This window comes from Mauremys reevesii, linkage group 21 (assembly GCF_016161935.1).
Source record: "Mauremys reevesii isolate NIE-2019 linkage group 21, ASM1616193v1, whole genome shotgun sequence".
Lineage (NCBI taxonomy): Eukaryota > Metazoa > Chordata > Testudines > Geoemydidae > Mauremys > Mauremys reevesii.
The window spans coordinates 12,133,234-12,706,610 of record NC_052643.1 but is presented as its reverse complement, the minus strand read 5'-3'; the positions used below and the strand labels follow the sequence as shown (position 1 = coordinate 12,706,610).

Genomic DNA, 573,377 nt, shown 5'->3' with positions numbered 1-573,377 from the left:
TAGCATGGCCTACTTTGTGCGTGTTCTTTAGCAGCAGTTGGGAAGGGAGGGGAAGGAGGGATGGGAATGGGGTGGGGGAGGGAAAGAGAAAGAGACTCCCTTTTCCAAACCGACATTTTTATGAGAAGAGCAAATCACAGTGTCTGAGAAGAAGCCTTTCAGGACAAAGATGGAAATAGGATTGGGCAACGTAGCAACTAGAGCCACTTTTCATCACCATCTCATAACTGCCGTCTTGCACCCGTCCTGAGATACTTTGCAAAACCCACTAGGGATCCATCCAGGATACGGCGCTGGGAGCCAGAACCTCATTTTAGCTTAATGCCAGTGAGACTGCGCTAGGCGATCTGGAGCCACAAAGTCAGATTTGGATCCAAGGAACATTTTTTTTGGCTCCAGAAGTCCAGAGCAAGGAATGTAAATTGGCTTTGCAGAAGTATGTCAATTTTGGTGCCAAAGTTTCATTCGATATCATCTCTGTCTGGCACCTCAACAGCAGGTGCTTCCGGTGGTGATCAGAAGCACGTAGGCATAACACAAACACACATCTGCTGGGGCGATATGAACTAAACACACAGCTTGCATGTGGTTCATACCAACACCTCTCAGCTAGCGTGGATACAGTCCTCAAATACCGCTCCTCTGCTGCCAGGGCTGGAAACGTCTGTTGTAGCTAAAGCAGGTATGTTCCCTGCCCCAGACTCAGCCACTCACATCTGAATAAATCAATATTTATGAATGATTATGATTTATTAAGGGCCGATTCTGCAACTCCTCCACGCATTAAGTAGTACCCAGGCCCATACCCCGACTGGGGTGACGGGCATTAGTAGTAGTAGTAGTAGTATTCTTGTGAGTAATCACATTGACTCCGGTGGGATTATGCAAATGAGTAAACGCTACTCAGGGTGAGTAGGGGTTGCAGAATCAAGCACTAAACATTTAACAGCAGCACTAGTCTTATTTGTGGGGTGTAGTGCCTTTCTCCATGGGGTGAGGAAGGTGTAACAGAGATAGGGAGTAGAGCTCCTTGGGAATTTTCCACCTAAATGTTTTTTTTAATCCGAAAATGCCATTTCCTCAACACCGAAGCTGTTTGTGGGAATGGGTCGGTTTTGATGAACTTTCTGATTTTGAAAAAGTTTTGAAAGGAACAAAAACAAGTCTTGAAATTGTCAAAACATCCCATTTTGACATTTTCTAACCCGACACTTTCATTTTCGGGTTCAAAATGACTCTCTGTTTTGAAAGCTTAGCTAATTTAGACTAAAAAGTAGGTTAACTTTTTTTAAAAGGTCAGAATTAAAGCAAAATGTTTTGATTGACAGAATTCAATGTTGGAGAGACAAGGTGGGTGAGGTAATAGCTTTTCTGTTGGTGAAAGAGACACAACATGGCTACAACTCCACAGAATCCAATGTTGGTTATTTTGTTATCGGGCCGTGAACATTTTTGAGATTTCGGCTTTTTGTCCCTATTCTGGAAGGGGAAAAAATGTGAAACCTCAAAAACTTTTGCAGGATGGGAAAAATGTCTCCTGCCCACCTCTGGTAAGGCTGTGGGGATCTGCCCTTACATGGCACCTTGCATGGAGCTTGCAGAGATTAAAGAAGACAATAATTCCCACGTTAATGTGATCAGGGTCCACTTGAGACAAGCAGTGGGAAAACCTCAGACGGTTCAGTGGTTCCCTTTGGATAAATTCATTGAGTTTAAGGCAGGAAGGGACCATGTGATCATTTAGTCTGACCATAGGCGCCGACTTCCTCTCTACCTGAGGAGGTGCTCAACCTACTTTCCACCCCAGGCCCCACCCCCACTCAGGGAACTCTATTGGGGTGTTTTTCTGAACTGATGCCTTAGAATGGTTTAGATTACTCAGTAATTATCAGAGAGGGGCCAGAATCGAAATCTTGAACCCCAACCACTCCTCAGACCGTGGAGAGAAGTTTGTGTCTGATTCCTGACCCAAACGCTCTGGCTCAAGCCTACCTCTACTCATTAATAGTTGAGAGATTAAATTAAAATTCTTTTTACTCTAGAGCAAGGATCTTGCCTCACTGCCAGGCTCCCACTTCACGCTCTTCTCCCACAGATGAAGAGGGGTTGAAAAAAACATCCCTGCATGAACATCTGGTTCAACCAGGACTGGCCCCAGGCACCAACTCAGCAAACTGGTGCTTGGGGTGGCCCATGGAAGGGGGCGGCACCGGGTCTTCGGCGGCAATTCGGCAGCGGGTCCCTCAGTCCCTCTCGGAGAGAAGGAAGAATGAAGCAGCGCGGTAGAGCAGCCGCCAAAGTGCTGCCGATCGTGGCTTTTTTTTTTTGTTCTCTCTCTCTCTTCACCGCTTGGGGCAGCTAAAAAGCTGGAGCTGGCCCTGGGTTCAACAGTGGCCTTATGCTGAGGTAACAGCCGGATCACCAGCCTGATTCAACTCAGTGTGAGCTGATGCAACCCGCGCGCCAATTAATTCAAGGTGACAGTATTTGACACCCTTTTATAAGGAGGATTTTTCTGTGCAGACAAGAGATGCCCTTTCAAATTCCTTTGCAAATGAAGTAGGAAGCAGGAAGTTTGAAAAGAAGGAGAAAAACACATCTCAGGTTGTGTAAATCAATGGTATTTAGCTGCAAACTCTGGTAATACAATAACCTTTGAACACAGCTGGATTAAATAATTAGACCACAAGCAGCGGCTCAGGGGCTGTTTGCTTTTCACACCACATCTCCCCAGTGCCCACACCCCTGTTTTTATTGCTGGCTAGCTCTCCTGTCTCTGTTTTTGACACTCTCCTTTTAGAATGTGAGCCTTGATTAGGAAGGATCCATTTCCAGGCCATTAGAGTGAATGGCTCTGCATTGCACCCTAGCTTGAGGGGGTGTAAGTTTTGTCTCAAAGTTTCTCCACAAGGGTTGTGTTTCTTTCCTCATTCGGAGTCCACCACTGGGTGAAGGCCTCTGCAGAGCCAACTCCATTCTCCCATCCAAAAATCCAGTGCAGCATGAAGGCCTCGTTAACAGGCCTCTAGCCCGTGTCCCTGTCTGTAGCCTGCTCCAGGATAATTGCTCCTGTAACTGTGATATCCATACATCTATCCCCCACTCCAAAGTGAGCCTTTCTTAGTGCTGAGCCTGTCCAAATGCCCATCTGCCAGGCAAAGGCTCCCACCAAAAAACGATACAAAGTTTCTGCAGCTAAGGGCGGTGAAGGCAGGGGATAGATTGCTGCACTGGAAGTTGGGAGATTTGCGGTCTGTATCTGGCTCTGCCATTCATCTCCTGGGCAAGTCACCTCCCCTCTTTGTCCTTCTGTTTCCCCTCCCACCCTTCGTCTGTCTTGTCTATTTGAACCGCAAGCACTTAAAGGGCAGGGACTTTCTCTCATTATGGGTTTGTAAAATGCCCAGCACTAGGGGCGCCAACTGGGATTTGGGCCTTTAGGTCCTGCTGTAGAATAACTGAAAATAAATAAATCCATCTCTAGGCACCTAAATAAGTGGCCTGGTTTGCAAAGGGCGCTGAGCACCCAGCAGCTTCCAGTGAAGACAAACTGGGAGTCGTGGATGCGTTCCTATCGGAAGCCGATTGGTGCCAAACACTCAGCACCTTTCAATATCTGGCTACTTTTATTTAAGATTTCGTGCTACCAATTGGGGTTTGATGAATTGGCTCTAGGAAAGCGTAGCGTCACGGCGTTCATGGCACGGGTAGGTGGGGAACAAGAGGTGAGGAGACAGCGCCTGGCGGTGCCCTGCTATTTCCGTGTGCATGTGGGCAAGCTTCCCCCTGACCTGGAGGCACCAGATAGCCATGCTTAGCACACAGGGAGTGGGAGGCTGCTCCTAGCAAAGGTGGAAAAAAGGCATCAAGGAAGGAGTTAGACGGCTGTGGAAGGGCGAATGGAAATAGAAAGGCCTGTATCTAATGAATGGCTTATACAATATGGGGAAATATTTATTTCCTCCAGCCCACAGGATCTTCCATCTTGTCCCCAAACTCTTCCTTCAAGCGCTGGGTTCTCCTTCAGACACGATCCCCCAGCTTCTCCTCCCTTGCGCAGCCAGACAAATTGGGCCTTGTTAAGCATCCTCCCCCTGTTGCCTAGACGCCAGGGCAGACAGTGTTGTGACGGGTAAAGAGCGTGCTGACAAGACGTCTATCTGATGCTGAGTGACAGCCCTGGCCCTCTGCCAGCCAGGTGCCGGGCGGAGCAGGGTGAGAGCTGAAGGAGGCTGCTGCTGCAGGCGGTCGGGGAAGGCAGCTCTGAAAGGGGAAGCTGCGAGGGGTGATTGTTTTGTAAATGAAATTCCTAATACTAACAAAGTCACAGCTGCTCGGTAGCCAAGGGAGCAGGGGCGGGCAAACAGCTTGATTTGCAACCTATACCTGCATGCAGCACAATATCCTGACTCCTTTCATACTCTAGGGTCAGAGAGAAGATCCGTCTTTCCCCCCCCACTACACCCTCTCATTCTTTGCCAGAGCCGGGGGGTGGTAGAGAGAATGGAGGGTGCATCACGGAGACCCTCGTGACATGGTGCTACAACATGCGCTGGGATGTGTGCAATGTGGCATGGCATCTCAGCCACATGGTGTTGTGATGCAAACACCCCAGTGCAGGCTTTGGGGGGTCTTTGGGATTCTCTGTGACTTTGCTGCATGACGTGCTTCTTCAGCTCTGCAAGGTGGAGAATAGGGTGACCAGACTGCAAGTGTGAAATATTGGGACACTTTCTTTTTCAGGGGAGGGTATAGTTGCATATATGAGTCCAAGCCCCTAATAGGGATGGTCCTGATAATATCTGGTCATCCTAGTTGAGAATCTCTGTGTTACAGGATAATTTAACCCCAGGCTTGCTCTAGATTGACTGAATATTGTATAATAATAATTAATCCTTTGGTTCCATGTGATTTATCAGTGCCTGACTATCTGCTTTCCCATGATGAGTGACAGGCTGACAGCCATAGGCAGTTACCAGTCCTGGGCATTGAAGGGGATTTGTTTTGTCAATTTTTCATTATGTCTTATCCAGCCCTTCTAGAATTTGTATTACATTTCTAAGCAAGATGCTGGGCTGCCCACCCTTGGAGACCCAGGCCTCCCTGCTTATCTGCTGAGCAGCGTCTGAGCAGCAGGAATGCAGGCTTCACCTGCAGCCCTCTCCAGCATGCCTCACCCCTCACCTGGGGTGAGGAACATCTAGGGATCGGCCTGGAGGACAGTCACTGACCCATTCAGTCTTTGGCCTCCCGGTTGAAACAGACAATTGTATTCATTAGTGCCAATGGTGGTAATTTGGGGATAGGGACTAGCACTCTCTGGAGACTGGGAACTGACACCACCAGCCGTACACATGTCAGCCATCAGGAAGGTAACTGCTCTCAGTCACTAATGGCCTGCATTGAGCTCTATGTACTAAGAGGACGCAGCTATGCCACCTCAAGCTATGACTTTGTTTGTCCTCCTAAGCTAAGCAAAGTGAGGCCTGGTTGGTAGTTTGATGAAACACTTCCAAGGGGAAAACCCCAGGTGGCTGCAGAAGGTGTTTTTGGGTTGGTGATTTAGCCTGTGGTGCTCTTCCCTTCTAAATCCGTGCTCCCCCAATGACCCAGTGTGGTATTAGGGGCTGCTGGAGGTCTCTCGGGTGTGATGGAAAGCTGATCTCAGAGCCCTGAGATGTGATTAGGTACTAGGGTGCTAGAGGTAGCTGACAGAACTGGAGCCCTGCAGCAGAGCTGGGATTTTGTATATGGGGAAGGTAGAAAATGGCTGGCACTTTGCATCCAGGAATTTCCCAAATGAAGCACCTCAGAGGTTGTGTGATATCCTTGGCCAATGGCATTTGTCAGTCTGTTTTGTTTTTGTTCTCCTGGGCGGTTTGTTGGAGAAATCTAATATTCTGTGACCAGCTCTTCCCCCACCCCAACCCTGCTCTTTGATCTGGAGATCAAAGTGCAAAAAGAGCTCAGGCTGATGACAGTGGAGAAACCAACACACGCCTCAGAGGGAAAAGAAAACACCTCGTTATTACGAATGAATAATAATCACCATGGCTCCTCGCCTGACCTACCTCCAGCTCCAGCTCTGTTTGTTCCTCAGATTTCCTGGACTTGTCAGACCAATCAATCAGCACATGGACCTACTGTGGCAAAAGACTGGCTGGGTCCTTCTGGTACTTACTAGGCATTTGCAAGGTTAAGGGATGTACATTATGCGGCGTGTCCTCAAGTGCCATTGAAAATGAGGGAAATACCTTGGGAATGAGACTCGTGAACATGCCAAATGTTTTCGAGTCATGGGTGGGTGGGTGTCTCTGCACAGACAGGTTTTTTTAACAGTTTGTTGTTATTGTTGGTAACTTGGAAGCAAGTAACTTGCTCTGAGCAATTTTTCTATGCAGACAAAATACAACCAGTGCAGCTGGGAACATTTCAGAAACAGGGTCGTGATGTTATTAGACAACCGTATTGTGATTTCCAGCGAGTCATCTGTAGACGCGCACATGCTTGGACATTTAAACTCCGGGGGCTCAGTTTATCATATGCAAACTCCATTGATCGGCTGCCATTCTGTTTTCCATTCCGGGGGATGGCAGAGGAGAGGGCTTCAAATGAGGGTTGTCTGAACAGCCAACCCTTCCTTCTCTCCTCTTACAATCTGCCCGGGGTGGGCTGGATCAGTTTCCATTGTTGTGTTTTGTCCCGTGGAGCCCAGGCTTCAGAAACGAGGAGTGAAGCGGTCTGGGCTGCTCAGATGGGAGGCTGTTTTAAATGACAGAAGAAAAAAAGAGAGAGAGAGAGACTTGCAAAGAAGGTAGAGAGACTGATAACACCTCACCCCGCCTCAGCATCTCTGTGCTCCGCTCAAACTGGGGAGGCTAACAGGCCTGTCATGGTCACTGAGCTGGTGCTGGTTCCAGTCTGCTGCATGTAATTCAGCCAGAGCCCCCATCACAGTCAGTGCTGCAGCAGGGTCGGAGGGGGTCAAGCCGGTCACATGGGAGAGGGCTGTAGCTCATATGGCACGCAGCACCCATCCTGGCATGTGACCAAATCCCCCAGGATCAGCGACTCAGCTTTGAGGAAATAAAACAAGCGTCTCATAAGCAGGGCTCTGAACAATGAGACCTGGCAGAAGTATCAATGAATTGATGGCTAGTGTTATTTATGGCAGCACACAATGGTGACGAGAGGTAACAAGCGGTGGGAAAGGCTTCTCTCTAAACCTCCCAAGGGGCTGTCTGGCCAGTCTCTTTTGAAGGGGCAATTCCCCCTTGTAGCTTTCCCATTGGCTGGGTGTTCCTGGCTTGGATACTGGAGGAGTCAGAAACTGCCCCAGTGCCTGAACACTTGGGAGTCAGTGACCTCCCTTCACCTCATGGAGCTGAGTTCCAATCCCAATCTGCCAGGTCACGTTGCCTGCTCTCTGCCTCAGTTTCCCCACTGTAAAATGAGGATAGTGTGCTTTATCTTCCTCCTGGGGGTTCTTGGCTGGATTCATCAGTTAAGGTTTGCAAGGAACAAGCCTGTCCTTTAACAGTCCCCAGCCCCAAGGGGTAAAGCTGGGATGAAGTTAAGGAAAGGATGATCAGGCAGACCAGCCCGATGGCCAGCTCTGAGCTGTGGAACGGTCTCACAAGGGAGATGGTAGAATCCCTATTTAATGGGTGATTTAACACTGGATTGGACAAATGGCAACTGGGTAAATCCGCTGCAGAGCACCAGGGGCCTTCGGCCAAAGAGAGGTGGACTGGATGGGTCACTTCCATCTCAAAGGTCTCTGATTCTGGGCCTGAGGCGGCTGCCGCTGCTGTCTAGGAGTGACTCTCATTCATGTCAATAGGATTTCTAGGAGTGGAAGTACTGTGAGAGATGCTGCAGCAGCCCAAACAGTGGCTGGAGAGGTCCGAAATCTCACAGGAGAAGACGTCTCTCCCAGCCTGGTTTCTGCTCACTCGGGAGGTTTGGAAGAATCTGAATTTTTAGGGGTGCTTTTCTGTAGCAAACCCTACCTCCGCACCCCCTATGGTTCACCCATCGCAACTTGTGAAATGACTTTTAGTTCTACTGACCCAAGAGCAGCACGTGGGTACTCTGGTTTGCCCATGCAATCCAGGGGCTCGCAGGCTGGGTATGAAGAGAGGCGGAGACCTGGGTTCTCTTTTTAGCTCAGCTAGTGACCTACTGTGTAACCGTGGGGACTTGAGTTGACTCCATGTCTCTCTGCCTTAGATTTATCCTTTGGCCTTTCAGGGCAAGGACGATCTCTTACTACTGTATGTGTTTGCAGAGCACTAGCACAATGAGGCTATGTTCTTGTTTGGGGCCCGCTACTGTGACACAATTATGTACCAAGGAACTGCCCGTTGGATTTATTCCTGTCCTCTGTGAGTTGGGGGTGAGGGCTCAGGGCTGTTCTGAAAGGGCACAAATACAGGACAGGCCCTTATCCACCAGTCCAGCTTTGACGCTTTCATCACAAAGAGCGGGGATGTGTGTGTCCATTCAGTTCTCTCCATTGTCTGCTGAAATGCCTTGTTCTCTAGTGAGAGTCCATAGCATGAGAGTCAGGTGGGCTCGGCCAGGCTGTCGTGAAGCAGCACTGAGGATTTTTTTGTGTGTATTTTATTATCCTTTAATAACGACAGTGCCCTTCCCAAATCTGATTAATGGCACCGCACCAGGACATATCATGAATTAAAAAAAAAAATCCCCACTCTGAGAGTTTGTTCCCCTTCTTAAAGTCCTATAAATCCCTCTCTCTGCTTGTAAATAGCTTTAATACACCCGAGGCGCCAAATCACTTGACCTAGGTTAGCCTGCGAGCTAGGATGCTTTCTGCTCGGCTGAGTAGGCCGGAGCCAGGATTTTCCCTCCCATTCTCTGGCTGTCAATCCAGGTAATAGTCAAAGGCCTTATCTGAAACACATTAGACTTTCAGCTCATTGTCTGGGCTCCGGGCCCTTGCTGCTGAAGGCACTCGTGCGTGTAATGTGTATGAAGAGGCGAGACAGTAGCTTTTAACACCCCCTGCCTCTTCTCTTTTCTTGGCTCGAGTTCAGCAAATCTCTGCAGCCTGCCAGAGAGAAACATACCCCTTTTGGTTCCAGGATGTGTGCAATGTTAACCAATTAGCCGCAAGAGGCTGCACCAGGGGCTACCACCGGACAACAGCCACCAGGTTTCTGGGGTGTGTTTTACCTTCCCGAGGAAAACCATGCATGGCTTCAGGGCAGGGAAGGGAAGGCAGAGGGAATGGGCAGCCAAACAGGTGCACCAGGCACTGTACAACCTGGTGCCAGGAAGAATCTTGGTCTGTAGATTTTAAAATATGCTCCGGGATCCATGCTTTGGAGGGTGGATCATAGTCACATGATCCTGATGATTGTTGTTACTTATTTGTAAGTAGCACCTAGGAGCCCCAATCATGGAGCAGGACCCCGTTGTGCTAGGTGCTGTACAAATACAGAACAAAGAGACCGTTTCTGCCCTAATGCGCTTACAACATAAGTGTAAGACAAGAGACAACAGATGGATACAGACAGATGAGGGGCTACAAGGAAACAATGCAACAATATTGGTCAGCACGTGGTTCTGGTCTCAGCACCCCAGCCGCCGCGCTGTTGTCAAAAAATTTTGGAGGCATAAAGTTTAAGGCCAGAAGGCATCATTAGCTCATCTAATCTGACATCTTGTATATCACAGGCCCTGTTACCCCACACTGAGCCCAATAACTTGTGTTTGACCAAAGCATATCTTCCAAAGGCAACCAGTCTTGATCTGCCCCTTCCTTTGGTAGTGGGTCCAATGATGAATCACTGTCGCTGTTGATTGGTTAATGTGGGCAGCGAATCAGGTTCGCACTTTTCATCAGAAGTTCTCAAAGTGCAATAGTTCCATCTCATTGCTGGTTGGAGTGCTTCCTCCTTAGCTACAGTTAGTAAAATAGGGTTCAACAGAGCTGAGTGAAGCAAAGGAATAGCCTGTTACCCATCGGTCCCCTTCTTTTTGAAATGTCAAATTTCAAAAATTCAGAATTTGAAGCATTTTTAACCCACTCTTCAGTGGGTCAAAAATGGGAGTGGGGTAGGAAACTTGTGAAATTTCACTTTAAACAATTCTGAATTTCTCTTCAATTTTCAAATGTTGGAATTTTGAAAAGTGGAAAATTTGCACCAACTCTGTTTTTAGTTACTTTAGAGGTGAATGGCACTGTGGAAATGTAAGTTATCAGGATTATTATATGCCATTCAGCAGTGTTGCACAGAGTTAAGTTTAATTTAGTAGTGCTGCTGACATTTTTTTTTCACTTTTAACAATTTTTTGACAAAATGGCTTTCCAACCAAATCAAATGTTTTTGCAGAAAATGCTTTTTATCAAAATTTTCTGGATGTTTGACAAAAACACAAATTCCCTCCATTCTGTAAAAATCTAGAGGGGTTGTTTTGCAGCAACGGAAAGATTTTTTTTTAACAAAAATTGAAAGATTTTATCATTAATGTTCATGAACATCCAAACAATTAAATTTTACCATCAAAAATATTCAGGGGAAGCAACGTTTGAAATCCCATATGTGAATATGCATGACAACCAACATTAAATTTGCATGCATAAATATTCACAAACTTGCACGTTCATTCAATCTAGGAACAGAAGTCATATCATGTGACTGATTTAACCAATCACAATTAGGATACATCTGGAATATTGACTATCAGTCTATATAGTAAAATATATTAATCAAATAAATACAAATAATGTCCAAGTTTGAGGAAATCATGATCTGGTCTTTTATAAGGAAATTCACCTCTATGCATTGTGCAAACATACTTCCTTTGCTATGCTTAATATTCAATTAAGCCCTCAAATTAGAGTATAAATGGGATTTAAATGATGCATAAACATTGTGTTAGTCCGCTGCAAATGGATGATTTTCATCCTCATTGAAAATGTTTTCCATTGCAAACGATTTACTCAATTGTAATTAGAAAGACTCTCTGGCCACCCTAGGGGATAAATTTTATACATACACCTCACACACAGAACTCAGGAGACCTAACTTCTACTGCCAGCTCTGCTGCTGGCCTGCTGGATGACTTTGCACAAGTCACTTCATCTACCTGTGCTTTAGTTTCCCCAGTTGTGAAATGGGGATAATGATACTAATTTCCATTGTAAAGTACTTCAAGATCTACTGATAAAAAGTACTATATAAGCGCTAGTGATTATTAATTATTTTATTTTATTATATTATTTTATTATCCCCAAAATCTTACAAAAAGAAATAACCTTGGAAAACCCTGTTCCCCTCGCCCCTACTCACTCCAAATTCTTCCAAATTTAAATGTTATTTTCAAAAGGAGAAATGTACCTTCAGATCTTAAAAGACCACAATGGGGAAGTGTGTACGCTCTGGAATATAACATTTGATGGGTTGCAATTTAATCCGCTCTAGCTAAATCTCACATGCCTGGCTGAATAAGAGCTGTCCAGTGCTACAGTCTACTCTACATAGTGGTATTCTGAAAAGTATTTTCTACTGCTTTTTTTTAATCAACAGATGTTTATTTATTGGCAAGTTCAACATTTCTTAGCAGGCTGAATGGGTCAGGGGATTGGTAATAGGGTTACAACGCAATCTGATTGTAGGTCATAACACTCGTCTGTTGGAATCCATGGTGATGGGTGAAACTTGTTGGGAGCCTACAGTAAGTTGGGGGTTCCCAGTGAATTGGTATCTTCGTCACAATGAAAAATCCCATCATAATTAGCCCCCGTGTTGTTTTCCATGGCGAGTACAAGAAGTGAATAGTCCAGACAGACTGAACTGCTCATCACCTCCAGGGCAGAGTTAAGGCTCCTCTGCAGAGCAGGGTGGAAGAAGCTTGCCCTGCCACCACTACCCCTGCTATGTTTTTTCCATGGATAAACAGAGGCCTTGAGTCTCCAGGGGGTTGCTCTTACACCTTTCCCAAGCAATAACTTTGCTAAAAAATTGTAAAAAATAAAATATAAGCCCTTTGCACAACTAACTGCACACTGGGTTTGGGAATATACAGGAGAGGGAGAGAGACAAAAGGCAGGTTTCCTGGAGTCTAGCTATCATTTCTCTGTACCACGTCTGCATCAGACCCTTGAAACACACCAACATCACCGTACTGAAAAATCTGCCATAGACTCTCTCTAATTCTGCATTAACACTCTGTAGCCAGTGCTTTGTGTGTATGTAGGGGATGTCTCCTTAGCCCGCGCAAGACAGGGGCTAAGAGATGATAGAAAATCACTTGAATCTTGTTGCCAATGGTTGGAGGTATCCTAGCTCCATCTACTGGCCAGCAGGCCCCCGGTGCCAAATTTCAGTAGAGTAAACATTACATTTAAAGAATATAATTTATTTTTTAACCACTTACCCTCCTGCTACAAATGGCACCCAGCAAATGGTCCCCAGACCTGAAGAAGAGCTGTGTGGAGCTGGGAAGCTCGTCTCTCTCACCAACAGAAGTTGGTCCAATAACAGCTATTAATTACCTCACCCACCTTGTCTCTCTAATATCCTGGGATCAACGTGATTATACCAATGCTGCACCCAGCAAAGTGATCTATTAGTAATACCTTCTGGTCACTATGCACATGCATAGTAGAAATGTGATAGGGATTAACTAAAATGCCATATATGGCACTGCAGCTTGCAGTGTAAACTCTTGGGGCCTGATACTGCTGAAACTTAAAATGCTTTTACACCATTCTCATTCTATGGGCTTCATCGGAACTGATCCTGATGTACTCCTGGGTGAGAGACACATGATTTAGGCACTTAGTCTGGGATTTTCAAGGCTGCCTACGGGATTTGGATACACAATTTGTGTGTGTGTGTGAGAGAGAGAGAGAGAGAGGGAAGGGAAGGCATGAGAAAGATGTGACACTCAATACACTGCACAGGCCTGGGCTCTGCAAACCATGTTGTCCGGCAGCACATGATGTTAAGAGAAGCCATTATCAAGGCTATCCAGGTAGCAGTGTAAACAAACATAGTGGTAGGTGGGGCCTGAAAGATTATAAATGTTTTGCATATCAGTTTGAGAGCTTATCCCCATTCCTGCACTCTAGGGCTGGTAGTGGGAGAAGTGCTGTGTGGAAACCAGTCTGCGGAGAGCCCTGTGATTGACCAAACACATACATGAATGCAAGCGTTAGAGGTGGTGCTCTCCTCCTCACAAGGGAAACGGAACATACACATGACACGCCCGCTCACTCTCGGGTATACCCGTCACACCCTCGCTGATACAGACAACAGCAGAACTGCCCTGCCTCCTCTCAGACCAGAGGCGAAGCACAAGAAGAGAGCAGTTCTGATGAATCCTCCTTATCACTGGCCAAGGCGAGAGAAGTGGGTCTCTGAATAGACTACTCACACAGGGCCAGATTGTGGTGCATTTACTCTCATTATGTAGCATCTTATTCCATGAGTAGTATTCCATTGACATCAGTGGAGTAAGATAGTACTTAATGTGAGTAAAGATACCCAGAGTCTGGCTCATAGATTGTTTAAATGTTGTGGAGTCCTCATGGTGATGGGCAAAGAATAAAAATCTAGACAGATAAACAGACTGATGTAGTGGTAAAAAAGGAAGAGGGTAACCTAACCTATTATAAGCTCCATATTCCACAAATGGGACGTGAGTAAATTCAGTTCACCCAAGTTAACCCTTGGCTACACTGCTGGATCAGTGGCTGGATGGACAGATGTGGATTTTCAGATTTGCTGCAAACTGACTGACTTTGCTCTTAGCAGGAGGTAATCTGCCCAAGCTAGGATGCCAACATGTGTTGAAAAGTCATGGAGTTTGTTAGTTTGGCTTTCTTATCTCTTACTAGAACCCTACCGTGATGGCCCAACACACTGCATGCACTGCGCAGTTAGATGTAGTGTTTTGGACGCTGAATGTAGCACATGGAAATATTCTCTCTTGTTTTTTTAGATAAAGGCTAGACTCATTAACTGCTGCTGGTGCTGTCCCGGCCCAGGCTAAACCATTCATTCAAAACCAAATGCGATCTATCAATCTGACATGTGCTGTTTACCTCCTTGTGCCGCTGGCAGACCAGGTGCCAGCTCATGCCAAAGCTCCTAGGGCTCAAGTGAACACTGACAAATGCATAGCTGGACCCAATCGAGCTCCCATGCGTTGGTACAGTTAAAATAGGTATTCAAATGCTGAGAGTGTGTGTCGTGTTTCGACTTTATGAAATGCTTGTACATTTCTGCAGGCATTAATCTCATGTATATCTGTATCCCGTGTTATAAGGTAATAGTGTTTGGTCTGTAACTGTAAATCACCAGCCAGAAGAGAAGCATTAACAAGTGTTAATAACAGGAGGTGTTATCTCCTGCCCCACAAGGAAGGCCCATCAACACCAGAAGAACTATTGTGGAACATCAGAGGACAAAATACTGTGTTGGTTGCTCTCTTTGTCCCCTTCACTCCCCCCCATGAAGAGGAGATGTGCAAGTGAATTCCTCCCAACAGCTGAATTTGCAACTTGAAGCAGAAGAGGGGAAGACATACAAAGCCCTAACAAGGAAGAACTGTATCTTTTATGCTGTTGGGACTCCAAGGGGCAAGGATTACTAAGCATAAGCAAAAGAGACCCAGTGCTTGGCCTGGGTTAACCCTAAAGGATATTTAGAGCATGCTTATTATAGAAGCTTTTATTACCTTTTGAAACTTAAGACTGTAACTCATTTGTGTGGGTATATTTACCTGCTTTTATCTTGTAAATAATTCACTTACTTCCTTTCCCTTGTCAATAAATTTTTAGGTAGCTTATTAGAGGATTGGCTACAAGCGTTGTCTTTGGTTTGAGATTTGAGGTGCAATTGACCTGGGGTAAGTGACCGGTCCTTTGGGTCTGGGAGTAATCTGAATATTGTGATTTTTGGTGTAAGGGACCATCTGTCACAGGGGTCAGCAACCTATGGCACACGTACCAATTTTTAATGGCACGCTGCAGCCACTGCTGGCCCTGCTCAGCCCGCTGAACTCAGGCAGTGGGCTGACGGCGGGCACCCCGGCAGGCAGCACCGTGCCATTAAAAATCCTGCCCGGCCCGCTCTTCTCTGCCCCCTGCCTACCGCTCTCTCTGGCGGGGGCAGGGGGCAGAAGCAAACTTGGTCCTGCCGGATGCTGCTGTAGGGCAGGCGCCGCTGGCAGCCAAGCTTCCCCCTCCCCCGCCTCTTCCCCCAGCCTGCTGTGTGCCCTGCCTCCTCTCCCTCCCTGCTGCCGATGGCCCTTGCGAGGGAGGGAAGAAAGAAGAGGAGCCCCAGCGCCCTCGCTGCCCAGACCGGGGAGGAGGCGGAGAAGAGGCAGGAGCGGGACCTTGGGGAAGGGGGGTGGAATCAGGGCATATCCCTCCAGCCTCCTGCCATGAGCCGCTCAGGGCAGGGGTCTGGGAGCATCCCCTAATCCCAGCCCACCCCCCAGCCCTCTGCCCTGACCCCTGCACCCCCCTCACACCCCAGCCCCCTGCACACACTCCACCCCATGCCCTGACTCCTGCCCCCCCCTGACTCCTGCCCCCAGCCCTCTGCCCTGACTCCTGTGCTCCCCACACAAACCCAGCCCCTCCACCCCATGCCCTGACTCGTGCCCCCCTCACATCCCCACCTCCCACCCTGAGCACCAAACAGGAGCTCCTGCACCCGCCCCCACATTCCCACCTGCACCCCTCGCACCAAATGGGAGCTGCCCAGGTAAGTGATCCACACCCAAACCTCCTGCCCCAACCCTGAGCTCCCTCCCCCATTCTTGCTCCTGGCCAGACCCTGCATCCCAACCCCCAGCCTGCTCCTTCACCCGTACCCCTGTGCTCAGTGCACCCCCACCCTCAGCTCAGTGCAGAGAGAAAGGAAGAGAACGGGCCAGAACCAGGGAGAAGGTAGATACCCACTGTATGTGGGCAGGGCCGGGACCCCAGGCTGGCAGCAGGCTAAGCGGGGCCAGCAGCCAGGACTCTGGCTGGCAGGAGCCAGCGGATGGAACCCCAGAACCTGGCCCCGCTCAGCCCACTGCTGGTCTGGGGTTCTAGCTGCCAGCCCCTTGCTAGCTGGGGTCCCGGCCGCAGGCCCCGCTCAGCCCGCTGCCAGCCTAGGTGAACGGCACCCCAGGCCGACAGCGGGCTGAGCAGGCTGGCAGCATAAGATCAGCATTTTAAATGAAGCTTCTTAAACATTTTGCAAACCTTGATTACTTTACATACAACAGTAGTTTAGTTATATAATATATAGACTTATAGAGAAAGACCTTCTAAAAAACGTTAAAATGTATTACCGGCACGTGAAACCTTACGTTAAAGTGAATAAATGAAGACTCGGCACAGCACTTCTGAAAGGTTGCCGACCCCTGATCTATCACAAAAGCAAGCTTACCAGGGAGGTGAGATAGATCAGAGTACTGGAGGGGACTTGTGATGAAGACACTGCCATGGGCTGGGGAGAACTGGATTTGGTTCTCAGCTCTGGCACAGACCTCATATGGGGCATTGGACGAATCACTTAATCTCTGAGTTCCCATCTGTAAAATACAGCTCAAACCTAGCCGGTCTTCAGGCATAATAATAACAATAGCAGCTATCATCAGGGAGGGACTGGCTTCTACTGTATATCTGTACAGCACCTAACACAATGGGCCCCCAAACTTGGTTGCCAACTGACGAGAGAACCAGTGGGTCAAACCCCAGGAGTGGGAAGCCATGATTCAGTGCTGAGTAAAAACGGGGGTTGGAGGAAGGGAATTAAATGGATTGAAAGGAAAGAACATCAAAATGTCAATGCAGTGGGATCGGGGCCAGCTAAGCAAGTGTGGTTTGGGCAGCAAATTCCTAATTTGCAACAGCGTGCTGAGGAATTTGGGAGGAATCCGGAGGCTTGTCACTCGAATCCCATTTCAGCCTTTTGGAAAATGCCTTAAAAGAGCTGTCAAAATTGTTTATGCAATTTTTTTTCAACATGCTTTTTTTTTTTTTAAAAACCTTCAAAGTATTCCTCCTCCCCCACTCTTCACCCAGCTTTGCTTTTTATTGTTATTTTTATTATTTATAACCTTTCATTCATAAAAGGTGCTTTGGAAAGGGATCCTGGGCTTAATCTGCAGCAAGGGAGTTTTAGGTAAGATACTAGGAAAAACTTTCTAACTCTAAGGGTAGTTAAGCTCTGGAACAGGCTTGCAAGGGAGGCTGTGGCCCCATCAGTGGAGGTTTTTAAGACCAGGTTGGCCAAACACCTGTCAGGGATGGTCTAGGTGTATTTGTTCCTGCCACAATGCTGGAGAGCTGGACTTGATGCCCTCCTGAGGTCCCTGCCAACCTGGTTCTATGCTACTATAAGCCGGGTTTTTGACCGAGGGTTACAAAATAATGACTCTTCATGGGCCAGATCCACAGCTGGTGCAAATCGACCTAGCTCTGCTGAAGTCAGTGGGGCTACGCCAGTTTGAACTGAGGATCTGGCTTTTTATAGGGAGGAGTCACCTCTCTGATATGACAGTCTGGAGATTTCCATCTTATCTGTATGAGATCCACCATTGAGCTGATGATGTGTCTATGAGAGAGACTCCGGAGGAGCCCAGCCTGTTTCCCTACCTTATCCACTCCTGCTCCACACAACTGGAACTTTATGCAGCCTTGGCAGCAGAGGTAAAAGTAAGTAACAGCTGGCTCCATGCCATTAAAGGGTGAAAAAAACAGAGGGGTTTGGCTGTTGTTAATAATTTATGATGTTATTTATTATATTTGCCACACAGAAAGATACTGCGTACTTCCAACCTGAAAGATGTATTAATTTAGCAAAAGGGAAATAAAACAAGAAGGAACATAAGAACATACATAAGAACATAAGAATGGCCGTACCGGGTCAGACCAAAGGTCCGTCTAGCCCAGTATCTGTCTACCGACAGTGGCCAATGCCAGGTGCCCCAGAGGGAGTGAACCTAACAGGCAATGATCAAGTGATCTCTCTCCTGCCATCCATCTCCATCCTCAAATATAAAGTCCCTGTGACAGAGCATAGCGTGGGTGTGCGTGCGTGCGCTTTTTAACAGGCAGCAGCAGTTCTGCATCACTGCTTAATCTGCCCACATCTTTTCTAACTCTAAGGATAGTTAAGCTCCGGAATAGGCTTCCAGAGGAGGTGGTGAAATCTCCATCATTACAGGTTTTTCAGAGCAAGTTGAACAAACACCGGTCAGGGATGTTTAGGTTTATTTGATCCTGCCTCGGTGCAGGGGGTTGGACTAGATGGCCTCTCAAGGGCTCTTTCAGCCCTCCAGTTCTGTGATTCAGTGTAATTTCTGCTTATTCCCCATTTGAGTCCCAATCACTGGAGCTCTGTGATAGACACGTTCTCACTTTCTGTCAGTTTCCTTACCGGAAGAGGCATAGCACATCGGAGAGGAACTTTCCCAGAATTTTGGAGAAGCTCATGAACGTTTGTTTTAGCACAAATGTTCCACTTCAATCCTGGCACAGGTCTACAAATTTTACCTACCTTTTATTTGCCATCTGCACTGATAGCATGTGTGCTTCTGGTGGCCATTTACACAGCACAGGAGCTGTACAATTATGACTGTGTATTGCAGTAGCGCTTAGGAGTCAGTTATGAACCAGGATCCCATTGTGCTCAATGCTGTACATAAACAGAACAAAAAGATGGGTCTCTGCCTCAAAGAGCTTCCAATCAAGGTGCTGTATCGACAGGTAGGGCCTGATTTTCAGAGGTGCTGAACACCCCCAAGGAGAGCTGGTTGGAAAATGCTAATTCTTTTATGTGGGAAATTTTGGGGAAAAAAATCTTTTTGTTTTATTTTCACTGACATTTCCCATACAAATATTTTGTTTTTATTTATTTATTTGAAATATTGATTTGAAAATTTATTTGAAAAACTGAAAACTTTTCATGGAAGAGCCAAAACTGAAAACTGGGGCTTGCTTTGGTTTGTATTGTATTGTTTTGGGGCTTTGTTAGTTTTCAAAAACTGGTTTTGGCATTAAAAAACAAAACAAAAAAACCTCAGTAAAACTTTTCTGTTTCTAACTGGATATGTTTACTGGGAAAAAATGATTCACTGGAAAAAAAAACCCAGAAAATGATCATTTTGGACCCCTCCAAAAAGCCTTTTTGTCTAAATTATAGAATCATAGGGCTGGAGGAACCTTGAGAAGTCTCAAAGCTCCCTGCGCTGAGGCAGGAAGAAGTATGTTGGCTGCTAACTCATGCTAATACCAGGAGCCGCACAGTCTGCCCAGACGATCACAGCTGGAAGTGTCTCTCTGACATCCCCGCTGGGAACAGGGGAGAATCTACTCCAATGGGAGCTGCAGGTGCTCAGCAGATTTGAAAATCAACCCCTTCTCATGATCTCTGCTTGGAAGATTTTCCAATTCAGGGCTGAAATTCTGCTTGCCTTCTGGGATCAGCCATGATGAAATTGATACTATCTATGTCAGTACAGCCAGCAGGGTTTGGGCCTATCTTCTGCGTAGATGCCATCTTAAAGCTGGTCAAAACCTAGGCAAATGATTGTGTGAAAAATGCCAAATCTGTTTTCTGTTTAGCAGATTTTGAAAGGCAGCAGGCCATTTTCTCCACAATAAATAACGTGAGAAAAATGTCAACCATTTCTTCTCAATACCATATTGATTATGAATCATGTATAGTGTGGTAGCACCGAGGCACTCCGGTCATGGATAAGGGCCCCACTGTGCCAGGTGCTGCACAAACCGTGATTTAAAGACAGTCCCTGCCTCAAAGAGCTTACAATTGAAGTACAGGACAAGAGACAAGAAGTGGATGCCTCAGACAGATGGGGGAGTGCAGGGACGCCAATGACTCAGCACACCCGCTCTCTAACGATGGTCATTTTTTTTGTAGGCATCATGGCAACGGAGATGTACACCGCAAAGGTAAGTAAAACCATTGCGGGAAGGGAGACAGAGGTCTATAGGCCAGCGCCACATCCGTGTGGTAACGTTAAGAGGTGGTTGTCTGAATGGACGTAAAGGGTTGTGAGTGTGTCCTAATGGAGCGACCATTAGCGGTGGCAGCGAGCAGCTCTGGGTGTGAAAGAGTTAAAGAGGAGTCTCCATTCTGCAGCTACCCTTCCTCCTCAGAAAGAAACTAGAACAGAACAGCATTTGTGACCTGTGGCAGCCAACTGGCCCACGCAGCAGCCGTATGTACGTCCAAGCCCAATGGCATCCAGCCATCTCGCCTTGCTGCTCTTTAACAGGAACATATCCTGGAGCTGGGCCAATGCACATTCATCCTGATTGGGAATTGACGCCCGGCTGGCACTGGCAAGACGTCCTGGCCATCTCAGGTAGGTAGCTGACTCCCTCACCCAATGAAGGAAGAAGCTGGGCTGGATTTCAGAGCTTGTGCCCTGGGGGGAGGGAGCAGCTCAGATGGCAATAACGGAGTTAGAAATACTAGTTAGTGTCTGAAATGAACCCATAACCCTTGGCCTTAAAGGGACTGGAAAATGCAGGGAGCTTGAACCATTTTTGCAGCCTTTCGGCCAGCCGAGTACTCATGGCTGTTCAGCAGCAGATGCTATATGATCACGGCACTAGTGCCCGGGAGTCTTTTCCCCTTCCCCCTCCAGATTGTAACCATCCTAATCACGGGTTATTAACCACTTAGCTGTAATGCCGCTGGAATGTCCCTGTCTCCAGAACGAGTCCCCTGACAGGCTACAAGATCTGAATCTTAAATCATTAATTTATTCAAGAACATTTGATATCCAGCGAGCCGAGCCGCAGCGAGAGAGGCTGTAGGGGTTTGCGGTATTTTTCGGCTCACCCGGACAGGCCTATGCTACAAGGGCATTTGGAGGCACAAGTTATTTATGGGCGGGAGACGCTAACAGGCGCGATTAATACTTGACCACAAGCAGGGTACTGTGTGTACGTTATTTAATGTGAGGGTTTCAAAGGAAGGTTTTGGGGGAGGGGAAATGGGATGTGATGGGAGAAAGGGGGCTCTGACATGCTTTGGCGATTTGTTACCAAGAAACGTTTTTCTTTCCCAATGTCTCTTTCTTTGAGCTCTTTGTTATGCAAATGAGCGCGCAAGGATTTCAGCCTGGAGCCTGGTGGCGGCGGGACTTCAAAAGCGGGCCCGGGAGCCAAGGGCCAAGAGCTAGGCGCTGACCCTTGTGTTTGTAGGAACCTGGGGAGGCCTGCCAGCCCTGAGTCACGCAGGGCCCAGACTCACAGGGGGCTGAGAGAAGGGCAATGAAAATGATCAAAAGGGGCTGGAGGGAGGAAATGAAAAGAACATGTCTAGCTAGCGGCGATGGCAGAGGGAGAGAGACGTCAAAGCAGGCACAACGGAGGCAGAGGAGTTGTCGAGGGTGGCAGCAAGGGGGTATAACGAGGACAACTGAGGCAGCATGTCCAGGAGAATTGCCTCGTGGGGTGGGGGTGGGGAGCGATGATATTGTGGAATGGTCTCCCCAGGGAAGCAGAGGAAGCTCCATTTCTCAAGGCACTTAAAGCTGTAGACGAGAGATTACACTGCCTGGAACTAGCTTGGCTGGGCTGGAGAATGGGTCACAGGCCCAACACATCTATTCTGTCCCTGATGTCTCGGACTCTCCATTTGTACATGTGCAAAAAATTATGAGTTTAGCCATAATCTCCTGGATTATACCCTCCCATGGGTGAAGTCCTCAGGAGAGGATCGTGAGCTGGACTCTCTGCAAGGCATTTCTCACCGAGGCCCTGAACCAAGCCTGCTGAAGCCAATGCAAGTTTTTCCATTGGCTTTGGATCAGACCCTGAGGCTTCCTGAAATTTTCTCTGGTGCCACTACAGCTTACCTCCCTCGACCCTGGGAGAAGTAGGAAATCCAACTCTAAAACCTTGTGGACCCCCTGAGCCCTGTGCTAATCTCAAGGGATCTAGCGGGGAGGGGAAGGGGGCAGAGAGCCAATGCATGCACACAAATCCCGCATTGAATTGAACTGTGGACACTCCCAGCAGCCTAGAGGCAGAGGTAAGAAGTCCCGAGTGGTTTTGTTTCTATGGTGGGTAGGATAATTAAGCAGGTTTAGGAGCCAGATCCTGGCTATTTTGCATGTGACCATCTTAAACCCTCTCTCTCCGACGAGCCACATTTGCAGGTTGTTTTGCATGTGGTATCCAATAATTCAGAGGTTCCGATTTCTGGTCAATAAGGAAGGGCTTTAATCCAGGCGCCAACAGATGTGGTGCTGCATTTCTGCATGCTGGGGAGGGGAAAAGCTGTTACACCAAATAAGGAATCCAAATTCTCTGATCACATAAAATAAAACAGCCCTTCGTGGGGTGCTCTGTTAAAAGGATTTCTTACCCGCAAACATGACAGGGTATTTATAGCAGGAAATTGGTTAAACATTCCTGCTCTGGTGTGATGGCTATTGGGAAGGCGTAGTGCTATTACCTACATGTAACTGCAGCTGGCCAGGGCTTGAGTTAATCACAGCGCTGTATGTGTGAGCTTCGTCTCAGAAGTTTCTTTGTTTTGCTTTTTCACAGCTACTTTGGCCGCTGGTGGGTGAGCTGGCTGGAGCGAAAGAGCATCAGCAGAACCATTGCTTTGCTTTGAGGCAGATTGTGGGACAAATGTAGTTTCCCCCTTTTTATTCTCTCCTGGCCCCACAACCAGATGATCCCAAATCCTACTGCAAAGGGCAACTGAGCCATCTGCCAATGTCCCAGGCCTGAGCGTTGAGGTCTGGCATTCGAAGAGAGCCCGTTGCAGCAATACACCCATAGGCCGAGCTGTCGCGGAGTGGGCTAAGTGTGGCTTGGAAAATGGACAGTTGATCTGAGCCAGCCCTAGGACCTTTAAGGGGATCAAGGGAGAAAACAGGAAAATCAGAGTTTCACAATGTCTGGATTGGAAGAAATGAGAGCCTGGGGCAGCAGGTCCAAGCCCCTGACTGGAAATCCAGAGCAGGACTAATTTATGGCTTGCTAGGTGAGATTTACGAGAGCGCAGTAGTCAAACGACATCAGCTGACAGGTTCTCAGCACATTTAGCCCCAGTACTTAGCCCATAAGGAAGCCAGGGACCTGCTATTAACAAGACTCATGCCTGGAGGCTTGGGTTCAAACCCAGCTCTGGCTAAAAGCAAAATGAGCCTGTTGATCTCAGCTGCTGGGCACAATCTGGTGCCACCAGCAATCTCTGCCTGGGCCTGAAATAGTAGAGGGTGTTGGATGTCCTCAGAGAGGTGCAGGTATGGGGCTGCCAGGGCATCTGGCATGTTGGCAGTTCTGAGCATAGGAACCTTGCATAGCACCTGCCAGCAGGATGCCTGGCTCAAGTCAGTGCTACTCAACCCACAAATAGCCACCACTTATTTAGCTATGACATACGGGAATTTACTCTTAGCCCTTTCAGGGAACAGCCCACCTAATGTGCAGAGCTTTAAAAAGGCAACGTAGCACGTGGCTAATGCTGGGGAGGCAGGAAAACGCCCAACCGATTCCTTGATATTCTTGTTATTTATGTAGCACAACAGGAGTGTATGGAGTGTGGATGTGATGGCTTTAGTGCAAGCTTGGACTCTGGAAGAGCCCGCATGGTGATGGCTGTGTTTGGGTTTGTCTACACACATGAAAGTTAATCTGGAATAAAGTAGAATGTGAATTTAAAGTGGGTTAACTCTTCCTGATTAACTCCATGTGTGGACACCCTTATTCTGAATTAAGACTGCCTTATTCTGAATGTTTGTCACAGCCAAAGTGGATTACATTTATTTGGGATAAGGTAGTTTTATTCTGGAATAAGGGCATCTTTGGGGGTAATGTGGTCCAGTGGCTAGGGCCTTGGTCTGAGACTCTAAAGACCCAGGTTCTAGTCCTGTCTTGCTATGCAAACTTGGGCAAGTCACTTTCACTCTTTATATTGTCTGTTTAGACTGTAATCTCCTTGGGGCAGGGACACTGTCCTACTCTTTGTACAGCACCTAGGGAAGCAGACCTCAGTTGGGCACTACTGCAATGCTACTCCTAATAATCTCTCTTCTGAGGAGACACAGAGGATTTACCATCTGCAGGATTCTGCGCAGCAGCTTTAAAAACTGCCTAAGCCAAAACGAAGCAGAGGAAGTGGTCTCCCCCCACACCAAATGCTTCCTTCAAAGGAGACTGCGTGGTAGGCCATAGAATAGCATATCTGGGTTGGAAGGGACCTCGGGAGGTCATCTAGTCCAACCCCCTGCTCAAGCAGGACCAATCCCCAACTAAATCAGGAACAAAACAGCTCCCATTGGAGAGATGGGGAACAGCTCCACATCACTTCCATTTACTGGACGCTCATCACTGTGCTAATTGACCCTAGTTTCCTATGCACCTGTTTCCTTTCATGGCCTTCTGTTTGTCTCCAGTGCTGGCGCTGACAGCCATTCTGTGCCTGGTGTGTCTCAAAGGTAGAGGTGCCAAATTAGGGAAGCTGTCGTCAAGATTTTTTCCCCCCTCTCTCCCCTTTTTAATTTTCCTGAACAGCAGGATCTGGTTTGGAAGCTGGGCCATCCTGGCACCTGCCAAAGAGACTTGCTACTGGCACTGGGGTAGCAGAAGTCAGTGGGCTTGTGCCAAGCGTTTTTGAGTGTCTCTTCACATTGGTTCTGAATCTGGACTTCTCCTCTCTTTTACTTCTTTGCGATATGTATGCATGCCAGAAATGGATCAAAACCAGGACCTTGGCTCCACGCACCTTTGGACTGCAGGGGGTGTTCAGATTTGATAGCCCATATCAGAGCTTGTCCCTAAAGTTTTGCTTCTAAGTTGGAGCCAAACCTACCAATGCCGGTCTCTATTTGGATGGTGCTGTATGAAGATTGCAGATCAAGGTGCCTGAAATCTCTTGCAACCAGCACATAGCATTTCATTGCTGCTGAATGCCAATCTGTGACACAACTTCATACCTTAACCTGAGCTTCCTCCTAACTCAAACTCTGCCTTGCTGGACCAGGTTTGGTAGCAGGAGACTTGAGTTCTAATCCCAACTCTGCCGCTGAGTTATTTTGGGCAAGTCACTTTGTCTGTCTTGTCTATTTATAGTGTAAGTTTTTGGGGGTGGGGGCTGTCTCACTATGGGTATATAGAGTGCTAGCACAATCGGGCCCCTATCATGCCGCAGCCTCTTGGCACAACTGCAATACATGTATAAAAAATAACAGTACATCTCTGTACATAAATGGACCAGGCCCAGAGTCTGGCAGAGAAGGGGTTAAACCCTCTCCTTCACCCTGCAAAAAGGAGCATGGTTGCTAGCCATGAGGGCAGCGGGGACTGGACCAGCTGTGGGAAATTTGTTAATTTGCCTCCTCCCTCCCACCCCCAGTGCCCAGTACAAGATAAGAGGAGGTGAGGTGGCATTAGCAGCTGGTTTTGATGGGGGGATTAGTGTGGCTAGAAGGAAGGCTGAAGCTGAGTGTAGGAGGCTGGTTGGGTGGGTTTCTTCTTCTGGAATCTGGCTGAAAGGAGTCACATGTTAGGCCTTTGTTTTGGCTGAGACAGGCTGTGGGTTGTCCCTTCGCTTTGGGCTTAGGCTAAAAGAAGTCCCAGTGTGCTTATGGTTGGTCCTTAATAAACCCTTTGGGCCAGGTTCTCTGCTGCTTTTTACATTCTGCCACCGTTTCCACTTGAGCAAAGTGCATGCAATAGGAGTATGTATTAGCTGGATTGTGGTAGCACATAGGGACCCCCCCCAGTCATAGCCCAGGACCCTGCAGTGCTAGGAGCTGTACAAACAGAACAAAAGACACCACTGCTCTCACAGGGGAGTATCCTGAGCACTCACTTTATGCAGGTGTGAATGACACTGCAAAGCTTGTTAGATTTACCCTTCCATTCCCCAGTGAGTCCACTGGCAAAATGTCTCCACTCTCTGCAGGTGTGGGGGACCCTTTCCTGCTGCAGTCAGCCTGGAGAAGCCCTTCTGACTGCAGGAGGCACCCAGCCCCTCTTTAGGAGGAATCCCCATTACCCATGGGGAAGAAAGAGGAGTAGTAAACACACAGTGAATTGTACCTTGATAAAATTGGAAGTGACCCTCGTAAAAAAGGCATGTGTGGGGGAACCCATCTGGGGGAGTGAATGCTCTTTGGACTCATCAGCAATATATGGAATACTCCTGTGTGTCTTGGCAGCATGGGCTAAACAGGGGATCTGAAGCCAGGCACCAATCCTGACTGCTGTTTGATTTGGGGGTAAGACACTTGATCTCCCCGTGCCTCGGTTTACTCATCTGCAAAATGGGGGAAATGATGATGATGTCCCACTTCAGAGTGAGGAGATGGTGAGGGCTAATTAGGGAATGTTTGTAATGCACTTTGAAGATGAAAGCCCAGGCTTTTACACATGGGGGGTGTTTAATCCGCAGTTAGTTCGGAGTGAAAATGCCTAAGGGCCCACGGCACAATTCATTAGAGCGCAGTAACTCTGCATTTAACGTGAACTCTGGACTCCTCTACGACAGAAGCTTCTAAGTATTATTATGCCCCCAGCCTATTTTTTTCCATAGTCCCTTCTTTCTTTGAAAGCCCACTGCTGCCCCGTGCTGTAAGACAGATGGAAACCCTAGAGCAGAGCTCCCGCTCAGACAGCAAATCTTCCAGAGGATTAGGGTTTTACTTCAAATAGAGGAATGTAAATGTGTCTGGCTCCATCGTGGCTGGAAATTTCTTGCCGGAGCCAAGGTTGGTCCATACTTGGCGGTGACAAGCCGTTTGTTTGCCCACCCCAGTTGGACTACGGCTCTCGGGCTGGAAAATGTTAAAATGGGCTGTGCACGCTTGCAGCATCATAAAGCAGAATCAGAGACACTGAGGAGGGAGAACTTCACAAAGAGACCTGGATTTAGGTGATTAGTCTCCGGCGCTCGATGGGGTGACGTGAGCCTCGGAGTCTAGGGCAGATTGGTTCTTTCGAAGTTACACTGCAAAGCCAGGAGTTTTAGCTCACAAATTCTCCCTTTCAGCCATCAGTGGCAGCTGGCATTTATTTTTGTCAGGCTGCCAAAGGCTTACAAATAAAGGGTATCACCTGCCCACAGGTGAAACAGTAAGTGGAAGCGGCAAAAAGATCCTCACGCATGTTGTACGAGCGAGCAGAAGCCACTGAGCCATTGTGCATCTGCACCTAAGGTCTGTGCCAGCCTAATGCTGGCGGGCTGGGTATCCAGATCCCAGGGAGGTGTGGTTAGTTCAGGATCTGGCTACGTGGCCTAGCAGACCCATTGTGAAGATCTACTAGCCCAGCTATGAAATTTCCCAGCCCTCCCTTTATTGCAGTGCTTCCCGATAATGGGAAAAACCCACAAAGATTTTCTTCCCTGTCAAATAAATGGCTCACCCCGGGGAAGTCGGTAGGGTGACCAGACAGCAAGTGTGAAAAATCGGGACAGGGGGTGGGGGGTAATAGGACCCTATATAAGAAAGACACAAAATTTGGGACTGTCCCTATAAAACCGGGACATCTGGTCACCCTAGAAGTTGGTGAGTAGAATTTTTGCAAGCCTGGGCTAGCGCTCTGCGGCCAAGCCATCCTCAGCACATGGCAGCTGAAAAGCCAGAGCGGAGGCACAGGGGCCCACGCGTAGAGGCTGCCGGGAAGCTCAGAACTTTGCTGCAGGTTTGTCTCAGTGCGAAAAATGTCGCGGACAACGTTTGTCTGGGACTTTTTTCTGTGTCAGTGGCTCCCCCCTGAAGCAGTAACTCCGGCAGCTACAGTGCCCTGCTCCAGGTGCTGCAACCTGGTGAGCAGAGTTGCTTGTGCCGGATGCTCTGCGCGCTTTGTCTGGGGCCATGCAGAGGCTCGTGCTGGCTGAGCATTTGCCCATATTTCCAGGATTTGGTGCTAATTCTCTCTTTTCTTTTAAAAACCCTTGTCGAGATGCTCTAGCTGTGCTACCATGCAAAGGGGAGAGGAGACCTCTCAGGGCAGTGGGAGTCAAAGCCACATTCAGGCTAGGTGATAAACTGCATTTTGATCTCTGACATCCCCTGCTGGATAATGCCGGAGGAACAGAATTGCTGATGGAAATCCTTGTGTTAAACAGAGCCATGCAAAATGTTTGCTAAAACCTCCTCCAAAACCAGCTCCAAATTCAGCCCAGGTTCAAAGAAACGTTCACAAACCCAAGCAAATCTGGGAGGGTTTATGGTTTTGCTTCAGAATCCCTGTGAAATTTGCTCTTTCACATAGTTTTGGTCTCCAAAACACCCTGATGCATTTAGGACTCAGCCTGCAAGCTCTCTGGGGGCGGGGGCTGCCTGTTTGTTCTGTGTTCGTACAGCATGGGGACCTGGTCCAGGACTGGTGCTCCCCCAGGCACCACGGCAACAGAATAAATACGTGACATTCACTGAGTTTCGCTCTGAGGCGTTTGAACCTGCAACCCGCAGCAAAACTCAGAGGAGGGGATGTGAGCTTGGTGGAGACTGACGCCAGAGGCGATAGTCACACAAATCCTTGCAAAGCAAAGCCTTTAAGTCCTTCCCGATTCTAGTAATAAACACATGGCTCCTCCCTGGGTCTGCCCCACTGAGCAGTGGGGTGCTCAAGCCACGTTCCTGCTAGAGGTAAAGAAGGGGGAAGCCGGGAGCTGAGAATTCTCTCCTCTTACCTGGAGGCCTTGGGTATAATTTAGCCACATTTAAACTGGAGATTGTCCCCAAATCAAAACCGCAAACCAAACCGAGCTTTGGGGATACAACTCACACAGGGAATGATGCAGCCTGACCCTCTTTGCACATGATACAATGTGCAGCGGGAGATGCACAAGGAGGCCACGGTTTTGGTTTTGCTTGGTTTAGGGTTTATAAAGCCCGAACCAGGTGGCGGAGATCAGGATTCCATTTTATTCCAACCCTTAAAGTTCTGAGAGCTGGGGGGACTCCGCAGATCCCATCTCTGGTGCATATTATTAATCATTAGAGTCCCTAGCGGACACCAGAGCCCCTTAGGGCTAGGCACTGTACCACTGTCTAATAAAGAGAGTCCTTTCCCCCAAGGAACTGCTGCTAACATCACCCTCCAGGGCAGAGATATCAAACACGCACTCACTTTCTTTTTCTGATGCCAGCTATGAGCAGAAATGGGTTTTGACAACGCTCCCCTCTTACAGTTAATGTCAGCATCAAAGGCACGGCAGTTGTAAAACACATGGGAATCTGGCTCAGAGCGGGAGCGAGAAAAATAGGGCACCAGACAAAGGAAAGAGTGTGAAATTTATGTTAGAAGAAAGTAATCAGAGAGGAAAATTCAGACAGATGCTGAATGTAGAAGGACTCTCATGTTTTAATGACTAAAAAAACCAGCTACATTTATCCAGAGTTCAGCTGCACTGAAAGCCAAAGGGACTTGTGCTCCTAAAGCACGTTAAAATGTTTTTGAAAATCCCACCAAAAAAAGGGTCTTTCTGGGATGCCTCCTTAGCTGTGACAGGGCCCCTTGCCCTGCCCCAGTTACCAACACAGGGTGGCCCCCGGCCCCAGCCTCTTAGCCCGGAAAGCGGGCCCCACCCTTGCAGGCCGTCTTCCTTTGTTTACAGGTGGGGAAAAGCAAAAGTTCCACCTCAGAAGAGCACGAGCCCTTCCCGGGTTCCGCACAAAGGGAAAAGTGGCACCACTGATTTCAGGGGTCGCTTTACTGGAGTGCTTCCAGCCAGGCAGCTGAATCAGTCTCTCCTTAATGGGCTTGCCCCGGGGTTCGCTGGGCTCTTTGCAGAGCTGGCGAGTCTCTGGCCTGGAGGGTTCCTCTTGCTGCCTCACCAGCCACTCCCTCCTCAGGGCTTCTCCCTGGCTGACCACAGCGTTCTCCTTTTACAGCCCGTCTCCCTACCGTGCATGACTGGCAGGGCTGCCTTGGGCACAGTCCTGTCAGTGTTATGCGCCCTGTCACACCCACCCTAAATTAATCAGTTGAAATGACCTTACTGAGGGTGACCAGATGAGATGAAAAAAAAGCCGAGTGCTGCTGGCGGAGCAAAAATAAAAAACAAAAACAGTGCTGCCAACGGAGCGAAATATTGGGACAAATTGCGTCCCGAGCAAATATCGGTTAGGGTGAGGGACAACCACCCAAATATCAGGACGGTCCCGATTTTATTGGGATGCATGGTCACCCTAAGCTTACTGCTCGTAACAGGCACTGGATTTAAGGTGCCGGAGAATGAAGCCTTCTAGGTAAGGTGCCAGCTCTCTGCACACCTACCAATGGGGGCCTCTCAGGGGCACGACGGGGTGACTCTTTGCTGAGCCTGCCGATGGAGCTTCCAAATGGCACGAGGCTTGTTTCCAGGTGCTTGATTATCTCTTAGGACCCGGACTGAGGCCGCTCACTCGTTCCACTGGAGCGCCCATCCTGTGAGAGCTATTTCCAGCCACTGCCCTGTAGAGGATTCAAGCTGGCAAACCATACGCCATTGTCATGCCCCATGAGTCATGTGTGCTTTCTCTGTAGCATTTTGTGCCCTAGCCACTGTTAGGGGTACACCTCTGTTTGAAGAGGACAAGCGCATAAGGGGAGGCGCAGGCAATGAGCTGCTTGCCTCCCTCATTAACGTTAGGCATTGGTTCCAGGAACGGGGCTTCCGCTCCAGCAGTGACTCTGTCTTTCCAGAAGTGGGTGGGCACTTGACAAGGGACATCAGGCTGTGGGTGTGTAGCAAAAATACACAGCCTAGCTATGGGTATGAGTATTGCCCAGGCATTGGAGATACCTGAGTATGCCTGATACAGGGCTAATGCCACCTGCACCCCAAGTCTTAAATCAGGCCCAGTTTTCCTCCTTGCTATAGCAGCCCCATCTCTGCCCCACCTTTTTGACCTGCTCCCAATGGGGAATTACCTTTCCAGCTGGGAAAAGCAAACAGTGTTTGATCTGGCTTGCTTTCGGCAACACAAATGTTCAGAGACCACCCAATTCATTGTCATGTGTGACCTTAGCTGCATGTTCTTCTTCTGTTGAGAGAATTTATCCAAATAGCTGTAAATACATTCGGGGAGAAGAGAGAGAGAGGGGAATGATGTCTCCCTCTGGTGGCTGCCCCAAGTAACTATGACATCCTACTACTTTGTCATAGCTAGAGGAGTTCTCTCTTTGTTCAATTTGTACCCAGTGTTGAAGGTCATGAGTTCAATCCCCACACCACCGATAACCATGGTGCTGGGGGGTAGGCCATCGTGGTTTGTTACATAATCATGCCCAGTAACCAACAACAAATGGGGCAGATTGCTAGTCATCGGGAAATTTATTCAGGAGCAAGACAAGAAAGCTTCTTTCAACGCAGTCTCACATTTTCCAAGCGCTTCACGGTGCAGGTCTTGCTCATTCCTTGCGTTCTCAAGCACAAGTCTCCCCCTAATTTAATCGCAAACATCAAAATATCTTTCACTCCTGACCTTTACTGTCCTTTCCAAAGAAATATTTTCAGCCGGGGGTTTTGAAAAGGCTCAGCGCTCCAGCCCTCAACTGCAGTTTGTATTTACATAAGTGGAACGCTAATATTTACTTAAGATTATATTGTATTTTTCATGACTGAAGGGAAGATTATGCCGCATGTTTTTTATATTTAAAAGATGGGAGGGGGGGAGTGATCCCATCAGTTCCCCGAAAGGAGCGTGAGACTGGTCTGCTTTGCATTAAGGATGAAAATTGGAGTAGAACAGCGATCAGTAGGGCTAGAAGGAAAGTCATGTGAATGAGGTGGAAACACGCACACTAACACGATTTCTCAAGAAAGGGGGTGGGGAGCTGAGGAGGGGAAATGTCTGGTTAACCAAGAGCTGTTAATTTGGTACAACGTATCAGAGAGGGGACCGTGTTAATCTGTATCCACAAAAACAATGAGGCATCCGGTGGCACCTTAAAGACTAACAGATTTATTTGGGCATAAGCTTTTGTGGGTAAAAAACCCCACTTCTTCAGATGCATGGACAGATAATTAGTCTTTAAGGTGCCATCGGGCTCCTCATTGTTTTAATTTGGTACAGAGGCCCGGTTTAGATTAGCATTTGTGGCTACTCTTGCATAGGGAGAGATTTCTGGTAAATCCTTCCCTGAGTCCTCCTCTCCATCATCATCATCATCATTCATGCCCGTCACCCCAACCGGGGTATGGGCCGCCAACCACAGATCTCCATAGTCTTCTATCCTGGGCCATTCGCTCTAGCTGGTTCCAGGTATAGCGCTACTTGTTAATTTCCTGCTGAGCCAGGTGAATCCTCCTCTCATGTTCAGATGCTTATTTCTACAGATGTTCCCCCTCAGGTGTTTTAGGAACACTTGTGGATTTCTCCAGGGAGACGAAATGTCTGAGTCAAACACTGCTGAAATCAGTGGGAGTCATTCTTGCTATTAACTTGGAAAAGACCCTGTTGGAAGGAGGGGGGGGGGGATGGTAAATTTTTCCTTCTTGTCATGCCCAGTTTCCAAATTTGGGTGCCTAACTTAGGCATATTTGGGGTGCTAAGAGCTATCTAAAGGTACGTGTACATTTACAGCAATACATGGAGTACAGACCCAGCATGCTCACCTATCCTGGGGATAAATAGCTGTGTAGATGGAGGGGCACAGCTTAGGTGAGTACAATGCCCTATGCCTGAACCCCCAGGCTCTCTGCAGGCCAAGCAGTGCCTCCCATATCTACAGGGCTAATTTTAGCAGTGTAATGTGCTGCTGCCTTCCCCCTTGCCAGAGCCTTTCACTGTGGCATGTAGCACCTGTATTAGTTGCCACTGTAAGTGTAGATATAGCATTAGCTGCTTATCTGGCCCCCATCACCATGGCATCTGAGTGCCTCACAACTTGTCCTCACAACACTTTTGCAAAGTAGGGCAGTGCTGGTGTCTCCAGTAACAGAGGGGGGAACTGAGGCCCAGACAGGCTAAGTGACTTTCCCAAGGTCACACAGGGACTCTGTGGCAGAGCAGAGACTTGAACCAAGATGTCACAAGTCATAGACTAGTGCCCTAACACTGAGCCATAACACTGCCCTAACACTCAGCACCCTAGTGCCCTTGGTGTAACCTGCTGTTCAATGTATATTGTGTGTGTCCCTCTATCTGATCCACAGAGGCTATGAGTCTGTTAGAGCTCCTTGCTAGGGGTCTGAGGACCCACTCCAATGCCAGATGAAGTCAATGGGAGTCTTCCCATTCATTTCAAGGACTGTAGCACCAAACCCTCAGTGTTTCATTTCAAGCGGTAGAAGGTCAGGCTCTTAGCTCTGCAGATCCTCAGTTCAATCACTGATGATGATCGCGAGGATGGTTGTTACACAGACACAACATCTGAGATCACGATGCATAGCATTGCCTTCCCTTGTGATTGCTGCTTTCCAGTACAGAACTCAGCGAGTCTGATTTTTAATTGTCTCACTCTTTTGCACCCACGATTAACTGCCGGGGCCAACACTGGCCTGAAAGCACAGAATGTCTTCACCGCTCACCCATCAGCTAGCTGGAGATTTCAAAGCTAGCCCTGATGCCTGCAAATTTAACTGCAGGCCCAGAACTGCTGGCACAAATATCTGTGGCTGCAAAAACAACAAGAAGAGACTCTGGGTTGGTATCCCTTGAAAGCTGAGGCCTTAATGTCATTCCATGTGGAGTGGGGTTTTTGTTTTTTGTTTTGCCTGCATAAATACATTACCAGCAGGTATTAGCGTTGCTTGACAGCGGTTCAGAAGAAAGCAGGAGATGTTAGAGAACAGGCGCGCTTGTTCCTTAGAAGACCACCCACGGGCTCTATTTATGCACTAAAGAAACAAAAATGAAGTTGTCTCCCTTTTTAAAAAATACCTGACTAACAGAACTGTGTGGTCTGGTGGTGCCTCTCCAGCCGTGTGTAACTTATTGGAGAAACAAGCACAGCCCTCGTTCAGTTTTATCGCTCTGCTCAGGTTTCCGTCGGATCTGAGCCGTCCCGTGAAATGCCCATTGTAAGCCCTCGAAGGAAGGCCTCCTGGCTGGCGACAGTGCCAGGCAAGGTTCAAATGGAGCTGAGACTGGGCGGGGTATGACACAGACACTTCGTTCCCTCCATTTCCGCAGAATTTAAGATTTCGTTTAAAAAAAATATTAAATTTCTAGCCCTTGTGTTTATTATTATGTATTGTTTGTATTATCATGGCGCATGGGAGACCTAGTCATGGACCACGACTCCATTACGCCAGGCGCTGTATAAACCCAGAACAAAAAGATGGTGCCTGCCCTCAGGAGCGAAGGAAACTGTTCTGCCTGTGACCCAGGGCAGCACTGTTTTAAGTCAGGTTTACACTAAAAAGTTCAGCTGACCCAGCCACATTGCTCAGGGGTGTGAAAAATCCACCCCTGAGTGATGTCATTAAGATGACCTAAACCAGGGGTAGGCAACCTATGGCACGGCACGCGAGCTGATTTTCAGTGGCACTCACACTGCCCGAGTCCTGGCCACCGGTCCGGGGGGCTCTGCATTTTAATTTAATTTTAAATGGAGCTTCTTAAACATTAAAAAAAACTTATTTACTTTACATACAACAATAGTTTAGTTATATATTATGGACTTATAGAAAGAGACCTTCTAAAAACATTAAAATGTATGACTGGCACGTGAAACCTGAAATGAGAGTGAATAAATGAAGACTCGGCACAGCACTTCTGAAAGGTTGCTGACCCCTGACCTAAGCCCTGATGTAGACAGTGCAGTGGCAATGGAAGAATTGCATCAGGGAGGTGGGTTCATTACAGGGTCGGGAGAACCCCTCCTGTTGGGGTAGTGAGTGGCCACACACCAGCACAGCAGCTGGGCTGCTGCAGGGGTTTAAGTTACTCTGTCTCCTGCTAAGCCTGCCTGAAATGACACTTCCAGGCAGGGCCGGCCCTACACCAACTGGTGCCCCAGGTGAGGAGCGTTTTCAGCGCCCCGCCCCCACTCCATTGGTTAAACTTTTGAATACCTTAAGGCACCTCCCAAGTCCGGCACCCCAGGAGGTCACCTGACTCGCCTGCTCCTAAATCTGACCCTGCTTCCAGGAGAGGTGTGAAGTGTCCCTGTTCCCCTCAGTGGGGCATTGGCTCTGAAGCATAACCATGACGGTTTAACTATTATGATTAACTATTTTGCTATTGATCATTTTTAACATCCAGTTACTGTGGCTACGTGGCCAGAGCTTGAGTAAATTGCTCACACATTTCAGGTCAGATGCTCAAGGCAAACCAGCCTTACTAAAGGATTGACACCTTCCCAGTCCTTAGCCATTCCCGCAGTCTGGGTTCATGTCTTCTCTTTGGTGTTGGTTCCAGCTCACATAGGTCCACTACTGGGGAATTTGCTTTGAGTTTTGGGCTTTGCTTTCATTATTGTTGATCTTGCAGGAACAACTGGAGGCTGCAACCTGGATCAGGGCCTCGTGCATGTCCTACCCATAACGAGAGACAGTCACTTCCCTGAACTTCGTACAGCAGAAACAAAGGATGGGGAGGGGAGACACACTGGCAAAGTGACTCGCTCCAGATGACACAGCAGGTCAGTGGGAAATCTGGGAAGAGAACCCATGTCTGCTGAGTTCCAGCCTGCTTCCGTGAACCACCCCCCCCCTCAACCCCAGCCAGGCCCCAAGAAATGCACTTAGAAGACACAGTCTATAGATCTGTGTCTGACCTTCCTTGCCCAGCCCCTTGGTATGTTCCTGTCTTACTAGTGGTAAGTCCCACAGGTTTGGGCCCCAGCCAGCGAAGCAGTTGAGGTCTGATGCTGGCAGCCATATGAACATTTCTTGAAACGGCCCATGGTTTGTTGTTGCACGTGTTTATTTTTTGTATGGCTGCTTCAGGCAGGCATGGAGCATCCCTGTACCTAGGGTGGGGAAATCACCCAAGGGAGGAGGGGACCAAGCCAAATCTCAGCATCCAAAGTTGATGAATCTGTCTTCCCAGGCTGCATGTCCTTAGAGCAGAGAGAATATTAAAGTACCTTCCCCTGCTTGGGGCTCAGGGGCAGAACCTGGACTTCCCCAAATCTGTGCGCCCTGGAGTGCCCCCGAGGGACATTTATCAATGTGTCATCCTGGCCTTGTCCACACTTCGCACAGGTGGTTTTAATTATGGCTGCTGAGCTAACAAGCACCTGGGTAAACTGAATTTGGCTTTAGAGGCACAAGTTAATGAACCTGGGCCTGTGAGGTTCCAGCCAACTCACTGCTCGTGAAATGAGCGCCAAGAGCCAGCATTGGCACAGCTACAAAGCAAACTGCTCCCTCTGAGATCCAGGTCTATCTGCTTTTATCACTTTGCAGATGCTTGGGTCTAACTCCCTGGCAGATGGCGGCTCCCACATCCAGGATGGAGGGTCTCTTCTCCCAGGCCAGTTGGGTCTGAAGGAGCTGAGCTTTGGAGCTAGAGATGGGAGAACTGCAAGATGTTTGGGGCTTAGGGAAGCACCCCAGAAACATGGCTGCTTCTCTGAACTAGCACCTGGTGAGTTTGTAAAACTGGGCCGCAATTATCTCAAGAAGAGGCTTTCCTGCAAGATTCCCAGTATTTCTCCTTTCTGCTCCAACTGGAAATACCAGGCAGGGACCATTTTTTTTGTTCTGTGTTTGTATGGCACCAGTTTGTGACTGGGGCTTCTTGGCACTACAGATAATACATAATACCACAAGCAGCAACTTTCCATCTCCAGCATGCTGGAGTGCATAGGTCTCCAGAACAATAAGAGAAAGTGTGGCTGAAAGTGTCAGAGTCTTCAAAAGGGCATTGTTTCTAAAAATGAGTAAAGATATTAGGGGAGTTGGGGTAGGAAGAGACTTTGGGGGATTAACAGCCTTTTCAGACTCATTTTCGCCATCCCCACTGGAGACAGCCATGCAGAGAGGGCCTACATTTTAAGAAGCTTCTGCCTGATGCTTCTTTCACAGCCAAATCAATCGAGAGAGGAGCTCTTTTGAATTCACTGGCTTCCATCCGTGTAAAAAGGGCATAAGCAAGAGGGAAAACATGCCCTGAGTGGGCAAAAGTGTGTCTGCCCTTTTGTGCATGGCTGAGATGTGTGCTCCAAATGGCCACTCTGCACATGTGTGTGCAAATTAGGGATGCACATGCTCAAAAACACCAGTGTGTGCAAATCTCCGACTCACCTGGCCTATGTCTCTTCCCAGTAGAGTGTGTGCTATGATCTTTCTACTGTATCTCATCCTTCCCTCTGCCCTTATATCAGAGTTATATGGGAAACCCAACAGCAGCATCAGATCTCTCCTTTGCCCCATGACACTGAATGAATCCTGCAACATATTAGAAACATTTCAAACGCTCTGTGAATTTCACAATTTGATACCTGAGGGATTTACCAGCTTTACCAGTTTAACGCGTCTCTGCTGCAATTTAATTTTATGCTGTTTTCGTTGACAGAGGGTTTAATACTAAAAGAAAATGAAAAAAAAGTTTTAAAGCTTAGAACATTTTCCATGGAGATAACCACTCAGACTCCACTGGGATTTGGCCAGGAGTTGATTTCTGAACTGCTATGATCATTTTTCTATTAAAACACACCCTTAGCTGCTATGTGGCAAAATATAGCAGGATGACCTTGTGGATAGAGCACTGGACTGGAACTCAGAAGACCTGGATTCCTGGCTTTGCCATTGCGCTACACAGTCACAACACCCCTCTGTGCCTCAGTGTCCCCATCTTTAAAATGGAGCTAATAATACTGACATGCCTTTTTTAAATGCTTTGAGATCTATGGATGAACAGTGCTATGTAAGAGCTAGGTATTATGATTGTAAACTAATAGTTGAAAGCCTGTGCTGCTGCAGGGCGTGGCGGTTGGAGCAAATAATCATCCACCATCTGCGGAGTCTCCCGCATACAACCAATGAAACCGTTGCATGCAAATTAGCTGTAGAGTAAGGGTGTTGAGTGGTTGAGTTACCTCTGATATCACAATGGTCTAGGACTCTTGGCACGGCATCAGTGCGTCCCTTACTGTAGTTGTACATTGCACCAGTGTAATTCATAAAGTCCAAATGGCTGACAACTTTAAAATTGGCTAGCAACAGCCTGTGAATCCCAGTGATCATTGAACCTGGTGATAGTCTAAACAAAAGGAGCTCATAACCATGGTCAGAGCTGTTTCCATCGCTTCACACAGACTCAGCAGACATTCTAGGCTTCAGAATGACACACACAGAGCGTGATAATCCTGCAGTCTTATACAGATACAGTCACCCACCCACTCATTCACAGCTTGGTCTCAGGAGGGATGGGATGAGCACAAGCCCCCTGGTTAATAACGAGTGGATTGGTTTAATATAAATGAGAAGACAGAAGGAAGGTCACGGCCAGCATGAAATGTTTGCAGCTCACTCGAGTCTTCTGCAGATCTCCAGTCCACAGGGGCTTACCTTACACTGACAGTTTTTATCTTCGTTTTGCATCAGTTCCGCTCCCTCGGGAGAAACAATCTCACAGTGAAACTCAGCCAGAAATACTAAGTTGTGGCCAAAGCTGGGGTGCAATCATGAGGCTTCTCAGATCCAGATGATTCCTGGCATGCTGGGACCTGCAGTCTCAATAGACTGCACCTGCCATGTTGGAAACGAGACTGTCCGTCTAGCTCGGTACCTAGATGGCCCCCATCACCTTGACGTCTGGGCCTCACTCAGCTGGGATCTACTCATACAACACCCTGATGTGGCCGGGGAGTACCATTATTCCCGTTTTACAGATGGGCAATTGGGGCACACAGCGATCAAGTGATAGACCCAAGGTCACGCAGCCAATCTGTGGCAAAGTCAAGAACTGACTCTAGAGTTTGTGTCCCACTCCAGTGCCGTAACCACAAGAGGAGCTTTCCTCCCCAGGAGTGCTCTGTGAGAGCTCTGTGAGCCACATTTGACCTGTGGGCTTCACCCGCTAACCCAGAGGTACTATTTTCATTGGCGGTGGGACATTGTTATACATTTCAATAACTAAATATTGCACCTATGCCGAGGAGAAACAATGATTTCAGGCGGGGAGGCAGTGCTCACCTTTCTGTTGTTTGTTTCTTCCGCTGACTCCTGCCAATACACACAAAGCTCCGTGCCACTAAGTGTTGGAGCAAGATGGGGTGCCAGCATATCACAGATAGATCTTCTGCTTAATCTTTCTCCTGGCAGGATGTGAGCAGCGTATCAGCCCAATAAATTGCTTTATGGCCTTGTTTGCTGCAGGCAATGTGGCCAAGGTATTGGTAAGCTTTTTTCCCCCCTCTCTTTAGTTCAGATGGTGGCATGGTTCCCTTATTTATTTATTTTTAATGTCGTTCTTTAAAGGGACACTGTTGAGTTACATTGGACCCCCTCTGATTTAGTTTTTCTAAGCATGAACTCATAAATGTGGCAGAACGTTAAAAAATATTGAACACAAAGGAGTTTTAAATCACAAAAATAAACAAACACTCCCCTAGTGTTTCTGCAATTCAAGTATGACAGCATTTTGGTAGTTCCGAGGAGCCTATACATTTCCTGTCTATTCTACAGAGGTTTTTATATTGCCTCATCATGGTAGAATCTGATCACCTTCCAAGATTGCATTAAGCGGCATTACTAACATCTGTCACTTGCGGTTCATTCTTTCTCTGATCTCCAGGGGGAGAATTCTGTGCAATGGTTTGTTTTGTTTAGATAGGATTTCGTTTGGGGCAATTTTTTTATACGTACACGCTGCTAATGTGTTTATATCGGAGAAGGCAGGTCAGAGAAGTGCACCTTGCATTTGAAGTGGAAGATGGTGAGGTTTGTGATGGTCATTGGTTCTTATGGGAGTTTGTTCCACAGTCTTGGACCTGCAAAGCTCTGTCTCCTGCAGAGACAGCTTTGCGCTTGTTCCACACTGCCCACCACAATGAGGCCCTGATCTCAGTCCGACATCTATGTGCTACCATAGGGGCTGGACGTAGTGGTGCTGGGGGAGTTGCTGCAGCCCCTGGCTTGATGTGGACTCCATTATATAAAGGGTTTATAGTTTGGCCAATAGTTCTCAGCATCCCTACTATACAAATTGTTCCAGCACCCCTGGGTGCTACTATAATGCAAATGAAACAAATAATGAATAACAATGAAAGTGAAATTAACCATACACAGAAGAGGAACTGGCCTGTCTATTTCATTGCCTACCTTATGAGAGAGAAAAAAAAACAAACATAAAAAGCAAACTGACATCAGGAAAAAGAAAATGTAAGTGAAACTTTTCAGCTTTAATAAGGTAAGGTATTAAGAGCACAGCTGAGCTGAAACTGGACAGTATTTCTGTGAGAAAAATTGAAAAGAAACAAAAATTGAAAAGAAACAAAAAAAAAATATTCTGGGTTTTCAGCAAAAAGCAAAAACCTGCACACTTTTCACTTTTGTCGTTCGTTGAAACAATGGAAAATTTAGAAAATAACCCCCTGGAAAGGCTTGTTTAGAAAAAGAGCCATTTTTCATCAAAATAAATTTAAAACAAAAATTTCTTCCACCAATTCTATGTGTGAGTAACATAATGAGGAAAGTTGCATATGGAAAAATATGTGATTTGTATCTTGACGGTTTCTCTTTAAGGAGAGGTGCCAAACTGTCAATGGCCAATCATAATATTTTGCAAATATTTAGCAACTTTTATCTAAAGATCTAAAAACACTTAAAAATATAATAGAGAGGATGATTGTTTTTCCTATCCCCTTCCCTTGTCTATTTAGATGTAAGCTCTCCAGCCCAGGGGCTGCCGCTTACTATGTGTTTATACAGTGAGAAACATAATGGGACAGTGATCATCTTGACCAGGGCCTCTAGCAGGGGCGGCTCCAGGCCCCAGCACGCCAAGCGCATGCTTGGGGCGGCATGCCGTGGGGGGTGCTCTGCCGGTTGCCAGGATGGCGGCAGGCGGCTCCGGTGGACCTCCCGCAGGCGTGCCTGCGGAGGGTCCGCTGGTCCCGTGGCTTTGGTGGAGCAGCTGCAGGCACGCCTGCGGGAGGTCCACTGGAGCACGGGACCGGCGACCGGCAGAGCGCCCCCCGCGGCATGCCGCCGTGCTTGGGGCGGCGAAATTACTAAAGCCGCCCCTGGCCTCTAGGCTCTTGATATTGGAATATAAATGAATAATGATGAATTAGGCAGTGTATTTTAGTCTGGAGCAGGTTGGCTGGCCCTCGGCCTGGCCTGTGACCTAGTAGCTAGCCCCCGGCTGATGGTGATATGGTAAGTGTAATGATCATTAGTGACCCCAGCTGCAGGGAATCTGAAAGGGCTGCTTAAATAGAACTGGGACTGCAGTGTGGAGCCAGAGGCTGTAGAGAAGTTAGGGCTGTCCTGCAGACAGGTGAACCCACAGGGAGCAAGGTCAGTAAAAGCACTTCAGTGAAACCCAAGAAGGGCAGAAGACTCATTAGTTCAGCAGAGAAGGGAGAAGCCAGAGGCTGGAGCACCCAAGGGAGGCTGTGTTAAGCCCAAGGAGAGGCAGGAAGTGGCCTAAGGAAACAGCTGCACGTCGGAAGAAGCAGACATGCTACAAACGTATGTCGGTACAGCGACATTGCTCGGGGGAAAATCCACACCCCTGAGCGACGTACTTATACCGACCAAACTCCCAGTGTAGACGGTGCTATGTAGGGGAGGCTTCTCCCATCGACATAGCTACTGCCTCTGGAGGAGGTAGATTAACAGTGCAGGTGAGAGAAGCTCTCCCGCAGCGTGGGTAGTGTCTTCGCTACGTGCTATAGCTGCACTGGTGGAGCTGCAGCGCTGTAAGTGTAGACAAGCCCTTAGCTGCTTCATTCAGGGTCTCTGGGCTGAAGTAGAGGGTGGGTCTGGGTTCCCCTACCAGCCCTGAGAGAGGGGCATGGAAGCTCCATCCAGGAGCACTAGGTTTGGCTCTTGTAAGGCAGGGCCAGTAAAAACACTTCAGTGGAGCCTGAGAAGGGTGCAAGGATTATTATTGGGCTGTTTCGCTTGGCTTTTCAGTTGGAGCCTGTTGTTACCCTGGAAGGGGACTGAACTTCGTGCGACTTGGCCGGAGGACTGAAGACCTGGCGAGAAGCAGCCACCCAGCAGGAGGTGCCGGGGGTGAGGGCCCCTTGCAGCATCGCACCCTGGCACAAGGGGATGCTGTGAGTGGAGAGTGCACCACATTGCACAAGCCCATTTTGCTGACCTCCGTGTCGTAGTTAATTGAAGTGATATGACTCTCCCGAGGTGATGGAGCGAGCAAGTGCTTTAGCTTAAGACTCCTCCTGTGCCTAGCGATGACCATTTCTCCCATTGCTGTCTGTCCAGAGCAAGACATTTGATGCCACCATAAGTGTCAGAGTTGGGACTAGAAGTCGTGTGTCTTGATCCCGAGTGTCTTGCTCTACCCATTAGATCCCATTTCCTGTCTTGGTTCCCAAAGACTGTAATGTCTTATGGCCAGTGAATCCAGTTCCAGCGCTGGAAAGTTCATCTGGAATGTCAGACGCTGCTGAGGTGACAGGAGGCAGAGGTATGAGGAGAGTCAAGTCTCTGGAGAGTGCCTGCGGCCCGCCGCAAATCCATGTGAAGCCGGATTAAGCGTGCGGAGAGATAGTGTCATGTTTGGCCTGGGCCCAAGACTCTCGATTCCTAGAGTGCTGGAGTCAAGCTGCCAGAAATGTGATCACCTGGAATGTGCTTTAAAATAAATATTCCCTCTCAGGTATTTCTTTCATCTGAGGGTTACTGGCAAGGTTGACATGCCTAAGATCCAACCCCTAGTTTAGTTTGGGATCTGTTTCCTAACAGAGAACAATTTATCCATCCATCTCTCCCAAATCAGGCCTGCAGATTGGCTGCTGAAATCTGAACATCTCAGCTGCGTGACCCAGCAAGGAGAGCGGTAGGGCTGAGCTGGTCTCCGTGGGTGCATGGGACATGAGCCCCATTTTGCTTTCCCTTCTGTCTGGTGCTAGCAAGAGGCTGTAACGTACAAGAGCCCAGAGTTCTGATGCACTCGGATTCGGACCGAAATCAACCAGCAGCAACTGGAGGGATTAAACTGGAGACTTTATTCGGGCAAATGTAAAAGCCATACTGCCTGCCATCTTGTCTTTCTCTGCCCTCCTCTAGCACCCTCTGGTGTTCTCCATTGTATACTGCAATGTAGGTTTTCACCCCTGCTCAGTTCGGTTGGCCTTAGGTGTGATTTGCCAGCAGTGCTATCTCAGGCATAAACTTAGTTTTTTTCCCCCATTGATGGAAATCCCATTGTAACAGCCAACTTGGCAAACATGGGTGCTACTTATATAATTTAACAAATTATAGCACAGAATATTAGCTCTGCATAAAGCAGAGTGAATGATTTATAACATGCAAACACTGCCCATTTACTCCATGATGCACAGCACACCCTACTCTCTGGGCTTCTTCTGTTTGTTTGACCTCAGTGCAGCTGGGCAGAAGTTTCATGTGAATAACCAGTTGTTAACTAGGTAACCAGTAGCACTGGGGATGAAATGAAATGAACATTCAATGTTAATGCCATTGGTTGGGATTTCTTTAAGGGAAAGGAGGAGTTGAGGGTACAATGCTTTTAGATCTCTGCAGAGACAGCCAGTCACCATCTCTACGATGCATCTGGAAGGAAGCCACTTGGCTTTGTCCTCTGGCTTGTGGAGAATGCTTTGCAGCTCTCATCTTTCAGGAAATATTTCATTGCTGGAAAGGGAGAATTATCAGAGTCCCTCGCTAAATAAATATGGGTACAAAATCCACAAATATCCCACACGTCTGAACAGCGGGTGGTGAGTTCTCTGTGCCAGGCTCCCCCTGTCCAAGCAGCTATGTTCAAAGTTGGAACCAGAAGAGGAATAGAAAGATTGGGATGAAATGAAATTTGTGTGAGGTGGAGGGGAAGGCAGTGGCCAGATGAACTGAACTACTCAATGTGTTTCTCGTGTAATTGCCAAAAGCTTCTACTGGGTTTGACAGATGATGCGGCTTGTTTTTCAAATGATCTCAAAGATTTTGTTTTCTTTGTTCTTGTGAAACTGAAGGGTTGATAGCGGTGACAGCAACCAGGCAGAATGTAGGTGAGCATCTCTGCTCATGCACATTTAGTCCTGACCTGCAACCCCCTGCTAGTCCACCTCTGGGTCCCCCCAGAGCTCTGTCCCAAGGTGTCTCCTGAGCAGCAGCTATTGTCAAATTGCTAAGGGGTGAGCTGGTGCGTTGGGATGTTATTAGTTACCCAATCCCAGGTGTGAATTCAAACTGGCTGGCATTACATTCATTTTAAATAAATCACGGGGCTCCAGCTCTGGTCATATAAAATTGATTGTTATTATTGTTTTGATCATAGTCATGGACCAGGACCTCATGGGGCTGGGTACTGCACAAACACAGACCAACAAGACCCGACGAGCTCACAATCTAAGTGAACAGCATATGTACAGCCCCTAGGACACTGGGGCCGTGGTCTGTGACTTGGGCTGCTAGATGCGACCACAGCACAAGTAATAATAATTAATATGATGACGCCTGGCTTAACAGAATACAAAACTAACAGATCATATCCCTACGGCGCTCCCTTCAGCTTCCCCATCCTAAAATCCAGGTTAATCCGCTGTAAGCCACTTTCTGGAGTGGTGGCATGAGGAGCGCTGATATCCCACACCACCAGCTTTTAGGCTGCTAAGTGGGCAGTCTCTCTTAGCTAGAGCCCGGCCCCTTCTGAAAGTGCAGAATAAAGCTCTCTGTAATCCCTGCTGTGAACTCTGTGGTATTCATGAAGCACGGCCGTGCTTACGAGAACTGAGATTCCAGAAATATGTTGGTTTATAGAACAAAGCGGGTGGGTATGCTGGGAGGGAGGGAGGTCTTTTGGTTTGGTTTATATTCAAAGATCCAAAATATCACAAAAATGTCTTATGTTGCTGTAGCAACCTTCGTCACCAGGAAACATACAACCCTGGGCCTCTCTTGATAACACAGGGTGAAAGGATGCAGCAGCCTTTCAGCCTTTCACCAAATATATGATGGCCTGGCATTAGGGGCCTACTCCCATGCTTACAGGTGAGCATGTGCTTAACTATTTGGCTGGCTCAGGGCCAGCCCACTGAGTATGTTGCAGGATGGGGAATCCCCCCAGGGAAGAGATGAGGGGTTGTTTCCTTGATGAGCTGTGAATGAGAAACACCATCAATAATGCAAAGGAAGGGACACTGGGGACACCATATATGCTGGAGTATGAGGCTCCAGAATGACTGCATGCCATGTCGTGTTGGTCCCAGGATAAGAGAGAGACAAGGTGGATGAGGCAGGCCCGCCGGCGTGGGGCCAAAGAGGCCAATTGCCCAGGGGCCCAGGAAATTTAAAAGAGCCTGGGAGCCCTGGGCCCTTTTAAATCACCTGGGAGGGCCACAGGGCTCCTAGGCACACACGAGCGCTCCGGGCCGTGTGCTTTGGAGGTCCCCATGGGCTGGCGCGATTGGCCAGTGCGGTCGGTCCCGGAAGTGACAGACTCATCAATTCCGCCCTGGGGCCCGCGCCCGGGGCCCCGAATTGCTGTCGGCAGGCCTGGGGTGAGGGAATTGCTCTTACTGGACCAGCTTCTGTTGGCGAGAGAGAGAAGCTTTCGACCTTCCACAGAGCTCTTCTTCAGGGCTGGGTAAATGCAAAAGCTTCTCTCTCTCCCCGGCAGAAGTTAGTCCAATAAAAGCTATTCCCCCATCCACCTTGTCTTGCTATTAAGAATTCTTGTTGTTTTGCACTTGTATTACAATAGCACCCAGAGGCTCCAATCAAGATCCCTTTGTAGTGGTTGCTGTAAAAGGCGTTGTGAACAGGGCTGCCGAGAGCGGGTTCAGGCCCCGGTGAAAATTTTTTTTCAGGCCTCCCAGCAAGGGCGGACCGGCTAAACAGGGCCGACGAAGCCGAGGAAGCCAGGCCCTGGGCCCCCTTCCACCGCCGGGCCCTGGTAATTTGTACCGGCTTCCCCACCATCTCGTCGGCCCTGGTTGCGAATAGCAGCAAAGGGGTGAATTTTCACAAATACATTTTGTCTGTATTTGCCCCACTCTCCATGTGAGTGGTGGGTCAAGGTGCAGGCCAGTTCTTATTTCATCCAAGCAGGTTTGTCCGTCCCTAGTGTGAAGTTTGCTGTGTTTCTTCTGAACAGGGAAGCTGGAACCCATAGGCTGATATTTGCTTGCTGATGATTCTGCCCAAGCATCTTGGTTATACTCTAGCTTATGTTGGCTAAAGGGGGACTTTTCAGCTGGCAGAGTCTGCAGCAAAATTTAGCCTGGGCTATTTTAAAAAAAAAAAAATCCAAAACAGCCCGAGGTTGTGATGGACAAGTCTGGGATATCATCCTGGCTCCTGTGATCCTGAAAGCTAGAATAGTGCAGTCCTGGCATTCGGCCTTTTTCCATAGAATAGTGGGTTTGTTATTGTCCTGGAGGGAAAGGGTGGTGCAGAGCAGGGGATGTGGTCTAATGGTTAGAGAAAGGGGTTCAGAGGCAGGACTGCAGGGCTGTATTCCAGCTCTGCTGCTAACCTGGGGCTAGATCCAATTCTCCTTGACGTCAGAGGGAGCTGAACCAGACATAACTGGGAGATTTTCGGGCCTTCCGCTACCTGTGAAATGGCGGTAAAAATGTGTTTACCTCACAGGGATTTTGTAAGCGTTAGCCCATGTATGTGAAGTGCTTTGAGCTCCTTGCATGTATTCCATATAAGTGCAAAGATTTCTTAATAATAAACAAACTCTTCTTGCTTATCACAAAAAGGAAAACAAGCAATAAAACTGGTGCCGAGCTCACCGTTTCAGTATGCAAAAACCCGGAGCATCTAGAGGGGAAGCAAGCATGCATCTGCCAGGGATATCTGGATCTAATTTATAAAGGGCTAGGAGGGGATAATCACAAGGAAATGGGAGATGTCTCCTTAGAAGCTCTTTATAAATTGGATCCCACTATTAGCAACAGTGTCTGAAGATGCCCTGAGCTTTGTGGACTGAGACGATGGAGCAGGACCAACTTTTGCGTAAAGTTTGTGGTTTTCAAACAACTTTCTTTTTTAATAGACTTTTTGTGGAAAGCAAGCAGCCGATATTGGTTTCAGCTTGTTCCCTCGTCTTTATAAGCGCGTAGGTTAAAGACAGGCTCACACTAAGCCTCCAGATCTCAACACACACAAATTTGGAGTGTGCAAAATACAAACTCCGCTCAGTCTCTCAGGAGGCTGTAACAGGCGGTGAACTTCAGGAAAAAGGTCCAAGTTTGGGATCAGCTGTGGGTAGGAGACAACATTTTTATTTGACGCGTCTCAGAACTTCTCCAGACGGGAAAAATTGTTTGGAAAACAAAATATTAGGAGATTAGCTTTTCCTGTAGTATTTCTGAATGTCAGCTTCTAGTCCTGCCTGAAACCTGGCAACACACGCAGAGCATGAAACAGAACAATATTGGGAGTGGAGAGAGTAAATGATCTTTCCTCAGCCTCCAAAAAGGTTTCATTCAAAATGTCTGAATCTATGAAATTCTGGGAAAAGGCTCAATGGGAGAGATTTTTGTTTTTCAGTTCTGCCATTGTGCAAATTCTGTCAAGGCATTTGGTTTTCATCATTTTGAAAACCTTTAGTGCAAACATTTATCACCTTGAAATAAGAAAAAACACAACCTCAAAAATAAATAAAATCCATTTTGTCGTTCTCCTTTTTAAAAAGAAATTAAAGAGTGGGGGAGAGATCTACAATGAATCCCCCAACATGGCTTCTGTAGATAGCTCCTTAGGGCAGGGGCGATGTGTATGTAAGGGGCTTAGAGCAGCTGGGCACTGGGTATTGCTGTAACACAAATAAATCATAATAAGAGATGGTTGGTGAAGTGGATTTGGTGATAGAAAGATGAGGACTCACCGCAACTGGGCTGAGGGAGCTAGTAAGGTCCGTTAACTTCTTGAAAAGTGGGTAGGCCAAATCCCGTATCCCATTTGCAGACGATGTTGCTAATATTTGCCATTCAGCTGCAATCTAAAGACCATTCTGTGACTGGAAAGGATTCAGGCATATAGCAGACGGCGCCAGGCTGGAGGAAGGAAAGGCACTTCAGGATCTGCCTCTTGGCAGTTTAGCTCATAATAAAGGGACAAAGAGACAGGGTAGCGTGTGCTTTATTATGGCTGCTTATTTTATTTTGGAAAGTGAATCTGGAGCTGGGGAACAGACTGGGACTGGCAGTTGTGGATAAAGGAAAAAGTACAGAAAACACAAGTGGCAAGCGTGTGCTTGCACACACGAATACTCGGTGATACTGTGACTTGCCAGCACAGGAGCAGAGTAGACTGGCTGCAGCGCCACACTGGCTGGTAGGTTCTGGCGGCAGAGACATTGCTTAGCACCAACGGTAATGGTGTGACGCAGACGATAGGAAGGAAAGCGCCCCTTCGTCTTAGCAATAGAGCTAGCCAGGTGGAGGCATTGAGGTCTAGCTAGGAGCTCACTGGTCTGGGAAGATGGCAGTCCGGGGTTGTGTTCCCAGCTCTGCTACTGGCTTGTTTTGCAATCTTGAGCAAGACGCTTCATCGCTCTGTGCCTCAGTTGCCCCATCTATAAAATAGGAATAACGATACTTACCCACGTGTGGGACGCACTTTGAATCTTTGCATGAAAAAGTGCTACCGGTGGCTGATTTTCACTAACTAAGGGGAGAAGGCGGCTGATAGACTGAGAAAGGATAATGACCCCCTACCAACCCTTTTGTACAATTTCTGGCTTGAAAGCCCAAACCCAAACTAGAATTAGGGCTAACGCAGCCAGGGTCAGAGTCAAATCAGGTCAGAGCCAGGCCCACAAGGCAGCACATGGCTATTCAGAGGCGTGTGCACTGAAGTCTGCCTGTGCCTCTCCCCATGAGCCTGTAGGCTGCCTGTGTGGTTCTGTGGTGGTGTGAGTTATGACTTCAGAAGGGGTGGGAGGGAGAAAATAAGTAGCTGAAGATGAATAGTGGGTTTTTTCGACAGCTCATTAAGCCTGTAATAAGTGCGTGGCTGTGTTGCTTTTGGGAGCAGGTTCTGTGGTCGCGGAGGAAAAGATGGCTAATACGTTTATTTGTACATCGCATTTCGGAAAATTGCTTAAGTTGTATTTCTGACTGTTTCCATCACGGCCTCGGCTCTGTCTGCGCGCAGCCTGCCAAAGCTGGCCATAGAAGAGCCGTGCTGCAGCAGGAAAGGGCTTCTGTGCCTTCACAGGAGTCTAGAACAATCCCCTCCCCTCCTTAGACCCTGCTTCCCTCCACCCCTCGGATAACAGAGACCTCGGCACCCGACTAGGTGATTGAGTCTGTTTCTAATGTTCTGGGCAGGAAAGGTGCTCAGCATCGGGGAGTGTAGTCTGGCTGTGGGATAGGCATGGCTGAAGCTCCTTGCCCCTCTCTCCCCACCCTTTGAGGGGGTTCAAATAGATTTCCTCAGATCTGGATTAGCTTCTCATTTGGCCACGGGCATTGCTTTGTCTTGGTACCTTTCCCAAGTCTGTTTCATTTGCAAAAAGTGAAGCTGGATGCAGGTTAAGTTGAACAATTGGCGCTTTATTGAACTCTAGGGACTGCTCTGTCCACGGGCCTCAGTTGCTTCCAGCCTAACTCCCCACCTTCCCTATTCCCCGGCTGTCCCCTCCGACTCTAGTTCCACTGATCCTGATACATTGATCACAGAGAGTGGCTGCACAACGCTGAGTGAGCTACCCACGCCAGCAATCTGTGCACAACAGAGCAGTCCCTGCTCCTCTCCTCCAATGCAGGGATGAGCGGGCAAGAAGTGAGTGGAGCCAAGGCTCAGTTTACCCAGTGGGCTGGACAGTAGAGCTGAACTGGTACATAGGGGGCAGTAATTTGTACCAGGTTTAGGCATGGCATAGTTTACTTCCTGCCTGGAGCAGGGGAGGAATCAAGGACTGAACTGCAACTTTTTTTGTTGCAATTTGGTCTCTGCTTTTAGGCCAACACAACTATGCACCGTCCTTTACCTAGGACTTGTCATAACTGCACAATCCAATCCAAAAATGGGCCAGAGTTGCAAAATTTGGCTTAAGAGCCAGAATTTGACACCTCTTTTCTCCACCAATCCTGGAGGCTTGGCAACTCTACCAACAGCCCAATGATCATGGGATAGAATTTTAAGCCATTGAGTAATTAGTGGAATTCTGGCACATAAGATTCATCCAAAGTTGTTTTCATTACTCTGAACTCCATGATATTTTCCTCTGCACCAATCTACATACAAGGGATATTTTCTTAGTATGTTTAAGACAAGAACACAACAATTTATTGGGGATGAGAGGGTTGGGCTTTTTTTAGAGATGAACGAATATCTCAAACAATTTTCACAACTATTTACGCTAATAGAAACATAAATTCACTTCACCTGTTTTTTTTTTATACCTTTGCGGGCATTTGTTTTCCATGGATATATACAAGGGAATGAATCTACCACCTAGGATGTTTGCAGAAGTAGTCATTTTTAAGGCTAGTTGAAATTTTTCAAATTAAAAAACAATGGTGATCAAATTTTGAATTTTAAAATGTCACCCTGGCCCAATTACAGAACTGCTAATTTTAATTTTATTTTTTTAATTTCAAATTTGGAAGAAAAAAAAGGAAATAATTTTGCATTTTTTTCCCGGTCTCGTGTGTGTGTGTGAAACTCTAATACATTTGAAATAAATATTAGAAATTATTCACGGGAAAATAGATGCTGAGTTTATAAAGTGAGAATTTGCACCAAAAAACAGATGTTATGAGTTATGTTCATCCAACAAAAACAGAAGACTGTAAAGGAAGTAAAAACATGTGTCCAAACAAAACTAACCAGCACAGCTCAAATTCTGAATATCGACAAAGAGAGGGAAAGGAGGAGAAGACCTCAGAAGGCCTATGGTTGGTGGTAAAGCATATTTAAACCAATGCTGGGTTTCCAAAAAGGAGCCTAACTTTTCCAGTATGCAAATTGGGGATAAAACATTCTAGCTGGACAGATCCCATCCCGGATGGCAAAGTGTAGCTAATGGTGTCTGCCACTAACTCAGTTGTTACACTCCTAGCTTTAGGTTGAAAGTCAATGGTATAAACAGGTGCAACTCAATTCTTTTCAATAGAGATACTTCAGTTTACAGCTTATCTTTGGTCCACCCTCCCCCCGGGCAGCATCAGCTTCCACATCAGGACTTTCTCCACCCAGCTGCCTGGGGGTATTGGACTCGAGTGCTGGACTGGATTAATTACACTCGAGAACTAGAGAAATGATTGCAATTGCAATCCGCCAGGTGCTGTGTTAACGCAAAGGTGCCTTCCACCTGCTCCTAGCATGGTTCCAGGTGGCAATTAAATGAGAGAACCTCCTTATCCTAGCCAGCATTCCTGTTCCCAGCATGACATGTTCTCACATCTCTCTGGGCTGTGTGCAAGCTATTGCTGAGTCCCTAACAGCTGCCTGCTGTTCCTTACAGAGTCCTGGCCCTGCCAATGCTTAAATCATGACCTGCCACAGGAACTCCACACCCAGGGCTAGTCAGATCTTCATCGACTCGATGAGAGCTCCTGAAGGGTTTGGAAGTGGAAACCTCCAGGCTCCTTTGGATTCCTCCAAACAGCACGTGAGGACTGGCTACTGCCGCTGGGGGTCAGGGGATGCAGAAAGTGGGGGGGATGACATTGCAGCTACTGTAGCTGTAATTTATCCCTCTCACTTTCTGAAGATGCTCCCTCCCCTGCAATGCCCCCCCACCCTTTGTTAGTTGCTATTTCTCTCCCTGCCCCCAGCCACCCACACGCCTGGCAGTCTAGACTGCCAATCTGCAAGGTTCCTCCTCTTTCTGTCTGCTCAGGATGAGTAATGTTTACATTCATTTATTTAATCCCTGCTACTTCAAGATGTCCTCAGGCCAGCAGGAATGCAGGGCTGAGACATTAACAGGAGGCCTGGAGAGCAGTAAAAACAGAGCACAAAATGTAGCCTTTCCCCCTTGGTACTGGTGGGGTTTGGGATTCTATAGAACCGAGTATCCTAAGTGCACTGGGGGGAGGGGAGGAATCCCTTCATCTAACTGCCCCTGCCAACCGGTCAGATGTTCCTTTCCTAACTACCCTTTAAATCTAAGGACTCCTCTTTTCCTTCCTTGTACGTTCTCTTCACTGGCCTTGGCCCTAAAGACCCATCCCATCCCTTTCTCCTCAGGACTCTACCTCTGGCTTCTTGGGCAGTCATGCTGCAACCACTGCCCTCGCTAACTCAGGGTTAGGGCCATTTTATCTACCTGCACAGTATTCCCTATAGCCCCCCAAGTCCTCCCTGTGGTGCCACAACTGCTACTCACAGGCCATCCCTTTCAGTTACCACCCTCCCTAGCAGGCTTTCCTTGGGAACCTGCCACCCTTCCCCTCATGCACCCCTGCCCCAGAGCAAACCCTTCCTTAGAGGGCGCCTCCTCGTTCTCAGCCACCCGCGTGGTGTGATTGGCTTCTCTGCTGGGGAAGATGCCCCCGTTCTTATGCAGTGGGGTTCCTCCAATGAGCCCCCCTCGCCTCTGCCTTCCTTATGAACTCCCCAGCCAAACAGCCTAGGGGTGAGCCCCATCCCGTTCTCCCATGTGGACATTTGCCCTTCTGGGGTTCTCCTTCCCTCCATCCCCAATAGCCAATAACCCTCTGTGTCTCAGTACACTGCTCCTGAAAACTGCGTCCACCAGCTCTGGAGGTCCTCAAAACCTCTGTCTTGATGCTGCCTCAACACGTAGCAGGTCGCTGACCTATCTGCTGCTTTACCAGTTTCTGTTAATTCTGCTGCCAGAAACATGGTGTCCTGACATCCCACTTCTAGTACCACATGTGCAGGATCCTTCCTAGGTTTTGTGACTCAGTTTCCTTTGTACTCAGTGTAAACTAGCCCAAACAGGCTTTTCCTTTAGTCTCTAGTGTGTTCTTCTGTACTCTGACTCTTCTCTCCTCAAAAGCAGTCATACACACCCTCCGCCAGCCCCCACAAGCTGGGGGTTACCAATCTCTTCTTCAGGGTTTTCTATCAACTGTCTACGTCTGCTGAGAGCGTATTCCTTCGGCGTGTCTTTCCAATTCCCTTCTCCCTCCCTGAGCACTATTTTTTCCATCACAGGTGTCTTCTGAGTCTAGAGACCCTTCCTTCCTGCCTGCCTGGTGGATCCCCTTTACTGTGCTCCAGTCCTGATTTGCCAATAAACCACACCCTGGAATAGCCAGTTGCTCCAAGGTGGAATACAGACTAGGGTTGTCGTGGGCACACTAAGCCCATTGAAAGGCCATTTGCCCCATAATGGGGTGGAGGGTATCTGAATGGCTGGCTGGGTGGATTCATAAGAGGATGGATAAATGGATGGACAGGATTAGAGCTGCTGATCCCATCCCATGTCCAGACCACCAGGTCATGCCTATAAGCTACTGCAAAACAGGATTCATCCTGGAATAAACTGGGATCCCTGTCTAGAGCTGCTGTAGCAGCTGCTGTTGTCTTCCCCTGTCTTCCAAATTTTATTTTTAAACAGAGACTGCATCTTTTATTGAAAACCAACAGCAGCAGACCATGAGTGGCTTTCTTTGATGGAAATTTCCATCTCCTCTAGCCCTCAGTAGCATGAGGCACAGAGACGGAGCATGAACACAATGAGCTATGCCCAGGTATGGCGTCGCCATGACGGCGCCACCGGTGGGCCTGTGGCTTGCCAAGCCCTTTGGCGCTCTGTCAAAGGCCCCACACCGAGAGCGTGTTTGGGTTCCGTGTCAGTGGTTTGTTTATTCGTTTCTCCAAGGGGTGTCTGGGTAAACTCCATGGGTCTGTCCGTGTGAACACTCACACAGAGGGAACTTGCCACGAGCCGCGGTGGGGATGCTGCCTTGTGACAGGACACCCCAGCGTGGCGAGCATAGCTGGAGGTAACGTTCAGGAGCTCGGGGACAAGCCAGCGGTGCTATGGTCATGCGATACAGCGCTGTGATAAAGTAGGCTCATGGTCCCAGGGGATTGGATTGAGTTGTGGAGACAAACAGCACAGCTCTGGGTTGCCGCTCCTTGGGAGACTCAGAGGCCAGTCTTTCAGCACAACACAGCTTTGAGTCTTCCCTGTCCATTGCCTTCATTACCTCCCCTGGCTCCATCCTTCACGACTTGTGTGGTGTACCCTACCCAAGCAGATGTATGCCTGCCTTCCTGTTATTAGATTATTCTTGGCAGTTCCCACGCTTCTCATAATTAGCTTTCTAAGAGGGCTAAGCAAGAGCAACACGTACTCTGCCATTTTGTCTGTGAAGCTGGCGGGGGAAGGTACAAAGAAAAAGGGAGCTGTGGTCTGTGGAAAGCATGGTAGAGGAGCCTTCTCTCATTTCAGAATGCATCTGAAGGCCCTTCACTCAAACAGGACAGAGCGTCAGATGGTCTACCTCTGTGTAACCCAGTCAGGTCAATGGGGTTATGCCACTTCATGGCAACCGAGGAGCCCACTCAACATAATTTTGCAAAAGATGCAAACTGGGTTTAAGCTAAAGCAGGAGCTGCTGCCACGGTGACCCAGCTGGAGGCTGATATGGGCTGAAGCCGCAATGGAGAAGATGCACTGGTTACCTCAGCTATGCAGTTCTGTGGGGCTTGATTAAGCAGCTGCAGCTGCAAGGTGGAGCCATTCTGCATTGCTGAACTAAGGCAGATTTAAAAGTATATTAGCTAGCAATATTTGATAGGTCCCCCTGGCTCCAGGAGGGTTTATGTGGACTGAGGTTTGAAAAAGAAAATGATCAAACTCAAATGCGTTATTTGCCGTGTTGTGTAACCATGCTGGTCCCAGTATATTAGAGAGACAAGGTGGGGGAGGTAATAACTTTTATTGGACCAACTTCTATTGGTGAAAGAGAGAAGCTTTCGACCTGAAGGAGCGCTCTGTGTCGCTCAATAGCTTGTTTCTTTCCCCCGCAGGAGCTGGTCCCATAGGAGGTATTACCTCACCCAGCTTGTCTCTCTGATGAGTTATATCAGGCTCCATGAGGAGAAATTGTATAAATATAAACTCACAAAAAGGCAGGACATTCGTGATCAAAAAAAGCCGAGCCTCAGCTCTGATGGGGAAATTCGCCCCTGTGCAGAAGGCCAGCACCACCTAAGGACCACTTACATCCCACTTTAGGGCCCATAAGGATCTAAGTGACACATAGGTCCTGTCCTGGGCATTTGCACAGGGATGAATTTCATCCTTAATTCACATCATAATTATCCCCGTTTTTTCCACAGCAGCCCCACTGCTGCTGACTCAACACATGGCCTTGGGTAAGTCACAGCACTGCTCCGTGCCTCAGTTTCCCCATGTTAAAATGAGGGGCTGTACTCCTTAACCTACCTTATGGATGTGTTAAGGATGGAGAGAGCCCCTGATAGCCTGGTGTTTCATCAGTTTGTTTTACAATGCATTTTTTTTAATACACACAGAGGACCTGTGTGGAAAGTCCAATAGAAATTAATAAATAACAGGACCTTTCGGAATGTTCTCAGCAGCAAATTACAATATCCCTTCTGCTGGGTTAGGTTTGTTGGCTGGCATTGAAGGGGAAGAAACCAAGTCTCCACCCACTTCATTCCTCCTCACCCACTTGCTTTGCAGTCCTGTATGCCCAGCTCCACGATGTGGGTAACCCGTGCGGCGGCATAAGGGAGACTCTTACTTCCCTGCATGGACAGAGTGCCCGATTACACGCTAGCCATATGGACGTTATTTATAGAGCCGTAAGTGCACAGAGCTCTTGTATCGTGGGTGATCCGTAGTAAGAATACAGCAGACTGCCGAAGAACACACCAACAAATTTACAACCTAAAGCCAGAAGCGCAGGCAGTGGAGTCTGAAGCCAGAGAGTGCACGTCCATAGCACTTTTCATCTGCAAAGCAAGAATTGACTACAGTGAATTGCAATGGCCCACATTGTGCAGGAGGTCAGATTAGATGGTCACAATGGTTCCGTTCAGGCCTTAAAATCTACGAATTCTGCAAACATTAACCAATTAAGTCCCATGAGGCTGGTCAGAATCATTATCCCTATTTTACAGATGAGAAAACTGAGGCAGAGAACAGTCAAATGACATATCCAGAGCCACAGCAAGAGTCAGTGGCAGATCTGGGATAGGAATCTCCTGGTTCTTAGTCCTCTGGAGTTCCTCCATCTTGTATCTGAGGAGATGCATGAGCTAACTTCTTGGCTGAACCAGCCAATGTACAAAATCAGCATTTTACTGTCAGGATTTCTGATATTTCATGGCAGAATGAAGTTAATTGACTCGGTCGACTTGCAATTTCACACATAACGGCTCACACGTTACTTAACAAACAAGTGTAGTTTGATAGCTCCAGTTCTCTCCACATGACATCATGTCCGTTCTCACTTGAACACAGTATTTTTGTTTTATGCTGGCCTGACGCCTGGGTAAAAACTCTACTTGTTTTACATAGTGTTCAGGGGTGTGTGTGCGGGTACAGGGGGCTGGGAATGACTAGAGCTCAGTTTTGAAAGCGACGTATTTCCAAGAACACTCAGAGCGAAGGCATTTAACCCTAAATCTCGACCTACCTTTGCATAGTGCCTTTAAAATTGTTCATATTGAGTTAAAATCAGACTAGCAAAAGACATAAGCACTATTTAAGTCTTTGAATGCAATTTAAGTGGGACTGCAGCATGGTCAATGCTCACCTTTTTATCGTGAGGCTGAGACTCTGGGGTGTTCTTAAAGCTCCAGCTTCGGGATTCCTGTGATGATGTGAGCATCTCAGCTTTCCTTTAAAAGAAATAAATAGTTTTTGTGGCTGCAGAGAAAAGCCTGAAATTGTGAACCCCAAAATTGGAGGAACTCAATTCTAGAAGGCCAATACAAAGAACCCTGCATATGATTATGTTTAATAATCTCATGGTTTTTAAAGGCCATTTTATGATTTTGGGAAGCCGGAGTCAGGATTTTTGAATGGATGGGGAGTGCTGGCCTCCTGCAGGGGAGTTGCAGCGGGAGGAAAATTTCATTGATCAAAAATTTCATTGATTAACAGAGAGGAGAGGTCAGTTTCCTAGCTGGCCGAAGAACGTGTATTTTAGTTTTTGCAAAATAAAACCTAACCCAGCTCAGTTTCTCCCACAATCAAACTCCCTGCTCCCACGAATGGAACTTTGGTCTGCAAAGCCACCATCTCCTCTGCATTCAGCTCCCATCTGAAGACCCACTTCTACAGAGAATGAAAGACAGCCTACTGCAGTATTCAGCCTGCCCATCTAAATTATCCCCTTTCTAGCTGTTGATCCAATAGCTAAAATTCCATAGTTCTGGTGGAAGTAAGGTGACGAGACAGCAAGTATGAAACATCGGGACAGAGTGTGGGGGGTAATAGGTACCCATATAAGAAAAAGCTCTGAAAATCAGGACCGTCCCTATAAAATCAGGACATCTGGTCATCCTAGGTGGGAGCTGTTGCCACCTCACTATGGATGTGTCTGAAGGACACATTCAACATAGCAGTGAAACAGACAACACAACAGTGCTGCTAACATGGGATGCAGTGATATTAACTGGCTGAGGATTTATCTTTCAGTTGCTTTGCTAACTGACTGGTGTCTCTTCCCTTAATGCTGCTTTTGCTTCTGTTCTGTTCTCTCTGGGCCCTCCATCAAACATATCAGAGGGATGGGACCTACTGCCCCATCCCATGGCGAGAGGTGGAATGCCTCTGTCTGTATGTACAGCGTGCACAGATGGGCTCGGCATGGAAAGTGCCCCATGGCCATGAGAATGGTCCTTTAATGGTTACATTTGAAGAAAATATTACAGCCCTCAGCTAAGACACATTTAGTGAAATGAGTCACTACCAATATCCCTTCAGAGTGGGGTCTGTTTGCTTTGAATGCAACGCCCCCGTGGAGTGATAACATCAATTTCACAACAGCAAATGTGTCACATCGCAACCTGGGGCTATCCTACCGGCTGCAAGCACCTAACACATTTTGACAAGAGAAGACTGGGCTCTTTATTGTGTTTGCTCAGAAAAGACGACTGTCTAGCGAGGTCTGGCATGCTCATTTGATCATTAGCAGTCATCTGTTAAGCCAGACTTCTTGGAGGGGATGGGGATGGGGGAGGGAGATGTGCTTGAGTGAAACAGTGCTAGTTTGCTCTCAGGGTGTCAGACAGTGGAGGGAAACGCAAGCAGAATAAAGCCATCCTTGCACATGCTCATTAAGGAAGAAAATGTCACGTTCTACAGACCCGCTTCTGCTGGTTGCTGGGCTGGCCATAATGAATAGCATTGGGCAGGTTCTCCAGGGGTGTAAATTGATTTCAATGGAGCTGCACCTGTTTACACCAGTTGAGGATCTAGCCTCATATTTGGGAAAAAGAAAGAAAGAAGGAAACATTAGAAGGGAAATAGGGAAATGGTTATGACTGTTTCACCCACAGCCCTTCTGTGCTACCAGGCACATGTCATTGACATCAATAGAATGGGAAGCTGTTCCTGGTACATTCAGCCACACAGCAGGTGCATTCTGATTCAGGTGTGTTCTATCAGGACAAATCTTGTGTTTTCATCAACAGGACGTACCTGACACATGCAGCTCTGTTGTGTTCTATCAGTTCGTACCCGGTGCATTCCGTAGCCGTTCAGGTGTGTTCTCCCCGAATACACTACCTGGTATGTTCAGCTGGGGAGTTAGCCTGGATGTTCTACAATATTTGTCATTACACAGAGCAGCACATTGTCTCCAGATGCACCCGGAGCATGCAGCAGCAGCTGAGCTGTGTTCTACTGGTACATTCAGAAGCAGAGCAGAAATGTTCTTCCTGAATGTATTTTATTTCTCCACCACTCTTGAAAGTAGAACCAGTTTAGGAGACTTTTGGGTTCAACTTAGGCACTTGGGGAGGATCCCAGGGGGTTTAACCCATACGAAGAGGTTGATTCATTGTGTGAACATGCAGGACTCGCTGTGCGGTTACGCTACCTCTTTGTACCTCCAGTGTGTCAGCCTTTAAGATGGGTAAAGCACAGCAATGGGCAAATCAGTAAAATTAGGGCCAACTTGGACTTTTTGGAGTTTTGTTTAATTCTGCAATTCTGTTTTCATTTCTATGCACCTCTTCACTTCTGGTTCTGCCTGGCAATTCTGGGCCCAGCTGGGAACAAGCCAGTCAGAAATCTGGAGAGAGAGCCTAGTCCCATGAAATTCCCAACCCTCGCTTACAGGCCAAAGCGGGATGGTTATACATTTTGGTTCACACCCTGATGTCTGGGTGCTTAGCTGAATTGAGCTGCTGAATCAGTCAGGCTTCCCCCTTTGCTATTCAAAAGCAGGGACCTCAATGAAAGACAGATCCTGAGCTGATTTTTCTTGGGGAAACATACTTTCCTTCCAACTACCTGGGTAAGAGAGGAGTTCAGGCTGCATGCAAAGCCCATTGAAATCCCACTGGCTTTAATGGGGGTTGATCCAGACCTCACAGCAACACAAATACAATTCTCCCCTGCTCTTCTCTGCTAAAAGTGCCCTTCCTGACTTGTGAATGACTTGGGAAACCCTTAGGGATTGTCCTGTTTGCCTTACAGAGAAGTTGAGTGAGTAAGATTCCAGGCAAGCTAACCTTCCTTTCACCCATCTGGGGAAATAACAATTTTTAAGACGCTTTCTAAGTGGCGGAAAACTACAGACCCATTCAGACAGCACCAGGTCGGGGGTGTTCACAACTATCGAGAAGCTGTTTAGTTAAGATAACAAAGGCAGTAAGTGATCCTACTCCTGGTTTCCCTTCCAGAGGTATATTTCAGGTGTGTTCACTGCTATGCCCACTCCTGCAGCCATAGTAAATATTAAACCTTTCAGGACAGGATTATTCTCTCCCCTCTGCACTCAGAAAGGCCAGGGGAAAGTTTCATCAACTTTTCTAGCAGGAATGAGACACTAAGGAAAATCACCAGTGTCCACTGCCACTAAGGCTGGTCCCCATATGGTCACTGACTTCTGGTTCTGCTGACCATGCTTGCTACATAAGGACCTTTATGGGAAGCATATTTCTTTCTTTGTAGCACCTCAGAAGATTGGTGGAAGTGGCAAACAGCTTCTAAGGGTCCACCTACATAGGAAACTGTGTAAGCGTTTTTCAGCATGGGTGGAAGCTGGATTAGAGACCGGACCTGGGAATTTTACCCTGCACTGAAGAGGGTCAGATGGCACATGGATAACATTAATGGTAGACAGGCCTCCAGCACTGGTAGCTCCAATGAAACTGCAGAAGTTTTCCTACCACAGTCAAGGCCTTATGGCTTAGTTGATGAGGCCATTTTCCCCACAACAACGTAGCACTCAACCTATGGTGCACATCACAGTGTGTGTGTGTGTGTGTGTGTGTATTACATATTCCAAGTGTCTGGGTCTCAGACCCACCATTAGAGGATTACTCTACCTATACCTGTATCAACACAGTGTCTGAGCACCTAGGATATGATCTAGGAACCTGTGATAAACGGCACCTGTGAAATGTAGCATGGGAATGAGAGAAGAATATCAAAGGTCCCCAGCACCTAACTACAGTGCAATGGCTTTAATACTAAATGTACCTCTGCCTTCCCCTGACATCCCAGCTCCATGCCACCGACAGAACCAGGGAGCTCCTCTACTGGAGCGTGGGTAGAATGTGCAAGGGGGAGTCCCTTCTCTGGGTGTGGAGAAGATGGAGGAAAAGCATTCTCCCTGGGAGTCAGTTCATGTCAGGGATCATGTCATCTCCCATTGGACCCTGGGCACATACAAGCCAAGGTCCCTGCTAACAGCAAAAGCCTGCTAGGATTTGCAGAGCTGTTGCTCAACTCACTGTCTGTTGCTGCTCATATTTCAGGAACTAACTGGCAATTGAAGCAGCACGGATGAAACAAGAAAGGAATAACCACTGATCTCCCTATTCATTGCAATTGCTCAGACCCTGTCCCCTTTCCACATGGACCAGAATCTACTGGAGTTGCTCTAGGATTTTATCCCATGATCAGACCCAGGGGATCACCACCACCACAAACACCCTGGGATGTCTTCCCTTGCTTGGCTACCCAATACAATATCATAGGGAACCTGTGGGATGCAGCTGATTCCTAGAACAACCTGCCTCTGATCATCCTTGAAGTCGCACCTGGTTTCTGTTTTCTCTTCAAGTGCGTGGGCCAGATTTCCTCCCCACCAGTGGGACGACGACATTATGGATGAGAGAATGCCAAGCTGGAAGCTTGTCTGAGTGCGAAGCATTCCAGTGGGCGAAGAAACATGATGGTATTTATCGCTGGGAAAGGATGGGAAGCAAATTGTAGACGAATGCTTTACATGTCAAAAGATGATGAAGAGCCTAGTGCCGTCTACTGGGGTTTGGAGAGGAATAAACAGGAAAGCCAACGTCAAAGAGGGAAAGAATCTGCCTTTGAAATGGACTCTCTCCAAAGGCATCTGCTGACATTCTCACTGTGAGGATGATTTATTACATGCTTAGCACTGCCGGTAAGCCCAGCCTGCTGCCGAACACACAGGAAAAACCTACCCTGCCCCAAAGAACGTACAGTATAAAACATAATCACCCAGCTGCGAAGATGCAATGGGAACCCAGAGCTGGGGATAACTTCAGGGCTGAGTCTTCTGCTCTTAGGATTTGTCAGCCCCATTAGAAAGTTTGCACTAGCTGAACTTCAGTTGGTTTTTAAACCAATTTAAGAGAAACTGAAATAAGTCACTATTAAATAGAAATCAGAGCTGTAGTAAGATGAGGCCCTGAAACAAACTTTTGTGTCAGAGGCCCAGTCTGAGGCCTGAAGCCTGAACCAAAGTACTTCCAGGCATTGCTAAGCAAAAGCTAGGCTGTGAGCCAGAGGCAGGCCTCACTCACAGACGTTGGCAAGAAGAGGGTTGTTAGAAGCAGGTGCGTTCACATATAAGTGCTAATAAGAGGAACTTGTGCCAAGATGGCTCCTGGACAGCCTGATACATGGACACTCCACAAGGAACTGGCAGGTGCATCTTAAAGACAGGACAGCATGATGGATAGATCTGTTTGTCTGAAACAACATGATCAAAGGGGAGACAGCACCCTAATGAGCCAAGGGGCTGTACCTCAATACATCAGTAGGGATGAGTAATCTGTCCTGTTTCTGTATAAAAGTAGGTCCTGGAGTGCGCGTCTTTGTCTGGCCTAGGGGGCAGTGGAGTGTCCCACCACTGACTGAGCTGTGTCCATTGCCAGGGGGCACATATTCGTAGTCTGTCCTGTAGAGTTTATAAGAAACTATTACTGTGCTTCGTTTGACAATAAACCTGGCTCGGGTTCCTTCGTACCTTACTAGAATCTGTGGTCTTTGGGGGTTCTCTCAGGGTTTGCTGTGTCAGCGATCTGCAGAGCCGGGGCAGCACACAGAGGGAACACGCACACAGCCGACTGTATCATCATCGAACAAGAGCAGAGCACCACACCGGCAGCTACTGACAACAAGGGCTTTCACATAGGGGTTTGCACTACTAGAACTAAATGGGCCAAAAATTGGGTAAACTGGTACTACTCTCTCATGTCCATAAGGCCTTAGTCATGCCTTACTCCAAAAGTTAGACACACAGGGGCTACTCACTGATCTATGCAGCATGACTAAGGGTGACAGAACTGGGTTCTTCTTGGTTTTTTCCCCCCCTTTCTTGTTCATTGCCATATGCTCCCTTCTTGAGGGCATTCTGAAAGATATGGGGATTTGAATGAGGGGAAGAGGTGTCTTAGTGAACCGGGACTGGGAGTTTGTTCTGCGCAGAAGGAACAGTGTGGAATTTTTACTTTGTTCACTGAATTATGTATTCAACGAATAGTCGTTGATCAGCTGATCAGTAGTAGAGTTGGCTGAAATTTACCGAAAAATGTATTTGATCAGCATTCCATCAGCTCTGCCTTCCATCCAGCCCTGCATATACACAGTGAGGGTCTATGCCTGCATCCATCAAAGACAACAGGAGTTGCCACCGACTTCAATGGAAGCGGGAGCAGGCCTGTATCCAGTGGACTTCATTGCGAATGTCTCTAGTACATCCTTCTTGATTGCTAGCAGACCTTGCTGTGCCTGCCACACATTGTCAAGGTAGGCATCATGTCAGCAATAAAAAATAACAACAGAAAAATGTGCCTATTTTCTCTTACAGAAGGAAGCAGTAGAAGCAGAAGGCACAGATAAAAAATCAAATCACATGGACGTGATATCATGTATCCCTAACTGGATACATGTAGGTCACCAACAAAACTGCAAACATGCAACATAGGGACGAGAACTCAGGATCAGGTCTCGGCCAGCTCAGTTAAAGGAACATGCCTACGACAGAAGATTGACACGGGATACATGATGTTTTGGCAATATTATTAAAGTTCACCTCCACTTTGTGAACCAACCACAAGGGGGCGACAGATTCTCACACGTGGACAAGTCTGATTCCACCCAGTGGTGCCCAGAGACACCAGCAACATACATTAGACAATCTCCCATAAAGGACTATGTGGTGATGATACAAAGGCACTTAAGAAATACAGCCAACGTCCGCAGAAAACTGGAGTGGTAGATGCACAAGAGCCGTGCGTCGCACAAAGTGAAACAAGCTGACTTTCATTCCAGAAAATGCTTTCATTCACTGGAGAATTTAATTAGCCATGGAAGGAGCTCTAATTACCCTTCTAAAAAAAAGCCCAGAATACACGTGAGTGAGACCCACATTCTTTTTCTGTTGTTTCTAAAGTAAACAGTGGAGGCTGAGGCAATTTTTGGATCATCTGAGCTACAAAGAGATGTATGTAGTAGATCTAAATGTTTGCTTTTTTTGAAAACGGGGTATTTCCCATGAGCACAGTGCCTGGCCTTGCCAGCAAGTAGCCACACTCCGAAACCTCACACCGCTACAAAAAAAAAAGAATAGGCTGTGGTATGGTTGCAACTGATTTATCCACTAGCAATTTCCCCAGCATTGCTCCTAGAGGAATGCTGGTCGTCTGTTTGTCTTTCTTCCTTTGTTTGTTAATAGACAGATATTCCATGTGCTGGTTAACTGGCCAAATGCACGATGTACCTCTTATGGAATGGAGGTGTGAGGGAATAGGAAAGTGGACAGGCCACCTCACACAACACAGCATACCTTATTCCCTCAATAGACTGAGATTATTTTGAACGATGGGAAAATCACAGGGAGGCCCTGGGAGTTAGGACTTCTGGGGTCTGTTCCTGGCTCTTTCATTGGCTTGCTGGATGCCCTGGATAGTGTCGACAACAACGAGCACCCTCAGACATTTCTGACATGGTACAAATCAATACTGAACTGTACATTCTTGGGGCTGGCAAATGATTGTAATACCATGAGAGATGCTGAGCTCTGGTGCTCACTGGAGAGCCTATGACCTTCTTGTATGAGTCATGGTGGTAAATTAACTCTGGTGGCCTGGCTAACTCCTAATTTGGGCTGTTTTACACTCCACCTATCTAAATTCTTTCTGCAATCCCAACTAGATTCCTCTCTGTCTGTCCAGTTGGCTGCATGTCAGTAGTGGGTGATGGAATCCCATTGGATATACTGTTACAGCAGGTGTGCCCAGATGGAGTTATCACATATAGTCTTCCAAGTTTTTGTTCTAGTATAAGATCAGTGTTCAGTCCTCAAAGAAATGCAGTATTGTTAGTTTCTGATGCTGGATTTAATTTTATTTTATTTTATTTATCGAGGGACCTTTCTGCAAACAGCAGAAGAGCTTGTACTCTGCCTTGATCTCTCTAACAACAGTCAATTCTTGGTGCAGTTGCTCCCTGGCAACCCAGCGCTAGTGTTTGAGCTGAGATTTCTAAAAGAGAGGATTGCGTGCTTGCTCTTTGTGACCACCTCTGTTCAAGGACAGGTGTGTATATCTGTATATAGAATAAGTAAACAAGTTGCACCAAGAAAACACACAGGATCTGTGTAGTTGATTCATCCTCCAAAGGATGAAACTGACCTGCAAGGTCCTGAAATCTGCTACTGCTCCACAGAAGGGCAACAATACACCAAGTGCTGCGATGTAACAGGCCATCAAACTCAAAGGAACTGTGTCGGTTTACATCACTGAGGATTCGGCCCATTATTCTTAATCTTCCCAGACTTTAGGAAAACCTGAGCTAAATGTGAACAAAGGGCTAAATCCACAAGGCTGTTGAGTGTGGAATGCAAAGCAATGATCGGTTTCAGTGGAGTGGTTTCTTGCCCTATTTTGTGCTATTGACATATTCAGCCAGCCAAGCTTACTGTGTTTTGCCCGTTGTAGATATCGGTTCGTAGCAAGATGTTCTTTTCCTGACACTTAGGATAAGAAGTCACAGTTTTCAGGGACACTGAAGCGTCAGACTAAAGAATTCTGGGGGCAATTGCAGCTAGTCTGAATGATTGCCTTTCAATACAGAATTTAACTCAGGTGATTCTTAAGTATTTATAATTCTTCCTGCCCTTATCACTGGAAGAAGATAGGTATGTCTGCTTGGACTGGCACTGGGGTTTGAACCCAAAACCTACACTGGGAAAAGCACAAGCCTTTACCACTGGAGCTAAATAAATGATTCTATTGGCTGGCAGCTGTAATAGACTCTTAGGGTCAGAACCACAACTGGTGTAAATTGTTGTAACTCCATGGAAGCTGGGGGAATTATGCTGATTTTACCACAGCTGAGGATCTGACCCAGAATGTCTTATGTGCACCAGCCACTGGAGAGGGACAGGATCCATGAGTTACACTCTGCTCCAAGACTGCAGGATTTGTGAATGTCAAAGAGCAACCGAGGGAGAAACCTAAGGGGTGAAATTAATATTTTTCTCTTCCGTTTTGTCCAGTGCCCAGATGCAAAGGAAATGCATCTTGGACAGAAGCTACAGACACTCTCGCTTCACCACAGAGTCTCAGGGGTTCTTCAGATCAGGCCTGGGGCCTGGTAACGGAACCTGGAACCTTTCTCTTCAATGCTGCATATTTGAATCCATCTAGCTCAGCTAAGGGGTGGCCCAACATTGTAGCTGCTTACGGCAGGCAAGTGTGTTAGTGGATAAGAGCACAATGGTAGACTGGTCCTCTTCGTGGCTCTGCTGCCTGACTTTGGACATGCCATTTCCTCTGCTTCCCATCCCACCTTTTGTCTGTCTATTTAAATTATAAACTCGTCAGGGCAGGGAGGGTTTCTCACAATGCGGCTGTATAGCACCAAGCACAGTGGGACCCCGATCTTGGTTGGGAGTGGGACCCTGTGTGCTACTGTAATACAATACGAACAACGTTTGGGGCCTATCTGAACTGAGTCGGTGATCTCTAGTGAACAGCACAGCTGGTAGCTGAGAGGCCAAGGACTGGATGGAGACTGAACTGTGTTGTCCAACTCCAAAGCGGACAGGACTGAGGTACATTAGCAGGGGCAGCTAACACCTTCCACATTCTTGGCTGCACACATGCTATGGAGAAACAGAGAGCTTTGGCTACCACCATTGTCAGTCTGGTACCTTTCAAGAGCATCCAAAAAACAAATCCAACCCTTCCTGTTTATTTGATCCTCACATTGAGCAGATGCCTCATTTTTGGGGCAGCTCTGTTTTCAGCTTGGCCTGGCATGTTATAGATCTCTGGCCCTTGTGTTTTAAGGGGCTCTGAAGATTAGCTCAGTGATTGGAGGTCTTGTTAGGTGGGGACGTGCGCTCGTGACTGAAAAGAAGCAAAGCCAGCTCATTATCTTGCTTCCAATCCCCCTTTAAAACTCAACTACAAAATACTGCACCGTGGTTTCGGGAGGTGGTGTGCTGAAACCATGGTCTGGCAGGCTATCTGGATCCAGCTATTGTCTCTTGTCTTACACTGTGGGGTAGAGGCTCTTTGTGACCTGTGTCTGTACAGCACCTAACACAATGGGTCCTGTTCCACGACTGGGGCTCCGAAGTGCTACTGCGCTACAAATCATAAATAATAACAAGAGACTATAAAGGAAACCTATTTCAATAAGTGCATTGAAATCTAGTTCTTTACAATCCACCCTTCCACTGATCTTTTGCCTAATATTAGGTCTTTAACCCCTGCTCCAAAGCACGTTGAAGTCATTTCTGTTCATTTCAGTGGGTGACAGAGAATTGTTGCTGCCCAGCTACAGCAATCCGTGCTAATGATGGAGATCAGAGATTTACGCATTAGCTACAGCATTAACAGCCCTCAGATCAGAGCCCAGAAGGTTCATGCTTTATAATGGATTGCATGAGATCTGGCCACCCACCCTCGCTATGCTTTATTTACCCAAGTGCAACAACCCTGATTGCTTCCGTAGGGAATGTGGAGGAATATGTTTATTGGCTTTCTACTGCAGTTAGTTAACCTCTTCCTAGTTATTATCCATTGCAGTGCAACTCCACCAGAGAGAGCAAACGAAATGAAGAAAGAGCTGTCAACCTGCAGGGCATTGGGGGCAGCTTCTGAGCTGAGACTAGGAGGGCATTTTGCACAGCTCTTTTGCCTAACAATAACAAGACCTAGCTCTTCTGCACTGTGAACGTACGGAACCTCTCCCAGGCTCGGCTCGGCCCCAGCACTTGTCCACAGGACGTCAGACTGGATGATTCTGATGGTCCCTCTTGACTTAGAGTCAAGGAGTCTATGAGTCTGCCATTCAGCTTCAGAAGAGGTGATTAGATATGTGACGACAGCTGGGTCCTAGAGCTGTCTAGACTGGAAGAGTGTCTCCTTTCCCCTGGAATCTGAACTGCAACATCAGATCGTATCCTCTTGCTACAGCAAAGCTCATGTTCCCCAGATGAGTGGGGGAACAGCTGTGCAAAGTGCAGAGTAATAGTAATTTTAATTGCTTTAACATCTTGTATTTACAGGGTACCTTTCAGCCCGAAACATCCCAAAGCACTTTGCAAATTATGGTCTGAATCCTATATTCCTTACACAGGCAAAACGCCCATTAGAGGGCAGAGTAAAAACTTCAGAATGTATACATCCCGCTGATGTGCAGCCACCTCTGGGGTGGAGCACTGCAGACCGATGAGGCACAACACGCTGAATCATGCTGAGAGGAGGGCCAGGAACAACAGAACAAACCTCTGCTTTTGTGAAAAGTGCCAGGGGCTCAAGAGCTGATAGGACGTCCCTCCGTTTCTGGGTCTTCTCTGAAACACACACACACGGCCAGCACAAGGAGGAGACACCAATTACACACACTCACACACACACACACACACACACGGCCAGCACAAGGAGGAGACACCAATTACACACACACACACACACACACACACACACACACACACACACACACACACACACACACACGGCCAGCACAAGGAGGAGACACCAATTAAGCACTGCGAAGAGGGCTGACGTGGTACTTAATTGGTGTCTAGGCCTCATGCTGGCTCCTCTGCATGGGGTGAATTTCTCTTACAGAGAGCAAAATAACTGGGAGTAAAGTGAACGAGGTTCTTATTGCTGCTGCTAATAGCCTCCAGTATTTGCACAGGAAGAGAGCTGGTATAGTGACCCATGGGCAGGAAGAGCTAATCATCCACCGTTCCATTGTGACATCTCACTGCTCAGAATCAGGGGCGGCTCTAGCTTTTTTGCCACCCCAAGCATGGCAGGCAGGCTGCCTTCGGCGGCGCACCTACAGGAGGTCCCCAGTCCCGCGGATTCGGCAGCTTGCCTGCAGGAGGTTCGCCGGTTCCGCGGCTTTGGCGTACCCGCCGCCGAATTGCCACCGAATCCGCGGGACCGGGGACCTCCCGCAGGCGCGCCGCCGAAGGTAGGGTGACCAGACAGCAAATGTGAAAAATCGGGACGGGGTAGGGGGTAATAGGAGCCTATATAAGAAAAAGACCCCAAAATGGGGACTGTCTCTATAAAATCGGGACATCTGGTCACCTTAGCCGAAGGCAGCCTGACTGCTGCCCTCCCAGCAACCGGCAGGGCGTCCTCCATGGCTTGCCGCCCCAGGCATGCACTTGCTGCGCTGGTGCCTGGAGCCATCGCTGCTCAGAATCCACCCAAACTTTACTGCCAATACCCTCTGCATCCAGAGCTCATCTGGCACTAGTGCTGTCCTGGGCAGCTGGCTCTGCTCAGAGCCTTCCCATTTTAGAGCATGAGCCCATTTACTTGGGTTAGAATCATTCCCAAGATCCATCCAAGTTGTTTCTGAGCTACACTTGCCTTCAGCCAGGAGTGTGTCACCCTCTGGTGCATGAGCGCTGAATAGCAGAGCCCCAGCGAGAAGTGTGTTTGGAGGCTCAGGATGATAGGGTGCCTTTGGGGGCAGGGTTATGATGAAAATATCTGACAACACGCCAGTAACTACAGGAGTGTGAAGAGGAATGAGATCCAGACCCAGCGAGAACCGTCGAATCAGATTATGTTAGAGATGGGAAAGTCTAGTACATCCTCTGCCATGACCATCACCCTGAGACCTGGACCGATGTCCAATCTCGCCCATTCACCTGCACCTGCTGACTATTTAAGGGTATGTCTACACTGTCTACACGGGTCGGCGCGTCGGTGAGTTGAGTCTTCTTGAGTTTGAGTTACTATCTCACGCTCTACGCGATAGTAGTTCGAACTCCCGCCGCGCCCGTCGCTCCGAACTCCACCACTGCAACGGCGGCGCGTGGAGAGGAGGAGCCAGCCACCGGACTCGATCCGCGCGGCTCTGGGGTAGGTAAGTAAAACTAGGGTACTTCGAGTTCAGCTACAGTTCGACCCCCGCCCTTAGTGTAGACCAGGCCTTAGTTCTGGAGCTAATCAAAGAAAAAACCTGGATCGAAAATGGTCTTTTTTGGGAACAAAAAATGTCTGTTTCTAAATTTTTATGTTTTGGGGGTTTTTTTTTGGAAGAATGGGAAAGTTTTGATTTTTGATAGAAAAACCAGAAAGTGTTTGTGAATGTGTTCTGCAGACCCCCCTCCCCCAACTCCAAATTGTATGTTTCTTTTGAAAAATTTCATGGAAAAGATTCACCATTTTCTGTCCAGCTCTAACTGGTTCCAGCAGGCCGGGGGTTCTGATCACTGTCCTAGCTGCCAAATTTCTGCCGAACACCTGCATGTGATGGGGGGGCTACCCAAGCCTGGGTTGCTTAGGGCCCCCCAGCAATGTCACGCCTGCCCAGGTCCTGGGCGGTGGCCCTGGCATTCCTGGTGTGGGCTCTGCCGTAGGTGAGTTGATTTGGACCATGGTACGTGATCCCAAAATGTCAGTCTCCATTTTCCAAATGTCACTGCACAGCCAGCTGTTGGAGAAGGGACTTGTCACTGCACAGCTGTGCGTCATGCGCCACTGTACTACGGAACCTCGCTGTGCACGTATGTATCACTGCATTGTTGGGTTTTGTTGCCTGTCACAGCACGACATTTTTTGTCAAGCCCTGGGGCCTGCAATTTCCTCATCGGAGAGGATTTTTCTTGCAACAGATATGCGAAAAGCCCCCCGCCAAAGAGGCACTCTGAGTTAAAATAAATGTGTTAGTCTCTAAGGTGCCACAAGTACTCTTGTTCTTTTTGCGGATACAGACTTACACAGCTGCTACTCTGAAACTTAAAATAAACAGTCCCTTTCAAAACCAGAGAGAGCCCGACCCAGAACTTCAAATCTAAAGTCTCTTTGTTTTTCAGAGCAGCTTCTGACATAGAGCCTGGGAACTATGATTTTTGGTTCTGGAGAGAATCCAAAGCCAGAAGGGGGTGCTATTTTCTGGTTCACATAGGGCCAAAATCTCAGGCAAAGTTTTCAGTCGTAAAATGATGGAAATCTCATGAAAGCAGCTCATCTCACTCCATTGGCACCATTCAAGATGGCAGAAATCTTGCCCGCTGAGATAATTTTGTGAAACGTTTGCCATTGTGGGACTGACACCGTCCCATCTAGAAGCCTGTACAATTTCAGTGCTGACCAACTGGAACCCAAAACAAGATTTGGACACAAACCCAAACCAAACTCAAATTCAATCTGGATCACAATCAAGAGCAACATATTCCTTTGGGTTAGCTCAGGCCGACATATTAACCCAACTGCAGTTCTCAGCAACACTGCCATAAATCTGAAACAACTCCACTGGCTTTCGCACGGTAACTCCCGGTTCACACTGATGGAACTGAAATGAGAATTTGACCCTTCAGCTTCTCCTTAGAGATGAAATATTGTCCCCCTATGCTGGAAAAAAAATCCCTCTGGTGTGTAATGGGGGATGGCTTTGCAAACATAATTTATGTACTGCGGTCAGACTTAAGCCCCCATTTTTTTTTATTCCTTTGCTTTTAGTTATGAGCTGGAACTGACTTGAGCAGCCTCCCATGGAGTAACATGTGTTACCAATTAAAAACGCTCTAGCGCCCTCTTTTGTACAAAGTGTGCACCACTCATCACTCAGGGGAACCCTCCCGATAGGACTTTTTTTCCGATGAAAACACAGGGCACCTCCAGTTTTTCACCGTCCCACCCTCTCTGGTAATTTGGTCATGTGATCAGAGCCCAGAAAGGAAGCACCCTATTTTCTTGATTTCATTTTGTCTCCTTTATTTTGACAGCCTAAAAGATCTGGTTTCTGCTCACTGCGGATGGGCCAATGAAAGAAGCTGTGTGCATGTGTTGCAGCTTCACCACCAGACGGGTAAAGAGCGTGTCCTTCCTCCCATCAGTTGTCTTTATCCTGATGGCGCCTCCTTCATCATCGATGGAACGTACTAAATTGCAGCCTCGTGGGGCGGATCTGAGGCATGAAAAATCCTCCTTGGGATTGGGCGCAACCTGCCTCAGCTGGCCCGAGCAGCCTTTGTTTGGAGTCTTTGGGTGGAACACGACTGAGTGCTGGTGCGAATCGCAGAGACAGGGCCAAAGTCCACCTGCTGCCCGCTCCCAAACTCTGCTGAAAAGCCCAGTCAGCCGTGAGAACAGGCAGGGGACTAATGCACTCATCTTTTATTGCCTGGAGACATGGGGCAAATCCAGCTTAAAAACACCCAGGAGTCCAGGCTGGGCTGCCTCTCTGTTTATCAAGAGAGGCCCAATGCTGCACCACAAGCGGGGTGTTGCAGGTCTGGGTTGAGAAGCCCAAGCAGAAGGCTCGGGTTTAGGACTGGGCTAATAGAGGGCGGGCTTGCAGATCAGGACCCAGAACTCTGAACAGGTGCAGGTGGGAGCAAGCTCTGGAATAGCAGGAGCGTTATCAGCAAAGTAGCGCCTGGCTGCCCCAGCTGAGAGCATAGTGGTAGATAGTCTCTGTCCAAAACAGCTTACCGTATAATGTAAACGGACGAGGCCAAAGAGAAGCAATTTGGACAGGGTCACAGAGCCAGGAATAGAATCCGAGTGTCCTGACCCGCAGTCCGGTGCACTCTCCACTAGACCACGCTGCCTCCTTGCGGGCCCTTGGCAGAGCTGTACCAGTAAGGGGCCCGAGACTAGCATACAGAAGAAAGTGGAGAGTGTATCAGGATTCACCTGCACTGAACAGCACAAAGGTTTCGTAGATGCGGAGCTCTGCCCCAGAGCTGGGTGGAGAGCCCAGGGTTGGCCTGGCAGGGAGGTGTCCGTACTAGCAGAGCTGCGGAGAGACCCAAGGAGAAGGTGCTAGCCAAGGGTTGTCAGAGGCTTGAGTTCTGCTGAGCATTCTCGGGTGCTGTGCAGAGGGGAGCCTTGGCCGCAGGTAACTGGAAAACTAGCAGTGCCACCAGATTCTGTAGACAGTTAAAGATGCTTTCAAAGTCAGCGCAGCACCCTTCCTGGGCCGGGGTGGAAACTCTTAGCATCCCACATGAGCCCACACCAGAGGGCAAAGCAGCCCTTTGACAATCTCGCCCAAGCAGCCCTTTGACAAGCAGGCTGTGTGTTTGCAGAGCTTAGGGGTTATCCCAGTGCTCCCCCTGCGGCCTCACTTCATCCCATGCCTCCCAAAAGGCTCCCGGGGACAATGCAGCCCTCGGCTCCCCTTCCTGCATCCCCTCTCTCCTCCCCACCAGCTCACGGAGGTTTGCTTTGGAATGGCCAGGTGGGTCTAATCCCATCCCCCTTTGATTAAAGCCCTTGCAAAAATATTAAGAGAATCCGTTTATTTTTTGGTGGGATCTTATCAACCTAATCCCGTGCGGCAGAGTTATTCCTTTCCTTTGCTGGGAGCCTGTGTGTGTGCATGGAGCATGCTGCTGAGAGCCTGGGACCTGAAACCACATATGGAAGTAGGAAATGAATGTATAAATCAGAGTATTACCATGGCGCCCGCTAGCACTGCCATACCAGAGAGACGCTGCCTCTCATTGTCTCTCCCGTAAACCCTCTGCTTTTAGGGGTTTAGGATACAGCTGTAGGAATCCATTCCCTTTTCCTGTCCCTCCCCCTCATTGCTGGGATCGGGTTGGCCATGGTGGAGTTCCAGGATGTAAAAGGAAGGAAACTTAGTGGTTTGGAGATTGCAGGGCCCTGGGTTTTTATTTTAAAGCTCCTGTGACTGCGGAGAAAAACAAAATTCTATGGGCTTCGTTTATTGCACTGGCAATAAATGCACAAGTCAGCTTGCGAAGTGGATCAATTGCATCTGCCGCTCGGCGGAGGAAAAACGAAATGAAATGTTGATATATTCCCATGGCCCTGGAGCCCGCTTTGTTAACAGATTATTTCTCCATCAAGGATTTCCCATCCCTAGGATTTTTCCTTAGTGGGTCAGTTCTGTGCAGTGCGTGTGATAACAAAAACTCCCTGGGTTGTGGTTGTCATTCCCAAATGAAGCCCATTCCAAGGCGATTGTGGCCAAATGCAATATAGCCCCACATGTAGGCTGTGGAGATCATCATGGGAAACAGGAGCATAAAGAGAACTAGTATTTATTCAATCAAAAGCCCTAGGGTCCCAATAGACTATGGAGCCTTCTGCCTCTAGGTCACCAGTTCAAATCCTGCCTAGGTTGGGCCTGTGACCTAATGTTGCTCGCATTTGATGGCCATTGGGCAGCCAACATGGAAAGGAACTAGCTGTCGCAGTCAGCTGACAGATGTCCACATCAAAACAAAGCACCGTCGTGCCTGGAACATCACTCCCTGAGCATTAGCAGCTTGAGCAGAGAGACCCACTATGGAATGGGCATTGAAGGAAGGACTGCCTGCCTTCTCGCCTTCACAGGGGTCCCACCCATGGGCGGCGGGACTGGGAGGGCCTTTTGGCAGAGCAGAGCATGTGGGAAGCTGGCACCCCTGCTGCCCAAGCGATTCCTGTTCTTTGGCACAGAGACCTCTGCCAGCTTGGCACCTTGCACAGCATTATGTTGACTCATAATTCTTGGATCCTAGGGGTAGGGAAGAGAGGAGGGAAATGGGAATTATCTCCTCCTCCCACACCAGGATAGGGGGGACTATGGGAACCTGCTCACACCTTTGTGAGTGGAACTGTCCAGGATCTGAGTGGAGACGTAAGAAGCCTCCTGTGTCCCTTAATCAGGCAAAGCACCTTTGAGAGCAAAGATGACAGGTGAACTTCTCAGTGCTCTCTGGCCGCTGCCAACCCATCCCACTGGGCCTAGCACGCAGGGGCGTCTCTTGTATACCATGGACCCGACTCTGCCAAGTGCTGAGCACCACCTATGAGGCACTGAATGCCCTCAACTTCCACTGTGGTCAATGGGAGTTGGGAACGCTCAGCCTTGCAGAATTAGACCCTGTATGAACTGAGCCGTCTAGGCAGAAGAGGGCAGGTGAAGGATGCGATTCCAGCCTCCGCAATGCATGCCCTGGCCTTTTGAGGGCTGGACTCAGACTCTGAGCATTGCTTTAACCTAGTATTTGTTGGTTTAATTTTCTAATAACGTATTCCACAGAGCAATGCAGCCAGCCTGGAGCCATAACCCAGAACAGCCGCTGGCATGAAAAACGCGACTGTATCTCTGACACTGGAGCCTTTTATAGCCAAGTTACGATGGTTTCAGCACCGGTGCTCTCACAAGCGAGTATTAAATATCTCAAGTAGCGCACCCCGTTCACAGCTCTTGACAACCCTCCAACATTCCCCAAGGACAAGAAAATGGTCTGTCGGAGGCACCTTGAGCTGAAGGCTCAGGGAGGCCAATGGTCAAAGTGACACTAAGCTTTTTTAACATGTCGGTCTCTGGGTGAGAGTTGGAGCCGTCGGTGGTAATGTAATGCTTGAATCTCATTACGTAGCCAGGGTGACATGAACTGGATGGTCTCAGCTCATTCCTAGTGAGCATGGTGGCCACATCAACAGACCCAGTTGAGCAACGAGCATGAATTGGTCCCCTGCTGGCAGACAGCTGGAGCCAGTGACTGAATGGGCCATGAAGACTGAACTAGACTATGCTTCCCAGGCGGTATTTGTCCTATATTTATCTTAGATGTCTGTTTGTTCCTCCTGCTTATTCCCCAGCTTCCAATGCAGGCCTTTACCGTAGGCTATCCAAATCCCCAGGTCAATTCTACATGCCGGCAGCTCCCACTGACTTCAGTGACTGATGCACGCTCATGTTGGAAAACAGAGCTTCGAACCGTACGCCATATTCTGCATTTCACATCTACTAAAACCCCACTGACGAGAGCTGCTAAAATAAGAGGGTTAAAAATGGAAACTTTCACTGGAAAATTTCAGTCTCTCTCAACATTTTGTTCAGAGGGCGGGGAAAAAGAAAAACTCCCAGCCTCCAAATTTTCCCGTTTCCAAAAACTGAAAAATTTCATGGAAAAACAGACAAAAAGCAAAGCAAAAAAAAAAAAAAAAAAAAGGAGGGGGAGTGTCTGAAAAATTTCACACTCTCACGTTCATGGGCCCTGTAAATTCACTAGCAAATTTTTGTTTAAAAAAAGGGGAAAAAACCCCCTAAAGTTGCCCTTTTACTCTACTCCATCACTATTTATTTAGTGTCTCTAGGAGTTAAGGCCCTGGTCTTGCAACACTTGAGCATGTGCTTAATTTTAAGCACGAGTAACCCCAGTGAAGTTGAAGGCACATGCTTTAGAATTGGCAGGATCAAGACCTATATCGAAGTGGATTCTGAGTGAGAGCCTCACCTTGATTTCTCTTTCTTTTCCTTTTTCCTTCTTTCTTTCCCTCCTTCATGTTCTTTCAGCAGAAGCAGAGTGAGCAACAAATCTGAAAAAGATGCCGGCTTTCCAGAATCACGAATGATAGTTTTTTTAAAAAGCGCAAATCATAACTGCTCTTCAAATAAACACGGACGTTTCTGATTTAATTGTTTATGACTCACTGTTACAGCCCATTTAGCTGACAAAAGCCAAGCGAAATCAGCATTTGATAGCTGCAAAGAAATGAAAAGCCATAGGCCCCACATGAAAGGGAAGGCAGCGGAATAAACAAACTCTGATTACATGGAAGGAGTTGTGTGTTTGCTTAGAAAGAGATCAGTGAATCACAGCCGGTTGTTTGCCATGCGGGAGGAGGGGAAGGGAAAGAGCACATCCTGAATAATTCTCCCAGTGGGAACATTTACACCAGGGGTAATCAATTATTTTTAATCAAGATCCACATTTCTTGGTCAAGGTACACTCAAGGTCCAGAGAAAATAATATAAAAATAATAACAATAATGATGATAATAAGTAAATAAAAAGATGTTGCAGCCCATTCGAAAGTGTCTGGCGGTCTGGATTTGGTAGGCTGGCCAGACAGCAAGTGTGAAAAATTGGGATGGGGGTGGGGGGTAATAGGTGCCTATATAAGACAAAGCCCCAAATAACGGGACTGTCCCTATAAAATCAGGACATCTGGTCACCCTAGGATTTGGCCTGTGGTCCGTTTACCCCTGATTTACACACATCACACGCACGAGTCTCCTGCTCAGGGCTCTAAGGGCTCAGGGCTCAGTGGTTAGTGCACTAACCTGGGACTCAGGTGATCTTGGAGTCTGGCTGTGCCTCAGTTCCCCTCCAGAAAATGGGCATAATGGCACTGCCCTACCTCACACAGGTATTGGGAGGATACATACATTAAAGACTGTGAGGGGATCAGATGCTGTGGGAATAGGAACCATGTAAGTAATTAAGATCAGTAAGTGTCTCCAAAGAGTCACTCATCACCACAGCGTGCCAGAGGATGGGGCCTTGCAATGGCATTGGGTGGCTTTGATATAGCATAACTCTTCAGATAATTTTAAAAATATTATCAACACCGTTCTGTTCACTGTGGTCACCAACATCTTTTATCCTGGTGCTCTCACCCTGAGGCTAACCAGCTTCCATCCAGAAAGAAAGGCTAGTCTAGACTGGACCCAAATCCTGCCTCTGTCACAGCCGCCCTGGATTACACCATTACTGCGGACTGTATGTGATTGTTCTGGCTGCAAAATGAGGGTGGGAAAGCAGAACCATCTACATCGTACAGCAAACTGAGGCACAGAATGACTAAGCGACTTGGCCCAAGGTCACGCAGTGAGTCAGTGGCAGAGCCGGGGATAGACGTGAGGTCTGGTGATGCCCTGTCCCAGGACTTAGTCGCTGGACCAAGCTGCTTGTAGAAATGGTCTTACGAGCTCACCATCCTTGAGCATTTCATAGAGAGGAAGGATGCTCCATTGCTTCAGGCTCTAGCCTCAGGTGCAGCAGACATAGGGGCAGCTCCAGGCTCTGCCAAAGGCTTCTTGAATGGCCTTGGACAAGTCACTCCGCCTCTGTGTTCCCTAGCGGTAAAAGGAGGGTATCTCTTTGGGGGCACATGACCACCCACAATGAAATGGTGCCCATGTTCCCATGGTTTTCATAGAAGAATTTGCCCAGCACTACTAGTTCTAATGCCTCCAGAAAAGGACCACAAGATCTTCTGCCCAGCAGACTCTGAGCCCATCATTTTAATTTGGCTTTGAACAATCCCAAAGGAACCATGTAAACCTGCAGCCATGTCACCTGTGGATACACCTTCCTCATTGCCGGCCACAGCTCCTCCCATGCTGGGACTCTGTTAATTATCTAGCTGGTTGTACTGGACGGATTTCCAGCACCCAGAGGAACCCCCTGGGTCTATGCAAACTCAAGGTTGACTGGAGGAAGGGAAAATCAGTGGGCGGAAAGGAATATAAAGCCAGGGTCTTTGATCTTTTACATCATCTGCAAGACATTCGAAAGCTAAATGCAACATAATAAACAAGCTGTCAGGGGTAGGGAGTGAAGGACTCCACATGCATTGGGTGGGGTGCTCTCCACACAGGGCAGAACGGATCGGGAGGTGACACAAGTGATGGAACGCCTCCCAGATGTTCCGCCACCCCTGATTATGCCATCTCTCATTTGTCATCGGCTTTGCTCGCTTCTGATCTTTCAGCACGAATGATGTGCGGAGGCAGCCTCCTGCTTCATGCCGCTCCGCCGCTTTGATTTGGGAAAAGGCAGGTGGACAAGTGCCCACCACGCTTCCTTCGTGCTCAATCAGTTCTGTGTGTGTCTGCATGTCTTCTGCAGACGGCTTGGGAGCCCTTCGGGGGCTCTGGATTCATTTATAGAACAATGGCCAACATAAGGCAAATCAAAATGGAGCGCAAGGATCTAAACCAATGAGGCCTGAAGCCAGCACAGCTGCTTGGATGAATCTCAAAAAAGTTAGAGGATTAGTTTGCTTCCAATAAAGCATCCAGAAATCTAGAGGCTTGTGTAATACAGTAGATGAGTGTCTGGGATCATGTCACCCTCTAGTGGCTGTCCTTAGTGACTATAACAGATTACTACTTTCTTTCACCTGTGGGAGGTGCTCGTTAAGCCCAGATGGCAAAGGTTTGCGTTTCTGTTGCTGAAATTCCCAAGTTTGAGTTCTGTTGCTAACCGTGGTGTCTGTACATATGTGGCACAATTTTATTTTGCTTACTTAGATTATCTGGACTTCTTGGGACTGAAAATGTAAGCCTGATATCTCAGAGGAATAGGTTTGCATATGGTATTTTGGATTTTCTGCTCTTCACTGAAAGGCCACAGTAAATATACCATACAAATATTTTATATGGAGATCTAGATCTAGATAGAGAGAATGTGTATATATATGCAGTAAATTTTATATATATATATATGACCTTTACTACAGATATACAGAAATTGTCTGTCAGAAGCCAGGGGCCATAGGATCAACTGCACAGTTAGTCTACATATTTTCTGCGATGGCCACAATAGGCTAGTGAGACTCCTCTGTGACCTTTGGCATATGCAAATACCCTGGTTGCCTGCATTCATAAAAACTGCATTTGCCAGTAAATTGCACACATTTACGCACGCAACGAAATAGCCAATTACCTCATTCCCACCACCCAAAAACCCTCTGGAATTCACAGTGCGGGCTCCTGCCATCAGCCTGTTCATTCTGTTTGGGTGTTGTATCCTTGCCCCCACCCCCACTCCAAACCTCTTGATTGTCTGGCCATGTGCATGTTTGGAAGACACCTACAGTAACTCATTGTGGCCACTACCTCATTATAAACGGCAAGGGCTACTATTCGCACAGCACTGTCCACTTGGAATATATGCCTTGGGCCAGCTCCTGAGCTGGTTGAAACCAACTTCACTGCCGTCAATGGCCCTTTGCACTAGCTGAAGATCTGGCCTTAAAGTGATGTATATGGCCTAAGCAATACTCTGATTCTTTTGCTCCTGCGCCAGGCTCTGTTCCTACCAGCAAACAGAGCTCCCAGTTGCAGGAGAACTCAGCAATGCCCCTCTGCCATGTACATTGGCCAAACCGAACAGTCTCTATGCAAAAGAATAAGTGGACACAAATCTGACATCAGGAATCATAACATTCAAAAACCAGTAGGCGAACACTTCAACCTCTCGGGTCACTCAGTAACAGACTTAAAGGTGGCAATTTTGCAACAGAAAAGCTTCAAAAACAGACTCCAATGAGAAACGGCTGAACTTGAATTAATATGCAAACTAGATACCATTAAATTTAACTTTGTCTTAAATAGAGACTGGGAGTGGCTGGATCATTACACAAATTGAATCTATTTCCCCATGTTAAGTATCCTCACACCTTTTTGTCAACTGGTCTGAAATGGGCCATCTTGATTATCACTACAAAAGTTTTTTTTTTCTCCTCCTGATAATAGCTCATCTTAATTAATTAGCCTCTTAGAGTTGGTAGGGCAACTTCCACCTTTTCATGTTCTCTGTATGCATATATATTTTCTTACTGTATGTTCCATTCTGTGCACCCAATGAAGTGGGCTGTAGCCCATGAAAGCTTATGCTCAAATAAATTTGTTAGTCTCTAAGGTGCCACAAGTCCTCCTGTTCTTTTTTCAGGCTCTAGTGCATTGTTATGTGGATAAAGTCCCTTTTCTTACAGAAGAGACATGTTGGGAATAAAACAGAGATCATTTCACCCCTTGCCTGGGTTCCGGATTCCCCCTGAGACTGGCGTCTCTGTGTCTTCTCCAGTGACCTCAGCATTCGGGATGGGAGCCTGCCTGGTAGCTGGTTCCACCCTGTTGCAATATTTATTTACTTCTTGCTCTTGTGCTCGCTCTCTGGGACCCTTCAGCTTCCTGACCACTGCACTCAATTTGTCTCAGGTTTTAGAATTTATTTCGGTGCCTCCAGTCCTAGCGTCTGGGACTAGCTGAAAATAGTAACCCAGGCTGATCTTATCTGCGGCTATTATAGACTTCAATTATATCCTCCCTGGACTATCTGTTACTTCTAAGAAATTAGATCTTGGTTGTTGTTTTCTTACCCCTTTGCTTGTCCTCATAAACCTTCCAGGCTCGGGATCTGCCTTTGGTGCAGTGTTTCAGGAGCCAGATTGGGGTTTTATAACAATAATGTAATAACGCTTTGCACTTCCATAGCCCCTTCCATGGAAGGCTTCCAACTGCCTTTTGTGAATTAAGCCTCACCACAGCCTTGCACGAAGCATCCTCATCCTCATTCTACTGATGGGGAAACTGAGGCATGGAGGGACTATAGCCTAATATTGAGAGGGGCTTTCGGTGGCTTCACTTGGAATTGTGGGTGCTCAGCACCTCTGAACATTAGGCCATGGGTGACTTGCTCGAGGCCACGTGGTGAGTCGGTGTCAGAGCCAGGAGTGGACCCCCAGGAGTCCTGATTCCCAGTCCCCTGCCATAACCTCTGGGCAGTGCCCTCCCCTGTTAAAGGCCAGGCAGGTAGCCATGCAGCAAATGGCTGCCAGGATAGTACACTGATGTTTTCCAGATACAGTGTTTGGGAGCAGCCTTTGAATGGGGAGGAGATCCCAGAATTAACCAAATATCCTGGAATCGTACTAAAAAACCTGGCAACAATGGGCTGTTAAGACTGAAGCCAGAGCAGGATGTTCCCCAGGTTCATGCTGAATTCCAGGGGCCCTCCCGTTTCCCCAACCCCAGCCCACACGTGCCCTGGCAGCTTCTCCACTGCATTTCCCTCTCACAACTGCAGCATGGGGGATCCTCCTCTTTACCTCATCCCCCTTAGAGTCCACCTCAATGGCTCCCCACTAACATGCTAGAAAAGCTGGCGAGAGACCTGTCGTTCCTTTCCTCAGAGCTTTGCTGCTGGGGTTCCCGTCAAATCAGATCGGTGGCTTATTAGATTAAGGAACTTCTTGCTCCTAGAGCAAAGGCAGGTCAGAGGGAGATGCAGGAAGACTCTTTAGGTACCATAACTGTCCCTGCAGAAGGGAATATGGCAGGAATGGCGCAAAGAGCTGGATAGAAAGGTTATTGCCCAACTAACTCATTGTAATCAGCATCACACTGCAGCCAACATATCCCACTGCCAGCCAGGGGCTTGTCCCTGCAACTCTCTCCAGTCAAATGCAGAGGGATCATATTCATATTAAGAACACAGAATAGCCTACGTGGAGTGGTTATTACCCGTGTGCTACTAGGCCTAGATACAGACAGCCGAGCGAGTTGTTCCCCTGGACTCGCTGTCGGGTAAGGGCTCCTTGCTATTGAAGATAAAGAAATTGATCTACACTTAGGATGAAATCCTGATCCCCTTGAAGTCAATGGCAAAACTCCTGTCGCCGTCAGTGGAGCTAGGATTTCTCCCTGGAAGTTTATCATGGGGTGATTTTTTTAGCTGCTTTCCCGAAGCAAAGGATGATCTTTGTCTTGGGGGTCACAGGATGAAAGGAGGGCCAGATAGATTAGACTGACCAAAACCAAAACGACAGTTCTCAACGCCCCCAAACTTCGGGGAGTTTGAAATCTAGATCTGATATCTATGGCGGCAGTCCAATATTTTCAACTTAGGGAAGGGGCTGTCTTTTAATAAGTGTTTGTAAAGGACCTAGCGCAATGAGGTCCCAACCCCGACCGAAACCCTTAAACACTACACCAAAGAACCACATCAATGAATAATAAACTAATAATAATAATTCCTGTGCTTAAAATGGTTGGGTTATTCTTTTACTTCCATCTAGCGCCCCTCTGTTGTTTAAGTATGGTCCTTTCAGTTCTTGAAATGGTTTCTTGGCTTGTGCTAGAATCAATCACTATTGATTTTTATGCTGGAATGAATAAGCTGCTTGAAAAATAAATAGATCCTGCAGAATAGTTCAGCTTCCTCAGCTCTTGTGTGGCAAACAGAAGCCGGGAAACGCACTGAGCTGCCACACGGTGGGGGCCTGTGGCTTCATTAACCCTCCTGTGGTGACATCTTGGGTGCAATATGCTGCTCCATATTAGGAGGCGGCGTTTAGGTGGTGGCTTCCAGAAATCAGGGCTGGAGTGATAAGCTAATAGGAACCAGATGGGATAATTGCGGCCTTTTGAATTTGCATAAAAACTCTAAATATTTTCTAAGTTTCTCCATATTTCTCCCCAAAATCAACAGCAAAGAATGAGAAAGAGGGTGAGCGAGCGAGCGAGAGAACAAAAAGAAAAGCTGGATGAAAATGATAATATTTTAGCTGTTGCACATTTGCTTGTGCAGAGTCTATGATCCATCTGTAAATGTACTCGGCTGCCAGAGATCATCAAGTCATATAACAGGGCTGGACCTAAACCAGGGCCAGATAATTGCATAGCCACTGGACAACATTTGCATACTTATTTTCATGAATAGCGGTGACCCCCATCCTGCAATCTGAACTGCCTGGGCAGAAACCCACAGAGACTTTAACTGGACTCTCTGCAAACACATTAGTCCCAGCATGCTGGTCAGATGGCAGGCCCAGGGCCCACTGACATAGTGGCATGAAGACAGACAGCACAGTTAGAGATAATGAGGAAGACACTGTCCCTCCCTGGAGCTCTTACAGTGACACTGTGCAACCTGCTGTGATATGACAAGTGTAACCAACCCTCATTCTTCCAGGCTGTAAACGAATCCCTGCAGTGTTCAGGAAGGGGTTTCTCCCCCATGTATCGTATTGCACAATTGGCCGGGTGCACCTGATCTGAGACCCATAGAGCAGGGCTGGCTCCAGGCACCAGTGCAGCAAGCAGGTGCTTGGGACGGCCAACGGAGAGGGACAGCACGTCCGGCTCTTCAGTGGCAATTCGGCCGCGGGTCCCTCTGTCCCTCTTGGAGGGAGGGACCTGCCTCCAAATTGCCTCCGAAGAATTAAGCTGATGGCGGCTTTTTTTTTTTTCTTTTCGCCGCTTGGTGCGGCAAAAACGCTGGAGCCGGCCCTGCAGCAGAGTCAAGGGGAACGAGGCTCCTTGCAATCCAGGACTTTTTCTTGTTTTCCTCTGAAACATCAGGTAGACAGCAGACCTGATTAAAAGCACCAATCGTCTGATCTAGTACAGGGTTCCCAGGCTTGGTAACTGACTCGTGGAAACCCGATTTCACAAGAAAAATGCTTTGTGTTGGGCAAGAGTGAAGGATGCTCCTGTCAGCCCTGGGAATGTGCAGTGTCCAAAGGGAATTCCACCCAAAGCTGAGCGTTTTTACCAGCTGACCTGTGGGTGTCTCAAGACTTGGAGGAAAAGCACCAAAGAAACCCCTACCAGCCATTTACATGTGATCAGGTTCTCTGAGGGTGGGGATTGAGCACATTGTGCCATGGCACTGTATGCTTTATTACCAGGGCATTAACACTGGCCTCTTTTGTCACACTTTAAACAATCTCACATCTCTTCTAACTCTCCGAGTGAGGGTGTAAGTACTTGTGCAGAGAAGGCCTGATTCGGTGAGCTTTTCTCAGAGGGAGTGGTATTTACTCATGTGAGTGGTGTCACTGATCACGAAGGCACAGTACATGGGAAGGGATTCCTCAAAATTAGTGAGGATCACACAGAATCAGGCTCAGCATAAATAGAAGTGTCGCCCTAACAATGGTAACGTCACCCCCCTCCCCTCACCCTGCTTTAAAAAAAAAATCCTTCATTCAACCCCTCCCTCCCTTCCTGAATGTCAGCATTGCAATGCCAAATGCATTTTTTCTTTCAGGTGACTGATCTGAGTGCACAGTGATTATTTACTCTCTCTCAGAGAGGAGTCCTTTGATTGATTCCTGGAGTAGCTCAGCACATCGATATTCATTTTAAAAAATCCATCAGACACGTTCCTGCTTGCTAATTAACTAAACAAAGCAGGCAAAAAAGATCCACACACACACACCTAGTCAGGAAATTTCTTTTCTTTGAAAATTTTGCAGGTTTTGTTGAAAAAAAGACAGCCCAAAGCCCACTTGTTTTCAGGTGCTGAAACACTTTTTTATTTTCATTTTTATTTATTTATTTTTTTACAAAAACCCAGAAAATTTTGACTGGAATGGAAAATATGTTTTGCAAAAATGTCCAGTTCCTTTAAAACATTATTTCCTGTCAAAAATACTTTGATGGAAATTTTTCCACCAAAGCTCACTATTCTCCTGTAACATTTTAGCCCCAGTATGTCACTGGATTTCATAATTACTTCAATAGTGCAAAGCCCAGGCAGTTGGGCATCAGATGGGGACCAGTCACACAGAGATCTCATTTCCAGCTTTGCCATGTGGCCTGCATGAAATATTCTTCACGCTGGACTTTGAGACATTAAGAGCATATTTTATGTTCTCTCCGTATATTTGGAAGCTCCATTGGTTTAAGCAAGGGATTATCTGGGTGGGGATGGAGCATGACTGAGATGAGAGCAAGCTCCCATTATCCACCCTCAATTCCATGGGAGTTAATAATACTGGCTCAATCCCCATTCATTCCTGCAGGCTCCCCCTTCTGTGCTGGCAACCCTTCCCCCCCACCCAGTCTATCTTAAAAGGCAACATTTATTAAGAAACATAACTACAATTCTAGCCACAAACATGATTCCACCCAGCTTGGGTTTCAGCTTTGTTTCCTTTGCTAACCAGAGACCAAGCCCTGTGTGGAACTCTATAAACACACAGTGACATCTAGTGGCTGAATGATATACTGCAGGTAAATATATCATACAGCCAATTGAAAAATCCAATTTGATTTCCATGAAAAATTTCAAATGACTCTATTTCATTCTTAAAGCGTTGCAGAAAATTTCAGTTTTTCTAATGGCAAAGAAAAGAAATAAAAATTTAATTTCATTTTGAAGTGAAATTTTCATTTTGGTTTTCAAAAACCAACTGAAAATGTCAATTTGAAACTAAAGAGAAAGTTTCATTTTTGTTTCAAATGTTTTTTCATCTACAAGTTTTAAAAATGTCATTGACATCAAAATGTTTCACCAAATGTTCATGCTACTGCAACAAAAAGGCATTTTTCAAAGAAAAAAAAATCAGTCTAAACCTTTCAGCTAGTCTCACACAGGCCAGAGAAAGCAGGTCGAGACAGTGTCACGGGGTAGCTGGCCCATTAAGGGAACTGGGTTTAACCGCCATCTGTAATTGATCAGCTGCTTCCTAGCAGAGGCAGTGCAGCCAGGGATCATGTGATAGCTTGAAGATCACCTGGTCCTCATAAAAACCAGCAGAGACAGGCAAGCAAACTTAGTTTACAAGTGATTTCTAGGTGAACGGCCTGCAGAGGGTTATCCTGCAGGAAGCAGGTTATGGAAGAGATGGTAGCTTTCTGGGACTTCCAAGCAGGTGCCCTGAGGAATATGATCCTGTAGGGTGCAGATAGGTTCCTGCAGACCCAAGGGAAAGAAGGAACTTGACTGAGGTGTTTAGCTTGTGTTATTTTGAAGAAATAACAGGGAAGACCTAAAGAAAAGGTGACTGGAATCCTGTAGCTGGAGAGTGTTCTTTGGTGCAGGGGTCAGCGAGTTAGCCCCCTTGGCTTGCTTGAGGATACCTAGAACCACTCTCCTAGAGGAGATGGAGGGTCCCTGGTAGCAACACAGAATGACCAGCCCTTTCTGTAAACACTCCAGTCTTCTGCAGGCGACCTGAGACATGTGGGATTTTCCTGTAGAACTTGGGACAGATGGTTGGGTTCAAAGGCCCAGGCTTATTCTACAAGGAGGCAACTCCAGTCTCCTCCTAGCAGAAGCACTTCCGGGCAAACAGGCAGGATCTGGCCCTTGCTTTGCCAAAGCCAATGAGATTTCACTAATGCCATGTTTTTTGTTTTCTCTTAGTTGCACACTAATTCCATGATCATTTGATTAATCAAAACACTTTGATATACACAAGATGTTCCAATTCCCTTTGCTATAAAGGGTCTCTGCTGTATGTTTCATTAAGCCAATAATAATTTTGAAAAGAAACAAAATAAAACTTCTATGTCTCAAGGCAGCTGCAGGCAAAGGAATTAAAATTTAATCTTGTGCTGAATTATTAAATCAAACAGAGTGCTTACCTTGGGACCGTAGTCAATGGGAATTCATAGGCAGCCAAAAGATGACTGGGAGGACATTTCCCAGCATGCTTTTGGCAGACCACATCCTTTGTGGTTTCTGGCTTTGTGCACACTTTGTACTCAAGAGGGCATCAGGGCAAGAAAACTTCAGCCAGAGAACCTGCAATTAGACCCCCGTGGCTGGCGTATGCTAGCTGGGCTGAGGGGCTGTTTAATTGTGATGTAGACATTCCCTCCCACCACACAGGGTCCTAGAGCCTTGGCTCCAGCCTGAGTCCGGCTGTCCGCACTGCAATTATCCTGAGCCCTGCAGGCCCAAGTCAGCTGGCACAGGCCAGCGGCGGGTTTTTAACTGCACTATAGACATACTCTTAAGAATCACCAGGGCTTGGACATAGGAGTTGGCAATTTGGAGAGCTCCTCAGACCTTTTACTATTTTGCAAACTTGGAAAGCAAGTTCCCAATTTGTACAACCATTTCCTCCACCTCCCATAAGTGAAGGCTGGGTTTGGTTTCAAGGCAGATTTAATTAACAACATTTGTCTACCAAGGGAATTCTATGCTATGCAGACAATGAAGAACCATGGAAGACTATGCTTGCTCTTCACTCAAGGAGAGAGAGCGAGAGCACGCACCCAGAGCGGTGACAGGTGCTCAGATAACAGGATGATAGGGCTCGTATAAGCAGTACAACAGATAGATTGCAAACCAACATTTTTAAATTTGACTAGTGATTTGTACCTAAATTGAGACACCTTAAAGGGACCTGATACTCAGAGGACAAGTGCTCAACACTTTCTGAAAATGAAACCTCCTATCAGGTGTCTGAGTTGGAGCCCCTAAAATCACCAGCCACTTTTGAAAACTTATTGCCTTAAGTATAGGCTAATGGCTTAACAGAATCTATTAGCAAATACAAACAAGACCTGCGGATGTGTTTACAAATCAAACATGAACATCGGTGTTCTGTGATTTGTTTAGAAGTCCAATTAAAAGACCTTTCTATTCACATGTCCTCCTACAATCTTGTGAAAGCAAAACACATTATAGCTGAGGTTTTGCATGAGAATTGGAAAGTGAAATTCGCTATAAACAAAAATGAAACTGAACAGACTAGTCGCAAATGGCGAAATGCAAAAATTAAACAAATAGCAAAAATGCTGGGGGTTAAAAGTTCTTGCCATTAACAGTAAGAGAGGTAAAGAACTTATTTTAAACTGGGATTTGTTATATTGATAGTGTCTTAAAAATCAGTCTCTCTTTCAGATAATGTCAGTCTTGCTTTTAATTTTGTTGAGAGGACAGTTTAGACTGGGACCCCAGAGACTGGGTTCATCTGCTGGCTCTGCCACAGGCACCTCTCTGTGCTTTAGGTTCCCATCCATAAAATGGGCACAATAATATTTCCTTTGTCCATCTTGTCTGTTTAGATTGTAAGCTTTTTGGGGCAGACACTAGCTCTTACTATGTGTACAGACAGTGCTTAGCACAAAGGGGCTCATTCTCAGGTTGGGGCTTTTACGTGTTACTCTAATACAAATAACGACATAATTGTCTTTAGCTCACAAGCAGCCCACTGACATATGCTCCAGTTGTTCATGGCCAGACCAGCCTGTTATGAATGAAAGCTTTGTTGTTGCCATTGTTACTTTATTAGCTGTCTTCTTCCCTCTTCTCACCCCTTTTTACTTTGATATATCAAACTGCATTCATGTATGCCAGAAGGATAGCAGGAAACTGTTCGGCGTTTAGGCTCAATGCTTTATGGCTGTGACTGCTTATTTGTATTTGATTGCATGGGCTTGGAATAATTTCTGAAGTGATCTAAACTCAGTCATCCAAGTCCATAGACACCAGAGCCAATCCAGCAATGAAGACACGCCGTGTCCCAAAGAGACAATAAATTAAAGATGTAACATAGTCAGGGCCTACATAAAGCGTAACTCATGCATAATTCACAGTGCCTCCCAGCGAACTATGCAAAAGCCATACACAATCCAAGCCATTTGCTCTCAGTTTCCTCAGGAACCACTGAGATTAAAACGATGAAGATGTGAGAGTGTGACGGCAAAAGCTCATTCCCCCCACCCTTACGCTAACCCTGGCAACCATAAGGTTGCATGGAGCCCTTGAGGAGGGAGCGGGAAAGCTGAGGCCTCTAATCTGTAGCCAGATGCTGAGCAGGGGTGAAAGGCAGCGCATCTTTTTTCACTCCCACGCCGGATCTGGATAATGCTGGGTTGCAGAAATGTTGGTAGTTTGAAGCTCTTCTCCTGAGTGTTCTGGAGTCTGTTGCATTTGCAGCTCTGTGCAATGGCAAAGCAGGGCTCTAGGGCATAAGCCTGGCTATTGTTTATTGCCAGGGACTTTGCCTCTCCAGTGACTGGAAAAGCAATCTTGGGTTTACAACTCACCCCGATGTGGAACCCCTCTCCTCCCCCGAGTACCGGAGCACCAGTCAGCAGAGAAGAGCCACACGAGTTTCCTCTTCTTGACAAGGAAGCCTTCTCGCTAGCTCTCAACTAATCTAGGCATTGCTGCCCCTGCCCCTCCCTATGGCGTTTAGCTGTCAGCTAAGGAGCTTACAGTGATTTACTTCCCTTTATACCCTAGGTATCATTAGCCCCTTAGTGATGGATAAGCCAAGGCACCAAAATCAGGTGTGGATCCCCATTTTGGGGGAAGTGATATAGATGTGAACATATGTCTCATGGTGAGCTAGGGCAAGGAATGAGGATTCAGCTCTGTTTTGTATGCCATTAGCTGGAGCTTGGATGCCATGGTGGTAGGGGCTTTAGAAATGCTATTGGCAGTGGGTTAGATTGATATAGAATCTCAGGGTTGGAAGGGACCTCAGGAGGTATCTAGTCCAACCCCCTGCTCAAAGCAGGACCAATCTCCAGACAGATTTTTGCCCCAGATCCTTAAATGGCCCCCTCTAGGATTGAACTCACAACCCTGGGTTTAGCAGGCCAATGCTCAAACCACTGAGCTATCCCTCCCCCTGTGTTGCTAGAAAAGGGCCCTCTCACTGCATGGGCTAAAGAAGAGAGGGGAGCTGTGGCAGAGCATTGCTGTAATCCAGACCAGGAAGAGGAGGGGAAACTCTCCAAGACAGTGATTTTAGCAGAGGAGAGGAAGCAGGACTCACCTTACAGCCCTTTTTGAGGGAGCCAGATATCCAGGTCATTCTGTGACCAACACACCCACCTGGAATTCTACTCCATTGACTTGGGCTGGATTTGAGCATTGAAGGCCTCACAAAAATCTCATGCCAAGCTCCTGAGCCCCTTGTGGCCAGATTTTTAAAGCTATCTAGGCACCCTGTAGGATTTTCAAAAGCCCCTAGGCACCTAACTCCCATTAGGCCCCTAAGTGCTTTTGGAAATCCCACCAGGCACTTATCTACATCCTTAGGAGTCTAAATACCTTTAAAAATCTGTCCCTCACTCTTGGCTGCCTGCCTCGCAAATGAGACACAGAAACAATTGCTCGGGAACTCTCCCCCAGGAGCCGGTAACCTGCTCAGTGTTCATTTTTGTTCCCATGAATAAAAGTTTTGAGATTGATTTCATCTTTTCAATTTAATTTTGGTGCTTTGCTTTTTATTAGTATTTGCTTTCATTCCAGGCAATAAGCCATCTGTAAATGATGTCGACAGCTAAACATTTCCTAGTGGAATTTTAAACCTCGGTCACAGTCAACATTGGCTGCGGGAAAATTATTAGCGAGGCTCTCTGTCGGAAGAAGAGGTGCAGGCAGTGTAAATAAGTTAATTAATGAATCCTGCTCATTCCATTTGCCCTTAGAAATGAAAACTAACCCAGAAAACCCTATTTGTTTGTATATGGCCCCTCTGAAGAGCATTAATACCTCATGCCACTGAGGTCATATGGCAACTGTGAGACCATGAAGCAAATCAGGGCAAAATTACTAGAAGAGAGTATAATTGGTTGTATTATTGTAATACCTAGAGGACCCAATGGTGCTATATGCATGGACAGTAAGACACACTCCCAGTCCTGAAGAGTTTACAATCTAGCAAGGCAAGACAGACATGTGGGTGAATGGAAGTACTGTCATCTCCATTGCACGGAAAGGGCTCAGAGATACAGAAAGATTAAATGACTTACCTGAGATCACAAAAGGAATCTGTGGCAGAGACATAAATTCCGCTCAATAAACTCGCATCACTTCCAGGGTGAAGCTGAATAATGGAAGTAAAGGCTGATGCCTGCATTGAGAAGGGAAACATGTTATGTTTGGTTTTTTAATGTAAGAGGAATTCCTTCTCTTCATTTGAGGCAAGATTTTATTGTGTGAACAACAAAAAGTTCTGAGGATTGAATTGGATGAACCTCCAAAATTTGAGTATCAGTCGGGACTATGTAAACCTCTTGGGCCTGCATAGTGAAATGCAACTTTTGCAAAACCAGCCTGTCTTCAAGACACTTCTACTTCTATTCCTGGTCAGAACAAGCAAACCCCTGATCCACCCCCCATTTAAGTCAAAGGGACCATTTCCATTGTCTTTAACAGGAATTAGAAAGGGTCCTAAAACAATGACTACAGGCTTCCCGATGAAAAATAACACGGAGAAAATTCACTGGGCTTTTGCAGACTTCAAAAACAGATTCAGTTCAGGTTTGCTTCCAATTTTAGCCATGCATCTGAAGAAGTGGGTTTTTTTACCCACAAAAGCTTATGCCCAAATAAATCTGTTAGTCGTTAAGGTGCCACCGGACTCCTCCTTGTTTTTGTGGATAGACTAACACGGCTACCCCCTGATAATTTTAGGTGAGTTTGGTTCAATTATTCTGCTGCAGTTCGGAGCCCTATCTATAATTTTCAGTGTGCATTAGAGTTCTGAACATGTAGCATTTTAGGTTTAAAAATCATTTTTCCAAGCCTTGTAATAGGCAAATGCTTATGATCCTTGGACAAACTATTACTAACATTCTGCTTTTTTATGTCTTTGAACTTGCAACGTGGCAAGCTACATGAAAGTAACCAATTGAAATGAATAACGGGAGAGTTTTCCAGCACATAATTGCTGCCCTGGATAAAAATAATAATGGATTTCTTGATTTATTTTTCTTCATTCCCCACTCTGCATAACATAATCTAGGGGTATTAATGAGAATGGGTGAGCAATCAGGTTAAATGTGTTATTAAAGTTTAAATACTCCACTGGATTTTATAACCAACAAATGAGAGATACTTTGACTTCATGCTAGTGGAAGAATAGACTGCATTCATAATCTGATAATTGCAAAGTGCTTTACAAATCTAAATTAAGCTCAACACCATTCCTCGGTGGTAAGTTTTATGATACCCATTTTACGACGAGAGAAACATAAACACAGAAAGATAAGGCCTAATTTTTATAGAGTGTCTACTAATTTTGAGTGCCCAAATTGACACTTTGGGCCTGATTTGCAGAGATTGAGCATCTGCAGCTCCTATTGACTTAAATTGGGGTCAGCAGCACCGCGGAATGCCAGAGCCAGGGTGCCTCAAATTGGGCACTCAAAAAATGAGTCCCCCAAAACTGAAAATTTAAACCTAAATGATTTTCTCAAAGCCACAGAGCAAGGCACATGCATAATCAAGAATAGGAGCCAGGAGTCATCTACACCTGTGTTCTAACCTTCCTCTCGGGCAGGATAGCTTTATTCTACCAAACATCCTCTAACCCACAACGTTCCTTTGTGACTAGTTGACTATGTAGCATTGCTACTTGATATTAAACAGGTTAATTTATATACAGATATAGAGTTGCTCCCTAGGAACCAGGGATTAATATTTTAATAGAGATTCTTATCAGAGGAGATTACTTCCATGCTGTCTGACCATCTCCATTCCAGGACTGGTTTGTACAGTGTAAATAAACAAATTGAATTAAGAATATACCCAGACTCCCTGTCACTAATTTCGCCTCTAACTGAAAGCCAACCAGCAATGCCCCAACATCTGCTACTGCTTTCATTCACCAAAGAATAATCTTCCTTCTTCTTATGAAATGTATTGTGAATGCAAGGTCTTTTTAATCACAGTACAGCCCTACAATCAATTGCTCCAAAGACATGAAGAGAAATCATTACCTAAGTGCACATCACCTGCTTTATGGCTCTAAAGCTGGTATATATATATTGCCACCTGCCACACTGTGGGTTCACTGTATGCCATAAAGAGAGAGTGCACCACAGGCTACATCTTCCCATAAGCACTTTCCTGTGCAATGCAACAGCAAGCTGCATAAAAGCATACATCCCCTCCCCTCCACATTTTATTTTATGGTTCAGGCTGCTTTACACAACGTTAGCAGCGATTTTCCATCACTTATAGCTGTTGTCTGTCGAGCAGAACTTTTCATGGACGTTGACTTTCTTCCTGGCTTTGCAGCATTCCCCGGGGGTTATGCACAAATCGCAGTACAGAACAACTCTTGCTTGTCTGTGATTTGTTGTGGACAGAGAACAGGGCATGGCTGTAGAGCTAGGGTGCCAACCATTTAGCCCTTGGGCCAGACCCGATATATTGGTATGACCACGTGGTCAGTACTATAGTAGCCACAGAACAAAGCTATAGTTTCCAAAAGGGCTAGAAGGAATTAGGCACACAATTCCCACTGAAAGTCTATAGGAACCAGGTGTCCAGTTCCCATAGACGAGTATTTCTCAATGGACGGTCCATGGACAGTACCGATCCCTGAGATCTCTCTGACACAGTTTAGAAAGACAGCAAGCCGGTCCCTGGAATTAAAAAGATTGCGAAACACTGCGATAGATGCTTTTGAAAAGCCCAGCCCTAATTAATTTTCACATACTCGCATTAACAATTCATCCAACACTTTTAAGGACAAATGCAAACAAACACCTCTTTGCCTAGTCACAAATACAGAGCTCAACTCAGGCTGCAGACAAGTCCCCCCCTAAAGCAACTGCCCATAAATGCAGCGAAAGCAGGTTTAGTGATGGCCTTTTACTAGATGCCCTCAGCTCCAAACGCAGCTATTAGGCAAAACACACAGATTTATGTTATGTTATCAGTAGAAAATTAAATAGCTTGTTGTAGGCATCCACAGAATACTATAGTACAAATATTCAAATAACTCCATTACAACTCCAGCATTCCCATCCAACAGTTAACCAGCAAAGCCGTGCAATACAAACCAAAAGGTCTCCCCATCTCCCACCACAATCAACCTACAAAGTTGTCCTCTGTCTCTAAAAGCTGGAGAAAAGAGATGGGTTTTGTAGCATGTGCTGAAGAGCAATACATTCAAGCTATTTTAGTTCATGAAAACACAACAGACAGAGCGTTGGTTTATATGAAGCCCTGATCCAGCAACTGGCTCTCCATGGATGAACCCTGGTTCTCAGAGTCTCAGTAGAACCAATGGGGCTCCACTTTGGTGCAAGAGACCCAGTTTGACGGGATCGGATTGCAGGATTGGGGTCATAGTTATGACCACGTAATGCAGGGCCACCTTAAATTGGTGCAGGCTTTTCCGGTTCCTTTTACACGCCTAGCACACATACTGTGGGCTTCTGCATGGTCATGATGACATTCAAGAGATCTGAAGTAGAAACTTCTTACAAGTGGGCAGCCTATTCTACTGGAAATGGGCATTTCACAGAGGAATTAGCATACACGTTTGCCATTAATTATTCACTGGCACTATCACTTTCAACCATTCTCTACAATGAGCTGTCACATTTGAGAGATTAAAGAGAAACCAAGACCATTAAGCACATGGCTTGACTGTGTTATCAGGATCCCAAAACTGCAATCCCACTTCATAGTTCACTTTGGTGCCAGATATTTTCCTTGACGTAATGCAGCGTTGAATGTTTAATGGATTTCTTTCCCCTGAACATTTTTTCTAGTTGGAGAAGGATAAATACAAGTGTGAATATGAGGTAAAAACTGGCAAGCATGCCAGACCAAATAAATAAATAAAAATTGCATTTCAACTGTGACAAGTTAGTTATAGCCTGATTTTCAGAGTTCCTTATCATCTGGAATTCCCTTTAAAGGCAATTGCAGACCTCCCATTGACTTTATAGGTAGAGGATCAGACCCCAAAGGTATTATATTAATATATTACACATTACAGGATAAATGCAGAGGGCCAGATGCTAATCTCAGCCCCATGTGGTGTGCAGAGATGCACATCTATAACTGCACTTTAATGAAGTTCACCACTGAAACACAATTGGTATAGGTCAGGATGTACAACAACAGTGTTAATAGGCCTTAGGGCATTACTAATACCCCTCTTTTCCTTGTATATTTATCTTAAAATAATCTAATTAACATCTTGACAGACCTGACATTTCTGAAATCAGAATTCAGAGCATACAAAAAAATTGTTAGCCAGCCCTGAGAATTTAACTGACTGGTAAGTTAATTGATGTAGTTGAACTACAAGGATATGAGAATAAACATGTAGATTTGCTAAATTAAAATAAATAAATGGAGCTGACAATAGTGTAATTGTGACTTACTGTCATTTTGTTTAAAATATGCTGGGGAGAGCGTGTACTTTAATGTTTTACACCTCCACAGTAATATCAATGGGCCAAATTGTCTCTTAGACCTGAGTCCAGCACAAGATTTAAGCTGATGCTTAAAGTTAAGCACCTGAGGAGTCTCATTGACTGACAAGGATGATTTCATTAAATTTGAGCATGTGGTTGTGCTCTCTGTTGGCTTGGGCTTTATACAGGTGATTCCTGAATAGTGGGTTTGAACCTCTGGAATTTGAACTTAAATTCCACCCAGTTGTAGTCATGGGGAAGGTTTCCTCACTGCAGAACAAGGGAGTTTGACTCCTGAAATCTGCAGATCCCCCAACAGACCCATCTCTGTGCTGCTTCTAAGCCAATGGCAGCATGGACCAGGGTTTCCCTGTGGCCGCTATTTCCCAATCCCCCCTGGTGGGATAGTTTCACATCACAAAGGAGGATCTTGGTTCCCCTACAGGGGTTCAGGACTCGGGTGACAATGCTGAAGCAGCTACCCTACCCACCAAACTATTCAGGAGCCCCTCTCCCCACATCCACCTCTGCCCTCCACTCACAAAAGTAGTTGGGGGCAAGTGAAGACTATATGGTCAGTAAACTTGTGTGGCTATTTACTGAGGGGTCAATCAACAGCTGTAATTCTATCATTCACAATTATATGACAATAGGGAAAACCAGCTGTGATCCATGTATTTCTGAAGCTAGTTCGGCAAAAATATCAGTACAGCCATATGTAGTACAAAGTGTGGGTCAACCTTTCCCCTTTCCAGGATGAGTGTCAATACTTCTCCACATCACAAGTGGAGCAAGTTTTGTGGTCCCAATGAATATGGTCCACATCCAACTTTACATTGGCAGTTCTATTTGAAATGGCAAGATAGCAATATATTCATAAATGATTTGGATACTGGAATGGAGACACACTTATAGAGAGTACACTTACAAAGTCTGTGGATGATACAAAGCTGAGAGGGGTTGCAAGAACTTTGGAGGACAAAATTAGAATTCAAAACAATCTTGACAACCTGGAGAAGTGGTCTGAAATAGACAGGTTTAAATTCAATAAGGACAAATGCAAAGCATTTAGGAAGGAATAATCAATTGCACAAATAGAAAATGGTAAATGGCTGCCCGGGAAGGAGTACTGAAGAAAAGGATCTGCGGGCTATAGTGGATCACAAACTAAATATGAGTCAACAATATGATACTGTTGCAAAAAAAGCAAACATTCTGGGATGTATTAGCAGGAGTGTTGTAAGCAAGACACAAGAAGTAATTCTGCTCTACTCTGCACTGATAAGACCTCAGCTGGAGTACTGTATCCAGTTCTGGGCACCACACTTCAGGAATGATGTGGACAACCTGAAGAAAGTCCAGAGGAGAGCAACAAAAATGATTAAAGGTCTAGAAAACATGACCTATGAGTGAAGATGGAAAAAAGTGGATTTGTTTAGTCTGGATAAGAGAAGACTGAGTGGGGACATAATTTTTATGCTGAAGACTGCTATTGTTATAAAGGAGGGTGATAAATTGTTCTTCTTAACCACTGAGGTCAGGACAAGAAGTAATGAGCTTAAATTGCAGCAAGGGAGATTTAGGTTAGACATTAGGAAAAACTTGCTAACTGTCAGGGTAATTAAGCACTGGAACAAGTTACCTAGGAAGGTTGTGGAATCTCCCATATTGGATGTTCTTAAGAACAGGTTAGACAAACACACACCTGTCAGCAATGGTCTAGATAACAGTTAATCCTGCCTCAACACAGGGGACTGGACTAGATGACCTACTGAGGTCCCTTCCAACCCCACATGTCTATGGTTCTATATCTGCTCAAGGCTCCAAATAAACATGACAAATGAACAAGCTAACCATGCTCAAAACAAGTTATGGTAGGTGTCTTATAGCAAAGTCTGCTTCCGCTTCCCCTGGTGTTTTAAGGAAAAAAACCAACAAAATACAACAACTTGAGTGTTGAAAGTCTGCCCTGCTTTCCACTGCATTGAATGTAGCTCGCATGCTACATACAAGCACGTGTGACAATAGTGTTACTGGTATTTAAACTGTCTCAGTTTAAACCATCCCAGAAAACTGGGCAGGTAGCAACTTTAAATTCTTAAATAACTTCACAACACATTATTCAAAGAATCTTCCTTCCCAAGCTACAGAGCTACTTCATCCTCAGGTCTGGAGAAGCCTCTGTTGACCTAGTGCCCTTATTCCTTGGGAGAGGGAGCCAGATGGCCAGTGAAACCTCTATTCCAGTCTAAATTTGCTTTTGCAGATATTTATTAAACAAAAAGTAAAATCCTACGTTAATAGAATATTAAATCTGCAAATATAGACCCTGATCTAGCAAAGCACTTAAGCACCTGAGTAATCTCAATGAAGTCAAAGGGATTACTTATGTGTCTAAATTTAAACATGCTTAAATGCTTTTCTGGCAAAAAAGCCTTAAGCAAACAAGTTACATAATGAAAGTTAAAGTCTGTATAGCAAGGTTGATTGGCTCACATTGTGTCATCACACAATTTTGTCATTTTTTTAAAAATTTACATGTTCATTTTTCTTGAGATCTAGCCACATAGGATATTGTCATTTTGGAGTTCAGTTGATTTCTTAACTTACATAACAAGGGGCTGAAACTAGATACTGAAATAAGGCATGAGTGAAAGCGGTGTGTTATAAGGAACGTCACACTGCAATCTTAACTCTAGCGTTGGCTGTCATTAAAGTGGGAACACAGGTTTGTCAGATCCCAAACACAGAAGTAATTATAAATGATTAATGTATGCATTTCAGAAGCACTGTCTTTATTTATCAAATCACTACGGCCCCATGATTATACATCAGCAAACGCAGTAATATACTTAATACAGATGTCACACTGAGCTGAGCATGAGTCATCTCTTCTAATTAGGTCAGTGCTATTCATAGTTAGGTCAGAGCTGTTCTTTTTATACCACACTAGAAATCAACCAATATGGCTAGTAATGCCTTACAAATGCTGTATACCAGGGATAACTGCATTGTTTTTATATGAAAATTAAAATATTAAAAAGGAGACATTAAGTATTGGTCCTCCAGGTAGAATTTATGAATGCTCTTTCCTGTCAAGGAAAAACTAATGGGTATTCACAGAGCTGCCAATGAAAACTGGTAACCTTTCACAACCAAAACATAAAATTTGTATATAGTTGGGAGTAAGAACCGGTTATAACTCAAACTCATCTTGGACCTGTAACTAATTCACTTGCAAAATATTAGAATAACCCTACGTGTTTAACAAAGACAAGACTTTGTCAGTGCTAGTTTTCTGATCTGTTTCTTTTAATGCTGACTTAGCAGTAAGAGAGAAGATGGGTAAGAATATAGTCACTTTTCAATAAGAGCAGAACTCAGCAAACAGGAAAGATGTTTTGAACATGTGCTTGACCAAATTATTCCACTGACATCTGAAAATCACCTGCAGATATTAAAGTGAAGTGTGTTATGTTTTGCCAGAATTTTTAAAACCACTGTCTTTAGGATTCATATATCAGGTTAGACATGGAATGTTTATTTAACGGGTTTGGAGAAGTTCTCAGTTAGGGTAGGACCCCAAGCCCATTTAAATCAATGGGAGTCGTTCTACTGACTTCATTGTACTGGGAATCAAGCCCTTTCATAGCTGCTAACAATTTAAAAATTGTTTTAAACACTGTTTTTAGTATTTTCTGTGTATTATGTACATTATTTATTGTATAAATGTATCCATATCATTGGACCTGATCTTGCAGTGCTAAATCAGAAAAAGACAACCTAGGAAGAATGTTGATGTAAGCACTGAGATATGTTTTGGACTTGTTTAATAAATGGAGCCTGGATGCTGATTTGGGATTCTGGGCATGATGGTAACATTACATAATTTATGGAAATGTTGCACATGAAAGGACTGCATGATTGAGCCCACTGCCTGTACCTCTACTACACAATGGTATAGAAAAAAATTAAATATAACAACAGGTCCTAGTGAAGTTGACTTTTGTTTCCCATACTATACAAGAAGTGACCACTACAGCAACAGTCATTTTAATAAAAGTTCTAGTACGTAGACATTTTTTGGCCAATAAAGGCATAAAACTAAGGAGATGGATAGCTATAACATGCAGTATACAAGATGCTTATCATGAGTACTTTTAGTTTCTTACCATTCTTCTCTATATAAAGGCTGAAAGAAGAGACAACTGAGACCTCGAACTGGCAATGCTTTGTAGCTGAAAACAGGCAACTTCAGTCAATTGTTTAGACTATACTGGGCACAAAACCTCAACTATTTTATTGTTTCTAAAGGCACACTTTATAACCGGCAACTTTCAGCTTCAAGGTCTAGTAAATAAATTAATGCACTCCCACAGCTGACTAGATACTGGATAAAAACGGAGGGTGGTCTGTATTAGAAGATAAGAATTAATTAGCAAAGTAGCATATCAGGAATGAAATAGTTTTAAGATATTTCACAGAGGTATACGAAGCAACATCTGCAGAAATGCTCTGGCTAGCATGTCCCTAAATGACCATTTCTATACATGTTCTATTGACAGCTTATATCAAGTATCCAGCAACATTAAATTCTACTTCAACTATGATTCTGGAGTTGATTGGAAATTTGTGGAAGTGCAAAGCATAACCACCTTCCAATACCCTTAATGTTCTTCTTAATTCAAGTTACAAAAATAATAACCTTAATGCCAGGAAAAATCCAATGCAGTTGTGGCATGAAATAGTTCCTCCAGTAGTTCAAAGGCCAAAATAAATTGATGTAAGCATATAAAAGGAAATATCTGCCACAATTAGCACATTTTAAAGCCAAACTTCTGCATTCTTTATACAGACAAGATTAGACAGCAGGGAAATCAAATGCTTAAAAGCACAGGTATTTGTTTTCCTGGTAGCTGTTTCTTACAGGTCCAAGAAGACTATTTAGAAGTCAGTTACCTATTTACCTAAAATAGTTGCAGGCCTTACCGGGCAATATTTTTTTAAAATAGCAAAATATTTTTAATTGAGTTATTACATTTTTAATGTAAGGCGACTCAGCTAGTTCACTTTTACACATTTAAACAAGATCACTAATCATTCTGCATGCCATTTTAAAAATCACTCAAAGGAAAGCAAAAATTCTCTGTTTTTGTATTTAAATTTACATCAGCGTGACCACTTCAAGAGGAATTCAATTGGTGCACCAAAATCTTTTGGTCTTGCACTTGAAACACTATCATGGTAATAGGATTTTATGAAGGACCTAATTTAAAGCATGCAACTTCTAATATGGATGATAGACAAGTCTATACGTACAATTTGAAAACTATTAAAGAAATCATCTAGTGAATAACAAAAAAAAAAAGGTTAAAATGCTTTTAATGTTCTGTCAAACAGCATAGTTTTACTATAGCCCTGCAAAGAACACAAGTGTAATATTAATATAATACTTCAAACAAACAGTGACTTGCAGCCCACATCAACTGATATTTAGAAAATTGTTTAGGTCAATTAAGGTGAGCCATCTTCCTCTTGTCTTCCAGGGAAGAGTCCTGTGGACATTTTCTGTAACACCATAAGAGTAACAAGTATAAATGGCAGACTTTTTTTTTTAAATGAGGAACTCCCTTAGAAGTCAACTGAAATGCTATTTAATAAAAGTTTGATTCCATATAATTAATTTAACACAGACATAAAAAAAATTACAAATTAATATATTTTGGGCCTGATCTTGCTTCTATTGAAATCACTGGCAAAACTCCCACTAACTTTAATACAAGGATCTTTAAGGATAGGCCAAAATACTTTTTACTTGTTAGGATCAGAGGTTAGGCACTGTGGGTGAAATCCTGGCCCCAGTGAAGATAATGGACTTTCCCATTAGCTTCAATGGGGCTAGGATCTCACTTTGTTTTTCAAACAGCAGTACAGTATGTCTAATCACAAATCGTGAAATCCTTATATTGCATTACATTTTTCTGATGTCACCATCCCTTGTAAAAGAAATACAGAACTCAGTCAGAAGGTCAGAAAAACAATTTTCAGCTAGATTTGTCCTTTAAGAGAGAGAGAGAGAGAGAGTGAGTGAGAGTGTTTCCAGATCTGGGATGTTAAATGCTATTTTTAAAACATAGGTTCATAATTAAATGCAAACAAAATGTTTTAGTGCAACAATTAAGTTTGAAACATCAAGCACTTGAAAGTCAAGCAATATAAAATATTGCCTGGGTAAAGTTACTTGATACTTAACCTTAACATTGCATTAGCAATAGGTTTTTCACCTGTGACTTCCTAATTAAAGAAATACAGCTCTTGAGTTATTTGGCTTGTGAAGCGGATAATGATCCTGGATTTATAATGACTTCTGGGTCACTAATTCTCTTTGCTTATTAACTCAGCAGACTCTCTGCCCCAGTGACTAACAGAACCAACCATAAAACACTTTTTAAACTCACTGAACTGCAATTTACGTGGCTTGCAGATCTTGAAAACTTTGCCAATTCTACTGAATATCCAACATGCAAAATAGCAGCCATTAAAAATTCAACTTTGGAATTTTTAAAGCGTCAATCAGATCTACAAAAAGTCAGACAGGTTTGAAATTTTTTTATCTTGAGGCACTTTAGAGTTTTTCCAAGCATAAATATTCTGATCAGAACATATGGGAAAATGTTTTTTCTATATTCCAGAACATAAAAAAAAAGGATCAACTTACGTAAGTCATACCTTCCAGAACAATTAATTTTTGAGCTGAGGCAAAACATAGGTAATTCCAGACCAGAAGGACTTTGTTACTCAAATAGAACAAGATTTCTAGTAGAACTATATTCACCAAAATAATTTATGGACTTAATTCTGCAAGGTGCTGAGCAATCGGGTCTTGATTTTAATTCAAGTATGTGAATAGTCCCAGTGAAATCAAGAAGACTACTCATATGTTTAAGTAAGCGCTTTGCAGGACGAAGCTCTATATTCTTGGAACTCAGAGGCACAGCAAGAACTCAGTATTCTACAAAAAAAATATGAACGTGTGTGTGTGTGTTCGCATTTGTATGTTTTCTATGGGCCACATGTCACATGGGATTTGACAATTATTTTTCCATTCTTCTGAAGCTCAAATCCTCATCCTCAGATGAAAGCTCTGAAAGGAGAACCTTTCAAAAAGCAAAACAAAACAAAGCAACAACAAAGAAGCAACAATGCCCGTGACTTACATAAACATTGATATTTAGACAAATGGGTGATTAGTACATTCTTACCAAGTTAAGAGAGTCATGCAGCAGATTTTTGGATCTACAACTCAGACCCTGACTATTTAAATTAGGAACTGTACATCAATAAATTAAAGCATTTCACAAATAATACTTGTGAAACTTAACACACTTTCTTAAATAATTATAAAATATGATACTTAGCTATCTTAAGCTTTTAACAATACATAGTACATTTATAATATTTATAAATAAATAATCACAATTACAAACACTGAATTATATGTGTACAATACTAATTTAGCCCAAAGACCAAAGAGACATACAGACTTAAAAAGTATTACTGAAACCAATTTAATTTCTTGCAACCGGGTGAAGTCTTAAACTTTTTGTTCTGCAGGAATATATTCCACTGAAGGGCACATCTTCAGTAAGTGTCACTACGTCAAAGTACAAAAGACTAGACGCATCAGATTAAATAAGTTACTTTTTCAATGTCTTCATTAATTAATTTTGTTTTTAGAAGGAAAGTCACAGACTGTATTGTTGAATTACTTAATGTAAATAAGGAGTTATTTTCCTTTCCAACAGGGCTTTGGAGCGGAGTCTGGAGCTGGAGCGTGGAGCAGCTCTGGAGCAGTGGAGCTGCAGGTTTTTGCCTGGCGCTGGAGCGGAGCCAGAGCATAGCTCCATAGCCCTGCTTTCCAAAAGAGTTTTTTTTCCACTTAATCCTCTCAAGAAATTGTTTAAAACTAGATAGAAGAAATGGATTTTAATTGAGAAAATAAATTCACTTGATTCCTTTGGAATAAATTACTAAATCAGGTCTGAAAAGCAAAAATGTTACGATGTCAGTACCAACTCTTATTATTTAAAGTTGAAGTCTCCCTCCACAGGTAAGAGAAAGAGGTGTACCGTCCAGTGAAAGAAATAATAATAGTATGAAAGTGCACTATGCAACAAACCATAAGAAAGCCTGAAGGCATCAACTTTAAAGCTGTGTCTTTACTAGAAAAGAGATCTGTTGCTGACAAGGGTTTTCAGAACCAGTGTGGACAAAGGTGTAATTGTGTGCACAGATGGAACCATTTTCAACACCATTACGGGATGTCAGGATTATTCAGAGACACACAACTAAAAGTCTGCGCGGAAAACGTGCTAGAATTATTTGAGAGTGTAATGCATTCTGTCACTGTGCTAAAAGTGGCCCATTTATACTCTCAATTAAACACCAAACATGCCCGACAACCCTTGTCAGCAATGGATTCGTTTGTAGTGTAGAAAAAATAAATTCCAGTCATTTACATACCATATTAGCAACTAAAATAACCTATTCCTCAGATTATTTTTTTTTTAAACACAGAATTATTACTTTACTTTAAAAATCTAGTCCAGATAACTTGATAAAGATTTGTACTTCCAATTTGAGACGTTCCAGGTAACTCTTACTCACATAGGTAATCCTTACTGATGTAAATAGTCCTATTGTTTGCATAATTAGATCATATACTTCTCAGTGTGATCATTTTTTGTAAAAATTAGGAAATTAAGATTTCTTTGTACACAATGCACTTGGAGAATACAAGCACAGCTTCTAATCCCAATAACTGAGTGCTAGGTTTGTAGCATAAATGTTTACTTCCAAATCAAGATAGTTGAGAACCTATCCTAATACTGCAATATGGCATAACAACATACGCTTTTCCAAATACAGACCTATTTAGTAGCTGCCAGATAATCCAGGTTACGTAATACATCATAAACCATTTAAAAAAAAATGATTGAAGATTTAAATTCAGGGATATTACCCATGACCTATTCTAATTAAATCAGAACACTTTCCAAAGACTGGACACACCCTCCCCTCCCTCAGCGAGAGTATAAAGTAACTAGTGCAAATATCTGGAAAATGCTTCCCTTCATTTAGATGCCAGGCCAGTGGTTCTAACCAGCCACCTGCTTCCACTGGCACTAGCAACTGATTTGCTCTCTCTTTATTACAGTCTTCAAAACTTGCCAAATATGGTTGGCCAAAATGGCACTTTTTCCCTGCAAAAATTAAACAGCAGACATTATTTTCACAATCTCAGGGATGGAGTGAAGGCATGACATGTTCTTAAACAAACAAACTTTGGAATCTGGGACACATCTTCCAACCTGCACTTCATCCAAGTTATTTAAAAAAAAAAGTTTGCTTTTCCCTCCCTTTGCACTAAGTTCCATCACGTAACCTTTCCCTCACTTTTCCCCTTTATTCCTGTATTTTGTGTCTCCGTAGACAAACCACAGCACTTCAGTAGCTTTTATGCATTATGGTGCTATGTTGGTCCTGCACACAGGTCTTGATACATGAATCGTGCAAAAAAAGTCTCAGAATAATTTTTAAGCCTTACATACGGGGGTGTCCCAATATGACACTGATCCAGCCCAGAGAGTTCCCCTTTGATACTTTGCCCTTCCTTTTTCCAAAACTTTCAGGGGATGCCATCTTTCCTTTGGCAACACTGTGAAGGAGGCACTCCCCAGTCATACATGTAGGATAGCCTGAGCTTAACCTCCTCCTTGCAGAGCTTCCCTTCCTTGGCCAAAGTCTGATGCTTCTCTAACATGTCCTCAATGCTCTGCTTGTGAGTGACAATATACTTATTGTTGCAGCCCCGTGACTTGTATTCAGTGTCAAAACGTGGGTCATGCACCCTCTTCACATCAACAGGAGCCAACCAAGCACCCAGAGACACATCTTCACTCTGCCACATGTTGAAATAGTCTTGGCTGAGTCGCAGGTAATGCACCAGGTCTGCAGAAAGCACATAGCCACCACCTAGGGCGTAAGGCAAATAGTAGTCACATAGGAGCCAGGTGCTCTCTTTCCATTTGCCACCTGACTTCACTCGACCACGGCCAGAAAAGAAACCCCAGTAGAGACGACGTGGCTCCTTGGCCCTCAGCTCTTCCACAAGTACGTCCAGGCGTACAAAGGTGTCATCATCAGCCTTGAGGACAAAACGGAAATCCAAGTGCAGATCAAGCCAGACATACATTGCCAGGACCTTGGCAGTCAGGTTCTCGTAGGAATCACGAAGCTCAGGCAGCAACAGCAGGTCCCGGTGACGGCTCTGCTCCAACTCTAAGCTGTGAAGCTCCTCCTCAGCCAGGCTGCCTGTGCCTATCACGAAACGACACCAGATGTCATCCTGAGGGGGCCGGCCAGCCATCGAGAGCCAGGTGCTGCGGATGATACTGCGGCGCTCTGTATACTTGGGGCCGCTGGCAATGAGGACAGCCAGGAAAGCCGTCTCCTCAGGGGGTAGCAGGGCTGCCGGTAGGGGAGGCCCAGCTCCCACTCCACCGCGGGGTGGCTGCGGTGCCTGGTTGTGGGGCAGACCCCGACCTGGCAAGGGCCTGAGGCTCTCTGAGGTGCACTTGGCCAGGTAGAGCAGGACCACAGCGAAGAGCGCCAGGCCACCCAGGCCCAGCGCTGTCTTGTGGCGGCACAGGAGCCGCAGCAGCTTCATCGTGGCAGGGAGCGACACTGATGCCTCCTCGGGGGCCGAGGCGAGAACCAGGCCCAAGGATGCTATGGGCACACCCTTCTTAGATCAGCACCAGGCCAGGCCCAGCCCTCACACCTCCCTCCTCCTGGGCGGGCAGGACGAGGGCAGCGCAAACCTCGGCCCCCACAACGGATCCTGCCCCTCAACCACAGACGCCACCCTCAGCACCTTGCACGGCCCTGAGGATTAGGCGAAAATCGCAGCAGCCCCACTCCCTTCCTGCAGAATGTCCTGGATGGAGGCTGGTACGGGGAGCGGGCTGGGAAACTCTTCCTCTCCAAGCACAGCGAGGGCGCCACAAGTCCCCTCAGCAGTGGCTTCATGCCTGATCCCGCCACCTCTTTCTCTTCATTCACAGAGCCGGGTCGGTAGAGCAGCTCTGTCACGGCTGAGTCAGCGTTAGCAGCACCTGCTGCTGGGCCAGCTGCCCCTGTGCCAAGGGGAGAGACTCGAACAGGGGGAGGTGCTGAGACTCCTAGGGTGACCAGATGCAAGAATAAAATATTGAAACACATGCAGGGGGGAGGGGGAAATGGGAAGCGGGTGGACCCCCCCCCACCCCGAACTGCTCTTCTCACCTCCCCCCCGCCCGGACCATCAAGCCCCTCCCTCTCCCCTCCTTCCCCCCAGGCTGGACGGTCAAGCCCCACCCCACCATGCTGGAACCTCAAGCCCCCTTCTCTCCCCTCTGGGCTGGAACCCAGAGCCTCCTTCTCCCCGAGCTGGAACCCGAGACCCTCCCCAGACTGGAACCCCAGGCCTCTTCCTTCCTTCCTCCCTCCCCACCCAGGCCGGAGCCCCAGCCCCTCTTTCTCCCCACCCTCGCCTCCTTTCTCCACCCCCAAGCTGAGCTCCCCTTTCTCCCCACCCCCGGGCTGGAACCCTGAGTCCCACTCCCCAGGCTGGAACCTCGAGCCTCTTCCTTCCTTCCTCCCGCCCCCCGGACTGGACCCCCGAGCCCTTCGCTCTTCCCCGCTCCCCCCCGGCACCCCGATCCGCTCCCCCGGCTCCCCAGCACCACGGGTCGGGGGCGCACCGCCCCGGCTCCAGCCCCGGCTCCGGCCCCCGCTGCAAGGAGAGGGCTCAGGGCTGGGGTAAGGAGGGTTGGGCGCGGGTGGGGGCTCCGGGCCGGGCGGTCCTTACCTCGGGCAGCTCCCCCGCAGCGGAGCTACCTCCCTCCGGGTGCCAGGCGGCGCGAAGGCCAGGTGGCTTTGCGCGCTGCCGCTGCTTCCGCCCGCAGGCCCCGCCCCCCGCCGCGCCCATTGGCCACAGGTCCCGACCAATGGGAGCTGCGGAGCCGGCGCGGGTGGCGGGGGCCGAGCCGGGAGATGTCGCCGCTTCCGTGGGGCTGCGGGGAGCCAGCTCGGGCGCCTGCTAGCCCCGCGCCAACCGGGCGCCTGGCAACCCTACCCAGCGGAACAAAGGGTTAAATATCGGGTCACCCTGAGCCTGCTTCTGGGCCCTTCCCATAAGAGGCCAGTGTGAAAACCCAAAGACTCTGGTGCCCGGGGCTCTCTTGTGGGAAGGAGGTGGAGGGTGTGCAGCGAGGGGCTGACATGGGGCCTTTGGACAAATTAATCTGAATGCCAACATCCAGATCCTCAAAGGCGTTGAGTGTCAGAGGGGGAGTCGTGTTAGTCTGGATCTGTAAAAGCAGCAAAGAGTCTTGTGGCACCTTATAGACTAACGGACGTTTTGGAGCATGAGCTTTCGTGGGTGAAGTGGGTATTCACCCCGAAAGCTCATGCTCCAAAACGTCTGTTAGTCTATAAGGTGCCACAAGACTCTTTGCTGCTTTTAAAGGCATTGAGGTGCCTAACTCCCAGAGAAATCAATGGAAATTAGGCACCTTAGTACCCCTGTGAACTAATTTAGAAACCATCAGCTTGGGCTTCCCAGTCAGGGGTTGAATCCGACTGCTTTATGATGGAATGGCATTTTTTTTTGGAGACTTCCGTGTTGTACTTTGGAAACTCAACTTTTTTTTTTAAATTAATCCTCTTGCCTGTATGCTGGCAAAGATAACCTGCACATTGTGAACTAAGCATGACACAGTGATGTCTGCCTGAGTCAGCAGACAACCTTATGCAATAACTCAGAGCTGAGGGGACCAAGGCCTGGAGAATGGCATTAAGGTACCGATTTGATAGAAAAGTTACCACCCTCTTGCAAAACAAAAAATTGATTATATTATATTATATTTGTGTGATCTATTGAGATTCCCCTTCCAGTTTTACTTTTTTAAATTATTATCATTAGAAGTAAACAATTATTTATATTATGATAGCCCCAGAGTCCCCACTTGGGATTGAGGTCTGATTGCACAGCACATAAATAAGAGACAATCAGGGCTTACATCTGAAAGAAACAGAGCTGACAAGAGGTAGAGGGGTAGGGTTATGGCATAGAAGTAAATGAGGATGAAATGGGAGAGTTTTGTAAGTTACACTTTGCTGTTTTATTTGTTGTTACTTTGGAGTAGAGGAATGCTGAGAAGCAGTAGGAATGGGGAAGTTAGGAAGAGTAAGGGAGCTGGTAAATTCCATTTCTTAATATTTCTATTTTATATTATCTCAGCTTGATCAGTGTCATCTGACAGCAGCATAGAGGGTCCTCTGGCCCCAATCAAAGATGGTTGCCAACGGTATCCAGATAACATTTGCTTCTCTGCCCCAATCAAAGATGGCCGCCCATTGCCACTGAAAGAATAGCTACTAGGGCTCTCTGCCCCAAACAAAAATGGCGGCCCACTACGGGCGAGCCTTCTCTCCCCTGATCCAAGATGGTCGCTCACTCTGAGGTCCTTTTTGTATAGGTGACCTTGGCGGTGCCTGCTTTGAACTCGCTCTTTCTTGGCACCGCTCAGGTGTCCGTTCCTCTCAGGAGAGAGACGTCTCCGTGTGTGTAGCCTCCGGATCCCGCCCCTGTGCTGTGGCTCCTTCCCTCCACTCAGGCGGGGAGGGAAGCCCCGGGGTCCTCGCGCTAGTGTTGAGTGGCGCTTCCGGTTTCCGGTCCCCCCTTAGCAATCGCTGCCTGAGGGGGTTTCGGAGGAGGGTCGGCAGGGGCGCGGAACCGAGGGGCCCGGCCGGGCTGGGCATGAGGAGCCTGGCCGCATCCCGCACAGGTACCGGCGTTGGCGTGGGCCGCCTGCCGCGGAGCCCCCCCCCTCCCCCCGGCTTGCGGCGGGTTGGGAGGGGAGCTCTGAGGGGCTGGGGGGAGGAAGGGAGCCGAGTCTCTCTGGACCTACCTGGGTTGGGGGGGGAGGAGCCTACACAGCGGGGCGGGGCGGGGCGCTGCGTGGAACCTGAGGCCGCTGGTGGGAGGGGAGGGTGGATGGAGACTTGGGGTCTGGAGATGGCCGTGAGGGTTAGGGGGCAGGGCGGCAACACTGGGGCCTGGGGGTGTCAGCGGGTTCCTTGCCCCCCCTGGTCGCTCGATGATCCTCGTCCGTCCCTTTCAGCTCCCTTTCCCCCGCTCTCCCTTCTATCGCTAGTTGTGTGTTAGTGCACGTGGCTCGTATTCCTGGGGGAATTCCGTGCCGCAAACAAACAAAACCCCGCTTTCCCTGCACAATATTTTAAAATCTGCCTATTTTATTTGTCAGAATGACACTATATAGTCATGCCAGTTTCAATTGTTTTGGTAACTTATTTCAAAATACCTGTAACAAAACAGATGACAAAATTCCCCTAGGAGCAGGGAGTTAAAGAAACCCCTACGCCAACCCAGTTCCTGTTTCTGTGCCCCCTCTCCCCCAGAGCCCAGCTTGGGGGAGGGAACTCACACCATCCTCCCCAGTGCTTCATTTGTAATGAAAGAGGGGCTAAAACAATTTTTTTTTACTTTCATAACTGATGCAGTAAGCCCAGAGGTGCCAGGGCTATGAACTGCTGAGCCTAGAGATGCCTTGGAACAAATTAAACACAGCCTAACATAAGAACTAGGGGCCTCCAAATGAGATTAATGGGCAGCAGGTTTAAAGCAAATAAAAGGAAGTTCTTCTTCACACAGCACACAGTCAACCTGTGGAACTCCTTGCCTGAGGAGGTTGTGAAGGCTAGGACTGTAACAAGGTTTAAAAGAGAACTAGGTAAATTCATGGAGGTTAAGTTCATTAATGGCTATTAGCCAGGATGGGTAAGGAATGGTGTCCCTAGCCTCTGTTTGTCAGAGGGTGGAAATGGCTGGCAGGGGGAAAAGGAAATTCTGCACAGAGCATTGATTTTTGCACAAATTCTGCACTGCACAGTGGTGCAGAATTCCCCCAGGAGTAAGTGGCTGTATACAGTATGTACAGTTTGTTCATGCTGACAGCTTTTCCTCAAGTTGCTGTATAGTTGAGCCATTGGGTGGGATGAGGCAAATGAAGGTTCAGTAACAGAGTTTGGTAGAAAGTGGGGTTAGCCTGCAAAAAGGGAAACTCGAAATGGGTGTGTTCAATTCAGCCTTGTAAAAATGGTCATGAAAATGTATCAGCCCTAACAGAATCTGCTTACATTTACCATGATGGGACTCTGGTAGCTGGATTTTTTTTTTAATTAACTAAAAAAATCGAGTGCCCTCTAAGCAGCTTTCCCTTAATTAAAAACAAAATTATTAAAACATTCACTCTCTCCCCCCACCCCATGTTTAGAAAGATCTTTTGGCTGGGCCTGAGAGTAATAAGAACAATGTTATTGGGCTGTTGTTCCCCTCCTTCTTAATTCACTTTCAATTTCAGCTTCCTTGCAGTGATTACTTGTAAACACTCTTGCAGTGGCTGGATAATGACATCCACTATAAACAAATAGCGAAACTCACTAGACACAAAGTTATGTGAAATGCACAAACCAAACAAACTAGAGAAAATATTTTCCTTTTTCAATCTCTTTCAGCTACAGTAATTTTAGGGATTATTGATAACAGTAGTAGGTACAAAATTTTCAGATGGAGAAGTGATGCTTGAAATTGATATTTATTGTCCCAGTATAATGGTGGTGGTGGGGATTTTCTCACATGTCAAAATAATAGTTCTGTCCAGGAAGGTGTGCAAACAGAAACTTACAAGGTTGATTTTAATTGTGTAGTTCTTCGGCATGGGAGGAAAAATGTCCTCTTCTGATCTTAGATGTGATCGTATTAATTTCTGAAACATTATGGTTGATAGTCCTCAAAACAATGAGCAAATGTCTTTAGCTTGTCTGTTGTAATTATAAACGTGTGATACTGTTATGACTCTACCAGGATTCTGTCTGAAACTTACTTCTGTAATTGGCTAAATCTCCTTTTACCAGGATGTTTTAGTAAATGCACTTTTGATAATAACTTTATCTCTTGAGATTTAAAATATTGTTTTACTCTGAAAAATGACTTAAAAAACAAAAAAAAGAAGCATTGTGATGTTCCCTGTTTATTTCTCACTGATACAACATCGGATTTGCTCAGTTCTAAGTAAAGATTCTTTCCTACTTGCCTGCCCCAGAAACATTTCTTGGGAACTTGGTCATGCGCTGCCCGCAAAGAGTCTTGAAACAGTCTTTTTGTTGGCATACATTCTAGGTTAGAATCAGCTCTCTTTCAGAGTTGAACTTCATTTGGAGTGCTGTCTGCAATACAGTTAGTAAAAGGAGTAAAAACTTAATTCAGGTCCTGATTTTGCAAATACTTGTCCAGTGAAGCACTTTTGATTGTGAGAAGCTGGGAGTGGATGACAGGGAATGGATCACTTACTTGATGATTGCTTGTTCTGTTCATTCCCTCTGAAGTACCAGGCATCTGCCAGTGTTGGAAGACCGGACACTGGACCATCGGTCTGACCCAATGGTCAGACCCTTCTTATGTACGTATATGTGTGTTTGGAAAATTGGGGCCTTAGGTCCTAGTTCTTCAGTGAGTTTTATGGCCACGCAGTGCCTCATTGACCACAAGTGGTACTCTGTACAGGCACAAGCATCTGCCTGCATCAGGGGTGGGCCATGAATGCTCACAAAATTGGGGATGGGGTGCGGGAGGGGGTGAGGTCTCCGGTTGGGGGTGCAGGCTCTGGAGTGGGGCCAGAAATGAGGAGTTCAGGGTGCGGGAGGGGGCTCCGGCTGGGGATGCAGGCTTTGGGCTGGGGCTGAGGATGAGGAGTTTGGGGTCGAGGAAGGTACTTCAGGCTGGGACTGAGGGGTTCGGAGGGCAGGAGGGGAATCAGGGCTGGGTTGGGGTGTGGGGAGCTATAGGAGTGGCCCCGACTCTGCTTCTGAGCTGGAGTGCCAGAGTGGGGCAAGCCCCAGCAGGAGCTCAAGGGCTGGATTAAAATGGCTGGCGGGCCAGATCCAGCCCGTAGGCTGCAGTTTGCCCACCCCTGGCCTACATGGTGCCCAGTGCAGGATGGGGGGCTTAGCAGCAAGCTGATGTGACTCTGACTCTATAAAACCGAGGTTCTTAACCTTTACTGCAGCCTGCGCCCCTTTGGTTCTCCAGATATGTTCTCGCATCCCTTATCAAAAATCAAAATATGTTCTCACACCTCTTGAACCTAGATATATTTTATTTGTATATTACAGTAATTGTTAAATGTATAATGTTAATAAATACATATGTTCCATGAAACAAAGTAGTTGTACTTACATGCCTGTGCTTAATTTGTGTTTTCAATGATCTACCTTCTAAAAAAATCTGGCATGTCTTGCACCCCCAGAAAGGGCATCTTTCACCCCCAGGAAGGCCATTTTGCACCTCAGGTTAAGAACCACTGCCATAAAGGGAGGAGATCTGTTAAATAAGACGCTTTTCATACCAAAACCCCATGTTTCTCTGTTGGTTGTGGAATGTAGCTTCATATCTCTTAAACTTGCTTGATGCATGCTAGAATTATGCCGGTAATGTAACATTTTGCCTCAGCCTTTGTCATCTGATCTATGCATGTGCTCTTTTGAAACAGATGTACATTGAACTTCACGACATTCCCTGCTCCCTTTTTTTCTTTTGGTAGCTGGAACTACTTTTGCATCTGCACTAAACTGTTTTGCTAAACCTGTTTCTTACTCTAGTTACTTATACAACATTCATTTATTCTAATTGCAAAACAGGTTTCTATCATTTAAAATAAGCTGGGTTTTTACTTTTAGATTTGGAGCTTAAAATAAAATTGTAGCTTTACAATTTTAGGTTCCTTATTTCTGCTTTTTTTTCCCCCTCTACCTCCAGGTCATCTAATCTCTTTTACCATAATTTAATTTGTTAATATTTTGGACAAGAACAACAACAATGATGTCAAAACAAGCCTTCCTCTGCAGTTTGGGCTCTCTCTATTTGTCCCTCCTGTTTGTGTTTCTGCTGATGGATGTCTATGCCAGGCCTGCAAACAATTCTGCCTTAAAAGAGAAAGCAGTTGACAGCAAAGATGAGAATGAGATCCTGCCCCCAGACCACCTGAATGGGGTCAAAATGGAGATGGATGGACATCTTAACAAGGAGTTTCATCAAGAGGTTTTTCTAGGAAAAGAGATGGAAGAATTTGATGAAGATTCTGAACCAAGAAGGAACAGAAGGAAGCTTATGGCCATATTTTCAAAGTAAGTTATGTTATAGTGTATCAAGAAAAATATGCAGCCAGTCCCGCTGCATTTATATTTCTTTCTCTACTTCCTTGATGTTCAATTCATTAAACTTCTTTGAAAAACAAGATTGAAAGGTTTTTTGAAGGGTGATTACAATGAGAGGAATGAGCAACCTTGCCTAAAGCATTACATTTGTGTTAGTGAAGTATTCAACTAACTTAGACTCTGACCCTTTAAACTAATCAGTGGGGTTTAATGAGTGCGGTTCGCCCCACCTCCAGTGTCCAGGCACTTTAATCAGCTTTCAGGATTGGGGCCTTAGATTGTTGGTAAAATCCACCACAGAAAATGAAATTCCCACGTGAAAAAACTTACTGTTAAGTAACTTCATGGATTACTAAAATTGAAAGATTTAGGAGTTCCCCCCCGCCCCCCTCCCAGCTTGTTTACTTTTTGGATTTGAGTGCTTTGGGTATAGTCAGGCTCATTTTCTAGTCTCATGCATTAGTGCAGTAGAATTTTTCCAAAGGATAGGGCACTCACTGTGCATTGGAAAACATGGGTTCTGTTCCAGACTCTGCCACTGGACCGGCACTGTGACCTTGGGCAAGTCACTTCATTTCTCTGTTACTCAGTTTTAATCGATGTGTAAGTATATGTTTAGGACTGCTGTTGGGCCTGCGCTTATTTCCCTTCTAGTATGATCCACAGAAATACTAGCAGGGGAAAAGAAAATATTGTGGAAAGAATCAGGATTAAAGAAAAAGGACAAACTCAGCAAAAAGCTCACTTTCTCATAGCACATATAGTCACTTTTTGTTCAAAACCCCCTTGAAGTTGATACTATGTCTGACTCTTTTTTTTTCTTGTATTTTACATGTTTAAATGCTTAAATAACTCCTGTCACCTTAGTATTTTGGTCCATCCCAAGTATTTATAAACTGAAATTTCTTTCCCTTTCTTCATGTGTTCCTGAAGAGCTTGCAAAATTCTGTTACTGCTGCAGTTAAACATATGTAGGCAACTCCCCAGAGCTTAGAAAGTGAAGTATAATGAAAGATAAGGTATATTTAAATTATGACATCATGTTAAACATCATTACTTGAAGTTCCTCAGAATAGATGGGCTTTTATTCTAATGTAACAAAAAAAAATTAAATCCTATTTTAAGCATAAAAATATGCCCACTTTTTGTATTTGTTTATAAAGCACCTTTCATTTTATTAGGAGAGGCTTAAATCAACAACTAGATAAATTTCCTGTGTTAGCAGACCTGTAAATCAGTGCACTAAAGTGCACATGTGTAAGTTTTAGGGCTAGAACATATGAAGAATAAAAGCAGTGAATTGTCACTACCACTAGATGGCAGAGTTGCTTCTCGTTTGTGTTTTGCAACCCTGGGGTTACTTGTTATAACAGTGTAGACTGAGTTGGTACTTCTAATATTTTTAGGTAATTCTGGTGGCAGTAAAAAAAGATCTTCAATATGTTAAGTTTTTTCATTTTGTTTAATTGTGCTGGAATTGGCAGGGAGGCTTTGCAATCCATTTTTATTGGAACAGTTTATAACTGAGTATCTGGCAAGGATGGAGGTGACTATGCATTTGCAATTTTGAAGACTGCTAATTTCCCCAGATATTTCTCTGCAGCAATTCTGTTCTTTAACTTGGAAAACAGGGTATTGCTTCTTCAGCAGGGTGTTGCTTCTTCTGTCAGTGTAGCTCCATTCAGGGTGGTTTTTTTTTTTTTTTTTTAAGGTACTCATTTAGCACTCCGTTCTCCCTGCCAAACAAAGCAATCTACTTCAATGAAATGTCTGATTTGTAATTCCTGGGAGCAGGATAGTTCTGTGGTGGGTTGTAATGACACCTCCCCTGTTAGAGTCCTGCGCAGATACAAAATTTGTATCTGCAAAAATGGTCTGTGGATATCTGCATCAATGGATATAAAGCAAATATCCATGGATTTACAGGACTCTGTCATTACAAGGAATACATTTTGTAATACTTAATACACCTTTAAAGTGCTGTATCACTAACTAAACTTTACAGCACTCCTGTGAGATGGTCACTTATTATTCTACTTTTAAACCTGGGAAGAACTGAGGCGCAGATATTAAGAGGATTGCTCAAAGCTAAAGAGAGTTTTGTGTCAGACTAGGGAGTTCCTGGCATCTAACTGTTCGCTTGGATCATGGCTCTTTTTTATGGTAGACTGGAACCTTGCAAAACTTTTTGGCTCTTTAGCCACTGCAACAAACCCAGCTCTAAAATCATAACTTACTAATGAAAAACACTGGTGTATCTGTGCTGTATTGTCAACAGCGGATGTCTGAAAGGGTTAACACAAAGCTTATTTTTCAAATGCTAACCAATGTGTATAGCAGTGGTTCCCAAACTTGTTCTGCCACTTGTTCAAGGAAAGCCCCTGGCAGCCTGTGCTGGTTTGTTTACCTACCGCGTCCGCAGGTTTGGCCAATCGCGGCTCCCACTGGCCGCGGTTCACTGCTCCAGGCCAATGGGAGCTGCTAGAAGTGGCAGCCAGTACGTCCCTTGGTCCTCGCCACTTCCAGCAGCTCCCATTGGACTGGAGCAACGAACTGCGGCCAGTGGGAGCCGCGATCAGCCAAACCTGCAGACGCGGCAGGTAAACAAACCGGCCTGGCCCGCCAAGGGCTTCCCCTGCACAAATGGCAGAAAAAGTTTGGGAATCATTGGTGTATAGTTATCCTGGCTTACCCTTCTACACTGAAAACTAAAATAATTTATTGCTAATCTGCTGTTCAGCCAGTCACTCCACTGACCGTTTATTTACAAATTAAGGATTTATTCTTAAGACTGTATCAAATAAACATCTGGCAATAATGAAACTGAAAGCTGATTAGCACATTCAGATCTTGATTAGGGACTTTTGTAAATCACAAATTGCAGTCTCCCTTTGCTTTTATCTATTTGTTGTGATGGAGGCTGCCTTGGCAGGTCAAAAGCAGTTTAGCTGCCTCTGTCCTGACCGTAGAAATGATTATCGACCTAATTCAAGTGCTTTTCCACATTGTGTTCCCTCATGAGATCAGATTAGAAGGTTCGCCGAATTCTTTGGGGAATTAGAAGAAGCTTGTTTTCCAGATGATTGAGTTAGGAGATAAAAATGATCTTCCTTCGACCACTGGTAAGGAGTCTGGGAAAAGGAAAAATGCCTCTTTTAAAGACTTTTAAAAAAAATTACTTTTATTTTTTTAATGAGCCAGCAGCTAAGGTTCCGGGATCTGTTTATATGCCACTTAGAATGGTACCCTCAAAGTGCAGCTCAGCCTTCTGGCTAGAGGGGTGAAAACATTATCTAAGGTGTTATCTAATGGGGTGATTAAGGAACAAGGTGAGACACTATTCCTTTCTGGAAAAGGCAACTCAAAGGTAGAGTTTTTATCCTATCTACATTCTTCTAGATAAATTAGTAACTATTGGATCTTTTAGGTGCTTATCAAAAACAGACATGTTTTCAAACCTAAACACTGAGACAGAGATTTGAAACTCTGAGACAAGTGCATAAAAGCAGTAGCTGCTGTATGAGGGAGTAATCTTATATAGGTCCCGTCTTACATGGAGATTGAGGAAACTGCAATGAGACAGTTTCCAACCCGTCCTCCCATCTCTTGTACAGTTGGGGGATGCTGTCTTTTTAAATGGATAACTTGACCCAGTAGCTAGATATTTAACTGATACTGCCTTTGAACCAACAACTGGGCTGAAATGACTAGAGTTCAGGGGACTAGAATTTTTTTTCTTTAACTTTGAGCCTGGAATTTTTTATATTTAGCAAAGTACAACTAAAGCCCCTTTAATGGACTGGTGTTTAGAGTAAACTGTGCCCAAAGTAGATCTGTCAGCTGTGTTCTGCAGCTAACTCTTCTTAAATATATTAAAATAAACATTGGTTATATTTTCATGTTCTATCTGATTTTTCCCGTACCAGAAGATTTGGTTAGCCTTGTTTGTTATTCTGTGGTATCACTCTTATCAGCCAAAGTGTTCTTTGATCAAGTTAATTAGGGATGCAGCCTTTCTTTCATAGAAAATAGTAGCTGACATTTTTGTGGTCAGTAATTACCGTATATACTCGTTCAATAGCCCGTTCGTTTATACCCAAAATGGATAGGTAAAAATAGCAAAAACTGTATGACCTTTTCATAAGCCGACCCAATATTTCAGGGGTTGGAAAACTTTGGCTCCCGGGCCGTCAGGGTAAGCCGCTGGCGGGTCGGGTTCCCAGCCAGTGGGAATTGCGGGAAGGTGAACTGTGGCCACAGGGAGCTGAGGGGCTCCATGCCTGCAGATGCTCAAGGTAAACAAAACTACAATGTATTAGATCAGGGATCGGCAACCTTTGGCACGTGGCCCACCAGGGTAAGCATCCTGGCGGGCCAGGCCGGTTTGTTTACCCGTCGCGCCTGCAGGTTTGGCCGATCACAGCGCCCACTGGCCGCGGTTCGCCATTCCAGGGCAATGAGGCCGGCGGGAAGCGGCGCAGACCGAGGGATGTGCTGGCTGCCACTTCCTGCCACCCCCATTCTCCTGGAGCGGAGAACTATGGCCAGTGGGAGCCGTGATCGGCCAAACCTGCAGGTGCGGCAGGTAAACAAACCGGTGGGCTGCATGCCAAAGGTTGCCGATCCCTGTCTTAGATATTCAATTCAATAATTCCATAGAGTTTAAAATCGTCAAATTTTGGTGTAGACCCGTTTATAAGCCGACCCCCACTCTTTGATGTGAAACCTTTTTACCAAAAATATTTGGCTTATGAACGAGTATATACGGTGATGTGTTTTTGATCAAATGCAGTTTGTCTTGTGGGGTAAGCCCAATGATGTAATGTGCTGAATATTTATAATTGGAACTTAATGTAACTTTCAGATCTGAAAAATACCAATTTTATAACATAATTAGATTTTGCACATCAATCATCTATAAGAAACTAGACCTAGGAACTAAGAATACATGCCCATGCAATGTCTCACTGTTGTAGCTGTTCCAACAGTCATGCATTATGTACAATTTAAAAATGATGGGGATGAGCTAGGCAGAATATGGTGATAAGTTCTGTGTTCAATGCAGCACAGCCTTTTTTGTCCATTGCATTTTAACTAGTCCTCTGCTCATATTAGCCTGTACAGTTTTCTAAGGCTGTGTTCCTTGCTATACAGTTTATGACTATAATTCAAAGAAACCTAAACTTTTTTCTTTTCAGAGATTATAGAAAGCCTGGAATAGATAAGATTGTGTAATTGAAGAGAGTAAGTTACTTGTCATAAGTCTTGGCTTCTGTTTGTAAGGCTACTCTTACTTAGTGGAGACAAGATGTTCCTCTAGCACAAAGTCATTCTAAATGTAGTGACTAAATATGTATTAAAAACAGACTGTTCCAGTACTTTTGGTGGAGTCACTAGGGGGTGGGGGGCAGTGTTTTCTGGGTTTTTTGGGGTGTATGAGGACATAAAAAAAGTGTGAATCTGGTACTAAGGTATTAAAGACTCTTCATTCTCTGTCCAATTACTGAGAGAGAAAGCAGGGAGAGGCAGTAACTTCAGTTTCTCCCTGTGATAAGAGCAAATTTATTTTTAATTATGTTTAAAAAGGAAGTTAAAGAACATTCAGGTTCCACAGGGGAATTAACTGAGAGGGTATGATCTTCACGATTCAGACATGCCAATGGGCTAATTGATTTAAACAGTAACTTGCCTGTTGTAAAGACTTGAGGTATTTTCATAAAGTCTGAAACCTGGATGTTTAATGAAGTATTTTTGCAAAAAAAAAACCAAACCAAAAACAAAAAACTTTTTTTTTAATTCTTGTTATAGGAAAAGCATGCTAAATTGAATTTGTGGGTCAACGCAGAAAAACTCCATATTTATCTGTCTCTAAAACCAAAAACAACAACAACAAAAAAGTCCCCTGAATTGTTTCCTGCTGGAAGTACACTGAGATAAGGGCTAATTTTGACAAGACATCTGTCATTGAAGTCTTGGCCAAAAATGATCACTTTATGCAGAAATTCCTGATGTATATCATAAGAACATAACGTAAGATCATCATAACATATAAACATATCTGCTTTTCTTTTTATCTTTATGTAAGAAGGTGAGTATTTGGACACTTGGTGGGCCAAGAAGTGTGTTAAGATATTCAGTATTCAATGTGTGGCCATACCATGAATTACCATAGACTAGACTGGATGCCAGAATTCAAACCAAAAAGAACAGGAGTACTTGTGGCACCTTAGAGAGACTAACAAATTTATTTGGGCATAAGCTTTCATGGGCTAAAACCCACTTCATCGGATGCATGCCCAAATAAATTTGTTAGTTTCTAAGGTGCCACAAGTACTCCTCGTTCTTTTTGCTGATACAGACTAACACGGCTACCACTCTAAAAGAATTCAAACCACAAATCTCAGTTGTAAAGGTGGGCTTTCTTGGTTAATTAAATCTGTTTTGTAGTTTGAATTTAGTAATTCCATTTCAGTAATATAGTACATGTGGTTTCCTGTCAGGATGTGTGTGTGGTAATGGACCTACCACTGTGCACGTCTGGAAAGTGAGTATTAACCTTTTAATTGTTCATATTTTGCTAATATCTCTTGCCCCTTATAAGCACACACATTTGGGAACTGAATGCCAGTCCTTGACTAATAATTCATGGGGTCCCTAGCCAGAAAACTTACATCCTGTCTGCTTCCAGTATGTGTAGGGGTAAGGTTGTTTCCCTCTTTCTCCTGTGGAACGCCTGAGCTCAGTCCTTCTTGAGGCAGAGCACATGGGGTTCTTAACAAGCACTGAAAGGGAAGAGGCTGAACTTTAGTGATGCTTGCAGGCTCTCATAGCACTTGAGGTCCATTATTCTTATCGCTCAGAATAGAAGTAGGGGAGTGGTTATGTTGGGGATTGCCAAAACCAATGGAGTATTTTAATGTAGTAGTTAAAAAGGGCATAATTTGGGGATAATGTTGAAGTACATCTGGTATACCTAAGCACAATTTTCATTTATAATGCCATCACCTATCCTTTTGTGGGGGAAGGCAGATGAGACTATAGCCATGCAGTGGTAGATTTGGACAATTATACTGAAAGTGGAATGAAGCTCAGGGGACATGTTAGCTTGCTTGTCGTTATAAAGTTAGATTTTTAGATTTGACGGGTTGTTTAGCTAAAAACGTTACCTACCTTGATAGTTGTGTCCTATTTGTCATGATCTGTGCATTTTTAAAGTGTGCTGCATCTAGAGATTTTAAAAAGTAGTCTAGCAAACTCTTGTATATCACTTCAACTGTAAATAATTACATTGTTCTCATTATTAAATATTACCTTTTGAGTCTGGTTTTCATTATCTGTATGCAACGGGAATAGTCTTGTTCCTAAACAAATTGTATATTTAGAGCTAATGGAAATTGCTAGCCTGACAATCTTAATATATACAGCATGAGCAGGAGCAGTACAGTCTTCCCCAAATGGCTATGCCAGGAAACCTGATGTGGGGAATGGACTCTAGCTCCGAGAAGGGAGTTCAGTCTCCTTTCAGTCATTGACTTGTCTGCTGAGGTTGCCACAAAGGTCCAGTTGTGGTGGTTTGTGATGTGGACTCCTGCTGGGTGGAAAATAGGCTGAGATCACTAAGCTCATTTCATGTAGGCATTGGATAACTGTCAGTTGGGTGGCTGGTTTTTGTTACTTTGGTCAATACTGTGCTTGATTCACTATAAATAAACTGGATTTCTGTAAGTAAGCCTTCTCCTATGGAACACCTGTAATAAGGCCACATTTGTTCCTTTTAACAGAAATACCGTGTTATATCTTTAAAGGCCTGATATAAACATTAATACTAATATTTCTTAACTATTTTTGCTGTGCATAGATAATGAAATATGATACATGTGCACTCCCTGAATATCCCTGTTATACCTAAACTTATTGCCACCAGTTAAGAGTACTAACCTTAACTGGATTTACTTCCTTATTAAGTGTAATGGTATTTTTTAACAGTTTTTGTGAATTACACTGGATGTCACTAAAATGCATTCAGACCATGGCACAGTTGTCACATATTGCAGCAGCTACCATCTATTTTTGGAAATCTGTAATTTTCTTGTGGAAAAAGCACACAGTTTAGTGAACTATAATGTAATATTTATCTTGTATTTTATGTTGTTGAGAACTCAGAAAGGATTATTGTCAGAGGAAGGCTGTTTCAGTCTGACTTCTTATTCTGGAAACAATTCCTTGGAGAGATTTCTACAGAATTTATGAAATGCCACATTAATTTTTGCTGTAATATTAATGGTATTTCTTGAACAAGAGGAACCAATGTACTTATCAGAGCTGATGCATGGCAAAGTGTTGAAAGATTGTCATCCTGCATCAGGCATTTTTCACCCAGAGACAACTGAGGAATGTCTATGCTGAGCTGTATTTCTTGTTCACTTTACATGGAAGCTTAAATTCTCTAAGATCATGTAGGCTACAGTTCTGTGGAATATACAGTATTTCTGAACTAACATCTGAGTTTTTTCCCCTTTAGCTGAACACTTTGCTGTCTTCTCAGAGCTCTTAGCAAAACTTTCCCTATTACTATATATTCATGAATTGTAGCCTGTACTAGCTTCATTTGTCAGCTTTGTTTGTACAGCTTTAGCCCCATGTTACCCAGTAGCTAACCTTTCATTACTATTACTGGGAAGCTTTTTCAATAGTCCATTTTAAATAAGATATCGCTACACACTATTATTTTGATGGCCCATTCTGCCTCTTAGAGTGTAAGCTCAGAGTAAAGGCCGTGTCTTGTTCTGTACAGTTGTAAGTGCACTGTGTGCCTAAAAAATATACTTTATAGATGTCAAAAGGATTATGGCCAGCCTTACCACTGGGTGTACCAATGCATTGAATCAATACATTTGGATGATTCTTGGGAACACAGTGGTGAATAAAAGCAATACCATATAGAGAACTGAGGAATGAGTCCATATAGAGAACTGAGGAAGAGTCAATGGACTATTAGATAGAGGCAAATGCAAGAAGACTGCCTTTTTACAATCACTCAGTGAACAATCTTATTTGGGAGCCATTATTAAATTGCTGTAGTGGATAGAGGTCATGTGTGATGGCTGTAGGCTTCTCATCTGATCTGGTCTAATGCAATTGAGAGGTGTCAAAGTTAAGGATAACACTTTCTGTTGCCATTTTGTTACTTATTCAGTACCAAAATATCACAAATATCATTACTCAGATAGCTTAACTATAATGTATGTACAAGTGTGATGAACATATTTTACTATTGTCTGTTGTAAATTACTGCTTTCCACAGTGAGTCTGATATTCCATGTGTGCATGTACTTACATTGTGAGAAAACAATACAGTATTTAAAAACTTTAATGTTGCACTTTTTAATACAGATGAACATTTTAAAAGATCAGATGTTTGGGTTGTTCTAACTGTAACATTTGAGTTGACATTTAAAGGTGGAGGAACGTATTAAATAGCCTAAGTTTCAATGGTAAAAATTCGGAAGTCTTAAGATAGTGATGCAAACGGATAAAAAGGTGAAGTGAAGCCTGTGCCTGTATGCGCTTCTTAAAATTTTAACATGGGTGGTTTTGGTATACTTTAAATAGGTTCTTAAATGTCAACAAAATGTCTTTTTTTCTGTTTTTGATGCTCACTTACATTTGGATTATTGATGTTGTGTTCAGAAAAAGAACTCTAAAATGACATTTGGGTGATCATACTTATTCTCATTTCATGATGTATTAAATTTGCTCAACTGAAATATGATTTATTTTAACTGTCAATGGTGAAGTCTCATCTGTTCTTTAAAAGTTGAGCAAACTTCTTGCTCATTTATCCATCATTGCCAACAGACTTTACAATTAGCACATATCTTGCAGTTTGGTCAATGAGACAGAATGTAATATAGGTTATGGTTCTGCACCTGAGCAGTACTGAACATAGAAATATCTTGTCTTTGTCCTAAAAAAGGAAAGCAGATCCAACTGGCGAGACTCACAGGGAGCAGATGTCCCTTACCTCAGCTTTAACTTTTGTAAGATCACTGTTCAGTCAACCATCCTATAAACATGTAGAAACAATGGTCTTCACAGATCAAGGGATAAAAATAATCAGTAGAAGATGTTTTAGATATCTTTTAAAGTTACAACAATAGCATTAAAGGAATTGAGAAACCTTTCTGGAGGCCCATGCACCAAGGTTTTCACTTTATTTTCTTTCTCGTAATGACTATAGTTTTTTCTAATAAATGGTTAAGCATAAGGGGCATCTCGTCTTCCCAGTAAATGAGGGAGAGTTTATGTATTTAATAATAAAAAAGGGGCGAGGGAAGAGTGCTAGATCCTGAAAGCCAGCAGGAGACAAGCTTGGAAGTACACTGAATTGAGATATTGAGGTGAACAGAGAGGAAGAAAGGGTCTAGAAGGAAGCAAGAATTAAAAGATGCTGAGACATCTGCACTAGTGAGAGTCTACAATAGCAAGCAAGTTGAAAAATCAAACGATAATTAAACCTTAAGTTTAGGAAAAGTAGAGTTAACATAGCATGGACCATGCAGTGTACTTCTGTGATTTCTTTATTAAAAAAACAAACTTTGCTGTTTTTAAAAGTTGGGTAGATGTTACCAACTTACAGGATAATGAAAGATAATTAAGCACCTTACTTCACTGGGCAGTCCCACTAACATTGTTGTTCATTTGAGAAGAGCAAAAAGGCTGACTGCTGCAACTGAAGGAAAACAGCATGGCGTACTTAAAACATAATGGCCATCCTGAACAGTGAAAGAAACAATCTTAAAATGAAAATAACTGATCCTATTAAAGGAGTTTCTCATTCTGCGCACTCATCTATTCAGACTTCACATTTAGCCATTTTTAACTTCCCAGGTAACTTTGTAGCTGTCTCTGTTTACTCTTCAGTCAATGGCTCAGTTTTAAATAATACTTTACTCAAGTAGTGAGCAATATGATTTTTTTCTGTAATTAAACTGAACCATCTCACTTCTGTTTTAACTGTCTTCTGTTCTTGTTAGTGGGCAGTGAAGTGACACATCTAGTGTTTTGAGGTATTTTTGGGCTCTTAACTGTTCTCATATCTTCCTCTGCAGGGTAGATATTAATAGGGACAAAAAAATAAGCGCTAAAGAGATGCAGCGTTGGATCATGGAGAAGACAGAAGAGCATTTCCAGGAAGCTGTGGAAGAGAACAAAATGCATTTCCGAGCTGTGGACCCTGATGGCGATGGTAGGAGAACAACATTTATCTTGTGAAATAGTCATTCTAGGGCATTTAAAAACATTATAGCTAGAGGTCAAACTGACTATGGGCTGCACATTTAGTTGCTCTGAAGCACTCATCATAGGCCAAACCCTAGACCTAGTCCCTCTGAAGTTCATGAGACCAGTTTCATCCTTACATTTGTATCATTCATTGGGGAGGACAGAAGAGGATTTTTTTCCTCTGAAGACTTGACTACACTAGGAGAAACTTTCTGAATATTTTCTCTGATTGCTATCTCTCGTTCAGCTTTACCTACATTAGTAATATTGGGAGCTCTCGTTTGCTCCCACAGTCACTTTTAATGTCATATATATCATGTAACCCTGCTCAGGGCAGGTCTAATAGACTGTATTTAAAAATGCATATCAGTATTGGGGCTTCCAACATTACTAATGCTGGCTGAAATGTGCTGGTGTTGGCAACGGTCGGAAATTTAAAAAAAAAATTCCCCACGGTTGTCAGGGCCTTAGAGTTGGTGTTATATTTACTTTGATTTCTTTCAAGAGAGCAGATTCAGTGATAACACTGTAAGGCAAAAGCAGTATAGTTAACCAGACAAATGTCGCTATTAGATCTTTGATCACTCTCTGGGAAGCTGCTTAGTTTTGAGATAGAAAATTTTTTAAAGGAACAAGAAACTTAAAATGGTTGTCATTGAGTCAGATTGAATCCTTAGGCAGCCCTACCCATTAAAAATAACGTAGGGACCAAATTCTGCCCTTGATAATGCATCTGACCTCTTATTGACATCCAAAGACATAATTTTGACCCTTAGAATGGACAACCATAGGAACATTTCAGACGTTACCTTTGTGGAAAGGAACCGTAGTCCACTTTGAGGAGGATTGGTTGGGAGGTATTTTTGCCACATCACTGCTCCCAATGAAATTTACAAGTGTTGGGTGGTTGTGAGTAAATGTGAATGGATGTGGTTCTTACAGATTGCAGATGTGTAAAGTGTTTTAACAGATGATTTCAAAAGAAACAAGACCAGAAGTTCGGATTTTAAAATGTTAGACTATTTGTGATGTCTGAGATATGTCTCTGTCTTACAGGCCATGTGTCTTGGGATGAGTATAAAATAAAGTTTTTGGCAAGCAAGGGATTTAATGAAAAAGAGATTGCAGAGAAGATCAAAAACAACGAAGAGCTAAAAATTGATGAAGAAAGTAAGTATTTTCAGTTACTGATACTGGCATATTTTGCCTAAGAAAAGCATTGTACTGCTCCAGTCCTTTGGCCAGCAGTAAATTGGCTGAACTGGCAGCTTAGAAATCAAGATTCAGTACAGGACTATTGTTCCAGCTATATGACTGCATCTACTTTGGCTTTGAAAGGAGACAGAGGTGAAATGCCACAGTAGCTGCCGCCAAGAATGAAGAGAGGAAAGGAACTGAACATTAAACACCATCTTGCATGATCAGGTCTTTGAGAGCCCTCTAATCCTATAAAGGTTGGACCCTAAATTTTTAGGATCACTGCATTTCAGTTTTGCAATTATCACCTTTTTAGCTGTGATTTAAAAACTGGGAAATTCACTTCTCAGTAGAATGGCAAGATGGGGGGAAAAAAAGAAAAGGCAGAATAAATTAGTTATTGTGCCCAATACGTTCTACAGCAAGTGCAGATTAGCCCAGCTCATTGTTTACTTTGAGAAGTAGGAATGGTCATGTGAAAAAAGAAATACAGCAGAGCCCCATTTGTCCAATCTAATTGGGACCAGGACCAGATTGGATAATCTGGAGAATGGGAACATGCAATGCTGCAGCGCCATCTGGCAGCCACAGGAGAGAGAGTCTGCTTCTGGACTTCTGTGAGAGCTGGATAATGGAGGATCGGATAAACGGGGTTCTACTGTAAATTCTTTTTCTCTATCCTGGCCTGGGTTGGTACAATAGCTTTTCATTTCTGAAGACTTAAGGTCAAATTCTTTGTCCAAAGTGAAGGTCAGTTAGGCAGTCTCAACTTTGTCCTCATTCATCCAGTGTATCCTGTGATGCTGGCAAACCAGGGGCCAGCTCTTTCCAAGTCTGTAGGTGTCAGCTGAGTACTGACAAATTCAGAGCTGGAAACCAGACCAGATCACCTAGATGTTGCCACCCTCCACCCCTTGACTCAACATATTCATCAGCAATTTCTGCAGCCTCCAAAACTGTGGAAGGTTGTGACGGATGTCTGCCTTCACCTCGTCTGTAACTACCCATAACAACTGCTCCTGTACCATCAGATGAGTTTTTCATAGTCAACCCTATTATCCATTTTTCATAAAATTACACATTGTATACACACATTCAGCATGAGTTATACTGTCAAACATTTTAAGATTCCTATACTTCAAATCGATGGGACTCAGATATAATCTTAAACCTTTTCAATATATTTTCTTTAAATTTCTTATACATCTTAGCATCACCCTCCTCTGTATTGTTAAAAATTTGTCTTGCCTCCCCAGTTATTCTAGTCAAGAGGATTGGTATCCACTTATCCTCTGGAATCTTGTGGATATCATACAGTTCCTCAGAGATGGACAGGCACTCCTCTGTACAGTCAGTCTCTTGATAAATTGGGCAGGCTGCTCCTTGTGCGGGGGTATACTCACTAGCTGGGGATGCTGTTTTTGCTGCTCCAGTACTTTGAGCTGTGATGTGTGAGCGTCCTTCTGTTTCTGGTGTGCTCTCTCCTCAGCTTCTAGTTCCATGCATCTTTAGTGAGCTTCCTCCTCCACCTCTTAGGTTTCTTTCTTCTCCTTGATCTGCAATTCCACCATCAGTCTCTAGTGTTCACATTCTTCCTGGGTTGCCTGGAGCTTCAGCCGTAGCAATCAGTGGCTGTGGCATCTGGGGCAGAAGGTATTCGTGCCCCACTTCTATTCCTTTCCCTGCTGCCTAGTCAAAACGTATGCACAAAGCTCTTAGTTCCTGATCTGAAACTATCTTTACAGAACTTTTCAAGAGGGGTAGGGGCAAATCCCAAGGGAAGGGAAATCCCCTTGTCCCCCAGGTTAAGAGGGGGGTGGAGGAGTCTAGAAATAAATCTAATCCCAACTTTATTACAAAAAATCCTCAAGGGAGCCCAGATTTTAAAGCTCTTACCCAGAGGTGAAAGTAAGCCGGTCCGGTCTGTTATGGCATACCAGCAAGAGCTGGTACGCCGTGCCGAACCGGACCGGACTGGCTTCCCCAGGCTGGTGATTTAAAGGGCTTGGGGCTCCCAGAAGCGGTCGGAGCTCTGGGCCCTTTAAATTGCCACCAGAGTCCCGGGATAGTGGAGGCGGCTTGGGTGGTGATTTAAAGGGCCCTTTAAATCACTGCTGGAGCCCCTGGCTGCCGCTGCTACCCCAGGGGCTCCGGCACTGGGGCTCAGGTGGTGATTTAGAGGGCCCAGGGCTCTGGCTGCTGCAGGGAGCCCCAGGCCCTTTAAATCACCACCCAAGCCCCGCTGCAGGAGCCCTGAGGTAGTGGCAGTGGGGCTCTGGCAGTGATTTAAAGGGACAGGGGCTCCCAGCTGCCACTACCGCCCTTTAAATCTCTGCCAGAGCCCTGAGTGCCAAGATAGCGGTGGCATCCGGGAGCCCCCAGGGCTCCGTTGGCGATTTAAAGGGCCCAGGGCTCTGGCCACAGCTAGAGCCCTGGGCCCTTTAAATTGCCCCCAAGCCCCGGGGCTTCCAGCCACCTCTGCAGCTGGTAGCTCCAGGGGTGATTTAAAGGGCCTGGGGCTCCCAGCTACTGGGACAGTAGCTTAAAGGGGCAGGACCTTTAAATCCCTGGGCCCTTTAAATCTTGATTTAAAGGGCCCAGGGATTTAAAGGTCCTGCCCCTTCCAGTTGAGGCCACACCCCTTCTGGTTGAAGCCCCACCCTCTGCTCAGGATCCGGTGTACCAGTAAGTCCTTTAAATTACTTTCACCCGCCCTTACGCTAAGGCAAGGCACGTAGTCTGCCACACTGCTTGGCTCCCAGTGTGATGAAGTTAGGCTGGACAGTTACAAAGAGAATGGTGGATGGCAGGTATACTAGCCCTAGAATGATAAAAGCACTTTTCCCTATAAGCTGAAAAGGGGTTATCTCTGGTCAGCTAGGGACACCTGAGTCCAGTTAAGGGCTGCCTGAGACCTTTAAAAAACCCTGCACTTGTTAGAGGAGGAGAGGCAAGCTGCTGAAGGGCTAGTGGGCGTAGGGAGAGAGACTTCTCCAGGGTCAGAGGTTGCTCTCCGCCCTACAGGGAAAGCTACTCTAACTGCCTGTTTACGGGAATGATCGGCACCTTGGAGTCAATAACAAGGCCACCCACTCCCAGAGAGGGGGTAATAAAAGATATATTACCCTTTGTTTTGTGTTATGAATTTCTTTCTTTTGTTTGGCGGAGGAGTACTTGGGTCTGCCCCGAGACCTACCTGGAAAATATTGAGAAATAAACCCCAAGTGGTGAAATAAACACCGTCCAGCGTGGGGCTGATTTACTCCAGGACTCCTCCTCCTCCTTCCCCCGCACCCCCCATCAGAGAGGGAAGCACTGAGCCTGGCAAAGTGGAGGAGGTGCCTTGCCACTCCGGCCATATAAAACTAAGTTACTCAAAACTTAAAGATCCCCCACACAATATACACTCCCAACCTTTGGTGTTACTGCCACGACCATTGTCCCAAGGACAGCAGTCGAGGAGGAGGAAGAGCCAGTGAACTATTTTAGAATTGAGTCTTGGGAAGGTAGTGGAAAATGTACTAAGGATGCTAAGGTGAATGTCATAGATTGTAAGGGCTGGAGGGACACAGCATCCCCAAGTCACTTTGGTTAAGGAGAGTTTGGTGAGAGGAAGACAAAACTCCTTCTAAGAGTTTAAATGTAATGCTTTGACTGAGTTCTCTGTGACGGTGCCTCTGGCTAAGATCCACCTTGAGCAGGGGAATTTTAAAGTTGATGTCATGGTAGCATCAGGAATCTGTTTCCTACTAATATTTTAATAGGTAGTAACATTTTAGCCATTTCTAAGCAGGTTAATGTTATAACCTGCAGCCAGAAAGAGTGTTCCTCTGTCCACAGACAAAGCAGGGGAGGACTGGGAAGGGGCTGGGAGAATTCCCTCAGTTCTTTTGTCTGTTGAGAGTAATAACTTGTCTTCAGAGGAGAAATTTTAAAATGCCATTGCTTTGCCCAGAATCTGCTCTGAACTTAAGCGAGGCTGAAAATGAGTTTATGAAGGCTGAAGAAGCCGACCCTTCTCTGGACCAAGAGCGGGTTGCGGCTCAGAATAATACCCCAGCAGGGGAAGGAAAAGGTAGATTTTTGTAGAAGGAGATGTGCTGGTGAGGTTTGCAAGCAGGTAGTTGTGCCTGAGAATTACGGAGGAGAGTTGCTGCAGCTAGCTTATGATTGTCCATATACAGGACACTTAAGAGTGGAAAGAACCTGTGACAGGCTTAAATGGAATTTGTGTTGCCCTCACGTGTTTGAGACAATAAAAAATTACTGTAAGAGTTGTGACTATGGTCAGAAGCGTAAGAGATTAAAGGGACCCTGAAAGACTACTATACAGCCATTGCCCATAATCAAACAGGTGTTTGCCAGAGTGTCTGTAGATATTGTAGTATCGCTCTCTAAACCTTCCAGGACTGGAAAGAAATATATACTTGGTGTGGTGGATTCTGCCACCAGGTACCCTGAAGCCCAGTATTTATCTAATATCAAAGCTGAGATGGTAGCCACTACCCTTTTCACCATTTTTAGCAAGTGGGTTTTACCAGGGAAACGTCATAGAATCCAAGAAGTGTAGGACTGAAAGGGACTTCACTAGGTTATCTAGTCCAGTCCTCTGCACTGAAGGCAAGACTAAGTAATAACTAGACCACTTCTGACAGGTGTTTGTCTAACGTGTTCTTAAAAACTTCCAATGATGGAGACTCCACAACCTCCCTAGACAATTTGTTCCAGTGCTTAACTGCCCTGACAGGAAGTTTTTTCCTAATGTCCAACCTGCAATTTAAATACATTGCTTCTTGTCCTATCCTCAGAGGTTAAGGAGAACAATATTTCATTTTCCTCTTTGTAACAACCTTTTATGTACTTGAAAACTGTTATGTCCCCCCTCAGTCTTTTCTTCTCTGAAATACATGAACCCACTTTTTTCAGTCTTTCCTCATAGGTCATGTTTTTTAGACCTTTTAATCATTTTTGTTGCTCTCCTCTGGACTTTCTTCAATATGTCCACATCTTTCCTGAAGTGTGGCACCCAGAACTGGACACAATACTGCAGTTGAGCCTTAGCGCAGAATAGAGTGGAAGAATTACTTCTTGTGTCTTGCTTTCAACAATCCCAGAACGATGGTCTTTTTTTTTTTCTTTCAATAGTATTACACTGTTGACTTATATTTAGCTTGTTATCTGCTATAATCCTTCCGCAGTACTCCTTCCTAGGCAGTCACTTCCCATTTTGTATGTGTGCAATTGATTGATCCTTCCTAAGTGGAGTACTTTACATTTGACCTTATTGAATTTCATCTTGTCAGACCATGGTGCCAACTTCATGTCTGTTGTCTTTAAAAAGTTATGGGAGTTGTTTGAAGTGAATCATTCAAAGACTGCCCCCTATCATCCAGAAACTAATGGTCTGGTAGAGAGATTTAATGGAACTTTGAAAGCTGTACTGAAAATGTATGGCACCAGGTGAGAGAAGGAGTGGGATGTGTTACTCCCTTATTTACATACAAAAGTGTTCCTGTAGAATCTTCTGGCCTTGCCTCCTTTGATCTCCTGTATGGGAGACAGGTTAGGGGACCCCTAGATTTAATTCGAGGCTCTTGGGAGCGTAGTACTGAGGAGCTAAGACAACCTGTAGGGGAGTATGTCACTCGTTTTAAAGAGAATTTAAAAGTTGTGATGGATTTGTTGCAACAGAACCTGGAAAGAAGTCAGGAATCGCAGAAGGCTTGGTATGATAGGCATGCTGAAGAAAGATCATGTGATATTGGTGATTTGGTGTTAGTGCTGATTCTAGTGAGGAAAAACAAAATGCACGATTGTTGGGAAGGATTGTCAAGAAGCCTCACTGCAGGGAAGCTGTACAAACTGTACGTGTCAATAGATTGAAAGCTTACCACAAAACGGAGATGGGAGTGAATATGATTTGTTGTGCTTATAAGGGAACGTTTACTGACCCTTTCATTGATCTGGTCAGGGAGAGTAAGGAAGAGACTCCTCTGGAGAGCACTGAGATGTGGGAGGGTCTGAAAAGCCCCAAAGCAAGAAATGTTAGCCCCTTTAAAGCATCACAGACAGGCATTTTCCAACTAGCCAAGTTTAATTGACAGGTTGGCACTCAGTCATGAAACACACCAGACAGTGTGACATGCCCCTCCTCCCCTCCCAACAACAACAAAAAAAAAAAGTACCAGCACAGTATTTGCATAGTGGGTGGTCTTTTCTTAGGAGATACTTAAGACTTGAATAAAAGAAGCTCTGTTAAAGCTGTTACGATAATGGTGGGTTGGAACTAACACTGTCCCTGTTACTCGCCAGCAGTTTTGGGTCTCTTACTCTAATGAGGACTAAATCCAGAAAATATTCTCCATCTCGGTGCTGAATGCCTCCATTGCTCTTCTGTTCTTGTGGACAGTTATATAACATAGCAAGCTGATTAGTTAGTAAAACAGTGTACAATTTCAGTCCTATTGCAATATTTTTGTTGAATATTTTATGTTTGTTAAAATGACGAGGAGGGATTTGCAATGTGCAGAACTTTCTCATTTATATATAAACACAAAATACATGCAAGAAACTATCAGAAATATGTACTGTCTGCCTAGCACTCAACGAATACTACAAATATAGCACCAAAATCAGATCAGTTCACAGCCTTCTTATTTCCATATTGTGCAAAGAGATTCTTCAAGTTAGTGAGATTGAACATTGCTCTGTGCCACTCTTCAGTTTTGTGTTGAACTACACCTATTGTTCTAAACATGGTTACTATTTAAGGAGTAATTTCTTTTCCTGTCTCAAAAGTATTAAATTTACTGTTAGTCTTTCCTTGCAGGAATTAGTCATTTGAAAGCGGGTTATGTTTCCACTCATCAAAAAGCAACTAAAATGCAAATAGGCCTTTGAATTTTATGCAATACAGGTGTTTTCCCTGCCATATCTAATGGCATTGTGGTTAACTACAGTTTACAGGAATGCTGATCAGATAAAAATGTTTTAAGATTTGCTGAATAAGGAAATTGTATGTACAGTTAAATACCTGGGCAACAGACAACTGAGCTTTGTTTGGGAAAATTAAACTAATTGTCTACCACTTCCTGAGGATGAGGACAGGCAGAATTACTCTTCATTTAATCTCGATACAATATCTCACCTTGATTAGATAGCCTAGATAAAATATTCATCATGTTGCTCTCAAGGTCCAGGCTATGTGTAAGGATGGCACTCTTACTCTCAGTAATTGTGCAAATGTAACTTATGGCTGACCTGCAACATCCCTGCTGTTCTGAGACTGGGACATCCAAAGTGTAAGGGCACTGGGTGGGAGTTTGGTGCAGCAGACTAGGTTGAAACTATAGTCACAAGTGAAGTGAAATTAAACTCCACAGAGGAAAAGGGCAATTTTGAGGGAGCCTGACTCATGATTTTTGAATATTTAGGGCTGACAATGCGAAGACCGTGTAAGCAAACCTTGCAACTAATCTATGCTCAGTGATGCTTATGAGCAGCCTCGTGCACATCAGAATCTATTTTAGGAGCCTGATCCAAAGTTCATTGAAGTCAGTGGGGAGTCTTCCCATTAACTTCAATAGTCATTGGATCAGGCCTGTACTGAGAGAGAGAATGTTGCCCAGGAAACTTGGATTGTCTAGTTCTCCTTTTCAAAATATGCATTGGGTATTTAAACTCCTTTCTGGCTGTCTCCTGTTATTACTTAGACTAGCATGTACTAAAGATGGAAGGAGAACTTATTGTAAGAAATGGGCAGAGGGAACCTCAGTTAAAAAATAAACAGTATAAACTGTAGTTTGTTTGTTTCCAAACTTGCCCCATAGTTGGAGCACACACTAAGACCACTTGAAGGATTCCTCCCGCCCTCTATAACAAACCCTTTTCTAAATTCTGGGGAAAGATCATTAATTATGAAATGGCTATAGAACTATAGAGGCAACTGATGCTTTCTTGCTTATTTATAATTTAATAGCACCCGAAAGTATGTTAGACACCTCCCAAAACAGATAAAACATGATCCCTGTCACAAGGAATTTACACATTAATTTTGTACTTGCATCACAAGATTATGTAGAATGTTGAGTCTTGCTAAATGTTTGTTGGCATAGCTGATGGGTGGTAAGTGTGTGTGAAAGGCTGGACTTCCAGTGTTTCTGTCATTAAAAAATGCCCAAAATAGGAGGGAAACTTTATGTATTTAAACCCTTCAAGTTCAGTTTCAGTCCCAGATTGCCTAGATGTGTGTTGTAAATTATATTGCAGATTAAAAAAAAAACCTCTAATGTGTACTTTCAGTGGAAACTTATTGTTCGAATAGTAACTTTTTCAGTCAGTCAAATTCAGGAAAACATCCGCATTTAAAAAAAAATGCTTGTCAGACATATGACGTGCAAAAAAAATGAAAGGAACAGAAGCATAAGGTGGCCCTTTTTTTTTTTTTTGTTCCAATGTAACTCTGTGCATGTGTGGTTAAATTTGCATCCGCTCCTTGCAGCAAAAATGTTCCGCTTATTAGATTCTAACCATAACTGAAGAATTTGCAAGGTTTGCCTCTTGAATACAACCATTTTTTTTAAATAAAACATTCTGAAATACTCCAATTCTAATATAGAACACTTGGGTTACTGAGAGGAGTTCCAAACTCACTCATTGAAATGTAAATTTAGTTTTTACTGTGCAGCTGGAGTGATACCTATGGTTAAGGTTGCCACAGCATTTCCATTCTAAGCTGTTACTTTGTCTCTTTTATAAATTTCCAAAACTATCATCTATTGGGCTGAAATCTCAAAGGTTTAGTCTTTGACCAAGGTCTTTGGAGGGTTCTTGTTTTTGTTTTTGAAGTCTTGAGTCAAAAATGATTCAGACATGGGGAATGGAACAGTCCCTTTTTTTTTTTTTTAATGGAACTTTAAGTATGGCTCTAGCTGTTCGAAATTGATAGAATATAGAAACTTGCAAGGAACAGATCTCCATTGAGAGTGCTTTTGACTCTCTTCATAAACTCATAGACTTTAAGGTCAGAAGGGACCATCATGATCATCTAGCTGACCTGCACATCGCAGGCCCCAGAATCTTTCCTACCCACTCTTGTAATAGGCCCATAGTCTCTGGCTGAGTTACTGAAGTCCTCAAATCTTGATGTAAAGATTGCACGAAGTACCATTAGAGTATCAATAACAATAACTTAACTCAGTAGATACTTTGAAAAATCTATAAGAGCAAATCAAGTACAGAGAAGTCTTTTTTGGATTGGGGACATTCAATGAACACTTAAGCGGTGTAGTGGTTTGTGATTTAGTAGGTGACAGTCTTTTGTCTTTTCTGAACCAGTTACCAGCATAGTAGTAGGGGTTATTGTGTTGCTAAAGATTATCTTTTAGATAAGGCATAAAATCAAAATATTGAATCTGACAACTTGTTGCCATTAAAGATACCATGGCACTTTTTCCCAAACAAAGACCCGATTGTTTTGACCCTCTCAATATTCTCCATGTCCTGTACTAAATTGTTTTGTAATATTAGTGTTTGCTAAAAGTTCTTTTTATCCCAAAGGTAGCTATAGTTCAGTGGCATATGAAATGATTTCTTTGTATAGTTTAGGATGTTTTGGAGTGAAACATTCCATCATTGTAAGAGATTATTTCTTATTTAGTACCCTGAAGTATTGAACCAGGTCAGTCTATCTTACATAAATTAATTCATGAAAAATTGTGTTGTATTTTAAGAGCTGTAAATAAAATCTATATTATCCAAATACAGAATATTATACTATTATTAAGTTTACAGGGCTGATTACAATTTTTTTTTTTTTAGCACAGGAAGTTTTAGATAATCTGAAAGACCGTTGGTACCAAGCTGACAATCCACCTGCTGACCTGTTACTGAATGAGGAAGAGTTCTTGTCTTTTCTTCATCCGGAGCATAGTAGGGGGATGCTGAAGTTTATGGTCAAAGAAATCATCCGTGATCTAGGTATGTCAGTTACTTGGGGCCTGTGTACCCTACAAAACTTACTGTTAGGGGACATGTTACATAATGGTAGCATCCTGGAACAAACTGAAACATGGTTTGATCTTGTATATGTGGATGGGACCAAACTGCTATCATCAGGGTACAGCTCTGAAGGCAAATACACTACTGGTGTAAGTGGAGGCAAGGCAATGGAGTTGCTCCTGCTTATATCAGTGGTGAACTCTGCCTGTAACACAATACTAATTCTAAGGACGTTCTAGGTTTTGGTCCACTGTATATGGGCAAGACCCGACCATACTACAGTACGTTTGGATACTGCTGTGTTACTACAAGGTCACTCAGTCTGGTAGATTATAGCATAGATGGACTCGATGTGTGTTATCATTTTGTGATTCAGTGGCATGAAGGACTCTCACAGATTGACTCTGGCCCTATAAGAGGGAAGACGCTTGTGCACCCATGATTGGTCAGATGATTCCAGTTGGTCTTAAAAGAGGGCACTGGGCCCTAAAGCGGTAGACATCAGCAGGTGAGACCAGGAGACTGGAGGAGTTCCCCCAAAGGCAACTGTGGTGGCTCCTGGGGGAAGGCTGAAAGCAAGAGAGCAGCAGAGGGAGTTGTCTGCTGACTTTTAAACCTAAGAATCAAAGCTGAGGACCAGAGAGAGTTGAAGCAGAGGTGCAACAGACAGTCTTATCCACTGATGACTCCATGTTAGAGAGCTGGAGCCAGGGGAACAGTGGAAGGTCCTACCTCTTGGCCTGTCTTAGACAAAACGGTTAACAGAACAGGGGGCATAACAGATGCTCCTGTGAGGATTAACTCCCATTAGAGAAGCTGGGGTTGGGGGATGCTTTGCTAGGAAGAGCGAGGTCGCACTCCAACTGAAGGGCTGGGGTAGCGGTCCTCGTTCAAGAACAGGAGAGGACTGACAAAGAGCCTGGTTGTAGTGGAAGACACTAAACATAGTATGTGCTGTGTCTGAACTAGAAGATAAGAGACTGAGGACTGTATGCACTGGGTGTGAGAAACGGACTATGTCTGGGACTTTCGTTATGGATTATTTGAACTATGTTTTAGTAATAAATCAGCCCCAAAGAGGATATTAGTGAGTCAAGAAAGTTCATGTGGAGTTACTGAAGAGTCTGAAGCAGGAAAACTGAGGTGCTCTGGGCTCGGTTGCCCTATGACGAGGACACTGTGGAAACTAATTGCTTTGTCCTTTCCAGGTACCACTGGTAGATTGTCCAGAATCATATCTTTTACGCGTGTTAAAGTAGGAAATAGTCAATATTTCTAAGAATTTAATACCTCATCAAGTGCTCATTGCCACAAAATCATCGCTGCTTTTTTTAACTTAATAGTTCAGCAAAATAACTTCTCTGCTTGTTGGAATGTAAAAACTATAAGTGCAAGAGTTTGTTGGTTCTGGACTATATCTTGAAAGCATGATGGATGTTCCTGTTTATCTAGGATGGGCATGCCCAGATTTGATGGTTGTCAATGCTTCTTTACAGTTATATCAAAACAAATGAGCTTTAAGCCTTATCAGTTATACCTAAGGCTCTGTGTGTGTCACAGAGGTCATGGATTCCGTGACTTTCGGTGAACTCTGTGACTTCTTCAGCAGCCCGTGCAGCTGGTCCCTGGGAGCTGCCTGAGCAGCTCGGGAAGCCCCTAGGCCAGTCACACTGGCTGCTGCTCAGGCAGTCTCGGGCACCCCCACTCCCCAGCAGCAGGAGTTTGGGTGTGAGGGGGCTCAGGACTGGGGATTGTGGTGCAGGGCAGTGCTTACCTTGGGGGTGCTCCCCGGAAGGGTGACAGGAACTCCCTTCCCTCAGCTCCTAGCTCCACATGCTGCCTCCGTCCACAGGCACCACCCTTGCAGCTCCCATTGGCTGCAGTTCCTAGCCAATGGGATCAGCACAACCAGGGCTTGGGGTGGAGCAGAGGCAGCACGTGGAGCTAGGAGCTGGAGGTTGCAGCTTCTCAGGAGCTGGGTAGAGAACCTGCCCCAGCCGTGCCCACCCCCTGAGCACCCATGGCACCCCCCCAGGCCACACACCACATGGCTGCCGCACCCCCCCCGCCCCCCCAGGTTTTAGTCACGGGTATTTTTAGTAAAAGTCATGGACAGGTCACAGGCCATGAATTTTTGTTTACAGCCAGTGACCTGTCCATGACTTTTACTAAAAATACCTGTGACTAAAACATAGCCTTAATTATACCATTCACAGGCAAACATCAAATCATAAAATAAAATTATGATACCTCTCATTGGACTACTAATAGAGTCTGGTTCAAATATTTAACTTTCCTCTGTCATCATTTTAATTAGAATGATTGATGTATTTTTATAATAGTGCTAGAACAATTCATTATTTTAAAAACAAATACATAATAATCGGTAGTAAATCTTAAAAAATATTACTGCAGCTCCGTCTGTAGGTTTCTTCTAATGCACAAAGCACACTTCAACAATTACAATATCAAGAAAAGATCATTTCATACATTGATAAGGAAACACCAGCCACATATATTAAGAATCCCTACAGCATTTAATTAATGTTGTTAAAACGTCACAAGGCCAGGGTTCTGGAGACGGCCAAGGTTCTCATTTTTCCAAATTGCATGTGTTCAAGAAGAAATTCAACTTGTATGTCTTTCAGTAAGGGACTTACTGCAATAATTTTCAAATAAGTACAAGTAAAGCCTTAAGATATGTATGGGAATTTATAGTATAAACCTTTATAGACTATGGAAAAGTGTACATTATGAAGACTATTTTAAAAACAGGTTAAAACACTGTAGCCAATATAATCTGTACAGAAGAGTTTTCCCGCTAATTACACGGATATATATGGTTTGTGTTTATCTCATGAAGGTTAAAAACATGCTGTCATCATTCATAAACCAGAAACTGATTTGAAAGGACATGCATGGTTTATGAAAGTGGTGGCGGCATGGAGGGAACCAATTGTGTTCTACATATAGCCAGACTAACTGACCAACTGATGCACAAAGCCCTCTACTGTGCATGCAATAGTGAGCTGTTAATCTGACAGTACATTGCATGTCTCTCTCTTTTTGTAACTTTCTCTTTGGTTGGAAAAATGAAATAACTTGCAAGTCAAGATTTCTCAGTTGGATCATTTTTAAAGCATGTTAGTTTTTTGGCCTAATATCCTTGAGTACCTTTAAAAAAAACCTGGTTCCTGTTGATCATTTTATCTGCAGGTGAGGTGTAGTGTAAGCAGTATATGGTTCATTTTTCTCTGCTGCTCTGCTTCAGATCAGAGATGGCATGGAGCACCCCACGGCATAAGCAGTTTGAGCAGTATGAACTTATTGCACCTAGGGAGTTGGGTTTGTGCTTATAACCAGATGGTGAACACTGAAAGACCAGGTTTATCTCACTTAGCCAGCCATTTTCTTAACTGATCGTTTTCTACTTTAGCTGGAAACATAACTTAGGAACAAATTGAATCAGTTTTATAATTTCCTCACTTACACTTGTGCTGAAACCACAGGGCCTGTACCACCAAGAGCTTTGAACTCTAGGAATTGTTCATGTCTTACTTCTCAATGGGCACTTGTAAGTAAATAGACTCCTCACTCCAGTTGTGTTTTGGCTTGCATTACAGATCAAGATGGAGATAAGAAACTCACCCTTTCAGAGTTCATTTCCTTGCCTGTTGGTACAGTAGAGAACCAACAAGCTCAGGATATTGATGACGATTGGGTGAAAGATAGAAAGAAGGAATTTGAGGAAGTGATTGATGCCAACCACGATGGCATTGTCACCATGGAAGAGCTGGAGGTGGGTGACTCTGAAATCATTATTTTATTTATGTACATCATTGTTGAAAATATGACAGCACTTTCCAAACCCAGAGGAAGCCCAAACCTGGCCTCAGATGAAGGGTGATGGAGAAGATGGTGTTCTTATGCTTACATTTTGGACCATAATATAGCCAGGTACAAATATAGAAGGATGCTAGAGTAACTTTAGGTTACATACCAGTCGTTTTTGGAGGGGAAGGGGGGGGGGGAGTGTTTTTGTTTTTGTTTATTTTGGCTTTTGCATATTGCCTTGCATAGGGATTTTTAAATGGGTAGTGCACAAAACCATAGGAGTAGAAGCACAGTGTACTGGGAGAATGAATCACACTTCCGATCTGAAAGTGAGTAACTGGCAACCTATGTATTCAAATTAATAAAAAAAAAAAAAGTGAGAACCATGATTTGTGAACATACTCTCTTTTCTTCCAAAAATCATTTATCTGTAAGAGTTGTCAAGTAGGTGTGCCATCGGCTGCACAACATGCACTTGTTTTTTGTTAAGAGATTTTGATTCTGAAAAGATTGGATTGTTAAAAACATGAAAACTAGAGATGAATCAGATTAGGCAGACTATGATCTGTCTTATGTGAAGGAGTCCTAGAGTTAATGAGTCTTTTCTCACTGGTTCTCCTGTCTAAGGGAGGACACTTGTGTGTGGGTAGGGGGAGGAGTAAGATTAGTGAGTAATAAGAGACCAAAATTCCAGAAAGTAGATGCTTTTTTTAGATGGCTTATTAAAGGAGTAATCAGTAACATGTGCAAAAAGTTCTGAGTTACAAAATCTAAATTTGGAATAGTAGGGAGGAAAGTGGGTGGACTGAGAAATTGTGTTGAGTTAGTGTGTTGTGAGGTAAGTAAGTGAGTGTTTATATAAGGATAATGGAATGAAATCTCCTATGGAGTGGAACATGGTTTCTCTTTAACAGTGCAGAGCAACACTACCTAAGTGTTCAGTTCATCATAGTGCCTGAGTTAGAATGTGTCCTGGATGGTGGGATTAATACTTCTAGTTCTTCTTCAAGTAATGTCTGAGTGCGCCACTTCAGAATGCGTGTGTCCCCATGTACTCTTGATCATTGATTTGTCAGCAGTGTCAGCCTGTCTGCACCTGCACCCTAGACACCCTCATGCTCCGGGACAAGAGTATAAAGGGAGGGGGCAGACCTGCCACCACTCCAGTTCCTTCTCAGCCTTTACTGCTCAAGATCCTAAACAAATTGAAACAGGAAAAATTAGTAGCCATCCTTATAGCACCATTGTGATTGAGACAGGTGTGGTTTCCAGAGCTGGTTTGCATTTCTCTGCAACCACCTCTCTCTCTCTTCCCATGACAGCGAATCTCCTCACCCAGAAGTCAGGAGCCATCACTCACCCCAGCCTCTCGTCACTTCACCTCAAGGCGTGGCTACTAATTTACTCTATGGTATAGAACAGGTGTGTTCCCCAGAGCTACAAACAGTGCGGCTTAAAAGTAGAAAACCCACAACAAGGAAAACTTGCCTCCAGAAATTAAAACGCTTCCAGACTTGGTGCAGTCACCAATCTGTGCCTCTCCTCAAGTCTTGTCTGAGACATATTCTCTATTACCTGCTGAATTTAAAAACTGCAGGCTTATTGCTGAGCTTTGTTAAGGTTCATTTAGCTGCCATCACACCTTGTCATTTTCATCATCAAAGTGTTTTCAGTCTTCTCCCACCTGACCGCTACAAGGTTTATCAAAGGCCTGTTCGACCTCTTCCCTCCTGTCAAGAAGTCAGCTTGACCATGGGTCTTCAACTTGAAGGTTTCCTCAGCACACTGAGGAAACCTTCACTGAACCTTTAAGGAACTGTTCCCTCCTTCATTTGTCCCTCATGCCTCATAGTCATCAACTTGGCCACGAGGGAAGGGAGCTTGGAGCCTACCTAAAGTGTTGGGTTTTTTTCCCCTAATTCCACCTTAATCAGGCGTTTCACTTACGAGTGTTTTATTCCAAGCCTTACTCTTTGACAGAAAAAACAAATCTCCATATACTGAACATAAAAAGGGCCTTTTATCTAGATCAGAGTAGGGCCTTTAAGGCTTTGCCCAGGCTTTACATCTTGTTTGCAGAACCAATGAAAGGACATCTGACTTCCACTCAAAGACTGCCCAGATGGGTTGCAGGGTACATCTTAACCTATTCTGAAGCCTTGGCGGTTTGTCCCCCTTTGAGGGTGATTGAGCCCTGGTGGAATAAGCAATCTACTTCTGTAGCCGTACTGAAAAACGTACCTATTTCAGACATCTGCGGGGCAGCCACCTGCTCTTTAGTGCATACATTTTCCCAGAACTATGCGCTCGTTCCTGCTTCCAGAGCTGACACAGCTTTCGATGACGCTGTTCTACAGTCCATACTGAATCCATCTCTTCAGCACCCTCTTGCATACTGCTTGGGAATCTCCTGACGTGGAGCATCCATAGGGATACTACTTGAAGGAGGAGAGGTTGCTTACCTTGTACAGTAACTGGAGTTCTTCAAGATGTGTCCCCCAGTGGGAACTCCATTACCCATCCTCTTTTCCCCTCTGCCTTGGAGTCTTTCACTAGACTTTTGTGATTGAGAAGAAACTGGGCAGAGCATTAAGAAGCAGGGCACAAACCCCACATTAGTTGAGAGTTCTAAACTTAGCTTTCGCTAACCAATTATCAAGTGTAAACTCCTCAGGCACTGTAACAGAGTTAATATGGAGTCACACGTAGTCCGTTTGGGTACTTCAATCTATCTCACCACCCTGGAAAGCTTGCCTTTCTGAGAGATGGTCCCTTACACCAAAAATCACAATAATATTCAGATTACTCCCAGTCCGAAAGGACCAGTCATTTTACCCCAGGTAGGTTTCACACCAAAGACAATACTTGTAACCAGTCTGATGATCAACTATCTGAAGATTTATTATATAGGAAAAGGAAATAAGAGTTATTTACAAGGTTAACAGGTAACTATATATACCCATAGATGAATTCCAGTCTGATGTTTCAAAAAGTAATACAAGCTTCTATGAAAAGCAAGCTGTATGTGCCCTTTAAGGCTAACCCAGGCTAAGCACATGGGTATATTTTGCTTATGCTTGGTAATTCTTGCCCTCAGAGTCGGAGCAGAAAAAAGATACAGTTCCTCCTTGTTAGGGTTTTTTATTCCTTCCCACCCTTCTGTTTCGAGTTGCAAACTTAGCTGAGGGAAGGAAATCGCTTACTTACTTGTCTCTTCTTCATTGGGGAACCCCGGGGGTAGGGTGGGAAGAGCAATCAAAGTCTTTTGTCTTCTGAGGTTGCACAGTAGTTTGTCTGGTGTTGATGGGCCTTCTCTTTTGGGCAGGAGCTAACCCCTTCTGTTGGAAGCTAGCATTTCACACTAAGTCATGTTTCTTTCCTGTCTGATGTACGCAGGTACAGAGCTTTACAGTACAAACACTGAAATATTACCTTATAACAGGGGTGGGCCTGGCAGCCATTTTAATCCAGCCCTTGAGCTCCCGCCGGGGAGCGGGGTCTGGGACTTGCCCCTCTCCAGCGCTCCAGCTGGGGAGCAGAGTTGGTGGCTGCTCCACACAGCTCCTGGAAGCAGCTGCATGGCCCCACTCCAGCTCCTACGCGTAGGGGAAGCCAGGGGGCTCCACTCTGCATGCTGCCCCCGCCCCAAGTGTTGCCCCCGCAGCTCCCATTGGCTGAGAATTGCAGCCAATGGGAGCTGCGGGGGCAGCACTTGGGGCGGGGCAGTATGCAGAGCCACCTTGTCATGCCTCCTGCATAGGAGCCGGAGAAGGGACATGCTGCTGCTTCCGGGAGCCGCACGAGGTAAGCGTCGCCCGGAGCCTGCACTCCTGAGCCTCTCCCCATGCCCCTGCCCCAGCCCTGATCCCCCTCCAGTCCTCTGAACTACTCAATCCTAGCCTGGAGCACCCTCTTGCACCCCAAATTCCTTATCCCCAGCTCCACCCCAGAGCCTGCACCCCTCTCCCAGCCCTGATCCCCCTCCCACCCTCCAAACCCCTTGGTCCCAGCCTGGAGCACCCTCCTACACCCCAGAGCCTGCACCCCCACCCCAGACCCCCCACACACACACACCCTGCACCCCACTCTGGAACCCTGTCCCGCACCCTGAACTCCTAATTTCTGGTTCCACCCCAGAGCCCACACCCCGAACCGGAGCCCTCACCCCCTCCCGCACCCCAACCCCAATTTTATGAGCATTCATGGCCCACCGTACAATTTCTATTCCCAGATGTGGCCCTCGGGGCAAAAATTTTGCCCACTCCTGCCTCATAACATGGGATGCAGATGTTATATGTGAGATTAATGCATGCAGCAACTTGCAAGCATTCAATAAAATCTAAACACTAAAGATATTTTTATAACTTGGATACCTATTTTAACAGTACTAATACACAGGTGAGCCAGACCGATTCCAGCTATGTATTTTGTCAGTATCCAAGTGAGCATGGGGACCTTGGTGCAAGTTGGAATCTGGTTTGCTAGTGTCACAGTGTTGCATGTCAGATGTTTGACAGCGGGTTTGGAGGAGACTATCTAGATCAAAAGTTTCCTTCAGAAATCCTTGTTATCTGATAGTTACAAATATATTTCAAATTTTAAATATTATGATTTGTTCGCTTCACCTATCCCAGGTCCTAAGTGCATGTAAAGCAATGCCTCCTCCTAAAAGTGCCCAACAATGCCCACACCCATAAATCATGCAAGAAGAGAGACCTCTTACAACTTTAATCTGTATTTTTTTCATTTACTCAAAGCCTGGTGTCGTGGAAACTTCTGTAATTTGTTTCCGTTTTAATGTTCAATAGAGCCAAAAGTTTAGTAGTGTCGATTTTTGTGTGAAACTAAGTCATCACAGAAAATGGGGCATTCTTAGCAATCTTATCAAAACAGGTGATCACATTTGGTTGATGTTTTTGTTTCTGGGTTAGTCATTGTGAGAGAGTTTAATTTGGATCTTTCTGGTTTCCATTTTACAGGCAGACAGTAAGTCATAGAAACCATTGGCACCTTGAAATTACTCTGGTAGAACTTGTTGTTCCTTTATCTGACTTGAAGAGCTTTACATATATCATGAATGGAATCCTTTTTTTCTCTCCAGAGTGGAATATTTTGAGTTCAGAATGGGGGAGAGTCCTTGCAAATGCCTTGTATTTTTACTTTCCACATGGGTGGTGTCTGACTGGTAAATTCTATTCAATAATAGCTTAAACTGAAAAAAATGGGTTTTGTCTTTTGAAAGAAAAACCTTCCTTTATCATGAAAATCTACATTAAGAAATGAAGAGGCCACTGATGCCCTTTGTCTGAGGTTTGGTTATTTTGTCAGAGCACAGATTCCTTTAAACCGATATCACCAGAATACATAGTGTGTCTGTCTGTCTGTCTCATGCACATGTTCATTGAGGTAACTTTAAAATGGATCCAGGGCTTCCATCAGAGGCTTCTTGTAACCTGAGCAAATGTGATGAGGATCAAAGATATTGTTATGAACACTGCAGGTTCAACCGGCTTTCTGAAAATCAAGCTGTGTTCTTAATGTCTCCTACAGTTCATGAACAACAAGGTAGCAGGTATCTGCATCGCTTGGCAATTTTGTGAATAAAGCATGATGCGGAGTGGATTTCAGATAACTTCTCTCATCAGTCATATGAGCTTCACTTGTAAAAGAGGTCTTGTAATAAATGTCTATGCAGAAAAGTATTAATCCAAAAGATTGAGGGCTAGACTATCAAAGGGACCCTAGCTCGGCCTCTCTATTTGCAGGTGTCATTTTCCTCAGAACAGAAATTGAGAGGAAACAAAAATAAAAATGATCTCCAAAGTTGTCTAGTGGGGCCTAAGCAACCACTACTTTTATTTTGTGTGGTATCTTCTTGCCTGATTCTAGGTCTAATCTGGCGTCTGGAAATTTTTAGACCTCTCTTACCTTCTGTCACTGACTAAGACTGCTGGAGGCCAATTTCCACATCAAACAAATTGTTGAAATACCAGTTGCAGTCAGCCACCAGCTAACATCAGAGAAGTTTTGGACTTTTGGTAGAACCAAGGAGGGGATGGTGTTTGGAAGGACCTTTTGAGAGGAAAGTTATTGACCTGGCAGACTGACCTATTTTAGTGCTTTCTATTGTTTATATTCATTTTGGGTCAAGTAATGGAGGCCTCAGTATTTTCTCAAACAGTCAAGGGCTGAGGATTCCAAATTTTGGCTTGGAGGCATGTGCTATACTGCACCCAATGGCAGAAATTGATGACCTTTCTTATCTATTGTAGGAATACATGGATCCAATGAATGAGTACAATGCCCTAAATGAAGCCAAGCAGATGATAGCTGTGGCAGATGAGAATCAGAACCATCACTTGGAGCTGGAGGAGATCCTGAAATACAGCGAATACTTCACGGGCAGCAAGCTTATGGACTATGCACGGAATGTTCACGAGGAGTTCTGACCAGGCTCATCTCTGCAGGGCTCTGAAGCACCTTCTTGCTTTCCAAAAACAAAAAGAAAGTTACCTTGCTGCTATATGTGTTGTGTGTGTGAATGATGTGTTGTCGCAGACTTAAAAAAAACCCGTCCATATAGAAGAACTGCAGTTCTCCTTTAACCTTCAGTATAAAGAAGGAAAGGGCTGTAAGTAATAAGGCAGGATCTGGACTAACCAGTTCATACTACCTTGTGCAGTTATTGTAGCTGAAAGTTCAGCTTAGGCCTTGTGAAGTATCTTTAAATATCTAACTTCTGTTGCCTGCAAAGCTGCTGATCTATGAAAATCATCATTAACATTGGAGGATATTAGTTGTTTTTTTAATGGAGATTTTGTCAGATTTTTTTTTTCTGACAGCATTCTAGGAGAATCCAGCAAGGGATTAATTGGCGTATAAACTGCGTTGGTTTTGCTCAGCACAGGAACCTTTATATGTAGGGGTGTGGATATGTACTTTTCAGCTCATGAACGTCAGCTGTAAATTTGCATCAGAGGTGCACACTGTCTCAGTGCAGGTGGGCTGATTAGGTTGTGTTTTCAGCTGCCTTTAATATATATTCCCCTCACTTCACCTCTAATTGTACTAGAATGGCCACTAGCAGGGTGAAGAAAAGAAAAATGTGAACACTCTTAAAATATTCACTATAAGTGAAAGGCTCCATCAGGCAAACAATGACTGCTGAGGAGCTTATTTATATTCACCATTGCTTTTGGCTGGACAGGCATGGTTTTCATTCCATTCCATTATACAAATGAGAAGCCTGCTGCATCTGAGTCTATTAAAGTTTTTGAACAGAGTAAGTATTTTTTTTTTTAGCACTCTGCTGACAGGAACAATATGGCTGGAAAGAACAGACAGCCATGAGAGAGGAAATGGCAACCACATTGCTTTAAAGGCTATCCAACCCGATCAGTACTTTTTTGGTTCATCTTCCTTCTCTTCCTGCATTTTTCAAAATACCTTTTAGTCTGGGTATTGGGTGTCCAGTTTTGGAGACTATTAAATAACTGCTTTTCCAGCACTGCTTTTGCAATTTGAAAAATTACTTTCCTTTTTAAACAGGAGTGTTTGAAATTTTACAAGTGAAATCCTTTTTTTTGATTTAAAGCAGAATGGAAACTGATCTACCGTGTCACAGAAATCCCGCCCTTGTGCTGTTCTGCAGCAGTGGGAATGAGAAGCTCGTTTTAATCACTTTCATTTCAAAAGAGCTCACATTTCTAAACACAGAGAGAGGAATGTCTTAACCTGTGAATGTTCAGGGAGCTGCAGTGAGCAAAAATGGATCCAGTTTTTAGAATCATGGGCTGCGTTGCAACTAATTAGAATTCATTCTGAATCAATCTGGTTAAATTTGTTAAAACTAGTTAAATTTGTAGAGCTGTTTGGTTAGGTCTCACAAGCTAATCCCTACAAGTAGGATTGGTTTCAACCTCCATTGGTTTAATTTATGTCCCACTCTTCTCTAGCTGTACTGTGGTCTAGCAGAGGCAGTTCAGAGCTTCTTAAGGTTCCTTGAGCTTTTTGGTTTAATCTGTTTTGGCGGGAATCTCTATGGAGAATCTTGCAACACAAGGATCATATCCACTAACGTTGGAAAATAAAAAATGCTTCACTTTATTCTAGCCTTACCCTTGCTGTAAAAAACCCATTTTGGGGGGGGATTGCTTGAAATTCCAATTAAGGTGTGTGATATCTAATCAAGTTTATTCTCTTAATATAATGTAAATACAGGGATTGCTGTTTGTTTTTGATTTAAAATGTCCCTTTTTTTTGTTAAATGGCTTGTATCAAAGTCTTTTTATATAAATTTATCTTTTTTTCATTAAATATATTTCTCTGTGCTTTGGCAGTGCTCCAGCATTGAGATTCTTCATTAAGACAGACTATTTAAGACCTCAGATTAAAGAAATTGAATCATGAAAATGAATATAAATCAAATAGGAGGGGGGAAAGAGTGGGGAAATTGTGATAGTCTACTCATGTTCTACTTGTAACCAAAAGTAGCTGGATGTTCCTTCTATAATGAGTCTACAGAGACTGATTTAGACCCCAACTACTCTGACTTGCAACCAACTTCTGGTTTTGTTTAAACATGGTTGGATTGTAGTGTAGACAGGGCCTGAAACAATACCTCTGATGTGATTTTTATCTCACACATGATGTTACCCTGGCATCACTGTAATCTTTCATTGTGGCTTAAACTGGGCTGTGTGGAGAGACTCAGATGATTCCTGTCTACATTTTAGAAAGAAGGAAACTAAGTTCAGATACTGTTCTGTTTAATCATCTTAAGGTTCTTTAGTGTTCTACTTCCAATCTTGCCTTTCCCAATTTCTGCAACTGTCAGATTCTTAATCACAGGACAGTTTTCATCTGCAAGTAATCTACTATTGAACCAGTTCTTCCATTTAGCACTACTTACAGTAGTTGATTGTTTAACTTTGTCCATGGTCACTTACCACTGTTCATAACATAAAAGCAGTCTGCCTACTGCTATAAAGTGCTTGGTAGCCAAGCTATTACCGGCACATGGCAGGTGGGAGGGTTTGTATTTTAGGGAAAGATGGGTGGAATTAAATTAAACCTATTTGGTCTTTAGTAGACCAATGTTGAGTTATTAATTGTGTGATATAACTTGGGATATGTGCATATAATTACAACTTCCAGCACTGCAATGTAAAGTGTGTACATAAACAGTATTTACCAACTGAATGATATTTTACCAGCATTCGATTGTAGTGAAGTAGAATCTGAATATATAGTCATCAGTGTTTACATTGTTTTTGCTTTAAATGTATTAGCACATTTCCAACCTTATGTTTTTGTAAATTTCATCCACATCAAAGTCTTTTGTATTGATTCCCTTCCAGATGAATAACCAGATCCTGCTACTTGCTATGAAAGGGGGAGGAAGACAGTTTAAGTTGATCAAAAGTTGCAAAGGGAAGAAATAAGTCACTACGATATAAAATTATTTACCTGTTTTTTTACAGTGATGTTACCTAGCAAGACTTATGCCGCTGTATTTCCTATGTGCAGACCAGTGTGGGTTGTGTTCTTTTTTCATTGCAGATAGAGCAAAAGATAATTTGGAGTGAAAAAAACATCAGCTCTGGGGTTTTTTGGGTTTCTTTTGTTTTTTTTAAAGGAACAGCTTTACTAAAGCTGTAACTTTCCAATGATTTGGAGAGGACTGTGGAATGGAAAAAAAAATTGGTATGTCTTTTAAAAATTCAGAGACATTGGGGGAGAGGGGAACAGCATAAATAAAATACAGCAATAGAATTGCTCTGCAATCCTCTCAACTGTATCAGATTATAAAGGATGTCATTCTTTTCCGGTCCAAATTTACTTCCCTCCAATACAGACCTTGTGGTGGTTTCTTGCAAGTGAACTGTAAATTGACATCAGAAATGCTGAGTCTTAGAAGTCTGGTTCTAAAAAAACTTGACAAATTTAAATAAAAATCAAATAAAATCCATTTTTGACTATTGTCTTTTAATTTGGGCCTTTGTTTGAACAGTTTTTTTTAAAAGCTATTTTCACTACGGTAGCTAAGCAGATTCGGGGAATCCCAAAACCTGTGTGTCTAACTCCTATTGATAAAACTTGAATGATGAATGTATGTGAAACCTCGCTGCTTCTGTCATGAGTCTCATTCTCCATTTCTGTGCTGTACTAATTTCTTCATGAAGGAGAACAAGATGATGCCCTCCCCCCACCCCCACTTCTCACTACTGCTGACTTCCCCCTCCCACATCCCAGGCACTCCTTTCAGGTCCTCCTTCTTGGGCACGAAGGGAACAGAACTGGTGTGATTTTGCTGTACAGGAGGACACCAAACAATATGAAGAGACATCCATGTGGGTTCCTCATCCCCTGTGCCCTAAGGGAAACAGTTCTGCAGGGTGCTTCATTTCCCATAGAGCACAGGAAGGCTTTGAGAGAAGGGTTAGAATGGCTGGTTGGTGTATAGGCCAAACTCCCCTGACTAGAGCAATGCAGCTACTGTGGCTCCAATGCAGTAGCCCCACTGTTGTACTAAGGGCAAAGGGGCAGATTCCATGTGCACCTAGCCCCCATGGAATTGGCGTGTACACAGTCCATATTTCACTTGCACCATTCCCTGAGCTATATATGATGCACCACACTCTTAATTTTAATACTTAGGCGTTAATTTTGTCATAATAATGGTGGACACTGTCTCTTATTTCTCCCTCCATTAAAGCCCTGCCCATTTACGTGAGCTGGAGTGATACTTGCATAGCAAGAGGCTAATATGTGACATTTAACCACTATCCCTGAAAACTGCTAGCCAGAATTCTTGCAAAACTATTCAGTATGTTCCCCTTCTAGCTTTCGAAATGAGTGACAGCGCTTCAGTTCGGATAACGGGAGGCTAAGGCTGGTGTTTCTCATGAAGGACGTGGTTCGTTCCTAATAAAACCTTAAGCTAAGAAATGGCATGTGGCCCTTTTTTTTAGGTCCTAAAATAAAACTTTCATAGAATTGATTCAGAAAGCTTTATTTTCCCTTCTTCCTTGAAGGAGCCCGAAAGCTGAAAAGAGGAGGAGCTGAAAAGAGGTGGTACATGGTGGGAATTTCCCCATTGCAGGCATATGAATTGCCTTCCTGTTCTTCAGCAGTCTAGGTTCAACCGCTCCTAGAGTTTACTTTTTTTTTTTGCAGGGGAAGTGGAGAGTCAGCATGGCTGGACGAGTATTAGCCAAATTTGTGTTCTCTTCTTTTACTGCTGTTTTGTTCTCCCTGTTGCTCTCTGCTATACAGTGTTCAGGGCTGATTTGTGGACACTTTGAATATCCCTTACATAATCGATGCTGCAAGGAGTGTGCTCCTGGTAAGTCCTCGTCATCGACTCAATATTGACAATCCTTGTTAGATGTAAAGTCCAGCAGTTATGAGGTAGGGGGTGAGGGAAATAATCTTGTGAACCCAAAATGTTACTGACATGTCAGAAACAAAGTCTGAACTGTAAAATACTGTTTTTTATAAAATATCTAGACTTCTGTCTACTTTGGAATAAACTTTCTGTAACTTAGGGTTTCTCAAGGTTACCCGCTTATGTATCACTCTACGGAATGAAATCTTCAAAGACTTGTCTACACTGGCTTATTTTTCCTAAAATTTCCCACTGGTGCAGGTCCGTGATGGGAGCACTAGCAAGGACTGACTGCCGACATCTTAACTAACATATTGTCTAGCCTGACAGATTAACAGTAAATGGCATGCTGGTTAAAATGCTGGTGGACACAGGAGCCTTGCTGGTGCTAGTACTTACATTGTAGCTGCAATGGTGGGTCATCTTAAGAAAATAGGTCTAGTATAGTTAAGGGTAAGACTGTACAAGATGTCTTTAAAGCTGCTTCCATTACTGTAGCTAAAGCTTATATATTTTTGTTTTTTTTTAAAAAGTGTCGCTTGACCATATGCTCTCCTATTGAAGAGAACAGGGCATGCCAAACATCACTGGAAAAATCAAGATTTATGGATGGCCGGCATCTCTGGGTTTTTAAATTGCTCTGCAGGCATGATCCACGTGACATGTGGACGTCTCCCTGTGAAGAGAGCTAGTTCTCTTTGCTTCACGTAATTCATGAGCATGATTTGGCAAGACCATAGGCGGCAGCAAAGGGAGTACTTGTTTCCTCCCACTTTCTCCTTTTCGGTAGAAACTGAATGAATTTTGCTCTGTCTGTTTTTTCTTTCTCACAGCTGCTGTTAGAGCGGAATGACAGTTCTGCAATCAGAGCTGAGGAAGTGGAAAAGTGCAAAAAATACACAGGCACTATTAGTTGGATATGTTTATAGAAATTACTTGACAACCCAGAGTTAACCACAACTGGCATGTGACACCACACTGTACAATGGGCAGTCTGTTAATAGAAAGTGGCGTGTAGAGTTCAGAGCTGACAGGAAGGGAAGGTACATTCTCACCTCTGCAGGATGATTAGATTGTGTGCTTGCACCTTTTTGCAAGAGGTTTCTGTTTTAAAAAAAATCCTGTGCAGAGTTGTCTCTGCATCTTCAAATTAGAGCTCTTTTTTTTATTCACAGTTCCATCCACCCATCCACGTAAAATTTGTACTGCATTAGCTACTGCAGCAAAAACTGAAATCAGTGTTTTCCAAAGGTACTGGTTGTAATAGATCCCCATTCTTGAGACTTGGCTTGCCACACAAGCCCTCAGGGTATTCCCAAAGCTACTGAATTATGAGGGTTTTTGAGTTCCTCATTATGGGACACATCCCGTCCCTGGTAAGTGGGTACAGACAATCCCTCATGGGTCACATGCTGTTACTTTTCTCTTTAATGTGGTGAGGGAGTTTCCATAGACTGTCACTTAGTTAGAAGCTACTGAGTCAGTTCTAGACTGGGAAAACCTATCTCCCTCCTGTCCCCGCGGATGAATATATTACTATGTCTTGCAATTAATTACTGAGGTAAAGCAGTGGATATATATATAGTCTTTGGTAATGGCCATATGAAAATGCAGCAGTCAAGATAGTTGATTTAGACAGTATCTTCTGTAGTACATTGTGGGTTTTGTGGGTCGGTATGATTTTGTTCAAATGAATTCTCTCCCAGCTACTCGGAAAATGCCCCGAATTTTGCCAGCCAGTTCTTGGAACATTCTGCATTCAGGAGAGTAGTCTGTTTCCTGAGAGTGTAGGATGCGCAATAGACAGTGAGTTAATGGGTTTTAGTGCTGTGAGAATAATGAGTTATCCTTTCTCAGAACTGTTTGCTGTTAGCACCCAGTGACACTTAGAGAAAATGAATGAGTGGGGTGGAAAAAAGTACAGTGTGATCCTCATTTTCCAAGAGCAAGGGTGAGAATAAAAAATTAATTACAGCTGGATTTTAAAAGTACTGAGCATAAAAATAATTGCTCCTTATTTTCAAGTAGCCTATACCAGCGTTCTCAAACTGGGGGTCATGACCCCTCAGGCGGTTGCAAGGTGGTTACATGGGAGTCGCAAGCTGTCAGCTCTATGTGGCTGACAGTCCTGAGCCCCCATTAAATTAAATCTACCCCATTTTTAATTTATAAGGGGGTGTCGCACTCAGAGACGTACTGTGTGAAAGGGGTCACCAATACAAAATGTTTGAAAACCCCTGGGCTGTATCTTAGGCCATTAGCGAGATATAGGAAATGTGCCTTGATACCTAGAGCATAAGATGGGGACTCAGAACCTCTTGATGCTATTCCTGGCTCTGCCACTGACTTGCTTTTAGACCTTGGGCAAGTCATTTAATCCCTGCACCTAATTATCTGTCTACGAAACAGAAACTAGATTGAATTGTTACCTACTTCAAAAGTGCTGTGAAACGTAATTAATGTTTGAAAAGCATTCTGAACTCAGCTGAAAGTACAAAGTACAGTATTGTTGCATTATCTGTTGCAGCAAGATAAGTGTGCCTCATTTCTTGCGAAAAAACTACCCATTATATGCAAGTTCTCTGAGGAGAGTTTTAGGGCTTGAGATCAGGGCACAACTGACGAACATTTAACAGGGGGAACTTTCTGCCCATTCAGGCATTCCTTTAGTATAATGCTGTGTGTATCTAAAACAAGTACTCCTCGAAGGGGGAATTCAAATTCTGAGAGGCATGTGGGATATGTTACCTAGCTGCTTGTAACAGCTGTGAGTAAAGCTGACAGCAGCAATCTCTAGAATAGAAGGAGAGACGTGTGCTGTAGTGTTTTATATGTCACTTTACAAACGTGATTTGATTATTTCCTGACATACCTGTGAGTGGGCTAAATAACAGTAATAAATAATAATTTATTATATAATAATAAACAGTGGGATAGTGCAGATGAGGAACCAGAACATTTAAGCCCAGTGCCACAGAAGAAATGAGCATCAGAGCCAGAATTAGAACTCGGGACCAATGCTTGAATCGCTGTACCACTCCACTCCTCTGATCTCGGTTATTATGGGAAATGATGCCATCTTACGTCACTTCTGAATTAGTGGTTTGAATTCAGACTCCTCTGACAGCTGTTTTGGCGAAAGTGAAATGATTTTGGTGGCGTTAATCAAGTTCTTAGTGGACAGACGCCATGCTAATTAAGCATGTTAGAAATGAATAGGTGTTCCTAGTAGACACTGCTGTCATAGTTGGCACCTGTGTCTAAGGAGAGAGGCTGAATCAATTTCCAGCTCCTGGAGGTGGTCCACATTTGGATGATGCCAAGAAGAACTTCAGTGCTATTAAACCGCAAATCTGCAAGGCAGAGCTAATACTGATTTGGGTATAAAACAAAACTGATACATTTGTGTGACGAGTTAATTTCCCACATCCTCCCCCCTCCCCCAGTTCTGTGTATCCGTCACTGTATTTTCAGTTTGGGCCATGGGGAAGTGCTCTGAAGAGAAGTATGTCCAGGTCCTCAAAGGTATATAGACTCATATGGTCTATTGATTTCAATGGAAATCAGGTGCCTAAATAGGGTGACCAGATGTCCCGATAAAATCGGGACCATCCCGATATTTGGGTGGTTGTCTCGCGTCCCGATATTTCGCTCCGCCGGCAGCACTGTTTTTTTATTTGTTTTTGGCTCCACCGGCGGACCCCCTCCCACCATGTGTCCCAGTATTTTCTTCTTCTCATCTGGTCACCCTATGCCTAAATAACTTTGAGGATCTGGGCTATAGTGGCTGATTCTACAAGCTCAGAAGTCAAGGGGAATATGCAGGATTGGGTTTAGAAACATTTCCTTTTGCACAATGTTGCTCAACTGAAGGTGCTTATCCATTTGCTACAAAATTGTAAAATAAGTTTCAGTAACCTCCCTGTTTCAAATAGGAGCCCTATATTGACTCAAGATCCCCCTCTCCCCCATGTGTCAATGTAAATACTCCTTGCGTTGTGAATTCCTGCCTGGAGAATCTTTACTTTCATCCACCTTCTGCAAGGATCTATTCCTGGCTCTGCCATGGCCTCACTGTGCCACCTTGTCACTTGCGCTCTCTGGGTCTATTTTGCTGTTAATAAAAACGGGACAACTATATCTGCTACTGTGATGAGTGCCAATATAAGAGCTTGGATGGATGCATAGATACCTCAGAGGGGAGGCTGTCAGGCTTAATTAATTGATGTTTAATATGCTTTGAGATCCCCCTGGAGAAAGATGCTATAGACATGCACATTATTAACTATTTAATTGCTGTGTGTCATAATAGGTCTATACAACCTACCTGCTATACCATCCAGTGCATCTGTTTGCGCCTTAGTCCCTGTTAGGGCAGTTCAAATGACTTTATCTTGGTGGAGGTACTGTGGGAAAGCCACAGTATTGTACAGATATCAGCCCCTTGTATCACAGCTGCAGTGGCAAACTGACCCTTGTCAGTGACCTCAGCTGTGTACCCTGACATTCCAATAATTCAAAAGGTTCCATTGTAGAAAAGTGCTGTTTGGGATGCGTTGGTGAAGGGGATGGATGATACTGTCCACGTTTTCAGAATGCTGGGAGGTGTCTAGAAGGGGGTCGTGGCTATTAATGCACGGACAGTGACACAAAGGGATTCCTCTCCCATACGTGCTCTTTGTTCTAGGTGAGGGAATGAGAAACCGCTGCTCGCCATCATCCGAAACTGAATGCATCCCCTGCCAAGATGGATACTATAACTCAAAGCATAACTACTATCCGTGCACAATCTGCACCGTCTGTGACACAGGTAAGTCAGCTACGCAGTGGCCACTTCTTTACAAGAGGTCCCCAGAATATCCCCCTAAAGCCCTAGGTGCTCTTCCCAGGCCCTCTTCTCTTTCCTACTCCCCAAAGGCCTGGCAGATGACGTTTTTGCGTGCACAAAAGTTGCCCATTTTTTCAAGCCATTATAAGAGCTGGTGGAATTTTTTTTAATTTTGACAAGATTTTGACTGGGAAAAAATGGTGGTTTAATTTTTCATTTTTTCCCCCATGTTTCAAGTCAAAGAAGAACTGGATAAGACTCTAACTTGAACCCACTCCTTCTGCTCTTTAATGACCTGGTTCAGTGGCACAAGGGGATCCATTGCATGCAAACAGGGGTTCAAGAGACTAGACTTGACCTCCATGTCTCTCGTTTGCCAGTGCAGAACAATGAGCGCTAGGCCAGTTTCATTTGTGCTTTTAATTAATTTCCTTTCTTCCCTTCCACTTCCCCAACTCTGTTGCTCCTAGATAGGGGAAGCATGGAGGTGAAGAAGTGTGATAAAATCTCAGATACAGTTTGCGTGTGCATGAAGGGTTACACCCCATACGACAGCGGATCGTCAGAGGAATCTCCATCAGGAAGAGGTGAGTAATTAATTAGCTTTTTTAAAAATTATAACAGTTTTCCTCCCAGTGAAACGCACCTGCTGGCTGTTTTGTAAATTATCTCGGTCTCCAAGACAACCATTGCTAACAGGGTGATGTGCAAAATGCTGCCAGAGGACCTCTCCTCTTTAACCTCCATAAACACTCTGCAGGAAATGCAAGGTACCTCGCCAGGAAACAGAATAAAAAGGGTGTTGTGCTTGTTCAATATGCTACCTTCCCTTTGTACAGACCCAAATGTTGACTGTAATTTCAGTGGTGCTGTTGTATGTACTCTGGTTTTGCGTGACACTCTGGAATGGAAGCTGGTTTATACATTGTAATGCTCGTGTATCATTCTTGCTCCAGGTTTATCCAAAGGCTGTTCAAAGCTACTCTAAATCTGTATCAAGCAACCATAGTTTTAAAATATTGTCTCTCTTTCAGAATGCTTCCCTTGTCCTGATGGGCATTTTTCCGATGGAAACAACGACAGATGCCGGCCCTGGACCAAGTACGTATCCCTCACCCAAACAAACTGGGCTTAAACTTTTGTTTCTTGCACAGTAGTTAAGGGTTGCTCACAGCAGTCCCTTCTATCTCCTTCCGTAAAGTCAGTATATGGAATTCCCGAAGATAAGCCAGCAATAAATGCAGTAAGACTTGTATTCATGATGACTCTTAGGATGCCTGCAAGAGGGCTATGTACCAGCTCAAGGGATGCATTGGCATCCTGCATTTTCCCTTTTCCACCATGATGGCTTCAGTAGAAAGCTGGCCAAGTGGAAAGGGCTCCACCACCTCACACAGGGAAGCTATTGGTGATTGTAGCAAACCACATGAAACCTGAAGGGAGGGCCACAGCTTGCAAGAGGGAAGAGTTTTGAGGAGGCTCCAGGAAATTGGTCTGTATGCACGTGACTAGAGAACACTAGCTGATGTCGCAACATCCCTGTAAACAGTTTTCTTCGTAAAGAGCCAGTTTAGTTTTACAAGCATGGAGTCTTTTCATGTTGTTAACCTAGCATGCATTGCCTGAACGGATGATGTTTTCTTCCCTGGGAGCAATTCTACACCTCTCTTCTTTTTGTCTCATCCCATGGTGTTCTCTCTAGTTGAGCAGAAGTTGGGAATACAGCTGCAACCCATGCTCCACTTTGGAGTGGCTACTGAGTGTTGCTATGGAGGGTTCATCTGAATTTCCAATGTTCAAGCAAGCAGGAAAAGATTTTATTTTATTTTTTAATTAAACAAAAAAATCCAGGTGGTCTTTATACAACATAAAGAAGCTACACGCCAAAAAAAATTTGCATATGCTCCATCTTTTTTCCTGTGCAGGTCACCTTTATATTCGGCACGGAAGTTATTTAAATAATACAATTTATTTATTTACACTGGCAGCTGCACCGCGTATGGCAAAAAGACTCTCAGAGCTGGGACAAGAATAGAAGATGCCATCTGCGATGACCAGGACAAACAGGCCACCACACTCCAAACATCCACCTTATACCTTTCTATCATCAGCCGCAGAAGCAATGGATCTACTACAGCACTCACCCCCTTCACGTCCAGAGACACCCTTTCCACCACTCCCGTTAAAAAGGAGACTAACTGGGGTAAGGGAAGGCTGAGTCTTGTCTTCTAGTAGGTGCCTCCTTTTGCCTGCTCCCTTCAGTCTATCCAAATGCCTCTGACAAATTCGTCTTCCTCCTACTGTATCCACCCCCTTTGTAACCAGTAACTTCAGATTTCACATCCCCTTCCTTAGCTGTTTCAAGCTCCCTGCACAGCTCTGTTGCTGCCAACCTCTCATCACTTGTTGCCTGCCAGCCTCCTCTTCTCCTCTGCATGCCTCCATGGCCCCTCTGTTACCTCTTTCCACAAGCACCTCTGTCCCTTCCCCAAGCTTTGGGATGCCTTCTCCTAATCCTATATGCCATGCAGCCTCCCTCTCCTCCTCAGACCTATTTCCCTACAGTCGCGCAATGAGCATTCCTCTCATCCTGTATGTACACAAAAATAATTATATCTTTAAAAAAAAATAACTCAAGGCATTAACAAGGTGATTGAACCACCCAGGCATCCCATAACCTCTCGGGTGTATTCCCTCCTCAAACAGGAAGAATGACTCATTTCCACTTCCCCAGTTTATTTGGTTCCTGCTCTTCCTTAGCCTCACATACATGCTAGATTTGAATTTGGCAGTTCATGAGAAACAATTTAATCTCTTGCCATCGTAGCCACCTACCCACTTGCAGTCATGGTTAGCTTTTAAAAACTGTGGGAACGTGGACACCCTGACTCCTGTGACATAAATGTAGCCTTAATTGTAAGGCGACATGTTCACTTCATGGTTCTGAAGTTGCCACCGTTATGTCATTATCCATATTGGAATCATCATCACTTTCTCATGCATTGTCTCCCAGCTTTCATGCTCATCATCCTCTTCTTTGATTTAACAAGTTTTTGTGTGGTGCTCATCATCATGGCATCGGAGTGCCTAGGTCTTATGTAACACGGGATGGTGGTCATGCAGGGGCCCAGCGGTGCGTGTTCTCTCTCTCTCTCGTGTGTAATGGTCGCCCTTTATTTTTCTCCTAGGGTCTTTATCGCTCATTTTGATTTGCTTAACATTGCTCATGGTATCTGGAATGTCCATCCTCCTCTTGATTATCCAGACGACCAAAAAGGAGAAGCCAAAGAGGCCTCCTGTGAATGGACAACTTGGTGAGTTTCTGTTAAAAGCTCGCTGTTCTACGCAATTAATTTGGAGCGAATGGGTGGATAACCTGTGTCTCTCAGGCTATGGCTACACTGCAGTGCAGGCCCAGGGTTCAAACTCAGGGTCAAGCCTAATCCCCCTTCCTACTAAACACACATTGTGCTAACCCAGGGCTCGGCTCCAAGGGTCTAGGACCCTATGGGGTAGAAGGTCCGAGCCTGAGTCAAGCCGGGACCCAGGCTTCCACCGCTATTGCTTTGCAGTGTAGACGCAGCCCCACTGGAATCGTGCTTTTGGAGTCTGCCAAAAATTTTCCACAATCCCCCTGGCCAACTTTGTTTGTCCTCTGGACAGTCAAGTTTTTTCACACTGCATGACACCCTAATTTAAATGATCTGTGGTGGGCCTTGAACAAAGATTTGCATACATCCCTGGCCCTTTGCCAATGGGAAAGTGCCTCAAAAAACATTAAAAACTCTGCTCATGGTCTGTGTTTAAGGCTGATCCAGATTTTTCATTTATATTGGTCCCTGTGTAAGTTATAGTGCATGGGTCTGACCGATGCAGACTGTTGCTGGAGGTGCGGGTCTGTCAGAGCTGAGACCAGTTTTGGGGGATATATCTGATCACCCTGGAAACTCTCCCTCACAGAAAGCTTGGCTCTCTATAGCAGTGCCTGTAGCTGCATGGCTTGCTTAGATGGAAGAGAAAATTGTCTCCAGGGGTAGAAGCTTGACTTAACGATCTGGATGACCTGGTAGCTAAAGAGCAGGCAGTATTTCAGAGAGGAGGGGCCTCAGACAACCTCTAGCACGCGACTCGCCAGGATAAGCACCCTGGCGGGCCGGGCCAGTTTGTTTACCTGCCGCGTCGGAAGGTTCGGCGGACTGTGGCTCCCACTGGCCGCGGTTCGCCATCTTAGGCCGATGGGGGTGGTGGGAAGCCGTGGCCAGCACATCCCTCAGCCCGTGCCACTTTCTGCCGCCCCCATTGGCCTGAGATGGTGAACCGCAGCCTGTGGGAGCCAACACGGCAGGTAAACAAACTGGCCCAGCCCGCCAGGGTGCTTACCCTGGCGAGCCGCGTGCCAGAGGTTGCTGACCCCTGGTTTAACTTTTTAGAAGGCTTTAATTAACCCCTAGTGGGTGGGAACTGAGATATTCTCCTTTCCCCTCTCTGCTCCCTTCCTTCTTTTCCCAGTCCTTTATCTTTTCTTCTTCCTTCCTCCCTTTTCTCTTTACTTCATTACACTCTTTTCTATGTGGCTTTATAGCTACCAAAATATTTGACTCTCACACACACACACACACTCTCACACACACACTCACGCTGAGATCAGTTTACCGAGGAGGAGGATTGAATTTATACAGCATGCTGAAAAAAATAATAATGCATCATCTACCCATTGAGTGAATCTGTGACACAGGAGCAGCCTGGCTGAAATATTCTGTTTCTCCCTATGTCGTCAGAACTTGCACTTCCCCCTCTATTTGCAATTTTGTGCTTTCCTTCCTTTTTTTCTTTCTCTTTTCTGTTTTTCCCCTTACTTGGGGAGAGGGGAATCAATAGTATACAAATAATAAAAAAATTGCTATTCCGCAGGGTCTTTCATTCACCTTTTCCAAATGAATGAATAGTTTGACTGACAAGGGGGCGGGCACTCCATTCAAAGCCAATTAGACACATGGTTCTGGGTCAGCCCACTGCTGCCTGCTCTTCTCGTTACACAGCACCAATAAGATATGTTCCCATTGTTCTCTAAACCCATCCCACGTCTACTACATACCCCGTATCGGCTAGACCAGCAAGCAGTAATCTAGAAGTCGCTCCCTGCCTCAGTTGTTCTGTGCGCCCATGTGTGCATGGAACCAGAAGAGCCATTTGCTTCTCTTTCCCCTCCTGCTCTATACAAAGTTTCTGTGCTCTGTGTTTTTCAGATGGAAGGAGCTTTCGAATTCCTATCCAAGAAGAGCAAATCGACTCCAATTCCAGCCTCATCAAAAACTGATTCCCTGTTTTACTACAGTGCACTGTCATCTGAGCCAAACAGTAGGAACCTAGCAATGCAACCGGGGCGGCAAGCTGCGGGGGACGGCCTGCCAGTCGCTGTGAGGGCAGCAGGCAGGTGGCTTTCGGCGGCGCGCCTGCGGAAGATTCGCCGGTCCCGTGGCTTTGCTGGCAATTCGGCGGCAGGGACGCCGATGACGCGGCACCGGCGGACCTCCCGCAGGCATGCCGCCGAATCCACGTGAGCAGCGGACCTCCCGCAGGTGTGCTGCCGAAAGCCGCCTGCCTGCCGTGCTTGGGGCAGCAAAAAACATAGAGCCACCCCTGAATGCAACAGCTACTCCCCATGTAAAGGAATATTCCGTATGTGTTGGTGTTCGTTCCAGGGCCTCTGTCTCCAGACCCCCACATGGCTCCTCTTTCCGAGTCTCATTCCAGTCTGGTTTCCCTTTTGGCTCTCCCTCCACCCTGAGAGAGTGACCCCCTTTAAACCTTGCTAGGATCCTTTGTTGTCTTGTGTTTTGTGGGCCTTGGCCTTTCCTGGTCAAAACAGTTTTGTAGGTTTGTCTGGAGACATGGAAACAGAATCGTGGAAGGTAACTCCAGAACTGCCTCTTAAGTTTTTAAGTGTGTGTTGAGAGGTGGTAATCTGGAGCCATTCTGCTTCTTTATGCACGTCAGACTGTTAAGCTAAACCAGCGTATTCATACCATCCCAATAACCCTTATTAGAGGGTAGTGCAAATCTGTGTGTCTATGTATTAGGGCATAGTCTTTATATTCACAACCTCGAGAGAAAGCAAATTCAGATACGCGGGGAGAAGATTAAAAGACGGCCACTCAGAGAACAAGCATGCAGCATGTCCCAATTTCAGACGTTAGCACTCAGCATTTGCACTGCTACTTCACCTGCAAACCCTGCATGCCCCACACACACCCACTCTTGTGCTTCCTGTTTACATTCATGTGCATCACAATGAACATCCTGTTAAGATGGGTGTTTGCAGAGGGGAAAAAGAAGGTGAAGGGTGGGAACAGGCTGCATGAAAAGCAAATGCAGAAAAAAGGGAGGGGAGCGGAGGAAAAGAGCACTTCCAATGAAAGCATAAATAGTAGTTATTGGGCCAGATCCTAACCCACTGACTTCAGTAGAACCATGTGTGTGCCACTGGGGATCTGGCCTACTGTCTTTGTCTCCGTTGTGTGTCTGGCCCCCATGTGTACGAGCGTAGCTTTTGAGGATTCTTCTGGCCCTGACATCACAATTAAACTGAATCACCACGTGGAATGAAAATCCAATCAAACTCCAGCTAACTATGCAAAGCCCCAAATAGTTGGAGGTTCATAAACCGTCGGGCTCCCCGTCACTGGTTCTTGCCTCTTTCCGCTGTTGTTTTTGGACCCCTTTCTGTGCCCACAGGATTATCATTGTTGGCTAACTAACCTCAGCAAACCCCACTCTGAATGCTGCTGTTGTCTCGTTAGCTCGGCAGAACACGACAATGTAAACAATTGAAAAAACACGAGGCCCCCTAGATATAATATTTCTTCTTCTTGAAATGATGCATCGGCTGGGAGCAGCCAATAGACTGAGATTCCAGTGCGACACCCAGGGCTTTCTGCAGCTAGCATTATAGTAGAGCTCTGCAGAATCCCACCGGTAATGGATAGACGGTCCAGACCCAGGCTGCCATTCTGTATTTGAACACTTCGGGGGAGTTCACACTCAAGAACTGAACAAGCACTGGGCCTGCTCCTGCTCCCAGTTGAAGTAAATAGGAGTTTGGCAATTCAATTCAGTTGGAGCAGGAACATGCTCTATGAACAATGCTACACTGGTTGCCAAGTGTGTCTGTAGTGGAGGCGCTGCACGTCTTCTCGTTGGCTCAGATATTTTCAAGGGGGTGAATGGGTTTTTAAATTAATGGGAAGTGTCCTATTAAATACAAGCTGTGAAACGGGTCTTGGGCAAATCACTGAATCCCTCTGTTCCTCAGTCTGCCTGTCTGTAAAACAGGAGTGATGATATTTACCTCCTTCCTGGCCGGGTGGGTGAGGTTTAATGGGAAGTTCTCTTTCAGAGCTCTTTCCAAACTGAGGAGTGGCAAGTTTTGTTATTGGCATCCAACAGCCACAAAAGCAGAGGATAAGCCTTTGCACTGTACACATGAATAAGTTAATTATCCCCTACATATTTTGGTTTGTCTAATATAAATGGGTCTCGTTTATTACCTACCCTATGGTCCCAGTTCTGCAAACATATACAAACTAGCCTCCAGAGAGACTATTTCTGGGCTTAAAGCTAAGCATTTGCATCAGTGTTTGCAGGATCAGGACCTTACTGTGTGTGTACCTACTTATGTGCACATATTGTAATATATTTTACATGTATACTCCCAATGATGTAAAGTGTGATTATTATTATATGTATATTTAACATGCCTGTAAGGGTATGTCCACACTGCAATTAGACCCTTGCAGCTGACCTGTGCCAGCTGACACAGGCTAAGTGGCTGCTTAATTGTGGTGTTAGATGTTCCGGCTGCAGCCCGGGCTCTGAGACCTTCCCACTGCACAGGTTCCTAGAGCCCAGGTTCCAGCCAGACTTAAACAGCCCCTTAGCCCAAGCCCGAGTCAGCTGGCACAGGCCAGCCGTGGGTTTTTAATTGCAGTGCAGATGTATCTGGAGTGAGTTTGGCATATCCGTAATATGTTACACAATTCTGCAATATAGTTTCCTGTAAATAGCTTTGGATGTAATTTTGTGTGCCGTAATGTATAAAATAGATGAAGGGAAAAAATCCAAGTGCCACAGCAGAGCTGAGAAGTCCTTTTTTTCATTTTAAATGCCTCTTCAATATGTAGTTAAATATTTATTTTGTATACAAAATAGCCACCACATGTGCCAAAATATGAACACAAGAGCTGCCTGAAAATGTTCTTTAAAAATACACCTCTACCCTGATATAACGCTGTCCTCAGGAGCCAAAAAATCTTACCGCGTTATAGGTGAAATTGCGTTATATCGAACTTGCTTTGATGCACTGGAGTGCACAGCCCCGCCTCCCCAGGACGCTGCTTTACCGTGTTATATCCGAATTTGTGTTATATTGGGTTGCGTTATATCGGGGTGGAGGTGTACATCTTGTTATATGTTATACATATAGTGTAATTAATGATTTCCTAAAGTGAAATACAGACCTATTGTAGACAAACTTTTGTATTATAGTCTAAGGATCATAAATGGAGGAATTATTTTTAAAATAAAACATTTTGGCTAAAATGTTGGGGGTGTGTGTCTGTATAATTGGAGAGACAAAACAAGGGAAGTAGAGTGTTTCAACATGCCTGGTGTAGCCTTGTGCAAGGCATTACGATGAAGGTGAAGGCCAAGGGCAGGATTTTCAAAGAATCCTTGGTCCAGGCCATCAAAGGTATTTAGGCACCTAACTCCAGTGGGAGTGAGGCATGTAATTACCTCTGAGGACCTGGGCCCCAGAGAGTTAGGAGCATTGACTTTGGGATTTGTGCTCTGAAGTCACATAGGAGAACATTTTTCAAAAGTTCCTACGTGACTGGGGAGCCTAAGTCTCATTGAAAGTCATGCACTTTAGTTTACTGGGGATAATAGGGTGCCATACCTCTCTGGGCTGATCGCCTCTTGTTAACCCACATTCTGCATTTTAATCATTACGTCCTCTAGAGACTACAGCCCTGCAATGCTAGTAAATGTATACGACTGCCCAGGACGAACCACCTTGCCAGCAGTGAATAAGGAACGGATTTAACAATTTTTTTAAAAAAATAAGCGCAATGTCTTCATGCTCTGACATAAGTCAAGGATTCTGTAGTTGATTTTTTTTTTGAGCTTTCCTGTTTCTTTTAGGGAATTTAGAAGGGACAGTTAAATTACATGAGAAAAAGGATTCCAGCACCTTAGGGTATAACAGCAGTGACATTTATTTCCATCCCTCTTCCTGGGCAGTCATAAAATTGTGAAAGAGAAAAGGAGTCAAATACCCTCTTTGGAGACAGATTCACATGCAAGCCAGAGCCTCGGCTGATGTACATTATACTAGTTCCATTGAAGGCAATGTGTTTATTATAAGACCTTGCACTTCTGAGCACCCTTTCTCTGTAGATCACAATGAGAACCTTGCGTAGCCTTTCAGTTCTGTTCTAGGGAGCCAGGTTTACATCCAGCTGTTCCTGCAAGAGAAATGTTCTCCTGGTCGTCAAACAGAGTTGTGTATATGTATGTTGCAGGCAAGGGGAGGGGTTTGTGCACCTTTCCAAGACTGGTGCATCTCATCCTTCGCTGTCCTGGTCCAGCTTGCCGGTGGATCAGGGTTGGAATAACAAAGGGTGCTGGAATGAGGTGCATCAGCAGCAGTGTGTGAACAGGCCTAGCAAGCCAGGACTGAGGGACATTGGCAAAACAGTGGGGAATTGGCTCAGCAATGACTGACTTGGATTGTACCTGGTTCTACCAAAAGCAACCATATCAGAATGATAATCTAACCCAGTGATTCTCAACCTTTCCAGCTGACTCTACCCCTTGCCAGGAGTCTGATTTGTCCTGTGTACCTGCAAGTTTCACCTCATTTAAAAACTACTTGCTTACAAAATCAGACATAAAAATACAAGTGTGTCAGCCACACGGTTCCTGAAAAATTGCCCCCTTTCTCATTTTTACCATTGTTGACCTGAATTTGATGGGTGAATTTTTATGGTTCGCCACTGATCGCATCCGACCAGAAGATTTACAGGTTCTTATCCAATTCGGACTCCAGAGTTTAAGATCTCAGAGTTCTATATTGGGAGAAGATTCTTGGGGTGCTTGGCAAGAACGCATACACTGAGGACAATACCAAATTGATAAAATCTTTATTGCCATTAACATAAAAACAAGGAATGCAATGAAACTTATAACTGCAAAACAGTAAAAGAATTCCAAAACTCCTGCTGGTAACATTTCTATTATAAGTACCTTAACCTAACATACTCACACCCTTCCTTGGGAGCCCGGTAATAGGAGGTGAAGGACCAGCCTCACTCCTGGTATGCCTGATTACACGATGGTGCTGGCTTCCCCGATGGTTAGGAATGTTGAGTAGTTATACTGCATAAACTGAGCTGATAGCGTGATAGAAGATTGTCTCTAGAGTAAAGTACTCCAAGAAACCGAAGCTTCAGGAGTTACAAGAGTATAGAGCTTAGAACCAGAATTTAGAGGAGCGAGTGCCTATCCCTAAAACTATCCTAAAAGACTGACTGACTAACGAACTCTTACAGGGTATTTTATAGGATCCTGATCTATGTAATTCAGGTCCAACCTACTATACCCAAATCTTATTTCAGTACCCTAAGACATTTATGGGTACCCTTCTCCTATAGGTTAGTGGATTATGACACTTACTTTCTAAATATAGTAATAAGAATTATCTCACTCCAAAACTGCCAACCTAGGCTCTCTTGATGACCTCGAGTTGTGGTGTACCCTGCGGTTACCAGCCGGATAAACCTGTGATGTGATGGGGATAGTTCCTCCCTTTGGTTCCGCAAAGTTCAGGGACCATTCTTAACGGTGCCAAAGGTTGCCAGCTTTTATGCTGACATATTTATAACTGATTATACATTTTGCTATATAGCAGATCTTACTGGATCTTACAAGTCGGTAGGCTTCTTGCATTTCAGCAAAACTTCTTATTAGGAACTACATATCTCAACACATCCTAAATTCCAAGGAATTAATACTGATAAAATATAAGAATAAAACGGATGAATATCCGAAAAAGAAGCATTCATTAATACGGCTGACTGAATTAGTAGGATATAATAGCTAGCAAAATAATCCTATGGGCTACACCATATAATTACAAAATAAATTGACTGGAATATAAATGAACTTGCATTTCAGTGTATAGTCTATAGAGCAGTATAAAGAAGTCATTGTCTGTATAAAATTGTAGTTGTACTGACTTTGCTTTTTTATGTTGCCTGTTGTAAAACCAGGCAACTACTTAGCTGAATTGATTTACCCCCTGGAAGACTTCTGCATACCCCCAGCCCCAGGGTACGTGTACCCCTGGTTGAGAACCACTGATCTAACCAACTGAATTAAAGCACAGTCAGCAGAAGGAGCACAAAGCAGACTGGAGACAGAATCTCACAGCTTTGTCTCTGGTTTCCCTAGTCAACTGGGAGGATTCCCACCGAATTCCCATGTACTTAATCAAATAACCCACTCAGGTCCTGATCTGATCCAAAATCCATTGAAATCAAGGGAAAGATTCCCATTAATTTCAAGGGGCTTTGGATCAGCGTCAAATGGTGTAAAATAGAACTGAATCTAGACCTTACGGGCTTCATTTTCTGGGGTGGGCCGAGCACTGATTTCACTGAGAACGACAAAGCTGGAAATCAGGCCCTTACATTCTATATTGATTTGATTTGGAAGGTTGGCACTGGTAAAGCTCAGCTCTTTTTTTTTTTCTTTTTTTTTTTTTAAGGTTTAACCTTAAAGAGATGGCCCAGATGAACTTTAACCCCTTCCTCTTCACCGGGTAGAAAATTGCAGAGCCTGCATGTGGTAAAACCCCAACTCTACCCAAAACGCTGATAGGCAATGACGCGGCAGGGAGCACAGAATCTGAAAATAACCAAGTGCTCCGTGCTTTTGTACCCACACTGCTCTTACCGAGCCTGCCCACATGACAGCGAGAAACTTTCCCTTCTGTGAGGTGGGTACCTGCATGACAGAGCCAGTTCCTGTTTTTAAACCTTTTTAGATTTCCCCATTTTTGAGACGGCTTCTGGCAAGAGAGAGGCTTTCTAGCTCATGCAGCTTTGTCTCAGCCAGTGATGCTAGGTCTATACTGGAAACAATTGCTGGTACAATAATGGCAGGGGTCTGATTCTTTATACCGGCAAAAGCCCTAGAGCAGACTCTGGCAAAGTCCTTTTGCCACTTCAGCTTGTTTTATGGGGAAAACTGGTACAAGTTGTACCAGCAAAAGAACTCTCTGCTGGTACGAGCTGTAGCTCCACTAGGGAGGTTGTTGGTATAGTTGTACTGTACTAGCTAGTCCTCTCCAGACATTGTAGCCATGGGCCCATCTTTACTGTCTTGTAGAGAGGTTGATTTGTAACGAATAGGTTTGTGGGCCATTTTCACAATAAATGACAAAAAAAAAAAAAGGTGAAAAGCAAAAAATCTCCAAGCGTTTGGATTTTCAAAACTGACAGTCAAAATTGTTTTGGATTTTTGATTTATTCACCCTTTTTCTTTTTTACCTCTTCTCCCACCTCACCCCCTTTTCTCATTGAGTCGGGGGGAGAAGAGGGGGGAAACTCATGAAAAATTGGAATCTTTTCCTCTTTATTTTATTTTATTTTTGCATAAAACATGCTTACCGTTTTTCAACTAGCTTGGCCTGTTGGTTTCTTGCATTTCAGGGCTGAGTTGGAAGGGCTTCAGACACAAAGCTCCCTGCCCCAGAGAGTTTATAATCTAAGTAATGAGATTTATACCTCTGGAAGCCAGGCCTTTGGTTCACAAGTAAACCAAAAAGTCAAGTCAGGCCCCTTCCAGCAAAGTATTTAAGTCCGCTTAACTTTCCGCTCCTGCACTCCCACTGAAACCTCGCAATTGTCCCTCATTTCAAAGGCTGTCACCAGCACTGCTCAAAAAAATTCTCATTTTTTTTTAATGAAAAACAGGGTCAAATTTTTCCCCAAAAAATGTTCTTGTTTTTCAACCAGCTCTAGACACTGCTAATAATTCCCGAAGTTACCTATGTTCCATGCAAATCTGGCATCCCCTCACTTTAATTGTTGGCCATTGCTTACATCAGAAAGGCAGACTCATGTAACTAAGGTTCTCAAAGAACTTCTTACATTAAAGGAGAGCAATCTACAGCACTCTGTTCCCTGCCTGAAGTTTTTTCGTTTTTTCTTTTGGGCCTCATTTCGTCACACCTGGTAGGTTGAGTGGTCTCAACAGGACAACTCATACGCTGATAATTAAGCCCATGCTTAATATTTTGCTGTGTTCAGACCTTGAAAAAGATCTGCTCAGGCTTACAAGCTGTCTCTTTAAAATATCTGAATGACCAGCGTCAGCAAGGCGCACCTGGGGTAGCTGTCCCTTAGAGCTAATTTCAGACTGCATATTCGACTGTAATATTCAACATTCATGCTGCTTTTGTTAGTTACTCTTTTGAAAATTTGGCCATAATGTTGTTCTCTTTTCTCACTGGCTCCTCTGGCTTTGCTCCATGGATCTGGGATGACAAGAACCTGATGTTATGGCTGCTCCCAGGTCCTTTCATCTGCTGCATTCTCTCTCCCATCAAATGGCCAAGACAGACTTGACAGTTGTTCACTTCCGAGGTATGTGGTGAGCCAAACAGGAAAGGTTGCAGGTTGTTTCTCCCCTCCCTCTTTTTTTTTTTTTTAAATCCTTTAAAGGAGTTTTTCCAGTGTAAAGGGTGAGCTGTGTGGTGATTCACACCTGGGTGGATGGAACATGCAAACGAACAGAAAGAGGCTCCAGGTTTATGGTCTAAGGCAGACCTCTGAGGATGACAGCATGCTGGAGGTTCGTTAGCACTCCCAACAGGAGAGGAACCCTGTCTTTGCAAAGCCTCTAGCTTTAATTGTTTTAAAGGGAGGAAGGTCTTAAACTGCCAAGAAATCCATAGTGCAGACAAAGCAAGTGTTCTGCATACTTCCCATGCACGGCTCTGCCAAACTTCCTTATTCAAGACCTGTGATATCACTGCTGGACTCCAGGGCCCTTACATGGTTCTGGCTGTGCACTCAATTCTGATCTGCAGCTACCCCACTTATATTCCTTGTTTGGGACACCCTGCACCGTTCTGCCAGTGCAAACTTCAGTCCTGCCTGGCATATTTTCCCCAATGTACCATAAAACAGTAATTCCCCTTCTGGGCAAACGGAGGGCAGCCTCTGACCCGGTTATAAGTCTGACTCACTTAGCCAGGCCATCCTGCAGTTTAGCAAATGCACCCAATGAAGTGGAAGGGAACTAAGAAATGTTCAGCCCGGCCAACCCAAAAACATTTAAAAATGATGAGATTGGCTTAAAAGTAATGAGATTTTTTTAAAATAACAATTTTTAAAAAATTGCCTTCTGGTTTCTTAGCTTTTCGGTTTACATTCAAGTCCCTTTTTCAAGATTTTCTCCAAAACCAAGAGGGCTAAAAAGTGGAGATCTGAACATAATCGCAACACTGCAATATTTACATTTAAAAACCCTTTTAGCTCACTCAACTATCAGTGGAAATCTCGGTATTTTTTAAACATTCTGTGCAAGTTTTATGATTAGCACACAAGCAGGGAGAAAGGGTTATTAGCTCACATTCTTATGTATTATAGCATTGGCTCATTGGGTGTCTTTAAATGTTCAGGTTTATGTTATAGATAGTTCCCAATAGCACCAGTAGAGGGACCCCTCTATCCTTCTGTTAAACTTCAGTAAGTTAAGCGTTCTCCCTTCAAGTCGGTAAGTGGCAGGACATAGCAGCAGTGTGGAGTTTGGACAATAACTTTGAAGACCAGGCTTATTCCTGGAGTGGCTGTAAGCCAAATAGGGAGGACAGAATCCTAGGGGGGATGTAGGGAAGCTCTGGAAACTAGTGGCAAGAGGGAGGACGGTTCAATGGTTTGGGTGCTAGCCTGGGGCTTGCAACACCTGGGTTCGGTTCCTGGCTCTGCTACAGACTTTCCACGTGCCCTTAGGCAAGTCACTTAGTCTCTCGTTGCCTTAGTTCCTCATCCATAAAATGGATATAATAGTACAGGGGGGTTGCAAAGATAAATGTGTTGAGATTGTGAGGTGCTATGGTGATGGGGGCTCATATAAGTACTGAAGATAAAGAGTGGGTGGGTAAATCATACGGGTAAAATTAGTAGCTTTCAAGGCCAGACGTGAGACTTCCTGCTTGACACAGGCTCAAGATTTTCACCCAGTTATCCCTGTGTTGAGCCCAATAACGTGCCTGGCTAACGCAGCTTCCAGAAAGGCATCTAGTCTTGATCTGATGACTTCAAAATATGAAGATTCCACCACTTCCCTTGGTAGTTTGTTCCATTGGTTCTCCACCCTCACTGCAAAAAATGTGTCTCTCATTTCTAATTTGTAGGGCTTTAACCTCCGTCATTGGCAAGTCTTATGCCTTTTTCTGCTCAATTAAAGCCCTTTAGTACCCGGTATTTCTCTCCCTGAAGGTATTTGCACACTGTAATTAAGTCACCTCTCCATCTTTTTGACAAGCTAAGTGTATTGAGCTGAGTTCCGTCTCTTAGGGTAAGTCATTTTTTCCCAGCCTTTGAATAATTTGTGTGGCTCTTTTCTGTACCGTCTCCAATTTTTCAGCATCATTTTTAATGTGGGGAGGTCACAACTGGATGCGATATTCCACCGTTGGTTTCACCGGTGCTAAATTGGTACGACCCAGAGGCCTTTCTCTTTTATTGGTTTGTTGTTTGTTTCTTGTATCAGTTTAGCACAGCAGAAATCAACAGACATCAGGACATACAACTTACTCTCCCAGACTGGTCAATGGCCCTTCCAATTTAATATCCTGCTCCTCTTGATAGATACATCTGCTGGAGAGAGACCTTAATAGCAGCCAACCCTGTTCTTGTTGGCTGGTCCAGTTAACTTGGATTTCCTAGCTGCTTCTTGCCCTGTGAAAGAAAGTAGGGTTGAAATCCTGGCTTCATTGAAATTAAAGGGATTTTGGCCATTCACATTAATAGAACCAGGATTTTACTCAAGCTGTCTAATGCAACAGCTCTTTACTACCGGAGACCAGGATTTGAATAAAATTGCTGTACACAATTCATCTGCTCCTGCAGCGTTGTCTATGTGGGAGAGGCCTAGGCTGGAATCGCATGTGTTGCAGGTCGGAACAGAGGTGCAGCGGAAGGAGGCCCAGGACTGGAAGAACAGGTCAGGATTGACGTGATCGGTAGAGTTGTGTCAAAGCCTACAACTGGACTAGCAGTTCAGGACTGGGTCACGAATGAGGCACAATGGCAGAGCTGCGTGCAGGTGTGGAAAGATCCCCGGGACTGGAATGGCAGGGGGTGTTGTGCATCGGGGATCAGGAACCCGGGCAGAACTGTATGGGACTCTTTAGATTACACTCCCAGGGGGTTCTGTGCATCGGCACTAAGATGCACTTGCAGAGCTGTGTGGCAAAGCCAGCTGCCTGGTGACTGAATCTAGCCAGGTTTATTAGTCCTTCAGCATTTCTGAGCATCACTTGTGACTTAACACGCCCCTTACCTACTTCTAGGAAATGTACCAGGGTTGCTTCTTTGATCGTACGCTGTCAGCAATCAGAACACATCTCCACCTCAGCAAATTTGAACAGATGCTTCTCTCTTGTGTTATCATGAGTCATCATCATCATCACAATTTTTACCATGATGGTCACAATTTTACCACCTGGTGTTCATTTCTAGCCTAGTGTTCTTCTGTGTAACCACACTAGGTGTCAGCTGTGCCATTTGCAGGAACTAATCATGCTGCGCTTATTTCCAATACGCACAAAAAATATTTCAACACCTCAGCAAATTTGTAGTTCTGGTGACCCCAGGTGAGAAGTTTTCTGTGAAGGTCTGCGTCTGGTGATGTGCATGCAAATGAATAAGAGATTGGTGCAGAGAGAACAGCTTTCCTAAGACTATCCACCCAATCTGTTTATTTAATCTAACTATTTTATCTTGGATTCTGTACCACATCCACCCCAATGCTAGGAGCACCTCACAGGTCCCAGCACCGCTCGGAGGGAGGATGGAGAAGATGCCCTAATAACGTGTGTTCTTCTCTAGTCTATTTCCAACCACACAGCCCAATGCATTGCTTCAACCTTAGGTCAACCCCACTTCTTGAGCCTGTAGATATGCGGCTTTAAGAAGCATGAGCAAGGATGGCTGGGAAAGATACCACTCTCAGATACCTGAGAACTGAGTGGGGTGGGGCAGACATCAGAAGGATAATCTGCCCTGTGAGTGGGTACGTGTGGCGCTTCCACCCCCCCCAGTTCTGCATGAAAAGAAGTGGAAGAAACCACGTCATCCCTGGAGTTACTGACATGCAGTAGCCAGAGGGCTACCCATCTCTAGCAAGACAGGGCAAAACAACATCAAACGAGTAGAAACGGAGCCATGCGCATGGTATAGCAACTGAACCAGTGCATTAGGCCAGTGCATTAGAAGCCCTGGTTGAGATTTTCAGAGCTGATTAGGGGATTTGGGTGCCCTGACACCCATTCATTTTAATAGGAGTTGGGCATTCAAAGCCCATAGGCATCTTTTAAGAACTCTGCTCCTCTTGCTTTCTTTGGCTTGGTCTGGGAATTGTTGGGTTTTACTCTTTAGGCAAAGGAGACGTCTCTGGGAACTGCAAGTGGTCAAGGGCCTCTGAAAATCAGGCCCCGGTGCCTGATGTTAGTCACCTGGCTTTGAAACTGGTCCGACATGACTTACTGAAAGGAGACCGGCAGAGCCAGTATTCGGTCCCAGGTATTCCCCTCTTCCTTGTTGTTGCTTTATAATTTCGTGATGAAGGAAGGCTAGATTTTATTTTTAAGATCCTTAGTGTGCAATGGCTAATTCCCCATCAAATGAGGGCCTATTTAACCCCTTGACTGCTGCCGAATATACCCAGCCTATGACTCCTGACAGTCCGGCCTAGGTACTGTCTGATAATGGCACTTTGGGGGTTAATGGGATTTGAGGGTGTTTGGCAGCACAATGTGGGGTCAGAAGCAGCCTCGCTGGCATGTGGTAACACTGTCAGCTGTCCCAGGCTGGCAGGAGTGAGGCAAGAGGCCAGAGCAGGATGCTGAAGGGTGAAATGTCATTAGTTCTGAGATCAATAAGAACACTTTGAAAAAAGCCCCGTCGATCTCACACCCAGATACCGGCACTGAAAGGTCACTGCTGACTGTTGTGATTTAGGTCCAGATGTGCTGCTGCTGATCATTGGTCTTTTCTTGTACGTGTTCCACTACCGAAGGGTATCGGCGCCTGAGGGCGTCGCCTGAAGCAAAACCTGCCACCACGATGAAGAGACTAAATCAGAAGGAAACAAGTTGACAAAAATGGTGCGTGGCAGGGAAATAGTTAATGGCAGGGTCCAATCGCTCCCGTTCAGCAACCCCTGTGACCCTCTAGCTGCTGCTCTCCATCTCAGACCTGTCCCACAGGTATTGTCACTGCCAGGTGTCCCCTCTGCAGACCTGCCCTGAAGCACCACCTGAGCATCCCGACTTCCCCTGTGCTCCGCTCTCCAGCTCGGCCATTCCTCTGGGCTTTACAGGAGCTTTCTCCCCTCAATGCTTCCTCCCACACCCGCCCAGTCTCTGTTTCCTGGCTCAGACCTAGACTGCAACTCCCACTGCTCTCTCCTCTTCTTCCTCTCCTCTACACACCCACACCCCTTCTCTGCCTTCCCCATCTCATTCTCCTCAGGCACCAGCAGCGCTCAGCTCAGCTCACCTGTCATTCCCGCCCATCGGTGCTCTGCTCCCAGGTCCATCATTCCAAGAGTTCTCCCCGCTGGGCGTGTTGTCTCTGCTTTCCTGGCACAATGGCAGATGGTTTGTGAGTGCCCCTGGGGGCTGCGCTTTCTCCCAGGGGGCTGCCGGCTTCGAGAAGTGCTAATTAGGAGCAAGGAATTTGCAGGGGCTGCAAGGTCTGGACGAGCTGAAGTTCCCCAGTGTTAAGTGTTTATGTGTGTGTGTGAGAGAGATCGGGCCGATGGGTTTGGTCTGCATTTGGTGTAAATACAGGATTGCCAGCCTCAAGCGTGCAAAAATCATGAGATTGGTGCAAAAATCATGAGATTGGTGCAAAAATCATGAGGGTTTTTTTTTTAAATGACACATTTTGGATTCTTTTTACTTAACATCTGCCTGGAGGGCTAGAACACTCACCTCTTTGACTGAAAGCTGCAATTCTCATGTAAGGCACATGGCTCCTGGAGCCGAGAACATTGGCCTGCTAAGCCCAGGGTTGTGAGTTCAATCCTTGAGGGGGCCATTTAGGGATCTGGGGCAAAAATCTGTCTGGGGATTGGTCCTGCTTTGAGCAGGGGGTTGGATTAGATATCTCCTGAGGGCCCTTCCAACCCTGATCTTCTATGATTAAAAAATATGCCAAGTATCATGAGACTTGGGATAAAATGGCGAGTTAGCAACCCTGCATATCGTGTGTTTGCAACATACCGGTGAATCCGTTTCCATTGGGAAAGAGCAGGACCATATTTTTCTTTAGGAAGCTGCCAATGTGCAACACCGCAAAATCCTCTCCGTGTTCGCAACATTAGGGCCCAGGCTTGCAAACTCTTTGTGTATGTGGGGCGTGTTCCAAAGCCTCTTGGAGTCCGTGGAAAAGACTCCTGTTGATTTCAATGGGCTTTGGCTCAGACCCATGATTCCTACTGACCTCGGTAGGTGTTGTGTATGATGAGAACCTGCGTGGCAGGCGCTAAGGTGGTACTGCATTATGGGTGCTAGGTTGCTAGGGTGCCTGCCTGCCTTATGGGTGATACCATGAATTGATAATACAGCAGGTAAACTTCCATTTTGAATGTAAAAGGCCATAAAGCCCCAGTGATTAACACAACCTTGGATTAGGTCTGCCACACCCAGTGCATCACGCGTAGCTGCTCGCCATCTTTCTCACCTCTCTCATTTGAGACTGTTTCTCCTCAGACCCATCGGGTCCCTACGTGGAGCTGTGGATGACATTAAGACTCTAGGGTGGGCTGCAGTGAGAGATTAGATTCATGGCCCAGCATCCAAAGACTGAACTTGACTTGTTAGGTGGGAGAAGTAGTCCTGAGGCTTGTTTCTGTAGTGACATGGGACTGGTACGTCGATGGCTGAGAACCGCTGGGCTGTGGTTTCTTTGGACTTTAAAATCTATGCATCTATAGCGGACTGAACTGTAATCCCGGAGGCGAGCACCCCTTGAACCTCGGCGCTTGGGGCCAAATCCAGTCATTAGCCAGCATGTGCTGCAGCAGTTATTGCTGTGCCCAGCCCGGCTGTCTCTCATCTCCTGTAGCATTCGATACTATCCTGTTTTTGCAAGTCTACTGCTGTTCTGCAGGGTCAGGTCACAGCCTGCACTGGTACTTCTAAGGCTAGCAGGAAAACACAGCCCCAACTCTCCTGGGTCTGTTCCACGTCCTGCATGCTCAGCTTGTGGGATGCGGAATCCTCAGTGCACCGAGGAGAAGAATGAGACAGGGTGCTGCTCACCCCTCAGGGAAGAAGAGTGGTTATAAGAAACAGGCAAACTAGACATGGTTCAAGGGTCCATCTTTGGTCTGAGTTCTGAGTGAAAGTCCTGATCTGTTCTAATTTAACTGGCAACCTTTAACCCCTCCCTAGTTCCTGTCTGTTTGGTTCTCCTGGAGACCTGGGGAAACTGAGGCATAGAGCGGTGCAGTGCCTTACCTCAGTGTCAGAACTTGGACTAGAGCCCATGTCTCCTGACTCCTAGTTCTGTGGTTTAGCCACGAGAGCCTCTGGCCTAGCTTGCTGCCCCTCCAGCAGATTGCAAAGCAGCTCTGGAGGGAGTCCCGTCTAACCCAGGACAGTGGCCTTGTTGTGTGGCTTCCAGGGTCTGCTGCTCAGAGGTGTCGAGCACTTGCAATCCAGTGGACTTCCCCTTGACTCAGCACCTCTTGGGGTCAGAACGGCCATCAGGGCTCCTCTAGGGACTATTAAGCGGCGTGTCCGCGTGGGTAGAGAGGCTCTGGGAATGCAGAGCAAAGCCGCAGCGGCATGGCCGGGAGGCCGGCAGCACGCCACTCATCCTGGCTCTCAGAAAAGGTTCTCTCCTCTCTGTGGCTTTTCCCCACGCACCCCCCTCACCCACACGTGACTCCCCAGCGTGAAGCCCATGGCTGCCGTCAGCCCGCAGCACTGCCGGTGATGTGGCTTGTTGCTAGGGCGCCTGCCTGCCTTTGAACTCACATCCAGCCCACAGGCTGCCTCTTGAAGTCTGCTGCTGTCAGTTTCACTTCCCAGGGGCGCCGCGCTGCTGGGACGGATGAGGGCGTCTGGTTTGCAGGAAAACCTTTTACTTTCCGTGACAGAGCTTTGCCTTCGCCCCCTGACCAGTGGCTGGAGACGCCTTCTGAGCAACGGGCAAAGAGGAAGCCCAGAGATGCAGGTCGAGACCCAGCTCATGGCTGCAAGGGAAGGGGAAGGCAGGGCCTCTGCCTGGGGTCAGCCCCTGCTCACTTCCCCACTGAACAGCCACTGAGCTGAGTCAAAAAGGCAATGGTGCGGCTGCTCCCAGTGCTGACGTGGCATCGACTGGGGGTGTGTGTGTGTGTTCGGGAGCACCCTGCCCAGCGCGGCGGCAGTGGTGCGCGTTGTTAGTGCAGGTGTGTGTGTCTCTGTGACGGAGACGGAGTTAAATGATGGGTTATCGCAGCCCTGCAGCTCTCGGAGGGCGTGGAGAGGGGGGAGTGCTGACGTGAGGCACGGGAGTCAAAATGCCTTCTTCGGGAGCAGCACCGACTGAGCCCTGCTCTGATCCCCTCTAGGCTCCTGACCAGGACTTTGGAACAACCCAAGAGGAGACTCCCCCTCCTCAGCCCTCTCCAGATGATCCGTCCCGGGTTTTAGAGTGAGCGCCAAGTACATTGGGCGTGGCGTTCGGACCGGTGCAGTGCCCAGAGGATCAGGAAAGCGGCGATGTTTGCACAGCACCTCGCTGGGGTGTCCCTGGGCCTTCGCTGAAGGGATCATGCGGGGCGGCAGACTTGCACAGACCCGCTGCCCCGGTTGCGGTATCCTAGAGATGCCCCGGAGAGAGCAACCCGAGGTTTCAGCCGCACGCCCAATGCACCGTGCCCACCGTGGGAGGTGGAGTGCCCGGCTCGGCTCTAGCTGTACTTACACTCATGTAGCGCAAGCATTGTGGCTGACTCTGTTTGGTGGACTAGGGGACAAAGGAAATCCCCACCCTCTCCCCTACACCCAGGGAGGCTGAGCAAGCCAGCTACACTCTAGCCTCCCATCTAGACTCATAGATTCATCGATTATAAGGCCAGAAGGGACCACTAGATTGTCTGACAGGCCATTGGACTTCCCTGAATATTATTTAGATTGTAGGCTCCCTAGGGCAGGGACTGTTTCTATTCTGTGTTTGTGCAGCGCCGAGCACAATGGGATTCTGTGGCTGCTGGGTGCTCTGGTGCTAACAGGAATAATAAATGATGTTGTCGACTTAGGGCAACGGCCCAGCTGACTCCCTCTCTGCAGTGACAGCAGCGAGGCAAAAGATTACCTCTATCAGTGAGTCTCAGAACACATTGCCGTACACCTGGGGCGTTTGCCCTGCCGTTTGTCTGCTCTCTGGTGAAGAGACGTCAGTCTCGAGGGCTGTCAGCCTGGCACCTTTCACTAACACCAAACTCCCCCCCCCCCCCGTGGGCCCTGACGTTGGTGTCGTCACCGACACCCCTGCAAAGCAGTGGGTGTGAAATGCTACTGCCTCACAGTTCTCCTCTCACTTGTCTGGGGAAAGCATTTTACAGCCACCTTATCCACTGTTTGCACTTATAACGTGACCACACAAAGTGCAAGACAGAGGACACTAAAGCCCAAGAGAGAAGCTACAGTGGGAAGAGAAAGGCAGAGGGAGAGAAAGGAAGCAGATGTTTATGCTTCCCGATAACATTTGGAATCGAAAGTGTGTGGGCCAGTGGTGAGTGTGCTGTCACTTCTCTGCATGACTTCCCTGGGCTGGTGCTGCAGAGCTGTGGTTCTTCAAGAGACAGCTCAGATTAATGCTCGTAGCAGAGGACGGATGGGCCAGTGGTTGAGGCCAGACACAGGTTCAATTCCCTGCTCTGCCACAGACTTCCTGTGTAATTCTGAGCAAGTCTCTTTTCCTTAGTCTCGCTGGACCTCAGCTCCCCATCTGTAAAATGGGGATGTCGCACTTCCCTACCTCGCAGTGGGGTTGCAACAAGGATAAATACGGGAAAGACTGTGAGGTGCTGAGATGATGGGGTCTGTAAGTATCCTAGGGAGACACTTTGTATCTGTTTTCATGCCGTGTCCATCACCCTGGCATCTGAGTAGAACACAGAATTTTGGAAATGGGGGGCTGGAAAGGACCTCCAGAGGTCATCAAGCCCAGTCCCTGTGCTGAGGCAGGACCTAATAAATTTAGACCACCCCTGACAGGTGTTTGTCCAGCCTGTTCTTAAAAACTGCCAGTGATGGGGGTTCTCTAATCTCCCTTGGAAGCTGATGCCAGAGCTTAACTACCCTTAGGGTTGGAAAGCTTCTCCTAATAGCTAATCTAAATCTTCCTTGCTGCAGATTACTGCAGCCCTTTACGTCTCGTCCTACCTTCAGTGGACATGGGGAACAATTGATCACCGTCCTGCGTTGCTCCCTCACCCTTCTTTTCTCAAGACTAACCATGTCCAGTTTTTTTAACCTTTCCTTGTAGGTCAGGTTTTCTGAGCCTTTTATCATCTTTGTTGTTCTTCTATGGACTCTCTCCAACTTATCCGCATCTTTGGCACCGAGAATTGGACACTGTTCCAGCTGAGGCCTCACAATTGTGCATCCACCTTATAGTAATTTCATCTTCTAGAGCACGGTTCCCAAGTTTGCTTATGAGAACATTGTGTGGGACTGGGTCGAAAGCTTTACTAAACACAAGACACATCACGTTTGTTGCTTCCCAGCTATCTACTAGGACAGTAACCCTGGCAAAGATGGAAATTAGGTTGGTTTGGCATGATTTGTTCTTGACAGATCCATGCTGGCTATTCCTTATAACCCTATTGTCTTCTGGTGCTTACAAACTGATTGTTTAACAACTTATGCCAGTATCTTTCCAGATATCAAAGTTAGGCTGAGTGGTCGATAATCCCCTGGGGCCTCTTTGTTCCCCTTTTAGAGATAAGTACTATGTTTGTTCTCAGAGTAGCATCCGTGTTAGTCTGTATCCGCAAAAAGCACAGGAGGACTTGTGGCACCTTAGAGACAAACAAATTTATTTGAGCGTAAGCTTTCGCAGGCTGCATCCGATGAAGGGGGCTGTAGCCCACGAAAGCTTATGCTCAAATAAATTTGTTAGTCTCTAAGGTGCCACAAGTCCTCCTGTTCTTTTTATGTTTGTTCTGCAACCCTCACCCATCCTCCAGGATGTCTTCAAGATAATGGCTAATGGTTCTGAGATTGCTTCAGCTTGTTCCTTAAATACCTTAGGATGAATTTCATCAGGTCCTGCTGACCTCTAAATATGGCTAACTAATCTAAATAGTCTTTAAGCTGTTCTTTCCCAATTTTGTCTTGTGTTCCTCCCCCTTTGTTAATATTAATTGTGTTGAGTATCTGGGCACCATTAACCTTTTTAGTGAAGATTGAAGCAAAATAGTCATTAAACACTTGAGCCTGCTTGATGCCATCAGCTATTAGTTCTCCTTCCCGGCTAAGTAGAGTGCCTACACTGTCCTTCTTTTTTCTCTTGCCCCTAAAGACCCTCCTCTTATTGCCTTTTATGTCCCTTACTAGGTAGAACTCATTTTGTGACTTAGCCTTTCTGATTTTGTTCCTACGTGCTTGTGCTATTCCTTTGCATTTCCCCTTTGCAGTTTGTCCATGTTTCCACTTTTTTTTTAATTCCTTTTTGATATTCAGGTCCTCAAAGAGCTCCTGTTGGAGCCATATTGGCCTCTTACTATTCTTCCTATCTTCCCTTTGTAATGGGATAGTTTGTAGTTAAGCCTTTAATATTATCTCCTTGAGAAACTGCTAGCTCTCCTGAACTCCTTTTTCCCTTAGATTTTCTTCCCATGGGACCTTACCTACTAGTAGTCTGTTAGCTAAAGTCTGCTTTTTTGAAGTCCATTGTCCATATTCTGCTGTTCTCACTCCTTTCCTTAGAATGAACTAGAATTGCATAGATTTCATAATCACTTTCCCCCAAATTGCCTTCCACCTTCAGATTCACAATCAATTCCACCCTGCTGGTCAGAATCAAGTCTAAATTGGCTGTCCCCCTGGTAACTTACACCATCTTTGAAACAAAAAGTTGTTTCATGATTCTCTGGAGTACTCCATACAGTGGAGCACTTTTTAAGAGAGAGAGAGCATCTCACGGATACTTCCCTGATCAGCTGCTGTGTTGAAAGTTACAACTTTGGGGCCAGATCCTCAGCAATTGTAAATGGACTCAACTTCCTTGAATTCACTGGAGCAACACTGATTTGCACCAGCTCAGGACTGGCCATTGGTGGTTAAGGAAGTGGACAGTAATTCAAGAATTTTCTAGTCCAGAGTTCGGAGATGGATGTGTAACGCTAAGCACAAACTGCATTATTGAGCTTGGTCTGCAGTGATTAGGAATGCAATGGTTAGAAAGTCTCTGGACACTTTTATGTGAGCTCAGAAGCAGGTATGATAATGAATTAGCAATTTTGTGAAACAGAGGGGAATTCCTATACTGAGAATGTTTTGGTTTAACTTTGCTCAATGAATTTACATTTATTTATCAAACTTGGGGATTTGTAGCCTATCTCTCTTTGCAATAAATAAATAAATTCCCAAGTCAGAGCTACCTGACTAGTCCAAAAACATATTAGTCAAAAGAGTGATTCAATAAATCCTCCATCCCTCTTTAGTCTATGAATATAGAACTTCACAGGCTCAGGGAGCCTGGTCCACAGACCCGTAGGATCTACTGATTAGCCATGCCTGGAGGAAGGGATGGCGCAGTGGTGACAGCCTGGGCCCAGAGAACCGGGAGAGGGCTCCATTGCCACAGAGAGTGTCTGACTCTGAGCAGCTAGAAATTCTCTGGATAATACAGAGGGATTCACACATGAGTGATTCCCTTGTGGCAGGGGAGAGAGAGCCCAAAGTTTGGGTTACTTTCCCCAAGAGAATCCATGTTGGGGTTCAGAGAGACATCAAGCTCTATTGGAATTAAATGATGGGACACAAGACATGATAGGCCAGATCAGACCCCTGAGTCCATCTAGCCCAGTATCACTCCTCACCCCAGATCAGACCAATGGGCCCATCTGTCCTGGTATGCTGCCCTCTCCCTGCTACCCTGGAGTGACAGCCAGGGTCCAGACACCCCAAAGGGGTCTGCACCCCAGAGAGTAAATAATTGAGCCAACGGGTTGAATACAATACTATTATGTGTAAAATAATGTCAAGTAAGGCCTTTTAGTGACGCTCTTAATGTTCTGAATGTGATGGTCCTTATGAGATGCATAGACAGACTGTGGTTGTGAATTGATGTATTTGTGTGGGGATAAAACTGTGCTCATAATTCGTGCTGCTACCTGCAGCTCCACCTCACAACAGGGCGATGCTCAGCCAGGCAGGAAGGTGGTCAGCCAGAGAAGACTAGCTCCAAGCCCCTAGCACTGTACAACCTAGAAAAAGACCAGTCAAGGACCATTCAAGTTATTGGGAAAACATTGAAACAACTTGAAACTGAAAAGAAAATCCCAGTTTTGGAAAACTAAGAAAGGAAGGAACTTCTCCCACTTTGTCTTCTTTCTTTCTTTCTTTCTCTTTCAAATCTGCAAAGCCAGTTAATAGGGACAGGGGTTTGAAGTGAAGGGTATCTAGAACCGAGGGACCGTCTCGAAGGTGGGGGGCTGTCTGTGTAGACTGGATCCCCAATTTGGGCTAAGGTCACGCTCGGAAACTGAGCAAAGGCAATAGGTAACTTGCACTAGAAGAGGCATTTTTTATCTAATGTATAATTGTAAAACCCGAGGTTGTGTCTTTACATTGCTTTTCTGTGTAACTTGGATGTGCTTGCTTCCCCTTGCTTGCTTCCCCTTACTAGCTCCTCTTTGGATTGGTGGTTTTTCTATTAAAATAACCCTTTTGTTTAGCTTTACCCCAGACAGGTCTCTGTTGTGCTGCATGGTGCGTGTGTCCCAAAGTGAACAGAAAACTGGGGAGCAGGTTTCACTCCTTCGGGGGTGACAAACCATTGGAGTAAAATCCCAGTGTCTGGTAGTGAAGACCCCTGGTAAATGGATTTGGGGAGACTCAGGACCGGAAGGGCCTTTGAGGTCACCGTTCAAGGAGGAACTAGGCTGTTGGAGCCCAGGGTGAGAGCTTTAGGCTTGTAGGCTGGCTACTGGGGTCAAGGCTCTGAGCCATACACAGCACGGCAATACAGCACGAAGGCACCGAAAGTTACCAGGCAGGCGGTGACAGAACCTCTCACTGGTCTGGATGATCCCCAAAACATCAACCGCTGAATGCAAAGGAGGTTGAAAACCTGGACTCCCCGCGGTTGTCTACACAAGGAGGGATTTTGGAATAGCTCAACATTCAAACCCTTCTTTTATCCAAATTAACTTACAAGTGTAGACAAACCCCTTTGAAAATTTCCTCCTGCTGCTTCCAGGATGCTCCATCCTCACTGATTTCTTTTGTGAGTGGCCCCTTAACCCTGTCCTTAGTAGCAATTCCAGCTAGTTTGTACTGCGTTCAAGTAATGAAGCCTCGAGAATATGTCAGTCTTCTCCCTGTCCCCTCCCCTTCAAAACAGAAACTGCGTACAGGAAGAAAACCACATGTAGGCGGTAGCCACACGCTACAAAAAGTGCTCTGAGTTCAGAAAGCGGCAGAGAGACAGGAGGCACTTGGCAGAGGCAGAGCTGAAATAAGCCCAGCTGAGGTACCTGAGCTGAAGCCATCCACAGGGAGAGCAGCTTGAGATATGGCCGAGCAAAGAAGACTCCGTCTCCCCAGGCAGGGGCTCTGCTTGGTTTTGTTGGTGGACCTGTGGCTGAGGGTGGAGCTGGCTCTGGCGACTGAGTGCTCCGATGGTGAATTCAAAGTGGTGACCAAGGAGGGTATTACAAACTGCCTCAAGTGCAGCTCAGGTAAGGGGGTGAGGGAAGGTTCCTTCTGTCTTGTCCATGTTGCATGTTGACCATAGAATCAATAAACATGGGGAAGGGAAATTTCAGTGTGACAGGAGCAGCAGTGAGTACAAAGGAAAGAAGAAGCTGGGGCTTCCCCCTTCTTGTTATCAGAGAGGGGCCTGAGCTGCAAAATTCAGACTAGATTTGTGTTCTTGTTTTTTAATCTGCCTGCACCCAAAGGTTACCAGTGAGGGGCTGGTTTTGGGTTGTCTCTTTGCAGGAATAGGAAGGAGCAGGCTGTAAAATCTGGATCTGGCTTTGGACGCAGAACCATCCCAAAGCCGAAGGGTGGTTTGTTTCTAGCATGTTGGGCCACGCCCAGCTCTCCTTAGGATTCGCTGCCAGATCTCTCAGCCAGCAGGGTAGTCGCATCCTCTGCATTTGGGCTAGAAATGCTCTAATGTGTGGGAGCAAAAGGAGGAGAGCTGGATTCCCGCCCCCAGCCTTGCAAAGTGGGTGTCAAATGCCACTAAATCATAATGCTTTGCATGGGCCTAAATGACAATCAAAGGTGCAAGGTAATAGGGACCCAAGCCCAGAGGCTCAGGGTCATTCCAAACTGTGTGCAGGTCTGAGGATGCTCATGGAAGAATGCAACTAGGAAGTGGTGGATTCTCCATCACTTGCAGTCTTGAAGTCAAGATGGGCTGTCTTTCAAAAAGATATACTGTAGCTCACTCAGAAGTTATGGGCTTGATGCTAGAATTACTGGGTGAGGTTCTATGGCCTGTCTTATGCAGGAGGTCAGACCAGATGATCATAATGGTCCCTTCTACCTTTAATATCTATAAATTGCCACACCATCATAGATCTAAGGTTCTTCTGGTCTGGCATCATGTCTATGACAGCGGCCAATGTTGGATGCTTTAATTGTGCAATATACAGCTAGTAGGGATAGACCTTCCTGACCCCGCAACTGCTGATCAGCTGATGCTTGGAACCAAGAGGACTGGAAGCCATTGTAAATGTTACCCTGGGTGGTGTAACAGCAAATGCTGTTCTCATACAGAAATGGCAACATTATCAGCTGTGGTGTTCCATTTTTCTCGCAGGCAGTTTTGCTGCCTAGATAAGGGTTTTGTTGCATTATGTGATGGTGACGTCAGATTCTGGACAAGTGTAAGGGTCTGATGCTCGCACCCAGTGAAGTACCCCATCCCCTCCCACCCTAGACTTAAGCGAGTGAGTGGGTCTCCGCTCACTTTCCCCGTCTCTCACATCTGCCTCAGCCAGTCACACCTTTGAGCTTGCACTAATCTGTTACCCAACAGCTGGGATGTTACCCAACAGCTGGGAAAACATGCAATTCTCTTTCCTCTAAATAGCTCCCTTGGGCCTGGTGTCACAAGCCCTGGCCCTAGCGAATGTGATCAGTCCTTCATTTTCATGACCACCGGAGTCTCTCACCATTCGCTTTGCTGTTCTGTTTTGTTTTAGAGGGTGTCAGAAATTAGAGATGGGCACAAGTTGCAGAGTTCAGATCTAGGTTTGGAGCTGAGCTTCTCCTGATCTGGAAGCGGGAGAGGGTCGGCTCTCTGGTTTTGACTCTCTCAATTTATTTTGGAAGCAAACGTCTGAATTGCCAGGGAGGGGCAGGGAGTGAGAACCGTGGCACTGGTGGTCTGGAATCCTGTGTGCAGCCCTCTGACACAGGGACTTCGCCCGACTACGTAGGGCATTGCCAACAGACAGGAAGCCCGAGGGCCGAATGCAGAGCCCGTTCCTGTGCGGTGCTCCCTTTGGTCACTCAGCACCCATCACCTGAAATTTCCATTAAGTACCTGTGGGCTGCAACTGTCTGCATTTTTAATATGAAGCATTGCATGCTGGGACTTAATGGCTGCATTTTCCCATTAACAGTAGGGACAGCCACGGACTTCTGGCCGCTATCTTTGACCCCGGGGTTCACCCACCCTGACAACATATTTGGCTCTAGGAATCCCAGTGTGCTGGAAAGTCACAGTGGGTCAGATTCTCCATATTTTACCTCAGTGCCACCCCACTTACTGAAACAGAGCCCTTCTGGATTTCCACCCTCGTAACTGAGAGCGTGTTTGGCCCCATGTCTATATATCCTGCCCAGAGGCACACTCCTGCCTAGAAGGAGGTTCTCTAGCATCACCCAGTCATGCCCAGGTTAAATAACAAGAGTCAGTTTCTGGTCTCTGTTATACCAAGTCTAACTCTTTGCTTTCCTAGTGACACGCGGCCTTTCGGATCCGTGCCCGGACATCCTGAAACCGACCTGTAAGTGTAGTCCTGGGTACCAGTGTAGTAATCTTCCATGTACGATCTGCAGTCCACTCCCTCAGTGCGAGGCGGGGACGGAGCTGAACAAATCAGGTAACTATAGGAACGCAAATGAGTCTGCCAAGTTGAGCTCCATAAAGGTGGGGAGGGATGTTAGTCAGCAGACATTGTACATACATTCTCTACACGGGTGCATTCTGGAAGCCTTCTGGTGGTAAGGAAAAGACGGCTCAGCAAGCCACCCATCATGAAGAAAACAGTTCAGATCCTGAAAAAACAAACATTTGCTAGCTCTTTCTTGGCTATTTTGCAGCTCTAAAATGATGGTGGTGGGAGGGGAGTTGTGAAAATGTTACCTCAAAAGATGTGTTTTTTGCAGCCAAACATGCAAAATGTCAAAATTCTTCACATTTCACTGCAAAAACTCTTCTCTAGTATAAGCAGCAAAGAATCCTGTGGCACCTTATAGACTAACAGACGTTTTGCAGCATGAGCTTTCGTGGGTGAATACCCACTTCTTCGGATGCAAGAAGACTTGCATCCGAAGAAGTGGGTATTCACCCACGAAAGCTCATGCTGCAAAACGTCTGTTAGTCTATAAGGTGCCACAGGATTCTTCTCTAGTATTTTACTCTATAATAAGATCATCTTTGTGTGTTCAGAAATTACATTGAGGAGCGTAATATACAAATGATGGATGGACAGAGTGAAAATTAGGCCAGGTTTCACTCCAAAAGAGTCCTCTTTCTGAGTGCAAACCAACCAAATGCATAGGGTTGGAGGTGGGGTGGGGAGGGGTCATTAAATTGATCCAATTTCACGAAGTACCAGGTTTCAAATCTAATTGCTAATATTTTGCACAGTTCTGGGGCCTAACAGCGAATATTCAAAGAAGGGAAATGAAAAGGGAACTGAAAAACCAGCATAGATGAGAAGAAGTTGGAATAGCAGGTTTTAATTTACCAGTGAGTCATAGTTTAAAAATGGGGAGATAGGGTGGTGGTGTGGTTGAGGCACTGGCCTGAGACCTAGAAGATGTGGACTCATATTGCAGCTCGCCTGCTCTCCAGGAGTTTTCAGAGATAATGGCTAATGGTTCTGAGATTGCTTCAGTTAGTTCTTTAAATAACTTAGGACGAACTTCATCAGGTCCTGCCAACTTGAATACATCTAATTTACGTAAACATTTTACCGGTTCTTTCCCTATTTTGACTTGCATTCCTTCCCCGTTGTTGTCAATATTAATTGTGTTGAGTATCTGATCTCCATTAACCTTTTTAGTGAAGACTGAAACAAAATAGACATTAAACCCCTCCCTTTCTGGATGTCATCAGTTATTAGCTCTTCTCTCCATTCTCCATGTTTACTCTCAAATACTTGAAAACAGGCCATACTTGTCTTCTTATGGAGCAATACTGCTGCCCAGAAGCAATCCCCTTTCTTTTCTCTCCTAGGCACCGATCACTTCAAATTCACCTGTGAACCCTGTAAAACTGGAACCTATTCTGACACTCTGAACAGCTGTTGCAGGCCTTGGACTAAGTACGTATTTATGGATCGAACTCTTCTTTGGCAATGTTCATGATACACACCTCAAGTGGCAGATTTTAAATTTTTGTAAAAAATTAAAGCCACAGCAATTAATTATCCAAGAGTTTGCTGGGTTACTATTACAGGTGTTTTTGCTTGGCAGGATATCACATGAATCTTTTCTTTGGTTTTGTACCCAACAAATCTTAAAGTGAAGCTTGGTGAAACAAAAAAACCCAAGGTTTTTCACCTACTTTCAGGTCAAAGCCACAAATTGACACAAGTGTGGAAACAGTTTGAAACTGGGTCTGGGTGGGATTGAATCTTAACAAGCTTCTCAGCAGAACTGGTTCAGTGTATCCAGTGGGGGCAGCCATAATTTGGCCAGCTGTGCGCTAAACGAATAAAAAATAGAGGAAAGAGAGACAGGCGGAGTGGGAGAGAAGGAGGAAGCGGGGGACAGAAACAGAGAGAGATCTTCTTGACAATGCTTTCCCTTTTTCTCAGCTGTGAGAGTTCTGGATTACGAACAATCAGGTCAGGAAATCGTACCCATAATGTGGAATGTGGCATCTTCGGAGCTGTGACCCCAGTTGAGCAGCAAGGTATGTCCCGGATGGCAGATCATTTACTTCAGACTCTTCCTTTCCTCAAGGCGTTTAAGATCCCCAGGCAAAGGCACGATCCTGGGTTTGTGCCATCATGGTTGCTTGGCATGGAAGAAATAACCCTTGAGTTCCCTGTGGTATTTATGAAGCAGCATGAATTGCTGAGAAGCGCAGATTTGAACATCATGAAACATTGCTAATAATAATAACCAGCATCAGAGGGTCAAGAGGAGAAATGTAGGGGTGGTAATAGAACTGTTCCTTAGCAAACAGATTATCAGAGTTTTCCATCTGGCATCTGCTGCTCTTTAACAGGGCTTTCTCGAGAGACACAATTTAGCAGTTAATCACCCACATTCAAATTTCCTTCTGTCTCTGACTCCCCCACCATGTGCCAGTTGTCAGTCCCACTCAGCCAGGTGTCAATTAGCAGCAGAACCTGGAAACTCAAGTTACTGACGGAAAAAAAAAAATATTGGGCCCCATCCTGACAGGTACCAAGCATCTCTGATGGGGCCCTGAATTGGGCTCAGAGATCATTGGAGTTTAGGGAACTCAGCAGGGCCCTTTGTATGCAGATATCTTTATTTCTACTGGGCCAGGTCACTGGAGCTGCAGTAAGGGTAAACATTTGGTCCATTGTGTGTTGTGTTGCTTCAGGGAAACCCTGGGCTGGGTTTGACTTGTACCATGTGACACTCCATTGAAGTAAAAGGCAAATGGGTGAAAAGATAGTGCCTAGACATACTAGGTCCTCATTACAACACAGAGAGAAGTGGATGCTCGTGTTTAAGCAATGCAGAGATCATGTATGCTATCCATGTTTAAGCAATGCAGAGATCATGTATGCTATCCATGTTTAAGCAATGCAGAGATCATGTATGCTATCCGTGTTTAAGCAATGCAGAGATCGTGCATGCTATCCACGAACAATGATCTCCTGCACACATGATCCCAGGCCAGTTCTGACCTTTGTGATTAATAACCTGGACTATGGTTTTCTCTTTCCTAGTTTCACAATTCCTCATCTGACTCAGGCATGGATTAACATACTTCTCCCTCATTTCCTTGGAAGCATTGGCTTCACTGTAGCACAGGGCTGGGCTGTGGTCAGGTTATCTATGGTCATGTATTTCATTTCATCCCCCCATCTCATCAGATTCCAAGTACACCACCATCCTGGCGATATTGACTGCACTGGGTGTATTCATTCTCATCCTGATGACTTTCTTCCTGCACCTTTGCTTATGGACACTGAAGAAAGAGAAACTCCACATCGTTGAAGGTCAGTGCATCTGTATGGACTATTCCATGGTAACTGAAGGGAGGAAGGCATGGGTCAGTGGTTAAGGCTCTGCGAACTTGGTAGATTTGGGTCAATTCCCTGCTCCACCATTGACGTAGGTTGACCAGACAGCAAATGTGAAAAATTGGGATGGGGTGAGGGGTAATAGGAGCCTATATAAGAAGAAGACCCAAAAATTGGGACTGTCCCTATAAAATCAGGACATCTGGTCACCCTACATTGACATCTAATGTGACCTTGGGTAAGCCACTTCAGTTTTTATATCTACACTGCAGTCAGAGGTGTGATTACTGCTTAGGTCAGCACACTCACGCTATCCTTACTCTAGCTAGCCAGGCTTAAAATAGCAGTCGAGGTGGCAGTACAGGCTTCAGCGCCGGCTCTGCAAACCCACTTGAGACAGTGGATATATACTCACATTGCCAGCTCATGCTGTCAAGTCTTCGTTGCTATTTTCAGCTATGCTAGTTAGATTAAAGTTAGCATGAGTGTGCCTACCTGGGCTGCAAATCACACCTCCGAGTACAATGGAAACCCTAAACCTGTCTGTGCATTTGTCTCCCCATCCCTTCCTCAGAGGAATATTGCAAAGGTAAATATGCTTAGGACGGAGAGCTGCATGGGGACCGTGTAGATACAGATGTGATGTGTGTCACCAAGCAGACACTCTGGACGTATAGGCACCGTTTCCCAGTTTGCTTACACAGCAGCAACCGGGGGGCGGAGGGCGGGTTTTGTGTGTCTATGCTGTGTGCACAAGTTGCTGCCTGCAGGGAGTGTGAGTGTGCGAGGAATGGACACACAAAGGTTATACCGCCCGTTCTTCTAAAAGTATAACGTCGTTCAGAACCTTGAGCCGTAGTTGGGCTTAATCTATACCAGGCCCCTCCCAACGCCGAGGGTCAGATTTCCGTTTGCACTAAGGGACTAGACAGTGCTGTAGGTTAAGTGCTGGTAAGTGGAGGTAAATACATTCACACGCTGTCTGAGCAGTGCAAAGGGGCCTTAAGGTATGTCTACACTGTGAAAAAAGCCCCTTGGCAGTGAGTCTCAGAGCCCAGGTCTACTGACCGACTCACGGGGCTCACCACAGCAGTGGGGGGGCTCTGAAACCCGGTGTTGGAGGAGCGAATCAGAGCCCGAATGTACACACTGCTATTTTTCACCCAGGCTCTGACTCACTGCCATGAAGGGTTTTTCCACAGTGTAGACGCACTCTTAGCGTCAGTGAGAATCTGTCCCAGTGTTATGGACAATGATCCAGTCATGTCCTTTCAGACTCATGAGCCATCCACTTGAAGGCAGAAATGAGGCAATCCCAGGCTGAAGGCCTATCATCAGGGGCGGCTCCAGGCCCCAGCACGCCAAGCGCGTGGTTGGGGCGGCAAGCCACTGGGGGCGCTCTGCCGGTCACCGCGAGGGCGGCAGGCAGGCTGCCTTCAGTGGCTTGCTTGCGGGAGGTCCGCCGAAGCCGAGGGACCAGCGGACCCTCCTCAGGCAGCCGCCGAAGGCAGCCTGCCTACCGTGCTTGGGGCGGCAAAATGCCTAGAGCCGCCCCTGCCTATCATGAAGGTCCCCTAAGCAACCTACTCTCTGGCAGACACTCCAAAACAGGAGGCATTAGCCATTGTGTTGAGGTGTATAGCGCACAGTATATATTTTCCATGTGGGTTTCAGCACTTGAGATATTTGCGGGCCTCACCTGGACTCATTCCAAGCTCTGAGGCGATACGATACCCTAACATCTCCGGGTGGACAGCAAGAGTGGGCTCATTCATCACCCTATCTGGTGCACCTGTCAGACACCCGTGAAACGCTGCTTCCCCAGTGCACGGCATTGTTCCTTACAACGCAAACCTAATGTCTGCTTGTTCCCTGGGTGTGCTCCCTACAGAGCCTGATCATCCCAGCCCTCTGCTGCCGCCTGCGTGCCGCCTGGTCGAAGATTCTTACAGCTGCCAGTTCCCAGAGGAAGAACATGGAGGCAAAACCACGGAAGGAAAACTCTCTTATTGCCCTTTTGTGGGGTCACACTGAAGTTGCAGAGGGAGTGTAAGCCGTTGCCGGAGGAGCAGAGCTGGGCTTGTCTTTTCAAACGTAGCGTGGAGAGGGGCAAAGGGGTAATTTCAAACATAGCAGCAAGAAGTGGGCTTTTGTAACAGAGTTTGCGTTAGAAACTGAGGAACAACTCACTCAAGTTGACATTTAGTGCAGTCAGAATCCCAGCTGCGCGTTCCTCCTTTTCTGAGTCCAGCCCTCCTGAGCTCAGCCTGGGACTAGAATATCCAGATCTGATTTTCCCCTGAGCGTCACGTGCTCATGACCCTGAGGCACCTCCCTGACTGTGTGGCATTTCCATGGAGTGTCCGGGTCTCTCCATGAGGTCCTACAGTTGCCTCTCTCCTGGCCATGTGAGTATGTCCCTGGGGAACTCAACCATCGTACATGCAAAACTACCATTTGTGGGTGAAAAAGGGAGCTCTCTCTGAATCGGGGGAGTAGCTTTGCTCTCAGGTGGAAACAGGATTTCCTTGATGCTTCTGCTGATGGTGCAAATCTCAGTGCACAGTTCTTGTCCCTATATAGTTTCCAGTCTGAGGCTACGTCACTTAACGCGGCTGCGAGCCCTGCTCTGGAGACAATCAAAGGCCCTTGTGTGTGGTTGCAGAGATTCTTGCAGCAGAGCAAGAGCCTTGGCTTAGCGATAGGAGAACGTGGGGGTGTTTTGGCTTCCATGACACTTCAGAGAACATTTACATGGAGAAGTTTTGCCCCGGGAGCCATTTTTGTTTGAGGAATAGTCGATTAAAAATACAAACAATCAAAAACCCAACCTGAGGCCTATTTACAAAGCATAAAGAATCTGCTTTGTAAATAATTCCCACCCAGCTTCTAAACAAAACAGAGGCTAGGACTCACATTTTTGGGCAGGGCCAAGAGAAAATCGTGCCCCCAAGTTCTAGCTCCTCAGCTGGTATAAATCGGTGAAGTGCAATGGACGTGACCAGCCACTTCAGTGGGGCTACGCTGATGTATGCCAGCTGAGGATCCAGCCCCAGAAGTTTTGAATTTTGTTAAACTAGAACCCCAGATTTTCCCAGGGTACCACCACTGGTAGAATGAATCCCTTCTGCCTTCATTTAAAAGGCTAATTCCTCAAATTTGCCTGGCTATTTCAGTTGGTAGCGCATCAGACTTTTAATCTGAGGGTTCAAGCCCCTGGTCAGGCACAGAGAGTCCAGCCTCCTGTGGGATCTCCCAAGAACTTCAAAAGGCACCCTCTCCTTCATGTTAGAGGGAGGGATAGCTCAGTGGTTTGCCCTGTTAAACCCAGGGTTGTGAGTTCAATCCCTGAGGGGGCCATTTGGGGATTTAGTGGGGGATTGGTTCTACTTTGAGCAGGGGGTTGGACAAAATGATCTCCTGAGGTCCCTTCCAACCCTGATATTCTATGATTCATCTTTTGGGTCAATCTCCTTCAACAGAGCTACTTTGCATTAGCAAAGGATGTGGCCTTTTGGCTAAGACTCAGTGTCTTTCATTGACACCATCCGACTGCGATGTAGTTTCCCAGCTCTGCCCTCCACCCCGTTCCAGGAAATACCGATAACTTTGGAGAGAAATCTCTTGATGACTAAAAACTCCCTGAGCCAGGATGAGGTTTTGAGTCAGAGTTCATATAAAGAAAATGCAAATACCACCTACCTCAAACCAGGACGTCAATTTCCTCCTCTGATTTCTGGCGAGATAATGAAGTGACGCCTATAAGTTAAGGCAAGCACTGGAAATATTAATGCGTGGTGAATAGAAATTGCATTTTTCTATTAAATGATAATAAACTGTGTTATGCTTAGCTGTACAGGCATGTAAAAAGAATGTAATGCAGTCCCATTGATAAGGCCTGCTCAACAGAGGAATCTCATCAGCTCAGAAGTATTTTGAAAGCAATTTGGTATGTCTCTACAATTCCTGATCACACATTCTATAATCATTTGAGCTGATTGTTGGGTTCCTCACACTGACACGTTCCTGTAATTTCAGTGTGTCACCCTCATACTGCCAGAGCAGGGTTCCATGGGGATTTATTGTTCTAACATTGTTTTGCTTGTTTCCTTTCGTGTGTATTACCAAATGGGTGCAGTAACTGTAAGGGGGAGATCAGGTGGGAAGGATTGTGAGTTATAGCACAGTCTGAGAAGTCTGGACTCCTAATGCTGCCACTGTCTTGGTATCTGGCCTTGGGCAAGTCACTTAACTTGTTTGTGTCTCGGTTTCCCTATTTGTAGTAGAGGCATTGAGTGACATAACTGGTGTTTGTAAAGCCTTTGATGCTTCTCTAACGCCTTTCAGCCAAAGATTTTGAAGTATAATTCTTACTCAGGAAAAGCAGTATTTACTCCTGCATCCTCCACCCACCATCTTCTGAAATTTGACCAGTTCCCCATTAATTCTCCAACATTTACCATGACTCTCATGGGTGCGGCTAAATCACATCAGCAAAATGATAAAAACGAGGAGGCGAACGGGGTTTGTTCTGCTCCAGCTGTGGAATGTACAGATCCACAGCTGGGGTGGGAGGTGGGGTGAACGGGAGGACCCAGAGGGAACGGACCCCCCAAAGCATGGCTTTGTCTTTGCCAAAGAGTTTACGTTTGGAAGCTGTCATTCTGTGCATTGCCTTTTTGTTTACTATGTATGTTTTTTTAAAAAAAATCTTCTTGTGACCTTTTGTAAAGGCAAAATAAACATTCGATCTGACTTGTATATCAGTGGAGCTGATCTGAACTGAGCCGAGATTCAGAACAATTGTGAGGGTTTTGGTGGCTGTTTTCTGTTTGTTTTTAAATTCTCTTCTGTTGGTGGATTTATCTCCGCGCCCATGACTGGACCGAGTAAGTTTTCTCCACGCAGCTCTTCCGCAGACACCTGGCTCCTACCCTCGCACACCCCTGCTATTCCACTCCTGGGCCCAGGGCCGGATTAACCATTAGGCTAATAAGGCTATAGCTTTAAGCCCTCCTATTTTTAGGCCCCACTGATCGGGCGGGGGGCGCGGCCGGGTGAGGGGGGGTAGTTTGCTCACACAGTCCTGCTGGAGTGCTCCTGCCAGCAGGAAAGGCAAAGCAGCCCCCGTGGCTTGGCAGGAGCTCACCCACCAGCCTGCTGCGTCTCCCCGCACTGCAGGAACACGTTGCCGGGGATCCAGTTAACACCGGCGACCGGATGCTAAAAATCCGGTTTCCACGGGAACCCGTGCCAGCCGTGGGTGTAGTTTGAGCAGGCATTGCCCCCCGCCCCGCAATTTCTCCATAGCTGTCAGGGAGGGAAGAAGCTCCCTCTGTCCCTCTCCTCTGCTGAGGCTGGCAGGCAGCTCCAGGACGCTGGGACCTAGTGCTAGTCACCGTCATCTTCTGTGTGTGCTGGGTCCTGTTTCTGGACAACTAGTGAGTGGCGGGCGGAAGCAGCAGTACCACAGTGGTAGGGTGGGAAGCTTGCACAGAACCTGCCCACACGCTATCCAGCTCCAGCCAGAACTACTGTTCCCCCCTCCGGGATAAGGAACCAATTCCCACCCATTTGTAGGAAAAACAACCAAACCATTCCATTCTGGCTACCGGTCCTTTAACTTGTACAGAAAGTTATCGAGGGGCTTCAGATTTATGATGCACTGTGTTCAATACTGTACTGAACTGTACTAAAAATCAAAGAAATCCAATTTTTTTCTTTGATGTGTTTTTCTGTCCTGGGATGCACAGGCAGCCAAGTTCTTTCCTTATGCTCAGCCAAGTTCCACAGGCCAACGCATCTCTGTACTTTTAAGGAGTTGCAAAAGCACTGGAGGAAGCTCAACATACAATGTTGTAAGTTTCTCCCTCCCCTCTCCCGCAAGGATTCTAAATCCACTTCTTAGGAGGCTATGCTAGGCTGAATAGGCTAAAGGCAGGTTCTGTCCGTTTGCTGGTTCTCCAGCAATTCAATCCCTCATAAAAATACCTCACATCTGATTTCTTTTGAGTTTCATTCCAAAACCTTAAAGCTAAATAAACCTGAAGTTAGTCCTCGTTTTCCTGCCCCAACTCAAATTCACTTCTTTCCCAAGTGGAAAATGTTGGGTGAGCCTGGAATGTGATTCGAGAAGGGAATGAGAACACAGACCAATTCCTGCTGACAATTACACCTGTGTAGCCTTATTGACTTCAGGGAGAACAGATTTTTGCACAAGAATAGATTTGGGTCCCTTCTGCTTTTTCACACCTGGTATAGGCAGAATCTCATTCACTTTCCACCCCTAACCTCTGAGCACTTTAAGGAAAAAAGATTTAAGCAAGGTCTGCTTGATTTACACAAGCAAACGAAACAGGAAGCTCTCCCTTCGTTCTACACCAGCCTGAAACAAACACCAGACCCAATGTAACAAGGGTGTCACTACAGCAGTCTTGGTGGGACTGTTCTTTTGAAAGATCCTTAATGGTTCTTTTAAGACGCTGATTTTCAATGAAGTCTTTTTGTTCGGGGTCGGGGCAGAGAACACAACAGGGAACAGCTCTGTTCTGTCAACTCCTAGTCGTTCAAAAGCTTGAAAGGCTTTAGATTAAGTTTGTTTAATGTTCCTATGGTGATTCTAGGAGGAAGGCAGCCTAAGAGAAGGACATCGGAGCTAGCCCTCGTGCTATCTCTTGCTCAGAAGTATCTGTTCGAAGAATTGCGTGTTGCGAGAGTAGAATAAACATGTTAATTTTATATAAATAAATAAATATGCAAATATGTATGTAGGGAAATGTTTGATGACTTCATCATTTTTGTTTACAATATGTCATTCATACTTAGGCCTTTCCCTCCCATTAGCCGTAGGCCCCTCATAACCTTAATCTGGCCCTGCCTGTGCCTTCCAACAGCTCTGCCCACACTCCAAACCAGCAGTATCATCTACTATTGTAATCCTCCCTCCCCTCTCACCACCTCCTCTGCTTTAGAAACGGGGGATTTCCAGGCAGCCAGGTAAGCCACTTTTCCAGCTACTTAGTACCATTAGAGCTGGAGAACAGCGCTTAGATAACGCTAACGTGGACAAGAAGGAGAAGCCAAACTGTTGGATAGTCTGGGGACTAGCAGAACAGTCTCAGCTCTCGATGGACAAGCAGGTGACTGTCTGTTAGTACTGATGCACTGAACACAGCTACAGTCCACGGGGGAAGTTTGCAGAGTGGCCCATCCACTTTATGCCTGGCTAACGAAACATTTCTACTTCCTACCTATCTGACTGCTCACCAAGGACTTATGATGGATGGAAAAATCAGTTCAGTTCTTGGCGTCTCACGGTTCTGATTCAGGGGGGAAGCCCCAGACTGTACGTGATTGTAAGTCCTGGGACATTTCAGCAACAGATGTTTGAGATGTGGTTCAAAGAAAACAAAAGTTACCTATTCAGAGTCCCTAGGCAAAGAAATCTTCATACAGTACAGGTTCCGTTCAGAGAGCTCTGTATCTTTATTTGGATCTGTGTTTGTGTCACTGCAAAATTGGAATTTGAGTTCAGGTCTAAATTTCAGTCCCAATCCCCAAAGCATGTGTATGCACACGCGCACACACCCACTCACACTCTCGCTCTCCAATATACAATGAAACCTATTCAAAAGTATATGTATAGTATTTTCAAATACATAAAAGGTTGTTACAAGGCGGAAGGAGAAAAATTGTTCTTCTTAACCTCTGAGGATAGGACAAGAAGCAATGGGCTTAAATTGCAGCAAGGGCAGTTTAGGTTGGACATTAGGAAAAACTTCCTAACTGTCAGGGTGGTTAAGCACTGGAATAAATTGCCTAGGGAGGTGTGGAATCTCCATCATTGGGGATATTTAAGAACCGGTTGGACAAACACCTGAAAGGGATGGTCTATATAATACTTAGTCCTGCCATGAGTACAGGGGACTGGACTAGATGACCTCTCTAGGTCTCTTCCAGTTCTATGATTCCATACAAGACACCATCCTTCCTGGAAACTATCTTGACCCTAAGAAAGTGACCCCTAGAATGTCTCAAGCATATTGCGTTCAGTTCTTCTTCTCTTTTTATCAGAAGAGCCACGTCCGTCTAGCACCGGTCATTTGTCAAGCCCTCAAGCCTCCCTCAAGACAGATTTTACTGTTCACGGAAAATACACAAGAGGTCATGGACAGACCAGAAGTCTGATTAAGCTGTGACCCAAAGGCAGATTTCTTAGAAACGGCCACCATTTCCTGAGTTGCCTGATGCTCGCTTGGTTGTTTATGATAAGAAACAAAACTGTGGGCGGTCAGTTACCATTCTAGATGATAGCCTGGACCAGTGGCTTATGGATGGAGAATTCATGTTGCGTTCTGGAAACACCAGGAGTAGCTCTTGAAACAAAAATTAAAGGCCCAATCCTGCAGCTCTTACATGAGTAATGTGAGTTGTTCCATAGTAGCCAATGGGAGCTGTGGGGACTCAGCACCTTTACATATCAGGCCGTTGCTTTAGGCTCCTAAATATGGATGTAATATGGAACGGGAGGTGCCGACCTCGCTTGATTAGGTTTAAAAGCCAGTCACTAGCAAACTTGACTGCAACCAGCTAGCAGCTGACAGTGGAGATCAGCGTTTCTGTGGCAGTTCGGTTTGCCCCCCATTTCTTTTTTTCTAGAAATAGGGTCTAGGAGAGGAAGACGATGGCTACTGAGGCAGCACTAGAAGTGACCTGAGGAGGCGAGAAGACAAAGAAGATGGCCGGATACATAAGCTGCAGGATGTACAGCATCCTTGAGTGAGTATCTGCGGGAAGCTACTTATGCATGAAATTCACTTGACAGAGCTCATGGCAGAGAAGATCCAAGGCTTAGAGATGCCCCTGGAGATGATGGAATTCAGACAAGGATTTGAAGGTATAATGCAGGAGAGAGCAGGTGACCCAGACAACTCGAGAATTGCAGACACCTGCTGAACAAAAGGACCTGGAGGGTGAAATGCCAGAAGAGGAGGGTGATCCATGGGAGAACATGACCATGAGAACAAGGCAGAGGAAAAGAACAGCTAGTGGTGGCTGAGTAACAGGTTTGCTGCACTGGGATATGAGAAGGAGGAGGAGGCAGACAATGGGGCGGTGAGGAAGGAAAGAAGGGAAGCCAGTCCCTGCAGAAGAGAGTAAGAGATGATAGAGATTGCCAGGGGCCAGAGCCTAAGGAAAAATGAGGATGAAGTATAGAGAAACTGCAAGACAGGACATAAAACAGATTCATACCAACACAAGGAAGAGACAGGTCTATGTTCATGGCAGATAAATTCAAACTGGAACAGCTGCAGAGAAAAGCTACGAGGATGATCAGGGGGATGCAGGGCCTATCTTATGAGAGGCAACTGGAAGAGCTTGGCTTGTTTGACCTAGAGAAAAGGAAATATGGAGATATGATTACTGTGACTCAAGGATGCTCTTGATGCCAACTGGCACAGGACATGGGCACAGGGATCCCGTGGATTCACCAACAGGGATTGTGTAGTTCTCTACTGAAAGCCTGTGTGGCACTGGTCATCCTAACCGTTGTGAGATGTATGGACAGAGAATAAGTGGGGAATTGTGTATATATACTAAAAATATGTTTGCTAGGTCTGTAGGTAAAAGCAGGCCAGTGAAAGGTAGCGTGTCTTGCGCGTCCATTAGGCGACCCTAGGCAGGGGATCTAGTAGTTAAAAGAGAAAAAGTCTCCAGCCTGCCAGACCCATTAGCACAACACTGAAACTGTTAAAGAGCCATCAAGTGGTAATGCAGCCATTTAACAGGCATTTGCCAACCCCCAGGTATCTACTGTCAGTTTCTGAATGTACTGACAAAATCAGCTGTGCATGACTGTCATATGTACTCAGAACACGTCAGTCTACAGGACCTTAGTTTAAAATTTGCTTTAAAAATATTTCATTAGTGAGTTGGTGAAGATTATAAAATCACATCTCTAAAAATTCCTTGCATAGATTTTTAGATGCACAATCATCTTTAGCCTTAAATGCTGGGATCTTCAGACATATGGCTTTTTAAATAAATTCTTCAAAAGACCCCCCTTATCTAAAATACACATTTTAATTACTATAGTAAAAAAACTTACTTCCAAAGTCTTCCTGTCCTTTCTGTCCATCCATTTCTCCCTTCTCCCCCCCCCCCCACCCCCCCAAATGAAGGAAGCAACAGCCCTTTGCTTCCAGATAGCTGGACAGAGAGTCTCCCTTTCTTTACTTCTGACTAGCTGATGAACTAGTTTTAAGCAAAATCAGTACCTTAGTAAGATATAAAATCCTTTGTTATGTCTAAAATCTTTGGAAACATATTTTTTAAAGTTGGTGAAATTTCATAAACGTGTATTGTTATGGAGATCACACACAGTAAATTAGTGTTCCCTTTTTCTAAAAACAATGAACATTGTTGTGAACACACGAAACCTCTGTGACCGATTAATTTAAAATAATGTCTGTTTCAATGAGTTAAATGTGTAGTAATCTGGACTGATTACTTAATGAAGGCTTAAGAGTACATTTAAAATATAAAATCACCTTAGAAATACTGATTAAGAAAAGGGAAAACAGAGAAGAGCTGCATCATGTATTCCATAATATTTAATGTTGGAGTCAGCAAGCCAGCTGACTCACCCTTACTACAAAGTTTTTGCAAATAAATGTCTGGCAAACTTCAGGGCATATCAAAAAAACCTGTGACTGACATTTTTTATTCCCAAGTTTAGTGCTTTTAATTAGGTACCTTCTGCACGTCCATTCTGCGTGAGGGAGAGGATACAGGGGTCTCTGCGGGGGACCTGTGACTCTCCGCCACCATGAGGCAGGCCCGGCGTCTTGTTGTTCTTTCTGCCTTGTCTCTCCGGCCCCGCCGAGCTGCGAGCTCAGGCTGCCGTCGGGCATAGGGGCAGCAGTTTAATAATACTGCATAGGGCCCCATAAATCCTAAGGATGGCCCTGGGGGTGCCAGAAAGCGGTGCCCTGGCTCGGCAGGGAGGAGCCGCCTTCCAGAGGCACCGGAGAGCCAGAGCGTCGACTTGCAGGGGCAGCGAGCCCCAACCATGGAGGAGCCAGCGCGCCGCAAGGGGGCAGGAGCCCTGCAAAGGCTGCAGCGCTGCTAGCGGGAAGCAGCCGCGCCCCCCCCCCTCCTGCCCAGACTGCGGCCTGGCGCGCCCCCCCCGGGGGCTCCTGCAGGCTACAGCAGATGCATGCGGGCAGAGGCCCCCGTGCGCCCCCCCCTCCGGCTCCTCCCTCGCCGCGCTCGGGCTCTGTGGCTCCCAGGCGTGTGAGCCGCCGCCGGGCACAGGGCCCTGAGCCTGCTCCAGGAGGGGCAGCAGTGGCAGTGGCTCACACGCTCGGGAGCGCAGCAAGGGAGGAGCCAGGGGGGTGCACGGGGGCCTCTGCCCGCATGCATCTGCTGCAGGAGCCCCCAGAAGGCAGCTCCTCTCTGCCGAGCTGCTGCAGCGGCCCAAGCCCGGCAAAGCCAGTGACTGGACTCTGGGTGGGGGCCGCCGGGGTGGGGTGGGGAGGGCTCATGGGGGGGCTGTGCACCCTCTAGGGGAGTTCAGGGGGCGGGGGAGGGGGAATCTGGTCTGGGGAGCAGCCCCTGGGCGCGGCTGGCCCCTGGCGTCTATAAAGGCTCGTTGGGATTTACACCTCAATGAACCGATGTTACGGGGGGCTTGATTTTGTGAAAAGGGAATCTCGATCCATCTGGTTGAAAACACTGGGAAAAGGACTCGGGATAAGCTATCTTGTAGGAGACAGGGGAATGCCTCGTTTGAAGTTTAGGCTCTAGGAAGTATGGCATGAGTCTGTGTTCTGTGTAACCATTTGTGTCCAATATTCTTACTCACCATCACTTGAATCTCTGTTTTTAATAATAAACGTATTCTTGTTTTCTCTCTCTCTATATACATATCTAAGTGTGGTGGGTTCAGTAAAGTGGGGCTCCTGATTTGACTTTTGCAAGCTTTGGGAATAGCGGATCTGAGAGTTCTGGGAGTCCTCAGTGGACCAGGAGCTGCGTGCTCCAGAGGGATGCTCGGAGGACTCAGGGGTCAGTGTGTGCTTATTGCTAACTCCCAGAGAGGGTGCATGAGGCCAGTGGAAGCCTGGAAGGGAGTTCTTGTGTTGCCAGAGGCTGGTGGTTTCAGGGAGCCGATCCACAGCAAGCACGGCCCACTGCCTCATGCTATGGACAGGTGGTAGTGAGGTGCCTCAGAACCTGGGAAGTGACCCAATTACTCTCTTTAAATACGTCCAGGGGGTGGGGGGAAGGGTAAACACCAGGGAGGGAGAAGAGCTATTTAAGCTAAAGGACAACGTTAGCATAAGAACAAATGGGGATAAACTGGCCCTAAACCAATCCAGGCTGGGAATTAGAAGAGGGTTTCTAACCATCCAAGGAGTGAGGTCCTGGGACAGCCTCCCAGTAGGGCCCGGGCTATACGGGAGGTCAGCCTAGATGATTGGGCGGTCCCGTCTGGCCTTAAACTCTATAACAGGAAGGCTCCTTTCTGCACAAGGCTTGGACTTTTATCCATCCTATTTACACACTACTTTAGGTTATTTCTCTCTCCAAGAAGCAGCAGCCAATAAATAAAGTGATCAAACCAGGAAGGATTCCTCCCCAAGGAGTCTGATCAACCGGGATTATATCCAGGGGGTTCCAACAGGCCATCGGGAACAGCAGCTAACCTGGGCACGAATGAATGAGTCCAGCCAGGGACCGTACCCCACAGGGTAGGTTCAGATCGAGGCCTCACAATTCAACCTTCTCAGTCTGAAGGGGTTTGGATTCAAGTTGTTTCTGGGCCATCTCTAGTTTTGCCAATGGGGGGCTCCTTCCTCCAGCATCCTGAGCCATCAATTTGGCCCCTCTAGTCAGCGCTGTCACTGGGTGCTAGCCTTTTCCATGGCTCTAACGCTGCAGTGATTTCTTCGGCACCATTGGTGGTGGCTGGACAGTCACAGTGTCAAGGATTTGCTCAGGCTGGAACAGATTGATGTCAGCAGATTAATGCACTAATACAGCAATGCTGCTGGAAAGATTTCAAGCGCTTTTAAGATTTTAAGCATTCAGAAAAGGTGCAGCCTGTCTCAATCCAAGTTCTCAAGGGGCTCAGAGCTTTTCTACTTTTAAAATCTTGCAGCCCAGTTCACCATCACCCTTTTGTGAACCCCAAGTATGGTGCAGACGCAACCAAATGTTCAGTATATGCCATGTGTCTCCCTTTCTGCATGATCCACAGAGCATATCACTCTACTAACAGTGACTAGCTAGTGGTCTCTGCCCTTTAGGTCAAGCTGTAGCGGCTTATGCTTTCTGCAGTGGAGGCGGGGTGTTCAAACCTCCAGGATGATTGCATGTGATGCACACACACATTCTGATTAGGAAAAAGTATTGTGGTCCCCCATGATGAACCCTTTAGGTGGGAGGGTGAGTTCCAAGGAAGCTGAATAGTCACCCTGAGTGCTAACTGGTTTTGAATCATGGAGGACCCTTATTGGGGAGGGGAGTAGGATAAGCAGTTGTGTGTAAGGTTGAGAAAGTCCCAGGTTGGAAAAGCAGAAGCCGCAACAGCCACAGAGCAAAGGTGGTGTATGGGGGTCATATCTGATGAGGACCTTTTGTAGGTAGAAGAGGCATTTTTCATAATCTTCAGCGGTGGAGCAGGCGACCAGGATCGGTTCCGTCAGGCTTCCTGCCAAGAGAACAGTGAGGCATGTGGGAACATTTTGGTGCAGGAATAGTCCACACATCCTTCTTCTTGGCCCATGTGTTATCAGCCTATGCTGGGAGAGGGCACAGGTATTCCAGCTGTGTCCCAGCAGGCAAAGAGTTAACCCCCCTCTTCTCCTCCTCCTCCCCTCCCTACACCTGCTCAGACCTCTCACAGGTGTACAGGGTGGAGTAATGAGACAGGGCTGGAGCAGATGGGCCAATCAGGCAACACAGAAGACCATAAAAGCCTGATAGCCAGCAGCAAGGTGAGTGCATTGGGTGGGGGTGGGGGTGGGGAGTGCTCCGGCCTGGGTTGGGTGTAGCCTGAGCGGAGGGGTGTGGATGGGAGAGGAGGCTGATTTTCTGTAGCTAGGCAGGGCTCAGCTAATGACTGGGAAGAGGATTCTTCAGTGAGGCTGCTGGACACAGGCAGCGCCTGTAGCCCCATTAGCTAAACACAGCCTGTCTATCCTAGTGTCCTCACCTGGGGCCACCTTACCACAGGCCTGGACTAAACAGTTAGGGAAGGGACAGCTGATTCCATTGCAAAAATCCTCATGGCACAATCAGTTCTCACCACGCCCATCAATCCCTGGCATACCTGTGATTTCAAATTCCAGCCGCCCCAGCACAGCAGATTTCTCCTTTGCTTGGATCCCAGCTAGAGGGAGTTTTCCCTTCAAAGAGAAAAGGAAAGAGAAAATGCCTGCAGTGTATAGGCACAAGGTAGCACCCCTCTAACAGAGCTCATGGGGTGCTATGTTACAGAAGCTGCTAGCCTCCAGTAAGAGCGGCAGGATGTATGTAGCTAGGCCTTGCATGTTTGTGTCTATTTAGCAAATATGGATATTTAGAACCCAGCCCTCTCCCTGGGGTTCCTTCGTGTTATTTTTGTTGCAGCCAGAGCAAAAGATGCAGCAGTGCTCTTATAATTGCAGTTCCTTGGAAAGTAACTGCCTCTGTTTCTGCAGCGCTGTTGTAGCGGTGTCGGTCCCAGGATATTAGAGAGACAAGGTGGGGGAGAAGATGGTCCAATAAAAGAGATTTGCTCACCCACCTTGTCATGCTCAGTTTCTGTTACTCAGCAGTGCAGATGCCAAGCCATGTGGCGACTGCTTTGAAGTTTAGGAGCTGAAGTTACCTTGAGCCTCCTGGGGGTTAGCTCTGAGCTAGGGCAGAAATGGAGCTCAGAGGCCATTTGATACACCCCCACACTGGTTTTTAAGGACTCTAACAGAGCCTTACTGGGAATTGCCAAGTCCTGGAGTCAGAGAAGAGGTGGCGGAAATGAGAAGGGGGATGAAGTTACCAAGTGTGTCTCCTCAGACTAGTGCAGGGTTGCCCAGTCTAGTATTAACTATCCCAAGCACGGCAGTTTCCACAGCTGGGGGAAGACTCCACCGCTCTCATTGTTAGGACACGTTTCCTGATATTCAGTTCAAGTTTTCCTTAGCTCAGCTTTATCCCATAACTCCTCGTTATTCCTCCCTGGGCCACCTTAATCAACCCCCTCCCTCCTTGGTGCTTATACCCTTCCAGCACCTGTATGGTGGTTCTTGGATTCCGCCCTTAGCTCTCACTGAACCATGCACTACAGGCTCGGTAACCTTTCTCCCCAAGTCAGTCCCCACGCCTGCTTCATTATTTACCTCATAGGCAATGGCGGTTCTCTCTCTGTCTACGGAGAGGAAAACCAGATCCTCTGGAAACAGCACCAGCAGCCTCTCTTTAAAGTCCTGCAGAGAGAGGTACATAGCACCGCTTGGAGACATCAAAGTCACTAACTTGTACTGAATAGGGCAGCCTTAGCTTGAAGGCAGAATGTGTGGTGATGTAAAATGGGTGTGGAGAGAGACCCTAAATCACAGGGTCACTTTCAAGCATTCAGTCATCATCATTGCACACCCCACAAGCAGGTATTTTCCCTTTCTTTGCTAGAGCTGCAATATAAAATATTGACAGGTCATCTGTCATGGAACGCTAGGCTGCATTATACTATTCGGACACTAGGTGGCACGATGTGCAAAATACCTTATTAAAGCCAGCCTTTGCCATGCCTGGCAGAGCATTAAAGGATCTTAAGATGAAGACATCTGGTGTGTATAAGCAACAGGGGCGGCTCCAGGCACCAGCACGCCAAGTGTGTGCCTGGGGCGGCAAGCCACAGGGGGCGCTCTGCTGGTCGCCACGAGGGCAGCAGGCAGGTTGCCTTCGGCGGCTTGCCTGCGGAGGGTCCGCTGGTCCCGCGGCTTCGGCGGACCTCCCGCAGGTGTGCTGCCGAATCCGCAGGACCGGGGACCTCCCACGGGCAAGCCGCCGAAGGGGCAGCAAAATACTTAGAGCCGCCCCTGATAAGCAACCTCTGTAGCCAGTCCACATCTGGGACAGAAACACATGACAACATCCTCTACAGTATATCTGAGAGAGAATACACAAGGCTTATGAAACTGATCAATTTAGAATCTGTGTTGTCATTTCCTCCCTCACAGATGGCTGCATGTAAATGCCATGTGTCTGGGTGTTTGTATAGGTATGTACCTCACAAAACACAGGTATTTGATACCTTATGAGTAGGGTGACCAGATGTCCCTATTTTGTAGGGACAGTCCCAATATTTGGGGCATTTTCTTCTATAGGTATCTATTACCCCCTACCCCCGTCCCGATTTTTCAGACTTGCTGTCTTGTCACCCTACTTCTGAGGGATATTTTACATACCCACAAATCATCTGTGTCTGTCTCTTTGATACTGTGGGATCCTTTTTCACTAGACTATGTGGCTGACTCTTGATTTCTTTTAGATTACTTGTGGAATAATAATGCTGCACAAGCCAAAAGTCATTGATGATTCATTTAGGGTTTCCCAGCCCATGAGAATTCTTGAGATTTAGAAAAGTTCTGCCATTTTAAATTGGGAAGAAACATTGTAATCTCGAAACTTCTTGTGAACCAACAAACAGTGACAAAATTCCAGTTTGGGTTAATCAGATCATTTGCTTTTGACAATTTTGAAATGTTTTATTTAAATTTTGACATTTCCACCCTTCTAAATTTTGTTTGACTCTAAATTTACTAAAATTTTGAAATGAAGTGTCATCTAGCCTCAAAAAAAAAAAAAACCCAACACTTTTCATTTCAGAAATGTATGTTTCTCGGACAGTTTTGGTTTTGAGGCATCGGCATTTTATGGTGAAAAACTGGTAGGTTGAAAAATTCCTGACCAGCTGTTGTTTCCATATGCACTCATCTAGCTAGGATCCCAGGCTATCTCAGCCCAGTGACTCCATGTGAACCCAAGCTCCAGATGCTTCTAGTCCTTCTAAGGTGATCCACATGTTTTAGAGCAATAGATGCTGTACGTTACCCCCATGCTGGCATAAGCCACTTGCACCATGGCCAGGTAGTGTATCCGTCCTAGGTGCTGGATGGGTTTCCCTTCCCACTTCAGAATGGTGGTGTAAAACAGATGCTTCATCAGCTTCCGTTTCTTCCACTGCTCATCACATGGAACCTTTTCCGAGACACATCAGAATGCAATACAGAAGAGAATAAAAATAGAAGTGTGATGTTTGTTAGAGGTTTGAAGGTGTTAGATGAATGTTCCACTGTTTATGACATTAGCATAGGATTTAAGAGAGCTGGGCTCGAGTCCCTTCTCTGCCCCAGACTTCCTGTGCGACATTGGGCAAGTCACATAGCCACTCTGCACCTCAGTTTCCCACCTGTAAAATGGGGATATTAACACGGCTTTGCCTCACAGGGATGTTGTGAGGCTAAAGATATTACAGATTGTGAAGTGCTTAGATACTAGAGGAATGGGGTCCATATAAGTACCTTAGATAAATTTGCATCTGAAGCTAAACTTGCCCCAGGTTTGAGAGGGGACATTTCGTGTGATGTGAGGTTCTGTTTTGGCCCTGTTATAGAAATGGGCCTGATCCAAATGAGAATTTTCCCCAAATTCAAAGCAGTTTGGGCCTAGAGTTCTTAATCAGGCCTGTCTCTAAATGGCATAAGAATAAGCCTGAACACCCCTTCCCCTTGTGGGGAGATCTGAGAAAAATATTTAGTCAAGGCCTTTCTCACCAACCAACCACCGGGGCCTATTCTCTCCCTGTCCCTGAGATTTTACACACTTCAGGTTGTTCAGTCCCCCGTGCAATCTGTAAGCCCTACAGCACAGCTACGTTTTAGCACATAGGAGCAGTGGGGATAATCAAGCGGTGCCTTGGTCTGGCTGCACTGGAGTGGAGTCGGCCTTTCTCTGAAAGGGAGACTTAGTGATGGACAGGTTGGGTGAAGCAGCCATTGCTGGAAGGGGGATGAGCTGCTAAGGGTATGGGAGTTACGCATGGGTTAGGTGGGCTTACCCCATAGCACACAATAAAGGCCTAATCCGTATCTAGTGGGCCATTGATTAGCATTGCGTTAGTAGATGTATATGCAATGGAGATGTAGGTTTTGTAGGCCTCTGTGTGTGTTACAACAGCTGTATAATCTTTTAGAGATGGAAAAGTGTGAACAAAAGTTCCTGGCAAAGAATATTAAGATCTGAACACCCTGTTATTGTATTTTGGGGGCGTGTAGGGAAAACAAGGAAAGTCCCTGTCATGTACCAGGATGGCTAGGTTTGTTATTGCTAAAAAGGGGAATAAGATCTAAGAGAGGTGGGTTTGTCGGCTTTCTTTGGGTTTGTGAGGTAACCTGTGGGCCTGGTTGAATTGGTCCTGAAACATCCTTACACTAAGTAGGTGATTGGAAGAAGAGGACCCTTAATTGAACTTTCAGGCGGTCAGGCTCGAGAGAGGAGTGACGGACTAGGCTGGGTCTGGGCTTATCTGAACCTTTCCTAGTTAGAAACATGAAGACAGAATTTGAAGGGGAGAACTGGATGAAAAACCTTAAGAATATTCACTGCGTTAAAATATGCCACCCCAACTGCATGACTATTCTCAACCTCAGTGTACGCCTGTCCTCTGGTAGCACTTCATGGTATTGTGTGTGGCTTATGAGGCTCTGTATGGGACAGGCCAGTAGACACTTCAGACCAAATCTTCCTTTTTGGGACAGTAACTAATGGGAAGGTTGAATGTCTGGCCTGACTAACCATTTCCCTATGGTCTGTCAATCACAGCCCCGTTCTGTGCCTCAGAAAACCAGCCGTTCGGCTGACTGTGTCTCAGCCAGTTAGAAAAACTAAATGTCAGTGGTATGAAAGTTCATAGTGTGTTTAGCAGACTTGGTCTCTACAGCCTATGATGGATCTGTGGTGTCCTCAGGGTGTACACTGGCTTGGAGGAAAGGGTGACATCTCCCTCTAGAGTTTGCCTCCAGCCACCAGAACAGGTTGTTAATTGTCAGTTCAGGTAGCACAGGGTTGTGCGTGGGGTGGCTGGGCTCACTGCAGCTGATGGGCCTGGTGGCCATCGCTCTGGTATTTTGTTTCTGGCCTCGGTGCATCATACCCCCATCTGGGAATGCACAGAGGACTTCAGTCTCTCTGAACTCAGGAGCCACGAATGTTTCTTGTCCCCATCCCATTCACTTTGCATCTACTCTGGGCTTTACCCACCACCACCAGCAAGGCAGCCTCACCAGGAAAGAAATGATATTGCTGGGGTGGGCTGGACAGTGAGCATTTGCCATCTTGATGTGCTGCTGGATGCTGAGAATCCAGATGTGGAATTCAGCTGGACTCAGGCATGAGATGATCCTGGATTCTATCATGGGCCCTATGGAAGGAAACACACAGCTCTGGCATCCCAGGAAGAAGACAGAACTGCCTCTGGGTCTGATGGGTAAATCCTCCCAGCACCCCAAGACTTCACAAGCTGGTAGCCAGCCTTGCAGGCATCTCCTTTGGGACCAGTTCTATTCCTGATCCTGAGACAAGCTCATCTTGTGGTCCGTGATGGTGGGTTCTGGGCTAGTCCCCATCAGAACTAGACAATTTTCCTGCTCTGCTTGAAAAGACACTGGCCTCTAACAGATGGGCTCAGCACTTTGAGGGAGCAGATTCAGGAGGATCTATCATTTAGGGTCACTTTAGCACGAAGGGTCACAGTTAACAGTGAATCTTTGCTTGCTTGAGAATCAGTGGCTGCTGCATTTACATGTGAAGATTGGGAATCCCAATGCCCCTAGCCCTGCCTGGGCCTTATCCCTGTTGCATGCGCTTGGCACACGGGTGCCCCTGTTCTCGGGAAGAGGGACGAGGTGCTGCCTGGAATGAGCACAGGGGGACAAGTGGCCCTCTTTCCCCTGTCATCACAAGAGGATCTTCCACCTGTTTAAGCCTTTCACAGGCGTCTAGAAAGAAGGCTTACCCGTCATTTCAAACATGCAGCCGGTGTCACTCGGCACATTCCTCACGCTCATCCCCGCCAGCGGAAGCAGGCCCTGCAGCAGTGGGGAATTACTGTTAGAAAGCAATCATTGTGACGCCCTCCTCTCCGCGCTCTCTCAGTCACGCACTCTCCCATAACGCCAGGTTCTACTTCCCCCACATCCAGTGTTTCCCTGCCTCCTGAAAGCTGGTCCCCTACTTCAGGAAAATGAAATGCCACTTGGGCCCAGTTCTTTCAAGGGAGGCAGCATCACCTAGTTGCTAGAGCACTGGAATGGAACTCAGGAGACATGGGTTTGATTTCTGGCTCTGCCGATGACCTTGGGCAAGTAATTGCCCTGCTCTGTGTCTCTGTTTCCCCATCTGTAAAATGGAGATAATGATGCTGACATCCTTTGTAAAGAATCTGTGGATGAAATCTAGTTCTGTTTTGAGCTCTAGGGATGGAAAGTGATTGGAAGAGTGTGTATTGCTATTATTCAACCCTGCCATGCGGTGTTAAAGGGCTCCCCATGCTAATTCCTACACTTACTGTGCCTCTCCCCCCCATCACCCTGCCAGGTTGGCACACCCCCAGCTTTGGGCAACATGCCTTACTCTTTGATTTGGTTCCTGTAGCTCATAATTCTGTACATCTGTGATTTCCTTCTCTCCCTTCTGTTGTCTCTTCCCTCCTCATCACGCCCCGATGATGGTCAGGCCTGGACTCCCTCTGGTTTCCTCTGCTTTGGAGGCCCACAGATCGGGACGCTCCTTTTGTAGCTAGAGAGTTTTCTAGCTGAGCCCCTGTTCTGATATTTAGTTACTGTATTTGTGCCACAGACATACAGCAAAGGGATAGCTTGGTGCCTTGGTGGATGAAGCCCAGTGCTCCAATGAACTGGGGCTCTACACGGTACAAAGGGAACCCTGTGTTTTACCTGGTAGACAAACGCCTTCTTCATGTGATCCACTGACAGAATCAACAGCTGGAAGGGGAACAGCACAATGTACCGTTCGGACATCTCCTGTGGAAATAAGGTTTTATTATCATTGTCGTCCTAAAATGTTAAGGCCTATTTAAAATAAAATATGATCGAGATTAAATTTCCCCAAGCTCCTTGCCTTACCCGTTCTTCATCACTGCAGTATTTCATACATCTATACGTGCTCACAGTTCCAATAGGCCAGGTTGTTTAAGGGCCGTAGAAGGGAGCTATGAGCTGTGCTGTGTAATGTAGCAGATGGCCCGGGGTGAACCAAAATTCAAGCAAATCGCTACTCTGATTACATGGCCATTCTATAGCACCTTTCCTCGGAGGATCTCAAACACGAATGAACTAACCACAACGCTGCTGTGAGACAAGGAGTGTAGATATTATTTATCCCCATTTTAGCTGCCTCTGTTCGCCTTAAGTTCCCGGAGAGCTCCTGTGTAGACGTGACCTGAGACATCAGGCTGAGTTTTTCTCAGCTGGAATTCATTCAGTTGTGATCCCATGCAGATCTTACTGAGAGTCATGTTATTGGAGACAGTAACAAGGGGGGAGCCCTAGGATTGGCCTGGAAATGTTTTTTTATTCCTGAAACAATGAAATCCAAAGACTTGTTTTTATTATTTTATTTTATGTTATTTGGTGCCAGAAAACTAGATTAAAAAAAAAACTTTTTTTTTCTTTTCTTTTTTTGCTTTTTCATTAAAATATCTCAAAATTCTTTGGACATGCATATTTCCATTTAAACAAACGAAATGTCATGAACACAGCAATTTGAATGAAAAACGTCAACCAGTTCTAAGAAGCTTGTGTGAGACCTGTCCACCTTTAGCTGACTTTGGTGAAAAAAGCTGAATTTTTATCTTTCGCCATCAGTCCCAAATTCCCTCCCAGCAAAGTATGGCTCCAATTCTGCACTGGGATTTATAGATTTCGAGGCCAGAAGGGGCTGTGGTGATCATGTAGTCTGACCTCCTGTGTGATGCAGGACAGAGAACGCCCCCAAAAGAAGTCCCAGAGTGTATCTTTTAGAAAAACATCCAATCTTGATTTAAAAATGGTCAGTGATGGAAAATCTACCATGACCATTGGTAAATTATTCCAGTGGTTAATAACCCTCGTTGTTAAAAATTTACCTTGTTTCCTGTTGGACTTTGTCTAGCTTCAACTTCCAGACATTGGATTGTGTTATATCTGTGTCTGCTAGATTGACGAGCTCATGATTAAATATTTGTTCCCTATGTAGGTACTTAAAGATTGTAATCAAGTCACCCCTTAACCTTCTCATTTTTAAGAGAAATAGATTGAGCTCTTTGAGTTTGTCACTATAAGGCAGGTGTTTTCTATTCCTTTACTCATTCTTATGGCTCTTCTCTGAACCCTCTCCTATTTATCATCGTCCTTCTTGAATTGTAGTCACCAGAACGGGACACAGGATTCCAGCAGCAGTTGCACCGAGTGGCAAATATAGAGGTGAAATAACCTCTTTTCTCTTACATGAGATTCCCCTGTTAAGACATCCCAGGATCCCATTAACTCTTTTGGCCACAGCATTGCATTGAAGTGGGCTGTAGCCCACGAAAGCTTAAGCTCAAATAAATGTATTAGTCTCTAAGATGCCACAAGTACTCCTGTTCTTTTAGTATTGCATTGGAAGCTCATGTTCGGTTGATTATCTACCATTACACCTACATCTTTTTCAGAGTCACTGCTTCTCGGGATAGAGTCCCCCATTCTGTAAGTATGGCTCAGATTCTTTGTTTCCAGACATATACATTTATATGTAGCCATATTAAAATGCATATTATTTGCTGGCCCCACTTAACCACGCGATCGGGATCACTCTAAATCAGTGACCTGTCCTCTTTATTTTTTACCACTTCCCCAATTTTTGTGTCATCTGCAAACTTTATCAGTGATAATTGTATGTTTTGTTCCAGGTCAATGATAAAAAATGATAAATAGCGTAGGACCAAGAACCTAACCCTGCGGGTCCCCACTGAAAACAGACCCGCTCAATGACAAATCCCCATTTATAATTACATTTTCAGATCTATCAGTTAGCCAGTTTTTAATCCATTTAATGCGTGCCATGATCATTTTATATGGTTCTAGTTTTTTAATCACAAGGTTGTGCGGTACCAGGTCAAATGCCTTGCAGAAGTCTAAGTATATTACATCAGCACTACTACTTTCATCAACCAAACTTGTAAGCTCATCAAGAAATAAAAGATATCAGGTTAATTTGACAGGATCTGTTTTCCAAAATAGCATGACAGCAGATCCTGTTGTTGGCCCGAGGCCCAAATTACCCCACTTGTTCTGCTCCTACCATTTAAAAATACATTGCTTTCCCCCATGCATCTGGGAAATCCCTTGCTAAAGAGACAGAAGGTGCAGACAGGATGAGGATGGTTACCTCCATGTGACAGCTGCGCATAAGAACCAGTGAGGACCATACTATTTCCCCAAGGGAGTGGATGGTCCTCCCTTCCCAGCCAGTGATGGGCTGTGTGAACAGGACGTTCCTTAGTTCCTCCCGTGTTCTCCCCCACAGCACTTCTGCCTGGAAGCAAAAACAACGTCTCTTTATTAGCTTGATGGGAAGTGTCCTGAAAAACATGGAAACTGGAGGTGGAGCCAATGGAATCTAGGTGCAAACTCCTGGACATGGCTCTGGTGTTTGGATGTAAGGCTCAGAGAGGAAGGGATGGTCTTGGATTGAACTGAGACTCAGGAGACCTGGCCTCAGCTCCCAGCTCCTGCCCTTCATCTACTGTGAGATGGCTCCGTGTACAATGGGGCGAAGAGCATTGTGAGGTGCTCCTGGGGACAACACCCAGCATCTGAGCCTGTTTGTGGCCTCTAGGAGCTGCCCTGACACAAATCATAATGGCGTTAGACTCACCTGTGGGTTCAGCTCGCTGATCCTCCCCTGGAAATCTTCCTCTTCAGCTAGCCTCACGTTCTGTGAGAAACAGTGCGTGGATTTGTATGACTGTGCAAAAGTGGAGGGGAAAAGACCTCCCCGCACCCTGCGATAGTGAGACCCGTCCATCATTGTTTGGGGCTCAGGGCCTATCCATGTAATGGTGTCAGGCGCCTTACTGGAGTGGAAAAGCCTAAGCCGTGATGATGACATCATGCCCCATTGAAATAAACAGGCCCGGACTCTCCTACCTGACTCTACACGTGACTCTTGGCTTGTGAGATTCTGCTTATACTCACACCTCCTGTCTCTGTCGCAGTCTCTGTCGCGGTCACGGGGTCCCTGAGATGGAGGGAGCCTTCACTCTGAGCTTCTGAAATGGACCATTTTCTGTCATGGGAGAGGAAGGGACAGGAAACGGGAGATGAATAGGAGAGGTTCCTTTATTCACTTGTCCTGTGGGGTTTATCTAGACTGTGACATGGACGGGAAAGTTAATGTCATGTTCAGGCAGGAGACTAAATTCTGACATGGCCGTTTCAGCTTTTAACTGCTTGATTGCTAGGAATATTCCGGTGGGTTCTAGATCAGGGGTTCTCAAACTGGGGGTCGCGACCCCTCAGGGGGTCGCGGGGTTATTACATGGGGGGTCGTGAACTGTCAGTCTCCACCCCAAGCCCTGCTTTTCTTCCAGCATTTATAATGGTGTTAAATATAGGAAAATGTGTTTTTAATTTATAAGGGTGGGGGGGCTGCACTCAGAGGCTTGCTGTGTGAAAGGGGTCACCACTACAAAAGCTTGAGAACCACTGCTCTAGAAGGAAGGTAACCTCTGTGTATCCAGCAAGGCCATCGAGCCCTTCCAAACATCCAGATTCAAAGACATGCTGCCTACCTGCTACCACCTATTTCCAGCAGCTCCATCTCATCCTGGCACGTCCCCGCCGACGCAGCTCGCCGGGCGCTTATGCTGCAGCACCCCATCTCTTCTCACCAGCTCCCCCACGCAAGGCACCTGCCCTCAGTCACTTCAGCCCCCGGGGTCGGGTCTGAAATCACAGGCTGACGTGCTGACGTGGTCTCTAACAAATGGTCCGTAAGCATGAGGAGAAAGCACAGATGGTGGGAGGAGAACGTGCCTGCCCGTCCGCTTACTTGCTCTTTAAGAACATGCTTGGGTTAGAGGCAGGAAGATCTGAGATGTAAAAGTGTTTCCTGTTGGTCTGAAAACCTTTCCTCTCCCATCCCCCAGTGTCACAGCTTCCGGCTAAGGAGATGGGGGGAGGGATAAGCAAATGTGACAGTTTGGCTCTCAAACCCAACCAAAATAAAGAATGAACATCGCGCTCTGTAATGCACACCCGGAGGGATGCCGAGAGCAGCAGCCCCGGCAGCGTGGCAAGCCTGGGGGTACAACTAGGAATCACTTGATGAAAGGGAGGATTTGGGGACAAATTTCCAACTAGTGAGGCTGTGGCAGAGGGCTAGGAACCAACAGCTGAGCCAGCTGATCACGTAAACACCAGTTATTCCCCCGACCCCCACCCAGGTGGACCTGACTGTGCCTAATTAGTGCATAAGAATGGGCTGGGGGGAGACGAAAGAGTTAAGTAGCCCACTACAGAGGGGGTAGAAGAAAGCACGGGAAGGAGGTGCTGGCTAGCAGAGCCAGAACCAAGAATGATCTCTGGGTGGAGAGATCTCATCCCTCTCCTCTCCTCAGCAACTGGTACAGGTGATGTATGGATGAGTAAGGTGGTGGGAAGAGCCATGTAAGTAAACTCTATGCCGGGTGCTTAGCCATGGAAGGGCTCTGAACAGTCTATGTAGACAACGCAGACGATGGGAATGGGACATTGTTCTGCCGCGGTATGGAATAGTCTCCCTAGGGGAGAGCCCTATTACCAAACCAATTTGAAACTGGCCTGCGCAGGGCCAGGGTGGGTGGGGAAGATGGGCCTGAATAAAGGTCCTTTTCCTCTTTGTGTTTCTGGGATTCTATGAAACAAAGGGTTTGGTTTTACTTGAATGCTGGCCAGTCAGGTAGCGACTCTTCTAGTACCTGAGGGATTGGTGGACAAAGCGGGAGGGGGCTCTTTCAAGACAGTGGAGGGAGAGGAAGAGGAAAGGGAAAGAGGAGCTGCTGAAAGAAAGGGGGAAAGGAGAGAGAATCATAGAATCTCAGGGTTGGAAGGGACCTCAGGAGGTCATCTAGTCCAACCCCCTGCTCAAAGCAGGACCAACCCAACTAAATCATCCCAGCCAGGGCTTTGTCAAGCCGGGCCTTAATAACCTCTAAGGATGGAGATTCCACCACCTCCCTAGGTAGAGATGGGAACTGAACTGACTTGATCCTTGTCCTGCCTCTTGGGATGTTGAGGATGAGTCAATGGGCTCAGGGTTCTAAGCAGAAATAGGCCCAAGCTGTCAAGTTCTTACCCAAATCTGAACTTCCTCAATGCTCAGGAGTGCGAGGATCTGGGATTTGGTTTGGCCCATTTTAGAGGCAGGGAGTCAGCTGTAAAATTTGGACTTGGATCTGAACTTCCCCAAAGTTTGGAGGATCTTAGGAGCGGAGCTGGGTATTGGTCAGGGCTCACTGGCAGTCTGACTTGATTAGCTGTACCTCATGTCCTGGAGCTCATGGACGTGAAAGGGTTAACACAAACGGTGGGCATGTTTTTTTTTTTAACGCACAGGCACAAACGGAACTGAAAGGACCGGAAGCAGCTGTGAAGGCCTGTCTAGTGATGCGCCGAGGTGGTGTCACCAGCCCACAGAGCAGCAAACCGTACGTCTGACTCCTCCCCACGCTCAGAAAGCAGCAACCGGTGCTCGCCGCTGAGTTTCATAACACTTCCTGAATGAGTGATGTAGGAGAAATGCTCTGCTGAAGCTGAACTGGGCTTCGAGAGATGCTGGGTGGGCCGAGGGTGCACACAGTCCCTTTATAATAACGTTATGACAGCGAAACTGAAGAGCGCTGCAGTGTGCAGTAGAATTACTGCAGCCTGTGGAATCAGGACTGCCCTGATTTGCATTAATTAGCCCAGTGGTATTCATTGGGGAAGATCAATCTATACTCAGCCCTCACCGCCAGCAGACCCGAGCCCAGGAATGAGAGTTTGGTTCCAGATCAAGGCTGGGGTGAAGGTTTGGAACTGACAGAGCAGAAATCTCATGAGCTGCAGCCATGTGAGCTAGTTGGTTTTTGCAAGATTTCTGCCATCTTGGGCCAAAATCTCATGGGAAACGTCTCTTCCAAATCAGAACCAGAAGGCAGGTTGCTTCTGGTTTAGGATCCAACCTTGGCAGGGGATCTCCAAATCCAATAACCCTCAGTCTCTACATTCAAAGAGGCTCCAGTCCCCAGTTTTAGGTGCTTTGCCTACCTCTGTCCCCCAGTGTAACTGAGCCACGGCCATAACCCATCAGGGATTTTCAAACAATAAAACCATCAGCCACCAAAGTGACACATTCCTCCGTGATGTAACGCCATTGAGTTCTATGGAAACACACCGGAGAGGAATTTAGCCCAAGATATTTGATTTGGACCAGACCAGTTAGCAGCAGAAGAAAACATCCTAGGTCCAGGGGAAATGAATGTTTGCATTAGCCCTGTCCCTCACTGCAAGGTCCTTGCTAATCACAGGGGTCATATGAGCCTTTCTTTTTGTCCGCCAGTGAGACCAGTACTGTCCACCAGCTGTTGGCGTTTTAACTACAGTGACTCAGAGCAGGCCCAGACAAGAAAGTGACTGCTGGCGTCTTGTCCGCACTCGTGATTTAGGCACCGCTGGAGAGGCAGGCTGGCTCTGGAATAGCCAGGAAGCTCATTCTGCAACCTCTGGTTGTTTGATGGTTCTAAAGACAGCCTGCTGCCTCAGCGCAGCTGGAGCTAGCCGAGCACTGCCTTTCCAGGTCTGTCTTCACCGTGCTCAGACATGCATGAGAGCTGCAAACAGTGGTTGGTTTGTGTGGGGTGGGGGAAGCCAAGGAAATCCCCTCCCTCTGCGTGGGCACCTTGTGCAGAGACTCTTTGCCACCAGCGAGGGGAGGAGAAAGCAAAGGGTGGGTCCTGTGCCCTCTTCTAACGACACGAGGGGTTTACCCGTGATTTACTGGGGATGTGCTGGGATTGGAGGGAGCCACACGTGGTGGTTGGGAAAGTGCAGGCCCCAGCAGATAGCGTCTGGTAATGGGACCACCTTATGCTCACCCAGATCCGTGGGATGTACCCTGGAAGGGGAATTACTGAGTGCTGAGAGCCAGGGAAGAGAAGACTCACAAGCCCTGAATGACACACTATGGTAGGCTGAGATGATCAGGCACAACCTGGGACATTAGGTCTCTTTCGCCCTCCAGTCTCACACCTCATTTGGAACGATTCCTGCTCTGGCCAGGGCCGGGCCGGGCGGGGTGGGGAAGGTGTTTTTTACACGGTGCTAGGGAGGCATCACATCTGGGTGCCGGGGCCTGGCACACAGATAGTCCCTAAGGCTACATCGACACTACCAGCTAGAGCTGTACACGGACTCACACTACTTCTCACTGAGATCGTGTGAGTACGAATGGCAGGGCAGCCACCGTAGCACGCAGTAACGGCAGCGGAGGCACGGCTGAGCCATGCTGAGAACGTACCCCTAGCTCATAGTGTAGACGTGGCCTAAATCAGATTAAGAACTGCTGCCTTTCCCATGATCCTCTGCAATGAGAGAGGTCACGGGCTGAATATAGGATTGGGTAGCACACTCTGCCACTGACTCCCTCTGTGACTCTGGGCCAGTCACTTTGACTCCTGGGGCCTTCGTTTTCCTCTCTATAAAATGGGGGCTTACTGCACGGGAAGCGCGTGTGGGGGGAAAGGGCGTGGTGCAGCTCTGTTCAGGTTGATATGATGCTATTTAAGTACAATTATTAAATGCCTACAGGCAGGATTTCACCCAAAAGCCCACTTGTGTTTCAGTGCAAACAGGCACGTTGGTCGGGCGTCCTGCCTTCGAGCCGCTATGGTTCCAAGCATCACGAAGGTGACTCACTTGGGACTAGTTTGTAGCATGGGGACCTCCCGCTGACCCTTCTGCAGAGGGGCTTGGAAAAGACCACACCTCTGAGTGGTCAGAGCTGGAGGACCTGTGCCTCATTCCCTGCCATAGTGTGGTGTCCTTGTACCTGGGGGAGAGGCGGCAGAACAAAGGGCAGCAGGATGGGAGGGAATAATTCATCCCAGGTGGAAGTGGAATGTACCACTATGGAAAGTATTATGCCATTAACCAGCTCTCTGCAGACCCTGCAAGAGAGAGCTGGGAAATCTCACTAGCTTAACTGACAGAAGAACATAAAAACAGCCATATTGGGTCAGATCAAAGGTCCATCTAGCCCAGTATCCTGTCTTCCGACAGTGGCCAATGCCAGGTGCCCCAGAGGGAATGAACAGAGCAGGTAATCATCCAGTGATCCATCCCCTGTCACCCATTCCCAGCTTCTGGCAAACAGAGGCTAGGGACACCAGACTTCTATACCAGAGGTTCTCAACCCGCAGCCCGTGGGCCACTTGCAGCCCAAACAGCACATAACTGCGGCCCATGGGACAGCCTCAGGGCCATGCAGGTAGTATAAATATTATGTTGATGTGGCCTGACTTAACACACAGAGAGCTGCATATGCGGCTCACAATGGTAGATAGGTTGAGAACCACGGCTCTGTACAATCATGCTAATAGAATTGTGACTAATAGCTCCCTAGAACATGAGTGTCTGGTGCATAAACAAGAACACGTGCGCATATATCTGGAATAATACATGATTAGGAGTGCACATTACATACATAATTGCACAGGACACACAATGGTACACATGGGTATATCTGAGTCTGCACAGCTGCCATGAAAAGAAACACTCTGGAAGAGGACATCACACTCTGTGGTTTCAGTCTCATTCCATGGATTTATAGGATGATGCTGTGTGCAGGAGGAGGGGAGGGAGCCATATTGATTATGGGGGGTGGGTTACACTGGTGATCAGTAGTCAGTGTATTGCACAATCATCTCTCTCTCTCTCTCTCTCTTAAAATGATAACAAAACAGCTTTTAAAAATCAGTGACTGTTTCCAAAAAATGCTTAGATACGTCACAGATATATAGAATGATTTGGGGTTTTTTTATGTTCCTTATGGGAAAGCATCATGAATTCAACACACAGCAATCTCAGTCTAAGACCCACGATGGGACACTTTTTTCTGATCATCTGGAGGTGGCCCGGCACCCTGGGATACAGCCACTGCTTTGCTGTCGCTGGTCGATGGTGCTTCCTTGGCTGTGGGGTGGGTCAGGGGTTGGTAGAGCGGCTTGGAGTGGCCTCCCAAGCAAGGCGAGCTACCTGAGACCTTGGACTGGAGGTGCAGAGAGACCATCTGGGAGCTGATGAAGGCCGGGTCTTCGTTAGTGGATGTGGGATATTTAATCCCGAAGGTCTGCTGTAACCACACGCCATAGGCGGTCTCTTTTGAAGCAGCAGCTGTGGGAACGATCGTGCCGGCCATGTCCTTCTCTGAGCCGTCGTCCGTGCTATGCTTTGCCATGCTACCTTCCGCTGAGAATGTCAGAGGCCTGATAATGTACTGGCTGCACGTACCGCTCACCTGGCCGCTTCGGGCTGTGGGGTTGAAAGGATGGCAGGCGTAGATGCTGTGTATGCCAGTGATCTGCACCTGTGGCATAGTTAAGACAGTTCTCTGGGAAACCTTCTGAGGAGGGGAGTTGGTGTTTTCCCCAGAGTCGCTTGGTTTCTTTGGAGGCTTCTCTGCCGCTTTGAGAGGATGCCGAGCAAGGTGGCTGGTGCTTTCTGTCAATGACCTTTGGTTCCTAGAGATACCCAGGGCGTTCCTGGTCTTTGGGGATCTCAGTCCAGCTTCGGACGTACTCCCGTTATGGAGCAGCACAAAATGGCACTGTGTCCGCAAAGGTAAAATCCTCTGACCTTTCAAGCTCTTGTTGAAAATCTCAAGAGCCAAATCTGTGACAGAAGACAGGATCATGACAAGGCTAAACACCTCTACACACACACACCAAACTATACTGCACACCACACAAAACACAGCTAAGTCCCCGCAAGGACACACAGTCAGGACATGACTAAATACCCCAGCATAACAACTGCTACACACAACAGTCATAGCTATGAAAGAAAACACAGTCAGGACATTATTAAACCATCTTGCACAAAGACATGCACTTCTCACGTCTGTCAGAAACCTCTTGTGCAACTCACAAGTCCCTCTGTGCCTCAGTTCTCCATGGGTAAGATGGGGACAATGGCATTGCCCTACCTTACAGGGCAGCTGAGAGGATAAATACATTAAAGATATTATGCTAACGGGGGCCATATAAACGCCCAAGTCGGATAGACTGTGCATGTGTGTTGCTATGAACGTGCATGTGAAAGCTGCACTTGCAGGAGTGTCTGGGTACAATTTGAAGGGCTGTTTATAAAAATGCAGCCCACACATTTTACGTACAAGTAGGAGAAAACATCTTCAGACACATGTTCTGCCCTGAATGAGCTGGTGGCTACAAACAGCAACAATCCTAAGCAGTCTCGGTTAGGGTAGGATTTTCAAAAGCACAAGTCCCACTGAAAGTCAATAGGACTAAGTCCCGTAAGTGCTTTTGAGAGTCCCAGCCTTAATGCACAAAGGGGCCCACGCCAGTTTTGCCAGCGGGTCTGTCCATTGATTGCAATGGGCATTAGACCCATCCAGAGTTTGAGATCCATGAAAACCCTTATGCAAACAGAACCTGACTCCACTCCTATTCTGTATAATGCCCAAAGCCATGTTGTTGTGCCTTTGCTGCAGGTGGGCATGTCTCATGGAGCGCATTGGGGAAGCTGAGACATGGATTGCAGGGCTCTTTACTCACCCAGAGTCCCATTGACCACGGTGGGGATGACGTCCTGCAGCACTGCACAGTTGGTGTGCAACGCAGGGTTTGCATTCATCTCCAGGAGCCAGACCTAAAAAGAGATGAACATAGACAAGAGCCTGAATGCTACATTTATTCCCCCACAGTTTGCGCCGGTGCTGATTCATGAACGTGAGAACAGGCAGCGCGAAATCAAGCCAACACAGGCCAAAACATAAGCAAGGGGCTAACCACGTCTCCAGTCTGACTGTGATCTGACTAGCGCTGTGCAAAACTTTCATAATGAGCCCTGCAGTCAGGTGACATTCACCAAGCTTGTGGTTTCATTAAAAAACAGACACTCGTGAGGTTTGCTGAAATCCGTGACTCTGTTGTTCAGAGGTAGCCATTTGCAGGGCTTAACAACACCAGCTTTATTGAGCCTACTAAGTTAGGAACAATGCTACGTATTCTTTTGTGCTCTTTATATTAACTATCTACATATACATGTGTATATTTACCTACGTCTTTTTAATATAATCCTTCCATAACATCCATCAAGTGAGTTTGGAATGAACCTGTGGCAAAGTTGTACAGATTGTTAGGGGAGAAGCTTTGACAAGCCTGATTCCAAGTGAGGCTGAGATCCAGATTAAGCACCAGGAGGGCCTGGTTTCAAATGAACCCAGGGCCTTGATTCCAGGGCTTGAGTTCTGAGCATGACTAGAGCCAAGTTTTGGTTTCAGCTGGAAACCACGTGAAACATTGACTTTGCATGTCTGGGTTCAATTCAACTTGGTTTCCTTTGAATTGTCAGGCTCTTTCCAAGCCGAGGGTGCCAGTGAGACACAGCAGTGATGAAACCAGAGCGAACGCTCACACAAAGCTGTACAAAATAAAGCAACGGGGTTCCATTCAAACCCCAACAAATTGAAAGCCCAGTGAGTTAAACCCCTCTATTCAGCCTCTGCATCCAGCACAGGTTCTCCAACTCTTGCTGAGAACTTGCTGGGAGATTCAGAGCATTCAGCCGTCTGCAGGGAGGCAGAAAAGGGGGCTTACGCACATAATTGTCCTAAGACTGACTAGTGCTCTGATGTTGAAATGCTGCGGAGAAAGAGCTCATCATTAGAAGCAGCCAGCGTGTCTTCCTCAACAAGTGTTCCTGCCTTCTCCCCTAGAAATAAATCACTTGAATTAGGCGGGGTTGGTGCAGTACTTTTCCCTTCACCTCTCCCCCTCTTTTACTGAGAGGAAAAATAAAACTCTGAATTCTCAGTTTTTTTAGGGAAATGAAAAGACACAAAAAGGGCTTTGAAATGTGGATTGTCTCCTTCAGAAGAGTAGAAATGAAAGCGAAGGCAGCTCTCATTGAAACGGAAATGTTTTACCGGTACCACTAGAGGGCACCTAAACTCCACTGATAGCTTCTGGCAAATATTTTTTCCCCATTTTTGAAAACTTTGCTCAGTGCCCCCAATACAAAATCGTAAGATTTTGTCCTGACAGATGAACCTTTACAAATATCTGGATTAGTGTCTTGTTTCCCTTCCGTGCTTTCAAGTGAAACAGACAAACAGAAGGAGCAAAGCTCTCCATGCTCCTCTCTTATATGGTCTCCATCAGTATAGGTCAGTGGTTCTCAGCCCACGGCCCAATCAGCACCCAGCTGCTGCCCATGTGACATCCTCAGGGGCCATACAGGTAATATATATATTGTGTGGATGTGGCCCACATAACACCCGGAGAGCTGCCTGTATGACCCACAATGGAAAATAAGTTGAGAACCACTGGTACAGCTACTCAGTGTCTTATATGTTTTCAATGTATTTAACCTCACATCAACCCTGTGATGTAAGGACGCACTTTTATTCCTGTTTTGCAGATGGACAGAGAGACAAAGTGACTTGCCCAAGGTCAAGCAGGAAACCAAACCTCTACATGGGGCGGCTCCAGGCACCAGCGCAGCAAGCGCGTGCCTGGGGCGGCAAGCCACAGGGGGCGGCCTGCCGGTCGTTGTGAGGGCGGCAGGCAGGCGGCTTTCGGCGGCGCGCCTGTGGAAGGTCTGAATCTGCGTGACCAGCGGACCTCCCGCAGGCGTGCCACCGAAGCCGCACGACCAGCAGACGGTCTGCAAGTGCGCCGCCAAAAGCCGCCTGCCTGCCATGCTTGGGGCGGCAAAAAACACAGAGCCGCCCCTGTCGCTACAGATCAGTGAATTGAACCCTGGGTTCCTGTGTCCATAACCACTGGGCCATCCCTCCTCTCCTCACTTTCTAACCTATGAAGGGGACTGGTAAACTGCAAGCTCCTCGAGGCTGGGCGCATGCCTTCTTTCATTCTTTAAATAGCACTGGATACAGTCAGCATTTGACAAGTGACCTTTTATTATCAATTACTTAAATTTTTTTTTCTATTCTGTTTGGTTCTTATACAGCTCTCATCATTGTCGCATCTGAGCACCTGTGGCTAGAATCTGTCCCATGTTACTTTGCCGCTAACGGCTACCAATGGTCCTGATTCTGTGTTCCTTCTGCACCCACCACTCCTCCTGCCTCAGGGGGCTGAGCTTTGGGGCTCAGAAGAAATGCAGGTTTGGGTGAGAGTTTGATTATTTTTCCCAAGAATTTCGACCTCGAGAAGTGATGTCCCATAAACGGCGTGGTCCTTTGTGCGCTGCTTAATTGTAGCAGCTGGCCAAGTGGAAAGTAAAGATTTCTTTGGGGGTCTCTGAAAATAATAGGGGATAGTGCTGGTGTCTTACTTAGCAGCCCATCTCCCAGGGGACCACATGGAATTTATTACTGGGTATGTAACAATGGCTGTGTTTGATACACCTAATCGTAACATACGATATACATGGGTTTGTTCTCACTCACCCCAGGTATCACTCTATTGACTTCGATGGAATTACTTCTGCTTTACGCCAGCACCAGTGAGCTCCAAACCAGGCCTCAGTTATTTGTCCCGTTGCTTTAAGTCCTTTGAGATCCACAGAGCTGGCGTGAAAGCTGCATTATCCCCTTTTGTTTTGCTCTAACGGTGCCTTATCTTAGCTTGTTCACAGGAAAAACCAGGTGGGATCCACCCAAGTGCATGGCCAGAATCCATGAGCTTCTGAGTCTCTCTGAAACTGATTTTCTTTGTGGCTCTGGACAACGCATTTAGGGCCAGTTTTTCAAAGGGATTTAGGTACCTAAAGATGTAAATAGGTTCCAAGTGGGGTTTTCAAATGCACCTAAGCAAGTTAGGTGCCTAATTCCCATTTAGGGTCACCAGATGTCCCGTTTTTATAGGGACAGTCCCATTTTGGGGGACTTTTTCTTATATAGGGGCCTCTTACCCCCCACCTCCTGTCCCGTTTTTTCACAGTTGCTATCTGGTCACCCTATTCCCATTGAAATCCATGTGAGCTCGCGGTAGGTGCTCTTGAGAATCCCATTAGACGCCTAGCTGCATTTTCAGGGGCCTACAGACCCTTGGCCTCTCTGGGACAGATTTTCAAAAAAGCTCAGCTTGCATTTAGCCACCTAAACAAGGGTCAGATGTTCAGACGTACTCAGCCACGTTACGTCTTTTAGCCCGTGGCTTTGTCAACGAAAGGCAGCCCTTATAAAAGCTACCGTGGGTAGTGGTTATTCTACTGCTCTTGCCTCCCCCCTCCCTCCCAGCTTATTATGTGTTATCTCTTGTGTTGCCTTTGAAAGTAGTTGTGGAGTAAATATGGTTCCATCAATGCACACAGCTTGGGAGGGTGGGGGAATGCATGTGCTTATACACACAAACACACAGAGCGTGATCTGTGTGCATTACCTTGGAGCGTGCGTTCTTGCCAGGAAAGTAACATTTACAAGATTTAGCCTCCGTAACTAATTAAGAAGATACTGGCTACAGCTGCAACTTCAGATACAAACTCCTTCAGCCCTTTGGGGGGCTGGGGGAGGGAGGCAGAGATTTGCGCTTATTTTGCATGTGAATCCCCAGCTCAGAAGCAGCTTTGCAGGGCCGGTGCTGAGTCAGGTCCCAAGCCCAGAGCCCTGTGGGGCAGGGACTGTCTTTTTGGCCCATGATTGTACAGCACCTAGCCGTGATGGGGTCCTGATCCATAATCACCACACTGCAGCCAATGAATAATAATTCTACAGAGGCCTGGTCTCAAGTTACAGTGTGGATGAGGCTGAAATCCTGAGCGCACTAGAGTAGTGAGAGGGGCCTTCAGTCTCTGTTGAGCTCCCCACAAGGGAACCAATTAGTGCTGGCAAAGGTCACCAAGTTGGCTGGCAGATTCTCCCCTGCACCCAAGATGGAAGCGGTAAAGCAGGTTTTATCCTGAGCTCCTGAAATTGGCCTGGAACCATCTCTCTCTCTGTCGCACCACTCCAGGACCCCAACGATCTCAGGAGCCAGTGGGCAGCAGTGCCATGGAAACGAATGGGATTGCACCTGTTCACAGCAGGGGTGATTTTGGCCCTTCATCCCCAACGTGTTTGGCTTTCACAAATTGGCAGGCAAAGCTGGAGTCTGCTCTCCCATGGCTGAATCCCTTTATTGCTACTAAAAGATCCACAGGCCTGATCTCCCAGTGGCCCCTGAGGAGAGCGGCCCTTCTGCCCGGCTGATGCAATCCTCTCTGTCAACTGCTTCCCTGGCTGGAGACCATTTAAATGAACTCACCCTAAGCCCTGGGTCTTGTGCCCTGGGTCTTGGCAAAACTACTTGAGGAGACAGAACAGCTGTGCCAAACAAGTGCTCCCCCCCCCCATCCACCATGCCCTCCTCCTTGCAGCTGAGACAAGAGTGGTTGGCGCTGCAGAGGGGTTGTGGGTCCTTTCTACAGGCCCTGTTTGCACGCATGCTGCAACCAATGTGCTGCAGTCCATGCTCTGGGACAGAAATGCCTTTCCAAGACTGTGCAAGACAAATGCGGGACCCTGGAGCCCCCCTGGGGAGTGATTCAGGGGTGTCTAGACATTTGGAAGAAGGAGGAAGGAAGGGCGTGCATGGGAGAAAGCTCAAATTAGCCCTTTCTACCGGCACTTTCCCTCCCGTCAATTCACTCCTTTGACTGTGTGTATGTGAGTTTGGTGCCAGATGCACAGCTCTGGGGGAGACCACCTATAGCACAGCTCCAGCACAAGCATCGTTGATGCAAGCTTCCCCCGTCCCACCTACGTTCCTCATTCTGGAGGGAGTTCCAGGTGTGAGAGAAGAGCTCCAGCCATGTGACCCAGTCAGCCCTCGGTTTTCCGGCTTAGACTGACAACCAAGGGGACACCCTGCACTGCCCTAAAGACAGCCCCACCCCCCAAGGTTTGTATCATCTAGGCCCTTCAGCCACCCAGCCTGTCCCTCCACCCTGTTTTATAGCCACGCCCTTCCACGTGGGCTGTTGGGGAATGAGAAACATGACCATCACAGCCGCCCCCCTTTAGAGGGGGAGCCCTGCTCTGGTGCAGAACACAGCACATTCATGCATCTCATTTACCCTGATGCGAATCAGACTCCACCGAAGTCACTGGTGCATGGTGAAGAGGAGAACCAGGCCCAGTGTGTGTTATGGGTGCAGATCCCTACACAACAGGAAGCCCAGCCAGGAACTACACAATCACCCCAGCAACCATGGTATTCATACAGACATTAACACTGGGTTAAAGGCACTGGGCCTGAGTCTCCTCTCTCTTCTACCAGTTCTAACCTAAGGTACTTCCACTGACTTCAGGGAAGTTTTTTCTAATTGATAGTGGTGTATGTGAACGGAGAATCAGGTTCATTGTCTCCCTACAGGACAAGAGAACAAGGAAGTGCCTGCAATAAACAAATACAGACATAAATTCCTGCTTTACGCCCTTTACCCACTTGAACAGACTTCCAAACCCGCTCATCACTGCTGGGTCTCCAGTTTCTCAGCACTGAAATCCCCCCCACGGTTATAGATCAAACCATTCTAAAGTAATCGAGCTGTTTATCTGTCCATATACAAAATACATAGAGACGTAATAGTCTCCAGGGGCCATGTTTGCACTGAAGCGGAGCTAACGCTTTTAATTAACCACAGAGGGATTGCCAGACGAGAGTGATATTGGATCTCCCTTTCTATTTCAGGTTTACACAGCCAGGGCTTTGCATGCCAACATTGCAAAAAGACAATTGCCACCGAAATTTGAGATGTGCCAGTTTCTATGTCTTTGCCATTAACTCTCTCTTGCCATAGATTTCCTGCACAAAGGAAACAATTGTGTGGGCACCGTGCCCTGTGCTGCATACATGACTGCCATTCTGTAGTAGGGTTTGCTGGAATATGTTTGAGTTAGCTTCTGCGTTAGCAACAGGCCTACAAAAGCAAAGTGAACCAGATGGCTTTCTGTTGTGTCCAGGCCAGGTGGTTTTATAGGACTTTGATGCTTTGAGGCAACGTGATGGTTATAGCCAGCCCCTTCCCCTCTCTTCTCTCTTTCTTTCTCTGTCTGTACTTCCCAATTTACCACTTTATTCTGTGATTCTATCAGTTCTCACCAGCTAAGTCGTGTTGGGATGGATCAGTACGTGGATGGCAAACCTACAAGGAACACCTAGGAAGATCTGCTGGTGATTTGCTGATCAGTAAATGAGCCAGTGCCCCAGGATAGCCTTGAAAGGGTCTCTGTGTTGTTGGAGTTTTGATGCTAGATACTCAGCGGGTGTAAATCAGGATAGCTCCTTCGAAGGCAAGGCATTGATTTATACAAGCTGAGTATCCGGCCCGCCGTCTTTCAGAGACGATGTAAAATTGAGACCGGGAGCTTCTGGTCACTAAAGATTCCATGCTATTTTTCGCTATTAAATCCACATTCCTGCCCAAATTCCAGTCACAGTTTTAACTGGATAAAGTATTCACTTCCCTCCCTAAACTGTTATGGAAGGGTTGCTATGCGCTGTTAAACATTTGGTTTCTTCCTCCTCAGAAGTGGCTGCATGCATAAAGGGAACAAGATTTTGCTAAATACCTTAAAGTCTTCATCAATCAAGAAATCACAGCCAATGAGATCAAAGTAGCCCAGTTTACATTCCAGCTTGGACTTGACAGCTAGGAAGCACTGCATCATGATTTGCTGCATTCTCTTCTGAAAGACACACAATAACGGCATCTTAAGGTCAGTCCAAACACACAGGAGCACAGTGTCTTAGTCACGACGCAGCCAACCGGCCCAGCGAACTTTCCCCTTCCCTGTCTCTGTAGAGACGGTTTCCCAGGTTTTTTAAGTGAGAGGATTTGAGAGCCAAATCACATGTGAAATGGGGCACAAAACCCACATCTCAGGGCAGGATTTTCCCATCTAAGTGTTATTTCCAGAGACACCCACTATCTCCAGTGTGGATTTTCTCATATTAGGTGAGCCCTGGAGCCATTCCAGCTGAGATCATAAGACCCCCAGACCCTGTTGGCTTGTGAACAACATTTCCTCACAAGCCTTCCCTTCTTCAAGCAGACAGCCGCCCCCTGTGCTCCTTCTCTGGTTGGAAGCTTGAGGCCAAATACTGCTTCCCGGATAACAGGGGTCCTGGCATAATATGCGACCTTCACCCATCTCTATGACTTCCTCTTTGGGGGCTGCTTTTAAACCTACTACTCCATGGTGCTATCGCACTGACTGCACCATGGAAGTGAGTCTGGCTCCTCACTCAGAACGAGTGTTTCCCAACTTCCTGGAAATACTTCTTCATTTACTCTTTTAAAAGTGACAACCGGACTTGGGGGCAAATGTGACAATTGACGAGTCACAGACTCCCTAAGTTTTGTGTTCAAGAAGCCAAAAACGTAGGGCAAAACGGAGCAGCCGCTGCCAGGTTTTGCTTGGTTTGGAGTTGAAATGATTGTGTTTTATGGTTTCTGTCCAATAACCTGAGCCCAGGCTGGTGGAAAGGTTTCAGAATGGCAGTGTTTGACAAACTTAGCCCGAGTTGCTTTCTAGCTGGTTCCCTAAGGTTTTGGGTGAAAAACCTAATGCTCTCTTAATGTTTTTAGCACTTAATTCGTTTTAAACAGCAGCAGAACTACAACAAAGCTTAACAGCCCTTGTTCTTTCTGAGCTCTGCTCCCTTCATTTCCATCCACAGCATATGTTTCAAGCTGCGTGGAACCTTATTGCACCATCCGGGTCACGCCGATGGCCCCAGACACTCCATCCCTAACTTCCTTCCCCTCTCGGCCTGTGCAAGATGGAAGTGTGGGGTGGAAATCAAGCCTTTTAGGTCTGCTCCACTCTTCATGACAGGAGGGGTTATCCAGCCATAATCTGGAGGATTCTCTGCACCTTGAAGTCTTTAAACCACAAGTTGAGGACTTCAATAGCTCAGACATAGGTCAGGGGTTTGTTACAGGAGTGGGTGGGTGAGATTCTATGGCCTGCGTTGTGCAGGAGGTCAGACTAGGAGATCATAATGGTCCCTTTTGACCTTAAAGTCCGAGTCTATGAGTCCCACTGCAAGAACAGCGTGTATGTGAAGGGATCCGGCCATAAATGAACAGACTTATACAAAGGCCTTCAAAAGTGTAGTCACACTTCGGCTTGAGTCCTGTCAATCTGCACATCTCGTTGCCGCCCCTTGACTTGTCATGGTAGTACCATGGCATTGGATTGAAAGCCTGGATAACACTAGAGCACTCCTCCAGGTAATTGCTGCCCATCACCCTCTTTCATAACAAGTCACTTCAAAGTGTGATGTAAAAATAAAATCTACATTGACATAAACAAGATGAAAGACTCCAGTCGTTTTTGATGCATATTTTTAGGGTGGTTTTTAACAGTAAAATGCTGCCACATTCAGCATCTGAAGGTAAACGGTTACCATGGTGCTGCCAATACCTTCTCCTCACTTGATGCACCTCTGTTTCCCCTCGGGCACCTGAGGAGCAAGCAGATTTGCCCTCCCTCCTGTTCCAGGAATCCTAATTAACGCCGCGCATGCACTCGGGCTCCCCGAACACTCACAGTGAACACGGTGAAGACCCAGTCCTTGGGGAGGGCCTTGGCTTGCCTGAATTTATCATTAACGTAGCTGTTAAAGCGCTCCATCCGCCACACCGTCTCCTCCTTCAGCTGACTGTACAGGGGGTTTTTCTTCTGCATGTACTGGAGGGGAAAGGGGGGATGGAGAAAGCAAAGGGATGGTGAGTTAAGATTTCCCCCTCCCTGCCGTGAGGAATGGGGAGGGGAAGAGAGGAATGGTTATAAAGGAACCAGATTCAAGCCATATTCTGAGTTGCCATCTGGCCCAAGAGATGGGAAAACAAGCGGACCCCAGTGAGCACTGCAGAAGGAAGGATTTGTGGCCAGTCTGTTCTTTCCAAGCACCCTTGCTCAGAGGGTTTAGCTCGGATGGCTTTAGGGTTCTGGCTCCCATGTCAGAACTCCCGGCTGGAAGATCCAGACTTGTTTTGCTTTGGGACCCTGCTCAGGAAGGTGCTGGGTACTCACAACTCCCATTGGCCTCTTGGAGGTCAGGGTGCAGGTCGGCCCCTTGAATTGCTAAGCCGAGTGAGTTCGCTGACACCCAGGGAAATATGGGGGTGGGTGAGATGAGACCTGGAGTCTAGAGCTTGATCCTGCAGGATGCTACTAAGTCTTCCTGTGAGGTGCTGAGTGCCCTCAATGTCCATTGAAGTCAGTGGACGTTAAGGGCGCTCAGTGCCTCGAAGGATCGATCCCCTGATGCACAAGTTTCAGGCAGCCCAAGTGCAATCAGAACTAGGGGTGCAGTGTGGACACAAAGATAGTCTGAGCACACCCTGTGTCCTACCTAGCGGTCACAGTGCAGAGAGGACCTGCTAGAAAGCGCCACATAGCCAAGCCTGAAAGTCCATTTGCGTCCCAGCCTGGAGGTGATGTGACTTGGCCAAGGAGACACAGCGAGTCAGTGACGGAGCTGGGAACAGAGTCCAGAGGCCTGATTCTCAGTTGCATTACGGCCCCGTGATGCTGCTTGGAGTGGGCATAAGCAGCCCCGAGAACATTCGCTGCACAAGCCTCTCCCCAGCCCCTCCCAGCGCTCTACCCCAGCCCTGCTTGCAGCCCCGGGCCTCAGGGTTGGACTGGAGGCCTGCTGGGAACATAGCACTGTACTGCCGCTATTCTCGGCTTCCCGGGGACCCATGCTGAGCCACGAGAAACAGCCTCCTGGGGGGCAGGCCCCTGTATGGCCCCAGAATAAAGTGAATGCTCCAAAGGTGGCTTAAAACTACATTAACCCCCCTCCCCAAGTCCTGGAATGGAGTCACTGAGAATCAGCCCCTGGGCCTGGGAGTCCCATACTCCCCGGCGCTATATTATCCTTTTCCTTCCCCTCCCCCGGCTGCTGCCTAGACGATACCAGCTGAGGGGCAGGCAGCCTGGCATGCATGCTTACAGCAGACCCCATCACTCAGCAACTGTGTTAAAGCAGCAGCAGTGTTGTTTTTAAAAAGGCATTTCTCTTTGTGAGCACCGAGCCCACAGCTCACCATGCTCCTGGCCCAGTGTAACACTCCTCTACACCACCAGGAATAAACCCACTTCCGGAGAGCGTCTCTCTCTCTCTGCTGCCGAGGGAGCGCCTGGGAAACATGCACATGTGTGTATCTCCAGAGGAAACCAGGAAGAGGGAGTTTCAATTCCACTGTCTCATTAATCCTTGGGTAAGGTGGAGCCTTATCAAGCCCTGGGTGTTTGCATCGGCCAGTGAGAGATAAATCCCCTCTCCTTATGCAACAGCTGGGCAGGATTGCAAACTTATCTGCCATGCAATCGCTGCTAAGCTGCAAAACTTCTGATTAGTGGCGCTGTCTGCCACGCGTCTCACCCTGGTTTCAGCTTAATGCACTGTCCCCTGGGCGGGGCAAGAGGCAGATGAGGCCTAGCACTTGTCGATCCCCATGACGTGTCAGCAGAGGGGTCCTTTGTCTTCCCACACTCACCTGTCCTCATAAGATACGTGCAGACTGGCGCCTGCCAGCGTGTGCCCCCTGAAAACAGAGGGCCTGATCCTGTGAGGTGCTGAGCACCTGCAGCAGCTCCTCACAAGGACGGAACAAACTTCATCTTGTCAAAGGAAAAAGACAAGTTTGTAAAAAATAATGGGAGAAATCCTCAGCTGGTGTAAATCAATGGCGCTCCATTCATTTCAATGGGGTGCACTGATTTACACCAGCCGAGGATCTGGCCCAATAACTACAAATTTGATTTGGGCTGAGAGAACCTTTAACAGATGGTTTATAAAACACGGCAAAGCTCTTAAAAAAAAAACAGGGTTGGCGATGGAAACAGACACAACAGCAGCTTTTCCTTCCAAGGTGTCATGATCCAGTTTCAGATTCCCTCGTGCTTGCTTGGGAAGCAAAATCAGCCCTGCTCTGTTGATGAGCTGTTGCCTGACTCCTGGGACGGAAAGCCACTGAATGGCTGGCAGGGGTGTATTGATGAGGTGGCGTGGGAGAAAGAGAGTGTTTGTCCTCGGTGCAAGACCTCGGCTCCCCCAGATGTGTCCTTAGCTGGGATTAGATGAAGGTAAAATGCAAAACTAAGACAGGCACCAGCCGCAAAACTGGGATCTGGGCCAGAATTTCGAATATGAATCAGGGTTTTGGTTTGAGACCATCTGCAAACAAAGTGGATCAAACGCGCTGACGTTGGTTCATGTACTTCAATGGACCGAAATCAGATATGAATTTGGCCCATACATAGACTGTAAGCTCTTTGAGGGAGGGACTGGCTTTTTGTTCTGTGTTTGTACAGCTCCTGGCACAGTGGGAACCTATCCGTGACTAGGGATCCTAGGTGCTAGGGTAACACAATAACACATACAATAATAATAATTAATTCATCATTGAAACTGGATGCCAAATTCGTCATAGGCTCTGTGTAGATTTACAAATAAATACATTTGGAACAAAGCTTTGATTCAACGCATTCTGTGTCATCTGATTGTGCCTTTAACCCCAAACAGGGCTGGTGTTTAGCAAAGCAAAGGTCACTGCAGCAAGAGGCGCAAGCTACCTTGTTATCCAGCTGCAGGGAGTTTTCGTAGAGGTGCTCTGTGGAAAATGGTTCTGCTTGACATTTGCAACATACAAGAGAAAAATGGCTGGCTTCCTGGCGTGCGGGAGGCAGGACAACACGGACGGGATCACGTGTCATTTGAAAAAAAGTCCTACATGTTGCCAGCTGCTGAGGTGAATTACCTTCCCCCCTCTTCCCGACAGGTTTCTAGGTAATTTATGCTCTGCTAATAAACAGCTGTCCCTTGTTTGATGTCAGTTGTGCCAGAGGGTCTCACCTGAGCACTTGAAATCCCCTGTGCACAGCCCTCGAGTTGAGCAAACAACTCTGTTCCAGGAAAACAAGTTGATAATAGCGTATATTGCAGAAAGTGGCTATAATCCGTGTCCTGAGCTACCCTTCTGCAATAACAATAAAACTCCTGCAAGAACCCAAGTGGGCGAGCCTGGGAGATCTCCCTGCCTGGCTCTTCGGAACACCCCATTCCTCGGGAGGGAGCAAATGCATTACAGGCAAAATGGTTTTCTTCCCTGTGGTTTCTTTCCTAAGGGCCCGTTTATTCTCTACCGCCAGGGTCAGCCCTAGCTGTTGTGGGCCTCGTGTGAAGCAAAACCTCCAGCAGACTTTGGTCACCTGCTTGGCATATGTTGAGCAGTGGGATCGCCAGGGGCTGTGGAACTGGGGGTGGGTGGGCAGGTGTGTGTGTGGAAATATTGGGGGTGGCGGATCAATGTCTCCACCTCCCACCACCCATTGGTTTGCACCCTCACAGTACATTGGGGGGGGGTGAGTGGCATCCAGCTGCATTCTGGCCCCACGTGCCTGGGAGGGAAGTGGGGGCAGGGAGGACAGCAGGACCTGAAGGAGGGACTGGAGCAGCCACCGCAGCACGTGAGACTGGGCCAGCCACCAGGGAGCAAGTAGGACTCCCTGGCCCAGCCTGGGTCCTGCCTTCTAGCTGCTGTGGGTCCTGGCACAGACACCCATCTTAGGGGAGGGGCAGAAGTAAGTGCACCAACCACATGGGCACGTGGGGGACAGGAGAGGGCACCAAAACCTGGGCAGAGGTCAAGGTGCCAATCACCGGGCACTGGGCACCAGCTGCTATCGAAATGCCATAGGAATGGCCGTAGGACCTACCAGGATGCCCCTTCACAGCCTGGATCCAATTCCTCCCCTCCCCTGAGAGTCTCAATAGCTTGTCCTGTTCCCCCTCCTATCCCTCTGCCTCTCCATTCACAGGAAGCTTCTGCCCCTCTTAGGGGTTGTTACTAGCAGGAGAGAGGGTGGGATGGACGTTTGGCAGATAACAGAGCCCAGTGCAAGGATCTCACTCGCAGGTAGCAAAGCTGGCAAAGATCAAGGTTTAATTCCAAGAGCTAGCCAGAGACATGCTTTATTAAAGACACTTTTGCATGCTGCATGATTATTATTTATTTGAATTATGGTAGCACCAGCGACCAAGGTCCCATATCGGGCAAGGGACATATTGTCCCTGTCCCAAAGAGCTTACGATCTGCATACCCAAGACAGACTAAGGGAAAAGAGACCCAGAGAGGGGGACTGTCTCACCTAAGATCACGTAGCCGATCAGTGGCAGAGAACAGAATCCAAATCCAGAACCCTGTCCATTTGGCCATAATGCATTTGTGATCCTGATCCAATCACTCCCATACCAGCCAAAGTGCTAGAGTCACATACTCATGAACCACATCGGCAGCCTCTCACCTCTTGTTTTTGGGAGTCCCGTCTCTGTCAGAACTGCCTCCCAGCATGCACCTAAATCAACTTCCCCACTTGCTAATAGTGACACCTCTAGTCCATCATTTTACCGGACTATGGGCACAAAGGGGACCTCCTGGCACCATCCAATCAGATCACACAGGGTGGATAGATGGATTTAGTTTCAGTTTACCTGATTGGTCAGATGAGCAGTGAGGTCATCGGAAGTGGCATCGTAGTGTGTGCAGGTAAGTCGGACATAGCCATGGCCGAAAAATAATACATAAGGCACCGTGCAGGCAATGAGGAGGTAAGAACGGACATCAAACTTCTTCCCCTCTAGGAGCAGAGGCTTTTGGATATACCTGCCAGAGAGAGAGTGCAAGATGCGACATCAAGATAGGGCATGAAGGGCTGTAGCATGGGGAGCTAACAGCTCACTCCTGTGCCCTTGGAAGTCACTAGGAGCATTGCCGTTGATTTCAGTTGACACAGGATCAGCCTCTGATCACTTTACTCCACAAGTACGGCTTTAGATCAATGGGCGTGAGAGGCTACCCAAAAAGATTAAGTTTAACAGAAGCTGAAAGCTGATGAACAAAACCAAATGACCCACTAAACTGCTACTTTCTTGTCCGATATTTCCCTTCCCCTCACTTCTGTTGACATTTGGGCCCGATCCAGTCATCCGTGCTCAGGCAAAACTCCCAGTGGAGTCAAATGGGAGAGTGGTTTGAGTGAGGAGTGCAGATGCAGGTCCCTCTGTGTGTAAATAACAATGTCCCTTAAAGTATTCAGAGTAGTTGTAGCCATGTCAGCCCCAGGATATTTAAGAGACAAGGTGGGTGAGGTAATATCTTTGATTGGATGAACTTCTGTTGATGAGTGAGACAAGCTTTCGACCAACAGAAGTTGGTTCTGTAAAACATACTACCTCACCCACCTTCTCTCTCTCTGTCCCCTAAAGTGTAGTTCTGCTCTGAAAAGCAACCGTGTGAAAGCGGCATCATTCCACTCATCAGATCTATGGCTTGCATATGTATTCAGCGTCATATCGCAGCCGCTGACTTTACTCACTACAATATATTAGCACTTTAGCATCTCTCAACTGCGTTGAACCGCCACAGTGCGAGTGACATGGATTCTTTTCTAGCTCGTGCATCATCAACAGGCCTGTCAAATAGGCTGACCAGGTTTGAGCTAGGAAGAAACCCTCTAGACTTTTAGCTGTGAGGTTGCATTTGCGAGGTAGGCAGTTAGAAAAACACCCATCTCTTAACTTGTAAATAGAGCAGGTTGGTTAAAAAAGTGATGGGGGCAATTACAGAAAGTCATTTTCCATAACAGACAACACTTCAACTCTCATCCTATTCGTGTCCCCAAGCTCTGATGGCTTTTAGTGACATTAACATCCGTTGATAGCGATGTCACAATTCAGTCCCACCATGGACGTGGCCGTGCTGCTACAAACTCTAGCTCTCACTGAGTTACTCAAATAACTAAGGTACAGTAACATTACAGCTACCCAGGGACGAATCTTGAGAGATGCTGTCCCATTAAAAACTAAGGCCCAGATTCAGTAAAGTAGTTACGTGTCTAACTCCCATTGGAAAGAGTTCAGAGAAGAGCCCCGAGAATGATTAAAGGATTAGAAAACCTGCCTCATAGTGATAGACTCCAAAAGCTCAGTCTTTTTAGCTTAACAGAGAAGAAAGTTATAGGGTGACTTGATTACAGTCTATAAATAGCTACATGGGGAACAAATATTTAATAATGGGCTCTTCCGTCTAGCAGAGAAAGGTCCAATGGCTGGAAGCTGAAGCTAGTCAGATTTAGACTGGAAATAAGACATACATTTTTAACAGTGAGAATAATTAACCGTTGGAACAATTCATCAAAGGTTGTGATGGATTCAGCATCGCTGGAATTTTTAAAGCAAGCTGGGATGTTTTTTCTATATTATCTTCTCTAGGCATTATTTTGGGGGAGTTCTATGGCTTGTGCTATAGAGGAGGGCAGACTAGACAATTGTCCCTTCTGGCCATGAAATCTATGAATTATATTCAGGACAGACCACTGAATCAGCTGCTTAATGGAATTAATATAGCCAGAATAACAGGCTAGCCCCCGCCGCCCCGCCCCCTTCTGCTGTAGGACTTGGGGCAGTTCCCAGAAGGGGAATTTTGGGCAGCATGGTGTAGTGGAGAGTTTCTTTTCTGCCTGCCTGAAAACAAGGGACACATTGCAGAAGGTAGAAAGTGAAAGATTAAATTTCTTGACATGTCCAGATAAATCAGCTCGCCCTCCCCCTCCCCACTGGCAGCACAGCTGTCCCGTTCATGCTGAGTTTTCTAGTTGGTTTAAAAACTCCATAGTCTCATTACACATGACAAAACAAACCCATTCATCTTATGGTCTAAACCAACATTTCTTTGTGGACACTGACAGCAGAGGGCACTGTTAGGACGCAAAGTGAAATTGCAGGAAGAGAAGCTGAGCATTTGAACACTAAAGGAATAAAAGCTTATGCCACATTTGCAGAGTGGGAGGGAATTAAAGGTGACTAATATTTACTGGAGAGTATACAGAGTTTGCATTTGTATACAAAGAACCCATCACACACGGCCATCGCCGGAGTGATATCATTTAGGAACACTACGTGGTCCCTTCTCACCAAAGGGGAGTGGACATTTACGTGGATAACAAGGATACCCAGAGTTCTAACAGTTAAAACTAACAACATTTTTGGACGGCATGATAAACCTCATCCCTAAGCCAGTCTCTCGCTATTGGAGATCAGGATTTGGGGTCGGGAAAGAATTTTCCCTCAGGTCAGGTTGGCAGAGGACCTTACTCTGCAGCATTGGGCAATGGTTTGAACTAGATTGAAATAGTGGGTTCTCTGTAACTTGAAGTCTTTAAATCAAGATTTGAGGACTTCAGTAACAGAGCCAGAAGTCATAGGTCTGTTACAGGAGAGGGTGGGTGAGGTTCTGTGATCTGAGATGTCCAGGAGGTCAGACGAGATGATCATGGTGGTCCCTTCTGGCCTTAAAGTCTATGAGGATGAGACCTAATGTGGGGGGCAGATTACCCCTCATGTGCTACTTTAGGGTTCTTACAGCTTCCTCTGAATCATGTGATATTGGTCACTGTTGGAAACAGGATACCGGACAAATGGACCTTGGGTTTGATCCAGGCTATCAATTCCTCTGCTTCTATGTGCCAGCTACTACATACACATACCTGTCCTACCACAGAAGGGCTGGCAGTTCAGACTTGCCCTCTTATAAGGCTCTCCTGTCCACCCCAACTAGACCAGCTAATACCTCCTGTATAGAGAGATTTATCATAATAGTCTGACAAAGATAAAACGGACTAATTGCTTGAGTTGACTGGGAAGGTTGGAGTTTTGTGTTCTCAACTTTCTGGGATAAAGTTGCTAAGCTGTAATATCAGAATGTTTGATGGTGAGGTGATGCAAACAGCACCATGATGGAACACACTAATGTCACATTATGATAAATTTGTCATGCCCTTAGTATATCGCATGTCACACCTTGATCACACTATATTATGTCATGATAATGTAGTATTGGTCATTGGGATGCTTGAAGTGCCCTGGAAGCCTAGCTTCAAGATTACTGAACCAAACAACCACTTAGAATCCAGGCTGTCCCATGAAAGCCAGGAGGGGTGTCTGTGACTTGCAGCTCATTATAAAAACAATCACAATACTTTGCACCTCTGTAGTGCATCTCATTCACAAAGCTCAAGGCACTTTAGAAAAATCAATGAATTAATCGACCCAGCTCTCACTTGGGAGCTGAGTATTTCCTATCCTTATTTCAAAGACGGGGAACCGAGAGCAGCTTAGTGAGTTGCCTAAGGACACAGGGTGAGTCAGTAGAAAGATTATGCAGTGAAGAACTCTTATCTGGATCCGTCTGGGCACATGCCCATTCTGGATTCTTTGTGGCAGGGATCATATTTTGTTCTGTGTTCGTACCGTGCCTAGCACAATGGAGTCCTGGGTCAAGACTAGGGCTCATAAGAACTATGGTAATGCAAATAATAATAACAATAATTCTCGAGCACCATCAGCAAAATGGAATGGACCTTGTCTTATGTGACCACTCAAGGGACCAACAAATATTGGTTGGATACGGATGTGTCTAATAAAGAGGGGACCGAGTTGTGTATTATGGGTGTGGATTTTCACAGGCTCTCAGGGTTGGCTTTGTTTCTGCTCCTATTAAAATGACTCCCGTTGACTTCTGTGGGAACATAGGCACTAAGCCACTGCTGAGTGCTTTTGAAACACCCCCCCCCTTTATTTCTGGGGACAGTTTGGAGCCATGCCTTAGAATGGGAGATTACCAAGGAAGGGCCTCTTGTATGGGGTTCACTGTACTGATAGTTAGAAATCTAACTCAGACCTTGCTGAATGGTGGCTGCTGTTTGTATGTGGGCTGGGATCTCTTTATTTAGGTCCTTATTCCTTGTGTCCCTACACAGAGACCGGGGAAGAGCTTGCTTCTCCACAGCTCCTGCTTTGTGTTCCTTCTGGCACCTGTCCACCTCATCAGCTTGCCATCGCTTTTCAAATCTCAGCTGAAAACTTTCTCCATTGCTTCTGCTAGTCTAACTTCACTCTCCTTCTGCCACAGCTGTGTTATTCAACTCTGCAAAGCATTCTGGGATGCAGCTGATAAGAGAGATGCTAGACAAAAGAAAGCTGTATGGTGTTATTGCAGTGCCCTGGAATATGACACTTGCAGAGACATCAGAAGGAAACAGCAATAACATTTGGTAGCCAGAGACTCTCTGGGCTTCGGCTTAAAAATATATAGTTAGCTGTGAAGTTCTTACAAAGAAAGCACGTCTCTTTCGACTACCGGCCATGAGTATCTACAATAGCAGTTCCTGTTTCAGGTCAAGAAGCTCACAGCTACCCAGGCAGACTACAACAGATATATAGGAGGCATAGAATGGGTGGCACAGATGCTGCGGCTGTACGGTGTGTGAAATCTTGGCATGGTGTAACAAGCTGGGATAATACCTAATTCAAATGGTTCTCTACAAGGCTTTTGTCATGTATGAAGCTATAGCATTTGGCCTTTGGAAGTGATTCTTACATTGTCAGATAGAGATCATCTCAAATCTCCTGTTTGATGGTGATGATCTATCTCCAAATGTCAGATGTGAAGGTGTTGAAACAGGCTCAGCTGAGAAATAGCCCTCTACCCACAAAGCAGAGTGAGTCCTAGGCCACTGAGAAGAGATGGTGTGAGCCATCAAACAGCTATGAAGGAATTCAAGTCATTAAGGTCAATAAGGCCCATGGAGGTCAGCTGGCACCTTTCCATTGAATTCTTGGAGCACTGGATCAGGCCCATAGAGGTGATCTCAAACATGTCAGTGCTCAGGCAGACGCTTTCAGAAACATTAACCTTCAGGGGACTGGATGACACAGGGGCGGAGAGCGCCAGACCCAGTTCTTTTTCAGTTTCCAAGCTGAAATCAGAGGGAGTTTCCCTTACAAAGGTCTGAGCGGAAAATGAGCAAGGGGCTCTGGATTTGGCCAAGAGAAGTGACGTGAAGTAAAGCAATAGACCCAAACTGACAGAGCATGTCTGTGGCAGATTCAGGAGGGGAACCCAGCTCTTTCAGCTTGCAGTTCTGCACCAACATCATGGGAGCACCCTTCTTCCCCTTTGTCACCAGCAATAGCTGGACTGCAAATGGATGCAATGGAGTGCCCGCCTGCTGCATTCTCTACCTTTGCACTATTCTTGCCTGGGGAGCTTTGTATGGCACCTTCTTGTACAGAGGATCTTCCTCGATGCTCTGGAGCTTGGCCTGAAGCGAGTTGACACCTGCTTGATTTTTAAGCAGGAAAATTCCTCGCCCTTGGTTGGAGCAGGTGGGTTTGCAGATCCAAATCTGTTTGTCTGCAGACAAGAAAGAGTCTATTAGATTACAGCATAGTTATGGATACTGTACATTATCCCGAGATACCAACATGCTCAATTAATGGGCGCTGAAACATTCTCATTTGAATATATATTTAAATATCATATCACGCAAATAAAGAAGGGCCTGGAGCTAACATAAGATCTGCACACTCCCAAGCTTTGGTGTCATTTAAGATCTGGAGCTGGGTTTTGCCAGTTGGTCTCAGCTCTACCATGATAGCTCAGTGCCAGGATACATTAGCTACTTTGAGGTTACCTTGGGGCAGCCTGATGGCAGGTAATCGCTTCCTCTACAGGGGTCTGAGTTCAAGTCCCTAATTCAGTACTGTCTGCTGGGCATGCAGCAGCTGAGAATGTCGAGGAAATGGCACCGCTACCAGCTGGGAAGGCTTTGTTCAGCTGTACCAGTTCCCTCCCTACTTCATTAGCTTTGGAGACTGGACTTTGATTCCACCTCCTGAATGATGGGGCCTTCAAGTGCATTTGCAGCCGGCCTCCGGGATGCTTTTGCTGGTGTGTTGGAGAAGCGAGTGGGCAAAGAAAAGCGCTGGTGATGATGCCTAGTGATGATGGCCAAGGGAACAGCAGAAGGGAGAAAGTTGGCAGGAGCCTCTGTCTGACACTGCCCAAGGCAAGACTCTGTCTCCAGGGTTTGGACAGCTTGGAGGAGGGGATATTGTGCAAGAAGATACCGATAAGGCAGCTGACAGATCGCTAGAGACAGTGGGGTGGGGAACTTCTGGGCCAATCAAAACAATCTGAATGTTGAAGGGGCATATCTGGGCTACGTGTCAGAGAAACTGGGGTCGAGTGAGTCACGTTCTCTGAGTAGCCCACTTGTCAGCAGTATTCGGGTCTAGATGAATATCCCACATGTTGCAAAAGGAACAGGAGTACTTGTGGCACCTTAGAAACCTGCCACATGTTGCTGATATTCATGGAGATTCAGGACATTTACTGTTCACTCTCTAGCCCTAGTGATATTCCAGAAAAGAGGCTGAAATGACTGCTGGGAGCTGTAGCGTGACTGATTCTTGGGCAGGTCAGAGAAGCCAAAGGCACCTTGCTAAAACACCAGGGATTTCTGGGGTACTTGAAGGAGTGGGCAGGTACTGGGGAGCAAAGGGGGGGCAGGGAAGCCTCTCATTTATTGTTTGCTTTTTCATAATTACTTTGGGATCACTAAGCCATCTACAAAACGTTTCTCCCAGAACACTTGACCTCATCATTGGCCGCTAACGTGCAAAGACTAGTCACCTTTGTAAAGTTCAAAGAAAGCTTCTCTCTCATCTTTTATGTCCAGCCGAAAGGATTCTGGGAAGAAGTCTTCCATCTTCAGTATCCTGTGGGAGAACCTACCATAAACCAAAAAACCTTTCCTGAGCCATTGAGTTCTCATCAGACAAGAGGTGGGGGGCACATCTTACTGTAGACTTGGGTTATGGATTTTTTTCCTTGTCTCTTCCCCTGAACTCTTTTATTTCCATTGGGGAAGGCTTTTTACTCACAATAATAATTTTTTTCTTGATCACCTCTAGAGGCGAGCCTGGCTCTCAACCCCAGAGTCCAACTTTTGGGAAAGTTCAAATCTGGATCTGACTTCTGGGTCTCGAGCCCATCCCTAGTAATATTGCATCAAGCTCTTCAAGACTTTGGGACATGCAGCAGCTTGTAAATCAATATTGACTATTTATCAGAGGTAGGCAAGGATTTGGGCAAAACTAGAGCTTCTCCTCCAAATCTGAATAATGGAAGAAGTCCCAGGAGGGAATGCTGGAGAATATACGCTAAGATATGGCCAAATGTTTCCTTAAGCTCTACAGAATTTCTGTTGGCCTTGATGATGCCCTTTGCACACTAGGTTTGCTGCAAACTACCGGACAGGGCCTCAGGTAAGCATGGCAGAGGTTCTTTGCGGTACAGATAATACTGCAGCAGAGGTGGTAATGTGCTGTATCTGATATTTACAAAATGCTTTAGAGTTTTGGGAGTTCCCATCTCATCTTTCATGGGGGGATTCATTACAACTGGTACCTTTGGGGATCAGGCAGTTCTACAGTCCCAGGTATAGATAAAAGCTGTATTCATTTTTATAATTTACTCCTTCAAGGCTCAAAAAAGAAAATAAAATAAAAAAATCCCTCCTCCCGTCCTCCGCCATGGCTTTTATACCTCTGGCTTAATGATTCTGAAAAGTTCTAAGATCAATGTAGAGGGTGGAGTTTCATCAGAGCTTAATCAGAGATCAGTTTTAGTCACAGGGTGGAGAAACCAAAGATTTCCAGGATGAGTCTCACAAGCCCATCTCTACCAGATGACTTCTCATCCCATCAACAAGGTGACCATCTGTCCAACTTCTCCTTTATATGGTACCTCTCCCAAGTGGCACAAGTTTCTATATTCCGGCTGTGTAATGCCCAAAGGGATGTGCAGTCCTTACTTGGCATTCAAGTGCTTGCTTATCTTGTTCATCACCCGCTCATACTCCCTCAGGTTGCTCAAAAGGCCAATCTTAGTAGTGAGGACCTTATTGTTGGGGATCTGGTAGAGAAGCTGTTCACCTGCATTAGAAAACAAAACGTAACCTTCATGGGCCACACAGCCTGGTCTCAAAACACTTCTTATTCTTGAGTGAGTTTGCTTTGCCACGGTAACAGCTGCCCAGGTTGCCACTTATACTGCAATGCTGATACTGTTATATACACGGGGCCAGGTTGTCTCTGGTCCCTGTGTCGGTTCCCAATGTGGGGAAGGAACTTTCCTGTCCCCTCCCTTCCTCCCTGGTACCCCCGTTCAGGGGACAGCCATAGGGTGACTAGATAATGCAGGTAGCGTGCTGGGCTGTGGCGCACGTGGGGAGGGCCAGGGTGAAGGTGGCACAATGTCTCCTGCCCTCTTATCCATGCACCTGCCGGCAGAGATGTGGCATCCTAGACCATGCACTCTGCCCCTGTCCAAGGCTAGTGGAACTGCTGTCCAGGGGCCAGGAGGAATTCTAGCCTGCAAAGGCTCCCCCCTGCAGTGTGGCCCCCTCCCACATCCCCTGCCACAGGGCTGTGCTTTAATGGCATAATCTGGCCAAATAGCTGGCACACGTCCCCACTGTAACTGCAGTGGCATGTCCAGACCCTGCCCATGGATTGGCAGGGAAAGGGTTAACCCACTCTGGTGCTGTCTGAAGGAATGAGCACAGCTGCAGACCCTAAGCAGAAGGATTGCTGGGCCAGCTGCAGTGTATTAATTCCCCAGCACCCAGACTTTAAAAGGGAGGGGCTGGGTGCACTCAGAGGGAGGGTCTGGGAAAAGCCCTCCAGCCACTAGTTTGCATGTTGGCTGTACAAAGCCCCTCTCTTTGGGGTGAAATCTGATCAGGCACCAGGCTCAAGGAGGCCTTTGTGAATTCTTAGTTTCAGGCTCTTCCTGTGGGGAGTTTGGCTGGGCCCCAAGAAGCCTGGTTCTGCTGATTAGCTTTATCTCTAGGCCAGGGAGAGCCACGGAGTGCTCAGCCTGATCTTTACAGGGAGATTTAGAGTTTTCAGGGCTCCTTGGTATCTAAACCCTTGTAAGGGGGCTTCCTTTCTTTCCTTTCTTTTCTTTCTGATCATTCAAGTCCCATTTAAGGGCAGCAAGTATGTATGCAAGGCTCCCCTTCTGAAACACCCAGCCCTCCTGAGGGTCAGTTTCTCAGCTGGCATGAAGTAGATCTGCTCCCTTGACCTCAGGGGAGGGTAAACCAAGTTACACCAGAAGACAACTTGTCCCCTGGTCTGAGGAGCTGCACTGCCAGGGCCCGCCCACAGCACAGTGTGACTTTGAAAAGAGTTCAGGTGTGGGACTGTCTCTTAGTAAGAGCAAGAGACTGGGAGGCAGCAGATCTGAGTTGCCCCCTGTGCTAGCTTAGGCAAGTCTCCTAGGCCAGTGGTATCAATCTGTGATTTGCAGAGCACTTGATGGGCTGTGGAGAACTGTCTGATTTCATTTCCCAGTGGCTAGCACATGTTTTCAAACTCATCAGTGCAGCTGGGAATGAGGAGGGGCCACTGCTCAATGAGAGGAACAGAGATTCTCAGGGACTAGAGATACCAGTACGCCTGGATCAACGAGCCATGAGTGGTGGGGAGAGGACCAGCTAGCTGGCAGCATGCCCAAGGGGAGTGGAGATCAGGCATAAGAGAAGTGTATGCAGGGGGTGAAAGAAGAGTAGATAGGAGAGGGAGCAGTGAAATGAAGAGCAAATTCAGCAATTTACTTCATAGAGGACAAAGCACACACCATTTTAGAAGGTTCCAACTTAGCTCCTCTGTGCCTCAGCTTCCCTGGTGCTATACCAGCAGTAATAATGGCCACCTTTTGTAAAGCACTTGGAGGTCCTTACACAAAAGGTGCAGCAGTATGATGCAAAATATGCCTATTATCCTGGAGTGGCGTAGTTTGGGACTAATCTCAGTACAGCCAGAAATAGCTGGGCTTGGGGTGTGTGCAGAACAATCGTTTCACTGCACAAATGCACCGTATATTGGATCAAATGCATGAGAAATGCTCGGGAAAGTGTCTTTCCTGTCTCCGCCTAGAAGGCTGGGCGCATCGCCTAGTTTGGTCATTTGGTGCTCTATGGATATAATATTGGATTGAGTTTGCAGCTTGACAGATAAGAATGCAATCCACCCATGGCAGTACCAACGTGATGCTCGCTCTCTGGGTCTGCATCTTTATACTGCCCCCATCACCATGGTGTCTGAGCAATCACAGCGGCATCTTTTCCACCAAGGCTTCACCCGCTTGGTTGAAAGGCAGCTTTAATGTTCTCTTCACCCAGCTGCTGCAAAACAGCTCTGAGTTCAGTTCTGTGTCCGTTGCTCCTGTAACGCTGCCCTGCCAGGGAACCCAAATCCTCCTCCTCCTTGTAGCTCTGTGAGTCCAGTATTCCCTCGCTCTCCCCGCCACCACTTTGACCTCTTACCTTCTTTGAAGTTGTAATAGGTCTCTCGGCTCTTGGTCTCGCACCATTTCAGTTTGTAATCCTCCCTTTTGTTGTCATGGATACGCTGCCAGCCTTTGCTCCTGCAGTAGACACTCACCCTGCGTGGAGAATAAAATAGCAAAGCAGCCACTGCTTTTAATGAAGAGTGAATTAGCTCAGAGTCCTTCAGTTCCCTGAGATTGTCCCTAGAGGGCTGACTCAACAACACCTACAAGCCCTGAGGTGGGGGAGAGGGGGCTTCTCCCCTCTGTAGTCAATTAAAGTGTATCCTTGCGGGACTGTCCTGGGGTTTTTGAGAGGCGACGATGATGGTGGTACAGGCCTCGTTAATGAAGGCTGAGCTGATCAAATGGGGCTATTTCAATTAGGAGGGAAATGGTACCTGTGGGAGCCCTGATTCCTCTGTGCAGTGGGTGGCTTGGCAAGAAATCTCTCTGCCTAAGACTTCAGAAATGAGGGGGAAGAGAGAACAGCTAAGTAGCCTCTGGAAAAACTGAATGTGTTTGTAAACTCAGTGTGGTGGCACCTGAAGAGTTGATGGGGAAAGCCCACGGAACTGCAGCAAGGAGCGGGACAGGGCCCCAGAGTTTGCTCCTATTCTGTGTCAGGTTCCGGTGACTGCAACTCAAAAAGGATGTTGGCAAATTGGAAAGTTACAAGAATGACTTGAGGTCGGGGGGTGGAAATGTCTTCTAGTGAGAGGCTTAAGATGCTCAATCTATTTAGTTTATCAAAGAGAAGATTAGGAGGTGATCTGTAGGCTGTGATCAAATACCTGCAGGGGAATAGATTTCGGATAGTAGTCAGCGCTTGAAGCTGGCAGGAAAAGGTATAACAACATCCAGTGGCTGGAGGTTGAAGCAAGACAAATTCAGACTAGAGAGAGGCTCAGTTTATAAACAGTGATACTTAACCATGGGAACAAACTACCGAGTGCCAGGGTAGATTCTCCATCACTTGCAGTATTGAAATCAAGACTGGATGTCTTTCGAAAAGACGTGCTATTGCTAAACTGAAGTTATGGGCTTGATACTGCAGAGATTAGCAAGGGGAGGGACTAAGGCCTATGCTTTGCAGACGATCAAACTACATGATCATAATAGTCCCTGCTGGCCTTAAAATCTATTAATCTAACTACACAGAAGTCTCTGGGGAGAAGAATGACTTACAGTCCAGCCCCATTAGCACCGCCAATGTAAAAGAACGGCCCTGATGACTGAGGCTCCTCCAGCTTCTTGTCTTCCGGCTGATCTATTTTGGACTTGGCTTCATCCACCAGCTCCACTTCAGATGCGCTGGAAGCAGCTGCAAGAATTAGAAAGAGGGAGACTTGAGCCAGGCCAGCGAGGTCTTCTCTATCAAAAGCACTATCTCAGCAGAAGCTAGCAATGGAAAAGCACATATGCTGTTAGATCGTCCAATCTATTCAATGGCCAGTGCAGGGCATGGTCCCTAGATAGAAGAGGGATCGGATATTAAACTGACGGCATATATTTGGGTGTGTGAACAAAATAAAATAAAAAAAAACTAGAACAAGGCAGAGATTTACAGGAAAAACTTCTCCTAAATCTGCATTGGCCTATGGTAACAGTCTTACTCAGTATTCACAGGGATTAGAGTAAATGCAAAGTTTTATGGTTAACGCACTCAGCTGGGACTCAGGAGATTTGAGTCCAATTCCTAGGTTTGCCACAGAGTCCCTATATGATCTTGGGCAAGTCACTTCATCCCTCTATGCCTCAGTTTCTCTAGCTATAAAATGGAGAATGGCACCTCCCTATTTTAGCAGGTGTTGCAAGAATACATTCGTTAATGTTGGAAGGTTCCCAGGTATTATAGCGATGGGGCCATAAAAATGCCTATAACTCAATTATTCATATCAGAAATTCAGGACCACAAAGTTGGCGGGAGTTTTGCACAGGTTGGGGGTGAAGAATAAGCCACTACATTACGACATTGACTCTAGCTAGGCTAACCACGCTTTGAAGCAGATGATCATGAGTCTGCTTGAAGCCTATAGAATTTCGCTGCGCATGCAGAAAGTGACAGCTCTGAGGTCCCGTTCTCAGTGATAGGCGGCCAGGAAATGGAACGGCACAAATTAATTGCGGTGACACGACTGTAGGAGTTGTGTGGGTGGGAATGAGAAACGTTCAGCCAGCTTCAGACTGGTAGCTAATCAGGTCAGGGCTTGCCATGGTTCTGTTACTTATTCTCAGATGCTAAGGCTCAGATGCTGATGAACTGGCAGGGGATAATAATGATTTTCAGAACAAAGCTAATGAGATCGGCCCTGTCTTCAAGAGCTGCAGTGCGATTTCCTGGAGAGAATGACGAGGCTGGTATCTAGTGCCAGTGATCGGCAGGCATAATTCTAACTTTGGGCCCTTTTGGGAAGGACAGTCTTGTGGGTGAGGCACTGGACTAGGACTCAGGAGAGCTAGGTTCCATTCCTGCCTCTGCCACAGATTTTCTGTGTGACCCTGGGCGAGTCACTTATTCTCTCTGTGCATAAGTTCTCCATATCAGCAATGGGGATAATGATTTTTAATCCCCTCAACTGTGTGTATTGTTCTAGACTGTAAGGTCTTTGTAACAGAGACTATCTCTTATGTGTCTGTCCTGCACTTAGTGGAATGGGGTTTTGAGCTCAACAGAGGCCTCTAGGTGCTATTATAGTACCAGTAGATAATAACCAAGGGTGGATCATTGTATTGAACAATTAGAAAACGCTGGGAAATAATGCCCTGGCATTTCAGCGACCATACCTAAGGCTGTTTGCCTGTTACTTCTCTGTACAAACCAGATATAGAACCTTGATGCCATGACAGTTTCCAAAACCGATCACTCATTGTTCCAGAACCCCTGCTGCCAGGCAACCTAATAAATGCAAAGACGTCTGATGCTCTGAGAACCTGGAGTGTCTTGGCATTATTCATATAGTGCCCGATCCTGTCAATGGGAATTTTGATATTGACTTCAGTGGGACCAGAGCACAGCCACAATGCAGCTGTGGGATAATATCCTCTGTGTTTTCCAGTAAATCAGAAAAATGATGGCTGGAGAGCTCTTCCACTGGAGTAAATCCATGTAGCTCCACTGGAATTTCACTGATTTATGCCAGTTGAAGGGCTGATTCTAAGAGATTATCAAATTTAAACAATCACAATCTGAATCAAACCATAAATAAAAGTACTGGGCCGCTTGGAAGGTCTTTGGCCATAATACAAATGAATAGCCTAAACTGTCTAAAGATGAGAACCTAAATAAAGTCACAAATTTTGACATTAAAACCTCCATCTTTCCCTGGAATAGGAGGTAGCTGAAAAATTAAAAAATTACTTGGATAGAAACTATCAATTATTGTTATTTTCTACTCTTATGACTGGATCTTGTTACAAAATTCTTGAAGAGCAGAGTTTTCTACCCAAGGATTTGGAAAAATAAAATCCTATGTTTATCATCTCCTTAATTTGGAAATATTAAGACACTGAACTTTACACCTTAGAAATTGCACCCAGATACTATGGTGATGGGTATCTTATACTTGCATGTAACAAACACAATTTGTTGTTATTATTATTATTATTGATTATTTATTATGCCATCTAATAAGCACGAAGAAAGAACAGAAGGAGGGAAAGGGGAGGGTTGCCTACTGCATTTGTTCTTAATGCCCATGATTTTCAGCAATTCCTTTCCGAAAATACACCTGAACTTGCTGCTTCCTAAATATGTGGAATCTGTGAACAAAGAAGACAGAGATGAACCTGTTAATGCTAAATGTCACTTACCACTGGTGACCCAGCATTATGGGCGTAAACCACATCTGATACCTTCCTTGGAGATTAGCTCCATAATTCAGATCAGGAGCCAGAGCAGAATTTCCCCGAAGTCCAGGAGCGTTCAGATCCTGGGTTTGGCCCATCTCTAGTTCTTCAATACAGGATAACATCTTGCAGTCAAAAAGTTCACATCTGTGACCCCTTGCACAGCAGCAAGGTGGGTGTGTTGTCCAGGAATGTCATTAACAGCACCCACTTGCTCCTGCTGTGGCCAGGAGTGGGTAGGCGCAGAAAGAGGAGGGGGTCAGGGACAGCAAAGGCAGGCACGCCAAGGGTCAGCAGCCAGAGACAATACAATGGGATGGACTGGAAAGAGGACCAACCCTGGGACAGGTGTGGCCCAGAGATGCAGGTTGTAATTTAGTCCTTAATCCAGCTCCTTACTTGATGGAATGGAATTTACACGAGCAAGGAATGACTGTTGTGAATGAAGATTTTCAGAATTAAGCCCACTGGGAGTTTTGCCAAAGCAAGGACTGAATAAATCCCGGGTAAAGAGTTTGGGATTAGGATTATGACTCTCTCATTCTCAGTTATGCTGGGCCATAGATGGGCATGGCACTTGGTCAGCCCTGCAAAACCTCCAGACACTGGTGGCCTCAGGGGACCAGGGCGATCACAAAGTGAATTTTTGGCTGATGGTTTTTATTAGAAGTCAAACTTTTGCCTCCAAAGGTGGAAGACCTAAGTGCCTGGCCCAGTCCTGGGTTCATACTGTTTGTTTCGTGGCCGCTGGCCAGTCTCCTGACACATTAAACATATTTGTTTTCAAATATTTGCCATTTTCTGGCTGAAGGATACAGTTTATGGAAAAGGAATTATTATAGAGGTGTGAGACTGTACCCACAGCTCTCCCACCCAATTCATTATTCCAAATAAAAGCCATCTCTGCTATTGTTACCCTCTTTTCTGTGTCTACTTTACAGCACATGTAGGGCTTAATTCTGCCACGGTGCAGAACATACACACTCACCAAAAACCCCCACCTGTGTGCAGTGAAGAGAGAAGGGGCTGAGTTGTCTACCTGACTCCTCCCCCTCCCCAAATAATCCATGAAAAGGCCAATGCTTGCCTCGGCCCCCTATACCAAGAGTTGTGGGGGGCATTTGAGGAGCAGGAATGATGTTTATATAGAGACTCTATTGCCCCATCAGTGGCTTCCATGTGTCACTCACTCACTGGTGTGTGACCGGTCCCCCTCTGTGCTGATCCACCGAGGAGATGAGTCGTTACAGCCCCCAGCTACAGCGCCTTGACCCTTTCGCTCAAGCTGTAGCAGCTCCTGCATTTAGCTCTGGAAATCCCTGGTGTACTGGCCCGGAGGGCAGCCATCACGTATGCTCACCCGTCCTGCTGCACCAATTATTCATGTTCCTCTCAGCGGTGGTTTGTGCAGAGGGCTACGTGTGGGTGTGTAGAATACATCCTAAGCCGCTACTTCTTTTTTCTCACAGGCAGATTTTGTGGCTAACGGGTGGGAGCTCTTCCTGTGCGTACTGGGGAAGCGGTCAGGCAATGGAGATTAAGGGCTGGAGACCATTCAGAAAGCCCATCTTCCCAGCAAGGATTTTGAATCTCATGCCCTGCCACCCTACAGTAAAACCTGGCTCGGGTGCAGCCCGCTGCAGTCCCAGCAGGTTCTCCTCTGTGTCTCTGAACTAATCAGAATTGTAGCTTTGAGTATGGAAGATCCCAGCACCAACAGAAGTGATTCTCTGTCAGCCAAGTGACACAGGAGAGAACTTGCAGGTTTCTTGCAGTTAAAAGTCTAAGAACCAGGTCCTGAAGTCCTCACTCAGGGGAAAATTTCACTGGGGGCTTTGCCTGAGTGTAAGGGCTGCTTGTGAGGAGCCCATGAAGTGCAATGTGCACCATGACAAGGGTTTGGGGTTTGGCACACTTAGACCAAGTGGCCTACGAGAATGGTGGTGTGAGATCTTAGATCAGTTCATAGTGATGGTTTCTCATGGCAGACAGGGATGGTGGAATTTGCAGGAGCACGGACTGAGGGTACTGCAGAAGCAGTACTCAGCTTTAGCGGATGAAAGAAATAACATGTGTTGCTCAGAAGAGAAACTGAATGAGTTGCATTCATCGTTTCTATGCTTCCAAAGGAATCGTTGGATTCTTGGCTAGGTAATGGTGGAGACGAGGAGGGTTAAAGTTGTAAAACGGGTGAACCCTGGGGAAACCACCAAGGACTCACAGGACCCACTTCTTCAAATACGCTCTGCCCTGACTATATTGTATTTTCTGTGAGATCAGTTATATTTGGGTGTATATTGTGTATTGCTAATATAAAACTCCCAGGGGAATGGGTGGCACTCGATCTTGGTGTACTAAGAATTTTCATGATATGGTCCAAAGCTTTAAAATCTGGTTCTCTCCTCCCCCCCAACACACACAAATATTTGTGTACACAGTTAATGGAAATCAAGTATTTATATGTCTAACTGGCATTGATTGTGCCTTTAATTTTGCTGGTGAAAACAAAAGGGAAGTGACACATTGACAGTGGTTTTTCAAAATCAGGTCATACACACACATTCATTCTCTCTCTCTCTTGCTCTGCTGTCAGTAATGGAAATCCTGTTTCCTAACTGTTTAAGGAGCAATTGTCACTGATGTGGTGAAATCTCCAAACACTATGTGCCAAGTAATCTAATCAAGGATCTCAGGAGAACATTATCTGACCAGGAAGAGTTCCAAAGAGGTTTTCATTGGGTAGTTCTGAGGAGCTTCCTGGTCAGAGAGCATGCAGTTTCTTTAACAAGTATTGGCTAACAAAAGCGAAAAAAGGAAATCTTTTCTAAACCTCAAACATTAAGGTCCCACCATTTATTGCACAAACAGGGCTTGATTTACAACCATTTTACTCCAGTTTTGTGCTGCTGAAACCTCTGACTTCAGCGAAATTATTCAGCTGTATCACAGAAGAAACACAATGGTGAATCAAGCCCTTGGTGTTTCATCCGCACAGCATTTTTAGCATTATATTCTAAAACAATATGTATTCCATCTCTCTTACCTGAAAAGTATGGGGGCCTTTTGCTTGTTAAGAAGGGTGGGAAGCAAAGCACCCCTTTCTTGCAGACATTTTTTGTTGAGGCAATCGATGGTGCATCTGCATCTTGCCCTGAAGCCATAACATCTAAAAGTTGGGTTTAGTGATCATAATGTTAGTGTGATGTCATCTGTGACTCTGGTTTAGGCTGAAGAAGATGGGAAGGGGTTGTTAGGTGGATAGTAACCCTGAAAAGTTCGCCTTCATATTTCCAGATCTCTAATAGAATTGGATCTGCATGAAGATCATATACCAGTATAAATATGTCACCAAAGGGATGTGATTTTTAACCAATATAGTTTTACTGGTACAACTCCTAGGATGAAATCAGTTGTACTTGCATAAAGGTCACTTATACCAGTATATCTTGTTTCCCTTCCAATACGGGAATAAACTATCGCAGTGGAAGCACATTTATACTGATATACCTGTGTCCATGTCTTGGGGTGTGGTTTATACGACTTTAACAATACCAGTACAGTTAAAATGATGCAGCATTTGCGTGTAGCCCTAACAAAACAGAACCCTCGAATGCCACATACCATATTGTCACTTTCAACAAAAACAGCCATCAACCAACTTGAATGCAAACTAACAACTTTTCGGTGGACAATTTCTAGCTGATGAACCTTCACCTTGTATAAACACACTCTCCAAAACAGGTTAGCAGGAGAAGCAATTAATTGACTTAAAGGAATTCATTGGCTTAGGACCTGGATCCTTTCATCTCTGGGGAGGCTGGTTTGAATCTTGAGCAGGCCTGTGAATCTTATCCAAAGGCCTTTCCCCAGCGGTGATCTATTTTATGTGAAAAGAGTTGGTGGTCTCTGTCCAGTACATTCCCTGTGCCCAGGTGTCCACATCACAAAAAGCCACCACTGCGTTTGTCCCTCTTATCTGCTGTCTCAGCTGAAAAGACCAAGGAGTGAATGGGCCAGGGAGACTGAACTTCATATGAACAACCAGGTCAGTATCAAAACAGAGAGTTGCCTGAACTGCAAAGTTCAGCTCGGGATTTGGACTTATCCAAAGTAACGGGGTGTTGAGAGATGAGGTTTCCGAAGGGTTTGGGGCCAGTTATGAAGTTAGGCTCTGGATTCAGAGTGGAAATTTCCCAGAACTCATGTGTCCTCACTCATATCCAGTGGCTTTCATCTATCTCTATCCAAAACCTGGGCTGGACACCCCAGCCTGTGTTTACTTTCCCTGTCTAAAGAGCATCAGGGTCTTACTGCCTTCACTGCAGCTGGCTACCCCCTCTCAGGTGCTGGAGCTAGAGATGCTGGGGAGCTGCCACACCCCTGGCTTGAAGTGGTTTCCATCATATACAGGGTTGAGAGTTTGGCTCAATGGCTCTCGTGATCCCCACGACACAAATTGTTCCTGCCCCTCCCATCAGACCCAAACTTCTTTTCACTGAGTTTTTAAAAGTTGAGACCCCTGCTCCATCCTTAACCTAGGATCTGGGTGTCAGCCCCACTCTTCTTGCCTCCAGTGAAATAAAAACATAGGCCATAAAATATAAAAGGCTTCCGTTTCAGAGGGGCTGAGAATTTGCCACTCTGTTGGCTTCGGTTGAAGTCATGTGTGCTCATTGCCTTTGAAAATCAGATCCAAAAAGCTTGAATAAAGAATGAAAAAGTAAAAATCCAAAGATATTCTGTCAGATCATTTATTTGAAAGCTGCCACTTGAAAGCCTTTCTGCAGCATGCAGCGTTACATAATCTATATATGAATAATTCCCTCGACTATCTACATCAGTCAGCCATGGCCTAGAAACTTAGAATTGGGTTAACTGCCAGGGGTATTGGAGGTAGGGGACCAATCAGTATGGTGTTTCCTAAAGAGTTTCACAGCTTAATACAGAGATAAATTGTGCTGGGGAAAAGGACTAAGTGTGTTTACAAGGCAGATGATAATTACTATGACTCCAGCTGCACTCACACAATATCACGTTATAATAGAACCTGTGATATCCGATACCCTGACGATGCTAATATGTTTGGGTGAAACCAATGGGAGTTTTGCTATTGACTTCAATAGGGCCAGGATTTCACCCTTTGAGGTTTATCCACATTTTTACCTCTGTGTTTTACAGTGTCAGTTTACAGAAGGATCTCTAATGAATATGCTTTCGCCATGGATAGAATAGAGTGTACTGGGCAGAAGAGAGAGAGAGAAACACCACAACGCAGTCAACCTGTGGAACTCGTTGCCAGGGGACGTTGTGAAGGCTGAAAATATAATGGGATTCAAAAAAGAATGAGATAAATTCATACAGGAGAGTTCCAGCAATGGACATTAGCCAAGATGGTCAGGGATGCAACCACATGGTCTTGGTGTCCCTGGCCTCTGATTGCCAGAAGCTGGGAGTGGCTGACAGGGGATGGATCATTCCTTCTTCATTCCCTCTGAAGCACCTGGCACTGGATGCTGGGCTAGGCAGACCATTGTTCTGACCCAGTATGGCCGTTCTTATATTCTTATAAGCCCCCATGAGGACCCGTTCCCCCTAAATTCTTCTCCAAAATACTGCAGGCACTCCTTTCTGATTTGCTGTTTTTATGATTTTTTTTCTTGCTGGGTTGCCTCCTTCTGCCAAAAGATCTCCAGTCCGCCGCCACCCCCGACCCCTTGTATTTCACAACTAGCCCCCAGTCAAGCTGTTAATGGCAAACTCTTGGTTATTATAATTACATGCTGCTGTTAAGTTAATTAACCCTCACAACCCCCCGGGTGAGGTAGGAAAGCATTATTCCCATTTCACATATAAGGAAACAGGTTTGGAGAGATGTTTTATCCGAGGTTACAGAGCCAGGCACAGAACCCGAAAGGGCCTGATTTCTACACTCCTGTTCTATCCACTACACCACACACTCGCATCTAGCTTCATAACAGGGTATAGTGATGCTGACTTGGTACTTCTGTCCCTTCAGCTCTGTTCCATGTGGGACGGTGACTCTGTTTGCATAATACATCGAAGCACCTTAGCCTCACATACCAGGCTGTTAAAATGAGCCATTACATCATCCACTAACCACCTGGTATGTGTGCGTGGGAGGGGTAGGGGAGGGAAGGAGGCAGGGGAGTTGTGGCATTTGCTAGCAGTTAAAATCCAGTTGTAATGTTGCTGGAAGATGCTGCTCACCAGAGTAGGATTTCCTGATTTATTTGATACCTGTGAAAGTTACACGGATTCCATGTCTTTTGGATTCTCTGCCCTGTGAGCATTCTGTCTTGGTGGCTCTCCTGGCCCTTCCTCCTTGTCTCCCTATCCCTCTTTCTCCACCCACGGCCCATTGTGGAATGGTGGGAAAGTCACATCCACAGTTACACCCTTTTCTCCCACTGCTGTGTCTAAACAGCACAGCTCCACTCGCTGCTGAACGATTGTATTATGACATCGACCACCTTCTTCTTGCTTCCCTTTCAACACCCCTATTCCTCTCATTTGCATGCTGCAACCCCATTGGTTGAAATAAGTCAGCAGGGCAAGAGGTATAATCTATGGGTGCAGATGACGGGCTATTACATCTGTAGCAGAGTTTTTTCCACTGAATGTTCAGAGCGACATTTGAGATTCTGTGACTAGCAAAATTCCTGGGTCATGAAACGGCTTAAACTGAAAGGGGAAAATGTCTGTGCAGAAGTTTTTGTCATGTTTATGCAGTTCTAATCTACAGCTAAATACAAATCAATATGTGTGCAAAAATTATTTTGAGTAAGAGGCCCTGAACATATCTTTTTGTCTTTTTGCAATACCAAGTGGAATATGGATACCCACCAATAAATCCACACTGCATTATTTGACTACAAAGTTCCTGATGGCACTTATAACAGTATCATCAGTGCCTTGTCAATATTCCAAACAGTGGCTAAAGAATGATGCAGCTTTCACACAAATAAGGTTTATCATTCTCAATGAACTGCATTACCAAGCATTTTTTAAACGGAAGAAGAGATGATGTTGTGAAAAAGTTATGCTAACGAAGCTCCCAATAATCAAAACAGATATGAAGTTCTCAGCCAATAACATGCTCTGACGGAGTGAACATTGCTTCCGTTTACTGTAAAGCAGGAGGTGTTCAGCTGCATTGTATCCCTTCACATTATTTCTGATGATTCATGAGGCCAAAGATCATGTGCTTTCAGACAACGCTAGAACTGCTGCAGTCTTTGGGTCTGATCCAACTCTCACTGGAGTTGATGGAAAAATTCCAGTTGACATTAACGGGAGTTGGATGAAACTCTGTTTAATTGGCACTTCCTGAAATGTATCATTAATGGGGATGGGCAAACTCATTTGGCCAAATTTCAAACTCCCTTGGTCATGGTGGGTTGGAAAGTTCAACTTGATCTCAGGGGTTCATATTTTGCTATGAACAAAGGAGCAGGAGGGAGAAGAAGAAAAGCATCCGCTGGAAAAAACGTGATGGAAAAAACAGAACTGAGAATTGAGCTGAGTGAAAATCAACTACAGAGGGCCAGATCCTGGGCGAGGGTACGTTAGAGGAGTTCCACTGAAGCCAACCAAGTTATATCAGTTGACACCCACCCAGGATCTGGCCTAGATAGCACAAGGGCAAAGGAGCAGAGAGACATAATTTCACCCCTGTGGAAGCCAGAAGCAAAACTCTCATTGTCTTAAGTGGAAGCAGGACTTGGTCCCGAAGTGAAAAACGTAGTAGGAAGCAGGCAGACTACGGAGACCCCAGATTCTTTGTCAGCCATTTGGACTGTTCTCCCGTGCTACCTGTTCTACTGTATTTCTGGTTTATGGTGCCTTACAATTTATTTGTGTTCAGAGGTGAAATCCTAACTCCAGTGAAGCCAATGGCACTTTGATATTGACTTCTATGGGGCCAAGATTTTGCTCATTGAAATATTTTATAAGTATTTACCTGCATTGTAATGTGCGTGTCATAGGCGTCATCTACACATTCAAGTGCAGTCTACAATAGATTGTGTTGAGGGTTCTTTTATTCGTGTTTCCCTGCTACCTTCGCCCACTTAGCAAAGTGTGTTACTTCCTGAATATAAAGAAAGTGGAGTGTAAACTCTATGGGGCAGGGACTGTCTTTTTTATTTATCCTTATCTGTATTGCTTGTTTATATAGCGCCTGCCACCATGGGACCCTGGCCCGTGATTGGGACTAGAATAACAGGACAGAGTGTGTTTCCTGGCTTTCTGCTTAAATCTCTCTTCTTGTTCTTCCCTTTTTAAAAAATTTTTTTCATTTCGTTTTTCAAAAATACAAACACATACGCAATTACAGAACACTACGTAATACAAAAATACTGCAACAACAACCGCAGAACACTCTCTCAATGTAGACACCTCTAAGATGTCAATTTTCTTCCTCCTTAATGAAGCGAATAAACTGTTACCACAGGGAATTAAATTTAGTCTAATAATTAATTCTATGAAGCTCAGATGAAGTCATCTCTAGCAACCAGTCTCTGATATCCAGGATATCTATAGGTGTTAACAATGGAGTGGGGAGAAGATGGGGGGAAGGGGACATGTTTTCCTCAGCCCTTTATTATTTCAGCTAATAACACCAAAAATACCAAATTCTGGGATGTGAGCATATAATGGCTGCCGGGTTATATCTCCACCTTGTTGCCAAACATGTCCTGAGGTATTATATCAATATAGCCTCTATGTGCACCTAGCCGTACCTATCTCTTACAAGGCTCATGCTCCCTGGATAACATTAGAGAAAGGAAGATTTCTTTACATCAGCCTGTGAAAATATGACCGAAAGCATAGACACCTGAGAAGGACTAAAATGGCTGCCATGAGGTGGGGAATGTGATCAGTAGAGAAGTAAATAACTAGAGAGATGGCTAAAACAATTGAATCTGGCTCTCATATCAGAGCCTCGCAGTCTTTAATGGATGCATCCTCACAACACCTCTGTGAGATAGGGCAATGCTGTTCTCTTCATTTTACAATGGGGAACTGAGGCCCAGAGAGGTTAAAGGGACTTGCCCAAGGTTACACAGAAAGTCTGTGGCATCTTCTCACTCTTAGCTATATATTTAATCTTTCTATGATACCCCTCACCACAGGACCTGAGTCTATGTGGGGAGCGTTACCTGAGCAGCATGAGTGTGCAGAGCATGACTGGTAGTATGGGCCAGGAGCAGGGGGAGGGGAAGCATTATCAGCAGGAGTGATATGGGGAGCTCGTCAGTAGTGCTGTGTCAGGAGTGAGTGAAAAGATGTTCATAGCAAGACACATCTGTTTTCACAATGGCGTCCAGCACGAAAGCTGGTCTCATCTCTCTGCAGTTTTATAGCACGGTTACTGGTACGCTTTGAAATGCGGATCTAAATATGTATAGGTCTATTTTTAACATTCATTCCTGCTCTCTCTAGAGCTGTTTGCTTTTTTATCCTCCTTACCCAGGTTGCTAAGAAATTAACCAATTTTAAACAATCCCATTTATCCTGAGACATGAACTCATGAAATAAACTGCAGCGATTGAAGTGTTGATAAGGAGACTCTTCCATTAGTCTGAACACGTACCTGTCTCTGTTTAATACTGGGAGATTCCATAATTACACAGAGAAAGAAGATCAAAGTGTCCCATCCCCCGGGTCTCCGTACAAAGATTACAGATGAACTTTCCTGCTCTTTGAATTTTTTGACACATAATGTTTAAGCATAAGTCCTTTTACCTTGCATTTATTTGTGTGTTTTGCATCTCTGGATAGCTAATTATTAATGAGAGGATAATGAAACAGATCCTCCAGTCTATCCAAGTTATTAATTAAAAATCCTATCCACAGCAGACAGACCAAATTCAGGTCTTGCTTTCCCCCATGCAACCCCACTGGAACCAAAATACTAAATGAGTCTTCTGAATTGTGCCTTGCGAATCTTCGTGGGCATCTATCTGCATGCGCAGAATCCCATATTTTTACATCTAAAATGATACTTTGCCTGCAGTTACCCACTTTGAACACACAGAATCCTGTGCAAAAGGGAGTTTAAAAGTGAGCATAAACAACAGCTGCACAAATTTTGTCTACGGTTTAGGAGGCCTCAAAGTGTCTAATGTATATTTTGGGATGACTCATAGTAATATTAATACTGGCACATGAGAAACTGAAGCACATAGAGGTAAAGTCATTTGTTCAATGTCATAGAGTGATAGTGCAGGGACTAGAATCTGGATCTCTTACTGCCCTGCACTAGAAGACTTCCATTGACTTCAATGGTTTTTGTATCAGGCCCTTATTGTACTGGTTCATCCCATCCTTCTCCAACCATTAGACCATGCAGGCAAGCTCCTCTGACAGATACATGCATTTTGGGTGGTCCTGTTTTGAGCAGGGGTTGGACTAGTGACCTTCTGATCTCTCTTCCAACCCTAATCTTCTATGACTCTGTTTCAGCTCCAAGATACAGAACCATGGATGCCAGAATAGGGGCAACACTGGAATAAAGCTAGTCATTTGCTCTACCCATCCTATCTCCAACCTGGAGGGCGCTGATTGCTATAGGGACATTACATTGTCCTTCCCAGAAAGAACCACCACTGAAGTGTCATCTTCAGGACATCCTGGCAATGAACAATGCTGACTGGCTGACACACTGAGAGGTGAGTCTATACTGAGAGGAGATGTGTAGGAGGGGTTAAAAGATACTTGTCAGTTAAGTGGGAGCGAAGACTAAGGGAGCCTAAAATGGAGTAATTGGGCCTAGTAAATTACTCCATCTGAATCTGAGACATCATTAGACTCATCTCTGAATTTGGCTCATTGGCTTAATTGGGAATTGTGGTCACTCAGGGCCAGGTTTTTAAAGGTATTTAAGCACCTAGTTGTCTAATGTCTATTTTGGGATGACAACTGAGGCACATAGAGGTAAAGTCATTTGTTCAATGTCATAGAGTGATAGTGCAGGGACTAGAATCTGGATCTCTTACTGCCCTGCATTTTCAAAAGTATCTAGGCACCTAAAACTGTGTCTATCAAGATGAGGTCAATGCATAAGCGCCTCATAACAAAGCTTAGCTTCTGCTCTTGACACACACACAATGCCGCCACTCTGTACTCGAGAAAATTTATTACCAGAAGAAACAAAAAGCACCAGCAGTTGACAACATAAGGTCTGCTTTTTCCTACGGTCATAGAAAGGGTGGTCTAACATATTGCTATCTAGCTGCCCTGTCTGTGGAGCCAGAGCCTAAACCTACCTGCAATTCTCATTCACTCCATCTAAATTGTCAAAGCATCTTTCTTAAAGGTCAAAATATTCTTGAAGATTATCTCATTATTAAAATGTTTCCCTTTGAAGTGAACTAATATACATTTTACTACCAGTGCATCTATGTGATTTTTAACAATGCAAACATCAGAAGGCAATGCTGATTGTTGTATTTATCGCTAAAAATGTTGTGGCATTTCAGCCAAATTGCCTATTAATGAAGAGATTTATTTTTTCTTCACCCAAATTTCCTGCTAATGGAGAGGTTATTTTTCTCTCCATGTTTCCAATTTTTCAACTTAAAAGCTTAATTTAAATGATTTCAGTTTCACTAGAGGTTTGCCACTGACAGTAAATTCTAACTTGATTTTTTTTTTAGAGGCGAGGCACACACCCATGTTTTCAGTGTTGTTAATAAGAGGTAGCAATTGTATACAATACAAGTTGCAACCAACTGTATACAACCTTGCATACAAGTTGTATATAACTGGATACGAGGTTATAGATCAGATCTTTAGCTGATGTAAATTGCTGTCACTTCATTGGCATTTATGCCAACTGAGGATGTAGCCTGATGATTAGATATTGACATTTAAGAGCCAAGGCTCCAAGATTCACCTGTATCAGCTGCTGAGGATCCAACCAGCTGCTTAGCTCCTTCTTTTGTCATTGACTTGGTTCCCTTTTTCCTCTTGCTAGTTGCTAATGTCCCCTTGGAATTTAATTTGGAGCTTGAAGGGGCGTTTTCAGCAATTACACCAGAATCATGGATGATCTGGGAAGGCTTGAGACCTATACTGTTCTCCTTGCTATCGTTTGCTTGGCTGGCCTGAGATGCGACTTTTGTCGCTGTCTTTGGTTCTTGGGCTTTCTCAGAACCTTTATCCTGACCCACATTTCCATCTGGGTGTGCACAGTTACTGCTTTCCAAGTCCGGTTTAGTAAGGTTACTGTCCAGCAGCATGCTCGCTGGTGACTGTCCTCTGCTTTTACTAGCTTCTGTATCTAACCCCCCTTCTACTTCATCCTCTCTGGTAACATTAGACTCAGTTCTTGGGATGCCCTGTAAATCCACAACAATTATATGGGTGCTCTTCCTCAGTCTGGTCCTCCTCATTATGTCCTGAGCCATGCCTTGGGATCTGGGAGCTGTGTCTTCATTTTTCAGTTGCATCTCGCCTTCCTTTTCCATGCCACCTCCATCATCGTCAGCAGGCTCCTGCTGTTCAGCCTCAGGATAAAAGACAGACTTCCTGCCGGGAAGCTCTCTAACTGAAGCCCACTTGTGTTCTGGGCAATGGCTGTGAAGACAACAAATGAGACCTTCCATTAGGGCACTGACACCAAATCTTCTTCAGGCAGTAGGTGGGAGAATAACCTTAGTGAGACAGGCTTGTAACCAATCTTTGAGAAGGAATGGTTTAGAGTGAAAGCAGCAAGCAAAGAGTTTCTTTAAGAAAAGGATACTTAATTCACAAGGCTTGAGGAACTGAAACACTGATTAGAGCAAGGGGGGAGGTGTGGAAATAGGTTTTCCAAGCTAGGGTAATAGATAATCTGAGATTAGCAAACATTAGACAATTCCTCCAGGAAATGTATAAATGTCACGGCTAAATACACGATGTAATCTCTATTGTAGAGGCAGGACCAATGGGAAATTACAGAAGTGTATTGTGTTATGTGCTCCCATAGAGCTAGACATAACATAGGTTGAAAGACAATGCCGAGTTAATAAGGCATCAAAATGGACCTACCTAAAACTTGTTCCTTCTTAAAGGAAAGCTGTGATTTATTGGAGTGAGTGGGCGGGAGAAGCAGATGAATGTTAAGTCGCTGCCACTGATTCACTGGGTGTTCTTGGCCACATCACAGTTATGTTATGCCTCAGTCTCCCTCTTTATAAATGAGGGATAACAATCAGAGCTGGGCAGGAACCAGAATTTTTGTTTCATGGGAAATTCCATTATTTTGACATTTGTTTTCGCACTGAATTGGAATGAAAACAAACCTTTTTGAAATCTCCCATGAAATAAAATGTAAAAGAAAATTCACTTGGGGTCAATCAAAACATTTCATGTTGATAAAATCAGACTGGTTCACTCCAATTTCAACTTTAAAAAAATGGAAACAAAAAGTCATTTCAGAATGAAAAACTGAAACATGCCATGTCGACAATGTCAACACATTCTACTTCCACATCCTCAGAATGCTTCATTTCCATTTTTTTCAAAACAAAATTTTGTTGAAATCAACATGTTCCTGCAAAATGTTTCAGTGTCAACAAAATCACGTTTTCCAATGGAAAACTGTTCAGCTGAAAATGTTCCGATCAGCTCTCCTAAGTACGCTCACCAACGTTTGCTAGATATTTATTATTATTATTTCACGTGTGGCTATTCAGTAGCAGGTTTGAACCAAAACCCCAGGTCTGAAACATCACTGTTGTGTGGTGTTCAAAATCAGAACTCAGATTTTAGGCCTTGAGCCTTTCTCTAGTCTAAAGTGCATTCTAATTTCGTGAAATTTTGGATGGAGAGAAAGAAACTGGGTGGTATGTTCTCTTCTCAGCATTATGCACAGGGTTTAACTTCAGTTACTGGCATAGCCTTCTGGGAGAGAAATCGTCTTCACAAGTGTCCCCAGGAGTCAGGGGAATCACTTGAGCAAATCCCCTTGCCTCAGTTTGAATATTTACCCTAAAATAGGGTGACCAGATGTCCCGATTTTATATGGACAGTCCCGATATTTGGAGGTTTGTCTTATATAGGCTCCTATTACCCTCCCATCCCCTGTCCTGATTTTTCACACTTGCTGTCTGGTCACCCTACTCTAAAAGTACTACTCTTCCGTGGCCACCACTCTGATAGTGTAAAGACTGAGGCCGTAAAATAGGAGAAATGACATTTACATATCAAGGGGTATAAAAGGGACTTGGTATAAATGAGAATTTCATCGAGTTTGTCTGTACAGCAATATACAAATCTCTGGCTCTCTATAACAGATTTTACTAAGTACAATGAACGTTAGCCATAAGAAAAAGGTGATGCTACCATAATACTCCAGCCAGCATTTATTTAGTGTCTTTCATCCCAAAGGACTTCACAGCACTTTACAAACTAGATTTAAAGATCACTTCAGCCCCTTGTGGGGTGTGATGCACAGCAGCTTGCAACACTACACAACAGTTTTTAAGACAGGAGGTGAGGAAGACTAGCTTGTGAAAGCAGGCTGCTAAGCTTGTGAGCTTTGACTCAGCCCACAGAATAGGCCCAGAAGGACTTTGCTGCAGTGTGTTTTAGGTCAGATCTTAGAGCGTTCATTTTGAACATTAAAATATTGAAGAGAGTTTCTAGTAGGTTCATAGTTTGACACTATTACTCTGCCGCGGGACCACGTGATTGAAAAGCCAATCAGCGCAATATAAGTCAGTATCTTTATCTCCGCCTTGATTTTAGAATTGCTCCAACCAGAACTTCCGCTTTGTTTTGTTTCTTTCAAAGAAAACAAATGCATCTTAAAGTGAAGTAAAGTAATGGAAATTCTAACCTTTGCTCAGCAGACACTAAATGCCGTAGCAAAGCTTTCACTGTCCCCTGTCCTTCCTTCTGCTTGGAAAACTTGGCTTCTAGCAGGGCCATAAAGAGAGCTTCTAAAGGAACCAAACCATCGCGTTATGGAGCAGCAGACACACTGCTGTGGAGTGTGGATTGCTTATCTCACTGAGTGGAGAAGGATAGCGTCACAACAGCAAGTGGTGGCTCTGAAATCAAACCTGCCTCTGCTTTATATACACAGGTTCCAAAGAAGTTGTTTGGCACGTTCAGAAAACCCTCAGCACTATAAACAAGGGCCGGTCTCCTAGCAACAGCTGCCTAGCGACTGTTGCTAATTGTGGAAGGGGTTCCAGCATTAACATGCAGAGCGACTTCTACAAAGGTGTGTGTGTTTTTAGATAAAGCTCTGCCGTGATAAAGAGTCACGGGAGGGCTGCTGTTTGAGTGGGCGCACATGCGCGCATCAGAGTGAGCACGTGTAACGGAGAGATAGGGGAACCAATTTGGTGGTTGGAACTCCTGTTGCCTGGCTTGTTTCAGCTCAGTCGTCCATGGTCATCTTCAAGTCTTCGAAAGGTCAGGCTTCACCTGGGTTGACAGACACTACGCCCACTTTTGCTGTCACTCAGAAGCAAACAGTAAAAGCTCATTCCTTTCCTTCCCCCTGCACCACCACTCACTCGTCACCTGCTAAAATTAGACTCAGAGTGGCTGCCAATATGGATTTTGATCATAGTGTACCTGTCCTTTAAGTGTAGTCACTGATCTCATTGCTCAACGCTTCACCTCTCCTGACTTTGTTCACATCTCAGTGCTGATACTTTTCTGTATGTTGCAGTAGGTACAGTTCAAAACGGGCACCACCCGGGCAAACGACTGACATAGGCATGTTCAGATTATGTAACTGTATGCTGGTGTAGGCAGTCATTAGACCTGCCTGTGCATATGTATATATGCAAGCCCTTTGGATCACCGTGTAGTCATCTGTCCCAAAATGTTTATCCACAAATTAGTAGAATAATGTATAGCACTAAAATACTGGGGAGTTCTAAACTGTGTATAGTGGAGGTCATTGGTGGTTCTTTGGCTCATGGCTGGTTCTTTCTTTCGGTACAAATGACAGGTAGAAGAACAAGGCGGCTCAGATTGTTGGGTGCAGGGTGGGTGTTTTATGCCTTACTGCCTGTGGAACCTACCCGCGGAGCTGGTGTAACTGAACTCTGTGGAATCATCCCAATTTAGGGGAATCCTCCAGTAGTTTACAGCCAGTGTAGTGGGGACTAGACTGCCTCAATCCCTGCAGCTAGCATAGGGGCATGGCCAACGTAAAAGGGAAGTGGCCAGGGCTTCCCTCCAATTCACTGATCCAAGGCTGCTCTTTCGGTCACTCCGGGGCATTGTCAGCTGATGTCATTTACAGCCTTCGTCAGGCTGCTCTAACATGCCGGGGGGCTGACCTGGCATGTGGCAGCCCCAGGGCTGGGGAAGTGCATATGAGCTTTACATCACCTTTACGCGCACACCCTTCTAACCTGCACTACATGCTCCTTGGACCTATTCAAGGATCTGATCTGGAGAGTGTTTTGGAAGTTAGAAGTTCTACCTGTACATGTAGACGCATAAACAGTGGCTTCTCCTTTGCAGCGGCACGGGGGAGTTTTGCCTCAGTAAGGCGAATAAAATCTCGAGGATAATATTTATATCAAGAGGACTGGGTCCTCAGCTGCTATAAATCCGCATATCTCCACTGGAGTCAATGGTGCTATACCAGGTGACCTCATCTGAGGATATTATATTCTATCGTTGTCCAAGCAGAAGCAGGTAGTTCATCTCTCTTGGTTGCAATAACTGAAGACCAGAATTAGTGACTTTGCAAAATGCAATGAAATGCTGGTGAAATGAACAATTGGTAGAAATTTTCTTGGAGAAAAATTAAGCATTTACATTTTTAAAAAAATCATCATAACATACTCTTTTCCCACAGAAAATTAGGATTAAAAATAACAAAAGCCTCCAACCCTGGTCTTCTAACTGTGCTATGAAACATTCTGGGTTAAGATTCAATATGTGGTGGTTGTTATGAGGTTATCTGGCATTTCTGAATGAATTTCCATTGAATTTCAAATAATAATTTGTGGCCTATTTGCGCGGCAACAGCTAAGTTGCATCTTTTGATAGCAACCAAGGTCTCTGAAGTCATAATAACATCTTTGAATTTGAATCCCCAGAGAAAGCTCAAGATACTGCAGGGTGAGACGTCAGAGAGGGGCCAATGCAATATCTCTTGGCGGTTTTGTAAAATTATACAGCAGATGCCAGCAGAACAGTAACAATCGCTTTTTGGTTTATCAAATGCTGCTTATAGCATAGCACCAAACCCCAACTGATGGACGTGATCAAAAAGCACTGGACCACAAGCTGAATTCAACAAAACTGCGGTCACAACTCGGCCTCCAGGATAGACAGGAATGAGTTAACTAACTGAGGTAGCACTTGCACTTCTGCTAGCAGGTGGGAAGCTAAGGAAACCCCCAGCTAGAACAAAGACTTGAGGGAGAGATTTAGAGACAGGAATGTATTGGGTGATGGGGGAGGGTGGAAAGAAGCTTTTATACAAAAACTAAATCTACTGGCCACGTCATCCTGTCTGAGTCCTTTCTGATCTAGTGTTTGGTCAGGGCTGGCTTGATCCTGGATTAAAGGAACCTGTGTTTATAACCTCTCTGCTGCCATAAAGGTGGCTGTCATGTCCCCAGTTTAACACTGCGGGCAAGTTCACTGGAGTGCAAAGGGGAAAGTCAATGGCATTGTGCCTGCTTGTGAATTGGGCCCTGTAGCTTCACTGCATAGTCAAACATGAGGAGAGACTGGGCTAGGATTTGAAAGTCCTTAGGGCACTGGCCAGGACTAACCGTTTCTTGGGTTTTCTGGGGCCTCTAGGGAGCAATGTTCTAGTGGAAAGGATGGGCCAGGCTGCATAACCTGATTCTAAATAGGACAATTCCTTCTCCAGACTGCCTCCAAGTAGCCTCAAGGCTGCTCTAAGCTGCGCCAGTTTGTCACACTCCCCTAGGTGCTGGTATGCCCGCCAAGAAAAGCCAGAGAGCAGCAGGTTCCCTCCCTCCCTCTATCTCCTAACTCTGGCATGACCCATACCCGGGTGCTTTGAGGGGGAGGGCAGAGATGTTCTGGAAGCTCTAAGACACAGGATTAACTCCCCGGGGTTGGATTCTTTATTACCTCTTTGCAATCTTAGAGTGGAATAAAGGAGTTGCAGTGTAAGACAGAAATTGGCCCAGGAAGCAGGCCCCTGGGATAGGAAGGGGCCACTTTCTCCTGTCATGTTTTAGAACAGAACCACACCAAAACCTCTGACAAGTGACATGGAAAATGTCTTGGGACACCCTTTGATCATAAGATTGCCAGCCTCAGGCGTCCCAGGCTGAGATGTACTGTGTATATTAAGAAAGCCAGTGATGCTTGCCTGACACAGGTGCCTTGGAGCCAAGTTTCAATGGACTTGAAGTGATATTCCATGTCTCTGTAGGAGGGAGAGACAAACCTGTAGGAATCAAAGATCTGCAGTCTGCCCCTTTTCCACCTGGCCCCCAGGCTGCGCTCACCAGACCCCAGCCAGATCTCCACATGGACAATGTCATGGAATTGCCTCCTTCCTGCAATGACAAGGAAGTGACTGTGCATTTTTCAAAGTTGCCTTTAAAACTGCATTCTGGGAAGTGATGGGCTGACAGCCCTGGAGACTGTCTATCCATAGAACTGGCACCGACAGACGGTGTCACTGTTCAATCAGTGTGTCTTGCCCTGACCAGAACGGACTACCCTTGCTGCAGGACCAATCCCCAGACAGATTTTTGCCCCAGATCCCTAAATGTCCCCCTAGAGTGAACTCACAACCCTGGGTTTAGCAGGCCAATGCTCAAACCACTGAGCTATCCCTCCCTCCCAGCTGTGTTGTATGCGTCTCTCTGAGGTTAGATGGATGGGGGATACACATGCGGGGTACATATGAGGATGGCTAGATGGAGGTGGTATGTATGGGGAAGGATGGATGAATGGATATGAAAGGGGGTGGGAGTACATATGAAGATGGATGGATAAATGGTACATATGAGGATGGCTGGATGGAGGTGGTATGTATGGGGAAGGATGGATGAACGGATATGAAAGGGGGTGGGAGTACATATGAAGATGGATGGATAAATGGATAGATAGAGGTACATAGAGGATGGGTGGATGGATAGATATCTTTGTCGACATTACGTTCTGGGTCGAAGTACGTTCCTGAAATGAAGATGAGGTCTCCCGGCTTCATGTGCTCCTCACTGGGCAGAGTGATGGGGAGTGTATCGTACTGATATGCCTGGTTTCCTGGGCCGATGCAAAAGCCAAATTCCGATTGTAAGTCGCGCACCACCCTCCGAATCAGTCCGCAGCAATCCAGGAAGAATGGGGATTCGTACTCTGGAGCTGGGGAGCAAGGCAAGTACATCACCAGTAGGTGAGCATGACAACAAAGGAACCTCTGTTTTATCCAGCAGGAGGACAGGAGAGTCGCTTTGGTGAGAAAAGATGCAGCGAGGGGCAGCTTTGCACAATAATTCAGGGGCAGGCACACCAATGTATATTGTTCTTCTGTTTGCCAGAAGCTGGGAATGAGCGACAGGGGATGGATCACTTGATGATTCCCTGTTCTGTTCATTCCCTCTGGGGCACCTGGCATTGGCCACTGGATACTGGGCTAGATAGACCTTTGGTCTGACCCAGTAGGGCCATTCTTATGTTCTTAATGTGGATAAAACCATAATTCCCAGCTACTGGTCTAAATGCCACGTCCTAGAATCTCCACCCATTTCTGGAACCAAACCGGAACTGGACCTTTTTGCAGTTCTGGTATTTTTTCCCCCTCTGATTTGTGCTGCCTCTGCATTTCAGGATGGCACTTACAACTGGAATGTGAAGTGCCAAAATACTACAAGGATGTCTTTTTTCATGGTATTTCCAGCTTGACTGAGTAGCAGGAATCCCGTGGGATTTCCAGCCCAGTTTTGCAGATCTAAGAAGTTTGGATATGCTGGATTAGGTTCTGCAAAATCACCTCCGCTGTTGGATTTGTATTCAAACTTAACTTCTAGACAAAAACGGTTCACTCGTTGCTAATTCTATGGCCTCATCAAATCCACTGGATCTATGTAGACGTTTCAGATGCAACGTGGATTATGTGGAACTGAAGCTTTGGAGATGGCTGGAAATTTTTCACTGAATTTTTTTAAATGAAAAATGCCACTTTCATTTACATTTAAACATGTTGAAAAACACTTCGGAACTCTAAACATCTTGCTGGCTACTTTTGTTGCTCCACCCCTCTTTTGTGTCCCTCTGAGAGATGTGTCATACCAGCCAATGTCTGGTCAGTAGAACTGCTTGGGGTGAAAGAGGAGAATTTGACCTCTTTGGTCCACTGAGTCCAAAGGAATCAAAGTTCCTAGATGGGGGGCCTGATAGTAAGTAGATGTTAGTCTAGGGACATCTAAGGGAGCATGTTCAATGGTGTGAGTCAGGAGACCTAGGCTTTATTCCCAGCCCTGCCACTGATCCTGGGCAAGTCACTTCACTGCTCCGTGCCTCAGTTTCCCCTTCCACCTTTTGTTTATTTAGATTCTAACTTCTCTCTCTAACCAGGTTTATGTACAACTCTTAACACAATGGCCCTCTAATCTCGGATGGGGCTTCTAGGAGCTACCATAATGAGGATGATGATAACGATGGAATCTAAGCTGGGGTAACATGAATATAGACAGGCCAAATTAGACACCTTAATCTCACGCCTGACTTTAACTGCCAAAGAAGAGAAGTTGCCATTCATTTGTGGCCTAAGGAAGGCGTGAACCATCAGTAGGCTATGACCAGAGACAGGAGTGACACCACCTGCTTCATCAGGGAAAAGGTGAATGAGCTGAAAGGGTCTGCACTTACTGCCCGGCTCGTGATACTTCTTGGCGTAGGGCACACCTATGTAACTCTTTGCCTGCTCTAGAAACTTCATCCGCAGCTGCCACCGGTAGTCGGGATCCTGAAGTCTGCTCTGTATGGACAGTTTCTTCCCTCGGAGCATCTGCAGCTCCTCCTGAATCAAAATACAAGGAGGAAAGGAGGAAAATCTGGCAGCAAGCCCTGTCTGTTTTTTCTCAAGACAAAACTTTTTTCCTAGAGAGGGGAGTGAGCAAAGTCAGTGAAAGCCAGAGTCTGGCCCAGACTCAATTCAAGCTCTGGCTTGGCCCAGCATCCCCGAATGAGGAGGTGCCAAGCCAGTGTGAATACTCTGGCATTTCTTCCTGGAGGTCACAGTGACCTTTAGCAACCTTCTCTGTATTTTCCTGTTCGTGCTCGATGTGCCTGATTAGCTCCAGTGCTTGGCTCATACAGAACAAGCCAGAACCTTGCCCTTGCGTACCTTCCAACTTCCTGGTCTACACATCTCATGGTCAAGCCACCCACATTTTAGAGAGTCCTAGGAAAACCACAGGGTGGGAGGACAGCAATCTGTGATATTGCAAATACTTCTGATAGGTGCTACTCCTTCTAATTGTTAGAGCTCAGGAAGGCCTGAGGGTTCAGGATTTCTGGGTTCTGACTTGAAATTCACTTTAACACCCCGTGCCTCTGTTTTCTCATATGTAAAATGAAGGGGAATATATAGCTTCCTCCCAGAGTTATGAAGGCAGGTTGAATTAACTGTCTGTAAAGTACTTAGAGACCCTGTATTAAACATGCATCCTTGTGCAAGTACTGTTCTATACTATACTATACAGATATAGGCTACTGTGTATAGATACAAGGAAAACAGCAGGAAATTGCACCATCAAAAAGTTCTCAGTGACACGAAAAGCTGCAAAAACCAAAGTTGAGTCATTTGTTTTCAGAGCGCTATAGTGGGGTTGCCTGGTGTTACATTGTTGCTTAAGAAGTTTATGGTTGGAATATTTCTACTAAAATGTTTGTCTATGTTCCCCCAAAAAGTCTTACAAGGTCTCTTGATGCGATGACAGCATGAAAGAGAAGGATTATACTCTAGTTCCAGGCTATAAGATGTAGCCAGATTTATGTAAGGAATAACACGCCCACCCCAGCATGTACAATAAGGTTATCAGTCTCTTTTGCCATAAGCTAAGAGCACTGTACCAAATACAAATTAAAAATCAAAACAGATCAAATTAATATTAATAAAAATATTAAACTGCATAATTATTTGAAGGATTCCTTAAAAAAATAAAATAGGACTGATGAACTAATACTGCTTCACACTTACACGGCACTATTCATGCGGGGGACTCAACATTTTGTATAGAAATGAGCTTCCGCATTAAACACAGAGACAAAGATACAGAGAGAGATCAACAAATTTGCTCAAGCTGATACAGCGAGTAAGTTGCAGAGACAGAAATAGGAGCCAGGCATCTCGATTCTCTGCCTTCTGCTCTATCCATTTGATGGACTGACTTCATTAAATAGATTAATGAAAGCAGCAGGCAGTGTGAGCATCCTATGGTAATTTTTTTCTGCTGGGAAAGATGACGCCTGTCTATGAGCAACATTGCTTTTTTATGTTAAATCTCCCCTGGAAATATTATTGCTTCCCCCTATAGAAAGATACAGTGCTGGGAGGGAAAACTACTATCTGGGTAGCTTATGTGAGAAGTCTGGACTGTTTCCATACGAGACAGATCATCCTTGTGCTTAGATGAATAGCAGTGCTCCATTCAACAGGAACTGTACTGAAACGAACACTTAGGGCTGCTAGAAATGCACTGAATGAAGGAATACCAGCCTCAGCCATTGGGTGACAGTATGGCGTTTTCTCCTGATACTGGCTGTGGGACAGCTGAACTATCCAGAGAATCTCTTTCATTCAAAGATAGTTTTAGTAGTGACTTGTGATGGCAGCTCATACATTCTGATTGCCCTGTTTTCTTGCTCGGTCAGTGGAGCGTGTTTCTCAGGAAACAATGTTTTAATAAAGCTGGCCACAAATGCAGAGTAACAGCCAAGATGTAGCTGGCACTGTAACCATTGATTATATTTTATTTTTTTCTAGCGTGGCATTTGCACTTTCTGACAGCAGCAATCTTCCCAGATGATGCCTTTTTTATGGGGTTAAGCACTCTTTGGGTGGATGAAGCCAACTTCTTGGAGGAAGATGAGTGTTTGTGTGGTTAAAGCAGGGGATAGGGAGTGAGGAAGGCCTCCTCTAGCTCTGCCACTGACACACTGTGTGTCCTGGGGCAAGTCACTTTGCTCCTCTGTGCCTCAATTTCCCCATCTGTAAAATCCTCCCAGGATTTAATTAATGCCTATAAAGCGCTGTGAGATGCTTAGTAATTAATGCAGACTTCACTCTTGTGCCTCCCAGTAATGAGGACTGCAGTTGACACCCAGAAGCAAGCTGCATCCACAACTGTTGTGAGATGTTTATATTACATTCTAATGGGGATTTTCTTCCTATAGAATATGGGTAGCGGGTTTTCAGGAGAGGTTTCTCAATATTCTGGATTCAAGATTTGAGATATTCGTTAGCCAGGGAGTACAGCAAGCAGTACATATGTGCTTAGCAAAGTGTCCCTTTCTGGTATAGCTCTGGCATTAGTCTCAAGTGCAACATATAAAGGGAGTGGCCTGATTTGGCCAGAGTCAAAGATTGGGTCTTAAATATCCTCCTGAATAAGGCTATCTGCAGCCACAGAAAGCCAAAGGCAAAGGAACCATCATGCCGCTGCTTACATGTGTTGTGTTGATAGTATTGGTCCTGGAAAAAAGATTCCTACCTGATCTACTGCGTCCTACACATCTTGCGATTGTCAGCAAGAGTGCCTCTCATTGAGGAAACAGGCCACTTCTCCTACTAACTCCTTCTCATTGGTCCTGCCTCAGCACCGGGGGCTGGACTAGATGACCTCCCAAGGTCCAGTCCAGCCCGACATTTCGATGATTCTGTGATTGGACAACTGCATCCCTCGCAACATTAAACGTGGTGACGGGCCCAAAATTAGTGATGGGCCCAAACCAAACCTCTGGAACAAAGTGTTGGAGGGAGAGAAAGAAGAGGCCTCAAGTCTGGTTTCATGCCTTGGGGCTGGCTTTCAGGGTAGCTTTATAACGAGTCAAACCACAACCTCAGATCTGAACACCGTAGAACTTTGGGGAAGTTCCGTTCCGGTCTACTAATGGAACCATCAACCCGGCAAGGATGCGACGAAATCAGCACCACCTCCTTCCTGCACGCGGAGGAAAGATACGGGAAATTCTTCTTACAGTGCTTTGCTTGTATATATGGTGCTTTGGCTATAAAATGATCTTGAAATTCAACTCTTTGGGGAAATGCAACCCCCTCTTGTCTGGGTCAGATAAACAAGAAGGTCAGAACATTGTACAAGGGCACCTGAACGGAACTCACTGTTCACAATCTCATCAAACCACCATTATCACAATGGGCTGCATTTGCCAAAGCACTGAGCACCCTGAATTCTGCTTGAGATCAATGAGGGCTGTAGGGGCTCCACATCACTGAAAATCGAGTCTTTTGTGGGTAGAGCCATTGTTGTTCAGGGCAAAAGCTGTCTGAACAAGTGTGTGTGTCCTTGCACCATCGCAGCCCGGTCCAAAACCCAGTGAAGTCAATGGAAAGACTCTCATTGGCTTCAGTGAGCTTTGGATCAGGCCCTTGAGATGCACCAATCATTTAACTTGGAAATTCTTTCTCTCTTTCTCTTTTTTACCTCTCCCTGTTTCTTCTGAACTATGTTTAAGGCTCAGAAGAATCTGAGCTTCTGGATTTTCAGCTGCAACTTATGACCCACCAAATCAGTGAAGTAACGTCACTTTCGGCCAGGCAGACCAGCTTAAGCAAATTGAGAATCAGCGTGTGAGGCGTGGAAGCAGGGAAAAGCAAAGCAAGCAGCGATTGTGTACCGCCTTTCCCACCGCTTGGGTTTCTGGCAGCCAGAGGTTAAAATCCCAGTAGCATTATTTATGTGGGAGTCACGTGCCCTGCCTGAGAGTGTCCTGGCAGATAAACTTTCATGCCTGTGTTCCTGTGTGGTGAAAATTCACAGCAACTGACCTACGTCACCTAGTGCTCGTAATCACCGAGCCAGGGCTCAGCACACAGCTCTCCCCCCAACATCAGCTAAGACAAGATCTCATTACAGCCCCCTCCCTCCAATACATTGGATAATGAAGGCGCTGAACTGCCCTTCTCCTGCAGAAACAGACCAAGGGAGATTTCTCCGGTGGTAACTGAGCATATCTGCCTCTCAGCGTCTCATTAGCCTCTTGGCCTGCAGGAACACAGGAACTGCCAGAGTGGATCAGACCTATGGTCCATCTACTCCAGTGTCCTGTTTCTGACAGTGGCCAGAACCAGATGCTTCTGAGGAAGGTGCATGAACCTCTGCAGTAGGCAGTTATGGGATAATTTAGCCCCAACCCGTTTCCTTGTAACCCCCACTAGTCAGAGGTGGGGCTGCGTATAACCTTAGGGATGTCACACTGCAGGGAGCACAGTTTTCACCTCGTCTGACGAAGGTGGGAAGGGTCGAACCGGATACAAAGTTACTGGGGTGAACCAAAAAACAAACCAGCGGAGCAGAGCCGAAATGAAACTCCAGCCATTTTCCAACCATGAAAATTCCCAGATTATAGAAAAGCAGATTTTACACTGAGTGGTTTGTGTGTTACTGTGTCGTGAGCCAGGATAAAGGCCTATGAAGCAGGAAAAGGTACGTATATTTTTCTATCAAAATGAAAATGGTTTGCACAAAATACATCACTAAGTGCCGGGGGCCTTCCACATCCTGCTGTGGTCTTTTCAGGGAGGTGCAGCTGGCAGGACATTATTAAGTCTGAGACAGAACCACCTGGGTCCTAGCCTAAAACTCTGATATTGACGCGCTGCCTGACCTCTGGCAAGGCACCCAGCATTCGCTCCACCTGCCTCTCATTGAAGTCAATAGAAAGACTCCCAATGGACTTCACGGAGAGTTGAAGCAAGGCTTTGGAGCCTGGTTTTCAGAGGTGCTGAGCACCCACAGTCCCCACTGACTTCCCTGGGAGCTGGATTGAGCCCTTATATTAATCAGGCCCTCGACTCTGTGCCCCTCTGTGCCCCCCGTGCAATGAGCATGCTAGTTCTTAGAGAGCCTACTGAATCGGGGGGCGAGGCTTAGCAAGTGTTTGGAGAGCCCTTTGGACAACAGGTGCTATAAAGATGCCAAGTGTTATTGGAGAGGCAAATCCCCGAGTCCTTGTTCTTGCTCCATTGATATGTATGGATGCTCTGCCTCAGTAAGGACTGAGTGCAGGGCCGGTGCAAGGAAGTTTCGCGCCCTAGGCGAAACTTCCACCTTGCAGCCCCCCCCTCTGCCCCTAGCCCTGTGGCAGCTCCCTGCCTCCCCTCGCCCTGAGGCATCCCCCCCGCGGCAGCTTCCCCCCCCGGGGAGCCGTGTGGCCCCTCCCCACCCCAGCTCACCTCTGCTCCGCCTCCTCCCCGAGCACGCCGCCCCCGCTCTAATTCTCCCACCTCCCAGGCTTGCGGCACCAAACAGCTGATTGGCGCTGCAAGCCTGGGAGGCGGGAGAAGTGGAGCAGTGACTGCGCGCTTGGGGAGGAACTGCTGTAAAAAACAAAAAAATTGGGGGCACCACTTTTTGGCGCCCCCAAATCTTGGCGCCCTCGGCAACCGCCTAGTTCGCCTTAATGGTAGCACCCGCCCAGACTGAGTGGAGTTTGGGTCTGGACTTTGGTCGACGGTGTTTCATATTCAGCCAGGCAAAATTGTTTTGTTTTTATCACACTTTAGCCGCCCTCCCCGGGACTTCCTGGCGGCTCTCACTGAGTAGCGATAACTGGGACTGGGAGCCTCTCTCCTCTTCAAACTGCAGGGCCAAATTCTGAGTTCCTTGGTGCCGGTGTAAATCTGGAACAACTCCACTGCAGGTGTTACTGCAGATTTACATCAGAGTAACTGAGACCAGAACTGGGCCGGAGGTGCTTGGCTTCTGTGATTCCATGCACTAGATTCTGCCAGGCTGGAAGTTACAGGAACCAAAACGCAGTTTCAGGCAGCAGGTGTGGCAGAGCAGTAAAAAAAAACCTCTACCAACTTTTGGCAAGCAAGCCCTGTGTTTCTTTCCAGGGTGTCGAGCATTCCCAGACTGCTCCCCGTGATCTCCGCACACCCTTTGGTACTGGGCAGCACGGTGATGAGTCATTTGGCTCAGAGATCCAGCGATAGCGGATTAACTTCCTCCTGGATTCACCCCACTCAGCTCAGTAGCAGCAGCAGAGGGATGATCTCAGCTGTTTTTCCATATTTACTTCTTCACTCTAACTCCCTCTGCCCACAAGGCGACACGCTGGGGAGGGGGATTAAAATGCCAGTTCCTCCAGACCAGTGATGGGTGCCTCTCGAAAGGTTTGGAGGGTCAGTCTGAATAAGCATCTAAATATTCAGGAGTGCTATGGAGAGGGCCAAAAAATAGAATCAAAGGGGCTATTGCAAGGCCGGAGACTTTTGCCAAAGCCCAGGACTGGCACACCAGGGAGAACTGAGAGCCAGGTCAAACGCTGCGGTGGTGCTGAACGCTTTGTGAACACGTGGACAGACGGACGACTGGGAGCGCAGTAAAGCAGAGCAGGGTGCAGGCTCGGGTTTGCAAGACGAAGGACGTTTTGGAATGGTCAGGACTGAGGAGCTCAGGCTGCCGTGAGGGTTGGCAGCAGAGGGGCGGCAGTAGCTCAGTGCATTGGCTGCCGTGGTAAGGGCTGAACCAGCAGCAGAGGGCTGACCACCAGGATTAAGCTGCATGAGCAGCCACTGTCAGGGCATCAGTACTGGACTAACAGGAAGTGCCATAGGTCAGGGCCGAGGTGTGTTGGCAGAGAGCTGAGTGGGGGAAGCTGGCACAACACTTGCCTGCCTTTGAAGTACAAGCTTCTCGTTTCAATAAGGACTTGTCCAAACCCCACCATTCAGGCTGCTTTCAAACAGCTCTCCTCTCTCTTTCCCACCCATTTCTTCCCACTTGATCGACTATTTTCCTTCCAGAAAAGAAATGCCCTGGTCCAGTCATTGTTTTTAAGCTCGATACCCTCGCCTGCCCCAGTCCTAAGGCTTGGAAAAAGGCTTGCCAGGGCCTTTGTTTGTGCATGAACTGCCAGGAGCCCATTGCACTGTTTCAGGTGATTTAACACAATCCGCAGTTGGCAGGGCTCTGGGTGCCTCTTCTTTGTTGCAGGGGCGTTTTTGGCAAGCGGTGAGTGAAATGCTGAGCCTTTTCAAGAGCACTCAATCCACCTTTCCTGTCTGGGGCTGGCTGACTGTGGAACAGATGGCTTTGGAAAAAATAAAGGGCAGGGACGTTTTAACAGCAGAGGAGTGCACGTTGGATGAACGCTGAATGGTGTTTGCTAGTCAAGGCGAACCCACTGCTGCTGATGCAGAACCGCCATTTTGGGATCTTTTGGGGAGAGATGAATCTGTGCTGAATCTGCTAGATCTGAATGCTTATTTAACACTAACTAACTAAAATCAGGAATATTGCCCCCACCTCTACCTCTCTCTCTCCCCAGTACTCTAATCTCTGCTATTCCTGACTTGCACAGTCCTTGAGATTGCAGCCCCAAGCAGCGCACATGGCTCTGACAGTGCACCTCAGTCCTGACTTGCGAAATCTTCCATGCTCCTCAGTCCGAGCCTGCAACACTCATGTCCTCCTTGTCTTCCCACTCCACAGCCTTATGAATGCAATACAGTTTCTACTTGCAACACCCCTTGCTATTCATTCCTAGATCTCCTCTCAGCACCATTTACTTGCATGACAGTAAGTGCTCACTTCCTCAAAGCAGCTCTTCCCGGGGATACTGGTGCCATCTGAAAGTGCTCTAGGTGAAATGAGCATCTAGAGGTGCCACTGAGAAGCAATTTGGAGGAGTGGGTAAATATATTAGGTAGCTGATTCAGTACAGGACTGTCACCACCCCAGCCTTGCTTGACCTTGGTGAGCCTGCAGTGAAACACTGAATAACTATTTTGATTTTAGTATTTCTTACCTTCAGCCAAAGAGGACCATCTGGGGTGAGGCAACCTGCATGGAACCTGGACAGAGGAGCACAGATTGCAGGAGGAAAGAGTTTGAAGGAGGCACTAGAAAGTCAGTCTGTGTGCACATGGCTTGAATGTTAGCTGCCACTGCAGAATTTCTGTGCACAGTTCTTTTAATAAAGAGCTACATTAGTTTTTCAAGCAGGGAGCCCTTTCATGCCATTGCCCAGCAAAGTACGGGAGACGTGGTATCGTCCACTTTGTCATTGGTGCAGGATTCCAATTGATACATGACCCCAGAGATGAAAGGACGGTGTTTGAGCTGTGCTCCACCTGCCTTCCCTGGAAAAGGAGCATCAGCCTCTGTAGCTAGTGATTCCTGCCATGTGAAAGGGGTATAATTGTTTGCAACTGCGACATGTGCTATTTGATTTAGACCAAAAAATAAAATTAAATCTCTTCTCAGCCATCCTGTTTGTCTGACCCTTATTACATAGTGCCAGAGGAAAATTAAATCTTTGGCAAAAGTGATGCGAAGGAAGGGACCTGAATCACTCAGGGAATCTGCCAAATGACTGGAAGGGGTGGTTGCAGCACTTCTCAATTTTCCTTTAATCAAGAGGTACTGCAGAGAACTCGGAGAGGATGAAATCCTCCATTCTGCTACATGGAGTAGGCCCACAGGTATTGATGATCTGCATCAAAAGTCATTTTGAAATGTCAAGAATGCTATGATCCACATAAGAATGTCCCGTGAGGAAAAGCACATTCTCTGCCAGGTGAGATCATGGACTATTCTGTCCCAGGCCTATGTAATAAAGGTTGGCATGTGGAGCTGAACAGTTAACAGATGGGCTTATTCGCATGCTAGCGAGTGAATGCAGATGATCAAACAGGTGCATACTCGCTACAGAACAGGATGGAAAAGATGTTCCTAAGGAATTTAATGAGGTGGTTACTGGCCTGGGATAAAGAAATAGTCAGAATCAAGCTCCCTGCTTTAAAAAAATATGACTTGGTCATTTTGATCAGACATAGATATAAAGGATTCTGTAAACCAGGGCAATTTGCAGACTCTGGATGCTATGCACAGGGAAATCTTGGAAATTGAAGGTAAAGAACACAGGGGGAAAACAGCATTACAGTATGATAGTTGCATACACCGCAGGGATTAGCTTTGACACAAGGGGGCCTTTCCTTGTCTCTGACTAACAGGCACATTGGTGAATGTCTGGGGAGATATCTTTGATTTTATACTGTAGAGCCCTTTTTAAAATCAAACTGCTTTGGAAAAGACTGCCTCTTCTTTTACAGACACGCACAGGAGGAGGACGCACTAAGCAGGGGCGGGGAGGTCAGAATTGTGAGGAAAATGTGAAAGCAAATGGATGGCTATTTAAAACAATGGATTTGAAACATTTCTTCACCGTGAACGGCCCTCTAACATGCAGTGTGTTGTCTCCATGGGACAAATTCCCTGACAAATCCCTCCTATTCTGTGCTAGGATGGGTCGAAAGCCAAGGAAAAGAAAGTCTGTTCCAAGCATGTCTTGCTCTCCCCTGACAATGAAAACAAACACACCTCACTGAAAGCAATCCAAGTTGCTCCATTGACTTCAGAGGGCTTTGGATTAAGCTTGTTATTTTTACGGACTCTGGCCCTGTAAGATCTGCTAGAGGATGTTGTGCAGGTCAAGACCATAACAGGGTTCAAAAAAGAACTAGATAAGTTCCTGGAGGACAGGTCCATCAATGGCTGTTAGCCAGGATGGGCAGGGATGGTGTCCCTAGCCTCTGTTTGCCAGGAGCTGGGAATGGGTGACAAGGGATGGATCATTTGATGGTTACCTGTTCTGTTCATTCCCTCTGGAGCACTTGGCATTGGCCACTGTTGGAAGACAGGATACTGGGCTAGACAGATCTTTGGTCTAACCCAGTATGGCCGTTCTTATGGAGCCAAGATTTTGAGTTTGCTGGGGAGGTGCATGTTATTAAGAATCGGAGGGGTAGCCATGTTGGTCTGGATCTGTAAAAAGCAACGAAGAGTCCTGTGGCACCTCATAGCGTAAGCTTTCGCAGGTGAATACCCACTTCCTCAGATGCATGTGGTGGAAATTTCCAGAAGCAGGTATAAATATGCAGGCCAGAATCAGTCTGGAGATAACAAGGTCAGTTCAATCAGGGAGGATGAGGCCCTCTTCTAGCAGTTGAGGTGTGAAAACCAGGGGAGGAGAAACTGCTTTTGTAGTTGGCTAGCCATTCACAGTCTTTGTTTAATCCTGTTACTAAGAAGGAATCTGCCACATCCTCCATTGAGTTCAGTAAGCTTTGAATGAAGCCCAGAAAGATGGAAGGCAGACTGCAGCCGCACCATGTGATATGAGTGAGATTTAGGGCAAAGCTGCACTCCCTGCAGTCTAGCTTTGGTTTATGGCAGGGTAGGAATTTCTCCTCCTAAGCCAAGTGGGTACATTTTCTGTGGGAACGCAGAGAGAACCTCACATTTGGGTTTGCTGCATGTGCTCACACGTTGTGTCATCTTTGAATCAGACCATTCTGTAACATGTCCCCATGCAGACAGAGGGCCTCATCTTTTACAGCCAGAACCAGTGTTGGGAATTGTAAACCCGTCTCCTTCCTGCCTTGAAACAGGTTTAACAACCAGAGCAAGAACTTTAATATTGACATAGAATGTTTAATGTTTAAACAGTAACGTTGCCTGGCACAGCTGTGGAGCACTGCACCGCCATATGCAGGATCCAAGTCTGAATATCACTCCCGGCCTTTCCATACCAAGGCCAGCCAGGGACGGGAGCAAACCGGATGTTGATGCTCTCAAGGGGAGAGAGGGAATGTTTAACAGCAGCGCCAGCAAGTCTCCTTTACAATAAGGAAAAAAACAGATGTTCAGCTGAAAAATCATAGCTCTGCTTAGGGGCCACTTTGTGTCCAAAGACATGGGCTGATGAGAGTCCGATTCTACCCATCACTGGGGTGAAATTCAGCCCTGCACAGAGGGCCAGCACAAGCCCTGGTTTATGAACAATAAGCGATGCAGCAAGCAGACAGAGTTGCAGGAAAGAGATCTTTATTAAGCATGCCTAGAGGCCAGCGATACACGCTGAGAGGCCAGTTTATGTCAGGGAGACATCTCCTGAGTCTCTGGTGATGCACCCCCTGAAATCTGACCTTCTTTCTCCAGTTCCACTCATCATACCACAAGGGCTATGTACCATTTAAGTTCCGCCTGCATCCTCAAACCAGAGCTGAGCGTCAGTGGAATTGAAGTAGTGTGCTGGCCTCGTGCTGAGACTCTGGTTACTGAGAAGGGCTATCAGAAATGTGCCACATGGCAAATGTCAGAGGGCTCCATTCTGAAAAGGACCATTGGACAGAAATTTCATGAAAAAGTTAAATTTGGCCTGGGACAAAATGCCAAAAACTTTTGCCTGAAATTTCATTTAAAACATTTGTCACTCTCCCATGGCTCTGCTCACAGCTCTGCTCTCCTGGCTAGGGTCTAGGGGTCCTCTCTTACCTGTTCCTCTAACCTCATTCCCAGTAGCACACCCACTCCGGGCAATAAGCTTAAAAGCCAGCTCCTCCTCGACAACAGTTCTGCTTTTGGTTGCAAAGCCAGTTTTGAGACCAGAGGGCTCTGAGATGGGGAGCTGGCTCAGAACTGCTGATGTTAATTTAATATTTTCCTGAGAGAAACGCTTCTCTCCGTGGGTCTAGTCCTGAGATAGGCTGAGAACCTGGAACTTCCAATGCCGTGGAAGTTGCTAGTGCCCAGTGCCTCCAAGGATTGGCCCCTGATTGTGCTTTCAGGGAACTATAGTGTAGCTTTCTTCCAAAAGTGTCCAAAGGGCTGGGAAGAAGGAGCCTGATCATATAGGTTGCTGAGCACCTCCTGAGAGCTGTTGAGGGCCCTCAACTCCCCCTCAAGAAAACCATTAACCCTGGACGACAGAATGGACAATACCCTGGCTGATTACTGCAGCCCACATGAGATTTTCCAATGTAGACATTGTCTGTTTTATGAATGCCCTTCTCACATGAACTGGGCAACGTACCAGTTACATGCACACAGGAATTTAATATTGCACCTTAAGAACCCTGGAGCCTAGAGAATTGGCAGGCTGCAGAACGGGAGGGATTTGGGCACTATAGCAACATGATTTAATAAATAGCAGGGTGCGAAAAGGAAGAATGAAGCAAAAGACGCAAGGGGGCAGGTTCTTATCTCAATTACACCAGTGCAAGCCAAGAGTAATTCTATTGAGTTTAGTGGACTTACTTGGGATTTTGTACCAGGGTAGCTGAGTTCGGAATCTGACTCAAGCAATTCAAGAGGGATAGAAGAAGGATCAGATGTGACCAGGGACACGTCCTTTTTAAAAAGCTTATTTTATTGATTGTCAAGACGCTGGTCTTGTCTGTGACTGTTGTAGAGCTGCCATGCTGTACAGATTCTGTGCACCTGCCTTTGATTGCTTAGTTGTTGAACAACAATTTCTTTTATAAGGTCAAACTCCAGCGGAAGAGTGAGGCTCCTGGAACAGACCTGTAATAAAATAATCAGCTGGATTTACGCACCAGCAATATGGTGCAGGCTTCCTAATCTGTTGTGGAACTTGCCCCCATTGCAAATTAGGCTGGGATTTTAAAATGAGCCTAGGGAAGTTAGGCACCCAGTTCCCGCCGCATGTCAATGGGATTTGGGCACCTAATCGCCTTAAGCTCCTTTCACTATGCCTGATTCTGAACTCCATTGCATCCATATAAATCTAGAATAGCTCCACTGATCCTCCTGATTTACTCTGGTGTAACTGAGATCAGCATCTCACCAGCTGAGATATTGTTCTCAATCTGATATTTGGCGAATTTATGAGCATAAACCCTGTAATCATTAGTGGTCGCCTAGTGGCGGATTCTCAGGCTTGAGACCTCTGTGTTTGATTTCTCGCATTAATATTAGTTATATAAATCCAGCATTCTTCACACTGGATCATAACCCTCTGCATTCCTAGCAAAATCTTACGGCTCATTTAGTCATCTCTTTTCCTGGCTTCCTATTTTGTAAAGTGCTTTGGGAGCGTTTATAGGTACAATTCATCGACTGACAGGATTCTTGTTCAACACTCGCCAGCTTTTCCTGTAGCTCCACCATTTAGCCTAACTAATCTTGCGTCCTCCTTAAAAATGCCCTTAGCTCACTTCGGAATCCAGAGCTGTTCAAGTCTGAGCCTGTTTCTTGGATGCCTGATGGAATCTGGAGTGATGTCAGCAATAGGCTGGTAGAGTAAGTCAGGAGGCTTCTCCCGTGGCTTGGCTGCTTGCAGTTTCAGGGCAGGAAAGAGAAACATTCAAATGCTTTCAGTATCAAACTTTTGATTAGCACCAATTTCCTGATAGCCGCATTACAGATAGCCCAGTGCAATCCTTTCAGCAGGCTGCCAGAGGCAAACAGCTTGGTACTGGATAGATAGATATCACTCCAAAGTTAGTGCTGGAACTTCAGAGCAGTTCCGGCATGGACCCCATCTTGGGATTGCGAGGTACGCACAGAACATGCCGTGTTGAAAAATAAGACACTTCAGAATGACACATGGGGCCACATTGTCCTAATCTTAAATAAGCTGCCATTTTTGCAGTTTTATTTTTGCCAGCACAAATAGTTGCAGACACAAAACTGCTCCCACAGTCCTTTCTGGCCTCAGTTAAGGTCATTTAATGTCAACACACCTGAGAGGCAGGCACCATCAGGTAACAAGAACCCATCTGACATTGGTTATGGCTCCATATAATGGTGGATTCAGTTTTGCAGCCATATTTACATACACCACAGAGACCAGCCTTTGAAAATCTGAACCACGCTGCTCTCACTTTTCTTATGTGCGTGGAGTGAAGGTCCTGCAAACTGAAGTGCTCTATTTACCCAGCTTGGCCAGTAGCAATGGGGGCTTCTCTGCACTGCCTCAGGTTTGCACCTTAACCCTGACCCGGAGGGACCAGTTCTAGTGCCCAAGTCAATCTATGGCTTCTTGTCTGAGCCAGCTAATTACGGCATCAATTAGCATCACTTGTGGGAGGCACCCTTTGTAAAGTGAATGCCCACCCGGAACTAGACTGACCAGAAACTAATTTCACACAGGACACTAGCCATCCATAAGAGAGACAATGATTCAGTCACAGGCAGCCTGGGGTGGATTTGAACCAACGACCCAGGGGTGAAAGCTCTGCATCCAGGAGCCACCGATTCCTCCATGTGGTCAAATCTTATAAATCCTCATTTTAAAATATTCCCTGTCCTTGTGAGCTTTTTCCAGACAGGGCCTATTTTTACTACTACCCCTCCTAGGGATCAGCTTCCAGGTACTGGAGATTAGTCACTTCATGGCAAGGTGCATGCACATGCTGTGAATCATCCCTGACTCGAATCGTGTTAATCTCACACATGGTCTGTTCACTACAGATTAAAACGGAAGAACTTGTGCTTGATGCTTCTGCCTCTCAGAAAGGGGAACACCCAAAGGGCTGGTTAGTTCTCACTAAACCTCTGACAGTTACAACCGTGGCCTTGAATGTCCTCGCCGAGACCAACGCACGCAGCGCTGGGGCAATGATTAACTTCCTCGTCTGTGTTCATAAAGGTGGGGTCCGGTTGCTTTCCGTGCAGTATTTCTCAGTGGCTTGTGCCTAGCAGTATAAACAGGGCTGGGCAAAGCTGTTCAGCTCCAGTAAGAACTCGAGTTGACCCCTCGAACTGAATCTGTTTTGAGAGCCAGTAAAGTTCTGATCATTTTCTGCCCCCTCCCCATTTTGTCTGCACCCCTGTACTTCTTGTTCTGACTGAAACTGGGAATGCAGGTGCTGAATTAGCTCAAGGAAGGCTGTTCTCAACCCCCAAAATTTGACTCAAGCCCCATCCAGATCCAGTGAGTCTCAGCTGGTTCAGAGTTGGAAGGATGGTCCAGCAGCTTGGGTGCTAGCCTGGGACTCGGCAGAGCAGGTTCAATTTCAAGTCCCGGCTTGCAACTTCCTGAACAGGCCACTGTTACGAAAGATGCGTGTCATGCACCCTTCCGGGCCAGCCTGCGTTAATGTCAATGAAATGTCCACAGTGATCCACAAGTGCCTGGAGAACCATAGAGAAATAGCCCTTCCGATTAATGTACTTGGAGGCTAGGTGGGCTGGTGCCAGAATTGGAATATGCGTCCCATCTATCGCCCCTCCGCAGTTAGGGAAACCCATTTGTGCAAAGTCAGCCACAATGTCATGCACATTACCCAGAGTCACAGTTCTTCTGAGCAGGATGTGATTAATCGCCCTGCAAACTTGCATCAACATGATTCCAACGGTCGACTTCCCCACTCCAAACTGGTTACCGACCGATTGGTAGCTGTCTGGAGTTGCCAGCTTCCAGATTGCAATAGCCACCCGCTTCTCCACTGGCAGGGCAGCTCTCAATCACGTGTCCTTGCGCTGCAGGATGGGGGCGAGCTCCTCACACAGTCCCATGAAAGTGGCTTTTCTCATACAAAATTTCTGCAGCCACTGCTCGTCATCCCAGACTTGCATGACGATGTGATCCCACCACTGAGTGCTTGTTTCCTGAGCCAAAAAGCGCCATTCCACGGTGGTGAGCTTGTCCATGGATGCCACAAGCAATCTCATGTCACAGGCATTACTTGAGTCGATATCATCTTCAGAGTCCTCACAGTCACTTTGAATCTTAAGGAATAACTCGACTGCCAAACGTGATGTGCTGGCGAGACTCGTTAGCATATTCCTCAGCAGCTTGGGCTCCATTCCCGCAGACCAAAAGAGAAGACAGAGCGCACAGTACAAATTACATTGAAAGATGGCTCCAATTGTGGACGGAAGCAGAGGAATTGCTGGGATGCGAACTGATGCATCACGGGGCGTTGGGACAGGACCCAGAATGCCCCGCACCCTTCCAACAAGCCATAGTGCCAGAATGGGAAGAGGTGCTCTGTGGGATAGCTGCCCACAATGCACCGCTCCCGATGCCACTGCAAGTGCCGCAAATGTGGACACGCGAGTGCGCTGGCAGCTGTCAGTGTGGACAGACTGCAGCGCTTTCCCTACTGTGCTCTACGAAGGCTGGTTTAACTCAAAGCGCTCTACATTTGCAAGTGCAGCCATGACCTAATTAGACAAGACAGACCCAGGATAGGGTAATGAGATCGAATGCCTGCGGAAAGGCCTTGAGTTGTGAACCTGTTACCACCTGTGTGCTCTAGTCCAGACACAAGTTACTAGGCGCCTGTGCTATTCAGTCGTGGCAGAAAACTGCAATAACAGAGTTAAAACCAGGGCTGCATGTTATTGACTTTGTTTACCATACAAACACAGCTGGCTTAGAGGCTTCCAGACTATTTGCTTGTAATGTTGTTTTTAAATACTGTAATCTAGATACAATTCCCGTGTTGTTGAAATGAATGCTTCTAAAATGACTTTTTTAGGACCTATTCTAAACAAGAAAAAGGCCAGAGAAAAGTCAACAGAGCCCAAACGATCACAAGTCATTAACTCATCCTAGTGTTACCTTATTCCAGGGGCAGTAAACCCTTCTTCCTCCCTTTCCATTTGTTTATCCAGCATTTGGGAGGAGCCGCACACAGATAGTGAATAATGAGTTGGGCCGGCAACAGGAATGGGTGTGTTTAAAGTGGATGTTTGGTGTGCAAATAGAATTAGCAATCCAAATGAAGCTATTCCTCCCTGGAGTGTTTGCTTAGCCTCTCCCTTGCCCTGGCCTGGTGTAATGGGTTAACAGAGTCCATTAAACCATTTACCTTTGGAGATGTGGGTTCAAATATGGCTTTGATCTCAAGTGAAATGCTTTGGTCTCAGCCAAGCCCCACGGCGTTTGTATCTAATTTATATCTTTATATATTATAATGTATACAATTTAATATTAGAGGGGGAGATTTTCAAAAGTGCCTAAATGATTTAGGAGCACAAGTCTCCATGAAAGTCAGTGGGATTTGTGCACCTAAATCCTTTAAGCACTTCTGAATATCTTTCCTGGGTTCTGCTCTCTCTGTTGTCAGGGGTCTATTTATTACTACTATTTTATATCACAATTTGGCCTGTATGTCCTCCCAAACTCCATTCAGGCACTATCATCAGTGTATTCTCCAACGGATTGTACAAGGCATATACCGCTCACCAGGGTCAGTTCACAGAACGCTGCTCAATCTGCAGCCTAGGAACTCCCAAGTGATGATAGGATCATCAACCAGCCTAGGGCGGGGATGGATTGCTTGTGTGATGGCTATTTCTGATACTCACGTGTTGCATTGGATGGAGCGTGAACCCCTTTGTGCTGGCAGCCTGAGCATGCTGTGGGATCATGACATCTCTCCCTTGATTACATCTCTGGTTGGGCACATCACAGGTTCCTCCCTTCTCCTTTTAATACAGGAAGCTGGCCTCTGCTAGGCCTCTGCCTTGCTGCGCTCCAGCCACTGTTCTGCTGTCTCCCTGTGCTCTCTGCACATGGGTGTATGCACACACACACACACACACACACACACACACACACACACAAAATACCTTTTTACAGTCCAATGGAAGAGAATACACCCTCCAGCTGACACAGGTCCTTGGGGCGTAATAAATAACCCACCCTTGGTCCCTCCACTTAATTTCACTCTTTTCTCTCCTGGAGAAGTATCCCTCAACCTCCCCATAACAACCCACTGAAGACAGGAATTCAGGTTCCTTTAAAAGTGTTGATTTCCCAAAGGGTCAACCGGCAGAAATCACCATAGAAACATCGCCTCTTCCAGTAGTTATACTGACATACCTGCATCCTCCCACTTCATCCTCGCTTGGCAATAAGATTTAGATATCCCGCCACCCACAAAATATACACACATCCTCCCCTAGCTTGGGCCATCAGTAGAGATGTGTGCCTCTTTATCTGGGAAGCAGAGAAATACAGCTGAGAAAAGGGGGTATCATTCATTAAGTAGTTTCTCCTACATTTAAACCCATTCCGTCAGCCAAAACATATATCCAGAGTTCCCACCGAATCTAAATGTCCTGAACTTTGTGCTTAAATCCTTTCAGATTACAGCAGCGGTGCCAGGAGCAGCTTGTTCAATGTACTGGCTTGGGAGCTGACTCCACCTCTTCCCGCCTCACCCAAAATAAATTGATAAAGGGAAAATAAAAGGACTTTTCCCCAGAGGAAGGTTAATTAAGAAGCTTCAGCACAGACGTCGGGTTGATGTCATGAGGATTCAAGGAGGGGGGGGGAAAATCACATGGACGGCAGTGAAAAAAGCCCTAATCTTTTGCTGATTGTGCTGTCTTGCTCACCTGATGGTGCTCTGGAGGGGTTTTAATATAGTAGGCGTGTCTCCTTTATTGTTTCCTTATGATATATATATAAAGAAGGCCCGGAAGTTTGAAGGAGTTGAGGGTGCTTTTTCCTATTGCTTTTTACCATCAAAATCTTTGGTGTGTCAAGTCTGCTCTTCCCTGATTTTGCTGGAAGACCTCTTACCTTAGGAATCTCAGAGCATGCTTATTGTGAGTTCTAACACTTCCATTGTAAGGGTGGGAAGTGCTGAACTTCAATAAAGACATTCTATCTCCAAAATGTTGAAACTATTAGGCAGTTAAAGCAAAAGACTAGGAGACTGGACATATGGGTTCTATGCCTGAGTCTGCCACTTATTTCCTGGGAGATCCAGGACAAGTCCTGCCCCTCTCTGCTTCAGTTTCCCCATTTGTAAAACAAGGATAGTAATAAAGCAACTTATTTCCCAAGGTTGGTGTGAGTCTTAATTAATATTTGCAAAGTGCTTGGAGTACCACAGGAGAAAGAAGCTGTATGAAGTGCACCATGTCGTTACTGTAAAACATTATGATTGCAAATAAAGTCAATTTTGAAATGCTGTTCAGGGTAGATTTGGCAGACCCATGAGCTGGTCACTGCACTCAAGATAGGTCAGGGAACAGGAATTCTTTAGTGGCTACGTTCAGTGTAACACTGTCCTCAGTAAACAGTGAATACCCAACTATGCAAAGAACATCATGGAATCACAATCAGTAATTCCACAGGATGTAGCTAATCATTTCATTTACGTGAATCATGGAACGTTAAGTGAGCCAAAGATTTTCAATTGTACAAGAAGGTTAGGGATTCTCCCAGCATCCCTAGGGCATATGTCAGTTACCAGCCATAATACTATTTCTTCTGTTTTAATTATTGAATTTTATTTTAGGACAGTCAAGATGTCCAGTGAAAGAAGTCAAACACTGGAGCTATCAGAGAAATGTCAACTATTTGTTGTAGAGAAATTTGCAAAATATCCAATTTTTTCCCAAAATTTCCAGCAAAACTTTGTAACTTTTTGATGGAAAAACATTTTGGCGGGTGATGGGGGTCCACAAACATGTTCAGTAAAAAAAAAAAAGCTGACAATTTGACTAAAACCTGAATTTTTTTTAACTGACAAATGTTCGGGTTTCAGTTTATTGTCAAAAAAGTTTAAAAAAAAAACAAAACCCAAAACTTTGTTCAAATGAAAATATTCCACAAAAATGTCATCTTGGTGAGGAAAGCCATTTTTTGTTGAAAAAACAATTCATAAAAAAACAATTTCCATTAGTGTGCTCAAAGACTGCAATCAGGAAGCAAGAATTTTTACCCAGCAACTAAGAATCTGACATCCTGATAGAACTTGAGATCCTGCACCTACAACTTTCACTGTAGCCAAACAATTTATCTTTGCCATGTCTGCTCTGCCCCATCTCTGTCACTAGGAGTTGCAGGTGCTCAATTCACCTCAGGAGAGGCTCCTATAAATTGGCAGGACAAATGTCACAGGTAGGATGTCTCCAGCAGGTTATGGTTTATGATTTGAAAACATTAGAAGTGAAATCCTGGCCCCATTGAAGTTATGAGACTTGTGACATTGACTTCAATGGGGCCAAACCCTAGGTCTGTTAGAAGTTATATAGGAGGATGCAGTTGACGATAGGGGGTTTAAAATTGCATTCCTCCAGCAGATTAACCTGCTAACTGCAGCTTGTTCTAAAGGCCTGTAATGCATCTGGAGAGTTTATAGCAAGAAGCATTACAGGAGCTTGTTTTCTGACTGTCACAGGATTCTGAGTACATCAGACGCAGAAATGTTTACAGCCGTGCTAGGCCTTGCAGAAGAGACAAGGCAGAAAATAGGACACTTTTGACTGGAGCTACGAATACAACTCAAAACTACAAGCTTGAAGAGAGGACCTATCAAGACCCCAGTGCGTGTGGATTATTATATGTTTGCTGGCTCAAAAAGAAGAATTGCATTTGCTACCATAGCCAGAATACAGAGGCAATCAAAGCTAGGGGGCAAAGCCATCCCTGCTATAATGCCCATTGAACGTAGATGAGTTTTAGCGATGAACAGGGGCAAAGGAATTTTCAGTGGGAAGGATCTAAGATTTTCCTTCCAAAACAACAAGCCCCTTTTGATGCAGCTGCACATTTCAGAATGGTTTCTGTCTCCTGTTAAGTGAGATGGAAAACGTGGGCATAAACAGCAGCTTATTTTACCTGCTGTTTCCTTGCAATAAGTCCTTGAGCAACAATGTAAGGTATAATTACAGCAGCGAGATGACTTCAGTTCGTTCCTTGTGTGGGCGCAGGCTGTTCCACCGGAGCTCCACCTTCCCACCGTCTGCTATTCAAACTCAGATAACCCATCTGGTGGGACTGTGTTTGCTTCCTCTGTCTCACCTATCAATCAAGGGAAAGTAGATGTTTTGCTGAAAGGCGGAAGCCTTTCTTTCCAAAGGAGATTTCTTTGAGTCTCTCTTGTCTGGACTGAGTGACGAATATACTTTTATCTCCTACGATACTGCATTTATCACCCAAGCAACACTCCCCTTGACTTATTCCTGATTGCAGAAACAGGAGTCATAATGATTATGCTGCAGTGTATAAGAAAAAAATATGTGCTGGAAGGTTATAAGGGGAGTGGCCAGTGGTGTTCGTATGCTCCTGGTAAAGAGTGTGAGGGGTGTTTTTTCTGTGCAAAGATTTTCTCTCTTTGCTGGAATTATTATACAAATCTGCATCTTGTAAACTGCAGTATCTGTTTCATTAGAAAAAATCTAGGGGATTTTACTCTTTAGGCAAATAAACTTGTAAAGCCCCAGAGCCCAACACAGACTAAATTTTAATGTATTATATGCATCCTCTCCCTCCGCACCTCACCCGCATCAGTCCTACCCTTCTCTGTCCCGTGAATTTGATGAATCCAGGTGAAAATGGATGAGGCACAGACTACACAAAAGTTGGTCCTCCAGGTGTAAAGCTGTATTTACAAGTCAAAGTGACATTACTTTGATGTCGCTACAGACTTGATTTTAAACAGATAAAGCTGCATAAACTAACATCTCTCTGCCTGTGCTTATCAAGACCATGTTGTTGTTTCTTTGTACCTTGGTGCTGTCTACACTCCGAAGTGTCTTCTTGTAGAAGCCAGTTAAAACACAGAAGCAGCTAATTAGCATGATTTTGGTTCACCATTCAGCTCCATGAACCCTTCAAGATAGAACTATTACTTTAAGCTCAAGACCTGGAAAAGTCCACTCTTAAGCTCTGTTTGGGAACACAATTAACCCATCTGTACTATAAAACCATGTTTTAACCTTGGCAGATGCTACAGTGGTGTAATTGGCTCATACAAGTTGGTAGCTTTTCATAGTGCAGATGGCACCAAAGTTACATTTGTTTCAATGAACGCTTCTATTAAAAAGTTTTCCAAATGGGACATCTTATTTAGATCATTCATAAAGCTGAGATACACACAAGTGAGCATCGAATTACAGCATTGTTTGTCTGTGAAAGGATTTGTTGGCTCACCTAGAATTTTCAGTCAGTCCTATTTCTTTAAATCCTGAATGACATGATTATTTACTCAGCTGCCCACTATTAATTTCTATATGGTCCATCACTCCTTGGGGCAATAATGGCTATCTCAGTCATCAGTGGAGAAGTGCTCATCCTGTGCCATGGGCCTGCATTCTGCACAGTACCTTAATCCCACCTAAGCCGGCAGGGCGGGTGCAAGGATGTTTCGCCCCCCCTCAACCCCTCCCTGTCCTGAGGCGCCCCTCCCCCGCAGCAGCTCCCCCCTCCGCCCTGAGGCACCGCCCCCCCCCGCAGCAGCTCCCCCTGGCTCGGGGAGCCGTGCGGCAGCTTCCCGCCTCAGTTCACCTCTGCTCCGCCTCCTCCCCGAGCACACCATTGCCTCTCCACTTCTCCCACCTCCCAGGCTTGCGGTGCCAATCAGCTGTTTGGTGCGGCAAGCCTGGGAGGGAGAGAAGCAGAGCGGGGCTGCATGCTCAGGGGAGGAGGCGGAGCAGAGGTGAGCTGGGGCAGGGAGTTCCCCTGCATGCCTCCCCCCCCTTACTTGCTGCAGGCTCCCTTCCCCGCGCCCCCCTGCCCCAGCTCCCTCCGCCTAAATGCTGGCGACGACTGGGGCGGCCAAAGATCCGGCCACCCTTGGTCGCTGCCGAAGGACCCGAAATGCCGCCCCCCAAATGCTAGCACCCTAGGCGACTGGGTAGCTTACAGGCGGCCCTGTAAGCAGGAAGTGCTTGTACTCGGTTGAGCCTGCTGATTGGGTGAGGTGATGGCTGCCGTTGGAGAGGAGGATTCCTGTAGGATTTGTATGTGTCCAGTCATGTAGCTGTCAAAAGACAGGGAGCATGAAGCAATCGGGAGCAAAAGGCTGAGCTTGTAAATTCTGTGGGTTGGAACAGCAGCTTCTGGGAAGGAAGCTGGGTTATCTGTGACTCAGTGCTGAAAGATTCAGCAAAGCAGAGGGAACACTCCTCTGAATCCCAAATGTTTCTGACCACTTGGCTCTGTGCCACTTAAAGCCCTGCCCCGGCTACGGTCGGCCACCAGGGCATCCTTAAAACTCACTGCTATTGGGGAGCTGTGGATCAAATCCTGCAGTCCTCCCTCATTCCACACTAGCATTAAAGTCACAAATACTGGCTTCACAGGGAGTTTTGCCTATTGAAGGAGTAAGCTAAGAGTACCAGATTTTCTCCCACCTCAAAGCCACAAAGCAGTGTTGTTAAACATCAGTTTGGTTTTGGAACCTCAAACATTATGTCCTGTATGGAGATGTTTTGCATCAGGGAACTGATCCAAAGCCAACTGAAGACAATGAAATACTCCCTTAACTTCAGCCAACTTTGGATCTGGCCTCATGGGCACTGTTTTCGCTACAGAACTGAATCAGGTAACACAGTGCAGACCATAACTTTATGCTCAGTGTAGACAAGGAAATGTCATTTTCAATATCATCTCAGCTACTGGGACCAGGATTCAGCCTTGTGTTCATAAATGAGTAACTGGCAGCCTTTCTGGAAGATATGCATTAGTCAAACACAAGTTATTGGGCTCGATAGAGGGATAACTGGGTGAAATGTTACTGGCCTGTTTTATAGGGGAGGTCAGAGTAGATGATCTAGTGGTCTCCTTTGGCCTTAAACTGTATGAATCTGTTCAACTTCTTGAATCTCCTGATACAGCAAGTCAAAGCAACAGAGGCATCAGCACCTTTGGTCTGGATTCATCAGAGTGAATTTACATATCAGTGGAACACAGATTTCTTCAGAAAGTTTCCTTTTAGTCATGCACAAAATCCACATTGCTTAAAAATAAATACAATTCAGAACTGGCTGGAGAGTCAATTGGTTTTTTTTATTATATATGCAATGAGAGGTTTTGAAATAAAGATCCACATTAAAAGGCAGCATTACAGCAAGATCAATAATGTAAATACATAATAAATATGCACATGTACAATAGCAGCCAATGCAATCATTTTTTCTTGGTAGAATCAGGAAAAACAATCTTTGTGAGAACACATTTATTCCAAGCATGTGGTTTTTGGTGATAAAACAGTTACTAAATATTGGCAGTTAGAATACTCAACCCATCATAGCAAACAGGGTAATTAATGGTAATGGAGTGGGTGAGCTAAGCTTTACGACTGCAATTAAACCTTCCCTCTCCTTTCCTTCTTTTATCGCAATCCTTAGGGTACTTCTCGTGCGCACCCACCCTTTAAACTGGCTGGTCAAGATACCAAACAAGATTTTCACTAGTAATATACCCAAGAACACATTTTGCTGAAAAACACGTTAGTTTCTTACAGGTAATTAGCAAAGAGCTATGTCAGTGAAATGGCAAATTTGCTTCAATTCAAGGAACATTTTCTAGTTCAAAGAAGCTTGAGTGCCATATTGAGAGGCTAGATCAGGACCGGAGGGAAGGTAAAACATAATGGATCCCATTAAAAGAAGGTTTGACTTGAGTGAAATCCAGTGGGTAAGTGCTGGATGGTTGAATGGTCAGACAGGGTGTATAAAGGGCAGAGACAAGAGTTCACTTGAAGTTCAAAGGTAGCACATTTAAAATGGATACATACAGTCTATGCAACATATAATTAATCTCTTGGTGGGATATTACTGAGAGAAACAGTTTATTAAGATTAAAAAAAAGGATTAGAATATGCAGAAGAGTATCAGCAATTACACAAAAACATCTGTGCAAATTCTACTTACCCAGAACGAGTCATTTTTTAAGGAGAAATAAAATATATACTTTTTTCAGTATCATTGTCACCACCATGGCAATTGTGGGCTAGGTAGATTTTGTACCTGGCAAATTTTCATGACAATTTAGCAAGTTTGCATTAATATAAAAATTGAGAGTTCTCATACTTCAGGGCATAATCCACTGCTGTGGTCAGGAAGAAATTCCTCCTCATACCTGCCCACTGAATAATATTGCACAATTAGGTATATTGTTTTAGGGAGTTAATAATCTGGCATTGGCTCTTGTAGGCAGGATACCATATAAAATGGACCATTTGCCTTTCTTTGTATGGCAATTACTATGTGCCCATCCTTAACAATTAGCAATAATCACTGCTAGTGGGCCTTATGGCAGAGTGGGTAAATGCACTCTCTTTTCATTTACAGACAGGGACCCAGCTTAAGTATTTCTGTGGTCACATGTGAAACAGAGCTTGATTATCTCAGTCCAGTGCGAATGTTGTTTTTCTCAGTTGGCCATGCAATTTGCATCCCCAAAATACACTTGAAAATAAATTGCCGGCACAAATCACAGTAGTTGCACACCTAAATATGTTGGTACCTGCAAAGTTTTGTGCCTGCAGTTCATTGTGGCATCAGAAAAGTACCACACAACTTGGCACAACTAGCCTATTTGTTACCATAGATGAGTGGACAGGAGAAGACGGTGTTATGTATTAGATTAGTTCGGTGTCAGAAGTCTGCTTCAGAAGAGCTGCACGAGGAACCGTATAGAGAAACTAATATGCTTTTCTAACCAGTGCCACTAGTCTTTTATGAGGCTTCAGATTCCACTATCCTGCCGTTGATTTTTAAAGCCATACGACCTGCTAAACTGCAGGCTGCAAAGACCATCCCTTGTTTAAAAAAGAAAAATTGCAGTTCTTTTGAACCACCTTTCTAGTTGAGTTTAAAAATAAAATACCTCCTTCTTTAAAGTTACAAAATCCATTTGGTAACAAAATCCATTGGCCTCTTGAAGTTTTTTTGCTGATTTAACAAATAATTTCCAAATAACAGCAGCTACATGAAACCATGAACAATCTCAGATGACAAAATGGCCCAAGTTCACTCAGAGAAGTGATTTTTGTTTGACCAGGCAGGGCAATGAAATGGAAACACAGCTTCCCTTGTTTTTAAAAGCCCTCAATAGAGTTCTTTTTGTTAAATGTCTAACCAGGTCTGTCCTTCAGAGGAGGAAAAATTTTAAGGTCAGAGAGGACAGCCTCCTGTGCTGTAGTTGTCTTAGGAGACTGTTTTAGTTTCCAACCTTGCTTTTTACCAAAAGGTCAGTACAAATTCAGGACAGATCCTGAGCTCGTGTAAACAGGCATAGCTCCATTGAAGTCAATGATGTTATGCTGATTTATACTAGCTGAGAATACGGCCTGAATGGTCCCCTTGGCAAACATTTTTTCAGCATGAGTTATTTTCTTCCTTTGTTTCACATTCTTTAATCAAATGATTGCACTGATTATTTTCATCCTAATTTAAAATAAAAAATTACAGGCTATTGTGCCCATTTTTCCAGGCTGTGGTGCACATTTGTAGAATTACATGAGCTGCAGGTAGCAACTAAAATCTCAGTCTTCCCTTTGATGCAGTGAAATGGCTTGTGGATCAATGCAGATGAACATCCAATCAACAAAATAACCTTTCCATACCTATGTGATAGGGACATGCAAGCTCATACTCACTTGTACTTTTTCCTTATTGCCTTTTTATATCTCTGCAGGCTTTACAGCACAGGCCTACATGTAATAAAGGCAGACGTTGAACCAATACACTTGAATGGGCTTTTAAAACACACCCAAACTCCAGTGCAAAGGCCCAGAGTTCAGACTTCGCTGGCTGCACTGACATAACCGTGATCAAACTTTTTCTCTGTATTTCTGTCAAGGCGAAGATTTAGCCAATGCGATGGACGGCATTACCAGACAGTATTAGACGAAAATAGCTAGATCTAACTTTGTCTGGTAAGACATCAATCAGCAGGCACTCAGGCTAGAGGAAATGCAATCAACATTAGTGGGGTGGTTGCAGAATTCACGGACTATAAAGGCAAAGGGAGGAGGGGCTGAGGGCCCCACAGGTAGGTTTGTAATTATCTTGTAAATATTTAACTTTGATTTGTTTGCTGATAAAGAGCATTTTTTAAATAAAAGCCAACTGCTTCCAGGTTACTGGTATGTGGGCTTCACCACTCCCAAGACAATGTAAAGGACCTGAACTCACCTCAAGACAATAGCTGTGGCCACAGCAACCATTGAGTTGGGAAATTTCCCTTCTTGTGCAGGTTTTCTGTCAGTAACTACAGTCAGAGTGCTACTGTGGAGTACTGAGGCCCAGATCCTCAGAGGTATTTAGGCTCCTACCTCCGGTTGATTTCAACAGAGGCTCTGGGCCTGAATTATGTCATTCTTCTCACAACATGGTGGTGGCAATCCCACTGGTCGCCATTGCCTCGTCTTGTCTAGTGCTCCTGTCAGTCCCAGTAATGGTGGGAATCTTTTCAGGAGAAAAGCCTAGTGTGGACAAGGGGCATAGATAGCTTTCACACCGTTATAAATCAGTAAGGCCCCGGGAAATACACTGGTGTAAGCAAGAAAAAAATCAAGCCCAGACCATTTGGGGGAGAGGAATTTTCTTAGGCTCCCCATGCCTTTCACAATAAATCACTCTAAATTCGACTGGCCTCCCCAGGAGAAGAATGAATGGTCACTTTCCTAGGTATAAATCATCTCTTTGAGGAATTGACCCGAGTCATATGCAGAAATACATTCTTTTAAATTGAACATCGCTGTGCACGTCTGTGGGTGCCTGATTACAGTTATCTCCATTTTGATTTACTGTCCCATCAATCCAAGCTCAGCACCCGTCAGAATGTGTTTTCAAAAGAGAGGATATATTGAAAGTGGCTTTGCTCTACAATTCATCTTGTTTAAATGCTAGTTAAAAGCCAATTTGCAGAGTCACTCGCATTTCACACCATTTCCTGAATCACTTTCAAACTGGTTAATAAGTAACACCATGGCTAATCACCAACAGATACTTTCTCCCTCCCTCATCCCCTTCATCTTAATTTTATTTTACCGAGCGTGATGCACCTGCAAAGGAAACCCCTTTCACCAAACAGTGCAGAAACTGTATTCGTTCTAGCACAAAGGGACCTCAGCTTGACTAAACCGGTGTGCTTAAAGCAGGCACAATTGGCTGCTTTCAAGCTATGCAGATAATAATTTGGATCGGTTTGAATTCACGTTGCCACACATGCAAATGTTTTAAAAAGCAACAGAAAGTTTAATTAAAAACTTTCCATTGTTCCTGTGTTCCATAACAGTTGTTTTTGGCATGGAGTCATGTGCCAAATCTATTGGGAAGGGATGTAAGCCTCATGGCTGGCTCTCTATACTGGGTTAATTCCATCCTTCTGGCGAACGGCAGAGCAGAGCTGCGACTGGGAGCCTCCTCAAATAAGAATTTCTTACTCCTAAACTCTCTCCCCCACTGCAGAGGTGGGCCTAAGTCACAACGTTCACATTTCGACTGAACAGCAACAGAGTTTGCGGATGGTAACATCCATTGGCAAAATTTCCATCATTGGGATGGGCCAAACCAAAGCAAAGTTCCCAGGTTATGCAGACCTGGGATTTTGATTCAGCCACGTCTCTGAACTTCATATGCTGAGTTATAAGGTATCCTTCTGTCTTTAGTGGGCCCAATTTCCCACTCCATTACACCAATTTGACACCAGTGGAACTATTAATTTCAGTGTAAGGAGAGACTCGGGCAGAACATCTGTTTCAATTTATTTTTTCCCAGTTTATTGAAGCACTAAAAATGGAAGTCCTAGGTCTTGAGTTTCTGCCGTGAACTATGGAGTCTATTCTCAGTGTGTGTACGCAGCTCCGTTAGCTGGAACTCTAACTGCCGGGGATTGGTGAATTTTAATAGATAGGGCCAGATCCTCAGCTGTGGTAAATTGCATAGTTCCACAGACTTCAGTAAAATCAACCAGGAGTCCGGTGGCACCTTAACGACCAGGGGCGGCTCCAGGCCCCAGCACGCCAAGCGCGTGCTTGGAGTGGCATGCCGCGGGGGGCACTCTGCCGGTCACCGGGAGGGTCCGCTGGTCCCGCGGCACGCCTGCGGGAGGTCCACCGGAGCCGCAGGACCAGCGACCGGCAGAGCGCCCCCCCGCGGCATGACGCCGTGCTTGGGGTGGCGAAATGTCTAGAGCCGCCCCTGTTAATGACTAACAGATTTATTTGAGCATAAGCTTTCGTGGGTAAAAAACCTCACTTCTTCAGACTTCAGTGGTGATTTCTGACCTACGCTAGCTGAGGATCTGGCCAATAAACTCAGTGTTTCTATTTGATGACATGGAATTCTGAAATATAAATCCTGGTAATTAATTGACGATGTCTACTCTCTTTGAGTTGTGTACACAAGTGTATGAAGTATGGATTTCCATTATAAGGATTAGAGGAGAAAATAGTCAGGGAGACAGACAGGGACCGAGAACTGTTGCAGATAAAGATGAAGGGCCAACGTTTTCCCTCGAGCTACATGTGTGCAGATTCCATTGCAGTCGGTGAGAGTTGTGCATACCCCTATCTGAGCCTTGTTGTCCCTAATTAGACCCCAGTCCTGCAAGCACATGCCTTAAACTCATCCTTAGCTTTAAATATGAGTGGGTCCATTTAGTTCAGTGTTTTAAGCATGCGAGTGTTTCCAGGATCAGGGCCACAGTGTATTCAGCAATATTTTCACCTTCTGGACTATGTTTACAGCCATGCATCTCCCACTGACGCCAATGGGCCTGCACTGGGAAAAGGGAGTGGATTTCCATGGTGCTATGATGATTCTTTGAATCACTGACTTTCCAGTTACACTGGCTAGTGAGTTTTTCAAAGTCTCTTTATTGCTATAGTGACGCACACAGCAAAGACCTCCAATCATTTTATTTTCCTTTTCAGCAAAAGAAATATTGTGCAGGCAACGATAGTTGGAAAATGCAAATGAACTCACCCCTGGACAAGGCCCGCTCACTCCAAAATGCTGTGTAGACATACCTAATGAGGTCTGAATTCTGCCAAAAGGGTCCTTAGCTGCTATTCATGTTCCCAGGAGTGATCTGCCAGTGCTCAAACTTGAAGCACTGTCAACAGCAGCCATTCTCCAGCTACACCTGGGTAGGGCACAGTCTATTCATAGCTTAGGCTAGCAAACAAATCCCTCAGGCATGAGAGAGAGTGAAAGAGGGGCCACTCCCATTTCAGATGTGAGTAAGGACACAGCTCAGGTGGGGTGTCGTGAGTCAGCCTTCAGAATATATAATCCTACAGCAGGAGAAGTATTCCCCTGCATCCCCCACCCCTCCCTTCCAACCCCAACTGATTTTCTCATAAAGCAGCATGGTAGCCAGATTTCAAAACGGTCGTTCCCTTTGTTAAACAAAACCAGAATCTGCTTCTAATCAGAAACCTCATCTGTCCCTGAGTTGAATGCAATAACATATTTCTGTTCGAGTCACTACACAATTAAAATGAGTTTCTGGGAGGGAGCGGCTCCTTATATTCTACTTTGTTGTGTACAGTGGATGTGAGAGTTTAATAATTGTTCTTCAGTTAGATTAAACTGACTCATTTCTAAATGGTGTGATAGGAGGAATTAACCCACCTGCAACTGAAGTTTTTCTGGCCTCTAACAGGGGCAGGTGACAGCAAAGGGGACTCCATGGCAGATTCAGCCACAGAGATAATTGAACTATAACTGTGGGTAGACAGACTTTTACAAGCAGCATCCTGCCCTTACCCTCTACCTCCGTTACTGGTCAAGAATGGCAGGCTACAAACAAACCCTTCAGCATGATGGACAGGACAAGTGTGGTGTAATAGGCCTTGCTACTTTTGTGAGCTGTGAATGCATTATAGTGTCTCTGGTGGGAGACAATTGCATTTTTCTTCATTCTACTTCTGAAGCCCTAATTCTAACCATTGGGTTATTCCACTAAACACCAGTGTGAAGTTTAATTTTGTTCTCTTGCAAACTTCTCTAATTTGTTGCATGGAATAATTTCCTACAAAGCGTTTGAAATATTTATTTCAAATCAGAAATCAGAGATGTTGTGTCTATTGTTGACGTTCACTAGGCTTTTACTGAATCTTCAAAGACTTGTAAACTTCCAGAGTCTAATACCAATGCTAATGTCTTACCCCGCTTGTCCAAAGGTTCCACTTTCGCCTAAATCATGGTGCAAACTTGTTTCTGAAGCATTTCTTCTGAGGCACGTAGTGGTTTGGTTCACCCTTTAAACATCGTTACCAGACAGTGTTAGAGTAGATCCAAAAAATCCAGCACTGTCTAGTAAGATGTCCACAGAGGACCATAGTCTGTCCAGCACTCGGAGGAATGGAGCATCCATTAATGTTTCCATAGTCTTCAGAAAACTCACTTCTCATCAAAACTAATGGAAATAGCTCAATAAACATTGCCCTAAATAAATAAGCAACCATTTTAATGGCTTACTGTATAGCTGATGAGTTGAAGAAAGCTTCCGGCAATAATGGAAAGTAGGAAAAAAATCTGTATTTTTGGACACAAAAATATTTATCCAAGGAGATGATCTAAAAATAAAAAGTTGGTATAATAATCGTCTAAAATAGAAACACATGGCAGTTTCTTTGTGCTACTTTGCGATGATGTAAAAGCAATAACTGCACCTTTTGTTACATTTTTTCCATCCTCTGAAGGTCAGTAAACGGTCCTAGTTTTCAACCTTCCCAGCTGGTAGAAAGACATACCAAAGTAACTAGTACAGAAGGAGCTTCAAAGAATGAGAGCTAGCTTAACATTTTCTATAACTTCTGAGCTGGCATTTCTGGTGTAAATAGTTTACAAGACTAAATTTAAGATCATGGGATGAGGGTAAATTTGGGTCTTAAACAAGGGTAAAAGTGACAGTAGACTCACCAGCGTAGTTAACATGCTGCTAAGTAATGCCAAAGATGATGGTATCTCTCCTACTGATCATGTATTTGTTCACCTTATAATAAAAGATTAGCATATACTGTGTAACATATGCAAGGTGGATCGTACTATAGTCCACAGTTACTCCATATCATGCATTCCTGATCAGTGGCCAGAGCATCATGTAGTTCTTAATGGGCTAGTGCAGTGGGTCTCAACCTTTTTTCATTTGCGGACCCCTACAAATATTCAAATGGAGGTGCAGAGCCCTTTGGAAATCTTAGACATAGTCTGCAGACCTCCAGGGGTCCATGGACCCCAGGTTGAAAACCACTGGACTAGCGGACAGGATACTGAACCATTACTCAAAAGATCTAGATTCTATTCCTGGCTCTTCCACTAACCTGTTCTGTGACCTTGGGTGAATCATTTCCTTCTGTTTCTCCTCCTGTTCTTTGTCTGTCTTGTCTCTTTAGACTGCAAGCTCTTTGGGCAGGGGCTGTCTCACTATGTCTGCACAATGTCCAACACAACAGGGCTCTGATCTCAGGTGGGGTCTCTAAAATAATAATATTAATTTTAACACAAAGCTTGTCACAGATGTTTGACTGCCCAGCAGGGTACCTGCCACCCATTGTGCATTGCATGAAATCTACAGTGTCACCTTAGAATAACTTCCTGGAAATAACCAAACATTTCAGTTCAAATAGTTAAAATGAACAGCACACAGTATATGTGTGAGAGACCCTTATGGTTTTTTGTTGTTGTTGTTGCTGCTGCTGCTTTTTGTAATGCTTAACACCTGCTAGGAGTGCTGAAACACCTGTCCATAATGCCATGTGTAAGTTAAAAATATCTAACAGCAATTATACCCTCTCAAGGATATCCTTGTAAATCATTATTTACGCTGCCTTTAATAACTGATAACTGAAGGAAGGAACAGACTTCCTGCATTGTTTCAGTTCTCAGTAAAAAGTCAAAAGACACAAAAGGCATCTGGGATCTTCTTTAGGCCCAGTTCTCATTTCCATTAAACCCCCTTTACACTATTCTAGCAGCGTAAAAGGGGGTTTAAAGCAAGTGTAATGCTGTGTAATTAATTCCCACTTTAAAGCTACTCTGTGCTGCCAGATTGCTGCAAAAGAGTTATAGGGTAAATGAGATCAGGCCCCTTCATGTTTTCCACCTTCCAATGTATTATATTACAAACATCTCCCAAATAATGGAGAAATATTTAGAGAAAATTGTTTTTAAATTTATGAGTGTCTTTTAAACATTGTGGATGGACCTAGGTGGTAGAGTTTTGATCCAGATACAAGATTTTGGCTTTGGCCCACAGCTAATAAAAACACCTTCTTGGACAATTTCCACTGTTATAACATACTAATGTAGAAAGGAAGCAAGGTACCATCTATGAAATTTGCTGCGGCGAGAAGGGACGGCAAACTACAAAATGCAAAACTCAAAAAGTTAAGGATGTTTAAGTTGACACTTCATAACAAGATGACTGCTCAGAATTCTTAAATCAGTTTTTACTAGCTGGAAAAAAATCATTTTGATTATGAAGCAAAGCTTGAAAGCAGGGATCCAAAATGTTACTGCTAACAAATCCTTATTTACTTGTTCTTCTTATATTTTCTGTAAAGTTACAACACACTGTCTGGAAGTTTAAAAATGGACAGAAAAGATTAAATCAACATTCTCACAGCTACAAAACTTCACCTTTTTGTTTGGAACTATTTATTATATCGTTGTTCTGTTAAAAGTGTGTTCAGCTTCATATAGTATGCATGGTTTTATTATTATATGTTCATTTAAATAATATCTTCAAAGTGTAATCTAAGAAAAAGTGTTTTCTCATATTTGTTTTTAGCTTCTAATCTAGACACCCAAAGCATTTTATTCTAGGTTTACTCATGCTTGGGAGTTCTTCAAAATTATCTTCAGTCAAGCACCATTTTTCTTTGTATTAGTTTCCATATTGGCCACTAACCTCTGGTTCCAAATTCGCTGTTGAACTTTTCCACGTTGTGTGCGAGACACCATAATCATCATTACCAGGCAGTATTAGAAACACAGAAAACATCCAATGCTGCCCAGTAAGATGGTAATGGCATCCCAGGGTCGCAGTCTACAAGCAGCAGATAAACCACCAGCCAGAAAGCCTGATTACTTGGAGAAGAAAAAAATAATAGAGAGAGAGAGAGAAAGAGAGAGAGAAAGAAAGAGAGGGAGAATCCCACCGTATAACTGTCAACCTTTTGTGATAATTATTTGGGAGAAGGGACTACATTACAATTTTCTAATAATTTAGCAAAAAAAAAATATACCTACTTTGGTTTCTGATCATTTTGGACCAGGGCTTTCCCTTTACTCTAAACCTTACTGTTCCCTCATACTGATAGATCATGTCGGATATATCTAATCCGACAGCTCCTAATGAAACAAGCCTTTGGAACTGATGGAGGTAACAAGATAGTAAATTAAGCCCAGCCAACCATCACAGCCTATGTAATGCACCCTAACTGCTGCCGTAAGTTAACAGCAACAAGGCAAAGTGCTAAACCCTGTACGCAATTGGATCTCAAGCTATGGTTAAATGTACACTAAGGCCCAACTCCAAGAGGTAAACTACTGACAGATCCAACCTCTCTTTAAGTATGTCCATGCAATTACATATGAACTTTACCTATGCTTGTATTAGGCAACTGATATTTGCTGATTTCTCGAGTCATCTTTTAAATCAGGTTTATTTTTTTTCCTTTAACTTCAAAGAGAAGAACTTTGAGTGCGAATTTATCACAGAGGAATTCTTAATACCAAGGAATTAGATTAGAATTCTGAAGCTGTCAGCACTGTATTTCTCCCTCCACATCCCCAACTATAACATCATAAGATTCTGTAAATGTGGATTTTTAGTGTTGTTAAAAAGAGAGAGAGAGAGACAGAAAACACAGGGTCACCTGGACTATTTAAAAACCTGTGTAGCAGCTAAACAAATTAGTGCAATTTGTTCAGCATCAAGAGGCTAAACATTGACACCTAACACTCTTGAAAAGTAAAGGCCTGTAAAATGACAAACATGCCTTCCATCGCATTCTGAAACCAGCTAGAAATCCCTGTTTGCCAGATACTGCTGACAGATAATGCTGCCAGCGCCTACCGGCTGTGGTAGAGTTTTTTGGGTTTGTTTTTGTTTTTCTCGTTGCTCTGTTGCTAAGACCTTTGCCAAGCTCCCACCATTTTGATCGGTGATTGTGTTGGAAGCAGTAAAATGGCCTCCAGGATTAACTCAGGAAGCATTCAGGGATGTCAAATCTGCAGCTGGAGGAGGGAAAAGAAACGGTACTTGTTTCCAACTGACTTCAAATCAGTAGAAAGTTGGTGAATTCGTGAATGCAAGATCCACAGGTTTAATTTGCAACAGCAACAACAAAGCCCCGAAAGGATCTGCTTAGGTACCAAACTCAAAAGCCAGCCACCATACCTCTCCCAACGGCAGTGTCCTTTTTGAATACGAATGATCGAGCTAAAGTCAAAAGTGACACATCGAAGGGGAATCATGGCACAAAGATCAAAACCATTTTGCAACTAATCTCAGTTAAACTCTAAAACCACAGAAGACGGGGAGACAAAAAAAAAAAAAGACGCCGGTACACAGTATTGTATGTAAGCTAACCTAGTCTGTATGTAAGTTAACCTGTTCTGTACGTAGGTTACGTTATATTGCAGGTAGATTAATAAAGCCTTTCATTTAAATTCAAAGATTCACAAAAGCAGCAAAGAGTCCTGTGGCACCTTATAGACTAACAGACGTATTGGAGCATGAGCTCTCATGGGTGAATACCCACTTCGTCGGATGCATCTGACGAAGTGGGTATTCACCCACGAAAGCTCATGCTCCAATACATCTGTTAGTCTATGAGGTGCCACAGGACTCTTTCCTGCTTTTATAGATCCAGACTAACACGACTACCCCTCTGATACTTAAGATTCACAAAGATTTTCAATTAGGAAAAATTTCAGTCGCTAAATTCTGATCTCTGCAAGAGACGTTAAAAAATAGCACTTCTGTGCCTGTTCCCATGCAACTTTTAAAGCCTGGAATTGTGTAGCACGCCCCTCCATCCTCATTTGGGTATAAAGCAGCCTGGGTTTTCTTTTCACCATTTTGTGCTGGCACTCAGCAAATAGTTAACTAGTCCACTGCAGAGGAACTTTTGCTTTTTTACTAGAACATGCTGCACCCCATCTCATCCTAGCTATTAGGTAACTGTCAAAAAAGATAACGCATAGCAAAAGCAGCTGACAGACAGACATGTTCCATTTAGCCTCTACAAACGGAGGTTTCATTTTTTTACATCAATAATTCATGGAATTAAAAAGACAACTGAAAGGAGTGTTAGGTAATAGTTGCTCTCTCTAAAATAGCCTAGGTTTTAAATGTGATAGTTGCATCTGAAATAAAGTGTAATTTTTATGGAGGGCTTAGAAATAATAAAAAACCCAGAGTATACTGAACAGTGTTTTGATACGTAGCACTATTACCCACGTAATACTGTTAGAAAAATGATTTGCTAGAAAGACCACAGTTAAAATAATTACAGGGGATACTGTTATAATTGGACCATAAACATCAGTTTATTGCACTTGAAATCAAAAGGAAATATTTTAAATAAACTGGCAAAAACAAGAGCTAAGATTTTGGATATTTCACCCTGTTTTGCCTACAACACACTGTGTCTTGCAAGGATCTGAGAACGGTGGATGATTTCACTCATCCATGTGCTGACCTTAGGCCCAGCAGAGCAAGTTAATGGTGATGTGGCACCACAAAGATTGAACTTCTTCAGGTTTGTGGTTTTGAGTTAGAACCTGAGATGCTTCACAATTTTTCTCCTTTATTTCCTTGGTTATTACGGCTCTGCAGGGTTTGAGCATTTTTCTGGGATATTGTAAAGATTCCAGTTTGACTGAATAAAATAGATGCATTGAAAATGAGCCTTCCACTGATTGTATTAGGGCTATGTGTCTACATAATACTAAGTCAGGACTGTCTAGGGTGACCAGACAGCAAATGTGAAAAATCAGGATGTGTGTGGGGGAGGGGGAGGGGGGGGAGGGGAGGTAATAGGAGCCTATATTTAAAAAAAGACCCAAAAATCGGGACTGTGCCTATAATATTGGAACATCTGGTCACCCTAGGACTGTCCCAATGCTTAAATGCCAATAGATTTTTTTATTATTTTTTTTTACACTGGGCCTTTGGCCGCACTACGGTATCAATGAAGTGTCAATTTTATCCTAATCAGTGACTGACATTGTTTGCAATATTCGGAAGATGCTCTATGTGAACAGGAAGCGCAGATCAAAATTAAATAACTCAGACATAATGGGCCAGATTAACTGGTGGTGTAAACTGGTGCCACTTTCTTGACTTCACTATTGTATATTGCTGTAAATAGGATTCTCTTTAATTCTTTGATAGTAAATTGGGTCCCTCTTTTGCATTGACATAAAAGGCCCAAATGCAGCTCAACTGCCACAGTTACTTTGACCAAGAAGCCGTCCATGGGCAAGTCCCACGGGGGGCTGGGTTGTGTAGTGACACTTTAGACAGAAGCATGGAGATTGTGGGCGGGACTTGATCCCTGGATACCCACATACGGGGATGGAGCTCAGAAATACTTATAGACAGAAGATAGGTCTGTGGGTCCACAAACTATGCAAAACTAAGCACCAAAATCTCCACAGCCCATGTAAAAAGTGTAGTGGGCTTCATCTTCCACTCTAGCCTGCAGACTGATGTAGCAGCTGCAAAATGCAGCCATGTCTGCCTTGATATAGGTCAGTCACTAAAAACCCATTCGTTTGGGCTTTGTGCACGTGAAGATTTGACCCTAAATATACTGAAGAGCGTATGTGCAATGTGATCAATATACAGCTGATGTGGGGACTGTAACCTGGGGTTTCCAGGGCCACCTCCTGCCCTTAGATACACTTCACAGCCCCCCCTGCAGTTAATGGGAGCTGGTACATGACACAGATCACCATTAGTCAAGATCTGCCAACAGTTCTCAAACAATGGTATCTGAGGGACCAGTTTTCCCTTAAATTTAGAGTAGGAAATAACTGGGGTATAACAACTGTTGGCAAGTGTCGAGATCTTTTTAATGATGACCACTGTAGCTGAGAACAGCCTCCTGCTTTTCATTCATGTACATTTTGAGCCATAACATTGCACTACCTAGTTTGAATCACTTAATCAGTGAAACACCAACCCAAGGTGCACCAATGGTGTACATGTACATTTGAACGTGCTGTCATAAATCACAAGTTCATGTCAGCCTCCAGGGAACTAGAGACACACGGGGATAGCCAAAAGGCCTCTGGACTCACTAAGCTTCTTCTGGTGCCATGTCAAAGATACAGTAGGGGGAATCCAGGTCAACCACACTTTCTTTTAGATAGTGTAGGGCTGAGCCCAGCAAGTTTGGCAGTTCATCAGGCCCCACTACCTTGTTTCAAATCCCATTCGCTTTGTAGGGAACACTTCACTTTGGGACAAAAACATTTAAATTGGTGGCATTGTGGCCTAGCAGAAAGATAACTGATTTAACTGTTGAGGCTGCGACAGCAAAACAATGCTAGAGAGAGATCCAAGACCACTTTAACTAATCAAACAATATACTATAGTATATTATGGCATCTGTCAGTGACCATTCATCTGTTACACAATGGTTCTTTTTTATAGGCAAAGATCTCTACTGCTGAAACCTTTGAACACTTTCAAATAGTCACAACTGCTACACTGAAGCAGAGGGAATGTCAAAACTGTAACATGCATATGAACATTTTCTTCACTTTGAATTTCATTGGCACTAACTCCGATTCTTGTATCATGAAGAGAATGACTGGAGGTCTACGGTCCCTGAGATTCACGCAGACCCTTCTCTGCTTGAGAGATTACAGGCCCAAAATACTGATCTGTCAGTATTTTACCATTTCCCAAACATCATCTGCTTATTTGAGATGGGGGAGGTCCCAGAATGAGGAATGTTTTGGCCAAAAGAGGAAAAGACCTGATTCTAATCTCATTAACACTGGTTTCTACCAGTGTAACATCGCCGGGTCAGATCCTTAGCAGGTGTAAATCAATGTAGCACCATTGAAATCAACATAGTTATTCCATTCTATACCAATTCAGTATCTGGCCTGTTGACTTTAATGGCATTATTCCTCATTTACTGCAGTGTCAATAAGAGTGGGGATCAGACTAGGAATTCAAAAGATTTTTCTGGTCACCATCTGAAAGATATAGAAAAATTTAACACATGCAATTTACCGTGGAAATTCAGAGTTGTGATAATTGTTCGGTAAAATCCTGCATAGGCATGTACCCAATAACTGAGTATTTGTTTATACACTTCTCTTGTTTATAGCTAGATCTCAGGTACACCGTGTACATCACTCCCGGGATATATTTGTATCTGTACAACCAGTGAATGGCTTACACGACTATCTATGCAGCTTTTTCCTCTATAATAGATACAGTACGTATCAATCTTGATCCTTCATATCTCCAAATACCCTGTTCCAGCTAATACAATCAGCTGAAAATATTGCATAAATAGAATGGCCCAAATTCAGAATAATTAATAATACTCTTATATAGTGCTGTTTATCAGCTGATCTCAAAGTGCTTTATGAAGGGATTAGTATCATTATCCCCATTTTACAGATGGGAAAACTGAGGCACAGACAGGGGACGTGACTTGCTCAAGGATACCCAACAAGCCTGGGGAAGACTTAGGAATGGAACCCAAGTCTCCTGAGTCCCAGACTAATGCTCTATCCATTCAGCAACACTGCCTCTGATGCCTGATGTAACTCCATTGACTTCAAAGAAGTTACATCATATATAAATTTGGTTCACTGTGTTGCAATATACATTGGTCAGATATGCCATTTGTCTGGATTCTGTGTACTTTGTGATTCTAAAAGTAAATGACATATTAAAATTATGCCCAATTATTACATACCTGTACAGTATTTTGCATATCTGGGTCATACTTTACATAATGGATGTTGACTACGATGTTTGGGCCCTGAAAATTTACCCAAAATGTATTCCTCATAAACTATTATTCACTGTTATATTATTATGTCCAATAAAGAAATAATCAGGAAATACCTTCTAGATCTGAAAGCGAACAATATACGTAAGGGGAACATATAAGGAAAAGGGTATAGAAGGTTTCTACAGCCTCTAGTAGTTGGGCACAGGCTCTGTCTGGCACAAAGTTGAAATCCCTGTCCTTAGCCAGATCTGCAGACAAAGAAAAGTAAAACCCAAAGGGCAAAATTTAATGAAATTTCCACTGTTCTTTTCTTTACTAAGATCAGAAATTGGCCCTAAATTCCTAACAGAGCAGGCTTTGTATTTCAGACCATCATTTCCTGATAGGAAAAATCTGAGTTCAAATTAACTGCTGAGCATAATTCCACCTCTCATCTGAAATACACTTCAGCTAACACTGCTTAGGAGTCCAAGGATTTTTTTCATGAGGTACTGTAGGTATTTTAGCTATGTGCATTTTACAATAACGGCAGAGAATCTGGTCTCCAGTGTGGTCAATATGGCATTTTTCATCAGCACTCTATTTCTATAACATACAGCTCTCTATTTCTATAACAGGTGTATCCTGCCAACATGCCTCACATGCAGAGGCACCATTTCAGGAGATGGAAAACAATTTAGCTGCCTATTTTAAATGTAATGCCCATTCATTTCTTACCTTCCTTCCTTCAATGGCCAACTAGAGGCAAATTGCTGATGGGTTTGGTGGGGTGGACACAATTGTCCCTTAGGAACTGAAATTAAACCCACCAACTCATTTCACCCAGGCCATCAAAGAGACATTAAATGTAATGATTTCAATTAACTATCAACCTACACTAGAGTCATATCAGTTAGTCAGAGATGAAAGGCTCTATATCCCACTACCAAATCCCCTATGGTTTCCATACTTCCTCATAGCAAAGAAAGAAAGAACAGGGGCTCTGTTTTTATTTGTGGATGTTTAGACTTCATAAAGCCTTCTGTATATACTTAAGATTCTGAGTCTGCTTGTCCATAGCTCAGCCTCTTGTGTCGTCATTCACACTGGTGCTAATTGGGCCTGGAATGAGTATAAAACGCTACCACTGATCTGAACACAGAGAGAATTTTGACTTAGTAGTATTATATACCCACTTCAAACAGCCATTCAATGTACAAGGTGCATATCCGGGGCGCAAGTCTGCCACAGGGAACAGAATTTGCCATGGAAGGGAAGCACACTACAGCACTCTATGTACATTCCCAAAATATTAGCTCATGCAATCAGAGAAGTTAGGGGAAGAGTCCTGTTAGGTCATCCAGTTCCTCCCTCACTATAGCTACAGCACATTTTCTAGTGCTTGGTGTCAATGCTATTGAAAGAACAGGAGTCACTTATATAGATTGGGATTACCACAAATACTCCCTGACAGCCTCCATCACCTTTAGTGTGAAATATCTTTCTCTGGAACCTCCCACTTGTTTGACTATAGGACCTGATTCTGTCCCCATTGGTTCATGAGAGCTAAGTTGAGTCTGCAGTAAGGTAAGAGGGAACAAAGTTAAATATAGCACATTGTAGCTCCTCTGTCACTTCAAAAGAGATGTAAACTCTTACTTCCTAAAATGGTAAATTAGACAGCACAGCTTCAATGATTTTTCTTATTCCCGCTAAAATAAAGGAAAATCCTTCCTTTCGGCTCCCTTTGTCCTGCATTCTCTTCAATGGAAACTCAGCACCTGTTATGCTCAATAATATAACCAGACAAGGGAGCTTTAACTAACTCTGCTATATTCAGTAGAATACATTAGTACTTTCAAAAAAACAAACAAAAAAACTGTTTCCAAAGAAGTTTCAAGGGTAAGCTGGAAAATGCCAGTGTGCCCAAGCAGTTATAAAACGGGGACTATTTCTTAACTGCATATTGTTTCTTACATCTTGCTGTGGTGTTAATGATTATTCAGCCCAACAATGGCTGGTGAATTTCCTTCTCTTTATCTCCCTCCCGGTCTGCACATTAGTGTTCTGCAATGGAAACTAATTTCTGTCGCATAGTCTGCTATTATAAGAGACAACAGGCTTGATACGGTTTCAGAGGAATCCTAAATTCTTCCCAGATCTCTTGCTGTAACCATTTTACAACAAATCCATTCAAATAATAATCCTTGCATGGTCTTGCATAACTGTAGACAATAGTAGCGCACATGGCAAGACAGCGAGCTTTTTGAGTCTTTGTCCACACAAAACTGTATCTGTTTACTCTAATTTCTCTTATTCTGGTAATCACCATGCAGAAGATATTCCACATAGAGAACAGCAGATTTGAAAAGTGAAATATAAATACTGAATTTAAGGAAAACATTAGCATGGTTTTGTGAGACGTGTACATCGCTTGTGAAAATGTGGCCATTTTTAAATTGTTTATGTTGGTAGTTAAAGGACTGGAGGCCACATTCTGATCTCAGCTGCACTCTTGTTAATCCAGAGTAACTCCAATAAAGTTAATGGGGTTACATGGGATTTAAGCTGCTGCAGCTGAGATTAGAAGATGGCTCTAGAAGTTTATCACACACCTCTTTGAAGAGATACGTCTTCATTCTCATCATACATGGTCTAGCTACTAATTAATGCAAGTTTAGTGGCAATTCTTATAAACCACAGGCTGATTTTTTTGTAATTATTGGCTAAAATTGGATCTATAAATGCAATTTTTTTTGGCCATGCTATTGTATTTGTTGGAACAATGAAGCGTATATTAATTATCATTGTAACTTACTACAGTCTTTTTGTATTAAACAGTCACAATCATTTTTCTTTGTAAAAAGAGCTGCCAGGAATTACACAAACTGAAATAGTGCCCTTCTTAATGTTCCCTAAGAAGGTCACTCAGTGATAATGGTAATACTAACTGACCAACATATTATAGTGTCCTGTAAGCACAACATGGCAATGACAAAGTAAAAGACAGGGAACTTCCCAAAAGGCATGGAGCAATATACACATGAATTATGGATTCCATTAACCAACTCAGTCCGCAGGAGAGAGAAAATGAAAGCAGCCACCACTTTTAATATACGTGTTACTGAGATGAATCCTGTTTCACACCCAAGAGTAACCCTATTGCTTTAGCTTTATAATATTAAATTCCACAAGCATTTATTTGTATCCAGTTTACTATCTGTTTAAAAACTGCTATCACAGTTACTTCTATTTGGACTGATAACAGAATTCACTCCATATTTTTACGTACCTCTATTTTAAGCCAGTATTATTTAATACCCGCTGAACACATAAAGTTATCAGTCCTGAAAAGGACAAAAATAATATTGAACCAATGTTCCACTACAATGCTCACCATTGCCAGTGAAATAAGTAATTCATGCCGAGCAAAGGCCTAAAAAGCAAGATGAAGTTCTTGTTCTACAAAGCATACAGCTCACCTGTAGTGTCCTAAATGCAAATATGGTCCTAGCAAAAAATTAAACACTCTCCCTGGAAATATAACACAAAATTGCTACGGTGGAAGCAGTAAAAATCCAAGTCATGTAATGAAAAACTTTAAAACAGATTAAACTAGCATAAGGGAAATACACGGAGAAATACATTGTTGTTCCCCAACTCATACACCCCAACATGGTACCACCTTAAGGTAGGCCCACATGCACAGGAAAGACCCTTCTGACTGAAGTGAAGGCAGCAGAGTTCCAAGAAGGGAGGGAATGAGAGAGAAAGAGAAAAGGGAAGGGGTCCTCAAGGAATAAGAAAGTGGCTGTAACCTTACCGTGGCGAAAGATCAAGGCAAAGAATGCAAAGCAAAATTCAAAACACACAAAACGCCAAAAATCTTTCAGTTTTCTGAGTCCTCAATAGTGCGCTTTCTCTGGCCATTCGGTACCCATGAAATATAAACCCACCCTAATGGTCGCCCAGGTTACTGACTTCATTTAGTTAATCATCACCATTATTACCAATGCTCAGGCCTTGAGAAAAAGGAAAGAATGGCTGAAGAGGAGCGGAAAACAAGGAACTTAAATGAATCCCTTCCCCCCTCCCTTTTTTCAGCTCTAGTATTTAGCTATTGTACCTGCATTACCTTTATTCTCTCCTCCCTCCTCCACTCCCTCATCTTCCCCCTCCTCTTTTCTGAAGTACACAGTCAGGCAAAGTTCCACCAGCTTTAAAACAATCAGGTATCAATTATCCTCCAAAGGAGAATGCGGAGTCTCCAGTTTGCACCCAGGTAGTTGCAGCTTCCGTGAGGAATGTGACTCTAGAGTGAAAAACTAACTTGTTAGTTAACCTGTATGGTTGAGCCTTAATCAATAGTCAGGGACTATGAAAAGAACAAAGCATGTGAAATTTAAGCCTTTATCTTTGAGCTTCATCAGATAAGCTATACCTGGAGTCTAAAAGGACAAGCAGGTTTGTTTGTAAGCCTAAAAGCTTGAATGCAGGCTAAGTTCTGTGTCTAAAGTTCAGTCTATTTATTGACTATTTAAGATTCTTTTTTATCCAGGCTAAAAAACTGTGAGCTAACATATCTTTTTCTAATGACAGCGCCATTAAAAAAAAAGTCTAATTAAAGTGAAATGTGTATCCCACCTATAATATGTAATTTCCTCAGGCCACTTCCACCTGACCAAAACATGTAAAGGACAGTATAATTTAGCAAACAAAACGTCTAACAAATTAACTTGTGATTGCATCCATATTTTATCCCCAATTTGCATTTTTGTAATTTTAAAACTCATTATTTGCCTTTTGATAAGACACGGAGCAAATTGTCACTTTGGTGACCTTTCTGCATTTCTCTTGGACTAAGGGCGTTTTAAGGAAAAACCCAACCATTACTGAGATGAGTAAACCTTCAAAGGCATAAGGATCCTAACAATGCTGAAGTGGAAATTTACTTCCTTCCTGAAAAAGATATTGAAGACACTTCATTAGTATATTATGTGGGATAATTAAGCATATTTTTATCTGGAATTTCATTCACTCTAGTCTCTGGCTAAAATAATAGCAATCAGCATTGTTTGTTTGTTTGTTTAAAAAAAATAAAATAAAACTCTCCTCTTAATCTTTATAGGACCTTCAACAGTGCAAACAAAATACTTGCACCAGGTCAAATTCTGCTCTCAGTTACACTCATTTAAACTCATTGACTTCACAGGAAATTAATGTCAAATTTCTTCCCAACTTCCACAGGATCTGAAATCTAGAATAGCATAATTTTATCTATAGTTTACAGTCTGATTTTCAGAAATGTCAATCGGACACAGTTCCCATTGACTGCAACGGGAGCTGGAGGGGTTCAGCACCTCTGGAAATCAGGCCTTTAGAGTTTTTTCAGATTTACTTTCATGAAAAATTCTAATTTGTTTATCGAGCCTAGATCCTGCAAACACTTACAAATGCAATTAACTTTACTCATGTGATAAGTCCCATTGCCTTTACTGGGATTACTCAAGTGGGGAAAGTTAAGCATGTTCATAAATCTGTGAATGATCCTGGCTTTCATTAGATTTTTTTCACTACATCTATCTTCTAGGGGTCAGATTTCCACATTTAGGTGCCTAAATTTAGCTACTCAAATCTGGATTGTAACAACCTAAGTACCTGTTTTAAGGGACCTCAATTCTGATGTAAAATAAAATTTTCAAATGCACCTAAGTCCCATTTTCAAAAGTGACTTAAGCATTGGCTAAATCCCACAGACTTTTAGTTAGACGCTTTTGAAAATCTTGCCATTAGGCAACTATGTCCCTATTTAGGTCCCTAACTTTAGGCGCTCATGTGAAAATTTGCAATTCGAAACACAGACTTTCCAATAAATACATTTCAGAACTATCAAGACTATGTTAAGATTAAGAACGCCGCTAAATTCAAGAATCAAAATAAACTGACCAGTAAGCACTGCTGCTAACTTAGTTTACGAGTAAATATTTCCACCTGGACCTTATTGCAAATAAATGGGCCCTCAAACACTTACATATTAATGCTGTTCTGTGGGACCCAAATGAACATAAAATAGTCTTGTTTTAAAAGGGAATCCAGATACAGCAAAATAATTCGTAAATCACTGTTCTTATCATTTAAAAAAATTACATTCAGCTGGGTTTACAAAGCCTCCAATTGTGAGAGGAACATGTAGGTGAAATTTAATTAATGGGACTCATTGAAAAATAGTCTAGGCAGCCCTGTAATATTGCCTGAGTTGTGCCTTTCAGGACAATAGTTTTCGGAGGTGAGTTTCTACAGCCCCTGCTGAAATCCAGGGTGTTTTGGAGCATTTAAATCAGGCCAAATTTAGGTTCCGCATTTGTAAAAGGTTAAACAGTCTGAAAAGGTTTGTGCCTGGCTTAATACTGTCCTGGAACATTCCAGAAGGCAATTTTAATAAGGCGTGGAGGGGAAGACTGAGCAAACATTTTCCATTGACTCCCTCAATGTCCACAAAGCCTAGCTGCATGTGGACAAATGAACGGTGAGAAAAGTCTCCATGCTTACAAAACACACCTAACTCTCACCCAATTTATTGCGTCAACAACAGCACCCAACAGCCGTCAGGCCAAAGCCGAGACAAAAAAATGAGGCCTCACTCTTACAACTATTCTCCTATTCAGGCCCTGAGAAAGCAGACTAGCCATCCAATGCCATTTTGATCCACAGTTAGACTTCATGCTTCAAACTGAAGCAGCTAATTTTGTTTTATCTGATGTCTCTTTTTTTTAGTGTCCAACTAGACAGCACAAGTAAAGGCAAGTCTGGAATGGCACAGGCGTTCCACTTCAACTTGAGTGAATTAGTGAAAGATTAGAAAGAAGCAGAGAGACTCAATTATGCTCATTTTGTCATGTACTAAAAAAGCCTGAGGAAAGAAAAGAATAAACAAATGAACCCAAAATGGCTCCTCCAAGCCATAAGCTGAAACTGATGACTCTGAGCTGGAACAAAAGGCCTTTCATTTACCCTCCATTTAGTTTAAATAATAGCAATGACATATGGAAAATCTAAATTAATTTCCTTCATCCCCTGTACAATATTTGAATATTATTTTCAATTAACAAATAATAATAATAATTAATAACAATTAATTGTACATCTAAAACAGAAAGCATGGGTTTCTTTGAGACATTATTAAAAATATATCACAATACAAGCCAATTAAAACCAACTGAAAAATGTAAATGAATAAAACAAATTGCAGGGGATCCCATAACATAAGTTCATACCAGCAATGGGGCTAGCTACCAATACGTACGCTGGCTGTGTTTGATTCTTTTCAGTATCTGATCACTCAAGAAATGTTTGAATTTGCCTTTTCAGTTCATACTAAATGCTGCATTTCAGTCACAATAACCTTTCCAAAATGTGTCTCTTTTCAAAGTTCACCATGACTACTCAGTGAAACTGGCTTTTTCTCATTGGTTCCCTCCTATTGAATTTCCTGCTTCTTCATTTACCTGCCCTAACTGGTTTGGCTACTTGTAAAATGAACATTTGAATTCATGTGCCTTTTACCCCTCCCCCCAACTTAGAACAGACAAAACCTGATACAGTTTTAACACAACCTCCCCCTCCCTTCAGTCTACTTGGAGAAAGAGAGAAGAAAAAAGGACAGTCTCCTAAAAAAAACATAAGGAAGGAGAATTTTGAGTTACATGGTTGCAAATAGTATCAAAATCATAGCACTAGTTTGATCTGTCTACACCACAATACCAGGACACTATGGCTTACAGGACCATGAAAACACATACATTTAAGTAACTTCAGTGCTGAAAGCAAAATAACCTTTTCCCAAACCAAGATCATCAACCTTCAAGTGGGTAACAAAAAGGATGTAATGATCATCAGGCAAGTGCGTGCGAGGATTTTTTTCTTCAGATCTTTCCACGTCTTGGCAAAGACGAACTTTGAACGTATGGTTTTCTTGGCGTGATGCTCAGAAAATGAACAAAACAAAACAAAACAAAAATCATACACGGTGAAGCAAAATACTTGTACAATTGTTTTAAACTATAAAAATAAACCCGTAAAAAAACAAAAAAAAAGTAAAGCAAAGAATTCAAATGTGCATGATTGCATGATTGTCTTCACAGCCCAGAGCGATATTGCTTGTTTAAGCTGGAATTGAGAAGAGACAGAGAATGTCTAAGGGCTCGGCTTACATGTAGTTCTTCACCCCTCCCTGCGCAGGTGCATTCTTTATGTCCAACCAATCTGCTTGCCTCTAGCCATGAACAGGTGTGTCCTGAAGTTTTGGGATAGGCCAGAAGTGAAACTGACGTGCATGACGCAGACATGCTTTTCATAATAATGGACCCGCAATAGGCATTCAAGTCTCCCCACCTCTCCTCATGGTTTAATAAATAATAATTTCTCTGAAAGGTGAAGATCCAGGTTCAACATGCTGTACAAAACTTAGCAATTTTCTATCTTAAAATGATTGCTTGGCCTCCAGATTTGCTTAAGAATGTGGGCCAACTGGCAACTAAGGTTTTATGAGGGAACGAATAATCTTAGACAAACAATTCTGTTGGGAAACAATTTCCATCCTCCTGTTGCTATGAATACCATGTGCCAGAGAGAGAGAGATATGCATCTCTAATAAGAACATTATATTGTGCTGTCATGTTCAAGTAGTCTTCAGCATCAAGGAAAGGGAATGGCCACCCAAACCATAACTTCTGGCCTTTGTTGGCAATCTCGGCAGACAGGACAAGGACTGACTGGGCAATGGAAATGAACTCCTCCCTCCCCACCTGCATTGGTCACTGCAAGAGAGGGTTGCGACATGGAGGGAAAACTTGCTGTACCTGTTCAGTGGATGGAGGATTTTGTTCTCAATGACTGTCGGGCCCATGATTTTTATGAGCATTGTGTTCACTAAAATATACTACTAAAAATGTGTCTTTTAAAATAGAAAGCAAAGAAGAAGAAAAGTATTTTTCCTTGTTAGATGTCCCAAATGTGCTAGTGCACTATTCCCAAAGGTAACAATTTCTACTCCTTTTTGCACATCTGTTTGGTTTTAACTGAAGCTAAAAAAAAGGTCAAGAGTCCTGTACTAGTAACTGCTCCATTAGAGCTATCTGAATTCACCTAACCCAGAGTAGTCCCATCCCACTTATTTGACATAGATGTGTTTGCTGCATAACCGGGGCGGCTCCAGGCACCAGCTTAGCAAGCAGGTGCTTGGGGCGGCCACTCTGGAGAGGGGCGGCACGTCCAGGTATTCAGCGGCAATTCGGCGGAGGGTCCCTCGCTCCTGCATGGAGCAAAGGACCTCCCGCTGAATTGCCGCCGATCGGGATCGGGATTGCGGCTTTTTTTTTTTTTTTGGCTGCTTGGGGCGGCAAAACCCCTGGAGCCGGCCCTGTGCATAACTCTCAAATAACTCTCACTGAACAAAACAGCATAGAGAGGGGGGAATTAAGGCACAAGTGGAGAGATTCAATGACTTGCCCAAGGACTGGGCACACAGAAATTTGCTAGTAGACTCAGGCACAGAAGGGCTGATTTTCAAAGGCACAAAGAGAACTAGGTGTCCCACTTCAAATTACTTTTAATGGGTATTGGGAGCCAAACTCCTTGAGTGCCTTTCAAAATCCCAGCCACAACTCACATCTCCAGACTCAGGCCAATATTTTGAAAAACAGGGGTGTAATATTAGATTCCTACATCCATATTTAGGTAGCTAAGAGTGGAACTAGGGTGACAGGCACACTGGAGGCTATAAATTCTTGAGACTTCTGCTCCTAAGTTACTCAGGCACATTTGAAAATTCCATTCTTAGGTGCCTAAGTATGGACTCAGGAGGCTAATTTTAGACTCCTATTTTTAAAAAAGTTGGCTAATTTTTTTTGCCTCATCTACCAAGCCATGTTTTCCCCTCCCGCAGTACATGCTTTCAGGCTGGTAACTACTAGTTAAATATCAGAGGGGTAGCCATGTTAGTCTGGATCTGTAAAAAGCGACAAAGAGTCCTGTAGCACCTTATAGACTAACAGATGTATTGGAGCATAAGCTTTCATGGGCAAACACCCACTTCGTCAGCAGCGTGGGTATTCACACACGAAAGCTTATGCTCCAATACGTCTGTTAGTCTATAAGGTGCCACAGCACTCTTAGTTGTTAAATAACTCTTTCATTTCAACTCTTAAAAATATATCCTACATTTGACTTGAAATAAATAGAGCAAGATGTGGGATGAAAAGAACATTCGTGCCCAGACCGGGATGACTCTCAGCACTACCATTTAAATAAAAGCATGTAACATACGAGCACACAATCAGAAGCGATGGCAAAACAAAAGATGAAAGCTGTGGTTTTTAAAAATACCATCGTTTAGCCACGTTCAAGGAAATTCTAAGCAACTTGATAAAAAAAAAAAAGAAAAATCGATCAATAAATAAAATGTTTGCTCCTTGTTGTGAAGAAAACATGCTGTTGTTTCCCATGGAAGGTGTGTTTAATGAAATGACAAATTATCATGCTAATTAGTGCAACTGGCAGAAAAATTCCCCTAAGACACAACTTATCCTCAATAACTAACTCAGGCAGAAACCTTGGAAACCTTTAATTGCATAAGACTGATTTCTCCAGCAAGGGACAACATGCAGTGTGGTAATAATGTCAGCATAAGGATGTTGCTTCTGAGCAAGTCAGCTTTTTATTTCTCTTCCACGAGTCACAGGAGCTGGAATCGAAGGGATAAATGTTCACTTGAGCTGAGCCCAACCCCCACTTTTGACCAAAGCAATAAGTGCCTGAAATAGCTGCATCTGAATTGTTGTGCCTGCAAAATGATTTGCGGGTGCAAATCTGAAGAGATGACTTCCAGGTACCTGATTTCTGTCTGCAATTCATTTGCAAATGGCACCTAAAAATAAATAAGACGACCACCCTCCTGAAAATGTATCCCCTACATTTGATTGCCCAAGTGGCCAATTGATAACAATCAGGCAAAAGTGCTTGGTTGGGATGTCAGGTTGGACCACAGGTTTGATGCCCAGCTAAGATTATAACCATCTTTCTCTCTCTCGTATCTCTAGAGCACGGATCATGAAAGTACCTAAGAGCTGGTTCAAAACAGATACACTTGTAACAGACAACCCAGCCTGTCAACAATATTGAGAAATCATATGGATTCCCTTTACAGTTTCCTTAGAAAATTGCTATTTTTATCTATAATTAAATAATGGCCTTGTGCTCTGTCTGTCCAGTCATCTGAGGCATTAACAGCACCCATTAGCTTAGTACCCAGGAATATGGTAGTGACTAAAGCCTATGGTCTGACCCAATCTATTATGGATAATTCTCAGTGTGTACAGAGACAAACCCTGTTCCCAGGGCACAGCTCCAGTACGTGGGCTGTACACAAGGGTGTTCTCCTGGAGGTCACAGATTGGTCAAAATCCTTGCAACAAGCCATGCAGAGGCAGTAGAGCCACACCTTGGCTGCTACTTCAGCCTCAGGGCACAATAGGCTTAGTGACTACTGCAGCCCCTCCCACCTGGGGAGCTGCAGATCCACACAGGCCAGGCGATCCATCCCTCACTCTGCCCACTCATGCCCAATGGGACAGAGGGTGTCTCTGCAGAGCGCAGCTCTGCATACAGGCAGGAGATGCAGAAACCTGGACCAATCCTTTCATCCTGCCTCACTGTGCTGCTGGATGACACTAGTTTTACTGTCTTTCAGGCCTTGTGCCACAACAAAGAAGAAACAGGTTCAAGGAGTATTAGTGGGCAGGAACAGGATTCCCCCCCAAAGGATAACCAAGCCAGATCACTTCTTGGCACAATGACATTTGAAATCTCCTGGACATATAGAGCCTCATATTTGAAGCTGCCTCAATCCAACATCTGAATTTGTACATGTGAAAATTGTAGGCACAAGTATAACGACCTGCTTTTCAAACTATAGCTCATAAGGATCGCTCTTCAAACTCTGCATGACAAATACCCAACTAAAATCCTGCCAGAGTGCCAGCTTCACTGCCAAATCTCACCTCTAATCTTCAAAGAGGGTGCAGATCTGCAAGCAGAACTTCCCAGGACCAGATCAGGGCTTTGCTAAAAAGGTGGGAGGATAAAGCATCATCTAATTCTAGGTGTGCAGATAAACTCTTCAAAGCAAAGGTGTGTTAATTAACAACTTTTTAACACCTAGCCCCTAATACAGACAAAGACAGTAGGGCTTACTAACAAGCTGATCCTGATTAAAAGCATGTTAATTTACATGCTAGTTAATATATTTATTAAATGCAGTTTATTTTCCTAATCTGGACAAGCCCAGGCAACATAAATCCATCATTAAAACAAATTACATGGACTAAAAAATAATCAAATAGAGCTGGAAAGATTTGTCATCCATACCCATTGCAAAGAGGTTGAATTAGTAGAAGAAATACATGTATAAGGTTCTAGACACTAGAACCAACAGGGATAACTGACCAAGAGAAATAGGAGGCCAGATCCTGAGCTGGTGTAAATTGGCGTAGCTTCAGTGAAGTCAATCATGAAGTCAATGAAGCTACATCAATTTACACTAGCTCTGGATCTGGCCCAGTATAACAATCCATTTGTGAAGTATACAGGAATGTGCAACATTATCTGTATACTGTCTGAGTGTGTTTTAGGGAGGGGTCACAGCTAAAGAATCCACCATTTAACTCTCCTAGGGATAAGAGATCAGACCCTTTAGACAAAAGGTTCACTATACATATTCTAAACATAGAGGTACAATTCCAAGGAGAACCAGTCACTGTGCACATTTTCTTTTTTATAAATTACAGCTGCAGTTGCATATCCTGTATTAATTTATTATGATGTGATGACTGTCTAGCCATTCTAGGGCTTAGAAGTTGAACCCACAGAAAGGACTGTTTCAGTCTCACAATGACACATTAGGATAAAATAATCATTTCTTTCCGTAGGAAAGGAAAGATTACACAAATGTAAATATCATTCTTTGATTTTATCAGCAATAAACTCCTAATGAATCATTGTCAATAAACTGTGTCCCCATTCTTTATTAATAAACAGGAGCCATCTGATGGCAGATAAACTGTATTTACACATGCCAAACTTCTTTGCAGATTCTCGTACACGTTTCTCTGTGATATTGATCCTACTTTCAGGCTGATTATTATTCCATATTTGAGTCATTTACCTTTTAAAAGATATCAATCTATCTATCACACGCTGTAAAACACAAGGAATAAACAAGGCTAGTGAGAGCCCTATCTGAAGGAGGCAGCTAGAGGTTGATGAGAATTATGACTCAAAGTTTCCATCTGAAATCCACATAGATCCCTCTAAGCACTAGACATGGAGGAAATACAAGCTTGATAATCATATAATTAGCCATGCAAAATCACTCAGAGCTACTGTGGCTTTTCTGCGGTGCTCATCATCATAGTACCTGAGCACCTCACCAAACTTTCATGAATTTAGCTTCCCAACACCCATATAAGGGTGCATTATTATGCCCTTTTCACAGATGGGGGAACTGAAGCACAGAGAGATTTATGTGATGCTCCAAGTCACACAGGATGCCTGTGGCTGACAGGAAACCTAGATCTTCTTCATTACTTTAATCACATGACCATTCTCTTTAAACACTCACTCCTTTTTACTAGACTATATATATAGTTGTTTGCCAATCACTAGATTATACTGCTTGGTATTATTATGTGATGATGAAATTTTAAAAAAGCTTTTTAGTTTATATTTCTTATCTTTCTAACTTGTATTATCAATATTAATAATAATTATTATTACATATGATTCGTAGTATCATAGCACATAGGGACTTGGGGGATCCCAGGGTGCTAGACGTCATTCTACTGAAGTGTTCAAATGCTCATGAAATGAATCCTGGAAAAGGAATACCACACAGTAGTAACATTCCTGGGGATGTTATGTAACACAGCAAAGGAACACAGAAAAGGTTTGCAACAGTGGTGAAACATACTGATGTAGTATCATAATGATCTAATTTTGGTTAAACCTCTTTGAAGTTGCCTTCTAACACTCACAGTAACAACAACCGTAAATAAATCTTTTTGTTTTCTTTGATGAGGTGAGGCATATCCTCAGGGCTTGATGACCTCCAAAGATCAGGTTCCTGACAAAGCTCTGTCATTCAATGCCACAATAAACTGGTTAGCTAATAGCCAGAGTAATGGCTTGGCATCAGACCCAAAAGAGAAGGCATCAGACTCAAAAGGGAAGGATTTAAATGCTGTTTCTAAGCTTCCATGAAGATCCTTTTGATTTCCAAACTGTTTCCTGATAAACATTAAGCTTGGAACCTGGTTGAAAGATATGATAGCAAAAACTTGAAACACCATGGGCCTCAACACAGCAATGTACATACTCAGTATTATACACCTATGGTTTTGCACAGGTAAAGTTGAAGGACGGTGGCTGTGAAGGTTCAGCACCTAACCAGCCATTTGTGCATACAGAGAACAGCTTGTATGTGTAGATCCAAATTATGCGCCTACAAAAACTTTGATGTGCTTTTGGGCATGGCAGTTTAGAGCTGATGTTATCTTGACCTACCAGCAAGAAACAAGAGATCACCTGAATGCTGCATTGGACAAGAGGAACATTCTGACAGGGTTTTTTTGTGTTTGTTTTTTACCCCCAAAGTACAAATTCTCATATTTCTTCTAAAGACATTGGCTCCGGGCTCATAAAACTCCATAATAAGAGCACACAGATAAAACCTTATATGTATTTTGCATTTTTGACCTTACTGGACCTCACTGTGTTTAGCGTATAGATTATTTCATCTTCCACTGAAACACAGTGATTTTTGAGATTATTAAACACATCATCTAATCTGTGCCACCAATACTAAACAACAGTGGGGCAAATCCTGACATCCTTATTAAATCTTTATTCAGGTAAAACCCTAATTGACATTAATGAGAGTCTTGCCTGAGTGAAGGTTGAGTAAAGATTGCAGGATTTGGCTTAGTGCACTATCTGAAGTCAAAGATGGGTAGAACACTAGGGTAAAAGCAACAAATTCTGTAAAAACAGTGCTCTGGGATCTTTAATGACTGCCGAGCATCTGTTTAATAACTCATAACACATATGGCACCTTCAGCAGTAGAATATATCCTAGCCTTTCTCACAATACACGCATAAGGGGACAACCAGTGAAATGGACAAGCAACATTTAAAACGGCTCAAAGGATTTTTTTACACAATACATAATTAACCTGTGGAACTACCTGCCTCAGCACATCATCAACACTAAGAGCTTGGTAGGAATCAAAAAAGAATTGGACATTAGATGGATAATGAGAGCACCCACAGTTACATTAGATAGATAAACTATATCAACTTTCATGCTTCATTAAGTCAAACACAATATGGCTTGGGTTGGGAGGAAATATCCCCTATGGACAGGGTATTTCATAGTCATCCTTACAAGGTTTCTTGCACCTTCCTCTGAAGCACCTTGTTCTGGCCACTGTTCATGACAAGCTACTGGACTAGTTGCACCACTGAACTGGTATGGCAATTTCTTTTCCTAGTACTGACCTACAGCAGAGGCACATAGTCACCTGTACTACTTCCTGTAACACTCCATTTCTTGGGGTCATCTCCTAGGCTACCAGCGTGAGATTCGAGACTTAGTTTTCCTGCAGCTTTATAATGAGATTAAATTGTGGGTGGAATCCTGTGCCCACTCTGCCTATGCATGCAGGCCCCTATACTCAAGCAAAGTTCCTTAACAACATCATCTGAGATCACAGCAGCAGTACATGTTAGCAGAATTACTAAGTTCTACACAGATGGGCGAGTCAACTAAATGGGAGACTGATACGTGAAACCAACTGTTTGTGAGAGCAAAGTTCAACTCAAGGCACCACCTGTCGGGTCAGGAATCAGAGTCATAGCAGCAACAGGTTTCTGTGTCTTAACATGTTAGGCAAGCAAAGGAGGAGAGAAGAGACATAATGATCTTCCTCGTATTTGGAGAGGCATGGTAACCCAGAGGGAAGGCTTGGACATAAACACCCTGTAGCTGGAACATGTTGTCTGAGCTGTAGTGTAAGGTCAGAGGTACATTTTGGGTCAATTCTAAAGGAAGCACAAGCAGTGGGGAAGAGAAAAGGAAAGTTAGACTGAGGACCAGTTTGAATGCACAAGGAAAAAGGAATTTTTGAATCTGATAAACACAAGGGGACTGCCTCTTCTCTTTCCCTCACCTAGATGATGAGTTAGGCCAGGCAATCCAACTGGACAGAACATAGGATTATACTTCCAGAGAGCAGAAACTATGCCATGTACTGTACCGGTGCACAAGGGAGAGAGAAGAAGGGAGAGAGAGTCTCTTCTCTTTTGTTCATACAGCAGGATAGGATCTTGTTCTAGCATTAATGAGAGCACTATGAGCGACCACTGGATGATGTGCTCAACATCCCCAAAGGGGCACAGTCTGAGACTGCCAGCTTTTGTCAGAAGCTAGAAGCACATGCTGTTCCTTTTCAGGCCTTTACAGCAAGCAGGGGTGGCTCCAGGCACCAGCGCAGCAAGTGCATGCCTGGGGCGGCAAGCCGCGGGGGGCGGCCTGCCAGTTGCTGTGAGGGCAGCCGTCAGACTGCCTTCAGTGGCATGCTTGCAGGAGGTCCAGCTGTCCTGCGGTTTCAGCGACAAGCACGCCATTCGGCGGACCTCCTGCAGGCATGCTGCCGAATCCATGTTACCAGCGGACCTCCCGCAGGCATGCCGCTGAAAGCCGCCTGACTGCTGTGCTTGGGGCGGCAAAATACATAGAGCAAGCGGACAGCAAGTGGAATAATTAAGCTTAATAATACTTTGTGCTTCTAAGGATATCAAAGCATTTTATGAATCAGGCTTCATACTCACACCTCATAAAGTAGGTCAGCATTGTTATTGCAAGTTTACAGACAGGAAAACTGAGCTACAGAGAGGTTAAAACCTATATATATATATATTTTGTGGCCTTTGATTTGGCATGTCTTAATGTTTCAGAATCCAGCATGAGATACCTACATTGGGCCTGATTTCAAGAGCACCCAAAACTCCAACTGAAGTCAATGGAATCTTTCAGTGTTTGACACCTTTGAAAATCAGGCTCCCCGTATCTCAAACTGGGCGCTTAAAAATGGAGGGTTACATTACATGTACATGTACATGACATGGAGGGTTACATTACAAATGCACTGAGTCTCAGATAGCCCTTAAGGCATCCAAGGACATGCTTCTTTACAAAGCAGGAAGGGGAAACTTAGCCTGAATTTTTAAACCACTTTTTCAGTGTTTCCACTTTCCCCCTCTTGTTGCATTATCAGCCTTTCCTTGCAGACTATTATAAAACATAACAATTTGGCACCTCGTCTGCCCACTCCTGTTTGTCTCCTCTTTTCCCCCAGTCAAGTGGAAAAAGAGGAGGAAAAAGTCTTTCATCTTCATAGCAGCAAGACTTCAAATCCAAAGATTTGGTGCGTTCTCAACTGTTTTAAATTGATGGGTAAGGCTGCCAACTGCCAATCTCAGGCTTCATATTAGTTTGCATCCAATCCTGTGTTGCTTAGGCTATAGCTTTTCTTGCCCTTTGTTTCCTCTCTGATCACTTAAGTGGAAGCAGGTGTTTTCCTACACTGCTAATCTCTTGTACATTCATATGGTCCCAGCCACTGCTCCTGTGTCCCAGACAGGTGAATGGAGCCAGACATTTAGCTGCAATGGAAGGCAATTCTCTGGCTCCACACACAAGCCATGCTGAATGCTCCTTAATTTGCAGGAAATTTCAACCCCTCTTCCTCCACTCCCTGCCTTTATATTTTCTCCTTTTAAAAAAGGTCTGCCCTATGCCCTCCACTAGCTGAAGCAGGACTAAGGGAAAAGCTATGGAGTGGGGGGGTTAAATTAGTTTGAAAGGGTTTTGGGGGGCAGGGAGGATGAATTTATTGCTGGCAAAAGGTATTTTTGACTCTATGGTGATGATAGCCCTCTATGTAACTAAAGACATCGAAGCGGCCCTGGAGATTAAAGTCCTCCCCTTATCCACAGAACAGGTGTAGTACAGAAGAACACATGAAAGCTTTCCCTGCAGTCATGCCCCAGCCTTATTCTGGAGGGACCTTTCTACAGTGAGTGGGGAATTCAGCCTCTCTCTGCTGACCCTGACAATGAAACAGCCAATTAGGACCAGTTGTGGTGAAGAAGTGTGGACAAGTAACTAGGAAATAGGTAGATTCACCCAAGCCATTTAACATTACTTTTCACCACTCAACTTAAACTGGATTTGAACCAGTGGCCTAGAAGGCTCTAAATCCTATAGAACAATCAAGTCCCTCATAGAACAGGAGTTTATGGTTCTTCAAATAGTAACACATACGCGATGTCAGCAATCCAGAGAGTGTGGCAGAATATAATTCCTCCAAACTGCATGCTGGACTATGCATTATATAGGTTTAGAATCTTAGATATTATCTGGCTCTAAATGTCACTCTCCTGTCCATGGTATGCATATTATCATATTAGCAAAACATACATCTCTCAGAACAAGCTGGAGAGACATCACCATCGTTATTTAGAATTAGATCCATGTTAATGCATAAATTGTATGCACTTCCTACTATAAGCACTTGATTTAACACAGGATTTCATTTCAGGGGTTGATAGTTATATCATTCAAGCTATATGGCCAGTTTCTGCTTTCAGATACACCGGTGTAAATCCAGTGTGACTGTGCCGAAATCAATGGAGTTGCTCTGGATTTACACCAGTGTAACTAAGAACAGAATTTGAATCTTCTAAACTGGGCCATGCAAGGATTTTGATGCAAAACCATAGATCTGCCCAGGGTCAGTGGGTTGATTTGTCTGTGTGTCTATCCAGCTAGCCAAGCATTTATACCTAGCCACATTTTCTGCTGGGGTAAATGGGAAAAATTCTACTGAAGCCAATGGAGCTGGGCACCCGTTTCCATGAGCAGAGAATCTGGCCCATGTGCTCAGCAAACCTTTCAATGAACTTAGCCTGCATTTTGTGCTTGTAAAGAACCTCACCCACATTTCATGCTGGCTCAGGTTTTGTTTCAAACATTTTGCAAAGCTTTCCTGTTCAGGAGTGAGAGTAAGCGGGGCTGGAAGAGGTGAGCAGCCTAGTTCAAGGAGGGAGCCCCCAGCAGGGGAGAAGAGGGAATTGGTACTGTAAGGATCTGAGAACTGTCAGAGCCAAGGTAATGCATGATGAACCTTCCTTGTAATCCAAAGGAAGGGAGGGTTAGATGAGGATTCCCTGGCCCCTCCCATGAAGACTCAGAGAGCACAGGGTCTCTGTGATTACAACTAACTGAAGCGTGAAGCAACTGACATTTTATTAATAAGTATGAGCTTTTCTTGTTCAGTTGAGGTGTCTCTTCCTCTTTGATACTGAATTAATATACTCTGTACTTTATCCCCTTCCACCCATTGTATCTTGCCCAGCTTCAATTTAGGTAGATGGTTTCAGTCCTGCAGAAATCATGTTGACACTCTCAGTCATGAGATTTGATTACCCCTATTTTAACTTAAGTAATTGCAAATGTTGTTGATTCACAGACTTTAGATTCTAAGGCCTCAAGGTACTTTTATGATCATGTAGTCTGGCCTCTTGCACAATAGAGGCCATAGAATTTCATCCAGTATTTCCTGTACCAAGCCCATTCCTGTGGTTGAGCAAAAGCACAGTGTTCTGAAAGACATCCAGTCTTAGTGTAAAGATGTCACGTGATGGGCAATCCACCACACCTCAAAGACCTCCCCATTCTCAGCAGTATGGAGAAGAGCCCAAAATGAACCACAGTACCCCAGATGAGAGCACACGGCATCAATGTTTGTTATTATGTTAGCATTATAACAATGATGCACATTTCTCTAGTACCTCCCAGTCAAGGATCTCAAAGCACTTTACAGATATGAATGAGTTAAACCTCACAACTCTCTGTGAATCAGGTAAGAGTGATTGTTCCCATTTTATGGATGAAGAAAGGGAGGCCCAGAGAAGTGAAGTGACTTGGCGAACATCACACAGGAAGCCAGTGGCAGAGAACAGAGCCTTCATTCCCTAAGGAGACACCTACTTGTAGAAGCAAAGCTGGTACTGCAGAGACCTCTGCCCACGTATGGATGATTTAATCTCTTATGCACACTTAATGGTTCAAGGATCAGTCACTGGTAGAGCAGATCTCCTCAAATCACATTGCGTGACACCGTTAATACCACCCTGACTTCACCAGCATCGGGTGCCAGGAGTGAGTATTAACCAGAGAGTCACCATACCAGTTCTGCCACTGAGCTGCCTCCAAGCAGCAACTTGTTTTGCACAGAAGTCTGAGTCATCAGCACACAATATTCCACAATGAATAGGTCCCCCCACATCCCTCTGCGCTTCCATTGCATGTTGAAATTTAACTTTATACGTACCACTTTCTCTGAATATCGCACCTATGTATCTGCTGAACAGCAAAAAGCCAATTCCACAATAGGATTAAAGTTTTAACATCAATTCATGGACTAGATACTTGGTAGAACGATGAAAGACACCAGAGGGGATAGGGTTAAAAACACATTTTGCTGTTGCTTGATTTAACACTTCTCTATTAAGTAAATAAGGTTAAAGTAAAATTCAGATGAGAAGCTGTTTGCTCTGGGTCAGGTGGCTTTCATCTTAGCTAATCAGTAAAGACACACCTTACCTTCTGAAAAATCTTCCCCATTAACTCTGCAGTTAAAACAGGTTCATGGCAGCTCAGGTCACCCAGTTACAAGGTAAACACATATAAAACTACAACAATGAATGTAGCTTTTACTCCCCAGAGCATACTACATCCAGGCTGCATCAAGATTAGGGATGCACTGGCTAGGGGGGAATAGAATTTGTCAGCTGTAGAACCTGAGTATGTACCATGAAAGGAACAAAATCAAGGAGTGTCTGAGGTCATTGATCCTCCCTGGACAGTATTCAATTTATATGTCTTTGTTCACACTACTGGGCTTGATCCTTTTCCTATAAAAGTTGACAGGAATTTTGCCACTGACTTCAAGAGAAGCAGGTTTAGGCCCACTTAGTCTCCTGGCTTTGTTACAATTTATGCCTACCATTCCCTTCCCTTTAAGTTTGCTTTTGGGAGAGAGACCATGACTCTCTTGGCATAATACAGCATTTTTTATCCCCTCTCTGTATTTAAATAGTCAAGTGAATTTTAATTAATAATTAACAATTAATTAATAGTCAAGTTTAATTTAAATAGTCAAGTTAGAATCTAAGAAAGGAGCTGCATACTGTCTAAGCTAATACAGCTTCGTTCTTAAAATTCTAACCCCACAAGCACAAATGTGAGCTCTGAACTGAGGACAGAAACCAAGTTAACCCTAACAGAGCTTGTAGTGTACCTTATATAGGAGGGGTAGGCAACCTATGGCACACGAGCTGATTTTCAGTGGCACTCACACTGCCCGGGTCCTGGCCACCGATCTGAGGGGCTCTGCATTGTAATTTAATTTTAAATGAAGCTTCTTAAACATTTTAAAAACTGTATTTACTTTACATACAACAATAGTTTAGTTATATATTATAGACTTATAGAAAGAGACCTTCTAAAAACGTTAAAATGTATTACTGGCACACGAAACCTTAAATTAGAGTGAATAAATGAAGACTCGGCACAGCACTTCTGAAAGGTTGCTGACCCCTGTTATATAGTTTTATTACTTGGTTTTCTATATACTGCAACTTTAATGTCTAAAAGCTCTGCCTCCCAGGGAAGCTGCCATTTTGAGGAACAGAGCTGACAGAGCGTGTTACTGAAGGATGCGTACTCTGCACTCTCTCCTGGAGAGGCAAAACGAGAGGCTGAGTTGAGGCCTCTTTCAAAGTCAGGGCTTTCTTATGTACATTAGACTTATGGTCTAAGGTTGCGCAGTACGGTAGAAGGATTCCAGTAATACAATCTTTTATTAGGTGGCCGTACCACTGCAGCATCCTGTGGCTTCAGAAATGCCTACATGACTTGTCATGTTTGCTTTCCAAATGCTGTGAGCAGGATAGCGGACACACTTATTTTTAAGTCCTGCTGCACTAGACATGACGCTCCGTGTTAAAAAAGGGCAGAAACAAAGGATGTCACTTGATCAAATATCCCCCACCCCAAACCCTTGCTAAATAAATTAATTAAGGGATACCAAGCAGTGTGTGCTTTCAGTAGATTCAAACACTGGCCCAGAAACATCTTCACTTGAATACAAAATGACCATGCAGAGAGTTTCATTTCTGGCTTCTTTAAAAAGGCAGAAAGAAAGCGTGCATGCAGCTGTTAACTCAAGCCCTGACGTACAATTCCGTACTGCACTGAATAAACACGAGATCCCCTCCCTAAACAGTTTTTTTATAAATCCTATTTCCTGGTGGCTTCTTACCTGAGTCTGATATGCACAGCCACCTTTGAGCCAGGGACTCTGCTATGGAGGAAAGGCAGGCGATCAAAAGCAATGGCAGTAAGGGGCTGGCATGCTTAGCACCGACTATTCAAAGGGACCTCAGAAATAAAATGGTTTTATCTTACTGGATATTTTATTACTACTATTTTATTAGCACAAATTATTTCTTTGGGTTGTGTTGAATATGCATCTAGATTATTTGATTCCTAGCCTGGAGTGGTGAAAGGCATTTTCATGCCTAGGTGAGGGTGTAGGTGGGGTTTGTGTGCTGGGGGCATGAGGGCTCTCCACCCAAATCTCCAGTTAACTTTGGGGCAATTCATTCTTCAGGCACTAAGGAGCAACCTCCTAATTCTGAGCTAGCTTCTCTGGTCTAGCTGAGTTTGGCTTGGCGAAGGACCAATGAGAAAAAGGGGGCAAAAGTGGCAGTTAGCTACCTTTGTACTTTCCTGATCCCAGGGCTGGCCACAAGCTGGTACTGTCTTGTGCAAATCAGATGTAAATTAGGACAGCCTGATATCTGTTCTATCTTATGCCAATCTGCCCATGGCCTTTAGGATCCATTCTAACACCAGGAAGTGACTGGGATGTGGAAATGCCTCAGCCACACCCATTTTCCTGGTCATGTTCCTTACCCCAAGGCACAGGTGAGGGGGTAACAAACAGCCACTAGGGTGGCCATATGCCAGCTGGGCACAGAGGGGAAAACCTGAGCAGTGCAAAATTCCTGGAACAGAAGCTAGAATCTGGCCCTCTCAATGGAAGATTCCTCATGAAACAGGGCAGTGTACAACCATGTGAACCAGACTTGGGAACACAAACAAATGTACAACAGAGAACATCTGGCATTGACAGATAAATGAACTAGATGACTTAATGGGCTTTGTCCATCTCAAACATCTATGATTCTATGAGTGCATCAGAGAGGGGCTATTTCTATAAAGTATTGAAGCATTTTGTTCTGAAGTTCACCAGTATTTGACTTACAGAGGGTCTTGAGCACAGTTCTGCCATTGGCATAGAACTGCTCAGCTTTGCTTCACCATCACATAGCCATCAGTTTGCACAATTCAGAAGATAATCTCTAATTCAGATGTAATTTTGGAATAACACACACACTTTCAAAAGATTGTGAAGGACAAAGACCTCTCAAAGCTCCAGCCTAAGTTACTACCCTAAATGCTTCTCTAAAGTAGAGACAGGTTCAAGCTGTGTCATGTAATTCCATTTCTGGTTTTTGAACATCCCCAAATGTACAGCCCAGATCTAGGGTTTTGGTTTGGATCCATGTGCAAAATTCAGGTCAGCTCCAGGTTCAGAATTTGATCTCCTCAAAGTTCATGGGAGTTCAGATCTAAGGGCCAATGGGTTTTTATTTTATTGAGCACATCTTTAATGTAAAGCAGATAAAGATCAGGTGAGAACCTACTATTTCTGTAGCAATCAACCTTTTCAATAGCAAATGTCCCTTCAGCCCACTGTGAACAAGAGGCATATTTATTCAGAGTAAACGTTACCTTTCCATGAGTACATTTACCTTTAATATTAAATGGCTGGCTGATGGTTCTATTCAGTTCCATGGAATGAGTTACAGCCCAGGTGCCGTCCTCTATTTCCCTGTGGCATTTGAATGTGGAAGTCAGGGTGTGTAAGAGCCACCTGCTTCAGAATAAAATGTCAGGGATTACTCATTCAAATCACAGCAAGCAGGGAGGGCATGGGTGAGGGTGAACATGCAACTGCGAACGAGATGCCGGACCTAGACAAAGGAAAACTCATTATAAGCTTATAAAATACAAACTCTATGCAAATGGCACAGGGAAATGAGAGCACTGCCTCATGCCAACAAACTGAATAGCCAAACTATGGAAAACAAAGGAAGGCTCCATCAAAGTGCTATAGGTGGGAGGGCCCAGAGTGCTCTTAGTAATTGTTTTAACTCCCAGGTATTTATTCTCCCACAGGGCATGATCAGGAAGTAGGCAGGCATGCATCAAGGGATTGGGGCCTTGATCTTGCAGGGTGCTGAGCACCCTCAATTTCTATTGACTTCAAGAGATCAATATAATGAAGGCTCAAGAACCTAACCATATCTGGAAGACCATTTTCTACGGGATTGCTCCAGCTCCAACCAACTGCCTGGCTGTTAAACTTAAAACAAGTTTCCTGGCTTTGGATACCTTGCACCTGTCCACCTGCAGCCGTTTGCATTGTTCCCAACTGCATCTGTCTCAATGATTCATATAGCCCTGTGAACAGAGCCACCTCACGAATTCATAGCTTGAATGAACATCCCCAACCAGCTGGATGCAGTCAGTGATGTCACTAACTGGGCACGGGTAGCTCAAATAAATGGATTTCAGGCACTCCGCAAGAGCTTGTATTATTTCAGCAGCAAATAGGAGCTTTTGTTTCAAAGTCTGATGCAGTAGATGAATGTCACTATAAAGTTACATGAGCAAAGGTAAAAGGAAGTTGGATGGGGTGGAGAATACAGACCCTTTTTTTTGCAGGTGTACTGGAAACAATAAAACCGAAGCCCTTGTTTGATTATTCAACCATCTCCATTTACAATACAAATACACTGGCTTCCCTAGACAAGCCCATACAATCTCATAAGCACACATAACAAAACAAATAGAAGGAAGTCACGTTCATTCACTGCATCTTTAACCCTCTCTCCCCGAGACGCAAAGTATATTATTTGTATTTTTTTTGTTTGTATGGTTTATTTTTTGGCAGGAGGGGGCAGTTTTTGAGGGTGGGATGGGGAGGTTAATTCAAATGTATTTCTATTGGTATTGTCATTAAATGAAAAATACTTAGGTTCTGATTCTGCATCCAGTTACTCTGGTATAAATCAGGAGTAAATCCACAAAAGGAAATGGCATTACCTCAGCGGGAAAAAAAAATGTATGAGTGAGATCAGAATCAGGCCCATACGTCTCAATTTCTTAAACATTGCTCTTCAAAATCCATCTGAAATCTCCATGCTGTTGTAACTGCAAACACAGCGCCTGATCCAAAGTCCACTGAAAACCTTGGAAAGATTCCCATTGACTTCAGTGGCTTTGGATCAGGCCCTAAATCACTCGGTAATGGTTCTCTGAAAGACTGACAGGGCCTTGTTCTCACTGCACTGAGTATTGGGTCATAATTTTCACATAGGCAAAGCAACTGCAAAGTGGGTCTAAAATGCTACCAGATCAGAATGGGAACATTTCAATCTGGTTTGCACTAGTGTAAATAGCTGCCTAGAGTGTGAGGCAGAGAACAATCAGGCCGCTGTTACTGTATCATACTTCTTTCCCACAAAGATGACTATGGTAAGGGTGCAGTTGATGAAAGCCTATAGCATGGTGACGCCAAACTGCATGGAAGTTAACTAATTCTCCTCCCACCCATCTCACAATAATATGAAGCTTTTGATGCTAAAGAACATCCTCTGCATTGACAAGTGCTTGCTTCTTGTTCTGAGGCAAAATTACTCCTTGGTTTGTGCTACTGTGATCATCATAGTCCTGCCTTGCATTACCTACACTGGCTGCCTATATTATTATTTTTATTATTTATTGTCATTGTACATCAACTCTGGATGGTGCTGACATTCACACAGCCAGGCCTTCTTGTCCTTCAGTGGTCAACTCATCTTTAAAGGGCACACTACCTGATAAGTAACTCCTTCAGAACTTCTTGTATTCAGAAGACCACCTTTCTCCAAGCCATACAGATGTGGTGCTCCACCACCACTTCTCTTAATGTCCTATTTCCAAATCACTGTCATCAACACTAGGGACACAACAACCACCAGTCTACCATGATCAGGCACAAGACAATTTCACAATGCAAATACATTAAAAATGTGTCAGTGTTTCTCTTCTCTTTGCACCGAAGAAACACTTGATGAAATCCTCTGGCCTGCATACACAGGAGGCCAGACTAGATGATCATAATGGTCCCTTCTGCCCTTAAACTCTATGAATCTCTGAAATAACAGGAAACAGGGGAAAGCAAAGAGCTGATAAACAGATCAATAATCTCTCATCTCCATGCATTTTGCCATGCTGTTCCCTATGTGTGCACTGACCTCCCAAGGCTAATTTGCCAAACCACCATCCTTTCCTCATTTATATCCCTCATAGAGACTCACTTCCTGTGTAATGACCATATGAAATGAATTTATGGCAACTATGGGAAGAAGGAACCCTCTAAATTATCTCCACCTCTGAATTTCCCAGGGTGTTCCATTAAGGACTAAATTACACCATAGGCACTACAGAACCAGGCCCATGACCCCAGCTCCTGGAGTCATGTGATGAGATCAGAATCTCATCTTTCATTTTAAAACAAAATTATGTTTCTAGGGATGCAAAGAACAGCTTGAAAATGTAACCTGAGGGTAAATGATGCCTGCCTGGGTGTGCAGAAAGGCTGAAGAAATAGCTCAAGAGGTGAACCATTCAATTTGTTTTAAGTCTGCAACCTACTGACACCCCAAGGAGAGGCGGGGCTACATCTTGGGGGCAGAGCCACATGAGGGAAGGACCAAGGGGGACCCATAGAAGGTCCACAAATTGCCTTAATTCAACCATGGTTCTCTTATCTATACAAGTCTTCAGGGCAAGGACTGATTTAATTTGTGCATTGTGAGGCACTGAGTGGACAGTCAGCAATAAACAAATAAATAATAACAGCAACGAAGAGAGAAAGTGTATGGGGGTAAGGGAGGGGGAGAGCACTTTCTCACCATGAAAGTCTCCAGGAGATGTATTATGCTAAGCAAAATATTGCAATGACAGGTTTAGTGCATGAAGGAACAGGATGTGGGTATTAAGTCTTCACTCCACCTTTTACGGTTTGTGGTGGGACATACCAGCAGGGTGAGCAGATCACAAATGCTCACTTGATGTGAATAGAAATGCAAATAAAGAGAATCTTTAGCAGATCGCCATTTGGCTAAATAAAAACTTCAAAAGCTGGAATGTCAGAAGCTGCTATTGTACCTAAGGAAAATTATATCTCAGGGCTTTCCCTGTTCATAATGTTCTGATATCTGGAAAAAGAGTAGTTGGATGGTATCCCTGGGAATTCTATGTTCTCCAACATGCAATGGATCAGCAGCCAATAAAACAAAAACAAAGGCAGTGAAATAAGTTTTCAGATACAAATGAACAAATCAAGTTTGCATGGATAATTCAAATGAGGGAAAGCAACTGGTGCCTCACTGTCTCTCTGCATTTGAATGACAAACAATGCAAAATAAATCAATAAATTACAAAAACACATCCCATGACAATGCAAAGAAGACACAAGTCTTTGCCATCTGAGTATGATTCAGCATCAGCATTGATGGACAGTGACCTTCTCAATGTATTCATGCTAGAGTTCAGTCTAAAAAGGTAAATAATAAAAAAACCAAGAGGCTCTTTTTTTGTTTCATCCAATTCACACCTCTCCAAAGAGATAATTTTGTTTTCTGCTCCAAGATGACTCATCTTCACTTCAACTGAAATTGTGGGTCTGGGTCCCCTCCCACTTATACCTCAGTTACTTTGACCAGATCATTGAACTAGTGACCTATCTGGAAACTTAAACTTGATTTCAAGTATCAGAGGGGTAGCCATGTTAGTCTGGATCTGTAAAAGCAGCAAAGAATCCTGTGGCACCTTATAGACTAACAGATGTTTTGCAGCATGAGCTTTCCTGGGTGAATACCCACTTCATCGTGAATGGCTTGCCAACTGTGAATGGCTTGCCAACTACAGAACCAGTTTCTCCTCCCTTGGTTTTCACACCTCAACTGCTAGAACAGGGCCTCATCCTCCCTGATTGAACTAACCTCGTTATCTCTAGCTTGCTTCTTACTTGCATATATATACCTGCCCCTGGAAATTTCCACTACTTGCATCCGATGAAGTGGGTATTCACCCACGAAAGCTCATGCTGCAAAATGTCTGTTAGTCTATAAGGTGCCACAGGATTCTTTGCTGCTTAAACTTGATTGTCCCTGAGCAGATATTGGCAAAGATGATTTTCTCTGTCCAGGTGGAATGTAAAGATCCCATTGATCTTTTTGCTAAGTGCAGGAGAAAGCTAGTGTCCTGACTAACATTCCCTCTCAGCAAATCAAGTTATAATGTCAAAGACTGCCTGTGAGATATGTTAAGCACCTGATGGTGGCTTGGTTTTGCTGTATTGTTACCACTAGTGCCAAACTCAGTACTTTAAAGAGCACTTTGGAGTAGCCGGGTTACGAAAGGTATAACAAAAAACCAAATTGTATTCTCTAGAGCAGTGACTTCTGCCTTCTTAGGCTTTGAGAACTGTAAAATGAAGCTGAAGGAGTTGCTTAGCCTTAGGATCCAAGAGGAAACATTCAAATTTATTTGTGTTTTAGAAATTATTTTGGGGTTTTAATTAGCTCTTAAATATATCAATATAGATTTTCAAACCAAGCATTCTGCATGAGAGGCACGCTGAGTAAGATACTGGTAAGAGACTGGGTAAGGGCGACATCCCTGAGTCAACCGGGAATGGATGGACACTGATTGTTCCTTCCTGTTAGAATGATTTATAATGACATGTGGAATTGCATATCAGACTCGTAGAGACCAGATGTCACCTTGTCCCAGTGACATTTCACACAAGGAAAACTTCACCTATTTTGCTTATTGCAACATTCTGAAAAGTCCCCATGGCATAACCCTCCTCTCTCTCTCTCTCTCTCTCTCTCTCTCTCATATTCTCAAATCTGGAATATATTGGAAAAATAAAGAGTTTAATTACAATGAGCAGGCTGGCTCCTGGGCTCTGCTACAGTATCGTGCCTCTCTAGAGGTGCAAAGGAGCCATAGTGACGGCTTAGGCAGCTACCTGGGAAATCCCCCAGTGTAGGGAGAATCCCTGGGTGATATACCGATGCTCTAGTGACTAAGCCTCAGCTCTAGTCCTGGCCTCTGGTGCTGGAGTCATGCCTGGGAAGGAAGGGGACACAGCTGGAGCACCAGTGCTGTCCAGAAATCCCCAACCACTGGGGCTCTGTAACAACAGTAAAGAAGAGGATTGCAACTTTGTTGCTTCCACCCCTTATTCTTTGTTCTGCTAGCTGGTAATGAAGTAACTTTTGATAGTCTTTGAAAAATGCTGCATGTTTTCTTAGGGTGTAGTTGTTGTTTGCAAGAAATGAAGAAGTACCCTTTCACATCATGGTATTGCAAAACCTGTCAGGAGATCTATTTTAACCTAACCTAGCAGACTTCAGCAGGGCTCACAGGGAGATTCCAAAAGATCTTTGGTTCGACAAGGGGAATGAACTACAGGACTCTTGGGTTCTTTCACTGTCTTTGTCCTGGTCTTACCTCACTCTGCCTCAGTTTTCCCATCTGTGAAATGAGTATAATAAAACTTAGCTGCTTCACAAAGGCCTAATGATGTTTGCATAGCACTCTGAGAACTTCTAGTGAGCAAGTACTGCAAAGTGCTGTAATTCCTAATAGCACTCTTTATTTGAAAGCACCATTCCAGTTAGAAAGGGGGTACAGGAAAATCTGCTATATGCATTGTCATGAGAAGATGCAACCTGTGTTTTGTTGACAGCTGGCCTAGTCAATGGCTTTAAATTCAGCGTGGGAGCAGGTAGTGTAAAAAAGGAAGTAGTGGTAGGGCTGGCAGGAGATTAGTAGTCAGCACAGGAAATGATTGTCGAAACATCCTAATTATGGTCCTTCTCTCTCCATCCACTCTGTGCTGCATGTAATTACAGGGAACAAAGCAGAAAAAAGAGGCCTTTTCTCAAGAAAGAAGTTGTGATATAGACACACAGTAGTAAACTTCCCTGAGATGCATCTGCCTAGCTGCACAGTCAATGGGAGAACAGCATGCTCATCACAAGCCCTTTACTGTCTAAACCAAAAAAAGACTGTGGTAGGAAGAGGAAGAGATCACAGAACTTGTACCCTCAGTGTTTTCCTTTCTTCACCACGGCTGCTTTTCTTTTCCCCATTAGGCAGACAGAAAAATGGCCCCATGGGGTTCCAACATCTTTTCAAAGCCGTAGATAGGATTCAGTTTTTAATGTAGCAGACAACATGTAACATCTGTCACCTCAGGAAATAGAGGCGGGGAGAGGAGGAAGTGAAAGGAAGCACACTGGCAACATTATCAGCTGGTGTGAACAGGCAACCAGGGCCCAACTTCCATGTTGGTGTGAGTAGGCATAATTCCACTGAAGTCAATGGATTTCCTTATGGCTCCCGACTGGATACTCTGCTAGCTCAGAGAAGGGGCTAGCCTTGATGGTCTTCATTGCCACTCCTGGGCTAAACCAAAGCAGGTGCAGCTCCATTGGTATCAATGGGGTAACTTGAGGTTTGCACCAATGTAAATGAGCGCAGAGTTTGCTCTGTGATTTGAACGGTGCCCTCCAGGAGATCAGTGTTAAGTGCCACCACTAGACCAAAGGAGAAGCCTTTCCTGATGCAACAAATCATAAAAATAGGTCCCTCTTCTGTCAACACAGAATCTTTGTCTTATACATTCTTCGAAGTTTCAGACTATAGTAATGTGGTTTTCAACAAGCAATATTCATTTGCCTAATAAAGTGGAAACAAGAAAGCTGTCTCAGGGTTAAAGAAAACACTATCAGAAAAGGCACTTTCTTATTAGCTGTCACTGACTTAGCATGGATCCAATCCTGCACCATTAAAGACAATGGAAGTTGTGGCACTGACTTCAAAGGGAGCAGAACTGGATTGTGTCTTTACACTGAAAAGCTCATGCTCCATTTCCTGCTTCTCCAAGGGTAATACTGGTTTTCATTGGACACTCATTTATATGCAGCAAAACCCTGGAAGCTTCAGATTATCTGGGGAAATGGCCACCATGCTGTGGAGCCTGTGGTCAGGGTGCCCTGACAGCTGAACAGACAAACACACACCCATACTCCCCTGCTGCTGGAAGAAGAGCCAGCCACGGGGGCTGGAGGAACTCTTGCAAATCTTCCAAGTTCCATAAGAGTGAAGTATCATGGACCCCAACATTACACATCTCCACCAGATCATCCCCCACCAGAGTCACGCTACAGGATCTGAGCTCCCTGTAGAGCGTAGGCTATCTCAGAACATCATCCAGGTGTCACTCATCATAATCCTCCTGTAGAGATGCCTGTGCTTGGGATGCCAGTGGGATTTAGATAAGGGAGGTTTGGATCAGTACATTTTTACAGTATTGAAGCGGAGGTGTATGCTCCATTCCTTGGACTGCTCAGTGATTCACAATCTACAAATGCCTCCTGTGGCTGACAAAGGGTTAATTCCAGATTTCTGTGTCTTGCTAGTCTTAAAAAGATCTTCAAAGCCCCAAGTCTCCATTGCCAACTCCTAGCAACTCTGCCTCCATATCTGACTTCACCTGAGGTAATTGGTCTCTGAAGGACGGGAAAATGGCATGAACGTGCCCTGGGCTGCAAGGTGTGGAGAGTGGAGAAAATTAATACTAGTTCTTTTTCCATTCCAGTTATGAATTTAATGTTGCACAGAGGCTGAGCCTTACATCAGCTGTCAAATGGGTTTTATTTTTTTAAACAAACAGATGGGAAGACAATTCATTCGCAGCCTCCGCTGTGTAAACATAACTGCCTGGGCAGCTTGCATAAATCAACTATTTCGATGAGGTTTTCCTTAGAGCTGCAGCACTTTTTGATGAGAAATCTTACCGCAAAAAAGCCAGCCCAACTCAAATGAGGCCAAGATACAGACTCATGCCACTCTAGGGATCAGCAGCCCAATTCAAAGAATGTAAGACCTGAACCACGCCTCCATCTGAAACCAAACTGCACCTTCTGTGATGTTCTGCTAACTTTTCCCAGCTCTGGTGTTCATCATGTTTTGCAGTTCTCTGCCCTGGCTGATTGGTACACAGCCTGTCATGTATATCTAGTTCCTCAGGGCTAGATTGTGCCTGCATTGTGGTATGAGGAGGTGTCCTCCTACAGAGAGCTCCTGGACACATTGTGCTGACCACAGCAACCCTTGCTATACCCTTTTGCAGGGTGCAGCATGCATTCCTCTTATGTGGGACCAGTTCTCCTGCCTGATGCAGTGAGGGGGGGGAAGGGAAGGGGAGTCGTGGTGCTCCACCAAGCGCCAACTCGTCTCCTTTCAGAAGGCTAGCACAGCTGTCATGGCTAGCCTTGAACGTTCCTTGTACTCCTGGAAGGCAAATACTGGGATTAAGTCTGATTCTTGGACACAGGTGCAAATGAGAGGAGGAAAGCCTCTTTGTTTACTCTCCTTCACTTATGAACCTGTGCAAAAGTCAAACACAATTTGTCCTTTAATTGGTTTACATGGGATAATGCTACCGCTCCTACTTCTTCACAGGCTTTACTGCTAGCAAAGCATTCTCAGCAGAGAGCGAATGCCAATGGAATTTGGCTCACTGCAGCTGGTACTCGGAGCACAGCAGAAAGCATCTCCTGACATGCTTTTGGCAATATATGGGATTACGGAGGGGCCACTGGCAGAAGACTGCAACCGCTAAATCAAAGTGGTGGTGGTGGCTTATGGGAAATTCTTTAGTGTGTAACAGTTGGTTTCAAAGTTGTGAGGCCACAGGGGTCAAAAGAACTAGTAACAAATAAACACCTTGAATTCTCTAAACTGCTATTTGGTGGGAGGAAGGGGTTAAAACTGACCAAGCTCTCTGTTCTCCCTGGGTCATTCTCTTGGGGCCTGATCCAAAACCAATTGAAGTCAATGCCTCCACTGACTTCAGTGGGGTTGGATCAGGCCCTTTGTTTCCACTTACTCTTTATGCAAACTACGCTCTGGCCATTGCATCTCTCACCCATATTCACGCAAAGGCAAACAACAACCTTTGAATCAAATTAGCTTTGCATGACTTGTAGGCTTCTTTCCTCATAGATTTTACTTTGTCTTTAGAGTCCAGCCAATGCAAATATAAGTTAGGCAATAAATCATTTCAGCATCCCTCCCTAACCAGGCTAAGAGGATGATTTTTCAGTCACTCTGAAAGCTCTCTTTGTAATAATGGAGTCTTTAACACTAATAATTGGGGTTATTTCTCCCTTTCTCACAAGTGAGAGAATATTGTCCACAATAAGGACAAAATCCTGCCCTCCAATGCACACACACTGACTTTGGGTGGGGTTGTGCATGAACATATCTGAGGGTAAAATTTGGCTCTGAAATGTATCATTATTGGCATCTGAGACAGAGTTCTGAGATAGCAGAAATTTTTCACCCAGTAATACCAATGACGTACAGTAAACCCAATCTGTTTGCATGCCAGTCCAATATATTTAGCATGTTTTCATCAACTTGCCACATCAGCATAGCAGATAGTGTTTGTAAATTCCACAGAAATGTATTTATTGCAAATGCTTTAGTCACCTGGTTTTGCAAAGAAACAAACACAACCACCACAAAAAAAAAAAGACCAAACAATATGTGACAAACAAAACAGGAGAACCAGAAGCAAGATGCTTAACAATCCAGAAAAGAGAATAAAAATCCATGTTTCAGTGCCAATAATTTCTGAAAAAGCTTAATATGATTTGAGAAAAATGAAAAAAGAACATAGGCCATTTTAATATGCAGGACCTGATTCTGACAGTGGCTTTATCACAGTGAAATACCACTGACCAGTAAAGTTACTCTTGATTTATAGCAACCTGAGATAGAATCAGATTCAATATGGTGAGCTTCAAAATACCTTGAGAGCGATGGCATTCATCCACTGAGTGCTAACCGGTGTTCTCAACAGCCTCATGTAATACAGCACCTCTTTTAAAGAAGCCCTTCATTGCTCATCATCAACTAAATTCAAGGGATGAGATTCTGCTACCCTTCCTTGCACTGAATAGTGCCTTCGGTTGAGGTTTTCAATGCCTACTAGAGCAGGGACTCTGAATCTGGAGGTCACAACCCCCAGATAGGGTAGCAAACAGGTGTCAGGTGGCACAACCATCTGGCCTTTCCATATTGCTAAATGGGATAGCATTTGGATAGCTCCTACAAGGTTGGAGGAGGACTATAAGGGGGATCTGGTGGGAAGAAGGAGTCGCTGCATGGAAAACGTTGAGAACCTCTGGACGAGGGGAATTAGCCACACAACTCCCATTAATTTCAGTGAGAGTTGTGTAGCTAAATTCCGTTGTTGGCCATGAAAATTTCAACCTTACTGTAAAAGTAGTATCATGGAAATCAAGAAAGTACTATTCAACTTAAGTGAAGATGGCAGAATCTGACCTTATATATTCAGGAAAAAAGAATTTGCTTTTTTTCCTCTGTACCTATTTCCTGGTTTTCTACAAGCTGCACCTTTTATTATAATGAGCCACCAACATTACAATGAAAACTGGGAATCTCTTTGCTTTCAGTTTAAAGTCTATGCATTCAATTAGCTCAATGGCGTTCAAAAAAGAAATAAGACAGGAGGAGTAGCAGCACAGAGCCTGGCTTGTCTAATGAACTCAGCTAAACAAGGGCATACCAAGGTCATCTAGGTATCCTGTGTGATAATGACTCACCCAGGAAGCTTCCAAGATGGCCAACACCCATCCTTACTGACTATTCTAAAGACAATAATTCAAACTGCATAATGCAGCCTGCTGCAGCTACAAAGGGAACTGATATTTCAGAGTGTCCTTTTTATAGGGGTCATTTGGAGGTTGGCAACTGAGAAAAAACGGGCCTGTTCTAACAAGCTGTATTTCATTAATGTAATTTCATTTATTAAGCACAAATTGCTTTGTTTAATTGACACTGAGGTTGGAAAATAAACCAACAAAAGCCAGGTAATTCAGAGTTAAGGGTGATTGCTTTCTCCTTAACCGCCCCTTCCAGATTTTTAGTGGATTGTATCAAAACATCAGGCCATTTGCAGCAGATCTCCTTTTTACTTCAGTGGAGAATTATGCTTAAATATTAATAGCACAGTATTGCCATCACATTTATGCAGTCAGATATTCCTTCAGATTTCAATTAAAGAGAAGAGGAAAACTGAACAGCAAGGGTTAAAATTCCTCTCTCACTCCCATCAGTTTAAATCTGGATTCATTTAGAGGAGTTACTCCGAATTTACACAGACCAAACGTGTTCATTGTCTCACTCTGATCAAGCCTATTATCCCATCACAGGATACAAATTACTCCCATTGAAGTCAATAGGAGTTATTCATATTTTCCAAGTTCACACAAACCTTATTCATCTGTTAACTAGAGTGGAGTTTTGTCTGAGGACTTCAGCATTGGACTCTATGGATGTCATTAGTGCAACAACACAATTGAAGAGACACAGGAAATTAATTGGACGCAATATTTTAGAAATTAATTTACGTTTCTCATCAGAATGTTTTAGTGAAAAGTTGAAATTTAAATGGTATAGATCCACCAGGGATGAACTGACCCTACTCATTTCAATACTTCAAAATAAGAGAGGTAGGGAGACATGGGAGGACACAGCCAATAAATCAAAATGGCAAGGAAACCAGTAGACACCTGTCTAGCATGATTTCTGTATAGCTGTCAGCAGATGTATCTTCCCATGATGAGGGAGGCTAATCAGTTTTTCCCCCCCTGATTTTCTTGCTGGTACACCCAGAGGGTGTGTGTCTGGTATTTTCCTATTTTTCTTTTTGATTGTTTTTTGGAGTCACGTCACCTGTTGCAACGCAACTGTCTCAAAGGAGGCCTCCTAATTGGGCTCTGAGTTAACGCCTTTTCCCTCCACTAGTCTGAGATGAGAACAGCTATGCCTCAAGGGAATCAGTACTGTTTTCTCTGCTTTCTGCCTCTCAGTTATGAGATGTAGCATCTAAACAAGCTTCTCTCTTTCTTTCTTTCTTATACCCTGTGAGATATATCTATATGGCATGAGCCTGTGCTCCAGTCATTAACTCACATTTTTAGGCTGGTTGAAACACATATGTAAACATTGCTTCAACCAACATCCAAAAGGCCTGAGCAACTGCTTAGTTGTCCAAAATTTGCATGAACCCCTTTGGGGCTGAGTAAACTCTCAGTCATGTGCACAACACTCGTCACAAGGAGCCCCATTCTGCTCCCACCAGCCAGTTGGCAGAAAGCTATTCATTGACCACATAGGAAATATCTAACTACAGGGCAGAATCCTACTCTGTGCTGCATGAGTGTTTTAGTGGGTAGGGGAACAATTCCCTCTGACCCATTCAATGCAACAACATGGATGGCTTTCAATGTAGCCTTCAAGGAAACGCTATGTAACCTAACTAGTTCCCCCTCCTCAGTACCAATCTGTAGAAGTCATGGGGCCAGCCCCATTGCCCCCTTACTTGCATTCTGCCCTATGCACTATCTATGCCAGGGATACACTCAGTTCCTTCTTAAAAAATGTGTCCCACTATGCATCCCTGTAGCCCATCCCATAGAATCCTGCAGGACTTTTGGAGTGGAGGATGCATTGGTCAGTGTTCCTGGTCACTCTCATGGCTTAATCTCCCCCTGAATTCAGTGGTGCAGAATCAGACTCATAGCACTGACCAGGGCAGGACTGGGCCCACATGCAACTGCCATTCAATCTTGACTTGCAAAGCATTGTTTGTATTGTGTGAGGCAGCACAATCAGCCTGGTGTGATAACACACATAGCAGAAAGTGGCAAGAGATTAATAGAACACAGCAAGCACTGTGAAGGTCAAGATACCTTTGAAAATAAATTATTTCTATTTCTGGATTAGTTACAACAGTTTGTTGATTTCAGATATTAATTCAAGGTGCATTTTTCAAGGATGGGGTCTCCACAAAGCAGTGGATAATTTGAATGGGCTCCAGAAAACTCTGCAGTTAACTCATTAAACCAGCACTCCCTGCTTATGGGTATTTTTAATGACTATCAGGTTAAGGAACAATGTCACAATCCTTTTTTAGTAAGAAAAGCAGGAGAAACTGCATAGGCCTTTCCAGCCCAAAAGCAACTCTCAGACACCATTCACTTTCCTGCAGTTTCTGTTCTTTTATTTCATCATTTGCATCTCCTGACTTCCATTGATAATTTGTTTTGCTGCTCCTGTTTCCCCGAAGGTACCTCATCTCTAAGGAATGAAATGTTTTGAGCTAATGCCTAGAGGATCCATGCTAATTTGTTTTATGGCCTCTTTCCCTGAGCTCTTACCTCCTATTTTCTGAAAACACAGAAATTCCTTTTTCTCCCAGAGTAGCTGTTTGGATCAGTGAGTTGATAATGTTACAGGCAGGCAGCTCCTACACAAAGGACACAATGGACCAAATTCATCCCACAAACTTGGTAAGCATTTAAGCATTTGCATTTAAGCAACTCAGGAGTAGAGCTAGGCAAAAAATAATAATAATAATAAAAATAGGTGAATAAAAATGAAGTTTGGATTCACTGAAACTGTTGGGTCTAATTTGGTGAACAGTTTAATCCAGAAAAAAAAAATGAACGGGGAAAAAAAAAGTCTGAACAAGTCAAAACATTTTGGTTTGACATTTTCAAAATGAAACGTTTTGACTTTTTGTCTCAAACAACCTTTTGTTTTGGAATGTAGCTAGATTTAACTGAAAAAACAAAAACAAAACAAAAAGGGTAAAATACACCCAAAATGGATTGGGGGGGGGGTTCGTTTCAGTGAAAAAAACCTGAGAAATTGTCATTTGTTTCTCTTCCCCCACCCCCCCTGATTTTTCAGTTCGGCCACCAAACTGAAAAATCAATTATTCTCCCAGCTCTACTTAGGAGCCTAAGTTCTATTTTTAAAAGTACTGTAGGCACTTAGGAGCCTAAGTTTCACTGAAAGTCAATGGTATTTAGGCTCCTAAATGACTTAGGACATGTTTACACGGTGCAGCAATGCACCCTATGGGGGTGTGACTTCTAAAGCACACTAATGTGTTAGGCAGTAATTGGTCTATGTAGACCCTGCTGGTGTAGCCCCTAAGAGCCACCTTAGCCTTCTTTTTACTTAGCAGTAAGGCAAGGAACCTCCAGGCTGCATCCTGTAAAACACTGGCTTGAGCCAATGGAACTAAGTGTTCCCCTGTGCACGTGAAAGCACGCTAGGGAACTTTACGTGTGCACCAGCAGGGTCTACATGGACCAATTAGTGCACAACACATTAGTGCGCGGTAGAAACCATACCCCCATAGTGCGCATTGTCACACCATATAGACACGCTTTTGAAATCTTAACCCTAAAACTCCTAAAATCCCAGTGTAACTCCAGCGATTAAGGTTGGGATTTTCAAAAAGTTAAGGGAGCTAGGCAACTAAATCCTATTTAATTTCAAAAGGAATTGAGTATCTTTCTTCCTTAGGCAAAATTCTATCCCCTTTGACCCAGTTGTGTGCATACACAGAGCCCATGTGAGAGTGGGAAAGGTTACACCAGTTTAACACACAATGACTCTCTTGAAACAGCAAAAGTGTCTGGTGGTTAAGGATTATTTTCAAGTCACGCATTTTCTACCTTCCAGTTAAAGAATTATCTGGGATGATTTTGACTTTAGTGCAATGAATGAACAATCCATGACACAACTGTTGCTCAGCACCACACAATCATGTCCCATTGGTTACCTAAAAAAATGAAGCACCTGTTTTCCCTTTTGCCATTAGAAGTAGGTTGAGTACCCAGATGATGTTGGCATTTCAAAACTACCTGAAAGCTATTTGAGAAGGCAGGTGTTCTCAAATTAGATTAAATTGTGTTGGGTGTATTCTAATGATTTCACGCCACCTAATTTAAACCTTTAGTGATTTGAAAAAATAAACCTACGTAAAACCAAAACAAGCATGTAGCTTAATTGATTATAGTAGAGAGGGTTCTGCTGGAAGACCATTCAAAGCATTGCAATTCTATTTTTAATTGCTTTGCATGCCATTTGTCTTGTAATTCAATTGAAATAAGATAATTTTCCCCTTATGAATGTTTGTATGTGGTTAGACCCAAATGCTAGAGCACTGTAGCATGCACACTGGGTTTACATAATCTGTGCAAGAGAAGAAGCCCTTGTTTCTTGCATTCTTAACAAAGGAAAATTGTATTTCTTTTTCATGTCTTGTGCTATGCCCCAGTTGACTGGGAGCCCCTTAAATCAAGGGGCTGAGACTCAGTCATGAGCTTTATTATGTGCTTTATTGATCCTGTCTGTTCTGTATGGGCATCCTTGCAATGTTGGCTAATCTCCCAGAATCCTGGCCCAGCATGCACTAGGCTCAGTATAAAGCCAACATGGCTCCTCTGCAGGTGTTTCTTCTTTGGATGTTCCAAAGTCCTGGTCAGGAGTATGGAGAGGATAGTCCTGGGGCATTATGGGTGGGATTTCCATTGGAGCCTAAGGCAGTTAGGTACCCAAATCCAATTGAAATGGGCACCTAAATCTCTTAGGATGCTTTGAACATCCTATCCTACATTTTGTTTTAAGAAATAACCCCATTTCTGCTTAGCCAGTTACTCTAGCTAAAGGAGTGGGATTTGTTATAGACAGCATGATCTGAATAGTCTTCCAGCCACAACAAGGAATATACCAGTGTCTCTCAGAAATGCTGATCAAAATACTTACAGCAAATATTCACATTTGATATGAATTTGCACATTTAAAAAAAATGATGGTGTATTCCATTCTTCTGGGACACAGTCAGTCATGCTTTAAATGATTAATAGAATAAAATAGTATCCTGCAGCACCCAGCTGTAGATTAGCTTGTCTTCCACTTTACTTTGTTGTTCTGAGTAAACCACAGCAGGAGAAACAAAAGGCAGAACTATCCCATCTGATGTCAGTCACACTTATTAACCCTGTCAATGATGTCACTAAAAGGGAAACTTAAATTAAGTGTTTAAAATGTTCATGTTTTAACTTTATCTTAAGCACTTTAAGGAGCAACCTAAAGTACATTATTATCACCGTAACAGCAGATTAAAGATTGATTCCTGTTACCTTTAAGGGTACAGTCAATTTAATCCCCCCAAGTCACTGAATCTGTGCTTCCAAATATCAGGGGTGCAACATAATAATAGATTACCCCAAAATGAATGTTGAGTTGAATTCTTCAGGCCAAAGTCTTCTCTCTGTTGTGTGGTTGTAAATCCAAGGTAACTCTGTTCCCTAAAGAGCAGAATGAGGAGCCTTGTCTGGAGTTTGCATCCCTGACTCATTTCTCTTTAAAAAAGTTAGGTTTTTTTATCAGGTTTTCTTATGTTTTAATAATGTTGAAAGGACCCTAAGCAAGGGGTCACTTTAAAAATAAAATAAAGAAATAATCCCACTGCATAATGCAGACATACTAAGGTGTGGTGGTGAAGTGGTTAAGGCTTGCGGGTTGCTCGATCTCACGCTGAAAGATGGACCTGGCTCTGTCTTGATGTACAAACAGTGAATGGAGAAAGATCTGCCATTGTGCTCTGCTTTCCTGGGAGGTAATCAGCTTTGAGGTGAATGGAGTTGGTTATGCAGAGCTCCCAAAGTAGAACTGCCTCCAGGCATAGTTAGGATGAACATACCCCCTCCCTGTCTGTTTACATAGAACATAGTTGCTGTGTTGTCCATTAACACTAGCAGATTTTTTTCCCACAATATGTGGATGGAAGGCCAAACAGGCTAGACAGATTGAACGTAGCTCGCTGACGTTTATATGAGTCCTCAGATCCTGTGAGGATCACAGCCCTAGAGTTTGCAAGATTCCAATGTGTGCTCCCCAGCCCAAGGATGAGGCCTCTGTGACGTTGCACTCTACATGATTTTATGAAAGTATGCTGATGAGTGTGAATATAATGTAACTAAAAGATGCTTTGTGCAAAAGGTCTCTTGTAAGGTATCATTACAAAGCTTATAATCTACTGAGTGTGGTCATCCTATGTGTATAAATGTATCACTCTTGTATCTGAAACTAGAAATATGAAATATAACTCTGAGGGCCTATTGTAATTATGCAAAGTGTGGGCCATTAATGGTGGTTTGGAATCTTGATGGCTCCCATCAACCAGAACAATTGACTGTAAATGGCTCTGTTTTACAGTAAGTCTTCCTGTATACTGTATGTGTGCACTGGCCAGTGGGTAATGAAGTCTTATAGTGACATATAATCATGTCACCTGAACTGGAATCCATCTTTAACCTGATGCTTTTCCATTGAGAAGGAGGGGGTGGGAACCCAGAGAGGGACAAAGGATTCCCACCTTATGCAAAAGATATATAAGTGGGTAGAACAGAACAAAAGGGGGACTGCAATCATGAGAAATCCCCTAGCTACCACCTGAGCTGGAACAAGGGCTGTACCGGGGAAAGGATTGTGCCCAGACTAGGAAGGCGTCCAGTCTGTGATAGAAGTTTATTGAAACATCTGAAGGTGAGGTTTTATCTTTATTCAGTCTTCTTACTGTATTAGACATAGACTTGCGTGTTCTATTTTATTTTACTTGGTAATTCACTTTGTTCTGTCTGTTACTACTTGGAACCACTTAAATCCTACTTTCTGTATTTAATAAAATCACTTTTTATTTATTCATTAACCCAGAATATGTATTAATATCTGGGGGGGCAAACAGCTGTCCATATCTCTCTATCAGTGTTCTAGATGGCAAACAATTTATGAGTTTATTCTGTATAAGCTTTATACAGGGTAAAATGGATTTATTTGGGGTTTGGACACCATTGGGAGTTGGGCATCTGAGTGTTGAAGACAGGAACACTTCTTAAGTTGCTTTCAGTTAAGTCTGCGGCTTTGGGGCACGTGGTTCAGACCCTGGGTCTGTGTTGGAGCAGACTGGTGTGTCTGGCTCAACAAGACAGGGTGCTGGAGTCCCCTACTGGCAGGGAAAGCAGGGGCAGAAGTAGTCTTGGCACATCAGTTGGCAGTCCCAAGGGGTTTCTGTGATCCAACCCATCACAACATCCATGACCAGCATGAGAACTGGGTGTGGAGAAACGAAGGGAACTCCCACACAAATATTCCGAGGGTCGGTCTTCCAATCCAGAGAGGGGACGTACACTGGTACTAGCCATCTCTAAAGCCTTTTGAGGCACAGTCTGCCATGTTGTACTACGTATGTACATGCTGGCATGTGCCCCAGAAGTCTGAGGTAAGTGTGCACTGCAGTAATGGAATATGCCTTTAGAGCCAAGACCAACTCTCAGAGCATTTGGAACCTTGACTGGGGCAGAAACACTGTGGTTTATAAAATCTATTCTTTGCACAGGTTTTTAGAATTAATTTGTCCTGACTGAGTAGCAAGCCCAGTGCACTGAAAGTAGACTGGATGACGGTGACACTGTACAGTACTTGAGACTTGGACCAGCCTCTCACCAATCCGTCATCCAGGTAGGGGAACGCATGGATCCCCAGTCTCCTCAGATAGGCAGCTCCTGGAGCCAGGCTCTTTGTGAAAACATGAGGGGCTGCTGATAGGCCAAAAGGAAGAACTATGAATTGGTAGTTGGTTCCATTCTTTAGAAATGTGAGAAACTTCCAGTGGTCTGGATAGATCACTGTATGGAAGTGGGTATCCTTTAAATCAAGGGCAGCGTACCAGTCACCTTGTTCCAGGAAAAGAATAGTGGCAGCTAGGATAATCGGGCTGAACTTTATTTTCTTCAGATACTTGTTTAACTCTCTTAGATCTACAATAGGTCTGAGACCACCTTTTGCTTTGGGAATAAGGAAATAATGGGACTAAAAACCCTTTCCCCGAGGAACAGAGGAACTTCCTCTGTAGCCCTCACTAGAAGGTGAGATTGGACCTCCCACTGAGGAACAGTCTCATAAGAATGGTCCCTGAAGAGGTAGAGGAAAGGAAGTGGGAAGAGAATATCCCAGATCCAGTGTGCTAAGGACCCAGCAATCCGATGTGATGTGAGTCCAAGCATGAAGGAAGTGGGACAGATGATTGGCAAAGATATGGGTAGGAACAGATTGGTCTGTAAGTACTGGTGTGCTGCCCTCCACAAACCCTTCAAAATGCATGTTTCTACTGGGCCGCTGGTTGAGAGGAACCTGCTGTCGCAGATGATGAGGGAGGTGGAGGTTGCCTCCTGTAATTCCTGCCCCTTTTTCTCAGCAGGTCATGGGTCTGAGATCTGTGAGCCTGCTAGGGCTGAAACCGCTTCCTCTTTGTCACTGGTGTGTAGATTCCAAGCGACTTCAGGGTTGCCCCGGAATCTCTAGTCTATGCAGCCCATCATCTGTCTTTTCAAAAAGAGGGAGGGAACCTCAAAGGGCAAGTCCTGGATGGTCTTCTGTATTCAGGAGGGAGACTGTATGACTGCAGCCACGAACATTGCCTCAGAGATATGGCAGACACCATGTATGGATCTGCTGAGGCCACCGCATCCACGCTGTCCTGGAGAGCTGTCCTTGCCACCAGCTTGTCTTCCTCTACAATCAGCGTGAACTCCTGTCTGGAGTCCTCCAGTAGCCTGTCTTTAAACTTCATGATATTTTCCCATAGGACGACATCATAGCGACTTAGGAGACCTTGCTGGTTAGCAATTCCAAGCTGTAGACCTCCTGTCAAATAAAGGGGTTCTTTACCCCTCATTGTCAATGCTCAGTGCTCTCCCGCTCATTAGCTGCTGCCACCACCAAAAAGCTTGGGGTGAGTGAGAGCAGGGGTGTACAAAACCTTTAGAAGGGACGTAGTGTCTGCTCTCTGCCCATTTAGCTATAGCTGGGAGGGAAGAAGGGAGCCTGCCAAAGTGTATTAATCAGCTCCACAATTGCTTTGTTAATCAGAAGCACCACTCTGGAGGGCCCAACAGATGCCAATATGCTTGTGCTCTTATGCCGGCATGCAATGGCACACAGTGGCAGAGGGCGCTCCGACACTAGTCCTAATTTGATGTATTTTAAGAAGCAAGCAAATGTGGGATCAGAAAGCAGTATGTTGCAAAGTGGGTTTGGGATAGCCCTGGGCAAATTCAGTTATCATTATTATCATTATTAATTTATATAGTGCCATCAGCTAAAATGGCAATATACAGTAGGCAAAATGTGTCCAACAAGTGACAGCGCCCTTGTCCTAAAGAGAATCAAGTTTAAAGGTTCAATAACCTATGGTACAATAAGAAAGAAACATAGACTCCTGAAAGATCATTACATCCATCATGTTTCACAGAAATGGTGAGCTTTTCAGTATTTTCTGAAGGAGGCATAGAAGAGCACTTGAGATACTTTCCCTGGATGGCTGTTTCAAGCATGTTGGTGACATGGAAGATGGCATGAAGTCTGCAGTGAATGAAGGAGACAAAGGACGTGGTTTGGTGAGATCGTTATCTGAAGCATAGGGAGCGTTTTGCTGGCCTTTTAGTCCATATTGTTTCACAGACTTCTTTAGTGGCTTCACATGGATTATTGAATGGGTCGGAGGAGTGGAGGATCCCTGGACTTGGAGGTGCTTAGTACAACTTTCTTGGCTGAAAGAAATGATGGAAATCATCCATCGGTGTCCCCATTGCCATCTCATGCCATCATGTCCTGGCATGAAGCCTGATTTGGAGGGGCCCATCATATTAGCTGCTTTTAGGTGGAGTTGGAGGAAAGCATCTCAATCAGCTTGCTCACGAATAAGAAGGATATATAATGGGTGAGAGTTGAAGAAATCACCTGAGTAAAATCACGGTAAGGATTTTAGGATTTGGCCCTGCTTTAATGTTAATGTCTGTTATGGCAGATGTCACCAGGTGGCTCTGTTACACACAGTCTTCCAAGTTCTTTTTTTTAGTGTCTGAGCCAATGTTCAGTCTTGGGGGGGGACATGCTGCATTGTTAGTTTTTGTTATGCAAGGCTTTTTGTAGCCGCGGCAGCACTTGGAAAGGGAACCATGTGAGCAGCAGGACATTTTGTTCTCAGCCTTGATCTTTGATTAGAAGCAGTTCTTGAGGAAGGGTTGCTCCTTGGGAACTGGCCGCCGGTCTTGGTCTTAGATTCCTGCAAGGAGAGCTTGCCTGCATGTGTCTGACCCCCCTCTGATCAAGGAGTGGTGTATATATGTAAATAAAACAAGTTATATTTAGAATATCCCAGGACTCCATGTCACTGATTTCTCCTTCACTGGGAAGCTAACCTGTGAGGCCATGGCTGGCCACCTGCCATGCTTGGCAGAGAGTTGACACTGGTGTCTGAAGAAGCAACAGCATTTTTACAAGCACAACAGGCAAAGGAAAAAATACCTCATACAAGTAGAAAGTACCTAAAACTCAGCCTGTCTGCTGTGGGATGTTCTTGTGGAATTCCTGGAATTGCTCACCATCCCAGATCTTTTTTTTTTTTTTTTAAGCTACACAATGAACAACTCTGAGTAAAACCGATAAAAAGTTAACTATATTTGCCAAACTTCATGTTGGAGCCAGCTGAAGGTTAATATTGCACTAGTCACATTTTCCATTTGCTAGTGAGTAATTAACTATCATCTTGGCCAAGACCCTTCCAGATTAAGCAATCAAAAGACTGTAAAGAAATATATCATTTCAGTCATTACATTTTTGAGTGAATTTAGTTTTCATAAAAGTGAAACAAATAGTATCAGGGCTGGAGCAGGCATATACCCTGTAAACCTTTTTCCATGCGGCGGTGCCTATGTATCTCAGTCCTGCCCATCAACACCACTACTAGTCCAGGCCTGAGTCTCTCCTGAGAAGTGCCTTGCCAGTTGTACTGAACCGTGCGGCACAGTGGCTTTGTGAAGCGCACCAACTAGAATTGCATCCGACGAAGTGGGTATTCACCCACGAAAGCTCGTGCTCCAAAACGTCTGTTAGTCTATAAGGTGCCACAGGACTCTTTGCTGCTTTTACAGATCCAGACTAACGCGGCTACCCCTCTGATACTCAACTAGAATTAGTATTCTGAATTGAGATACGTGGAGAATGGATGCCCACCAAACTCATCACTGACCTAAGCAAAATATCCAGAGGAACAGACATGCACTGACATAATGCTTGACCAGGGGTAGATGGAGCACCACCCAAGTGGCAGTGGTTGAAGGCATTATATTTGTGGGGCATTGCAAAGTATGGACTCATCATCAATGATGCAACATGTGCTCTACCATGGTGTCTTTATACGGGAACTCTCTGATGAACCCCTCCTTCACTCCCCATCCTGTCCAGAGACGCACACTCTGGGGCACTGAACATTGATGCCAATGCTAGTTTGTCACCCATCCCATCCTTGTGCTTAGAGAGGTCAGGCAGCCAAAACTATTGCTTTGTCCTGTATTGGAAAGCTAGGGATGGGGACACCTATACCAGAACAGACTTAATTGTAAGTGTTTCAAGTGTAGATGGTTTCTGATCAGTCTTGGACAGAATTTCAGATATGTCCCCTTTTTCTCATTAACCAGCTAAATCTAAGTGAAAACTGAAGCTTATCTGGTGATACTGTGAATACTGTACATTTATTAAGACTGTATATATCTCTGATGGACTCTAAAAGGAGTCTGAGGACATGGGGTGGCTCAGTGGGGTTTTTCCTCTCCGAGGACCAAATTCAGCTGGGATGACAAGTGAGTATGAGTTTCCTGAACTACTTTGCTTCTGATAGATGGTGATGCAGATGACAGAACCCACCCTCAATGTGAAATCCAACAAATCTGGGTTTTCTTGACTCCTAGGCTAATGTCTGAAAACATGTGGGCAGCAAAATATTACTCCATAAGGCATACTGCAGCCAAAACGCACGTCTGTCTCCTGCCAAACATTCCAGTCTGGTACTTGGTACCCAAAGTGATAACTGTTATCTGATCCCATGAAGGAGAGATTTAAAGGCCTGAGAGGGAGGAAAGAGAATACACCATCTTCTTCTCTGATTGTAATGAACCTTTTCACTCTGACACCAGACTGTCACTAGGAATAACAACTGTCAATAGGATCACACATGTGGAGGATTTGAAGAGATTATCAGTAAATGTATTTTATATCCCCTGGGTTCATTTACTGACTCATTGGAATGAAAAATAGCACAACCTGCCATCCCCACCCTAATTCTTTTTTAGATGTGTGACTGTAGCACTAATAAAAGTTGCAGGACTGACAGTCCTGGAGACTGAAGTGTTCCATTTAGCTACCAGATGGGTAGAGGATGGGCAGCTACAGTGCAAATTTCCCACTTCTGCCTTGCCAGTGCACCCCTGCTCTCCAAACACAAACACAACCTTTGCCTGTTAAGTTTCTGTGTAGCATAATCCAATAGGTTCTAAGATAAGGCATAATTACAGTTACAAGTAGAGGGCGATCAAAATACCATGGCCCAATTGTCCTCTCCCTGCCCACTCCCACCTTAAAACACCTTGGAGTGGCCCTGTGGGAGGAAATCTCCACCAAGATCCCTTCCTACAGATTTCCCCCCTAGTGTCCTGTTGTGGAAGTGCAGAGCCTCACTCCCAACCCTGGCAGATCCCCAGCGATCTGGGAGAAGCCATGGCCAGCAACATGATGGAGGTGCTGTGCCTCCACTCCAGCTCGGGTCTCCACCCTCATGGCTTCCCTAACAGCCTAGTTCCATTGGGAGGGATAGGGGTACATGACCTATCCCCACGGGCACATGTCACCCAGGTTTATTCATTCTTAGGCTTGTATGGCCAAGTTTAACTAGCGTAGCTTTCTTGACGTTAGTGGAACTACATTGATTTGCAGTACCTGAGGATCTGGCCCACAGTAAGTGCCCAGAATATGATTTTTATTAAGGAAGGCAGTGAAGGATTATTTAAACAAAAACATTTCATCTATAAGACAGGATTACACATGCCACAATAACAAGCATACAGCTACGTTCATTTGGGAGCCTGGCAATCTTAACTACTCTGAAAATGGACAAGACTGGAGGAGTGACAGTGGTATAGGGTGTGGGAATGTGATTGCACGACTACCCTTAAAGTCAAGGAGAGTGGTAAGGTAAGTCCCTGCCCACTGCTGTGAAAATGTGCCCCTTGCAGTCAGTGGTTATCGGTACATCAGCTCCGCATTCTTTATTTGGGGATGGTTGCACAGCCCTTTAAGCAGTGAGTTCATTTCTCAAAGCTGACAACTGGGAAATAAAGTGTAGGCGTAGGGTGGTTGTTTCACTGTCATTCACAGTACAAGTAATATTGTTCAATTTCTTCCGATACCAGATAATATGAAACTGCTGTTATGTGCCAAATGCCTTCTATCTGACCTGCTATACTGGTATCAGTTCAGTGGCCTGCACAAAATGAATAGGCGGAAAATAGCTGCACCTCAAAGCAAATTAATCTGAAATCATCTTGTTTTAATTTTTGGAAATAGAAAGAAATTGGGCCAGATCCTTAGCTGGTATGAAATGGCTCCACTGAAGTCAATGGAGCTATCCTGATTTACACCATCTCAGGCTGCTTTCCAAAAAATGTTAATATCAAAATAACAATTACCTCTGTGTCTGCGCCTTAATTTGCAAATAAAATCAGAGCAGCAATAATTCAGGGAAGGAAGCTGTGATTCAAAGCTACACTATTCAAATCACTCTTTGGTCATGAAATGTTGATCACTGAGCATAGATTAGGCCTGATGGAAGCTGTTGATATTTTGCTGGCATTTTTGCCATTCACTAGTTTTGTTTCAGTGGCACTTGACAGGATATTAATGTTTAGTTATGCAAAGTGTAGCCTTACTTCCAATATTAATTGTTAGATTTCTGTAATAACTTCACATAGAAAATGAGAAAATATCCTCCCAGGAAGTGAAACAAAATGTATCTGAGATTTCTGTCTTTTCACTTGGGGTAAAAGGTAATCGCTGTTCTCCATGGAGATCATGAAAGTCAAAATGTGCTGCTGCCCTATAAAGCTTGCAGTGAAATCACTACAATAAACAATCTCCTAGGAACGTCAGTTGTCACTACACTACATCCCATGGCAACTTGTGTATGCACCTCACTTACAGCATGGATAGAAATCACAAAAGCGCAGGTCCCTACCATGTCACCTAACCTTCATTGGCGGTTAGCAGTATAGGGTCTATGACTCACAGTTGATCAGTTCTTATTCCATCCAGGAAGGCAGTGCTTCACATGCAAAACTACCCAGTTAATTAGAGTACTGAAAATGAGATGAGACAAAGCAGTAGCAAATGTACTGTAGGCAGTAGCCATTGAGGCACTAGATGATTTAATGAGATCAATCTGCAGTAAGGAAGACTTAGGTTAGATATTAGAAAAAACTTTCTGACTATAAGAGTAGTTAAGCACTGGAATAGACTTCAAAGAGAGATTGTGGAATCCTGTCATTGGACAAACACCTGTCAGGGATGGTCTACGTTTCTTTGGTCCTGCCTCAGCACAAAGGCCTGGACTTGATGACCTCTCAAGGCCTTCCAGCTCTCCATTTCTATGATTCTATGATCAACGAACTAATAGGTCTTTTCCATTTCTTATATATATATGAAGCCTTCTATGAAGCCTCTATATCATAGTCCTAATTTATTCAGCCCTGAAAATCAAAGATTCATTTCACCAGTCCCAATTAACTCCTTCAACATCATGCCCAGACAATTGGAAGAAAGTAGAGTATATATCATGGGAATATAACCTTGTGGGCCTGTACACTTCACATTCACAGGATCTCCAAGGGTTAACTATAACCAGCTATAGAAAGCCTGCACCTTTCATTTGTCTTGTACTAGTTTTCCGAATCATCATGTTCAAATAGAAGAAAATGAGCCTGATATGCCAAAAAGGGTATTCCTGTATCGGGACATTGTTACAGATTTTACCAGGGAAAAGATCTTTTGGAAAAGAAACAGGTACATGCATGGCTCCTTTGGAGAAGAAATTAGATCTACTGAAAGTACTGCCATCATTTTCATCACTAGATGAACTGCAGCCTAGTACAGAAATGGACCTTAGAGACAGAAATGCAGCTTTGCACTTATAGAAAAGTTTAACTTTGTAGAAGTTAAGCTTATACTGTATGAGAGTCTGGAGGACTTTTTTAGTATTACCTTAACAAAAGAATGTAAAGAATGCAGGGAGAACACAGATTAAATCTTTTTATTATTATTATTCCTATAGAAACCTCCAGATTTTCCCTTTCCTCTCTGAGGTTTTAGAAATTCAAATGAAACATGACTCATATGTTACCTGAGTGCACCCTGCCCCCAATCCAGGATTCAAAACCAACAATTCACAGGTTTTTCCTGTTTAAATCAGGGTTTGTACAGGAACTTAAGCAAGCCCTGGAACCGGATCCAATGGCAGCTGGAGTTGAACTGGAAAAAATTACCCTAGAGCATGTTAACTCTTCACCTTGCTGGTTTTCCCCTTTGAAATGTTGCACCTTCCTTTATAAATCTGATCCATTAGCCATGCTTCCGCACTGGCCCGATTCTAATTTGGCACAGCTAAGGATCTGGCCCAATGCTTTTTTCTGAGACATTCCAAAATCAAATGCACACAGTGTGATATATCTGAGCAGCAGAATGCCCCAACCACCTCCACCCATGTTCAAACCAGCATTGGCCAACTGTTTTCCCAGCTAAGCAGGGTAGGATGCAACTCCTCCAGGAGTTTTTTTTTATGCTTCTGAGACAACTAGCGAGATCAGTCATGTGGTGTGAGGTGAATCACTCCTCTCCAGGACTGAGTGCATTACTTCTGTATGCCAGGCGCTGGAGTGAAAAAACAAGCATGAATTCCATAAAGGTGTCCCCCATGTGGGGTTGTGCATTTGTCCAGCCCATTGAACTGACATTTAACAGGATGATTATTTTACTACATATCAGTTACATTCCAACCCCTTTGAGATTTAATCACTATGGACCAGATGTCCCCACGGGGATCTATATAGTGAGTGAACTTTGTGTGTGCCTTTTTCTATTTTAACACTTTCCTTTCCCTGGTTTTCTGAGGGTCTCATAAGAGAGCTCTCCACAGAATCCAGCATACGCATGGGAAGGACAAAGAGAAGGGGTGGACTCTGAGCATGGCCTGGGGTGGCATATCATCTCCCCACTCTGCCCAGGATGAACCCACTCCAAAATTAACACAGTTTAGAGAAGTGCTTTAATTCTTCCTGCTGTGGAGACTAAAGGAGCCTCAGGGGAAGCCCTGTCAGCACAGCTCCACCAGTTCTACGGTGGGGAGAGACAGGAAATCCTGCTCTGCCTCTCCCCTGTGGAACAATCTGATGAGAATTCTGCCTCGATGAGTTTGGCTCCCCTCGTCTCCTCCCCAGGAGGAGGAGCACTGGATGCAATATTTTTTGTGATATGAGCACAGCAGCAACTATAAGTAGTTTACAAGGCCTGAGACATGGCCACTTTCTCAACAGCCAAAATCTGTTGAATGATTGCAGCTAATGCCTGGTATTATAAACTGTTGAAAGGTCAAAGGAAAAGAGTACAAAGCAGTGAGCAAATATATATTGCAGAGAAAGCTGAAAGGTCCCAAACGGTCTTTAACAAATATATCATTGAGCTCTTAATCCCGCAAACTGGTAAAGCCAGGACATGGTTGCCAACTCTCATGCTATGTAGTGTTTTCCTTAAAGTTCATGGAAACGTGAATGCATGAAAATCTCGGATTTCATTTTTAAAAAGCAGTTCCTAGCCTCATGGTCACACAGAAAGCTTGAAACGTGACCTAAGTGTATCTTAAAGGCTCCCCCAGAAAAAAAGAACTTAACAAGAACCCCAAATTTATTATATTTTTAAGAGGATTTGATTATTTTTAAGCCAAATCCCATGATGTTTAGGAACCTACCATGATTTTTGAACATTTGGAGTTGGCGATACTGCCTCCATTAGTTATTCAGTGGATAGTCCCACTTTCTGGGAAATATAATCCCAATATATCATCCTGATTGTTGGTTTTATTAGACGTGCAAGAGCATGATGTGTCCTGGCAGTCCCCTGCTGAAGGATGCCCCTCAGGGAACCTAGCCAAGCCAGTACAGGTTAGAGCAGTCCCAGACTTTTCTAATCTATGCTGCCAGTGGACAGGGCTGGGTGGAGAATTCTCTGATTGCCCCTACCATCCTTGCTGCACTCAGCAGAAACTGGAGATAACAGAGAATCTAGCCTTCTCTGTACAATTCTAATCCAAGGACTTGCAGGTTCTGTCTCTATTAGACAAGACAACTGGATATAAGAAGAATGGGGGGTGGGGAAGCAGGGTGAGTTCTTCCCTTTTGGCTCTAAAATAAGGATTAACAGGCCTTGCCCAGAGGCATTAACCAAGCCAGATTTCCTTGTATGCTGATGAGAAAGGGCAATTCAGAGAACATACCAAGTCTACAGTGGCCTGCAGGGAGTCAATAAAATGCTTGCACTGTCTTGTTCTTATGATTAAGAATAAGTCCCTTACTACCATGCAGAACTAGTGTAGCTGGTTCAAAGATACTTGTCAGGAGACAGAGCAAGTATTTTGGGTCTGCTCCACATAAAATCACACTCCGTGATAAACCTAGGGCGCCTTTTTGTTAACAAGGTTTCAGTCCCTTTAGCTAAGGCAACAATCAAAGCAGGCCCAAAAGGTGAAAGGCGGGAAAGGATTAATTTTATGACTCAGTGCTTACCTAACTTGTAGTCAGATTACCATGGCTCAATCTGGGGAGAGGGATGGGTTTGAAAAGAGATGGCAAATAAAAGTATTTTAAAACAAAGTTGCCTAAAACAAACAACACAGAGTTAGTCTGAGTCACCTGCAATTTGCCAGATAAGGCGAGTCCTAGCAGGGTGGGGTGGGAGTCATTTTAAATGTATCAAACCTGCTCCCAGAATGATGGTGCATTTGTAAATAGGAGGAAAGAGGAAGCCAGGTGGGAAAATGCACTAATCTTTGGATTTTATAAATTTCAGAGGAGCAGCCGTGTTAGTCTGTATCCACAAAAAGCACAGGAGGACTTGTGGCACCTTAGAGACTAACAAATTTATTTGAGCAGAAGCTTTCGTGGGCTACAGCCCACTTCATCGGATGCATAGAATGGAACATATAGTGAGGAGATATATATATATGCATACAGAGAACGTGAAAAGGTGGGAGTTGGGGATTTTATAAGCCTGGTTTGGATCACCAGAGAATGAATTTGGTTGCTACCTTAGCTACTTATCCTGATTTTCCCACAATGGACTCAGATTTACAATATAACAGAAAGAATGTTACTCAGATGGGGTGTCCCTTGTTCCTAGTGATGGACTTTTGTCACAGACCAGGGCAGTGGTGGTCAGGCCTAGTGCTCAGAGTCAGAGGCAAAGAACAGCACCAATGGTCAGAGCTGGAGTCAGGAACCAAGCAAGGTTGTCACAGAGGCAATTGCAGCTGCAGGCATAAGCACTAAGCAGCCACTGGCCTGGTGCTGCTGCTGGGTTTAAGACCAAGCCTAGTGACACCTCTCAACCAATCAGGGTGTCTAGTCAATCAGGGTGTTCAGCTGTAGGTCAACTAGCTGGTCTCAGGCTTGGCTGCAGGCCCCGATTCTGAAAGCTTTGAAGCTAGAGGTGGATTTTCCATACTGTTCCATTGCTACCACTAAAAATAAACATTCCTTTATGACTGGCTGGTTGTTGTGAGCCCAGCTAATAAGTTTAAAATACGAGTCCATTGATGTTACCAGCACACCCTATTGGCTTCTGACATCTCAAAAGGCTGGTTTTGTCAAAATGAGTTGCACTGATGTAAGAGGCCAGTTGGGCTCTATCAATGTGTTTCATCTCAGACACCTCAATCTGTGGCTACTACAGCAAGGTGTGCAATATCGTCACACTATATTTAGATTTCCCCACCTTTCAAATCTATCCAGAAGTAGGAACCACATTGGTGAACTCCAAGTCAGCTCTCTGATATAGTTTGTGCCTGTCTCGATCCTTTGCAATGCCTCCTGTCCTACACAAAGGGAATGTCTTTTTCTTACGGGAACTCAATGTTATTCATTGGAATTTCTCTTTCAGGGCTGGAAATTCCCTGGAGCACAGGAGAGGTTTAAAAGAGCTAGTAATGTAGATATAACAAGCAGATATTGCTTTTAAAAGTAACACTAATACCTCCCACAATATATAACCCCAAGCCTGAAAACCAAAAGTCCATCAAATCTTTATTCCTCTTTACATTATATTCAGCACATTAAGCCAAAAAGGCTATTTTGTTATGGGTTATTTTGATCTGCAGCTAGATTAGTCTCATAATTTACAGATGAGTTGCATAGAGTGCTGTGCTTCAAAATATGTTTATTTTAATTTGCACATCATAATTTAAGTGATTATCTGGACAAAGTTGGGTCATTTTACCTCTTTGGGAAACATAACCCCCTATTAATTAAAGTAGGTATGTCAATGTACTCCTTTAGACCCATGAAGGGAGAGTGAAAGGTTGCTAGGAAAGTTTTATGTTGCTCAGTTGCCCAGTAACAGCCCTGTTTTGTAGCAGCTTGCAGCAGGACTCAGGAATGACCCGGCTTCCTTGTGAGACCTTCTTGTTGCAATAGGTTGATACGGTAAATCTGAAGTGGTTGATTCCTAAGATCAATTGCAGTTCTGCATATCAATACGAAGACATCTGCAAGGCATGGGATATGTAACCATTTTTCTACAACCACATTTGAATTCTTCAAAAATGCATACACAATCCAAAGGAAAATGAAGGCCATACACTTAGTCGCTGTAAATTGGTGTCGCTCCATTGACGCTATTTTTTACCAGCCAACGATCTGGCACTGACTGGATTATACTGAAAGGACCATCATAGGTTCAGGCACAATAAACGCTCTTTTCAAATTGTGTCTCTTTCTGGGGCTTGTTCTGAAGCCTTGTGGCCTCCTGCTTCAAGGCAGTTCCCAAGGGATAGAATCTGGTATAATCTGATGCTTGAGTACAGACCATGTGGGCAACCCTTTCACTTGGCAGCACAGAAGCTCTGGGTGAAGACTGTTATGGGCGATGACAGATAGAAGTCCTTTCATACCCCTTTGAATTAACAAAGGAAAGTGGACATGGAGGACTGGAATCAGGGTAAGAACCAAACATGTCATTTGTGCACGAAGGGGAGATGGGCCTGAAGTTTTTGAGCCATACTTGTGCAATAAATATAATGGGCCAGATCCTCAGCTGGTGTAAATCAGCATAGCTCCATTGACTTTAACAGAGCTATATGGATTTGCACCAGCTGAAGATCTGGGTTAAATACTTTGCTCACCTGCATTAAGTGGCAGGAAGCAAGTCAGTTTTGCAGGTAGATGCCCCTCACCCACCCACCCAATTAAACCAAGACTGCAAGGCTGAATTCTTGCGCAGCTGCGTACTAATTGACTATTAAAAAGCAAAACTTTGTCACGAATGAGTCAAAGAAGAAACATGGAGTTTCTTTCATCAGGGGAAAATAAATCTTAAAAGGGCAAAAACCGTTGCTACTTGCAGCACACCTGGTATCAGGTTTCAAACCCACATAGTTGCTGACTCAGAGCTAACACGTACTCCGCTCCTATTGGCTGGTCAGCTGGGAAACGCAAGCCATGCCAGTGAGTTATCAAGGGGGTGGAGGAATGTCTGGCAGAGAGCAGACTAGGTTTAAGGCAGAGTTTCCTAATGTCGTTTCATTAACCCCTAAAAGGCAAGCAGCAGAAATGTGCTCCCATATTTTGACACTATAGTACAAGTGGGCTTGGTTTCCCAACAATGCTCAAGAATAAAGGGGGGGGGGCGCATTTCAGATCACTGTCTTTTCTGATCTCTCCACTTTCTCTACAGACAGCTAGAAAGGGGACCACCTTAGCCTTTAACTGCTTCAGACAGATGTACCACATGTGTAGTGCAGCTGAGATGCAGCTGATAGAGAGCTCTTTCACTCTTCTCTAGCATCCAGTCATACCCTTCTGATGGGAGCTGATTCAGTTGCTCTGTGGTCAAGAGCCTTGGCTCAGTTGCTGGCACTTTGTGTCTGTCCAACCACCAGACAAGACTTCCAGCCTACTCTGCCTTCCAACTCTCTGTATCCCTCACAGAGCTGCCTCCATGTGGCTTGCATCCCGGCTGCCATTCACCTCACATCCCTCCTTGCATACAAATGTTTCTACGGCTTTGTGTACCAGTTGCCACAGCCAATCCTTTTTCTTCCCAGCCGATGTGCACTACATCCCCACCCAGTTTCTGGAGGGTGATGCCTTCCTCCTCCATATATCCCTGATTCCACCAGACAGAAATCCCCGAGACACCTGCTGGCACAAGAGCCAGTGGTGAACCTGGAAAGGTTAAGTGCCATATTTGTGCACGCACACATACACACACACAGGGCTGCTTTAAGCACAAGCAAAGCAAGTAACTTCTCCAGCCTTGCTCTTCTGGGGGCCATGCATGCCATGCAAGCTCTGCAAAACACGGTCTCACTCTACCTGCCTTTCCAACAGCGGGTTCAGGGGGTGGGAAAACAACTCATTGCCAAACCCCTTATTACACTCTGGCAATGAGACTGCAGTGGGGATCAAATCCTGTGCTATTCCCCCACCTCTGGGGGACTGGATCCCTTCTCTTGTTTGGGGCTTGACTAACTGTTAGTCTGGTTGTAATGTACGTACACACATGCACTCTACTATCCCAAAAAGAGTAAATGAAGTCACTGCTATCTTCTCACACATCGATACAGCTCAAGATTATAGAGTAAAATGATCTGCCTCAATTACTATGTAGGATTGAGCAAAATAGGCTGGGATAGTCAAAGGGGCCTAAGGGAATTAGGCACACAATGCCCACAGATTTAATGAATTGTACATGATTATGGAATCAAAAACTCCTATCCTCTGCATCTAGGATAACAAGCAGCAATTCTGCACTCTACCTTTAAGAGCTGCTTGTCAAAACAAACATACAAACACCTAATGGTGCATATTTGAGCTACCCTAAGTGACAGGGTGTCAGATGTTATCATGAGAGATTGTCTCTCTGGCTTTGAGTGCAAACCCTGGTGAGTTAAAGTGTAATCAGGCTGATTTTGTTGGGAGCAAACATCAAAATTTGCTTCTGATAACTAACCCCTTTCTGCTTCCCCAAGAAAGTTCAAAGGTCATGATAAAAGCTAAGAACAAGATGTCTCGTATCCCCAGGAAAACTTTCATTCCCTTTCGGACATCTCAAAGGCTCAAACTGTGGATTTCCTAGCCGTAGAAATCCTAATTTTTAAAATCTTCATTTAGGGCCTGATCCAAATCCCACTGAAGTCAACAGAAAGACTCCTACTGAATTCAGGATCAGGTCCGTCAGTGCTTCAGATTGTGACATTGGGCTAAATTCAACCAAAGGGGTAATTCCAAGGAATGTGATGGAGTTATTCCTAAATTACACCAGTGTAGCTGAGATCAGAATCTAACACATTGTGTTCACTGAATGGCAGCACTCTTTCTAATCCTGTGCTTGTATAGTATAATAAATTCATAATCTAGTATTAAAAATAGTACATTGAAGTTATACTGAGCTTTCCATCCAGGTTTCTCAAAGCATTTTGCACACTGTAAATAAGCCTCATGACAGCCTTGTATAGTGAGTATTATGACCAATTTATGGATGGGGAAACTGAGTCTTAGAAAATTTCCTCATACTACATGCACGTACTCATACTGCAAGTCAGCTACAGATCCAGGAATTGAATCCAGAACAACTTGTTTTACAGTTGTATGCACTAAGAACTTGACAATATTTCCTATATTTCTATACCAACTGCTACTAAAACTAGGTTTATAGGAAGATAAATTCACTGTCTCTGCTTCCACTGCTGAGACTCTGCTTGAAATGTGTTAATTTGAGCAACAGCCCCAAATCAAATGTTCATAACATGTAACTGTTGATGCCCAGGGGACTCTATGAAGGCAGCATATTAATACCCTAGAGGAGTCATGCCTTGAGCTACATCTCAGAAAGGCAAAGAAATCAAAGAAAGAGCAGCACAGATGAGCTTTGAAGGGATCCAACTTTCCTTGGCCTTTGGAGTTAGGTGGCGAGATGTCCAGCACTGAGGATCAAGAAGAAAGAGTACCTCTTTGAGAACAGAGAGAGAGAGAGAGAGATGTATATATGGAAATGGGGGGCAGAATTGCACATATAGGGTCATAGTTGCATATATGGTGTTAGAGATTAACACACACACACTCATGCACAAAATTTAACTGATGGCAATCACTCTGGGCTAGAACTAATTAAGCTCTCAGGGTATATAACAGAAAAATCTAGCAACAGTACAAATCCTCGAGTTTGGAAAACCATCCAAATTCTACCATCAAGGATGGATTAAGAAGAGACAGAGAACTAGAGGGAGAGGGAGGGACAGGTTGTCTCATAAATTTATAGGACATATAATCAACATCAAGAAAGGAATTTATAACTAATGTCAGTATAGTTACTATGTTAGGAGTATGTACGTGCACATACCAGTCCAACAAAGGCATCTGACAGGAGTATATTTCCTTTTTGCAGCAAGAACAAGTGCACAGCAAGGTTGCAGGGCTGCAATATGTGATTTGAGAACATTTTTCTGAAAGGGCAAAATCCTTTCATGAAATGTTTGCTCATTTCAGCTGTCACCGCTGGATAAGATGACTGTTATAAATATCTTTCCCACTGGAGGCAGGGAACAAAATATCTCACATTTTTTGGAAAAAGAAAAAGAAAAGGCTGCAGATAGTCAGCTAAATCCTGATCCAAAGTCCATGGAAGTTGGTGGGATCTTTCCATTGACTTCGATGGGCTTTGGAGCAGGCCATAGCTGAAATGTTAACATGATTATAAGGAGTCCTGAACACCAGGAGGTGTTTAATAAAAAGAGTTGATAACAAATTTACTAGGTCAAATTCAGTCTTGGTCTGAACAGGTGCATCTCCTTTGTCTTTAATAAAGCTTTGATCACATACACCAGCACTGAAACTGGGCTATTGTAACAAACTTCAGAAGATCCTGGTGGAAACAAAGAAGATGAAACCTCTGATGTGCTACCCTCGGTGCTACTGTCCCTGTTTTACTCATGATAATCACTATTAACATGCACATGGCATGCGGGAAGGTAGGTCACATAGCACTATGCTAGGTTGTGACACAGCCTGTCTAGAAATGCTACTGAAAGTACCAAGAGCATAAGAATTTTAGGAAACATTTTTATCGTCTCTTCCATCTCTTCCATCAAGTTATAATTTTTATCTGGGTTTTGCCCACCTAGAAAGTTATGTGGATTTGTTAGTTTTTGATGTTTCTCTTTGTCGGCCTCACCTCACCATGATAATTGGACTAGCCAAATGAAAATGTCCCAGAAAGAAGAGAAATGTTTGATATATCAGTAACAGTGCTTGGTTTCCAGATGGAAACTTGGAAACACCTATAAGGATTAGATGCTCCAAAATTTTTATTGCTCACCTGTCTTAGAAATGTACCAAACCCCTCCATCCAACTATGTTTCTTGTTTTATTACCTTTCAGATGAAGAGAACAGAATGTGGATGCTAAATTAGCTTCTGTTGTAGGATGCGCTGCATATCCCCATCCAAAAATATATGCAGCAATAGAAAGCTCAAGGGTTCTCGGCTAATACTTTCATACCAGAAATGTAGGATCACACTGAACAGGAGATGATTTCACAGGGTAATAAGCCGATGCTGGAGGTTCATGTCACTTCAAAGTAAATAGCAAAGGTTTGATTGTAATCAATACCTGTTACAGATCAATTCTAGGTTAAACATTTTGTTGTAAAAACCACTCCACTCCTTTCCTTCTGTTTCCTACATTGGTGACTCCTCGGCTGTTTCTGAAAAGTGTCACAGTCCCTGACCCCTTCTAGACCTGATCAGAAACCCAGGAAGGAACTTCTGGCTGGATTTTTATACACAAAGGCCAGTGATCAGAACCGCTACACCACTAATCACCGCATTAAGCAAATAGTCTTGGATCACAAAGACTTCCTTAGAATTCAGCCTTATTTCACTGTTCCTGAGAGTCGTACATAAAGTGCAGTAATGTCACACTTTTGGCCCCTAAACATTTTTCAAAACTCCCACTATACACTGCAAAGTACAATTACTCTTTGACTTGAAAGGCAACCTTGCTTTAAAAAAAAAAATCTACCACTTACTTGTTCTTTGCAGTCTTTCTTGACATTTAAATGCAAGCAAACAAAAATAAGATTGAATTTCACTTAGTCTTGATCATATTAATAAAAAAGTCGATTCAAATATCAACCGTAAGTTCAGGCAATACCTTATTAAGCAAAGGAAAAACAAGGTGGAAGATGAACACCCCGATGGAACCTCAGAAGAGTAGATTTATTCCAGCAAGTGCTTTACAATGTCTGTTATCTCAGCCTTGGCTAAGCAAGAGAATGCTGGTGAAAATCTTTGCCTGGTACAGTACGGAGCCTCTGTTTCACAGGCCAGGAATTTTACATTGAATAATTTTTAACTTCAGCTCTGGGAGGAAAAACAGGATCTTGCACGTATTGTCCGTTTAGTTAGATGCTTCACACAAAGAGGACTCCTAAACTAAAGGGGAAAATGTATCACTCCCCACCTCCCTGACAACCCCCAGAAATAAGTAGCTATCACAGAAGGATTACTTTGCAGGGACAATAAATAGAAAAAACATCACATAAAAGATTTTAGCTTTTCAAGAAATATAAATTATCATGGGAATTCTCAGTCATCATTCACTGTTATTGGTTTCACTGATTTGTTGCTAACAAATTACCCACTTAGAATGTATAAAAGATAATAACACTTAGCACTTACAATTAACTTGTTTATTATTATTTGTACTGAGATCTGGGCCCCCCTGTGCTAGGTGCTGTACAAACACCTAGTAAGAGACAGTCCCTGCCCTAAGGAGGTCACAATATACAAAGTGTGGGAGGAGAATAAAAGTTACAGAGAGGTGAAGTGACTTGCCCAAGGTTACATGTCAGGTCAGCGGCAAAGCCTGATGTAGCACCCAGGTCCCTAAATCCTAATCCAATGTCCTAGCCACTGGACAATGATGCCTCTCTAAATAAATAATAATATAGTAAAATTATTGCAATAATAAGTCCTTACTGTATATAATACATTTAATCCTCCAAGCACATTTACAAACATTAACTATACAAACAAAAGCATTTATAAAGTAGATTTTCAGAGGCACAAAAAAACAGCTAAGTACCCAATTCCCATTGAAAGTCAACAGGAGTTAGATGCCTAACTTCTGTTTGTGCCTTGAAAAATCTTCCTCTGGTAAGGTAGATAAGTCAGATTATCCTGGTTTACAGCTAGGAATACTGAGAGACAGAGGTTAGGTGATTGTTTCTTTAGGTCACTCAGCAAGCCAGTGCGAGAGCATCAACTAAAACCCAGATCTCCTGACTCCCAGTCCCATGCTCATTTCTCTATCCCATGTTGCTCCCTCAATTACACTTTTCCAACCCAGCAATCAATTCCCTATTATGATGATGAATGAGACACAATCTAATGTCTGCATCAAAAGAACAAGAGAATATTTCATTCACATATTTCTAAATTTCTCATTTAATCATCACCACACTTCTTTGTCTCTAAAAAACGTTTATGATTCCTTTTGCTAATTTAAACTAATTTTGAAAACAAAACCTGATTCAAAAACTAACCCCTACCCTGTAATGCATGTGGACAGGCAGACACAGACACACACACACACACCCCACAAACCTGACACAGTAAAAATGCCAACAGGGCCTGATTGCAAAATCTTGGACTTTTCATAATGCATTATGTTGTTGTTAGTATATGTTTCATTGTTATTTAAATTCAAGTTATCACCTGGCTTTTTCCACACTGAAAGCTCTAGGGCTAGTACTCTGCAGGTGCTCACCAATTATGATTAAAGCCCCATTAAAATATCCATTTAAAATGACTCTCTTCATGATGATCACATAATGCTAGACCAGTAAAGTCAATTTAATTAGGCCTTTGGGTTTGTCAGAAAGAAATCGAACAAAAATCCCTCTGGCTTTGTGCAAAGACATGCATGGTCTAGTAGGATGAAACACGAGGTGCACCTGCCTTCCCTCATGAGTTTCTATATGTGTGAACTGGGAATCAGGTAGCCAAATATACTGCATGAGAAGAGAAACAGACCAACTTAAAGAGATCCTGTCCATTAATTTAGGCCCAAACTTAACTCCACTTCTACATATCCACATTTGTGCACACAGATAACTGCACCTGCAAAATTAGGCACACATCAATTTTACATATGCAAATAGGTATTTTTGCATGTCACATGGGAACAGATTTTTTTGTGGGCACCATCAGTTGCATGCCAAAAAGCAGGTTAGCAAAAATGGTGGCTGGTGCCAAAAATATGGCTCTAAAGTGTTGCATGCTGCTAGGAATGGATGGATATTGAATTTGTTATATATCATGACAAACATATTGAAACATATGGCTCTTGCAATGGCAATAAAACACATGGGGCTGGATTCTGATCTCAGTGACACTAGTGTATAACAGGAGTAACTCCGGTGAAATCAATCAGTGTAAATTGCATGTGGGGGCATAATCCAAACACCACTGAAGCCAATGGAAAGATTCCCATTGTCTTCAAAGGGCTTTGGATCACATCTTAAAGGAGGTCAGAAACAGGCCCATATTGATACCTGGAAAATGTCGTCAGTGACAGCTACACATAACTTTTTCCTTATAATGTTTAAGGTACACAGGAGAACAAGATTTGATCAAGATGCAGGAGTTTACAAAATAAAACAGGAGAATACAAGAATTTACCATTTTTACAAAATCTCACAAATATAGGACTAATGGAACCATCATAACTTGATCTCTATATACATAGAACTCTGTACTCAAAAACTTTAAGGCCAGAAGGAATCTTCACGATCATCTGGTCTACCCTCCTGCACATTGCAGGCCACAGAACCTCATTAAGATTGCCAATTTTGGTTGACTGTATTCCTGGAGGTTTCATTACGTGGCAAAATTCCTGGAGACTCCAAGACAATCCTGGAGGGTTGGCAACCCTAAACCTCACCCATCCATTCCTATAGAAGGCCCATAACTGCTGCCTGAGTTACTGAAGTCCTCAAATCTTGATTTAAAGACTTCAAGTTACAAAGAATCCACCATTTATTCTAGTTTAAACCAGCAAATGACCCATGCCCTACACTGCAGAGGAAGGTGAAAACCTGCCAGGGTCTCTGCCAATCTGACTGGGGGAAAATTCCTTCCCGACTGCAAATATGGAGATCAGTTAGACCATGAGAATATGAGTCATACCCACCAGTCAGACACCTGGGAAAGAATTCTCTCTAGTAACTCAGAGCTCTCCCCTTCTAGTGTCCTATCTCCAGTCACGAATGGGCCACATGCTCTTGTAGGCAATCTCATCATACCACCACTTCCATAAATTTATCAAGCTCAGTCTTAAACCATGTTAGGTTTTTTCCCCCCGCCCCGACTCCCCTTGGAAGACTGGTCCAGAACTTCACTCCTCTGATGGTTAGCAACCTTTGTCTAATTTCAAGCCTAATCTTATTAATGGCCAGTTTATATCCACTTATTCTTGTGCCAAACTGGCCCTTAACTTAAATAACTCCTCTCCCTCCCTGGGGATTATCCCCTCTGATGTATTTATAGAGAGCAATCATATCTCCCCTCAGCCTTCGTTTTGTTAGGCTAAACAAGCCAAACTCCTTAAGTCTCCTGTCATAAGATAGGTTCTCCTCTGATCATCTTAGCAGCCTTTCTCTGTACTTGTTCCAGTTTGAATTAATCTTTCTTAAACATGGGAGAACAGAATTGCACACAGTATTCCAGAAGAGGTCTCACCAGTGCCTTGTATAATGAGGATAACACTTCCCTATCTTTACTGGAAATACCTTGCCTGATGCATCCTAGAATTGCATTAGATGTCATTGCCTTTGAGTTTACTCTTAGCATTCATAACAAAAAATAAAATACAATCTCTCTCTGTCACACACCCACCCACACAAAGACGCACACAAATGTTCATTGTAGGAACCAGCTATGTAAACAGTAAACCTTTCTTTTAACATTGTCAGCTTTAATCCCCAGAATACAAACCTCCGAAACCCTGCTTCCTGTTATACATTAAAATTTGCAACAAATGGAAATAAATGTCCTTTGGGGCAGGACCAACGAGCTGGTGAAGTTATCGCCAGACAGTTCCAATCAATGCTAAAGCCACTTTCCTCAAGAGGACAATCTATCCCCAAAGAATCATCAAATCCCATATCACCTGTGAGGGTGCAAAATAACCTTGCAGCACACTCATTATACAATGCCACCTCCTCCAGAGCAAACCAAGGCAACCATATTGCAATGCAGGCAGCCGTTTTAAATGAAAAGGTGCATCAATAAAATATGATTTATAACAACTTTGTGGGGACGTTTTGTGCTTATCATGCTCCAGATAAGATAGGAAGTGCTGAGAAAGGCTCGTTAAAGCACACCCTGGCAGTCAGTGTGTTAACGAACCTGCCTTCCAAAGCCTTATTAGCACAGAAAAGGCGGTTATAAAGTGACAGCTGCCAGTGCTAAGGAGTGGTAGTGGAGGCAGGGTTACGTCTGTAAGTGATGGTGCTGTTATAATGGAGGTTTAGAAGTAACCATATCTTTTATATTTGGAATGTTTCACCTGGTTATTTATTTATTTATTAATTATTATTGTTTATTTGTATTCTGGTAGCACCTAGTGGCCCCAACCAAGAAGAGGGCCCCGTTATGCTAGGCACTGTACATACACATAAATTCATAGAATCAGGCTGGAAGGGACTTCAAGAGATCATCTAGTCCAACCTCCCCTGCTGAGGAGAGGCCAAGTATACCTAGATCACCCCAGATAGGTGTTTGTCTAACCTGTTCTTAAAAACCACCAATTACGGGGATTCTACAACTTCCCTTGGAAGCCTATTCCAGAGCTTAGAGTTAGAAAGTTTTTCTTAATATCTAACCAAAACCAAAGCCAATTACTTCTTGTCTTGTCCTGCATCACGTTGTCAACTCACATTCAGTTGTGTTCCACTATAGCCCCCGATCCTTTTCTGCAGTACTGCCACCTAGCCAGTTGGTCCCTATTGCTGTGCATATGATTTTCCCTTCGTAAATGTAGTACTTTGTATGTGTCTTTATTGAATTTCATCTTGTTGATTGCAGACCAATTTATCAAGGTCGTTTTGAATTCTAATCCTGTCCTCCAATGTGCTAGCAACCCCTCACAGCTTGGTGTCACCTACACATTTTATAAGCATACTCTCAACTCCATTATCCAAATCATTAATGAAAATATTGAATAGGACCAGACCCAGGACAGACCTCTACAGGACTCCATGAGATATGACCCCCAGTTTGATGCCTTATCCACTGAGACAAGCTGTCTCTCCCTGGTTCATCTGCATATTGGAATCCAGGACTGGCTTGACACATGCCACATGCTAAACTCAAGAAATACCAGTTTGATCCTCTGATGAGTTCAGCACACACAGTTCCCCCTGAACTCCAATTGATGGTGCTCAGCACCTTTCAGGATTTGGCCCATAGTTTTAAGTGCAACAATCAAACTCTGATCCTAACTTGCTCTGAGGAAAGTTTATTCATTCTTCTTCGTAAAGGAACACTTTTCAATCAAATAATAATGATTCCTGACAGGGTGCAAATGCCTTATGCAGGCAGCAGCAGGCAAAGTGTTAAATCCCAACTCCCTGAAGTTGTAGAATGATGGGATAATTAGACAAAATATCTGCCTGGGCCTCAGACAGGGGAGAATCCTCTGAAGAAGAGTGTGACATCAAAAGGAAAAGGGACTGTTTTGGCTGCAATCCAAGCAGAGTCTTTTGTTTCTTGTTATCAAAGAAAGTTAATGCTGCAAGCCAGACGATAAAGACTTTGGGGGGAAGCCATCCTGATAAAAGACAATGGGTTAAATTCATCTCACTGGAATGGCTCTCGAGATACATTTTGTTTTGTAAATTGCCTCTACCAACTTGTCAGGGTGTTCCCCCAGAAAGTTCTCAGAAACACAGTGAGCAGAATAAGTCGAGACACTAAATAAAATGTCACATAACTTCTCCCCCATTTTATCTAGCACCTCCCATGTTTTCAGGCTTTTTCTGGACACAAAGAGGGCAACGTGCCTTGCACTCTGGTGCCCCTGAGTGGCCAACACAAGAAGGGCACTGCCTACCCTAAATCTGCATGCCCGCACAGGCTCAAGCAGAAGGTAAAGTTGTGCTTCTGCTGAGAAAGGAGGGAGCAGAAGGGCGAGATGACAGGCAAAACGGAAGGGGGGGAAGGATGCAAATATCATAGCACTGTCAACACAGAGGACCTATCTTTTAGCTTAAACACTGTCTCAAGGAAGCCTTGTTAGAGAAGGGATAGTGTGGTGGGGAAGGCCAGGCTCAGATATCGCTGGCAATTTGCATCCAAATGAAACAAGGGAACAGATGGACAAAAATGCCTCACTGGAGAAGACATCTCCATTGCACACTACACTTAGCAAACCAATCGCTCCCTCCATAGCTATGATCAGCTGGCATACTCATTCACACACAAACCTTTTTCTTGTTTCTCCATTTTATTAGCAAGTTTGCTAGAAAATGTGTTATTGATACTTCAAAGCTCTTTGTGTCTCTGTGCATACAGTCCAGCTTAGAGCTTCTTGTTATGTCTGCAAATCCAAATGATCAAGAACCCTTCTGAAATCCACACTGAATCTGCAAGTCCCCTGAAATGTTACAGTGGGCTGCAGTTTCTTGTTCTGTTAAGGACGTGACACCATTGCTCTGCAACCAAGATACCAGGACAATCCTAATGCAACCACAGGGCAAAATGGCTACATAACACTTTTTACAATTTTCTAGCTACAGTTGAACAGCTCAGAGTATCTATAACTGAACTCAAGCAGGCTACAGAGGATAGACTTTAGATACAAACCATGTTGGGCCAAATCCTTAGCTGGTGTCAATCTGTGTAGTTCCATTGACTTCAATGGAGTGATGTTGCCTTACACCAGCTGAGCATATAGCCCATTATTTCTACAGCCACTGGAAGAACAGGATGACTAAACAGCTGAAAAAAGCATCAAAATGTCATGGAACAGGAGACCCAAGAGTTCACGTCTCCCATTCATTGCAGTGTGAGACCCTGTGAGAAAGCTTATTCTGATCCCTGAGCATGTGGCCAGTTCCTTTTCAAGAGAGGCCCTGTATTTCCAACAGAACAAATGGGTATTGACTGCATGTGCATCTTGTAACTCTCATGAGAGCTAGCAGAAGTTATGCATGTAAATACCTGCCCAATGAGAGAGGAATATAAAAAGAGAGAGTCTGTGACTTAAAATGTATTTATTATGAGAATTTGTTCTTTAAAAAGGATGAGCAGCTCAGATACCACTGTTATAGGTGCCTTAGATGGTTGGCACATAGGCATACAGGCTGTGAAACATCCAACCCAAGGGTTTTTAAAGCGCTGTAGTGTTTTATTTTTTAAAGTGAAGATATTTCAGAGCTATGCCAAGGAAATGACTTAGAGTGGCAGACGCATCTAGTGGTTAACACCGTACTGGAACTGAGGAGATCTCAGTTCTGTTCCCAACTCTGCCACGGACCAGCTGTATGAGCCTGAGCTAGCTGCCTCTCTTTCCCCCTCCCACTTTTTATCTATTTAGATTTCAGGCTCTCTGAAGCAGGGACTGTCTCTCACTGTGCTGTACAGTGCCGAGCAGAATGGCATCCTGATCCCAGTTGAAGAACTACTCGAATACAAATAATAAATAATATAACAACTATACATTCTTTGTATTTATTTTCCATCTCTTATCACAGCCATCCTGCTAAGAGGCAGAAGAGCAAGTTTATCCCTGGTGTAACTCCACTGAATGCAATGGAGTTAGACCAGTAATGTGTTTGGCCCAGAGTCACAAGAGGTCACCCCATCTTCAGTAAAGGAAAAAAAGTATATGTGAACTGTGACACGGTTCACTGACTTGCTCTCATCCATTTAGAGAATAAAACAAAAACCTCACAGAAGCAATCAGCACAGTCACAAATCCATCTATAGAGCCCAGTTTCAGTGTTCTCACTAGAGAGCAATTAATGTCCAGTGATATAAAACTCCTTTATGGAGAAAGAGATCTCCAGTGAGGGAGAAAACAACACAAGAAAGACAATACACTTCCTATTGTTTGCATTGCTATAGCAATTAAATAAACTCTAGCCTACAGTTTCAGAAGTAATTAGTGATGTTTAGTGTCTCAGTTTTTGGGGGCCCAATTTGAGACACCATAATGGGGCCCAATTTTCACAAACGAGAGCTCAGCACTTTCTAAAAATCAGGCTCATTTAAGATGTCTCAAGTTGGGCAGCCACAAATCATTAGTCGTTTCTGAAAAAATAGGCCTGTGTTCATTAGAGATTCATAGATTCCAAGGTCAGAAGGGTCCTTTGTGATCACCTAGTCTTATCTCCTGTATAATACAGGCCATAGAACATCTCCAGAATAATTCCATTTGAACTACACTATATCTTTAACAACTAAAATTGCCAGTGATGGAGAATCTACCATGACTTTTGGTGAGGCTGAGCTGCAAAGTTCGGCTCCAGATCCAAAGTTTGCAGGTGTTCAAACCAGTGCTCAGCTCTATGCTAATTGAATGCTCTGTTCAACCCTCAAGACTCAAGAAATTCAGATATCAGCTGGTTCACTTTCATCCCCTTTGCTATCTGACCTCTTCCCCCTCAGCCTTCCTCTCCCTTCCCATCTCATCCTTATCTCCGCCCTCACCTCATTTGTGAGTATGCATTAAGATAAGGCAACTAGATAAGTAACCTCTCCTATGTCAATTTACCTGTATAATGTGATAATTTACTACAATTAGAGCATGAAATAGTTCTGTATCTTCATCCTGTTTAGCCCAATCTGTAAAGTAAATATTTGCCCAGTGGTACCTCCCATTGCCCTGGGTTAAGTCTTGGGAATGCATATTAGGGATATCAATAGGAAACAGCCCTCCTGATATTTCAGAATGCTTCAGAGCAGGGGTCCCCAACCCCCGGGCCGCGGACCGGTACTGGTCCGCGGCCTGTTAGGAACCGGGCCGCGAACCGACCCCTAGCACATCAAGCGGCGTGTCCCCTGAGCCCTGCCCCCTCAGAGCCGCGTGGTGAGGGGGCGGGGCTGCGAGCTCCGGGCTGAGCTCAGCTGCTTCCTCGGCGTGGAGCTACCAGCCCCGCCCCCTCACCACGCGGCTCTGAGCGGGGCGGAGCTCAGGCCCCGCCGAAGACACGCTGCAGCTGTCGGGCGAGGCACTGAGGCTCCGGGTGAGGAGGGAGCCGGGGGTAAGAGGCTGGGGCCAGGGGGGTTGGCTAAGGGGCAGGGAGTCCTGGGGACAGTCAGGGCACAGGGAGGGTGGAGGTTGGGGGCGGTCAGGGGGCAGGGAATGGGGGGGGTTGGATTGTGGGTGTTCTGGGGGGGGTCTGTCAGGACTCAGTGGGGGGGTATAGGGGTTGGGGCAGTCGGGACAGGGAGTAGGGGTGGGGTCCCAGGGTGGTGGGGATCTCTGGGGGATGGTGAGGGGACAAGGAGCAGGATGGGTCGGGGATTCTGAGGGGGGCGGGCAGTCGGGGGGGCAGGAAGTGAGTGGGGGTCAGATAGGGGGCAGGGCTCCCACTAATTGTGCATTATGGTCAGTTGTATAATTATTTCATTATATATTACAATAATAATAGAAATAAAAGTACAAAAATAAATATAATGCACTTGAATCGTCCCAAAACCATCCCACAGGTCCGCGGAAATTTTTTTTTCTACGAAACTGGTCCCTGGTGCCAAAAAGGTTGGGGACCGCTGCTTCAGAGGATACCAGAAGGTAATTAACTGTTGGAGCAACTTACCTAAGGAAGTGGGATTCTCCATCACTTGAAGTCTTTAAATCAAGATGGGATATCTTTTTAAAAGATATGCTATAGCTCAATCAGAATTTATAAGCTTGATGCAGATATTACTGGGTGAATTTCTCTGGCCTGTGTTTTACAGGAGGTCAGACTAGATGATCAGAATGGTCCTTTCTGGCCCTAAAATATATGAATCTATTAATCAATATTATTTGGGTTAGCACTAGATTCTAGCAACAAGGCAGCTGATGCAGGTAGCAGATCAGATGGATCCCAGTTTGATGTGAGAGGCAAGGTTAATAATGAAATTGAATCTTGTTTATATTTCTGGTGGATGTCTGATTACATGACAAGACATAGACAAAAGTATGAAACCAATCAAACAAACTACAAGGTGTGTTCAACCTGGTTCTCTATAAGTCTTCAAGAAATATATCTGGGTTTGTTACTTGTCAACTTTTGATGAGAACAGTACTGATTTTCATTTCCTATTGCCCTGAAGCACCAACTGTGGGCCATGACATCTCTCACTTAACCTTTTCTCCCACAGACCTCAACGTACCACTGAACTTCTGCTGTATGGATAGCCTGTGATTTTCTGATGTGTCCCTATCAGCCAGCCAAGGGCAAAGAATGGATCAGGGAGGTAATGATCCTCAATTTGATCGCATAATCTTTTCTGTAAATGGTTGCTGTCATTTGGAGAGCAAAGGGAAGAGGAAAAAATAAAGCCATCTCATCTGACATGGAGCCATATGTAACAACAAGAAATGGGCCGGAACTATCACCCCAGATATGAACATCCTTAAATTGTAGGAAAGTTCAGATCCAGATCTAATCTCTGGCTTGGGCCGGAGACTAGTGATAGCATTAGAACATAAAACTGCATAGGCAAGACTGATTAGGGGTGGACATGTATCCTCTACAATTTACTTATCCCTCCCAGGTGGATGGCCTTGTATTTAAGTTACTAGACTGTGATTTAGGAGATCTAGGTTCAATTCCTGGCCCTTCCACAGATTTCCAAGGAACCCATGGGTAAATCACTTAATCTCTCTGTTCCTCAGTTCCCAGCTGTAAAAAGAGAATGAAAATAATACTTATTCTTTCCCATTCTTTGTCTTGTCTATGCAGATTGCAAGCAGAGCTTCATTGACCTTATTGGAGCTATGCAAATTTACACCAGCTAAAGATCTGACCCAAATATTTAAGTCTTCATCTATCATTTAACTACTGCAGCAGAGGGAGCCATCAGGGTATGTGTGGGTGTTTCTTTATCAATGAGAAAGTTAATTGTGATCATCGGGAACATGAAAAGATGCTGCTTTTTAAAGATTTGAAAACAGCCAAGTAATGAGTTAATTCAAAAGCATCAGGGTAAAACCACTTCTTGCAAAGACATCTGATGACATAGACTTCTGCATGGATCTGAAAACCAAGCCACTGGGCTACTTCCTCTTACAAGAAGAATGAACCTCTTAGCCAAGTCCTGCTTTTCCAGTTAAGTCTTGCATATATTTGCACATTAACTAAAAGCAAAGCCTGAGAAGTTGAGTGAACGTGGATTTATATATTTGCCATTATCCATTATGTGTTCTTACAAAACTGAAATGTTATTAGTACATTTCTAATCACAAGGGCACGGTCAAATTCCATATAGGAAGCAAACCACAGCCATTTGTTTAATGTCTTTTAAGAAAATATTTAAAGATAGAAGACATGGAAGAAAGTAAAAGGCAACTATATGGATATTCAGAAAACTTCCCAAAATAGTCCAAAATTTGGGTCAGATATAGAGGGCTATCCTTAGACAAACGCAGCATATGCGGCTGCGTAGGGCACCCGAAAATTTGGGGCACCACCAGGATAGCAGGTAAGAGTGGGTTGGCTCCAGCACACCCACCATGCTGCAGTCTCCTTAGGCAGGGGCTGTATTCACAGAGCCAAATGCACCAGCGTGGCACATTCTGCATGAGGGAGAGGATATGGGGGTCTCTGCGGGGAACTGTGACTCTCCACTGCCATGAGGTGGGACAGGCAGCTTGTATCCTTTGCTGCCTCGTCCCTCCCACCCCGGGCTGCATACAAAGCTCGGTGTGTGTCAGCAATGGGTGGGGGAGGTAGAGGTGGTGGCTGTGCCCCAAGTCGGGCATAGGGGCACCAGTTTAATAATACGGTGGAGGGCCCCATAAATCCTAAGGACAACCCTGGATATAGTTGTTAGAGCAGAAAACTATGTGTCAGGAGGCCTACATTCCACCCCCTATTCTTCCACTGATGTTTTGTGTGACCTTTGGCAATTCACATCATCACTCTATGCGTTGGTTATCCTCATACGACATCTTGTAGGTGCCTTTTACACTGCTCCAGGACAGCCATTTTGTCTCTGGCTTTATTGATAATTGGTGACATCTAGTGGTCAGGTATATGAATCCCAGGTGTGTACTCCGCAGAGACATTTCCTAGTCTTGTTCCTACCTTACTGAAAAGTTCTGTTTCCCATTTAAAACTCTGTGTTTGGCAAAAGTTCTAATGGAAAATGCAACTCTCTTTGGAGGCTACTATCAAGAAAATAGGACCTTGTACACAGGTGGGCAGATGAAAATGGAAATGAACCATTGTCAGTGATCTGAAACTATAAGACTTTATTTATTAGGTTTGATCTTGCAAAGTGCTAACTAACTTCTGGAGTGTCCAATGGGAATCAAAGGTACTCAGCATCTTGTCAGATTGGGCCCTAAAATGAAGTTTTCTCTACCACATGTTTGTCTCACTCTTGACTAACGGGGACAGGAATCTGCACTTTCTGAACTGTTGAAGTCCTTTGGTTCATACAAATAAAAAATAAAAAAATAAAATTTAGGCAAATAAAAATGTGCCTAAATTTTGAAATTTGAGTTCATAAATGTAAGCAATTAAAGCAATTCTACATTAAAGTGCCAAATTGGACACCTAAGATTGGTATTTAGACACCTTGTATTGAAATGTGGTGTAGGGGCCAGCTTGCAATGCCCACATTTCGAAATTGGAGCCAAAATGATCGAATAATCACAGTGGACCTAAGCCTACATCACTGAACTCAGTGAGAACATTGACTTCAATGGCAGCTAGACCGGGCCTCATATGAATTAAAAATATTGCATCATTATTTGTGCAATGTGACATCACAAATCTTAAAAAGCAGCCACTTGAGAGTAGTGGAAAAACACACCAATTTTTACATGCATCAGCGGGGCTTCTTTAGCAGCCAAAAGTATATTTCCAACCAAAATGCAAAGGGACATGGAAATAGGACACCAGAGAAAACATATTTTAAGAGGCTTCAAATGATAAAAGTCTGTTTTATGAACCTTTGAAACGGAAGTAGTTATGAATGTTTGTGTGAAAGGCATAGAAAACCATCATCATATATATTTATTAAGCATGAAATCACTTCAGTCTGGTGTTTGCCTTTAACAAAACTTTGCAATTTCTATTACATTATACTCCATCCAGCCCAAATACTGTAACTATCATTCCCCAAACTCCATCTCGACTCTGCAAACTAACATATGGTAAGAAATCAGGAGCGGAAAGCAAAATATGTTTATGCCCAACTTAATATGCAGAGAAGACATTGTTTGATCTTAGCAAAGAGGTTACAAAGTGTAAACACAGTAATTAAGGCACTCATTCTAATTGCAGGCAGTTAATTGTACTGTATACTGCATAATTGAACCGCCCTCTGAGCTATAAGCCTGGCATTATTGCAGCCCTTGACTAATCATTGGGGTTTATTTGGAGAAAGTCAACAATCCCCTCCCCTGCTCATTAGGCTGAGTTCTAGGGTTCTCCCACTACCACATCTGGCTGTTCATTATTATCATTTACTCTTTGCTATCCTTATTATGCCCGGCAGATGGTATTAGATTTTTTTAGGAGACTTAAAGAAGGGGATTGAGGGGGTTAAGTAAAAATGATATAAAAGGGATTTAAGAAGGCATATATTATATTGATCATGTTACAATATAATTGGTTCTGGGCTTCACTTTTACAGGTATAGTCTTTAACCCATTACATGGCCTTTAGATGACATGAGTAGTGTGGGATAGGGTCCCATTGCTGGTTAAGGGCCTGACCCTGTTCCACTGAAATCGATAGGACTTTTGGCACTCACGTGGAACAGGAACAGGGCTACAAGGTGTAGTTTTGCCATATTGTCTTTTCTAAAAAAGGTTTCTATGCAATCAGCATGGTACTAAAATATAGAGCACCTTTGTTACAATGCATTTTGTAGGCTCTGGAGGAGTTCCAAAAGCAGAAATAAAGTTTTCATAAACTCTAGTGATTTTGTTCTCTAAGTCTCATAAAACAGATAGGAATGTTACAGTACCTAAGAAAACACCCTAGGATAAAACTACATGAGGACCATGAGCCCATAAATCTGTTAATGGAAACACTTCTGTTTTCCTCATATTTGAGCCAGAATGCTTAGAAATGCTTCTTCCTCGTCCTCCTTTGGTTTAATAGCCAAACTACATTGGCCTGTGATCTTATTAGGTCTCCTAGGCAGGGGTTGGCATGCTCAAGACATGGTTGGGAAACTTCTGAGGAAGACCCACGTGCAGCAAGAAGGTCCTCCTAACCACATGTGACCACATAAGGTCTTTTTGCAACAAAGGTCTTTTTGTTCATCCTTGTTTCATAGACAACTGGGTAGCTACATTATTCTTATTTAGATATTCTTCTCTAGCTTCAGAGGATACCGTATTCTTCACCTCCTGTTGTAAAGTACTACTTGGTATTGCTCTTGAACAATTGCTATGTTTCACGTTGAAACGTGGGCCATATTCATGGTATAGTTTGTAAAGTGCTTTATAATCCTTCTGGAGGAAGGGTACTCTGCAATGAGGATACTACCATTGGGCACATCACCAGACTGAAGTGAGGAAGTAAAAGGCAGCACTTGATTTCACTAGGAGCCCAACAATACAATGGATTTGTTGGTCTCAGCTTGATCTATGCCGTTCAGCATGACTGTGCAGAAAAAGATAGGAGCAGTTTACATTCTTCCGGTAGGCTAAAAGGCTGAGAGAATTCACAAAACGCTTCTCTTCAAATGTCATTGATCTGTCACTTTTATATACCCTTAGTTAACTCTTTATTCTGGATATAGTGTGTGTATGTGTATGTATGGTAATTGTTTCATTTTATTATAGGTACATAATAACCTTGATGTACCGAAAATTATTTCTTTTAGCACTTTTGTATCAGTGATGTACTATAGTACTATTTTGTAGAGCTCTGTTATCCTATCGCATCATATTTTGCACCCGGTCGGACAGTGCAATTTCTTTAACTAGTCAGCTAGTCATAAATAAACCTGAAATATTTGTATGAACAATATGTGGGATGTTGTTTTGTTTATGTTTTCTTGAACAATTCTCTATGACAATCATTTAAAGGGACATAGTCAAGGAGTTTTTCACTTTGTTGAAAATCTTTTCCCTTCCTGTTTGTAAGGACCCATTGGAAAGCATTATACTGAAATTTGTTTCCCTACCAAATGCCAACACCAAAACCCTAGTTCCACATAACCACAAACTATAGGTCATTTGATATCCAGGTCCAAAGTTTGCAGCACAGGCCCATGCTGAGCAGAGATTGGGTTTTGCTGTAAGGTTGCTCATGAGTGCAATGTAGGGTGGCAGGCTTTTCAAAGCGGAAACACAAATACCAGTCATGGGAATGGTAGCTGAGGATGTCAGGAGACAGTTTTGATACATATTAGGTAGTATGCATGAAAGACGAGGTGCCCAGTCCTCCTCCTCTTCCTCAGCCTAACAATACCACTCCTCCTTTCTGCTCTCCTGTGAACTTGACTCCAGGCAAAGGGGGATTGCTAGTTGAAGGACCCATGTTGGATTAAGTTGTAGAGGGAGGGGAGGTTGTCAGGCTTCGTCAGGGGTTAGGCAGATGCTTCAGATGCCCAGCAGTTTGTCGTCAGTTTCACCAGCTCAGCTGGCCCATGATGGCTCCTTCAGCAGTCGGTATTCAGGGATTGGAAAAACTCTGACTAAAACACAGATTTTAAAATGCTACAGCATTGATACATTTGTTTGGGGAGAAATGGATTTAGAGCTCAATCCCATGCCAATGAAGTCAGGGACAAAATTCCCATTGGTATCAATGGCACAGGATCATGACCTTAAAGAGCTACGTGGACTTTGCAAACAGACAAATGGAGAAATGGTGGGAAAATCTGGGAGCTACCAGGCTTGCAGCATCCCTCCCTGCAAGTCTCTCTCCCCCCCGCCCCCAGGTATATGAATTAAATACTTAATGCAGAGATAATTTCAAATGACAGCAAAAGCAGCTCTCTGAACTGCAGCAGAAACCCCTCTGTGTTGATCATCGCTAGAAGGGATTGCCATAGCAGTAGGAGCATTGCAGATTCTAAAGTATGTTTTACCAGCCTAAGACACACAAACAATGATAGTAAACATTTACTCCCTCATAAAAATGTAATTACCTGCATACGGAGAACTGATTTAAGACAATCTGCATGTTGTAGAGCTTCCTGGGTAGCACTGGTGGTGCTATGTTTTCCTCTCATGGTAGTCAACTTTTAAATAGCAAAGGGCCAGACTAACCTTTTACCATGTCAGTACGCTCAATAGCCAGACAGGCTATTTCTCGTCATCAGCTCTTGTTTGCAACAGAAGCAGCTCTTTATAGAATAAGGTCACAAAAGAAGAAGGGGAGACAATGCGTTTAGAGGGCAGGACACTAAAGGAGGAGTCAGGAAATCTGGGATCTAATCTGAGCTCTGCCACTGGCCTGCTGTGTGATCTTGTGCAAGTCGTTTAGGCCCAAATGTTCCAAAATAGCCACTATAGGCCTGATCCAATGTCCTGCAGAATGCTGATTCTTTCCATTTACACCATAATTTTGGGCACCTCAGTTTCTGAGTGCGCTACTTCAGACACCTCAGGCCTGTATTTTCAGGAGTGAATGAAAATTTGAACTGTAACTACTCTCTGCCTGAGTTCCTCCATCTTTGGTTGGATTGATAATGTGATATGGAACATTTAATCACTAGGTCACCAGTTTGTATCTAGCCCCTGACAGTACAGAAACAACAAAACATTACCAAGTAACAGGGAGGCACTGGCCTGGGACTCAGGGGATATGTGTTCTATTCCTGGCTCTGCTACTAGCCTGCTGGGTGACCTTGAGCAAATCACTTCTCTGTGCTTCAGTTTCTCTACCTGTAAAAGGGAGATAATGATGTAAAGCGCTCCGAGGTTAACCAATGAAAAGTGATATAGATTAGAGCTAGATGGCATTATTTTTATAATGGTTGCTCGGCTGCCAGCGTTAAATGATTTGCTGTTTCTGTGTTCCTACTGGACTGGTATCTGTATCACAGATCTAGACTCAGACACACTGGTGAAGTGGTGTGGGGGGAAGCTTGCACTGCTCTGTGGATGACTAGAGGTCATCAAAGCTGTTGATCTAGCACCAATCTTGAGCACTAAATTTGCTTTAAAAATAGGAAATGAAACTCTGAAGGATCTGTATTACAGAAGTTCATAGACATTAAACTTTGGTTGTGAAATCAGACATATAAAATATTGAGGTGGAAATGTGTATTATTCATGAAATTATACACTCTGTTCATCTTAATCATGGTTCAGTTCTGACTCTCTTGACAGGATATTTACCTGTAGAACCAGATTATCTTTTACTGTGTTATCTGAGGGCACCATGTGCTTTAAATTAGATTTTCAAATAATATTTTCCTTCTACTCTCCTTTTCATCCTTTCCCAACACGGAATTTCTTATAAAGTAGGAGGTTTCTGACAGGTCGCAAACTGAAGTTAATTGCAACATTAGGCTTTTTTCTCTCCTCATTCTTGATCATTCTAACATGAGGCCCTTTTCCTATCATTACTGCAGATAATAGGTTTCTATTTATGACACTCTCTCTCAATCACAAATAAATTTCCTTACTGAAATTGCATTGTAGAAGAAGGAGACCATCTGTACAGCAAAGTAAAACAACCCCCGTTATTTTATATCTCTAGAGTACATATTAGGAATTATTCACCAAGCAAGCCAATTAACATTTCAAATGCTCAGTTTTGCTGAATTAATTCTTGATCTGCTATAAATATAGACTGGAGAGACCTAATCAAAAAGATTGATTTTCTTTTTGATGTCTAATACCTCGCATCTTGTCATTTCACAGCAGTAATGCAGTACAACATGAAGCAAAGTAATACAGATACATAATATAATGTATATCCAGAACATCCAAAAGATCAAAGGGCCTGATTCTCTCCTCAAAAGATTTTATACTGGTGTAACTATTGATTTCAGTGGAATTACTCCTAATTTACATAGGTGTTATAGGAGAATTGGGCCCAGGGATTTTTTAGAATAACAACAGTGAACTGGGATAGTGTGTGAGTATTCAGAAAAACAAGCAGCAGAAAGAATAATTAACGATCGGATTCTGAATTGATTCTGAAAAATATAAAAAAACAGATACAATTTTAGCATGTTGGGCTGTAAATCAAATGTTCACCACTGGGTGTCACTCAAGTACTGCTCACTATTCCAATCTGCCTCTGCAGAATGAGTCATCTCTTTAAAGTGTGACTGGGCAGAAAGTTTTGACAGTCTGTGGGACTTGTTTCCCTGTTGTCTCTGGTTTAAGCATCCACAACCATGAAATCTCTGGTTACGCTAATAATACGTATTATCATTTCAGATTAAAAACAGTGCATTGTTTGTTGACATCCTTTATTCAGGGAGACAAAGCGGGTGAGGTAAAATCTTTGATTGGACCATCTTCTATTAATGAGAGAAACAAGAGTTCAGTGTAAGGTCCAAAGTTCTCTCTTTCACCAGCAGAAGCTGGTCCAATTAAAGATATTACCTCGTGCACCTTGCCTCTCTAATATGCTGGGACCAACATGGCTACAACAACACTGGATATATCCTTTACTCTGGCCGTCTCTACTCTTCAGAAAGCCATGCAGAATCAAGCTGGGAGAATCAAGCTGTCCCCTTGATGAACTCCTTAACAGTCTCCTTCATCAATCAGAGCCCAAATTCACACCAGTGTGTTATCTGGTTATTTATTCGTCATAATTCCCGAAACAAAGGGAGGCAAATCTTCCGTTTCTCTCCACTGCTGATGCAGCTGTCCCGCTGTGGCAGCACAACTAGTGCAGTTTCATGGTCCTGGGGCATGATTTGAGGAGACCATAGAAGGGGTATACACCCCATTGTAGTTCTGTGAGGCTTTTGTGCTGTGTTGTGGTTTGGGCAGGGAGCGTGTGGACTTGGTGGAGGGACAAAGCTGAGAGATCTACCCCTGGTTCTTCTTTCCCTTGAAAGGTGCTTTGGAAGTTACTAGAGCAGGGGTTCTCTAACTTCATTGCACCGGGACCCCCTTCTGACAACAAAAATAACTACATGACCCCAGGTGTGGGGACTGAAGCCTGAGCCCACCTGAGCCCCCGTCCTGGGTGGAGGAGAGGCAGCAATCCAAAGCCTGATGGGACCAGAACTGAAGCCCAAGGACTTCTGCCCCCGGTGCGGGGCCTGTAACCTGAGCTCCGCCACCCAGGACTGAAGCCCAAGGGCTTGGACGTTGGCCCCAGGCAGTGAGGCTTTGGCCATAGGCCACAGCAAGTCTAATGCCAGTTCTGGTGACCCCATTAAAACGGGATCAACAATCCACTTTGGGGTCATGACGCACAGTTTGAGAATCGCTGTACTGTAGCCATTTGTCTTGAATATGCTACAGGGTGGTTCTTCTTCTGTTCAGTAGCCTGAGGGCAGAGGATTCTTCCCTACCATCCACCCAGTGCCCAGCTGAGTTGCTCAAAATATGCAGTAGGGAGGGAATTGAGAACAGTTCGATTTCCCTTTCGCTAGGTTCATTCTACAGGACTAAAAGTAGCACAAAAGATGTTTTGACAATAAAGCCATCAATAGCCAAGCAGGGTGTGTGTCAAGGCATCTCAACCCTGCCCATGATGTAAATTGATCTAGCCCTGTGTCTGGAGGAGCAATGCATATTTTCTGGGAAAACAAGAGAGCAGTGCAAAAAAAAACCTCTCATGATTTGAAAGTGCATTTGAAATGAGCCCCTAACATTGTTTTGGGTGGTCAGAGGGAGCATAATTCGGACTAATGGGTTGCAGCTAAGAAAAGGAATATTAGGCTGGTTATCAAGAAAGCGTTCCTTAGAATGAGATCTATTAGCCAGGGGAATTGTTTCCCAGCAGAAATGATAGAAGCATCATTGCCTGAGTCATTTACTACTAGATTGGACAAAATACTTGGTATTTGAGAATCTACTGTAGGCACAAATCCTCAACTGGCAGAGAGCTGGACAAGATGACCTACTAGTAGTAGTGCTTTCCTGTTTCTAATCTCTCTGGACTTGATCCTGAAAAGTGCTGAGTGCATCCCTCAGAGTGCAGAGTGCCCTCAGCTCCTACTGACCTCATGGGAGTGGATGGGGCTGAGTAGCACACAGAATCATGCTCTACAATCCTATTATTGGGAAGTACCATTCCCAGATCTCTCATATACGGTTATTATGATGCCTAGAAAAATGCATTGTCGGAAATGGCTCAGATCATATGTAAAACCCTCAGGGACAGATTATGGCACACTCGAAGGGGAGAGGGCACAAGGAGCCCCTTTATCCCCAGCTCTCACAAGAAGCAGCCATTATTTGGCACCTTGTACTCCCCTAGAGCACGGAGAGGGGGGTGCAGATTGGGACTTCCACGGAGAACACTAGTGGGTAGTGTTTGGCTGGATAATGATGTGACCCTAATGCTAACCCCTCTCTCACACGTCCCCTACAAACTACACCTGTTATACATGTACAGTAACCTCTACTGGTCAGCACTTAGTGTCATTCATCTCCTCCTGCACTGAGCAAGCCTAATACCTCCAGGTCAGGCTGTGTACCCCCCAGCAGCATGGCTCTAGCCCTTTGAGACATAACAGCCTCCTAAAACTTTATAGTAGGGAGGTGCTCCTTGTCTTTTTTGCTTTTCCCAAATGCCCAGACATCTCACTTGGAAACTGTCCCTTCCCTGGCCTCTCACCAGCCCTGCAGGGCAATGATGGATGAGACAAAGATACTTACCGGATACATATCACCACTGTCGTTTTTATACCTAGGATATACAGCCTATATATTTGTTTTGGACTGCTTGAGTGTCTGAAATACTTGCAGAGTTGATCTTCTGTGCACAGTGGCTGGATGCTATTTAGTGGTCAGTTATGGCCAGTACATAACTCAAAAGAATTCATAGCTTTGGTTCCTGTAATTATACCTGCAATTTGCTATTGATTTGTTTTGTCATAATATACAATGCATCGTTCAGCTGTTTGGAGGCGTGATAGGGCTATGCCAGTTAAGTTAGATGTGATACTGGACAGTAGAAGAAAATATCAGTGATATACCTGTCTGTGAGAGAAGAGCTCAGTTTGCCCTAATTCTAAAGACTATATTTGGGACAAACAAGCAAATCTTGCCCTAATCGGAGTATATAAACATAAGGGATGAGATATAAATTCAATCCCAATGAGATGCAGCAAAGTAAAGCAATCAGTGTTCACACAAGGGTGAAGTGTCCTTGTAGCATGTCAAATAATTTATCGCCATTACCCTTATACGAAGCTATAAAAAAGGACATCAGGATGCTTTTTGTGCCTTCATAAATGCTTAATTTATATCTTAATCTTCAGCTCTGGTTCTGCGCACAAATGCTTTTTGACACGCAGAACTACTTTGGAGAAACACACTCTCACTCGGAGCACTGGTGAGAATCATCAGTTCAGTTAATGAGTCAAAGGGCGAAGAGTGATCACGAGTGACACCCTTTTAATATATTTCTCCTACCTTTCAGATACATATTTATTATGCTATTTTGGTAGATTAATATAATAAAATACTTTGTGGCTATTGCCCCCGTGCTGTCTTTGCGTTTTTCAATCGGCTCAATAACTTCTATTAGACTAGACGTACTGTAGAATAGTTAGCGTTGTACTTTAAAGGATGGATTGTTTTCATAATGTGGAATCTAGTGATAGCGATAGCTGAAAGAACAAAATCAAAGAACTTGTTGGGTCAGATCCTCAGCTGCTGTAAATCAATATAGCTTCATTTAAGTCAGTGGAGCTTCACCTATGAATACTAGCCAAGGATCTGGATCTTTGTCTTTATTTACAGAGAAAAACAGACTGATGGAAAATGGGGCAGGGTTGATGGGTCTCATATAGATTCACGTGCAGCCGCATACAAATATATACTGTTCTTTTAAGAGCTGTTCTTATTTTGATTGTAGCCTTCTGCCACACCCTTTGTATATTGCATGTTTTGGACTGTAAGCTCTTCATGGCAGGAACCATGTTTTCGTACGTTTTTGTACAGTGCACAGGACAGGGAGGCCCCAGTGAGCCGCTACACAAAGAATTGCAGTCGGATGCTGGTAAGTTTTCTGGGCCTTGTGAAAGCTCTTTAGGGTCTGGGAGGGGCAGAAACGAAGCAGGAATGCACCAGCTATTACAGTTTGGGGTGGGAGTCTGGCATTAGCTATTAGATCCAGGTAGCTGAGAATCCACTGGCTATGCACATCCACTACCCCACTACCCCATGGAGAAAGTTGCCACAGACCAAACTTCAGGGAATGCCTCTTCCCATCTGCCCCATGCACAGTGGAATTACAGCAATTTGACTGCATTTAGAGCCTTCTGTGTCTGTTGGGTCAGGATGAAGGAATGTAGTAATGCCATGTCCATATAACCAAGTAAATCGGACAATGGCATTGTTTGTATATGATATGTAAACCTTTTACAATCTGGATTTAGGCACTTACAAACACTACTTTACGTACCCAATGCAAATCCAATCTTTCCTACTGTACTTTAGACCAGTGTTTCTCAATTTTTTTGATATCAGGAACCAGCTTGCTGCCTTCCTAAACTTTGTCAGGTTGATCTCAAGGACCAGTGCCAGTCCATGAACCAGTTGTTGAGAAACACTGGTTTAGACAATGATATCCTCCTGCAATGCAGCTGCCAGAGCTGCAGCGTTCTAAATAAAGATAACTGCCATGAGGTTTAGTCCCCTTCAAATGCATTGGATATTTACTTTAACTGGCTTAAGGCCTTATCCGTAGAGGTGCTAAGCACTGTCCACTCCCACTGAGTTTAGTGGAAGTTAAGGGCACTCAGCAGCTCAGAGGATTAAGCATCTGGTGCTAAGCAGAGTTCAGCATATCAATTCCTGTTACTCACTGTGAAGAAAACACAACCTGAAGCAAATACTCACCAGCAAATACATACCACGCAAAAAAAACCACTAACCCAGGAACCAATCCCTGCAACGAACCCCGTTGCCAACTCTGTCTACATATCTATTCAAGGGACATCATCATAGGACCTAACCACATCAGCCACACCATCAGGGGCTCATTCACCTGCACATTTATCAATGTGATATATGCCATCATGTGCCAGCAATGCCCCTCTGCCATGTACATTGGCCAAATCGGACAGTCTCTACGCAGAAGAATAAATGGACACAAATCAGACATCAAGAATCGTAACATTCAAAAACCAGTAGAACACTTCAACCTCCTTGGACACTCAATAACAGACTTAAAAGTGGCAATTCTTCAACAAAAATCTTCAAAAATAGACTCCAACGAGAAACTGCAGAACTGGAATTAATTTGCAAATTACACCACCAAATTAGGCCTGAATAAAGAAGGGGAGTGGATGGGTCACTACAAAAAGTAATTTCCCCTCTGTTGATACTCATACCTTCTTGCCAACTCTTTGAAATGGGCCACCTTGATTGCATTGGTCTCGTTACTACAAAAGTAATTTTCCCTCCCTTGGTATTCACCTCTTCTTGTCAACTGTTGAGAATAGGCCACTTCCACCTTAATTGAATTGGCTCGTTAGCGCTGATCCCCCACTTGGTAACGCAACTCCCATCTTTTCATGTGCTATAATATATATTCCGCTTACTGTATTTTTCACTCCATACATCTGATGAAGTGGGTTTTAGTCCACAAAAGCTTATACCCAAATATATTTGTTAGTCCCTAAGGTGCCACAAGGACTCCTCATTGTTTTTGCTGATACAGACTAACACGGCTACCATTCTGAAACCTGACAACCTATATTGCCACAGAAGAGTGGCTCTGCTGAAAGTAAAATATAATTGCTGTAATCAACGTGATTACAGAAATCATCCCTCTGTGTCTACAGAGAATCGATACCAGTAAGTCATATTTTATTTCCAGCTAGTTACCAGATAGAAAGATAAAGCTCTAGATCTTGGTTCAGCAGCAGCAAAACTCCCAAAGTCACAGAGAAATTCATTAACTCAATAGTCATTTTTCATATACCTGATATACATACATGCATGCTTTACAATCCTAAATTGACTGACTACTTCAGAGATACCTCCATTCCCCCCACCAACTCATCAACAGAGATACATCAGACATCATTCTCTACTTAAATATTTAAGGGGAACCTCAGAGTAGGGCTGTCAACTGTGAAATTCCCTTCTGTCAGAGATCCAACTTTGACCAAACCTGACCACCACTAGGTCATGTTGCAAGACCTATCTCTTTGTCCAGGCCTTCTCCTAGCAGTTACACAATTGCCCTGGCTATGTCCCCCTGGATGGCCACCATCTGGATTTATTCTTTCTTCAAGTAAACAGTTCTTAGTGAGAAGGGAGAAAAGCAGAGCAGGGATCCCTTGATGAGAATTTGATGTATCTCTAATGTACATAATGCATGCCCAGGTGATGGGTGCTTTAGCAATGTGTATATCAATAATAACAGTTAAACTAACTGTACATCTATCTGCTTTTCCTAAGTGCTTTCTTATATGTTTATACAATGCAGAGCGCGCTGTCGGCACACAATAAATAATCAGGTTTTCTGTAATCTATCTTGCCACTTTTGCTAATGATCCATGTTTGTGATAAATTATTTTTCTTTGAAGAGCTTCAAGCTTCCCATGGTCTCCTGAGGTCCTTCTTCCCTCGCTTCCTCCCCCATTTTCACTTGATAAATTCCCAGATTTGTGAGCAGATTAAGTTAGGTTTAACACAGTCTCTTTTAGGAAAATAAATAGATATGGCAGGCATCAGCAGGGGAGCGATCTCTATTATGTAAGGCCTTTGATCAAAACAGAAATTGTGGTAGGAGAACAGGTGAAAAAAACTCTGGGAAGGTCTCTGTGGGTTGTGCCATTGACGGGGACAAATGGAAAAGAAGAAGAAAGGGAATAAAAGATATGTCTAAAGCTCGGGATATGTGAGACTCAGTACAAAATCATTCATAGGCTTTGAATATCCCCAGATCTAAGATATAAATGTGTCCCAGAATTCTCTCTCACATATAAGGCACCCTGGTAAACTTGGGTCCATTGCTAGTGGTTCTGACCTCTCACTGATCCTTTCTGAGATTAGGTGCCCTCCTTCCTGTCAATCTGTTTTAACACTAAAGAGATTTTCAGTCCCTGGAGGATCTGAGGTAAAGAAAGGTCCCAGTCTGTGCTCATTTACAACAAAGAATTGTATCTTTAGTGTCTCAATTCAAGACAATCGTATAGTGACTTCAGAGAGAGCTACATTATTAAATATTTTGGCTAAAATTCTGTGCTGAGGTACATTTGAGAAGGTGCAGCCCATGGGGGAGGGATGTAAAGAGCTTTTAAGTCACCTTTTCACTCTTGGATTCTGGGCAGTACTAAGGACTGGTCTAATTTACAGAAGACTCCAGAATGCTGCTTCGCACAATACCCCTTAGCGCTCGGTTCTATAGACCCACTCCATTTTACTTCCGGCATGCTCTGTGCATCAGAGCTTGCCGTGGGGGGGCGAGGGGGGCAGATTTGGGCTGCCAAGTAGCACACATTAGAGAGCAGGGGGCAGAACTCCTTCCTCTGTAAAACATTCAGCTCTGATCAGAAATGAGGCCCTGAATTTTTATAGGTTCTGGAGACTGATTCTGAACTCCCTCCTCAGTAGCCTGAAAGAGTTTGCTGAATTGCACCTGGATGATACCATCTGGGAACTTTCCGGGTGTACAATTTAGATCTTAGAATCCAATCCTGCAAACACTTACCCATACACTTAACTTTGTGCATATGAGTATTCCCACTAATTTCAAGGGAAATTACGTAAGAAAAATTGTGCACATGCATAAGTGTTTGTAGGGTTGGCACCTTTGAAGAAAGTGGTTTGATGTGAGTGTTTTAACTGTTGAAAGGCAGGAAAAGAGTTGGTTGTACATTTCCTGCTGTTTTACCAGTTTCTGCCATTGGGAATTCTGCAACAAAAGGGAATGTAACAAACCCTGGTTTTATTGTTATGCTTATTGTTCACATAGTTCATGTTTATTATACATGTTCTTGAACCAATACACATGATATACAAGCTCTCACCTCAAATATTCTCTCCTGGATATTTCAACTGTAGTGAGATGACAATGCTGACTTGGTAATAGAATCCTTTAGCTGGGAACAAACTGCAATGTCATAAAGTAGGATTTTGGTGCCTGCCCCATGCCGTGCCATGTCTGAACTGAGAATTTTGCAGGAGGAAGGGGAAAAGATTTAAATGGAAGTTAGGAGCCTAAATACCTGTGAAGATCTGTGCCTTACAGCTATATAGGAAGATATAGTTCCTGCCCCCAAAGATCCTACAGTGCAAAAAGACCCAAGACAGATGAAGGGTAGGGAAAAGGCATGCAATATATAATCGAAGTGTTCACGGACGTGGTAGTTACCAGCTATAGTTTGTTTTGAAGGGACCCATTTGTATAAAGCAGTGCTTTATCCCACTCTCCAACACATATTTTCCATTCATTTGTTTATGACAAAATATGGCTCAGGGAAGACAGCATTCTAGTGATAATAGTTGCGTAATATGGATTTAAAACCCATGACTGTGCAAAACTACTTCCTGCCTCTCTTGTTCATTTCCTGTTTCCAACAGCTTCAGTAATAAGAACTAGCTCTTATATAAGACTTTACTCTTAAAAGTGCTATACACACATTAACTAATTCGTCTTCAAAACACTCCTTGCAGGTAGGGGAGGATTATTATCCACATTGTACAGATAGAGAATTAAGAGAACTCTGAGTTCCTGGTAGCCAGCCCTATGCTGTCTGTCCACTAGGCAAAGCTGCCTCTCAGTGAGTCTGGTGGTCAGGGACTGCAAATCATCTAGTCCAACCATCTGCTCAAAGAAGGACTAATCCCCAATTTTTGCCCCAGATCCCTAAATGGCCCCCTCAAGGGCTGAACTTACAACCCTGGGCGTAGTAGGCTAATGCTCAAACCACAGAGCTATCCCTCTACCCACTAGGTCTATTTACTGTATAGAAAGTTGAAACACAGACCACAGGCCAAAACAGGTTCATTTCATGCCTCAGATCTAATCATGAGCATGTTCTGTTCCTACTCCATTGAGCACTTGGCCCCTTAGATCCCATCTATGGTGTAACAGGGCAAAATGGCCTTCTGGGGAAATTCCCCCGGAAAAGGAGGAGTTTAGTGCCAATATATGCCACTCCCTCTTGGGTGTAAGGATGTGATGGGGCATGGCATGTTGCAGACAGGGGCAGGGAAGTGCTCTGTAACATTTTAGGGGCAGCCACACAAGGCTACCAGAAGTTCAAATAGTCTCCGGAGAGATACAGCACAGTCAGCTCTCTCTATTTCTCTACATGCACCATCCCAACATGTGAGATCTCCTGAGATTCTTCTCTTGACAGAAGGTAGATTTTAACCTGGGAATATATGGAGGCAGAAGTTTCCTCAATTCTGGAACTTGCTACCTCTATGTGCATGACAGAGCCCCATGTCTGTTAACTTTCAGAGCAGAGCACAAGACCTGTGAGCCCATCCAATTCTCATGAAAGTGACTGGAAAAACTACCATGGCCTTTAAAGTGAGTTGGATTGGGTCCCTCTCGGCCAAAATAATCAAAAGTAGCCTCTAATTTTAGTTGCTTTAGGTTTTGGGTATCCAATCAGAGATACTTGGAGTGAGATCTTCAAAGTATGTAGATGCTGAAGTCCTATTGAAATCAATAGGAGTTATGCACTTAAATACCTTTTTGAGGATGCACCTAAATACCTTTTTTGAGGGTCTGGGCCTTGGGGTTTAATTTACAGAGGGGCTGAACACCCCTAGCTCTCACAGGCTTCTACTGGAGTTGTGGTGCACAGTCGTGCTAAAAATCAGACCCAAAAAAATCTCAAGCTGGGCACTCCAAAAACAAGGCAGGCAAAATTTGAGTTTGCTTTTGAAAATGTTACCCTATATGTTTGCCTGAGGTTAGGGGGCAGAGGTTTTGGTCCTGGTGTTGTTGTTAGGGTGACCAGATGTCCCAATTTTATAGAGACAGTCCTGATATTTGGGGCTTTTTTTATATGGGCTCCTATTACTCCCCGCCCCCATCCCGATTTTTCACACTTGCTATCTGGTCACCCTAGTTGTTGCTGTTGTTTTTGCTAAGACTGAATAGTGCTAATTATTAGCTGACTGTAAACTGTTGTTTTTGGTTGACAGTTTCATTGATTGTGATTTTGAATTGTAAATACACAAGGATGCCACACAGCAAGCATATTTTTATAAATTGGAAATTTATAAAACTATAAATTTTATATTTATAGTTTATATTTTTTAACTGATGCTGTCATTTTCTGGCTTAAGTCTTTTCATAGATCTGATTTACTGTTTTCTAGTTTAATCATCCTTCACTTTCAGAAAGTCTTAGGCCAGAAAATCATCTTTAAGTGTTTGAACACGGCCTAGTGGGTGGATTACCTTTGTGTAGGGACACAGGGGATTTGATTTATGGCATGACACAGTGGACTGTGTTAAAAGCTGTTTGGCCAGATATACTAGCTATAAAATAGAAGAGAAACATTTGGGGGCGGAGGAGAGAAGTAGCTTTATCTTTTGTGTAATGCAAGATAAGTATAGGGTTAAAAATTCCAGTGCAGTGATCTGATATTTAAGTGATGCAGATGTGCCCTTTAGAGGATGTTAATTGGGTAGCAGGTAAGCATACATAGGAAGCCTAGCGGGCTGGGTGGGGATTTTTTTCTGAGTGGGTTGATCAAGGGCTAGGGCCAAAGCAGGTAAAATGAAGTAAAGAAAGCTCTGTTTTAGTTCTGTACTCCTGTCTTTGTTACATGTGATGCTTATAAGGCTTTAAACGTCAAAAATTTAGTATTTCTGCCTACAATAGACTGGTTGACAAGAGGTGGATTATGTAAATGTAGGGACCTATGATAGTTTTATTAGGATGAAACATCTAACGTAGCCAGGGAGTGGATCTAAAATAGAAACAAGCTTCTTCTACATACCTAAGGTCTCTCAGGCTCTTGCGGAAGCTTGTAGTTTACCTGTGAGTCCATCACACTGTACTCCTGGGGGCATTCTGTGCCAAAAAAATAAAAATTCTGTGCACAATATTTTAAAATTCTGCAAATTTTGTATGTCAAAATAACACTACCTAATTTCATCAGTTTCATTTATTTTGATAATTTATTTCAAAATACCTGTCAGCGACTATGTCTGTAACAATACAGACACACACAAAAGTTCCCCCAGGAGTAGAGAAAGAAACTGTCATGGGGTTTCTGTTTCTCTGCCCCCTTCCCCCTGCTCCGAGCCCAGCCATGGTGCCACCCTTGCCCAGATACCCATACCCCCTCTCTCCAGAGCCCAGCCACAGGGCTCCCCCAGCCCAGATACCTGCACCCCCACCCCTCAGAGCCCAGCCATGCCCACCCCCCCCAGCCCAGACAGCTGCCCCCTCCCTCTCAGAGCCCAGGGATCCAGAGAGAGAAACAGCCTGATGCTTGGTCCCGGGCTTGCATGGAGTTTCCTGCATTCCACCGTCTCCTTCCCTTAGGGCATGCTGGGAACTGCAGCTCCCTCTCCCTCCCCCCAGCAGTGTCTTCTGTGTGCAAGCTGGGCTCTGCTGGGTCCAGCGTCCCCTAGTGGCAGCCAGAAGCCCTGCAGCCCATTTCTGTGGGGGAAAGGAAATTCTGTGCACACAAGGTTAATTTCTGCAAAGTTCTGCATTGCGCAGTGGCGCAGAATTTCCCCAGGCGTAACACTCATAAGCTGTCTGCACTGTGGATATATGCAGTTTCCTAAATTCCCTTTTAGGATTGTATCTTGGGTGTGTCACATTTCTAAAGCCTGTATATAGAAAAAAATGTGAGATTGTCCTGTTTGTTCACTCAGAGCACAGGTCCTGGGTAGGGGTAGTGTACTGTTTAAAGAGTGCGTAATTAAACTGCTGATTACACATTGTGGCTTTTAGTGGTGGACAAATATGTTGAGGATATGAGCTATGGCACCGTATTGGATTCAGTGGGCATCTGACATCCAACAGCCTAGATAAAAATTATTTATTGAAAAGAGGGAAAGGAAATGTTCCACTTCTTGGCAGGGATAATGGTTATTGAAGTGCCTTAGTTCTGGCTGTCTGAATGATAGCAAGACCCTAGAGAAGGACAGTATCATAGATGTTAGAAACATAACAGAACTATTCTCAGCTTATCTCCCAGCAGATGCAGGATTATGAGTGCTTCCAGTGCTTTCTAGGTTTTTTTTCCCCCAGTCTGACTTTAAACATCCCAAGTGACAGAACTGTCACAACTTCCGTTCGGAGACTATTCCGCCACCTCACAGGCCTCACTGTCAGAAAACTTTCCCCGAAACTCAGCCTAAAGTTTCATTTGCTTAATTTGATTCCACAAATTGTAACTGTATCTCCCTGTACCACATTAAAATTCTTCTGCCTCCTTAGTATTTCCATCCTTCAGCTATTTCTACTATTATACTGTCCCCTAATGGGATGACTGCCTGATTCATAATTCTATTTCGGAAAAAAAAATTGATTCAATTTTATGGATGCTATATCCTATTGAGCAAACTCCTATGTAGGATTTTACCAATCTTGTGGCTGTTTCATGGGGTTTTTTTTTACTATTTCTAATTTAGACCAGGGTCCTACGTATCTAAGCTGAGTGAATGGGTCACATCTAGAGCCTTCCTTGCTATAACTGAACCATTTAAATCAAAATTCAAATTCTGGAGCTGGCATAATTCATAGGTGAATTGCTCTTAGAAACATCAGGAACTAAAGTCACCCTCTGCTTTGCTGGTGGCATCCACCACAGAGACGTGGACTAGAGAAGGACAGATGTCACGTGGTGATATTCCTGAAAACTGTAAGGGAACGGGGAAATAACAATTTTTAGGGGTGCTAAAGGGACACAATGCCCTTCACCTTGAAGAGAGAACTCTCAGTATATAGCTACACACATACTATTTGAAATACATTGTGAGTTTCCTAGGTGAGAGAGGCTTTTACAGATTATCAACTGTTTGCTCAGGAAAAGAAAAAGTGAAACCCCAAGACAGGTTGATAAATGGTAGAAACCTCATGTTTACTAAACCCAGATGGGAGAGCTATTAAATTACCCAACTTCAGTAGCTGCTAGAAGCCCATTGGAAGGAAATCCTGTTGCGCAAATCTGTTTCCCTGTTACTTCCTTTCTAGTGTTTTTCACCAAAAACAATCAATCCCGTGAGTGCTATGCAGGGTTTAGAGACTTTCTTATTTTGTTTTCTACCCTTCCTCCTTCTTTTAAATCCAAGGGCTATTCAAACTTCTCTTCTAGACATTCTTTTTGCTCATTCAGGGTCAGGAAAATCTGTAAGTATTCACATTCCAAGCTGATCTTTCTGTGCCTCACAGCATTCAGTGCTCTGTGAAGGAGGCACTGAATAAGGAGAGATGAAAGATGATGAATCGTGATAAACGCAGAAGGGTATGGTGAAACTGCAGTGGTTTACGTGCCAAAGACATCCTTGAAGGAAACTTGCTTTGATCCCCAAAAGAACTTTAAGATGTGCTGTTCTGATTATTTCACAGCTGTATCAGGGACAGAACAGTTGTTTGAGTTGTAGTTGAGATTTTGTTCTCTGGCAGAGTAGGGAAGCTGAGTTTGCTTCTGTGCATGTGTCCTTATAGTGCGCACCAGGAAAAAGCCTATGATTTTTTTTGGGGGGTGTGGGGGGGAAGAGCTTGAAAATGAGAACATTTCAACTGATAAAAAATAACTTCTAGGGAGACTGGAGGGGAGGCATAGGTGTGTGACCTTAATTCTTTCAACATCCAGCCTGTTACAAAGTATACGACAAATTTTTTACAATAAAGCAGTGTTCTTCAACGCTCCCATATAGTTCAACAGCCAAGACTCTCCTTGCCAATCTGTAGTCACTGTAATTGTGTATTGTGCATGTGCTGCTTTTACAAATGATGCCTTACAATGGCTAACATTCAGTATAAGTCTTGCCATGATGCAATTGAGAAAGTATCTGAGTCCATCTAATTTCATGTTGCCCAAAATAGTTTTTCAAATGAAATCTGGGAAGCCCCAGGCCTAAGTGGCACACAGTAAACTCTGATGATCAGCATACCAGGTTAAGGTGGAATCTTCTTCTCTAGGACAGTTGTAGCAAGGCATGGAAGGAAAGCAGAGCACAGAAGTTATGTGCCAGGTGCTCAGACTAGGTGGAGATATAACTAAATGCAATGCTTTGCTTCTACAATACTCAAGTTCAAACTGTTTCAGAGAGGATTTTAGAGTATCACTGTGACTCCACTTGAGGGAACTAATTTGCATGTTAGGACTCCCAAATCCATTTAGGTCTTTAAGAATGACCTTGTAATCTCTCTAGCTTCCTACAGGTGGTTGTCTGTAGACTCTATATACCTTGCTTTGGTATACACTTAGTGAAATAGTGAAAAGCAATTGTAGGTCTTCCAGGTTAAGACTGCACTGTATCTTGCAAGAAGTAATGATCTGTGAAGCAGTTTTCTGGCAAATTAACCATACACCACAAAATTAACTCCAGTACTGTAAGAATTTGATGATACACTATTTCAACCTCAGTAACTAAATTCTCTTTGGATTGCCCCAAGAATGTTATGTGCTCAGCTCACCCTCATCTTGGAGAGAGACATTGCTGCTTATCTTGTAAGATCAGCTGCTGCTTATTCATTTGCAAGTACACTGGTTAATTTTATAAGACATATGAAGCACGCCAGTATATACTATATCCTTCTAGGCCCTTTATAATTGATTTCCTTAAAACACCCAATTGTACTTTCACTAGTATCATGTTTTTGTGCTCATTGGCTCAAACGAAAACAAAATCCTACCCAAACAAAATGAAATTTATTTTTAATAACACTCCAATAGTTGCTAATATGTAACTGAAAATCCTTGTCCCAGGTACTAATAATGAAACCTTTATATTACTAGAAATATTAAAACTTTAATACTCTCCCTAGTATGTTTTATATAACTTGTATTTAATCTTTGTACTGGTAGCAAGAGCTTGGAGAGACAAATTTACATATTTGTCCCTCAATATTTTTCTTTTCCCCCTCATGTGGGCTATATACGTCATGTAAACTGCCATGAACATTTTACAGTGTTGAAGCATTTAAACTGTAACTTATATAATTTATATATAAATGCTGAATATACCATCAAATGCAATATAAGAATAACAGATACATTGGTCTTACAGGTTTTAGAACTTTACCATTGTGCACATTCACAAATGGCTATGTACAAAAACTCAGTACAATTACATACAAAGCTTTAATCTGAAATACAACACAGGAGTAGATAAGAAGGAAAAACACTATCATTTTAACAGTAATTACAATACAATGTATGGAATAACAGTTCAAAGCATTAAACAGATTGCTTATTTAGAGACAACATGAAGAAATTAACTCTCCACCTTGGCTATACTGTTCAAATTTATTATATTAAGTGGAAAACCATCTTTTTCAGAGGTTAAAATGCAGCTGATGATATGCCCACTAATGTAACAGTTTTTCCCATTTTTTTCCTTAAACAATGGGTCTCTGTGGGATTTCCCACTCATTGTAGTATCCATCTATTCAGATCTATTTTGATTGGTTAATCTTGTTCAGTATTTTTCCAGGCAAGAAATGACTTTGATTTTTAGCAACAGGCAAACCACTGCAGGCATCCAATGAAGTGAGTTTTAGCCCACGAAAGCTTATGCTGAAATAAATTTGTTAGTCTCTAAGGTGCCACAAGTACTCTCGTTCTTTTTCCTGTTATTGAAGTTATGGGTCATGTTTTGCTCTGTTACACCTGGAGATCAGTATTGAAGTTTAACAATTTGTGTAACTTGTATGTTTTTCAAATCTTTCCATTCACCAGCAGAAATTACTGGTCCTTTCTAAGGAAACACACATATTCCTCATTCATGAACTAAAATTATTAGCATGCTAATGATTTTAAGCATTTATAGCCACTGCCATGAGCCGTAGCATATGCTTCCATCCAATATGTCATCAAATTGACTTAGGAATTGTACAACCAGGCTAGTATCTCACAGTCCAGCCTAATATGTTCAGAGGTTATTCCACAGAAGTATGAAAAAATCTTAGTCTTCCATAAGCTTATTTAAAATAAAATGTGAATGCTTAGGGGTGATGTCATAAACCCAGAAAAGTAAATAAATTCAAAGCTGAAGATTTATTGCCAGCTAGGAAGATTTATTTTGATTATTGCTTGCAGTGAGGAATGGTCCAAAACCAACCTGGATATGGAACTGGTTTCTGTGACTTTCAAATAAATTATCTATAAAATTTAGACATGATGCTAATGTGACATTATCAGGTTCATCCCCATGTGGTCATGTTTCCTGTTAGCTTTGTGTACCAAGTAACACTCTTTGGGTACCACGCAATGCAGGCAATCCAGTTTACCACCCATAAGAAACCCCCATCACTGGGTGGAAGCCAAAAGATTTTTAATTTGCATATCACTAGTCAGGTGCAATCAGCCTGAAACTATGATGAAAAAACATCACATGCAACTGAACAGTTGACTCATTTTCCATGGGTAATATGGTGATTCATTGATCATAACAGATGTTCAAATGGGCTGCAAAGAGGCCTCGTTAAAAGTCCCAAGATAGATACCAGAAATATCATATTTAAAAAACAAAAGTGCCATGAGGTGGCAAGATGCCCAAGTGGCACCAGAGTAATTTCAGTCTTGAATATGCCGCATATTCATACATAATAGCAAAAGAGATCAATAGAACTATTATCAGTGACTGACCAGTTGTAAAATAAACCTTCTATGCTGTGGAGTACACTGCGTATGTCCTAACATTCCATTGACATCAATCATAGAATATCAGGGTTGGAAGAGACTTCAGGAGGTCATCTAGTCCAATCCCCTGCTCAAAGCAGGACCAACACCAACTAAATCATCCCAGCTAAGGTTTCGTCAAGCCGGGCCTTAAAAACCTCTAAGGATGGGAATTCCACCACCTCCCTAGGTAACCCATTCCAGGGTTTCACCACCCTCCTAGTGAAATAGTGTTTCCTAATATCCAACTTAGACCTCCCCCACTGCAACTTGAGACCAATAGAATACAATAGTACAGCAAGTGCAGTGGAAAACCAGCCGTGATAGGCTTATGGGGCAATATATTTTACAGATAATAAAACTGGTTGTAAATAAACATATGGCTTCTGGAAATTCCCATCAATCCAGCAACCTAGAGGCTTTGACCCTGCAAGCGCACGGTTCTTGCACTCCTGTAGCCAGAGGCTACACACAGGCACAAGTAAGGTTAACCGTTGACACGGACCTCTACACTGAGCAGTAATAGGTCTCACTTCCCCTACATAAGTCGTCTTAGTTGCAGATATATAACCCAAAAAGAGATGGGACGTGGGCAGACAATGGGCATATTTGAGAGACATAAGTGTAACCATCAGCAAGCACACAGTGATGTGCTCCCCATTTTGGACTTACTCCATGAGTTACTTCAGTTGTAAAGTAGTGGCTTTCATTAACACATGATTCCTGCACTGCTCGTTAATTTTTATGATGTGTTTCTAGACTCAACCTTCACCACCTGCACTGTGCAGGATCAAGTTCCCAAATTTCTATTCCTGTATGTTTGAGATAGTATTGATAGTAACTACTTAAAAATACAAACAAATATTTCAAATAGAAATAATGTCTACTTCCCATTTTACATTGTAAAATTAACAAATTTGCCAGAAAGAAATACAAGGAAATTCCATCTTGTGGGGGGGGAAAGCACTTGAGTTCTGCTATTCTGCTTACTACCAACATCAGACACGCATGCATTCCCATACTATGGAATCATTTTTTTGTTAGATGTCTTTTCTTCTTTGTTAGTGGCAATATCTGGATTACTGATCTCAAACCCCAACATAAATTAGACACCGATCAATCATGCCTACCTGTCGTTTTCTTCTGAACTTCTGAAATGCCTTCTGGATGCTCACAGTCTCTATTTCCTTTTCATTTTTCTCCTGATCTAAACCTTCAAGATACACCATGAAACAGCAGTTTCTCTTCCTTCCTGATTTCATGCTTCTTTCTAGATAACTATTTTGGACCTGCAATTATGAAAAAGTAAACTAGTAATTAAAATACAGTTGCTGAGCCAAGTGGTGTGTATGTGACACCCAATGGCATTAAAAATCCTGTTGGAACTCATCACTTCAACAGTATAGTAAATATGAGAAATATTAGATCCAAGCTATCCTGATGTTTTATGAAAACGGATCCAAAAATATTCTTGTTGTATCTAAAATAGAATCAGCAACTGGAAGGACTAAATTAATTGTTTAAATCAGCTATTAGACACTGTTCAGACGAGCTAGCCTACACTCTGGTAACATAGTCCACATGAATAGATTGAAAAGTTCAGAGTAAGAGCTCTTAGGAAGTTCTCTGATTCCTCCTGTACCAATCAGGAGAAACAGCTAGGAGTCCTTGTGGCACCTTAGAGACTAACAAATTTATTTGGGCATAAGCTTTCGTGGGCTAAAACCCACTTCATCAGACGCATGAAGTGAAAAATACAATAAGCAGTATATATATGAAAAGATGGGGTCAGTGCTAACAAGGCCAATTCAATACAGACTAACACGGCTACCCCTCTGAAACCATGCAACAGAAGTCAATTAAGATAACTTCTTGCATACGACTCAATTCTCACAGTGTAGGTGTAAACTCAAGATACATCTGACTGTGTATAATATTTCTGGTAAAAATCAAACCAGTTCTATCAAATTCAATATGTAATTTAGTCCTCCCAAGGGTACCTGTATATGACAGAAATGTTGAGATGCTTCCCTGTTTGAGATACCAAAATTCTGTTTCTGGTTTAGTGGACCACAAAATCATGGCAATTTAGGACAGATTCTCTGGACCAGACATAAAGACTTGCAACCCTTCGTGTTTTTCCTTTGGGTATGTAGGTCACTCCTGCTAAAATGTGATAGCTTTCTGCCTGGGTGCCCAACTATATGTCACCCAAGTAATCTTGAGGGAAGATAACACGATGAGCAAGTACATTACAAAACACAAACTATCATTGCCACCTGGCAGGTATTGTTTGATGTGTCCTTTTGCAGACCCTTAACAATAACTCAGTGAAGATTTTTCTTAAATATTGAGGGTGTGATTTACCTTTCCACCAGTGTAAATCCACTGAAGTCAATGTAATTACATGAGTGTAAACCTGATGCACGTAACGGAGAGGAGAATCAAGACCTGAAACTTACCTTTTAGCTGTGTTTGATCTAAATGGTCACTAAGAAATGAGACGTCTGTGTAAGCTGAAAAGTTTGTATCTCTCACCAACAGAAGTTGGTCAAATAAAAGATATTACCTCACCCACCTTATATCTCTAATAAGAAATAAGCACTTTTTAGTTAAGAGAATCACCTTGAATATTTGAAATTGTGGCAGTTAAGTGGATTTTCTGTCTTAAGTAAAAAAAAAACAATCAAGTTACATGTCAGGCTGCCCTTTGCAACATTACATAATGCCTTTATATGGTATCTTTCTGTAAAGTTAATCACTGCATACAGTAATATGCTTATCAAAAACATCTACTGCACATGTAACCATGCGCATTGTACATTGTTTGCGTCTCCTTGTCTTTTCCAGCCCTTTTGTGGTCCATGACAGCTCCTTTTGCATCAGAGACCCGCTTACACTAAGGCCTTGCGTTCTCCTGGCTCTGCCACAGCCAAGGTCAGAGTTCATTCTCTCTCTCTCTCCCCACCTCTCCTCCCCCTTCTCCCCCCACCTCAGACATCTGTCAGTGACTGTCCAATTAACAGTTCTGAGCCACAATTACAGAAGTCATAAATGAAAGGATACTTTATTGGTAACAGTATAGAAAGTGACAAATCATAAAAAGTAGGAAAAAATAGACCTATTTAAAAAAAATAGTACAGAAGTGATACAAGACTTAGTTCCAGACCACTGAAATATTACCTACATGCATCAGAAAAAGCATCTTCCCTTCTCACAGTGAAAACTTTCTTCTAGTTAGCCTCTAGATGTTACGGTGTGTAGAAATACCATAGGGAGACAGACAATAGATAAAATTGTCCATTAAAGTTTCTTGCTCCCTTTCTCATAGCCTAATAAAAATAGTTTAGTATCTGCGATCTCATCTTCCAGCTAATTCACATGTAGTAATATAGGTGTTTTCTTTCCACAAATACGTTTTCCTTAATTTAGACGCAAACGTATCTATAATTCTCCCTAATATCTACTCAAGGGATTGTTATCTTCCTAACACCTCCCCATTCAAGTACTGTACTCATATATTAGTAGATATTCTTTTGTCTATTTTAATGATTGCCAACATCTCGGGGTGACATCTGGACATATTACATGGACAATAGGCAGAGCTGCAGGGTCAATAGAGCACCACTATAGAATAATTTAAAAATAAATATTATAAAATGCATTGGCTAAATTTGAAGAACAAATTTATATAAATCATGCAACCAGATTTAGTTAATTGCCACAGTATGCCTATTAGCTTATATATTGCACCCAAAAAGGATGTAATCTTCCACCATCCTCACTTGGAAAGATCACTGTAGAAATTTAACTGGACTGCATGCCCAGTTTATCTACTCAATCTACTTAACGTTAGCTAGCTGATGACATTTGTGTCCATGATCACACAGCTAGTTTGAGAGAACCCTATTCTAACTTTAAAATGTTGCAGTGGTACTGAATATGGGAATGGCATTAAAGAGGGGGTATTTAGTGTACTCATTTGCAGTGTCAACATCCAGAAAGTCCTTTTCCAGCCATTTTATTTCACAGCAGTGCTGGTCTGAGTTCTACAAACAGAACAATTTATAGAACTGGGTATGTTTGTCAGTGCATGGATTTTCTTTCCCTTGTAAATTATTGATATGTTTCACTGATTCCAGGTTTAAACAGCACACAGTTTTCCCCTCCATTTGTAAACTTGTAAGTGACATCTCTTGCCTTACACAGAAATCATGCTGAGTTTTACAAAGCCCTTCTATATTGAAAATGTGGTAAATTGTGATACTGTAAAAACTAGACATAGGCTTTAAAGGACTGCCTCTTATATACACTGGATCTGTACTAATTTTGATGTTTGTTTGGGGGGTTTTGTGCTGTATGTTCCCACGGGATTTATTTGTGAAACATGCAAGAAGTTAGCAGAAAAGCAACCTTTTTGTTTTGCTTTTTTCAGTTTACTTTGTGCATCTGTTTATCTGAAGTTATTATAAATAATCTCTCACTATGATGTCTAAGTGCCAAACAAAATTAAAATGTAGACAGCATAAATTCAAAATATTTTATCTTTTCTCACATCCCCTGAGCAAGGTGGGATGGCTTGTACTGTATGTTCACCCTGGGTGAATGAAGCACTAGGAGTACTGTCTCAAAGTTCAGCAGCAGCAATTTTTTTTTTTTTGAGCTGAGGTTTCTTTGGCCTTGGTCTCAAGAAGTGTACTTAAAATAAGTCTCTCCATTTTGATTTTTGGTTTTGCTTCTTAGGCATTGTAACTAGTTCTCTAACTGCTTTTCAAAGTTGCTAATGTAGAAATTTTAAAAAGGTCAATTTTCAAAAAGTAAAGCTGAAGCTTACTGTGAAAAGTTTCTTAGGAGCTCCATTCAGCTTTCCATCTACACAGCCATCTAAATATTACAGTGAACCTGTGTGTATTTGACAATATTTTGTGTGTAGTCAGTTTCACTATTCTCCATTAGTCAATTAGTTAGGTTCTCCCTTGCTGAAAAGACCTTTATAAATATCAAGAGGAGAGCAATTTTTAAAGTATTTTTTTTAAATGTACGCTGGACATAGTATTTAAAAGAAGTTTTCAAACATTGGAATTTTCTTAACCACCAGTGTCTCTATCTAATTTTCCATAATCTAGGCTTGTCACAGAACACAGGATTTTATAAGATTGTTGCCTTTATCAGTTAGCCCTATAAGACAATCCGTTACAATGACATTGCTTTGTCATAGAGAGAGTAATTGCTCTTCTCTTATTTTAAAAGATGTCCATTATTTCTTATCTTACAGAATAAATTAACATAATGTCTCCATGTCCTATGCATAGGTCAGAGAGGGGAAAAATAAATCATGATATTTTCCCAATCTTATTGGAACAAAATGAGATGGCATAGACAATATTCTGTACATCTTCATAATGTGATTGTCCCTTTTCTTGCTGGCTTACGTCAGCAGTGAAATAGTTAAATGATGTCATGTAATGTATCATGTTTCGGAGTTAACATCACATTGAGATGTTCACATCTCTCAGAGATAATGGTTGTACTCTGTCTGCAGACACCATATGTGTTTATACTTGGATTTCCCTTTGCATCCATAAGATCTAAACGCAGAGGCGAAAGTAAGCCGGTACGGTAAGGTGTACCGGCAAGAGCCAGTATGCCATGCCGGACCGTACCGGCTTCCATGGCGGGGATTTAAAGGGCTCTGGGCTGCCCGCGGCTGGGGGCAGCCCAGAGCCCTTTGAATCCCGCCCGCGGCTCGGGCAGCAGGACTGGGGACAGGATTTAAAGGGTTCAGGTGCCCCAGGACCTTTAAATCTTGAGAGGCCTCACCTCTTCTGCTTGAGGCCACGCCTCTTCTGGATGAGGCCACGCCCCCTCAGGACTCCTGCAGTGCAGTGAGTCCTGTAAAGTTACTTTCACCCCTGTCTAAAGGTTGTTTTTGTAAGAAAAAACTTAGGTTCTGGAGCACACAATGGCAGTCTCCAAAGAATAGTGCCACCTTGCAAGCCCATTTTGATTCCTGGTCCAGTATGTCGAGAGAGAATGCCCCTTGTCTCACATTTCAGCAATAATCAGTGGAAGGATCAGACACTGATACCAGGGTAGGGCTGTGTAAATAAACTCTGCAGGGTGGGTGTCATCTTTTTGGAAATAAGCTTCATCCCATATTTCACACATCTGTCATTGAAATCGGGTGCTCACGAGAGTTGCGATAGCAGATGTCACGGCACAACCAGGTCAAGACACTTGGGTACCTTCTGCAGCATTTGGGGGAGCTCCCTGCAAAATGGGGACAGCCCCTAAAAATCCTGGAGGACCATCTCCCTCACCCCCCCCCACCCATTTATCCTGAACACTCCTGTCTGAACCCCATTTCTTTGCACCCATTTTGTAACTGACTTGATGGGGTGAGGAAAGAGGGTCCAACTCTGTGTCCCCCCCCCCACACGCACTTACCGCCTCACTCCTCCCCAACCCAAGTGGCACCAAGGTCCAGTACAAGGCTCGTGGGGTTCCCCAGCATAAGGGGCTATTCCCTACCCAGCAACTCTTCCCCTCACCTGCTCCCTCCTCCTCCTCCTCCAGGGGCGTCTCTGTCTCCTAGCAACGGTCAAAATGGCTGGGCCGCGCGGCGATTTCTGGGAATTATAGTCCTGGCACCCCCGAGCCTCGTCCCTTACCGAGGCGAAGGACTATATTTCCCAGTAGGCATCGCGCTCCGGAGAAGGGAGCTCGTCCAGGCGGCGCCGCGGCGGGGTTCCCTGTGGAGTGAGGGGACACAGGTGGGGGAAGCGCGAAGGTCGCTGGGAATTGTAGTTCCGAACCGGGAGAGACGCTCCAGAGCCAGCGGGCTGGAGGGCAGAGCAGGACTACAAGTCCCAAGGAGGCGCAGGAGGGAGCGGGCTGGCCGCCGCCTGAGGGCGGGGGGTACAAAAGGGAACCTGCTGGTGGCGGCTCTGGAGGTTCCTCACCCAGGTGAGGGGGTGGCTGTGGAGAGGGGCTTGAATCCTTTCTGGGCCTGCAGGGTTTGAAACCCCCCACCCCGGGGGTGCAGAGTCACCCCGGTGGCCGGGCGATACTCCGCTGTTCCCCCCGCGCTCTGGGGGCTCAGGCCTGCCGGGTCCCCCAGCGTGAGGGGGGGCGAAGGAGAGGGCTCGGGCTCCCCCGCATCCTGAGGTGTAGCGAGGGGGGGCGATGACGGCTCGGGCCCCCCACATTCTCTGGGGTAGGGGGCCAAACCTCCCTCTGCAGTGTGGGGAGGGAGGGGAATCAAGAAGCCGGGGTGGAGACCAAAGCCCCCATATTTTGTGGGGGACAAGTCGGAGCGAAGGGTGGACAACAAGAGTATGGGGAATGACTAATGTCCCTTTTTCCCTTTGGTGGGATGAGTCACGAGGAGGAGAAATGCCCCAGTGTCTCTTCCTGTAACTCCCCCCACCCCATATACTCACCTTTTTTAAGGGGGACAGATATTGGGGATTCAAATGGCGCTGGTGCCTTCTCCAGTAACCCCCTCAATACACCCACCTTTCTGGGGGTGATGGGCTCACATTTTTGGGGTTCATTTTACTGGGCTTTGCTCAGCCTAGTTTAATCAGAATGAGGAAGGCTTAAAAAGTAAACTAAGCTTGAATGCGACTTAACATTTGGCATTAAAACAGGCATGGCAAAAATGATTCGTCTTAGGATTCTTCTAAAAAAAAAACTTAATAAAAACAAATGCCTGTCTTAATACTAGTAATTAGTGAAATTCCTGGAATGGGAAGGGGAAGTTGCACAAAGGTTTCAAAGCTGCAGACAGAAAATAGCTTGTTGTAATATATTTAGCAAGCAATGTGAACCACAGAAAAATAGGGGGTGTGGAGAATACATTCCCTGGCAAAGAAGCTACTGTACATTTTAACTCGGGGAGCGGTTGCAACATTTTGGTATGTAAGGGGAAGCCAAGGAATTAGAAATCTCTCTTTTCTTCCCAATCCTTACAAATAAATTATGTAAAATCAGATCTCTACCAAATCTAAGACAAGGAAATGTCCACGTTTTTAGGATGATTTGACAGTACAGAATCTCTCTCCAATTAAAGAATTTTTGTAATGGATTCTTAAGGGGAAAAAACACTTTTTCAAATTATCATAGTTTGGCAGTCCTGGCTTTTAGGTTTTGTTTTCAGGAAGTACTTTTTAAAGTGTGTTTACCAGTTTAATCTCTTTAATTGCACAAGATCAGGCTTAGTAAGCATCTAAAGGCATTTCTAAAGCACCTGTAACTGGAGTATGTAACTATACTTTGGCCACAAAACCCTGCCAACATTAATTTCTCTCATCAAACTTTGAAGGTAGCAGTAACAATTGTCATTGTAGAAGTAGTTATTGCAAACTTCTGGCTGACTGAACAATGATGGCAGTTTTGGATCACCCAGTGGCTGCTTTAGGCACATTCAAACCATGTAACTAACTCCTTTTCAGTAGAAACAAGGCTTAAAGTGAGTGTAACTTTCCACTCTTGTAGGGTCTGTTTCAATGCTTGCAGGAGACCTCACATACACTTAGGTCAACTCTGTAGGTCCCAACTAAATTAGCACAGTCCTTATCATAGGTATGTGTTAGAAGAGCAGGGAAAACAGGTTAAAGGAGCTGGAAAAACAAGTCTTTAAAAAAAACAAAACAAAAAAAAAACCTTTCCTTTGTAATGGATTGTGATAAGCACAGCCCAAATAATTGCCTGTCCTCCTACTGTGTAGGTGTCTTGCTACGTGTATCTGCAATATGAATGAGAACCTAGCAGTACACCATGTTAAATTCCTCCTTCCTGAATAAAAAGTGTTTATGGAAGATCCAGTACTTCAGTATGAACCTCTGAAAAATTTGGTAAGTGAGAGTTTTTTGGCCTTTGTAAGTATGTGGTTTATGAAACTGGGATCTAATTTATTTTGCCTGTATGATATCCTGACAGTTACGAGCAACTAAAGGTCACTTTAGAACTAAAAATGCATTTGGCAGCAGAATGGAGACGATAAAATTTCAAAATCTTATCTGATAACCAGAGACTGAATCCACCTGAAAGGTATAAACCAAATTTCTACCACCCACTCCCTTCCTTTTTCTTTCTTTTTTTGTTTTGTTTGACCTGTATCTGGAAAAAAAACAAACAAATTTGTGGATACAATTCTTTCATAATACTTAGTCCTGCCGTACGTGCAGGGAACTGGACTAGATGACCTCTTGAGATCCCTTCCAGTCCTATGATTCTATGATTCTAATACTGGACACAATGCTAAAAATACACCTATGCTAGTATAATTAATGACTATCTTTAATTTAAGTTTTGTTATTTTTAATAAACCTTGAGCTACAGAAGCACCCCTGCATCCAGGAAAGGGATAATATTCTGGTTGTCAGGCTACAAGAGCCAAATAAATACTGCTAAGTAAAAATGTAAAGCATGTAGCTTATGCCTATTCGAGCACATGTGATCAGAACTGACAATAACTTAAGGTTTTAGTTTTTATTTTTAGCATTTTGTGATAGGAAGTATCTAATGTTTAAGGATATGATTCTGTCATTGAGGTCACGGATTCCGTGGCTTTCCAGGACCTCCAAGACTACTTCTGGGGCAGAGTCAGAGCAGCGGCCGCTGGAACAGCTAGCCGGTGGTCAGTGCTGGGCAGAGCGGTGGCTCCCGGTCAACCTCGGGGCCACCGAAACAGCTGACCAGCCCCTGCAACAGTTGGCCGGCGGTCAGCCCTGGGGCTGCCAAACAACTGACCAGGGGTCAGCCCCAGGCCTGCCAGAGCAGCAGCTGCGGTTGGGTCAGCCCCCTGGGTGCTGGAGCAGCAGTGGTCAGCCCCTGCCGCTGGAGCAGCTGCAAACTCCGGCAGCACTCTGTTCACCTCCCCTCTTTCTCCCCCTGGGTATTTTTAGGAAAACTCAGGGACAGGTCACAGGCTTCATTAATTTTTGCTTATTGCCTGAGACCTGTTCCTGAGTTTTACTAAAAACTCTGTGACAGAATCTATCCTTAGTAATGTTTAATTGTAATATCTGTGTTTTCAAAATAAAGGATGTTGGCACTTATGGTCTGGACTCCAGTTTGCCTGTCTTTTTTTTTTAAAACTGAAAGTGAAAGTCCTGCCAGATGTAGTACTCACCAGAGAACTGTTTTTCTAATTTGCATGTAATTTGTTTAATTATGCATTATATTCTGAATAAGCTATCTCCTCCTGTTATAATGTCATTCTAAAGTCAACAGTATTACATTTCTGATTGCATAGGGGATGCAGTGTCTTTTCCCTCTAGTTAAAGTGCTGACCACGGTGTTAGTAATAAGCCTATTAGTATTTGATAGCTAAAGGCTCATGTAAAATGAGATGCATGGTCTTGATTTATATTCTAGTGGATGGATGTCCACAGCACAAACTACCATCAAAGTTGGTGCCCTATTTGGCTGTCTTGCACTTTGATTAGCATGGAGAATGAACTACTTACTACAAGCTGTCTTTGCACAAGGGACCCAAACACTGGCAGCAAAATTTAAGAAACTTTGCATATGTTTTACCTGTTTTATTAATAACAAATTTGAGTTTCTAATTCTGTCTGACTCCTTTCATGAGCGTTACTTTTCATTTAAACAAAATATATGATGTTACAAGCATCGCTTCACTGAATGTCCTATGCCTAATCTGATCAAGTATTCTTAATATATTTACAGGTTTCCACTCTTCTGCATTTATTTGCTAATAGATATTTCTATGAGCAAATATTGGTTCAAATAAAATATAAAAGATGCTTTTATAGTTTGAGAGGGAGAAAGATCAATTCTCTGGAAAGATTCAAAGGCATTTTTATCCAATGTCCTATTTCTGCTGGAACAGCTGCAGGGGAGATGTTCTAGTTCACTACAATCATTAGCAGCTGTGAACAAGTAGCTGTCCATAAATGTAATTGTCTCACTGTTGATTAGTACTCTAATGTATTTCAGGGATGGAAATACAAGAGGTGTGTGGAGCCTATACCATAAACTTGTGTCCAACAAGAATGAGTAACAGTCATTCTGAAAGCAACTAGTTACTGATGTTTTCTTGTGCAGACGATATTAAAATTTTCTTTCCTGAAAGATAAACATATTTAGATGACAGGAAAGTACTTATTTAAATAAATAGTTTTCCCCTCTGACTCTCTTCAATATTTAACTTCATTATACTAACGAAGCAAGTATTGACAGATATTTGTGTGTAGAGTCCAAAGTGATGAAAAATTGATCAGCATCTGACTATAACAGCTGAGGACATTTTCTCAGTGGAAGTCATAAATAATCAAAGAGGCAATATTTACCTTTTTGAGGAGCATGAGGTATAGAAGATAAGACAAATTCTGTCTCTGAGAGTTGGATGTATTAATGAAACCCAAAATATTAAAGCTATACACACTGTCAACATGTTTTTTAAAGCTATAGAATTGATGGCAGTGTTGAACTGCCTCGAAAAGTATCAAGAGTAGTCTTGTCTCCCCTGTGTCTGTTTATAGCAGCTGAAAATCTAGCCTAAAGTGCACGTGTCCTTTGTACGTAGCTCTATAAGTACTCCATGTGATGAATATATTTTTGAGTCAAGTGTTTAAAAATGAGAAACAGGTCTACTACCATCTGAAAATTCTAGGGAGCATGCTTCCTTAAAGCCCACAAGGAACCTGGATTTGGGTTTGATAACAGTCTGGGCAATAGACCAAACTATTTTTTTTTTTTAATCTTAGGACATTTTTGGATGTTTGTCAATTGCACTGTGAGTTACAAGCGAAGGCTTTAAAACTTTTTGTTTACTATAAAATATGGAAAACATAGGCTATTTTAAACTGGAATATTTTTCCACAAGGTAGGTCATTTTGAAATGTTTACTCTTGCATTGTGATAAAACCAGTGTAATCTCCATTATTCCATTTTCTTACTAGAGGGAATTTTGTCACTCAGACTTGACCACGGGATGTATCTCATCTATAGTATTAGTGTACTGGTACTTTATTTTGCCTTTTCACCAATACGATTGAATTTATAGACTCTTGTCACAGTAAGAGGACATTAAACTAAGTCCTATGAAGTCTTATTATTGAAAGGCTTTATACTTGAAACAAAGCTGCATCTACATACTCAGAGTAGAATTATTCTTAGCATTTATATAACCATTTTACATTTTGATAATACCAAACAAAGATTGATATTCAGAACACCCTTATGAGGATAGGTAACTGTGATCTCTGTTTACAAACGTGTAAATTGAGGAGGGGGAAATTGAGTGTCTTGCCCAAAGCTGTACAAGAAATAAGTGGCAGAGGCAGTATTATCATTTAGGATTTGTTGGCACCTGTTTCTATACTCTAATCTCTAGACAAGATGTCTTCTTAAGTAATCTTAGAAGAATGTTGATGATTGAGGTTTGGATTAAAACTAGTGATTGAGGTTTCAAACATGCTGTTGAATAATATATCTTGTTTTCACCAGTAGTTTGGGGACCTATTTGTGAATTACAAATTTATTTCCATCCTGCCCTAAAGATGTCCAATTTTGTAATCCCCAAATCTGAATCTTTTCCAATCCTTTCAAATGCACTTTTTCTTCTGACTTATCTCCCCTCAATAGCCCATTTTATAGTTTGAGGTGACCCAAAGAACTCTCTTCCTAATGCAGTGCACTTCATAACGTAAAAGCAAGATGTACGTAACTGTCGTTCCTGAGGTTCATTAATTCTCTGTTATAAATGTCTCATTTTGGAGAACCATCTTGTTCATGGGGGATACATACACTTCGTCTCCAAATACTGTAATCTGCACCAGTACTAGCAAGTCTAATCAAGTGCTCAATCTTTTCCTGGAGTCTTCAATTATCAGTGTCAGATAGTGCCAAGTACATAATGAACTTGAACTGACTGTTTATTATTTGGCAGTGGTGTCACTTTATTCATGTGTGTAAATTTAAACTTGAACTAATGGAATTGTGGAAGTTGTTGAATTGACACCACAGGAGACTTGACATTCTTTGATGTCCACAGTATGAGGTATCATGCAGTGTAGTCTTTTCCCCACTTTGCTCTGCCTGTGTGCTTAAATCATCCCTGACTGGAGGGACCTCTTCTGGGAGGAAGAGGAGTGTGATCTCCATAGCCCATTCAAGTCCTCAGTCTCTAGGTTTGAAAGAGCTGTGAAGGGGGCTAATTATAGTAGTGGTCACTGTGAGGAATGGACCCTTTTCCTACCAAGACCACCAAACCATTTGGTCCAATTTTTGGAGTTAGGGACAAAAAGTATGTCTGACTACTTTGTTTGGTATTAACAGAAAGACTTATGAAAGTTAAGATTTAAGGAGGTTTTCTCTCAATATAGAAGTCAAATTTGTTTAACATGGTTTATGAGGGTTCCTTTAGCTTTTTTTTAATAATTGGTTGACGTTGCATTACGTGACTCTCAGTAATTTGGTAATAATATAAATTATTTTAAAATTCACCCACAGGATCCTTTTTATGCAACAACACTTCAATAGCTACTTTCCGTTTATTAAATGACACTGAAGGCCCATCTGGAGCGTTCAGCCTGCAGTCACCATTTTTAACTTTTTTCTTCTTATTAAACTTCAGTTGGGAGGTCTTTCATGTTTCCTCTGAAATATTTTCCCTGCAGGTAGGCTGCTTTGAAAGTTTATTTTTTTCATAGTATTTCAGAGGAAAATGGGTCTGGCTACCACACACTGTATTGGCTGTAGTGTGTGTTGATAACATGGTGATAACATAGCAAGTGTTTGAACAGCAGAGTCAGATCAAGTAGTTGAAGATACGTTTTTGGTTAGCTAAACTTTATTAGGACTGGGAGAAGGGGATTGACTTCCATTAGGGTCATTTTTGGGCCTGGCTGGAAAAAGTGGGGAAGAGAAGACACATGTATGTAACAATAGTTTGAAAAACTACATTCTGCTTTATATGGAAATAGTTTCAAAATAATCTAATTTAAATTATTGCAGCCAGAAATCCTAACTAGCTAAACTTCTGTTTGAATTTGATGATGTTGCATCTTAACTTGTAAACTTTATTAAGACTTCAGGTCTCTGTGCTGGGGAGAATAACTATGGCATTACCTTTCTGAAGGGCTGTTACTCTGTATCCTGATACCAATCCTTTGCAGTTCAGTGCTGCAGCCAGAGGAGTCGGTGGTTGTTGTGGGCAGGTTTATCAGCAATGGTGCCAGGCAGTAACTGTTCGTATTGCAATCCCATTGATTTTTGGATCATGGGTGTGGAATAGTCTCTGCATAGCCCTGTTTGGAGCAGACTGATAAGGCTCCTTGTTTCCTAGCAACCACACAGTCTGCCATATCCAGAAACCTGCCCCTCTGCAGCTGGAGTGAAAATTCTGAGTGTCTCAAATTTGTACCTTTAAACAAGGTAAGTCTTTCTCCTCTGAGACGCTGAATATAAAAGCCTTTGTGTTCAGTTAAAATTAACATTTCCTCAGAAGTTTGTTTTGGATGCAGACAGAGAGAGAGAGATTCTACCTTCTCTGTCCTTAATATAGTGTTCCATTATCTCTCTTTTTGTTTAGACATTTCTCATTCCTGGGCATGGCAATGTCATATGTCCTTCTCCTAACTAGACTCATAGCTGAAGTTACAAGCAAATCCACTGAAAGTTTGGTATGTATTATATGTCATAGCTCTGCATGAAATTTCATTCTGCTATGAATGAAATGGAGTTTAAATTGCCTGTTTATATGCTAAATTATCTTAGGAAGGAAGTGGGGGGTTTCCCCCTTAAAATGCTGTTTATAGAAGATTTTCTGATCACAGGAAAAGCAGCACACCCAGAACTTGCCTGTAAACATTAATATCAGCTTTTCCTTCCTTCAAGCAGCGTTTGCTGCCAATGAGCAATATGGTAGGTCGACGGAGCAAATCGTGCCCAACAGGAATGAAAATCTAACCCCAAAATTGCAGTATTGATTGGATGCTCTGTCTAGACAATTTGGCAACTTGTGAAGGTGAACTTGTTTTGAAGACTGCCTGTCAAAGCTTTGACTCCCCCCGTCCCAACACAAACGCACTGGCTAGAAGACATGCAGCTGGTCACACTCTGAAAAACATAGACAATCGTGATTTTGAAAGCTTTTAATCTTTCTAGCTGCTTGGCAGTACAATAGCTACAAAAGTAGCCCAAAATATGGAAACCTAAAATCAGCTTTAAAAAGCTGCCCAAGGCTACAGGAAACTGCTGCTGCCTATTGCACAGTGAATGGGCAGAAATTTATAACCTATCTCCAGGACAGTTTGACCTACAAGCCTTTGTATGTACCAAGCTGCCTATTTTCTCATTGACTGTGAGCCTTTCTGGTTCTTTTAGTGTTCCCTGACTTCCCCTCCCAAACTCCACTAACTAGGTGAAGTCTGCCGCAGTCATTACAAATTTGATTATCTCAACCAGGTCAGGGATGAATGATACACTCTTCCTGATATCCTTGAACCTCATCACTTGCTTGATTAATTGATGACTGCATGTAATAACAAATACTATGCTGGGTTGGTTCAGACTGACTTTGACCCTTTAATCATATGCTTGAATTCTAGCCTGATCTTGTGTTACTTTCCACCAAGCTCAGTGAATCTGTGAGTTTTGAGACTTGAACACCTTGGTATTTTTGAGAAAAAAAATCAGATTTAATACAACTGCAAAGTTCCTGGCTCCCAGCTCTGTGCTCAGTCCACTAGCCCATATTGTTTCAGAACATTTTTCTTAACACCATGAGGAAGGGTTGTGTAGCTTAAATGACACTTTCATGCATTGCAACATGGATATCCAGAGACAGAATGGCTTTTCTGTAAGGGAGGAGTTTTGATAGTAGTATCTGTCTTGCAAAACCACACATTTTTATTTTTAAAATTAGGCATCTGGTGTTTGGCTTGTTTACATGAATATGAAGTGCTCTAATGAGTGCTTTCACTTTATAGTACTGACATCCTTACAGTGAGAGAGGGTTTTGTTTTTTTTTATAACTGAATTCTACTGTTGCTGCATATGAACGTCAAAAAGAGAGCAGTTTTATTCAGGGCGCTGTTTCACATGAGATTGGGTTTTGCCATGATTCTGACACACATTATGTTTTTCACCTACAATATTAATGCAAATCTCCCTTTTCTAAAGGTGCTCTGTGAAATTAGGAAACTCCAATGAAAATGTGAAGTTTAATAAAAAATCAGCCTTATCCTCACTTTGGAGTATGGGGGAGGAATGAAGACCCTCAGATCTGTGCACAGAGGAGACCTAGCTTAGCTGCCTCTGCAGCAGTCCCCCTAGAGCCCACAGAGCACTCTCTGCTAGTCTAAGATCTGTGCAGGCGAAAACAATGAGAACTAAGTGAGACAAGATAGACATGCATCATCCTGCACATTTATTATGGAGTCCCCTTTCTGGTGGGGATTCTCTTTCACAGAGGGTTTCTGGGGCAGCTGTGTCCCAGGGGAGTTTCTGGGGCTACCAGGAGTTAGAGCTGCTGTGAAGCACAGACCCTCATGGATGATCCTGGCCTCCTGCCCCCCTGGAATCTGCAACTTTTGGAGTGGTCCTATGGCCTGTTCTGCAAGGGCCAAAGAAAATGATTAGGGAAAATCTGTTATGGCAACCATGCTGAGAGCTCCTTCTCCAGGGTTTTACCTCAGGAGAGAGTGATCCAGCCCACGGAAATGAACTGTACACTGTTCTAGAAAAGTTGGCAAATGCTTTTACAAAGTGGTTCTATGAGGTCGCATCCAAAATCTACACTGACATGTACCTTCTTTTACATTTGTTCGCAAAGCCCTAATTTCTGCAGTTGCTGATTGGTCAAAATGATCTCATTGATGTAATCCAACCTGTTCTGTATCCTCTACTGCTGATTATTAAAAATGGACAATGAAGTGTTCATTGATACAGTTTCAACTGCCGCTGTAATTTGTTCCTTTTTCATTAGTATGTACTAGGTAAGATTGAGCTGTGTTTTTAATAAAGTCAAGAGCTGTGGGAAATGTGCTGTAATGTTTTCTTTTTAGGTTTCACAGCCAGAATGCTGTATGGATGTATTGGATGCTAACAGCACCTGTCCAGTCACTAACCAGTGCAGTCCAGGTAGTACCTTTGTCCAAGAGAAATTTCCAGAGCATTTTTCTGTAGCCAGTGGCAAAACACAGAAGCTAATTAATTAGGGAAGGAAAGAAAAGTTACTGTACACATGCATCTTGAGGAATGTTCTCTGTATGAACACATGTAACTCTCATCAATTCTTATGGAAACTGTATGCTCACATAGGGAGGATAGTAGCCTGGCATTGCTGAACTTTTTCTTCAGTTTTCACATACCATAAAGTGGTATGATGCAAGGTGTACTATAAATTAATATTTACAAGCACATGTGATGCAAAAATACAGTAATATACAGCTAAGGGGGTGGGAAGAAAGACTTAAGCCTTGGCTAATATGATGCAACTATACTATCTCTTATTACCAGGAAATGATGTGGGTTCCCTTTTGTGCCAATATTAGTTGATTTCCTACCTCCTTTTATCATTTTCCAACAATGCCAGGAGAAAAGATGATCTAATGTTTGTAAAAATCCACCCTTGTTTAAGGTGAAGTGGAAAGCTTTAAAAAATAACCAAACTCTTCTAGACTCAAGATCGGTAAGAGAACATATATGCTTCAATATTACTGATTCTTTGTAGAACTAAAGAATTGAAAATCACGTTTTTTTTCTTATGACTAAAACCATGGGTTCTGTCTTTTCCTCACATTGAATATTAAAAGGTATCTTAAGGTTCGTTATGTTTCTAAGCTAAATGCTTTGCTGCTCAGTTACTTAAACATTACATGATTACTACACTCATTCCTGTTCTTAAATGATCTGAGATGTGGCACAAACTGTTGTCCATAAGTCTTATAGATTCACATCTTTTTGCATCATGCTATAAATGTTAAACTACTGAAACCTTTGGTGTCAGATAAAGTACTTTGTTGCTTTCTTCTTATTTACTATAGAAAGGCTTTGCCCTTACAGTGGGCATGTTTGTGTTTAAATTAAACGTCAGGTGTAATTTATTACTAAGGGCATCAAATGTGCAGCTTCCCTCGGAGGAAAACCTACCAGCAGAGCTGTTTTCCAATCAGTGCCTTACTAATAGTGTGCCTTATGGAATAATTTATTCCAGTTTGGCTAAAGGCTGTGGAGGACTGGATTTTGGCCTACATAGTGAGTTTTTGCTTTAGAATCTAGACTGTAACATGATCTAGCAGGAATATCCTTCTAATCATCCAGCTCCTGGGTCATAAGACACAGAATGAAGCCACTACTGCTTTATTCTATTAAATAAAGTTAGTGCCGAAGACATGCCTTAACTTTTTTTCCTGTCTTATCAAAGATAGAAACTTGTGCCTTTAAACATAAATTGAGAGACAGATATCATCACTCAAGACACAAATTGAATCCGTTTTCAGCCCTCTTTGGTAGGATGGCTGATAGAAAAGACCCCACTTACCTGTCATGGAATAGTTTATACAGGATTGAGTCCTTGTAAACTGATGCAAACTACACAATACCAAAGAAGTTTGGGCAATAGAAAAATACTGTATTATAGGCCACCTTCATATTGTTAATTACTAGCCCCAGAGTGACTGACAGGGTTGAGTCCAATATATCCTGATGCAGAAGCTCCTTTACTGGTTCTTAGCATCTTATGCCTCTCTCTCTACCTTAGCTTATGATATAATACACAGACGTGGTCTTAAATCTTGTTTTAGCAGGATGGAGACCCAGAGAAAAATATAAGCAGGGAGGTTTCTTCTTGTCTGGGAGTTTTTAAGGGATGACATGGAGGGATTGGTAAATTTTCCTATTCTTCATAATTTAAAAAACTAAATGGTGAATGGAGCTACATGAAAATAACCTCCTAGCACAGTGTTTCTCAAACTGGGGTTACAGCTTGTGTAGGGAAAGCCCATGGCAGGCCGGGCTGGTTTGTTTACCTGCCCCGTCCGCAGGTCCGGTCGATCGTGGCTCCCACTGGCTGCGGTTCGCCGCTGCAGGCCAATGAGAGCCGCTGGAAACGGCGGCCAGTACGTCCCTCAGCCCATGCCACTTCCAGCAGCCCCCATTGGCCCGGAGCAGCAAACCGCGGCCAGTGGGAGCTGCGATCGGCCACACCTGCGGACGGGGCAGGTAAACAAACCGGCCCGGCCCGCCAGGGACTTTCCCTACACAAGCAGCAACCCCAGTTTGAGAAACACTGTCCTAGCATGTGCTTGCTTGTAGCTGATTTCTCCTTAATGACCTTTATATGTAGGATAACACCTTGTTTTCTTGTTGCAGCAGGCACATTAGAAATTAAAGCTCTTTTTGTGTGTGTTTGTGTTTGTGTTTGTGTGTGGTATGATAGTAAGTAAGAGACATTCTATGCAGGAAGCCTGTGTTCTCAGATGCTTGATTCTGGAGACTAGAAGGATGTTCCTGACATTTCTCATGCCATTTCCAGCTCAGTGTACATTTTGTTCTTGTGCAGGTTGTTACAGAGAGTGGAATGAGGATGGGAATAGCAGTTGCATTAAATGCAAGAATGAAACCACTTCTGTTGCGTCAACTTACAATCTGACCGATTGTAGAAATAGTAAGTCATCTGCCATCCCGGTCCTGAATTTATTTATTTATTTATTTATATATATATATATTTGCACTGGGGTCTCTTTATACACATTCAGTTCAACCAAGACTGTCCCATAAAAGATTCTGAGGATTTCCATTCCTAGTTTTCTTCTCTGAAATTTCCATCATTCTCAGAGGCCCTACTGTACCTTCGGGTGACAAATCCTTCAAAACCTGTCAGAACGTTCCTGAAATCAACCAGCAGAGACTGCAGTAGAGCAGTGTGAGGCCCAGCATCCTGTAATCTATGATCTTTTGTCTCCTAATCTTTAGACACCTTTTGTTTACACATTAGAATATCTGATCTTTACAATCAAATGCAATATCCAACCCATATCTTTCTGTGGCTTTTAAGAACTCTCAGTATCTGTAACATGCACAACTCAAATACCAAAATGTGTTTGGGTTTTTTTTGAGAACAAACAAATAATTAACATTGAATTTCTTGAATGATTTAATCACTATTTTCAGAAACAGGCATTTACATAGCCACATACTAAGGACTCCTTCAGACCTCAAATAGCTCTTTTATTCAGGAAGCGGGACTGCACTATCTCATATGTAAGAGGCTCCATTTCTCATTTTTGTTCTCCTCTGAGTAGGGAGACCAGACAGCAAATATGAAAAATCAGGACGGGGATGGGGGAATAATAGGAACCTATATAAGAAAAAGACCCAAAAATCGGGACTGTCCCTAAAAAATCGGGACATCTGGTCACCCTACCTCTGAGCAGTCCATTCCATTTAATTAATAAATCGTTTAGAAAAACTAACAGAAGAGGCTTCCTGTAAGGGCAGTGCAGTAATGAACACTTTTGCCAGAAGAGGGTGATCATGCACCTCTTCTTTATTTCTCCCAGGAAGTGGTAGAGGTGCTATTATCAGGCATCAGATATGATATGATGGCTTAGGTCACTCAAAACCTTTTCTAAAGCTGCACTGAATTTAATGCTTCTTAAAAATGCATTTTTCCCCATATAGCTGGTACCAGAGGAATGAATTTTCCTATGAATATAAGTACCGTAACCCCCTTTCTACAGAATATAGGTAAGTAAATGGAATTGTCTTGTGTTGGGGGGTAGCCACTCTAAAGCTTTTCCTGTTGTCATCTGCACCCGCTTGACAACATAGCATTTGATACAATCTCGGTGAGATGTTTTCTCCCATATTTTTAAGTGTAGCAGCCATTTTAGAGTAGTTAATTACTCAAGATTGTAGGAGTTTTTATTACTCTTTTTTTTAAAAAGCCAAATTTTGACATAACTGCACTTCTTCTGCAGGATGGTGTTTTGTCATGATGCAGTTTGCGCAGAGAGAAACAGTTATGCCAGTTACTTGCTAGGTGACTTTTAAACCTGATGCTCCAGCAAGTGTTGTGGGATTTTTTTTGGTATGCCAGTTGCCAATTCTAACTAGATCTGATGCCGAATGACTTTGACTGGCTCTTCTAGGGCTTAAAACTTTTTATTTCTGGACCTGGTTGTAAACTACACCAGTCCCTTTAACTTGACTCCGTACATGCATTGTTTCACTTGTACTGCAAGCAAATATAAATTGAAAATAATTAGATTGCTGAAGTATGGGCCACTACTGGAGGTAGGATCCCAGACAAGGTGATTCAGTGCTCTGCTCTAGAATAGCCACTTAATATGAATGCTCATGAAGTGAGAGCGTAAATGGTATAGTCATTAACAAGATTCATATATAGTTGGGTGCTGTACAAGCTCCTTCCAGACAGCTCTGCCAGTGCACATAAATCTTGACCTGCAGCACCTCTTGCTATTGTATCCCTGTACTTCTCTGGCAGAGCCCACCAGAGATGCCCAGTTGTGTTATCTTATGATCTGCACAGAAGGGGAGTGGGGGCTCTTGGATGTGAGTAAGCCTCATGATTCCTGGTTTGTCAATCAAATTCTAATTTATTGTGCGTGTAAAACAAGTGCTGCTTATTTCCTTTTATACTGTGTGTGATGGAATAGAGGTAAATCACCTTTGCATCTGCTCTGTGAAACTTGTACCCAAACGGTAAAGAAGAAGAGCTATCCTGCCCAGGGAAACTGAGGACTAATATATAGCTTTTTTTAAAAAAAGGAATTGCAAGATCTAGGGAATAGCTTTGGGAACTTAAGATAATCTATGTAGTGTTATACTAAAAATCTCACTATGCCAAGTGTTTAAAATCTTATTAAACATCTTTTGTCCCAGACCCTGAATGAAACAAATTAAAAACAGAATGAAGCCAGAATTTGTACTGCGGTAAAGTCTTTGTATTCCGTTTACAGTAAATACCAGAGATGTGGTGTATCTGCTGTTTCTGTGTCCGGAAAACAAGAATTTCAGCATTCCTCTGCTTCGTAAAATAAATCTATGCCACCTCATGTGATCATGACCTTAAACAAAATAAGTTAAGCAAATTGAGCAAATGTTCTGGAGAAATTTTTTTGCTAGTGTCTAACTTCCCTTTGAGGCATTACAAATTGGCCATTTTGAAGGCAGAATACCAGATTTAATGACCAATGGCCTGACTCAATCCTGTATTGGGGAATTTAAATTTACCTTAAGTGTTCTTATTATTTTGGTTACGAATCCACTTTTGTTCAATGCCTGGCAACAGCAGGTTTGAAAAGGATAAGGAAGGAAACACTTGGAACAAAAATCTGTGGATATCGTCAGGAAAACAGAATTAAAATAGTGTAGGTAGAGGCTAAAACACAGGAAAATTAGTATTGGAGGATATTTCCTAACAATTTTGATGAGGTTTTCTGTTTGATATTTTGATACACAAAAGGAATGTTCTTCTGTCATCTAAATGTAAGGACGTTTACTCTGTATTCTCTATAGCAGTGATGGGAGAATAAATCCCTTTGCCCCTTGTATCATAGGGGTTTCTAGTAAATAACAGGCTATTTCCTCTGATTTCACAGGGGGCCCAGAAGTGGCAGCCTCTCTCATTTTAGGGACATTCTTCATCAGTTTATTCCTGATACTGTCTGTGGCTTCATTCTTCTACCTCAAACGTGCCAATAAACTTCCAAATATGTTCTACAGAAGAAATAAAGGTAACGTTTCTTAGTCATTCTCTGTTTCATCATTTATTTACAGAGAGAACACCAAAACCTTTTCCATATGTTTTAGAGTTCCATGTTCTACATTATTTTTAATGTATGTATTGTAATCTGTTCTGTGCACTTCTGTACTGGGACCAGTGCAGTCCTACATATGCGTAAACTGAACTGGAAATAGAGAAACAGTGAGGTGGCAACATTTGCAGACGATACAAAATTACTCAAGATAGATAAATCCAAAGCAGATTGCAAACAGTTACAAAGGGATTTCACAAAACCGGGTGACTGGGCTACAAAAATGGCAAATGAAATTCAGTGTTGATAAATGCAAAGTAATGCACATTGGAAAACATAATCTCAACTATACATACAAAATAATGGTGTCTAAATTAAGTATTACCACTCAAGAAAGAGATCTTGAAGTCATTGTGGATAGTTCTCTGAAAACATCCGCTCAATGTGCAGTGGCCATCAAAAAAGCTAACAATGATAGGAACCGTTAGGAAAGGGATAGATAAGACCATAAATATCATATCACTCTATAAATCCATGGTATGCCCACGCACTGAGGACTGCATGCAGTTCTGGTTGACCCTTCTCAAAAAAGATGTATTAGAAATGGAAAAAGTACAGAGAAGGGCAACAAAAATGATTAAGGGTATGAGTTCTAGATAGACTTATGTGTAGTGTGGGGGAGGAGCCAGTGGTCATGGTACATGTAGGTACCAATGACATAGGGAAGGATAGGAGAGAGGTCCTGGAGGTCAAATTTAGCCTGCTAGGTAAGAGATTGAAGTCCAGGACCTCTATGGTAGCATTCTCTGAAATGCTTCCAGTTCCACACACAGGGCGAGTTAGACAGGCAGAACTGAAGGGTCTCAATGCATGGATGAGATGATCATGTAGGGAGAAGGGGTTATGATTTATTAGAAACTGGGGAAACTTTTTGGGAAAGTGGGAGCCTATACCGGAAGGATGGGCTCCACCTAACCCAAAATGGAACCAGATTGCTGGCACTTAAAATTAAAAAGACCGCAGAGCAGTTTTTAAACTAATGGCTGAGAGAAGGCCGACAGATGCAGGGGAGCATGTGGTTCGAACAGACACATCCCTTAGGAGGAAGATCTATTAATGGAGATTCTCTATGTCCTAGTAAGGAGAAGAGGATTGAAAATGATAAAATACAGGTAGGATCTGATGAGAAACAGTCAAATGAAATGGCAGACAGCTAAAAAGTGACAGGCTTTTAAATGCTAAAAGTCAAATAATAAGATGGATGAGCTAGAGTGCATCATATTAAATGATACTGATATAAAAGGCATCACAGAAAGTTGGTGGAATGAGGATAATCAATGGGACACAATAATACTTTCCAATACTAATATTGGAAAGACAGAACAGGTCGTGCTGGTCGGGGAGAGGCACTGTATGTGAAAGAAAGCATAGAATCAAATAATTTAAAAATCTTAAGTTAACCAAACTGTACCATAGAATCTCTGTGGATAGTAATTCCATGCTCTAATAAGAAGACTATCACAGTAGGGATATATTACTGCCCACCTGACCAGGATGGTGATAGTGACCATGAAATGCTCAGGGAGATTAGAGAGGCTATTAAAATAAAAAACTCAATAATAATGAGGGATTTCAACTTTCCCCATATTGACTGGGTACATGTCACCTCAGGACGGGATGCAGAGATGAAGTTTCTTGACACCTTAAACGACTGCTTCTTGGAGCAGCTAGTTCTGGAACCCACAAGAGGAGAGGCAATTCTGTGCTCCACTTAGGACTAAATCAAGGATCTGGTCCAAGAGGTGAATATAGCTGGACCGCTTGGTAACAGTGACCATAAATTTAATTATATTAACATCCCTGTGGTGGGGAAAACACCACAGCAGCACAACACTTGCATTTAATTTCAGACTGTGGGAGTACACAAAATTGAGGAAGTTAGTTAGAAATTAAAAGGTACAGTGCAAAAAGTGAAATCCCTGCAAGCAGCACAGTCAACCTGTGGAACTCCTTGCCAGAGGATGTTGTGAAGGCCAAGGCTATAACAGGGTTCAAAAAAGAACTAGATAAGTTCATGGACGATAGGTCCATCAATGGCTATTAGCCAGGATGGACAGGGATGGTGTCCCTAGCCTCTGTTTGCCAGAAGCTGGGAGTGGGCGACCTGATGGATCACTTAATGATTACCTGTTCTGTACATTCCCTTTGGGGCACCTGACATTGGCTACAGTTGGAAGACAGGATACTAGGCTACGTGGACTTTTGGTCTGACCCAGTATGGCCATTCTTATGTTCTTATGAACAGCTTCCATATGAGGAGAGATTAAAAAGACTAGGACTGCTCAGCCTGGAAAAGGAATGATGAAGGGAGGATATGATAGAGGTCTATAAAATCATGAATGGTGTGGAAAAAGTGACTTGAGAAGTGTTATTTACCCCTTCACATAACACAAGAACCGGGGTCACCCAATGAAATTAACAGGCAGCAGGTTTAAAACAAACAAAAGGAAGTACATCTTCACACAATGCACAGTCAACCTGTGAAACTTGTTGCTAGGGGATGTTGTGAAGGCCAAACCCACAAATAGATTTAAAAAATAATTAGGTAAGTTCATCAGGAGGATAGGTCCATCGATGCAACTTCTCTGGTTGTTTCTAGGCCTCTGACTGCCAGATGCTGGGAGTGGATAACGGGATGGATCATTTGATGATTGCCCTATTCTGTTAATTTCATTTGAATCATCTGACATTGTCCCCTGTCAGAAGACAGGATACTGGGCTAGAGAAGTTTTGGAATCTCCATCATTGGAGGTTTTTAAGAGCAGGTTAGACAATCACCTGTCAGGGATGGTCAAGATAATACTTAGTCCTGCCTCGAGTGCAGGGGACTGGACTAGAATACCTCTCAAGGTCCCTTCCAGTCCTATGATTTTATGGACCATTGGTATGACCCAGTATGGTCATTCTTGTGTTCTTATACATGGAGTAAACACTTCCTCTGCACTCCGTGTATATTTTTCGTGGCAATACAGAACTTATCTATTTTCAATTTCGTTTTTGCACGGATGCTTCTTGTGCAGCCTCAGTGACTAACACTAGTTGAATTATTTTATGGTTTCAAAGGGTCCAGCGATCCAGCCCTTCACATTAGATGGTACTAAATGGTCTATATCTGGAGTACACACTAATGCTATGTGGACAAGCAGCATTTTTATAGAATTTGACAATAATACTTTTCATCCAAGGCGCTCCAAGCACTTTGGAAAGTTTTATTAAGCCCCACAACACTGTTGTTTTATACCAGTTTTGCATATAGGGAAACTGATGCACAGAAGGACAAGGGATTTACCCAAGATGAGGCAGCAGCAGCAGAATTAGGAAGAGAACCAAAGAGTCCTAGTTTTTCCTCTGCTCTAACCACTACACTTGCCTCTGTGTTTCACATGGGATTATTTGGGAGCCCCAGAAACAGAGGAATGACACGTTTTACTTCAGGAATTCTTTCATTTTATAGCGAGCTCTCCCCTGCTCACCCTTAGTTTCTGCTTTTGTAGAACGATATTGGAAAAAAATGTAAATCTGAAAAGCAGCTGTGTAGCTATAATCTAATGAGCTGAATTCATCCCTGTGGTAACTCATGAAAGCCAGTAGAATTATACCAGGTATAAATTTTGCCCAATATGTAATTTTTATGGAGTCAGCTGGATTTTTCACACTCTCTCTTCAGTTGCAGAATCTGTGTAAAACAATTCTGTGTATATTATTGCACCCTAACCTTTCCTGGTCAGGGAGCAAGTGTGTAAATATAGCGTAGCTCAACTTCTGCCCAGTAAATTTTGAAATAATATAGAAATGTATCTGTATTTCTCTACTTGTCCCGACCCCTTCTCTGTCAACCCCACATGTAATAGCTGCCATTTAAGAGGTTCTACCAGTTTAACAATGAGGTACTCTTAGTCAGATCCATCCACTCATCAGCTGGGTACCCCCTCACCTCCACTTAGCTTCTAACAGCCAATTCAGAACAAGACCGTCTCAACAGAAATCAGTAAATAAGAGCAATACACAAGCAAGGAGGAATGTGAGATCAAAGTGGCATGTAACCTTAATTGCATAGCACAGTTCTAGTGAATTTGGTGCCACTTAATATAAAGTGTACAATAATAGACACCTAGATGCTAAGCTATTTTGTGCTAAAGAAACTGTTAGTATCATGAAAACTGACAAATCGAAACCTGTTCTTACAAGTTTCTTTCAATAGGTTTAGGTACCACAGGTCTCCCTTCGGGTGTTTATAAGTGGGTCAAGAGCTATCGTGCTGTGACATCTAATCTGGCAGGTCACCAAACTTGTGCTGTTTAACAACATTTAGACTAGAATTTCCACTTTTTGTGCTGCTAGTTCCCTTTTGTCCTAACATGTCACAATGTTGAAACTGAGGTTTTTATCTGAGGGAGAAGAGTTAAGAGCCTGTTGGAGGGAATCTCTTAGGATTTCTGCCAGGCTGAATTTCATTTTGCCTGGCTTTTTGCTTTGTTGTCAGTAAAGGTTGGTATCTCCCAGTTTCTTCTGCTGCATCTGACTGCTATACCCTGCTATCTCCACACCATTTGCTGCCTTCACACACTGACAGCTAGCTTCTACTGCTTTCCTTCCACGTCAGCTCCTTCAAACAAAGTGATGCTCCGATGGCTACCTCAGGGAGCAAAATAAGAACTGATTTAACCCTGTAAAAATAACTCTTTCCTGGAGAGCTTGAGAATCCTGTGTCCTTAATGCACAAAAACATCTTCTGGGCAACGTGCTCTGATTTCCAAATACTCTTGTACTGATGTCTCCTCAGAAGCAATGGAGGGAGAATTCTCCCTCGAGTGTTGGTTGGGATATTGGGCCTATCAGATTGTTCATTGGGAAGAATTTCTACAATACATAAGCAATTGAAGCAAACAGTTCCAACCTTTTAGAACAATAACGGCCTGTCTCTTTTCCCCTTAGCATCAGTTCTGCAGCCCAGTGAAACAGTAAGTAAAATCGTTCCTTCTAAGGGACATAAACGTCTTTCAAATAGTGTTATTTATAGGAATACTGTCAGGTCACATTTTTGGCCCAAATCTAGAATTTTGTAGAAATGAAACTGTTACAAAACTTAAACTAAAAAGAACTGTCCCTGAATTACTTTTAAAAATTCAAGTCCGAACCATTTAAAACAGCTATTCCCCTGCAGTTTTTATAACCCAAACTTTGCAGCATTGTATTGGCATACAAGAAATTGGAAGCAGAATTGACTAAAACAATAAAGCAAGTCTCTCAAGTTTGTTGTCCATCCTGAGAAAAATGCAAAAGTAAACACAGCATTAATAATGAGAAAATGGATTTTTTTTAGAATTTATATTAGATGTTACTCTTTTAAGGAGTTGTTAGCACAAGTGAGGACATTTTGCTTATTAAAAATAATTGTAACCTTGGTGTCCACTTCTAATTTCTGTAATATTAGAAAATGCAAAGATCTTTTATATTTGACTTGATCCTTATTCTGTTCTGCAGGCATCAATGATACCTCCACCTACTTCTTCAGGTAGGTAATGATCTATTCCATGTTTGAGGGATCTTTAAACTTTTCAGTGAATATTTTCACCTCCAACAACTTGCTCTGGTAGCTTTTTTGTTAGCTTATAGTTAAGAAATACAAAACTACCTACCAATATCCCTAAAAATCTGAATCTCATTTTGGGAGTGCCAGGAATACCCAGTAAGTATAAATATATAAACAAACTCCAAAATTCAAACGACAAAGTCTGTTCAGGGAACAGAAGTGTGACAATGTCTGTAATATTAGCATTTGTTAATCTGGTGTAATTTCAGTTATTAACATGGACAACTACATTATCTAGTAGAAGTGATGCTTCCTTAATGGTGTCTTTGGCAGCTAGGCGATAGATGGCTTAGAAATAGATGGATGAGTGTTCACATTTTCAGAGGTGTTCAAAAAATGAATTATTCAGAGTGGGACATGTTTTTAGGGCTGGAACATCTTGAGGATTCTTGGGTGGCTCATTTTCAGGCTCACTGGATTGAACGTCACACCTCTTGAAACAAATGACACTTACATGGTGTTCGGAACATGAAAATTGTGCAGGAGTTGGCAGAGTTGTTTTAATAAGCATGAAAAGTTCAGGCAGTAACCCGTTCTCTGGATTGGTGCTCATCTAACCGGTCCTTTTTCGTTCTTTCTTTTTGAACACATGTTCTTTCATGTGGTGCTGAGTGTATAATTAAATAATCCATTCTAGGGATGCCTTTATTTATTCTTAACAAACCTCTACTGAGAATTTCAGGAAAAAAGCAGACACAGAGGCCACCAAAAAAGGCATCAGTACAGTAACAAATATTATTCTCAAAGCTGTAGCTGTCTGTGATGCTGATGTGCAAACAAGAAAGCTTAATGAAACAGAATCATATTGGCTACTTCTCCATTCATAACATGGGAGAAGGTGACATCAATCACTCTTTGTCAAATAAAAAAGTAAGCACTCTTTCAAGTTTCAAGTATTTCTGAAAACAATGCAAAGTTAAAAGCAAATTCAGCGATACGTAACATTGCAAATATTACAAAACTGTATTTGCTTATTTCACATATAGGTATCAAAGAAACTTCTACTGCCTAATAGAGTATATCCAATTATTTAATCAGGACACTACTGAAAACTAGTCTATCCTTTACAGCAGAACCTCAGAGTTACGCACATCTCAGGAATGGAAGTTGTTCGTAACTCTGAACAAAACAAAATGTTATGATTGTTCTTTTAAAAGTTTACAACTGAACATTGACTTAATACAGCTTTGAAACTTTACTATGCAAAAAAAAATGCTGCTTTTAACCATCTTCATTTAAATGAAACAAGCACAGAAAGTTTCCTTAACTTGTCAATTTTTTTCCGCTTCCCTTAATTTTTTTTAGTTGTTTATGTTTAACAGTACTGTACTGTATTTGCTCTTTTTTTGTTTTTTTTGTTTTTGTTCTTTGCTGCTGCCTGATTGTGTACTTCTGGTTCCAAATGAGGTGTGTGGTTGACAGTCAGTTTGTAACTCTGGTGTTTGTAACCCTGCAATTCTACAGATATGCCTGATCTGTGTACTCTGAAAACAATGACAAAACTCCTATTGACTTTAAAGGAAGATCAATCAAGCCTTCCAGGAACTGAATAAAATGTTGTTGGGGGAGGAGGATGTTAAACAAGCCAATCTGTTTACTTTCATTGTGTGGTGTACATGGATTATTTTTAAATCTAAGATGCAAGAATTAAGATTTAAATCTTTGTTACCACAATCTTAATTTTAGGCCTTCCTGCAGGCAGCATGCTGACTCTAAAGCTATGGCTACACTACGAGGCTTTCAGCGACACGGCTGTGCCACTACAACTGTGCCCTAAAAGCCACGCAGTGTAGCTGCCGCCAACAAAAAACTCTCCAGAGCTCTCCTGCTGACAAAAAACTTCCTCCGTCCCACAAGCAGCAGCGGCGTTGTTGGCAGGAGAGCGCTGTTCACACCAGCGCTTTTCGTCGGTAAAACTTTTGTCATTTGAGGGTGTGTGGGGGGGATTTTTTTTTAACACCCCTGAACGACAAAGCCCTTGTCTGAATTTGTTCTGGGCTTCAGGGAGTTATAATCTGATAGAGCCAGGAACTCCTGAATTCTAATCTTGGCTCTGATCCTGAGACCCTGAGTGGGGGCAAGTGTCTTAGCCTCTCTGCCTTGGTTTCTATAGCCATAAAACATGAATAATATGTGGCTTATCTCTGTAAGGCTGAAAATGGAAATAATAATGGAAACACTAGTATCCAATGAGCACTCAATTCAATAAGTAACTAAAGTACTTCCTTCAGAACAGGTGTATTAGTGGGCTTTGTTAATATTTAGTCATCGGTCAAATTTTCCTCTCTATATTCTAGAACAACAATAGCCACTTTCAGATCATTGTCTGACTTGTTTAAGTATGAATTAATTATGAAGCCATGACTAGATAGCAGTTACTAACTGTGTGTCTGTGCCCACTCTTTCAGTTCGAAAGCCACGCTACGTCAGACGAGAGCGATCGTTAGTGATGTCTGCATCTGCTGCTATGATCCCTTCTGCTGAAACCAGGGTCAGCAATGTTTAGCCTTCAAAACTTACGAGGACTCAGTACATATGCACAGTGTTGGCGAAACTTTCTGTAGCCGCTGGAATGCCAGGAAAATGTCAGGAGCAGCTGACCTAAAAACAAGCCGAGCCACTGTGTCAAATGGGTTTGTGCCAAACGTGGACAGAGGAGTTGAACTAATGCAAACATGATGATTATAGGATATATCCAGTTCTGTGAACTGCTTTGATGGGCTTGAAAAGCACTTTTCCAGCTCTGTGGTTTCATTTGTCTCCTAACAGAAGCTATGTTAAAATCTGTAAAGAATCTTCCTTTTTTGGAACACTTTCAGCTTTGGCAAGATCATTTTCCTGCATTGTGGTCAGCTGTCTGGCTGTAGAGCAGAAGTCCTCAGTGCAGCAGGCCGAAACGGATTTTTCGAGGTGGGCTTGTTTAAAGGACACGTTTGTAAATGTTAACTCTTAAGTGCCATGGCTTTAATGCTGCAGGAAAATACAAATGTATTTTACATGAAGTATCTCAATGCAAAAATTGATGCCTTCAGAAGCATCTTCTTCAGCTTCTTAGTCATAGAGGACCATGGTTTTTAACTGTAGGTTTAGACCCACCTATGTCCAGATATTGTCATCATAAGGGCTGCTGAAGACTGTGGTCAGTATGGGTCTGATCCAAAGCCCATGAAGTTGATGGAAGTTTCTCTAGTGAATTTCATGGACTTTTAGGTCAGGCCCTACATGAGGATCCATTTGCTGTGGCTTTGTAGTTGATAAGCTGCTATTTCTGCCCCACTGAGACACCCAGCCTTGCCTCATTCCAGCATTTCATGAGGGTGGCTGTTGCGGTCTAAAGGAAGGCACACTCTCTAAGCTAGGTTGAGCCACCCTGAGCACTTACACACATTGATTTCAACTGGAGTTGTATTGGGAATTCTCACCAACACAAGTAAGGGTTTCCCCAATCTAATCCTCCATGCACATAAGGCCTGCAGATCAGCACCTTAGCCTTTGAGTTCCCCCACACACCACCTGCCTTTGTTTAAACCTCACTACCACAGTGTGTTCTTTAGAGGAAATGTCTTGTGGATTTTTGTCACCAGCAGTGGTAGCCATCATGATTTCAAGAACACAACAATTTATTCTTATCTTTAAAAATGCTAAAGTAGCTGTCTCTGGCCAATGTGACACCAGTGTGGAGAGTGTAAACCTCATAATTCAGATACCCTCTCTGCCTCCAGCCAGAGGCTTGTTCAAAGCTATAGAGTAAGGTTTGGGTTGGGAGCAAGGAAGAGCTACTAGTCTTTTTTATTAGATATCTATTTTATGCACATTTTAATGCAGTGTAAACTGTTTGCATTTCTTTCCTGAGAATGGAACCTCTCATTTTGCAGCTTTCCTCCAGGGAGTTCAAAGACAGTGGGGCTAAAGAGGAAACTATGAAGGAGCAGGGCCTGCTAGCCACACACATTGAATCACTATATGTAAAACTTTGACTCCCCTGTTTGATTAAATCCAACCTAGTTTTAATTGCTATTTTTTTCTGTCTGCTAAAACTTAACAGCCACAGTAAGTCAGGCCGTTTGAGAGGGGAAGCTTCCGTTCTTGAGTACGGTATGTGTATCGTTTGTCTATTCCCAAACCAGGAGGTAGGAGTTTTGCCAGAGTTACTTTCTATGTCTGTTCTCTATGTATCAATAGGATTTACCTCTGATACAAATGACATTTTGAGGTGGTAGGAAGACATAGGGGCTATGAACTGACAAAGTGTCGGAAACAACTTAACTTTATAGGAGAAAGAAGTAACTATGCAACGATACAATGCTTATGAATCTGTCAATGAAACTGCATCCATGCATGGCATAGTTGCTCATCAATTCTTTCCATACATAAATCATTGATGGGTCATTCTCTCCATTGCTGTGTGGGGACTGTCACTGGCCCATGTCACTGCTACATGTCTGTATCTGTCTGATGAACCCTGTCTGACCCTCAAGTGCATCACTATAACAGTTTAGTGCCAAGTATCCGATGCTTCGTCCCCCTTCCCCCATCCCCAAGACAGAGTTCAGGTTTCTCAGTGCCAATGTCGCTTTCTGTCAAACTTTTCAAACACAGCAAACTTTATTCCCATGGGCTTTGTAGTTTGCTCAGATCACATTAATGCTGTCTGACCTAACTGGATTCCTGGATAGAACCTACTTAGGGTTTTTTTTGCACTGTCACGTTAAATGCATACTGTTGTTTTCTCCCCCACACAGCTGGTTTTATTGAACACTTGATGACTGAGTCTTGAGCTATAAATGATTAATTCAAGGACAAAGGATTGATATTTAATGTGCCGGGGTATTTTTAAATTGTGCCAAAATAAACACCTTTCAGCTTTTTTTAACTATTGTTGAGGTCATGGATGTATTTCCTTTCTAAGCACAGGAAGAAAGGGGCAAACTTAGCACAAGAAACAAATCACTGATCCATCTCACTTGGCGTGTTGCCTCTTCCACAGCTCAGGTTTCAGGAGAAAGTAAAAATGTCCATAAGTCTCCTGTCCAATTATGCAATATGATAGCAGGGCAATAAGAGGGGAGAGGAGCAGAATTCCTTGATGATTGCAGAGAATCTGTTTTCCTCTGGAAGCACTTAAACGTGTCCCCTTTAACTTGTTTATCATTATAAATGCTCATTTACAAGGATCTAAAGCAAGGAATATATCACCCTTTATGCCTGAATTCAGAGGTGATGGGCCAAATTTTCTACTGGCAATAACTCCACTGAAGTCAGTGTAGTTATGGTAGATGAGAATTTGGTCTAAAGTAAATGGTTGTTTAAATTTCACATCACTGAGTTGACATAAGGTTGTGTGGATCTTGTACTAAAGAGACAGAAGAGGGTAGCAAGAAGAAATCTAAGACAATGAGGCTGTCAGGTAAAGTAGACCCTTCCACACACGAAAGTGGTGTAGTGTAACACTTGTAAATCTGAACAATAAGTTCTCTTTAGCTATAATCAAACTCTTACAGACCTCTAATCCCTTCATAGTAAAGCGTTTCTTTCTGAAAGGAGTTTGATGCAGTAGATAGGATGTTCTTTATTGTAAACAGAAAGCTATGTTTTGTGTTCTTCAAATTTACTTTGTAAAATATTCAGGGTAATTGTGAGACCTGAGCACAATCAGACAGCTGAACTACAGGTGGTTAAATAAATACAAAGGTATTTGCTCTTCCAGAAAGCCAGCAAAAGTAAGAGTTGAGCAGTGATCCTATACGTGGGAAATATGCTATTTTCAGCAAAGTATATGTAGGAGCAAGGACAAGCCAAAAGCTTTTGTACCTACTATATGGGCACTGGGAAAATCCCCAAATAGTGTTATCAGAGCAAGGAGGAGAGTGCAATGTATAAAAAGATACAGGCCATGCAAATGATCCCCATGGAGAGGAAACTTGAAAAGTGCTTTGTCAGTTAACTGGACTCTGAGCCAAAGCACAGGCCAAAACAGAACAACCTTCTTGAAGATGAAGTGGTCAGTGCCCGAGCTGTTAGCCACTTGATTGAATTCAAGAGATGGAACAGGAAGTGAACTGAGGAGAGTAGGAGCTAAGTAAGTGTACAACAACAGAGAACAGTTTGAGGCAGCGTAGAGTGCATACCTGAGAGGGGCTGTCTCTTCTCTAAGATATTCATGCCATAAGCTGAAGGTGAGTGCACACTGTATTGAGGAGAGTATGATGGACCATCACTTTTTGGACAATAAATATAAAACATTGGATTACTAAAATCTGATACCCAATTATATACTCTTTCTAAACTGCTGGTGCTGGCATTCTGCTGCTTTAGACTGAGTAACTGATGCAGAAATGACATTGCCCTCAGTTAGACAAGTACAGCAGCAGTTCTTCACTGTATGGCTAGTGTCTGTAAATTTGTTTGGGCAGCTAACTATGTGGTTAGGACTCCTCCCCTTCTTGGCCCTGCCATAAATGACTTGGATTGGAGCCCAAAGTGAGGCTGGACCTAGATTTTGGGAAACTAACTGTCCTGAGATTGCCTCTTGAGCCTTTCTTGCACTCATTCCTTCCAGGGAAAGTTTCCCCAGGGAGTATCTCTTGGAAATGTACACAGAGTCTTAAGGGAATTCTCCAACTTCCTTATGATAAACTCGGGGACAGGAGGAAGTCATCACGAAAAATAAATCAATAGAGTGTGAGAGAAGTGGTGTGGGTGTGCGGAGGGAGATAAGACAGTGTTTCTTTGCAGGCAAATGGCTTAGCTAAGGCTTATCACTTGCCCATTCATTCTTCTACGCAGCTACAAGGAATGGGGTGGGGAGACATCAAGCCAGTGCAGAATGGCCCAACCCCCTCCATCCCATTTAAGCCCCAGATAAGGGCTGTGCAGGGAGTTTTAACCAGCTGAGTGGCCGTGTGAGACCCCCCAGACAGGTACACCTTTTGTGCTGCAACAAAACAGTCTCCACAATGATACAGTCGTACCTGCTTAAACCAGAGGATGATTTAGTCCTGTCTTAGCACTGCCATGGGTAGAAGTGTGTTTTAAGGAACATGCCTAGAGGCTCAATTTTATGTTGAATTTTGCTTGCCATTCCTCTTGCCACAAGACACTGTCTATTAGCATGTATAAAAGCTACTTTGCATCTTTGTCATTTATTTTTAATGCTCTCTGGGAAAGAAGAAATGAAATGGTGTCAACTTGATCATTTTACAATCTGTGCCTTGCCATATTTTTTTATTGGTAACTGACTGGATGCAACAGCATTCAGATAAATTCCAGTCTCTGAAAAAGCCTGAATTACTGAAATGCAATTATGTATCTTTTCCCAAAGCACGTAGAGAAAACTGTTTTAAACAATAATTTTCAATATGATATAATGCAACTCTCAAAGTTATTTGCTACAAAGGATTAGGATTTCACCATCACCCTGGCTTGATTTTTTGGTAATAGAACTAATGTAGGAGGGTTTAGGCTGTAGACCTGTCAGTTTCATTGTCTAATGAGCAATGTTTATAAATAGATCATAGGCTTTGTTGCAACCTCTCTTCCCTATACCATCATACTCATCACATTAAAATGTTCCCCTCTGTTTCACAACCTTAGTCCGTGTAAGACTGTAATCCTTTGGATTTACTTCCTAAAGGGCTATAGCTGATCCAGAACACTGCAGTACAATCTGTCAGCTCTACAAATTCCTGTGACCTCATAGCTTGCGATCCTGGTGACATCAGTGTTGATAAAGTTTTCATTTCAATCACTTCCTCTCTAAAATATACCACTACTTCACTGTCCTTTGATAGCCATGGCCCTGTTTCTAAAGTTAATGTTACTCTCCACCACAATCAATCGCACCCCCGGCCATCATGTATATTCTGTTTCTTGGGCATCAGAGCACTACATGCCTCAGAAATAGACTGGAGAGGACCGGAGATGGAACCTTTATTTGTAGAACAGGCATTCCCAGCCTTATGATGTGAAATACTACCCCTCTACTGGGCGGAACTGTTGATTCCAACCAGCTGTATTTTCCTAAGCGCTTTGTGAGCCATTTAAATGATACACAAACTATTTTAATCAGTGCCTTAAAGTGATACAAAAATGTGTCTAGTAGTGGATATGCCAACACCACCAAAGTTTGTGGATAAGTGTACAAAGAAAGGAATTCTTGTTTGATGGGCGTTTTACGTGTTATATAATAAGCTACCAACATGTAAAGTATTAGGAAATGAGCTGTAATTAGTAAAGCCCAAGTCACTAGTTGGCTGATGGCAGTTAATGAGAATCAGAGCCTTGCTTAGCATCAGCGGCTGATTCAAATCCAGCCCAAATCATTAATGACCACAAATTGTTGCCATGCCATGACTTTGGCCTGTGTGAATGAGTTTGAGTCAGTTCCCCAATGAGTAAGAGGCCATGTCACAAACCACTATCAGAACCGGTACTAACTGGCCGAGCTGGCAGTCTTGACAGAGGCCCAAGAATGAATGAGCACACAGAGAGAACTTTCCTCCAGTTACTAAAGGTCAGAGTTGAGAAACTGGAAGAGCAACTTCTGCTCTGCTTGATACTGAGTAGATCAATTCAGGGACTGACTTTCTTTCATGTTGGTGTAAATCAGGAATAACAATGGAAACCAGTGAAGCTACCCCAGTGTAATAATGGGAGAGGAGGTTCTGGCCCACAGGTTCCAGAGTTGTCAATGCAGCCCCTTCCATAACCACTAAAGTTGCAAGGACACTTTAAGACAAATCCACAACCCGTTATTATATCAACTTGAGCCTTTAGATTTGTACATTTTGGGGGGTAGGAGGTCTATTTGTTCAGCACTTTTTTATGCCTTGTAAAGCTCCAATGCTTTATAAATAAAGTGCCCCAAACCAGTATAGCAACTGTGAGTGCATGTGCGTGGTTTTGTTTTGTTTTAAAGTAAGCCAGGGTCCATTTGCAGTGAGAGCATATTGAAACCTGAAACATAACTCATAGGTGACCAGCACGGCACAAGAAGGCACGGGTGTGGATTGCCAATAGCATCGCTGGCTGATGAGATAATGCATCTAAACACACAGTAACCTATGTACTATGTGTATTCATCAGAAGCTACATGCAATCCAAAGACTTTACCTACTAGTTTTGTAACCAATTATTTCTGCATTTGTGCTCTGACCTGAGAGCTGATGTAATACTAAAAATTCTGGACCAGATGAGAAGAATACAAGGGCAACATGATTTAATGACTCAGCACCATAAAAGATACGGTTTGGCTGTTTGTCATTTCTTGGAATTCCTATCCTTGCTTTGCTGACCTCCACGGTGCTGAACATGATAAACAGGGACAGGGAAGGGCAAACACTTTCTGTTCATTATTAACTTGTAATACGGGTTCTGAAGCTTTTGCAAAACATTGGTAAGATCAACCCTAAAGTTTTAAATAATGGGTTCTTGCTAGCAGATTGTCTTCTGGCACACAGGAAATCCAAAATGAAACTCAAGCTGACTTGTACAATGGAGTTTACGTGGGGTGTTTCCATTGGCCCCCCCAAAAAAAATCTTGAGGAAAAGTACCCAATGGCATTCAGGTACAACATCCCAGCTAAATACTGGTATAGTCTCCCCGCTAGCAGGGCTGGTGTTTGGGTATCTCACCCATTCTCCATTCTGAGCAGCAATTAGGCTCAGGATGAAGTATCTTGTGTGTTTTCTGTAGTTCCATTTCCAATATGTGGGGGAAAGAGGGAGAAAGTGTCATGGAGGAAGGGAAGAGGAGGTGCTGAGAGGGAGAAGAGAAGAAAAAAGGACAGAAGTGAGAGGGACACTAAAGGACAAAGAGAAAAGAGATGATTTCTTCACCTATTTCCCCCCCTCCCCTTCTCTCTCTTTGTCTTTTTATTTTCATGACCAAAAGAAGGGAAAAGCCAGTGCAATCTTCCTCCCCCCGCCCGCATCCATTTTGATGTGAGACATGTTGGCGAGCATGTGGTTACTAATAAAAAATTGATGGCACTGTAGGATGAATTTTGTCTTACTCCAAGCAGTCAGGGAGGGACTCAATGGCAGATCATTTGTAAAGAAGCCGATGGACTGTTCCTCACCTATGCGGGGGTAGGTGGAAGGGCTGCATGTGAAAGAACTGAAACTCTGGAAAAGAGGCAGGAAGCAAACAACGTGAGCCAGCTATACTGGACATTTAAGCTAGGGCCCGGTCCTCCACACAGCTCAAATTCCATCTTTGTCTCCTTTATTTACTCAAACTCTGTCCAGCACGCAGACAGGTAGTGGTTGAATAATATACTGCAGGTAAGCCTCTAATGCAGCTCTCTCTGCTGAACATTACCCCAGCCTAAATCCTCCCAGTTCTTCCTTGTTGATCTACTGTCCAGGCAAGTTTCCTAGTTGTGATACTTCCAGCAAGAACAGGGCTAGCCCATAAAGGACTCTAAGCATCCAAGAAGGTTTCCCCGTTCATTTTATTGCCTGATATTCCACTATCATCTGTAATATTCAATATCAGTTGCTTCCTCCTGCTTGCCTTGAAGGAAAGTCACGTGCTTGGCAATAGTGTTTATTTCTTGTTTTGACACACTCCAGTATTGCCTTTCCCCTTCCTTTTCTGATACACCGTGTAGTTTGCATAATTATCTTAGCTGGCTGAATGGTCATAATAAAGCCTTGTGTGAAGTCAAGTTCATAGTGTCTACTATGTCATCCTGTAGATTGTTCCATTTTAAGGGTACAAGTAAAGAGCCGATTGATGTCAGAAATGCCAATACACTTCGCTTGGGCGGTATGGATTTCTTCCTTGTAACCCGTTTATAAGTGGCAGCAAACTGTTTTTATCATGTAAACAGACGTCACCAGCATCCCTCCTCCCCACTTTACAGGCCTGAAGTGTGAAGTTATTTTATAATAAAAACCCAGTGAAGCAACACGAGGTGATATGTACCAGGGCACAGGTGGAAGGTCTGTTTCAGTGTTTATGGGGAGTTACTGTTGGCAATATTTGTGCTATATGGCCCGTGATGCACATTCCTGATGACTTCTAAATACGCTGCATTTGGCTCGGCATGTGCCTGTACTGGCTGTATTTACATGTGATTTTGGTCGGGACACAAATCCCTGTCCAGGAACGCACTTAAATGCTCTCCTGAATTGGGGTCTATAATGTTTTGGGCCAGATCCTCTGCCTTGCTCCACTGACTTCACAGAGAATTCTCTGTGATTCTACACATTTGCAGAGCCATCCATCCTGCTCTCAAAATCTCTGATGTGGAGCAAATTTCCTCCTCCTCCTCCTCCTCAAGCAGAATCACACCCCAGCTGCTGCTTTCAGAGATGAGGGGCAGGATTTGCCTTTGTCTCTGTGATGGAGCTAGGAGTGTACAATTGTTTGCAAAAGCAATCCCCAAAGAGACTGAATGATACTGTGGCTGTCGGACAAGTTCAATTTGAAGTGTGGTTACAGCCGTGACGCAGTTCTCTATTTATTCTCTCCCTGTGATTCCAGATCAAATTAGCCTAGTTTACAAGTCAGAAGATGAGATTTCAACTTGTTTATTGTCCCACACCCTGGCTCGGTCTGGCCACCCAGCTACGGCTGAGGGCACCCGGGTAACAAAGACTCTGCAATTGCCGTTTAGCTGACAATTTGAACACAGCAGCCCAGAATCGCTGTCCCACCATGATACTGGCTCTGCTGAGCCTACAGACCAGATAACTGCTTGGTTTTTTCAGCCAAACGAAATGACACAAACACCCTGGGGCAGATTTGTTGAGCAAGAAGCTGTCATTTATCTCTAGCTGCACGTGGATGATGTTTGATTAACAAAGAGCCTGATAAAATAAAATAAAATAAAATTAAAATAAAAAGCCACCAGTCATGGAACGACTGACATTCCAGATGGGAGACTTTTGGGGACCTAAAACTCCCTGTCCCCACACAACACTGTTCCAGACACAAATATCTTGAGTGCTTTATCCAGAGTTACAAAGACACAGCTTCCATTTGAAATCAGATCACTCCTGTTTTACTGTAACGCCCATCGACCCAAAGGAGCACAGAGCCTAGTGGCAGCATTGCTGAACCAGAGTGGCAGCCGTGTTAGTCTGTATCAGCAAAAAGAACGAGGAGTCCTTGTGGCACCTTAGAGACTAACAAACTTCTTTGAGCATAAGCTTCTGTGGGCTAAAACCCACAATACATTTGTTAGTCTCTAAGGTGCCACAAGGACGCCTCGTTCTTATTGCTGAACCGGCGTACCCAAGCGCAAGTGACCTGCATTCGAATCGGCTTGGCAGGTGGAGCCTGTGGTATCTGCATTCAGTTAGTTCTCACCATTGCTGGTGATGAGGGGTTTGGTTGATGAGAAGTTTCATGGCTGCTGTGGGTAGGAAGCAGAAGGCAGCGTGATTCGGAGCGAAGGGGTACAAGCTTGTAATTGTGGCAGTGAGCATGGCTGACAAAATTGCAAGAAGGTTAACTATTAGTGACCCTCATGCACCTCAGATGATACTGCTTGTTGTTGCATCTATCTTATCTAAAGAACCAGCCAGAGCAGGAGCGCTATGGGATTATAGCACTACTGCTATTGCTCGCACCATAAAGGCAAACAACTTCTTTGGTATAATAAGGGTGTGACACACTGGATAGTTGGTAAGAGATTAATCTTTATATCCTGTCCCCAGTCATATGACCCCTATCATGGCAGTGGTCGTCCATTGGCCAGTGTCATCCTGTATTTTGTTTTCTCACTCATACTGCTCAATACATTTTTGGATAGCATCCACATTCAAATACCTTTTCAGCTTGGTATTAGTTGTAGTTGAAGCTTCTGAGGCCTTTAATGGCATGGGTCTGTTTTTCCCTTCCAGATTCCTGATCAAGGCTTTGGAAAAAACAGCAGTGTAGCTAGGACTTTAAGAGTTTAGTGTGGCTACCCAGGTTATGTAGAGATGATCACTCAGGCTCTGATTATTCACTCTAAGGCTGGGATTGTCAAAAGAGGCTAAAATAATTAGGAACCCAAGTTATTTGATTTATAGCGCTTCCAGCACCTTGGCAGATAGAAAGTCTTCGGGCTCCACCCACAGCTTAGTTCTCAAGGTTTGATAGGCTCCTCCTAGTCAGAGCTGGGCTCCACTTGCCAGAACCACAACGTTCAGTGAGTGGATGGGGGATGACTGACAGCTCAGCTCAGTAGAGGTTCAGGATTGGACGAGCCAGACTAAGGAAGGTGTATTGGCAGATCTGCGAATAGAAAATTTGCAAAGCACTAATTTAGGTCTCATGTAAATGGGTTCTAGGCCATTGTCTGACACAGACATGGGCTCCGCCTACCATGAAGAATTGCACGTGGGGCCGGTGTTGCAAAAGCACAGAAAGCGCAGTGGAAATATTTGTTGGCCAAAAACAGGGGACAGAAGAAGTTCAACAGATAGAGAACTAAGGAAAAGTCATTCTAAACCTTAATTCTTAATAATAATCCTTAGCTCTTCTATAGCACTTGTCACCTTTAGATCTCCAAGTGCTTTATGAAGAACATTACAACCCCTGAGTGGTTGTGCACAGACTTGGTAACGAGACTGACTATCAATCTGAAATGTATTCACGCACTGGCCAGTCTCCCACCACATACCCACAGGATCTGAGTCATCTCCTACAGCACCCAGACGATAAGATGCCTAATGCCAAACCCTGCAGGCTGTATTCAGGCAAACGTCCCACGAGCCAAACCTGCAGCCTCTGCTCAGTCTTGTCACTATCACAGCAGGCGTCCATGTCCATTCGCAGGCAGCTAGCGATGGAGGAGATACAAAGACATGATGCAGAAACCCGGTGGGCTGGATGTGGCACAGACCTGCCTAAACCCATGACGTCGCAGTACTCTAGCCCTCTGTCAGTCTGCAGCCTGCCACAGAGCAATTCCCACATTGTGGGGCTCCGGACAGTGCATCTGAAAACAAACAGCCTGCTGATGTAACCTGGATACCTACACCCACGGGCGTGCTGGCTAAGGTTCCTATACCGACACCCCATTTTAGCAAGGGTCATTCAAATAAAGGGTCTGGGTCTAATATGAATCGGATGGAAAATATTTGTTATAACCCGTGCAGCCAGAGAGCCTGGACCAAAGCCCATTGAAGTCAATGGAGCCTCAACTTCTGATTGGGTTTTTGGATCAGACCCTAAGAGACATGATAAGTGGCCCTGAGAGCCTGAGGACCTCTTGGTGGACTGGCCTCCTTCTCAAGTACATTAACCTGTAGTATTTTTGCATTTTTTTTTAATGATTCACATTTCTTTTCTCCTAGTTGCTTTTCTCTTGTAATGAGCTGGGGGGGCTGGTCACTGCCCTCTGCTGCATGGAATTGGAACTGTTCAGCTGTGTGTCATAGGCCATGTTCTGCTGGACAGCTTCTCCAGGGGGTTGGGCCTTTGGAACAGAAAGGCAAGCGTTCTGCTGCCATTGTTTCTGTGTAGTATTACGTAGCCACAGTGTGCAGCGTAGGGAAAAGTGTCACGCTCTCAGTGACTGTGGATTGGTTGCACTATCTGTGCGACGCTCTGGTGTCTAGATGTGTTTTTAACAACTGATCTAAAGCCCACTGAAGTTAAAGGAAGCACACTTAGGGTTGGAGCCACAGTCCTTTGAAGACAAGGGACGCATCTGCATGTAGACAGTATTGAATGTGCAAGTGGATGTCCCATTGGCAGCGTAGCGCTGGCTTGCTGGAAAAAGGAAGGGAGGGGGTTAAATAAAAGGCGATTCCCTGAGGGTTTGAAATACAATTTATTGCAATTGCATGTCCAGCCTGTGGTGCACGCAGGTGAGGTTACAAATGTCTGAGGTAGCACGGGGGCCAGGGTCACGACACGCTCAGTCTTCCTCTAAATAATGCAGCTCGTCTCCCTAGTAGGACATTTGGGCTGAAATATTTCTTGGCTTTAAAGCTGTTTCCAAGTGACAAAGGCTCCAAGCTCATTTCTAATCCCAGGCAGGCACATGCGGCCGTTTGAAAACCCAGCCAAACCCTGTTTACCTAGAATAACCACATTGACTCTGGAAGGGTGTCCGGGCTGTCTCCACCATTCCGATATTGGCTGTAGCCTGGGAAAGATGGTCTCATTCTAGTGAAAACTTTGGATCCAGGTCCAGTGTCTGGCTCTGGATTTCCACTTTGGGGCTTATCTCCTGAAGAAAACTGTTAGCTTAGTAGAACTATAGCTAATAGTTTTGCTTCAGGTAGCCAATATGTCTGGTGTGAGCCCATTAAAACTTAAGACAAATCTTTGTGCTTAGATGAATCTATTCAGCCGTGGAGCTGACATGACTGGAGCGTGGACAAAGGAATTGAGAGGGAAGTACTTTCCCTTGCAAAATATACTATACAGTTTAGATAAGCCATTTTCCGCCAAGCTGCACTGAAATGGGGGGTCGGGCAGAGAAGGAATATACCTCATTCTAGTCAGGTGGGAGCCTGGCTAATATCCTAGCCTCACCCCTGCCATCAGTCAGGCCCTTAGATGAAGGCGAGGTGCTTAATTAAAGACAAAGATAAAAACGCTCCGTAATTAAAAAGCCCTCGGCTGCCTTGTGCGGCATCCTGGTTTTGGCCTCTGGCCAAACAGATTCATTTCGATGTAGGCGGCAGGCTCTGTGTTACTTTGGCGTTCCTCCAGCAGGCCTCCTGCACCTGGAGAATTCAGGTGCCGCGCTGCACTGGGGGTTCTGCTGGTCTTGGAACTAGGCCTGCATCTACTCGTTGGTGTGAATCGCCACGGTGCTGGAGGGCTGGGGATGGGTTAGTGGTGCCTAGGTCACCAGTTCAAATCTGCCCTAGCCTGCACTGCTCATGCTGGCCCTAGGCTGTAGCTAGCAAGAACATAAGTTGCCGTGGTCTGCCAATCATGCTGGCACCATTCAGCAACGCTAACTGAACAGCTGTAGTTAATTATTGTTCATCAATTTCTGAGGAGAATGGCACGCATTGTAACTAAGTGATTGTGTGACAGATTAAGACGAGCTCGGAACCATTCTCAGGATTCGACAACCTCCTACAGCACTGGAAAATGAGCCTTTTGTTTCCTCCGCCTTTTTTAAATACACAAAATCAAACAAGGAAATTAAATGTAATACCTCGCACCCACCCCATCCGCCACCACTGTTGGAATAGCATTTGCAACTACGAGCCAGGAAATTCAAAGTCAGGGTTGATACTCCAGCTTTACAAATGCACTGTTGGGGCTTTTTAGTTTTTTTAAGGCAAGAGAGCACGCGATTGCAAAAGGGTTTTTTTCCTTTGCTATTGCCTGGAAGATGAGCGAAAACGCTGCTGTCGTTATAACCTTCCTGGTTCATTTATTAATCAGCATTGTGGGAGGCAAAGGTTCAGGATGAGGCAACATTTTTCTTTACCTTTCCTCATAACGGACACTAGGTTTTTATTTTTACCAGCAGACACAGGCTAATGGATGAGTGACGTTACCCTCCAAGTCATGTACGGGACTGATGGGCCTGAAAAAAGGCTGAATTGTATCTTGGTATGAACATCCTGAATGGATCACTGAGGCCCAGCTGGTGCCATTTGCACACCCCCATCCCAGCTCAGGGCTGAGTCTAAGGGCACCACCCCTTCAGGGAGAAAGCACGTGCACGGCCTTCAGTCCCGTGTGCCCAGCGGTCCCCAAACGTTTGAGGGTCGCCCCCTCCCCAGAGCTGAGGCGGTTGCAGGCTCCATGGGGGGAGCAGAGATGCCGGTCAGGGTAAGGCGGCTGCAGCTGGGGCTGCAGCTGTGAGTGGATCTGGGGTTGGGAGCAGGACTGGGGCCTGGAGCTAGGGTTGCCAACTTTCTAATTGCAGGAAACTGAACACCCTTGCCTGGCTTCTGCCCTGTCCCTTCCCCGCCCCACCCCAGACCCCTGCCCCCACTCACGCCACGTCCCTCCCTCTGTCACTCACTCTTCCCCACCCTCATTTTCACTGGGCAGAAAGTTGGGGTGCAGAAGGGAGTGAGGGCTCCCGCTGAGGGGTGTAGGCTCTGGGATCAGGGCCTTGGGGGGGCAGAGTGTGGGAGGGAGCTCTGGGCAGGTGTTGGAGGGGGAATGGGCTCTGGGATGGGGCCAGAAATGAGAGATTTAGGCTGCAAAAGGGGGCTCTAGGATTGGGGCAGGTGGTTGGGGTGCAGGAGTAGGTGTGGGGTGTGGGATCCAGGCAGCACTGACCTCAGGTGGCCCCAGCATTTCCTGGGGATGGAGGATGTGGCAGCATGTCTCTCCAGCTCCTAGGCAGAGGGTCAGCCAGGGGGCTCCACATGTTCCCCCCCCGCCACCAGACGGCGTTGCCCTTGCAGCTCCCATTGGCCATGGTTCCTGGCCAATGGGTGCTGTGGAGCTGGAGGGACATGCCAGTCACTTCCCAGGAGCCAGGCATGGAGTCTGCCTGCCCTGCTGAAGCTAGAGCTGGAGCCAACTGGACTTTTAGTGGCCCGGCCAGACACCTAGCATCCTTACGTGGGGCCACGGTTGGGGGCAGGACTGGAGTAGAGCTGGGAGTGGAGAGGCGGTGGGTGGCATGCCCTCCCCACCCCTGTGGGGACTGGCCCCACTGCACCTCCCCCAGACGGTCCTCCACACCCCTTGGTGGGGGGGAGAGCGCACTCCCACACTTTGGGGACCTCTGACATAGCCCAAAGGTGGCGCTGAAGGATAGTTTAGTGGCTAGGGTGCCAACGTGGGCTGCTCAGCCCCAGGCGTCTGGTGGGACCTTGGGTGACCAATTTAGCCTCCTTGAGCCTCTGTCCCCACAATGGAGTTCATAGCCCTGGCCCAGCGCCAAGGGGTGTTGTGAGGACTAACACATTCACGCGTGCGAGGGGCTCAGATATTGCGCGGCGAGAGCCCTGCCTAGATACACATTTATATCCACGGCTGCGGAGAGCTGCAGCATGGCTGAGCATGGCCATGGCCAGTGACTGGGTCAGGAACTGCAGCATATCCAGCTGCTACGTGTAGGAGCCAATGCCCAGCCTGTGCATCTCCGCCGGTGTGGCTATACCGCCCCCCCACCCCCAGTCCTGCCTACTGGGGAGGGCCCCAGGCTGGCAGCGGTCCCTGGTCACAGTAGTGTGTGCAAGCGGCTCGCCCGCTCCTGGACAGGAGCCACACACCCCACGCGGCTGGTTCCATGCCCATAACGCTGCGCTTTAAACGCAAAGCACACGCTGAGCCATAAAGTACAAGCTGGTTCCCCATTGCACCGCAGGGTAGAAAATGCTCAATTGTTGGGTCTTTAACCCCTTTCAGTGTTTCTGCTGGTTAATTAATAGCAATAACACTAAACGTGCCGTCAGGCTAGCAGATGCCGCTCCCGAGCCACAGAAACACGGATTAATTTACGCTTTACGAAGGGCATCCAGCAGGCCTGTGGGCGGAAGCAGGAATACAAGCCAGGTCTTCTGAGGCCCAGCCCAGTGCTCTAGACGCTGCCTCCACAACCGTGATGTCAGCGTTTTGGAAAGCTCTAAACCCGCCTGTTTCAGGCTAGATGCCTAATGGAATAACCCGTGTTATACAAGAGGCAGGACTAGATAAGCTAATGGTCCCTCTGGTCTTAAAAAAAAAAACAACCCCAAACCCATGAAACTAATGATGCTTAGGCGGATTCAGTTTCTCTGCGGACAGGTTAACCCATAACCCACGGCAGGGTTTCTTGCACCGACCCTGAAGCAGCTGGTACCAGCTGTTATTGGCCACAGCTAATGAGCTGGCTGGCCCTCAGGGCTGCTCTCACCTGCCTGGCAGTTCCTGCTGTCCAAAAACAAGGCTCGGGTTTGGCCTTTGCAGGCCCTTACCCCTGAATGGTGCCTGTGCCTGTGCTGTGCCTGGCACGTGCCTATTTCTGGGTCGGGGGGAGAAGCGTGGTGGGAAATCACACGCCGTTATGTCAGGGAGTGTGGTGTAGGGTTTGGTTTTTTTTTCCTAGTGGGCCTGGCATCCTAATGACACCTCCCCTCCCGGTCACTAGCTGCAGCCCACCTCTCCTCCCGTTCCTGGGAGTATCACCAGCCTTCTGCCACACACAGCAATCGCTCCCCTAGGCACAAAACAGAACCAGCTTTAACGTCAGTGCAGCTGCGTTTAAGCGCCGTTCAGCAGCTGCTGTCACCTTTCTGCGGCTACAGATTTGCATTTAGAACTAACCCTCGGCCAAGCGCTGGCCGCAGCTCGCCCAGGCCTGAGTGTGCTTAGCGACTGTGGTATGAGCTGTCTGAGGTCCCTTTTTATCTCTGCCGGAGGGTGCACTCGGTTTCCCTGAGCTAGGCGATGCGCTGGTGCAGAGTAACCGTGTGTGATTTGCTGCTTGATGAGAGTTATTGTCAGAAACCAGCGATAAGGGGGCCCAGTGCTTGGGTAAATATTGCCTTATGCTGATGTAGATAAAGGCCAGGACTCAGTTTAGCACCACCAGAGCAGGAGTTTCTGAACTGAGTACGTACGGCAGAAAGCGTCGCAGTGGCTCGTCTCTCACTGTGCACAGGGCCAAAGGTTCTGTGCTAATCCCCAGGATTCCTGTACAGTGAAAGCTCAGGGCACTACCCCAGTGACCCGTCAGTCCGTATGATTGAAGGGGGTGGGTGCAATGGGTGCGCTTCAAGCCAAACGGTCAACAACTTCAGTGCTTCCAAAATGCCAGCTGGGGTCATCTTATGGGCCGGCGAATCACCCACAAATTCAGCCGCATGCCTGGAACGAAAAGGGGGATAAAGCTGGTTACTGACTGGGTTTTATGGAGGAGGTTTAGAAAAGGCCATTTTAGCTGTTGCTTACGGCTTCCTCCTCATTCATGGGGCTTTATGAGTTGGGTGAAGGATGGTAAAGCACCTTCTAATCCAGCTGGTCCCTGGCTCTAAACCTCTCATTTGAAATCCCAGGGGAGAGTGACCAAATCTTGCTTGCGCCCGGTCCAGCTGCAATCCGGGAGCACTGCGCACGCATGCACGCGCACACACCCACCCACCCAGGTGGGGGAAGGAGCACAGCATGGTGGCTCCATGCTGTTGCAGACCCATTAGTTCTACCCTAACCGTGCCAGGGACTGCAGCGCTTTTTTCTTGGCTCTCTGCGCCCCTTGACCTCCATCCCCTCACCAACGCCCATGCAGCAGAGTAGCGCCCCTGCCAGCTGCAACTCCCGTGCCGCCTGGCTTCTACAATCTGCCCCTTGGCACTGCCTAGCCAGGGATTACATAGGCTCTATTGTCTGTGGTTCCCTATGGCCTACATTAGCATTTGCTGCCCAGAACAAGTGGCTTATTGCTTCCGCATGAGGTAAACTTTTCCCTATGACTAATCAGGCCCCACAATGGCTGAGGCTTGGGGCTTTCCACTGTCTAGGGGCATGGCTTGCTGGCCTCTGCCATGGAATGGGAGACGCTGGTGTGATGCAGTCGTCCCCGCCCCCCCCGCAGCATTACCTGTGGGGCCAGTGAGATTATTCTGGTGTTTATCAATATCCCAGTAAAGCCTGTTGGAGGAGAAGGCATAGCCTCATGCACCATGTGCTGCATGCCTGGCCGAGAGCTGAGCCATTTATGGCCCTGTGCCACAAAGTCCAGGAAGCCAGGCTTGGGTAGCACCCACTCTCCCCCTAGGAATCGCACCAGTAAATCACTGACCTTTCTGTCAAGAATTCCTGCATTTTTAATAAGTCAAAGAGAGGCAGCCAGTTCCTGCTGCTTCACACACTGTCCAGTGGCATGGGGGGGTGGGGAGGAAAAAAGGGGAGGGAAGGCAGTATGAAATCCTCTGGTGGTGGCTGTTGCTATTACTTCTAAACTGTATAATAGCCAGCTCTTAGCAGTAGGTCTGAAAGCACTTTCCCAGGGCACTCATTAACATTGTCCCCATTTTACAGGTGGGGAAACAGAGGCATAGGGCAGGGAAGTGACTTGCCTAAGGTCACCCAGCAGGCCAGTGGCAGAGCTGTAACTAAAACCCAGGTCTCCTGAGTCCAATGACATTGCTCTACCCCTTAGGCCACATTGCCACTTATAGGACAGCCTTAAAGAAATAATGGCGTCCTGCTTTGAGACTACTTAAAGGGGCCTGATTTTCATATCGTGCTGAGCACCCGCCCTCTGAAAAGGAGCCTGGTTTTAAAACATCAGGCTCCCACAAACACTGGCTAATTTAAAAACTCTTGGCTGCAGGGTCCATTTTATGCCTGCTTTTCACCAGTGTTGCCATCTCGCGCAGCACATTATGTGTTACTTAAACCCCCAGTTCCTAAAGATAGGTAATTATGCGAGTGTCGCAGCCTCACTTTTGGAAAAGGGTAGGTGTCTCACCCTTGTGGCTGCAGACAAAAGGTTGGCTATGTGACCCAAGCGATACCATCATAGCTCAGAACCCAGGAGGCACAGGAAGAGAGTGCTAAATTCATCACTTTTTTAAAAACCTTGGGATTTTTAAAATTACAGTAGTTCACTTATGCTCCAATTCAAAAAAAAAAAAAGTTCATCAATTTTGAGGATCTAAATCAGTTTGCAAACAAGTTTACAGTGAACACCCAGGAATGAGCCTTTCAGCGATACTCATCGCTGGTTACGTTTTTAAACTAGATATAAATATAAATTGCATCAGTTCCCAAGTCGATGTGCTTTAACAGCAAAGGTTTGAGCCGATAAGAGCGTTCTTTATAACCCTTGAGTTATACAGGTAAACACAAAGCCAGCCCTTTCCAGCCCAGAAACAAGAAAATCTGCCATGCTACAGTGAAATCCTGTTCTAGCCAGAACTGTGATTCTCAGGCTGTGAGGAGAACAGGCCTGGAAGGTAGGAAAGTGCGTCCATGTGTGTTCACATGCACACTTGCATGTGTATATGTGCAAATCAGACCAAGGGGAGGGTGTAGCATGAAGGTCAGGGCTTCAGGCTGCTCAGCTGCCCTATGCCCCTAATAACTGGCATGTAAGAATAGAATTACTAGTATGACACTGAAGTTTGAAACTTTAATTCTCACACTAAATTGTTAGTCATTGTGCTTGATTTAAAAAGGAGGTATGGCCAGGCTCTCGGCAATCATACCAAGGGAAAGACATCGAACACGGTCTGAGACGGTCCATATCTCAGCATCTCCATGACCGTAGCTCAGTGAAGTAGCGTTTCTTCATATGTGCCATTGTCCCATGTTACTACTATTCCTCTTGCTTATATACTGCCACCGCCAACAGCTGGAGGGTTGCAGTGAAAGGGAAGGGGCCATCAGCCGATTGGTTAAAGGGAGAATAAAAGCTAAACCCTGTTTCAGAGCTGCAGAATCCAGACTGGTCTCTCAGCAGAAGGGCAGGAACCAGCTACACGCTCCTGGCAACTTGTGCCTCACTCTCCTTTCCAGATGTTTAGGGTGGAGTGCAAGCAATACAGGGTGTCACGCCCCACTTGCACAGCTGGCAAGCAGGACAGGGCTGGCACGTGGTTGGGTGTTTTCATTTTGCTCAAGGCCTCACTCAATGAGGTTTCACTCCTTTTCTGTGCAGGGTTGGGGGAGGGGGGGCATCGATCGCTTCCAGCTCTCCTGGTTAAAAAGCATCTTGGGCCAAATCCCTGTAGGTTGAGCATAGGGGGAGTTTTCCCCCAGGGAATTATATTTTGTGCAGTTATGTTTGTGTGGTAGCCATGGCCACCCCAGCTCGAGCAATATGGCAGATGGATGGAAACAGCTTCCTCACGAGCGCTCCACAGCAGCTGCATAGACTAAGGGTGCATCTTTGCTAGGGAAAAAAAAGGGCATTATTCACTGGTGTGTGCAAACACATAGCAATGAACATGAGGGCAGAACATGCCTTTTTTCCTAGTGAAGACAATGAGGGTCCGCAGAGCTCAGCTAAGGTCTGAAACTTTAACTGCCTAGGTGTAGCGAGCCTTGATAGCCCAACTGTGTCCTTTTAAAGGAAGGCCTCTCGTAATGGGATCTACTGCTTGGGTGTCTTTTTAAATGCAAAAGGCAGCGGAAGCACCATATTCTGTATTATGGAAGGATGCAAGTGTGTGTGTTTAAAGAATGTAAAAGATGCTGTTGCTTTTGTTTTTTTTAAAGCTTCTGATAATACTGTTGGCATTGGAATATGTGTTATACCCAAAACACCACGTTAAAAGAACGCTATTGAGGTTGCTAAGTTAAGCACTCAAACATTAGGTAATTCCAGAGTTAAGGGTGCCTGTGCAACCTTAATTCAGCCCCCTTGTCCATACGCATCATGGCGCAGTCTTTAGTTACATGATCACATACTATTATTTCTATCCACTGGCCTTTCCAGGGTTTTATAATGGAAAGTGTATGGCAACCTTAGTTATAGCCAGTGCTGCTTCTGATCTATAGTATAATTAGAACTCAGTGGAATGCAGCTGGCAGGGCAGGTGGGGGGTGAAGAATTTAGGACCCCATATGGCACCGTTCACCTTAGGATCTCACAGCCCCTTCCAAAGCTGGGTCAGTAGCATTGACAGAGAGATGAAGGGACTTGTTGCAGACAGGAACAGAGCCCATCCCTTCTGACCGCCTGGTCCCAGTTCAGCGATGCCCTCAGGCACACCTCCGGGTTCTAGGCTGAGAAGTTCTGAGCACTTCTGGGAGGTGCTGAGTGCTCACAACGCCCACGGGCTTCAGACCCAAGTGAGAGTGCTTCACTCCTCCCTAGAGTTAATGCCGCTGGAGTCTCCATAGAAAAGATGGGGAGTGGTGCTTTATTTCACACACAGAGAAGTGCTTCCCAACCCTCCCGCTCTTCTAGTAACAGGGCTGCTTTTCTAGTTCTGCAACTGGTGTCCACCCAGTGGCTGTGCTGGAGGCCTGTGCGGGAAGAAAAGAGCCTGTTCAGCGGGACAAAGCCTGCATTGTGGCGGCTGCACAAAGAGGCTTGTCAACGGCTTGAGGAATGCTGGACGCCCCAGAGCAGTTCCTCATGGCACCTCCACGGAAACCAGAGGCGCCAGGCTTAGTGGGTGCCACTTACCCGACAATCCTTTGTTGCAGAGAAAAACCTCCTTGGAACTTACAGTTCTAATACAAGGATAACACCCCACCTTCATATCGCATCCTTCATACCACTGCCTTTAGGGAGTCGAGTGAGCTGGGCTGTCACAGTCCTGGATCAGCGCTGCAGTGAGTCCAAATTTCAGATGAAATGGGCGGGGCTTTCAGGACACCTGTCAAGGACAATTCCTGCATCCTCAGAGAGCACCTCCACTCCCTGGCTCTGGCTCGAAATGTTTGCCAGGGGCACTCTGAGGGATCATCTAACATCTGCAAGCGCCTATTTTTTCCATTTGGGATGGCATTTTCCCCAAGGAAGGATACACCGTCCTCTGAGGCCACCTGCCAGGTTGTCACCTATCTATTGCACATTGTACACTCCCGACCTATTTCCGTAGCATGGTCAAAATACAGACTTCCCCAGCAAAGGGCATTTAATATGAGTTTGCTGCACTGTGTCACCTCCCTTCGCATTTATTAATATTCACATTACAGCCGTGTCTAGGGGCACCAAGAAGACACACATTTTTGGTTGAAATTCCTCCCCCAAAAACCTCCAATTTTTTTCTTGCAAATTCCATCAGCTATAGCTGTGCTGTCAAAGTTTCAGGGTAATTTTTACCCAGTTTTGGATGATATTTAGTTTTGGACCAAACTCTCCTGTTGTGTTGATGCAACATGACGGACTTCAATGGAGCTGCACGAGAATGTGGCCAGTTTGCATGGCAGGTTGCTCATTACATAAGCAGTTGTAAGTGGAGCTACATAGAGCATCACCAAAAATCCTTACTCCTCATCCCTGGCGCCACATTCCATTTCCCAAGCTCAGTCTGTGACCACATGGATCAGGGGCGTGAGTAACACTGAAGGAAGTTGGTCTCTCAAAGAATGGCCACGAGGGCAATTGAAAATAGCACTATGGTAATTGATTGGTCTTGTTCTAAGTCTTGCTTTCGTTGTCAGCACCACCTCACCCCATTAGTCCTGCTGTTAACCTCTGCTCGTGAAAGAGACTATGACTGTAGCTGCTGCAGGGTGTATTCCATTGCTGTCACTAATGACAGCTGTCTTGCCGGTTCATGACTGAGAACATTCTGATCATTCCTCGGTAATTATTTTGGTTCCCATGTGCTGAACAGGTGCTATGTCCCATGTTCAGCTGGAATCACTTATGAACGGTAAATCACAACTAAAGTAACAGCAACCAAAGCAGAAGTTAGTCTCTTGGTGCTTCTTAATCGCCGGTGCCCCAGTCCAGCTCTTTGTTTGGAGCCAGATCAGGCCCAAGATGTCGCCAGCATCTGCAGAAATTTTGTCCTTAGCTCCTGACGCAGTTTGTTTCACAGCCTGGGACTGGCCCCTTGAGAAGGCTCTGTCTCCTGAATAGATGAGTAGAAAGAACCATTGTGCCAGAGGAGCAGAGCTGCTGACCACAGTACTCATCCTGGAGCTTTGAGTGATCTTTCAGATATCCTGAGTGTCTGGAAGAGAAAGACCATGATCTTGAACTTGATATTCTATGGGAAGCCAGTTTAGCAAGCAAAGGATAGGGCTGATGTGTTCTGTTGATCCTGGGGGCTGATTCACTGGGGACATCTAAAAGCTAAGCAAGGTACCTAGTACTACTAGCAGGAACAATTTCAGGTTTGCTTATATCAAAGGTTCAGGTGCAAGTGCCGCTCCCGGAAGCTGTGTTCTTCATGGCAGACATTCCAGGGACCAGTGCACCCCTGACACACAATCCCCCATCTTTCAGGGAGCTTGGTGGCTTTGCTAACCTTTAGTAAGACTTGATCATGAAGGCCCCTTCTGACCTTAAAGTCTATGAGTCCATAAAGCCAAGCAGTGTAAGCAAATGAACAGTATAAAGGTGGACTGAAGAAGTCCAAAGCAGTAGAAATGTGGCTTGAAGCCATTTTAAGGACTGAAATCTACCAGCACATCATTAAGGGCCTAAATGTTCCATAGCTGGAAGAGGCTTGCAGGAATGACAGCAGCCCTAGGACATTGCCTCCTGACCAGTAATTGGCTGGGAAAAAGGCTTGACATTAACTCCAGGAGAATGGCTGCTATTCCTACTATTTGTGAATGACACCACGACCGGCTGATGAGTCATGTAGCAGAGTAATAATCACATGGGTATGACGCTGGATCCTCACCTCCTAGCACCTCATCATTGTTATATAATCGCTGGCCCTCCTCATTTCCTGTAGTGAGGCGTAATAGTGCAGAGTAGGCACAATAGCTGGGTGCATAGTTTGACTGTGCTAAACGTCGTAGCCGTGTGTTTCCACCGCTGTGATTTGGCCTGCCATAACTCTCAGGAATTCTGAGCCGGCGTGTCAAGGGGTGGCGCATGTGAGTCTAGATCCAGCCCTGTAAAGAGGAAACGCTTCTGTCTAATGTCTGTCAAACTACACCGCCGGGCATGTTAGTTCTTTGGGATAGCCCTTAAAATACTGTACTGGCCTGGGACCCAGCCTTAGCACAGCAAGGTGGCTTTTACTTTACAAAGCATTGGTTCAAAATGCCTGAACTATGGAAAAGAATAACGTCTGCTTGAGTCACCTCGTCTCTGCCTTGTGTAATGCTTCATTGTACCCCCATTTCATCTCCCCTTTTCCCTGTAGATTTTGTGTTTCTCGCTCTTTCCCTCCACCCTTGTCCTCTCATTGCTCGGATGACCATGCTACCATCACTGGGAACAGCCTATAGGTGTGTCCTATCCCTGTACAGGTGATATTCACGAGAGCAATCCTCCTCCAGGCTGCCCAAGCTTGCCACACTCCCCGAAGTCTCCCCATCTGTAAAATGGGCTAACAACATCCCTGCTAAACAGGGCAGTTGGGAAACTTAATTCATTGCTGCTGGCAAAATGTTTGTCCGTTTCTAGCTCCTTCTGTCAAAGGAGCTCCAAAGTGCAATTATGCCAGCAAGGACCCCCATGAGTTCCTATCCTGTTTATCTGATGACTCCTGGAACCTCTCTTTCCTGGCTGTAGATTAGATCTGAACATTTAAATTCCTCAGCAGACCTTGTCTTAGGTGCAAACTGCTGGAGCGATTATAAATCTTTATGCTGAGCACATGGCCCAGGCCAGGCTACCGGAGTTAGCAAAGGAAAAACAAAACATTAGAACACGTGTGGTGTAAAGAGGATCATTAAATCGCAGCCAGCATAAGGCCTCGCCACTATAAAAGGCGGCGCAGGATCAAAGAGTGACTTTAGCCTAGGGCCAGAGGAGGAGGGTGGCACAGAGAGCTGGGCTGCTGACGTGCCAAAGCTCATTGAAGCCAGTGATAGTATTTCCACTACCTTTGAATGGGCTCTGGGTCAGGAACTTGAACACTGGTGGAAAAAATATAATCTAGGCAATCTCTCTCCACTGCGTGCGATTAACGCCCTTCGGACTTTCCGTTCTGTTTTGAGCGTGGGGGCAGGTTTGGCCAGGCTTGTTAAAAAATCAGTTCAGCTGGCCATAGCACTGAACTGATTATTCTTGGGCATGAAATAAGGTGCCACATCAGGAAGCCAGCAAAGAGGTTTGTAGTGGGCAGGGATAACAGCCGAATGGCGTGGGGCGGTGCCCTTCAGATGCCGGGTGGGGTAGGGTGGAGGGAAGAGTCTTGGCTGAAGCGGTCGGGATTAACACTTTGAATTTCGATAGCATCTCCTACCTGCGGATCTCAGAGCACTTTGCAAGCATTTGTGCAGGTAGGAAAGTGTTCTAAAGGCAGCCTAGCTTTAGTGTGACCCAGGACTGCGAGTTCCCCCATCACTCTGGGCTGCAGCCCAACACGAACTAGCCCCTGCGCCCCAGAAACCTGCGAGCATGGATAGGGGAAGAGACCAAAATAAGCCCTTTGGGCCTGCTGCTTTATGTATTTATTTTCCTTGCCATATTTTATGTCTTTGGCCGTCTCAGTTCAATTTGTGCACAGTGATGGGAAAAGTGAAAGCAGCAGTTTGCTGGCCCAGCCCTGGAAACCAGTCAGTTACGCACTCCGTCAAAGTTTCTCTTAGTTTTATTATTATTATATACTTTATTTTAGAGCAAAGGAGGTTGGCCAGATATTCGTGTTAGGTCACCTGTCACACTTCCCCAGCCGGTTTTTGCTGGGGAATGAGGCTGCCTGGCAGCTGTTAAAAATAATTCCTGTGGCTTTTGCCATCGTTGGTTTTTCAGAGCTGTGGAGCCAGTGGTCACCCAACAAGTTATCATTTTACCCACCGTGCTATCTGAGAGACCGCAGATAATTGAACTGGGAAATGCCCATAGTGATGCTGGGCATTCCAGAGTAACTGGAAGATTCGTTGGTGAATGAACCAATACAGATCAAGCCCCCCAAGGGGCTCAGCACCTCACAACACACATAGTAATAGACAACCTCCGCCCCACATGTCTTGTAATCCAAATAGATGAGCTGGACAAAGCATGGGGGAGAAGGAAGGATAGTTCTCTCTCCCCCTTTTTTAGCATATCAGGAATTGAGGCCCAGAGAGATTAAGTGACTTGTCCAAGGTCACAAAGGGAGTCTGTGGCAAAGTTAGGGATTGTTCCCAGATCTCCGGAGTCCCAGGCCAGTGTTTGAAGCACATGACCACACTTCCGCAACTGCATGGCAGAAGTAATCTGGCAGCAAATATGTCTAGCTGGGTGTGTATGTGTGCGCACACAGTGGTTTCCCCTGAAAACTTGTTCATTGCTTTAGACAACTGAAGTATTGGTAATTGTCTATTCTGTACCCAAAGAACAAGGAATAACGCAACCTCTGAAGTAACTGTATGTATTTAATTTAGGTACAGCTGGCCAAGTTTTAAGGCACATCATCATAAAATATGTCCTACTGTAGCAGGCTTATAAAGATCTTCTGGGCTTTAAGCAAAGCAGTGCCTGATCATGGCATCCTCATTGTATTTCCCGTGTTTGGAGGAACGTCAGAGATAAAAATAACAGACAGACAACCTCCCGCTCACCTTTGGAAGCTGAAGTCCTGATGTCAAATGCCAGAACGGTGATCAGTCTGGGCGCATTCAGCGTATTGCGGATCTAACGTGCCCTCACTAGGGAAGCGTGCGTGGGCATGTGTGAGACAAACACAATTCCCCCCAGGCAATCCACCACTGGAGCTGAGTCAATCTGTTCCACACACGTCAATCACCCTGGGGCTGGTGGGGAAACCAAGGTAAACAAAGCCATGCTTGAAAATGGCAGCAGTGCACAGCGGTTGGCAATGGCTGGGCTGGGTTAAGATCTTCCTGGTTTGTTTTCCTCTCAGAAGCCTTCATCAGTTAAAGGCTTAGAACAGGGGTCCCCAACACGGGGCCTGCGGGTGCCATGGCGCCCACCTACTGGCCGCCAGACAAGCAGCTGCCGAAATGCCGCCGAGAAGTGGTGACGTCAAGAAGGCGACGCCTCTTGATGCTCCTTCACGGTGGCATTTTGGCAGCGACGCCTCTTGACGTTTTTGCTTCATGGCGGCATTTTGGCGGCTGCTTGTCTGGCAGCCACAGTCCTCAGCGGCTAGTCGGCCGGCGCCCCCCCAACGGAAAAGATTGGGGACCACTGGCTCAGAACATTTGAATATTTACTTTCCTTCAAAGATGGCAAGAGGGCCAGATCCTCACCTGGTGTAAACTGATGTAGCTCCATTGGCTTCAGTAAAGTGATGCCAATTTACACCTGCCAATGATTTGGCCGTGAGCTAAGCAGCATCTGTTGCTTGGGTATTTTAGGGGATGCATCGTGGTGGGCACTGGCATTAAAGTTTTTCAGTTTGTTCCCACTTCAGCAAAGCTCTTATGCATGTGCTTAAGCCATTCAGAGGTTTTTTAATTGATTAAAAATTACAACTGAACCTAAATACTTTTAATAAGGATCTCTGCTTTGTCTAAGATACACACTGTGTCTGCTCACTGACATGGCTGATGTCTGAAAAGTACTATGGACACACACATTATACAGAAATCTCTGGCAGCTATTGTTCACGGGTCCTACTGCATAGTTCGGATGCCCCAAGGCAGGAGATGAGCTGTAAATCCGCTAAGTGGCTTATCTGTTCAGTCCTCCTTCCTCCATGTCAAGGCTCCCGCTTTCAGTGTAATCTGTATAGTCAACATAAGAAAATCTCAAATTAAAGCTTTTTAAAAAAAAAGTGATCGCAGGTTGACTTTAGGAGCCGTATATTAGGCCAGATTAAAAAACACCTGCGGAAGAATCAGGTAACTCCAGATTTAATCCAAAAAACCCCAATTAAACACCACATTTCTTATGCCTAAAATCCACCCTTCTGGCTTTAGAGACTTATAGAATTTAACAGGGATGAGGGAAGGGGTTGATTTTCAAAGGCACAAATTGAGTTAGTTCCCACTGAAAGTCAATGGGCTTTAGCCAGATGATGTGGCCCCAAACTGAAAAGACATTCTAGTGCTCCACAGCAAGTAGTGCGAAACCCTATGATACTTCATAGAGAACGAGATTCTTTCTAAAGGGTTATTTTCAGCTATCCTATAGAATTCTCTCGCAAGCATGTACATTTGATAGGACAGTTCAGTGAACCTATGGAGAGGTTTATCATGTTAACTTCTAGCAGGGCATTTCCATTAAAACAAAAAACACTTTTTCCAACCAGGATCAAGGCGGGTGAATGCCAAAGTATCCCATCTCTCACTGGAAGTCTGGGAATGGTCCCTTTCTTTCTACAGATCCAAAATGATTTCAAGTAATTTGTGCTGAATGAACAATCAGGAGAAAAATCACTCCCCTTCCTAAAATTTATTGGACTTACTAACACAGGGAATATTTTTTTTTCATCAAAAATGATTATCCTCTCTGGTGGAATTGTAAGCCGAGATGTATTTAACATGAACTACTTAAAACTGGACCAGACCAGACCAGGCCAGACAAAGCCCTAGACAAACGCACTAGAGCGAGGACAGCCTTGCACAGACACGGTGGAGAAGATAAGCAAATAGGTGTTTCCCATCATCTGATTCTATAAACTGCAAAATACTACATACAGTAAACGAGCAGGTATTGCTGTAACCCTATTTCTCACCAATGACCTTCTTTGTTTGTCAAAAGAGAAACTGCCCCCTAGTGGAAATGTTCTCGCAGTCAATGGAATGATTCACTTATAATTGGAAAGCCAGGTGATGCAGGTAAGTCACCTGCAGACAGGAAGGTATAAAAGACACCTGAGTAAGCGAGGCAGGACATTCACGCATACTCTGGGAGCAGCGGGAGATCATTTACCCTACCAGATCAACCTCACCTGGAAATTTATCCACAAACTACCAAGGGACTTGGATCTCAGAAGACAAGCAGAGACAACTTATGAATAAAAAGAGCTGAGACTAAACACGTCCTCTGAGGAGGAAAGACATCAGGGATAGAAATTGAGAAACAGAACATGCTTTTCACCTGCTAAACTGCACTCTACAGGTAATTATAGACTTCAAGCTCAGTTATATAGCTCTTAACTCTGCATTCAGTTGCTTGGAGTTAAAGGTGGCACTGGGGAATCGGGTTACACAGCATTAGTGGCCACTGTGTTTTCTTTGTCTTAGTTTTACGGTCAAGAAAGAAATTTAAGAGCTTTGCTTGGAAGTAAAACTACTTAATGCTTTTTGCAACAGCCTGAAATAGGCAAGTGATTTTGAATTTGATGTGTTACTGTGTCTTCTTTCATGATTCACCTATTTACTGAAGTGGAAAAGGCAAATGGGCATTGCTTTGTTAAAGCCTATGGGGTGATGCCAGCTTAAACCAGCAGAAGTTCGGCCTCTCTGTTTAAAAATATTTTATTGCACACCTGTGACACTGAAAATAATCAATTAATTCTGTCCAGTGTACAACCCAGAGGTTTGCTGTTGGGTCTCCTCCCTCCTCTCTCATTTTACATCTTGGGTTTGGATTATTGTCTATCATTTGTATAGAAGTAGCTCCTAGAAGCCCCACTAGCAATCTGGGTCCTGCTGTGCTAGGTGCTGTACAAATACATAAGCAACAGTCCCCGCCCTGTCACGCTTATATGTTAAATAGATGGAACAGACAAAAGAAGGAGAAAGAGAAAGGGAAAAGTCAAGGATATATAGCAGGTGAGGACAGAACAAAAAATAGAAACCAGGTGTCCTGACTTCCAGTCTAGTGCCCTCCCCCATCCCATTCATCTCTCATGCACGTCATTCGTGATGCAGAGAGAATGTTGGTAATGGCTGAGGATAGACTCCTCGGAGCATCCTTTACCCATCCACATGCGCTGACACCTTCAGTGACAATTTGGACAACATTTCTTATTTCTAACTTTTTGTTTTAGTTTCCGACAGGGAGTCAGCGGCTCCCTACAAAGAACAAAGATTATTATTTTAAATCAATTGAGATGAACATTAATGGTTAGATTTTTAAAGCCATTTAAAAGGGTTAAACAAATTTTCTGTTAAAACTAAGAGGTATCAAAATCCCCTAGGCTGATTTCAAATTCTCAACCTAAACATTTAACCCATGATTTTTTTTTTACTGTATTCTGGGGCAATCAACTGATACTAGCTTATAAATTAAATATCTTCATACATGTATGACCTTAAATATAAAATGCTGAGGCCTGACTACATTTAGTTGGAAGGTTTCATGTATATGCCAAAGCAATACCATATTCTTACTAATACATGGGATTATTTTAAATATATGTATGGGCTTTGCTGTCAGATTCATAGGAGTAATTCAAGAACAACTCAAAAGAATGTCATTCCTATAGCTTTGAATCAATAAAACTAAATTACACTCCTTTATAAGAGTAGTAATTATTTTTCTTAGGATTTGAGGGATTTTATTAACTACCAGGCGCATCTGGGTTATTACTGATTCTGCAATGACTGTTGTGGAGCACTAGTAAAAATTCTTTACCAAACGTTTTAGGCTTCAGGGCATATTAAGTCGGGCAGAACTCAGTGATTTCATCGCTGAGGCTGGTGCAAACATCCTTCTTCATCTGTCCGTGTGGGTTCTCAATCCTTGTGCCCCAAATGCTGAAAGCGAAACGGCCACGTTTTACTGGATGGAATTTTGAGAACCCACAAAGTTTGTGGTGATTTTGATTAAAAGCCAGGAAATCTGCCCCATGTTCTCTCCAACCTGGGCTCAGGTTTGTGAACAGTTTAAAAAGGGTTGTGATGGAACTAGAAACCACGTCAGCTTCAAGTTTTGTTGCCGCCCCACCCCCCCAAAAATTAAAATGATGCTAGGATTTGCTGATGAGCCTTAGCAGATATTAACAAGAGCCACCAGGTGAGCAGTAGAATTAAGGCTTTACTAGGTAACCCTAAGATTAAAAAGTGGTGGTGTACATGTGTGTGGGGGGAGGGAGAAACAGTGCCCCCACTGATTAGCTAAATTATCTTCATTAAGTGACCAGGTTTTGGCTCATAGGTGCATAATCTGGGTATCTAAAATTAGCTTCAGCTCTTGCAAGACTAGCAGTAATAGATCTGTACTTTATTTCCTGCATGATGGCGAGAGGGAAACACGCACACCCTTATGGACATGGAGGAACAAGGCAGGATTTTCAATAGCTTAAAATTAGCCTCTTGCATTGCTTAAGATGAGGAGATTCTTTACCAAGGCTGGTGAACTACCCGTGGAGTGACTCAGGAGCTAGCAGGGTTGTGCTTTGAACACCCTTGGCATGTCATCTATCTGCCTTCCGTTTCTCAAAGCCAAACAGGCTCGGCTGGTTCAGCGACTAGTCGGAAATGAATGCTGCCCAGGCATTTATGAGGGAATCCTCCAATTAAATGTCTACTTTCCAGGACAACCTTTTAAATGCCCCATAAGTCAGGTTAGCTAGCTGCCATGCTGTCATGGAGACAATAGCCTCAAACGGGGAGACCAGGTTTACACATTCCATCTGGAGTGATTCCATTTGAGGTTGTGAATTAACTTGCTGCCACCCTGGCAGCATTAGCACTCTGTGCCAGAGCTCCCACTCACTCTCAGATGTCCTTGTGGACACACAGATCCATGGCATCACGTAGCTACAGGCAGGCTGGCACTTTCAGTCAGGGTGGATGACAAGACAGAAGCAGCTTCCCTATGAGGTAGCAATAGGACAACAAGGAAATAGCTCAGTGGGAAATTCTCCCCACTCTGGCTCCTGAGGGAATTCCCTTAGGCAACTTTTCTTGCCATGTCATGGTTGCAAGGCAGGTAAGATTTTTTTTTTCCCCTGTGGGGGTGGAGGGAGCAGAGGATAGACCTGATCTTGCAAAGCGCCCGGGTGCCCTCAACTCCCATGAGGGCATGCTGGAGAGGATACTCAGGCAAGCATGAAGGCACCTGGTTGGTAGCGCTGACCATCAGCTGGCGGGGATGTGCTATTCGCCCATTGGGGCACTGTGTCAATGAATACAATTTATCTATTTATCTTAGGCTTTTTCACTGGTGCCCATCACTCGTAATACCTGAGCGCCTCCCAGGGTAATAGATTGGCATAGCAAAGTCCCTAGTTGACTTGATGGAGTCTTCTGCTCTTCTCCTCCCTTCTCAGATTATGGGAAGCGGCACTTGGGGTATGTGTTTTGGTTTTTGTTGGCGGGGGAGGCGGCCGTTGTATACTCTCTCCCTGTGGCTGTGGTGGAAAAGTTCTGGCCTGATGCTAGCTTAGCCTGTTGTCTGCTGGTGGCTTGTTTCTGTCCCAACACAACCTTTTTCTGGATGAGGATTGCAGACTTGGGGGAAGAAGGGTCTTATTTTCATATCTACCACCAGCCATTTCAGCTCTGCTAGAATGGCAGCTTTCAAGGGAGCTGTGCCTAGGCCTGCGTAGGATTAGTCTCTCTTTAAGGTCTTGGGAAAATGTAACAAAAGTTAAAGGGTCTTTCTCCCCCCTCCTCCAGCTTCTGACGCTGCTCTGTTTGCCTCCTCAGGGTCCGTCATGTCGTGCTTCCCCCAAATGTGGCGCACCGAGATGCCAGATTCCCCCACCAGCCCCGTTCCTGCCGCTCCGGATGAAATCCCCATTCCTATGAGCCCCATCATAGTCTCCTCCCCCACTGACAGCAGGAGGCTCAGCTCCCCGACGTCCAGTCTTGCCTCCCCCAAACCGACCTCCCCCATCGAGTGCTCCATCTGCTTCAACACCTATGACAACAGCTTCAAGACACCCAAGCTGCTCCGGTGCTCACACGTCTTCTGTCTGGAATGTGTGGCCCGCTTGACCTCGGCGCTGCCCCAGCCCCGCGTCGAGGACCAGCTGCCCTGCCCCCTCTGCAGACAGCTCACGGAGATCCCCCTTGAGGGCCCTCCAGCTCTCCAGACCAGCCAGGAGCTCCTGTCCACCCTGCCCCCCGAATACCAACGGGAGAAGGTGGTGTGGATGGAGGGTAGCAAGCTGTGCTGCAGGCAGTCATCCCAGGACCCAGAAGATCCCGACACATGCATCTGCCTCGACGTTGCCATGAGCAAGCCCAATCCCCCCGTGACGCCGACAGAGGGCATGGCCGGGAGGCTGTCCCGCTGTGCCATGTGCGACGACTGGAAACGCATCGTCCTTCTCTCGGCCCTGGTCATCATCCTGCTGTGCATCATTCTGTGGCCGGTGCAGTGTGCCCTGAAAACTGGGAACCTCCGCTGCTTCACAAGGACGGTTACATTCACCAGGCCGAACCCCCTTCCGTTTACACAGACAACCCCACCAGCGCCCGGGACCAGCCCACCCTCTCGCTAGCCAGAGCTGGCATTTAAAAGGCTGCCCATGCCGAGGAGCTCTGCCAAAGCACCTCCACCCCACTGAACTGGGTCAAGCTGCTGCCTACCGGACGTCGCCAACTTACCTCACTGCCAAGCTGTGGCAGCCCCTGTTCTCGGCCTACCCACCGTTCCGCCTATGCACTTTGAACGTCACCTGAACAGCCACTGTTAATCCAGCCCCTTGCTTTCACACAACTGTGCCAATGCAATGAGGCGGGGGCTTGTGCATAGCCATATATTAAGCCACTGCTTCCCCTAAATCTCTAGGGATCCTAAATGCTACATCGATAACGGAGCCTTGAAGACTTGCACAAGGGCATGTTTCTAGGACTGCTGCTTCCCAGGAAAGGTGCCTGTGCCTCAAAGTGTGAGGCTGGTGCCATAAAGACACAGCGGTGACTGGGCTTGGCCCTTTCGACTCACCGACGGGAAGGAAGTGCTAATGGAAGGGGTATTTTCTTGGAAACCGACAACACTGTGAAAAGAGTCAAGATGTGATTATTTCTAAGGGAGAGAAATCCAGCCGCCCTTGGAAAGAAGCATGCGAAAGCTGTGTGTGTCTCTCTCTAAAGTGACAATATTTAATTTTATACAATGTGCTTTATTAAACATTTTCAACTGTATGTTTGTTCGTGTTAAACTATTGCTGGAGGTGTTTACCTGCCTCTGCTTGGGATTTGGGTCTAGTACTACACCTCTACCTCGATATTACACTGTCCTCGGGAGCCAAAAAAATCTTACTGTGTTATAGGTGAAACAGTGTTATATTGAACTTGCTTTGATCCACGGGAGCGCGCAGCGTCCCCCCAGAGTGCTGCTTTACCGTGTTATATCTGAATTTGTGTTATATCGGGTCCCGTTATATTGAGATAGAGGTGTAGCTTTTTACTCTGGTCAGCAGAACAAGACTCAGCTCAGAGAAGACCATGCTGAAGGTGTGAAAAGAAAATTTTACAAATTTTCACCTCTCCCAGACCGACACTTGTGCTTTAAAGTTCCCAGTAATTTTTTTGTGGAATTGCCCGCAAATGTGGTGCTTAGAAAAATACAAATTTCTGCATGTTTTTGTTGCAAAGCCATCTCTGCTTAATATTTAGCTTGGCCACTTTTTTTTAAAATTAAAAAAACAAACAGGGGCCAGGGGAGTAGTTTATTTCTCTAACATGAAAAAAACAAACCAACCTAGCCCTCCCAGGGATTACCACTTCACAGAGAATTTTGCACAGCTCAACTTAAAATGCAGTAGCCAACGTACAAGACTCAGTCTCCCAGACATAACAAAAATGTCAGTCTAGCTCCATAACTAATACTGACACCCTTTAAAGCCACTGGGGTAAGACACAGGGCAGTTGCTCCAACTATGTATTTAACAGGCTGACTTCTGCATTGCTCGAAGATGAGGGGCTCAGTGAACAATAAGCCATTGTTAGAGTAGAGAGACCTGATAATGCAGTTTAAGAGAATAATTTAACATAGCCAGCATTAGATGCAAGTGCTGTAATAGTATTTAGATGCTTTGTACATTTTACATAGGTGGCACCGGCTGCAGAAGTTAACTCCGTGACATTGTTCCTTCTTATGGGTGCGCTTTAGGGGTGTTAAGCTTAAAATCCAGATCAGATGCTAATTGCATTTGCCCAAATTCTGCATCAATCCAGCACTCAGTGCCCAGCTGGACACAATAAGCCAAACTAGAGACACAGTTGTGCTCTAAAGTAATAAATGTTTACACTAATCAGCAGCTTGCAACTACACTCCCCAACCCTCAGCACCCCTGCTGCAGTCTCTCTCTAGTCATATTATTACAGCCACCTGAACAGAGGGGGAAGGTTCATTTTGTGGGCTGGTTGGTCTTTTTCCTTTCTCCAGCTGGAAAAAACAAAGGCAGATCCCCCGCTCATCTCTCCTCTTGCCATCAAAGCCATAAAGAGGGATTGGAATAGGATAGCACGCTGCAGCCGGTGGTGGCATGGGAGCTTTGCCAGGCAGGATTTCAGCAGAGTCCTGGTTGCTGCAACAGATTCAATAGGTTGCTGATTTATAGCAAGCCTTAGAAGGCTGGTACCATCCAGCCCAGTTCCCTGGCCACTGGACCCAGAGCTTTTAACACCGTGTTTGTCAGAACCATTTGGGTTGCCAGGGACTCTCTTGGGTGATCTTGTCATCTGGCCACTACTGATGAGACTTCAGTGATAGTCTGCTGGGGGATGGATAAGTGCCTGCATTGCCTCAAAGCAGAGGAGAAGGAATGTGATGGGGGCGAGTTGTAGCTAGCTCCTGTGTCACTGGCCACACATCTGACTGCCATATGCTCCTTTGACTTCCCTCTACAAACAATGGCCCAGGCTGAACCTGTCCACCTGCCACCATCACATCCGTTCCCACTGATTTACCATATGGACACTCGACACACGTCCATCCCACTTGCAGCATTTTAATACCCCTCCCTTCCCAGCCTGCTGCCACGCTGAAAGCTGGAGGGTAGGGCTGGCTTTGGAAGAACTGGTAATGGGCTACAGAGGCTCATGGTACACAGCTAGCCCAAACTGTTTGGACCACTTGCGTGGGACTCTGATCAGGGTCTAAGAGGAGCAGGTTTCTTTGGCTAGGAGAGGCCTGGCACCGGCTGGCATCCTACCCCCCTTCAAGCGTCCATCGGTCACTTTCACAAGCATTTCAAACTTAAAAAGAAAAAAAAACCTTTAGAATATTCAACATTTATTAAAAGTGCATAAAAATAAACTGTTTTCTTGTCCCTGTGACAAACGACTGACGATGCCAGCCGGTAAATCAGCCCCGTTCCATCGGTCTGCTCTTTGTTCAACCCCTGCAGTGCCCGGGGAGAGCAGCAACTCGAGCTAATGCCACGGCCCAGCACGTCCATTATCCCACACAGACAAGGAAGAATGTTTCTTCCCCCCTCCCTCCCATTAACAGCTGCCCAAGACAAGCTCGCCTGGTTTCGGCCCTGGCATTCAGGCTCTTTTGCATAGCAAGGAGTCCAGCAGAAAGGAGATTCTTTGGCAGAGCGGTTGCAATAGCAGGAAGTGCTGCCAGTGAAATCTGAGGTGCGCGAAGAGAGCCGGAATATTAACATTCCAAAACCTGCTCTCTTCTTGGCGGTGCTGCACAAACATTAATCATTGCCCGCAGCTCCCCTATTTTGTATACATAGCATTAGGCTCAGCATACAAACGTGGGGGAACAAACACGGGGCATCCAGCCAGACAGCGACAGAGTCAGGAACAGAACTCGGAACTCTATGCCCTAATGTGCTGATGGTACACGTGATGTTGCCCAGAGCACAGATAAAAGTTGCCTCCCTACTGCTTTTACCAGCAGCTACGGGAGATCTCTTAGCTCCCGCAGCAGAGGCCTGTGTTGGAGGAGATGAGGGATCGAACGCTGGCTCCTCACTCACGTGCATGTCAGAATCTAGTAACCGTGCAGCATGGGGATTTTGCTACCAGACAGACAAGTCCACTGCACCACACTGCTTCTCTGCATGCTGCAATAGCAGGGGTTGCTCCGGGGTCAGGAGCTAGGCGCTTCGGCAGATTGTATAAGTGCCCAAGCCTAGCACGGCAGAACGGAGGTGCATTTTCTAAAGGAATGAGGGAGGGCGGCATTTACACAGCGGTTATTTGCACTGTACCTAGGTCCAGTCCATCACTTCCATGGCAGTAGAGTTAACCCAAGATTCAGTTTAAACACCTCTAGCTGAGACACGACCGACCTCACGAAGCCATGAAGTGCAGCAACACCCCGGTGACTGTCCTGAGCAGGCAAAGCTCCTAAACATGTCACTTTATTTTAACTTTTTACAAAATCAATTTCTTTAAAAATTAATTTAATTCTTTTAAACAAAAAAAAATTAAAACTGAGCTTTTATGCCCTATGACCATCCAGAGGCACTTGCACATAAATATCGGCCTACGTGAAAAAGGGACCAGAAAAGGTCGCTCCCGTGAATAAGTTAGATTGAGGCGTGTTCCTGAGGCGCGCACTCTGCCCCGCTCAGATGCTTTCGGCATTTTGGTTCCTCGCTGGATCCAAGGTGCTTGAAGGGGTGGGGAGGGGCCACGAGGGTGGAGGGAGGCAGCTGTGACAGAACTTGGAAAGTGTGGACGTAAACACTGTAAATCCTAAAACCCAAAACAAGAGAGGAGGAGAAAGTGTCAGCTATTATGCGTAATGAGTGATGCGCGCGCGCACACACACACACACACACACACGAAAGACGACGCTCCCAGTAGGCACGTGTATGTCTCTCTCGCTCCGGGATCCAATCGGAGGCGCGACTGAGGCTCAAGCAGACATACCTGCGCTAGCAGGACTAAAACCAGCAGCGTAGATGCGGTGGCAGGGCTTTCAGCAACACAAGTAGGTACCCAGGGTTCTGGATGCCTGCGCTGAAGTCCATGCTACTGTATCTACATGGCTGTTTGTAGCCAGGCTAGCCTGGGTACGTCTACTCAAGCTGCAATCCCAACAGACTGCAGTGTAGACGCACCCTCAGTCTACACTAGGAAAACAGCCTCAACTCGCACTCTGGGTCTCATTCTAAGGCAGTTTTCATAATAAAACTTTTTCTTCAAGTCTTGCCCCATTTCTCCCCACCCCATCACCAGCTGGGCACTGCCCAGGAGCTGCACAAACATTTTTGAGGTCTGTTAAACTGACCCAGGAAATAGCTGGTTTTCCCTGGGAAGATGGGGCCACGCACTTCACGTATGATGCCAAACAGGGACCAGAGCCAACAGTCTCCTGGTGAAGTTTAGTGCCAACCTCTGAGAACGAAAGTACCTGTGCAGCCTCCAGCCAGCTCTCCTTCCGGCCCCTTTATCTCCCTGCATTATTCATCCCTGAAACCTTTGAGCTTTTGATGTTCAGGTTCTCGTAGACGGTGGCTGAGTCATCATCGACCCTGGAAAGATACACAAAGCCTTGCTGTGAGTAACCCTCTTACTCTGAATTCCTCCCCCCAGAGCAGGTTGCCTGGGGGCCCTTGAACAGAATTCCAAGCCTTCCCCGCCACCGCCTTGTAGATGGCAAGATTGGGAATTACCCCGCTGCCTATTCACGCCCACACAATTCATCCCTGCCGCCCCTCAGACATTTAATGTACACACAGACTGAGCCCTGAACAGTCATCCAAGATGCGAGCCTTTGTATATGCATGCCACACTGGGACATGATCCGAGTGAGAATATCACCGATACTTCCCATATGTCTAAAGATAGGGCTGAGCCAAAACAACGGACTCTCTGCAAGGGGGAGGTGGATAGGAACCTGGATCCAGATCTGATTTTTGCAAACCAACTTTCTTGTTCAGAATGGGTCCAACCAAAATCCCAGACCCCAGTAACCCCGAACTTCACTTGAAATCCAGCGCAGACTTTGTGAAACAATAAGTGATATGCAAAATTCAGCAAGGGGGGGAATAGTTTTCTTCGGCTTTGTCCCACCTGTGATCCCTCCCTACCTTCACTTAGCGTTACAAACGCAGCCAAGAACTCCAAGTGAAACCTCCAAGTTTTTGAACATTTAGACAGGTGCCATCAGCCCAGCAGGGTCCCTCTTGGATGAGTGAGTGGAGTTACTCAAACCCTGCCCCTCCCACTCAGAAATTCCAAGGCCAGAAGGGACCACTGTGACCCTCTCGTCTGACTTTCTGCATAGCACAGGTCAGAGAACTGCCCCAAAGTCATTCGAACTAGACAATCTCTTTAAAACGGTGGTTTTCAACCTGCAGTCCACAGACCCCTGGGGGTCCACAGACTATGTCTAAGATTTCCAAAGGGGTCCACACCTGTGTTTGAAACGTTTTTTTTTAGGAGTCCACAAATGAAAGGTTGAAAAACCACTGCTTTAAAAACAAAAAAAGTTACCAGTGGTGGGAAATCCATTGTCCTATATAGGACATTCTCCCTGCTCATCACTCTCCTATCTAAAACAAGAGACATCAGTGTAGAACTTCTACTGTCCATGAAGGGCCCTCAGCAGAACTGGATGACGTTTATCGACCTAAAATGTTTTTTTTTCTGGTGAAAAATGCAGATTCAGCGACTGGGAAACGTTTGGTAAATTCCCGCTAATTTCGCCAATTTGCTTCGGTGGAAAAACACTAAACAAATAATTGAAAATCTAAAATGTTTCATTTGGACCTTTTCCAAACCAACTGCCTCGGGTTTTCGATGGGAACGCCTGAGATTTTATTTAAAATTCAACGTTAAAAAAAACGCTCGAAATCCAGTGTTTTGTGAGCCCCCAAATGAATTTTTATTTTATTGGTCAGAGTTGCCAGTGAACTGAAAAGTACATTATTCGCTCAGCCCTCTGCTTGTCTGGGCTCATGCTCACCTCTCCCCCAACTCATCCTCTCGCTTTCTTGCACTCTGCACTAGCTTATTGCTACTCTTCTCTTCTCCCCTCCTTCCTCTCTCCCACGGCTCACGGGACATTTCCAAGAAAAAGGGGCTTAATTGCCAACTGAACACCCCTACGGTAGCTGCAAAAATGGGACGGACCATCAGGCTGGGGTGTCGCTACGTTTGCTTAATATTTACGTGGCCAGTTCTAGCCAGTCGCCTCCCGCTCGCACGCTAGAAGTGGCCCCAGGTGGAAGGAAGCGGCTGCATGAAAGATGGCGGCCACTGGGGCCTATGGTCATTCAGCTCCATCTGTTCCCCGTCACGTCAGTAATCTCCCTCCCTCCATGCAAACTTACGCAGAGACGCGTGGTGGGAGCGGCTGCCCTTTGGCTCTGGCTTTATCCATAGGAGGGTGTCGGATATTCAGGTAGTCCCGCTCTTTCCTCTTACTCCTCTGAAAGAGAGAAAGCAAGGAGATGAAACGTCCACCAGAAGCAAGAATGGAGGCACAAGAATGGCTGCAGAGCAGATCTTCTGCCCTACAGGCAGGTAGCGAGTAGGACGAGTTAAAGGAACGGAAGACGTTTTCCCCACAGACACATTTCCACAGCACCTGGGGAAGAGCCCAGCTCCCCAAGTCTGAGATGCTGACGAGAAGAGTGGAGGTGCGCACAGCTGGAAAGACATGATCCCGATCCCCAGTCCCCCTAGCCTCTCTTTGTAAGAGCATCACCTAGCATTTCCTCTTGCTACGGAGGCAGGGAGTATGTTTGGAAGCCACAGGAGCTACTCCTGGTGCACAGCAGAGCCCAGACCCAACAGGGAGGGCACGTGGTTCCACGGACGAGCAAACACTTGAGGCTCATGAAGTTGCCAAGTTTTTACAGTAAGATTTCTCCCAGTTTCGCTATTAACCGGAGATGGGCCCAAATCCATCTTCCCTGGGTTCACACCTGGGAGCTGGATTTGGATCCAAGTTCATAGCTGGGAACTATGTCAATCCACACATGAGTTCAGCAGCTTGGAGAAGGCTGGGCTCGGATCTAGATTTCTAGTGCTTGCGTTCAAGTGAGTCCAGGTCCAGGATTTGGATTCATCCCACGACAGAGAGAAGCGGCTCCATTCAGATTTCCTGTTCTGACCAGGGAGGGTTGGTTCAGACCAGATTCTGCCAGTGAGCCAATTCCCATCGATATGCCTAATATCACTGGGCAGGAACGGGACCCACCTGCTCTTCTTCTAGCCTCTTCTGCTCGGTCTCAATGTACTGCTGAACAGCCATGTAAACGAACTTGTACTGCGCCTCCGTCTGCACCATGCCAGAGCGCTGCCTGCGCACCATCTGGATGGTTTTGGGGATGTCTATGTCACAGTCCAAACCTGCTCGAGGGGGAGAAGCAAAGGATCAGGAATTGAGGGAAATTTCAGCGAGGTGGGGGGAGGAGTCCCTCTCTCTTCCCCCACCCGTTCCCCAAACACAGACCCCGCCTCCTTTGAGCAGCTTGGAAGCCATGAAATAAACCCTACCGGACTCTTGCAGAAGGGTTAACCAGGGAAGGAAGACCTATCTGCAGGTGTCTGGAACTCTCCTGTAGAACACGATGGAGAATTCTGTCCTGGCTACATTGCCCTGGAGGATGACTCTCCGAGCTCCCGGAAAGGAGATCCTTCTCCATTACCTCCTAGAGGCTGGTGGGCGTGAGCCACACCTTTCCATAAGGAAAGAGGGCTTTAAGGAGGCACTCGGGGTGAACTGGCCCCTCTGAAGCCAATGGCAGAACTTCCCAAGTGAGGCCAAGAGCTCACCCTCAACCAGAGCTTGCTGGGGGCATCTGGGCATGCTTGCTTGTTTTGGGAGGCAGTGGATTTCTTCCTTATGAGGCAGAGCACTATCCCCCTTTTGCCTGCCAGCCCAGAAGTGGAAACTTTACATTCCAGTGGGGTAAGAGGCCTTTCCTCAGCCGTCTAGATACTTTCAGGTCAAAGCCCATAACAAGAGACTTATGGCCGAGCCCATTGGCCAGAGATCTTCAAACTCACTGCACTTGTAGGGGGATTGGGTTAGACTATACTGCCATTCTGCAACCGAAGGGAACACCCTGGAGACAAGGGGGGGAGCGAATGCCCTGGGACAGATCAGTTGCCATACCTTGCCTGTGAATAATATCCACCAGGATATCAATCACTATGATAGTGCCCGTGCGTCCTATTCCAGCGCTGGGGAGAGAAGACAAGGCGGGATCAGTGTGGGAAAAGCCAAAATGCCTCCCCAGACCCTACATAACGAGCCAGTTCAGTGCACGCCCTCCATCGGCGCATCAAGCCCATCGGAGCCGGTGTCAGGAATATTTGCTCTAAAGACTTGCGGAAGCAGAGTCCTCAGAGAAGCGTAGTCCAGTGGTCTGGGCAGGGAACTGGGAACCCAAACCTCCCCAGTTCTAATCCTGGCTCTGCCGCAGACTGCCTCAGTTACCCTATCCATAACAGCCCTAGGGAAGTGCTAAGCATTGTCCCCTAGTGTAGTGCCAAGGGAGGTTCATTTCAAGGCCTTGCTGTAACAGATTTCACCTCTGTTCGTTATTGGCTCACGTAAGCAACCGCCCCCTCTGGCCACCGACACAACCCCGCTGGCTGCCAGGTCGCTGGTGTTTACCTGCAGTGCACGACGATTGGCCCAGAGTCTGGAATGCTTCGCTGTGCTCGGTTGACTTGGTCCAGAAAGCTGAGGACCCCTCCTGGCTCGTTGGGGACCCCGTGGTCTGGCCAGCTGAAATACTGATAGTGCTTTACCTGTCTGGGGTGCTCCTCCTGTCGGACAGATAGCCCGGTTGCTTGGTTAGAACAGCCCATGTGCGACAGTACAGTGCACGCAAAATGCCCCAAAAGATGATGGTCCCTGCCCCAAGGAGTTTACAACCCAAGAATGAGAGAAAAAAAATGGTCGATACAACCTAGAGATGGGGCAGAGAGACTATTCTGCTAGGATAGAGCCCATCTGTGTAGCCACCCAAGCGAATAGGAGCGTGCTGACAAATGCAAGGGATGGATGCCTTTACTGGGGAGGTCAGGGACTTTCTGATTGCATGGATCCTTGTTCGGGAAACTCTCTCTCTCAAAGCCAGCAGAACCCCAGTGCAAATCCAAAAGGCACAGTAGCACAAGAAGCATTCCCTGCAGTGCAAACCTCCAGAAGCAGGCCGACAACCAGAACCCGACGGGGCTAAAGGGGAAATGAACGCAAGAGCTGTAACCCCTGGCGCAATACCGGGAGGAACCGCATCGATAAGAAATATTTCTCCAACAGCGCCAAGCTACGAAGCTACAGGCTGGCTGCCTGTCCCCCGCCACGGCTCAGCCAGTGTCCCGACGCCCCAGCCAAAGGAGCGGGAGAAATGAGAGGCCTCTCACCCGGTCTGTCCGCGTGATCGCCAGCTCCCGGAGGTAGTAGCCCTGCGCCTCCCGCTCGCTCACGATCCGCACGCAGATGTAGCCGTACTCCTTGGTGCAGTTCTTATCAGGCCAGTAGCGGAAACATTTATTCTGAAGGGACAGGGGAAAAGGCTGTTAAGGGCTCTGCTCATCATTCAGCATCGGGGAGCTAGATGGGAACCCCTTCAGCGCTCAAACAGCCTGCTGTACTGGGACCGCGAGAGCTCGTTGAATTCAATGCCGGTGGCTGGGTTAGCAGCAGCAGGGACGACCGATTCTAAAAGCATGAGCTGCTGCTGTTTGAACTCGAGGACCCAGTTCTCTTAGCCAAGGCCGCAGAACATTCCTCAACCTTGGCGTGTGACCCAGCCACCGCTAGCTGGGGACAGAGTGCCACCCCGAGCAGGTGTGGGTTACACCAGCACTTCCATAGCGCACGACTAACACTACAGGGACCCTCACCGCAGATAAATAGCACCTTCCTCCCCCAGAAATCCCACGGACTGCAGTGGGGTTCCTCGTGCAGTGACACCCTGAGCACTGCCAAGTGCGATCCCCACTTCGCAAGTGTAAAGGCAGGGAGATCCAAGGCACTGATGGGCTAAGTAACTTGCCCAAGGTCACCCCATGGGGCAGTGGCTGAGCCAGGAAGAGACCCCAGGAGCGCTGCCCCCCCGACTCCCCAACCCCTCGTCCAAGAAACCGACTGATGGTTCCAGCAAGGAGGCGGCGGCGGCTTGCAGGAGGTTAAACAATCCAGAGTTCGATTGGGGTGGAGATCCCCACCCCCTACCCACATTGCCCCTACGGATGGGGAGGCTTTTTTGGCCTGCAGGGCAAATGCCTAAAGAAGGCTAATCTCACAGAAGGTCACGTCCCCCCTAGATATCACACCTATTCTATCCCTGGCCGCGCGCAGTCCTGTGTGTGCACAGCTCTGCCAATCTGTTTCAGTCCTGACCTGCAGCACCCCCTGCTGTCCCATGTGCAGTTACATGGGTCACTCCATGACTCCGGACCCATCCCAATGCACTGTGCTGCTTGCCAACATCCCATTCTCTTCTAACCCATCTAAAACCCCACCACTCCCCTATTTCGTACTGTATTAAGGCATTGCCTATTTTAGAAAGGGTTTGCTGGTGTAGGTGTTGGCTAATGTATGCTGGGCTAGCATCTATATCAATAGGTATTATCCACACCGTCCATAGATCAGTACACACTAAGCACACAATAGCAGTTATATAGCCTAAACTGACCTTTACTTTTTATACAACCCTGTTCACTTATGCTAAATATCCCAAAACACCTTGCATTTGCTGAAGCATTTGGCATAAGCAAATAGGAAGCTTGTCAAAAATCAAGACACATTCGTTCTAGGTCTTAGTACAATCTAGGGAAGTACGTCCGTGGACCAGTTTCCGAAATGCCAGGATCCAAAACAAAGAAGGAAGGAACAGAACAACTTAGGGAAGTGGGACAAATTGAGGGGTTGGATTTTAGTGATGCGCGACTTATAAAATCATCATATAAATAATACCAGTTGAAATGCGTAACTTTGGGATCATTCCTTCTGCGTAAGGTGAATGTAACAATGCTGCATGAGACAGCTTCCTGGAGACTGGCACCGCATAAAACCTTTTGCCCTGTACTAGATTACCGGCTTACATCAATAAACATGCTTGTCTTCAATATATTTCATTACACACCAAAGGGTGGTCAAGTAATTGACTAAACAATTTATCAACCAGCTACACTGGGAGAGAGAGTCTTCTAGTTCAGACACAGCTTATACTGGCCCAAGAGTGTTTTTGCTGTTATGGTTCCTATCACTTTCCTTAATACAATTAGCTATTTTGGAAAAAGCACTTTGCCAGTATGACTGGATCTGCACTAGGGCTTTTACTGTATACATTTTAAAACAAAACAAGACACCCCCCCCCACACACACACACACACCACCACCCTCAGTGGCATTGATATACCAGCAAAAGTTTCTGGTGTAGCCTTGGTAACCTCTCCTTATCGGTGGAAGCAGTTCTGGTTAGTGGCTCTATTGGTATCATAACACGTTCTCCAGACCCCCACCCGCAAACTCTGTATGAAAATATATGCAGACAGAGCATATACAAGTTGTATAATTCTAACTCACTGTAGGGACATGCTGGCCGCCGCTTCCCACAGCTCCCATTAACTGGAGATAGAGAACCTCGGCCACTGGGCACTGCCGGGGGCCGTGCCTGCGGACGGTCAACGTCAGGAAAACGTCTCGCAGCCAGCAATGAGATTACCCTGACGGGCCCCAGTTTGCCCACCACTGCCTTAGCTGCACTAGGCCTGCTTTTGACTATTGCCATTAGTTGGTCATCATGGCAGCACCAGGTCGAGGCGCCACAAGTCAGCAGTTTTCCCATCTAGAATTGCCTGGCCAACAGGAGGGATGAAATGCACCTGGTGGGCAAGAGGTACAGACAATGCACTGCATGTTGGTCTGGCGACAGCCTGCAAAACAAAGTACCCACCCTGCCTCTCTCCACTTCCTTCGTCGTCATGACTATGACATGGGTGTTTTCTTGGTACACCATGGCCCAGAAGTCGTTCACCGTCGTCTGCAGGCAGCCTTGGGTGGCAATGTAGACTTTGCAGTGCTCCGAGCTCCTTCCCTCTTCGGGTATGCTCTGGGGGTGGAAAGGAAATAGGAGTGAGGGACCCAGGAGTGCCCCCGTGCAGCCCCGAGCTGGGAAGATGGAAAAGTCCTATAGGACATGGCTGCCTGGCACTGCATGAGCTCTCCCGTGGAACGTCTGCCACCTGATGCTAACAGGCTTTCCTCTAGGGATCAAGCTATATCAGACCCCCAGACACACAAATCGTTCTGCTTGCAGTTTCGATACCCCATCACCAGTGTTAATGAGACACCCTCTGTCTGCAGTGACCTCTGTAGGGCCTTATTACCACTTGCTCAGTGCTAGATGCAGGTCGCAAGACAGCTGCCAAAGTTCTGGTTGAATCAGACTGGAAAATAAGCGACCCCATCACATGGTGAAGGCTAGGGGCTTAAACACCTGAGCTGTGCCCGGCTCCAAATTGGTTTCAGCTCCCAGGCGAAAATGAGTTTGACCCAGCAGACAACCTTGCGCAACAGAGCCACGTTGGCAGCCCGCGCTCAGGGCAGGCCGGGGTTAGAAGAGCGGTGCTGGGCCCCGAGACTGAGGCGTCTCCGAAGTCGCTGTGCAGAGGCAGCCAGGACACAGTGCCCACCAGCAATAGCAAAGCCTCAGGTCTGGAAGCACGCACGCAGTTCCCCCCACTCCACCCCCCGACACACACCAAAGCCCTGCTGCTTTTTCTGGCCACCCAGAATGACAGCAGGTCCGGGCACTAGTTACCTGGCTCTTGGACCGTCCTTGAGGCACAGTGTCAGTTCCATAGCTCCAGGGCGGACTGCAGGGCATGAGGCTTCAGCAAAAAGGGCTACTAAGCAGCAGCTTCTCTTGCCAGATACAGACTGGAAGAGTCTCTCTGGCTGCAGGGAGCAGCCCACAGGGGCCTCGTACTCTGCCTACAGAACTGGCGGGGGACTATCAGGAAACCGCTTGGAGAGCAGGAGGATTCTCAGCAGAGATGGCATCTGGCCTGTGACCAGCGAAATACAGGAGTTCCTGCTGGGCTCGCCTTTGTGATGGTATCGTTCTTGGCGCCGCTGCACCCGCTCATGGGCAGCGAGGGCAGCCTTGCCCCCCCCCCACCCGCAAGAGCCACCTTTCCCTCCCGACGTACCTTGATGTAGTTGGCGTTGATGTAGTCTGACCCCGGTATGCTCTCATCTACGTCTCGGAGCGCAACCCGCGTGGTATCGACTGCATGGGAAGAGAAGCCACATTCGAGCCACGCGCAGAAGCATCACTGCGCTGCACACCGGGCCCCCCGACAGTTGACCAGCTGGTCACGTGCGAATGATGCGGGTAATTTCAGGGCTGGGGCTAATTGGGTCCCACTCCAGAGTGGAGAGAGAAAGAAGTTCCCCTCGTGATGCATCAAGGCAGCCCATTCTGCCTGGCTCTGGGGTACGCCACAAACCCAGAACTAAGGCCAGACTCCTGGGAGGCGCTCGGATGCTACAGCAGTGAGGGGCACAATGGTACAACCCTCGAGCGGGTATCACTTCCCCGGGGCTAGCTCTGGCTTCATGTGATTTTTGGCCGACGCCAGTGAGGCTCAGCTGAGCTCTGGGCTTGTTTGATTTCACAAAGGTGAAGGGAGGAAAAACCATTTTGCCCGAGTCTCTGGGATGCGGAAGTGCGGAGTTCAGGAAAGCGCGAGAAAGGGCACTGAACTAAACGGACACCGGCTCTGATTCAATAGGCAAATCCCACGTTCTTTAGCAGACAGGCAGTGTGAATATTAGGCCAGGGCCTCTAAATGCCATTCAATCCCAGCCCCTGATACCACGGGTCAACTGTCCCCAGAGAAGCTCAGCGGCTAGAAAAAAATGACAGCCAGTGTCTCCTTACAGGGGAGGATGTTCTTGTAGCGATTCTTCGCTTTGTTCTCCACTCGCTGCCCTTCCTTCCTGGGGTAGAGGAGCTTACACTCCTGCTGCTGCAGCATCTGGGGAGAAGGGGACACGCAAGTGAACAGTGACACAGAAACAAGGGGCTCTCAGACACCGGGGGGGGGGGGGATTCCTCCAACATGGCATTGGAGAGATGGGGAGCCAAGAGGGGGCTCCTCGAGAAACAAGGGATGGAGGAGAGGAGGGTAGGACTAGGGGAGGGATCCCACAAACACGGCATGGGTGGCAGGAGAGGAGGTGCAGGGAACTCCCTCAGATAGGGCAGAGCAGCCAGTTGTGGGGGTGAGGGGAGGGCGTCTCCCCTCATGCTCTCACACTGGCAAAGTCTGATATTTCAGTGCTGAGATCACATCCTCTGTGGGTGGCGGCAGGGGAGGGGGTAATACAGCTGGACTCCGGTACCTCAAACTCTTCCCAGAACCCTTGCTTGGCCTTCTCGCTTTGATCCGCCATTTTGTTCAGCTCCTTCACTCGGTTTTCGATGTTGGCGGCGTTGATGCGCGTGGCGTTAAAGGGCTGAAAGGTAGGTAGGGTCAGAAGAACACAGAGAGACGTCCCGTGACACTGGGACTCCACTCCCACGGGGGGCCCCTGCTCTCCCCCCACCAACTCGCTAGAGGATGGGCTTCAAAGCACACCCCCACCACCCTCCCCCGCATCTTCGGCTCGCTCCTGCAGTTGTAAGGCTGGGCTCATGAGGTGCTCGGGTGGGGCAGTGACTGCTGGGGTGGAAACCACCCTCTCCGGATCTAAAAGCAGGAACCTACTACCCAAGGCAGAGAACCAGGCGCTGCAGTTCAAAGATTGTAGCAGACAAAACTCTGCTTGTGGACTAGCCACTAGATGGCAATAAAAGCACAGTGCCGCCACGGGGTCACTAATCCAGCAGGGCTCAGGCCAGAGTCATGTCATAACGTAAGAGGTTCCAGGCTCAAGCCCCCCTCCCCCCCAAACTCTTCCATTTCCTCAAGCCTTTGTTAAGGCACCACTGTGAGTGGGAGAAGCCAGGCTGGGGGGGTGGAAATGTCTTATGGGAAGCCGCTACACGGACAGAGGGAATGCAAACAACAATCCCATTGTAAAATGGGATTGGCCAGAGCACCCCGTGACGTGTTCTTGGGAGGGTTGGTTAGTTCATGTGTACCAACGTCCACGCTTATTAGTAGTCACCTGTTTCAGATGAACCACAGCTCCGGATTTCTCCACCATGGGGTTTTTCTTGTAGTGCTCCACCAGGTCCGTGAGCGTGTCGAACCTCTCGCCTCCCCCAACGTCATACTTCCCATCTGGCTGCGGGAGGAAGCGGCGAGTTATTAGTGGGATCGGAGCACGCGTCGTGTGCCTGATCCAACGCTCGCTGGTGTGTCAGTGGGATTCTTCCCACTGGACTCCAGGGGCAGCTGGACGGGGCCCGAGGAGAGCAAAGAAAACCAATTCCCCCTCTTAACAGCCAGTTCAGGGTTTCCCACCTGGTAGCGGATCATCACATGAGTCACCCGTGGCTTCCGGTCTCCTGTCTCCATCTTGTCTTCATTCGTCAGCACGGATAAGACGAAGTCCCCTGGTTTGCTTTGGCTCTCCCGCACCAGAAAGCTCCCTGGCTTGCCTTTCTCCGTCAAGAGCTTCTCTGCCTCTTTGCCAGTCAGGTGCCCGTGGTACCACCTGGGAGGATGGAGAAGGCAATCAGGGTGGAGGCGAGACACACAGATATAGCAGCACTCAAAGAGAAAAGATTTGCCTCCCTATAGACAGGTGGCGATTCAGATACCACGAAGACTGGGCCAGAAACTCGTATGATGCTACCTGGCTTCAGCTTTTATTGCAAACCCCAGGCTCGAACCAGAGAAGACAGAGCAAAGAGATGGGAACGTCTCAAGCTCAACCCAGAAAGAGTGCTCCCATGACGTCTTGCAAAGCGGGCACGCCACGTTTATACAGCAATCCTTGCCACTCAGGAGACACTGGTTTTACAGCTCTCAGCCCCACTGCCTGCCCAGCTGGGGAAAGTCCCCAGCTTGGAATATTTCAGGAGTAAAACCCCAGGGACATTGCTGCTATATGCTGCAACGGCACGTCAACACTTCACCCGGCTGAGAGGATGCAAACATCAGGACTTTTATTTGCCCCACCGGACAAATATCCGAGGCTACGGCCATTTTGTAACACATTGGTTTAATATACTAATTTATCCCTCTGGGATCAGCTCCTCATTACGTTACAAGTGAAATCAGTCTAGCAGATCTCATTAGGGAACATCTCTATTTAAAGAGAGACACAGCAGGACACTCATAACTAGCAGTCTTTGGTCAGCAAAAGCCCGCAAGTGGAATAGCAGAGGTTGCTGCAGCTCAGGAATGAGATGCACTGGCAGAGCGCACCCTGTGGGTCTGTGCAGGATCTGCACAATAACCCCACGAGCTCCAGTTAGCACCATTCAGCCACTCACTTTCCTGAGCACCAAATTCACCTTGAGACTTAAGAACACTGGAGACAAATCACTGATGGACCTTCTGCTTTCTGCTGTGCTGAGAGTTTGGGAAAACAGCAGGATTTGATCTGCTCCACCAGGAAACTACAACCCCACTCTCACCTTGCACAGAATTACCTTCCTAGCTCCATGCCGCCCTGCTTTTAAAATGCAAGCCACCTATTGTTCCACACCTTTGCCGCTAGATGGCAGCGCTAACATGCTCCGGACAGAGGGACACACGCTTTAGTTAAGCGAGAGCTCGTACTGAAACGACACTTTTCATCTGCAGAACTCCAGCACTTTACGAAAGTGGCCATTTCCCACACAGCAGTTATGTTACTTTCTCAAGGCTACCTAGTGAATCCGAAGTAGGGCGGGCTGAGCACAGAACACAGTTCCTCCTAGCCCTCCGCCATAACTGGAGCATGCTGCTTTTATTCCTGGACTCGTTTGTTCACTTCGGTCCAGCAGCCTTGATCGTGGAAGGACGGTCCAGCGGTTGGAGCACTAGCTTAGCATTTGGGAGATCCATGGCTTGTTTCCTGCTCTACCACAAACTTCCAGTGTGACTTTGGGTAAATCTGTCTGTGTGCTGTGCTCCACCCGTACTCCTCTTCCTTTTCTCTCAGTCTTGTCTCATTGGCTTAGATTTACTTAGATTTCGGTGGGTGCGGGCACTATCTCACTGCGTGCATACAACACCCAGCACAATCAGGCCTCTCGTCACTATTGTAATACAGAGGATGCTAAAGCAGAGCTTCTCTGCCTCAGGGCATCCGGTGCCCATGCTCAGTCAACAACTGAACAGTGTCTCTGGGCAGATGCCACTTGGTTCCCAGTTTGATGAGGTTGGCTCCTGGCCTGCAAGCCAGGCTGCTAGGAATTCAGAATGGCCCAAAATATCTTCCAGGGACGATGCAATGGCATCACGTCATGTCTCGGCAACTTTGTCCCAGAGGACGACGTTTATGGAGTGGGAGCCAGCGAGGCCGATCCTTCGGAGCGGGCTGTGATGACAGCGATTTCAGCCACGGGCTGTGGGCACCTGAAGAGCAAATCACTTCACACCAATTTGAGACTGTGTTAGGAGTACACGTATGGGTGAATTTTATTGCTGCTGAAAGTGATGGAATGACAGCACTTTGCTAGAGCCAGCCAGGCACCGTGCACGCTTCTCACACGCTGCTCTGCAAATATGCCTCAATCCTTGTTCCCAACACCCTCTGCTAGTCCAGAACCAGATCCCCCCACAGCTCTTCCCTTCCACATCTGCAGACCCCCGCCCCCTTGTATTCCTGGATCTGGGGCCCATTTTTCTTAACACTGGAGTCACATAGTGCTGGCAATGAGCAGAAACGTTTTAAAAAACAACCAAAAAAAAAACCTCACACCATGCCAGAGTCTCTTTGGAAGGAATCAACACAAGGGGGGTTTCCACTTCTCCAGGGCTTCTGCTAGTGTTAGCTGCTTCTCGGGCTGCAGGATGGAATGAGCAACTAACCCGTCTTAGCAACCAGGCAGCACATGAGCCGGAGGGACTTCCCAGCCCCTCGGCCGGGGCAGCTCACATGATAGTGCACAGGGAGCGGAGCTGCCATTTCAGGAAGTGAGACTGTCCCGCCGACTGACTGTGGCTGCTAAAGTTAGAGTAATTAGGGGCCGTAAGTGGCATCTCCGCCCGCGTGCCCGTGCATTTCCCTTTCTGGTCCAGGCAGGCCAGCTCTTTGGGGGCATGTGACACTGGGGAAATCGGAGCGCGATGGTCATGGGGGTGGGGGCGGGGTCGCTAATCTGGGACTCAGGGAAAGTCTGAGGTTACCGGTGGCAAGTTTGCAATTCAACAGAAGTCAAAGGGATCCCCAGTGTTACAGGTTCTCATGACTGTCACAAGGGATGGGGGGGCGGGGAGGGGACAACGCACTGCTAAACAGGACTGGGAAGGGATCACGAGGGTCTGTGTGGGCAGCTCTTGGGCTATGAAACCCAAATGTGCCCAGTTTTGGGGTCCATTCCAAACCCAGCCCAGGTGCATGGTTAGCCTCAGCGCAAACCTCCTCGGAGCGCCTCAGTGCGTGATGCTTGGGGATCTGCCCGGCGTGTTCGAGAAGTCCCCCGGGCCAGGCAGGCCGAGAGCAGCGGCTCACCTCTCGGAGGTGGGGTCCTGGCAGTTCAGAGGGTATTTCAGCTCAATCACGTTGCTGTTTTTCTCCCGCAGCAGCCCCTGCTGCTCAGTGTAGTACTGCACCAGCTCGGCCAGGGTAGCAAACTTCTCCCCGCCATAGAGGTCGTAGTAGTCTCCGGTGTTCTGGATCTTAATGTGCGTCACCTCGTCGTGTCTCCTGGTGTGGGAGAAGACAGGACATTGTATCAGTGTGGGGGGGACCACAGCACATACAGGCAGTGAGCTTCGGAGTCCAGGGCCCCCCGGCAGAATTCAAACACGAGATCATTGTAACAAACCGCTCTTATCTAGCACTCAAGCAGCAGATCTCAAGAGGCTTTACAAAGGAGGCTGGTACCCCCATTACACCCATTTTACAGACAGGCAAGCAACTCCCTCCCATGCCTGTTTCCCAAGTAAGTCAGCAGGCCTGTGGCAGAGCTGGAAATGGAACCCAGGTCTCTCGAGTCCCAGTCCAGCATTCTGCCCACTAAGCAACACTACCTCTGCGGATACACCCACATTAATAGGCATCCACATCAACTGGAGTCATATCGCACAAACCTCACATCAGATAATTCGTATTTTTTTCCCCAGCAGTGCCCCATTTAAAAGCACCTCGCGGCCTGATTTTCAGAGGAGTTGGGCATTTGCCTCTCCCATCAACTTGAGCCTTACAGGTGCTTAAGAGCCCCAGAGGTGTCTGTACTTGTCTGTCCTTTTTAACTCCAGTTCTGAGACCTACGGCTCCCTCCCGCAGTTAGAGGATCTTGGAGATCGCTGCTAAGGGACGCTGGGGCATGCGTGTTACCTACTAACCCCAGGTTCAGAGCCTGGAACCTCGGGACAGAGCGAGGATGATCGATTCCTAGCGCCCGATGGACATTTATTCAGGACACAAGACACAGAACTTGTGCACAAATTCTGCATGCCTGCTCGAGGACTGAACTAGCAGGGTGTTCCTAGATGCAAGTGTAACCCCCACACCTCCTGGGTGCGGTATTCTGTCCCATCTAGTGGCACCTAGACCACTTAGCGTTAGATGAGTCGGCTCTCCAGCCTTTGCTAACAGCCATGCAGTAGAGGCTCATGCACTAAGCTCCAGAGGTCCCAGGTTCAATCCCGCCCGCTGATAACCGGGGTCTGTCGGTGTTACACAAGCAGGACAGAGTTGCAATAGCATTGTTGCACAGGGCCCAGGATTCAGGCCAGGATTCAGGCCAGGATTCAGGTCCACTGGCAGAGCTGCACAGGATACGTTTACACAGCCCACGGCAGCAAGCAGGTGCCGAGCCCAGATGGATGGGCTCATGCGCCAATGCTAAAAATAGCCCTCCCCTCTGCCGAGGCTTCAGAGAGCAAATTACACTGTCTACACAGCTGTTTTCCGTGCGGCAGCACAACCGAGTCTGTCGACCCAGGCGCGGAGGCTTGCCTCAATGGGCTGTGCAGAGGTACTCCAGCCCAGGGCGGGAGGAGAAAAGCGGATGCTGCAGGGTGTAGCTGGTGCCTGTTGCTAGACAAGCAGGATTTAGATGCCATGCACTGGCCGGGACCTGGGGAGAAAGCTTCCAGCCCACATGTGACCTGCCTTGGGAAGGAAAGTGACGACCCAACCTTGGCTGGAGTCCAGGTCCCCACCACCCCTCAGCATTAAAAGCAAATAAGCAGCAGAACGTGGACGGAGCTGGATTATTTCATTCTCTCCCCACCCCAACCTCTAAAGCCATCGAGACAGTTGGCTGGGATGGACTTGCCCTCTGAACTCGTTCTGGTTTCCCTCCGACCCTTTCCCACAGGGGTCCGGGCACGATGCACGAGACGCGATCAAGCCACTAGTCCAGTGCTCAGAGCGTCCGAGCAAACCACGCCCTCCTGACTTTGCCACGTGCTCTGCCCCAGTGTCTCTCGGAGCCCCAGGTTCTCCCAAGGGCCCCCCCTCAGCCCTTGTAAAACCCAGCCAGCTCCTGCCACAGCCCTTGCCAACCTTCCCGAGAGGCAGGCGAATTGCATTTTACATGCACTTAGCGGCAGCCCTGCTGAGCTCATCCACGGTGGCTGGGAGCCTGGCGCTGAGAAAGAGACCGAGAGGGAGGACAAGCAGCTCCTGGCCTCTGTCTGTTGCCACAGCAACTCCTACAGAAAGATGGAGAGGACCTGGGAGGCACAAGGGGTGGGTTAGGCCACGCAGAAGAGTCACCAGCTTCGGAGAACACAGAATTAGAAGGGCCTGACGCATTCTGCGCGGGGTCAAATGGAACAGCGCCACAGCCAAAGCCCACTGACTAAACATGAGTCCTTCCCTGGTGTCGAACAGTCCCCGGGCAAGGCTGCTTTCGACAGGTCACCCCGGAAGCGGGCTGCGTGTCGAGGAGCGAAGTGGCGAGAGGCGTGGTTATGCCGGGGCCGCACTGCGGGTTGTGCACTAGAGTAGCTGTATCAACGCTGATACGACGCCAGGGCAAGCGCCCAGTCCAGAGGTGCCACGCTGCGGCGAGATGGGGCTGGTAGCACTGCTTAGCCGTGTAACTCACTCAGACAGCGACACCGGCACAAGCCCAGCTTCGCACCATGCCTACCAGGCTTCGCAGCAGCAGCTTACATCAATTTAGCTGCTTCCGTGCAAATTCCTCTAATCTAGACAAGCCCTTGCAGGCTGAGTTTTCCTCAAGGGGCTGCTTCCAGTTATTCTGAGTGAGGAAGAACACGCCCCTCGCTGTAGAATGGGTTGAGGGAAATCAGAGGATGCCGGGTACAGACAAGTTGACCTACACTACTGCGAACCAGTGCAGTGTCTGGAGATATAACTATCTCATAGACCTGGAAGGGACCCTGAAAGGTCATTGAGTCCAGCTTGCTGTCTTCACTAGCAGGACCAAGTACTGATTTTTGCCCCAGATCCCTAGGTGGCCCCATCAAGGATTGAACTCACAACCCTGGGTTTAGCAGGCCAATGCTCAAACCACTGAGCTATCCCTCCTCGCCCAGCCAGCAATGAAATGGAATGAGCGTGAATGGAACTAAGTCAGTTTGCATCACCTGATGATTTAGCCCTGTTTTGCTGGCCGTTTTTTGGCCCAGATTTGGGTCCTCAGATGGGGTGACTCTAGGCTGGAAACCCATCAGTTGACAGCACCATCATTTCCGCATCTAGGGACCGCGACATCAAAAGGGAGGTTTGTGACATCACTTTGGCAGGAATCAAATGAGAAAAGGAGGGCTAACTCGTTACACTAAATACGTTTAATTTAATCCTCAGTAGCAACAGCAGAGGGATGACGGGACTGTCAAAGCCAATGGATTTTGCGAAAGAGCATCTCTTATTCAGGTCCAGCTCAGCGGGCAAGTCCCTTTCAAATGCACAGAGCTGCATTATTTTAGCTCAATAAAGCCATTGAAGAAGTGCAGATGAGTTTTAAGTGGCATCAGTGGTGCTGAACCCTTGGTGACCCAGGGCAAAAGTCTGACTTCCAGAAATGCAGCAGTAGCCACATATTCTCTAGCCGCTCCGCTTCCTCAAAGATTCATCAGCCGCCCACGGTAGGCCAGATCCTCCGCTTCTGTAAACCGGCATAAGCGCCACAGGCTTGTGGAGCTGTGCCCATGGGCTGGGGAGCTCGGGCTGTTTACCTTTGGTTCTGCCACAGAGGGGGACGGTTCTTAAGCTAATAAGGATGCTGCCATGAGCAAACCAGCCTCTCTCCACAGAAACTCCCAGTAGAGTCAACGGAGCGGCATTAGGCCAACGCCTAGTGCTTCTGAAAAGCCACTCTACGTCCCAGTAGAATTTTTGGCCCAGCAATACACGAAACCCATCTCTGGAGAAGCCGGCACTGCATGCCTGGTCACACGCAGTAAAGAGGCGCACAATGCCGAGTGGTGAATTTTAGTTTGACCTTAAGCCCAGAAACCCCATATACTGAGCACAAAAGCTCGAGTTAGACCACAGCATTTCAGTCCTCAAGAAACTAAGCTGCCGTGTGCCAAAGGCAGAGCAGGAGCGACTGTTTTGAAAGGTCTGGTGTTTTGATGGAGTTACTGGGACATAGACTCAGACTTTAAGGTCAGAAGGGACCATTATGATCATCTAGTCTGACCTCCTGCACAATGCAGGCCACAGAATCTCACCCATCCACTTCAATAACTCAGACATAGGCTAGGGGTTCGTTATAGAAGTCCCCAAATTGCGGTTTGAAGACCTCAAGCTGCAGAGAATCCTCCAGCAAGTGACCCATGCCCCATGCTGCAGAGGAAGGCGAAAAACCTCCAGGGCCTCTGCCAATCTGCCCTGGAGGAAAATTCCTTCCCGACCCCAAATATGGCGACCAGCTAAACCCTGAGCATGTGGTTAACACCCATCTAACTCCGGCTTGAATCAGATCCTTTCAGAGTCTGTTCTAGTTGTAATATAGACACAGCCTTAAAAGTCTGGGAGTGTCTGAATCTGGGGTGCAGATGACAAACCCTCCTCTCAGAAGAGCCGGGCTGTTCAGATGCTCAGGTATATTGCTGCTGCTGACCTGCTAGGGGAAGGATTTCCAAGGGGATTCTGGGCCAGCTTTTCAAGAGAAACGTGGAAAAGTCTTTTCAAAGTCTGTCTCCAACTGTGGTTACTCAGCCCTTCAAAAACACCCTGACCATAGTCAGAGATGGTAATCGTCACCACACGCGCTGGAAACATCTTTAGTGAGAGAGGCAGAGAGTGAGCGTGGGTTAAAATCAGACCTTATCTACCCCTTATGCAAAGTGAGTGTGTGTATAAAGGCATCAAGAGGGGGGGAAGATCTCTAGGCTACGCTTCCCCAATGTCACAGCCTGGCCGGGCAAAAGTTTTGTCCTAAATTGGGCAGCATCTTTACTGATCCAATCACAGCCGGCAGATGAAGCTCGCCAGCTGTTTCGTGCCAGAGGCTGGACGTGGAGAGCCCTTTGCTCAGCACAGAACACACCGGAGGGAAGCCACATCTTCGCCATTTGGCCAGACGCTCTGAAGTTTCCTTCATTCTGCTTCTCCCTCCCTACAACCCAAGCCCATTAAAAACCTACAAAGCCTCAGTTCACTGAAATCCCCCCCGGTCAAAAGGCTGCATCCATGCAGAGCTAGCAAAAGGAAAATGGACAATTGGGGCCATTTATCCAGGCAGCCCTCAAGGTTCTGCTTAGTATAAAGGGCATTGAGGGATTTCATTCCCCCCGCCCGTGTCCTTTTGCAACTTTAAAAGTCTCTGAGCAGTTTCAAATTGGGCCACAGACCCCAATCCCTGAACAACATCCTCACCCAACATCCTCATCGATGCAACGACCTGGCCTGATGAAAAAGAGCAAAACTGAGATACACGGCTCACCCAGTGGCATTGCTACTGCTCGTTAACAACATGGACATTGTTCTAGCACGTGGACGCAGCACTGTTTGCTAGCAGGATGCAACTTCTCTGGAGATTTCAGAGTCAGCAAGTTCAAAACCCTCTGAGCCAGATGGTGTGTCCATTCCAACCTTCTTATGAGAAACCCCGATAATCTGTATTACAATGGCATAGCTGCAGGCCTCGTTAGAGATCAGGGCACCACCATGTTAGGCATTGCATCAACACAGCGACTCTCAGTCCCTGCCCTGAAGGCTTTGCAATCTACTTAGAGGAGAGATAAAAGGAGAGAGACATTTTGCATTTTTACTTCTATTCTACAGGTGAAGAACTGCAGCACAAAGAGATAAAGGGACTTGTGTAAGGTCACAAGAAATCACTGACAGAGCCAGGATTCAAAACAAGATCTGCTGAATCTGGCCACCCTTCCTTTCATAACCTTCACATCAGCAACAGCTTCTCATGTATAGGAAGAAGCAGCAGTGCCTGGAAGAGCCTACGTGCTCTGCTAACGAAGTGGGGATGCAGCTACCCACCAGCATCCAGAACAACTAGGTAAAACTCACTATGGGTGGTCAAAATGTTTTGCATGAGCTAAGAGCTCACCCAAACCCTGCCCATGGCCCCAAAGTGAACCACAGCCCTTTTTTTGATGGTTGAAAATATTTGGCATTTTCTTTATTATAAGATTTCCCCCTTGGGAGAAGTTGTTCTCTGGGCTGTTTCTTAACTGGGCCAATTGAGAACAGACTCAAGACTTCCAGAACAACCTCATTAGGTTTCAAGGCAGATTTCTAGACCGAAGACGCTCAGATTGGCGGGCATCTGAATCGGATCATTTTTGGCACCAAAAGGCAGAAGAACTGGTCTACGAGTCAAAACATGAGCCACACTTGGCTGCTGTTCCCCCCCCCAAAGTATTTTTGGTCACATGTTTCATCGGGCAGAGGCACAGGCAGCCTAAAGCTTATCAGGCAACGTGTGACCCCACTTGCAAAACACCAAAATGTTGTCTATGCAAAACAGGAAGAGCCTCCCACGTATTTTAGAAACTTGGTTGAAAACTTGGCCCTGATCAGACAGTAGCCTGGGTTCTCACAAAATGCTCAGTTCTCCACCACTGCACCACGCCAAAGAAAGCTGAAAGTTATTCTCTTGCCTTTTGGGATGCACATCCAACTGGACAGACGGAAGTTAGAGAACTAAATGGCTCCGGAATGGAGTTGAGTGTCATCATCCAGGTGGTTAACGGTTCAAATCCAGGTTGGGTGCGCGAAGGCTAGAACCCACCACCACCCGATGCCCCAGGGGCCTATGTGAAATCAGCGGATGTTCTTAACTCTCTTCCCCATTGGACAGGTGTCTGCAGTACAGTAATTTAGCAGAGGCACCAAGGATCAAAAGGACGTGGAGAGCGACTGAGTCTCTCACCCTAGAATTGGTCTCTCCAGCTAAGGTTCAAAGCACATGTGAGCCTGAGCCATTGCTGCACCAGTTTTCTTAGAAAGACCTGCTGGCATCTTTCACCAGCACGAGATTCCCCTGTGGGGGGCCGGAACCTTTGGTGACCCATGCTAGAGAAAAACCCCAGCGCTGAGGCACCTCCCTTCTTTACAGGCCCACCCAGACCACAGGTGCCCCTCAGCCATGCTGCATTAGGTCTGCCTCAGTTCACCAGGCCCCAAACCAATATCCACTGTCATGTGGACCTGATACCATCTCCTCCTTCCCACCAGCTAGCATGAGGCAAGGTGGGATGGCTTCACGCAGCAGCCTAACTTGGATGGGCACTTCTCCTGCAATCATCACATGGGGTAATTATGGAATGGGTGCAGATGGTTCAATCAATGCAGGCTTCAATGGGGGAGGCAGAAGGGTGGCAGAGAGTTCTCCCATCCTGCTACCCACCACTCCCAAGATTTCTCTGCAATGGTGAGACAAGTGCGTCCCAGGCAGAACAAACATAAGGAACCCACCTCCTAGTACAAGGAAACAAGAAATGTTCCCCAATAGGAGACCCATTCTCTTATTTGAATTCACTTGGTAGGGTGCTTTAAAAAAAAAAAACCACAGAGAAAGGAGAGACTTCCCAGATTACATGCATCCCACCTGAGATGCTGTCAGGGATTGCTTAAGTGAATCAGCAGGCAGAACCAGGCACTGCACATGCACTACTGAGCACAGGGGCAGATCATGGACCCAGGATGGTGCACAGATATCAGGGATATCTAGGCCTTTAGTGAGCTCATCAGTGGACAGTGGTTTCTCCGGGAGGTTTGTGCTGCATAGATTCCAAGCGTTCCATACAGAACAAGTTCCCTGCCTGCTGGTCCCAGAGTAACACTTCCCTGACTTTGCTGGTCAAGCCAGATTTGGGAAGAACAACATTAATGATTCAAAGGAGGCATTCCTAGGATGTACCAAGGTATCAGGCAAACCACAGCCCCGAGTCAAACTTGTAAAGCAAGAAATATCAGCAACTAAAGTATTTAGGCCAAATTCTCTGCTAGTGACACTCCACTGAGTTCCTTGCAGTTCTATCCACAAAGAGTTTGGCCCTTTATAAGGCAAAACAGGATTTTTATCCACTTGTCAGGTGAGAAACCCAGCCCGCGAGAAAGATGGTCGTGCAATTAAGGCACTTGACTGACACTCAGAACAGCTAATCCTAGCTCTGACACAGACATCATTTGTGACCTTGGGCATGTCTCTCCATTCCTTATCTGTAAAATGAAAACGACACTCTGTCTGGCCTATTTAGACTGTCAATTCTTTGAAGCACGGACTGTGTCTTACCAAGCACACGTTTATTGTGTTCTCAGATGGGACCTCTAGGTGCTAACGTACTAAGCTGCAATGACAATTGCTTTTTTACAGACGTTTTCTCAAGACTTCTTGAATTCCTCTTTCAGCTCCTTCTTTCCTCCTCATTCTGTCTAAACTCTTGCAAACAAACAATATCTCCTCAGTAACAGAGTTTGATTTGAACCCTGCAGTGTGTATATGCAATTCATATGATAGAATTCTAAATTCTGTCTCTTTGGTTACAGATTGAAACATCCAAATACCAGATGGAGTGTACTTTCACAGCCTTTTGCAGGGAGGAAGGGGGAACAATCTATAAAATCCAGTGTCTAGCTAACAATAACAGGGTCCTACAGAAGTGTTAATAGGGACATCACTATGGGAGAGAGAAGCACTCTAGCAAGATTTTATTACCCAGAAGCATTCTCTATTGTATGCAGCAAACCTAGATAAGATCTGTTCTCATAAAATGTGACCTATTTACCAAGTTAATAGGGTCTCTATTAGGTGCTTTTAACAGATGTGTTACAGCTGTGGCCCAAGGGCAGCTGCATCTCAGGCAACTTTCAAAATACTGTTTCCCCTTGTTTAAAGTTATTTACAGAGAGCTGGCTGATTCTGTAAATGGATCCTTGCTTTTCTCAGAAGCGATTCTAAATATTTGGATGCTTCAAAAGGCCAGAGACATGGCTCGAAGCATCCACCACAGTTCCCACATGAGAACAGAGGAAGCCTATCACAGTCCAGGGTCTCTTCCGGCTTCTCCCAAGTAACCGCCATCACATCACCCCTGGTATAAGAGGCTAGTTCTGATAAGCGCCAGTATTGAGCTTTGTAAGATTGGGTATCAAAAACCCTAATTAGCATCTAGTCCTTCCTTTGAACCGATAAAAAGAGAGTTGTGATTAAGTGCGAAGTGAAAACAGGCCTAGCTTTTACGGTATTTTTAGAACATCTTTTAATCGAGAATGCAATATGCAAATAGCCTCTATGCAAATCTACTCTAAGACGACTGGCTGAGCAACCTCTGATGTCACCATTCCACACTGCCCCCCCCACATTTTCTATAACTGTCCTTCAAACCAAATTAAGTTTTACAAACCCGTTAAAGTTTAACCATCTTTCCAAAAGTGCCCCATTGTTCCCCAAGATCCTGGTCTAGACTGGCTTTGTGTGCAACTGTAATAAAACAGGAAGGATTGGCTTGCTGCCAGGTCCCTGTGAAAAGGCTCCACTTCTCATAACCCACATGCACCAGTCCCCGAAAGGGTAATTCAGCACTAAGTAAGCCACTGATGTGTGCACAGTCACCTTGTTATCTGTATTCCAGTAGCACCTAGATACACTAGCAGAGATCAGGATCACACTGGGCTAAACACTCTGCAGACACAGACTAAGATAACTGAGGAGAAACCGTTGTATATTATCTCCCCCTTAATCTGAGTATTAGAGTCACTGCTGCATTTCTTCAGCTAAAGCTGCAAGACCCTTTCTGCTCTATGCTGAATCAAATATTTATGCATAGCTATTATTAAATGTGTTGTTAGCACTGCTGAAGTGCACACAGCTCGAGAGACTCCATTAATAAAAGGCTCAGTACTCACAGACCCATGTCAAAAATAAAAACTGCTCAAGAACAAACTTCTCCCGATACTAGAATATGAGGGGCTTGCAATATCCCAAGTGTGGCAACGTGTTACACTGACTAGCTGAAAACTATCCTAAGGGAGGGACGGAAGGAAGGAAGAGAACTGAGATGGAGCCATGGAAGGTTGTTTTTGAATTTGTCTCCATTCAGATTTTTCACTGGTTTGGAAAGAACTAACCTGACTCACTCAGAAGTTACCTCATTTTCCAAATAATTACAAAGAAGATAAAGAGGGTATCGCTCCATTCCCAACCCTACACAGAGTAATTGCTGCAGGGATAGAAGCAAATCTTTTCACTCTACGCAGCCTGGATTAAGTGGGAAGAGGCATTCAGGGGATGCAGACAGAGGCTGCTGCATCTTTTGTCAAAGGCTTCTGAGGTTCTGCAAAACAGCTGCTAGCCTCTCGAAAGAGACTTATCTGGAGATCCATGAACATGTGGATCCCTCTGTTTGGGGTCTGGGCAACCAGAGCTACAGCGAACATCTCTCCTGGGCCCACATCCCCTCTCTCACACAAAGGGAGCTGCCTTTTCACACATTCTTGGAGAAGCTGAAGGTAGAAGGCTAGGTTGCTTTCTGAAAAGGTACTTTCTGCTCCTGGCTTTTCAGACCCATTGGGTTCTTTGGGGAACATGCTGGGCAACATGATTGGTTGGAACTCAGATAATCTAATGCTACTCATTCTGTACACTGATCTATGCTTTATAGTTCCAATTCATGAAAGCACATACTTACATGGCATCAGTTTCAACGGGACACGAGCACATGCAGAACTGCTTTCCTGACTCACAAAACGTGGGCAAGAGGAGATACCATACATCACGCACATGGCCTCATGCGTGTGACAAAGCCAGCATTTGAAGGCAGTCACCAGAAATGAGAAGGAAGCTAAAGTGGGAAGATTTTAGATGACAGTATGTTGTCAAAGGTAAGATAATCAAGGAGAAAGATTTTTTCCATCGCTTAAGCATCTGACGCTTCAGATATGACACCTGGGTTGCAAAAATCAAATCACAAACTTAAATGTTTCCAGGAAAGTGCCTCTAAGTGTCACAGCCTTTGCTGATTTCATACTGTGTGTGCGAGGTTGGTTCAGAATTTCCATTGAATCAAAATGTGTCAGTGGGTTGTGGCCACACAATTGATAAATATTAAGACTTCAAGGTAAACTTCGTGTTCTGTGCTTGACACACCTCGCTGGCCGTGGGCGAGGGACACTTGACTTGGGTTGAGCTACCTACCGGGTTTTTTTTTTTAGTCAATATGTATCCTGTGGTAACACCTAGAGACCATCCAGCTCAAGACTCCATTGGACTACAAATAGTAACCAACCATCCCAGTTCCCAAAGAGTAGTGGGAAAAGCACCTGCACCCTTAGCACATACAATAACTGCCCCCCAATGTAAAATCATCATGGATCAGACTAAATGGCAACACAAATGTCGTCGTCTTCCTCTAGAAAAATGTTTCAGGAACTCCCCTGAAATCCCAAATCACCCTCTGTTGCCCCCCGTCCCCACACACCTGCAAGAACAAGGAACAGATTTCCTCATACAAGAGATCTGGGAAGCTTCAGTTAGCAGCAGCTATTTTGGAGGTCACTGGCATTTTAACCATTCCGCCACAGCGTGCGCCAGGAGCAGAACAGAAGGGGTTGCAGATTTAAGGGCAGTTTGCATGATCATCAGTCGTGTTGCCCAGGGTAGTGCTGAAGGGCCAGCTAAGAACGGCGCCCCGGCGAGGCACTGGAATGGCAGGCGTGTGTGGGCAGAGTGCTGGAAAGGAAAGCTTGTGCAGGCAGATGCTGCTTCTCACACACTATACCTGACTCTACCGAGATGCTGTCAGTGGCTCACTTTGAAAACGGACAAAAAACACTGACTCACAAAAAAATAAAGTAAAAGAAAAAAGGCATTAGCATCTCACAGAGCCAAACCCAGTCTTACGCTTCTTCACTCCCAGTGCTCGGCTTGTTCAAGGCAGCTCTGTGTGACTAACTATTTTCCATTCTAATTAGAAACACTTCCTGTCTCTTATTAAACGCAACAGCTTCTGATTGCAAAGATTACCTGCAGCATAAGCAATTAAAGTCTGATGCCGAAACTCTCTAGCCTGCTGAAAAGTTTGCCACGTTCCTTCCCATGGCCCCCTGCATTACTGCTCTATGGTCAGAAAAGTCAGGGGCCCTGCCTAGCTTGTTAACAGATCAATTATTACTCTCTAAAGCAAGCAACAAAGGCAAAACCCTCTCTCACTATGGCTGAGAAACTAGTTGCCCTTTGTAGATAAGCATGAATGGGGATATTTTAGGTTCCAGCATCAGAGATAGGAATCGTGGAGGTGGGGGGCGGAACACGGGGAGGAGGAGCGACATTTTATTTTTGGGCAACAGCAAAAGTGAAAACTCTCACTTGAAATATTCAAAACACACTATTAAAACCTGCAAGTGGCTATCAAAAGCCAGGGCACTGGGGGAGGGGATACAGTCCCTCCAATTAACGAGTTATGCTCACATCCTGTAACATTGCAATACACTGCCAGATCAGGAGAAAATAAAAATAAAACTAACCAACATATTGCTGCACGGGGGTACTTTAAACTAAGTATATGGTCATGACTTGTAAAGCTAAGTTAATAACCATTGACCCCCCCACACACAAACAACTAAAATAACCTCAGAAGAGGCTTGCATGGGGCCAGGGACCCTGTTTTATTATCGGCAAGGCTTCAGGTAGGTAGGGCACGGGGGGGGGGGGGGGGGTTAAAGCTACCCCTGGAACATACCAACTTCTCCTTTTAGACTCACTGACCCAGGGGGTCAACCTTATTCTTTGCATTATCGGATAGATAAGACAGAAAATATCACAATGCCATTAGGTAAATCCACAGTATGCACACACCTTGAATACTGCGTGCAGTTCTGGTCACCTCGCAGAGAAAGGCAACAAAAATGATTAAGGGTATGGAACAACTTCCACATGAGCAGAGATTAAAAACACAGACTATTCAGCTTGGAAAAGAGATGACTAAGGGGGGATATGACAGACATCTATAAGATCATGCATGGTGTGGAGAAAGTGAAGAAGAAGAAGTGTTATTCACCTCTTCACATAACACAAGAAACAGGAGGTCACCGCATGATTATTAATAGGCAGCAGGTTTAAAACAAAAGGAAGTACTTCACAGAATACAGTCAACCTGTGCAATGTTGTGAAGGTCAACACTATCATTGGATTAAAAAAAGAATTAGATAAATTCATGCAGGATAGGTCCCTCGATGGCTATTAGCCAAGATGGTAAGAGATGGAATCCCATGCTCTCAGTGTCCCTAGACTTCTGACGGCCAGATGCTGGGACTGGACAACAGGGAATGGATCACTTGATCGGGATGGCTGAGTGGTTTGAGCATTGGCCTGCTAAACCCAGGGTTGCGAGTTCAATCCTTGAGGGGGCCATGTAGGGATCTGGGGCAAGAATCTGTCTGGGGATTGGTCCTGCTTTGAGCAGGGGGTTGGACTAGATGATCTCCTGAGGTCCCTTCCAACCCTGATATTCTATGATTGCCCTCTTCTGGTCATTCCCTTTGAAGCATCTGGCATTGGCCACTGTCAGAAGACAGGAAATTGGGCTAGCTGGACCTCTGGTCTGACCCAGTGGGGCCATTCTTATGTTCGTCTTCATTTTAAAAACTTTCGTATCAGTGGAGTCCCACCAGGCACAAATGGAACACGATCCACTGTTTCCTGGAAGGCCACATTGGAAGGCCACATTGCAAAGCCAAATCACCCTAATCACAAGATTCATTTCTATAATGGTTTGGGCATTGACAATGAGACACACTGACCCAGTTTTCAAGGGGAAAGCCCTATTTTTAATGGAAGTTGCCTTGGGATCTTGTCCATGCAGAGCAGACAGGACCTGGGTTTTCACAGGTCTCGTTCAAAAGGTCTACACAACATGAATGGTACTCAAGTTTAACCTGGAACAATGAAGGGATCATTCAGTCGTGCCAGGATTTAATGCTGTGTTGCTCGGGTGCTGAGGGATTCAAAGCTGACATTCAGAGGACTAGCTTGTCTCTTGCACTTAAAGCCCTCAATTATCAGCATTCGCACCTAAACACAGAACCCTGCCAGCGTTCTGTTATGCATGCTCAACAGGAATCAACAAGTTGGCCCAGTGTGCGCACAACCCCCTACGAGCCAAAGCTTGTGGAAGTCAGTGGAAAGACTCCCATTGACTTGAACAAGATTGGGATCAGGCCCATGTACAGGTACCTGTATGCAGCAGGCAGCTGCCCCTCCCTCATTTGTATAAGTATTCGTCAGGGATTTGCCCACTTAATCAAGTGTCTGCAAGAGTGCATGCCTGAAAATTTAGGCAAATGCCTATAGCTGCCCTGGTGCAACACCCCCTGCCCCCATTTTCATACCTGACGGAGAGAGTGAAATCTCCTGGATTGCTTTTACTAGGCCGGGCCAGAAAACTCCCATGGACACCTCTCGTCAGGAGCAACTTCTCTGCTTCTATTCCGTTGATGTTGGGGTGAAACCACCTACAACGAAAATGTGGGGTGTGAAAAGAAATATACATTAGGTACCATCCAGTCATCAACATCTCCTCCACCGTGTTCATATTGGCTTCTGTTTACAGTTCTCAAAGATACAAGCTTGCCCCCCACCCCACTGTCCTAGGGCCCAAGAACCGTCCTTTGCAAACGTTTGCATTTCAACGGCTCTGCCCCAACCCTTCTCCCCACCCCGATTAGTTTGGGTGGGATCTCAGAACTGTAGTTCCCATCCCTCTCTCCTCCCTATCGGCGCAGACACAGAAGGCTGGAAATATACGAGCTAGCTGGGGGAAGGGGAGTGGGGAGGAAGGGTGCAGTGTTGCTATTTGGAAATTAGAAAGACAGACCTAAAAAAAAAAAACCCCATCTCTACCATCAATAACCAGCGGGAAGCTGAAGGAAATGAACCCAAGTGCTTAGAAGAGGACAGCAGGGTTCTGAAAATTTGGGGGTGGGGAGGCAAATCACATACACATGCTCTATACAGGAGGTGGGCAAACTATGGCCAGCGGAACCATCCTGCCTGGCCCTTGCGCTCCCAGGCGGGGACGCTAGCCCCCGGCTGTCCCCCGTCCCTCGCGGCCTCAGCTCGCCGTGTCGCCAGCGTTCTGGGTGGTGGGGCTGCGAGCTCCTGCCGGGCAGCGCGGCTGTGAGAGCCACCAGCCTGCCCCAGTGCTCTAGGCTGCGCGGCGGTGTGGCTGGCTCCGGCTGGACAGCGCGGCTGCCAGTCCTGGCGCTCTAAGCAGCATGGTAAGGGTGCGGGGGGGAGGGAGGAGGGGGGCTGGAAAAGGGGCAGGGAGTCCCAGGGAGAAGTCAGGGGACAAGAGGTGGTTGGATAGGCGTGGGAGTCCCGGGGGGGTCTGTCAGGGGGCGGGGGTGTGGATAGGGGTCAGGGCAGTCAAGGAATGGGGGGGGTTAGATGGGGGTGGGGTCCTGGTTAGGTGCAGGGGGTCCCAGGGACAAGGAGTGGGGGGGGTTGGGGGGGCACAGCCACAGGCCAAAAAAGTTCACCCACCCTGCTCTATTCACTTACAGACCAAACAACAGCAAGTGAAAAAGTAAACCACACCTCCTATGCCACTGCCCCAGCAACAACAGGGGTTTTTCTTTAGCACAAGGTGGTGTAAATGGCCGGGGAAATAACAGTTCTAGGTTGAGTCCTAACTCCTGGGGGCCCTATGAAAGCAGCTAAGAAGCAGGCCAAAGACGGTTGCCGTAAGTCAGTTTGGCCCAACGTATGACAGGCCCGTTTGTGGTATTCATTTAAAGGGTTTGTGTGGGTGTCTTAAGACGGAAAAAAAAAAAAAAAAGGGCGAAAAAACCAAAACCAAAATAGCACAAAAACACCAAAGCTCTAATGCTACCTCGCAGCCATGGATCCTAAGCGAGAAGCCAAAGATCAGACCTTCAGAGTTTTCTACTCTGATTCTGCTGTCAAAGTGGTAGTGGTCAGAGAGAGGGTCAGGCCCTCCCCATCTGAGTCTGCTGCCAGATCAGGGAAGGAGGAGAGGGGGCTCGCCTGTGATGTACTAAGGCTGCACAGAACCCTCATGAAAGGGGGGATTTTTAAAAGAAAAAAAGCTAGTGTTAACTAGGCCAATGAGTAGGGTTGCCTCCATCCATCCCTGTTCTGAGGGACCCGTCCCAGATGAAATGGCTCGGAGGTCCCAGTTGTTTGCACCCCAGATTCAGCAACCCTACCCATGAGCTGAGTCTAGGCCCTGGCCGGTGAGGCGCTGTGTTTAACAGCATTAACCACACGGTGGGTGGACACAAGTCATGTTTAGACCTGGGTTGGCCACAAGTTTTGTAGAGCTGCAGCGTGGCCAGGGCCCCGGAGAGAACCCAATTTTCCAGGTGACAGTAACACACCCGTACCTAGAGAGAGTGTCAGACTAACTCAAGAGGCACAATTCTCATTACAGCTGCTGCAAGGGACTGAATAGGCCAAGGAGACAGAGCTACCCTTACACCACGAGGTGGTTCCTCCAGGAGAGGGCTGAGACACATTGGCAAGGCATTATGGGGAAAGCTTGTCCTGCCATTGCCTGTGTTAGAGAGCCACCGGGGGCCTAATTTTAACATCCCTTTTAAAGTGAGAGTGACCCATTGGCCAGCATGGGTCCCGCTATGCACAACCCACAGAGGATACGGGTCTGTTAAAGCAGCAACTCAGGAGCCTTGACCTTTAGCTCAAGCTATAGCGACTCAATTTCAGCTCTGGAGTTCCCTGGTTCAGCCCCTGGGGTGTTAGCCAAGATGGCAGCCCTCCCACGAGCATTGCTTTAAAAAAAATTTTTTTTAAAAAGCACGGAGACTATTAAAAACTAGCCGAGTCCTCAGCATCAGATTATAAAGAAAGCAGAGAACACAGCAGGACAAGGGATGCTGCTTTGAGTGCTGTTCAGCAGTGCCACTGGTGTTAATGTATGTAGATCACGGAGTACGAATGAAGAAAGGTTGGTAAAAAGGCGACTACTTACGCATAGGGGACAACGTTTCATCATCAGTTAGATTATTTTAATTTCATCTCAGGTTCAGAGTGTCAAGTCATCTACTGACCTCAATTCTCACGGTTTCAATCAGTACCAAAATCCCTCGATGTAACTACAAGACACTGGTGCTTTCCCCAGTCCAGCACAAGTTAAAGCCTTATCTACACTAGGGCAAAGATTTTTCCTGAAGTGACCATTTTTGGGTGCTCAGTTCCACACTCCTTAAATAGGGCTTGATTTTCTGAACGCACTGAACCTGTGTTCTGAAAAATGAGGCCCCTTTAAAAGCATCTCAAGTTGCACATCTAAAAACTGAAGCACCCAAAATCATTAGTCACTTTTTAATATTTTGACCTAGCGTATTCATACATATTAGTTCAAAGGTCTTAGCTAGAAAGCTCTAATACACCTTTAAGCAGGTGAGCTGCTATAATACTCCTTGCATTCATCTTAAATGACAGCTAACTGCACAGTAATGTGAAGCGGTGTCCCTCAAGGGTTTGCGGTCATAGTAGACAAGAGCAAATACAGAGTTATGAACTGACCAGTCAATCATACACCTCATTTGGAACCAGAAGTACACAATCAGGCAGCAGAGACAAATAAAAGCAAGTACTATACAGCACAGTACTGTGTTAAATGTAAACTAGTAAATAAAAGGAATTTTTTTTTAAAAAAAGGATTTGACAAGTAAGGAAACTGGTTTACATTAAGATGGTTGAAAGCAGCATTTTTCTTCTGCATAGTAAGGTTTCACACTGTATTAAGTCAATGTTCAGTTGTAAACGTTTGAAAGAACCATAATGTTTTGTTCAGAGTTACGGACAACCTCCATTCCCGAGATGCTCATAACTCGGGAGTTCTACTGCACTGCACTCTGACTCCCCTTCCAGTGACAATGGACAATCTCAGAAGAGACCTCACTTGGGCGGAGAGATTTGCACTACTACTCTAAACAAAGTGACTCCAAAACGCAAGACCTCATTCTCAAATCAACCCTTTAAAGGGAAATTGGGGTCTTCACAAGAAGAGCAAATCTGGGGACATTTAATAAGTTAGTTTATATGTAGGGCGCTAAGCCAGCTAAACCTCACAAGCCTCCTGTCTGGCAGGAAATCATCATCATCTCCATTTCACGGATGGGGAAAGTGAAGGACAGAGAAATGTCTTGCCCCTGTTTGTGTGTGCGCAAGAGACTCACACACGTGTCCACACAGAGAAAATTAAAATAAATGTAACATTTGCTCGACAATTAGGGCTATTTTCCCCATGACTGAAATGCTCTTTTCCAAAAGAGAGGAGGGGGGAAGAGTTACATTGTAACTGGTCCACACACACACACATGTTGAAAACAGGGAGTGGAGGCCAGAATCTGAACCATTTTAGAACCTCATACTTCTGAGACCGCAAGCAGCAACTCCCCTTTCATTACACTGCCATGTGCAGAAGCCAAATACTTAGTATTCTATAAAGCTACTACAGCCAGAAAAATAAATGGCTCTAATGGAGTTTAATGGAGCTCGGGGACAAGGCAAAGTTGTGAAATGTCATAGAGAGTGTTTTAGCTGAGTGCCTAATGACAAAGATGGGCTGGAGCGTTGGGCATGATTTTTCTTCTCTCTAGCTAAATGCATCACAGGAAACGCTGGGCTACACGACTTTACATGCATATAAACAATCCCTACCAGGGCAGACATGCACGAACCTCAATGTGGTCTGAAAAAAGAACCGGAGGACTTGTGGCACCTTAGGGACTAACACATTTATTTGAGCGTAAGCTTTCGTGGGCTACAGCCCACTTCATCGGATGCATGGAAGTGAACATAGTGAGATGATGTATATACACATACAGAGCATGAAAAGGTGGGAGTTGTCTTACCAACTGAGAGGCCAAGTAAGTTTTCCGCCCCCCCTCCAGTGGCACCTTAAAGACTAAACAGATTTATTTGGGCGTAAGCTTTCTGCAGAAGTGGTTTTTTTTAACCCACGAAAGCTTATGCCCAAAGAAATCTGTTAGTCTTTAAGGTGCCACCGGACTCCTTGTTGTTTTTGTGGCTACAGACTAACATGGCTACCCCGATACTTGATACCTACAAAGGTCTCTATAACCCACGATTAATAATTTAAATGCTAGCAGATTCTTGGCTAGAGCCATATTTTTGATGTCACAAACCAGGGGAGCTGTATTAAGGTGGTCACTGATGGCAGGAAGAACAGAGATGCTAGGGGAGCCTGTTGAGTTAAGGGTGGGAAGGGGTCTCACTATTGTTATGGGGGGAATGGCAGGATGGTGGCTCAGGGGCAGAGATGCGCAGTATCCTCCAGTTTTCCAGTCTCTTCCTCCACCCCGTATCTCCTTAGCTGTCCTGGGCCCATTGCAATGCTCATTAGCATCTGTTTCTTTGGCTACTGATTCTCAGTGCACTATGGCAAAGGAATGTGGGCCTTTCACACGCAGCACCCCGACCCTTGCTCACCCAACATTGGAACAAGGCCATCAGGAACAGAGGACAAGGTGGCGCCTCAGGGGGTCGGGTTTCGGGCTTGTCTCTCAAAAGCTAAGCAGAACCTAAAAGCCAAGATGTTTCCCTCGTCACTCCTACTGCTTGGAAAGAAGTCAATGCAAACATCCATGCACACACCCCGCTGTGTTTAGTGAGCACGAAGCATGAAAACCTAGGTGGTCCTCATAAACAGAGGCAGGAAAGGCCAACTTCCGAGTTCAGTAGTGGAAGAATCTCTTCCAAACATTAGGTGGTTTACAGACCCTCACTGGGTGCTAAGAGAAAAAACAAAGCCTCCCCCGCAGGTCTCTCCTTCTGAAGGCTACGTGCAGAAGGGAACGACTTGCTGAGAACTGCCTTGGGATAGTTCTCTGGCCCAGAAACGCAGCTAACTGCAGACTCGCAGCACGAAAGCGACTGTTTCAAGTACAGATGATTATCACAAGGGTATCCCCACCTCGGTAGTTCCCTTTCCTAAATGCAAAATCTTTTTGAAGGACACTCTCTGCGCATGTATGAATAGCTGTGCAAAAACTGCGGGCTCACTGGTTCAGTTCAAATACACATCCCAAACCAAACCTTTGACAGGGCTGAAACAAATGCAGGTGACTTAATTCCCAGTTATCCACCCAATCTTTTTGTTTTTTTGGGAGGGGGCTTTTCTTTACTTTTCGGGTTCAAGGTTTACCCAAAAGGGAAGCTGCTCTTGCAATAACCTCTGCCCTGACAGGAAGCAAGAAGTATTTGAAAGAAATCTTGAAAGAAAGCTGCTTCTAGGGAGATCCCCAGCTTAATCTGACAACACCAGAAGTTACCATGGTTTCTTTTTCCCAAAAATGACCCACTATTGGTGCAGGACTGGCTAGTGAACCTTGCATGCAGCCCGTGAGGGCTAAAAATGGGAAAAAGTTACAGCTTCCCAAACAGAAGACATTTCCCTCTACAACTTGAGACAGTGGGTTTAAAAACAGAACAAAAGCTAATATAACTAAAAAAGTAATTAATTCAAGCCTTCTTTAATTAGGAATATAGCTCTCTCTCTCTCACACACACGATTCTCTGGGAAGGAAAGCGCAAGATGAAAGTATGACTAGGGTAACATTCTTCAAGTAGGTCCATTGTTTTAGTCAACATGAATTGCATAAGTGACCCACTGTAAAATAAAACATGCAGTGCAACTATTAAATTGTTTTTGCTTTTGTGGAACTGGGTCAGCCTTAAAAGACTTAGATCTCTGCCTTCATTTAAAGTAACAACCATCATTTTTGTATTTGGAGCTGAAATCTTTTCCAGACAAGTCTGCTTTTCTACAAAGAAATGGGAGATTTCCTCCATGGTTCACTCGAACCAAAAAAAATAATTTAAAATAAAAAAAAAAAAACCAAGCACTTTTCAGGAACCCAAAGATCAACAATAGAAGCTGCCCCAGTAAATTTGTAAAACAAGACAAGTTAAACACAGCACAAGAGCCAGACTCACAGAAGGAAGTTACTCAGGCCTTTCTGGAGGGAAGGCGGCTATGAAAGCCTGATTCAGTCTGGACAGGAATTGACAGTAATGCAGCGAGAGATGCTCTCTGTTTAAATGTAAAGCCAGGCTGACTAATGCTCCAGCCCTCAGTCAAAAGGAGAAAGAGGTTTGACAACCACAAAAAATGCCGGAAAGCCCTCTGTGAAAACCTGGAATGACTAACCACCTGGTGAACACGAGACAACCCAGACAACCCACATGACATATGCAACACTTTCCCTTGAGGCAACACAGCTGAGTCTCAACTGCTCTTGTGATGTCAGGATCTTACTATCTCTTCCTCCTCCTCCACAGACTGTCTACACTAGCCTTTTTCCTGAGGTCTTGTTCGCACTCGGAACTAGCCCCAATTCAGCTAGCAGTGGACTGCCACCTACGTAGCTGCACACGGGCTGACCCCAAGTCTAGACAAGGGCTAACTGGAGCTTGCAACGACTGAACTAGTTAGGGCTTACCCCAGTTACAGGTAGGAGCAAGCCTTAAATTGGTACAAACCCCAGGATTTACCATACTCATAAATGAGGATAAACCCCAATTAGTTCAATTGCTTCAAACCCTGCCTTAGCCTCGTCTACACTAGAAATGCTACAGTGGCACCAATGCAGCGCTGCATTGAAGCCACTGAGGCCAGGTCTACACTACAAAGTTAGATTGACAGAAGCCGCCTTTGTGCTGACCTAGTTGTGCACATGTTTACACTTAAAACGTGACTCCCACCGATGTAAGTTCTCCATTATACCAACATAGTAACGCATCTGCCCGAGTGGTGTCACGCCTGGTCAATGCACTGAGGTTCACGCAGCATCAGTGCAGACACTCTCGACCCTATCAGTCCTCCGGCAGCTGCACCATAATGCCCAACGCTGACTGCTATGGTCACAATTGTGAACTCCACTGCCCCAGGATGACAGAACCTCTCTCCTCCCCACCCCCATGTCGCAAAGAATAGTTCTCCCCCTTTCCGAGACACCCAGTGCAGAACATTTCCTGCAGCCCTAGTGATGGGAAAGCAGAAGTGTTAAGATTAAGCCTGCCCAGAACAAAAGAATAATGAAATTGCTCAGAAGGGAAATCTCCCAGTTACATGCATGGCTGAGTCAGCATATGCACATAGCCCTCCCTTGCACACACAACCCTCCCTCAATGCACCAGTCAGAACATCTACCCCCACGACAGCTAGGATCACAAGCAGAAAGCTGGTCGTCATTGATAAGGAGTTGAGGAAGAGGCATCGTGTTCTTTGCTTCATGCTCATGAGATTCACCACAATGCATAGGAACCAGCACACGGCATATGCCCCACTTAAGCCCTCGAGTTGAAGCCTGAAGATAGGCTGCCACTTGGCTGAATTCGAATGACAGTTTCAGGAAGTTATGGAGGGGCCAGACAAAGGGGGAGGGGAGGAAGAGGTCAAAAGTCAGACTTAATTTCTACCTCTAGATGTTGAAATTCAAGACATTAACACTCTATAATCGTTAAAACACAAGTTGTCTATTTGGACATGTGATGTTGACAATATGAATATCCTTAAAAATCAAACTAAGTTCTCAAACAGCTTTTTGTTATTTTTTTAATCTTTGCCCATCTGTACATTTCAACTATCGATGGAAATATTTTGTCAGCTAGTGTGTGGTGAAATCCAGGCTTACTGACATTTACCAGTAAAAATCTACTCCTTCCAAGCCTACCTACAGGGAAATTTGGGGTTGAACTTGAGCTGGTAACAAGTTAAAAGCAGAGTTGCCCTGTTTTCCAGTTATTTTAACCTCAAGTCAGCTAACCTAAGTTAAACACATACTTTTTTCCCCCAGCGAAGACATACTCTAACTCTGGAGCTAACAAAAGACCAAAAAAACCCTTACTTTTATTGAACTGTGTTGTGGCAATAATATACAAGTCATCTGGAGGGAGGAGAAAAAAAAAAAAAAGTCAACCCTTGTTACAAGAGTTTTTTAAAAGATTGACACCAGCCATAAAAACACCTCCCTGGCCATTTTCAAATTTCCTGAAACGAAATCATCAAAAACCACATCAGCTCTAGTTTTCATCTCTATATTATTATAAACTGAGTGAATCTGGACATTGGACCTGGAACTTTGTGGGATGAGCCAAAGAAACTTCACTCCAAAATAATTGAGGGGTGGGTGTTTGGTTTGGACCCTGCTTCTAAAAAAAACAATGCTGACATAGACAAAGCTTTTTTTTTTTTAAATAGCCCTGTGGAGGTCCGGAGACCATGCTGGAATAGCTGGATACTCTAAATGTTTTCCAAGAACAGATGTTATTTAAAAACCTATTTTGCAAAGAAAGGGCACTTAGAAAACAATATGTATCCAGGTTGAAGTCTTCAGTGCTGCTCAAAAGGGGTTTGGATGCCCATTTCCCATTAAAACAGGATTTAAAAATCCCACTCTTCTATTTTAACTTGCCTACAAATGGTGGCGTTTGCAGTTTTGGACCCAGGTCCTGAGAGGAACAAGGTGGGTGAGGGAACATTTTATTGGATCAACTTATTCTGGTGGAAGCAACAAGCTTTCCAGCTTCAAAGAGCAGTTCCTCAGGTCCAGAGGAGATAACCAAAGCGCCCAAGCTAAACCACAAGGTGGGACAGATTGTTAGGCAGAAGGGATTCACCCGTGCTGTAGGAGAGACCACTTACAATGAAGTGTGGAATTAAGGGTTAACAGGCAGGAGGACGTGTGTTACAAATTGTAATGAGCCATAAAAACAGCAATCGCCCACTTCATTTCACCTCCTGGTTTTACCTCACGCTGCCTAGTCTCTCGCACAAGGCCAACACATGCCTTATGCTCTCAGAACAGAGCGTAAGAGGGACCTAAACTTTGTGTGCGCCCCGAAAGATGTGATTTGCACCCAGATAAGTTACACTGGGAGACCCAGAGGAAAGTGCTGTCTTGTTGGGCCTGCTCCTGTGAGGAACTCCGTGCATCCTGTAAAGGGCTGAGCACCTGCCGTTTCCATTGACCTCAACCGGGCAATGAAGGCACTCTGTCACAGGGCTTGTCTACATCTGAAAGTGAATGTGGATTATGGTAGAGTGTGAATTTAAAGCGCTATAGCTGTTCCTAATAACGCCACGTGGGGACACTTATTCCAGAACAAAAATGCCTTGTTCCCACTGGGTTAAGCTTAACGGGAACAAAGCACTCGTTAGGCAATTCTACGTATAGAAAAGCCTTTACGCCTTGTCTATGGAGAGACATTGCACCACTAGAGTCTTGTTTACATGCAAGTTAGGTCAACATCGCTACGTTAAAAAAAAAGCACACCCCGACCAAGGGAGCTATGCTGACCTAACCGCCAGTGCAGATGCAGCTATATTGACAGAAGAATGCTTCTGTCAACCTAGCTACCATTGCTCAGAGGGGGGGAAGCTCCTACACCAACAGAAAAAAACCCTTCCATCCACGCAGGCTGCATCTACATTACGGGATTATGCAACGCTGCTAAGATAACAGTCTCTGGAGCGCGCACATACTCTACAACCTTCCTTAGGTCTAGTGTCCCTCACACACGTCGTCTTTTTCCCCTCCCATCAACTTTCCCTCAGGTCAGTACAGTGCCCAAAAGATCTGGTGCTTTCCAAATGAAAAAACAAACAAAATTAATACCCTGCAACTGCCCATTCCTGAAAAGCCACCGAGTTGCAAAGGGAAGAGCAGAGTGTCAAGAAATCATTCAGGAACTGGCTAAAAGCCAAAGGCAGGAATGGAAGCATTGAGAACTCCTGTATTGCCAGCCCCAAACAGTCAAAGATTGTGAGTTGGGCCTAAAAATAAATAGAATCAATCACGAGGGTTTTTTTAAAAAATAAATGCTGGATTCTTTTTATTTCCTCTGTGTTTTGAGTCTTTAGGTCACATTTTCTATCTTTTTTCCACAACCACAAGGGCGTGAAACTCCCCCCCCCCTCCCCCCCACGCAATGAAAGCTGAGATTCTAAAGTAATTACTTGACTCCAGCAGCTGGGGCTTTAATATCAAATATTGCAAGACAAGGGATTAAAAAAAATCCCATCACGTCAGGAGGCAACACTGAACCACTAATCAGTGTGGGAGAACAAATAAGCAAGATGTTCGGGAAACAGAAGTCATCGCGCGTCCACAAGCAGAGCAGCACGGAGGTCGTGTGTCATAGTTTGGTGTTTAAGACCTCTTGCACAAAGATTTGTTGATACGGGAGGTGGAAATAAGCAAGCAGTTTAATTCGGTATCATTGAGGGAGGCGTGGGATGTGTGGGCGTCACATTTGTTTTAGTATATTAAAGCTTAGTGTTTTAACAAAACTGTACAGTAAATGCTGCGTTTGCTTTCAGATGTTTCCATATATGTCGATTAGTTGTTTCTCTCTTAATAGCATGGTAATAGCGGTTCTACATAAAAGCATGCCTGCACATAAAACATTTCCTAAACCTGATAAGACAAGTCTGCCTCCTTTGCTCTTTCTAGTCTGGTTCAATTTAAATCCCTGTCAGGAGAATAAATTATACCAACCCTAGGATAAAGGAAGTGTGTTAAATAAACACATCCAGCAAACAACATCAGTCTTACATATAGGTAAATATTTTCCATTTTCCCAAAGCAATCAACATCCAGACAGCTAACCATTCCATTGCTCACCACTTAAAGCACCCTTTAGGGAACAAGTCTTACAGAACTGAACGGAAACAGAACATTTGGACTAAATTTTGAAACCAGCATCTACAGTTCTATAGCAGGGATAATGCTGCTTTATATTCCACAGGATTTGAAAGTCATTTCTATAGAATCCTGTTTGTTCTAGACATATCAATTCTATTGGTCTTTTCCATAAGGGATATATACGTATACGCAGAATAACGTATTACTTTAGGCTGGCAAGTTATGTACTCATTTGATTTCAACAAAGTTATAGGTATGCTTGGAAGGATTCGATTTTTATTGATAAATGTTGGCAACCATGGATTTCACAAACCAAGTGACATCAAGTGATACTCAAAATTTACAGATCGGTGGAATAAGCAAAATGTTGCTTGAGAACTTCTTAGACTATAATTGAAGGCTATTTACTTCGTACATTTAGACACACGATGCTGCCGATGTGTTTTAACGGTTATAAACCATTAACTGTTTGAATCTCAACTTCTGTTATTGAGCAATTATGGTCTGACCCCCACCTCTCTGCAGTCTGACACATGCGCGCGCACACACGCTTCCTGCAACTGTGGGAGTTTAAAAAACAGTGAAAAGTCAGAAAAAAATGCTTAAAAATATCAATATTTTCCATCAAAGTTATTTAAAAGATTGAATTCTGCCAAGCCTAGTCCTAGAGACCAAGGCGCAAAGGGCACACCACCAGAGCAGCCCGTCCAACCGTCTGCGTATCACAGGCCACCGACACCCTCCAACACCCCCACACTAAATCCAACAACCAGCGTATTACAGCCCCCCAGAGACTAGACTATTATGTGCCGCGTGCAGAGACTAGGCAGGAGAGAGGTGCACCAATGCTTGAGGACCCCGGAAGTAGCTGACTATTTAGAAGGGTATAAACGCTCATGCTTCAGGGCAGAAGTCACTCTCATTAACTGGGTCAGGATGGAAATTTCCCTGGGGACAAGTTATCCCAAAACCACTTACTACAGGGTTTCTTCCACCTTCCTCTGAAGCTGAAAGGACTAGCCATGGCTGGAGATGGGATACTGGTCTACCTGGACCACAGGTCTGATCAGGTATGGCAATTCCTACATTTGCAGAAGCCAGTCGACTCTGGTACATTAGGGGGCTGCCGCAGATGCCCAGGTGTGCACATATTTCCAACTGCTAGCTGCACCCTGTAACCAGCGGCAGACTTTCCATCAGCCCGGTGACAAGAACTGTACAGATATTTTCCATGTAGTTTTGAAGTAGCTGGTTAGAGTGTACACTCAAAAGGGACTTCCCCACAGAAACACTGCTCAGTTACATGATGAGTCACTCCTGGGCAAAATGCTTCATGCTGAGCCCTCTCCTCCCTCCCCATCTATATATGGTCAAGAAAAGGTTGCGTTAAACCCTTCCCCGCTGCCAGGTCCACAATGCGCTGCTTAGCAATAGTGGTGTCCAGCAGAACGGCCATTCGGATGAATGAGATAAAGGAGGTTAAAACAGAAGTAACATGATTTAGTCATAACAAGCATCAAATAGGACTCATGGTTTTTCAATGCTATTTGCCTTTTGGTCGTTTAACAGCAGCTATCGGGTTCACTCCAGCACTAGACATTTAAAGAAACAAACACTCGGCTTTTCTATAGCGCTTTTCATCAGTACATCTCAACATGCCTCTCAAAGGCGGTCAGTATCTTTATCCTCAGAGCCCTGCAAACCAACCCCAACCCGACTACAAGTGTCACGTCCAGGCTGGGTTGGCTTTCCTCCTCCTGCCAGCGGGCGTGGCTGCGGCTCCCACTCCTGTGAGCTGCCACCATCTTGCTGCGTGCGGTCCTGAATGAACGTGCCTGCCGAGGGATGGCAGCATCTCTCATCCCGCATGGGGCGTGGATGGCAGGAGGGGAGCACGCAGCCACCAGCCATGCCAACCCCGGGCGAGTAGAGAGACGACAGCGACTCATGGCCAGCGAGGAGGGGTCAGGCTAAAAAACTATTCAACCCTCCCAGGCTTGGGTCTGGGCTTAAAAAACAAAAAACCACACAGGCCTGAGCAGACCACTTGTAAAATGAGGATTGATAGGGGAAACTGAGGCACAGAGGGGTGAAGCAACTTGCCCAAGGTCACCCAACAGGCCAGTGGCAGAGCTGGGAATAGTACCCAGGTCTCCTAAAACCCAGTAATCCAGTGCTCTATCCATCAGGCCATACTCCCTCCCCCTTGTTTCTAGAAGTGAATCGCATCCTTATCTTGGTGAAAAGAGGAGCTTACCCACCAATCAGTTCTCTGCTTCTAATAAACTCATTGCCGTGATAGCTGAGAATCATGTTCCACAAACTTAGCTGCCAGCCTTAGATTAGTCTCTTGGTGGGTTTCCTCTTTTTTTTTTTTTTTTTTTTTTAAATCAGGTGCTCTGTTTCTTATTGATCATTTAATGTATTTTACATGCTCCTGATCAAAGTCTAGTTGGGTGCCTAACTCCCTTAGGCTCCTTATTTTTGAAGGGGTGAACTGGGGAATGGAGAAGGGTAGGGCGTGTTCCTCAAACCCCTAGTTTGGCTCAGCATGGGGTGGGAAGCGGGAGGGTTTGGCTTTGAAAACTGTGCCAGAGCCTCTCAGATAAGCTGCACGTCAGCTGAAAAAAAAAAAAAAAAAAAAGTCACCATCCTCCTTCTTCCCAGACAAGTCCCAGAGATACAGCCAAAAGTACAAGGAAAAAGTAAAGTGAGGGTAACATGCTGTATAAAGAACCCAACCCACTCATTTAGGGAAATCGAGACAACAAATAACTGAAAGGGGAGGTTGATCCCGAAGCCAGTGGCGTTCCTCTGGACTGACCGAGCATAACTGGAGCCTTGTCTGTTTGGGGGGGAGGTTTTCCACCATGGAGCTGCACTGCTGCAACGTATCCCAGTTTGAATCCAGGATAAGCCACTCCAGGTGCTCCCTTTAAAAAAAACAAAAACCAAAAAAAAAAAAAAACAGTAGTGCAACACATCTACACTAGGGCTTTGCACGAGCGCAGTTATACCAATGCAAACATCACCAGGATGGAGAAGCCTTGAGAATCAAATTTGGTTCATAGTAAACAGCTTGCATAGATTTGGGCAGATTATTCACACACACACCCTCTGTAATTCGAGCATAGAAATGTTATGGAACGCTAATACAACTTGCACTCTTAAGTCACTGGGGCACATTTGAAAACCCCCACCCTTCGCATTACATGGAGTCACGGGAACTCAGCTCCCGACTAGTAATACCTCTCATTTCTCCAGCACCTTCCACAGAGGGCCTCAAAACGCTTTAGAGAAGGTAGCAGATTCAGGCTTACAACTTTGCTTTACAGTGGGGAAACTGACGCACAGGTGGTTAAGGGGTTGATTTTCAGAGGTTCTGAACTCTCGCAGGCTCACTAGCTTCAAAATTAAGTTGTACGTGCCCAGCATTTCTGAAAATAATCAGGTGCTTCGGTCATATCTACACACAAAACTCGCACCAAGTTCAACTAAAATTGGTTATGATGTTGCTTTAGTTATACCAGGGCAAGCCTCTGCACGGACACTTAAATCAGTTTACCCCACACCAACTTCAGTGACATTAAAGTAAGTAAGAGCTTACTTAGTCCCACAGCAAGTCAGGGGCAGAGCTAGAAAACTAGGAGCCAGGAGTCCTGGCTCCTAATCTCATTCTATCCACTATATAATCATTCTTGCCTCTCTGTTTCTCTGAGAAGGTCACCACCAGTTTTTACAAGAAACATTCATTACCGTGTGAAGTCACGATGGTGGCGTGCGGACAGCAAGTTTATTTCACTATCAGAGTTGGGCTTGAGGGGCAGGGGGGAGAAAGAGCAGGCAGGAGGGGAGACCCGGCAGTTCCCTTCTGAGCAATTGCTAACCTTGGAGTGGGTGAAGTCACGCAGTGGTTGTTCTCTGGCCTCGGAACACCCTCAGGGTCGCGATACAGAAATCGATCACCCCTTGCAGCCTCTGGGTTACCTATGCCACAAGCCATTGGTAAGTCTACACCAAACAAAGGAATTAACGAGCTTCTGCTTTCTTGAGCCAGACAATTCTAGACCATTATTAACTACGTGGTTCCAGCTAGACACAGGGTGCCAACAAATCGGTAGTGTCCTATAGCCTCTTTTCATCTGTATATACGAACAGGCATTTCCACCGCCCTTAAAGGGAGGCTACAAAAACCATCCAAGTCTGCGTGTTGGGCAGCATGGGTGTGAAATGCTACCTTCTGTGCTCTCTTTGCAGAGATCCACGTGACCACACAAGGTGCAGGACAATGAGGAATCAGATCCCTCTTCCGCTCTTGCTATCCATCTCTGCTTCTTATTAAATTGCTTGGGATCTAGTATGAACGGAAGACACAGTATGGAAGACAAAATAAAGCTGCGTTGCACTGCACAGCTGTGGACAGGCTACGGTACAGTTAATACAACAGAGGGGCTGTTTCTCCATAGGTATATTCATAAAGGACCTATTTCAAAAATCATTGCTCACCACCCACACGTTCCCGGTTGGTGAAGCCAGAATACTGCGGCAGGCAATGGTTTCACAGACAGATTTTCAGAAACCGACTTGTCCATAAAGGCTGTGAGCATAAATATGTAGCTTACACTTACTGGGCTAGATGCACAGCTGGTGTAAATTGCTGATTTACAATAGCTCAAGATCTGGCCCAGTGTTACGGCCACTGAGATTCCCACTCACACCTTCAAGGTTTTGCACCTATTCCCTCCTGCTCTCTTTCTCATTCCCTTTGCTTTGATCACATCCATCCTTTCTGCCCCTTGCTCCTGCTCTCACCCGCACGCCTTCTTCCACATGGAACAGCATCCCTCTGGTGATGCACCAAACCTTTTCCTTCAAATCTCTCCCCTGAAAGCATGCTGCTGCATTTCCCATGCAATGCCCACCTTCTTTCAAGTTAACTGGAGTCTCAGGCATTGTGTGTGTCTGCCCTACTTTGCATCTTAATGAGATATGAGAAGCACGTCAGGACAGGACCATGTCATCACCGGGCTGTATAACACTAAATGCCTAGATGGGACTCATAATTAGCAACTTACTAGGGTTGCACATTAGTATATGGGTTGTATGTGTGCGCGCACATGCAAAATTTCAGTGCGATTCTGAACCCCAGAATTTCCACACCAAATAATGCAATCGTTTGCCATGTTTTTGTATGAAACGGATCTGTGTCACAACTGAATTCTGAGGGTTGAAATCTCCGCTTCAAAAAGAGGACCTTTCATGTACTAAAGTGGAACCCATTTAAACTCCAGAAACGTTCCTATTTGCAAATAGCAAAAAGCAGCAGAACTTCGTCGTTATTTTACCTGGAAATTGGAGCAATATTGCTAATCTGAACCAAAATAAATTTCAAAACCAACAACAAAAGTAATGAATATTTCACCCAGCCCTGCAGTGGAAATAGGAAATTATATTGGAAATACAGCTGTGAGATGTAACAACTACCCAATCTATACACACAGCATTACACAAATATTATCTCAGTCGTATCAACAATGCTCCCTTTTAGGAAACAAGTAACACTAATATATAACTACTGCTTTATCCCACCCAAATTAAACCCTTATTTGACAGTATCCTGCAATGACATCTGCAGGGGCAGACCCACAGCTTCAATAAAGTCCATCTGTGGAGACGCCATTGCAAAAGTAGGCCTAGAGTCCATAACATTTGCATTGCAGTAATTCCCAGAAGCCCCAGCAGAGATCAGGGCCCCACTAGGCGAGGCACTGTGAGGACACATAGCCCAAGAGCCCTGATGCAAAGAATATACACTTGAAGGAGACAGAGGCACAAAACGGAGCAGCGACATGTTCAAGGACGCACATCCGAGCCAGGATTAGAACCACATCTCCCAGTTCAGCACCCTATCCAGCAGGCTATGCTGCCTCTCTAAATCAGGCCTGGTTTCTGCTAAGACCTGCCCCCCAGATTGTCCAGCCTGCACGGAAAAGCACATAACGTTTAAGTGTAGGGTCCCGACTGAGTCTTGGAGGCCCGGCATGCTTGTTGCAAATGAATCCTACTGACCACCCTCGGCCAACTCTGGGTCCACACGCACCCACGCTCAGCAGGAAAGCCACTGAGGGAGACAGCTATCAGAATTCACAGACCAGAGCCGCCTTTAGATACAAGAGTCAGAATCCCATCACACGGCCACCCCTTACCTCCCTGGGGAAACCTGAGATTATTAACCAGGTCACCAGTTCAAAACTAGCGAATGGCAGAGAATAAGTTAAAGAATGGGGAGAAACCGCAAGAACAGGCTTTCCCTTTGCAGAGAGTATTTGGATTGAAAGTTTACTGATCAGAATGGCCCAGTCACACTCCTGGTAAGTCTGGAGGGAATTGTCAAACGAACAAAGGCCATGTGCTTATGCTTTATAGAGGACTGCTAGTTGTACACATGATTTTGTGACACAGGCAAATAGGAACCAGGATACGAGTTAGCACTCTTCTCATTTGTGACCTGAGCAAGGACTTATGTCAATTCACATCCCAAGAGATGGAAGGTGAGTAAACTGAACCACCTGCAGCATCTTTGCATTGACCAGACAGCCACCCACTAGAGAGGTGGAAAGTGGAAGGAAGGATGGTGAGCACGAGGTTCAGGCACCGGAATGGGATACGGGGAATGAACTTATGTTCCCAGGTCTGCCGCAGACTCCTTTTGCCTGGCGACCATCTGTCACTACAGCACCTAGCGCACACCTAGTCTAGACGCGCTCAATCGACCCCCGAGCGCTCTCCCGTGGACTCCTGTACTCCAGCGCCACGAGAGGTGCGGGCGGAATCGACAGGGGAGCAGCAGCTGTCGCCACGGTGAATAGGTCTAAGTACGCCGACTTCAGCTACGTTATTCATTTAGCTGAAGTTGCGTAACTTAGATCGATTTCCCCCACCAGCGTAGACCAGGCCTAAGACATCGACCAGCACCCTTTGAAAATTCTCATTCACACTGAACGGCAGGGTGCTGCTGAGTGCTCAGCCCTTTTAAAAAACAAGTCACTTATTTAAGAGCCTCAACGCAGGCACCTGTTTTGGGAAACCCTGACTCTTCCCACTCCCCTCCTCCTCGCTCCACTTGCTATTGTAACTCTGGAGCCAACCGCTCAAAATACATAAGGCAGCATCCCATAGCTGGGATGAACCAACCCTAAAAGCAACAGTCTTTAAATATCACACGGCTACAGGCACTGTGAGGCGGCTGCCCTGAGTACGGCCGTGCGCAGACACCTGCAATCTAAAAGTCACCATTTAGCTTGCTAAAAATGCAGCAGATTTACACACTTTCCCCTCTCCCGCCATGTTTGATTCCTGCAGCTGGTGGGAAAGCAAAGGAAGCTTTGCCCAGCCCCTCCTAGGCGCCAGTTCAGCAAAGCACGTCAGCATCTCTGTAGTCCCACTGATGTCATTAAAGTTAGGGCATGAACTTAAGCACCTCCCTGAATCTGGAGCTCTCTTCACAGGTGCTGAGAGCCTACAGCTCCCATTTACTTCCACTGGAAAAGGCAAGGCTGAGCCAGGGCTGCCCCCGGGGGGGGAGGGGGCGCAAGGGGGGCAATTTGTCCCCGCTGGGGTCCCACAAGCCCTGGCCCGGCAGCAGTCCGGGTCTTCGGCAGCAGCGGGCCCTTCAGTGCTGCTGAAGACAAGGAGCGACTGAAGGGCCCCCCGCTGCCAAAGACCCGGACCGCTGCCCAGTGAGTACAAGTGCCGCAGCTCCCCAGCTTTGCCCCAGGCCCCCTGAATCCTCTGGGGGGGTCCTGGGCTGAGCCCCCCTAGAAAAGAGAAATCAGACCCAAGTGTTAGAGTCCTCGTGGCTACACTGATTTCCCGAGTCCCTGGGATGGAAATCGTTTCAGCAGTAGACTAGATCCTAGGCAAAGCTAAACCCAAAGCTCTCTGGAAAGGAGCTTTCCTCCTAGACTGTGCCCTGAGCTCCTACCCTGAACCAGAGCGCGCTGCATATCACAGGGACTTCCTCACAGCCCATCCCACGCCAAGCCACAGCGCCGCTGCGGACGGCCTCTTTCAACAGTTTTCTTCCCTCCCCCCCCAGATAAAAAGCCATGAAGTGACAAGGAAGGGAAGCAGCTAAAAAAAGACGTCCTCTGCGGAGGAGGAGAAGGAGAAGGATGACGACCGGCTCCGGGAACGCAGCGAACTGCATGGCACGGAGAGATATGCTGACGCACTGGGGCTTGCAAGAGCTGCTTTGCCTCCACACACACACTCTGAGATGTGCACACAAATACAGGTGCACGGAGGATGTGAAAATAATGAGATTTCCCATGCACAGGAATCAGCACATACCTGTGCATTGATCTCTCCCTGCCATGGGCCAGGGAGCAGCTGTGATGCACCCCATGATCACTGCCCCTCCCAAACGGACTGGCGCCAGTGTATAATGCTACCGGCAACGTGATGGAAGGGTGCCCATCACCCTAGTATCAAGGCAGCGTTCTGGGAGAGTTTTAGCTCAAGGAATGACAAGTCACCATCCGTCTTTATACCCGAATGTCTAGCAGACGCCCATGCTCTGGGCAGAAGCTCCCAGGATAAGGTTCTAATGGAGCATTACTAGTGAGCGTCTGCACACGGGCAGTTCAGACAGGCAGCCCAATGTCTGGTTCATTGGGCCCGCAACACTGAGCCGGGAGCCTCACAAGCGGCGGCTACAGTTTCCAGCAACGTAGCGAGAACGGCCTGTCCGACAGGACGGCAGCGCTTCTATTTCCAGGCCCCCACGAAAGCTGGAAATGGAAAGGCTGCCACAAAAACGGCAGCTGATGTGGCAGGGGAGGGAGATGCTAGGACTTCCATGGAGAGCCATTCTAGAAACGGGCAGAGGTTTAGTGGCACAGGCGTGAAACGGTGCGTGTGCGCCGACACGCTTGTGGTTACATGTACGTATGCGCATGCCCGCTCAATGGGCCATGACCACCAGTGCAACAGCGCTGTTTAGCATCACAACTACAACCTGCAACCAGGTAATTCAGGGACAGCGCTAAGCTGCACCATAAGGGGTCCCAGCCGGTCTCTGGCCGGAAAGGGAGGATGTCTCAAGATGTGGCAGGAGGAGGAGAGTGGTCACATTCCCAGTATCCCAAAAGAGAAACTTTCCCTTACGACATGCAGAAAACACACCCCATCTTTGTAATGAAATGTTATGGCTGCTTCTGCATTCAGATTCACAGGCCCCACACTATAGTGCCTACAGAAATATAGGAAAGCCCATTTCTCCCCCCCCGCCCCCCGCACATTAGCATGCGTTTCTAACAGTCACTGCTTCACCAGCCATTGATTCACGTCGAGGTGTACATGCTAGAAGTCTGGTTATTACTAACTCATGATACGGTGAAGGAAACTATCCATACAGTGCTGTCAAAAGCACACAGCGAACAGCCTTCTTGCTAACTTCCCCCAGTTCTAATGATCTCTGGTGGTATCTGTAACTAGGGGAGGTGCAGCATTTGCAGACAGACCTCTTCTCTTCAAGCTGTCTCTAATTTCCTGGGGACACAGTGAAGCATCCTCAGGGTGGGCTTTGAAGGCACTGCTTTGAGTCACACAATGCACTATCGGTTAGCAGGAAACTGGCTCTGAACATACCTTGATGTGTCCGTTTTGCCTACTCCCTTTCAGGTGTCACCTGCTTCCACAAGGGATGTTTTGGAGATGGAGGCTGGGGTATAGTATCTGACAGCGACTGGCAAGGACTTTTGCTCTGCATTTGATGAACACAATCTCTCCAACTGTACCTGCTGTTACTGATCAGATCACACCATGACAAGTCTCACTTGGGAGTTCGGTTTACATGGCAAGCAGGGAACCGATGGGTCAAGTGGGTTTCCCAAGCCCCTGGACTCAAATAGGGAGAGGGGAAAAGCTCTGCAACGGCAGGTTTCGTTTTCCCCCTTCCAAGCCAGTAGAGCAGCACCTCACGGCATTCAGCTGCAGGGAGGAGCTACAGCGTTGGGGTTCCCGCTGTTGTTCTCCCCAATGCACTCTCGCAGACAAGTGCACTTATTCGTGACACCTGCCTGGAGGAAAGTATCAGTGTCCCGGGCCACACACGACCTGATGTGTTAACAGTCACTGCATGTAAATCCGTCAGCAACGTTTCCCATCTCAAGCTCTAAAATTAGAATCTGTGTTTCCACCCATTCGCCACATTTGATTAACCTGAAACCTAGGTCAGCCGCTTAGCAAGTCACTTGTGTGAACATCACAGCATCTCCTTCACATCACAGGCTTGCACTCAGACGAGCTTTCGTTTGGCGCCTTGCTAGATCATAGCAGCTGGATGTTTGCACTCAGCACTGGTGTAAAGACATGGATCCGTCCACCCCAAATTTGGTGAAGTTTTCGGACTCTGACATTAGAGGGATTAAAGGTCAGGGAGTGCCGCTCGGCCAGATGGGTTGTTTGGCTGAAGCGTCCCACCTGTGCCTTCACCTACAATGCAAACTCCTAACTCACTAGATGAAATCTGGGAGTCTGGTTCTTCGCTGGTGCTAGTCAGCATAGCTCCACTGAAGTCCTCTACACCAGCCAACGATTTAGCCTGCAGCAGATACGCCTAGTGAGTGCAGTCATGCTAGGAAATGTTTGAGAAAAGGTGTGGAGGGGAAGTGGGGAGGCCCACCAAGCATTCAGACTAAGCAAACAATTTATTGGGGGTGGGAAGTGGGGAGAGAGAAAGAACAACTCCCTATGGGCAAGCATCCACATCACTGAAACCACTAAGAGTTGTCAGTCTCTGCAGAGAAGACCCAATGGGCTATGGAGCCAGAGCTCATTCTTGTCCCCTAGAGGTGGGGAGTCTAGGTCAGGGTTGAGATGCATCAATGGGGCAGCCCATGCTGTCCCTGTGCTCAAGGTGAGATGAGGGGTTTAGTCCCTATGACCAGCCATCTGGTACTTTTCACATCTGGTACTCACACAGAACAGGCCACAGGTGGAACAGCAGCACGGAGTAAGCAATGAGCACAGCTGGACCTTTCATCGGTACTGGAGCAAGTTTTCTCCACTTCTGGAGAGAGGCTATTCAGACCCCCAGCCTGCATGTACATAAAGCAACATCCATGTGCGCAAGCCATCAGCTAGCCAGGGCGGGGTTTTCAGGAGAAGGAGCAGCTTCCATCTCCAACAGCCAACTGTCACTGCGACTCTTCCCATGGGATTAGGGCAGAACGCTCCAGAAACCTGGGTGTGGATTATATTACTGCAGGGTGTGGGGGTGTTTCTTTAAAAGACACTGCTTTAAGAACATTGTGCCGGGTGCTGCACAGCAGAGCTGGCCCGGCTCCACACAGCTCACAGCCTGAACAGACAAAGGGCAGAAGGAGAAGCAGAGGCCCTGAGGGGGGAAGTGACTCCCCCGAGGCACAGACAGGACTGGAACCCGCCCTCCCCAGTCCCGTCCACTAGACCCCGCTGCCTCTGCCTTACATCCAAACGAGCGGGACTGATTCGCACCAAGGGAGGGTGGGTCTGTGCCGGAGCTGGAGGTGTTATTCCAACTCGCCTGGCTGCACCCGCTCGCACCAGTGCCTAGAAATGGAAGTGTAGCCCTGCGCGTGTCACCTAGCGCCTCAGCCGGGCCGTCCCGCTGCTAGCACTGCCCAGGCTCATTGCAAATGACACCTTCAGCTCCAGAGCAGTCGTAGCCTTGTGCCGGGCCTTTCGCACGGGGAGGGGGCTGAATTTCCCCCAAGGTTGACAGAACCGGTCCCCATGCCTTTGCAGGATCGTGGCCCTCGCGGTTTGTTTTGGGGTTGGGGTTTTTTTCCCCCGTTTGTCGTCATTTACTCGGGTTGATTTGGTGTGTGCGCGTGCGTGTGACAGCGCAGCCAGCTGCTTTCCAGTCTCTGCTGTTTGCGATGTGAGTGCAGTGTCCTGTAGCCCCAGCCCCCGTGGCAGTGCTGACACGCTGCGTTTCTGTATTGCTGGACAAAATTCTTCCCTTGCATCCGAAGAAGTGGGTATTCACCCACGAAAGCCCATGCTGCAAAACGTCTGTTAGTCTATAAGGTGCCACAGGATTCTTTGCTGCTTCTACAGAACCAGACTAACACGGCTACCCCTCTGACACTTGCTTTAAGAACGTGCATCTCATTACTCCCCTGCCAGACACAATGTAGCCCACTCCATCCATTTAGCTCGTTAGCATAGAAAGCAGATATTTTTCGCATGAACCCAGGTTCTTATCCATGCCTGTGTTCCCAAGCACCGCGTGGATGGAAAGTGACCTAGGAGAGGAAGGATAGGCCCGTTGTTATGGTGATAGCTTGGAGGCATGGGAGACCTGGGTTTGTTTCCCTTGCTCTGACACAGGCTCCCTGCTGTGACTTCAGACAGACTAGAAGTGACTTGCCCCAGTTAATAGCAGCAATTCCCTGCCTCATAGGGCTGTTGTGAGAGAAAAAAACAATGATTGTGAGGTGCTTAGTTCAAGTGTAACGTAAATACCCAGGATAAATAGATCGAGAGGCATATAAGTGGATGGCGAGCCAGGTTTCTATTTGTAGATAACTTTTGCAAGTGGAAAAAAAGATGCCAAAGATTCATACTGGGATTTTGATACCCTGCTTCCTTCCTCTCCTCACCCAACACACAGAAAGCCTGGACCTCTATAGGCAATATGTAAACTAGGGAGACTACAGGCTTCCCGCAGCCCTATCGGAGATCACATTAGATGTGTTTTAAGGATGGATTTCGGAGCTTAGATGACACACTGCGTACCACCAAGAGAGACTGCCTGCTACAGTCCAGACTTTATATGTCGGTCGATTGTGCAATGGATAGACCGTGAGCGACAGGAGCAAAAAGGGAAAGAAAAAAAAAAACTCAACCCAAGGGAGTTTCGGAGAGATCACAGGAAGAGGCCATGGCTTTGTTTGATGTTAGACTAGGCCCCCTATGAAGGAGAGAAACTGGTCTAATGTAGCCCGGCCCAAATGTATAAAACAACACTATGTCAGCAGAACAGTGTATCCTCATACGCCACTGTGTTAGTAGGGAAAGAATTGCAGCGGAGATTTTCAAAGCAGCCTAGAGGGTTTAGACTCATCATCCTTTAAAATTAATGGAGGAGCAACTAAATCCTCTAAGCCATTTTAAACAGATCAACTCCCCATAAAGAAGCTGAGGGAATGATTTAGCCGATAACTTTTACCTCTTCCTGTTTGCAAGTTATCCACAAGTATTTTGTAATTTAAAATTTGATATTCAAAATTACTGGCCAAATAAAACCCGTCCACTCTCCAATCTGCAAGTTTCTGTATATTATATTACACACTAAGTAAGCTTCATTTTAACCTAAGGTGGAATTACAGAGCTGAGAGACTAAAACAAGCATCTCATTTAATTAGTGGGATATTTACCAGCCTGTATGTTACAGATGCTCTTGTTCCCATTGTAATTCAGTTGTGTACACACCTGGCAGAAAGTTGGGGCGTGTGTCACCAGCCACCTACGAAACTGCTTGGTTACCACCTGAGTGACACGTCCCATCGTGGAGCAGAAAGTTATTTGTTCAGCTGCTGTGCTATGACCCAATGAAGCAGAATGCAGCATGGTAGGAGCTGAGGCTCCGGGAGGCAGGTGGTGAGAGGGAACGAAGTGGCTTTTGCAAGGCACTAAACAGATCTTAGGATAACCTAATGAGAGTGAAGCTGGGGAAAGCCTTGGGTCACTCTTATGGCAGAATGGACAGCAGGTTAACTTCCTGAAAAGTAACCACAGTCCAGACCTCTAAAGAAGGGGTTCTAATCCATCCACACCCAGATTATACCAGTAATTTTGGAGTAAAACCTAAGCATGCTCAGTGTTATGTTCTGAGGCGAGGGTCTATGCCTGAAAAGCTCAATTTCACAATGATCTGGCTGCATTTAGCAGCTCCAAAATGTGGCTTCAGCAGGGGCAGCTCCAGGCCGCAGCACGCCAAGCGCGTGCTTGGGGCGGCATGCCGCGGGGGGCGCTCCGCCGGTCGCCGGGAGGGCGGCAGGCGGCCGTGGACCTCCCGCAGGACCAGCGGACCCTCTGCAGGCACGCCTGCGGGAGGTCCACCGGAGCCGCCTGCCGCCCTCCCGGCGACCGGCAGGGTGCCCCCCCCGCGGCATGCCGCCCTGCTTGGGGCAGCGAAACGTCTAGAGCCACCCCTGGGCTTCAGGAACACTCAAATGTCTTATCCCAGCCCACCTCTCCCCCAAGTGAATTTAGTGTGGTAGCATAGACTTCACACACACACACACACACACCCTACCTCACCCACCTGCTCTGATGGAGAGAGTTTTCCCCTTTCCATTCGATTTCACTCACATGCAGCTGCTCTCACAGTTTAAGTTGCTTTGGGTCTCGACTAACTTTTCTAAACTGTCCTTGCAAGGACTCTTGAGTTTCTTCTGATACATTTTATGAGTATTGAAAAATTCAGTCATACACATTTCAGCCCTTTGAAGCGGCAGAGGCCATACGCAGGCACTGTGGTTCATCATTAAGGAAAATGAAACTTAACTACAGTGCATGGCTCAGTGTTCTAAACAAAGGAACAGTAACTGCAATATTGCTACAAAGTAATACTACATATGCCATTACATACATATGACATTACACAGATCACACACACCACAAGCGCCTCAGAGCAGGGACCACCTCTCCCATGCGGTGTACAGCAGTGGTTCTCAACCAGGGGTACGTGTACCTGTGGGGGTACGCAGAGGGCTTTCAGGAAGGGACATTAACTCATCTAGATATTTGCCTAGTTTTACAACAGGCTGCAAAAAAAGCACGAGCGAAGTCAGTACAAACTACAACTTCATACAATGACACGTTTTTATGGATCTATAGACTATACACAGAAATGTAAGTACAATATTAATATTCCATTAATTTTATAATTGTATTGTAAAAATGAGAAAGGGGCAATTTTTCAGCACTAGTGTGTCTGTGAAACTTTTGGATTTTTATGTCTGATTTTGTAAGCAAGTAGTTTTTAAGTGAGATGAAACTTGGGGGTACGCAAAACAAATCAGAGTCCTGAAAAAGGGTACAGTTATCTAGAAAGGTTGGAGCCACTGGAGTACAGCACCACACACACTGTCTGTGCTAATCGCACACTCTTTCCTAACACTAGCAAAAAATACACCGGGAAAGCCAAGCATCTGAGACACTGTTTCCACTGCAGAAATCTTGTACCTCCAAGGAAACAAGAACCTGCTCGTGGACAATATTAACAATTATTTGCGTTGCAATAGTGCACGCACCATGCTAACTGCTGGTCCATTTGCACAAGTGGAGGAGGTTATAGGACCTGAGCGACATAATTTATACCATCTTCTCCCCCTTTTCCTTTGCTCTGACTTAAGAGCATCTTTGTTGAAACACAGACGCTACAGACCCGTAGAGCCATTCTCCTACCTCACCATAGCGGTCAAGGCTCGCCAGCCCCAGGGGCGTACAAAGTCCTTAGTCCACAAACCACAGGGCAGCTCAGAAAGGAGGCAGGGTTGTGAGGCGCAAGAGGTGCGACTGTTCAGTAGAGTTCGCTGCTCAACAGAGCTCCAGCCTCGAGCATCCTCAGAGGTTTGCCCAAGGTGACGGAACTGGAGGAGTTTCGAATGAAGAGAGGACAGCTGAAGTTATTTATTAAAAACCAACCACCACCCAGCTTATTCTGGACAGGAGAGGGGGTGGAGAGAAGAAAAGGAAGTCATCTCATTCTCTTATCAGCGCAGAGCTGGCAGCTGTGAATGTTATGTTAGAGGGGATGGGAGGGTGTGAACACCACAAACACTTATCTGTCTAGTTCAAGGGTGATCACGTTTGGCTAGGAGGCCACTCATCGGAGCGTGGCGCTCCTGCATCAGGATGGGATTTCTTCAGTGTACCCTCCTCTCTTCTCCTTTATAGAGCCAGGGCTACAGAATCCAAACAGTGATTCCGCTCCTGCTAGGGGATCCCACGGGGCACCAGCAAAACCCATACAGGACGGGCAATGGAGGGGAAAGATGGGCTTGTGGTTCAACCACTTGTGCCAGGACTTAGGAAACCTGGATTTACTTCCTGCCTGTGCCAGAGACTCCCTGCGGGACATCGGAAGAGCCGCTCCCTCTGCGACCCCGTTCCCCCATCTGTACAACACAGATAATAATCCTGCCTTTGTCTGCCTTGTCCTCTCACACTGCAGCTGTTTGGAGCAGCGAGTGTCTCTTACTGTGCGTTTAGACACGAAAGGGGGCTTCACTGAACTCCTACAATCCACAGAGCCACAACTCGGCTGCTTCCGTCTCTCCTGAACTATATACGACTCTTGCTCATGGGTTGACACCGCAAAGCTCCCTTTTTAAGTGCTACAACCATGCGAGGCAGGTGGAGAGCTGGTGCGAAGGGAGGCTGGATGCTGAGAGATCAGCCAAGCAAGAATTTTGGTCTCTTTAAAATTCTTGCTGCAGGACTGAACTGCAGTCAAGACAGGCACAACAACGCTGGCTGGGTCCAACCGGGCCTGGGCAGCCGCTTCTAATCAGAGTAGCTGATGAGCTGCGTAGGCACCAGGGTAATTCCTATTTTGACCAAGTAGTTCCTGCCAAAGAAGCCAAACACCCAGACCTACGCCCCCCACCCAGGGCACATGGCCACCGATTGGCAGTCCCAGCAACGCATCAATGGATTCAGAGCCACGGAGAGCGACGCAATGGAAAAACTAAATCGCCTACAAGTGAGACAGCTGGCAAAGGACAAAACCCTGCCCCCATTGTTCATCTCCTCCACCCCAAGGGTTCACACAGTGCAGGAAAACAAGCCTCCCTGGAACACAGGGCTGGAGGACAGCTAAATATACATCAATCAGGGTATTAAATATCCAGGCATGTGGCAGCCTCTGCATGTGCGAGTGTTTAGTCCATTACCCAACAGACACTTAGGGCAATTATGGTCGCTCTGTGGCAAGCCTTTAATGTGCCAACAGAGCAGTTGAGGCATAGAAGGGATTAGAGGGCAGCAACATCCCAACCACGGAACAGCTCTCAGGCGTGGAGCGAGGGCTTCCAAGAAGGGTGGGGATGAGCTGGGAAATGCCCTGCAGCAGGGGGCGGAGGGGGGGTTACACGCCATCAGCTCGGATGGGGGAAGAGATCTGACGTGGATTGGAGGCAGGTTCCTGCACGGTGCGTCTGGCCAACGGTGCTCGGCATGGAAAGCTCCCTTTGCAGCCTGAGGAGCAACCTTAACTCAAACAGCCTGGGTCATCAGACAGGAAGGGAGAAGCGATGGACAGAAGGAAACTTTGCCCGCATGTGGCGTTAGACTCAGGGATGACTTTCGAGTGGGACGATTGGAATCGGACCCCAAACCCCACAGACTTAAGCCCAGGCCCCACTTCTGTCCACACACAAATCTGTCTGACTTGGGTCACCAAGCGCTCAGGACCCAGGTCCTAGGACCCTGTTGGCGGGGGTGAGTCCCACTGGGGCTTGGGTCCAAGTCATGTCATTCTGTAGGGTGGACATAGCGCGTGCTGCAGATCTGCGTCAGAAAGTCTGAGCAGTGTGGTATGGACATGAGAGACCCAGGGCCAGCCATCGTAAACCCAGGTTGTACAATGCAATGTGGACGCTAAAGCGTGGGCTTGGAACACCAAGTCCATAAACCCAGGTCCTATAAGTCTGGGCTTAGTATGCCATGCAGACATGAGACACCCCTCGAGGCCCTTTTCAGCAGAGGATCTCCAAGCACGTCACATAAGAAGGTTGCTTTCTCATTTTACATTTTGGGAAACTGAGGCAGAAAAGCGGGGACGTGCCTCACAGGGAGTCAGTGGCAGGGCTGGGAATAGATTCCAGGACTCCCTACTCCCTGTCCTAATCACTACAGCTGGTCAGAAATTTTGAGAAAGGTGTGTGGGGTGGGTGGTTCTCTTTCTGTGAAATGCCGATTCATTGAAACTGGGACTTACAGTGGAAACGTAACGTTATTGCCAAAGCTCAAGTACAGGATGGAACTTCAGATCAAAATGAGAGCGAGGGAGACCCACCCCCGAATAGCCTAGTGGTTAGTCCACTCAACTGGGATGTGGGAAATCCAGGTTCAAGTACCTGGTCTGACCTGGGAAGAGCAGGGACTTGGAGCAGTCTCTAATATCCCAGGTGAACGCTCTAAGCACTCGGCTGTTAGCTATTGCGGCGTGGCTGAGCATCTGTCTCAAGTTTTCACAAACCCCCCACACAGAAGAGTTTTGGTTTCATTCTGCACTGGAATGGAAACGTGCTGAAACCTCAGAACTCTTTGTGAAATGGAATTCTTGTCTGCCACCAGCCTGGCTATTCACGCTGTCCGCTCATTTCATCTCCCCCACTCAGCTGGAATCAAAGCAGAGGAGCCACCACCCAGGGATTTGCCAGAGACCACCAGCCCACAGACCACAGTTTGGGAACTCTGCTATAGCGGATTGCATGGGCTACTTTGACAGCAGATCAGCCTTCACGTTTCCTCCCTCACCCGTGCCCCACACGCTGTAACCCCTGCCTTCCCTACACACCAGAGAGTGGCTGTGCCAAACGCCAACCCAACTATCCAGCAGCCACCCACCTGTACCATGCCGGGCCAGAACAAAGGGCAGGTTTGTGCCATCATCAGACCTGGCAGGGATGTTTCTGAATGATGAAACATCAGCAAAAAAGGCGCTTTTACATAAAAAGCTTTTTTTATAAAAAAAATAAAAAATAAAAAAAATTCTCCTGTCAGAGAATCTTCCAAAGCTTGGACTAAGCACGTTCGGCATCTGATTCAGGCAAGATATTCAGAGTCTACAAAGTGTCCAAACCTGGTAAATTCAGGGTTACCCCTGGATGTCCAGCAGCCACACAAATAACCTGTCATTACACCGCAAAAGGCCAGACAGGTACTTTCAGCAAAGGGAATTTGTGCTGCTAGACACAGAATGGCAGAAACAGGAGCTAACACCACTGGAGCAGGTCGGGCTAACGGGCAGCAGAGCGTTGACTGTCCCCTGTAGTTCTCTGCCCAGCTATCCCTTCATGAACGATGGGCCGAGGCTGCCTCTTACTTATGCTAGTTTTGTACCAGCGTATCTCCAGTAGCGTCCAAAGCGTTACCCCTGATTCACACCCACATAAGGGAGACCAGAACGAGGCCCAATATTCATTATGATTTTAGCCCTTTTTCCTGGGCGCAAGCTGTCTGTGCATCTACCCTGATTTTCGTTCCATGTCTTTGTTCCTTTCGCCAAGGAGCATCTTCAGACCCTGGACTGTGCAGAACGGGCAAAACATGCCTCCGCAGACAGCCTGCACAATGTCTATGCACCACTTAAATCTCTTAAACCCCACTAAAGCCACTGGGGATTAAGTGTCATATACACTTTGGATGGGACCTCTACACCAAGGTGAATTTCACCCAAACTGTTGGCGTCGACTAGTCACTGTTTGCATCCACATGATTGGTCACCTCCGTCCCATAAAATGGGTTTTGCTCCCTGACTGAAATATTTCAGAAAGACACACCTTTCTGTATCTCACGACAAACCCTGCAGGAGCCACCCCTCTCGCTGCCTTCAGGATTCCCAGGCCTTTCCACAACTACCTTTTCAGAGGGCCCAGGAGCAGCACTGCCAAGCCCAAGCATTTGAAACAAGTCAAGAGTAAGGTCCCCTAAAAATCATGATTTAAAACCGGATGTTTTTGTTTGCCTTCTGTTTGAGCCGGCACGCGCGTGTGCGCGTCACATTTTCCAGATTTTCTTCACAACCATAAAGGCTAGAAATGTTAATATTCTCACATAATGGCAGGATTCTAGGAGTTGTTTGGGGATTTAAGGTCAAGCCCAAACATCAGGGAACTCAACAAAACCCCAACGCTGCAATACCAACCTAGGAACTGCCCTATGGGATCAGACCCATGGTCCGTCTTGACCAGCTCACCTGACGGCCAACGGCCAGCACCTCATGCTTCACAGGCCAGGGCATTGCTCACAAATGGAGGAGAGCAGGACCACAAACATCTGCATGTTACTTAAGGATCCATGAGGTTTCAATCCCCATTCTTCCCCAGGCATTTGTGTCCCCCCCCCCCCATGCAGTTTTGTTATATGGTCAATGCCGCATGGGGGAAGGAGGGGAGCTCTCTCTAGTCAAGCTCCAGAGACATCGCTTCTCCCTCACTGGAGGCTGGCATGTTATCTTCTCCTATACCTTAAGGTACACATACAAGACAGAGGCACTCCACTGAGATCAGCCCTGCCGCCTGCAACCCAACAGCATACAGATCATTAAATACAATTTGGGGGGGGGGGGGTGAAGAAAACCCACCCTCCCTCCTCACAATTGTTCCAAGAGTAAATACAGCAACCAATGAGCTCTGCTGTGCCAAGGGAGACTCTAAACCCTGCCTCTCCAGCAATTAACTGCATCAGCAACTTTACAGCCAGAACATGACTTTCCTTTGTTTACTACCAACGCTTCCGTGCAAACCTGTGCTTTAAAATAGAGACCGATTTCCTATTTGACACTCAAGCACTTTTCCTCTCAGCTCAATGTCGTGTATGGGCAGATAGCGCTGCCAGTTAATGGTCAGAGATTAGTAGATGCAAGAGATAGTAGCTGTGATGATACTGGAAAGAAAAAAGTAGGTTACATCCTGGGCTGAAATAGGACTCTGCTGGACCTGCATTTTCCTTCTTGCTATGACTGAGATATACTAATGTGTGTTTACACACCCACATCACACCATGTTTTCGGTATACATTTTATACACCCACAAGTTATAGTACAGGGAAAAAGCCCATTGTAAAGCCATGAAGTTCAGAGTTAGAGGTAAACTTACAAGGAACCTAAACATTTTAAAATTATGAAACTCAGTCAAGGAACCTCAAACGACCTTAACTCTGCCCCTTTTGTCTGAAATCTAACCTGTCCGTTTTCAGGCAGATAATCCTTTGTTTGTGGATTTTAGAGGGTGGATCAACAGTAATAAATAAAAATCTTACAATAGAAACTTGCTTCCAAACTTAGCTATGGAGTGGTTACCAGTATTCCATCACACACACACACACACACTCACTCACTCACTCCCCCTCTCTCGCTCCCTCCCTCCCCCCCTAATGAATTAGGTGCCCAAATCCCATTGAAGGTCAAGGAGAGTTGGATGCTTAACTCCCTTACATTACACTTCAAAAACCCCAGTCTGTATTTTATAGAAAAGAAATACCAGTGCCCCCCCCCAAAAGAACCACCACCAGGGTTGGGCGGGAGGGGGGCGCGGAGGAAGAGCTTAAGGATAAATTATGTTCTGATTCGTATAGAAAATGTTTTTTTCCCCTTAGCCACTTGCCAGAAATCTTCCCACATGAGTCTCGGAATTTTGCAACAACTGCGGGGAGAACTTTCTCCTGTAGTAAATATTTGTTTAAGCTCAACAGGCGGTGGAGGAGAGGAAACTGCTGTGTGCTTCCATGCTAGATAAGCACACTACCCAAACCAAACTTCAACGCTGGTAGCCCAATGACAAAGAGAAAGGACAGCAAGGCCAATCCCGCAGAGACAGATGCATGAACTTAACGTTGATGGAACTGCACACTCGTGTAAGGGCTTGTCCGCATGCAAGCTTGCTTCGAAATAACAAAAAGGGAATCAAAACTGATTTCGTTATTTCAGTGCAAAATGTCCACAACCAGATCTGCAATGAAGCAACTCAAGTGCCTCTCAAACAATTTAGCTATTTTGGTGCAAGTTTGCACGGAGCCCAGTTGGAACTCTCTGCAGGATTGGGGACTGAGTGATCACAAGGAACAGGCTGCAACAGGATTAGGAAATTTCCTGTTCTTCTTTTCCCAGATACCCTCCCTTTTTATACCAGAGCTTATGCAACCAGAGCTGCACAGCATTTTTAAAGTAGCACAAGTCCCTTCTCTTTTAGAAGGCCAATAAAACAACCACAAAGTGCCAGCAATTGCCCCACCCAGCCACATTCCCTACCCCCAAATCATGAGTTCTGTGAGCGTCTCCTGGTCTATTTCACACTGGGGGTGAGGCAGGATGGATAAAGAAGGTGCCAACAGCTGCCAGTCTGCACATTGCATGCACCACACGGGCGGGGGGGAAGAAAGCACATTTGCCCCCACTTCACCCTTTCCCCTCTCAAAATGAGATCCTGCCAGAAGTCCAGACGCTGGAATTATAAATGCACAAAGCAGAGACTGCAGCCAAGAGACAGGGCTCCATTCTCAAGAATTAATCTTGCAAGGGGGGAGTTAAACTTTATGCAGATACAAAAAAACCAGCTCTGTTGATTAAAGCCTGGTCTACACTATGATTTTAGGTCGAATTTAGCAGCGTTACCTCGATTTAACCCTGCACCCGTCCACACGACAAAGCCCTCTTTTCGACTTAAAGAGCTCTTAAAATCGATTTCTTTACTCCACCTCCGATGAGGGGATTAGCACTGAAATTGGCCTTGCCGGGTTGAATTTGCGGTAGCGTGGATGCAATTCAATGGTATTGGCCTCTGGGAGCTATCCCAGAGTGCTCCATTGTGACTGCTCTGGACAGCGTTCTCAACTCAGAGGCACTGGCCAGGTAGACAGGAAAAGTCCCGTGAACTTTTGAATTTCACTTCCTGTTTGGCCAGCGTGGTGAGTACATGGTGACCATGCAGAGCTCATCAGCAGAGGTGACCATGGAGTCCCAGAATCGTAAAAGAGCTCCAGCATGGACCAAACGGGAGGTACGGGATCTGATTGCTGTATGGGGAGATGAATCCGTGCTAGGTGAACTCCGTTCCAGTAAATGAAATGCCAAAACATTTGAAGAAAAAAAAAAAAAATCTCCAAGGGCATGAAGGACAGAGGCTATAACAGGGACTCACGGCAGTGCCGTGTGAAAATTAAGGAGCTCAGGCAAGCCTACCAAATAACCGGAGAGGCAAACGGCTGCTCCTGGTCACAGCCCCTGACATGCCGCTTCTATGATGAGCTGCATGCCATTCTAGGGGGTGCAGCCACCAGTACCCAAACCCTGTGCTTTGACTCCGTCAGTGGAGTAGGACGCCACACAGAAGCGGTTTGGGGGATGAGGAAGATGAGGGGGAGGAGGTTGAAGATAGCTCACAGCAAGGAAACGGGGAAACCAGTTTCCCCAACAGCCAGGATCTGTTTCTCATCCTGGACCTGGAGCCAGTAAACCCCTCCCCCCCCGCACACACCCAATGCGGGCAGTGATTTGAGCATTGGCCTGCTAAACCCAGGGTTGAGAGTTCAATCCCTGAAGAGGCCATTTAGGGATCTGGGGCAAAAAAAATCTGTCATGGGATTGGTCCTGCTTTGAGCAGGGTTGGACTAGATACCTCCTGAGGTCCCTTCCAACCCTGATATTCTATGATTCTATAAGGTAGAGGGACCTCTGGTGAGTGTACCTTTGTAAATATTATACATGGTTTAAAAGCAAGCGTGTTTAATGATTAATTTGCCCTGGCATTTGCAGCCAGTACAGCTACTGGAAAAGTCTGTTAATGTGTCTGGGGATGGAGCGGAAATCCTCCAGGGACATCTCCACAAAGCTCTCCTGGATGTACTCCCAAAGCCTTTGCAAAAGGTTTCTGGAGGGGTCAGCCTTATTCCGTCTTCCATGGTAGAACACTTTACCATGTCAGGCCAGTAGAACGTATGCGGGAATCATTGCAGAACAAAGCATTGCAGCATATGGTCCCAATGTTTGCTGGCATTCAAACATCCCTTCTTTATCTCTGTGTTATCCTCAGGAGAGTGATATCATTCATGGTCACCTGGTTGAAATAGGGTGGTTTTATTAAGCAGACATTCAGAGGTGCCCGTTCCTGCTGGGCTGTTTGCCTGTGGCTGAACAGAAATGTTCCCGGCTGTTAGCCACACGGTGGGGGGGAGGAGTGAAGACATCAAAATGCAATCTTGTAACGAAAGCACATGTGCTATGTAATGTTAACAGCAAGGTCTGCCGTGAAAGAGTGTACCCATTGTTCTATAAAATGCGTTTTCTTAACTATCAATCTCCCTCCCCCCCCCCCCCACCAGCTGCATATGCTTCTCCTTCCCAGAGGCTAGTGAAGATTAGAAGGCGAAAAAAAAACGCACTCGGGATGAAATGTTCTCTGAGCTTATGCTGTCCTCCCACACTGACGGAGCACAGCAGAATGCGTGGAGGTAGAAAATGTCAGAGTGCACAATATGAACGCAAGGAGTGGTAGCAGGCTGAAGAGAGTAAGTGGCGGGCTGAAGATGATAGGTGGCATCAGCTTGCTGACAGAAGGCAGGAGTCACTGCTCAGGCTGCTGGAGCATCAAACTCATATGCTCCAGCGGATGGTTGAGCTGCAGAAAAGGCAGCAGGAGCACAGACCGCCGCTACAGCCCCTGTGTAACCAACCGCCATCCTCCCCAAGTTCCACAGCCTCCTCACCCAGGTGCCCAAGAACGCGGTGGGGGGGCCCTCTGGCCACCCAGCCACTCCACCCCAGAGGATTGCCCAAGCAACAGAAGGCTGGCATTCAATAAGTTTTAAAGTGCAGTGTGGCCTTGTCCATCCTTCCCTCCTCCCCCACCCCACCCCGGCTACCTGGGCAGTTATCCCCCTATTTGTGTGATGAATTAATAAAGAATGCATGAATGTGAAGCAACAATGACTTTATTGCCTCTGCAAGCGGTGATTTGGGGGGGGAGGGAGGGTGGTTAGCTTACAGGGAAGTAGAGTGAACCAAGGGCAGGAGGTTCATCAAGGAGAAACAAACAGAACTTTCACACCGTAGCCTGGCCAGTCATGAAATTGGTTTTCAAAGCTTCTCTGATGCGCACCACACCCTCCTGTACTCTAACCGCCCTGGTGTCTGGCTACCCGTAATCAGCGGCCAGGCGATTTGCCTCAGCCTCCCACCCCGCCATAAAGGTCTCCCCCTTACTCTCAGAGATTGTGGAGCGCACAGCAAGCAGTAAACAACAATGGGAATATTGGTTTCGCTGAAGTCTGAGTCAGTAAACTGCGCCAGCGAGCTTTTAAACATCCAAATGCACATTCTACCACCGTTCTACACTTGCTCAGCCTATAGTTGAGCAGCTCCTGACTACTGTCCAGGCTGCCTGTGTACGGCTTCATGAGCCATGGCATTAAGGGGTAGGCTGGGTCCCCAAAGATAACTATAGGTATTTCAACATCCCCAACGGTTATTTTCTGGTCTGGGAAGAAAGTCCCTTCCTGCAGCTTTTGAAACAGACCAGAGTTCCTGAAGATGTGAGCATTGTGTTCCTTTCCCAGCCATCCCACATTGATGTTGGTGAAACATCCCTTGTGATCCACCAGTGCTTGCAGCAGCATTGAGAAGTACCCCTTTCGGTTATGTACTCACTGGCCTGGTGCTCCAGTGCCAAGATAGGGATATGGGTTCCGTCTATCGCCCCACCACAGTTAAGGAATCCCATTGCAGCAAAGCCATCCACTATGACTTGCACATTTCCCAGAGTCACTACCCTTGATATCAGCAGCTCTTTGATTGCGTTGGCTACTTGGATCACAGCAGCCCCCACAGTAGATTTGCCCACTCCAAACTGATGCCCGACTGACTGGTAGCTGTCTGGTGTTGCAAGCTTCCACAGGGCTATCGCCACTCGCTTCTCAACTGTGAGGGCTGCTCTCATCTTGGTATTCTGGCACTTCAGGGCAGGAGAAAGCAAGTCACAAAGTTCCATGAAAGTGCCCTTACGCATGAGAAAGTTTTGCAGCCACTGGGAATCGTCCCAGACCTGCAACACTATGCGGTCCCACCAGTCTGTGCTTGTTTCCTGGGCCCAGAATCGGCGTTCCACACCATGAACCTGCCCAATTAACACCATGATGTGCACATTGCCGGGGCCCGTACTTTGTGAAACATCCATGTCCATGTCTATGTCCTCATCACTCTTGTCACGGTGCTGCCGTCGCCTGGTTTTGCTTTTGCAGGTTCTGGTTCTGCATATACTGCAGGATAATGCCCGGGGTGTTTACAGTGATCATAATTGCTGCGGTCTCCGTGTTCCCAGTGCTATGTCGTCTGCGCTGAAAAAAAGGCGCGAAACGATTGTCTACCATTGCTCTGACGGAGGGAGGGGCGACTGACGACATGGTTTACAGGGAATTAAAATCAGAGGGGGTGGCTTTGCATCAAGGAGAAACACTGTCACACAGAATGGATTGAACTCAAAACCCTGGGTTTAACAGGCCATTGATTTCACGGAGGGAGGGAGTGGGGAGCAAATGAATAAAACACAAATCTGATCTATTTCTTGTTTTGATCCACTCCATCTATCTTATACATCTTAGGCTGGCAGCAGACGGTGCAGTACGACTGCTAGCCATCGTCATCTCCTGGGTGCTCATCAGAAAGTGCTGCAGTACGACTGGGGAATGACCTGGCTGAGTCACTCCAATGTCTGCCCAGGCACCCCGACCGACCTCACCGAGGTCGACTAAAAGATCACCCAGGAGTATGACAATGATGGCTACCAGTCATAATGCACCATCTGCTGCCAAAAGGCAATGAGCTGCTGCTGTGTAGCAATGCAGTCCCACGGCTGCCAGCATGCAGAAGACGTACGGTGACGGTGAGCTGAGTGGGCTCCATGCTTGCCGTGGTACGGCGTCTGCACAGGTAACCCAGGAAAAAAGGCGCGAAACGATTGCGAAAGCAACGGCAGACAGAGGGAAGGAGGCCTGACAACATGTACCCAGAACCACCCACAACAATGTTTTTGCCCCATCAGGCATTGGGATCAAAACCCAGAATTCCAATGGGCGGCAGAGACTGCGGGAACGGTGGGATAGTGACCCACAGTGCAACGCTCCGGAAGTCGACGCTAGCCTCGGTACTGTGGACGCAGTCTGCTGAGTTAATGCACTTAGAGCATTTTGTGTGGGGACACACACAAACAGTATAAAAATGATTTCTAAAAAACCAACTTCTATAAATTTGACCTAATTTGGTAGTGTAGACATACCCTGAGTTAAAATAACTGGAGAGGCCTAGACCTATACACGTCCCCCGCATTCTCCCTACCCAGAGGTGTTTTGAATCTTGCTGGAGGATTCTCTGCACCTTGAGGCCTTTAAACCACGATTTGAGGACTTCAATAGCTCAGACATACGTCAGGGGTTTGTTACAGGAGTGGGTGGGTGAGATTCTGTGGCCTGCATTGTGCAGGAGGTCAGACTAGATGACCATAGTGGTCCCTTCTGACCTTAAGTCTATGAATCAAAATCCAGATCCACGTACTGCAAACAACTCCAACGGGCAAAAAGCCAGCTCTACACAGCAGTATTTGGGGGGAAAAGAACAAAATCCAGCTCCTCATTATGTGTCTTATGTCCAACCTTATCAAGAGCCAACCTGAAACTTCAAAGTTTGAGAAATTCATTTAACTCCTGCTTTCATTATTTTAGTCTCTGCATTTCCTGGCTCTGGACAGGGCCACAATTACTAGAAGACCGTGAGAAAGGGCCCCATTCTTGCCAGCTTCCCAACCAAGTTCTGCCGATGCAAGAGATTAAGAGACGCACATGAACAGTGAATATTCTTAAGTTCTTGTAGGTTGTGTTCCCACTTCTGAATAGTTACTGAATTCAGGATGTCAGGGCTAGGAGTGAAGCTGCTACTAGGAGTAGTAGCAACAAGCACGCCCCTTTGGGTTGGTGAGAGCCAGGCTTGGGAGGCAGACGTGAAATGAGCTTGGTTGGCTGAGTTTAGTTAACACATGGCTCTCTGAGCACTGCAAGATCACCCCACACTATTTAGAACAAACGTCTAGAGAGATTCCATGAGGCTGGGGCTGGAACAGCGAATGTCGTATCGAAGGTTGGGATTTAAGAGAAGCTCCCCAAAGCACATACCGACAGCTCACCAAACTGCAGCCAGTCTTCAGCTCCTACAGGACTCTTTGAGCAACCAGTTCAGACAATTTAAGAGCATTAGATCGCAAGGAGCGAGGAACAGGAAAAAGTCTTGCAGGATCACTGGTTTAGCTGCCCGGCTGAAACACCTACTCAGTGGCTCAGAGCTGGCATCCTTTGGAGGTCCTTTGCCAAAACGCTGGTGATGGGTTTGGGGTTTTTTGTTTTTTTTTTAAAGTTCCTTTGCTCCATCTGGTGGTTAGAAAGTTTTAAACTTCGCTGAACTGTCCACAAGCAGCTTCTTCCGATGAGTGAAACGTTAACTAAGCATCTTTAAAACCACCAACATTCTGACAAGTCACATGCGAGCAAAACTAGAGAGAGGCTATTCAAATAGCTCACCCCAAAGACTCACTTATGTCCACAGCTCCTGCGAGGTAGACAGAGAGGTGAATTCAGGCTTTGAAAGGTGAGAATACGAGCATGGGGGGAGCAAAGGAGGTCGGGACACCATTGAGCATCCTTGTTAAGCGTGGGACTAGGGAGTGACAAAATGCCTAGAAGGCCACAAGATGGAATTTGTATTCATGTGTTTGCCCAGCCCCTAGCATAATGGGGTCCGTGACAGGCTCCTAGGTGCTACTGCAGTACTAAAACACTAGAATCCCATGTGGAAGAGTGAGGGGCTGCTCTGAACAGGTTGGTGAGACCAGGAGGCTTTGTAAAAAGAGACAGTGGCTGCAAAACAAATGGGTCACGGAGTCATGAATCCAGCAGTTCCCACCACTCAGTTAGCCCCTCTGTCCTCGACAAAGCACCCCAACCAACCCTTCGGCTTCCTCTGGGTTCCCTGCCCACTCGTGCATGGCCGAGCAGGGGTGCCCAGCACACATGGCTGTCTGAACACCAGCTGACAAACCCTCAAAAGAAATGGACATCTGCCCAAAGGGGCATCAGACACCTCGGCAGATCCCAGTCTTCTTTGTGCTGCTCCAGCGGTACAGAGCATCACTAAATGGGCAACGGAGGCTTCCACCTCAGCAGAGGGGCCAAGGGCTGGATAGACCCTGGAGGACCCAACGTACCTTCTCACTCCACAGCAGCAGCCCCTTCGAGCCAGGCGTCAGGCAGGTTGGTGGGTCAGTGACACTGTCCGTGCTCTGCCAGTTCAGGGGGGCCAGACAGAAGCTCTTTCTTCAGGGCTAACAATCCAGCACCGCTCCCTCGGTAATAAATTCCCACAAACCAACTTGAGCAAGAACAGCTATTGCTATTGGCAAGATAGGAGCCCAACCCTTTGCTAGGCCTTTCCCCAGACACTTCATCAAAGTACAACGCTCCCTGGGCATAGCCCACAGATCCCATTGCTTTAGGCAGAGCAGGAACAGGAAGCCATCAGCATAGTTACTGTGCTAAAGGAGATCTGCTGCTTCAGAGGAGTTTTCTAGTTGCAAATGCAGCATTCTGAGAAGACACAGCGACATGGACACCCGTCCTTAAAGGACAGGGAACCTCTGGCATTTAGGAGACAATTTAAGCCTTAGAGAGCAGCGTTTGTAGGATCAGAGTGACTGTAAAGAACAGACCCCGACAGCTTGACAGTGAGCGGGGCTGAATGATCTGGTCTGCTCCTTGCTCAGTTCAGGGAACCAGAGGCGATCTCTGCACCACCAGCACCGCGAGCTCCCCTGGCCTACACTACGCAGGCAGCTTACGTCCACCTAATTATGTCAGTGTGCACACACCAACCTAATAACTCCACCTCCATGAGAGGCATAGGGCTGATGTCAGGGTAGCTAAGGAGACGCAGTGTCTGTGCAGACACTGCGGTACTTACATGGGTTGTCTTGTCAATGTCAAGGCTCCGGAGGAGGAGGACACCCCACCGATAGAAGGAAGGTAGCGGGATCATGCACCACTGAAGTAGGTACTGCAGTGGCTGTAAGTTGACCTAACGTAGGTCGACTTACGACTGTAGAGTAGTCATGCCCCTCAGCCTGTACTTGGACAAATAAAATGAAGCTGCACTGTTTGACTCATAGCCCCCCGTCTCTTCCCCACCCACTCACCAAGTAACAGGGATCTCGTGGCCAGGAGTTAGTCATCTGTTTGGCAACCACAGAAAAAGGAATTCAACCCACCGCCCTGTAGCACTACCCAACTGAACAGGGTTACCCCAAGGGGCAGACCTATATAGAAGGAGGTGCCATTCTTAAATAGGCCCTTCCCTCCGTTACAGCCACACATCTGAAGCCCAGCTAACAAGATTTAAAAAACCAGGGCAAGAGCAGACACTGGAAGATGAAGGCAGCCTGACAGCCGCTACCTTCACGCAGGGACTAGGCAAGGCGGTGTTAAGCAATGGCACGTTAGCCTCAGCCCAAGCTCCCTCCACCTCGGCACTAGAGTGAACAGAAGGCGAGGGGATTCCTGCCACATCCCGCCCCCAGGACACCTTCCCCCACTGCTGTTTGCCAGAGACCACGCAATCACGTGCAGGCCCAAGCGCGCCTTTCAGGATTACACAACATGACGAGCTAATTAAATGATGGGTTTATTTTGGACCTGGGCAGGGTGACAAGGCAAAATATAGCCCATAACAAGCCCATGTCGCCTTTGAAGCGCTGCCAGGGTTATTTTTTACCTAGAGGCATCATGAAGAATCGGAGAGGATAAAAATAAATAAGTAACACGGTTATATTTAGAATTTAATCAGTGGCAGGGCGGGTAACACTCCTTAGGGAGGAGACTAATATTTAGGGAAGGAGGCCAGGACAAGAGCAGCTGTGGCAACTACCAAACATGGGATGGACACTGCTTGGACCAGTTGTGAGTCTTCCCGCCTTCTCCCCCCGGTCTCTTTCACACCCTCTGACACTATAACAGCCTGTTGTCACTCCCCAACCTCTTCTTTGGTTGGGTCCTTTTCCCCCTGCTCCATTGACCCTGCCCAGTAGGAGGCGCTGTACTGATTTTGCACAGCTGCATATGCCAATCATGGAGCATTCTGGAAATCAAGACACCAACCGACAGTCGTGCCTATTAAACGACTGCTGAAGGAGGGGATACGTTCTCCATTATAGCTCCCTAAAGAAGATGCAACACAGGCTCCCCCATCAGAACTACCTCGAAACTAGAGAGCTTTCGGTTTATGCAGTACCGACAGCTCCATGCCCGATCCATTGTTCCACATCTTCCCACGTGCCCAATCCACAGAGGACAAGCAGAAGTTCCAGCCCAAGTTAGCCAGATCTGGCTCCTGAGCCCAAGCTGAAGCAGCTCGTTTCTTTTGCTCCGGAGGCCCCCAGTGCGATCCCCTCTATGGGTGGCCAGCTCACAGACTCAGCCATCATGAAGCTGCCCCCCTCCAGAATCATGAATGAATTCGTTCGGGGGTTGTTTCTCTGTCATCTGTCTGTCTCCTGGTTTCTGAGCCCCATACCACAGGGATTCTCCTGGACTTAGTTTACTGGATCCAAGCACCTCGGGGGGAAGGAGATGTAGTAGCACCGAGTGTGCTACAGGAAAACACAAGCCAACAGTCAGACTGCTCCTACAGTAACTCGGAAGTCTGACCACTGACTTCCATGGGAGAAGGCCCAGGGCCATGAATTTGGAACTGGTGTCCGGCTCCTACCCGAGGAGGGAGGTTGACTCCCCCTCCCAAATCAGGGAATACACAGAATCCCAGAAAGACCCCATTCCAATGGGAAATGTTTAATGTGAAGGGAACGGTTGAGGGGGGGGGGGGATTTCCCCCTTGTCTGAATCCCTCATTGCTCAGTTTTCAGCACCCTCTCCCCACACCCTTGCCTCTGGCTGCTAGGCAGCCGGTCCCCATTCTCATTCTCCAGCCTTTCACTCTAGCAGGAGGCAGCTTTCTTGTTTAGCATCTGTTTGTCAAAGCTGCCAGGAGGGAGCGGGACATCTTTTTAGATCTAGCTGCTCTGGAGCTGGCTATAGCAAGCCTGAATTTATTTAAGTGCAGACTCTTATGTAAAGCACAGAGGAGATTAGTAGGCAGCTAGTTATAGACACATGACACAATCCCCATTTAATAGCCAGAGAATTTCGACAGGTCGGAGATGGGGATGATTTCCACACCTTGTTATTATCATGCAGCCGTAGCCGGCTCTGATTCAGCAGGGGGAAGGAAGAGGATGGATTTAAGAGGGACTTCATGCAACGCCCCCGTCCCCTCCCCCAGCTCTGGTAAAGCCACAAAAAGGGAGGGGGCCGTGTGGCTCTGGGCTCATCTGGGCTGTTCTTTGCTAGAAGATGGAGAGAATGCCTTCTGCCCGGATACCAACACACGAGAGCCAGACTCTCTGCTGCTCACAGCAAGGATCCTGGACCAGACTAGCCCACAAGGTTGAAAGGGGTTTAAGGCTGGCCACAAAGGGGTGTGCAACAACCCCAAGGCGCAGCCCTTCGCACAGAGGGGTCCCGGTCTCTGACTAGGACTCTGAGGAGTTACGTCAGGGGTGGCCAACCTGAGCCTGAGAAGGAGCCAGCGTGGCACTGCCCTCCTCGGGGGCGGGGGAACCAGAACTGCAAGGCGTGGGTGAGCGGGGCACCCGGTCCTTCCGGAGCAGGAGGAAGAGAATTCCATGGGACGTTCCGACTGGGCGTGGGCTGCATCGCCATGACCACAGGGAAGCGCTAGGTAGCTCCAGGCTTGCTGCAATTAAAGGGCTAAGCTGCCATTCCCAAAGGTGCTATGCACCCACAGCCATCCCCTCCCACCCACACTCACATCCTTCCCTAAAGCCTTGAGCAGATGTGCCCACCCTTCCTCCCAAAGTCGGCAAGCAGTGCAGTCACAGGGTGCATGCATTCGTTTTTCCCAGGGCGGGGGGGGGGGTGCACATGAAGAGCAGGCTGGGAACCGCACCCTGACCATCTCTTCCTGCGCAGGAAGTTTCGGAGCAGATGCTTGCTAAGAGATGGGCCCGTACCTGATGTATCAGGTCAGTTACAGCCACCTGCAGCTGGGGTTTCCCAGCCCCCGCCCCCACCGCTGCTTTCAACCCAAAGAACCTGCAACAGGACAGATTACGTTCATTGCTCCTTGCTGCAGCAAGCTCGCCAGCACCAGCCACCCACCCTGCGGGAGCTGCCTCGGGAAGCAGTGCTGTGATTCACCCAGGCACACACACCTGCCGGGAGTTACCAGGAACGGCGGCTGCACCAGGTGACCTCGCAATCCATTTACCAGGGTGTCCGCTGTTCCCAGCGCGAAGCTATAACAGAGACAGGGGCCAAGGAAGTTAATCTGTACCCCAAACATGCGGGGAAATTCATACAAAACATCTCCAAAGAAACGGAGACGCGTCTGCTGACCTTTGCTTTGCATTACACACCTGGGGCCAAATGGTGGAGGGCTGCACGGAACAGATGGACTTACCCAAGGGATGAGTTTAGATCCTCACCTCTAAAGGGATCAGCGCTCCAGACGCAGAATAACCGTCTGTTAAAGGAAAACCAGATTCCTGACTCCCCCCTCCCACCACGATGTCAATGTTTAAGAGACCAGACAAACAAATGGAAAACATTTGGAAATCACTTTAATGCTGCATGTCAAGAATCAGGCAAGAGAGGTTAAAAAAACAGGGGAGAGAGGGAGCTGCATATTTCTATTGTCCACACACGTATGGACAGTAATCGAACAAAGTGCCCTTCCCAGCAAACAGCAGAGCAAAACACCAAGCTCCAGCTGTTCTTGGTCATCCCCTACACTCTGAAAGGGAAGTTTGGAGTGCACGTTATCCATAGATGCAACCACTGGATGGGGGGGGGGGGGGGAAACCTGCTGGTGGGCAGCACAGGATTAGTGCATCATCATTCTTCCCTTTTTAAATGGGGTCACAGCTTCTCATTGCCCTGGATAGGGAAGAAGAGACCAGCTCCTGCAGAGGAGGGGGAGCGAAAGGGGTACAGACTTCGGGAGATTTTCACCCCAGAATATCTATGGGCAAGACTTGTGCACAATTTCCAGCTTACTTCCTGATTTTTAAACGGCAGAAGAAACTGACAATTTTCTGCCACTCCTACCCACAAACAACAAGGGAATTTTCAAAGAACGACCAAGAAGTCAGCAGCTGGCACTAGCAAGGGTTCTCCTACACAACGGGCCTTCTCCTTGCTTCCAGCAAAGCCAGTGAGAGTTTTGCCAGCAATTTTGATAGAAGCCGGATTATAGCCACAAGCCTTCCCCCAAAGCCCTCTTCATTTTAACATTAGGCTTGCCGGAGCTTTCTACGGTTTCTCCCTTCCATTGCAGGGATCCTTGGACAGAGCAGGGACTAAGCTAATTTACAGCAAGCTCCCAAGAGCCAGCAACAATGAAATAGTTTTGCTATTCCACCAGATTTCTCTGCTTTTCCACCCCACAGGAAGTGGGGCGAGGGAAAGCAGGAGGAGACATTAAATCTCTCCCCCCTCCATATATGTCCCTCAGTCACTGTGGCCAGACAAAGCGCAGGTCTTTGGAGAGCACCGTAGATAGCAGCAGCAGTTTGAGCTGTCTGCAAATGACAAAAATGCATCTATACAGGAAGAGCCCAGTTCCTGATTTCCAGTTTGGTTTAATAAGAAGAATTTCCTTCTTCCCTTCAGACTCATGCAGGAAGCCTGCAAACAGACCAGCTCCATAATCTGATTAGGTTCCACCCTACGCACATTTCCTGAAACACAAACGATTTGCGGGAGTTACTTTCCATTCCGACCCCTGCCCCCAAAAGGCAGCAAGTTGATTCCAACCAGGGGATCAGTCTTGGGTTCTGAAAGGAGAACGCAGTTACCTGAGTCATTCCTAGGAAGATTGCACCCTACTGGCACTTCCCCCCACACCCCTGGTAGGACAGGGACTGATTTTTGGACAGTAAGTACCTCCTCAGACTGACAGTCCCTCAGGGCAGGGATGGCGTCTGGGTTGGGTCCCAAGAGCAGTGCTTAATAATGTGCAGTGAGCCATTTAGAGAGGCTAAGAGACAAAGGCAGAGCACGCGCTTAGACACAAGCTGTATTTCAAGGGTAGCAGTGCAGCCTGGGTGGTAAAGGTAAGAAAAGAAGAAGAGCCACAGAGAATTTCACAGGTACTTCTATGACGACGTTCATCACTCCAGCACCCACATGACTCAACGCCCACATGAGCAAGGGAAGTGCTATCTCCATTTCGCAGATGAAGCAATTGAGACAGAGGGAAAGTGACTTGCCCAGGTCACAGAGTGAGTCAGTGGCAGAGCCAGAACTAGGAATAAGGTCTCCCAGCTCTCAGGCCATGCCCTCCCTACCAGGCCACCCTGAACGGAAAAAAAAAGGAGGTTCCTGGTTCAGAAAGGAGCTGGCCAGCACTGGCAAGGCCAGGGCTCAGTGGGTGGAAAGAAGAGATCTTGAAGGCCTTGACTTTCACTGACTTCTCATCAGGGATGGACGAGCCCCAGACGGGTACAGAAGGCCAGCAGGATCCGGGCTCGCCACATGCAGTGCATTAAAGGCATGAAGCTGAGGCCAATACACAGCGGTCACCAATGCTTAAAACAAGGGGAGAGCTCAGCCCCCACCACCCCTTGCTTGGGAGATACCCACTGTGTGGGAACAGCGGCTAGACACCAGCTTTTTAATAGCAATCACTGTGCAGGAGAGGGCTTATCTCCCCCCACCCCAGTCTGCAGAGAGGTTACTACTGCAGACAGCTAGCAGATCCACTGCTTCAGCTCAAGCCATAGAGGCTCATGCTTTTAGCATGGAACATCTGGGTTCAAACCCTGCCAGTGATAAGCTGGGGCAGGTCATTAGACCCGCCATAACACTGTTAGGGCCCAAAGGACGGTTATCTTCCGGGGAAGCAGCAATACAGCCCTTGGAGGAGGGCAGCTAATACAGGCTCAGCAGCAGCTCTGTAATCAACCCCAGCTGGGAGGGCAGCTGCTCAGCCTTTGCACACCAAGCCCCCTACCCATCTGGGTCTAGCTGCCGGCATGTTCTGTATTTGGGGCAGGGGGAGATTGAAAGTTTCTGTCCTCTGTTAGCAACTTTGTAGCTTTATTAGAACAAGTCACTCGGTTTTGCTAGGTTTGAGAAAACCCTCCTAGGAAACTAGATTAGAATAATCGTACTGGAAGAGGGTGGGTCGGTTACTCACGGCCTGCAGAAAGAACTGGGGGGCAGGCAAAGTCCCTTTTCAGTGCACCGGCAGCTCTTCCAGCTAAACCGCTGCTGCAGACGGCGAGGAATTCTCGTTGGCAATACAGGGGACAGATACAGCTGCATCGGGGGAAGCCACGTTCTGGGGCGAGCGCATAGTTTCTCTTGCTCCCAGCCCGTGACTGAAAGTGCCCTCACTGCAGCCAGCCTGACAGATGCAGGCGCACGCTGGGCTGGCAACCAGCTGTAGAGAAGACGCCGGGTCAGCCGCCAAGAAGAGAGGCGACGCTGCTGCCGAATTCGCTCTGATGTTCTCTAGCTGCTACAATACCAGAGACCAGACAAGCCGGGGCATCAGGGAGATCCAGTGAGCCACATAGTAAGGGACTCCTTGGGATTGGGACTGACCCCAGATCTAAACCCAGGCAAGCACTGGTCAGGGAAGTGCTCGTGTGCAGAAAACAGGAAGGGGAGGGTTATTCGGAGGACATCCTAATCAGGCTCTTTTCATATAGCTACGGTCCTGGACTAGGAGCCGAGACACACCGCTGCCCTGGGACACACAGCCGCCAAGCAAAAGGCATACGCCAGGACAGTTTGATTTCAAGGAATGGCTTCCCGAGTTCTATCGGTAATAGTGTTAATGAGTCTCTGGAGGAGGCAAAAACATCCCAGGTTTTAATCTTCCCAGTCCAGTCCCCCTCTCTTCCCCAGCTGCCAAAGCAAGCAGCTACTGCAAACACTGATGGCTAATATTTACACTCAGTTCAGGAAATACGTGTGTTCTCTTCGGAGAAGGAGTGGGGCACTTGGACTACAGGCTCCAGGCCCTTTGAGGGAGGGCAGGTTTTTGGCATCATGTGTCCTATTACAACAACAGGTCAGGGTTAAAAACCAAACAGGGAGATTGGCAATTCAAGGCATTTGCAGAGCCATTTTATAGCTTCAACAGTTCAGGCCCCTGGTAACGCCAGCTCTTCGGCACGTTGTGTAGCGTGACCGGCCGCCTCGTGGAAGGCATATCCGCATGGAAAACACACTCAGAAATGGGTCCAACGCTGATTTATTTTCTGAGCTACAGCAGTGCCTGCTTCACACTCAAGCACTTGAAGCACCGACGACTTACCCACCAGTTACGGGTGAGCAGGGACCTTAAAACGGACCCTTGGCTGCAGGCTGCAAAGTGAAAATGGACAAAGCTTTGGATAAACGAGGAAGCAGCCCTGACTTTCACCTACAGCTCAACCTGAACCTTTTCTCTAAACAGAGGCACAAGTTGCAGAGTCCAGGACAGATCTGGATTCCAAACACGCCAAAGCTCAGGATCGTTTGGATTGAGGGTTTTTGGTTCAGCCCATTATAAAATTGGAAGCACTTTGCAAACTTCAGGTCCATAATTTTGAACTCTGTTCACACTCCTGCCTCCTATTTGAGTCCCTCTTTGCCCCAGCCAAGTTCTGATCATTTTCTCCCTTCGTTTTTCATTGCTGGATGTGCCGCGTTGGAAGATTTCCTGCCAAGATTTCCAGCCCGTTTCTTTTTAAGACCAAGAGATGTGACAAAGCTTAAAGTATTACCAACATTTAAACTTTGCTTTTGGCCCTTTGCTAGATGGGAAGGATGAAGCAAGGCCATCTGGAGAGTAGGGCCATCCAGCCCCACATGGTTAACGGGGGGTACCTATATGCATATTCCAGGGTTAAGCCTTCTACACAGCGCAAGACCTGGTCGCAACATGCTAATGCAGCAAATCAGCCAGGGCAGGTAGCCTGGAAGACTCTATTTTATATTGCAGCAAGAATAGGTTTGCTCAAACGCTGGATGGCAACAAGGTATAAGGAGAGAGAAACTGGGGGAGAGATTTTCAGAGACCCTTTGGGGGGACTTAACTTTGAAAATCCCAGCACAAGTCGTCTTATTTAAAATACAGGGACCTTCAAGGTGGGTGGGTAACTGTTCCGACTACAGAGGTGCACTGCACCCGAGCATCGATTTCTTCCAGGGGTTGTAATGGAAAGTTGGGTCATGAATTCCCTAACTGCTGGCAGTTCTGCAGATACAATGGCTATTAAAGACTCCGCAGCTTAATATTTATTCTACATTTTCATGTACAAAGGCCAGTTTTGGGGTCAAACCCTGGCCCTAGTGAAGCAAATGGCAAGGTTCCCATCGACTTCAATAGGGCCAGAATTTCAGGCTTCAATTCGCTGTAAACTCACTTCTAGATGCTTGCAAAGCTGCAAATCGAACTCTCTTCTTCGAGAGTTCAATCTGCCAGCTCTGGAATCAAACGAATACAAAGCCTGCTTTGTCACTGGGGCCTGCCTGGAAGAAGGGAGCCCAAAACCTAAAACCAAAAGTGAAGTAGCGTCTATACAGGCTGCTTCAGCAGGGTCTCTCAAACGCGGTCACCTTGGCCGCACGCAGCCACCGGGAGCTTTTCTTGTGGCCGCAGCGTCCTAGGCTGTGATGGGGGAGAGGGGAAGTAGCGGCCTGTCCCTGTTCCTCCTGGGTGCACCACCTTGGTGTTGGTTGCTGGAGCTGCCAGCAGGGGTCGGACCCTGCCCCACTCTGGAAACACCTGATGCTGGAGGAGCAGACAGATGGTGAGTTCCCCACCTTCCCAGAGGCAGTGGGGCTCCGGCTTCGGCCTTGGCCTTCAGCTCTGGGGTGGTGGGGCAGCAGGCTCTGGCTTCGGGCTCCAGCCTCCAAGTATTTTAGTATCACCAGCAACAGCTGGTGGCCACACTCTGAGGCCACGAAAAAAATTGTCCTAAGAACCCCTGGCTCAGGGTAGGTCTACACTACATACTAAGCCCGGGCTCTGACTCAGCTCCCCTTCCGTCCACACACACCAATCAGTCTGACTTGGGTCAGCAGGCACTCAGGACCTGGGTAGGCCAGAGCCCCGCTGTCATTCTGGCCGCAGCTCAAGCCAGACTTGAGTCTGGAGGTCTGTGTAGGGCACTACGGACATGCTAGCACAGCAGTGGGACCAGGTGTCCAATGCTGCACACACTCAGGTGCAGGTGTGCAAACACCAAGTCCACAAGCCTGGATCTCTCAGACCCAGGCCGACAATGCACTAGAGACCTACCCTTCGAGGGTGGTCACGTTAGCGAGCAGGAGGTGTTGTGTGGATTGTGAACAGTCACGGCCACTGTATATGCATCCAGAACCCACTAAAGGCTTGGTGTTAGCAGCACAGTTTCAGATGTAACATGCCCTTAAGAAGAAAGCTTTACATTTACTCACAAACAGGAAGAAAAGGAGGAAGCCCCTCTCCGTCCTTTATTGGGGACTGCGAAGAGAGCGACACAGAAGAGTCAGGAACTGTGCGCCATTTGAGTCCGCAAGCACAAGTGCTAATGGCAGTAGGCTGTAGCCACCATATCAACCTGGTTCTGGTCACTCCCATCTCAAAAAGGGTAGAGCGGAACTGGAAAAGGTTCGGAGAAGGGCAACAAAGATGATCAAAGGTATGGAACAGCTTCCATACGAGGAGAGACTAAAAAAGATTAGGACTATTCAGCTTAGAAGAGAGATGACTATGGGGGGCTAGGATAGAGGACTATAAAATCATGAATTGTGTGGAGAAAGTGAATAGGAAAGTGTTATTTACACCGTTCGCATAACACAAGAGCTAGGGGGTACCCAATGAAATCAATAGGTAACAGGTTTAACCAAACATAAGGAAGTACTTCATACACCACAGACAGTCAACCTGTGGAACTCATTGCCACAGGATGTTGTGAAAGCCAAAAGTATACCTGGGTTCAAAAAAGAAGTAAATAAGCCCATGGAGGATAGGTCCATCAATGGCTATTAGCCAAGATGGTCAGGGATGCAACTACATGCTTTAGGGATCCCTAAAGCTCTGACTGCAAGAGGCTGGGACTGTATAACGGGATGGACCATCAAAATTGCCCTGTTCTGTTCATTCCCTCTGAAGGATCTGGCACGGACCACTGTTAGAAGACAGCGTACTAAGCTAGATGGACCACTGGTCTGACTCAGTAAAGCCGTTCCTATGTTCTCTTTCCACACTGTTCATAAGACCCTTTGTTTTCAATTTAAACTGATTTTTACTGAAAAATCGCAAGGTTTTACAAAAAGTATTCTTTGGTATTTTCTAATTTTCACCCTACTTTTGTATCAAATATATAAAAAAATAACTTGTTTTCCTAACAAAACATTGCATGAGATCTGTATTATGATAATACATTAGTCTGTGTATATATGCAAAGCTGCTGTTGAAGTAAGGCTACGTATTAGTCTAGAAAATACACACAAACGGGGGCACACACGCAAGCTCTGAACTGCGTGCGCATCTGAACATACTGCTGAATCTCACGCTCGCCATGTACACACTTCAAGCTGTAGCAGATAACGATTTAAAGATCTGGCACACTAAAATGGGAAGAAAAGGAAAATCTGTATCAGAATACGTTTCAGAACACAAGGAAGTATTCAAAAGTTTAAAACAACAAAAACAGGAGAAAAGGACAAAGCTGAGTGTGTGCGCTGTAAATATTTATAAGCTAATAGTTCTAAATCTACAACAGTAAACTGTTTATTCAAATCCAAAGTTTTATTTGGGGATTAGAGATGTCTTGTTTTCTTAAACTCACAGGTGGTGGTGTGTTTTTTTTGAGTTCTGTTTTCATTCTACAGCAAACCACACCGATGAACGGAATTCAAAGCATTAATCTACTGAATACTTTCCTCCGTCTTTCCATCCATCAAAATAAACCCCGATATTTACCCAGAAAAATTACTACTAATTTTCTGCACCAATTTTCACCTGTTTTTGTTGTGGTGGTAACAAACTGATAAATTCCTTGGGAAATTTTAATAAACTAAAAAACTGAAAAAGAAGGGCCGTAACTATTCATGAGATGTCACGATGGCCAAAATGTACAACTTGGTTCAAAACAGAACTAGTTAAGTTAAGAGAGAACAGATCCATCAATGGCTTTTACCAAAGATGGTCAGGGATGCAATGACATGCTCAGGGCAATCCTAAGCCTGATTGCCAGAAGTCAGGAAGAGAAGACGGGGTGGATCACTCTTACTGCCCTGTTCTACACCCCACTGAAGCTCTGGCACCGTCCGAGAAAGGATACTGGGCTAGATGGACCATTGGTCTGACCCAACATGGCTGTTCTTATAGACAAGGGCCCGGATTCTGAGCTCAAGTTAGTGTCACTCAACTGAAGACAATGGGGATTATGCCAGTATGGCATTTGCTACCAAATTGGTTTCTAGAGCTAGTGAGGAATTTTTCAAACTGTTTTAACTGAAAAATGCTGCTTCATCAAAACTGTTTGAGAAACTGGGTTGGTTTGGCAAATCTCCCAACACAAAACATTTTTGAAAAAAGTTTAAAAGATTCCTGAAATTTTAATAGTTTTTTTTTAAATACGTGAAAAAAACTTGATTTTGAAATTTTAGTAAATTTAGGTTAAAAACAAAAAAAGGCAAAATTGAAATGAAATGTTTTGTTTGACACAATCTGGAGGGAAAAAAAGATTTCTTGTTCTGGAAAATTTGAGATTGACTTGGTCCAGATTTGGGACAAAACATTTTTTTCATTCACGCAAAAATTCTCCTGGAAGGGGAAGACCATTTCCCACCCAGCTCTGCTTCTTTCCTCCACCCCTTCCTTCTTCCTAAACCCTGAAGCCCCAGGGAACTGATGGAAGTTAAAGCCTTGCCCTGCACATACCTGGGCCCTGCAGGAGCAACAGTACAAGTGCCGGGTGTCTCCTTTCCAGGAACAGGACGCAGGGCACACAGGAGCTAGTAGCAGCCGGTCACGGCTGGGAGGCAAGATTTATCCATTCAGATCTCTACATCCCAGCAAAAGACCTCTAATCTCACCAGAGTGGACTTAAGCACGAGGCTGGGGGGAGCTATTCTTAGATGCCTGACTTCTCAGCAAGCCAGCTGGGGTGTTTCAGCAGAACCCTGCTGCTTGCCCTCTCTAACCTGGCAGATCTGGGTGGTTTTCAGACAGTCAAAGCCCTGAGACCTGAACTGGAGCAGATGCTATTAAAGGGTGAATGAAGGGGTGGGAAGGAAGAAGTGACCATTCTTTCATCAGGCTGCTTTTCAGAACCAATACAACAAAGCTTTGGCAGAAGACTCAAGTTAGGAGCCAGGGACAGCCTTGTGTTACAGTTTTAAGACAACAAATCCATTTCCCTCTACTGCAGAGCTGTGAACACTTGTCAGTTTACACACACACACCACCCTTACCCTTATACAGCCACCACTGCTCCTAGTAGACAAGTGCCTTCAAGAAGCGTAACGAGGCAGTGAGATTAGCATCGATCACCTGTAGTTCTCTCGGGCGAGAGGGGGTATTTAATTATAATGTGATTTGATTAAATAGAAGTATGTGTGTGCAATAAGAGAAGGAACCTATCTTGACCCTACGCCTTCCTTTAAAGGAAGAGCAGTTTTAGCATGTAGCGTTATCTTCCCAAAACAGCCACACACAAGCAGGAGGTGTGTCAAATGCCAACTACGAGCAAGGCCAGTCCCAATGCTCAGTTCAACTCTGCCCCTCTACACCACCGCTCCTTCCCCCGCCACACACTTCATGGCAGATCATTTGTTCCAGTTTTGTGTATGGGGGCAGGGAATCACACAAATAAAGGGCTTAATTGTCCAGCTCACACTATTATCACAGTCCCATTCTGTGCATCGGGAAAGCAGGATTCAACCCTTTTATAAAACGGGCGTCAATTCTTTGTAACAAGTCTGTCTAAAGAGATGCTTTCCTTTCCCCTCCCTTTTAAAATTAGTGTGGACAGACAATACCAATGTTCATTTTTAAAGCATTTTTCAATCAATTTAATTTTTACACGTGCAGAATTCTGGGTTTTCTTTTAGTTTTCAATTTAAATGTTCACAGTTGTGCAAAATTATTGGTGGGGGGCGGGGGGGAAATGGATCAGACCATTATGTAATACCAGTAGAGGCACCAAGATTCAAAGAGTTCATAGAATCATAGATTAGGGTTGGAAGGGACCTCAGGAGGTCATCTAGTCCAACCCCCTGCCCAAAGCAGGACCAATCCCCAAATGGCCCCCTCAAGGATTGAACTCACAACCCTGGGTTTAGCAGGCCAATGCTCAAAACACTGAGCTATCCCATTAAAACACAAAATGTCACCGTCACACATCAATATATACCACGCAAATATCCTTAGATCAAATTCTAACAAGTTCTCAAGCAGCATTTTTCATACTTTACCTAGCTGTTAATTTCCATCATTAGTGGAAATATTCTTTCCTTGGTTTGCGAGTGCTTACACTGAAATCGATGCGGACTGACCAAAAAAAAAAAAAACACAACAAACTCACCCTTCCAAGCCGAGTTACTTATCTAAAGCTGTAAGCTCATCAGGGCAGAGAACTTGCTCTCGAGTTCATACACCATGTGCCCTTTGATATCCCTGTATAACGGCCAATCAGATACGATTTCCATCAGCTCATTTTAAGACTAGCCACATGCTGAAGCCCTCTTGTAAGCAGTAGGAATCTGATCTCTGAAGGAAAGTCCCGCGTCAATTCTCAGCTTGCACCCTCTTTCCATCACCTAAACCCTGAAGCCCCATCCCCAACACATGAGACAACTGATCTAGAGTTTGAAATGGAAAGGGCCAAAAATAGCCGCCATATAACTGAGCACAGAACCTTCTTATTTCAGCAAGATTACAATCTGAAGGGCCATTTGTGCCGATGCTCTGCACTGGCAGCCGAGCCCAACAGCAAATGCTTCCGAAGCGGCCTCAGTTCATGTAATGAGGTAACCACCTTATGATGCCCCTAGGCTGAAAGCCGTAACGACGCAGCACACAACCGGTTCGTGACATCAGGCAGGGCCTACTTTGAAGCATTAAATACGCATACAGTGAAGCTAATATCAGGGAATCTGATCTTGCCTTCCACTAGGACAGGAGATTCTCCCCCCCCACCTGCCCCAGGGTTTAAAGCCAAGTCTGTCACACACACACACACACAGGAGTGATGACCTACAGTTACACTTACACTCCTGTTCACAAGTGCCTCCAGCTTTTGAAGCCGGCAAGCACCCCATTGCAATCTTTCGATGCAGAGGGTAGATATAGCCACAGAGGTGGTACCTGAAGCAGCAGATCAGCACCCCTCAGCCCAGGCCGGAGCCACTGGAGTTGACAGATGAGAACTTGATGGGTAAGAAACCACCCCCTTGCAGTAGCCTTTTACAGTAGGCTAAGAAGACACTTCAGAACCCTGCACTCACTTTCAAGCACTCCGCACTGCCATCTATTAATAATGCAGCCAGTAACCCTATTCATTCCCGAACACCTCTTAGCACCACAGGCTGCCGTGCAAGTCTGAAATATGCACGAACAAGAAAGCAGGTGCCTGGTGCCAGAGTTTAAAGTGTCAGTCATTTGTGGTTTTGCTTTCCACCATCTCAACCCTCCCAGCAGAAGAGACACCCTCCACCTCATTTTTAATATGAACAAAAGCTTTCAAAGTTACTTCTCCTGACAGACTCCACTTGAGGGATATAGAACTATGTAGGTGTTTTGGTTTCATAGGATCACAAGAGAAAGCAGCTTGCATGTCAAAGAGAAATCCTTTGCAGTGGCTGTTTACCCATTTTAGATCCACTGCTCAGGAAGCCAGTTACTAGAAAGTTTTAGAGGTAAGTAAAGGTCACCTCCCCTCTTTAAAACCCCTGCATAAATAAGGAGTAACCCTTGGTTCACGCTACGTCCCTGATGATGATGCTGCTGCTATCAGAACCTTGTGCCCGTGAAGAGCCCCAGTAAAGGAAATGGGGCTGCTCCACAGAACTACTGCAAGACAGAGGCTTAAGTCAGAAACGATTTTGCAACTGACTGATCATGACAGTGGCAGATTTAGGCCTGAAGTATTTGGGGAAGACATTCAGAGTCAGCCACCATCTCTCCCCCTCCCCTTTCGGGGAAAAGGAAAGCTTTGCAGAGTTTGAGTTAAGACACTTTGTCAAGGAAAAACTGAAGCCAAACTGCTAATTTGTTAGAGGGAGCCCAGTTAATCCCACCTTCACTGAAAAGCTCTGTGCAACTTTAACTATGGACGAAGTGGGTGTTCACCCACGAAAGCTCATGCTCTAATACCTCTGTTAGTCTATAAGGTGCCATAGGACTCTTTGCTGCTTTAACTATGGAGCAGTTCTGCAAGTTAAAAGCGGTGATCTGAAACTACCACACGCGTTCATATTTACACACATTATATATGGAAATCAGAACTCGGTTTTAATCACATTTGGCTGCTACCCCTGGCCAGTATAATAGGTTTAAATCAAGTCCTATTGGTAAAGGACAGCAGACTTTGAAGAACAGTCACTTTTTGAAGGAAGGACGGACCAAGGGGCAGGAGGAGTGGAGAGGTGCATGACAGATGGACGATGCCCCATTTGCTTTGTTTTCAAAGGCCACCTCTTTAACTGCATTTACCTTGCCAACTAGCAAACGAACTGCAGTAGAAATCAGAACTCGGCTACCAAGCTCCTCCTTTTCCCTGGCCGAAACAGCCACATCTTTAACACAATTCTGGATCAGCTTTTTCCCCCGGCTTCAAATTCCTGGCTTTAACAACACAGGCAGGAAAGTCCTTTCCTGAGTTCCTTTCTGTGTACCAGCTATGGCCAATATCAGCTTAGATGCTACCTTACACCTTCCGCTTCCTTTAACACAATATGGCCCAAGAGGCTGCTTAGATTATTAAGCGTCACTACAATGCAATATGCACCAGAGTCAGCTTTGAAAACCAAACAAAAAAACCCACAAGGCCAGAACTTTCCAAGCTTTCAGGAGCCGCTCTCATGATTTCCTCTCTTATGATACCTCGCTGCGGAAAGGTTTCAGTCTCTTTCTACCAACTCAGCAACTTCTTTAAAAAAAAAAAAAAAAAAAAGAAGGGAAACAAGGGCCTCGGCGCTGGTACCAGCAAAATAAAAAGCAGGTCCCGAAAAGCCAGCCAGCCGCGCGCTGTTTTCCCCACGTGCGGAGGGCACCCGCGAACAAAGCCCGAGCCATGCCCAGGGCCGGGGAGGGGCGCTCTGCCAGCCCCTGCCCCGCCCGGGATGGGGCTCCGCCGGGTGCTTTGTCCAGGGCAGCGGCTGCTGGAGCCGAGCTCGCCCAGCCAGAAGGGCGCGCACACACCTGCCCCGCCAGCGGCCCCCCGCTTGGGACCGAGCCTGCGGGACCGGAAAGCCGGGCGCGAAGGGATCGCAGAGCCGGGTCCAGGGCCGGGGCAGAGCAGCCCAGAGCCGGAGGGAGGCAAGCGAGGGCCCGGCAGGAGGGCTCCGAGGCGGCGGCGGCGGCGGCTCCCGGGCTCCCTTACCTGCGGGAAGTCATGGCCGGGACGCGGGACCGGGAGAGCCGCGGACACCGGCGTTCAGGCTGCTCCGCCAAGCGCAGGCTGCCTGCCGGCGAGGCGCAGCTGCTCAGGTCAGAGAAGGGGGCGGTGCTCAATCCCCCCAGCCACGCCCACTCTCGGGCCATATATGGGCTGGGCACGCCCCTTCCCTCTTCCCCCAGGCCGCTCATTCGTCAAGACTGCCAAGGTAGCCCCGCCTCCTCCAGCTGGAAGGTTAAACCACGTGTCAGCAGGGGGAAAGCCCTCCCTGTGACGCGGGGGACCCCCGCCCTCTGCTCCTCTGCCCCCTCCCTCCCCGCTTGGCAACTGGCACCGCCTAGCAACAGAGGCAGCGCAGCCGCTGCGGCTCTTAAAGAGGCAGCGCACGTCCTGGGCAGGGGATGGCTTAGGCCAGTGGTTTTCAAACTTTTGTTCTGGGGACCCAGTTGAAGGAAATTGTTGATGCTCGCGACCCAAGGCAGCTGGGGATGAGGGGTTTGGGGTGTGGGAGGGGGTCAGGGCTCTGGGCTGGGGGTGCAGGCTCTGGGGTGGGGCTTGGGGTGCAGAAGGGGGTCAGGTCTATGAGCTGGGGATGAGGGGGTTGAGGTGCAGGAGGGGGTCAGGTCTGTGGGCTGGGGGTGCAGGCTCTGGGGTGGGGCTTGGGGTGCAGGAGGGCTCTGGGTTTGTGGGGGCTCAGGACTGGGGTTGGGGTGCAGGAGGGGTCAGGTCTATGGGCTGGGGATGAAGGGTTTGGGGTGCAGGAGGGGCTCTGGGTTTGTGGGGGCTCAGGGTTGGGGCAGGGGTTGGGGTGCAGGAGGGGTCAGGTCTATGGGCTGGGGATGAGGAGGTTGGGGTGCAGGAGGGGTCAGGGCTCTGGGCTGGGGATGAGGGGTTAGGGTGCAGGAGGGGCTCTGGGTTTGTGGGGGGCTGGGACGGGGTTGGGGTGCAGGAGGGGGTCAGGGCTCTGGGCTGGGGATGAGGGGTTTGGGGTGCAGGAGGGGCTCAGTTTGTGGGGGCTCAGGGCTGGGGTTGGGGTGCAGGAGGGGGTTATGGGTATGGGCTGGGGATGAAGAGTTTTGGGTGCAGGAGGGGCTCTGGGTTTGTGGGGACTCAGGGCTGGGGCAGGGGGTTGGGGTGCAGGAGGGGCTCTGGGTTTGTGGGGGCTCAGGGCTGGGGCAGGGGGTTGGGGCGCGGGCACGGACTTACTTCTGGCAGCTCAGTGGCGCAGCCAGGTTGCACCGTGGACTGCGCTGCGCCCCAGAAGCAGCCAGCAGCAGGTCTGGCTCCTAGGCAGAGGCGCACAAGCGGCTCCGCGCGACTCTCGCCCACAGGCACCGCCTCCTCCAGTTCCCATTGGCCAGGAACCAATGCTCGGGGAGTGCGGAGCCAGTGCTCGGGGCGGGGGCGGGGGCAGCGCACGGAGCCCTGTCCGCCCTGCCTAAAGCCAGATCACTGCTGGCCACTTCCAGGGCACCGCGCGGTGTGGGAACAGGTAGGCACTAGCCTGCCTTAGCCAGGCAGCACCACCGATGGGACTTTTAACCTCCCGGTCAGCGGTGCTGACCAGAGCAAGGCGACCCAGCGTCTTACATGCCACGACCCAGTGGTGGGTTGCGACCCACGGATTGAAAAACACTGGCTGAGGCAGCTGGGCGTCAGGTTGGAAAGGCCGAGCCTGGTTGAAGAGGCAGGCTAGGAGCCTGGCTGCTGCAGGGTGCCCGCCCCAGCAAGGGGATCACACCCTGTGGTCCCTAGGACTGGGGCTGGGTCAGGGTGAGGTGGGCCCAGGGAAGTGGGGATGGAGGATAGCTCTGTGGCTGTTCCCTAGAGCCCATAGACAGGCCTGCTGGAGTCTGTACACTCAGCAGGGAGCAGCTCAGCCTGTTGTCCTTAGTCCCCACTGCCAGCGGATGATGTGAGCTTTAGCCAAACCCCAGGGCAGGTAGCCACCCTAGTCTGCTGCTGTGTAAATAAAATTCCTGGGGCAGGCGCATGGCGTTTGTTCAAGCACCATCCTGGCTTTGGTGCCGGGCCCTCTGGCTCAGTCGTCCGAGGCTGTGCTTCGTCCTGTGGCGCCGGCCACACCAGGCAGAAGATCAGAGATCACATGTTGAGATGCCAGTGTGGGGTCTTGTGATAGGCCTTCCTTTAAAATAAGCTTTGTCCTGTAATTTTCATACAATTGTCCTTTGTTTTCTTGACATGTTTAGGCAGGCGCTAGGAGCACAAGTTGACCTGCTGTTCAGGAGGAGAAAGAGAGACGGATCCTCTCTGTTCTGCTGCCCACTACAGGTACCCCGGCACTTCTTGTTACCCTGGTGCCCAGGAACACATTTTTCCACCTCCCTCCTATACACCAGACTGCTGCTTTCCCAGAGGTGTCTGCCTGGTTTTCTCTACATGCCACCCCACTGGAGTGGGACTACTCCCACCACTAAGGGATGAACTAATACGTTTAAGCAGCAAAGAGTCCTGTGGCACCTTATAGACTAACAGACATATTGGAGCATGAGCTTTCGTGGGTGAATACCCACTTCGTCGGATGCATGCTCATGCTCCAATACATCTGTTAGTCTATAAGGTGCCACAGGACTCTTTGCACATTTTACAGATTCAGATTAACACGGCTCCCCCTCTGATAATACGTTTAAGACATTAATAAAAAATAAAGCACTGCCTCTATTGAAAAACCAAGGAAATCATCCTCCTCCTCCTCCAACCCAGTCTCCATGATCATGCCCCGGGTTTCTAAACTTTTATAATACATGTGTAATTGGTATTTACAACCTCTTATCACAGGTTCTTGAAGTGCTTCCTACACATTAATTATGGCTCGATAATTTCCCAGCCAGGGAAAGCATTGCCCCTGCTCTCTGTAGCTTTCTGTGGCTTGCATTATCAATTGCTTAATGTATTCTGATGTGCTGGTTACCTTTCTCCACAGTTCAATACCTTTGTATATTTTCTTCCCTCCACCATTGGATGAAGCTAACCTCATCTGCTCCCTAAGGCAATACCACTTAATTAAGAGGTCAGGACGGCCACCTCACCTTTCCTTTCTATGTTATCATCTTACCCGCTTTAATTGCCCAGCACAAAAGTTAACAGAAGGTTGCCACCTTTCTAAATAAATAAAATAAAATGCACCACATAATTACTACATGGAACAGCAAATGTTTTGATTTATATTTTGATTGATTATAGAATGACAGTAGCTACAACTGGAGAATGGTATCTTTGGCTTTCGTGGTCAAATGCCACAGTAATTCAATCCACTACATTAAGCACTTAAACCAGGCTGCCAGTAAAGAAAATTCTCTTTCCGTTAATGAACGTAGGGGAAAGCAGCCCACCATGCCAGTACAGTACTAGGTAGGAAGAAAAAACCTGCCAGCTACGCTAGTACAAAACCAAATAGGTGGCATAAAGCTGCCAGCCATGCTAACATCATACCAGACATTGCCAGGGGATGCTGTGAAGGCCAAAACTATAACGGGGTTCAAAGAAGAACTAGACAAGTTCCTGGAGGATAGGTTCCTCAATGGCTATTAGTCAAGATGGTCAGGGAGGTAGCCCCCTGATCTAGGTGTCCCTAGCTGGGAGTGGAAGACAGGAGATGGATCGCTCGCTGATTGTCCGTTCTGTTCATTGCTTCTGAAGCACCTGGCATCAGCCACTGGCAGAAGACAGGATCCTGGGCTAGATGGATCATTGGTCTGACCCAGTATGGCCGTTCTTATGTTCGTAAGAGGGAAGCCTATGAGCACTGGCCCACTTGGTCTTTAAAGTTAATTCTATTCCTTGTTTTGCCTTCTCTTTCGGAGAGGGAGAGAGAGTCCTTAAATATGAAGGGACACATTGTGCTTATCCCTGTGCCTACGCCAGTGGTCCCCAACCTTTTTGTGGCCAGTAGCACATTCACGTTTTCAGAAGAGTGTGGCGGGCGCCAACAATTTTTCAAGGCTTATTTTGTATTTGTACATTAAATAATACGAAAAACATCTTATTTAATATAACATAATATATGAATCCAGAGAGAAGAGAGAAGCCGGAGAGAAGCTACGAGGACAGAGAACACCGGCGCCCACAGCCTGCAGCCCCGGAGTTCTCTGTCCCTGGCAGGCGCAGGGCTGCGGCTTCTCTCTGGCTTAAGCCACGGCCCCCGCACCTGCCAGGGGCTGAGAACACCAGTGCCAGCAGCCTGCAGCCCCGGAATTCTCTGTCCCCGGCAGGTGCGGGGCCGCGGCTTCTCTCCCCTGCTGGGCACTAGGCGGGTGCACATGAATGCCCCGGCAGGTGCCATGGCGCCCGCGGGCACCACGTTGGGGACCACTGGCCTACGCAATGGTATTAGCGAGAGAATCAGGCTTAGGTTTCAGAGCAGCAACAACAATGACCACGCTGCATTGGTACATCTCTTACATCGGCAGCCCCTCACCCTAGGTTCCCCCTTTGGGTTTCTGATTAAAGGAGCAAGCTGGTAATCAGGCTGGTTAGAAAAAGCAAAGGTCACTGGAGGCCCATTCCGCCAGCCAACTGCTTTGCAAACCAGCCACTAGAAGGCAAGACAGTTACAAACCAATAACCCTTGAGTAGGTCTGGGAGAAGCTAATCCACACCGAGCTGCTGCCGCTTTGGTTAAATGAGGAACGCCTGGTACTGTAGATCTGAAGGATGCAGGCTGGAGCATGCTTACATTGCATCTTTCATCAGAAGGCTCACACGGCATTCTGTGAAAGGTGGTAGGACAGCCAACCATTGCTTCAGAGCTGGGGCGGGGACCGACCTGGGAAACAGGGAAATAACCTGCGAGAACAGAGAAGGGGAAAAGAAAAGGCCGAAGTGATGAAATATACAGGCCGACGTCCTTGCAGTCTAGTCAGAGAGAAGAAGAGAAGGAATAGCCCCAAGAACTTAGGTGCCATGTGTGTGGGGAAGAGGACAGAGCTTCAAAAAATGTGAAGGACAATCGAAAGGGATCTACGTTGTGTTATTCTTTGAATTCTGCACTAAGACACTGGACACGATCCGCAGCCACGTCTCTTCCACCTGACAGCCTTCGGGTCTGGCCTCAGTGGCACGCTGAAGTCAATAGCACTGAATGGGTGTAAATGAGAGAAGAATCAGACTCACTCTCTCTTTCATGCAGGTCTGGCCATGTCCGCTTCAAGTAAAACCAATTGTGCTCCTGGAAAAGCAAAGCCCGGTCCTTGTAGCCTACAATTACCATGTGAAGGCTGATTGGAGAGCTGTATGCAATGAGTTGGGTGGAGCGCTGCGGTTTCTAGTTGTCCCCGTCAGAAGCACCACCAGCCCAACCGGTGCTCCGGCTCGCCTCAGCCAAATGGGCAAGGATTGAGTGGGCCATGGAGGCCGAATGTCCCCTTAACTCTGAGCTGTGTTTCACCTCCTCTTTCCCAGGGCAAAGGTGAAGTCCAATGAGTGGGACATGGGGCCAGATCCTCAGCTGGTGTCAATCAGCATCAGTGGAGCTAGGCTCCAGCTGGCCGACGGTGAGGAAGCTTGTACAAATATTTGGCCACCTGTGGTGTAAATCCAGAGGACTTTGATGATTTACACCGCTTTATATGAGGGCAGGGTTTAGCCCAAAGAAAGTACTGGCCTCCGGCCCCTTTCCCAAGCATTGCATGAAAACAAAGCCAGCTGTCAAAGGCAGAAAAAGCCAGAACATGACTGACCAACTCCCCTTCCTCCAGCCATGTACCCACTTGCAGTAGCACAAATAGCAGTTTTCTAACTATAATAAGACACAGCGAATTCCACTTCTATTCGGGGAATACCCAGGGCCCTGGCAGCAGCAGCAGCGAGCTCATTTTTCAGCGGGGAAGCTGGCAGGGTTGCATCGTTTCGAACCCAGCTGTGAAGCAGTGGATTTTTTAACGCGTGATGAGACACAACAGACAAAAGAGCCACAAAAAAGAACCCTGCTGCTGTGTCCACTAGCTCCTGGGAACACCTTGTAGCGCTCCATTGGGAGAGACAGAGCAATGGCTGGTAAAAATCCTGTCCGGGCTGAATGGAGACCAGGAACCTTTCTGAACCCGCTTCAGCAGTGTGAGAGAGGAGTCTAGCCTGACTAGAGAAAATGTCATGGGAGGGTTAACAACAAACAACACAAAACAACCTGCTAGAAAGGATCTGACTCTCTATTCCCTCCTAGAGCTGGTTATAGTAACTGCTATCAAATGCCAGGATCAAATTGCTGCTGTAAATGGACATACACACACCCCAAAACTAGTGGGGGTGCCCCCACTTCCATCAGCTGGGAATCCGGCCTCCCAGAGTCTATCCAACCTCAGTAACTGCATTCCCCAGTGTGCCACACCAGTGTGCTACACAACAGTGAAGAATCAGGCCCTTGGATGGCCAGGTGTTTAATGCAGGGACTGCCCCTTGGTGGGTGTTTGCACAGTACCGTAGGCCAGCGGGGCCCTCAGCCTGCTTGAGCCCTGCAGTGTGAATGTTACATGATAATAACCACCATGCTACATTTCTAGCCAAACCCCATTGATTTGATCCCTAGTAAATTCTAGTTGGTAAACTAGAAAAGTCTATGGTGTGGACAGTGCTGCTATCTCTGCTCCAGAGGTCCCCGGTTCAGCTCCTACCAAGGATGGCTTCTTTGCTCTCTCCTTTTTCATTTGCCACCGCAAATTCCCGGCTGGTCTCTCGAGGCAACTGCTCTGAGGCATGCCAGGGAGGGATATCGAGCCTCCACGGAGGGGGGAGCGGCTGTGCTGATGCATGCCCAACATAACTGTATGGGAAGGGGGATTCAGCTCCTTAATCAGAAGCTGTGAAATCCATCATTCATGCCCAAGCCCCAAGGCATTTCCTGCTGCAGGCTCAGGCCATGGTATATTTAGCTATAATACACACGTTTTCCTAGGCATTCGTATTGGGGCTGGGGAGCAGACCGGTAAATGCCAACGTGCTAAAGGGCTGGGGTGCACATGCAGCAGGCATTGGGTTTATTAACAATCCAACACCCGCCAGAAAGCATAACTGGGCCAGGGGATTTGCCTTACATTTGTCAAGTGCATTTCCGCGCCGGAGCCTGCTAAGGCGAGTAAGCAGGGGCCCCGCATTGCTCCCATTGGCTTTAACAGGAGCGAGATCAGGCCCTTTCTGCTGCACAAAGAGCACCACTGAGATGCGGCACCATCTGGGGTGGATGGGCAGCAATCAGCCCATAGACCATTGTTCAGCAGAGGAGAGAGGGTTAAGGGCAGCTGTATAAAACCCAATTCCTGTAAAAAGTACCAGGGGGCCCTCACTGTTGGCATTGAGGGCCTGCGTTCTAGGCTGTTACAAATCTCAGCAGCCACACACCCAAAGTTCTCTCTCCAAGAGCATGAAGACCCCATTTGACCCGAAGATTCTAGGGGTTTAGGTAGAAGCCTGATCCCTAAACCACATTTCGATAAGGTCAGTCATCTAGAAGGATCCCAAAGCATTTCAGGAACTGATCAAAGTGATTTATAATCTCTCCCCAATCCATCTATTCTCTCTCTCTCATTTCCCCTACCGGAGAAATGCAGCCATTTCTGGGCTGGCACAAAACCACTGTTTAACAGCACACAGCAATACTGCACACAATAATACTACGCAAATAAAGAACACCTAGGTACCAAACTGCAGGGGCCTGGGATTTTAGTTGGACAGAACGTAACCCCCAGACTGGATTTTTGCTAGACACTATACTTAATATCACTTTCCCAGTTTCAAAAAGGGCACGAGATATGTAATGATGGTAAGGGGCCAGGATCTGACGTTTACATCTCATCTGAAAGACAGCACCCAGAGCCGCACGGCGCCCCCTGAGACCATGTTAGGGCATCGGTTTTGAACTAAATCGGGGAAGACAACAGTACTGGGTTTCCATCGTATCCAGAAGCACCCTGAGCTTTCCTTGGACATTTCCCTGCCAAGTATCGAACAGCTCCAGTGCTGCTTGCACTCAGGAGGGGAGAGACAATCCTCGGGGAGGGCCAGCCCCGACAGCTCGGCAGCTGAGATGCTATGAAAATTCTAGGGCAGGCTCATCTCAGCCCTTAGGAGTGGCGATAACGCAGTGACCGGGCCAGATCCAGAGCCCGCTGAAGACAAGGGGAGTCATTCCATTGGCTTTGCTGGGCTCCAGACCAGGCCCATGCCGCATGCATACAAATGCCCTTCTGCCGGCTCTTATTATAGGAACCAGCCAAAACCTTTTTCCTGGAATTTTGCTGGAGGGAAAAGAAACCAGCCCTGTGGCAGGGGCTAAGCTTTCTCCAGCCGCAAACTTTTACAAGTGTGTTATAAATCCCAAAATGAGGGGTTTCTAATTACCCTTAATTACAGCAGCCCTGCGGCTGCCTCGCTACTTAGAGAATGAGGGATTGTTATAAGAGTCAGTGCTATTTGTCGGGGCCAGGGCCCTGTTTCACTCACTCTGAAGCATTTCATGCCCTGTCCTACCCTAGCAATAATATTTAGTTCTCAGAGCCCTGTTTCCAGCCAGAGACCTCAAGGCAATTTACCAAGATGGAGACATCTCATTATCTCTGGTTTTGCAGCTGGGGAAAGCGAAGTGCAGCAAGGTGAAAGACTAGCCGGGGGCCACGGAGCGAGGCAGTGACAGAGCAGAGAATAAAACCCAGGTCTCTCGCTTCCCGGCGCCCGGCTCGCCTCACATCCAGCATACAAATGTGGCAGGCAGCACAGGCTGCTTCAGACTATTAAGTCTAGTGCTCTGCCTCCAGGAACAGCCGATAGCTGAGATTTATGGGGGAGGAGAGAGATGGTCCATAAATTACACAGTTCCCCTCTAGCCAGCCCCTTGCTGGGATCCTCCCCCATTCAGTATGGGAACAGCAGGGTGAGTACCCATGACAGAAAGCTGTGCAAGGAAGTGTTACACGTGTACACGCACCTTCCATGCCTGACACCCTCCTCCTTGGAGCTTCCAGCCACAGATTTCTCCCTTCCCGTCGAAGCCTAGGATGCTGGAGGTTACCTGGGGCTGCGGCTGGGGGACATATCCCCACCCCCTCCACACTGAAATGCACTAGAGCAGAGTTGCCTTTTGGAGGGACAGAGCCGAAAGCCAGTAATATTGTTTGCTATAGAACAGGGACAATTGGAAGCATGGCAGGCTCATGGAAGAGGCTATTAAAAAGGCACTCCTCTCTCACCCCATAGGATGCTCACGGCTGAGCTATGCTGACAGGTGGGGGGTTAGCTTATGGGCTGGTAAGTCAGGGGCCCAGTTCTCCACCCATTTGCTGTCACTTCTGATTTACACCAGCGCAGGCGAGAGAAAGATCAGACCCTATTTGGTTTAATTTGCAAAGGTGCTGAGTATCTGCGCCTCCCCCTGAAGTTAGAGGCCTGATTTTCAGAGACGACGAGCCCCCGCTGCTGCCATGGGCGCCTGGCCTGGCTAACCAGCCTCCTTCCAGACCACGTGTGACCTCCCAAAGCAGGGGAAGGCCATTCCTCTGAATGGCGACTGCCGCCTGCTGCATACACCACTGTGTGCCCAGGACGGCACTTCTCCTTCATCCTCCAGCTGCTTTTCCAGTGCCTAGATTGGAACACAGGCAGGCAGGGCCCTGCTTTTCATTCTGTGCCAGAAGACAGTGGCTTTTCCCCTGCTGCTTTGCGTCAGCGGCTTGAAGAGGTACCGATTTAGCAAGCCGCTGCCTGCTGCTGCATAATAGGGTCATTGTCAGGAAAACCCTGCACCAGAAGGTTGATCTTCAGCAAAACTTAGGCCCAGTGGTGAGTTGTGCCACCTCTTTTGCTCTTAAAACACTAGCCCCATTGTTACCCCCACTTAGAATTCTCCGGCGTCCGGTTGCCCATTGAAAAGTTTACTTCCCACTGAGCCGAGGCAGGCGGGCTCGACCCCAGTCATTGCTCATCATTGCGGGATGTCAAGAACATCTTTGATTTTAAGTTCTAGTCACCGGCTGGTTAACAGAACACGCACTCCCCCCACGCAGCTCCACTGAGCACTGCCTCCTGTATATGGAAGCATGAATAAAAGTCTCCACTTGCCACCTTTTTATGCGACAGCTGAGAATAACAGCCTTAAATTGGTTCCTAGGAGGTGAAAAGACACCACCGCCAACACATCTGCAAACTAAGGCCCAGATCTGCAAAGGTATTGGGAGTTGGGCACCTGAAAACCTTTGCGGCCAGCCACCTAGATAACCACCCGTACAGATATGAGTTGCGGTGCAGAACAACCAACCAGTTAATCAGGTGCCTTTTGTGATTATCTCCTCACAGGATGGAACCTCAGCTCCTTAAGCGTGAACATCCAGGTGCTAATGCTGCCATTTTTGGGGACTTGTCCTGAGACAAGTGATAAAGTAGCATCATTTGGAGCTTTTTCCCTTTGAGGCTGGTGCAGCGGCAAAGCCTGAAATGCATTTGGACTCCTTTAGTTGCCAAGCAAACCAGGACTTAGGACATGGTCTTGAAATGGAAGCTGTCACATCCATTTTAGCACAGGAAGGAGAGAGTGTTTGTCAGGAGAGTCGTACGCTCATTGGAAAACCCACTCCATATGGTGCATGGGTCACCAGGCTTTTCTTCTGAACCCCATAAATAAAGGGCAGCTGGTTTCCCCAGACGTTGTTGGGGAATAAGACAGCTGTGTCCCAGGGTCACCCCCTCCAGAGCGCTCCCTCATGGCACGGAGCAGCCCTGCAGCATCGCTCCTTCATTTTCCTCCGCGCTGGTGGATTCCCTCAGCCCTCTGCACAGGAGTTCGTGTTGGTGATGTGGCTTGAGCCTCTGACCAAGTCACTCAACAAATTTAACCCTTCCCAGGCTAACAAAAATCCACACGAACCAAAGGTTTTTCTGCCCCTCTTGGGTGACTCTTCTGTCCACCTTCTGGGCTCAGGTCTCAGCCCCTTCTGCACTACCGTGAAGCCTTCTCGCCTGTTATAGAGTGCTGGCTCCCTGCCTGGTTTCCCCAGCGGCCCTCGTGCTATCTGCCACTCGTTGGAGCTCCCTGCTCTTCACCCCTTACTCCTGGCCCCTGCAGAGTTCCTCCTCGTGCTCTTTTAGCTGAGGATTGTCACCCAGGGCTTTCTCCCTGGAGGCTTCCCATGGGCCTCCATAGAGCCCCTCTCTCAGGGCCTTCCAC

General features: G+C 45.5%; 9 protein-coding genes across 23 annotated transcripts; 5 read left to right on the top strand and 4 right to left on the bottom strand.

The window, feature by feature from the left end:
* Positions 1 to 102,888: 102,888 nt before the first annotated feature.
* On the bottom strand, positions 102,889 to 107,460 carry B3GALT6 (beta-1,3-galactosyltransferase 6). Its single transcript, XM_039509020.1, has 2 exons — positions 107,248 to 107,460; positions 102,889 to 106,579 (listed from the first exon to the last, which is right to left on the bottom strand). Exon 2 carries the CDS (start codon positions 106,063 to 106,065, stop codon positions 105,025 to 105,027), a length of 1,041 nt encoding a protein of 346 aa, XP_039364954.1. The 5' UTR covers positions 106,066 to 106,579; positions 107,248 to 107,460; the 3' UTR covers positions 102,889 to 105,024.
* A 96-nt stretch (positions 107,461 to 107,556) lies between these two features.
* On the top strand, positions 107,557 to 149,660 carry SDF4 (stromal cell derived factor 4). 4 transcript variants are annotated; one of them, XM_039509018.1, is made up of 7 exons: positions 107,557 to 107,579; positions 113,278 to 113,645; positions 124,787 to 124,923; positions 126,015 to 126,128; positions 135,975 to 136,133; positions 139,778 to 139,953; positions 146,261 to 146,437. In XM_039509018.1, exons 2-7 carry the CDS (start codon positions 113,338 to 113,340, stop codon positions 146,435 to 146,437), a joined length of 1,071 nt encoding a protein of 356 aa, XP_039364952.1. In that variant the 5' UTR covers positions 107,557 to 107,579; positions 113,278 to 113,337. The 4 variants fall into 4 exon arrangements, with proteins under 4 accessions (XP_039364952.1, XP_039364950.1, XP_039364949.1 ...); XM_039509016.1 differs by lacking the exon at positions 107,557 to 107,579 and adding an exon at positions 108,107 to 108,239; XM_039509015.1 differs by lacking the exon at positions 107,557 to 107,579 and adding an exon at positions 109,081 to 109,228.
* Positions 149,661 to 151,161: 1,501 nt separating this feature from the next.
* Positions 151,162 to 161,634, top strand: TNFRSF4 (TNF receptor superfamily member 4). The gene is made up of 7 exons (XM_039509503.1): positions 151,162 to 151,335; positions 156,065 to 156,187; positions 156,676 to 156,792; positions 157,240 to 157,306; positions 158,194 to 158,408; positions 159,394 to 159,519; positions 161,452 to 161,634. Exons 1-7 carry the CDS (start codon positions 151,185 to 151,187, stop codon positions 161,520 to 161,522), a joined length of 870 nt encoding a protein of 289 aa, XP_039365437.1. The 5' UTR covers positions 151,162 to 151,184; the 3' UTR covers positions 161,523 to 161,634.
* A 15,962-nt stretch (positions 161,635 to 177,596) lies between these two features.
* TNFRSF18 (TNF receptor superfamily member 18) lies at positions 177,597 to 194,960 on the top strand. 2 transcript variants are annotated; one of them, XM_039508546.1, is made up of 7 exons: positions 177,597 to 177,747; positions 184,135 to 184,471; positions 186,713 to 186,856; positions 188,218 to 188,305; positions 188,801 to 188,898; positions 190,061 to 190,186; positions 192,102 to 194,960. In XM_039508546.1, exons 2-7 carry the CDS (start codon positions 184,306 to 184,308, stop codon positions 192,242 to 192,244), a joined length of 765 nt encoding a protein of 254 aa, XP_039364480.1. In that variant the 5' UTR covers positions 177,597 to 177,747; positions 184,135 to 184,305; the 3' UTR covers positions 192,245 to 194,960. The 2 variants fall into 2 exon arrangements, with proteins under 2 accessions (XP_039364480.1, XP_039364481.1); XM_039508547.1 differs by lacking the exon at positions 177,597 to 177,747 and having other exon boundaries at positions 184,120 to 184,471.
* A 7,553-nt stretch (positions 194,961 to 202,513) lies between these two features.
* Positions 202,514 to 215,370, bottom strand: LOC120388053 (probable pleckstrin homology domain-containing family N member 1). 5 transcript variants are annotated; one of them, XM_039509604.1, is made up of 12 exons: positions 215,091 to 215,370; positions 214,495 to 214,585; positions 214,175 to 214,234; positions 213,686 to 213,832; positions 211,213 to 211,299; positions 210,273 to 210,345; positions 209,542 to 209,678; positions 207,311 to 207,457; positions 205,597 to 205,683; positions 204,549 to 204,624; positions 203,851 to 203,927; positions 202,514 to 203,215 (listed from the first exon to the last, which is right to left on the bottom strand). In XM_039509604.1, exons 1-12 carry the CDS (start codon positions 215,177 to 215,179, stop codon positions 203,144 to 203,146), a joined length of 1,143 nt encoding a protein of 380 aa, XP_039365538.1. In that variant the 5' UTR covers positions 215,180 to 215,370; the 3' UTR covers positions 202,514 to 203,143. The 5 variants fall into 5 exon arrangements, with proteins under 5 accessions (XP_039365538.1, XP_039365539.1, XP_039365536.1 ...); XM_039509605.1 differs by having other exon boundaries at positions 202,514 to 203,927; positions 213,686 to 213,878; XM_039509602.1 differs by having other exon boundaries at positions 202,514 to 203,927.
* A 4,964-nt stretch (positions 215,371 to 220,334) lies between these two features.
* Positions 220,335 to 413,637, bottom strand: TTLL10 (tubulin tyrosine ligase like 10). Its single transcript, XM_039509034.1, has 16 exons — positions 413,508 to 413,637; positions 408,087 to 408,245; positions 271,468 to 271,618; positions 269,755 to 269,961; positions 268,958 to 269,147; positions 262,538 to 263,220; positions 247,957 to 248,092; positions 246,767 to 246,885; positions 244,247 to 244,367; positions 243,064 to 243,149; positions 241,611 to 241,782; positions 236,022 to 236,193; positions 231,065 to 231,205; positions 229,079 to 229,195; positions 222,114 to 222,207; positions 220,335 to 221,208 (listed from the first exon to the last, which is right to left on the bottom strand). The coding sequence occupies exons 2-16, from the start codon at positions 408,216 to 408,218 to the stop codon at positions 220,406 to 220,408; spliced, it is 3,324 nt and encodes a 1,107-aa protein (XP_039364968.1). The 5' UTR covers positions 408,219 to 408,245; positions 413,508 to 413,637; the 3' UTR covers positions 220,335 to 220,405.
* A 22-nt stretch (positions 413,638 to 413,659) lies between these two features.
* On the top strand, positions 413,660 to 440,240 carry C21H1orf159 (chromosome 21 C1orf159 homolog). 6 transcript variants are annotated; one of them, XM_039509037.1, is made up of 10 exons: positions 415,692 to 415,814; positions 421,277 to 421,365; positions 421,523 to 421,613; positions 423,999 to 424,074; positions 426,497 to 426,601; positions 427,618 to 427,683; positions 429,561 to 429,695; positions 434,712 to 434,737; positions 435,261 to 435,291; positions 437,778 to 440,240. In XM_039509037.1, exons 3-10 carry the CDS (start codon positions 421,542 to 421,544, stop codon positions 437,873 to 437,875), a joined length of 609 nt encoding a protein of 202 aa, XP_039364971.1. In that variant the 5' UTR covers positions 415,692 to 415,814; positions 421,277 to 421,365; positions 421,523 to 421,541; the 3' UTR covers positions 437,876 to 440,240. The 6 variants fall into 6 exon arrangements, with proteins under 6 accessions (XP_039364975.1, XP_039364974.1, XP_039364970.1 ...); XM_039509039.1 differs by having other exon boundaries at positions 421,496 to 421,613; XM_039509041.1 differs by lacking the exons at positions 421,277 to 421,365; positions 421,523 to 421,613 and adding an exon at positions 413,660 to 413,729 and having other exon boundaries at positions 415,688 to 415,814.
* A 26,299-nt stretch (positions 440,241 to 466,539) lies between these two features.
* RNF223 (ring finger protein 223) lies at positions 466,540 to 471,754 on the top strand. 2 transcript variants are annotated; one of them, XM_039508657.1, is made up of 3 exons: positions 466,540 to 466,829; positions 469,812 to 469,951; positions 470,309 to 471,754. In XM_039508657.1, the coding sequence occupies exons 2-3, from the start codon at positions 469,897 to 469,899 to the stop codon at positions 471,106 to 471,108; spliced, it is 855 nt and encodes a 284-aa protein (XP_039364591.1). In that variant the 5' UTR covers positions 466,540 to 466,829; positions 469,812 to 469,896; the 3' UTR covers positions 471,109 to 471,754. The 2 variants fall into 2 exon arrangements, with proteins under 2 accessions (XP_039364591.1, XP_039364593.1); XM_039508659.1 differs by lacking the exon at positions 469,812 to 469,951 and having other exon boundaries at positions 466,541 to 466,829.
* A 2,078-nt stretch (positions 471,755 to 473,832) lies between these two features.
* Positions 473,833 to 562,416, bottom strand: LOC120387948 (tyrosine-protein phosphatase non-receptor type 11-like). The gene is made up of 16 exons (XM_039509373.1): positions 562,196 to 562,416; positions 504,390 to 504,512; positions 490,122 to 490,316; positions 486,977 to 487,169; positions 486,678 to 486,797; positions 485,910 to 486,023; positions 485,446 to 485,542; positions 484,712 to 484,791; positions 483,454 to 483,609; positions 480,914 to 481,045; positions 480,159 to 480,313; positions 479,655 to 479,722; positions 478,734 to 478,885; positions 477,862 to 477,959; positions 475,938 to 476,058; positions 473,833 to 475,276 (listed from the first exon to the last, which is right to left on the bottom strand). Exons 1-15 carry the CDS (start codon positions 562,399 to 562,401, stop codon positions 475,974 to 475,976), a joined length of 1,974 nt encoding a protein of 657 aa, XP_039365307.1. The 5' UTR covers positions 562,402 to 562,416; the 3' UTR covers positions 473,833 to 475,276; positions 475,938 to 475,973.
* Positions 562,417 to 573,377: the final 10,961 nt, after the last annotated feature.

Coding starts and splice junctions, on each gene's coding strand:
- B3GALT6 (XM_039509020.1), bottom strand. CDS start 106,065: ATGAAGCTGCTGCGGCTCCTGTGCCGCCACAAGACAGCGCTGGGCCTG.
- SDF4 (XM_039509019.1), top strand. CDS start 113,338: ATGATGTCAAAACAAGCCTTCCTCTGCAGTTTGGGCTCTCTCTATTTG. Junction 113,646..124,786: donor CTTATGGCCATATTTTCAAA/GTAAGTTATGTT, acceptor CTTCCTCTGCAG/GGTAGATATTAATAGGGACA. Junction 124,924..126,014: donor TGTGGACCCTGATGGCGATG/GTAGGAGAACAA, acceptor TCTGTCTTACAG/GCCATGTGTCTTGGGATGAG.
- TNFRSF4 (XM_039509503.1), top strand. CDS start 151,185: ATGGCTGGACGAGTATTAGCCAAATTTGTGTTCTCTTCTTTTACTGCT. Junction 156,188..156,675: donor CTGCACCGTCTGTGACACAG/GTAAGTCAGCTA, acceptor TGTTGCTCCTAG/ATAGGGGAAGCATGGAGGTG. Junction 157,307..158,193: donor AGATGCCGGCCCTGGACCAA/GTACGTATCCCT, acceptor TTACACTGGCAG/CTGCACCGCGTATGGCAAAA.
- TNFRSF18 (XM_039508546.1), top strand. CDS start 184,306: ATGGCCGAGCAAAGAAGACTCCGTCTCCCCAGGCAGGGGCTCTGCTTG. Junction 184,472..186,712: donor CTGCCTCAAGTGCAGCTCAG/GTAAGGGGGTGA, acceptor TTGCTTTCCTAG/TGACACGCGGCCTTTCGGAT. Junction 188,899..190,060: donor GACCCCAGTTGAGCAGCAAG/GTATGTCCCGGA, acceptor CCATCTCATCAG/ATTCCAAGTACACCACCATC.
- LOC120388053 (XM_039509602.1), bottom strand. CDS start 215,179: ATGGGGTGCTGCAGCATAAGCGCCCGGCGAGCTGCGTCGGCGGGGACG. Junction 209,679..210,272: donor CTGCATGTTTGAAATGACGG/GTAAGCCTTCTT, acceptor TTCCTTCCATAG/GGCCCATGATAGAATCCAGG. Junction 207,458..209,541: donor GCAATATCATTTCTTTCCTG/GTGAGGCTGCCT, acceptor GTCTCGGAAAAG/GTTCCATGTGATGAGCAGTG.
- TTLL10 (XM_039509034.1), bottom strand. CDS start 408,218: ATGAAATCAGGAAGGAAGAGAAACTGCTGTTTCATGGTGTATCTTGAA. Junction 269,962..271,467: donor GAAGTATCACGAGCCGGGCA/GTAAGTGCAGAC, acceptor CTTGCTCCCCAG/CTCCAGAGTACGAATCCCCA. Junction 236,194..241,610: donor CAGGCAAGAATAGTGCAAAG/GTAGAGAATGCA, acceptor TCTCTCTGGCAG/GTATATCCAAAAGCCTCTGC.
- C21H1orf159 (XM_039509036.1), top strand. CDS start 421,542: ATGGCAATGTCATATGTCCTTCTCCTAACTAGACTCATAGCTGAAGTT. Junction 429,696..434,711: donor GTTCTACAGAAGAAATAAAG/GTAACGTTTCTT, acceptor TTTTCCCCTTAG/CATCAGTTCTGCAGCCCAGT. Junction 435,292..437,777: donor ACCTCCACCTACTTCTTCAG/GTAGGTAATGAT, acceptor CCACTCTTTCAG/TTCGAAAGCCACGCTACGTC.
- RNF223 (XM_039508657.1), top strand. CDS start 469,897: ATGGAGTCTTCTGCTCTTCTCCTCCCTTCTCAGATTATGGGAAGCGGC. Junction 469,952..470,308: donor TATGGGAAGCGGCACTTGGG/GTATGTGTTTTG, acceptor TTGCCTCCTCAG/GGTCCGTCATGTCGTGCTTC.
- LOC120387948 (XM_039509373.1), bottom strand. CDS start 562,401: ATGAGCGGCCTGGGGGAAGAGGGAAGGGGCGTGCCCAGCCCATATATG. Junction 481,046..483,453: donor AGGAAGTGGAGAGAGGCAGG/GTGGGTACTTTG, acceptor CTGTCCCTTCAG/AATAAATGTTTCCGCTACTG. Junction 477,960..478,733: donor AGAGGCTAGAAGAAGAGCAG/GTGGGTCCCGTT, acceptor TCTCTCTTTCAG/AGGAGTAAGAGGAAAGAGCG.